Here is a 576716-nt window from a genome sequence, read left to right on the forward strand (position 1 = left end):
GATGTTGTAGTTGTTGCTAAATCTGGTTCTGAATAATAGTGATATCTGGAACTCTCAGCAGTAACACTAGTATAGTGAAGGTGAATAAAGTGAGGTACAGCTTGCTATTATCAGTAGCAGAGGCTGAACCTTAATTATGCTATGCGCTTGGCTTCATCTTCTCAGGTGGCGAGGCTTACTTTTGGTCTGCTGAGCTTCTTTGGTAAGGTTCTGTGTTCATACAATTGTACCAACTATTGACTTATCAAAGTTACGTTGTCCCCACTGATGCTGGCTGTGGTGAAGAAGGAAACACAATGACAAGTGCTCTGAATCTGTGTTAGATGTAGTGGGGTATACTTTAATTTGTTTCCTTTTCCTTCATTGCGTATTTGTAGTACTGAGATTCTTCTCATTGTAACTGGAAACTTTGATTACAAGAGTGGTCTTCCATGCTTGTGTTTTCTGGAGAAATACTGTGTCGGTGTTCTGTAGAAGGTTTGAATTAAAAATGTGTCCTTAATTGCCCCTTCTATAGGAGGAGAGAGAAGCATGATGTTCTTTAAAGAAGAAGTGCCAGATAAGCTGTTTATTTGTTTATAGTAGTGAATTTCTATATTTTTAACAAAATGACTAGTCAAAGGTGGTTTCTGTGTTTCTTTGGTGTCAAAATAAGTAGCTGCATCCCAGCTGACACTACTGTGTTACAGCAGCTGCACCAGTAACTCTAAGGGCAACTTGGCTGGAGTTGTGCTGATTCTCATGGGCAGTTACAGAACCCAATATGTTACAAATTTATTGGATAATACTTGTGGAACGTGATCAGGTACTTGGCTGTCTTCTCCGAATCCATGAAGATCAGTGTGCCAGAAGACTGGGGTAAAAAGGTCTTTGCAGAATGCGAGAGGACCATAATCTAAGTAACTGTCTTGTACTGTAATAAATACATGGTTCTATAAGTTACAGTGCTCAAAATTGGTATTTTCCCCCCACACCAGCAGGCTTGGAGGCCTAAGGTGGCATGCTTTTACTGCCTCTGGTATTTAGGGGCCCTTTTCATTCTCCCAATTTTCATTGATACGCAGCAGAACAAAGCCTTAATAAATGTAATGCTACCGTGTGCACCTTGGCTGTTAAGTCCAGATTGACTAAAATTTTAGTTTTTTGATCAGGGATTTATTTCAGTGGATTTCTGTATTGCCAATCCTATTACTTGATAGAAATCCAGCCATGCTGGTCAAGACCTTATCTCTGAGGAAATAATGCAGCCTTCTGGCAGTCAGAAGGCAGCGATTATGCAATTCTATAACAGCAGTTAAGATACCTTCTGGGGAGCAGAAGCCTTTGACCAGTGTCGTACACTTTAACTTTCTTCTGTTCAAGTTACTTTCCCACTCAAGAGCTTGCTTGAGTGTTACTTCTGTCCATCAGTGAAGCTTTCCCGAAATAGTTCGGGACAAGTCTAGAGCGCTTTTTGGGAGCTTGCTGAATCTTGGCATTTGAGTACTTTGGGCTCCTGAATAGATGCTTCAGGTTGAAGGCTTCTTAAAGCTCATAGTGCGACTGTGTTGAGAACTTGCGTTTCTTCACCCTGGGTTTAGCTTTCCAGTGAACTGCTTTACTTCTAACCAATTTTCTCTTAGAAATTCTTTGAAAGGATAGAGTACTGCAGTAAGCAAAAGAAGTTATTTCATTAGCCCCAAATGTAGGCTTTTAGTGTCTTCCAAATTACTTAGTAGTTTAGCATATGTGATAATCCATAAAACTTTCTGGGTGTTCAGTGTGTTCACTTCACGGGGGGAGATAAATATGTTCTGGTTTTGTGTCACCGGAACACCTTTTGTGAGATACTAGTATCACATGGCATCTGCTACGGGTCTTCACCCATGTGAAACTTCAAATTCAACAATTGTGTTTTGGTGTTGAGTTGGCAGGGGTCCTCAGATCACATTTATTAAAAGGGCTAACACTAATCTGTAGAAGATGGTCTCCTTATAGGTATGGGTAATATGAAAGTAGTATCTCTTCTCTTGATTGCTGATGAGCTCTTGTTCTCCTGGTACAGAATGTCCCTCCAAAAAGAAATGTGGAGGAATGGTCAGCTACGAGGTTATAAGTTCTCACTTGAATTCTTCCCGTTTGGCTAGTGCTCGCTAGCTTAAGTGGCTTTAACGTCGATGAAACTTAAGTGACTTCAGCCACTTTCGAACTTGGATTATATTTTTTCTAGACTCTTGGAATAGATAAGCCCAATACATTTTTCTAGCTCTCCATATCCTGTGAGGTGCAGTGCAATGACTCAAACCCTGCTTTCCTCCATTAAACTGCAACCAGCATGATCCAACACGAGGATGTAGGCAGAAGTTCTTCATGTGTTAAAACAGCTTCTTGCATGTATGTTATTTGGAGTGGGATATGATTTGATGTTTCTCAAACTGTTAATAGTTTGATGATTAAAACAGACTTGTTACCTTATGACTCTTCCCTTGTTGGCACTGGAAGGGAGTTGAGAAAAAGCTGAATTAACTGAATTCAGCATTCAATTAACTGAAATGCTGTGGAAATGTATTCTTTCCTAGGCTTAACTTTGGTTAAGGTGTTCCCTTGTAAGGAAGAACTGACTCTTCGCCTGTGTTGTACTAGATTCTGCTGCTTTAAAAAGCAGGGCAAGTGAGAATGTTGAACTTTGAGATGCTACCAAGGCATTAACAGGTGGTGGCTGTGGTAGTCTAGCTGGACAAACAAATGGTTGACACCACCTGGTGTTTCTCTGCGTCAGTTGTTCCCCTCCAATTCCTGTCAATTTTGAGCCTTGCTTCTGCTGAACTTACAGCCTCTTAATTACAAACGGCATTTGTTAGTCTCTAACCCTAAAATGCTGCAACACCACAGTTGATTGCAAAGGGGCATGGCTTGTAACTATTGTAAAACTGAGCAAAAGCCATGTGCCCCTGAAAAGACCCGTGTAATGGAGGACTACTGTAAGAAGCTAAAACACTTCTGGTTTGCCTCTGCTCTGATGGGAACTAATGATCCACAGCAGGTTTGCAGCTTGTGTTGTAAAAACAATAATTATCCCTGGAAACAGCTCACGCGTTTGCAGTAGTTTAAAAAAAAACCAAACACCTGAAGTTTTATACTCTCTTGCTTTGGGAATTGTGGTACTTAAATATGCATAATACTTAAAACACTTCATTTGCTGGAATATACACATTTGTACCAGCTTGCAAAGACTCCAGAGTTCTGATTGAACAAAACTTTTTCTGCTTTTCAAAACCAAAAATTGTTTCTAATGAGAAATACTAGTGACAATTTCATGTTTGTGTTCCGTATTAGAAACAGTAGTAGGGCTGAATTTTTCCCCATTTAACAGCAAACAGCTGTTGTATTGCTAAAATTTATTAGACCTCTTGTCACACATTAACTTTCTATAATGTTAAAATCATATTATGGACTTGCTTTCAACTTCTGTGGAAGACTGTGAACAAAATTGGAAGATAGCATTAAATCAAGACTTAAGTCTCGCTGCCTAGGAACACTTGAATTCTGTTAATGAGTTGGTCTACTCATGCACTCTTGTTTACTCTATTTATCATGTATAAACTACCAACAGTGTCTTCCAGGACTAATTTGGATATATTTTCAAAGTTTTAAAAAATGCATCTTGTAGCCAAATGGGGTTTTGAGCTACTGTAAGGGAAGGGAGCGTATGTCTGAGCCACAACCATGTAAAATAATTTTTAAAGTCAAATGTGAATTTGGCCCATGTACATTGCCCCTGGCAGGACTGTATTTGCCATCATACGCATTCGTAAGAAAAAGTGTCTTGTACAGAGTGAGAGACAAAACACTGAAGGAGTAAAGTTCCCAGATGCTATTGGTTTTAAATGAAGATTTCAGTTAGTTTGAATCTTTACTACCCTCTGATGTGCTTCAGGGTCTTCTCTGCAGGAAAACTGCAGGGGTGTCAAGGTTGGTCAATCAGTTGGAATTTAGGTGTGGAGGTCTTTCCAAGAAAGACGTACTACAGCTATACAGTACAACTGCAGTAGCCAGTTTATGTTAAAGTGCTATTCCAAGAGCAACACAGGACCCAGGTTTGAACAGCTAAGGAGGTGGGTGAGACAAATAAGGAGAGTAGAAGGGAAATGCTGGTGGTGTTCAGATAAATCTCAAGAACACATCTAGCATGTCTTCAGTATCCACTGTATGTATTAAGGACCTTCACTTAAGAGCTGGACCAAGTCCTTTATCTGACGTCCCTTTTTACTAAGCAGTAAGCACCTTAGTCTGTTCTCCTACCTGTTATCCCCAATGTCTTCATTTACTTTGGAGCTGGAGTGCAGATTCTTAAATCTGTTCTTCCAATCTTTGACAGGAATAGGCAACAACTTTTCATGAGAAAAGAATTGGTATCATTAGTGTTGGAAGGGGAAGAAGAGAGCAGCTGTTTCCCAGATTGGGAGCCTTTCCTAATTATGCCAACTCCTTTTCTGAATATTGAACATAGGGGGGTTTTTTCCTCATCTTGAAAAGTGGATGGAAGTCAAGTGACTGTTAGAGGTGAGGCACATGCAGCCTTGCACAAGATCTTACTTGAAGATGGTGCGGGATTAGCAGTTGCAGTAGCCGCACTGCTGCTGACCTAAAGTGTAAGGAAGACAATCAGTGCTAACTAGCACAAAACAGACTTATCTAAGCAGAGTTGTATCAAACAGCATTCTCAACTTCTTATATGTATGAATATACACCAGTAAGCAGGAGCACAAAGCGTAACAATTTAGTTTAGACTTAGGAAAAAAGTGTTAGAATACTTCACTATCAAGGTTGCTGCCTTACTGAGATTTGCTTGTCTGTCAACATGTGAAATTGGTTATAAGCATCACTAACACTTGTGTAGTGAAGTAAATTTTTTTTTTCAGGAAGTATCCAGGATGGGCAGAAAACCAGATGCTTTACCACCTATTAAAACCTCTAATGAAGCCTGTATAAAAATACTAACTCGCTAGGGCTAAAAGACTAGCATATTAAATAAATGCATTGTATCACTTCATGTTGCAGACTAACTCCTAATGTATTATGGTCTTAACCCAGTGCTTGTACACTGTTTGACCACTACTGATGTGTAAACGGCTGTTTGTAGCAGTGTCTAATCCCAGATTCAGGTTGAGGTGATGAATCATAAGCCTGATCATCAAATTGTATACAAGTTCATTGTTTCTTGTAAAATTATTGTGTGGGCATTTTTAGACTGGTCAACAGAAGTGCTTGACATAGGATTGCTGAATGAAACTTAGGCTCTTAGTAACAACCCTCAAATACAATGTGATAAAAGCGTTATCAGTTCCTAAATAAATATGCCTAGGCACACTTTTGCATTGTAAATATTTAAGCTGTGACACTTAATTTTTACTGTGGCTTTTAATTACAAATAGTTGTGTTGTGTCTCGAGAGCTAGAATTTATTTTAGAACAGGAACCTGAGTGTGTTTCATTGAGCAAGTTTTTGTAATCTGCACTCAAAATGTGTCTACCATAAACATGTAAGTATAAAAAGGCCTTGGGGACTGCATTAACTCCTTGGAATATACAGCTTGTGAAATCCTCTTATTAGGAAATCCGTGGCATAAGAGTGGACAGTTACTGTGGCCTGATACGCTGATTTAGTCTTCCGGCTCTTGCTTTGTGGTGACTTGTTTTGTTAGCCTGCAGCCTTAATGGTGGGGTAGTAAGTGGTAGCAGACTTCAGCTGCAAATCTACAGCAGCATGGGCATTAAAGAAACTTGGTGTTAATCTGACTTGGTGGTTCTGTGCTGGTAGGGTATTGCTATCTCAAACTATTGCTGGCATACTAAGGACAGTGAAGTATGTCTTGAAACTATCCTTTATGCAATTGCAGCTTGCTACTTAAACCAGGCTGAGTGAAAGAGGAACGAAAAGCACATGAGAGTTCTCTTTCCAAGGTCACTGAAATTAGTCATGTGCAATAGTATTTGCTTTGGATTCTTATCGTACTTGTGAACTCCAGTTTGAAACCAGTACTGACTACCTGATTCTTTTTTCTTCCTGCCTAGTGTCAGATTTGTTTTGTAGCACTCTTTATAGGAGTTGGCTGACAATGCAACCTTTTTTAAAGGTATTTTCAAGAGGAATAATTCAAGATTGATGGATGAGATCTTAAAACAGCAGCAAGAACTCTTAGGACTAGATTGCTCCAAGTACACCGTGGAATTTGCAAATCAAGACAAAGCTGATCAAGGTAAGATGAATTGCGAGGGGGGATTGGTGTGACTCTAACTGTATATAAATCATAACTCTGCTTATACTTAAACGCATTCCTGTGTACAGTGACATTTTCCTTCATTAAGCACTGATTATCAGAACACATGCAACCTTCCTGGGCTAGTTGTAAGCTTTCATTGTGCTTATTTGTTCTTAACTAGTAGTGAAGTGTTGCTTTCTCCTTCCCATAGTGATCATTACTGGGTAGTCTGATCTTCCCTTTGGCCCGACTGTTGTGCCATGACTCCTTTGATGCATCAGTGTAGCTCAACTCCCCACTGTTTCGGTGAGATTAATTCTTTTGCTGAGAGTTGAAAAGCACTGGAGTTACTGTAAGGGAACTGATGTCAAGTTAACAATGTGTGCACTTCCATCTTCCCAAACTTATACCTCAAAGTTGGGAGGAAGAAGGGAAAGAGCAAAACTGTTGGTTGTCATGGCAATGTATAAATATGTTTATATATAAATATATTAAAAAAATTAAAAAAAATCTGTGATAGCAGCTTTTGCACGTAGTAGAAGTGGAAAACAGGAATATGTTTCGAGGTTAATGTTCCTTATTCAGTACTATCTGCTGTGAGTATTCATTTAGGTATGCTGACTAACACAAATGCTAGAAGTCTATTCAAAGTGTAGTGAATCACAAGCACGTACTTACTAAAGCAAGCCTTTACCTTAGAGGGATAGGCTGATACTTACAGCTCTCCTACAACTCATACTATTTAAATAGGTCTCATAATAAAAAACCACTTACATTTTAAGACAGTCATATTACATAGTTCAAAGACTTAAGAAAAAACTACACAAGCTGTAGTACATTTAGCTGCATTTAAGATGCTGTTGGCTGAGTTTTGCTTCCCCTACAAGAGCTAATAGAATGGCGAGATCCTTTGTGCCAGTTTTCCAGTATAAAGTCCAATGTTGTAGCATAAACTTGCCTTGTAAGCAACTTAGGCTAAGGTATTTACATGGACACAACCTATGTTATTTCTCTTTATTCCTGTGAAGGTTGAAATAACCAGCAGAAAACAGGGTAGACAGGTTATTAATGTCTTAAGTGCAGTTAAGTATGCTAGAGTTTATCTAAATCGGGATATTTATGTCCAGACCAAATGAACTACTGGAAAACTGTTCAGACTTGCCAACTGAAAGGATACATTTAAGTCTCAGGAACCTTTTGTGCTGGAAACTGTGAAAAGCAGAGGTGTTTTCTGTTCTCTTTAGAATTTTTCATTCTTACTCAGAAGGCTCCACAGTCAGACCAGGCACTTCATACTTGGATGTCAGCTTGTTCAGTTCAATCTAGTTTATAATAATAAACTGCAGTTTTTCACTTCTGAGAAGCAAAAAGAGATGTCTTACACTTATGAATACTGTTAGAGAAATAGTCTTTAACATAGGACATATGACAAATCAAACAATATCAAGGAACAATTCTTTTCATTGTGGTAGCTTTGGATAGACTAACAGGTTTTTTTAGGTGTTCTTATGAGTCTTCTGACTGTATTCTGTGGTCCTTTGCAGTCAGGTTCTGCAGTCTTAAGAAATGCTATTTTAAAGTATTTAGTTATAACTATCATAAGTTCTGTATCAGTCTAATGTGTCCACACACTAGTATTTAACCCAGTTACTTCAAGCTGGGTTTAGTACACTATCTGTGGCCTTCAGCTTCCTCGGTAAGTTTACCTCTTAGGTACCTTATCAGAACTGATGATGACACAAGCCACGTAGTGCGAGAAGACTCTTACCTCACAATAGTGTAGACAATAAGATTGTTGTGAAATGTCCCCTTAAGTCACAGACATAATTACAGATTAAATGGGTGAATTCTGGTACTATTACCTGGTTCCTAGCTTCTCTGTAGCAATCTTAGATTAATATTGTAACTCTTGCATCAATTTTGAAGTGCTGCTGAAAGATCCTGTGATCATATTCAGGGAGGGCCCCAGCTTAATCATTGTGTCACATGAATGTCCACAGTAGCTGTTAAAACACTTTCCTCTTTTAGGGTAGGAATTAGATCTTTTTTCTTTTCCCTGAACTGCAAGTCTTTCTGCATTGCTTACCACCCCCCAAGTTACTATCTAGGCACCGTCCTCTCACTGCTTTGCCTGACAGTGTAAGAACCAATGCAAATTCGCTGGAAGACTCTACGTTTCAAGACTGACATTAATTAAACCACTTTTCACAAGACTCCTCAAAATAGTTGCCTTAAACTTGCTTTTCAGTAATACAGCAAATCCAGAAGATTCTTACCCACTTCTGTAAGAGATGGATGAGGTATATCTATGACTAGCTGTATAATATATGAAGTAATCTGCAAGTTACTTTCAATCATATCCTGTGAGTATCTAAAGCACATTCAAAACAACTATATTTCTGTTGCTTTTAAACTGTGTTTTGTACTTTCAGTTTTAAATTGCCAATCTACATTGAAGGTGCTGTCCCCGGAAGATGGAAAAGCAGACATAGTAAAAGCTGCTCAGAACTTTTGTCAGTTGGTAGCACAGCAGCAAAGAACATACACAGACCTGGATGTGAATGTGTTAGACAACTTATTAAGTAGTAAGTATGACATGGTCTGTGGGGAGGAGGGGAGAGGGTACTCGATTCATAATGGATTTGGTTTCTAGTATATTTATTGCTTAGTACGTATGCATCTTGATGCTTAGTCTATCAGTGTAAGTTACAATTACTGCTTGCAGGCTTCTGCTAAAAATTTCTTACTGTTTTACTCCCTTTTGAGCTTTTTCTTTAAGCAGAGAAAGGAATTAAGCTGAATTGGAGACTCAGTTTTTCAGAGTTTACAGCCTCTGTGGGATGTTCTGCGATGAGCTTTCTGAAAAAGATACCACTGAAACTAGACGATTATAACTTAGGTTAACATCTTGCAAGTTAGTATGCTGCAAACCTGGGTATGGGCAGAGTCTTTTCCAGATGTAGTTACAGCAATTAAAGCTGTTACTGCTGCCTAACTACCACCCTGAGTGCAAATGATATAGCACTTGCTGATCTTTTGCTGCTGTATAATCGTCCCAGCTTATTTGTCTTCGTTACTAATTCATGCAGATTACTGACCCTGCACTGAGGTGCATGGCTACATGCAGTAGCTATGAAAAGGGCAGGGCTGCCCTAATCTCACATCTGGGAGAAGTAGTTTAGAACAAACCTCCACTTCCCCAGTGGGGCTATGGAGCTGTAGTACTTGCTCAGCTTTCCTAGGTGATCCATGCATGTTAGTTGCAGCTGTAATTAACTTGGCAGGGTTCAGGTTTCAGATTGCACACTTGAACTTGGATGTCTGCAGGCACATTATTGTAGTGTGACTCCCATTAATTGGGAGTCACTTCAGAGAGTGATTTTTTTTTTCAAATGGGTGGTCAGCTGAATTGCTGTGGCAGTTTAGACACTTTAATCTTAATTTCAAACGGAATTCTATCCCTATTGTCAGCATGCTGCATGATACTTCTCACTGTAACGGAATTATTAAATGTGTTTAATTAGGCACCTGAAGAGGTAACTTAGATATCTATCCTGTTATACCCCAAAGGCAACTTAAGGAAATTAATAATTGCTTGTCTAAAACAGTCACTCACTTTGTGAAGAACTGGTGACTATTGATACCCTTGTATGTATTTTGGCCAGTGATGTTTAACTGGAGCTTCTCAAACACTTGTTCATGATCTTCTATCCGTGCATTTCAGTGTCTGGATGTGCTGAAAGTATTAGGTCCAGTCTGCATAGTCTTAAAAATGCAGCAGATTTATTGTTCAAGTAATGCATGCTAGCTGAGAACAGAAAAAGAAATCTCCTAGACTTTTAATCTGTCAAAACTGTAAACTTTGAAAACAGGCTGCTTAATCTATGTAGCTAATAACTAAGGATAGTATCTAGAACTAGTCCTGCTTATTAATTTGCCTGGTTTTAACGTTTAGGACAGTTGGAGGTGAAGAACTACTCTTTCATGACTTATTTAGCAGCAGCTTATGAAACCACTCATTTTAGTTGTAGGCAAATTTAGTTTCTGTGCATCCTTAATGGCAAGGTATTAAACGTAAACATCTGTGAGTTACTGATCTAAATTGAGAGAGTTCTGAAAAGCAGTACTTGAGTAGCTATGTCTTTAGGGTTTGTGTTCGTGGTGACTTCTGTAAGTTTCTGGGTTTTCACATTTTTAAATACCCGATAATGTAGTTTTTTAACTTTCTGTTCATATTTAGGATGCAGTTATTGAAGTCTAGTCCTAAAATGGTATGGTTCTAGCTTGTCATGTGGCTTTTCTGGTTCTTAATCCAGTCATGCTCTAATCCTTACATCTTGAGTTTTCTTTAGTGTAACTATTTCTTCTGAGCAATGCCTCAGCTAACCAGCTTGTTTTCAGAAAAGTAGGTGCCACTGTATTGTAATATTGTCCCTACTTGTCATCTGCCTTCCTAGTAAAGAACATGACTATCAATTAAGGCTGTTCAAGTTGCCCTATAAAAATCTATGTGGAGAAGAGAAAGGGTAGTGCTGTGAGCTCTACAAATGTCTTCATGTTCCCCTCACAGAACTCCTGACCTAGAAGGGGTATTGCCAGATTCCTGTCCCTTCAGTGTCGAAGCCTTTTGGCCTCTTTTTTTTTTTTTGAGTCTGCTCCCAAATCCTTTTACGTTGTGTGTGCTATACTTGAAGAGTGCTGTAACTCTAGCAGCTCTGAGGGAGCTTCCACATGTAAAGCATCGGTAGTGTTGATATGTTTAGGTAGAGAAATGGATGAAGAGTGGAAAGCACAGTACTGTGTTGTGAATAGGCTGTTCTGACAGTAATACTACAGTGTACGTTTTCATTTTCCTTCAGATAGGAACCAGAAGGAAATATTAGCATTAACTGGGCTCTCTGAAGGTCTTTTCCTGTTTGAAAAGCCATTGCAGTGTTGAAGATCCTGCTGCTGAACTGGCCAGCTGAGGAGTACTCAGCTACTGAATCAGCTGATGAGTAAAGCTGTCCACTTCCTCCAGAGTCCCCACTTCTAAGTATTCACTGCTTCCCTGCAAAGTTCTCTCACACTAACGTGCTAGCTTCTGAACACATAAGCGGCTTTTGCTTTATAACTTTTTTCTTAACTTTGAGATAAGATTTGGGCTGTGGCACACGGCACTCGTATCTAAATACCTCATCCTTCTTTAGAAATGCACATGCTTGGGAAAATAGCTGCTTTACCTCTGGTAAAAGGATTATTATTGTGATGATTCAGTGGGGAGGGAGGATGTGAACTTTCTGAAATCTCCAGCTTTGGTTTCAAAACCTGGGCGGAGTGAAATCTGATAGGACCTTAGTTTCCTGTTCTGTTATTCCCAAAGTTAAGCTCATCTACAACTAAACTTAAACTTGTAAAAGGCTCTTGACTGGTTTGGTTTTTTTTTTTAAACAAGTGAGAAAAGAACTGAGAAATAACATCTGAAGTTCAGAGCAAATAAGCAGTATTAAACTTTTTTTATCTGATAAAGGTAGGCATTATGCAATGTAAGCACTTTTGCAGTTGACTTGTAGACTTAGTGGATAATGGAACGGGGTAACAAGAAATAGCATGCAATAATCATGACTAATTGCACTTTATAACAAAGTAGGGTTATGACTGCTGGAATGCTTTTCCGATGAGCTAGGTAGGTGCATGAAGAACAGCTTACCTTCTTGGGTACTATACTGGCTTTCACATGTTGCCGTAATCAGCTTGCTAGAATTAGCAGGCAAAGCTGGACTAAGACTGTTCGTTCTAAGCTTATTGCCTGTCTGTCAATTTTAGCCTGGAGTAGCTCAGGCATGGCAGAAGTGTATGGAAGGGAGACAGTGTCGTTTGGCCACTGATTGTTTTCAACATCAGGAGATTGGTAGGATGCTCTCATTGGTAAGCAAGACAGCAAGCTACTAAAGCTTTAATTAGCTTCTCTTTTCCTGGGGAGACTTCCTTGTGCATCAAACTGTAGTAGCTGGTCTCAGCTTTTCAGGGGATGAAGTTTAGTAGCTTTTTTCAAACAGCTGTTTGCCCAGTCTCTGGAACAGGGCATACAGAGACAACGAGGTCATCTGAGTTGGGATTAGATTAGTGGAATGAATGATGGGGGTTTTAAGGTATGGGTAGTAAGAGTGTCAGCATTTAGTGAAGTCCTTCAGTGTTCTCTAGCCCTGCCCTGGGATGGGCCCTGCTGTCCACTTAGTAACAGGAAAACAAAAATAAATATTGCCCTGTTCTTCCTCACTCATTAACCAGAAAGATGTCACCTGCAACAGTTTGTCTGAAATGTCATAGTAAAAGTTGTTTTTAAAATTGTCTGTCTAGCTCCATACGGAGAAAGAGACAGCTCATCTGGTAGGGTATTTTTTTTTGCAACTTGTTTTCTTGATGGTCTGTGATACCAATTTGTTCTTCAGTGGAACCTCCTTAAGTGGTTTTTTTGACTTAGTAGTCCTTTTACTCTACTTGACTGCAACTCCACGTAGTTGAGTTAGGACTGTAGCAGGTATGGGTCAGGGTACAGCATGTTCTATGCTACTAAAATCAAGTTTGCCAAGACAAAACTAGAACAAGTCAGTTTAAACAGCAGTGTTAAGGTTTGCTGTTATTCAAAACAATGTAACTGTTCCTATCACTTCCTTACGAAGTCTTTGAAAACTACCTGACACAAAAATAAGTCCAACTGGGCCTGCAGTGGCTGCCTAAGCTTTTGCTCATTTGGTCCTGTTCAGGTGGTGCAAGACCAGCCTGTCCTCTTGGACTCTTAATTGTTAACTTGTCCTCAGGAGCTTCACTTTATTTAAAAAAAAAAGTGCATTCAATGAAAAAGCAGATGCCTTAGGGTTTAGAATTAAAACAAATCTGGTGAATTTGACAAAACCTAATTTAACTTGTTCTTACAGGTACAAATGGATTTCCTGATCCTGATTTAGTCTTGAAGTTTGGTCCTGTGGACAGCACATTAGGATTCCTTCCATGGCACATCAGACTGACAGAGATCATGTGAGTTGCCTATAAATACTGTAAAACAGGTTGGAATAATATCTCACTCAACAAGTCTTTATGTGACTGACTTCATGGAAATAGCCATAAGAGGAGACCTGTCTAAACCAAGGTGTCTGGAAATTGATTTGAGGGTATTTAAAAATTGTTAAAGGAAACGTGTCAAACATTCATTGTTGTTCCTTCAGCCACAACTAGGCAACAGCAGGCTTTACTCTTCAGGCTTAAGGAACAACTTCTGTCATCAGCTAGTCTCAGTGGTCCAATCCCAGTTCTGTTGGTGTTCCTTATGTGGATTTTGAGTGGCTTACAGGTTTCTATCAGGGAAACTAAGGATATAAGGGAAATAGGATAATGGACGATGATCATGCCTCTGGATTACTTTCCAATTTTGGCAATAACTGAACTGACTATAGTTGCTGTATTTCTTAAATCTGAGAGCATTTATAGGGCACTTAAATGTCTGGGCAGACCTGTGCTTCCTTCTCCAACTTTCTCGCTGATTTGAAGTGCCGTACGTACTCTGATGGGTAGGCTTTGATTTAGAGGGTGGCAAGATATTAACAGCTAGTTTAGATACTAGAGTCAAGAGACAGTAACGGTGTTGAGAACAACTTCACAAGGTTACTCAGACAATAGCTTGCTTTAAGTAGTGATATTCCTGGCTGGCCATACGAATCGTGTGGTGTTTATAAAAGCTTATTTTAACTCTTCTAACTTGCTTTCTCAGTTCTTTGCCTTCCCACCTGAACATCAGCTATGAAGACTTTTTCTCTGCCCTCCATCACTATGCAGCCTGCGAGCAACGCTGGGGAAAGTGACTTCTGGCTGAGCATGTGGAGTCAGGCTTTCTGTGGGAAGGAATTGATGTCTGTTTACAAGCACCTGTGACCCATAAGTCTGGTTCATAGTCCTTTCTTAATTTATCAACAAATTCAATAAAGTGTCTTACCTTTCTAGAGAGTCTGTGTGAATGCGTGAGAATCTATGGGGAGGGGGAAATTCACAGATTTCCTTTATGAAAAAGACAGTTATTGCAAGCAAAGCTGTTCAGAGCTGAACTACACTCACTTTCATGTCCAAGTGACCGAAAGAAGATGGAAGAATTAAGTCTTGTGAAATCTACAGGACAACATAAATGGGAGTTCATGCCCTGAAGGTCCTTAAATCCAAGGAAGAACTCTGATGTCAGCTTGTTTCTTTTTAATTCTTCATGGTCAGGCATTTTGGAGCTAATCACCTGGTTTATCTTCAGACATATTTACTATACAATATGTGAATTTCAGCGGGGTCGGTATTGGTTCTGTTAACTATGAGAATGGACTGCTACTCAGCTGTGATGACTAAGCCAGCAGTAGGTATCAAGTTCTAGAAATACTGAGAAAATTCCATAAAAAGGAATGGAAGCTTCTATGGTAAGTGTATTAGGCAGTCTGTGTAGCACTATCCATCCTCTCTTTTTTAAGAGGTAAAATCAAAATACTCCTACAGCCCCGAGTGAAACTTCTCTTAGCATCAGGTCAGTTTTCCATAGGGAATAAGAATAAACAGTACTATGTATTGTTTGTATACCTATTTTCCCCATAAAATTCTCACCTAAGGTGACAAGCTGGCTATGGCTCTGGCATCACTTGCTGACAAATCTGAAAATGGACTAGGTCCACTTCCGTGGCTAATGTGACTTGCTTGTTGTGCTCGTGTACCCAGCAGGGGAGTCTGCTTAAGCCTTTCGGTAGGTTTGTTCTGAACTGCGCATTAGAAGTTTGAATGGGAGTCTGCAGCAGACAAGAAAGAAGATGAAGTGGAGCTGCACTACAGTATCTCAAAACTGAGATCACTAAGTAGATACATTAGCTAAATGGTCTTTATCGTGGAATGTCCTATTCGAGTTACATTCCTATTGTTGGAAGTAATTTGAAATTGAAAGTCTTTATAGCAGCATTTGGACAAAGCAGTATCTTTAGAGCTGTATTACTGGAGACAAACAATATTGCAGCCTTCTGCCCTGCAGGCTGTAGAACTGTTGGACACTTCATTCTGGAAGTGTTTCTTCCCCTTCCCCCTTCAAAATGAGTCTGGCTTTATCTCCTTCAGGATAGGCATGTCACTAGAAGGGGAAACTTTTGCTTTTAAAAGGGAATTGCCAGATTTGAAATGAAGGTTTGCTTCTTTGTGAAACAGTGCATTTTAACTGTTGTACCTTGATGTAATGTTATAAAGCAGATTGCATAAACTCTTAGCTGCAGTTTTTTGTCATACTAAGATCAGACTGCAGTTACACGAGAGTGCTGTGGTCTACTTTATCTCGTAAAAGAGAAAGGGATGTTTAATCAATTAACTAATGGCTTTGATCAAATAACATTCCACATGAGCTGGAACGCTCAGAGTACAGTTGGCTGCCTCTTGCAGACTGGTCTCTGATGTTTGCCAGTTACTGTATCGCAGAGAAGATGAACAGTCGTGCAATGTTTCCTGGGTGCTGTCATTGCCGTAGGAAAGTTTTCTCCCTGAATGTGAAGTTTACCTTTTTTTGTGAGGAGCGGATAGCCTGTGGGAGGGTATCTTGAGTACTGAAATTTATCTGTAATATGAATTTTGTTTCATTAAAATGTAAGGTTGTGTTTAAGTTACCATATGTAAGTGTTACTGTGTCACTGAAGCCGTTCTGGTGCTGGCAGTAAAGATATAAAATGGGAAAAGCTTAGTTTAGTCCTCAAAAGTAATCTATTTTTTATATTTGTATCAAACTGCCAAAGAATACTTCTAATAGCTGAGCTCCCCTCAGTCCTCAAACTTCTGCATATCTCAACTAAAAAGACTTGTTTTATACTGGATACAGATCTCGAGGTCTAGGATTTGTCTATGGAGGGATGCTTAATGAAACTAAAATGATTAGTTCAGCTGCATTTGATTCAACTTAATCAAATCTCTTCTGATGGCTAGTTTAATTGTGAATTAAGTGTTCCTCCTGGAATTAATGTAATTGAACTAATCCACATATCACTTAGTTGGGATTATTTTACTGTCCCTGTGTGGGCAATCTTCAGTGAGCTGTGCCAAATGCACTGTGCATATCCACAACTTGATCTCTGAATGTATGTCATTGCAGTTAGCGCCTTTCCCCGACTTGTTCTCTGTGAAGGTCTGTGGTATAGCTGTAGTCTCTGGGTACCTGTACATAATGTGTAAAACAAGTTTTTATGATTAGGGAATCAATTTATTGAACTTTATTATTGAAAGTTAAATCTGAATCTGTAAAACAAGAAATAAATAAAAGACTATAATCTTTCTACAGGCTATGGTGATACATGAATACTTCTGCAGGTTTGACTGGGGAGATGTAGCCTTATTCGTATTGCTACACCGCTCTGGGAAAGTAGAGAACTTCAAACGGCATGCTCTTTTGCGCTCCTCTTAAATTGCTTCCTGTATTGGGAGAACTGGGCAAATTTTTGTATCTACCACTTCCAACTTCTTAGAAGCTCTTACGAAAGCTTTTACAGTAAAGCATTTACCATAAAAATACCTCTTCGATAGTCCTGGGAACTTGCTAAACTTGTTCCTGGCTACTAAAAAGCTTGCTTCCTCTCCCTGCTGCTGAGTCAGTCCTGAACCATGAGACCATGAGCTGAGCTGGGCTGGGCCTCCTGCCAACTCTGTGGTTTGGAACAGGGCGAAGTGAGGGTGTGGTGCAGGAGAAACCTCCGCATCTGAGCGATGTCTGGGTGCTGAGCATGACCTATTTTGACTGGGGAAGCTAGTGTTCAGGCAAGTTCTGAAAAAGCGGTGGGGGTCGAGGTGGGTAACAGGCTGACCATGAGCCAGCAGTCTCCCAGGAAGAGTGTTGCTAGTAGGTCAAGGGAGGTGACCTTTTCTACTCGGATCTGGAGTGCTGGGTCCAGTTCTGGGCTTCCTTGGTACAAGAGAGACAGGGACTTACTGGAGCTAGTCCAGCAAAAGGCCGTGATGATGATTAAGGAATGGAGCATCTGTTGTACAAGGAGAGGCTGAGAGCGGGGACTGCTCAGCCTGGAGAAGAGAAGGCTCAGGAGGGATCTTACCAATCCGTGTAAATGTACGATGGAGGGGGAGTAAAACCAGCCAGACTTCTCAGTGGTGCTTAGTGGCAGATTGAGAGGCGATGGGCACAAATTGAAATACAGGAGAATCCATTTAAATGTCAGAAAAACCTTTTCTGGTGAGAGTGGTCAAACAGTGGAGCAGGTTGCCCAGAAAGGTTGTGGAGTCTCCTTCAAAACCTGACTGGACGCATGGGGGGTGGGGTGGGTGTTGGACTAGATCACCTCCGGAGGTGCCTTCCAACCTCAGCTCTGCTGTGAAATGGAAAACTTGAGGTAGACGAGTTATTTTACAGAGAAGGGGGGTTACGGCAAATAGTCTGCTGTGGCCGGAGTTCAGCATATGGCACTTCCGTGCTCACTTTAACTGGAGGGAATATACTTTACTTTAATCTGGAGGGAAGCGATAGGCGGTGGAGCACTACTGCGACTGGTTGGCACGCTCCACTCACAACAGTGAAAGAGCATGCTGGGCACAGACAGTGGCGAGTTTTCAGTAAGCTTGCAAATTAACACTTGGGTCTCAAAAATCCCAACTGTTGACAGAAAAACTGTATTCTTTGCTCAGTTATTTTGTGATAGAGATTTTTCTGCGTTGTCTGTTACCACATCCTGCAGGTTTTTTTTCCTTCCTTCCCCAGTGCTGCTGGCACTCTGTTTCCTTAGACGTGCAAGCTCCTGGTAAGAAAACTGTCACGTTATTGAAAGTAACTCTTTGGCATACCCTAGATGATACCAAAACTTTGTTACCGTGCAGTTCGGTGGACAGTGAGTGTAAAGGAACTTGTACGGCTTTTCACCAAATTGGCTTACACCTAGCTTCGCGCTTGTCAGCATTAAACTGGCTCTTGAAAAGCTGTTTGGGTGTGTCTGGTGCATTTTGAGTTACTACTTGCGCAGATGCAACCTGCCTGTGAAGGTTAATAGCAGTTTCCAAACTGGAGCTGGCTCTAGAGCAGCGTTAGTATGGTGCTGCTGCTACCTCAGCCGGTTTTTAATAGAGTCAGCGAAGGTGGCTTGGTGCAGTTAATTTGTAACTTCAATACCAAAGAATATTAGAGCTGCCTGTATGGTGGAAAATTCACCTTCACTTGCCCCAGTGTAAGTGAGAGCCCCCACTCACAGTAACTACTACTCTTTTAACAAATTATTCAAGTTTCTGCATCTTTCCTCTTCTTTTTCCCCTTCCAGTGGCGCACGGTAGTTGATGTCTAGTAAAGGAACTAGATGAGATTCTCAAATAGTCGCTTTGCAGCAGGGAATTTGGGGACGGGGCCAATAACACAGCTGTTACGGGAAATAGGCCTACAAAGCAGTTCTTGAAATTATAGTGATTTTTAGGACGTCTTGTTATGAACGTGCATTGAGCAGCTGTACAGCATAGCATGCTGCATTGAGTGAAGACTGGTAAGCAAGTAGAATGGAAAGGCCATTCTTTTTAGAGGAAAGTATATTCTTGCACACTTGCATCTGTAAGTGCTTTCTAAAGTCCTTCACAAAAATTGCAAGAAAAAATAACCTGCTGGTTGGATTTCCTGTGTGTTTCGTGAATTCAGCTTGTGTGTGAAATCATAACTGCCCTGAATAGCCCCAAGTGTTGTACAAAATAAGGACGTTTTTAAGCATAGATTAGACATTTTTTGTCTTTACAGTTGAATTAATGGTGCACTATTAACCATGTTTATTCATTGGCACTGAAAGGTAGGTACACCTATAAAAACCGAAGGCTAAGTGCAGATAGTTTTAGCCCCTGTCTGCTGATCCCGATGTACTAGCTGCCTTGCATGTAGGCTTTGCCCCGCGCTGCCAGCCGGGACTGTGCCGCCCAGCCAGCACCTTTGGCAGGAGGAGCACTGGGGACACGAGGACAGGCGCTCTGCTTCGGCGTGCTGGCTTCCACGCTGCTGTCCTCCCTGGGGTCGCAGCCCCCCCAGTGCTCTGCTCACTGGGCACTTTCTTGGAAAGAGGTTCTCGCTGCTGCTTCCGAGCACTTAATGCAACAGCAGCAGCTTTGGCTCAGGAGCGAGGAAGGAAATGGAGAGTAAGGCTGAACTGTAGCCCATCCTATGCAAAACTTTCCAACTAGTCTTGCTGTGAAGGTTACCATTTGTCCAATTTTCACCACACCGTGAATGACTGTAAACAACTTCCAGCTGTCTTCTAGGAGCTGTTACTTTGATAAGCTTGAAATGCTAAAGCAAATGAATCAAAGGCTACGCTTTAAACCCTTACACAACTTTTTTTCCTCAGATCTGCCGAATTAAAAGGGAGAGAGACTTGCAAGCCCTTCCTCTGCTGTATGTTTGTCTGTGTTAAATGATGCAAGACCTCCCTGAATTCTGTTGAATCACTGCTGAGAGCCGTAGGATTATTCCTTAATTGCATCCAAAACAACTTTTTTAGATGATTAATAATATTATATATTATACAGAAGCATGCCTCAACCTTAACTTTGAAGCGCTTCACAAATTAATGTTTAATGAAACCGTTCGCTTTGAGGTTTTTGCTGTACTTTCTAACTGGCTGAATACAAACACAAGCCAGGCCTCTTTCATCTCCCTGACAAGCCTTGCTGCTTTAATACAGCGTATTTTCTTCGACCGTGTGCAGCCAGTCAGTTTTCAGTACTGTTGTTTTCTACACATATCTCCCTGGCCTGCAAGAATACTGCCTCCCCCCCCAAAAAAAAACCAAACACAGCAGAAGACCCTAATGGATTGATCATATAGAAAACATATTTTTAGGGGAATGTTTAGTTGAACTAAACATGACTAGTACAACAGTTTTGTAACATAGTTCACATTGTAAACATTAGAAGCCCAGTAGCTGATAAACTGAAACAAAACATTTGTCTCACTCCTCGGCTGCAGGTGTTTGTTGTAATTTTAATGGAAAATTTCTCTCCGAGTCAGCTATCAAAGTTAAAAGCTTCCCATTAGACTTTGTATTCTATAATTCTGCAAAAGTTGCCACTTTGTTGGCAGGATGTCTATTTTCTTGCGAGCATAAAGGTGTCTGCAAATACCATTTCAAAGGGGCCCTCTCTCTAAATCTGGCAGTGCAAGGATGTTTTTGTTAAACTGATGTCATGAGTCGTTCTGCAACTTACAGTATTTAAAATTGAAATCCAAATAAAATCTCCTCTTCCTATGACAACGGAGCAGTCACACTGTTGGAATCAGGATCCCAGGAGGACATATTGGCATTATAGAAATAACAATATCTTACACAGAATTAAGTACTGTGCTGGCCCCAATTCTTGGTAGTGTGGTGGCGTTGAAAGAAAGCAGAGTAAGATGGTGATGACAATTACAGAATTGCAGGAAAATGTTATTCAGGAGGAGGAGGATGGCTGGAGATGACCTAGTCCAACCTGAGGTTCAGGTTTTCTCTGTCCTTTTCCAGCGTTCCGTCCCTGCAAAGTCTCGCTTGCAGAGCTGGGCTGCTGTAATTCAGCACCCTGAACCGGCAGCTTTCCGGTGTGAAAGAAAACTCAGGAAGGTTTCAGAGACGAGGCCGAGTGTTTTGCCGTGGACACTGTCAGATCAAGACTGTCAGAGACTTCTGGGGTTGGAAAGGAAGCGTCGAGGTCTGGGGAGCTGCCCTAGCAGAAACCCCTCTTGTTTGGACAGAAGCGACTCCTGGTCCCCTGTATCTTTCAGAGCTGAAGCTTTGATTTTCACAGACTCAACTTGCAAATTTTATGAGTAGCTGTCGTGGTTTAACCCCAGCCGGCAACTGAGCACCACACGGCTGCTCAGTCACTCCCTGCTGGTGGGATGGGGGAGAGAATCGGAAGGGTAAAAGTGAGAAAACTCGTGGGTTGAGATAAAGACAGTTTAATAGGTAAAGCAAAAGCTGCGCACGCAAGCAAAGCAAAACAAGGAATTCATTCACCACTTCCCATCAGCAGGCAGGTGTTCAGCCATCTCCAGGAAAGCAGGGCTCCATCACGCCTAACGGTTACTTGGGAAGACAAACGCCATCGCTCTGAGCACCCCTCCCTTCCTTCTTCTTCCCCCAGCTTTATATGCTGAGCATGACGTCATATGGTGTGGAATATCCCTTTGGACAGTTGGGGTCAGCTGTCCCGGCTGTGCCCCCTCCCACCTTCTGGTGCACCCCCAGCCTACTCGCTGGTGGGGTGGTGTGAGAAGCAGAAAAGGCCTTGACTCTGCGTAAGCACTGCTCAGCAGTAACCAAAACATCCCTGTGTTATCAACACTGTTTCCAGCACAAATCCGAAACACAGCCCCATACAAGCTACTATGAAGAACATTAACTCTGTCCCAGCCAAAACCAGCACAGTAGCTTATATATTTTAAAGTAGTTTTAACTGATCAAAGTATCTGTAATTTCCTTCACATATCAACCGACAACCCATGCAGCCTGTCTCAGGAGCTCGCTGGTGAACGCTATGTGTGCTGCATGTCAGCTGCAGGGTGGGCTCAGCTCATTGCCCAACCCATTGCTTCGGCACCAGGGACGGTGGCACAGGACTGGCAGGACTTTGCCCCATGCTGTCGAGCAATGCCAAGACCATTTCCTACCCCTTGGCTTCATTACTGAAACCCTGTTCAGTCTGCATGAGCCTCTCTGTGTAAGTATATTCTGGAGGCATGAAACAGCATGTCTGATGATGATCACTGCCTTGCAATTCTCTCCGTGTAGCTGCTTCTGACCATGTTTTATTTAGCTGGCTGGCTACGGCCATCTCTGCCCTGAAAGCCTGCAGCCTCCTCCAGCTCAAAGCAATTCCAGACACTCCTCTGAAGGTTGTGTTGACTTAGTTCTCTGACTGCTTGTGCCCAGGAAGGAGCTGGGCATAGCCTGGCTGGTCCACCTCAGGGGGAAGGCTGAGGTGAGGGTGGTGCCTGCCAGCGCAGCATCAAGGAGCCCTTCATGGCTACACCATGTCTCCCAGCCACAGCTCCCCTCCCCACAACCGCCTGTCGCCTTGTCCTCACCGCTGCAAAACCCCACTTCTCCTGTATGGGCAGGAAGCCTCCACCTGGCCCTGCACGTCCCTCCTGCTCCCACATGACTCAAACCCACTTGACAAGAGAACGTGCTGAGGACCAGCTTCTCTCCTTGGAGGCCCCCTCATCCTGCAGTGTCCCCCCGTGCAGGTGGAGGCACGGGGGGACGCTTCTTTCCACGCGGCAGGCTCCCAGCAGCAGCCTGTGGTACCGCAGCTGCAGCCCTCGCTAGTAAGGCTTTCAAGTTCTCGATCTCCAAATCAAGAAGTCTATCCTCATTAAGGAGCATCTTTTTTTTTTCCCCGAAATAAATTAAAAGTTGGCTTACTTTGAAAGTGAGTGTGTGGTTTTTTTCATAGTGAATCTTTAAAATAGGTGGAATGTGTGGGAGGTGACAGCAATGCTGGAAGATGAAGTTTTAGGGAGGGTTCTTTTCAATGGAAAGAAGAAATAAATTTCTGTTTATGCGTCATCTCTAGTATGAATTTAAAAGCGCATAGGAATGGGAGTAAAAAGATAAAACTTCTTATACTGACACCAGCTCAGCTGTATTGCATACATTGTGTATGTGCAAAACGATCTGATTAATGCCACAACGGTTGAGCAATATAATAATATAATCAGTTTAGTACTGCTGAGATTTATTGCTTCCTGCTCTCTCTCATTTTACTGGTGGTGGCATTTAAATCCTAGTACACTGACATTGTGTTTACCCAGTTTATCCTACATTTTTATTGTGACCAGGTCAAATTAATCCATCTTTCCTACAGCAGAAGCAAGCCCTGTCATTGTTACTGCAGGTGACACTGTTTACAGGGTCTTTTGCCTTCACAAGGCGTGTACAGAGATGGGAACAACCGTTGCAACTGTTGTTTGCGTTGCGTGCAAGCTTGTGCAGCTTGCGGAGAAGGTTGTGGAGACCTGCAGGTACCAGAGACAGCAGCTTTCTGCACGAGAGTTTGGCATGTACATTCAGAGACCTTGACCACACTTCTGCTGGCATTGTGCTAGCGACCACAAACCTGAAATAAGCTTGCTTTTAATTTCTGCTCTTTTTAGTGTCTGTGAAAGTGCTGGTTTTCTAGGGGACCAGGGAAGTGGAAGTCACTTCGCACACCAAGCTCCTCACAGTTGTTAGGTTGTCCTATGTATGGACTTAGAAGTAAATTAATTGTCTAGGTAATCAGTGAAACAGCTGCTAAAGCCTTGCTAAAAGTAATTGTAAATATCTGAGTCAGTGGACAGCAAAGTTGCAACCCCAGCCGTAATCCAAAAGCATTACTTTTAGCTCTTAAGGCGCTCTGCCCCACTTCCCAGCACTTGCTATTTGCCCTGCTGTGCTGTAAACACAGAGAGGGCAGGGGTAACCTACCAGGGCAGAGTTATATATGAGGATATCTTCACAAGAAAGGAACTATCAGCTCTGAAAAATAAGTGCAAGCTTTTAGGAAGCTCCTTGTACGTGATGTTCACAGCCCTCGGCAAGCCACAAATGCATTACAGTAACAGCTCTGTTAAACTACTGAAAGCTAACTATCAGGAAAAAGAGGGCATCCAAGTCTGAGGATCACTTACTTACATTTTTTTCATAAAGTTAACTGTTTCTCATAGTGTATTAAGGAGGCAAAAGAGAAATGGGGGGCCCATGGGAGACCTGCCGTGGCTTCAGGACAGAGCTGTATGCTGTATCTCAGATGCCAGCATTCAGAGGTGATGCTAAGCACAGCATGGACAGATACAACACCACAGCTGAGGGCAGGGCAGGGCCGCTCAGCCCCACCACACTCATCACCCCGCTGCCTTCCTCAGCCCTCTTTGCAGCCCAGACCCGGGAGCAGTGGGAGCGCCAAGCCCTGTACCTGCCACCCCTCCTCACTGGCTCCTCTCTACAGCTCATCCGCAGTGTCAGCAGAGCACATCCGCAGAGCTGTGCTCTCTGGCTGCCCTCTGGCAATGTGTGGCAGGTCAGGTTTTGGCCCCCCCAGCTGAAAAAGCCTCTGCTAACAGAGGGCATGAAGCAGGCTGAGCACAGATTCCCCCACAACTGCGCTTTTAGCAAACATGCGAGGCAAATAGCCAGCTCTGATGATGTGCGATGCTCCAAAACGTGCAGAGCTCCCAAAAACCAGAAAGGCTGTTTTTCTGTATTGATTTATCACAGAACCTTTCTTTACATTATACCAAGAGCTGATTTTATTATAGCATCTTAAAAAGCCCTGGAAATGTAGTACAACTCCACGTTTTGGCTATACCAGGAGATCTTTTTTTCCCTGCAGTATGCAGCTAAAACCGTTCTTAGAAAGGGGCAAATGCTATTTAGGCAAAGCTCACCCACTTCAAGCACTGTGCCAAAATCTGTCTGAGCCATCACAACCCCTACTGCTCACTGTGGTGGTGTTTGTGGTGTGAGGGCCAGGTTTATCCATCTTTTCCATTTTTTAGGAGCTTGCCAATGTAGCTGTGCCCATTCTAATCACAATTTCAGCTCACCTTGGTGTTGGTTCCTATTGCTTTCAACAACAGCCTCCTGCATCTTTAGGCACCTAAAGATGTTGCACATCTGATCCCAAACCTTGGTACAATGAATAGAAATGGGTCTGCTTGTAACAAAACTTGTCTTCTTGTTTGCATTTTTCACCATCTTAAGAACAGAATCTCCTTCGGTATCAGTACCTGTAAGTGTATTAGATATATTTTTGCAGGAGAAATATAAGAAAGAGTTGTCATGCTTTTGCAGCTGGAGTCCCATTTCCTCACACTGCATCCACAGTACTAACAGGGTGGCGGAAACTGCTTGATGGCCTCGGGCTGCCACCTTCCGACCCGGCATCCCTCAAAGCACAACGTGTGCCTGGGGGAGCAACCAGCCTGTTGTTCCCAGGAGTACCAGAGCCACTGCCTGTGCTCCGTGGGCACGGTTTCTGCGTGGAGCAGAAGTGCAACCCTGGCTGCAAGCCTGAGGCTTAATGCGTCCTGCAGGCACAGGCACAGTAAATCTCTGTGATGTTTCATGGAAGCATCACACCCATTTCTATCGCCTAGGGACAGTGCCTGGTTTGAATTACTGCGCGGTAGCTCTAGGGAGGAGGTCACTGGTCCAGAAAAAACAGACCGATGGTGGAGGTGCCCAAATTCTGCTTGGACAAAGTATCCAGAAGAAAAAAGAGGGCATATTTGGGAAACCTGCATGGGTAGCCCCAGAGTTACTGTATCCCAAAAGTTGAGCTCTTCCTTTGACCTGAGGAAAACGTCTCCTCTTCAAGCCCTTTTTTGGTCAGCATTTTGCTGACCAATGTGGAAGAATCAATTCCACCTTCAATTACTGTTTTGCAAACAACTAACAACTAGAAAATATAGGTCACCAGCTCTTTTACAGTAAGACATCCACCACCAGATAGCATCAGCTTTGACATTAAGTCAGTGAATGAGAGACATAACCGACTCTTACTCATTTTTATTACAGTAGTAATAAAGTTGGCTCGGGTAACTCAAATCTCCACGGCCAGAACATACCATCTGACAACAAGCCCACGAGCGACCTATCATAACATTATTCTGACCTTAAATCGTTCACAATCTTACGCTTCAGGGCATCATATCAGCTTATCTTGATCATTACACCTCTTGAATTGGGAATCTATTAAATGTTGTCTGATCTCTCTAATCTGTAGTACGCCGTTTATTTTTATGCAGGAAATGAAGACTGCAGCATGATTGTATCATCCTGCACCTTCAATTTCCTCTGTATACAAATACTGAATAAATACTGCTGCTTTGATCTGTTTAGAACAATACTTTCCACAAATACATGTTTATTTTCAGTGGCCTAGCCTAGTTCTCCAGGTGAAAAAAAGGCTGCAGTTTTATTGTCACAGAATTGCAATATTCCTAAACAGTGTGGTAAATTGTTGTGTAGGGGGTTTTGGGTCCTTTTTTTTAGAAAATTGCTTTGAATATTTGCTTTGATATGTTAAAGTACATCATATGTCAAGCAAAACCCCAGCTTTCTAAGAAAGCACATTTGTGAAGAAAGAAGTGCTAAGGTTGAAGGAGTTAATACGAACATAGGGGGCATCAGCACCCCTCTAAAAAGAGGAAATTCTAGGAAGGCTGTTGAAAACTAATTGAGCTGTAGTATGCTGAGAAAAAAGGAGCATTCAAAATTAAAATCTCCGGTATAAATCCGTACCATTTTTTAATGCACAAGATTCTGCCGATTCCATGTTCAGCCAGAAAAAGCATAAACCAGAAGATACAAATATTTAGATGGGAGACTTCTGTTATCTGACCTTAAGGAAGAAGCAAACGGCTGCAAAGCATCCACTGCTGCTCCGGAGGGAGCAGGATCTCTGCAGAGGTGGCTCCGAAGGTTACGGTATTGTCAGGCTGAAAGCAGCAAAGTGGAAAGCAAGAAAAGGGAAGAATAATATCATATTGATTCCAGATCATGTTTGGTTGGTTGGTTGGTTTTTATATATATCTTTTTAGCAGCAGACCGGTGCTGAAAGTCCACCTGGAGCTGTCCTGTGGGAACAAGACATTACATGTGTGAGCTTAATTAATCATCTCTAGGCTTTTGCAGTCAAACTCCCCTGTTCTAGGGGAGAGTGTCCAGTCCCCAGACTATTAAAAAGCAAGTCTGGCTTCCTCTTCCTTTTGTCTTTAAAGCCTCTTTTGTTGTTTGCAGGCTGATAGAAGAAAGTGGCTTGCAAAGGGATGGAGCAGGTTTTTTAACATCAGAAACAAGGACAACAGGAGGACATCTTATGCTGCAGAATCTGCAAGCACGCAAAAAATGAAAGGTAGTGATATTAAAAAGAAAAAAAGAAGGAGCAGGTTCAAAGCAAATTGATCAGTAACTTTTTTTTTAACAACAAACAATTGTGAGTGGGGATGGATATAGCAAGGTGTTAAGTTTGGAGAAAAGTCAGAAAGTTAAATAACAAAAGAATGAAAGTTTTCTGGCCACACAGAATCTGCAGGTCTAGTACATCCCCCCCCATAAATAAATAAAGTGGGAGAAAACCCTAAAAGGCAAGTTTTTTCCATGACTAGTGCATAATGCTATTTTTTATGTTCAGCACAATGCCGATCTGGCATCCAAAAAACCCTCACTTGCAAAATTGAACTGCCAAGACCTACTCATGCTCTCAGGGACCCAGCCTGAAATAAATACGATTTTTTAAAAAGTGCTGAGCATCTTCTTCCAGAAACTCAGGCCTTTTGGGACAGTCAACATTACTGACCGCTTTTCAAAATTTTGTGTAAACCCTTGGCTGTCCTTAGCACAGTACCTTTACACTGCCCAGACTGACAGCAAACCTGATACCACAAGCATCAGGGTGCTTTGGACAACTTTCCTTCTCCAAGGAGCTGCCAGCTTTGGATACTGCTACTACAGCTCCTGCAGTTTAGTACTCGGCCAAGTGCACCTGAGCAGGGAATCTGCAGATTCTCCGTTTTGGTCAACGAAGGGTCGCAATAGTAAAATACAAGGAAAAATAAAAGATTCCATAAATGTAGCAGATTTCAAAGCTGTGGAGAATACACTGGGTCTACAAGGAAGCTTGGGAAATGCCTTTAGCTTCTGAACAAATATACGAGTTATTCTTCCTAGGATGTATTTTCTAGTGCATTTGCACCCGGTTGGCGGTGATTTTGCTACACCAATCTGCCTTTCCGATGCTCAGAAACATCCTGCAGGTGACTGTTCAGAAGCTATTCCCACAGCAGCAGGCTGGTTTGTCTCCGTACCCTCTCAGAAATACCCAAACCAGCCCAGGCAGCACAGGCTGTGCATTACAAACCTGTCACTAGAGCAGGTATGGCAGAGAGAGAGCTGACAATGCCAAATGTCTATAGGATTTTGAAGAAGGAAAATCACAGAAGAAAAATCACAGAAAAAACCGTTGAGATCTGTTAAATGCAAAGAAAACACCTTTAACTCAGGGGCTGAGCTCGGAGACTGGGAGAGACCGCATACTGTCACCTGGGTCTTATGCTCTTCCCTAGTCATCTGCTGCAGGCCACTGCCAGAGGCGACATACTGGACTATCTCGGGTCTGACCCAGGAGGGCCATTTTCAGGTTCTTATTATAGCAAACCTAGAAATCTCCTTAAGCCTATTAAACCTTTGTCTTGAAAGACCTGGCATATGGTGCTGACATACTCTGCCCCTCAACAGCCAGAAGAGCATCTCAAGCTGTAGCTTACGGAGTTGGGAACATCCTGAAGGCTTTTTGAGTATTTTATTCAATGAGGACAATCCTATCCTCAGTGACTAAACATTTGGCTAATGCCTTGTTTTCAAAGGTGCTTGTTGAGAGCACATTATGTTTCCAACATGGGATGAGAGCTCATTAGCCATTTGTTATTTTGACCATAGAGACCGAAGTTAACATTTGCACAAGAGAGCGATGTCAGCTGGATAACAGCTGGATCGTTTGGGATGGAGCAGATACAGACTGGCTCCTTCAACAACCGCTTCCCAGGTCCACACATGCCTTCTTGAGTTTTGATAAGATGTGGAAGTTTTCATATAAAAAGTAATATTGGGTTTGGCTGTTATCTGGGCTCCGCTGGGAAAAAAAAAAATCGATTTTTAGCTCTATTTGAAATTATGTTAAGAAATTTATCAGCGTCCCTTTCCACTTGAACCTCTTGAATTGAGGCAACAGAGGAAGGAAACTTAAAAAAATACAGGAAGCTTTGAGCATTATTTAGGAAAGAGCAGCAGCCAAAATTAATATCCATGTACCTGAGACACTTGATTATATTGTATTTCTTATGCTGTATAATTTTGCCTCTAAGCTCCCTTCCTCACCTTTCCTTCCATCTGCATTAAGCAAAAATTTAGTATAAATGTTTCTAGGAAGTACAGCTCTGACAGATGTTCAAGTGATAAATATTTGCAGTCAGGGTAATTTGCAAAACCAGTGTCATTTTGTTGATATAGGATCTTTCTGTATTTCGTATTTTTGTGCAAACACGTAACTCTGGGAAATAAATTTGTCTTAATCAAAGCAAAAAGTAATTAAAAGGATTGTAGCCGAAACTGCTGGTGTTGCTTCTGAATGTCACAGAAATGGGATTTCAAGCAAGGCATGCTGCTTTTCAAATGCAATTATATACAAAATTGATTGAAAATTTCTATGTTTGAAATGATATATATAATGGCAAGCATGCACGCTACTTTAATTTACCACAAAAACTAGCAAAGCAGAAAGGAGAAGAATTATATAGCTAAAGCAGACAAAGACAAACATTGAAAGAGACGAGAAGGCAAAAGACTGCCTTTTAGAAACAGTGCTCTAAAGCCAGGAAGACTTAACAACAACTTGCACATGGAGGAATTGCTGAAACACACCCACGTATTAGGAGATGGGATCACCGCTGCAGTGCAATTCCCAGGGCACCTTCCAGGCCAGCCAAGCTGCAAATGATGCAAAAAGGAGGTTGCTTTTACTTTGCCATTTTTTCACTTTTTTCTTAAACTTATTCTTGAAAAAAATGGGGGGGTGGGGGGGGGAGAGAGAGCAATATATGTTTATAGTCTTCCTTATAAGAAATAATTCACCCCTGCCTAGACGGGGTTTTTTCATTGCTTTTAACCCTCCAGACCTGGTTCTAGGTTAAGTAGGAGTGGTTTACACCAGCTAAGATTTGGGCAGAGAAATTTTACCTAAGCTGCTGGCTGAAACCTCCTGTGGACCCTGTTCATCACCATTGGGAACACTTCTGTGCACCAGAACTGAAAAGGCAAGGAGCCTTTCTTTCCAACTTTTTAAGTTTTAAAAATCTCTCTTCCTTTGGGTCTATTTGCTTCTGAAAAAGCAATGACTGGTGGATTCAGGCTGTGGGGAAAACAAAACGTGTTCTTCACCTTTTCCTTGCCAAAGTGCTTGCGTTTAAGTGTGCCAGGCCACACAGGCAGAAAACCTCCGTGTCCCAAGGGAAGCAATCCTGCCTCTGCTGTGGGAGGGCTTCCCAGGTAATGGAAATGAATTAAAGCCACCTCAAAGGTCTAGAAAAATTTGTATTCCTGGCTGCTTTACCACAGCAAACAGCACATTTCCCGCCTGACACATCTGAAATGCTATGTGAAGCGTGGGGAGGAGAGAAGCATGCGGTGACAGTGCCTGAACCCTCAGCAGGCACCGCATTTTTAGCGGGAGAGAGGAAAATGTTGTGGAAAGGACAATGCTGGCAGCGCTCTTATCTACGGCTTTCCTCTTGGCCTCTGCTCAGGGAGAGCGGGCAGGGCCCGAATTACTTTGCAGACTATGGCTGGCGGGGGAAAGACAACAAGGAGTGGTGAGAGCTCCAGTTTTCATTATAGGACCCCATGTTACTGCAGGAGAAAGGTGACCCCTTGGAGGAGCTGTGAGCAGGCCCACCCCAGCCCTCCCTCTGCCTGAGGCTGTCCCACGGCAGGTAGGGAACAAGGGGAGCCACGGCTCCCTCAGGGCAGGCCGCAGAGGACAATCCCCCTCTTCCCAGGTTTGCCAGCCCCTGGCCCCATTGCTCCCCCCGGGGCCTGGCTGCTTCTGGGGCTGTCCCACCTCACCCCAGGGCTGCAGTGCTTTTCTTCCTCTCCCTTTCACCCGCCGCCGGCCGCCCTCCTCAGCGTTACTCCCAGACACCTCTCATCTGTCGGCATTCCCCAAGCTCTTGAGCAACAGTGTGCCTTTGAGAAGGAAAAAGAAACCTTCTATTTTACTTGGGTGCCCGCTATTATTTTAATGAAGGAGTCTAATCTTGCTATGCAGCCGCATGTAGGGCCGAGGACTGCACCTTCTGGTGGGTATCTTACGGAAAGGGGAAGAATACTCACATCCCTTCCTTTAAGCAATATTTTGTCCAGGCCTTCACTTACCCCATAGTCCTGAGAGTGCTGGGAAAATAAGAACATTTTATTAATAACATCTACAGCACGGCTGTGCTTACAGGTCATATCCTATGCCGGGGCTACACACATATACTTAGCCAACACTGAGAGTCTGAAAGACAAAACAGAGCAAAACAGGACACGAGACCCATTATTCTAGAAAGGACACACCACTTCTTCTCCAGCGCCGAGCCGTGCACCCCTGCCCGGGCATGCCCTGCTCGCAGCTTGTCCTGTGGGAAGGGGAGCATTAGAGGAATGCCTTGGGGGACCAAGACAAGTTTGCATGAATCTTGATCAGCTTGGCTGCTCCTAATTTGGGGGAAAGTTGTCAAAAATAGAAAGGAAGGAAAATCTACTCCTTGTATCTTGTTAACCGAAAAGAGAGAATGTGTTTGGTGACTCAGTTCTCGGATGAACTCAATTTTTTCTGTCTTGTGAGGACCTAGAGCTTTCAATAGCTTCCTGGCAATAACCTCAAAGTATGATGGTATTTGTAAAGACCGCTTCCCTTATTTGCTTTTCCTTCCCATCTTTGAAAGGAAAATCTTGTGGTGTTTGTTTGCAATGCAGAGATTATTTGTCCACACAGGTTAAATCTTTGAATGCAGCCAGCACTTGTTCAGTACACGATTTTTGCACACGTGCAATCGATGAACTCTTTTCATAATAGCCTCCCTTCATTTTAGCCTTCTTGATCACACTAAATCAGAATAACATCCCTGATATAAATACAGTGGGCACCTATTCTAAATTAAAAGCATTCTAACCAGGGGTTCTCATTCACACCCTGATTTCTCCTGCAACTCAGCCTGCTAAAAATTGGAAGTGTTCAAGTCACGGCAATGCAAGAGGGTTTTCCAGTCCCAGATCAAGTGCCGGCACTGTTTCGGCAGAGCTTTAGTCCCCCCAGGTTGGTGAGTGGAAGTGGAGTTATTTTCAAGATAATATTGTAATGGTGTCATTGAGAGTGAAAGCACTGAAATAATCTGAGGATGATGGTAAGCCTAAATTTTATTCTTGTTGACATTCAGGCAGTGAAAGCACTGCTTTGTTTTTTTTTTTTTTACCTTTTTTTTTTCAGAATTAGACAAAGAAAACAAATTTTTTCAAGTTGACAGCGCAATTGTTATCCTAGCTACTACAACTTCTATACTCCTTTCCTCTGAATGAAGAGTGCTTTCTGAAATTCAGTAACAAATTAATAGTGGTCTGTGGAGAAGACAGAGACAGACTTCTCAGAGATGTATGGTGACAGGACCAGAGGTAACAGTCACAAGCTACAGCAGGGGAATTTCCACCCACACATGGGGAAAACATGGAAACAGATGTCTCAGTGAGAGGGCCATGTGCTGGAACTGGGGCCCAAGCAGGATGTGGCCTCTCCAACCCTGGAGATTTGCAACACTTCACTGGACAAGGTCCCAGGCAGCCTTGGGACCCCAATGTACCTTTGAAGTTGGCTTCATCCACTTAGGGATGCCCATATTATATCCAACTTTCCCCTTTTACTAAGATATTAAACTTTTCTGGGCAGTAATAATCTCTTTCTGATGTGCCTGTTCCAGGTTTTGGTGCTTCTGGATACTACTATAGTCATGAAAATGCATTTCTCCAAGCATGTCCCAAGGGAAGGCTTGAGTGTATTGCTGTCTCCACCACAAGAAGTTTTCTGCAAATCTCCTGGTTCTTCTTGCTCCCCGTCAGGCCCAGCGCTGCCCACACTGCTGCTGCTGTGCTCCCATGCGGTACTTCAGCTGTGGCCCTGTGGAGTGCACATGGGGCAAGGGACCCCTGAATACACAGTGCCATGAAGCAAGAATGCTCAAATGCCTGAGAATCCCTGGGGGCTGACTCTGTACCTCGGTGTGTGCTGGCCCTCGCATATGTGAGGAGGGCAGTCCTGCTTCAATGTCCCTCTGTGGGATACAATCACCAAAACCATTTTTAGGAACCAACTGGCACCTAAGAACCTTCAAGATTCCCTGGAGATCATTTTCCCCCTCCTTCCCTTTGGCTTAGGGTTGCTGGTGCTGTGGTTCCTGAGAGAGCAGGCTGTGGCAACCAGGGCTTCTCATGGTGGAGCCTGGCAAAGCAAGTGCCAGCGTTTCAGCCTGCATTGCTCAGCTGGGTGGTATTTCAGGGCAGGGGTGGAGGGAGGCTGCATTCACTCTGGCCTGCGAGAAGTGGTCCAGCAAGAAACAAAATGAGGCTTTTACAATTGATGGTGCGGTTTTGAAATCAGCACAAGAAGTCGGGTTGCTGAGTAAGGGAGATCAAGGTAAGAGAATAATCTGAAGTGTTGTTTCAGCCTCTCCTGTAATAAAGAGAAACAGCCTGTCAGTGCTGGCCAGGCATACTTAAATCACCTACACATCAATGAAGCCAAAGCACAGAAAACATCCAACAGGCTGAAAAACGCAGTTAAAGATATTTATGTGTGCTCGCATTTGGCTTGGGGAAACCTGCTCGTGCTGATGTTCAAACTCAGAGCAATGGGTCTGCAAGGCCGCTTCCACCCACCCGTGATGCCACTGTCGGTATCAAAATAATCACAAGGGCTCTTTGCCCAAGTGATCTGTTGGGCGGTACCTGCCTTGGAGCTCTACTTGTATTTTCCAAATGCCTTGCAAGAAGCTTTGGTTCTCCTTCGAGAACGTGGGAAAAGGGGGTGCAAGGCGGGGGGGTTGCCTTGGGTGGCAGCCCGGGCACATCTGCTCTGCGGTGCTCTGCCACGTTCCGCTGGCCACTGCCCCAAACCCGCCCAGCTTTCCCGGGAACCAGCTCGGAAAACCAAGTTTGTCCCAGATTTTCCAGAAGATGGAGCTCAAGAGTCTCCCATGTGAAACGGTAAAAGGATTGTCTGTGCCTGGGGAATACGGGAGCATAGACGTTGCTCCTGGGGAGCTACCTGAATCATAATTTTGTAGCAAAAGGCTTAAAATATCTTGTAGGAAGAAAAGGAAGCACTGCCCCTCCCCCCCCCCCCCCCCCCCCCGTGTCTAGGAATGATGCAGAAACAGTGAATTTTACTCTTAAGTATATGGAGTGATGACTCAGGTATAAGTGAAAAAGAGTAGAATTTGTTTGAGAGAGAAACAGAGTAAGGTGCAAAACAAGAAGATACCAACTGCTGAAGTAGGAACTAGAACATTCAATGACATTTCCTGAAGTATTTTTGTGCCCGAGACCCCCCCCCTTATTTTTCTCACTGGCCAGAAAACTGCCTTCCCTGGGAAAAACACAGGGAAACAAGGAGGAGATTCTTATTTTCTTGGGACTGAGCCCACCACCAAAAGTCTATTTCCAGAATGGCTTAAAACATCTTCCAATTGCTGCAAGAGGAATGACAGAGGAGGCAGATTGAACCAACTCTTAAGGAGAGAACCGTGCATACACGAGAGGTCAGTGGGAATTTGCAGAGCTTAACAACTAAAGCCATCTGCACTCTGAAAAAAATCAAACCCATACCATACATTGTGTGGGAAATCCATGCAGTAACACCAAAATCCCTGGGGGTCCTATTAGTCAAACCACGAGATAGCCATGAGAAAACAGTTGAAATGAAAATTATTACCAGCTTGCTTTCTTTAGCAGTCCACCATAGAGTTTTCTAGGATAGTTTTTGAAAGAAAAATATGAGGTAATTCTCTGTTAAGCTCTTTTGGCATTGATAACAACTTCCTCTGAATCCAGTCAGATTTTTGTATCATGTCTCAGCTGCCCAGTTCCATACTTAAACATACATATCCCAACCTAACTGAGATGATGATCATATAAAGCAGTAAATATTTATTTTTAAGATACTGTTATGGCATCCGTATATTATGTATATTGACAAAGAGAAATTTCTGTAGCTTAACTTTTAACTAGATCAGAGTAACTCTGAGCTAATAAAAGTTGGAGTGAATTCTGCTGCTAGACAATATCTGAAGGCCAGATACTAAGAAATTTGAAATCTCCCAGCATTCATTTCGCAGCTGTGACAAATAAAATATATATATATATAATCTATCTCTATATATATATCTCTAAAAACCCATAATGCTGAATTGGCTGCTGTTACTGCCTGGGGTTAGGAAATTCCCAGACTTACTTCAATCCTGTTTCTTTCCCACTGCTAGACTGGGAGAACACAGAAGTCTCTGACAAGTCTGCCCTCAAGGATTTCTTTCCTCCTTTGTGTTTTCCCATCATAAAAGACCAGTGCACCTGCCTGTTTTGCTCTTTGGAGCCTTTTCAGACAATACTTTGGGGTACATAAGGAGATAGGCTGATGGCAAGGACATCTGAAGGGTCTACTGCTGTGAACTGGTGTGCTGGGGGGGGGTCCGCTTACCAGCTCTTGCTGGAAAACCTTTGGATGGTGGTCTGGGTTCATGACATTTGAGGGCTTCTTTCTCACTTTTACTAGGACATTTCAAAGGTAGATGCCTAGAATTAAAGTCCAAGGTGAGCCAAGCCACGCATGTATTTAAGGAATTAGGTGAAGAAGAGGCCGCTTTAATGAATGGAGCAAGAGAGATGCTTCTGATCACTTAGTGGTGTTTGTGTAGAAAACACTCAAAATCACCATTTATGCTGGAGACCTTTTTTTTTTCCTCCTTCCCTCTCTCACTTTAGGCATGTGAATAACTCTTTGTTATATGCTTTTGAATATATACAAAATCTAAACATATACATATATATGCCCGCACTTCAAGGACTCACCAGCCCCTCCATTCAGAAGCTGAATGAAATGAAAACAGGCCTCATAATAATTCTGACAACCGAAACCTGAAGCCCCTCTCTCTGAAGGCCCTTTTTTGCGAAGAAGTGTTGCATGTATTACACTAAGTCAAGTCCAAACCTTGCTAGGAGGGAAAAACCCCAATATGCACAAAAAACTGGGCATGTGTTGTTTGTTTGGAACCTGCTGCCTCAAGAGACCTTAGTTAGATTTTTAGCTTTTTATTCCAAGCACTGTCAAACAAAACAATTAAACAAAAAAATCCAGGAATTAAGTTTTCTGTATCAAACCAAGCGGCTGTCTACAAGTATGAAGGGGTAACCAAGACCGTGATTCAGGCGTGCCACAATCCTACTGTGTGATGGGCCTCTCTTTTCAGGAATATTACCTCTATAAAATTTTTTGCTGGAAATTCCTGCTAGGTCAGCTTTGCAAGAATACCTTCAGGCTCTTAATATATATATATTTATACAGAAGTAGCAAATGGGGTGAACGAAACAGACGTCAGCTATTTCATTGCAAAGAGTAGTGCAGCCACTGCTGCTACAGAACAATAACATGTCAGACTAGGACAGTGAATAGCCCTCTGGAAGCGCTCATTGCTCAAGGCTGCATACGAAGAAAGCCCAAACTATTGGCTGAGACAACCTAGTGTTAGACATCCACTGCTGGTGAGCAGAGACCCTTCTTTACTGGTCAGAAATGTTCTTTTCAATGTTTCTAGAATGATTTTATGATGCACATTTATTATTGGACCTTTTATAGGCATCTATTTGATGCAAAGTCAAATAAAGACAAAGCAGTTTACTTACTTTTGTAACAAATGGGTCTTAGTTGACTTTGCCATTAGCCTTTTTATTCCAAAACTAGTGTTCAGATGCAAGACTTTCACCAAACTTGTTAAATTGGCTGTTGGAGGCCAATTACTGTGAGTTTATGCAGAGATCAGTCTGCAGAAGCAGACTATTCCTGACATACTGAATAAGCAGTGCACTTTCAGGAACACTGGGTAAAGATAAACAAGGCTGAAAGCAAGAAGAAGTCTGAGCAGGTTTTTCCCTGCTGAAAAACAGCTGCTAAAGAGAGTGTGGAAAGGAAAAAAAGTACCACGAAAGCATAATAAAATGGGATTTGGTGAATTCCTCTTTTGCAACTTAATGATAAAGTGGATAAGACATATAAATCAATTATCACAGAAAAATTAAAGCATCAGACTAAAATGAATCAGACACTGACAATTTGGAAAACCAATTAAATGAAGGAACCTTTGCCTTTGTCTGACTGGCAAAGGATTTGTGTCAAATATTTATTAAAGCACAGGCTCAGCATCCTGCACTAGTTCCATGGAACTGAGCCTCCCCTCACACCCTACACCTGCAGAGAGAAATATATCGCTGAGGAGCCTTGTAGACAAAGGTAAAACCAAATTCTGCCAGAGACTTGACCGTCTTCACCAAGTGCTAATGGAGAGGTATGGGTTGCACATACTTTTCCCTGTAATCCACAGGTTTTGGTTGTAGTCCAGCCACCAAAGTGTTAATTATTTGCCTGAAAAACTGTCTAATTAGACATATTGGGGCAACTGTGTTTAACTGGGTAAAGATAAAACATCATTCATTGCTCTGTGGTAGCTTGTACCTGCAGGAGCTTGCAGTTAACCATGCCTTTCACGTAGCTAACGATAGTAACTTCTGTTCTTTGAACACCTTTTTTTCATTTCTTTTTTTTTTCCTTCTTTTTTTTCAGTAAAACTCACATGGTTTGGTTAATGGCACCCAGATCAATATTCTGCGATACAGACAGAAAGATACATAGATTCCTAACACAAAATACGACAAGCCTTGGGATGGACACGTGTAGCAACCCTCCCTGCACGGTGGACACGACAAGCTCTTCATTCACGTGTTGTGCTCAGGGACAGGGGGGTCAGAAGAACAATGTCTTGGACTAGCTGCCTCTGAAACTACTTCAAATTTCCTGCTAGTGTGTTCAGCATGATAGATAGCTTCTCTCCTTTGCAAAATGATGACCTATTTTTCTACTGTCACTGCAGAATACATTATCATAAACCACAGTTTTCACATTTATTGCTCTGGACTGTAGAATCATTATTTATAAGAATTTAAAGGTTGTCTACATGTTTTATTTTCAGCATTAAACATGGCTGAAGTTTAGAATGAGCTATTTTCCATTCTTACCTTATTTTGTAGGCCAGAAAAGCTGTGTGTGGGTGTCAAAATACGAGAGGTTTCACAGTATTCAAAATTATAGCATTTTCCAAACTATATCCAATGTTAGGCTTTGAAATAAGGGGAAATACGACTTCACATGTATTTACTTGGGAAGTGGTCTTGGGAAGTGATCAAGAGATCAAGAGATCAAGTGATCAAGTGATCAAGAGATCTTCAGTGACTTGATTCCCAAGTCACTTGGGAAGTGATCGTGCCCCTGTACTCGGCCCTGGTGAGGCCGCACCTCGAATACTGTGTTCAGTTTTGGGCCCCTCACTACAAGAAGGACGTTGAGGTGCTGGAGTGTGTCCAGAGAAGGGCAACGAGGCTGGTGAGGGGTCTGGAGAACAAGTCTTGTGAGGAGCGGCTGAGGGAACTGGGGTTGTTTAGCCTGCAGAAAAGGAGGCTGAGGGGAGACCTTATCGTTCTTATCGCTCTCTACAACTACCTGAAAGGAGGTTGTAGCGAGGTGGGGGTCGGTCTCTTCTCCCAAGTAACTAGCGATAGGACGAGAGGAAATGGCCTCAAGTTGCGCCAGGGGAGGTTTAGATTGGACGTGAGGAAAAATGTCTTTACTGAAAGAGTGGCGAAACATTGGAAGAGGCTGCCCAGGGAAGTGGTTGAGTCCCCATCCCTGGAGGTATTTAAAAGACGAGTAGATGAGGCACTTGGGGACATGGTTTAGTGGGCATGGTGGTGTTGGGTTGACGGTTGGACTCGATGATCTTAGAGGTCTTTTCCAACCTCAATGATTCTATGATTCTATGATTCTATGATTCTACTTTTTTTCCTAAAAAATATAAAATAAAATAGTATCTGCTTGCAGGACGGAATAACTTCAGGCTAGGTCTTTAGGTTGGAAAAGGCCTGAATGCTACAGCAAAACAATAATTCTGTACTTTACAGAAAGTGTTTTGAAAACACGCTTTGAAAGAAGCATGGCATTTAAACTATGCATCTTCATATTCTTGAAGTATCCGAACAACCTTACCTCTGTCCCTTTTGCAAGGCCAAGCTCTTTTTTTCTCCTTCAGATATGTTTGCCTGTCATTTGGATTCATGTTCTTCCCTTGCAGGGAAAAGAACTCTCCCACTGAATGACCTCCAGACTGAGAAAACTTGGCTTGGAATTTGTCTTTATTTGCTGACAACTAATACTAAAAGAAAGCCTGAAGGATGAGTCTTGTTCTTTTCTTGGGAGGAAGTTGGGAAGGAAGTATCTAACTCATCCTGGGTAGAATTGCAAAAATACAGGCTGTACAAGTACAGATCTTAACACTGCTAAAGGAATAAGATCTCTCCATCGGGGGTGCAAAAGGGGATTTGTGGTCTAGGCAGGGTCAGTAGCCTTCCTTGTCTCTTGCTAAGCTTATCTGACATGTCCCATTAAGTAAAGGCAAGACTCTGAAGACAAACTTTTCTCAGCTAATCCCTAACTGCTAAGCTTGAGACCCTGACGCTTGACTGGAGAAGTGCTGAGAAGTTGTGGCTGCCAACATAACGGAGATGAGCCGTGCTCTGGACACAGGAGAGCGGTACATATTGCCGAGAGCTCTGAGAAGTCACCTTTTAGACCTCTCAGACTGAGCACCCCGATTAATGTCTCTGTGCATCAGTCTCCCAACAGTAAAACCTGACTATCCAGCCCTTTTTCCTTGCACCTCAAAAGTGCTCTGGAAAGATAACTTGCAAAATCATTGAGATCAACCGCAGTGAATAAACTTATGGTGAAGCTAGTAATTCAGGCCTAATATGAATAAAGATTGGTGTTTACTAAATAAAGCTGAGAGTTTCAACTATTGTTCGTGTGAATACTGCCCATCTTGTGTCCCAGGTCCTACATAAGGCAAGGGGATCCATGGGATAGAAGGTGCCCTGAATGGTCACCTCAGATGCTGCTGTGGAGGGCTAGGTGAGGTTCATGGGTAACCTTCACCCCGGCCACTCTTCCCTTCTGTGTGCTTCCCCTCACACCCTTAGTGCTCTTCTGAGGTCATTCCTGTGCATCTCGCTCTCAGAGCCATCACTGCTGTGCTTGGCTTCGCTTGTCCCCAGCGGCGCTCTTAGAAAAAGAAATTCATCTCTTCTAGTTCGGTGAGTGCATTTTGAAGCAATGAGTCAAAGCTGGCCAGGAGGCCTCCTCTGCAGCCAGAGGAGGTTTTGCACAGGTGGGATGTGGCATGTTTTGGAAATGCCTGAATATTCATACACATGGTGGCTAGAGAATGCGCCTACTCGCTACAAGTAGGTAGGTAAGACAATGTCTCTTTCTGCCTTCAAGGTAAGTGAGGCTTGCTTGTAGAGGGAACAGGAATAAGCAGGGGTTTTCCCCTAGATGCTATTCCTGTGAGTGAATGAGTGAAGGAAAGGTTTCAGGATCAATCCTCTGGAGACAAAATGAGGACACGTTCAAACCAGCTGCTTCATGGTCTCTGACAGGTACTTTTGTCCTTGGTATCTGATCAGCTCAATATTATGACCAGGTGAGAAAGGCATCGTGTCACCGATAGGCTTGGGCTATCGTTCACTTTACTTTCACTGAGCATTCCTATGGCTCTGTTTTCTGTACGTTTCACCAGAAATCCAGGGCTACAGAAAAGTCCCAGACTTACTCTGGCTTTGTGAACCATGTCACTCTTAACTGTCTACATTTTTACACAGAGGCCACAAAGGTTTTTCATATGACATTTAACAGATTTCTTCTCTGAGTATTTGTAAAGTTTAAAAAAGTGTTCCCAAATATGGTTGAATAAACCAAATGGTCCTTCAAATGGATCCTGTGCGTTGCAGCATGATAATTGTACCTTCATTGTTCAGAAACTCCTGTTCATAGTCGTGTCCTGCTGTGGAAAATACCACTTCTAATTGTTCTTGTGTGTGCCATACTTTGACAGCATGTTTTTCTGATCACAGACTTCTCTAGCTAAAGTTAACAGTCAAAGAGTAGTAAAATATCTGGAGCTCCCAGACATGCTGTATTTATAAAACTTTAGAAATATTTCAGATTTGTCTCCATCGTACAAATGCTTGAGTAAATGCAATATATCTATGCTAAGAAGAGTTCGTATACTCCAAAACACAATCTGACATTTACTCTCATTTATTTTGAAATGCAAATGCATCTAGTTTATTCAGGATTCTTTTGCAGCTTACTGTCTTATTAGTGATCATGCTGATAACTTGAATTTCTAAAATGTTGTTGCTAAGCAATGCAACTTCAGGCATGTAATGAGGCTTTCCAGTGGCTACTTGAAGATGAAGAAAATTATCTCAGCTTCACAGGTTGTTTGATCATCAACCACATTATAATGGTTGGGTGATAAATAAGCTTTCAGCTTGCCCTCGTTCTCCTGCAGATAACTTATTTTGTATGGTAACTGAAGATCATACAGTATCAGGAAGAAACTTGTATATTTTGGAATGCAAAGGCAGAATCAAAGAACTTGTGTAGCTCCTTTGTGTAACTTTCTGTAAAAAGAAGATTCCTTCTTACAGCTCATTACTTCAGGAAAGAGTGCAGGAGAATTGGGACCCAAGGATGTCCCAGCGGGACCCCTTCCCACACAAGGTGTTGCTGCCCCTTCACCCCTTGCAGTGCATGCAGATCTCCTGTTGGTGGGACCTGGCTGAGGAGACCCTCCAGCTGTGACAGGAGCGGGCAGCTGTGCTGGGCTGCATGATGGGGCAAGTCTTTCCACACAGGCTTTGTTCTTGGGTAAACGAAAACTGTGCACCGCATTGGGACAGGTTAAATTCCTCTGACCTGCCCCAGCCTGGCACTCCCCAGTGCGCAACGGCAGCTGACGCCTGGCAGAGCTTTTGTTACAGGCTGTCCATAGTGCAGCAGTACCAACTGGTGTCTGGTTAGTTTTTAATCATCTTTTGATTATTTTTCTTCATCACTGCAAAGTCCAGTCACTTAAGCCTACTGTCGTGAATTTGAGCTCCCCCTTTTTCTATGGGACCAGTCTGGAGCTCCATCTTTTCTTTTCTTTCCCACCCCGCCCTGCCACAGATATGGTAATACCTGCAGCTGAAGTAGATGGGAGCAACGGCCTGAACAGTTAGCCTACTGCTGAGTGTGCTGCTCAAGGGAAAGTAGGTCCAGCTGCCTCAGTCAGGCACACACTACCCTGTCCTTGATCTCCCAATGCCTCAATCCTCCACCCACCAAAGGAGGCAGTATCTACAAGCCAGTGAAAATAAACCAGTGTCTGAAGCAGTCAGAAGTAATAATGATGAAGGCTATAGAAAAGGCCAGGGGAAAATAGACACATCTTTATTCAGAGCTGGTATGAAAAGTCTGCAGTAGACAAGCCCTGGGGCTACAAACTGGAGAGAAAAGGAAATAAAATAAAATATTGACCATCTGCTCAACGAGTGCCTTACCTTCTCCCCATGCTCTGCACAGTGCAGGGGACCGAGGGAGAAAGGCTGTGTAAGACTGTGCCTTAACACAGTCATGCAAGTGGACTGAATTAAAGTTGTCCAAACAACTGTCACGCTGCCTCTTCCTTTTAGTGCCTGGTTTTTGCAGCTTAGTATTTTTGAAGTAGGTGGGGGTTTTGTGTATGTCCGTGGTATTGGTGTACAGGGCCTTCTTTGAGGATCAGGACTTTTTATGCCCCTCAGCCTGCTAGAATAAAGATGGCTCCTACTACTGAGAGCTACTTTTGCAAAATTACAGAGCAAAGTCTTGCATTGAAAAATGAAAGTCTAATGTAAGATGATGCAGTCCTTGTGCTGAAGGACTTGTATATATATACGTTTTTTCCTGAGCAGGTCAACGTTCACAGTGAAGCAGCAGTTTCAGAGGAGTCATCCACCCAGCCAAGATACATTTTTCTGTGGGTGAAGGAGTGAAATTTTTCTGTCCTCACCGAGACAAAGTTTTGCCTGTTTAGCAATGAACACCTTAGGGATTTAGTCCTGGGAAAGAGAGAACATTTTAAAGCTTGTGGTTTTGAGCATCTTTGATTTCATTTCTGGCCAAAAAGCCACTAGATCCATACTTACAGTGTGTAGACACGAACCGAATCTAAACATCAGATTAATTTCCTTATCCATGGGCAAGCAAGCCTTAAAACACATGCGGCCTAACATTTATGTAATACTCAGTGTGCTGTTCTCATAACTGCTAAATGTTTGTGCTCCAGGAGAGATTTCTGTCCATTTTGCTCCTGCATGTTCTCCAGACTCCCCTGTCAGTCAATAGGTGCATCATTTGCTACATCTTGTTATAGCCGCAGCCAGCTATGTGTTGAATGATACAAGGAATGGGAAAGTGTGTGGGGAAAGGTGGGGTGGTAGGGTTATTTTTTTTACTTTTAAGGAAGGAGGAGAAATTGGAAATTTTAAAAAAATTGTTTAATTCAGAGCTGCTGTAAATTTTATACATTTGGTTCCTCAGTATGTGTCTGGCTGGGGCTCTGAAGCTCAACGTCCATATCGCGTCCATCCCAGCAGCAGCCTCTGAGTATCCAAACCAGAGCTTTAAACTCTGGATAAAAACCAGCACCTGCTTGCTTGCTGCAGCAGCACAGGGTATTCTCACTCACATAAACCTGACATGGAAGCACGTATCCCTACTTTCCTGTGCTGAGAAGGCCAGCTGAGGGCACAGGCTCTGAGTGTCTCCAGAGAAAGTCACCCCTAGGTAGGCAACACACCTCATATTTCAGCCCCACAGCGTCAGCGCTGGACAAGGAGCTCAGCGACTTTGATCCTTATAATGATTTTTGTCTTATTGCTGCCATTTGCCGGTGTGGGAGCAATCAGTTGTTATTGGTTTGTGCAGTTCCTTTCCTCAATGGCACACATGGTTTGTGGCTCGCTGGGAACAGGATTTATTTTCTGTATCTGTGATAAAATGTTTTCAGTTAAGTCATTAATCTTTTAGACTGACATTTAACCCTATACTGGCCCAGGATTTAAGCAGCTGGAATCCTCTGCATGAAAAGGTTGGCTAATTAGAATCCTCCATTTCCAGTCAATTAGGAGAAATATCTTTTCTAACACAGAAATGGCCCTGTAAAAAAAAAAGATACAACAACTAACTTTCAATGAGAATAAACTGATAATGTAATCAAAGATTCTCTCTAGTGTGGCAGTTAAAATTAAGCACTGTGAACAGCGCATAATGTTTCTATCTCTTAACAAGTTCATAAATACCTTAACCCTTAGCAGCCTGGCTAATTCCAGGATGTTAAGCTTGTTTGACATGGTCTAGTTACACACACAGACACACACACGCATACACACACAAATCCAGGAAAAAACAATGCATTTTTAAAACAAAACTTTTCCTTTCTATACTGTTTTACATTTTCTGTTTGATTTTTACTCCCTCTACCAGCACCTCTGTGTGCTGCTCTGCTCAGGCAGCCTTGGCGTGGGGCGCTCTGAAAGGTGGCAGTAAAGGAGATGGGGCAGGGAAGGCAACGGGTGGTAGGACACCATTGATCCTCCAGGCTGGAGGCTACCCCAGGGACAACTACAGGGTTAATAGGAACTGGAATATGCGGGGAAATGTAGGAGAGGACCCTGAGGAAAGAAAAGTATCCATAGCAGCCGGAGCACTGAGCTTAGCAATCTGTGTCCTGATACTCCTGGGCCACACAGATGCTTCCTCTGCGCCATATGGGAGGGAGCGACTTAAGTGGTTCAGGCAGGACTTGCTGAGGGCTCCTCATTCATGAGGAAGCTGATCAAAGGAGTCAGGCAAACAGCTTCTAAACTTGGGGTGAACAAGAGGATTTGTATTGCCTGTGCCATCTTCAAGGTCACCGATTTCATTACGAGGTCAAGCTCATGACAGTGATCACTCCTCACTGTGTGGATGACAAAGGCTGGGTGGAAGAAAGTTTAGCTTCTGGTCCCCTTGTGAATGGACAGAAATGCTTTTTAGCCATTGTAATTCAAGAATCCACAGTCAAGAAGGAGACGGTGCCTCCAGAAATAAAATTAACAGCTAGCGTGCTTCACAAGAGGGCTTGAGGACTGATTAATACACTGCGACTGTTTGACAGCAGAGAAGTGCTACATACCAACTTACCCAAGGAATTGCCAATGTTGCATGAGATTAGAGCATGAGTCCACGAACCTGAGGTATGCAATCTTGCTTGAAGTGTTACATGCTAGACCTTGTAACAGAGTGAATGCAGATGAAGATGTATGTAGGACCGGTGATCCAGGTGAGGAGGGTATAGCCCCCAACATTTAAACACAGCAAACCTTCAGCTAAGGAATGGTAATGTGTGCGTATTTCCTTTTGCATAAGTAATTGATAGCTCATTAACAGCCCATTAGAGTGAAAGCTCCTGGGATGAAAAGCATGCTTTCTGTTTTTATTTGAAAGCCTAAAACAAATAGAAGAAAAAAAAACAGTATTAGAGTCTGCCATAGTTGACTGCTCTGTAGCAGGATCTTTTTCCGGCTTCTAACTACTACAATCAGCTGACCTCAGGGAGATAGAGGAGTTTCCATCCTGACCGTAGGAGCTCCAGCTCTACTAGGCCCGTAACTTTTTTGCAGTAGGCTTTTTTACTGTTTTGCAGCATACTGTCCTTCTTGCACCCCCATGGTCCAAGGATCTGCTCTTCACAATGGCATAAAATGGTCAAATAGTTTTCTTCTGGCTGAAACCTAAGAGCCGGTAGAAGGCAAATTCTTTATTCTCAGCCAGTGCGATTCAATGTTTTCCAATACAGACATGAAAGGGAACCGCCAGCCCTGTGCTCCCTGTTGTGCAGGGTTTGGAGAGGGTTAGGGACTAAGGAAACAGCAGCCTGAACAGGGAGCACCTAGAGATAATACTGTCAGCAGGAGGATGCTCAAGGCTGACAGAGAGAAAATGCTGACTGCAAGGCTGTATCCAAAATCCTGCATCACTCTGGCAGGTGCCTCTATCCACAGGTCAGCGCTGTGCAGTGTATGGATGCTTTACCAACATTTATCCAAAGGGCTGAGCAAAGCCCTGCCTTTCAATAGCATGGCTACTCCCCTCTTGCCAAGGGTCTGGCATAGTCACCAAGGAAATGGAAGATTTGGGTCCAAGTTACGCCATGCCTTTACATGCACTAACCATTTTATCCAGTAACTACAACATAAGCTCTGAAACAACACAGGGTGAAGGAACCAAACTCAGCTTCCCCGTCTCCACCCTGCCAGTGTCCAGCTGATGGGCTGTCATATCCATGCTGTTCTCCTTTCGCCCCAGCTCCAGGCACCTTGTCCGTGAGTGCAGAAAATGTGAGTGCCTTCACAAATACAGCTCTCAAAAGATATTGGGATAAATAGGATACATTTTCCAAAAAGGATTAATTCTATTCAGCTATACATCTGACCAGCCGAGGTATCTCATTTGAAAAACATTTGATAAATAAACTAGAAAATAATGCTGATCTCAGGTCAAAACCACTTACTTTGCTCCTATGTTTATTTTGCAGCCGATGAGGGAATTAGGGGAAGACTGATGGAAGAAGAAACAAAAATGTGAACCTTGAAATATGTCAGACAGAAGCTTTGTTTTTAACATGTCTTGCAAAAAAAAAGATCACCATGTCTTCCATTTTTCTATCATGTAAATCTTTTTCAAGACTTAGCATAAATAAAATTTGCATAAACATATTTTTATTTGGCACTGAATACGTAAGACAAACAAGACATTTAACAATTGTGGTAAAATTATTCATTTCCTCTGACAATTTCTAAAATCAAAGGCATTTATTTTGGAGTACTACATACTAACTAGGAAAGTAATTTAAAAAAAGCCTTTCACAAAGGTTACCAAATTAAATATAACCTTCAATGCTGTTTCTGAAACGTGTATTTTCTTATCAGAGGCTCCCTGTGTTCAGTTTGTTCTGTTGTGTTCCTTGTACATCATATGAATGACAAAGAAATAGTCGATGATTGGAAAACACATTTATGCAGGAGAAGTAGGTGCACCAACACTTTCTTCCAGGTGTTTAAATGCTCTTTATCATCGTATTTGGCAGACAAAAGCAACTTCTCATTCATAACCCAGGAAACTTAACAAAAGGCAAGCAGATATCATTGCTACTTGATCCTGTAAAATACTCAAATGGAAACAGCGAGTTGCAAGCAAAGTCAAGGAAAAAATCTTCATCTTACAAAGAAAGAGAATGTTACTTTTGGCAACTGGACTGAAACCAGTAAATCATGTATTTTGCAAGGAAATGTGACAGGACAGAATGGAAAAGGTCAGTGTGGACCACAGATTGCCTGGGATCATTAAATCAGTAGCATTGTCTGCGGAAGCCTTAGTTGAGTCATGCATGACAGGCATATCGGGGCCTGAAGCAAGGCCATAGAGACAAGCCAACAGTGGGCAGCCTCTGGCTCTTGAGCCTGACCACGACTACACGCGCATGAGGAGGTCAAGCTGCACCATCCTGCAGCTGTGTTACAAGACCAAGAGCAAGAAGTGCTCTTCCTCCCCACAGACAGATATTTCTTCTGAAACTGTGAAAGATAAATACAGAATTATTAATGATAAAGCCTTCAGACTGCAGGAAGGTGTGAGGGCATCTACCCTGGAAGGCTAAACAGCCCTGGAGACTTCTAGTGAAACAGATGTGGCTGCTTTGCAGCTGTGTACTAGTACCCAAGAGACAAGCAACACAGATTTTGCATCTCACCCCCTTCCAGCCTAAGAGCTTCTTTTCTGATGCTCTCCTGTTATGCTAAGCACTCCTCTCAGTTATAAGTTTCAGTACAGATTTCATATTAAGCCTCATCTAAGGTCATCACCAGCAAAAGCATCTGCTGAGTGCCCGGAATTAGGAAGAAATTTCCCTTTCATCATAAGTGATTCCATATCCATCCATTATTCAACCATCTCAGATCAGTTTTGACCCCAGAGAGAAACCAAACCAGGCAGACCACCGCTCTGATCAAGCATGGCAATTTTGATGGTCCTGCTAGCGATTTTAATACTCTACAAATCACACAGACTTGTTTTTTAAAGGTATGTAGGCACCTAACTTGCACTGCCATAAATTTAAAGGTCTCTGAATAAATTCGTATGCAAGAAACTCATATTAGGGAAAGGATGCTTGTCTTTCTCACTTAAAATGAAATAAAAGATCTAAAGTCTGCTAATGAGCAGTGATATTCTTGAGTGCCAATTTAAATGGAAAAAATTGGTTTCATTATGCAGATTTTGATGCTGGCCATGTCATGACACTGCTTCCTCCAGAGGATTAATTTAAGTCCAGTAAAGCAGAAAAGAATCCCCTTGAAAGTGATGAGGTGAACAAGAAGCTAAATTGATTTATGCAAAGTAAGAAAGTCCTGAAAGTGTTGTAGATTATGCAAATGATTATGGAAAAAAACAGGACCAAAGTATTTCAAAATTTGGAGGGAAAAAAATCAAATTACATTATACAAGAAATAGTTACTCTTCAATTAAAAGGCTTATTATTTGATTTTGTAAATGGAATAAGTTAATAATAACCTCAAAAGAAATTAAGAATGCAATGCATATTAAAATGGGTCCCAGTCTTGCCTGGGACTAGACCTTTACCAACTCCTGTGACAGAAATATTGAATAAGAACACCCATGTGCGGTTATTTTTAAATAGCATCGCTGCCAGCTGGCAGACCGAAATGCACTGCTTTAGAGAGTACAGAAGGAGGAATCTGATTAGTATCTAGTACAAGGTGCAAGTTCAGGCTCATTAGCCAGTGGTGATTAAAGCATTAACGCCCTTCAAGGAGTGCATTTACTCTGAACACATTTGCTCATTAGGAGGATGAAGGTCTCTTTCCTCACAGTGCATCTGAGCTGTGGAAGAGTCTAAGGAAACTCTTTGCTTTATCAGGAGCTACGTCTCCTCATGCTGAAAACTGAAGGGAGGTCCCAGGGCACTATCACCGGGGGTGGGACCGACTTCTCCCAGCAGTAACTCCGACGGGGCAGCTGCCCCTACCCAAGGCGCCAGCTAGGTTTCCACCGTGGTAGATAGGGAGAAACTGGCACTTCCAGGGTGGGAGTTATTTGAGACAAACTCAGTAGAAATGCCCACTTTAGAAAGAGAAGACTCATTGCCATGGGCCGAGGAAGGGTTTAGATGACCAGTTTGCAGAGAATCGCCCACAGTACATTTGGGCAGATGAGATGCAGCGCTTTGCCTGGCACAGAGCCATTGCTGCTTTGGTACGACCATTGGTGCAGCAGGAATTATTTTCCCGTGGATCACGTCAACATTTAAAGCCAATATGAATGGCTTAATGGCAGCCTCCTATTCCATCCAGCCACGGAGGTAGAAGGAATGATAGAAGTAATCTGAAAGTGGAGTCATCAAACCCTATTAGAGGCAGTCATAAGTTTCTTGAGAAAATGGCCTGATCTCTTGCAACAGAAATGCTACCGGTGACTGCACACATTTGAAAGAAACTTTTGCCCAGAGATGCCACCTTTGAAGTAGGATCAAGCTGAACAGCAAAACAGGCAATGAATTGCTCATGAGACATGCTCTTGCCCCTGTCCTCCCCCTCCTTCCAATATGGGGATCTGCTTCCAGACCCAGCTTTGGCTAACTGCTCTTTTCCTCCTCGTCTTCCAGAAAAGAATTCAAAAGTTATCAGCAGAAGTGTGGCTATAGAAAAGGCTCTTTCTTAAATCTCAGTCGCACCAAATTTAGCCAGAACGATTGCGTGTGTTTGTTTTCTGTCACATGGTGGAGTAGGTACACACGTGGAAGAGATACAAAACAAGGGAATTGTTCCACGTTCTTTCAAAGCTACTTAAAATCTCTTCCCCCTCTACAGCCCATCATTGTTCAGGGAAATGTGACATACTGACACCCCCTGATAGCAGCATGAAAACTTGTGCACGGCTTTGTTAGCCTGCATACAAGTATTTCTACAAAAACTACAACTTGTGAAGAGGGTCAAGATATAGATACATTTCCTTAGTGAAAGTTTAGAGAAAAACAGAGAAGATTGCAGTCCATGCTCCAAGAAGAAAGTACTCTTTTTTTCGTAACCCTCTCTTTCACAGGCTTTCAATGTCTTTGATTATAAAACCTTCTCTTCAGACATGATGAACTGCCAGCCATTGTGTTAATGTTGGGAAGGACTCTGTCTTCATTGGGTATGTCAGTGTTTCTCATTGTGAGTTCCATTATACATGGCAGAAAAATACATGGGGCAAAGAAAGATGCATATATATGCAACATAAAATCCCTCTAGTGTACCACACCGAAAAAGGGGAATTCTGATAACCAAGAAAACGATCCTATTTCCACTTGTACCTTTCATCCTTCTCATCTTCTATTAACTATGCATGGAATATATTAAGGCATTTTATTATTTTGGGGAATATTAGTTCAATATAAAGTTACATATTAATTCATCATCACCAGCTGTATATCTACAGAGATGGTCATTTCATGGGAATTGTCACAACAAGCGGTTACTCGAATAAGAGATTTCTAATGAAAGGGAATTATACTGATTATTAATGAGTTCCAAACGAATTCAAGTCCCATGGTAATGATAAGCTTAAAATAACACACAGGCCAAAAATACTAGCTATGGAAAATGGCTGATCTGATCAGAGTTGTATTGAAATGTAGCTTCAAAAAAGTAATAAGCCAGAACTGAGCCAATTCGACTTGAGAAAGTAATTATTTTGATTATATCATATTCACCCCTCAAAACCATTCAAAAAAGGACCTCGTGCTTCACAAATCCATTGATTTTTCTACCTTCTCAAGAGGCAAATGCAAAAAAAAAAAAAAAAAAGACAAGACAAGAAAAAAGAGGGTTACATATTCTGAGGTGGAGAAAAAAGAGCAAAAGAGGAGTAACAGACACCCCAGGGACACTGATCATTCCAAAACCATGTTAAAAGAAAAGAAAGAAAACGCAGTACAGAGGAGGCTGGACATCCCCCTAAGCACTCCAGTGAAGCCTGAAGATAAATGCAATGTATTGTCAGCGCAAAGCCTTGTTATAAGGAAACTGGTGCCTTTGTTTACCATCTGGTGTCGTAAGCACTCAGAGAAAGCAAAGGCAATAAAACCAAAACTATTAAAAGAGTTTTGTATCAAAACACATAGTGTTTTGAACAGAGGAAATACTAGTTTTCTATCCTGGGAGGCAACTTCTGGCATTGGAAGATTTGCATCACTGGCAGCCCCAGGCACTACTGTTACTGTGAATCCTACGGTATGGAAATGAGTCGACAAAACTACAGAAACAATTTTGGCCAAAGTAAAGCTGAAGTTCCTGGTACCCGGAATTTCTTCCTCAGTGTAAAATGAATTTCTGCTGCCTCTGTTTCTGTGCTGCCATGTGAAAGGCATGCTGCCTTCACTGCCGAGCCATCCCCTTCGTGGGATGCACCCTCGCACTTCAAGTGCCAGGAACCCTTCGTCTCCCCCGCAAACAGCTGCCAAACGAGCTTTAATGACTTGCAGGTGACGTTAGATAGAAGGAAGGAAAAGAAAGTTTGCTGGAGTGTAAACAGGGCAAAAACATTCTCCGTAACATCTTTTCACCTGTGGCCATGCTCCATTAGGCCTCGCTGAGGTGGGCGAGGAGCGAGATGCATCCCTGCCCATGGGTCTCGTCCCTCACAGATGCCTGCCTCTATGTATGTACTTCTTGCAGTGGCAGTGCTGCTTAAAGCAGCTCGTGTCCCTCTCTAAGACTCCCTTCTTGTCCCTTGCCCTGCCCCAGCTCAGCCCTTGCAGGTGGGCCAACAGCGGAATGGGGGCTGGAGCTGCTTCCTGGCTGAGATTTATTTCTTTTAATGGGGATTAAAAAGTGGATCCCAGTATAGGGACAAATGAAGTCTCTGGAGTTTGTTACTTCCTATTTCTTTGTGTGGTACTTGCAGAGGGAGTGGGTTGTGTTGTTTTTCTGATTGTGGATGCTCTTGTCCCCTTTATGAGAAAAGGAAGCTTGAAGAAACAACAGCCTAAACCAATGGTGGTGAATTTGGTAAGGGAAGAGTCGTCCGCTGGCTTAATTAGGCTCCATGTACCACCCGGACTTCAACCAAGTAAAGCACACTGAGGACAGGACAGATTACTGTGGGGTTTAACATCATGGATAAATTAACTCTTGAGCAGATCCCTTGAAAATTCACTTCCTCGTCTTCTTTCTTTCCACTCCTGAGTTACTCGTCCAGCAGGCAGCCACGTGAGGCAGGCACACCTTTGGACACACAGCCGCTGGGCAGATTATAGCAAAAACTGGCATCCAGTAAGTTAGGTTGTCAAAGACGGCATTAATCTCTGTCAGTGACATAAGTATTCCCAGGTAAGAGTGTTGTGTCAGTAAATTTAATCTGTAATTAACAGACTGCACATCCTTTGCTTCTGATGGCATTCACAATTTGGATTCTAATGGCTTATGAAATATAGGTATGTCCCTTCCTTTTGTAGGAAAGGATATTTCCAGTTTGTCATTCCTGCTCAGTCTCTTTGAAGTTGTGCGATTTCAAAGTCAAGCAGATGAGCGTCCTGTAAGAAAGCCCCATCTTCCCTTGGTTTCTTAATACATGCTAATGTTTTCTTTCATTTAATTGTGGTAGTTCATCCCCTCAGTATTCCATGAAATGCCAAGGAGGAATACTTGTGACTGCTGAATAGCACTGCAAATCCAGCTGTCCCGTGGGGGATCATACAGTTTTAACTGTTAGGAATGTGGGAAATGTCGAGAATCTGAGCTTTCTGAAGCACACACGATATATGCCAGGACACCAATAATGATGGGTGAATACAATAAACCCTCCAGAGAGTACTGTTGTACTAAAACCATTTTCATTTGCAACCAGCAGCATCACCTTTTCTCACCCCCTAGCAGACAAACAAGACATCAGGGTTTCATTTCCTTGTCGTGCTGACCTGCTTCTCTGGGATTTTGTGTTGTGCTTAAAAGGTTGGCATGGCTCATGCTACTGCAGGAACAGTGTGAGCTTCCTCTTCTTCACAGGGGCACCGGGCTGAGGCTGGGACCTGATCTTGGCTGTGTGCAGGCGTGTAATGGACTGGTTTTCTGGGACTGCCTTTCACTACGCTTGCCTACTCCGTAATGCATCCATCTCCTTTTGCACTTCCTGGCACTACTGAAATAATTTGCTTATATGGAAAGTAAGGCGGGAGACACAAGCCTGCAAGCTTCTTGGTCTTTACCGGTCCTTTTATATGGGCAGTTTTGTGCGGCTGCCACTGACATTTTTGCAATATCAAAACTAGGGGAGCAATTTGAGTGCCTGAGCAGAGGGAACTCATGCCGTTTCAGGTGCGCAAGACATCTGCGTGTGGCTGAAAGCCATGGCACAAAACTTGCCAAACACACACACCTTGGAGCAGCAGCTGGAGACTGGTGTGACACTCTACAGCACCCCAGACAGCCCTACACGGCTATGGTTAAGTTAGCAGAATTGCACCCTCGGAGTAAAACTTGGAAAAGAAAAGATTTTGTAAACATAAAGCTGAAGTTCTAATATTTTACTCATAATTGCTCTCTATGTTTTCCCACATTTCACCTCGTAATTTGGATTTGTTCCTCTGGGTATTCCCTGACTTAATACCAGTAGGGAAAACTGTGGGCAATCAAAGACAAATTGAATATCTGCTTGTGCTTGATAAATTCTTTTTGAAGAAAAAAATTAACTCACATAAGGAGAATCCAGAATTAGCCTGAGAATCTGATACTCCAGATGTCTGTTTCTCAGTTATCATTAGAGTTAGTAGATATTTTGCAGTTACTTGTTCTTATATATATGTGTTTATATATAATTTTTATTTTTAATATGCTTTTTTTTAAAACTTACTTCTATTAATAACTTTTAAAAAGTTAACTTCTTTGTGTCCCTTGTCAATCTTTCATTGCTGAATATGAAATACTAGTAGTGATTTATTTTCTGATGTCAGCATTTTATTTTTTCTTTGGGGAAAAAAGCTTTTTCATAGCTATTTCAGGAGCTTAAATTAACCAGGAGAAGGACCACTAATTTCGAGAAATAAAAGAAAGAGTCAGAAGGAAATGAAAATGATGAAAGGAAGAGAGTAAGTAAGAAATAGAAAGGACGATGTAGGAAAGGAGAGAAAGTTAGGGTGCAGTTTAGGCAATATTTATAAAAATCTGTGTTCTGTCACAGTTTTGCTTCTACCAAATGTTATTTTGACAAATAATAAAATGTAAGAAGGTATGGAGGTCTGGTTTCAGCTCTCCTGTTCATAAGGTGTGCAACTATTTTTTAAAGAAAAGATAGAAATGCCAGCATTTCTATACTTGGGAAAAATGAGAATTAACAAGGTGACTTGTTACACAATCAGTCATCATTACGACTATCTTGTTTGTATTCTGCAACCTGTTTCTGAGCTTTGTGTCCATTTTGTGATCAGCTCACTCAGAGATACAAACAATTTACCTCATGTGCAGGTACCTCCAACCTTCACAGGCTTGTCCCTGTCCCCCCAGCATCCATGAAGTGATGCCTTGTGCAGGAGCTACATTATGTCTCATGACGTACCTGCTCCACAGGTGGGCATTGCTGTTATTTTTAAGTGTCCTTGGGAAAGATGGGGAGAGTTCAGAGGAGGGGGGGTGAACGGGCACAGAAAACATGAACATCTCAGTGAGCCTGGCTGACCTGGGCTCGTTTGTCAGCTGGGCTGCGCTAGCCAGAGGGTGACCACAAGCCAAGGGGAGCAGTTTCTCACCATGGCTGGGCACTTGCAAGCTCACGGCTGGAGGACTAGCTTTGTCCCCCAGTGAGAGAGAGAGATCGACAAACTGGAGAGGATTCTCTGGGATGGTCAGGGTGACGGAGCATGTGCCAAATGAGGAAAGGCTTGAGAGGACTGGATTCATTAGCCTTTTATTTGCTGTAAGAACCAGGCATTATCACAAGACAGATAATTAGTAAGCTATATAACTAAAATTACAGATAGTTAAATGGGTGTTTTAAAGACTTTTAGATGGCTCTATAACAGGAACACCTCGGAGTGTGTGCTCCATCCCTTCCCTCTTGCTCTTGTGCAAAGCCACCACAACACACATGACCCAGGCTGCAGGAGATGTTTTCTGATCACTTAGCACAGAGCCAGTAATAGTGCTCACTGCTTGCACACATAAATACTACAAGATGAAGGTGGTTCGTTACCATCATTTTTCCACACTTGCATTGTCAGGGCTGGTTTCTCCTGCTTCTCAGTGAGGGACAGCTGATCCCAAAGGAAGATGAGCTGGGACCCAGGGGTGACCCCAGTGCAGGCCATGCCCTCACCGGTGGGTGCTGTCCCGCAGGGTCTGACCACGGCGGGCACAGTCAGGGGCTGTAACAGGGTCCATCAACAGCCCGAGATGGAAAGCGATGAACCAGGGCCAGGGACCATCCAGGGACTCCCACCAGGAGCTAAAGAAGAGGGGGCCAGAGACAGGACCAGAGACAAGGCTGTACAACCGAGGGGTCCCAGCGTAAAAACCAGAACTGCTGTGGCATTGCTGGGGCAGGGACCGACGGCCCCAGGCTGGGTTGAAATAGGGCTCCTGGGCCCAGGTAGCCCCAGCAGAGGCTGGGCAGGAGCAGTAAGGCCTGTGGCTGCCCTCAGGGCCATGACATCTATGTAGCTGACTCGTTGCAAAGCAGGAGAAAGTACGAAAGCTGCTCAGTAGCTGCTCAGAGTGCTGCATGGCTTGAGGCACAACTGGCAGGAAAAAAAAAGAAAAGTAGGTCTTTTCTCTCTCTCAAAGTTTTCTGGTGGATGAAATATGCAGGAACCTATTTTTGGAGGCAATCAGATAATGAGAGTGGGGAACTCACGTACTCCATTGTGCTCACTGCATGGGAAACAAGAATAATAAAAAGCACCCTTAGCTCACCAGCCAGCTAACCAAGAGCATCCATACGTGCTCACCATTTTGTTGATATTTTGCTTTAAAAAAATGGAATATCAAATGGGTTTTCTAGACACATTCCTAATGGCTGGGATTTGTTTTTGTGAAATTAAAAAAAAAAATTCATGCTGTTTCCAAAAATGTAATGCCCTTATGTTCTGGTTCACTACGCGTGGCTGAGGTGCTGGGCAGGTTCAGAGACGTCTGCTATGGGCCAGAGCAAAGGAAAACACACACTCTCTAATTGCACCCTACTACAAAAGTCCCCTGCAGCCATTCAGCAGCTAGAGAGCCACACCACAGCCTGTGCACCCTCGTAGCTAGCAGCTGGCATCAAATGCTGTGAGTCAGGCCACAGCCTGGCCTCGGACACAGAAGTTGTCTCCCGTGGGGAGATGCCGTGAAGCCCTTTGCAGGGCAATGCACGGCTCCTCTTCATGGTGCAGCCCGTGCTCCCACCACCCCTGGGTCACAGCCCTGCGTTACTCTGCCATGGAAAGGCAGCAGTCCTACCTGAGCTGGGCTCTACAAGACAGTCTTCCCCTGGCAGTCGGCCTGTTTCCAGTGGTTCAGTAAAGTTACTCCAAACCACGGTTGCTTTTAACCTGAAGCACACCTGCACCCAGAAAAGGAAGGAGACAAGGCACTGAAAATGGATTGCTGGGTTTCCCTGAACCTCATCCTTCCCCTTCAGATTTTAGGTAGGCTGCACTTAGCTCCATCTTCATGCCAGTGGATGCACAGAAGCAGTGGATGCTCTTGGCGGCTACCAAAACCTCACCTCGAGCAGCTGCTGCCCTCTCCTCCCTCCCTCCCTCAGCCCCTTCCAGCAGCGCAGTGTACGCCTGGGTCTGAGACCTGCCTCTGGAAAAATAAACCTGCCGGCTTGACCAGTAGGTACGTAGGTACTTCTCAATGAATTATGAATCTCCTGCCCTTCCCTGGGACAGGGGCCATGTCCCAGCTGTGTCCACAGCCCTGGGCATGGTTTGGGGGCTGGCGCGGGCCGCCTGGTACTGGGGCTTAGAACAGCCTCGCTGAAGTGACAGGAAGGGGTGGCATGGCCAAGCCTGGTCTCCTCCTGCCTTTCTGCTCTGCTGCGTGCCAGCCAGGAATTAGCCCTTTGTTAATTAAGATAAACAGAAACCCAGCAATGACAGGTTGGTTGTTGTAGGCTCTAGGCAAGAATCCCCGTTTTCAGGATCACGTGGAAGCCTATGGTAACAAAGTGGGGCAAACTGGGAAAACGCCTGCACGACCCTTTGATTAATGCTATATAGCTCCTCCTGCCCCCTGCCCGCATTTCCTATTGCTGCTCGCCTGAATTCATAGAGTTAATTGAAAGCAAGCAGTAAAGGGCTTGTTACAGATCTGAGCAAGGAAAAGTAAAATAATGACCCGGTTAAGCCAGGCTCAGGTACGCAGCTTCAAAGGAGTGAGGATAACAATGTCTGGCTTTACCCAGCCAGGCTGGGAGACTCCTCCAGTAGCTGAGCCTGCTTTCAAAGGAACCCCTAACACCTCCGAGATTCCAGGAAAGGGCAGGGGATTATGTGAGCCGGGAAAAGCTGACAGGCTAAAGATATGTTAAAAAAAATATAAATTAATCAGGGGAACCAGGCTGCATGAGTGATGGACAGCTTCCAGTTCTCCATATTGGGGAAAAATGCCAGGTCTGTCTAAGCTCCATCAAGGAAAGTTAAGTATGAGTACAAAAATAATGTGTAAGGCACCTCTCTTAAATCCATTCTACTAAGAGCTGTGCAGGTTTTTGGCAAAATAAATCATATTTTTATTTCAGTTAAACTGCTGTGGTAGGCTGCCAGAAGGAAACCTTTGTGAGTTCCAGTGCTGGCAGCCCCGCATCCCAAATTCTGGGGTGAGAATTGCAGAATTTCATCCAGGAGGCATCTTCTGGCATCTTGGGGACAGAGGAAGGGAAAGGAGCTCCTTAGAGAGGCCCAGAGCAGGGACAGTAGCACAGCTAACCCAAAAGCACTGTTGCAAAGGATTTAAGGCGTCCTGGAGTGACATTGTACATGTTCTGTCTAGGTCCTTCCTGGACAGTGCAAGAACAGTCCTTATAATCCTACATTGCTGACCAAGTGATCATTTTTTCCTTATAAACCAGCCTGTAATTCCTCATAAATCCATCTTGCTCTTGCAGAGATTGCATTGACTTTTCGTTCTTCACTCCCTGTGGCAGCCTATGGTTAGAGAAAACGCTATGGTGAGCTGGTCATGCTTCAATAGCTCTCTCACAAATGGGCTCGTCAATAATTAAATTAATGTATTTTCAAACAATGAAGAAAATATTTTCAGCAGAGCTGTGAGCTAGCAGTGCTCTGCTTTCAGCATATTTTGAGACCACAAAGGCCACTGCAGGATCTGACCCTAGCGCAGAAAAAAAGAAACAAAAGCAACTGAATTTCCACAGTCTTCACTAATTTAATTTAGCCTGAATAATTTATGTAGTGCCTCTCTGTAGTATATTTTATCTGGAGACGCAAAAGCTCTTTAGAAAGTTGGGCAGTGTAATTATCTTTTTACAGGTGAGGAAGCAGAGATAATCTCTGTACTCGAACATCAGGCAGCAGGCAGTGTTTTCCCAAAGCAGGCACAAAGCCCCTTTCTGGCGGGTGTAGTTCTGCAAGAAGACAAATCTGGCCCCATGCATTATGAAACTAACTCCAGAAATTTGGCTTATAACCTGGAATGTGACACCAGTAGGAGCTACACTTCTACAAATGAGGTCACTTAATCAACCTTAATAGTCAAGTATTTAATTTAGTGCCGCTCTGTGCTGACCGAATGAGTAGAAATCTGAAAACCACAAGTGGCGGGGCATCACAGCAGGCTCTCCCTGTGCCTTTGGAGTCTGATGGCACCCAACCCTTTGGCAGTCCTTTCCTCAGCCGTGGTTTTGTGACATGAAATCTCCAACAGCAGCACTATCAGCAGTGCTAAGGGGCTGCTGCCCCACTCGCCGCTGCTTGCCCAGCTCCCCTTGTGCCCCAGACCTGCAGGCAAACCCAGTGCGGACCCAGCCCGGCTTAAAAATTACCTGTTAAAAACACCCCTGGAGAAGCTGTGTCAACTCCTTCATCATGTTCACAGTGTTGTAGGAACAACCATGCCCATGCACCTCAGGCAGCGATGTGTTTGAGCAGAGCAGTAGGAAGAGACAGGGCGGTGGGGAAGAGGAGGGGAGGCCATCAATGCCTCGGGCTGGTACTGCCACATGAGACCTTGTCTCATAAAGCCACAAAATCAGGGTCCAACTTTTAACAGCCCCTCCCTCCTTTGAAAACAAAATTTTCAACAAAATTGAGCTTACCGGTGCAGGATACACAGATTTGGGGTTGAATTTACCAGTCCAAACTTTTGGAGCCCAGCTGGACTGAACATAATCCAGCTGTATTTTCTTAGCTATTGTCAAGAGCCCTAATATTTGTGCCTGTGCCATAGCTACCCAGACTGGTACAAGAGATGGTGCTCTCTAAATTCAAACTCATTCTTTCTTACGGCCAGATGGGTGTGAAGGAATGGATTCAAGTCTCAGTAACCTCCTTGCTATAAAAAGCTGATGCCCACCCCTGTAGTTTGCTGTTAGTCTGCCAGCTCTAAAACCCTAACTTTTTGATGGACTGCTACAGCTGGGCAGCAAATTACTCTAAAAGAGCTCCAAATATGTTTGAAGATTATTTCTCGGTAATAGGAAACACTCAGTGGGAACCTTCCCTTTTTTACCAATCAAGGTGAAAGCTTGGTAAAACTTTAAATGCATACCACATAAGACTCAAGCTGGCAGCAGTTACATGTGACTTTGCTATGATAGACAAAACCATTTTATCCTAAACTGCACATTGCCAAGAAGGGTAAGAGGAGCAAATAGGACACAACAAAAATGCTTGCTAGAAGAGGATGGAGAAAAGCATCACACTACTACTGCAATAGTAGTGGCCAGTAATTCGGGAGTCTCCATGTACTAATGAAATATACTTATTTGTGGAATACAAGATAGCGGGCAATCTTGAGGAAGTACTGTGACGGTAGTTTGTTTTAAAAGAAATGTCAGTCATCAAGGCACTTAAAATCCCACATGGTTTTGGAGTGGGGAAGGGAGGGAAGACAAACAACAGAAAGCCACATCCACATAACATATTCCATCCTGGTCATACAAATGGTATGTCCTCTGAAAGTGGACTGTGCACTAGAGAAAAATAAGACAGTCTTTGGGGAGTTGGGGAGTAATAGAGCAAATATGTTTGCATTGTTATGTGGTCTGTGCATAAAATCTCCGACCTTTCTACAGGGAAAAATTCTAAGTTAGTAACACCACCTCAATGTCTGATGTGAGGCATATGGACTGCCAACAATAATGACATGTCAACAAGTCATCTTCACTGTAATGGAGGGGCTTGAAAATGATGTTTCCTTGGAGGTCATCTCTGGAATGGAAAGAGAGAATGATGAAGAGTTCTCACATAAAGTTGCTCTTTGACTTATAACTGATGAGCTTTGCAGAACTGGGTTTGGTAAAAATTGCATTGGTCCCAGCCATAAGCAAAATGTTCTTGGGGAGGGTAGGGCTTCATAGTCTACCATTTTCTTCTATGAGCATTTCAGCCAGGGGTCCCTGGTGGACATTTTGGTGTGTCCCAAACTATCCCATGATACAGAAATTTTTAAGTGACAGGAAGTATTGCAGATAGTCAGCAAAGTCTAGTCTCGCCTAGAAAGTTTAGAAGATTCTAACTACGACTTAGGAAGTTACCACTAATCAGCTGAGCTGAGCTAACTGTCCCGGTGCCCAAATTGATATAACTTTTTAAGTAAAATTCATGCTGAATTATTGCACCTTCCCCAGGGGCAAGACTTACCCTAAAAACAAGCTGTTTAAAGGGGACAGCGATTTCAACTAACAAGTTTTACACTGTAAAAATGGCCAGCTAAGAATAAGCAATGATCAGCTATGCTGTCTCAGATGACAGACAAGGCTCTTTGCTTTTCTCAGAGGTGACCATCTGCCAGAGACAAGGGTTATGGAGGTATTGATAATGCACAGGGTTAACAATTCAGAGTAATCATGCTTATCACACACCACTGCACTGTAAGGGAGATTTCTTCATTCTGATTAGTTTTCTTCTTTTAAGAGCACATCCAGCTATCTTCATATGGCTCCTTCTCCATGACGCTACCAGTCACTCATTATCTTGAACTTGAAAGTCACCAGCCACCCCTTTTTTATTATTTCAATCCAGTCAATGGATTAAATTTGGCACACTTTTCTCTCTACCAGAAAAGTAAGTCAGTTTAATTAAATTTATTTAAACTTATGCAAATTACTATGATAGATGTACTGAAGCTGGTTTAACCCGTGTTAGTATTGATTTATCTTGCATCAGTTCTGCTCCTGCCATGAATGCCAATCATGATTATTTTTTAACCAGTGTGCTCTTCTAACACTAGCAAAGTCACAAGGCAAGGGAAGAAAATCAAAGCTTAGGTTTTCTTCCTTTGCTGGAGCAAAATGGAGCTTGTCGATACCATGTTGTGTGCTGCAAAGAGCACATGAAATGATGGAACAAGGGAGAGAAGAAGGGACGGAGGTAGTAGAAACGGGCAAAACACGCACAGTCGGGCAGGGTTTGGGGAGTAGGAAAATTTGAGAGCAGCGGTGATAGTTGTAATCCTGTATTTTCCATCTCATAAGCACTACCCATTTAGCTGTCATTTCTTACCATTAATTTTTACTGTATACAGACAATTCCCTGTGCTGGAGGAACCTTTTCATCTGCTGCGGAAGCATCCCAAAACACCACAAGAGACTCCTGAAGAGCTCCCTGGGTCAGAAACATCAGTGGTGATGACCTTCAGGCACATGGTAGGGCTTGTAAAAAAACCCATATGGTTGGGCTTCCAGAGAATGCTCAGGGGGTCTCTGGGTTTCATGCTGAAAGCCTACGAAATTGTCACACTGACATTTTCTGAGTATGTTTTGTTGCTGTAATGTAGCTCTTAAACCCTCCAGACCTTTCAGAAAGATACTGCACCTGCTTACACTGAAGTGTGACATAACTTCACAGCTGGTAAGGGGCCTGCCAAGATTTCTACCTTGTTCTGTGCACAGATTATTGCTGCATTACCATCAAACACAGCTCCAGAGCTTGTGTCCAGCTACTCGGTGTAAACACTTCCTCTGAGTACTGCAGCCTTGAAGTAATCTACAAAGCAAGAAGACAGTGTCTTGCTCTGTCTGAAATCCAGAACCTCGGGAAGGAGAGGCACATAGCTTTTATTTTACTTGCACAGTATTTTTAGTTTAAGAAAAATGACTGGGGTATATAATCTCTTGTGCTCATCCCCTCATACAGGGATGAATGTCACCCACAGGGACTCCTAGTCCAGCAGTTGGTCCAGCAGGTGGAAATACCGTAATCAATTATCATAGAATCATAGAATCATAGAATCATTAAGGTTGGAAAAGACCTCTAAGATCATCGAGTCCAACCGTCAACCCAACACCACCATGCCCACTAAACCATGTCCCTAAGCGCGTCATCTACATGTCTTTTAAATACCTCCAGGGATGGTGGCTCAGCCACTTCCCTGGGCAGCCTCTTCCAATGTTTAACCACTCTTTCAGTAAAGACATTTTTCCTCACGTCCAATCTAAACCTCCCCTGGCGCAACTTGAGGCCATTTCCTCTCGTCCTATCGCTAGTTACTTGGGAGAAGAGACTGACACCCACCTCGCTACAACCTCCTTTCAGGTAGTTGTAGAGAGAGATGAGGTCTCCCCTCAGCCTCCTTTTCTCCAGGCTAAACAACCCCAGTTCCCTCAGCCGCTCCTCAGAAGACTTGTTCTCCAGACCCCTCACCAGCCTCATTGCCCTTCTCTGGACACGCTCCAGCACCTCAACGTCCTTCTTGTAGTGAGGGGCCCAAAACTGAACACAGTATTTGAGGTGCGGCCTCACCAGGGCCGAGTACAGGGGCACCATCACTTCCCTACGCCTGCTGGCCACACTATTTCTGATACAGACCAGGATGCCATTGGCCTTCTTGGCCGCCTGGGCACACTGCCGGCTCATGTTCAGCCGGCTGTCGACCAGCACCCCCAGGTCCTTTTCCGCTGGGCAGCTTTCCAGCCACTCTTCCCCAAGCCTGTAGCGCTGCATGGGGTTGTTGTGGCCGAAGTGCAGGACCCGGCACTTGGCCTTGTTGAATCTCATACAGTTGGCCTCGGCCCATGGATCCAGCCTGTCCAGGTCCCTCTGCAGAGCCTTCCTACCCTCGAGCAGATCAACACTCCCGCCCAACTTGGTGTCGTCTGCAAACTTACTGAGGGTGCACTCAATCCCCTCATCCAGATCATCAATAAAGATATTAAACAAGACCGGCCCCAGTACTGAGCCCTGGGGAACACCGCTCGTGACCGGCCGCCAACTGGATGTAACTCCATTCACCACAACTCTCTGGGCCCGGCCGTCCAGCCAGTTTTTGACCCAGCGCAGAGTACACCTGTCTAAGCCGTGAGCCGCCAGCTTCTCTAGGAGAATGCTGTGGGAGACGGTGTCAAAGGCCTTGCTGAAGTCCAGGTAGACCACATCCACAGCCTTTCCCTCCTCCACTAGGCGGGTCACCTGGTCATAGAAGGAGATCAGGTTGGTCAAGCAGGACCTGCCTCTCATGAACCCGTGCTGGCTGGGCCTGATCCCCTGGTTGTCCCGCTCATGCCTTGTGAGCGTCCTCAAGATGAACTGCTCCATAATCTTCCCCGGCACCGAGGTCAGACTGACAGGCCTGTAGTTCCCCGGATCCTTTTTCTGGCACTTCTTGGAGATGGGCATCACATTGGCAAGCCTCCAGTCGTCCGGGACCTCCCCCGTTAACCAGGACCACTGATAAATGATGGAGAGTGGCTTGGCGAGCACCTCCACCAGCTCCCTCAGCACTCTTGGGTGGATCCCATCCGGCCCCATAGACTTGTGAGCGTCCAATTATGATAGCATTCCTCGAATTGCTTTAATTCAGTACCGCTTTTGTACACTGTTTGCCATGAACTCAGTGTGAAGGCACAAGTTGCTGTCTTGTCATGAGCCATGGCTTGGATATTCAGCTTTTTGAGACCCAGAAGATCCTCATCTGGAGTAAATAACTATCCCATGCGCAGCTATTGCATTGACCATTTACAGTATTTTGGAGAACAGAAGAATCGGCACTCTTTTTGCCTGCAAAGCACTAAACAGCTGACACTCACTGAATGGCAGGTGCCATACTGCAGGGGACTCACGATTTGTTTGCTCCTAGTCCACAGTACTGAGTCTGCTTCTTGCATCAACCCCTCTGCTCTTCCTTGTAATTTCAAAAGCTCCTGAACAATTCCAGAGGGTCTTAAGCACAGGGTGGGCCTTGTTTTTGTATCACAGATCTCCACTCTTTACCAAAAGTCTTTGATGTAAAATTTGAAACGTCTTTGTGCATTTCATAGACTTTGAAAGGACAGTTGCGCTGCAGTAACATTAGCTTTGCTGCCCATTTTCCTTTCTGACAAATTCTTTGGATAGGTTGAGGTGGAGAGAGTTGAATCTGAATCTGCAAATGCAGTCTGTGCTTGTCCAAGGAAAGGGAGAATGCAGCAAGCAGAAGGACCAGCAGTTTCATACGACAGTAGGCAGTAGTTTACAGGATTAGCTGTCAGGCAATACATCTTAATGGTACGAGTCAGCCTTCAAGTCCAGCTGTGAAATGTTTTGCATGTCTAGCACCCTTCTGGTACTTTGTGTCCAGAACTCCTGTGTGGGTTACTGAGTCAGACAAGGCTGAAAAGCAGTCCCAGCCATCTCAACTGGATTTAAACTCTGTTACCCAGGCTCTGCTTCCTTGAGAAGGATTTCACAGTATGTGCAGGGGCACATTATGGTGGGATTTACTTGCTTTTACTTCAACACAGGCATTATATCTCTCTGCTAAGTAGTTCTTATCGCTGAGGATAGCTCTTGCTTCAGCTGGCATGGCAGTTAAATACTCTCCAGAATATGATAGGCATGTTCATTAATCCCAGTGTAGTAAGGAGCAAATCCTGGTTGCATGTACATCAGGACAAGCACATTCTTCATCCTGTTCTTCCGCTCTTCGTCCTAAGTGCAGAGCAGGGCAGGGCTCCAGCTCTTCAGTTAGACATAAATGTGCACAGAAATAAGAAGAAAATGTGTTTGCAAGAGCAGTTTATGCACCTGCAGCAAAAGTCATCTGGCTGGAACCCGGTAAAATTTCTGCCCGAGTCCTGCATCTGTTGGTTAACCTGGGAGCTAGTTGAACATGCTCTGAGAACAAGTGAAAAGGAACAAGTCAAAAGGAGCTAGCATCCCAGTCAGCAAAAAGAGCTGAATTTGGTCTAATGCTTTTGCCCACAGACCCTGGTTTCCACATCTCTTTTTGAAATTCAGTGTTCATTCAGAGAATCCTTTATTAACCATTAGCATATTCTTAGACTGTAAAACTTACTGTAGAGGGTACTGTGGGACATGACTTCTCTGATCATCAAATCTAATCTCTGGAATCAAGCAGGATTAAGCACTGAAATAATTCCACTTTCTATGTATCCATCTTTGTCCTGAACACCGCTAATGATGGTGACATAATGACCTCATTAGGTGATACCGTCCTAAGCATGAGCCATCCTGTTAATCATGTCTGCTGCTGCTATTTCAGTAATTCAGAATTAAATAATAAATAACAATTGAATAAAGCCTTGAACCTGATGATAACTCATTAATCACCCAAAAAGTAGACTTACTTGTAAAGTGTGACTAGCAGGTGTGATTTTCTTGTCCCCCAAAACAATGTATTTTGTCTTTATTTTTAATTCCTTCAGAACACTAGCCTTTGGACTTGACTCAACAACAATCCCTCCTCTCACTCACTTGCAGAATTACAGTTGTGTCTTGCCAATGAGGCCTGCAAAACAGAGTGACACATGAAAAAAGATAACATGGAAAGGCACTTTACACTGACAAGGAGAACTTGTTAGTACCTGGATATCAGTCTTTATTTTTACAGGATTAAAACATTTTGCAAAAATGTACCAGACATAAAGAATCACCGGAAAACAATAATAAATATCCCCAAACAGTGTTGCTCCTGAAGGAAGTATTCTGACTTTTCTCTGGTTTTATTAGCTGTTACCTCTGTTGATGGATGCCCTAAATTACCAGTCGGTCACAAACATTTTGCATCTTGACTGAGGCAATAATCCCAAGAGGTGCTCATCCCTCCAGTCCAGCAAGGAAAATGGCAAGAGAGCTGAACCTCTACTATTTCTACCAACAAATTCCGTAATTAAGAATTTGCGTTGCTCAAGCACTTTGTTGTTGCTTTATTTACATTCATTTTATTTTCACTATTGTATAATGCCATGTGGGAATAAGTCACTTTATAGATCCTCATTCTTTTGTGTTTTTCTGTAACTTTGTCCTAACAAAGTGAAAAATAGTGAAAAGGTTACTCTTCCCAGCTCTTTCCCCTTCTGGAGTTTTCTGAGCCCACAGTTACACATGCACATAGTGTTGAAACATAACTCAGCACAACTAAAATCATAATTCATGACTGTAGGATAACGCCTTAGAAGGGAGCTCAGGAATTCTCTGGTCCAACCTCCTACTCATGGCAGGGTTAGCCATGACGTGAGACCAGGTGCCTCCGGGCTTTTTCCAGCTGGGTCTTGAAAACCTCCAAGGATCCATCCTGGGCAGTCTGTGCCAATGCATGATGGAATTAATAAAGCACCTGGCATTTCTTGTCGTAGCCTGTACCCTAAAGATGCTGTGATTTGGTGTCTTTAGAGCATCATCATACTAGAAAAAGAGCATGTTTGTTCCTGTATATCCCAGACTCTAGGGCAGCCTCAAGGTCTAACCAAGATCCTGACAGTTCCAGGCGGTCTCAGGAAGTTAGAAATGATAGAAAGCCATTTTTGCTTCCAACAGCCTACTCTGCCTTCAATATAGCTAATCCAAATACTGTACCTAAAAAAGCAGAAGGAAAGGCAGTGCAAAGGTCAGTCCTCTTCCTCCCCCTATAGAATTAATGAAAATGTTGCTGTGTTGTCACAGATGTATGGATCAGCCTGAGAAGGCATCTCTGTGCAGCAGGAGCCAAGGCAGGTGGGACTAGATGTACACAAGGCCAGAGAGTGAAGACATGAGAAATTTGAATTGAGCATGAAGGGCAGGCAGTGTCAGCAAAGACGCAGATGTGGTCACAGCAGTACCATTTCAAATGGCCATACCGCGCAGATAAAACGAAGAGGGAAAAGCTAAACCTGCCAGCACCATCATGACTACTGCTTGAAAGCGTGACCTTTCTGCTCCTGCCTCCTGCAGCCTGTCCACGGCTGGATGCCTCTCCCCACAGCCCTGGGAGAGGAGGGAGGACCACGCTGTTCTCGCCCTTGGTCGGGGCTGGGGTTGCACTCCCTGGGGTCTTGCTCGCATCTCCAGCAGGTTTGATTTAGGTTTCAGCCCTGCCATTTTGTTTCCTCTGGGAGCTATAACACCAGTAATTAGAAATCCAGAGGCCTCTGAAAGCAAAGTGTTATTAACTAGGACAAAAGTCTGTCCATGAAATGTATTATAATAACACTAAGGCATACAATATGTATGGTTGTTTTCCTCTAGGGCTCAGCACATTTTCTGTTTGGGAAGCCCCTTTAATTCCTCCACAGTCCATCTAATGGCTTTCCTCCCTGACAAAATGCACTCTTGTTCTTCTCCTGAGGTGAATTTCGTTAGATGTCAAAATCCTTTTTCCAAATTTAATTTTTGTCCAGCAAAACTGCTGTGTCACTTTGCCCTGGAGTCTGGCAGTATGTCTCTGTCCTCTCACCTCGAGTGTTTGCTCGGATGCCGCTTACTCGGAGAGTGCATGGCCAGGAGGACCTCAAGATCACCTTATATGACCTCTTACACATCACAGGCCTCTACGTTTCACTGAGTTATCTCTGTACGGAAACTGTATGATGAAACTGGAGCAGTGAAACAGCTCTTAGTCCAAGGGCAACTTCACTCTTGTAAACCCAGTCCTCTCCTTGTCAGACTGTTGCTTATCTGGCTTGCAAATGGACTAATAAACCACCTCTGCTGTGAAGTGTGTATCCCTTCCCATTTTAGGGAGTCAGTCTCTAGTTATCCTTGGGCTAGCACTCCTAATTCACAATAAGGGGCCTAGCCACGTGGATAGCTCTGCATGCAGGAGGGACATGGGCACGGTTCATTCCTAAGGCAGGCAAACAGATGCTCCTAGACAAATAGAATGGCTACGTCTACTGTGTCAGGCCCCAAAATGTTTCCCAAGTCGTGGGTCAAAGCGTGCCTCCGACCTGCTCCCTGAGTCCCCCAGGCAGAGAAGAGCTCTCTTTTGCAGCCTGGACTTTCCAAGGCGTCAGCCAGAGGAGGAGTGCCCCTTTCACACGGCAGGCGAAGGGTTTCCCAAGTGCAGGCATGAGAGCTAGGGATGATGCATGAGTGAAAAGTCTGCAAGATTGAGTTTTTTTGTAAAAAGTACAGATAGGTGAAGAAATAAAGCAATGTTACATTGTCATATTCCTCCTGAAAAGGACTTCTCAAGACTTGTTTCTTCAATCTCAAAAGGAATTAGTTTGATTTTTCACATCTGTGTGTCATGTTTTCTGATTGCTGAACAGTAACAGGTTGAAAAGGGTTATTGTTGTTTCATAGAAAACTGGGATTATTTAAAAAAAATGTTATTTCTGGACAAGTAGAGACACCAAAATCAGGGCATATTGTAGGCTGACATTCAATTATGTAGTAAGGAAGGAGAGGAAGCACGCAATAAAACAAATAAAAGTAATTGTAATGTGGTTTATTGAAAAGAACAAGTAGATTGAATATGCTGTTGGGCTGTGCAAAAATAGCATCGCACAGCTATTATAAGTTAATTTCTCTTTTGCTAGCAGATTAGGGACTTCTTCCTGCTTGCTTTTTCGGTACTGAATATCAACGAGGGAAATAACAGTCTGCCTCCCTGCAGCTTTCTAAGCTGATGAGCTGTTGCTGCTTTCTTTTGAGATTCAGCTTTCTTTCCAATCTGAGGTTTTGAGTCTGTGAGTGGCCTATGCTACAAGCAAAGCAGGAAAGTTAATACACTTCTTAATTAACCTCTGCAGGATTCATTTATTTTTATGCAAATTAGGGAAAGGACAAGTAGGTAAATGTCTGCAACTGTCTAAAAGCTACCGGTGACTGCATGACTACTACAAACGCTGCTGCAGCAGTGAAGCAAGTGAAATCTTGAAGAAGGAGCAATCATATGTGAGACAGGAACTCTCCCCATCCTCCTCCAGAGAAACTGAGCTATCTCAGATGTTCTGTTTCTGAACTGCTTGTGAACCTTGTACTGTTGTAAGCTAAGGCATTCACAGATTATTTATTGTACTTTTTATTGTGCCTTTGTTGCTCACCCAAGGTGATGGAAACAAATAAATTCTATTTAATTTTACCCTTTCTGTATTGTATAATCTACCTTTTTTATATGGACTCAGCTGCTTGGTCTCAGGCTCCAATGGTATTGTAATGTAATTCTCCCTGTCTCTGTGTGTCTGTGTGTAAATATTCCCCTACAAGAGCGAAAATTATGTCAGCCAGTTGGTATATTCCCCCCTGCAACTAATGAGAAACATAAAATATTGTTACGGTGGATGTGAAAAATAGGCATTGTTACCCACAACCTTCCTCACACCTTGGGTGATACAGGTGGGGTGTCTCGCCTTGCTCGTGCCGCAAGGGAGCGAGGAGCCAGCGGGAGGAGCAGCTCTGTCTGCATGCCTCCATGCTCTCCTCCTCTTGTTTTGTTAGATGCAGAGTTGCTGTCTAGGAACCGTACGTGGGCTGTGTGCTGAGATTCCCCACAGCTATGTTGCCTTTCCACAGCTGTTCATCCACTAGCGTGTATGAATAAACATGCTATGCTCAGATTCAGAACTGCTGACTTCTCATCTCCTAAGAAGTTGACTTGTGAGGTCCTGATTATCTGTAACAACCCAGCGGACAGCAACGATGGTGCCGAAATGGGACACCGGTGCATGGAGGCTGAGGATTAACATGAAGGTTGTGCTGCTGTGCTCTTTTTCTCACAGTCAGCCTCACATGTTGGAAACTTGTCACTTCTCTGAGTCTTTCTCTGGTGTTGGAAGGTGGCTGGAGTAGTTGGGCTCTCGTAACAAAAACTTGCTTGAGAAGAGGCTTGGAAGGATTTTGAGTAAAGGGCTTTTGTGCAAACCAACACCTTGCCTCTGTGGCTGTTGCTTGTCCCCAAAAAGCACCACAGCAAAGGCTGTCGCCACTGCCCTGTGCAGCACTGCGTGTAAAGATACCTGGGCTACTTTTAAATAAGCTCGGCAGAAGCACTACAGCTCCAGGACAGCGCTCAACTTAAACTCACCAGACGCATGAATACCTCCTCTCTGGAATACCATGCAGGAACAAGCGGGATGAATCTTGGCTCTGAGCTAACGTTGACCTATGTGGTGTTGCAGTAGAGTGTGCTAACAAAAGGTCTTCTCATTCCCTCCAGCTGCAACTATTTCATTCCAGGTATAAAATCAAATAATGTAATATTTGGTTTATTAGTAATAATCAAGTAATGTTTATATCAAATAAAAAGGTTTAATATAAATAAAATGTTATATCAAATATTAAAATTTAAATGTTAATAAATCAAAGTATAATTTTGATATAAATCAAACAGCAAATATAGAATAGTCATTCTGACAGATGAAGAAGAGATCATGACTCATCCTCTTGGTAGCCCTGATGATTGCTTGAGAAGTGACAGACCAGGTCCAGTCTTGGCCAGAGCTGCTTCAGTACCTCAGTTTTCCCACCCCTGAAAAAACGTGATGGAGCAGGCTGATTGCCTGACTGAATCCCCACGACAAGCCAAACAGCCTTGGGAGTACAACACTCACAGCTGTTCCACATCTTAGGCGAGAGCTGCAACCACTGGAATTTGGGTTTCTTTTCTTGGAGCTGTTCATCGGCTGGGGACCAAGGGATGCCGACAGTACTGCAGAAGAGCAATTTCAGCAGTTCCAGGAGACTCAGCTGGAATAGGAAAGACTGAGTTTTAACTCTCTAAAATTTGACTAAGCTGAGGTGAGATCCCAAGTCCCCACATCCAGCATTCAATCGACTTGGAGATGGATGTGCATGTCATTATAAAAATTTCTCATTTGTTGACACTACTCCCCTGCTTACAAGTTGTACCGGTGCTGTGTTGTCCCCCTAGTTCCTGGTTAGCCTCTGGTCCTGCTGCAAGTTCTGCCAGGTCTTGAGTGGGGTCAGAGCACAGCTACCGGGTCAGACCCCCCAGGAGAGGACGTCCCCACTTAGCTTCAGGATTGGGCTTCAGGCCATTAGGATTCAGGCTTGAGCCAGGCCCCCGGGCAGCGCGTTAGCAAGTTGGTGTGGCTGCTGTTGCAACAGCTTTGTGCATGTTTATCAACAGAAACTCAAAAGTAAAAAGGACTCGGCCCCCTGTGAACTCAGGTGACCATGGAGAGGTGTTTTTGTTTTATTTATGGAGGGCATGGGTGACCAAAAAGGCTGAGTCAGCTCAGCTCACGTGACAATTTTGGAAAACCTAGACTTAAAAACGGACTTCACGCTAGAAGGCAAAACACTTCTTCAGTGTAAACCACAAAGAGGAGTCATTGGACTAACCTCCAGCACGTTCACCTGTTAATCAGGGGGATGAAATACTTAACAAAAAATACATTTTCACAGTTATACAAATTCTATTTTTATCTTTCAGCAAAATTAATCCAGTTGGGTGTTACACTAATGAAGATGCCAGATGTGCCATAGTTGAACATCAGCACACTGAGAAACAGCTACAAGGGAGGTGAACATGCTTAGCGCTGTGTTTGAAACGAGGCCAAGAGTGCTCAGACTGCAAGGGATATTTAGCCACATGAATAGCATCTTGAGTAATTATTAAACCGCTAAAAAATGCAGTTCTCAATCAGTCACTACTGATTGTATGATGCAGTCAATCTGCTGATATTACTAAACAGAATACATCCGGTATAATTGTTCCTCCCAGTAATTTTGTCTAATCATGGAAAAAACCCAGCATGAGTAAACTGTAACATTAAACGCACAAAGCCATGGGATGGCGTAATGCTACACGTGCGGTATGACAGGGAGACAAACTGAAAAGTAATCAGAAACAATTTTATTGGACACAGCAAATTTTTGGCATTGATAGACCTGCATGTGCAAGAAGTCCATTCATCAGGATGGCAGCAGGGCTGTCTGCACGGACCTACAGTTTCCCTCCGCATCGGTAAAAAGGGGGCTGCCAAATAAGGGGGCTGTCCTGAGGACAGGGGCTTCCCATAGCCCCCTGTTTATCGGCAGATCCCAAATCGGACTTCAGGTATGCATTCATTTGGTTTAATCAGTAGGACTAAGGTTACACAAACACTGTTGTTCTGATCCGCTCGGCTGTCGGATTAGTCTGAAATGGCCACTGAGCACCCAGAAGCAAACACATCTCTCATCTAAACCCTCTCATTCCAGCACAGAGAGTATTTCCAGAATATTTGCAGTTGCCATCCAGCCGGCAGTTTGGAGAAACAGGGCGTTTAAGGAAGGGCGTGGACACGTTATCAGATAGGTGCTAGAGGTACATGGGATAGAGATGAGTGCGAGGGTTGGGGGTGCTACGGCGGGACCCACACGGTGACGGCACACAGCGGCGACGGCTGCACCGGCCGGCCAGCCCTGCAGCTAACGTCGTACCGCCCCGGCTGCAGGCACTGAGGCTTTGGAGGCTCTGTCCCTTCCACTTCCAAGAGCTGCCAGGGAGAATGAACCTCATCTTCTCTCCACTTATGGAAACATGTGGTTGCCATGGGGGGAATAGGAGAGAGGAGAATCTCTTAGTAGCATAATCCGATTCAAGCGAGGTTCGGCTCACGCTGAAAACAGCTGGCTTTCTGCCCAGAACGGAGAATGAACTTTAGAGGATTTTGAGTGAGTGAGCCCCGTCTTCAAAAGCATTCCTCTGGTAGAGCAACATGCTCCACTGGATCTCATTTGAAGACCTGTTCGACTGAGGCTGCTGAGGTACTCAGAGTAAACCGACATATTAAAAATTAATATTGGCAAAAGGAATAGTTTCTATAAACAGACATTACCGACCTGAAATCTAGTCATTAAAAAAAAAAAAAAAAGCAAAAGTAATTTCGAGTATTAACATCTATCTGATTTCCCTGGGGAACACCCCACAGCTTTATAACCATATTTCCCTGGTTTTTACAAATGTTCCTCTCACCTTCACGCCTTTGTGTAAGGTTCACACAAACAGGAATATAGGGAAAGAATCTTTGACAAAAATAAGTCGGGGGGACAACAGAATGGAAAAGGTGAAATTTCAAATTTATTTCACTTGCAGGACTTTGCAAAATTATCAGATAATACGTTTCAGAGAGGCATGATTGATTTAAAAGGTATGTATATGTTTTACCTCCTCTGAGCCTAATTCAATTTTAAAAATGAAATATCTTACTCTTTAGAATAAGAAATATTAAAACCGTGTTCATTCCATTTCTTTTTGGAGAGACTCCCTGTATTTGAAAGAGACTAACACAATAGTCTGTAACAAGCCTCGCCCAGGCATGAACTTGAAGTGCACCGTCCCTATGAGAAATGTATGGAGCTCTGAACTTTACGGTGGCTGCCATCCCTCCCGCGGTCCCTTACGTGCCTCTCTGGCAGCGTGCGAGCAAGGGTGTTGCTCAGAAGCATTTTTTATTTACACTTTTTCCAATTCACTGAAGACGAGGCAGGCCGTGCCACGTTTCGGAGGACAAATGTATGGCAGTTCCTAGGTGTTAACACCGGTGGAGGAGATGCCGTGTTGCCTAGCTGTAGGCAAGAGGCAATTGACTAGCAAAAGCACCACCCCAAAAAGGCAACTACGCACCCCAAGAGAAAATCGATATTTAATGGGGTGAAGTCTGGGGGTAAGCAAGGGGTGGCCCGGCTCCCCCCTCGCCCCCTCGCCTACCCAGCGCGGAGTTCAGCGGGCGGGGGCGGCACGGCAGCACCGGCCTGCGGGGAGGGACCCCCCCCCCCCCCCAGCTCCTCCGGGGGCGCCCGCGAATCCCGCCCGACTCCGAACGCCCCGCGGGGCGCCCGCGGCGGGGCGGGGGGGAGCGGGGGCGCTGCCGCCGCCGCCGGCGCCCCCTGGCGGCCGCCGCCGGCCCCTCCGCCGCGCTCGCCCGGCGGCATCGCGGCGCGCAGGGGCGGTCGCCGCCCCACAGGGCTCCGAGGGGGCTCCGCCGCCGCCGCCGCGCCGTGACGGGCCGGGCCGCGGCGGCACCCGTGCGCTGGGGGTGCGCGGGGCGGCGGCGAGCGGGGAACAAAGGGGATCGAGGCGGCGCAGCGGCGGCGGCTCCGCCGGGGGGAGGCACCGGCTGGGCGCGGGGGGTGTGGGGAGGAGGAGGAGGGTCGCCAAACTGCTGCCACTTCGTCGACCGTGAGCGGCACTCGCTGGCGGCGGCGGCGGCAGCCCGCCCCTCGCTGCATGGCAGCCCAGTGAGGGAGGAGCGGGCGAGGGTCTGGCGCTGCCCGGAAGCCGAGGGAGCCAGCGCCGGCGGCAGCAGCGCCCGCCGCCCTCCCGCCGGGATGCGCCCCGCTCTCCGCTGAGGCGCAGCCCCGCCGCGATGCTCTCCCCCGAGCGCCACCGCCACCACCGCCACCCCCCGCCGCCGCAGCCGCCGCCGCCGCCGCACCACCCGCCGCAGCCCAGCCATGTCGTGGCCACCATCGAGAACCTGCCGGCGGAGGGCGGCAGTGGCGGCGGCAGGAGCGGCATCTCCGCGCCCTCCTCCAGCGTGCGCCAGAGGATCAGGAAAGTGCTGAACAGGTGAGGCCGGGGGATGGACCGGAGCTCCGGCGGCACGGCGCGGCTCCTCGCCCCGTGGCGAGGTCCCGGGGGCGGCCGTCGGGGGAGCCCCGGCCCGGCCCCCTCGGCGGGGTGGAGCGGGGGGGCGCGAAGGCTCCGGCTGGGCGGCGGCGGCTCGGCTGGGCTGGCAGCGCCTTTCCCCGCGGAAGCCGCGGGCAGGGGGCGGCGGCGCGGAGCCTCCCCCGGCCCATTGTTGCCTCCGAGGCGGCGGCGTGAGGCGCCGCCCCGGTCCGCTCCTTCCCCGCCGGTGCCGGTCGCACCTGCCCTGCCCGCAGGCACACCCCCACAGCGGGACCCCCGCGCCTCCCGCCTGCTTCGGTTTTCCTGGCCCGTCGCGGACACGCGGGGGGCGGCGGGGAGGAGGGAGCCGACGTCCCCGCTGCCGCAGCCCGGCCGGTGGCGGAGGCGCCGCCGGGGAAGTTGGAGCGCGGGCGCCGGGCGAGAGGGGCGGCGGGGAAGGGGCGGCCCCCCGTCCCGGCGGGGGCCCGCATCAGGCGGGGCCTGATGCTCCGGGGTGCCGGGTGGCCCCGTGTGGGGTTTTTGCCCGGTTTCCGACCAGCTCGCGTGGTCAGAGGGAAGCATGCTCTGGCTCCGGGAGCGGGATGCCGCCGAGGCGCTGGCTGGTCGCTTCGCCTGTGCGCGCGGCTCAGAATTGTCAATGCAAGGATAGGAAACCTGCAGGGTACTCGGGGTAAATTATTTCACCGAACGCACAAGAAAACACTGGCACCATCTTACTTAAATCCTTTGCGCTCTCCTCTTTGCCGGTTGTTTCTTCGGCACTGCATTTGATTAGGGCTGAGGTTTTTACTACAAAACGGCGCCTATCCATAGGCTAACTGGTTGCACTTCTCCAGAAGGAGCCTCTGAGCTCCTGTCTGAAAAGCCAGCTGAAGCCATCACTTCTGCCTAATGACTTTTACGTGCTAAATAGAGCAGTTGCAGCCTTATGAGCGGCAACGGGGTGGTGCGTACCAGTGTCGGCCCCATTGTCCCCGCTTTAGTTTCGCATACGTGTAATATGGATGAGCTACTAAGAAAAACATCAGCTCTTCTACCTGGATATACTAGTTTTGAAGCTGAAGCTCGTCGACTCTGTCAAGCTTTTAAACATTAGGAAATTATCATTGTTACTATCTTTGTTACAGATACCTGGAGGTATTTGATTGCTCACAGATCATTGCTATTACATGCAGTTAATTAACTGTTACCATTCTAGGGGGATACTCAAAAGCATCAGTAAGGGAGGAAATATTTATCCTTTGTTATTTGAGCATGAGAAGGATTGAAAAGAAGTTGAAACAAGTAAGAGCTGCTTCGGCTCAAACTCAGTTACACATTTTCTTGTACATGCCCATTTGCAACTCTCAGTATAGTAAAATTCACTCAATTCCTCAACCCGTCAGTCTGTGTCATCTTAGGTGTCCTGTGCTTGCAAAATCCTGCACTTCTGCTTGGTCATCCTGAGATGTGTGCCAGTCCTGAAGTAAGACACTAGAGAGAAGAAGTTTTCTCGGGGGCAGCAAGAGATGTATGAAGATGTGGTGGGGGAATCGCATATAGAAGCAATAGGTACTCCTGTTCAAGGGTGGTAATAGTGACCTCTGCGGAGCCATCAAACTGACCACAGTCTTCACGGCTAGGGGGTGTTGGATTAATTCATACAGTTCAAGCAGTTACCATGCTTATGCATATATATGACTCTCGGCCATATATGAAGAGTCAAATTAATATTTATTGTTTTATAGATATGATTGAAATGAGAATATCTAGGTTTTTTTTGAAGGGGGAAAAGGATAGAAATTGGCTCTGGTGACCAAAGTTCAAATCTCTGTTCTGATTCACAAACTTCAATCTAGAAACGGGACCTCCCATTGCCCAGAGGAACACCCTAACGAACAGCAGCCTAGTCACTTTTTCGCAAACATATTCTTTTCCCCTCTTCAAACATGAAGCAAGAGTCAAATTTTTCCAAATTTCTGTGATTTTTGGAGAGGGAGGAGACTTGTTACTGTGACGTTTTAAGGCAGCCTTTTCTTTGTGTAAGAGAATCCTTAGCCCATCCCAAAGTCTGTATCAAGGGAAATTTTGCCTGAGTTAGATTTCCTTCAACTTTACATGGGAACTAAGGACTCAGCCCTTGTAACGTCATGACTTTCATGCAGTATTTCTGTTAATAGAGTGAAATGAATCCTGACACAGTGAAATGAATCCCGACACAATGTTTATGTTTTCATCTTCTATGGAAACAATAGCATGCAAATGTGTACGGGAAAGGAAGAAATATGTATGCCAAATCCCTAAAGAAGTAGGAGCCCAGAACAAACGAGGCATTGGTTTCTTCAGTTAATGTTTTTCTACTGGAAAAGGGCAGCACTTTCTCCGTGCTGTCTATACTTTGTGTGCACCATTTGCTTGAGACCCATTTGTGAAAGGTTCCTGATTGACTCTCTGAGTTGAGCTCATGTGCTTCTGTTTTCTGCTAGACAAAATGGGGGCTCCTCAGGCAGACAAACAAAATAAAAAGGTTGACAACAGCCAGGGATGCCAGAAACCTGCTTGTAGCTGGTAGAATCATAGAATAGTTTGGGTTGGAAGGGACCTCTAAAGGTCATCTAGTCCAACCCCCCTGCCGTGGGCAGGGACATCTTCAACTAGATCAGGTTGCTCAGAGCCCCGTCCAACCCCACCTTGAATATTTCCAGGGGTGGGGCATCCACCACCTCTCTGGGCAACCTGTGCCAGTGTTTCACCACGCTCAGCGTAAAAAATTTCTTCCTTATATCTAGTCTCAATCTACCTTCTTTTAGTTTAAAGCCATTACTCCTTGTCCTGTCACAACAGGCCCTGCTAAAAGGTCTGTCCCCAGGGAGGGGACAGACTCTGGTATGGTTGGGGAGGAAACAAGACAGCAGGAGAATAGGGACAGACACTGGCAGAAAATGAGCATCATTTCTCTCTCACTTTATATGCAGTAGTTTGGTCACCCTGGCACTTGGTGATTCCTGAATGGCCTTTGAAGTCTTCTCTTAAGATTTCCTTACAAGCCATGGAAACTTATTTTAACTTCACCTTCCAACCTCGCTTCCCTGTTCACTCAATAGTTCCTGAGGTAATAGAGAAACACTGGAACAACGCCCCCAGGGTGCTGGAAAGAGAACATACTGAAAGCAGAGCTGGTTGACTGTAAAAATCTATTTCAGTGACCACAGCAAACACTGCACTCTGTGAAAAAGTTGGCCACAACAGAAAACCAAAGTAAAACACAAAACCGAAAGGTCAGAATCATGGAGGAGTGGAGATGCTCAGTGAAATTGTGGGATTTACTGGAATAGTTTGGATATAAATTCTGAGCTGCCAGTAATGGTGAACAGGACCTGCTGCAACAGGAACAAGCTTCCTGTTATTCTTGAAGTCCGGAGAGGATGACTTTGAATTGCCGTTGCATTAAGGGGAAATGTCGTGGTGATTACGTACTGCAAATACGTTCCTGGACCTGTGACTCACACCCGTGGTCCATGAATCCCAGCTGCAGGGCCCTGCCTGGTACCTTCCTTGTGGCATTTGCTCAGCAGGTGTCCCTGGCTGACCCTGCCCTGCTATATTGCAGGGGAGAGAAAGAGCAATGTTGGCTGCTTGATTGCTTGCTTACTTGCTTCCCCACAGCCTCTGCGAAGCCAAAATTGGACTCCACCAACTCTGTCTGCTTGCAGAGGACCACTTAATAAGCAGTGACTCACCTGCTCCCTATTGCCTCCCACCTATAGAGGGAAGCAAGGAAAAAAGGAGAAAATCATGTGGTTTGGAGCTCTGTGGTTCTCCATGCCTCCACCCCAGCACCTGCATATTTCAGAGATACCTGTTGGTGGGTCTGAACTTGCTCTGTCTGGCTGCATCCCAGCACAGAGTGGTGGCTTGTCTCCCTTCCTTGCACTCCCTGGGTGACCTGAAGGATCAAGAGCAGAGAATCACCTGCAAAACAGTATTTTACAGTAAGGTTGTTCTCATGTTGGGAAGGCTGGTTATCACCTCCTTAGAGGAACTGGGCAGAGAATAAACATTGCTAAAACTCAGGGGGAGCAGGTTGGGAGATGATCTCTTTGGGGGATTCTTGCAAATTATTAATCTAAATGAGAGCCAACAAATGAGGTACTTGCTTATACATGGACATAATCTCTGTAGTCCTAGGCACCAGGACAAGGAGGGAAAATGAAGTTTCTGCAAGGAAAACGAGTTAATATCTTTAGATACTATGACAACGTTATTTTACCTAAGTAAATGAGATTATTCCAGGAAACAAAAAATACTAGAGCTGCGTCAGTGAACTCAGGTCTCCAAAGTAACATCTAAGGCCCTGCTATTGTATTGCTTTCCTTGATGAGGACTTGTTTAGAAAGCTGGATGGCACAAACATTTTTCTGGGTTTACCCACTTCTCTCTTTTAGTGCTTTCTTAAGGAATACTTGCTGTAAAGTCTAGCCGTGCCTTATCTTGCTGTTTCAAGGATGTCTTCATGTGCTTTTTCTTGCTCTCTGTTGCTAAATGGCACTTTGTATTTTTCAGAAGTTTCCTAAAAATCATATCAGAACATTAGGGATATTCAACTTGATATCAGAAAATGGAGTAAGAGTAATTTCAGGCACTCGGCCCCATGCCATCTTTTAAATAGCTTTGTAGTTATGTTCTCTGCACTAGTGAATCGTGAAAGCTTTCTCCAGAGCAGTGTGAGTCTCTTTCTACTTCTTTGCACGCTTACTCACTTTATCAGATAAATTCTAGCCTTGTGCATAAAGCCAGTGTATGGTCTAATTACCACTACTTTTCTTAGGAAAAGGAAGAAAAATAATGTTGCTAATAAGTATAATTCATTAAGCTAGGCAGTGATTAATTGAACAAAATTATATGAAGAAAAGCAATTTGGATTCTTCTTGTCAGAAAGCCCGGCTGTTTGGGTAGAGTCTGAGTAAAACTTTTGCCTTTTTAGTATGTTACAGGCCCAATTCATCCCTGATAATGGAGTTGAGGAAGAATTTGGCCCACTAGCTGACTAACTTTGAACTTGAACCGTGTGTCAAGGCTACTGACTCTTCAGAGATGAGAGCTGTTTAAATGACACTGCAAGTATCAAAAGCTATAACCCAATGATTTTTTTTTCTAATAACACGTATCCACATAGTAAATCAGAAAGAGGGAGTTTATGTACTAAAAAGAACCTGAAACTGAATAATAATGAAATTGAGGCAATGTATTTCATTGCCCCAAAGCAATGACGTCTTTCAGTTGACTGATCGGAGAGGCAAACAAAGCAAATAATTTATGGCATTTTTCCTTAATGAAAAGCAAGTCAAGGATCAAACACATCATTTTTGGAATCCAAAAAAAGAGTGAGTATTCATAACCTTCAGTTGCTTTGCTTTCTTCTTCAGAACAAAAGGATTGGCTTCCTTTGGGATTTTTATTCTTAAAAAGTACAAATAGCTTCTCAAAGTCCACCCAGAATAACAGTGACTGTAGAAGAATGAGTCTGAGCCCAATTCAGATAGCTGTAGCTCTCCTAGGTAAAAATATTTATACCATTCTGAAGTAAGTCAAAGAAAATGAGTTCAGAGCGTAGATAAAGCAACTAGGTTGGCTTTCTTGTACCTGTTAGTAGTATTCTTTTTGGTCAGGGAAGTGGGAAGGTCGTATCTGCCCATAGGAAAGCATCCTGGCAGAGGATATAGAAATCAACTGATGAAAAATTGTCCACTGTTTCCTTTTCTCATTAGTTTACTTGTAATCACCATTTTGAAAGCAAGTGACCTCTGCGAATTAGCTACGTTCCCAATAATTTGGGTGCATAAGGGAAATACCTGTAAAACGGGAGAAAAAGACGCTCTTCCCCTCCAAACAACTTATTTCAGTGAATGCACACTTAATGGCATGCCATAGTACACTTAAAATGCTTTGATGTAGGAGTGAAGATGAGCTAAAGTACATAAAGCTTCTGTGTTGCTGCTGTAGCAGGTACTGGAAGTCTGTCCAAGTGTGGTTTCAAAGTGCCTGAGCGTGGTTTCCTAACAGGTTTCGGCGTCAGTGTCGGAAAGCTTTGTCCCCCTTGCCTCGCTTTTGCTCTTGAGAATTTGCACCTTAGGAGATACAAGCCTTGCCGGTCCTATTCTGAAATAGGAATTGTTTGGAGTGATTTGATACGGTAAGTGCACTGTAATCTAAACGTGACAGTCCACATACTGATTGGGAAAAGACTTTCCCTAGGAGGGGCAATTTGGCAAGGCGAAATACGTGGGTGTCTTCTGTCTACCTATGACATTCAGAAGGCCAGTACTTACTGGGTGCCTGTCTGTAAGTGGGAATTTTTGACACTGGCTCTGCCGTGGGCTTTGGGAAGGGGTTACTGCCTCTTGAACTAGGGGGGTTTCAAAGGAGCAGCACTGTAAATGGCTCCATAGAGAAAGCTGGAGGAATGGACAGAGTGGCTCTTATGGGATGGACAGAGCAGCTTTAATGTGCTAATGAGGGGAAGGCCAGATGCCAGCAGCGATCAGAAGGGCTCTTTGTGGCTCTGTCTCTCTGGAGATGGCTGGAGCCTCTGTCCTTATCGGGGTTGTTTCTGCAGGCAGAGGGAAACACTGGGGCTATTAGTGAGGTGTTCCCTTCCTTTAAGTCAGCAGATAGCCTTACAGATCAGCACTTGAATACTGATTAGGGCTAGTTACCAGGAAAGCTTAGGGAAAATAACTTGCTGAAGACTTAAAAAAAGACTTAAAAAAACTTAAAAAAACTACAAAAAATCTCCCCCCAAACCCAACAACAACAGAAAACTCATGCTCAAAGGCTTGTGAGCTGAGTTCAAACTCAGCTGAAATCACCTGTTGCAAGAACAGCTGTATGGGGACTCATAAATTGCTATGACTGTAAAGTGTGTAAGTATTGGTGGTTGTGAAATTCGTGTTGTGAACCACCTAATTTACCTGTCTCTGCTTATTTATGTCTGTCATTTGTCTCCCTGGGATTTTTACTGAAAACATGCCAGTTTTGAAGCTTGTCTTTCAGCTTTCTCTGACTTGGTTTCTCTTGTGATTGAAGAAAGCATTTCTTCAATACGTACTCTCTGTCATTTTTCTCAGAGACACCGAATCATAGAGGTAGTGGGTTTGACTCCCATGCATCACATTCTCCTTGGTACGGCTGGAACTAAAGAGCAGGAGACCAAGGAGGGAGTGTCCCCACAGACCAGCCATGCTCAGTGAGAGCACCTGTGTGGCAATACTGTGCCGTACTTCTGCAGGGAGTGCGCCTGCTTTTTGGGATGTGCCACGGTACATATTGCTAGCTAAATTATTTGCTAGACAGGGTGGGTGACCCTTGATCTCATCAGAAAGGTCTGTCTGCAAATGACACCATGTAGATGCCACTGTAAAAACTAGAGACGCTTATTAAGCCAGCCTTCTGTTTGTAGCCAATACAGTCATTTCGGCCCTTAATTTCACTTTCCCCTTGGTGTGGTGGTCAGTTGCTTCCTTACATTGCCTTTTCCCGTAGTGATGCGGCAGGCCATGCTCCACCTTCACATAGGTCTGACCTGTGGCGGTGTGTAGGAACTTAGGAGCCAGAGAGCGAATCTTCTCTTTTGCTATAACTTTTTTCCCTGTCAGAAAATGTAGATGAGTCAAAACCTTGGCAAGAAGGATTGGATTTTCTCAAGACTGCGTGTTCAGCAAGGTTTCTTATGTCCAGACTAGATTTTTTTGGATGGAGGGTGAGTACGACTTCATAATAATCTGGTGATGGGAATACTTATATAGGGGACCAGGTTTAACTCTGCTTTGCTGCATCCCTGAGGGCTGCTGTGAACACACGGACTGTGAGGTTCTCTTGGGATGAAGAACCTCAAAAGGTCATGGTTTTGTCCTAATGCAAAATGGGAGAAGTTTTGAAAACTAAAAGTTTGGAACTAGAAGATGCTTTTTTGCCCAGCTCATCTCCCAAGGCATTTCAGTCTTCAAGGTGTTCATTTATGAAAGCACACTATGCTTGAAACAGATTGCTGCATCTCTAATACAGATAAATGAGGTAATTTGTGTCCAGTAGCAAGACCATAATTATTACCTCCCAAGCCCTAGTGTTAATTGCAACCTGTAAGCCAGTATTAGCTGATGACGGAATGAAAACAAAATTTGATGGATTTATAGTGATGACCATTAGTTTACTTAGCCCTCTCTGGTGTTCATTTGTCAAAGAAACTGTCGTGCATGTGTCCAGAAGCTTGCTTCACTGTCTTTTATTGGGCTGCATTGATTTAAAAATGGTGCTGTCTTCTGTGCCACATTCATTCTCATTACTTTTCTCATCTGGCAAGTGTTTTGATGTGAGCTGACTTTTTCTGGTTTCCATTTGGTAGAAATGGAAAATGAGTTAAGAGAGGACTAAATGTTTCCCCTGTTTGGTGAAATGGAGAGGAAGCCATCGGCAGCATGGGATGGATACACCAGAGTCTGCTCCTGCTCTGATACCTCTTAATCAACCTCACTGAAGAGGAAGAAAGCTCCACCGCTCCCCTTCTGGACCTCTCCAGCCTAATAACTAAAATCCTGATCCTTAATGTAGCCTTGGGGCTGCTAGCTCAGACCCTTTCAGCCGAAGGGGGAGTTTGAGGGAGATGGGCTGAATGAGAGTGGTGGCTACAAGGTAGAAGCGGGGGGACTTCTCTCTGCCTTTTTTTGAAGAGAGGAGGTAGATGTCTAACTCTTCAAGACTGTGAATCGCAGACAGGGGAGGCCTGAAGTGAGTCACTGGCCCCCTTAGGTAGGGGCCTAATGCTCCAAGGGGGGGCAAAAAAGGCAAAAGCTGTACTCTATCCTATGTTTTCTGTTTTTTTTACCAAGATTTGGATCTTTGCTTACTCAGGTGCCTCTGTGGCTATCCCAGGGTGCAATGTTCTTCTGCGTGGATCTTTGCTTTTTGTCTCCCTATGATGATGAGACAAACGCTGGAAAATACGTAATAAAATTAAATTAAATTAATTACCTTGTGATTATTCTAAGCCCAGATATTTTATGGAGTTTAAATAGCTCTGTGTTTTCAGTGGCTTCTGCAGCCTGATTTGGGCCATTTACCTTCTGAAATCTCTTCTTACTAGAAGCTGAGCGCCGTAATGAAACTGAGCAAGTGCTTCTTTCCTGTTACTCCTTTCCTTTTCTCTCTCTGCTGCTGCTACAGACATGAAATGCTTTTGATTATGGTTTTTTAACTCCCTGCTGCCAGTATATTGAGGTCTGCAGGGACCGTCCTGGATAGATTGAAAGTGAAGAAGGACAGCAAATAGCAAGTAGATTGGGAAGAGTTGAGCAGGGAGCTGGAAAATATTTTAATGGGTATGGGATTTGATACTTGGAGGAAATAAAACTTTAATATTGTAGATATAATTTTCATCAGGCTGGGTATCAGGAGTAAGTACCGTCAGGCAGAAGAAGTTTCCAAGCTTCATCTAACATGGTGGGGAAAAAGCCAGCACCCAAATACATGTAATGGTCAGACTGAAGTGCCTCCTTTTCCTGTGTGACCTACCTGATATGCACAGGTAACTTCCAGTCAGATTTTGGATACCTGATCCCCGCTGTTGGGTGCCCGGTGGGCTGAGGGGGATGCTTTGTAGAAAAAACAACTGTTTTTCTGGAATTTAGAGATCACCATTTGCAGAAGTGTGGTCCAGTTCCTCCCAGAGTGGACAACACCTGTGTGTAGCCCCGGAGACCTTGCTCTGTTACCTCCTCTTCAGGTTCCACCAAAGCTGCTTTGCTCACTCACCAGCATTTTCTTGACAGTGTACTTCAGTGTTTTTTCAGGTCCAGTTTGCAGCAGGGGGAATCATGCCTTTGAAGAGATTCAGTAGAGTCTAGGACATTTGGAGGACTTAATCTAGAAGCACAGGAGCAAGGTGGTATGATGGCTGTAGTACGTGTATGAAGGCACCGCTTACTGGCATTGAAAAGGAAAATTCCAGGTTTTCTCTCATTTAAACAAAAAGGTGACATCTTACCAGAACAACTGTTCAGTAGCAGAATGCTCTCAAGGAGTGAGGCAGAGTGGTCAGGGTGAGAGGCAGTGCCACCCGGTGTTTGGAGGCTTGCCCGAAGTGTAGGAGTTTGTTGCATCTATATTAACCACGAAAATCTCTGGGATTCAGAATTTCTCCTGCTCTAAAGAGGTTACCCGAGTTTAAGACACCAAATAATTCCCTAATAATTCACTTGAAAAAGGGGCTGTATGTCTGTGTAAGCATGCGAGATCTTTTAAGATGAACTACAAAAGTTACTCGAATTTAACATCCTGTTATAAATAAATAAATTCTAGCACATTCTAACTTGTAGAAGGATTTCTGTTAAATTTGATGTCTGAAATTATTCATACATATTGATTTGGTAGGTATTACTGTGTTAATGGAACTTATTATTACTCAGCTAGATTAATTTATTAGATTTATTCCTACACTTTTACAACCTATAGATGTATTGAGACATGAGCCTGCAGAATCAATACCAATTTCTTCTCTCATTTATGAATGGTCTTACTAACATCCAAAATACTGTTACACTTGAGAGTATTTAGCAGCAATTTATTTTGAAGCATACACTCTGACAATTTTAAATTTGTCTTTCTTCTTTGTCCTTTAATGATTTTTTTTTTCCATGTATGTGGGCTCTGTTTTAGCAAAATACCATGCATCAAGCATCAAACGAGTCATGACCATACTCTAGTCATTAAGATTAGTTGGCAACTTAGGTGTTTGCAAGATTAGGGCTCTGAGACCAGACCTAATCTTTGAGACGCGTTTTGGCTGCCGTTCTGCATGGCAGGCCCAAAGCAGGAGACGGAACAAAGGTACAAATGTAACTTACAACTAAGTTGCCTGCCAAATGTAGTATATTTGCATGTTTTTCTCTGAGCAGCGGCCATGCGTGCGTTTATCTTTCAGAAGCAGCGGTGTTTGTCTGAGGAGCAGTAGCAAAGACCAGCTGAAATGAGTAACTGAGGTGGGGCTTGTTCGCTTGCTTCCAGAGCACGAGCATCAGACGGGACCTGCTGAAGGCTCGTGGTGGGAAGTGAGGGGGGCGGCGGCCAGAGCAAGTACGGGGGGAGGAAAACTCTTTGATCACCTCTGCCCACGCTGCCAGTTCAAGACTGGTAGACAGCACTGATGGTAGGGAGATATCAGTCTTCAGGCAGTCCTAACAGAGGCATTTCTGTTCCCATCGCAGCACCAGTGGTGCTTGGAGATGCCATCTTTCCTTCCTTTGGATGGACCAGAAATATTCTGTAATTCTTGGAAAGAGAACTACAGAGACCGGATGAACTCAGCCCGGACTTTAAATCCAATCCAAAGCAGCTCACCAAAAGTTTCTGTGGAGAAATCTCCAGCAGCTGCAGGTGCACAGAGATAATGTTTCATCCAGTGGTCTGTAAGGTGAAGCTCCTTAAAACTAACTCTTCTCCAGCCAGCCTTTCTTTGTTGTTTTCTAGTAAAAGTTGCTGTATTCACTCAGTATACTGCTCATCTCACCACTTTTTGGTCTGGACTTAGTGTTGCTACTGTAGCTGCCACCTGTGCACCACTACAGTTGCTGGGTATTAAAAGCTCAAGCCTGATAAACAAACAACAGCGTGCACAAAAAGACTAGTCAGCTGATAAAGGGAAACTGAGGGGAAAAAACCCACCCCCAAAAACATCATATGTAAGTATGATGCAGAAGTGGGCATCAGAGTTAGAAAGATGGGGAGATGCCCTGTGAATACTGCCTGCCTGATTCAGTCGTGGGGTTTGGGACCAAAGCCAGAGCATGATGATTTGTGTCACATTGACTGTGCTTGACTAAGTTACAGGAGAGCTGGTGGACAAAAAGCAGCTCGACCAACCCATTGCAATGAAGGGCAGGGAGGGGTGGGCTTTTGCCTGTTTTGTTTTCAGGAGAAGCTTATATTGCAGCAGGAGATGAAGGGAACTCATCCGCTGCTGCTGCAGTGAGAGGCTCAGGGAGAAGTTACTTACAGTAGCACCTGCTTTACAGTCCAGGATTGGACACCAATAGTTGTTTCAGCCTTGGGCAAATCTCTCAACCTCCCTGGGTCTGGTTCAGCACCTGTAAAATGGGGATAATTAAACTTAACTACCTGGAAGAGTTGTTGATTAGTTAATGCTTGTAAAATGCTATACAGTGCTATAAAATACAGTGTAGTACTCAGAAGCATCTGGTCTGCAGTTACTGTAGTGCTTCTCTGAAACTTCATGGCCAAACGTTTGCCAGGAAACAAAATTACTAATGTGTGCAGTACGTGTGGGCTTTGCGAGACGAGGGGGTGGCATCTTTTCAAAGGCCTCTAACTTTACCTACTGTCAGAATACAAGGGGAGGTTTCCCGAGAGCACCTGCAGCGGTCTGGCACTGAAACTGGCGTCAGATGAGGCTGGAACTGCAGAGGGGGGCTCTGGCAGATGGCAGAAGAGCTCCTTGCTCCACTCCCAGCTGCTCGTTCTTACTCTTGTCCCTGTCCCCAGCCTCTTCCCCCTTTGTTGTGCTGGTGGAGCTGTTTGCGCGGTGGCATGGAGAGCCACGTTGGTGGCTTGATCTAGATGGGGAAGAAAATGGAAAAAAGTTTCTGTTGTTGTTGGTTTGTTTTTCTGGGTGGATCATCTCTCCAGTGTAGTTTATCATGTGGCTACGAACACATGGACTAGCATGGTGAAGAGGCTGGTACAGGGATGAGAACAAGTGTCTGGAGAGAAAGTGAGGCTGAGGTTGCTGAAGCTCTTCTGACACCGAAGATGATGCCGTAAACCGTGTTACCCAAACACAGAAGACGTTGCCATCACAGGGGTTTGAAGGTGTGACAGGAGTTAGTGAGCTAACCTTCTTTCCTGCCTCCTAAGACATGTTACACTGATTTCATTGGAGGCATGTGTATGAGCATAAGAGAGATCATTTGGTGAAGAGCTGATCCTGGCTGAAGCTCACCACGCTGTGTGTGAAACTCTGCTAACAAGGGGGAAGGAGCTAAAGATGTGCTAGAGATGAGCCTGTAATAATTTCTGAGATTTGCATCTTGACACTATTATTAGGGACACTTACGATGTGAATATATGGCACTATGTGAACAATGCACATGCACACACATGTATTGATTTGGTTTAATAGGAGACTGTAGGAAAAAAAAAAGGTAGTGGTGGGGGGAGGAAACCATTTCCTAATTAGCCACTCCTGAACTAATACCTAGAAGTTGTTAGGAGAGGGTAGTGGGTTACCAGATGCGAAGATTCACCCTCTCAGCCATTTCACAGAACTGGATAAGGTAAACATGAGCTAAGGCTGAGGAATGAGTTTGTTCTTAAGTCACAGTTTCACGAACTGCCAAAAGGAGGTCTCACTTCTGTCTCTTCCCTGCTCCTGGCCAAATCGCTCCTTCTGCTTTTGCTAAGCCAGATCTGGTTCCTGTCACATCTCACAGTCAGCTCACTAAAATAGCAGAGAATTAACCTGGCTGAAAACGGTTGTTGTTGTTGTTGCTGGGTCTTTAGCTAACTTTTGATTAGACTAGTGCCTGGACCGGTGAAAGGAGGGAACCTGTGAGCAGGAGAACAGGGAGGAGCCGGGGGCAGAGAAGATGGGGAAAATAGAGACTGGAGGTAAAAGAAACTGGAAAGAAGGAAAGGAAAGTATCTCTTTCTGTGGTCACAAGCTTTTTATTTGGCTCATCTGTATTATAATACCGTGCCTGAGCTAACTGCTTGTTGCCAGGGTCTTTAGCTTCCTGCTGCCCACGCTGTCCTGCCTTCTCCCTTGTTACAAGCCCTAGTGCTGATGTTCTTGGGAAGAGTAGTGATGACCCCAGGTGAGACCTGGTGGGTATCAGCAGTTGGTAAACAGTCAGCTGTAGCCAATTCCTCACTCAAATAGAGGGGAAGTGATATGATTGTACCCAGAGAGGACAAAGATGAAGGTCTGACATCTGGTAGCATGAGTCTGGATGGAGCTGGGGGAAAAATATGTCCTGTTAGGCCTGTAAGTACTTGCTGTATGCTGTGCTGTTGGAGGTGTGATGCAGCCCTAAATGGACAATGGTCCTCCTTGTTATACCTTTTATTTATTTATTTTTAGGCAGGGCTGAGTTCAGCGAGGATGGGCATTTGTGCAAAACCTTAATATAAGCATGCTATGTGTTTCCCTGTTGCTAGAAGATGGAATGGGAGCCTTATCTGTGATACTGTTTTTTCACACTAACTGAAATAGAGGTCCATGTTCAGCAGATCTAAAATCATTATATCTAGTTTGTGGCAGTGCCACTGTGGACTTTATGACTCACTTCTGCCTCTCTGGCAAGGTGTGCAGTAACTTCTCTGCTGCTGCTGATTAGAAAAATAGCAATTGATCAGCGGCTGCTGAACTGGTTTGTCCCACTTTCTGTGATGGCAATGCACTGTATTACAGCCTTCCCGTATATGGTGCCCTGTGAATAGCTCTTTTTATTTGGCTGATGTGACCTTGGAGGCCTATTGCCATTCCCTGGCCTCTCTTTTTCTCTTCTGTTACTCCCTAGAGCCAGCAGCCATGCAATTTCTTTCCCAAAAGTCATGCCTTTGAGGGAGCGCTCTGATGAGCAATCCCATGGTTTCAGTTACTGAAAGAATTTCTTAAGAGCAAAGCATCCACCAATTTGATCACCTTGGGAGTAGTCCCACCAGAGGTCTTTCTGGGTAGGCAGATTGCACTGACATAGAAAAACAGTTTTCTGGGAGTGTTTCTTTGTTAGTCCTGCTTCCTGAACTGATCCTGTATCCTCCTAGCATGCCGTTATACAGTCAGTTGCCGGTACTGTGGTGGAAAGGTGCTGCACAGTCCATCTATATTGCTTCACACCACCTTCTCCTCTCCTGCAGCAGGTAAAGCTGTTGGAGCATCAAAAGCACAGGCAGACAGAGGTAAGGAGGAAAACAGGTGTTGTAGAAGACAATAAGCATAAAACAGCATAGTTGTATACTGTTCCTGAAGACAAATAAGGGATTAACAAATCCAGGCAGAGAACATCTCCCATTGTTCAGTTCTTCATTGTGATCCTATTGAAAAAAGGTAGAAGTGATAACAGAAAATCCAGATCAGGGCCTAAAGCCTCTTTGGGTTGTGATTTTTCTCTTAAAAAACCCCCAACGTTAGAACATTGCAGTTTATCCAACTTTTAGCAAATACGAGGTTGTGCTTGAGTTTCTTGGTCAGTTATTTTTATGAGTGGTGGTGGATGACCACTTTCTGATCCCTGAAGTGGAATTTTGGTAGGTTTCACTTTTGTGGTTCAGGTCAGAGATCTGTGTTTCTGCCCATATGAAGAACTGAATGTGCCATTGCTTACAGATCTGGGTGTTAACGTCAGTATTTTTTTGGTGACGGTATTGACAGCAAGTTTGGCCGTGGGACAGCTGTGGTGTCTTCCTTTTTTTTGTTTATGCCTAATGCAGGATTTTTTCTGGTTCTTGGTTCCCCTGTATCCCCCAGATTACTGTCCAACACAAACTCGGATTGTTTGCTGGGGCTGGTCTTGTTCTGGGGAAACTGAAACCATTAGTATTGCTGCACTCCTGCTCTCAGTTAAAACTTTTAACAGCTTGTGAATAAATACAATCCTACAGTGCTACATATACAGCAGTTCATGGTTTGATACCAAACTGAGTGAGGAGGAAGCCAGGGAGGGAGCTTCCAGGTAAATTCTGCCAGTGTTTGAATCCCAGTTGTTGGGAATGGAGAGATGGAATGCAGCAAAAATCTCCATCTCATTTTGTCTCTCTGTGTCTAAGTATGCTTCTGTGGCATAGAAATAAATTATCAGGGAAGGAGAAAGGACCTGTTTCTTTGCCTCTTGGGTGTTGCTAATGATTATAGCTCTGCTGTGATTTCAGGTAGGCAGAGATTGCCATGTGGCTTGTGATGAACTAGCTTGCACACGTGGATATAGCATAACACATTGGCTGTTCTTATAAACGCAGCGATGGTGATGTATTGAAAGAGGGAGGGAAATCTCTTTTTTAGGAAAGAACCATGAAATGAGTGAAGAAAATACAACAGCAGCAAAGGAAAAAGTGGTACATCAGTTCTTAAGATGAATTCCTACCTGGATCCCAAAATACATTGTACCCCCAGTTTTGTTTTCCCTACACATCCAACGTTTCCCCTTTCCTCCTTCTCCCGCTACATGCAGGCGCCCTCCAAAGCCACAGCAGCACCATAGTTGCAAGATTTCCTGTAAAGAAAAGCAGAGTATGGGCAGAGTCCCCTATCCCCAATGAAGAGGGTCTATTATAAAGGATTAATTGCGCCCAAACAATGCGGCCCCTCGAGGAGCCCGTTACCCTTTTGAGATGCGTGTGTGGGTAAGAGGGCACACTGCAGTCCCTGTATCCCAGCCCAAGTGCATGTGGTGTGATGCCCTGGTTGCCATAGCAATTAATCACTGCTTTTAAGGACTGGTGTCGACTACAAATCCCTGTAAGTTGCCCAGAACACTAGTTAAAGCTGCTCCTTAGGCACCTTTCTATTTGATCTTACCCCAAAAGATGGGATGGAGGGGTTTGGGTTTTTTTTCCTTCCTACTCGTGAAAAAAACTAGAATAACTTGGTATATGCTGTTGGACTGGCTTTCACCTTCCTGGGCTTGCTGAGACACAGGGAACTTTTATGAAGAAAAACTGCGAAATAGACAATGTGGCGGCTTCCAGCTCTGTGCATGTAATCTTCATGCAACCAGCAGATCGCGCGTGCCCGGGAAATGTAACAAGCATAGTCTTTGAAAGGTGTGCGTGGATTTTTTTTTTAGTTATTGGAAGGTTTACACCAGGCAATGTGTATGTGATTGGCTTTTCTTTGTACTGTAAAAAGAACAACTGGGAATTACTGTGATGTTTGTATCAATTTGCGTAACCATGATGGAAACGAAAGCCAGCTACAGCAAGACTGTACTCTATATCTGTCTGTTTGCATAAGTAATGGGAGAGAAATAGGAGATGTTTACTATGTCATTGTTCCAGAAACCTGAGCAGTGGTGAACACAAATTCTTCTTAGAAGTCTTCCTGCAGGTTAAAGCCCTGTTCATTTGAAAGGCAGTCTTAATTTCCTCAGTACATTATTAAAATGGTTGGAAAATCTGTCCAGAAGTTTGAGAAGTTCTTTTTTCCTTGGAGGCATTAAAGTCTCTGTTACCTTTAATATATCTTCTCAGGAAAAAAAAAACCACACCAAAAACAAACCCCATGAAGGGAAACAAATTTAAAGGGATAAGTTATCAAATGCACAATATTCTTTCTTAGCCTTAAACAAAGTGATAGGTACGATTCAATACAGTCTCTTTTTTTTAATGAAACAGTGCTTGTCTTGAATATGTCGGTGTGATTATACAGGTTCTGTTGTGCAGTGCATCATATTCAGCAGTCATCCTGTATTCTTGCAGAAGTCCTGAAAACTTCCTTTCATCCTTCTCCATCTGTTGCAGTGCCAGTACTCCCCTCTGTGGAAACGGTGGCCCAGGTTCCCAGGGCTTTTCTTAGGTGAAACTCCCCCAGGTCCCAGTGGAACTGCCTACAGAGACGCTGGTGGAGGCCAGGAGGAGATATCCTAACGCGGTAGCAGAAAGCTGAGATGGCTCTCTTCAATTATTATATTTTGAAGCACAGCAGAATGACATATAACAGCTTCTTGCATTGCCAGCAGAGGCAAAGAAGAAACTCGCTCTTGTTTGAGAGCAGCAGATACCATCGTGTCCTCTCCAGCCTGGTAACTCCCAGCAGCTTTCACAGCAGCGCAGCCAGCAGGACTGTCGCTGTAAGCTCTCTCTGGTGGAAAGCTGCACAGGCATGGAGGGCTGACTCAGAAGATGGGAAGCCGCAAAGGCCAAGCGGTGTGCCCTCGCGCACATGGTGCATGGGCTCCTTCAAACTGGTGTCTCTGGGGAGGAAGACCTCGCTTGCATCTCTTACACAAGCAAGCTACTTTGTGAGGGGCTTGCCTGTTGAATGTGATGGAGCTGACAGATCCCTGTCCTATTTTTAGAAAGGTGTAAGGGAGAGAGAGAGAGAGAGGAGAAAATCAACTGGTAAGATAAAGCAATGCTCTGGTGTGGTGTCAGTGAGCTGGCAGCTGCTTGCTCTTACAGTTTCCCACCTGCCGAAGCTGAGCTGTGCCAGGGATGGGGGTGAACAGCAGGGCTGGGGGGGTGGGAAGAGAGATCTGTCTCATGAGAAAGTGGCCCATCCCTGAGTTTTCCCCGCTAAAAGCCCTGGGTCTCTGCCACCTGCGGGCCACCAGACAGTTGACAGGAGCCACCACAGTGCACTGCAGGAGCTGCTGCCAGCCGTGACCCTGCACCACTCCCATGGGACGGCTTTTGCACCGAGCCCTGCAGCGTTGTGCCTGTTCCACCTGCCCTGGGGCCAGCGCTGAGAAACTATTTTTAATTTAGTTTTTGTCTTTTTAGTGCTCTGTTTTTGTGAAGCACTAGTAGTTGTCCCTTTTCCTTTGTTCCCCGTGTGGCTGCCGTTCCCTTCACCCCACCACCTGCAGCTTCCCCTTCTTTCTTCTCCCCAGCTTGGCTGCCTCCTCTTCTTGCTCTTCCCAGAGAGAAGATATTCTTAGGCAAGGGTCAAATGCTCAGGGCTCTTGAGGAAAGTGGTTCGGGGTTTTAAGACTGAAATAGCATAGCTGCTTTTTGGTGCCTGCTGGGAGGAATTGCTAGTCTGTATCCTCTCCCCTGACATCTTCAGGCTCTTATGGAGGTATTCGGCTCTGCTTAAATATGTGCACACTTGAAGGGGCTTTGAGGAGCAGAAGTAAGCTGGGTCTATTTTCCCATGACTTTAACTGTTTAGCATGTCTCACAAAAGCAACGTGTCTGATTAAAAATAAATGCAAACTTACATGAGATTTGATTTCTGTGATTGAGATTGTTCAGTGTGACAATACCTATTGGATTGGAAATGATGTCTTCGTGGCAGCAGGTTCTCTGTCACCACGTGCAGGGTTTTGAGTTGCTGTTCTGGTATCTTGCTCTCAGGGCTATGGATCTTCCAGACACAGAGAAAAATTACGTGAGGCACAGTGTCCTTTCTAGTGGAAGAGCAGTTTTAACTGATTTCATGTATATCCCTGTTATGTTATTTTTAGCTGCCAAGATTAATGCCGTGGTGGGATAATTACAATGTAGTGGTATGAACATGGAACAAAGCCTCTTTAGTTTTAGCCCGTGTTCTGACATGCAGTCCCTGCCTCTTGAGCAAAGCATTTCCCTGGTTTGCTGCTGGTTTTCCCCCTTGGATGCAAACACTGGCCCTACATCAGGAGACTTGCACTGTTTAATGAAAAAACAGGAAAGATATTTATAAATGCTTCTAATTTTTATTGTAAATACAGGCTGGCAAGGGAGAGGAGCAGCCACAGTGAAGGAGAGTAAGAGGCTATAAAGGCCATGGCACAGACATGGAGGAGTCTCTTCCATCTCTTGCTGCAGCTCAAGAAAACATAAAAGGGCAATGTAATTGGGATGAGTTGAATTATGTATAATATTGGCACTGAATTCTCTATTAGTTTCATTTTGGTAACGCTTGCTTTCTTGCCAACAGAATAGTCTCTGTAAATAAGCTGCCTCCTCATTTACTTGCATGGCCTGATTATATACAATTATCCCTTGACTGTTATGGCTTTTTAAATTAATATTGAGCTCAGCCCAGTAGGTATTCTAGGATTGCATCTGAAATACTTCACTGCTTTAACTGACCACATAAACGCACATGCTTCAATCCAAAAAATGGGAAAAGCCATTCTGCTGACAGCTTCATTGCCTTTCTTCAGTTTTCTTACCACTGGAATTGCTTGTCACAATAAGAATGGCCTCCAACATAGTTTTAAATAGACTGTACCTTTTTAATAGAGGTAAAATTGAGAGTTAGTATATTACGAACATAGTACTTCTAGAGCTTTTACATCTTAAAGTTGACCTGGAAACAGTAATAACAAACCTGTGCAAAAGGTTTTTGTCCAGCATCAGATCCAAACGTGTCTGCAAGTATATTTCTTTGCCTACTTTGCAGCTTGCATCCCTTGACATGTGGCCGCATCCTCCTTAACTTGAGGGAACTTCTGTTCCATATCTCAGTTCTGTGTCTCCGAGGCACTGGTATCTTTACTGCTTAGGCACTGGAACACAAATTTCTCTCCTGACAGAGGCAGAAAAGCCCTCTACAAATGCAGTGGTCTGGCCATGATATGATAGCCTAATATATGCATCCATAAGCTCAGACAAGCAAAAAAGATTGAGATTCAGATTTCAGGGTACAGAAATCTACAGCAAACGGTGTTACTTGGACGAAGAGACAACTGTTGACAAACTAACATTAACTGCAGTTAATGAGCCTGAAATTTCAGTCTTAAGTATTTGAAAAAGATTGTCTTCAGCATATAGAAAATAAAGATCAGTGTGGAGTGTGTGTTAGAAAAAACAGGTATTTTTCTTGTAAAGCTTGTAGAGTTTGGCCCTACAGAAGTAGGAAAAATTGGCAATCGCATCTTGTGTGGTGCCTGAAGGAGGTAAAGAAATCAGAAAGAATATAATTCTCAAGTGTTTTGGTAGCTGTGTAGGGCAGCGTGGCATACTCATGAAAACCTACCAACTTCAACACAAAACCTGCCTGTTCATCCTGGACTATAGTAATAAGCTTAACACGAGATTTATTAACTTCCTAAAAAAAAAAAAAAATATTACTTCTCCATGTGTTGAGTTGAATTTTGCTGGCTGATTTAGGATAAAAATTGGCCCCAAAATGAATTGGAGGAGATCTGTACCCTCCAGTATGTCAAAGATTGATTTAGCCCCAAAAAGCTCCCTAGTCTTTCATTAGATTTCTTCCGTGTTGTCTTTGCTAGAAGTTTTTGATATCATCTTTTTCTGTTAAGTCCTAGCTCTGTGTTGTCTTGCAATGTGCTCTTAGAAAAGAACCACACACAGAACCACAGTATGGTTTGGGCTGGAAGGGACCTTTAAAGATCATCTAGTCCAACCCCCCTGCCATGGGCAGGGACATCTTCAACTAGATCAGGTTCCTTAAAACGCTGACCAATCTGACCTTGAATACTTCCAATGATGGGGCATCCACAACTTCTCTGGGCAAGCCAGCCTAGTGTCTCACCACCCTCATCGTAAAGAATTTCTTCCTTATGTCCAATCTAAATCTGCCCTCTTTCAGTTTAAAACCGTTGACCCTTGTCCTGTCACCACAGGCCTTGGTAAAAAGTCTCTCTCCATCTTTCTTATAAGCCCTCTTTAAGTATTGAAAGGCTGCAATAAGGTCTCCCCGGCGCCTTTTCTTCTCCAGGCTGAACAAGGTTATATTCATTTTGGGGTAGGAAGGCTGAAGGATATGAAAGAACATGTACTAGCTAACCTGTATGTGCTACTCATTTTTATTTTTAGGGGACAAAATCTGAAAGTCTTGCTTATGTTCTGTGCTGTAGCAGAAGGCAACTGGGACATCTCAAAAAGATATAATTAGGACTAATGGGATAGCTACAAAAGCTGGGTAATAGGAAATAGGACTCGATGGAGATATCTACTTGAATGTGGACTAATCTTTCATGTAAAAAGAGATACCATCCAAAGTAAACCACAGAAAGCCCTTCCAAACCTGTGTGGAGGAAATTGTTTTCCTGGGAGGAAGAGGGAGGCGCAGACGATCTAAAATATCCGTGATTTTTTTTTTGAGCTCTTTGTCAAAGCTGCAATTTCAGACTTGTTAAAGAAAGGGATGAAGTATTTACATTCAGACCTGAGGCTCGTTATATCACTATGGTGTGCCACTTTCCAACTGTTTCCCTTGGTGCAGAGGTACAATTTGTCACGGGCATCCTCCCTGTGCTCGGGCAGGTACGAGACCCTGAGCAGCGGGCTCTGGTTGTCCCCCCACAGAGCCTCCTATGCCCTTCCCCTCCGAGCAGCGACGGGGATGAGAGCAGCATCCCAGACCACGGCTGGTCTCCCCCTGCGGGGGTTTCCCATGATGGGGAGGAGAGCAGCACTGTCCTTGGCGGCTGCCGCTGGGTGGGAGAGCGTACATGAGACCAGGCACAGCTATAGCTCCTGCTTCTTTGATGTGCTGCTGGGCTGCTTTGTGCGGTGCAGTCTTCTGGTCCCCTCCTTTGTGGCACCTAAACTGTGATTAAAGCCTCAATGAGTGTCCCTCCGCTAGGCAACGGGGGAACAGCGCCTGGAATCCGCTCAGTTCATTGATAAAACCCAAGCCTGAAAGAATGATGATGCCTTTGTGCGAGTGCATCCAGGCCTCCGCAACAGGCTGGCCGCCACCAAATTCTGCCGCCCGAGCCCTCTGTTGCTTAATCCGAGCTGCTGGGAAGCTGCTTCTTGGGACCCGCTCTGTGGTTTTAAATCTCTTGTGTTAAAATAACATATTGCCACAAAATGTTGCATGAACTCGGGGCCCAGATGACTCTTCCATAGAACTGTGAGCATTTGGAAGTAGAAACGTAGCTGAGACCTGCTGCATGGGGAGGTGAAACAGCACTTTGTAGGCTGCTTTGAAAGATAAAAAACCAAACAAAATAAGTGGTGGGCTTCCCCCCCCTACCTCCCCCCGCCCCCAACCATGAATGTGAAACAATGGCTATCTCCTGGTAGCCAAACAATAAATAAACTGAGTGTGAGGTACATATTTCTCTGCCTACTGGCCTGAGAGCAAATATCATGTCTAGAATAAATGGGTGAAATACCATTGAGTTAGCGGAGTAGCACCAGCTTGAGGTAGCGCTTTCCCTGCTCTAATTATTATTTCTTATGGAAGCCCCAGTCGCGCTCCAAGGCTGTGAATGAGTGGAATTTTTCTTCTAAAGCAGATAATGCAACTGCTCGGCTATGAATGGGGGATTGCATGTCTTTCAAATTAGCACACAAACCCTGAGCACATAATGATTTTCTGAGATTTACAAGTGGAACTGTTAAAATAGTTTGTGATTTTAAATGAATTTTAAATTTTGCTCCTTTGAGAATTCTCTGGCTGCTTCTTTTTCATGGGCTAAGTGGAAAAATAATGCAGAGCTTGCACCTTCTTTTTTTCTTCCCTTTCTTCTTGTTTTTTTTTTTCTCTGCTGTAGAGCCTGAAAGCATGGTGCTTTGTTTGACCTTCAGCCTCCTGATGCTGATGGATAGAGGCTTGAGAAGTTTTCCTTGTAGCCATTTTTTTTGTTGTTGTAGATACAGAGCTGCTGCTTAGAGTAGACATCTTCCTGTTGGAAGAGAGGAGGAAAACTTCAGTTCCCCAAAGGTTAGCCAAACTAAAAAAGGTGGAGAAGGAAAAAGAGGAGGGGAAACTTATGCTCACTTTTTGGCTATCTCAAGATGCCAACCATGATGCAGCCATCAGCTGGCCGTCCTTTCTTCTTGGTGCAAAAGTTATTCACCTAAGCAGGCTCTGCTACCTGAAGCCTGAGTTATTTCTGCAAGCTGGAAGGTGCTAAAAAGTGAATAATTTTCACTGATAAATTGCTAGTGTGATTTTTTTAAAAACTTATTTATTCTTTTAAGCTCTGAGTTTGGGTACATGTTTAATAAATATATGTGCGTTTCTAAAATTTAAGAACCTAAATCTGGCCTGTGGGGAAGTTACAGATCCCGCTTTTGCACTCTTCTGTATTCTCTGTGTGAGAGCTTACGCAGCACTACGCCTTTTGCAAAATGGGGTTTAGACTCCTAAATGATTTATGCTACTTCTGCAATTTTTGCTCCTAGACTTCAGCGGTCATCAAGTGTTGCCAGGTTTCGTGGACATAGGGTTAAATTTGATAGTGAACCCATGTATAAAGAATGGTTTGTTAATCATAATGTAGATTGGGGTTTGTTTTGCCTGATGTTGGCCGTCTCTAGACTGGGCCTTTGGTAATGTACGTTCCCTTTGTGCTCAGTGGAGGAAGATGGGCCCTCGCAGAGTATGTCTTGTCTTGTCTTAAAATGGGTCCTTGTCCTCTGAATGTGCCTTTCCCTTTTCTTCATGGAAGAGTGAGAAGAAGTGGCCTGATAGGTAGTTTTTGATGGCTTAAGTTAGGTGGGATGGATTCCACTCCTAAATTAATATGTTGCGCTCTTTGTCTTTTTGAGGGAATCAAAAATCCTTGATAAACACTACCTGATCGAGACTCAGTCTACCTTCTCCCCAACACATACACAAGGTAAATCTATGTTATGCAAGAGAGCACTAAAGTTAAATGAAAGCACATACACCTATCTGGGAACGCTTGAGTGGTGCTTAGAACAAGGTTTCTGATGTCATGTTGTAATGGCTAGAATATGGTCTCTTCTGTGCTATTTGAATTGGGGAAAAACACCTCGTTTGCTTTAGCAGGAGTATGAAAGGGTGGAATGATGCTGGCAAGAGCATAGGAAACGAGAGAGAAGATGGGTGTTTTTAGAAAACCTTTTAATTGATTTTAATGTGTTGCTTTTAATGGCAGCATTTAAAAGCCTTTTAGTAAATAATCTCCTCAGTATAGACATTTATTTGGAGAAGAGACATCTCCATGAGAGATTTTTAAATGACAGTGCTTCATGCTGTAGGTAAATCAACTAAATGGTGTTTTAAATACCCATCAGTTTCCTTCTCCCAGCCCCTGTACTTCTGCTATATTTCATGCTACCATGCTGTTTGATAATACTGGGTGTTGTATAGCTAATACAATCTTACCACTCTGAACAATTGCAAAAATAATCCCATGTTTTGCCTCGTCCTTGGAGACAGTGTTGGAAAGATCCTCATCTGGATAACACCAGGGAAGTTCTGCAGCATTCACACTGATGAGTGAATAGCTGTGGAAAGCTGTCAAACCTAATCCTTGTTGCTAATACGCAATGTGTTCCTTCAGCTTTAATTTCTATCAATTTGGGGTAATTTTAGGTGAGTGTCTGTGTTATGGAGAAGCAGCAGTGAGTACTAGACTTATGTCATTTAATAATTCTTGTAACTTTAACGAAGGCTTCATATCAGCAGAACCCCTTAGAGCTTTCAGTGAGACCTTAACACTGAGTAGGTGTGGAGGCTGAGGGACACCATCTGCTTGCTTTATGAAAACTTGCTCTAATTTGGCCGAGTGTTACACTTCTAAAAAACCACAAATCACATACAGATGTCCTATAATACAGCTTGTGTTTGGCAACACACCAGACTTCAGGTGTTCCTCTGATAGGACACAGATATCTCTCCTACTTCAATAATGTAACTCTGCCATGGAGCCACCCAACAGAGCACGAGGAAAGTGTCGTCTTCCTCCTGCTTTTGCTTTCCACTGTTTAAATAATTGTTGACGTTGGGAAGAGGTAGTACTGAGCATGGATAGCCCACCATAACACCATATCTCAAATTGTCTTTGTTGTCAATATGATATTAATGCATCATCACCTTTGATACCATCACGTTGATATCAATATGTTGTTTGATAGATGCCTGGCATCTAACCATTGAGATGCCGTCGTCTTCCTAGGAAATGTTTCACGTTCTCAAACCCCACTTAGTTCAGGCAGATCATGGGTCACTTTTAAGGATCAAGCCTTTAAAATAATGTGTTTTGTGAGCGTCATCTAGAACCCTCAGAAATGTGCCTCCTACCAAGAGTTTCAGAGCTATGTAAATATGCTCCTGTCTTCAGGAACAAGACCTGAGTTTGGGAAATCTAACTTGGAACTGTGGTACCATAAATGTCAGCATCAGAGTCGGAAAAGGAAAATACATTTGGATTTCCCATGGACAAATAAAAGGTGGGTTTTTGTAACAAGAAGATAAAATTTTCCATAGTGTGACAGTACCATCCTCTGGCCTGCTAATGTGAAGTCTAGTATCTTGCAAATAAGCAGCAAAGTTGCATAAAGAAGATGGCTTGCTGTACAAAATGGCTAAATAAAATCAATTCAGCTTCTAGAACAATAAAGGCACATATCTTTACCTCAGTGACTTTGCAGTAATTACCCTCAGCTACTGCCTGCTAAATCTTGGTTAAATCTTAATTGACATACTCAACTATAAAACCATAAATTTGGGAAAGGAAGGACCTCCCTTGTCTTTAGCTGCAATAACATAGCTAATTCTAATAAGGGTTTGTTATCTCACCAAATACATTTAGCAGAAGACTTTCTAATAGTTTGATGTCCCTACAAGAAAAAAGAATATGCACAATCTCTGAAGAATATAAAACATGCAATCGATAAGTCAAGTTGATCAAATTAATTTTGTCAGTCGGTAGAGGGAAGGTGGCGTCTCCTGCTCTCTGACACTGTAGAGGCTGCAAATGTTGATAGCTAAAAGAAAAAACCTTGAGTCTGTCTGCAAAACCTGAGATGTGTTTCAGGGCTGGCAATAATTCTCTCTTTAGATCTAGAGAAATCTTGAGTTCTGTGGACTCTCTTTATGTCCCAGTGCAAGTTTTCCAGTTTTACAAATGGGATTTTCTTTAATCTTTGACTTAGAGGCAAAAAACCCCCAAAACTCCACCAACAAAAAATCCCACAAAACCAACTGCTAAAGAACCCAAACATTAAATTTAGTGAACAAGTTTAAAGCCTCATTTAAAATTTTGCACAGTGGTCCTGTAAAATATAGTTGTTGTTATACCCACCAGAATATTTAAAGCAGCAGCTTCTATCTTTATCAATATTGAATATATTTAGCCTCCAAAGAGGCTTGCTGATACCAGCAGCTTTGGAACATTCCCTTGCTTTCGCTGCTCCTCTAATGTGGGATCCTTGTTGCGTGTTTTGGGGAAAGAGGCATGACAGATCAGACCATTTCTACGTTGTCTAAGTATCCTAAGTAGAAAGTTGCAGTTTTGAAGAAGGAGGACTGTAACTCGGCCCACTTGTTGGCTCTTGTCCACTGAATACAGTCATATGATGTAAAGTTTACTGAAAAGAAAGTTGTCATATATTAGGAAGACTTTTCTCTGAAGGGAATAACTAGTGAACTATAGACACCTGGATGTACTCAGTAAATGACTAAACATATCTCTGTGTACCTGCATACAAGTTTTGGGTACTGTAAAGATCACAAAGCAAGCCTAAATAATCCAGTGTATCATTTTGAGGATCAGCATTCCCCTGAGGAGGTTTTACAAGATGAAACTGGCTGCTGCTTCCATCTGCGCTTCACGTGCACATGTTCTGAAGTGCCTTCTCAGGCTCATCTGTCCAAGTGGCAACCAGGTGCGGCTTTGAACTTCCCCCCCTGCTCTTCATGTCTTTTATTTTTGGCACTTGAGAATCAACAGGTGGGTCAAAGTTAGGGAGTCATCTGCTGCCAGGCTTCAGTGCTGGTGTATGAGGTCCAATTCCTGCAAACAAAATACCATCTCCAGTGCTGGTCAGGAGAGCCGTTGGTGCCCGGTACCTATAGTGGGAGCCAGAGTTTGGTGCTGTGATGTGAGCAGGTGTGCACTGGTACAGATAGAGCAAACCAGTGGGCGAGTGCCTGCGAAACTGTTGTGGGCAGTATCCCTAGCGAAAAGCAGTAAAATAACTGAGTGGCCAGAGCCTCTGATGTTAGACACAGATGGGCTATGTGTTATATTGGATTAGTAATCTGATTTATACTTGCAATTTAAAGTAACTTTACTACAGCTGCTTTTCTTCTTTTTTTTTTTTTTTTTTTTTTGAATCTTGAAGGGCTACATAGGAGAACAGAGATTCTTTTTACTGAAGTTGGCATCACCCTTTTTTTTACTGCTTTCTACGTGATTTTCCACAACAACCATAGTGGTAGTTTCCAGCTGACTTTCACGTGAACTGGACAGAAGCAGGAAGAAATTCTGTCTCTGGCATTTATAGCTGATTTCTTGGCATGGGAAAATGAGAGAGCGTGCAGACCACGAACACAGGCAGTATTTCTTGAGATGAGTTTGAACAGCAGCAGCATCTGATGAAGTGGAAAAATGAGCTTTTCTGTTCCAAAGGTTTCATATTTTCTAGGGCAAAGCAGGAAGCGTTCCCTTCCAGAAGGAAAGGAAATCGGAGAGAGGCTGATGAAGTGATCTGCATGCTGACAGAGGAATAAAAGGCAAATAATACTTCTAAGAAATGTTATACACACAAAAGTATATCTTTGTGGAATTTTTAGTGGTAGAAATGATTTGCTGTGGTTTTGATGCTATTAAAATGCAATAGATGACCACGTCAAAACCAGTTGTAATCTGAAAGGACAATTGTGTCTTCCCCTCGTTGTTTCTTCCTATGTTTAATTTTGTGTTTTGTACCAGAGAAGATAGACTTTGAGCTTTTTAAGCCAGGACCATGTGTGCAGGAAGCTTTCGCCATATTGCAGTGGCTATCAGTAATAAATACAGTATTGCTAGAAACCTTATGAACTGGATGTTTCTTTGCCTACCCAGTGTCCTCCCACTACTCCTTTGTCCTGTGAGTTCTCCAAAGCCTTGCTTTGCTGGCGCCAAAATAATGCTGAATGCTGTTACTTAGCATTAAAGTTACTGGGCACTGAGGTTGCTTGGTCTGTAGCTAATGCAGGTGTTCAGGCTGCCACAAATCCTGAGGCATTGGGATAATCAGTCTGCACCAGTGGGGAATGGTGATTTATTCTAGTTGATACCTTTTCCGAATAGTTGGCCTTTTCATAAAAAAATCTGTTTGCCTAGATATACAGCAGCGTTGGCTCCCTGGGTTAGTAGCTAATTATAAAATGCCCTGCAGTTCTCTTTCAAAGCAAGATGAATTTAAAAGGGCTTTTATATGTCTTATTTTTTGTGCATGGTAAGAGTTTAAAGCTCTCTCAGCTTCAGGAGCGCCTGAAGAGACTCGCGGGGGCGGCACATGTGGCCAGTGCTGTGGGGCAGGCAGCCGGGAAGGGGCGCAGGTCCCATCGCCCGGATAGGAGCCCGGGGCAGGGTCTGAGTCGGTATCTTGTTTTTCTTGTGCTTTTCAGATTTTGTTCATTGTGATCATAACACCACAGGGATCAGCAGCAGCCTTTTCCTTAGCTTCAGCGGGGTTTGGATCAGGTGCAGTGTGATTTGCTCTTCCAATGGTGACTGCAGCGTAGGAAGAAGCGATTCAGCACCCAGGGTCCAACCAGGACAGGGTGCAAGTGCTGGATGCCCTTTTGTCAGGGTGCTAATAAATAAGACTGGATCGGTCACTTAGGTTCTTAATTTGTCAGAGAGAAACCCGCCTGCTGAGAGAGAAGCTTGTCCAGCGGTCGGTGAGGAGAACCTTCCCTGGGGGGTCCTCCCTGCTCAGCAGTAGGGTGGAGGCAATGTGGGGCACCATGTTCCCTCTGATTTTCTTTCAAATGTTGTACCTTTTGGCTGTCTTGTGAACTCCCGGTCTTGATCTGCTTCCCGCGTGCTCTTTTCCTACCTTTGTGCCTGGCTTTCTACCTCTCCCTACCTCTCCCTAGGTTCTCTGGTCCTTTCTAGCATGCTTCTTGACCACCTCACGTCTTCGTGCTTGCTTTCACACTTCACTCCTTTTAATTAATGAATTTCTCATAATCTTGTTATTCTCACTCCTACACATCTCTCTTTGCTTTACCAAAACCAAGCTGTTTTAAGAAGAATAATAATTTCTAAACAAAAAACAGTCAACAATCAGTCTTTCTTTTGCATCTTTCATGATGCAGATTTCCCATAACTGCAGTGCATTTAAAATGCACGCAGAGGTATTCTAAACTACGTGTTCTGCATTTGAAGCATGTAGCTTATATCACTGCAGGTGAGAAAAATTATTTATTTTTTCATTTATCTGGATGATAAATATAATCCCTGTCCATCTGGGAGCATTCAGAGGCCACCAGTAGCAGCTAGAGCTGTCTCCCAGCCTCTGTTCCTCTGTCGTATTAAGGAAGACTGATTATACTTTTAATCATTGATATGAAGTGGGGTTACTCCAGATTTTATTGTTTGTAACTTATGGATTTGATGGAGAGGTTTCTGGAGGAGGGTGTCTCCATATACATGTAGAACTTCACTGAAGTTCTCTTTTGAGATTGCTCACACGCATATACAAAACTTACACCATTTTCTCTGTAACCATAGGGAGGAAAATGAAAACACGTTAATAATGCTGAATGCAGCTTAAGGGCAACAGGATGCATCGCAAAGTAATTACTGAAGCTGGATTTTGGCCAGGACTCCAAGCCAATAGACTACTGAAGCCCAAAATTATATGGTTTCTTTAACGATCATAAGTAATCGGGAAATTTTGTATTTGCATTTTATCTTAGAGGCGAGTGTTAGAAATAGGTGTAGCCAGCTGTCACACAATCCAGCTTAGAAGAACGCTTGCATTTCCAGCCGTCAAGGCATCCGTGCAGCTGGAGGTTTTTCCTATACGTTTAAAAAACCCCCAAAACCTGTTAATAGCATCTGAGAAGACTTCAGTTTCTTTAATCTCAGAACTGTCTTAAACTGTGCTTTAGGGAGTATCTGGTAAAAATAACTGGGTTTTCTTCCCCTAAATATACAGTAAAGGGTTGCACAAACCGCAACGCAAAGCTGATTTACATTGATACAAATTGCTTGTGAACCTCTTGCGTTATTTTAACCCAGAGGTGAAAATGGTATATTAATTATGTGTTCCCATAGTGTTTCCTTTGGTTTGACCTTTTCTTTTACTACCAAAATGTTTCATCGATGCATATTTCAAATGCCTGTCAACTTTCTGTCAAAGGCTGTGGTGAGAAGGAGAAGCAATAGATTTTGCAGGAGTACATATTTATACATCTTACATCTTGCAGTTATGGGAATTTACTGTATATCCTATATTTTACTTTTTCTTCTTGTATTTTATAGTCTTATTTGGATGAAAAAAGCTGGAGAAATGCTGTGTAAATATACATGGAGAGAGAGACATAAAAGTCAGTATTCAATGGAGATCCGATTTCAGCTCCTTTTCTCTGCAGTGGAGTCATCTTTTTACAGACTGACGTTTGCGTTGCCTTGGCTTTAAAAACAGTAAGAACAGTCCCACATTAGATCAAGCCTCAAGTTTTCAAATAAACTTTTTCAAGTCATCGTTATATTTCTGTCTGTTTTTCTTTTCTGTATATAGTAGAGGTACAGTTTATTCTTCAGAAAGCAGCTAGTTCTCAAACAGTCTGAAGACTTGACTTGTCTTTGCTTTTCTTTCATACGGTCTTCCTGACTCGCAGTCTCAGAATGCTGATGTGTTTTCATTTTATTTTCATCTGTAAGGTAAAATTCTTCCATAACATAATTTGCAGTTACATATTAACTTTTCTGTGACATAAATTTGCCTTGTTATGCAGTTGTCTTTTTGCAAATTTTAGGCCTGGCTATGACTAAACTAAGTTGATAGAGCAAAAGCCTTGATTTGGTGGGGAATGGGATATTTCCCAGGTTCTTTATGTAACCTGAGAAATGGCATTATTAACTACCTCAAGAATAAGTACTACAACAACATATATGTATTTTGATTTTGTCTGTATTTCATTTTACTGCTTGTTTTCAATATGCCTTAGTACCTATGGCTAATTCTGTAACTACTAAAAAGAAAAACAACAAAGGGATGAATTTGCTGTTCTATAGCAAAGCAAAATCCTACGTGTCTGGGTCTGAGGAGTATGTAGCAACCCCGTCATAATAAGGGACTAGCTATTTACTTCTAGAAATGCAGATGAATCTTTCATGTTGCCACCACATTTGCATAAGAATCCCAGACCTTAAAGCTGTCCTTGAGGTCCCCACCACACTCTTCCAGTGAATGCCTGTACTGTTTGATCTCAGCTCCGCTCCTTCATCTCGAGCTGTGTTTGCTGTAACTAGCACAGAGTATGACAAGGAAAAAATGAGAAGATAAAGGTTATTTTTAGCAGGCAGAGCTTCCACCGAGCTGAGCCTGTGTGACAGGGAGAGGCCGCAGGTATGCCGGAGTGACTCTGGAGGTGTGGTGTTGGTGGGGGCTGACACCTCTGCCTGTGATGGGGACCTGGCACTGTCCCTCTTTGTGCTGTCTTCTGATGGTCGTTGCTGCCCTGGGGTAAGCGTGCCTTCCCCAGGGTGGCGTATTTGGTAGGGTGCACAGTGGATATTTCTGGTCAATTTTATTTTCTAAGCTTAAGCCAAAACTTATGATTTCTGAAAATATGACCAGAGAAAGGGGATGTTGTTTGCCTTAAATTCTAGTGATTTCCCCCCCACCACCACCACTTTTTTTTGTTTTTGTTTAAAACCAGTGTTACCTCCAGAGTTTGAATATAAACCCTGAACTCCAAGGGAAGAGGTGCAGTGTGTGCCGTCTGTCAAACTCTCACACTTAGGAATTTGGTGTAATTACATGGCACTGAGAAATTGCAGTTAACATTCTCGGCAGAGTCTTTTTGGTTTATGTTTATACTGGATGTGCTCCAGTTGTGGGCTGACCTGGAGTCACCCAGTGGTTACAGCTCTGGCTTACGTGGGCTGTCTTGGGGCTAGATTTAAGCATCTGAATGGAGGACAGAGGACCTGCCTGTCTTCTGCAAGCTCCATTAGGACTCACTGTGGACTTAGTCTGTGTAGGGGGAGAGGTTTCCCAGTTCAGATGTAGGGAGGACATGATCTAGAAGACCAGAAGAAACTGTTTTTTTGGGGGGATGGTGGCAAGACTGAAACAGGCTATGGCTGCTCAGGGGTGATAAGTTTTTTGGGAAGTTTGTGTGAAAATGAGAAATCAAAGATATGGGGGGGAGTGGGAAAGAACAGAGATCCAACAGCAGGTAGGGGGAGATGGACTGGACACAGGGCAAAGGTAAGAGTGTAGCAGGAGTTACGCTTTCCGGGTGTGGACAGAAGGATACCTTGCCACGGCAGTACTGTCATCCAGGTCTGGAAGAGGACACTGTTTTCCTGAGTCTCACCGCTGCTGAGCTTCCAAGTAACTTGAAATCTCATGGTGGAGAGGGCTTTCTCTTTCCAGTGCTGGTCCACCACAAGAATGACAACCTGTGACTAATTTCAGTTACTTCATTAGCCCAAATGGCAGATCAGTAAGTTCCCACTGTGCCAGCGAACCTTAGCAGCATAGCTGGATGCCCAGTGAGGACACTTCTGGGTTTGCAATTTGTTATGGGAAATCTAAATGATTAAATGCAAACACTCACATGGGGAGGGTACTGTTAGGGTTGCATGCGAAGCATATCTCGGTTGCCAGAATGAGTGACCTGTAAACATTGATTTTGCTTCCCCTTTCTACTACAGTAGAGCTTCTGATCATACAATCATGTGCTGCAAATTCCCTGCCCTGTCAGTAAGCAGAAGGACTTGCTCAGGACTGTGTCAGGGTACTGTACTACAGCTTTGTTGCTGCTGCCGCCTCTCCGACCCGGTCCCAATATCAGAAGCTGGAAAACATGCAGCAAACAAGGGAATTGCAGGATGGCAGAGGAGTGTTTTGGCAGTTTGGGGTGTCAGAGGCTGCCTTGAAGGATGAGTCGTACAGGATTCAAAGTGACAAGCATTCAAGTGCTTACGGATTTAGCGTTTTGGCTAGTAATGCTAAATACAGAGTCAGGGTGGACATCTGTTAGGCTATTAAAACTTGCTGCTTACAGGCTAAGCTGTTTCTTAAGAATCTGACCAGAGTGAACAGGGTGGGGGTGGGGAGGAAAAAATGCCTTCAAGCCATGGAAAGTTAGCTTAGGCAATCAATAATGAAGCATCTTTGAAGTTTCTGAAACCATGGAGGTTAATTTCCTAACGGAAGGGAATTTCTGTGCCATTCGTGACATTATCCGGTATTGAAAGATAACGAGAAAACTTTTTATCCTTTGATCAAATTTTAATAATACTGTGAGTAGGCATGTAAGCCTGTCAGGTCTTCAAAACCTCTCTGGGCAACCTTTTCCAGTGTTTGACCACTCTTGCAGTAAAAAAGTTGTCTTGTCTTCAGTTGTTTCATGTGTTTCAGTAGGTGCCCACTGCCTCTTGTCCAGCCAGTGGGCACCAGTGAGAATACACTCAGGACAACCAGGGGATCAGGCCCAGCCAGCACGGGTTCATGAGAAGCAGGTCCTGCTTCCTGATCTCCTTCTGTGACCAGGTGACCCGCCTAGTGGATGAGGGAAAGGCTGTGGATGTGGTCTACCTGGACTTCAGCAAGGCCTTTGACACCGTCTCCCACAGCATCCTCCTCGAGAAGCTGGTGGCTCACAGCTTAGACAGGTGTACTCTGCACTGGGTAAAGAACTGGCTGGGCAGCCAAGCCCAGAGAGTTGTGGTGAATGGAGTTACATCCAGTTGGTGGCCGGTCACGAGCGGTGTTCCCCAGGGCTCAGTACTGGGGCCGGTCTTGTTCAATATCTTTATCAATGATCTGGATGAGGGGATCGAGTGCTCCCTCAGTAAGTTTGCAGACGACACCAAGTTGGGCGGGAGTGTTGATCTGCTCGAGGGTAGGAAGGCTCTGCAGAGGGACCTGGACAGGCTGGATCGATGGGCCCAGGCCAACTGTATGAAGTTCAACAAGGCCAAGTGCCGGGTCCTGCACTTCGGCCACAACAACCCCATGCAGCGCTACAGGCTTGGGGAAGAGTGGCTGGAAAGCTGCCTGTCGGAAAAGGACCTGGGGGTGCTGGTGGACAGCCAGCTGAACATGAGCCGGCAGTGTGCCCAGGCGGCCAAGAAGGCCAATGGCATCCTGGCCTGTATCAGAAATAGTGTGGCCAGCAGGAGTAGGGAAGTGATGGTGCCCCTGTACTCGGCCCTGGTGAGGCCGCACCTCGAATACTGTGTTCAGTTTTGGGCCCCTCACTACAAGAAGGACGTTGAGGTGCTGGAGCGTGTCCAGAGAAGGGCAATGAGGCTGGTGAGGGGTCTGGAGAACAAGTCTTCTGAGGAGCGGCTGAGGGAACTGGGGTTGCTTAGCCTGGAGAAGAGGAGGCTTGAGGGGAGACCTCATCGCTCTCTACAACTACCTGAAAGGAGGTTGTAGTGAGGTGGGTGTCGGTCTCTTCTCCCAAGTGACAAGCGATAGGACGAGAGGAAATGGCCTCAAGTTGTGCCAGGGGAGGTTTAGATTGGACGTGAGGAAAAATGTCTTTACTGAAAGAATGGTTAAACATTGGAACAGGCTGCCCAGGGAAGTGGTTGAGTCCCCATCCCTGGAGGTATTTAAAAGACGAGTAGATGAGGTGCTTAGGGACATGGTTTAGTGGGCATGGTGGTGTTGGGTCGATGGTTGGACTCGATGATCTTAGAGGTCTTTTCCAACCTCAATGATTCTATGATAGCAAGAGTTGGTACCACCAGCTGGGCTGAAGCTGCTTGCTGGTGGGGTTGTGCTACACACACTGCAGGTTTCAGCACACTGGATTAAATAGATGTTGTTGTTTTCCCTTTTAGCGGTGATTAAAATTCAGGCTTGTCACTTTTAACCCCCCTCCATCTTGTGCACTGCCAGGGCATGCTTACACCATTTTGGAAGATTTCCATATCGTCAAACAGGTTGCAAGATTTCAAGGGCAGGTACAGAATTTTTGGACTCTATGAAGAAGCGCCTGTCTGATACTCCTTTCATCTTTTTTATTTAAAAGTTGCTTAATTCCTTTGGAAAAAAGTATAGTAATGCTAACTTTTAGAATGGTTATTTGAAACGAGTCCTGTCTCTCACAGTGTTGGGTTTTTTTCTGTTGAAATGATGGCTTTTTGAGTTGCTTTTTAACTCAGAGTTTAAGATTGATGGTAGATGAAGGTAAAACACTTTTGTACTGACACTGAGTAACACACCCTGTGTAAGCGGTCCCTTGTTTTTTTGGGGGGATATCACTAGTTTTAAGCCAACTTACTACCCCGTTTATTTAAAAAAAAAAAAAAAATATTTGCAAGTGAAGTGATGTATCGTGCAGCATATCAGGATCGTGACATGGAGGCTGGTGGGCTCCAGCCTGTGAGGTGCTGGCACTTTGGTCTCCCCTCAGCACAGCAGTTTATTTTGTGCTAGGCTGGCTGTGCTTATTAGTAAATAGCACATACTGCCATGCTTTGCTAGAGAGAGGCCAGCACGCTCAGCACCCTGCTGTATCAAGCCCAAAGGAGGTGTTGCTATTAGAGGGGGAAAAAACTACATTGTACTCTAAAAATACTACCTTTTTGCAGGTCATACTTTCTCTCTCTGTTCCCTTTCAGGTCTCTCTAGTACCTGATATTATTCAGTGGTGGTAGATAGAGAGGTTTGCTGGACAAGTGCAATGCTTTTATAGAAAGGGGCATTCTGTGATTTCAGATTGCTCAAAGCTTTTTCCCTTCGCTGCGCTTATTTGGAGGGGGAGGGAATCTAAATGTACGAGGGCAGAAATAATTTCCCTTTTCTTTAACAATTGCACCCATGATGTCAGCTGCCACCAGTAATGTAGAGTGATAAATTGACATTGAACTTGAACAGAATTCATGGCGTGCTGGAGACAATAAGAACCTCTGAGGAAATAATTATTTTGCTGCCAGGAGCTCATGCATCTCAAATTGGTTGGTGTGGGGACTTTAGAGTAGCCTGCCTGCCTATTGACTGGAGTTGAGAGCTGGCGCTGCCAGCCTTGTGTTAGTGCATGAACTTAGGCATTGTGGTTTGCTCACAGTATGTCAGAAAAAAGAAAAGAGTGACAAAGGTCTGATGTTGACCACTTTTGCTTGCTTGCAGGGAGAGACAGTGAGTATTGAAAACCAAGTTCAGTAATACGCTTTTTCCTGTGAATATAGAGCTTTGGTACTCTCCCAGTGGCACTTACTGCAGACACTTGGGTGTAGCATGGTTTCTAGTGAGTGGGAGGTCGCTCACATATTGCAGCAGCTAGAATTTAATTTACTGTTCGTGTGCTCGATTGGTTTGGGGGGGGCAGAGTTCCTCTGATCAGGTGACCATTGTTACTGCTTGGGGTCACAGTAATTAATTTTCCCATGAAAGTAATTCGTTTGCATTGTACACAACACTTCTGCTATTATTTTTTGTTTGTTTGTTTTGGGGATGGCAGTTACAGCTTAAAAGCCTGATCAGGCTGTTCTCCTTCCGCCCTCATGGAAGTCAGTTTGAAGGTTGAGGGTGCTCCATGACTACCTATAATTAAGCTCTTGCTTTTCATTAGAATAAAACATAAATGACAATCTGGCACTCAGTTCCTATTGACTTTCACTGAGAGTCAGGCACCTTGATGCCTTTTCTGCCTTTGGAAATTTCACTCTGTATTCAAAGGTCATGTTTTTGCAGAGAAACAATCTTTCAGCGTGTATTTCTCTTCTCCTAAAAATATTAGTACCTGCGAAGGAAAAGAAGAAAAGATAACCTCCCAAAGTTTGTAGCTTTCTTATGTTTCAAAGAGATTTCTCAGCTGAGTTTTGATATCTCAAGTCAGGATATGTTTGTTTGTGTGGGTCATAAATTTTTGGAAGGTGGTAAATTAGTTTATTTAATCCCTATCTAAATAACAAAAACAACCGTATGTGAGTTTGCATTTTCATAGAATAATAGAATGGTTTGGGTTCGAAGGGACCTTTAAAGGTCATCTAGTCCAACCCGCCTGCAATGAGCAGGGATATCTTCACCTTATTCTGAGCTGCTCTTGTACTTTGCATCACAGAGCACGGATCCTTGGATTCATCTTTCTCTCTCTATAGCTGTGCCTCTCAGCCCCTGATTTGGGCTTGGCTTCATCTAACAAACGTCCAAAATGTGGGACATGCAAAATAAAATTTTCATACATGAAAATCAACATATTGTTGCATCATGCCTTCAGTAATAGTAACTTTTAATAACAGTAGTTTTACAGTTCTGTATTTTTAATGTGTGTAATTTTCAACAATGAAATTGTCAGATAACAAGTGTAGTGTGAAACAGAAGCTTGGACAATAAAGTTGATGTCGTCTACTGAAATGAAGTTGAAAGCTATGTCTGAACCAGCAAAGGAAGGATTGTCTCCTCTGATGATACCTATTACTTCAACGTTTGTAGTTTTTCAGTGATGCGTCTCTGGCTATATATGGTTTATTTGGTCTCATCAGTTATGCTGTTACATTGTTTAGGACTAATTTTTATTGGTCTTATTTAATCATGTAGCAGCATAAAATGAAGTGTAATCAGTATGTTCTGTGGTGATGCTCTTGTGACAATTAGGGGTAGTCTCTGGTGTGTTAATGACAAAGAGGAGCCTCCCAGTAAGGCTTGCACCAGGAGGGTGCAGTATATTTTATCTCTGATCACTCTGAGGAGTTCCTTGCTTTGTTCGGTGTTTTCAGAGGAGAGTCCTGTGTTCAGTATCCTTCTTGCCTTCCTGGATGGCACTGAGGTCTTTAAATACAGAGGAGGTGTTTCAAAGTTTGTTACCTATACCACAGTAAGTGGTATAGGTAAATTAAGTAGTAAAATTAAAAACAAAACAAAAAAATTAACAGTACCTTGCGTGCAGTGAATTGGTTTGGCTAGCTGCTAGTGAGGCAATGCAAGCTGGCTCGTCCTGACTGATGTAACGAATCTGATGTTGAGACTTTGAGGCATGAATGAAAAGGTTATAAAGTCTGAAATCCCTTCACCCAGTAGAAGTGGCCCTTAGTGCTCCTTTTAGAATAGTTTTGGCCAGTCACTGGGGAAGAAGGTTTTGATGCCACTTGTGCTGCAGGGCAGCACTTCTTCTGTGGCTAGAAAGTTTCAGTACCCTGTTTGTTCTAGCTAGTCTTCCAGTTGAAGCTACGGTTCACTTAAAAATCTTAATTGCTGAAAAACTAAATGTTGAGTGCAAAAAAAAAAATCTTTCCTGGGGAGCTCCAGTCATTGTTGTAGCAAAGGGGTTTGTCTTCAATCAGAAATTTACTGAAATAGTTATTCCAGAGTAAATATTCTGATAAAATTATTCCAGGAAAAAAACCCCTTTGTAGAGTCTTTCTTTACTCTGTAATGAAAGCACAGTTAGAGTTTTGGATATTAATTAATTAATAACAGGGGGATTGATTTCAGTATTCCAAAATAATTATTGCAGTTCAGATATTCTATTAAAATGCCAAGCACTAAAGCTTTCTACTGCTGTTACAAATAAAGCAATCTCTTAGTATTGCTTGAAAGTCTGTGCAGTATGTAGTGGCTTTTTTTTTTTCCTTCCTGTACAAAGCTCCGTGCAAACACCCTGGTGTGAATTCAGAATAGGAGAGTTTTAGTCACAACAGGATAACAAGCAGAGAGAAAATAAGGGCTTGAGTATTATGTATGTAACTTGTGTTGTTTAAGTAAGCAGTAGTTATAACCACTTTGCTTTTCCTTTTAGCAGTGTCCCATGTAATGCCAAAGCCATAAAATGGGCCATAAAATGGAAAGGTGAAAAGGCTCCTTGTCCCATATAATTACTAGACCTTAGCTCCTGTTCACTTATTCCCAATGTAGGAATGCTTCGTCTCTGGTTCCCTGCACATATTCTTTAATGAATCGCTGGCATTTATACTGAAAACAAAAAAGGAGAATGCTACCCTTTAAATCTTTTCTTCTATTTTCATTTAACTAGTGCTATTTACAGAAGTAAAAAAAATCCCAATCTGTTAGGTTTTTCCTTCTCTGCCCTGTAATAAATGTCTGGGATGCAAGGCACTAACCGCACCGATGCTGATAGGAAATTGTTTGTTAGTTGACTGTCTCAGGTTCTCTGTTCTTTAGACTGCCTGAGATTAAATTTCTCTGGAGTCTCACCGGTGACAGCCATATAAAGAGTTTTTGCATACTCCATTGTACCGACCCGTAATTGTGTGCCGTGGCTGCTGGGTGTCTGAGGGAGTGCAGGATTCTTCACACTTCTGTAGGGGAGAGAGGGCGTGTGCTAATATTCAGTTCCTTTTTCTGTATCAATAAATAACTATCAGTGACAGAGATAATCAAATAAATAAATGAAAATGTGTCCATAGCTAGTCCACGAGATACGGATATGAGATGGAAACCCTGACTGGTTTTGTGTTGTGATTGAATTCCAGTTGGTCAGAAATAGTTTTTTACAACAAGAATCCAAGTGCTGTGGTCATTACGCAGGTCACCCAGTTATCCGAGAGATGCCTCTTCTTGGCTTCTCCAAATCTCCTTAAGCAGTCCCTCCTTACCCGCAGCAACCTGACCTCACCCCTTTCCTGACAGGAGTCAGCCTGATCTTTCCCTGCATTTGCCCTCGTTTTACTAGGGGCAGTTTTTGATCAGCTACTTGCAGAAAGAGTTTGTTGAAATCAGCTTCTGCTTTGGGAGACTGCTCATGAGCAGCAATTCTCAGTCTCTGCTTCGGGATTTAATTTCTTTAGGCCTTTGTATGTAACTTAGGTTACATACAAACATGTATGCTTACATACATCTTGAAAACGCAGCACGCATTGACGGCGCCGCTAGGTGAAACTACCCCTTTTACTTGCACCATGTAGTGCCATATCTGAGTGTACGCGGTGTCAGGCAGCATTCAGCATAATAGACTTGGGTTCAGGCCCTGATATGACCTGACAACAAACAGAAGCAGCACAACAACACAGATTTTTACTTCGCTTTGAGTTTATAGTGTTTGTTTTGCAAAGATTTGTTCCTTTATGATGCAGAAAAGCCATCTCTACCATAATGCCATTTGAGGGTTTTTTTCATAGAGGAATGCATCTGAAATTTAACACTAAGGTTGTTCCTACTTCTCAGCTAGGGATTTTGAAGTCCCCTTCATTCTTTTAATCTCTTCTGGGAAGAAGTTTCAATTTGAGTTACCAGTAGAGATTGCTAACCATCTGGGAAAGAGACAGATAGCTGGAGACAAACCAAGTGTTATGGAGCTGAAGTTTTGATGTCAACCCTTGATGTCACAGCCTTCAGTGTCAAGACCTTCATAAAATCCAGGAAAAATACCAACAGAAGGTAAGAGTAAGAAAAAATAAGGTGGCTGCTAAACTAACATGCGTGGGAATGGGCAGGATTAGCGGTAGACTGGAACTAGTTCAGGATGTTGAATGATGAAGACTTAATCATTATAACAAAACAAAAAGTCAGTGTATTGTTTTGATCTTAGAAGGTAAATCACCTAGCCAGCTGTGCATCACAAACAGGTAATGTGGACCATTTTTACTCCTGGAGCTGCGGGCCTCCAATTTATATTATGATTGACAAGCATTAATCATAATACTTTCTTGCACAGGCTTTGTTATCCCTGAGCTGATTCCTGCCGATAAAATTTTGCCCCAATTACTGCTTTAAGGAATGAGAGTGTAACATTTAGGCTTCATTAGGGGAAGAGTGTTATAATAGCTGAAGTTTTCTGTGGTTTTTGGACAAGATGGAGTGACCTGAAGGCTTCTTGGGTAGTTGACTGTGATTTACAAAATGGAAAAAGCAAATGGCTCGTGCTGCCAATTCAGAAGGTGCTACAAGTGGGTTTTGGTAGCAGGAGCCTGATGCTGTGTTTTCATGTAACTTATGTGGGTAACAATAGCATAAACTCAAGATTAGTTTTTAGATATATTGGGATAGGGAGTTTTTATTCTTATCTTCCCTTAAGTATAATGCAACTCAAATGTAAAGCAACATTAAGCTATCAGAGAGCATAGATGAATATTATCCCTGCGTCACTCTTCAGGAGATAATGACAGTTTTACCTATATTTAAGAGGGAGCAGACCAGCAGGTGGTATATCCATATCCGCTGCTTCATTGCCATGTCAGCGGTTAACAGCTGCTCTCAGTGGCTCAGACAGCATATCATCTGTAGAATATTAAGTAAGTGTTGTAGTTAATGCTGACAATCAGGGCTACAGTAGACAGACGTCTATGTTATTAAGTTGTCCACTGATTAAAACCACTTATAACAATATACATTAATGTAAGGGAGTAGGGTACCTAATTCCTGTTGAGATGTATGTAAATGATCGTCTGAATCTCTCATGCTGTTCTGAATGCCCTGTGATGTGCATTTCGGCTGACATGCAAGGAATGCATTTTTTGCATTTTGTATAGGAGGGTAGTCAATGGGCATGTAGGCTGTGCGCGACATGCAGGCAATTTATGTCTCCAACTTCACAACAACCGATATCCCCTCTCAGGCCAGTATGTATCTTGAGCACAGCATAGTTTTCTAAATTTATGTCATCATTTTGTTAAGCAAAGTTTGTCTCTAGTGATATCAGAGTAACAATATTCACTAGTGAGTTTTCCTGGTCTGAGGATTTATTTACTTGGAGTTAAAATAATTTTCTGTGTTTTCATTCCATTTCCACAGCTTCAGCCTCTTCACTGCCTTTTCAGTCAAGCCTGAGATTGTGTTTTTACTTACCTTTCTCTTGTATAGACATATTTTTAGTAGAGACCTGTTAATTGAATTTGGGTATCACACTAGCACATGCACACGTATACGCTCATGCACAGAGTTTCTGTTAACATACATTCCTGCAGACAGCGACGTTTATTTAATTAGTCATAACAACCTGCAAAAATCTGGTTAGATTATGTTACGGCTTTGTGCTATTTAAAAACGAGTGTGTCTTCACAATCTTCTGTATTTCGGGTCATTGTAGTCTAGTTAAAAATTCATCTGAGAATATACACCTATGTAAAACACCAATTTTAAAGAAACAGGATGATTGCGTATGTTGTAATTCACGTCTGTTTAGATATTCAGAGGTTTTAAAATTTTTAATGCTATTTATGAACATATTATCTGCATTCCTTTATTAATATAGAGCATTACTAGACCTTAAATGCTTCAAATATATACTCAAGTCTCAAGTTGCTAAGAGGAGCCTATTAGCTGCTTGCTAACTCAGAACTGGAGTCATGTGGCAACGTCATGCTATTAGTTGGCATCCCGACTTCAAGTAAAGGCGTGCTGTTCTGCTGTACAGTATCCTCACGTTTTCCCCAACTTTTCTCTTGTGGTCTTTCTCCTCCACCCCTTCCGTTTCCTGCACAGTCTGCTTGTTCATGGGACTGTGGTGTCCCAGCAGGAACGTTGTGGTACAAACGCAATATGGTACGGACTACCTATCTCTTCCTTTCAGTGGAATGGCAATATTGAAGGCAAAAGCTTCATCCTACTGATTATTCTTCAGTTTTTCTTCCTTTTATGTGGGGTAGACTTGCAGGTCTTTAAATACCTCAATACTGTTAAAGTTGTGAAAAGTGAAAGTGTCTGGGCTGGCAAGAACCTCAGCTGAGGCGTGAGTGTACTGGAACGTAAAAATCTCAAAAAGGCACTGACCGCACATAAAGAGCTAAGTCTTGAGGTCTGGCTCCTGCTCACTTTTCCTTCACCCCATCCTTGCATAGGAAATGTCTCCATTGTTGCAGTGTTGGGTTTTTTTTTTTTAATAAGAGCATGGGCTGATTAAAAACTCGGCAACGTCCTCGGGAGTTGAGAAATCTTGACCCAGAAGTTTTCTCTTTCTCCTGCCCTGTTTCACGTAGCCCGTAAAGGCAAACTGTTTTTTGTTTTTTTCTCGGTTTTTTTTGTTGTTGAAATTACTACTTTGAGTTTAAAAGGGTTTTTAGCAGTGCAGAATGTTGTAGACTGGCACTTGTCAGGGCAGGCCCAAAACGGGAGACAAAATCCTAGGGTCTGAGGGCTGCAGCAGGCAATAGCTCGAACAGGCTGAGCTCTGCCTGCTACCCAGTTTCATTAGCTCCCTTGATAACACAAGGGCAGCTGAAGACATAACATCACCTCCTGTGAATGGATACCTGTGTAACCCCCACAGCACTAACTTAAAAGTTCATCAGCTTGTTGAGGAGAGATGGACAAAGGTCTGAAATGTATCGTAATTGAACGAACACTTTTAAGTGCCAACCTAGTTAAATTACAGAAATTTGCTCTAATTAATGCAGCTGTAATTAATACAGCTGCACTAGTGCTGTAATTAGTATCTTTTTCAGCTATGACTTGTGCTATGGAAACAAAATACTGTGTAGTAGAATTTTGTTTACATTGGATGCTTTGATTTAGCAGTTGTTTGAGGGGTTTTTTAGCTGATGATAGGAAGCCTTAATAGGAAGGCATCCAAAGCCCTTTAAGCATCTTCGTAATTTTAAACAATGTTACTGGATCTATTGCCTTCAATAGAACCATAGTTTCAGTGCTTTCCTAGGTTGAGCATAGGTTAGCTGGAGTATTTGGGTAGATAGGCAGTGTACCTGTTGCATGCAATTGGGAGGTGATCACTACAGTGAACATCTACTGCAAATCTTTTAGAATGCCAGGGTGGCCAGAAAGTAGGTAGGGCTAACTCGCCAGGTACAGCGTACATAGATTTGGGGATAAACTTGCTGGTTCTTTGCCCTGTGTTATAGTTGAAGGATATCCACTTAACACCTGTCCTTATCCTGTTCTGCAGTATCACCACGCCTGCTTTTTGGTACTCTATAGAGTCCTACAGTGAATCACATGCCAAAATAAGCAAACAAATAGAAGAATTGCAAACCAAAATGCCCTACTGCAAACCCTGAGAGTTTCAGGTTTGAACATCTGTAATGGAGTATTTTTCTGTTTATGTTCTTTGTCTTTTGCTGAGGTACCTAAGCATCAGATGTAGGATGCACACAACGTGTTAACGGTGTTCTGGTTGTGATAACATGGCATTATACTCTTACTAATGTTAAATCTTTTTTTTTTTTATTTTTTTATTTTGTATATGCTGTTGACTGGAGTTTTCAGTTTTGCCAGGTTCAGTCTGATTGTTAGCAGAAAAAGCATTTCCTGCTCACTCTCTCATTTAGAAACGGTGTATTTCAACAGGATTAGTATCATAGACTGATCAAGGAAAGTTTAAAGTAGTAGCCCTGCCTGGGGGGGGGTGCTCCCACTCTTCCTGGCCCCAGGGGAGACCCCGGGCGCCCGCTGTGCCCTGACAGTAGGAAGAAAGTGCTGCTGCTTTCCCTGATGTATGTCCCTCCTAACGAAAAACTTGGTGATTAACCAGCCTTTTAGGCCTTAAAGCATTTTCTTCATCAGCTACCTTGCCCTAGCACCACCTTTGCAGCGTTTGAGGTATTTTTGGCCCCGAATAATGTTTTTCTATGTAGACCATGTCTGTTGTTGAATAAATTAGAAAACTTATGGTTGGGGTGGTGGTCTGATTCCTTGCTGGTACATGGGGATGCTTATGAATTACTCTTTTGTCTAACTTATATGGATGTCAGTAGTATCTGAAAGAGAATTTTTGTACTCTGCTGCCGTAAGATTTGAAAATAAGGAACTCGACAAAAGTATTGAGATACAATTTATAATTAGATTTTTTTTTTCTGTAGTTGCCAGTGTAAGTATTCACATGAGTCACTTCTTTTAATCCAAGGCATAAATGGAATTACAGAATTGCCATGGATGCTCAGCTTCCTTGCTTGCTATAATGAAATAGTTTGTGCTCTTTTTTTTCTTCGTCTTGGAGAGGATCTATCAGAGTACAGTTTAAAGTGATTTTCTGGATGTTGTAGTAAAAATTGCCGAAGCAGATTAAAGGATATTATAGAGACAGCAGTGTAATGAAAAATTCATTTTCTTATTTTCTGATGAATTGTTACTCTGCACAGGAGTCATCTAGCATCTCCAGGTATATTCTTGCTCATTTTGCATGTATCTTTTAGATTCGCCTAAGGTTCTAACTCAAAAACACCAGATTTTTTTTTTTCTCCTCCTCCTCCCCAGATGGCATTAGTCCATGCTTCATTTGTGGTCAAATAAGACAATAATGATGTGACTTGTTCTTCTGTAAAAACTTGTAGAAGTGCACTGAACATCTGCACATAATGAATCTATTCATGCAAAGAAACCTAAGTGACTTATATATCACACTAGATTTGCAAGAATTTCTCCTTTTCTACAGGCAGTTTCAGAAGTTTGCTGCCACTGAGGGCAAAACCCCACATTCTGCTCATCTAACGAGCAAGGTACAGGATAGATACTTAGAAAATACCCATCCTGATTTTTAGATTAACAGGTAAATGTTTGCACAGTGAAATGAAAGAAGGGCAAATGTTCTTTGCTATTATTACTTGCTGAATTCCTGTGACGGCCACAAAGCACTAAGCACTGCCAGTGCATCCTGGAGGACACAGCAGGTATGACTCAGGTTGAGGTGAAGACACCTACATTGAGCGTTACAGTGTGTATTTGGTGCCTAAGCTGCCAGTTAGTATGGTCAGTAAGGCCTAGAGAGCAGTGGTTCAGCTATTTATCAGTATGGGCTCAATTCAGTTGCCTAAACATAGATGTATAGTGGTATTTGAGAGACACTAGAGAATCTGGGACATCTTCATGGGCAGGTAGGTGGCGTACAGCCTTGCAGGAGACCTGTGTCATGCCCTTTTGGACAGGCAGCTGGGAGCTAGGATGGGTATTTTAGTGAATATGACACTAGACAGCGATGTCCACTGACTTGTCTATGTCCTATGTTTATGACAAGTGGATTGTACCCTAGATGTTGACTTAAACATCTGTTGAATCACTCCCTAGGCTCAACTAATTGTATTGAGTAGATCTGCATCGATTATAGTGGTAGTGTTAACAACTGGTACCTCATGCGTGGACACCTATGCATAGACACCTAAATGGAAGCGTCTTACTCCCTGTACAACTTCTGGTTCTACAGAGCAACATACAGAGTGGGAAGGGTCGAAATGGATACATTTACTTTGTCACATGTGTAATATCTTAATTTATACATGGTAGAAGAGGGTCTTAATAACGGATTTGACGTTGAGAAGAGAGAGTAGTGGTCACTGAAATTAGCGGAAGAGGGACTTGATGGAGAGAAGTTGATCTTCCAGAGAGAAATAGGACAATGTTTGGATACAGCCTCAATGTGGTGGACCCAAGAGAGTGAGAACATGGAGAAGGTTTCTTGCATACTGACTGAGGGATGTTAAAAGTGACTCTGTTAACATGGTGACTTCTGAATAGGAATAGATTAAAATAGAAGGACAAGAAAACAAATCCTGCTCACTCTGTCCTTGCAGGGCAAATCTCTTTCATTTTGGTGACTTCCTGGTTTGAATAGCTTCCACAGAGTTCCTCGCTGCTCTAGGGAAAACTTCTGTCTTGACATGACCTCTGATGCTCACCCGGCTTCCTCCTTCCTTCCTGTGTGTCTCTTTCTTTTGCCTGTCCTGTGATCTGGAAGGTTTCCCCCAGGTTAGCATGGCCTGTTGCTTTTGGGGAAGGAACAGCTTCCCTCTCCCACCAGTGACTTCCACCCCCTGCAGCGTGCTGCAGCTGGGAGCAGGCAGACAGAGACCCTCCCTTTCTGCAAGCCACTCGCACAGAACACAACAGCCTTATAATGTACTCCCACGGGAAACCAAATAAATAAAACGGATACCATTCATCCCAGGCTTAACAGGGGTAAAGAAGGAAATGGAGGAAGCAACGGAGAAGTCATGGTGCTTTATAGAGAAGTGTAGCAAGAATCATTAGATAAGACCCTGGCACTTAAGTAGAAGGAAAAAGCAGGATGTGTTGAATGTGAACTGTTGAGAGTCATAAACATGCCAAGGGGGGTGGGGACTAAGTCGAAGCCTCAAATTTGAAAGAATTGCTGGAGACCTCGGTGAGAGCAAAAGCAGTGGAAGGGACAGCCGTGAAATTGCTGGGAACAGCAGATGAAATGGGAGGAGTGAAATGTAACTTTTCACTGTTAAATTTACCTTAAAAAATAATGGGAAGGAGGAATATGAGAAGCAGCTAAGAAGGTAGATTAGGATCAAAGGTGGGGTTTTGGAGAAGGCAGGAGATCGCAGCAGACTGGCACTTTAAATGCAGCTCTTGGATATATTGAATCAGTGTGCTAATTCCTTCACTTAGTTGGCAGCAAAGTTACTGGATTTAGGATTGTATTTCTTCATCACTTATTAACAAAAGCCCATTCCCACCGAGTACCGATAGCTGTTATTGAAGTCAGTGTCTCAGGGGACTAGGCCCAGAAAGGAGGAGGGAAAGGCGTCTTTCTGCTCTGACAGAGCTGCCCTCGAGGCAGGAATGAATAGTACGACCCTCGGCGCTGTAATAAGAGCTAAAGAAAGGTGGAAATTATTTTCTTCTTGCTGCGGTGTTTGTTTTATCCTTAGTTGCACTAGGCTGTTAAATCTGGAATGGAAGGGGAGAATTTCTCTCTTCTAAAGGGTTTTGTAATTGTAGGATTTTGAACACATAGGTAATTTAATTTATGTTTGTGTGCTGCACTGAAAGTGGCTGTAACCTTTTTCAAACTCCATGGATAGACTTTGAGCAAATCAACAATAAGTGTTGCTATTATGAGAGCAAGGTTTTGGTCAAAGGGAGCAGTGAGTCACCTTTTGGCTATGGTGGTCCCGTTAGCTGCTCTGCACTGCTGTAGTACAGTGCGCAGATGTGGAGTGGAGTGCAATGAGACAGGAATGAAATCAAGATAACTTTCAGTATGGCATGCTGAGGAACATTTGGCATGCAAATGTGCCAAGAAGCTAAGCTGGCTATGGCCTAGGATTTCAGAACAGAGCAGTGATTTCGGATGCATCAGTTTTTACGATTCATTAAAGTCTGTCCCTGTTCCTGTATCTCAAGATGGACACCCAGAGCCACCAGTCACTTGGGAACATTTAGGCATATCCCTTGATTCTGAGTCCAACCAACCAACAAAGGTTGTCTGCAGCCTGGTAATTCACAACAGAAATAGGAAAACTGGGTCAGAAAAATGCTTAAGCGATTACGGTTTCATGAGATTGAGGCATTGGTATTGTCAAATGATTTATGGTTTCAGGTTCTTTGTTTTCCTTGTCTGTGGCAGATGGTTTCTAGAAAGAACAATTAATTGCAAGTTCAGGCAGCATGGGAATAAGTATCAATAACTATGGAAAATGTACTCTCTTAAGCCAGGGTAATGTGAAATCAGCCAAAACTTCTCTGTTTCAGCCACCCTCGGAAGGTTTTATTTCATTGCCTTTGTGAGCTGAGAAACATTTGTTATATTAGAAAAGTCTGATGGGAAGGGTAACACACAGCTTAAGACTAGCAGAAGTGTTGGGGAGTTGTCAGCATGGAGGTAGACACCTACGTCTGAGCTCATGTCTGGGCTCTTCCATATAGTCAGTGCAGAGAAGACACCTGTGGGATCGATGCATTTCATGCAAAATGGGCAAGAAAAGAAAAAAAACATGATTTAATGAATTGGTCCTTAAAAGTACCTCTTTATCACCACTGAATTTAAAAGGTGTCTTAAACTAGCTCATGTGTAGTTGCCTCTCCCTTCTCTGACATTTAGCAAGAAAACATTCCAAAATCTGGGAGCCAAAAAGAGCAGTCAAGAACAAAGTCTGCTGCTGATTTTTTGGCTACTTAAAAAAATGAGGGGGAGGCTTGAACTGCTCAGCTCCTTTGACTTACTCTGTATTAAAAAGCATATGCACCTGTATGCTCTGTACCTTGATTGCAGGAAAAGAACATAAAAATGTGGGATGATACACAAATCTTAACAGACTTATTACAAATCAGAAATCTTGAAGCTTTCCGGAGTCTTTGCTGAAAACTGTTGGCTTCAGCGTGAGCAGTGTGGAACATCTGGAACATTATTTAACTTTTGTTACAATAGCACTTAGAGGGTCCAGAAAAATCTGGGCTTCATAGCACGAACATGGACAAAACAGACCTGTCAAAGAATTTACAGTATACCTACATTTCTCAGAAAGAATAATAGAAATTTCAGACAATAGTGTGCCACAGAAAACTGCAGGAGAGATTAGGGATATTGCCAGTTAACTAGAGCACTGCAATAAAAAGGAATTTGATGAAAAAGTCTGATTTTTGGGAATGGATCGCTCCTTTTACTGTAAAGACAGACAAAAAGAAAACAAAATAAAGGGTCCTGCTCAGCCTAGCCTGAAGGATGCTTCCTGGCACCAAGTTTGAGTGGGCATAGATAAGCTATAACGCTAACAATTGAGAGATTTCTCAGTATCTTTAAAAGCAGTAGTGTAATTTATCGAACAAGTCACTGATGAGCCTTGACTCATATTTATAAGCCCTGGTTTTGGATCTAGCTTAAGAGAACAACTTTTATTTGTTGTGTTTCAAGTATTTAATAAAATATAGTTTGAGAATAACACAAGAGTAATCATCCTCAGTTGAAGTCTTGTAATTACTCATGTATAATGGATTTAAGGGCACTTACAATCTTTGTGCAATTTCTATGTTATTTAGGGGTCAAAGGTAGGGAAAAGTATGACAGAAGTCACATGTAACTTGGGAATTATTTTCAGGAGACTAGGCAGTATATAATGATGGCAGTGTTGAATGTCCCTATACTTGGTATAATTGCTCAAGGCGGTTATCAATAAATCCACACACATGAAGTCTCTTTTGTCACGTGATATGTAATTCAATATTGATACAGATGTATATTTACTTATGTTAGCTCACTATCCTGGAGTTAAATATACTATACTCTTCACAAACAGTAAAGCTCAAAGAAAGAAATTCTGTTGCATATTTATGAAGTTCAGTGGATTAAACCCAAAATTTAACGCTCCTGATTCTCATATATTATGAGGTCTCTTTTATACACATCCCCCCTCCACCCCACCCCCCCCCCAGCAATGAAAGAAGATCTTAAATGTAAACAGAGGTGAAGGCAAATAAATAAGTACATGGTTAAGTTAACTGTTTTAACATTGGCTGCTTCATCCACCAGCGACAAACTCAAATTGGAGAATGTGTATCAAAAGATACAACTTGTTTTTGGAAGAGCTTATAGGATCATAGAAATATTATATTGAAAGGGACCTCTTGGCAGCCTCTGGTCCAGTCTCCTGCTCAAAGTCAGACTAACTTCAAAGCTGTAGCAGGTTGCTCATGGCCTTGTGCAGTTCAGATCAAAAAATCTGCAAGAGTGGAGAATCTACTGCCTCTTTGGACAACCTGTTCCAGGGCTTAGGATCTACAGATCTCTGCTGATTAACACGGAAGTTGTATATTCTTCATTTTTCTTTGAAACTAATCCATTACCATCAAGAGAGAAAGTTGCGAAGGGCAACTTGTTTCCAAACCTTCTTTCTTCTTAGCCAGTAAATGACCCAAGGAGCATTTAGGTCAGCAATGCAGAATAACCTGTGATGCGTGTATTAATCCACAGGCTATGAATTATTGCAGGCCACTTTGCAAAGAGGTTGTGGCTGCTTTTTGAGCAAGAATTCTTTCATTGGGATGCAGAAAATATCCTCAGTGGATGCCGGCTGGTTGTTGGAACGTGCAACTGAAGGGAACAGTCTCCGAACTGTTAATACCTTTTTAAAATTGTTTTACTTGACAAAGGTCTTTGTAGAGGTTTATTGGTTTAGTTCCTTGGCAAGAAAAGCCTAAGTGAGGACAGCTCGTTTATGTTTTCACAAACTGCTTTTTCTTGGGAAAGTACTAAATCAACAGAACCACATCATCTTGGGCAATACACTAGTTTTAGCACCACTTTCCCCGGGAAAGACTTTTGAAGTGCCAGATAAGATTAGCTGGTCAAAACAGAGGAGATCAGTGAGGAACCAGGACGTTCCTCAGCAGCAGTGGGTACAGCTGTGCAAGACAAGTGGGATGAATAATCCTCTGGAGGTGTCTGTCTGACCCATGAACTAGAGCAAGCTCAGATGCCGATCTTAACTTCTGCAGGGCTGAAGTCAGAGGTGAAATTCTTCTCTTTGTCATACTTTAAAGGAATAGAAAGTAACTGTTTTAATCTTTTGTGGATGTAAATTACTTTGGAAATCTATGTACCAGTTATAGGGGAAAGGAAAGAAACTGTGATATAATGAGCTTGTTAAAAATCCTGTGTTGTGTAGAGTTGCCCTCCCTAGGGAGGGTACGACTGGGCTTGGTTGTACTTTTGTGCCTTTCACCTGGCAAACGATCATTAAGGAGCTTTATGAGCAGTTCTGGTCTCTGTTACGTACCGAGGTAGAACCACTTCTGTTGTTTTGAGCAAATCTTTCATGCAGCAGAGAGTCTTGCCTGTTGTTCTTCTGTGTTAAGTTTAGCCCAGTCAGTCAGTGGTTAGAAGCACAGAAGCCTCTTTTCCCTCAAGTTAAACTTGCAAACTTTCTAGTAATCTGTGAGTTTTTACGTATGTATGTTCTCAAAAGAGACGGAGGCCTTTCACATAGATGACTGAGCTGGATTCCCACCTAGTACTGTTTAAATGCAATCTACAGCGATGAGAGATTGAATATGATTTCTTAAGGATGAAGAATTGTAACACATAACTGTGCTCTCATGAATAAAGCAACTTGGATGGTTGTTTCGTGTAAAACAAAGGTCTTGGAGCCTGAATGAGCTCAAGTGCTATTTTAAATTCATTCATGGGCTTCTGTGATCTTGCTGACCTTTTAGTCCTGCCACCCCTGATGCCAAATGGGGTGAAAGAGCAGATTCTCAATGAAAATGAGATTTTTGTCTATGATTTGAGCTTTCCTTAGTGAAACAGACACAGTGCTGAAGACACACACTGTCTTATGAAAAGGCAATGTTTTGTATTAGTATGGACTTCTTTTATCGCTCTCTACAGTCATGGTAGAGCTGGGCATGTGGACGATATATATGTTTTCAGATCTTCACCCTTCCGTCTCCTCCAAACCTAAGATGCTGTTAGAATAGCTTCAAAGTCAAGAGGATTCAGAGCTAAAGCACAGGATCAATATGAAAGTATTTGTGGATGTGTACACAAACATTTATTTTGTTGTTCAGTACAGACTTAGAGCAACTAAATCCCAGAGTTACATCTCTTACCTAACCCAGCCTGTTCTCTTGCAAGCGTCCATCTTTCTCCAAACTTTTGCGGTGCAGTTATGTCCTTTTAGAAACCATTTGTTCATTAGTGCAGCAGTAATCATGGAAATAGGTCACAGCCTCTTTGGAGTTAAGCTGTTACGTCCCCACAGAGAATGGCACTTAAATATCAATAGCGTAACCGGGAAAACTCGGCAGTTATTTCCCTGTTTTCTGCAATTCAATGAGGAGTTGTTCGATACAGACCCTGTTGCACTCCAGATGAATGGCGGTGATTGTGAGAAAATGATCTCCTATTAATGCAAGATGTCACACTGAGAACAAAGACTAGTTCTTACCATGATGGGATGAGCTCACTCTAATCCCTAATTTGGGAGACTTTGATGCTTGTGCAGGTGCCAATTTTTCCATATATGCCATACCAGAAAAAACTTTTAAAAAATGTTGAACAGGGCAGTGTTAAACTGATTCCTGGCTTCTGAATCTCAAGGTCATATTGTGTGAGATGTCATATAATTACCCTTTTGCATGCTATTTCCCAGGGAACCACCTCCCCTATCAACAATTTGAGCTTTCAGGGTGCTAAGAAAATCATTCCTATTGAATTTACCATCACAAGTAAAGTGCAGACCTGTTTTTGAAATCCTCAAACTGTTTCAGTTTATGCTTGCATAAATGTCTAAAATATGTCAGTTTAATTCAAACTAGCATTGCCTCCAGGTTTTCTGCACCGCAGAACTTTACATCCCCATCCTGAGAGTTTGGTGTGTGGTCAGTGAAATCCTGGGAGGACTCGTTGTGCCTTCCTGATATATCGTTCCTCTGCTTGCAGTGCCCACTCATCTATCGGAATGGGAAGGACCAGAAAATAATGACTGCTCTGTTCGATGAGCTATTATGAATGCTATGATGACTGGAGATTTTGTATCATTGATTTGGTTAATTTACAGTATAATTTATTTAAAAAAAAGAAAAAGACACTGTCGTCATAGCTTGGAGATTTAGAAGCGGTGAGCTATCCGGTGGGATTTCAAAACCTGATAAGCCAGTAAGCATACTCTTTTTCTCTCTGGTTCAGTAGTATCTCATGTTGCCTTTCCTGTTCTGCTAAGATCCCCATTCTCTTGGTCCATTATCTCTTTGGCACGTAACTGTCTTTTGTCAAGGTCCTTAAGAAGGCATTTGGAAAGTCAGGTGGCAAGGTCTAATAAGAAAAGACATGTACTGCTTAGTGGTCTAACAACCCGTTACCCCAAACCTTTTCCCTCATGATCCGATGTAGATGGCAAACAGAGGAAGGTCTGGTGGGTGCTGCCCCTGGTGTACTGCACAAGATTGTCCTCCCTTTGTACCATGCAGAATCCTTTCTGTGGGGAAAGCAGGGGGAGTGCAGAGATGCTTCTTGTGCTCTCTACCCCACCAGAATAAAATGTGAACATTGCATAAGCAATAGGATCAAAGGTCGTTAAAAACCTAAAAGAAATAGCATAAAATTAGAAGGTTATTGGGAAGACGTTTTTTGGAGGGTGTGTACAAAGTCTCAAGAGAATAGAAAATTAACTCCCTGAAGAACAAAGAAATAAAATATTCAAAATAGCGCTGGAATTGCCAGACTCACATTCTTCAGGGAATAGAAGTTTTTATTCTGTATGCTGCTTTGTAAGGACTAAACACCCCAAAACTTCTGATTTCAGTCATGAGTTTCTTTTTAGTGTATGTACGCTGTGATGTAAATTAGAAGCAGATCAATTAAAGAGAACTAAGCTGACATGCCAGAAAAATGTAACCATTAAGATAAAAAACAAAGTAGCATTCCTTATACCAAGTAGAGGTCTGTAAAATTCCACTCTAGATTGGAAAAAAATCAAAGGCAGAGTCATTGGAGGTGCAGAAGCACTGTATTGGAAAGATGGGGCACATTTTGCATATGACAACATAGATGCAGAAGCAGAGAAATCACAGCAAAGACATAAAAGAAATCTAGTATTTTCCTCAGTTTTAAAGGCAACTTTGAGTTATGATTTGCGTTTGCATTAGCAAAGGTGCGTGGTTAATGAAATGCTATAATGAGTCTGGCTACATCAGTAATTTCTGGAATATGCTTTTGCTTACCCTGGAGACTATTCTTTATTTTTCCTACCTTTCATTAACTGTGGATGCAGAATCTTTGTGGGTTATCGTCAGGCTTTATCTCAGGAACTTTTCTGATGATTTTATAATTATCACCTTTAATTAATACTGTTGGAAAGATTGTCGATATCTGTGGCTATCACCACAATAACCAGGAAACCATGAAATTGTGCAGTATTGCTGTTCTTTGTATCTCTTCCAGAGATGCATGCCTCTTCTTCTTGAAGAAGGTGACACGGAAGGAATTTGACACCTGCCGTGGTACCAGCCCATATTTGTGGTGCCTGGCAATGTAGCAATACCTCTTCAACAGCCTTGTAAAATATGGGCAAAAATTGCGGCACTCTTTTAGAGCATTCCCCCCTTCCCTTCCCAGCGTGCTACAAAGCTTCAGGTCATAAACATAGCTTGCTGGCTGCCAGATCCCTTAGCAGCAGTGGGGCCTGGTGTGTTATTAACCAATGAAATCCCTCTGATTTCATACGATGCTTGTGATCTCTTCTGCAGCGTTCCTCCTTCGGTTACTACCGATTCTCAAACTCGGAGCATGTCGAAAGCGTAACTGCAAGTATAGAGGGCTCTTCTAAATAATAGCGACGTAACCAATGCTGTGAACGTGTACTAATTACATTTCTATCATTCATCAGCAGTAGGCTTTTGTGTTAGCCCTAATGTGAAAGTGGTGTTATTTTAGCCCAGTGGTGTTATTTTAGTGCTCTTCTGTAGAAGGTACTCATTGACTGAAGTACTTGAAATCAACCCTTTTTATGTTGTTTTGCTGAAGCTGTTGTAGTCTAGGAAGAAATGGGACACATGTGAGCCACAGCAAGGAACAAGTGGCTATTTGCACTACGAAATTGAAGGCCAAGCACAATTTAAATGCAGAAGTAGGTAAGTTACTGTCCTGGATTCAGAACTGATGGATGAAGTGGCATAAGTTGCATGTAACTAAGTGGATGTAAGTGGATCTGACTGAGTCTGAAGGAGCAGAAATGACATCCTGACAAAGAGGTCCTAATTACAGTAGTGTAAGTGATACTAGGACAGTTTTAAGCACCAATCATGGAGAAAATTAGCTTAGACAACAACATGCAGAAGTTATGTAGAGCTGCTGGGAGAGAGCTACGTAACGCACATATTTATTTTAGTTGCTTTAATTGCTGAAACCCTCCTTCCTGTTTTTCTTTGGGGTGCTGCATCCTTGGTCTGATGCTGCATATGTGGTGTATAGAAGATGCCAAGTTCTGTGCATTCCCTGTGCCTCATCAACCTTGTCTGATGGCTAACTTTTCTCTGCACGCGTGCAGGACACGTGCTTAATGAACGGGGAGGGCGGCTGCCCTGCTTTCAGGTGTTCCCTGGGCAGCAGCAGAGCACAATGTGTCGCTTCTCTCGTGCATTTTCCTTTGGTGAAAGCAACAGAGTTAAGGCACGGTAGAGCAGAGAGGCAAAAATACTGCATTAGATATGAAAAAGGTGGTTATGCGTACCATGTATTTTATAGTGAGAGATTATTCCAATAGTATTGTTTCTGAGCACTTCTATAAAACGCCAAATTCTAGGAAGTTCTGCCCGTGTGAAATGGGAGATGTGTGAGATACCTCAGTTGCTAATATCTTATTGGCTGTCAACTTGACCTGCTGAGCCTTGCTGCTTCTGTGTTATGCACTAATGTTGCAGAACATCTCAGCACGTTCTGTAATTTATGATAAAAACCAAGGCAATGTATAAGATAGTAGATAGCATCTAGGATTTTCTAAATGCAGGAAAGTATTTTTGCGCACACAATCTTAAGTACTAAAGAGCCAGTGATGGAAAAGTTAACTTAGACTGTGGTATTGCTCAATGAGAACCCAAAGAGCATAAAACTGCCAAGACTATGCTGTCAATACTTTTATATTGATTGTGTGATCTTAATAGAAGTTTTCAAGGCTTTGTACACACAAAGGCCCTTTGAGGCGCTGGTTTTCTACCTCCTGCGATTTTTGTCTTGCTTTTCTCTACTTTTGTAATGCAATAATAATAGCATATGGGGATCAGTAAAGTAGTTCTTTGTTTAAATATGCCACGTCAGACACCAACATTGTTGTTTCTGCCCCAGTGCCCTTTCAGTTCTAGTTTGTGCAGGACTACTGGAAACTCATGTGTACATTAGTTCTTAATACAACTAATTTTCTCCACTTCATTGCTTGACTAAGTTCTGCTGCCTCATGACACCAGCACTTGATTAAAATTAGATATGTTCATACTGGGGCAAGGAAACACTGAAGAGGTGATTCTGTCCCAGAGGAACACGTGCTTATCCATGGATCACTGGTGCATTTCAGTGCATTTGGCAAGTTTTGTTTTGGGTGGGTTTGGGGGATGGAGAATGTGCTTCAACTGCTCTGCAGTTCTGACAGCAAAGACACCAATAACCTTAGCAACTAAGGATGCTGAAATACCACTTAATCCATACTCACAAGTCAGTAGGGTTTTGCCTAAGCAATAAATTATCAAACCTCTCAATATTCAGCATGTGAGTGAAGAAACTATGAAACAAATACGGTGCTGCAGTTCAGGTGAAGTATTCATGCAGCAGTTAACTGTGTGGCTTCACAGTTAACCAATTAACAATTGGTCAGGAATTTTCCAGCAAGAGTTTCTTTTATCAGAAAATGCGGATTCACAGAAACCAAAACTGTTGGAGAAGATTTTGAAGTCTCCCATTTGAAAACAAAACAAGTAATTGTCCAAATATCTTCCTTTGACGTTTTCTTAACAAAACTGTTAAATACTTAACAGAAAAATCTTTTATTAGGTTAAAAGCTGTAAATGTAGCAATTGGGTGTTACGGGGTGGTTTGGGGCAAGTAACTGCCTGAGAGAAAATCCGTATTTACTTTCTTGGTGCATGGTGTTCAGCTGGATGAGCCGGTGGGTCTGGGTTGTTTCACGGCTGCGTGAGTGGCAGGTCCAGGGCGAGGGAGGGAGGAGGACGAGAGGGAAGGAGTGGAGTTGCCCCTTTCGGCTGCAGCCACTGCTTGGGCTGGATGGAGTAGGAGGTGAAATCGTACCTTGAGTTAAGGTTTTGCTCTGAATCACCTCCCTCTCTCCATTTATTAAAGGCAACCTTGGAAAATTAGGTTTAGGAGGCTAAAGTCAGCATTTCTGAATATCCTCCCATGTTTGTTCCAAAGATTGTAGTCGCTGTGAATCGATTATTGTGAATGATCGGTCTGTGGGTTTTCAGCCAGTTGTAGTAAACCAAACCCTGTTTGTTTGACGTGACGTGTATCTATGTGGGGCTGATGCAGACAGCTAGTTTTTGATACAAAATATGTAATTCTGAAGTAAATACAAATATGTTAAAAGGCTGGAGAAAAGACACGTTTTTTTAAGGCTGAGGGAACGAGGGACTTTTTCTTTATTTTCTTTTCCTTCTTTTTCCCATATTACTGCCTTATTTAGTTATTCCTTAGTTCCCCATTTTTTGTTTTGTTTTTAGGCTGCTTTCCTGCACAGCATTTGGATATGTTTTCAGGTCATCTATAGAGCTCCACTCCTTTGGCATTTCCTATATTATTGTAATATATAGTATTACATATATAAAGTTACCATTACAGTTCCCGTCATCTGATCTTGAAAGACATTTTGAGCACATCAGGTGAGGCTGGAGAGCAAGACGTTTCATCTTTGTAACTGTTGTACACTAGTCCTGCCTTATGAAGCCAATCCATCTGCTGACTCCTGCTAGCGTGTTGGTATACTTTCTCATTTTATTCCATTTAGTTTTTCTCTTTTTAGTATCTAATAGGAATGCAGCTCAGCCAAGCAGAGCATATTTAACCTTGCAATGCTTTGCTGTATTAGTTTGGCAAGCTCAGTGGGAATATAAGCAGTCCAATATTCACATGAAAGATTTGCCTCCCGCAGGAAAAATCCGTAAAAACTTAGCCAAATGTTCTCAGAAGCTAGGGAAATAAAGCTGGGATCTTAGAGTGGCTAACTGGATCTTGTGCTATCTCTGTGGCTTTCCAACAACTGAAAAAACCATCAGAAGCGTTTTTGTATGTTCTGGGTTTCCCTGTTGTTCCCCCTCAGATCCCTTTCTTGGCGTGAGTTTTTCTTAAGAAACAGGATCCAGATGCTTTAGGAAAGAGAAATAGTACTGCCTAAGTCTGACTCTGTCTTTTCCATTTATTGCATGTTGAAGGCCTGTCAAGAAAGGATTTATCACTTTAAAAGGTTATGCAAATACAGATGAAGGAATCATTTCACTTTTGTAGATAGTAAGTGTTAAAATAATTTGTGGAGATCATAAGGCAAAAGATTCTCGAGAATGATTTAGCATTGTCGTGACAGATTAAAAAAAAAAAAAAAGAAAAAGGCTGGAGATATTAACAGAAATGGAAATCTTCAAAACCTGTTAGGTGAACCTTTCCAGTTGTGCTATCTGTATCCTGCATGCCCTTCGCTCTCACTTCCAAGATGAGTTAGTGGTGGAGGGGAGAGCTGGAAATGGTCCCTCACACTCTGCCCCCTGTCCAGGCAGGTGCTCCTCACTCTTGGGCTGGTTTGGCTGGTGCCCATGCTGCTGCCTGCACACTGCTGGATGCCTGGAGGCTGCTGCTTATGTTTTTAGGAGAGCCAGACAAGGTCACAGTAGTGCCCCCCCTCCCCTTGAAGTTTTGGGGGGTGGGAAAGTTTAGTTCACTTTGCTGGCCCAACCCCCGATTGGTATGATTGCTCTGTGTGCAGTTACTTTGGCTTCATACTAGGGTAACCCTCAGGCTTGCAGCTGCGTGAGGCCTGCCCTCGCCATCCAAGGGGGTCTGTTCCTCATGCCCAGTGTGTGTTCAGTGCCTGTGTTTACACTTGTGTTTGCATGGAAAGCTCAAAAATTGAGGCATTTTAGATCCCCGCTGAAGCAAATTCTGTTCTGTTTAACCCTTACATGAGCCATAACATTACTGTTTAACTTTGTGCAATCAGGACTTAGTTTAAACAAGTCTCTGAATCTTTAAGGCTGTCTACAGCAGTAGCTCAAGCGAGATGCTGTAGCAAAGGGCACCTAGGACTCTGTAGCATCCCTCATCCAAATGTGCCATTATATAGGATATATAGGCTCTACAACTACCTGAACTGTAGGCACTACAACTACCTGAAAGGAGGTTGTAGCGAGGTGGGCGTCAGTCTCTTCTCCCAAGTAACAAGCGATAGGACGAGAGGAAATGGCCTCAAGTTGCGCCAGGGGAGGTTTAGATTGGACGTGAGGAAAAATGTCTTTACTGAAAGAGTGGTTAAACATTGGAAGAGGCTGCCCAGGGAAGTGGTGGAGTCCCCATCCCTGGAGGTATTTAAAAGAGGTGTAGATGAGGTGCTTAGGGACATGGTTTAGTGGGCATGGTGGTGTTGGGTTGCCGGTTGGACTCGATGATCTTAGAGGTCTTTTCCAACCTTAATGATTCTATGATTCTATTTGCACTTGCAGCAGGAATTGCAGCTTAAAAAGAGAAATTTAGGGAAAGGCAACTAATAAGAAGGCAGAGGCTGGCAAGGCGCTGTTTTGGGCATGTCTTATTTAAAGAAGGTAGTTTTGTACTTACGCTATGTCTAAGGCTGCCCTTAAGGTTGAACCAGATTTGGTAGGCTTTCACGTAAGCAACAACGCTGATCTGGAGCGTGGTGGTTCGTACTTGCAGTCCTTTGAGCAGCAAAGCAGCACTGGTTGTCGTTTCCCCTTTTCCAACAGGGTCGGGTAGTGGAAAGGGGTGCTGCATAACATGCTGAAGCATCCCTGATAAATACCCCAGGGGAAGAAGGAAGTCCAGTAGGCACTATTTAAATATGGGCCTTTGGCGTTCAGCTGGGCATGCTTAAATAGCAGCACTTGTTCTCCTTTGCCTGAAGTGATACATCAGTTTGGTGTGCGTGATTGCTGTGGCAGTTAGGTTCATTGCAGGTTTTTAATCTTATGGTGCAGATCTACAACATTTTTCTCAAACTTTGTTTTTCTCATATGGAGTTTGCTTTTTGGGTTTTTTTTGTTTGTAATTTTTCTGCCACTAAAATCACCTCATTTTATTGAGGTGTGCTAAGATACAGGATTTGGAGTTTTGTCATTTTTAACAAAGATTTATTTTGTTTTATTCTGTTTCCTGTAGAAAGATGCCTGTTTTGTCACTAAATCAAGGGCTGAAATGAAAATGAAAACTGGCGACTCCCACAACGCATAAATCAAAATTACAGTTTCCTTGATGATTGCTTAGCCTTCCGATTAATAGAACATTTAAAGTGAGCATTGATGCCCATGAATAATAGAGTAAAACATGCTAGAATTAGGCAAATTCTACCATCTGTAGAATTTTAATGAGTTTTGAAGCAACTTGTGGGTGTATGAAATTTCTGTCTAATCACTTTCTTTAAATGAGAAGTGACGGGTGGGTATTGTGTCACAGAGCAATGTGTCTCTGCTCCTAACTGTCCTTCAGTAGGCAGCAATCCTACATTAGGCAAAACTAACCATCCAGGATACAGCCTTATTTCCCTGCAGCTATTAGAAGGGCTTGTTGGCTTTCCTCATCCGAGTAGGGTGTGATGAGGAATGGCAGCTGCAGCAACTCAGAGTTGACTACCATGGATTCAGCTGTTAAGGTAATAAGGTGATGATCCAGAAAGTTCAGATGGGAGAAGCTTCTGGGTGGTTTTCAGCCTGAGGGAACCCAGATCTATTTTACTGGAGTGTAGCCTGACCACTGATAGTCCCTTACTAGAGCAGGGCCACCCAGCAGCCCGCAGGAGAGGCTGCTTCTGTAACTTAATGGTTAGGGATGTTTGTTTGGGATAGAGCAGCCAAGATCCGGCTTCTGTTCTTGGTTCTGTCATTTAGAAGGTATCTCTGGCTTTAACTTACACCTATTACATGATCATGCTATGCATGCTGATGATAAAACATTTTTATAAAGCTTAGCACTTTATAAACTACAAGTTAAACTTGATTCTCTAAATAGTTGTATCTACTAGGATGCAATGAAAATGAAATATTTTCATTAGGATCTTCCCGGTCCACCTAAAGGCTGAAGTGTCCTGTTTGTTTATGACGAAATTGAAGAAAAGAGGAATTATTGAAACTGCCTTCTAAGTATAACTTTAAAATTTTGGAGGTAATTCAGGAACCTGGATGTAACTAAACATCAGTGAAATTCAGAAGGTCACTTCATAGCTGAACTCAAGGTTCAGCTTGAGTGGAGATCCTTGTGTCTTTTTGCTTCCAAAACAAAATAAAGACATAGTGGCAAATCAGTCTTTTAAGACATCCTCTTTCTATTTCATTTTTAGTGAATCTGAGGTAAGAAAATGATATTCCCCCCCCCCGCTCCCTTCTGTCAGGTTTGGAAGTATTTTTTCCACGTGTGAGCTTTGCAGTTCACACAGCCAGGTTTCTCCTGCACACCAGCTAGTGTGCAAGGGTGGGAAAGTGACCCCGTACCTTGGAAGAAGTAACTGTGTTGTCCCTGGGTAGACTCACCCGTGCTCCCTAAATGCAGTGCCACCTAGCTCAGCCCTTCTCCCTTTCCCATTGCATCCCCCAAGTTCCAAAGCTGTCATTTGGTGTCTCACTTGGGCTGATGGAGTTTGGTAAACACAGCTACCCACGGTTTTTCCTCAGATTGATTTTTGGTATGCATTTGTAGATGTTGCTCGTGAAGTGGTGAAAATGAGAAATCTGGGAAGTGAGAGCCAGCATATGGAGCCAGCAAATGAGAATGGGAATGATAAGCCAAATGTTGCTTTGGGGAGGCATGATGTTAAGGATTTGGCTTTTCAGGTTTACAACCTAGACTGTTTGAAGCTAATTTATACTCTTCAACCCAGTGATGTCTGTCTTCTATCCATTTATTGGAAAGATGATCATGGTTTATGTAGATGTTTTCGTACAGTTACTGTGTTGGCAAACAGGAGATAGCGTATCTGTCCCCCAAAAATCCCTTGGCTCCCAGTCACTGTCCACATTTTTCTAAGGTACATTAAATGATTTCTCTATTTTCTGTATATTAGAGTATCTCACTTATGTGCAAAATTCCTGGAATCCATCATAAGGCTCTTAATACTCTTAATGATACAGATATTGTAAAGTGATGGGCAAAGGAAAAAGAAGATAACTTTCTCTCTGTTTTGTTCTAATGTTCAGGCCTTCTTTATACATTTTCTTTACCATTCCTCAAGTTTTCTCAATCTAAGTATCAGTAATGTTAAGGCTGTTCTCTATTAGTTTTTATGGAAGGTTGCTTGATTTCTCCTACTTTCACTGAAGGAACAAGTAGTCTCCTTTCTTGATAAAGATGTTCTTCCTCCAGCTATTCCCAGTACAGAAAGCTGACAACATACTTTCATAGGCAAAATCAGAGTGCATCAGCAATTATATTTGGGGGCAGAAAAACAAAGTGAAAGAATTAAAGCAACAGTTGATCAGATTGTGTTTTTGCCAGAAAGAAACAAACAAACAAAAGGATAGGTCTAAACTAAAAGAAAAAATATCCCACTTTGCTTTCAAGCATTTTACTGTGCTACTGGTAAAATTTTTCAAATTAATGCCACTGAAATGTATGTTACAATACCATTTCTGAATAGTCTTTCAAAGTTGCTAAAAGCTTACAGTGTCAAATACTTTTCAAATACTGAAAAGAGAACACAAGATTATGCAGATTTTGAAAATAAAATAAACCTTGTTTCCAGTAATGGAACTTAAAGCAACACACAGGTTTTCAGAAGCTTTATTACCAAGCTTCTGGTGAAGGGTAGGTTTACGAGTAGTTACCTGCCCTTATGTGTAGAGGATAATTGGGTCTCACACAACGCTTAGATCTGTTACTGGGTGCCTCTTTGAGTTTCCTTAACTTTGATAATATCTTAGCAAGCTTTCAATGAGTCACAACATATGCATCTGCAAATTGTAATTTAGAAGCAGGTATCAATTTAAATCACAGGAGGTTGATTCCAGCCACCACCCCTGCCGATAGCACTGAACGCCCATGAAAGCAGTGCTTCGCAGGGCTGGCTGTTCATTAGGAAGTGTTGTGGAGCGGCTGGCTGCAAGCCTGTCAGTCCGAAACACTTCAGGTGAAATGAAAGAAAAGTCCTGTTTTAAACTCCGTGACTTGAGTCTATCCTCTGTTTGTGGGGACGGGTTATCTGCCGGAGGCCATAGTAAACTTTCCATGTTAAAAGAGAAGAGATTCAGTCACAGGTGAGGGTGGTTGCACTTTTTATAGCTATCCACAAGTTATATTGAAGTTTAGAGTTGGCTTTCATTAACCTCTGCTTGATGCTGGACGGTTTCTAGCTAGTGAAAATATTAATTATAGTCCCAGAAAAATCTAATTTTCTGTAGTAAATTACCTGGAGCCGCTGCGGGTAAAGTTGATCCATTTGGCACAAACTCCTCTAAGAAGGTTTGCTCATGGGTATTGTGGCCAAGACTGATTTCCCCTGAAGGAGACTCTCCTTCTTAGAAAAAATAAACAATTCAAATCTACTGGAAAAGAGCCCAGATTGTTTATTCTTAGGCTTCAAATGATGGCCTCTCATAAAAATCTGTAGACACTCAATCTGCATATTCAACTAAGATTCACAATACAAGTGAGCAAATGCTTTGTTGCAAACCCTCAAGGAATGACAAGAGGGTTCTTGGTTTTGTTCTTCAGCTAGCAGCAATGGCTTTCCTAGAAGTCTGACTCCTTTATATGGGACTCTTTTCCGCCAAGGGTTTGCTGCCCTTGCGACAGTGGTGAGGCTCCTTCTTCCTGCCCGTGTCAAATACTGAGCACTTTTCATGAACTTTTATGCCTTTTTGGTCTTACTATGACACTCCTCATTTCATTCTCAGAGTATGGGCTGCTCTTCTAGGATCTAATTATTGGACAGGATCTCTATGGACAGGATCTAATAGATATCTGAGGAGGACTCGCTCTTTTTACACTCTGTAACGGGCAGCATTGCCAATTGTAAGGTTTTCTGCGAAGTCTTCAACTTCTATGATGTTTCTCTCATTCTTTGAATTTTGGTGGTTGTTCCTTCTCCCCCCTCCAAAACGGGAGCCGTATTACTTCCAGAATTGCTTCTGGGTATCAGGAAATCAAACATCTCATTATAAAGCTTATAACTATATACCTGGGTATATAACTGTACCAGAAAGAATGCCAAGCCGTGCTATGTAACAAACTTTTCCTATCTTTACTTTTAGTACCTGGTGTTTCAGGGATCTTGAATCAAAAGCTGGAAAGGCTCCCATCGTCTGCAGTCAACTTTGAACCAAGCCTGGTATGGCGCAGTTACTGCTGTTAGCAGATCAGTATTTTGCAAAAAGTAGTAACAGTGGCATCCGTAGAAGTTGTGAAACTGAGCGCAGCCGTCCATAAACCGGCGCAGCCTACCTGCCATAGACATAATGGGCTGGGAATGGTTTGTGCCTGTTCCATCTGCTTCTTCAATAGCTCAGGCTTTGAAATAAAATGACACATCTTTAGTAGGCTGGGCACCAGATGACAATAAAAATTGAATCCACTATCTGAAATAAGCTTGGTTTTGTCTTTTCATTAGCCACTTATATGCAGTAAATAGACTTGCTTTCTTTTTTCTCGTGCAATCCCAGAAAAATAGTTTGTATACTGTATTTTCAATAGAAATAATTTGCATTTCATGCTGTCCTAACACTACCGTATTCTCCTTTACTTTATCCTTATTGTTCTTTTAAAATTGATGCATCTGCTTCATGTAGCCCTCATTTAATGCCTGACATACTCTTTGATTGCAAACTATTGCTGTGGCATGTTTGCAAAGGATTAGTTTTTAACTGGATTCTTAAATCAATTTCATAAGTATATTGTGAATAAAAAGCAAATCATAGATCATAAACAAATTGGTCCCCACATGACTCTCTTAAGGATTTTGATGAAAACATTGCTACTTTGTCATTCACTGGAAAAAAAATCTTAACAAAAATAATTAACGCCGGTGTCAGCTCTTGATTTTCCTTAAAACTGAGGTTACCTTCCCTTGGTCTTGATCTCCTATATGCTTACCTTATATGAGAATAGTGCCAGTGCAAGAAGACATACATTTAAATTTAGATGCATAAATCTTCACATGATCCAGGCTGAAGCCCCCCTATTCTGCTGGTGGCTGAGCATCCACTCTACAGGCTCAGGAATGCCCAGTGTTGGTCAATGGTCAGAAATTGGGCTGTTCCACAAAAAACAGCTGCTGGAGCTGGACCTGCTCAGCCTCAAAGCAGTAGTGATATTAAACTGTTAATGTAACACTGAGGCGAAAAGGCAGATCACCAAACATCAGAAAGTAAAAGTTCCAGCGAGAGTATTAACATTGTCTCACTGTATGTACTGCATATTTTACAGTATTTGTTAAATGGTGTAAAATGTAGTACGATATTAAGCTGTATGATTAATAAGAAAAGATGAAAAATACTAAATATACATAATAAGGCTGAATTAATATTGCTAGTAGAACAGTTATTTAAAAGTTTACTGGCACTTCTGACTTTTAATGAGATTATATTAACACTTCCTTTTCTACTTAACTCAATAAATCTAAGTCAATACTGTATTTGATGAGTAGAATATTGGAAAAAGAAATAACATACAACCTCACTCCTTTTTAATTAACTTACATGTTTATCCCTGGTATAGGTTCTTAAACTACCATATGATGATCCAAGCATTTGAAGGATGCGAAATGCTTACCGTGACTTAGCTCTTTACATCATCCTGAATAGTTAGGGCAGCAATCAGATAGTTTCAAGTGGTTTGACTGTTTGAACTACCATGTGGAGTTGCTGGTCTTTGATGCAGTGATTTCTCTTTTTCCATGGAGGGTCCAGAGGATGGATCCATGACCCTGTGTTGTAGAGTGGTGCTGGCAATGGCGTGTAGAGGCCACACAAGACTCGGGGTGCGGTGATGGGGGAATATGTCTGGACGCTTCCTATTTCTCATTCAGTCACACAAGCCTGTAGCAAGATTAACAGGTTTGGCTTTGAGGAGAAAGCCTCAGCATGCCAAGCTTCAGAAGTCAGAAGATTTACGGTTTGAAAATATGGTTATAGTTTGTTTAGCAAATACTAAAAGCTTGAAAAAAACCCCCACCTCTTAAGTGTACAGTTTCTCTCCAAATTTTCAAATAAAGAATGCAACTCTGAGCAGAAATGGAAATGGAAATTTTAAATCTGAAACACATTTCTTTTTGAAATTACCAATACATGAGTAGGAACACCGAATGGAAATTGCTTTGTAAATGTCATGCCTACTGAAAGTAATAGTGAAAGTCTGACTTGCATTTTATTCCAATCGTTCTGATGAACTTGAAAGAGACAAAGATTAGCGATAAACCCGCTGGAACAGAAAACGTGCATTCTCACAGTACATCAGAAGAAATAATTTTGAATTTGCAATTTTGTCTGGGTGGACAGAGATGGTGGGACTGTTACCTGTTAAGTTATAGGACACTTGCATTCCTCAAACTTTAAATTGGTAAACACTCAAATTGCTTTACATAAAAATGTGTATAAATGCAGTTTCTGTCACAAGCCTGACAAAATCAGCCAAGCTGCTGGAATGTGCAGGAAAGCCGTGATGGAAATAGAGATTATCTGCTAAAACTGATGGATCATGATGGAGGAACTCCAATGACAACTTAGAAGTGTGCTCTTGACTATTTGCATATAAATTATTCTTTTTGTCTATGATATAGGGAAAGTGGTGTAGTGATTTAAAAAAAAAAGTAGAAATCAAGGTTCTGGTGCTGCTAAGACTTTCTCACTTATTTTTATATAGTGTGTATATTTCTGTTACTATTGTAAAGGAGTAAAAAAAAAAAAAAAGTCCAATGAAAATCTTTCCTATATCAAGAAAATGTCAAGTTTCCATGGTGAAGCACTCAGGATCAGTCAACATCCACTGTTAAGGTTTTGTAGGGTTGGTATCCAACCTATTATCCAGATAATTTATCATCTTCATAACAGTGTTTCCTGTAGATTGAGCTAGAAATAGGTAAGCGTGTAAAAGACTTGAATAGTGTCTTTGCAACGTATTCTTTCTATTGGTGAACCTGATGCAGAATTATTTTTCAGGTTAAGAACAGTACAGTGCTAAAGCAAATAATGCTGCTCGTCCTTGTCTTGAGATTTGTCATTCTCACTCTAAGCAGTAGAGCAGTTCCAGTTTTGGCCTCCTCTAGGCAACAAATTTCTCCCTCTGCCTTCTCATTCTCAGGGCCCATACATTACTAAGTAATTTTTTCATATATTGCATTCTAAGGCGGTACCAATTTTTCTTTGCGTAAAAGCATATACTCTGCTGGTGGCAGATACTGCATGGCCTTATTAACTCCCGACTTCCACTGGCAAGGCACTTAAGGTAACTTTTTTGAGAAGCTACATCTTCTTGAAGGCCACAAGTACAACTGAACTGAATTTCTTTTGTCCTGATCACTGTATTGAGACTCCTTACCTATTTATCAAATCTTTTTGACTGATTACTTTCAGAGAAGCATCCATAAAATGCCAAGTGTGATGGAAGCTGGCAAAGACAACTGGTGCTGTGTTGGAGCCCGTGCTGAGCTGTTCAGCGTGAGGTGTCACAGAAGTGGATTAATGCAGCTCGTTTGTTGCGAGGGGGTTCAGCTAAACAGGTGTGTGATGGATAGATGGCTCCTCAGGAGTTAAATTACTGATACATACAGAGCCTTGCTACTGTTCTCTCCACCCATGTTGTCAACTGCAGGAAAAAATATTTCAGTGTAGTGCTTTGATGGAAAACCTACACAGGGATCGCTGTTCAGATTGCTACCCAGGAAGGTAGCTAAAAGTCAAGACAAATCTTCATGAAAGTAATACTTGGGCATTGAAGCAAGAATTTTCATGTGATGTGAGGATACTTGAAGACATGTTCTCTATAAGGTTTAAAATATTCATTTGTTTGTTTGCCTGCCTTCCTTCTCGGGTCATCTTCTTCCCTCTCTCTCTCACTCCCCAGTCTACCTTGAATTTAAAATTGGTGAAGCTGTGATTTATATTTCCATGAAAATCATGGATGATACATTCATGTCGCTACTGGAGTCTGCCAGCAGACTTCAGCTGACTGCAGAACTGTATTAGATCCCAGGATCTCAATACATCTGGCTCCTTTGACTAAATGAGAATTCAGGTGCTTTTAAAATTAAATTTCAGAGACCGTAAGCAAAGTTTATTAGTAAACTAATTTTCTCAGGACTAGGAGAAATTCTGACTGTCTGCACAGCTCTTCTACCACAGCTGGTTGTCCACATCTTGCAAGACTCAAACCAATAACACCTTACTGACCCAAAAGTTCAAACTTGCTCGGGAGTGGTAGGAAAGAAGATGGAAGGTGGCGTTAGTGAGCCTCGTGGGTTGCAGTCCCTGCCCTGGGCATAGGATGATGGGCTTTCATTATATTCCATTAAAAGGATGCACAAGAGAGTCAACACTGGTTAGTTTGCTGATAAACTAGACCTATTTGCCTACCAATTTTTCACTTCTGGCATATGTTTCCCATTTTTCTGTGCTATAAATTTCTGTCCGCTATGCAAGACAATGCCTTCTGGTGCTTTATGATGCTTTAGACTAGTTTTTTCTGAGTTCCTGGAGCTCTCATGTTAAAATCTCAAGGTGACTGATCAGCAAGTGACCAGGTAGCCCAACTGAAAGCCTGACAATTGATTCTGATATTTTTGAAGGTATGAATAAGAAGCTTTCAAATGCTTCTAAAATTTCTAAATGTTCTCAACATTCTTGAGTGTGTTGTTTTGTATCTGAGTTAGCGTCCTGTCTGACATTAACAAATTCACCACAGCGTCACCCTGTTGACCCAGACTTTGCATGCCTTTATTGAGCTACAGAAGTGGCTCATGCTTCTGTATAGGTCAAAAGCAGATTTCTGGGTCCCTCTTGCGAAGAGCAATGATACTGGATAAGTTGAGTGCTTTCAATTCATTATGTCCTTGAAAGCTCCTGTATTCAGTGGCACAAAAATACCGAAATTGCAGTTTCACAGAGATGTTTATTCTACACTTGGTTTCTCTAGGCTGCAGTAGACTAATTCTGTCTATCTTGTAGAGAGTGGGGCTGTAAAAGATTGACCAAAGTTCTTGAATGATACATTTTTCTTTTTTCCTTTTTATTTTCTGTATTCAGTGCTTTCATTTTAGAGTCTCTGGAGGCTGTTGCTCTCTGTCTTAGCTCTGTGAAGCTCAGTTCTACAGCCAGCCTGTACACTGCAGAAATGTGGGAGAAGCTGTGTGGTGGAGGTCTCTGGAAGCAGAGCCAGAAGCCTCCTCACGCACCGCGTCTGCAGAAGAGCCAGACTCTGTGTGTTGTTTTCTGCCTTGTCTTTCCCTTTTCTATTTCTGCTAGAAGGTGCTATTAAGCAACTGCTTTGCTAAAGATTTGAATTACTGGCGATGAAGAGTTGCACTTAAGTAGGTGTGATAAAGTTTGTTGATCTCTACAATAAACCGTTTTCCTTATAGCTTCTCTGATGTAGGTGACTGCTTTTAAACTGGGTATTCTTTACTAAATTTACCCTTTACTATTTGCACTGCCGCATGTGCAGGACAGGGTCTGCGCTACTTGTTCCTGACGGGGATGCAGTAATTACAGACAGCAGAGGATGAAAAGGGCTCTGTATCGGCTAACCTGGCTGCCCTAAAAACTGTGCACCAGCAGCATTTTATTGGTGGGATTAAATGTCAGGTACCCGGCTTTAGAACTGACTCCTGCTGTGTTTTGATGAATACTTGTACTTTCCCAGCACACAATAAAAAAGTGCCTGGAGTACACCAGTGCTTTAAAAACTAATACTTGAAACAGTCTGCAGTATTATGAGACTTTTGTCATCTTTCCCATATAGTCCACCTCACCTGAAACCATTCATGCCTTAAAGCAGATTCTTAACATATGTAAGAAATTAGCTTGAGCTCTACAAAAATGAGTCATGTGTTCTCTGCACAGAATGAGAACATTTGCAGTAAAAACAAGTTATGAGAATAAATAGCTTCACCTGTCTCTTGAACGCAGTGACTTTGTAGTAATTTTCATATAAACAGTGGCAAAGAAAGTTTTCAAAGTGCAGTCTTCTGAGATGTGAGTATAAGCCACACAGGACAAATCCAATCTCCCTCTCTCCCTCCTTCCCCACCCCCTGCCTGCCAAGCGCCTTCTTGGAAAAAAATGTGCATCAGTGACTGATCTTGCTCTGCTCTGTGACTTGCTTTACTGTGGATGTGTGGTGAGGTTTTATGTCTCTTACAGCCAGACGCTGGGGGAAGGAGGGTTTTCCAAGGTAGGTGGGCACCTAAACAGGCTTATAGGCATAACCTGTAACCCTGTTACTGACACAGACACTTTAAACTTGATGTGTAAATTGTAGGCTCAAATCAGCACAGCTGAGCATTTTGTCACCAGGTTCTTCTCAGGTATGTATAGGTGCTGTTGCACCGGTTTATGCTGGCAGCTTACTAATGGTCCAGAGTGGTGGGTGAAAAATGTTTCTATGAGAGAGACCACGCTTTTCAAAATGAGACTTCTCAATTGTCTTAAGAGGTTGGTGAGGAAGATATTTGGTACATTTTTCTAATGGTATAAATGCATATCACTTCATTGCTTGAATTAAATAAAGCTGTGGCCGAATACATACTCTTACGCACACGAGTATTCAGGTTTGGGTTTTTTTGTTTGGTAGGTTTTAAAGGAGTTTGAATGCATTCGTTTAAAATGCTATGAAGCAGCTAATTATTTTACAGACTATTACCTAATGAATTAGTATGCCTATTTTTTCCTGTGATTGCATCATTAATGACTGCATACTATTAGCAAATTATGGAGTCCATTTAACAAATGCATTTACATATGTCATGGTTTAACCCCAGCCAGCAACTAGGCACCACACAGCCGCTCACTCACTCCCCCCTGATGAGATGGGGGAGAGAATCAAAAGAGTAAAAGTGAGAAAACTCGTGGGTTGAGATGAAGACAGTTTAACAGGTAAAGCAAAAGCCCCACACCCAAGCCAAGCAAAACAAGAAATTCATTCACTCCTTCCCATCGGCAGGCAGGTGTTCAGCCATCTCCAGGAAAGCAGGGCTCCATCACGCGTAACGGTTACTTGGGAAGACAAAACACTAACTCCGAGCGTCCCCCCCTTCCTTCTTCTTCCCCCAGCTTTATATGCCAAGCATGACGTCATATGGTGTGGAATATCCCTTTGGACAGTTGGGGTCAGCTGTCCCGGCTGTGTCCCTTCCCAACTTCTTGTGCAGCCCCAGCCTGCTCACTGGTGGGGTGGGGTGAGAAGCAGAAAAGGCCTTGACTCTGTGTAAGCACTGCTCAGCAGTAACCAAAACATCCCTGTGTTATCAACACTGTTTCCAGCATAAATCCAAAGCATAGCCCCATGCTAGCTACTATGAAGAACATTAACTCTACCCTAGCCAAGACCAGCATAACATATTAGACATCTGACCATGTAGATTTGCATTTGTTCATCATTTGATTTTACTGAGCTGTTGCGTATCTAGATGTACACATCGCATTGCTAAAATCAGTCAGGCATTACACGCATTTAATGAAGAAGAGTGTTAACAACGCTGCTATGACACCTCTCTCAGAAGGTCAGCATCATCCTCTGGAATCTTGGAAAAGAACAAATGAAGGAAGAATAAATTTGACCATCTTTAAAGCTATGAATATAAAACAAATGAGAAGTTAACTGTATTAATTCATTCAGTCGTCTTTGCGTAGCGTGTATAGCTTCCATCTATGAATGTGCCCTGAAAGAATAATGTTTGTCTGTTGGTTTAGATTCTTTGGGATTTTTGGAATAAAAGAAGGATTGACTTGATAACTTCAAGAACAGCTGCTCAATTTATGCTGTTATCGCTTTCAGAAATATTTTTGCTGTGCTCTTCCAATAATCTTTGGATGATTGTCTAGTATGCCAGTCTCTAATGGCTGCAGAAATACTGTGTGACAGGTTTGTCAGGTGATAGATACCTTCCAGCTGCTCTGTGTAGTAGGGCAGATTGTGGGTTCATGTAATTCAGTACCGCTCCACTGAAACTATTGCTATCATAGGAGCTTTTGGGGTTTTTTTACATATCATGGTTCGTGACAATTCTAATTGATATTAACTAATGGGTTCAATTTTAAGATCTTATTTTAAGTGGGTTTTAACTATTAGGCTGTAGCTTCTGACCAGGTGGGCTGAAGTGTTCCCATTTGACCGCCTCTGCTTATGGGAACCTAATTCTGGGGGTAACAGGGAGTTCTCGGGAGAGGAATACCTTCTTGTTTTACTTCTACAAAAGCCATTCAGCTATATCTTAGACTAGATTTAGAAAAATAAATTACTTTACAGTTATTAAAAATTCTTGTAATTCTAGGGTCTGGACTAGAGACCTGAAACTTGGCAAGGATATCACACACATGAAATTTTTTTAAAGTAATACTGCATGAATAATTTCCTTTTTTGTCAGTTAGCTTACCCAACTGGAAAAAAAAAAAAATCTCAGGTCAGCTACAGAATAATATTTTATTTTCTCACCAAACTGGAAAAGAAAATGGCTTTGGATAAGTGTTTAGTTTAACCTGACATGCTTTACCTGTCATTTTTTTAATGTTGAAAAGAATAGTAAGATTTTTTTTTTTTTTTACAGATGCCTTTAATTTTCTTGACAAGCCCTTACAAACTTAGCAAGTATTCGTTGCTCAGGCACGTTCACCGTGTTGCCTTTTGCAAGTAGTGCTGAGCAGACGCCATGGCGTGGTGTCTGGCGGGCTCACTTGTGAGTACCTGGCGGGCTCTTCTTTCTGTAGATCTCCAACTCAGCAACACGCACGGCTTATTTTTAGAAGCTTCTAAGAATGACAAGCAGTATAGGACTTTTCCTTCTACTTTTTTATAAGATGCCTAATGTTTCCATGGTCCAGGTGGCAGCACCACTGTCCAAAGACTCCTGCATCGTTATGTGTGGCTCGTACTCCTGGCTCCGTTTTAAAGGAAAGTGCACTATGAAACGCGATAGCCACAGCTTCTTTAACTCTCCAGACCGCGCAGAGTGGCATCACGAAGCGGTACCCCGGCTAACACCTGCGGGCTTGCGTACAGCGCAGTGCAGGCAGCTGCAGGCAGGTGCTGGGCAACGCAGGGGCTTCAGCAGCACTGCCCACCCAAGGCAGAGTCGTGCTCCGCTGCCAAGGCTCCAGCCTCTCTTTTGGGTGCTCTGTCGGGTCCAGCCTCGGTTTCTCTGTGCTGTGTTTCTGCACTGTAGTGATAGCTGTTGATGTACAGCAGCCTCGCCTCTGCACCGGATTTGGCAAAATATACCTCGGGAGTATTCCTGCTGACTAGTAGAATTGTGTCATTTCTGGTTAAAACAACATGTATTGGAGCACTGGCAAAGAGCACACTGGTGTTTGTATTCTTTATAGGCACTGAAGGTGATCCAGGGTATTACAAACAGGATGCCCTGTCTCAGCACCCAGCAAAATGATTAAACTGAAAAAGAAAAAAAAATACTGCTATCGAGCAGCTGGAAAATCATGATAAGATGAGGTCAAAATAGCATGACTTCTGCAAAGGCAGCCTGTGCTTCACTAGTTAATCTTCTTGAATTCTTTTAATGTAGCGATAGAGGAGCAAATAAAGGGAAACGGTTGGTACAGTTTATGAAAATAAGGGAAGGTCAATGAAGCATAGAGCTATTATAGTAGAGAGCAGAACAAAAAGGAGCGAAGGCAATTATACCAGCAGTGATAAGACTGTAATGTCTTTGATGCAGAACAGCAACTACCTTGCCCGAAATCTGGTTTAGACTTTCAGGTTCTTCCTTATCCATAGTAATTATTAATAGTGGTCATAGTATAAAAAAAACCTCTGAAAACTGTAAGAGGAAGGCTATTTAAAGAAAAATTCTGAACAATTTTGAGTAAAAGTATGCAGATGTTGGAAGTGAAATTTGCTTTAGTATTTTTAAAAAGTTGCATGGAAATGTTTTCCATACTATGACTAGCTTTGATAGAATGTACCCATGAAAGAATAAAGATACAGAACACGTGAAGGATGCCTGTATTTGAGATAAATTTTGAATCTGTGAATTTGTCCAAGAGTGGGGTTTTAGATGCTCTTGGTCTGGTCGTTATAAGGAATTTGTGTCATTAACTGTTGCCCTTTTTCTTTTAACCCTAAAAGATGAGGTAGCAGAGACTTACCATAGCCACTGAAAAATGACATTTTCACTTTAAAAGCCTTTGAAAAGTTACAGGGCTGCTGTTTGTTGTTTGGTTTCTCTTCACCTGATTAATTCACTGAATGGGGTCTCAGCTGCCCTAGGCTTTTGCTGATGAGAAGTGCGAGACCAAAGGAGGCCACTCTGCTGCCAGTGTCAGCACTGGCGGTATTCAGCGAGGCACTCCCATGGTGTCTGCTTCTCAGATGAAGAGGTGCTCAGCCCAGGTGGTCTGTAAGATGTAAACTCAATGCAATGACAAACTTTTACGCTTTGCCCGGTTTTCTCTTTGTGATAGCCCAAATCTGATTTGGAGTCGGGCATACCTTCCAGAAGGATGCCCAGCTTTGGCTTGAAGACAGCACAGATGGAAAATGTACTGCCTTCCTCAGCTGTTTGCCCCAGCAGCTAGGTTTTGCACCTTCTTTCCAGTATCAATTTATCTGGCTTTTCTCCGCACTTTCTCAACTTAATTAAAGAATAGTTTGCCAGGCAATAGTCACTCTTTATAAAGGTAGTTATAGACTGTAATCAGTTTTTTTAAACTAAGCCAGTTACACTTTCACAATGAGGTATTTTCTAAGACCTGTAGCCTTTTTCTGGCTTTTTTATACACCCTTTTCCATCTTTTCTGTATCTTTGGAGAAGATAAGTAGCAGAAGGGTGCACAGCGTTCCAGCACTGGTCACAGCAGTGCCTCTCACAGAAACAAAATCACCTTTTCCCGCCCCCACTTAGCCCTGGTTCTGGCTTCTGGCTTCTTATCTGCTGTTTGTTTGTTGTTGGGTTTCTTTTTATTTAGCACTTGAGTAACTTGGATACCTACTATTTCTGCATTTATACCTGCCAGCCATTTTTTTCATCCCAGAGAATCCATTAATTAAAAGATTACGATTACATGGTTGTAATTCTGGATTAGATTTGGAAAGGAAAGGATTATTACTCTATGTAAGTATATATGTGCAAGAGTGCTGGATTACAAATTATCTTATTAAATAGAATATACCTTTACAAAGGTTACTAATTTAGCTTTTTACATGCCGAATGTTATTTTAACATAGCAAAAATACTTAGGCTATTGCCACAGCTCTAAAGCTGGCCTTTAAACACCGTGAGATTTATATATGCCATGAGGTCTTATGCAGGTCCTCTGCATGAAGGAAGTTAAGGTTTGATGGATATATCTTATCCTTTCTACAGCTCAGCTAAATTACAAATTACAAAGCTAAACTGAAATCCAAAGTCATATTTCGGTTTGCGAAATGGGAGGGAAGCTTGTCCAATGCAACTTTGCCTCTATGCGGTGCGTACTAAATGACCTGTTACCCATCTAAGGGAAGATATGTTGATCATACTGTTATTGTTGGGAATTTAAAGCTTTTGTACACCCACAGAGAAAGATCTCTGAATACTCTGGGATTCCCCTTCCCCTCATCCTTGCTGCTAACTTGGGTTGTCAAATGCTTTGCAACCAACTTACTGGTTTGATGTACATCCTAGTACTGAGCCAATTTTGCCCCCCAGTAACTTCAGCTGCAGCACCATGATGCAAATAACGTCGCAGCGTTGCTGCTGTGCAAAGGCAGCCTAGTGTCCTGTTTGATCCCTTCAGGATGAAACGGATACCCCCCAGCTCCCTGGGAGTGATGGGTGGAGTTGATTCACTTCATCTGCAGCCAAGACTCTTTCCCCCCTTTCTCACTTGCTAGAGCTGGCAGCTGTTGAAATGAAGTTTTGGCTTTTACTCAGAAATGGTGTGGTACAAATGTGAGGTACAGGTGTGTTATGCTCTGTTTTCCCTTTTGGTTTGCCTGACTGCTACTACTTGAGAATTTGTTTGCGCTCATTAGAGTCATAACATGATGATGGAGGAGTACTCCCTGGTGAACAAAGGATTTCACTCTAAAGAACATCTTAAAATATGACAAATTCACTTTGACATCTCGTCGTCTGGGGTTGTTATTCCTTCAGAAGCACGATCTTGCTGTACAAGTATAGACATCTTAATATTGCTACTAACAGTGAAGTGTTAAAATTTTAATTTTACAAATTTGAAAATGAACTTACTCAAATGCTCTCGGTTAAAACCTCATTTCTGATATAAAACCACTGTGTTCTGGCTGAGGACTCTATCTGATCACAATAGTATTTGGTTCATTATTCTCTAATCTGCAGCTTGTAAACTGGTTGTCTTCCTGTGACAGTGATGTACGGTCCATGGCGTGTAACTGAAGTTAACATTTATATTGAGCTTAGTGATTTAAGTACAGTTAATCTCTTTATTAATGCTTATTAGTAGTCTGCATGATCATGTTTTTATTTCTAGTTGACAGAGAAAGAACATTTCGTTAATTACTCCATGAAAGCAAGAATGCCTCTTTTTAGCCTAATTACAACTACTTGCAACAATGACTATTGTTTTGCGTTATAATTCATAACAACAAGAAATGATGGAGAAAAAAGCTACACACAGCATTTTAAACAATTAGCATATATCTCAATATTACCTTAATGCAGGGAACTCTTCTGCAACTTCATGGGATAATACCACTAAAAAACAAGCCAAGTCGCCTTACTCTGCTCTGGACAATATCCCTGTATGCGAACGAAAAAGCACGAGATCTTTAAGTCTTTACTCAGTCCTCAACTGATCGCAAGGACCTTGGGATTTCTCCTTGGCCTTTTCGGTGCAGACTCGATGTTCAAAGACACAACTGTTCCTGTTTGAAGCAGGCTTTTTTCCCCCCCCTATGGTAAGAAGTAGTGCGGAGCGTTTTGGCAAAGCTGCTGACTCAATTAAGAAATGCTGTCAGTCTTGCCTTTCTTTTTGAAGAGACAAATTGGTACTTATAAAACTGGGAGCAAAACCAATATAACATGTTACTGAATGTTAAATTTTTGTCTGAAGATTTATTAAGCATTCAGAAGCGTTTTGCTTTGGTTCTGAATATTAAAGGGATAATTTTATTTCCGGAGTTGTCTGCATTTGAGCTACAAATCACCAAGTGTTTTAATTCAGGCCAGGTAATTGTGTCGCTTTGATTGATTGCATATTTAAGGCGAAAGAGCAGTTTTTAATCCAGGCTGAACGTTTTAGTCAGTTTGCTGTTGATTAAAAGTGCCTCATGGTGACATATTGTCAGAAAGAGTTTTTTTTCACAATCTTCTTGGCTAGTAAGATATCACAAAGTAATAACACTCCAATGTTTCGCCTGCTTCTCTCCACAGGAAATGTATCGTGAAAACTGCATGTCCTCCTAAAATGTCCCAAAGGGAAAGCTAGAGATGTGTGTATATATGTTCCCTTTAGGAGGGAGTATGTTTGCATATAGTTTGAAGAGAAGGGTCCCTGCCAGCCCATCACTCGCAGGCTACAGCACAGCCCCGCTGCCATGCAGCGATTGGTGAGAGTCCCAGGCCGTGCCAGCGGCGGGTGTTGCTACTGCCGAATTCACCAAGTTTTGCTTTTGGCACAAGTTTTCTCCTTCTTGAAGCAATTAATTCTCCTTTTGTCTCTCGCGTTAATCTGGATGCATGCGCTCTCTTTCCTGGCTGACGTGTAACGTACGATTGTAATTAGACGCTGGCTTTGGCTGGGGAAGTTGTGTCATTAGGAGGAAGGAGCGGGAGGTTTCTACCTTGCTTTCTTAAGCTGATGGAGTCAGAGCATCACAAATCCTGCTGTTAGCACGGAAAGGCCCGAGTGCTAATCTTGTCGTTTGCAAAACTTGAAGCCTTGGTGTTTCACATCACGGGCAGTTGTTTAACAAGACATGAGGCCATAGTGGGTATACGAGATTATAGTGAAGGTGAGAGTTAATTGCAGTGGATACAGGACAGACCGAATGAATGAGTAACTGCAAGCCCAGCTGAAGCCAGGCTCTGCGGTGGGTAGGAGAAGCTGAGAGAACTGAACAAACAACCACTGTGTGAAAAATGCCCCATTTGGGAAAAGGGACCAGTGTGAACAAATGCTGATGTTAAAAATAAATGGCTAGAGCAGGCATTCTTAGGGAGACGCCGATGACCTCGGCAAAGACAGAGGCACTGAACCTCCCCCACGTGAATAATATGTTGTGCCATTGTAACTGGTGCAGCCAATGTGCCAGGCTGCAACGGGAAGGAGTTTTCTTTAGCAAGCTGTTGCCAGGGATGGAAACTGAGTGATAAGTTTCAGTGGCCAGTCACTTAGTGTTTTCAAAATTACGCTTTTTGACCAATGATCTGTGCAGGACTCCTATTTCTGACTTCAACAGAGTCATCATCCAGAAGTATTTTCATACCAGTATAAATACAGAGTGGTGGTGGTGTTTCAACTGCGCTGTTGTAGTTCAAATGACAGGCCCATTAGCATAGAAGAGATCAAAGCAGCTGAAGGGCACAGCTGGCCAGTGATACAGAGGTTAGCCTTCAGGCTTTGAACATGGTGTTGATCAGCAGAAAGACAGCAGTGTTATGTGGGAGAAAGGTGCAAGAAGAATAGGGCCCAAGACCTCATGAGTTACAGTCTAGAGTCTGATAGCCTTTCTATCGATAGCTAGGGAGAAACGATTTCACGTCTCTGCCTTGGCTTCTCCAGACGCAGAGTGGAGATGTGAAAAATATTTTGTGTGATGAGGCAGAGCGTGAGAAGTCTTCCTGCCGAGAGAAGTTTCTGTGCCGGTGTTTGTCCTTGGAGGGGACCTTTTGAAATTTTGAGACAGCGACAGCAAATGTTTGACTGGATACTTCTCTGGGATGTGGAGATAAGTGGTAGACTTTTAATAAATATATTAAATATTAGTTTGGTCATAAACACCCTCCTCTAGTGCTGTGAGCCTTACCTACTAACCAAGAGTTGAGAGTGTTCAGAGGAGATTAAATAGTGGTTCTTGTCATTCAAGAAGTTGGATATTTCATGTCTTCCCGTTGCTGGAGTTCATTTTATTTCATACATATGGATTTAGCAATAATGCAGTAATTGCATTTTCTGGTGATTAACATTGCCCCAGTGTAAAATACAAGAGCCACAGCCTCCAAGAGCACTGTCTTCCAAAGTCATCCTATCACATGGCCTATTGGTAGAGGCAAATGAACTTAAGTAATCTAATTAGCTACGATTAGCATTTAAAGCTGTCTACCCAGAAACCAATAAAGAGGTTCACAATTCATCCTGTATCATTTCACATAAGGCTTTAACAATATTAGGTGAAGGCAGTCTAGTTCAGGGAGGTAGTAATTCAATCTGTCCTTCTCCTCTGAATTCCTGGTTTAAACCAGTAATGAGCGAAGATGGTTGCTGTTAGGCAGCTGTTAAATGTCTGGTGGCGAGTGAGTAGGTGACAGCAGCCCAGTTGCTCCAGGACAGCTGTATAAATGACAAAAAGCATTGTCACGGCTGGCGCTGAGCTGCCACCTGGGTTGGCAGGAGCAGCGTTTGCCCTGGCCGGCACAGTGCCTCTGGCTGGCGTCGAACGGTGCCGGGAGAAGGTGTGGGAAAGGCTGCTTTCCTCCCGCTCCCCTTGTCTGGGCTGCAGTTAAACACAAGTCTGGTTCTCAGAATTGCAAATTTGGCTTCTTCAGAACCACTTAATTCACTTAAGAAAGCAAACACCCCCCATCCCACCCCCCCGTCGCAACTTTAAAGGACGTGCCAGTTGGGCACGCAGCAGAAGTCATTTACAGTTGGAATAAAGCAGGACCTGGGGTGGCAATGCCAGGCCCAGCTCCTTTTGAAACCCCAGGAAAGGCTGCCGCAGCGTGGGTGCCTGTCTGTACTCTTTTGTGCATTAACATACGTGCCAACTGGGCGAGTGAGGGCAAAGGCAGAGTCTGGCTTAATGTAACACAAAGCAAATGTCAGTTAAATAGGTTTTCTTTATCTTAATAAGTGATGCAATGTTGGCTACGGTACAACTGTGCTGGATTGTGGTGCAGCAGTTTCCAGCTCTGCTCTCTGCCATCCGTCCTCGCCGGGTGCTGAGGCATCGCTGCCTGCCTGCCTGGCTGTCCCCCTCTCCACAGGGGCAGATCGGTGGTGCCACCTGCACACCCTGTCAAAAGAACCCCGGGCTCACTTGGCGAATTTGCCTCCTGAAAGCCTCTTTTCACAATTTTCAACCAGGCCTATTACCTAACCTAAATGGCACCTTGATTTTCAGGTTTAAGTGCACCAGCGACCAGAAAAAAACAAGGTCAAACCATACTTTAATGCTGTTGGGATTTGTTACCCAAAGAAAATACCATGAGCAGAGTTGCCATTCAAGGTGTTAATGAACTTTCTTAAAGCATTAGTGGAAAATCCTGTATTCTTTTTAACACAATTTTTAACCCTCTCCGCCCTTCAAAAAGCAGGGAAATAAAGCAAGCTGCTTCTGCTTCTTACTTTTTGCCCCGAGAGAGAGAGGTTTCCAGCCCTCTGGGCCAGCTCTGGCTTTTGTTCACCTCCCGCCCGGTACGGGGGGACTAGGGGCCGTGCGTGTGTAGCACAGACGGAGACTTAGCATATGGGTCACGCCAGCAAGAATTAAGAGGGGGAGTGAAGCGTGAAGACATGTTGCCCTTGACACCTCGGTGAGAGCTGCTGTTCGGGGTTGTTTCTCTCTCTGCCCTGATGGATTGGCAGCAGTGCATGGTACAAAGCCTTTCTCTAATTTCCCTTGCCTAGAGGAGAAGGGTTTTCCCCCTTTAACAGCCCCAGTGCCTTTTTGTAATCCCATATGCCTGCCCAAAAACACCTTTTCGGGAGCTTGGTGCATTCTTTTTATAAGGTCTGTAAGTATTTTTAATAGCTGATGTGGAAAATGTGCCATTTATCTTTGTAATAATGCTTTCCTTTTTAATCGTGTTCCTTCTTTGCTATTTTTCTGCCAGCCCTTGGCAATGTTTCATTTTAGCTCAAAGTGAAAGAACAGCCTCTTAAAATAGACTGTAATCCTCAGCTATCGTTTGATCAGTTTTAATTTAATTTCACTGCAATGAACATATAATGGGAGGCTGAACTCCAGAACATGCAATTCAAGGAAAGTCACTGTCAACATTACCAAATCTGCAACCAACTTTTCAAAACAGCAATGGGGGTCTAAGCTCAGCAGTTCTTTACAGCGTTGTCTGCAGCTCTACAATTACCTGCTCAAGTGCGAGGCATATTTTTCAAAATTTTTCAAAAGTGATCTCTAAATTTTTAGTAGATGCCTTTTGGGATGCTTATATGAAATGCCTTGGGTCTGCCACTCTGATGGGCTGATTGCCTTTCATTTTCATTTAACAGCGGCGCTCTTCGTCCTCGAGCCTGTTTATCAGCCAGCTTTGAAGACTTCATCAAAAAGTTAGCAATTGTCTGGTGTGCTTTGGGTGCAGGTATAACTCAGAGATCTCTGAGAATCAAGACTCCTTTGCTTCTTTCTTCTCTTTTTTAGCTCTGTGTAGGAGAGAAAGAAATGCCTTATTCTCCCCCAGACTGCAGACATTCTACCTTGCCTAGGTCCTCTGATTTTCAATAGCATAGTATTGTCGTGACTGCTCTGTCTCTAATCTGCTTGTCCTCCATCCAGCTTCAGCCTGTCTGTTACTCTGTCAGGATTCAAACACAATTTCTCACTCCTCCCAGGAATTATTTCTGGAACTTTTAAAATACTCCGTCCGTAACGCTGTATTCCTGTGCAGCTGCAGCGAGCTGCCTGCGTCGGGAGGATGACTTGGAGGAGGAAAGAGAGGCTACAACCTCCCCAACAAAGCTGATACAATGCCGCCTTTGTATCTGGCCCCTATTCATGCATGACTGCGGCATAAGAAAAGAGCAGCTCTGCACTAGTCCTGCTCTTGGGACTGGTCCAAGACCTGCCTGGAGGTGAGAGGCGGGTTCCCCGGGGAAGGATTCTTCACCAGTAACCCGTACTCTGCCTCCATTTTACAAGCGGTTGAAAGCTTTTGCCCAAAGATGCAGAAGTTAATGTTTGGAGCTGATTATGCTTATTAGTTAGGCCTGATAGTAGCCCCTGAGTAAAGATGAATGGTGGCAGGGCACATGCTATTTCCATCTTTCTTTGTTTTCTTTGTTTGCTTTTTGTATAGCTTCAGTCAGAGAAGCAAAGATTAGGTCAGATCCTCAAGAAAACTATTTGTTCTTGTGAACCCACCAGTGGTCAGTATGTCAGCCTGGGAAAGCATCCCCGTTCTCGCTGGCCTGAAAGCTCTATGATGCTTGGAAATTCTGGAGTCGCTTCTGCTGCCTCCAATCTGCATAACAGTGGGATGTAGCTTGATGGTCACTGGGTGGACCTAGAAACACCCCTCCATCTTTTTCAGCTGGCCGCAGCAGCAGGCCAGGTTCAAGGACTGCTTGTGCTGTTTACTTGCTTCTTAGTATACCTGAGTTTCTGTACTAGGCAGCCAGTTGCCTTGATTCCACAAATAGAAATTAATCAGCTCTCTGTGCAAAAGGCAGATACAAGAATAGCATCGATCCATTTGAGTGGTATCTCTTGGTTCTCATGATTTTCTTTTGGGTTATATATATGTGTGTGTATATATATACACACACACACACGTATGCAGGTCTTGCAGGATGCTGTGCTTCTGAGCAAGATCATTGTTTCTGAGACGTAACTTAAGAGGTTGGGGTGAAAAAGAATGGAAATCGGCTTTCTAAAAGAGAGGCCGGAAATGATACGTGCTGTTGGTGAGATAGCAGTGATCAAAAACTAGTGTGAAAAAGGGTAGATTGCAGAAAAATGGTTGCAGATGTTCACGATCTCCTGGAAGGAGTGCTGGTGCTGCACAAGTTGTTGCAGTGTGTGGATCCAGTCGACATTTCTCTCAGGAGTGGGGCGCCTGCAGGTCTCTCAACAGCAGAAGTTCCTAGTTCAGATGGGCTGATAGATGTGTCTTAGAGTCCTGTCTGTAAAACTGCAGTAATTCAGGAGGTGCAAGCCAAAGTGGGGTACGCGTCCAACCAACCTGTAGTAACACTTTAATTTTCATTAATTTGTAGAAGGACCTGGGAGTAAAATTTACTGTGGGATGAGATTACTTTCATGAATTATGCTTGACTCCAGCCAAAGACTACATGTGTCAAAAAGATGCTTATCAGCCTGTAAGAAATGTCGTAACACTGGAGGAATATAGGATCATACAGTTAAAGATTATGGCCCCAACTGCACTCCCTTGTCTAGGAAGGCTGCATAAGTATTCACTTAACATTAAGCTTGCACTTACATTCTTTTCACTTCAGAGGGATTTAAGCACATGCTGGAATAATTTCCTGAACTAATACTCTCCAAATGCATGAAAGAGCAGAATCAAAATTTTAAAACAAGCAGTTCTTCACTGCATGTTCACTAGTGCTGGTTGGTTCTTGATAAATATTTTTAACATAAGATCATTAATACTATTTGAAAGGTTAATTTATTATCTGTACATGCAGTATGCATAGTCTATAAACCTGCCCCATACTTGCAAAATCAGAAAGAAATTATCTCTCATTTACTTATCTGATCAGTTTGTGAACTGTCAACCAGCAGCGGTTAAAACATCTCTGATTGCTCCATTGGCCAAGCATCGGTGAAGGATGTTTGCCTCTTAAAATTCAAGGGACACATAGAATTTATATTTATTTGCAACCAGTATGGAGTTGGACTAGCTCGTATGGGGGAAGGCTGATGTTGTCAGCGACCAGTTTTTTCCGTTTCAAAGGGGAGTGTAAGTAGGTGCCTGGAATCCACCTCTGCTCCAGACTGGCTGGAGGCTCCATCATCTATGCGTCAATTGGACCATCTATGCGTCATCCACACCAAATCTCCTGCATCCCGTTCCTGACAAAGCTGTTGTGCATCTGCCGGCTCATCCATGCCTTCCCGGCTGCATGGCTCATCCATCCTTCCCACTTGCTGTTTGTCCTCTGCTTGGGTGACTTACTCTAGGTGGATGTCACTTCCTTGCTTGTGTGCTGGCTGCTGGGGTGACACCCACCACCGAGAGTCAGTGGGAGGGCCTGTCCTGAGATCATGTGTGGGCTGGGGGTCGCTGCTGGGGCGTATGGGCTCGTTCTGGGGGAAGAGCATTTGAGGGTTGCACAAAACTGGGATGTTTGGGGAGAGTACCAAGGGTGGAGAAAGGGAGGGGCTGGGGGAGGAACAAGCATGGAAAACTAGAGGAAAAGGATATAAAAGGGGCTGGTCACATGTAAACAAGTGGCAGGTTAGTGCTCATGTCTGGCCAGGCTGTAAATGCTGTTTGTCTTTGGGTCGGTACTGTATTGCTAATCCGAGCTGATGTGCTTGACTGCACACATATATGTCTATATAATGTACAAATATGTGCACCTGTGTCCTATTGGGAGTACATGCTCAGCCTGGCTTCTGCCTCGGTGTGGGGACACAGATCTTTGGCAGTCTCCTCTCTATTGGGGATTCGGTGAGCCTTAACACCACTGGGACCCCCGCTGCTGCCCTCGAAGAGGCCAGGAGTTGTGGTCGTGTTATGGGAGCGGTGTTGGCTGTCTAGTTACACCGAGATCAGATGGACCTACCTGAGATTTGTGAATTTCTGCCTCGCAGAGGTTCCCTCTGCTTCGGGGAAAACCTCAGGTTTTACTTGTACAGAAATCAGAGGCAATTAATGTTTTTCAATTATCAGAAACAAATTAGTACTTCTCTGTTTTTTCTTCAACCTGGTTCCTGTCATTGCTTAACTTGGCCTGGTAAATGAAAGTAACCTGGGAAAGCATTGCTTCTTAAATGTGCCTTTTGTATCTTATTTGTTTCACAGAGGCATTTAAGAAGCCCTTCCCCATCCTATTGTTTATTGCATTTGGATGCTCAATTCTTACAGGCTGCACAAGTTGCTCACATCAGCTGTTAAGCTGTGCCGCTTAACCTTGTGCTTCATCACCAGGAAAAAGATAATTATATCAGACATCTCCAGATGTTCTTACTTAAGAAAAATGACATATCTATATTTTCTTTACAACTCATGACTGAGACTGCTGTGGCCTTTCCAGACACTGGAGTAGCTTGAAGCAAGCTTCTCTGTCATACATTCTGCCAACTTTCCTTTCTGCAGAGCCAAAAAGTTTCATTAGCATTAACAGTGTAAGGAGTAGTCACAGGACCACCATGTGTGCTTTCAGGCTCCACAGCTCCTACGGTAGGTGTGACTGCATGTTGGTAGAAGGTCCTGCCACTGCCATCATTATCATCTATGGTGCCAACAGGGAAGAACTTGATTATGAATTCCTGGATTTTGTCAACCTGTCAAAGAATGTGCAGGTGTTATCCTGAAAACGCCGGAGACTATCACAACATAGTCTTCATCAAGCCGCGGCCCCAAACCGCATAGCCTAAATCTTCTGGTATGTATTGTAAGATTAAAAAAAAACTGCAGCAAGTGTTAAACACCTTAGTCTGCTTGTTTCTTCCTACCATCCATCTCTGAGGTTCTCTCCATGGGTCTCATAAAGGTCACACACAATACAGCAAGCAGTTATTTTGTCTTAAGAGGTGGATATTTATCATCAGCCTTGGCATCCCATTACTCCATCTATCAGTGTGGTAAAAGCACATTCCACCAGCATTCTTCAGCTGCTGGGGCTGTAACTCACCATCTTCTTGTCTAAGAAATGCAAGAAAGCAGAGGCAAGAAAACATGACTGTCAATACCACCATGGAAATTTTCCATGGAAGAAAATAGTCCAGACATCGTAAAAAGCTTGGCTTTATGGTTGTTTTCAGACTATCCCATACTAATATTAGTGAGCCTTCCACATTGATCACGAGAGCCTTGCAGTTTGTCAAAATAACCCTTTCTGTGCTGAACTCCAGGATATGTGTGTGTGTGGATGAGGAGAGAAGAGTAGGTATATGGGTCTACCTGTGCAACCCCATCAGTAACCCTCTCTATGTCACCCGCTTTCTGACCTACAAGGACAGCCACTACAGGGTAGTGATGCACATGTCTGTGCACCAAAAACCCTACAGCGTGGCAGTTGAATACTGCACCAGGGGATGTCTGACCAGATGCTTAGTGCTTATTTCCAAAGGCTGCAATGCTGGGGGGTTGGATAGGTGGAAGGCAGGAGGAGCAGTATCACAGAACTGATAATGGGCCGGCGCATTGGTCACAGGGGTCACACGGATTTTGCTGTAAATCACTTATTGTGCAGCAGATCTGCAACATTTTAAGCTGTAGATGTTTCCTTGTATTTGTTTACTGGCTCAGCAAAGAAAGTCAAGAATTAATTTTTAACTACTGACTTATTTCATTCCTGATCGTAACAAAAGTTATACCGATAATCCTAAACATCTGCAAACAGATGGTTTTTACAAAAGCAAATAGACCATAGGATTCTCCTCCTTGTTTGAGTTTCTATATTATCTTTTCAAAAAATACCTATTTAGGAAATTTAAAATATTCACATGGCAGTTGCTTGTAATTATTAGAAGCAAAACCATCCATTACAAACGGAAGCTTGACTTTGTTGTTTATTGTGTTAATGGACAATTTTTACCTGAGTTCCTGAAATTAGCAGAATAATAGCATGTTACAGGCATGCTTTTTTTTACCTATACGTCAGTTTTATTCAGAGATTCTGTTAAATTGAATGTAATAGTATGTACTTATCAACGCAGGTATGTCTGTCAAACAGACCCATTCACTAGGTTTTCCTGGTCATGATGAAAAGCTGTTTATTTCAGATATCCCACCAGAGGTTATTCAAAGGTATCTCAATGTGGCAGATTTGCAAATATTGACAAAATCTTTATGATATATTATGGAAGGCAAATTCTTCGAAGCTGTGCTAAATGTGAAAAATGATAAAACTCTAGGACCAGAAAATTTTTCATCTGAATTTTGCCACTTGTTTAAGGAGGTATTAGTAGGTTCCTTGGAAGGGATGTTAATGTTGTTTAGTTACAGAAGGAACTTTCGTGGGCTGTAGCAGAAGCTACTAGTGATGTTTTCCCTGCAGTTAGAAACAGCTTTACCTTTGCACTTCTTACGGATCTGTATTATGGCAGAATTGTGATATAAAGGTTTTTATAAGCAATTAGTGAGATGATTGCAGACTGCTCTCACTTTATACACTGAGATACACCTAGATTCACTTACAGGGCTTTGCTACTGTCTGGAGCAAAGAAAGCTTTAGACAGAAGAACAGATTTGCAGGAACACATGAGAAAACAATTTCCTGCGTCTATTCTTTTTTATGGAACTCCAAGGCTTTGCTAACATTTGTATCTAAAGAAAGCCTGGATTGTCAGGAAGCGAGAAGTTTGGGTATGAGTTATGTCAATCTGATGGGCTAGCAAGAAAATATTCCAGACTCTGAAAAGTTGTTTCTCTAAGACATTATTGGCTAAAATGGGCAATACATTTATAAGCTATATACAAATGTAAATCTGAAGCCCTGAAGAGCTGCATGATTTGATTGTCAGATGACTACATGTCCTGGTTTTGGCTGGGTTAGAGTTAATTTTCTTCCTCATAGCTGGCACAGTGCTGTGTTTTGGATTTGGTATGAGAATAATGTTGATAACACACCGATGTTTTAGTTGTTGCTCGCTAGTGCTCACACTAGTCAAGAACCTTTCAGCTTCTCATGCCCTGCCAGCGAGAAGCTGGGAGGGGGCACAGCCAGGACAGCTGACCCAAACTGCCCAAAGGGATATTCCATACCATGTGACGTCATGCTCAGTATATAAACTGGGGGGAGCTGGCCGGGGGAGGGGTGACCGCTGCTTGGGAACTGGCTGGGCATCGGTCAGTGGGTGGTGAGCAGTTGCATTGTGCATCACTTGTTTTGTATATTCTTTTATCATTATTATTATTATTATTATTATTATTATTATTATTATTATTATTCTTTTCCCTTCCTTTTCTGTCCTATTAAACTGTCTTTATCTTAACCCACAAATTTTACTCCCCCCCCCCCCCCGATTCTCTCCCCCATTCCACTGGGGGGGGGGCGGGGGGTGGAGTGAGCGAACGGCTGTGTGGTGTTTAGCTGCCTGCCGGGTTAAACCACAACAGTCCTTTGCCCTGAAGCAGAAAGGGAAGGTGAAGGAGCCGGGGAAAGTGTCCCCCCTGTCTCCCTCATAGATTGGTTCCCCAAGGAAAAAAGGTAAAAGGTGTAATTATTAATAGTTTCCGAAAGGTGGCTCCTGAGGTATGGAGATGACGGCAATGCCGAGTACAAATACAGAAGTGCAACTACAAAAATTAGTCTCACGACCAATAATTTTATCATATCATAAACCAGTAGTGTTACACAGAGCAGCAAAACGATATCCTTGATCCAGCTCCCAGAGGTGACAGACAGCACAACAGGGAACATATACAGCAAGTAAGGGGTTACAAAAGACAACTTTGAGAGCAAGCAGGACAACTTTGAGAGTAAATTAATCAACATTGTGACCAGCGACTATTAAACCAATATGATGAATGCTTATAACAAATTTGCTTTAATACATTCTGGTCAGATCTGTCGTTATCTCAACCCTTCGTGCCCCACATTGGGCACCAGAAGGACTGTTGTGGTTTAACCCGGCAGGCAGCTGAACACCACACAGCCGTTTGTTCACTCCCTGCCCCCCACAGTGGGATGGGGGAGAGAATCGGGGGTGTGTGTGTGTGTGTGTGTGTTGTAAAATTTGTGGGTTGAGATAAAGACAGTTTAATAGGACAGAAAAGGAAGGGAAAATAATAATAATAATGATAAAAGAATATACAAAACAAGTGATGCACAGTGCAACTGCTCACCACCCACCGACCGATGCCCAGCCAGTTCCCAAGCAGCGGTCACCCCTCCCCTGGCTGACTCCCCCCAGTTTATGTACTGAGCATGATGTCACATGGTATGGAGTAGCCCTTTGGGCAGTTTGGGTCAGCTGTCCTGGCTGTGCCCCCTCCCAGCTTCTCGCTGGCAGGGCATGAGAAGCTGAAAGGTTCTTGACTAGTGTGAGCACTAGCGAACAACAACTAAAACATCAGCGTGTTAACATTATTCTCATGCTAAATCCAAAACACAGCACTGTACCAGCTACAAGGAAGAAAATTAACTCTATCCCAGCCAAAATCAGGACAGTATAGTAAATTAAATACGAGGGGAAATGTACAATCTCTTGTCGGGAAGAGTAATTGGGCTTGAAATGGATGTTTTACAAATAGTTTGTATGTTTCAAACATATCCTCTGATCATTCCAGATAAAAGCATATCAGTAATAGCATAAGGCTAGAATTCAGAGGAAATTAAAAAAACCCCAAACATCTGGGAATGTAGATGTTTAGATTATACCTATTAAGCAGGTTGGTCTAATCATTCCGAGTATTATGTTTTTCTGTCACTCCACCAGCTCAAAGAAAGAGTAAGTCAACCCAAACACTGAATTAAATAAAGCTGCATTTTGGTGAGCTTTAGTGTAAAGCTAGAGATTTGTTTATTTCTACTTGCCAGTCGTTGCAAATAATCCTCATTTAATCAAATTGCACATCAGGGTCTTGAGATTCCATTATATTCAAAGCTGAGTAAATATCTGTTCTCTGAAAATCCTTTTCTGCTTGGTTTGTGATACATCTCATCGGCTACTTTCTACGGATAGGGATATGTATGTGTTTCTGTAGAGAGAGAAAGCACTTAAACAGCAATCTTAAACTAGCTACTGAAGTTTTAAATTACTACATTTCGATAATATAAGGATAAGATGGATCCCACCCACTTAAAGAAATCGGAGTTAACTTTAGCTGGCCATTCTTCTGTCCAGTTATTGTGTTCAAGAAGTCAGTAATGCTTCTCAACTTGAAAAATTTACTTTATACATTAGCTATAGTTGAAGAGGTAGACTTTTGATTGATTAAAAAAGAAAAGAAAAAATAGGTATGAACCCTTTTAGATTACTTTCTTGACAACATAGTGTCTGTTCATGTTAGGATAGAGAAAGAGTTTCTTGCAGTTCGACTCTGTAATGTGAGTTCATTACTGTAATATACGTGATGCCTCTCTCCAATCAAGTAAATAAACATACGTGTAGACTGAATTGAGTATAAATGCTAATGAAATTCTAGTGAAAGGGGAGGTGGCGTATATTCCTGCTTTGACATTATTAAATTGCAGAGACTGTTGGGATGGGGGTTCATAATCAGTTACTATAAATTGCATATAATCAAATAATACGAATTACAAAATACTTCTGTGGTTGTTTATGTACATGATGTATTCTGTTGTATTGGTTTTCCTAAAAATACTTCCTCTATCTTGCACTATTCAGGTGCCCAATATTATTTTTTTATCGTAGTATTTAAGATCCTCAAAATTATCTTTGGGTAGGTGTGGGACCTATTATAGTTAAATGCCAGCACTCTTTAAATGAAAAAGTTATTTAGAGGAAGTTGTGTAGGCCTAGGCCCAAGAGCTGGAACTTCGGAAGTTGTTACTTGGGTTTTTTACAAAAAAAACACACTGTAAAAAGCCAAAGGGCAACTCAACTCAATGCTGAGCTTCTCCAGAAAGTGAAAACCTCTCTGTCAACCATAAATTGTACAATCTTAAAATGTATACTACAAACATTTCTAGTTTACCTTAGGGATCAGATTAAGCCAGAGTACAAATATTTGTAGCCTGTTACAAATGTTTGGGGAGAATTCTGACTTGCTTTTTCAAAGATGCTGAATAGCTTCAGTTAATTGGCAGTCAATTAACTTGAGATTTTAAAAAAATCCCCAAAGAGTGAATAGGAATATCTCTACAGCAAAAAGACTTTAGTATGAGGACATACACAAATAAAATCCCCAAAAGATATTATTTGCAAAAAAGGAAAATTTTGGAGAAACTTCCCCAGGATCACAGGTCATGTTTGGTAGCTAGTATGTGCTCTAGTGTTGCATCAGCATTTCCTTTGGTTTTACAAAAAGACATAAGAAAGGGACCTTTAGAGAGAAACAAGAAGAAAATTGTCTTGGAATAGTTCTCTTTTTAGTGTTTTGGGAGAAGCATTCAAACTTGTGCCGACTCCCCTAACCCTGTCTGTGCATGGAGGAAGGGAGGGATTTGCTCAGTCCCTGTACCCCCAGTCTCAGATTCATGTTTGGGTCACATTTTGAATTTCTGCAATGCTAGGGACAAACCGAAAACAGTTCAGTCAATAAGAAGTGTGTATGTGTGTAAGATGTGCATAAGTGGTTCCTAAGGCATATGTTTTGTAAGGTACAGTGGTGGGATTAACTATAACGCACTTGTGCAAGAATGGCTTTGAGTGGAGCCGGTTGCAGCTTCCAGATGAGCCTCAAGTATTTACATCGCATGGGAAAGACAGATGTTGGGTGAAACCAAGGCTCATGGGCAGGAAAGCAAGTTGAAAAGGGTTCATTTGCATCCAAAAGAGTTTCCAAGTGGTTTTGTTTTTGTCAAGTTAGACAATGTTTCCCTGGCATTTTGTCTGACAGAGGATGACGGTGTACGCTCATATTGATGAGTTGAATAGGAGCAAGAGAAAAGTCAGAGACCCAGGTACGTTTGGAATGTCTCTCAGACTGAGCACTCACTCCAAAAAGTAGGATGTAACTGATAAATAGAGGCCATGGGAAGGGGTCGGCTCTCCGAATTTACATTTGGAAAGATGGAGTATGTGCTGAGATTAGTCCCCTAGAGAGACGAGCCCTGAGAAGGAAATTTGCACAGCCACCGCATCGCATCTGAGTTTCAGGTTGATCTCCATTATGACTTTTGCGGGTTTTCCTTTTTTGTAGCTGTTCCCCATTTTGTAGTCAAATACCCAACCTGTCACTTGGCTGTAATTGAGCTGCTCTGTCTTAGACATCATCTCATGATAACTCCTCTCTAGGTAGGAGGCACTTGGGTAGCGGTGAAGCTATTTACAGAGGTATGCTAGGTACCCTTAAAGCACCTCGCCCGGAGTGTGACAAAATTTAAAGGTTTTTCTCTTGCTTGAATATACTGTTGAGCTTTTTATATGCTTTACAAATGTAAGGCCAAAGCCCGTGTTCCCACTGCAAAGCCGTAGCTGTGCAGCCAGCGTGGACCTGCCTGTGGAGCTGCAGAGGAGAGGTGCTGGGAGCGACGGCCCGTGCCAGCCCCATGCGTGTGGGGGGATGCGGGTGCAGAGGAGGAGGTGGCCCCTCCTGGGGAGTAAGCCAGTTGACCTTGAGTGGAAATACGTCAGAGCCTGGCAGCCTTTACCCCTGAGAGGAGATTTGGCTTTCTTTGGCCTTCAGAAACAGGAAGCCGAAGGATTAATTTTCCTCCAGGTTGCTTCTCTGCAGCTCATTTTTCCTCGGCTCTGAGGTATAGGAGATGAGCTGCATCCAGAAACAGTGTAAGCCCAGCTCCTCCCTTACCCATCTTTCTAATAACTAGGGGAGAGAAGTTACTGTAGAAAATAGTTCTGTTTGGAAGTACTTTTTTTCAAGCTAATAATTCAGTTATTTCCCATATAGTTAATTGCTTTGAGAGATTTTGTCTAACCACGTAAGGGGTTCTGGTTTAAAAAAAAGGTTGCAATTTATTCCTTTGCATTGTGATTAGAAAATTAAGTTCATGACAGTAATATATAGTACGGATATGATTAAATTGGTTTTTGTTGCCGTATATGAGTTCAGCTACACCACTACAAAAGTGTTTTAGACACTAAAGGATACAAAAAAGGGAATAGCCTGTATTGGTGTAACCGCATCCACAGAAGAGAAATTTTATAAGTTGAGCCCAGCACAAAGAATATATATAGACCACATTCCACTTGACCCTGAAATTTGAAGACATGTTCTCATGTTATAAGAAATTAAGCTAGAGAAAAAGGTCTAAATGTCATTGGGTGAAAGGACTTTAACAAATGAAACCATACATAAAATTTGTTGCTGTGTTATTTCATGGTTGGGACATTGCTTTTTTTTCCTGCCTTGCTGTCAGCTGGCCTGATACACTTTTGCTCTGATTAATAGTGGTACCCTTTCTGATCAGACAGTCATTGCTGGTGGAGACTTGCTAGGATGCGTGGCAAAGAAAATTTGCAGTTGCTGTCTGAACTTTTAGGAGCAGAGACTGTATGGCGTAAGATGGAGAAAAAGTCATCTCACCAGGGCTGCTGATGACAGATTTGGCAGAACGTATTTTTCGGTCTGTCAGGTGACATGGCTGTGCCGGCTTCCTATTGCACTGCTCTGAGGACTGGATGAGAAGTATCTACAAGGAGTGATTGCAAATGTAGGAAATATTTTGAATTGTTTCCAATATCCCAAACATATTTGGAAATCTTGACTAAAAGTTGGGGTTTTGGGGGGGGTTGTGTGTCCCCAAATTCAGAGCTGTTCCAGTCTTTGTTTCACACTGTCAGTAGACTCCCTTGAGGATCTCTGGTTACTTCCCACTGAAGATAAGAGTCTTACCGTGGGTAGAGTGACATGACTGCGGGCCTGCTCTGCCTCAGCAGAGAAGAGCTCTTGTCTCTGTTTTCTGTTCATTGTTGCCTTTGTCAGTTTACTTGATTCAAGGTCCAGAGCTAAGCTGTTTCCAGCATCCATGGGCACAAATCTGTGAGAAGTCCAGCAAGCTTGACTTTCTTATTCCACTTTACCAAAGTCCTTACACCCTCAGCACCTAAGTAGCATGGTAAGTAGTGTGGTAGCATTGGTCACTGGAGGGTTTGTTCTTTCTCTCATACCCTCTCTCAGAGGGAGAACTGTGTTGTGGTCCTAAACCATTCCCAAAAGCCTGACCCTTAGGTCAGAGCTCAGACCGGGCTAATGTTGTGTAGGTCTGCTTTACAGAGGAAATTCTCGTCCTTATTCCTTATCTATCCTTAACTATCATTTTACAGTTGCTGTTTGTCCCGCGGACCCCGTAAAGTTTACAGGCAGTCTCGCATGGCTTGCCAGCTTTCCAAGTGCCCTGATGGGACTTAAAAGGCTTTGATTTTATTGTAGGAATGTGTGCTTATGGCGAGCAGCAGAGGGACGTTTGGGGAGTGGGTTGTAACTTGACATCTAAACCGGTAACTAAGCTGCCAGATAATTATTGCTTGTTTTCTGCAATGATTTATATTTCCCATGGCTCTGTCACAGAGCAAGGGCTGACTTATGGTTTAGTCAAGAAGAATTAAAGGGGATCTGGGCTGCATGCTCCACGCTGTGAAGAAAAATCCTACACAAAGCAAATGATCCGTTAGAGACAAGAATAGCTCAAGGGACCGTTTACTTTACAGCCTGGCTGAAGCATCCTGACTTGGCCACAAAGACCTTTTTATTTTATTGTTATAACTTAATAAAAAATGAACAGTGGCTAATTTCTCCAGTGCCTCAGGGATTCTCTTAATTTCTGATGTAAAAAATGTTAATTTCTAAAAGTGAAAAATATGAAGCAAGACTACGGCCCATCAGTTGAACGGGGCTGTACACTCGGTATAACATCACTGCCTGTTTTCCTCCTCAGGTTTCTAACTGTACCTTTCAGGCATGATAGACATCTTTTTTCTTCACTCTTCTCCAGCCTCTGGGGAGCTTCAGGCCCTCCTCTAAAGCCCAGTACAGTCAAGTCAGTGGAAAGAGTCTAATTTAAATTGGAGGGAAAAGATTTTTTTGCTTCTTAAGCCAACTTTCTCAGAACATGGTGATGGTGTGTGTCACTTGTGCCAATTTAAGGGCACTGGCATTAACTCTAGCACTTTGATCAAAAATCAGCACGTTTTATGCAATAAAAACTTTCTGTTTTGTTATTAATGACACAAATATATAAACCCTTCTGTGAATGGGTAACTATTAATGGGTACAGCTCTGCCCATTTGAAAAAGAATGAGCAATATGGGTAAAGGCTTTCTGTATTCCTGCAAGGCTGGATCCCAGACAATGTTAGGTTGGGCCAAACCGTTGAAATAAATTATTGTGATTAAGTCAGTGATGGGAAAATTGTAAATATCAATGTGGGGAAATGTGATGCATTAAATCGAGTCTTATAAAAGCAAATATTTAACAAAAAGAGTGGGAGGTGTCACTGTTCAAAAGCATCTTTAAGTCATCATACGCAGAATGCAAATTTGGAGGAAATATTTGTCATGTTGTCATGAAAAACATTTGGGCTGTTTACAAATGTAAGTGGGGAATCATAGGCTTTGTATGTGGTAAACTAGGTGGTAAATCTTTGCAAATTCCTGTGTAGGAATAGCTTTTTCCTGCATTTTTTCCTTCTACTAAGCCTTTGTAAATATGTGCGCAAGCCAAGAAACTATTTCCCATAGTCTCTCTGTCCAGTTTTTTGCCTTTATGTCATCGCTGACGGATTATCCTCCATTTACTGCCCTGAGCCAATATTTTAGCTTATCAGAAGCAGGTAAAGTATCGGGTTAGTTTTCCACATCCTTCTAAGTTTCCTTTGTGAATACTTATATTTTAACAAGTATAAATTTAGGTTTAATGGCATTAACTAAATACTGTCTATTAACTAAATAATATTAATATATTAATTATATATTTTAATATATAAATATAAATATATAAATATATAAATAAAATATAAAAACTAAAAATATAAAATATAAATATATTTATATATTTATATATAAATATAAATATAAAATAATATAATATTAACTAAAATACTGTCAGTGAAGAAGTGGCATCCCAGCTTAGTGCTGTGCCATGGTCATGGCCTGCTGTGCTGAATTGCTGCATTTGATTTAGAAGAGGAAGGGATCATTCTCAAACCAAAATTAGTTCAGCTTCAGATTTTTGGTGAGCTTTGGCAGCTGTAGTTATTTGAAACCAGGTGGTTTCACTAGCTCTGCTTCACAACACTGGCCTCATAGACAAACGTCAGTATTACACAGTATCAGAAATTACATGGAAAACTGAGCTTGTGACTTAGGTGGCAGTTCCCTGTTCTGATTTTTCTGGGCATGCAGCCAGTTTGAGAAACTCCCCTTGCCTGGCTTTCCCCTTTCCCTGAGGAGTGCCTGCTCCTACGCAACCCTGGCTGCAGGTGTCTGCCCCTTACCTATGGTGATTGCATCATTTCTTATCCATGTCCTCGACAAACCCAAACCCTGTTTAATGTGCACCGTGGCTGAACCAAAGCAGGTACCATGGAGGCAAGGCAGTGGAGGAGGAGATACGGATAGTGAAGTGTTTGTGCCAGAAACTATTATCCCAGTTAACGAAAGGAAACTTTTTTGATTGATCTGTCAGTCCTCTAGGCTTTGAGGTCATTTGGGGAGATGGAGGTTGGGCAGTTCTAGGAGAAAACAGATAGTGGCTTAAAGCAACCTGTGCAGGACCAGGGACACTGACTGCAGCAGGGGAAATGTGCAGAACAAAGGCATATGACAGCGTCGCTCTCCGGCTGGCAGGGAGCAAAAAAACCTTGGTGGAAAAAGGAGTGTTCAGAAGATATATTTAATATTTTAGGGAGACTATTTTAAGATAAGGAGTGTGAGTGGTGAAGAAAAAGGACGTAATGTGAGGAAAGCAAAAGGCAAGTAAGATGTCTACGGAGAAAATCTATTTTTATGAATAACGTAGGCAAGATGTGGGAATTAGAAAGGCGATAAGGTCATGGAAATCACGTTTGGAAAGAAAAAGGGCTAAATGTGAGCAGATGCTATGTGAGCAGTGGGGAGGAAAAAGGGTAGATTTTAGACATACCGGAATGAGGAGTAAAAATGAGACACAGGTAGGGATGCATGGAGTAACTGGAACTGAAGTGGCTAAGGAGGTTGGAACCTGCTTTCATGGTAAAGGATACGGAGGTAAAAATGGGTATCTGCATCCCTCCAGAGCAGAAGCACCCTAATGTGACTCTGTGGGGAAGCTTGTGCACATGCTCTCCAAGCTGTGCCTCCTCTTGGGAGGTGCAAGGCTTGTTTCCTCAGGCTGTCAGACCAGGTCTTCTTACAGTGTATGGAAGGAAATGGAAGGGAGGAGAAAGAAGAGAAGAGAACAATGTCCTCCCTTTATGAAACAAATACTCACTGTTGGATTATGTATTATAGAACATAAGCAACGTGGATATCTAAAATACCTTCAAATTCATCAGATGAAACACAGAAGAAATGTAAAACATTTGCCATGTGTATTTCAGAAGAATTGAAAACACCGTTTTCATGCTCAGATCCTTCTGGCTTTTCCGTATTGTGCTGAGAACAGATTGCTTTGCCCTTCAGTAGGAAGGAGTACCGCAGCGAAGCCGGCCATGGTTCACCACAGCACACTGCTCTCGACTGCTTGTGCAGTTGCACCAGGGTAAGCATGCTGGGTTTTTGATGCCAGGTATGTAGACATTGAAGCCCAACACCAGTTCGAAAGCTTCCACTTTGTAGTTAGTTGAAATTACAGAGCCTGAAAATGTTCCCTTTGACACAGAAAAGTAACTGAAGTCTTATTTAATCCTTTTCTTTCAAACACCACCAGAAGAGTTTTTGCTACGCTGGCTGAAATACAATCAGTCAGATTAGAACTGGCACAGCATTCAGAATATATTTACTCTCTAAGGATATTTATCATTAGCGCCGATAGCAATTTGGATTCTCCGTCTGATCATACAATGGGCTACTGAACATTAGTTTCAGCAATATAGTAATAATAGAGAAATAACTGCTTAAACCCCCATTAAGTGGAAATGTAATGCTCCCTTCATGAAAAATTTAGTCATTAATTTTATGTTGGTATCTTTTTAACATTATTAAACTGTACGCTAGAGACAGTGGGCCCATAAACCACATTTTTCCTATAGGAGCTGTATGACTTAGATGGCTGCAGCCCAGGATGCATTAGAAAGAGTAATGAAAATGTTGAGAAGACTAATGCCATAATTAGGTGTGCGAATAGCACCAACGGAAAAACACCGACTAATAGAGTACGTATGTTTGTATGTGTGTATGTATGTACATTTATAATATATATCAATTTGTATATTTGGTTGGTTGCATGAAGCCTCTGAAGTCTAATTATCAGATTTTCTAATGTAATATTATAATCTAGGTATGTACTTGAACATAGTGGTGAACTGGGGCCTATATACAGACATGCATTTCTTCATTACACAATAGCTTACTTAAAAGAAAAGAAGAAAATAGTTGCATTGCATATCACAGGGCAGAAGTGAAGATAACTTTGTTCTACAATGTGTATTATTTTTGAAGGAAGTTAATTGATTTTTTTTGTCTGACTACTGAATGCACTCCTATATACACATTGATAGATCATTGAAAAAGGCGGCTGTAGTTCAGACTTGACCCATGCAAGTAAAAGAGGCAGTGATACATGTCTGCATTGACCTGAGTTCAGAAGAGCACTGACAGATGACATCTGGGGATTTTAAAGCACTTGGCTGGATTTCACTGATGTCGTCAGGTGTCAGGACTTTTATTTGGTAGGGTTGTTTTTTAGGTTGTCAGTCTTTCCTTTCTTTTAAATGAATTGGTTATGCAAAAACCCTCTTCAGGGTCAGCAGCCTCGAAGTCTCGTTCTTCAGGTATGTTCACTTAAATAGCAACAGAAAAAAAAGCAAGAAACAGCTATAAGGATATTAAGAAAGAGAAGACCATGGTACAACCAGTCCTTAGAGAAGTAAGTCTAGACTCTAAATGGATCAATCAGTGAATAAAATTACAGTGAGTGCTAGAATTGTCAAAGCTGTTGTTGCTAGTATTTTGAAAGCCTTGTTGAAACTGTGGGCATTGCAGGTTGTAGCTTGGAGAATTGGTCTCCCTCTCAAAAATGTTTCTGTAAAGAAGAAATACATTGCCCTGTGACCTGGCCACCACAGACATCTCACCTGAGAAGACCGTGCTTCTCTTCTGAGTCTCCCTCATGCTGGGGCTGATATTTATGTTGCAGAATCTAAACGCAAATATTAGAAAGTGATTCTAAACCTGCATTTCCCCTATGCATCGTGCAAGGTTTCCTTCGGCCGTAACCTCCGTGCCCTTACTGAATGTACGGACTACCAAATGTGAGGAAGCCAGCGTACAGTAAGCCAGATACCCACTGGAGGGAGCTATCAAAGTCCATGCTGATATTTCTGGTGATTGATTGATAATGGCTTTTCTGGACCGAACTGAGCTGTTAGAAGCTGAGCCAGGTTTCAAATACCACGGCAGTGCTTTCAGCATATGCTGGTGCTTGCTCTGTGATTGAAATGGTGATTGCGAAGAAGGTGGGAGGCTGTTCAGTTTTGCTTGGGCTCCTAATCATTTCCATGCTTAAAATGCGTTACAGCCTGTAACTGAAGGTTTATACAAAATCCACCACTCGGTCTGCAGTGGGCCCCATTTTCTTCAAATGGAGCTGATCTGCTGTTGCCAGCACTTGTGGATAAGATACATTAACGAAAAGCACTGCCATGCAGTAGAACACAGAGTAAAACCTCTGTAAGAGCTGGTTACATTACAAAATGCACTTTGAATCGTGTCTCGGATATTCAGAGCAGCACTGATACACTGCCACTGGAAATTTTGGATTAAATCATTTTTGAGCTCTGGGCGTGTAAGATGAGAGTGTTTTTTGTTTGGTAGTGTTTGTTTTCAAGCAGGCTGTCACAAAATTTCTTAAACCTTTGCTCGTGTGCATTTGTCTGGGGACACTCTTATGATCAGGAAACTTCAGGTTTGTATACGCTGGCATTGTGCTGCTCTTGGAATTGTGCCCACACATGGTATGGATACCTCAACATTTGGTGTAGAACCAAGAGTAAATTTTGGGTTAGTCCAGATTTTGTAAAGAAAACTTCTTTTCTTTAAAAAAAAGGGGACAGAGAAAGGTGAACAGCATGTATTAGTGGGACATCTGCCAGTGACAGACAGTACCAAGTCTCTTACATCTCTCTCCAACCTCTACCAGGATTTGTCTGAATTATCAGCAGATGTTCGTTGTGTATTTTTGGAGCATCCTAAATCAGATGAGTTAGGATGCTGCTGCTTGCCTTATCTCTTGAGTCAATGTAATAAAATTACTTATTTTAGACACTTGCTCTGACAGCATGTGACGCCCATCCACAAGAAGGGCCGGAAGGAGGATCTGGGGAACTACAGGCCTGTCAGCCTGACCTCGGTGCCAGGGAAGATTATGGAGCGGTTCATCTTGAGGGCGCTCACAAGGCATGAGCGGGACAACCAGGGGATCCGGCCTAGCCAGCACGGGTTCATGAAAGGCAGGTCCTGCTTGACCAACCTGATCTCCTTCTATGACCAGGTGACCCGCCTAGTGGATGAGGGAAAGGCTGTGGATGTGGTCTACCTGGACTTCAGCAAGGCCTTTGACACCGTCTCCCACAGCATTCTCCTAGAGAAGCTGGCGGCTCATGGCTTAGACAGGTGGACTCTGCGCTGGGTCAAAAACTGGCTGGACGGCCGGGCCCAGAGAGTTGTGGTGAATGGAGTTACATCCAGTTGGCGGCCGGTCACGAGCGGTGTTCCCCAGGGCTCAGTACTGGGGCCGGTCTTGTTTAATATCTTTATTGATGATCTGGATGAGGGGATTGAGTGCACCCTCAGTAAGTTTGCAGATGACACCAAGCTGGGCGGGAGTGTTGATCTGCTTGAGGGTAGGAAGGCTCTGCAGAGGGACCTGGACAGGCTGGATCGATGGGCCCAGGCCAACTGTATGAAGTTCAACAAGGACAAGTGCCGGGTCCTGCACTTCGGCCACAACAACCCCATGCAGCGCTACAGGCTTGGGGAAGAGTGGCTGGAAAGCTGCCCGGCAGAGAAGGACCTGGGGGTGCTGGTTGACAGCCGGCTGAACATGAGCCGGCAGTGTGCCCAGGCGGCCAAGAAGGCCAATGGTATCCTGGCCTGTATCAGACATAGTGTGGCCAGGAGGAGTAGGGAAGTGATGGTGCCCCTGTACTTGGCCCTGGTGAGGCCGCACCTCGAATACTGTGTTCAGTTTTGGGCCCCTCACTACAAGAAGGACGTTGAGGTGCTGGAGCGTGTCCAGAGAAGGGCAACGAGGCTGGTGAGGGGTCTGGAGAACAAGTCTTCTGAGGAGCGGCTGAGGGAACTGGGGTTGTTTAGCCTGGAGAAAAGGAGGCCGAGAGGAGACCTCATCGCTCTCTACAACTACCTGAAAGGAGGTTGTAGCGAGGTGGGTGTTGGTCTTTTCTCCGAAGTAACAAGTGATAGGACGAGAGGAAATGGCCTCAAGTTGCGCCAGGGGAGGTTTAGATTGGATGTAAGGAAAAATTTCTTTACTGAAAGAGTGGTGAAACATTGGAACAGGCTGCCCAGGGAAGTGGTGGAGTCCCCATCCCTGGAGGTATTTAAAAGAGGTGTAGATGAGACGCTTAGGGACATGGTTTAGTGGGCATGGTGGTGTTGGGTTGCCGGTTGGACTCAATGATCTTAGAGGTCTTTTCCAACCTCAATGATTCTATGATTCTATGATTCTATGACAGATAGCTTTTCAATTTGTCCAACAGCATGAAAATAAACAGTTTAATGCTAGACAGGAAAGCAGTCACTCAATACTCGTACATGTAAGTAGAACGTGTTCTGCAGTTTACAACTTTCCATATTTTGATAGAGGTATTTATGGTAGTCCTATTGTAGGGAGGTGAGTTACCCTCCCTACGTATCACTACTTTCATTTTTACCCCAGTATAGTCAGCCATTTCTTCCCTCCATTTGTGTAGCTTTTTTTCACAAGGTTGAAGAAATTGTAACCCCCCAAAAATTAACAGAGGGCAAAAGGACCAATGTAGTATCTGAAGTCACGTTTCACTCATTCTTTGTAATTGAGTCAGTCTCTAATTGATCATGCCCTTTATTTGGCGTGTCGAGGAAGCAAAGGGAATTGCTGAGCTCTCACAGAGCAAAGTAAGAGAGAAAATACCATTATATTGTCAAACTGATGCCTTTTTTCAAACTACTGGTGTAATACATACATTCTTCTTTTTTTTAGTAAACACCTTAAGACTGTCTTATGGAAGAAAATCCTCCTAGCTGTGAATCCTTAAGTTTTTGGTCCCTCTTTTTTGGAGATTAGTTTGCAGACTTATGGACTCGGACAGGCTTAGTTGATGTTCTGTTGAGACCCGACGATGTTGCATGTTGCACTCCGGAGCTGGCAGGTAAATTTGCTCCCTGTGTGCAGCTCCCAGAAACTCATCCAGATGAGCACCATCGTGATTACATTTCTGTCTGCCCTCCACCCTCCTTTTTTCTTTTCAAGCAACTGCCTCGCAAATGGCAATGAAGGTCACTTAAGCTTTTTATAGTTACTGTGAAGAACCTGAGACCTGATGATGATGAACAGTCAGCCCTGCTGCAAAAAAAGAAAAAGGGAAAAACCTTGTGGTCTATGGTCTGCTAATGCTTGACATTTTATTTATAGGTTTGTTAATGTTTATTGGGTAGCTTGGGTTTTTTTTTTTTTTTTAAGCCTTAGCTCCTGGAATACTAGGATTCAAAGGAGATCTTAGCTTTCATTTTAAAAAATGAAAGTGTTTACATCCTTATTTTCAAGAAAACTTGGAAAACTTACTATGAACCTGGCAGATTTTTATTTTTATTTTTAAAATGCAAATATGATACTCTGAGGTCTGGACTTATCCTTTTTTGTGTGTTTGGAATTAAAGATTTTACAAGAGGGCTCAAAGCAATGACCCACTAAACTCGTCACCCTGGGTTTGGGTGGTATAACTCATAATTTGGATGCTTGGTGTTAGCAATACTGTAGAATAAGAAAAGCTGTATTGTTCTAGTAGCTACTCTGTCCTCTCACTCTGTTTTATTTAAGAATATTTGCCTGCAGGCATTCCCAGTTTCCTTTGCCTTCTTTCTTCTACAGATTTAAAAAGTAACACGTGCATTCCCACAGGCTGCTTTGTATTTTTCCACAATCCCCTCTTCAGCGGCAAGGGCTGTTTATAGCCTGAATGTCCAATGGGTGTGCACACATGGTTTACCTACCGAGCAAGAGATAGCTTTCATGGAGTGACACTTACGTGTGTAGATTTACTTACATGGGAGCGTTTACACAAATCTCATTTACAGAATTATTCAGCTGGCAGCAAGCAATAGCTGACAAACTTGCAACAGAAATACTTGACACCAGCTACGCAAAATAATAATAATAAATAATAAAAAATAATAATCCATAAAATAAATAACACTCAGGTAAAACCTTTAAGAATAATAATCAGAAAAAAATTACCAATTACACAGTAATTATTCCAGAGTGCAAATGTAAACCCTGTTGTGACAACGTGGAGGCTTTGGATATATACCACTACTGGGTTTTTGGGGAGGTGGGGAAGTTGTTGCACAGCCCCAGGCCGATGTGGGCTGGAAGTGACGATCCAGCGCTGCCTCCAGCTACGCCTGCCCCGGCTCTCCTCGCCGCTGGGCTGGCCGAGCGTGTGCCCGGATACAGCCAGCTTCTTGGCTCCAGCAGACGACTGCTGGCTCCAGCGGGCTCAGGAGGGAAGGGAAAGCTCAGGGGGTCCCCACGGGTGGAAGCTATACGCAGGCTCTGGGGGGAGGGCGAGATCGATTACACCAGATCAAAGAAGCGCTATGGGTGACACGAGGAAGGGCCGCCGTACCGGGTCCGATTAGCAGCGAGGCTCGTTCGCCTGCCTGCAGCACAGCCCTGTGTCGTGCGGCTGTCCAGGTCCGGACCAATGTGGGCAGCTGCGTGATGCTGTGCCCTCAGCCTCGGCAACCTCTGGGACCGTCCTTCTTTCCACTATGGAGACCTACCCAGTGGCTGCCCAAGCAAGGGTAAACTTTAAAATTCACACAAGAAAAAAAATCAAGGCTTTTCAACTGGCAAGCAGAAATCAAAAAAACAGAACTGAAAATTACCATGGCCACAAAAGTACCTTTTAAAAACTCACTGTTTGGGAAAGAAAGGGCTGACACAAGTATTTATCATAGCTGAATCTTTTGTAACATAGCTTTAACTCTGACAGACCTTGTGGTTAATTGATTTAGACCTCAAGGAAGACCTCAATTTAGACTCTGCGGTTGGTTCCTATTTCATACAGCTTAGCCTAAGTACGAAACCTGCTTCTGTCAGAGACTCCTTAATTTTATTTGCTTGGCTCCTGAAAGCCAGTAAAATCTGCTGCAGAAACAGAATTCGTGAATGAGCTCACTTGGCAGAGCGAACATAAAAAACCCGTGCAGGTGTGCAAATGCTCGTGGCTGATGCTGGGATGCTGCCGTATTTCTTGGCACTGAGTTAACACACAGACGTGTTTTCTGGCCTGTCCCCAAACCAAGAGCTTAGACTGTGCTGGGAGGTGGAAAGTAGAAGGCAGGGCTTAGTGTTTTTAAAGCTGCCCCCTTCAGCCAGGGCTCACACACTCTTGCCGCAGCAGATGTGGGGAAATGGTACCAGCCCATGAAGTACCGGTGGCACCCTGTCACTCACAGCTGTAGACAGCTGTTTCCAGCTATACTACAGATTATAAATCAGATGTCGCATAACCTTCAGCTAGTGGTGAACATGCTCCACCACTGACTCTGTCAAGCATGGGACAAGGAATGCACAAGGCTTAGCACGTCTTTCCAGAGTAGGTTCACGCAGAAGAGTCCAGTGGGGCAGGCCGGAGGGGAGGGTGTGCTCTGGAAGGCGTCTGGGATTGCTAGATGACATCTGTGAGAAGCTGCCGTGTCTGGGTCAGACAGAGTGTCCTGTCAGGAAGTCTGCGATGAGGAGGAGGAACTCATGTTCCTCCATGATCTGTATATCCGTTCCCAGAATCAAAGGAAAGTAAGGCTGGAAGAGATTGTGTACTGCAGAGGTTCCCAATGCCTCATCTGCCTTGTGGAGCCACTAGCAGCAGTAGTAACTCCTCCTTATGCCAGGCCGTACAGCTGCTTTGAAATGGGGGGAGTGTCACAATCTGGGGACACCACCTTCTGCTGCCTTTAACTTGCTCTTAAAAACTTTGAGTGATGAAGATTCTGCAGCCTTCCTAAGAAATCTCTCCTGCTACTTCTCCTTCCTCATGACCAGAAAGTTTTGCTGTTGAAGGAACGTGGAGATGTGCCCAGAGGGAAGAGGGTGCCTGGCTGTGAGACCTGTGGAGGTGGTTCCTGAGGAGGTGCCTAGGAGCTTGAGCAGGCAATAGGAGGTTGAGAAACTGAGGCTGGCCGTGGGAACCTCTATGCAGTGTTGAATTTATTTGCGATTAGCTGGTCTCATTGCTGTTGTTGCCACTACCGTGACTGTTATTCCCCATCCTCTCCACTCTGCCTCCAGGTTGATCATCTGTCTGTATCTGGCTTCAACAGTGGTAGGGGGAGAAAGCCAGCAAGTCTGCTAGATGGGACTTTAGTCTGGTGGCGAATGCAGGTGACTGCTGCTGAAGTCCATGTTCTGTCAGCCTTGCCGTAGCCAACCCACAGCAAAATCATGCCGTAGTCTCTCTACCCCAGTTTCCCATCTGTAAAACAATGATAGTCCTGTCCTAACCGATGGAAGCTTTGCTAGGCTAAGCATGTTGAACATCCAAGCCAGTGGTAATGAGGGACCTCCAATAGGTAGAGCATGGCTGCCTGAGAAAAGGCAATGGCTGTTTGGCTGCTAAAAACAGTCTGCGCAGTGGCATCTAGTGCACAGCGGGAAGAATTACAGATGTCCAGCGACCCTCCAGCTGAGCTGGGTGTCACTGAGGAAGGACCGCAAGCTGCCTTTCGGGGAAGCTCTGAGGCTGGGAGCCGGTTTCTTCCTCTCCTTCTCTACTCTCCCGAGTGGAGCAGGGGAACACAAGTTTTAGGGCAGCTCAGAGCACCACAAGCTGCTGCTGTGCTTTTGCCCGTGAGCACTCAGTCATCCAAATGCAGGGTTCTGGCATGGGGGAAAAAAAAAGGATAATCTAGTTGAGGCATTTATAGAGGAGAGGGGTATCGTCAGTGTTCCTGGTGGTGGGAGCTGCTGATGGGCCGGAGGAGTCGTAGGTGTTCTGACTGACAGGGAGTAAGTGTTCGGGCACCCAGAATGTCAGTCACAGCACAGCAGCATGTGCTTATCTCTGTCCCTCCTTGAACTGAAATGCACTGGGTGCCAGACAGGCACGTCACAGGGTCTGGCCTGAGTCTGGACTCAAAATCCAGTGCAATGCCACACTCTACTCTTTTATTACATACGAGGAACAAAATCAGCATGTAAAATGGCAAAGGAGAGGAACCGAGAAATCCTGGCTCGGCATTCTTGACCTAGGGAAGACCAAAAAGGATGGTGATGCAAATAAGAAATTTGAGGAATCACTATTAGGTACAAATGAAAGTCTGTTTCCATTTGATGTTTTGGTTCTTGCATGATGAAGTAATCCTGATAGGTATCACGGCGTGTTTATTTGTGTAGGGACCTTGTATGCTCATTTTCAGCAGCAAAAATGTGTGAAATATACATGTATACATGCGCACACACATATATATACGTGTGTATGCTACACTGCAGTATTTTCATAGCAAACAAAGTACAGGTCATACCTTATTAATATCAAGAACTTACGGGGTTTTTTTTGTTGTTGGAAGGCTTTTCATATATAAAAATATTTATCGGTATGTTCTAGCTAAGCACAGAAATTTGAAGGAAAAAGGTTTACCATAGAATAAATATGTTTATATCAACAGAAAACTTAATTCTACTCTTACTGAAGTCAATGATAGTCCTTCCATTGTAGTGGTCTGAGCAGGATTGACCCTAGAAAGCTTCAGTTTCCAAATGATCTCTCATTAATGACAATGGGTCAAGCAAATCCTCTTATGGAAATACTGGAAACTCTTGGATTTTGCCCTAAAGAAGTGGGAGTCAAAGGTCCCTCCTAGCAGCATGGATAATCAACCACATCCTTATTCCTTTTCCTTTCCTGTGTATTAGCACACATGCACAGCTTGTAGGTGTTGGATGAAGCCTTCAAATCCCATTGATTCTGGCTCTGGAGACCTGAGATCCTTAAGCATGCAAATCAGAGCCGCCTAACACTGAAGAGGAAGGGAATAAGTTTGTCAAAAATTCAGTTTCAGTTGTCACGAAACAGTTCATTAATTCTGTTGGAATAATCCACTAGACAGTTTTATTTTAGAAATGTCCTGGTTTCGGCAGGGATAGAGTTAATTTCCTTTCTAGTAGCTGGTACAGTGTTTTGGATCTAGGGTGAGAACAAAGTTGATAACGCACCGGTGTTTTAGTTGTTGCTAGGTAATGCTTACACTAGCCAAGGACTTTTCAGCTTCCCATGCTCTACTGACTGAGAAGGCTGGAGGTGCACAAGAAGCTGGGAGGGGGCACAGCCAGGACAGCTGACCCAAACTGCCCAAAGGGACATTCCATACCATGTGACGTCATGCTCAGTACATAAACTGGGAGAAGCTGGCCGGGGGGGCCGCTACTCGGGGACTGGCTGGGCATCGGTCGGCGGGGTGGTGAGCAATTGTACTGTGCATCACTTGTTTTGTGTATTATTATTATTATCATATTATTATTATCATTTTATTTCAATTATTAAACTGTTTTTATCTCAACCCACGAGTTTTTCTAACTTGTGCTCTTCCAATTCTCTCCCCCATCCCACCGGGTGGGGGGGAGTGAGCGAGCGGCTGTGTGGTGCTTAGTTGCCGACTGAGATTAAACCATGACAAGAAATTAAATGCACTGAAGTTTAGGTTGAGTAAACTGCCAGAGATGGTATCTCCCTTCTCTCCTTTTTTGGTGGGCAGGAAATAGCTGGTGAAGTATTCAGACTTCATTCTTTGCTCTCCATGATGAGACTTGACCAAATGTCTCTTAGCTTTCAAAACACCGCTTTATCTACCAAGCTACTAAACATCTCTGGCCCTTTCACACTGTTCCTACAAACCCATTTTTTGACCACCCTGATGTACATGGCCTTCCTTCCTTTCTGACAGGAGTAAAAGAATGGAGCCTAAACTGAACATTGCTTTAAACCAGTTATTTCCTTGGGCTGCAATATCTAGTTAAGAATCTATTGTCTCAACACAGAGAATGCTCTAAAGAAGATTACCCACATCTGTTTCTCTTGTCTGTACACATCTCATTCATCCGATCTGGATGATCCATGGGAGAATTTCTTCTAGACGAAAGGGGGACACGGTGCTTTGGGGAAGTGTCTCTTCATCCGGGCTGGGTAAGATGTACTCGAAGGCATGCTTTGCTTCTGGAAGCAGAGGAGATCAGACCCCATTGATTCTGTTTCTTTGTCTTTGTATTAAATGGTTATTAAAAGAAAAAAGGATTTTATGGTAAACAATGGATTTATTTTGAGGTCTTTATAATCCCTTTGGTTATCATCAGATTGGGTTTTGCAATAGCTACGTTGTAAGTATTTATTTATGAAATGGAAAGATATTTGATGATATTAGCTGCACGGTTGAAATGAGTATCTGGTAGAAACAAATTTTAAAAGACACTATGGTTGTGAATTGAAGCTTGTTTTTTTAAAGCACTGCTTGAGATCACAGGTAAAATCCTTTAATTTCTCAGGCAGAAAAATAGCCACAGCTCTGCAAGAAGAACTCACAGTTATCAATAGCTCTTGGACAAATTGTTTTCAGAGCCTGCACAACTCCACTTCATAGTTACCGCTGCTATTTGGGGCCTGTACTTTGAGCATCTGCAGCTGCCTGTACATTGCTTTTGACTGCAGTTAGCTAGGATGTGAAAATTAAGTGGTGCTGGATGCTAAATTCTTTATGTGCAAGACTTTTCCTGCTGCCTCTGGGTGTAAGCACCAGTTACTTCACACATTCTGCACCTCCTTTCCAGTTCTTGTGTCTACCACAGGCACGTTCTCTTTTACAAAGTAAGATTAAGTAAGTTTTCATCATTAAAAAAATAATGCACTGTTCTTAATTAAATAAGAACCCATTCATCATTTCAAGAAGGAAGCAGTCCAACTGTGGTCATCTTTTATTCCGTCCATCTCAGCCATTAGCGAATATGAGAAGGGCAGATGTAAGATAGGGCTCCAGCGTGCACTGCACCAGCAGGGTAAAGCCCAGACAGAGCAGAAGTGGAAGGCGCTCGCTGAGCTGTGGAAACGGTCCCTAACAGGAGAGGCCACGTGGCAGGGGAGTCTGAGAGGGGTGGGAAAAGACCTCCTCTTGGGTAGTAAAAATGCAAATACCTTACATTGTCTTCCCAAATGTGCATTGCCTAATGACTTCTAGGTTTGCTGTGTAATACCTTCTTACTTGGCTATTTTAATCTCTTCCTAGTCCTCTTCCCTTTTGTAAAGGCATTGTGGATATTAGGGTAGATGAAATGGCTGTTTGAGTAGCCCCTGAAAAAAGAAAAAGTGTGAGATGGAAGTGCTCAGAAAGAACATTTCACTGACTCCTGTGAAATTGATCTTCTGTGTCTGGAAAATTAGGATTTGAACTGTAAGGAGATTGCAGATTACACTGCTGTCCGTTTATACAATGCAATGAGAGTCCAAATCAAAGCCTACTAAAATCTGGACAGATGCTTGATTACAGTTATGAGAGAACTTCATATGGAGAACAAAATTCTCTGTTAGCATAATCTGATGCTTCTCCACTGTTGTTGGATGAGTAATGCTATTTATGCTCTGCATAATTTGGTCCATAACTGATATGATTGTCTCCTGACTTTTGTTTATGAAAACTTGGAGGAAGTCTTTCAGCATCAATGAAGTTACAGCCATGTGAAAACAATATAAACGGGTGGAGAGCCAGTGGTTTTGAACAGGCTGTATTGACACTGATGGGGGCAGAGGCAGAGGTCAAGAGCTGACAAAGTAGCACTGGGCAGCGAGCTCCTCTGTTCCTAAGGAGTGCTCCAACTGAGATGTGCAGCCGAGGTGGTTCCTGGTCGCCATCAGAGCAACATAAAGGCACCAGAAACAAAGTAGGGTCTCATCACAGATTTGCTGCAGGTGTCCTGTGGATTGGATTGAATTAAGAACAAGAGGCATCACCAGCATGAACTTAGCTGACCCATGAAACGTTGCTGTGAGAGCAAACAGCACAGCAGCTTGACTTGTTTGGGTAGGATGGTAGGGCAGGGCAGAAGCACAGTTCATGCAGTTCTTCTGTTCATTATGCCAGCAATGCGTATTGCTCGCCGTACAGTCTCGAAAGCAAGGTTCAGCTGGTGTATCACAGTGAGGAAACCGCAGAGTCCTAACATGCGGTGGCACAAGAGGAGTTCTGCTAGGGATGTGCTAGTGCCCATCGTAACCACCCGATAGCTGTGCTGTCGCCTATGGTTTCTTTGTCTCTGTTGTTGTTTACTTGACTGGTGGCACCTGCCAAGGGCAATACACCTACAAATATCATGGCTTTTAGTGTGCCCGTTGACAGTCTGCTGTGATTCTCAGGACCAATGTGTCCAGTCAGTTAGGACTAATACTCTTTCAGAAGCCCAGGCTGTTACCTTTATCTTTACTTTTTTGTCCTCTTGCTAGACATTGTATCCTTGCTGTTTTCTGTCAGGCAGTGACTACTGGATTTTCTACACTGTACATGATATCCTCTCTTCTCTTGGGTACTGGTATAGTGCAATCAATTAACTTAGGGTCCATAGCTCAGTGGCTTATAGGCAGGGCTGTTGTCCATCAGTGGGGCTGTGCTACTGCTGCAAGCAGAACTGTCTGTATCCTTGCTAAAATAGTGAGAGGGCACCACAACACCTATGTAAGGCTTTTCCTACTCTTCTTTTGCCCCAATTTTCCCTTTCTTTTTCTCTCCTGTTAACTCTGTTGAGGATGTTGGACGACTGGAAACAATCGGGGCTTTTCTTCCTTCTTTCTTCTTCTTTCTTTTCCCTTACTAGGTCTTCTTTATGTGCTGGGAGAAGCCCAAATTACCAAATAAAAAATATCATGCATTGCCTGTATTTTGGCATGTATATACTGTCAACTTACATGTAATATGGAAGGATGGCAAGTGGTTTTTCAGGATTCAACTGAAACAAACCTTAGTTTGCCTACAGCTGCTCAAGGTTTCCTTCAGTCTGTAGCTATGCAATTAGACTGTTTTTAGTCCACATGCTGCAAATGACCAGTTTGGTGGTCCACATTCAAGTATATTTGGCCAACTCCTATTGTATTTGAAAAAATGACTTTTGCTTTCTAAATTCTAATGAACATCTAATGTTTTTCCCATACTATGAAAATTATGCTTCTCATAATGTTAAGTGGTATTTGTTGTTTGTGTACTTCATTTCATTAGAAGTCCGGGCCCTCCCCCATGCCTGCCTACATGCCAGCTCACCAAAGCAGGCATTTCTGCAGTGTTGACTACTGTAGCTTGCTTTGGCTGTGAGAACCTGGAAAGGAACGTCTCTTGGGTGGGTTTTTTTTTCCTTTTCTTCTGGCTAGTCTGAATGCCTGAGTACAATCTGGCTCATCATCAGGATGTTTTATCTTGGTGTTGACAAGTGCCATCTTCTGTGCTATTGCAAGATTTTTCTTTGGGGGATGCGGTGAGAAAATCCAACTGTCTCGGTGAGTAGATGAGGCTGTCGAGTTGTAGGTGCCAGAGCTGCTGTAGATGCAGTAGGAGACCTCCAGGTGGGGGAAGAAAGTGGGTCCCTTTTCATTGCACACCTGTATAACACAACCGTGGAAATAAATACAGCGGGCTTTTTTTTAGAGCTCTTTCTGAATAGTGGCAATGTGTATTGGCCATGAATCTCAGGACCTCGGAGAGTCTGGGCTTTAGAAATTTAACAATAGGTGTGTTTAAAAGGCAATAAAACCCAATGTAATGCTAAACTGGAAGTAGGGAGGAATTTCTGAAAAATAGCTGCTTTCAGGAGAAACTGAAGCAGTGGAGAGGAGCCAAGGTTTTGTACGAGAACAAACGTGATAAAATTTTGGTTTGAGAAGACTTAGTGGCTGTGCTTTCCTGTTATTGCTGTTTTTTCAGTTAGTCAGAAAATAAATGGCCAGTGACAAGTGCCTGCTCTCCGTGGTTACTTGTGCAGTGGCGTGTTTTAGGGTTGCTCGATGATTGTGCTCTGAAAATGAGAGCAGCTTATGGACTGAGACCGATATCTGCTCTCCCACAAATAAAAGAGGTCAGGACATGCACCCCAGGCCCCTCCTGCCCACCCACCTCTTCCCTTTCTTAAGCAAAACCACTCTGGGCTCGCTGTCACCGTGAGTTGGCCAAAGCGAAGTTTTCTCACCCGATTCCCTTTTCCTAAAATTGTGTTATTGTCCGGAGACCCACCACAGGCAGGGGTGCTCCTGTTCCTCTGCACACAAGCCTGCCTGCCCTCTGCCTGCCTGCCTGCGGGGACCCCCAGTGCCCCAGGGCTGCAGCCAGAACCCCTCCCTCCCAGAGCAGCACTGCCACGTAGCAGTAGCCCAGAGAAATACATGCCTGGCAGTACACAGGTGCGTGTGGAGCTCCTGTTCAGCATCAACATGCCTCCCGCCATCTTTAGTTTGCCTTTGCCCAAAGTTGATCCAAGCCCAGCTACCCTTCTCTACACAGCTGAAAATAATTCAGGGATGAATGAACTGGTCCGTTGGCTGTGAGCTGGGACACTGTGCCCACAGCATCCGTAGCATTGTCTAGTGCTGAAACTGTGGGAAGACTGGGGTGAAACTCTAAGGAAAGATTAACCGAAGCACTGTGTCCTGTGAAGCTGTTTACTTCCCATCATTAACGCTTTAGCTGAAATACGTGGTCGGAGTTTAAAACTTGATTATTGAGAGTTGTGGGTGCCTTCAGTCTCATCTGCCCAATTTGAGACTTTCTAGTGGGCTTCTCGGAGAAGGTGCAAGCAGAGGCTTTCTGCAGCAATTTCTGGAAGGTAAGCTGGGCACAACTGAAAAGCAGGCCACCCATCGCCTCTTCCGGAAGTGTTGACCCAGTCATCTCGACCCATTGAGAAGGTATACGATGCAAACCTTCCAGTCTTCCTCATTTTTTCAATATCTGGTAGATTCCTGTTCTTAATAATAGGACAGGAAATTCAAACAATATCTCTGGACAATTGCAGCACTTCTTGGATGGTTAAAATTTAATATCTTATCCTGCCATTTGTGGTGTGATACGGATACCCACGGGTATACTTCTGCCATATCGTATTGCTTAATTATATCAGTTATAAATCAGCCAAAAGAAGCAGCAGAATGGATGTAGAATTAATTCTTGATTTAGATAGACAAAGGGCTAGAGAAAAGAATAAGGTTGGTGCTCAACTTCTTCTAAAGCAAGCTGGCCACTCACAGACAAAATAAAGGGCAGAGACTTCAAAATGACAATTAAAAAGTGAGTTAAATGAGGCTACTATGCACAGCTGTCAGAATGCTAGATTTCTAAAGTTAAATCTTACTTCTTGCCTGTCAAGTATATTTCAAACTGCAGATTTTTTTGCATAGCTAAGTATAGTGGTCTGGATGTACAAATAGGATTTATTGTGTAGTATACCAACTGTACAAGACAAAATTTAAGATCTCTTGCTACTCAGTTCTTCTGGTATGTTATTCTTCCATATCATTGCTTAAGTCTTCATTTCCAGGTTTCATTAACAGGAGAAAGGAGAAAACACATTGTTTTAGAGGCTGGATAATAAAAAGGCAGTTCCATTTCCTGGAATATGTGTCAGGCTGAGATATGTACTTAGAAAGAAGGAGAAAAAAAGATTTATTTTTGCTAAGAACAGTGCAGTACATGCAATGTCACCTGCGGAGAGGAAGGGCTATAATGATCACATTAAAATGAATCTCAAATATGGCTTAGTAATCCCACAACCCCACATATGACTGAAATTTTAATGTACCCAAAGGAATACTCTAACCTCCTATCACTCTGTAAGCTCTCTTTCTCGTAGTTTTCTCTATGGGTGCCTTTAATTGCAGCATCATGCCACAGCCTCAACATGACATAGTAGATGCCCATGTCCAGGAAAGAAGGTGCAGCAAAGCTGATGAGGGATTATACTTCAGTCTGTCACATCATAGATGCATGCTCTAACCTTTAACTTTTCAAATTGCGGGTGGGCAACTAGTAAATTAGGGATTACCTAAATGCAGAACTGAGGTTGCCTAGAGACCTTTGAAGACGAACAAGGAGGTGGGTGGCCAACTTCACGTGAGCTGGGTGGGAAGTGGACTAGGACTTGAGTAGTTTGAATAAGAGCTTTCAGTTTTGACTCATCCTGCTTATTAGACGTACAAATATCATTCCTTAGACCTGATCTGGAGGTCCTACAGCATCCTTACTGCATACGCTATCACCTTGAACTTTCTGACCCAAAGGATTTCTCCCAAGAACCTCAGCTGCCCTGACTGCCCTGTTGAGGGAATTACTCCTGCTTTGTTAGTGCCCAGGGCAGAGCTAATGAGCAATGTCTGCCCCACTGTGACAGCAGAGCCTCCGCGGCTTAATGCAGAGTTTAAACGCTTGCTAATAGGACAGGTCACCAGGGAAGTTGTGCTCCCTTCTTACAGAAGAAAAAATCTCTGATTTTGTTCAAGCCTTTCCATTTTAAACAGGAATGGATGACACCAGAGACCCAAAGACTGTCCTTCTTAACAAATAGGGAATTTGACATGGACTTTATTTCTTTCAAATAAAATGGCAACTGCAGGAAACGTATACTTGCTGAGGTCCAGAGCCACCTGCGAGTCTTTCAGAGCACACACACGTTTGCAGTGCGTGAAAGAAGTATCTTTACGGTCATCCTTTCTGTGCTCATGGGACAAATGATGCCTCTCAAGGCCAATTACCATGTCAACAAAAGTAAGCAAGTATAATTTTCAAGTTGGTTGAAGTTGAGATAATGTACCTAATGGAGTGGATCACTTACACATGAAGGCTAACAACCTGGCCTATAGTGTTACGGTTTATAAATCGTGAAAAAAAAAGCCAGCTCTTTAGGAGCTGTGCTAGCCACCAACATGAGTGCACCCTTGCTGTCCATTGAAATCCATCCCTGAACTGCCCTCAGGGTGCCCTAGAGAAAAGCAACATTTTTTCAGTGTGCAAGCTACACATAACATGTATCACAATCATTTTCTCCAGAGTATGACATTAATAGGGTTTTTTTTTCTACAAATACTTTGAATTTTTAAAGTGAAATTTTCAAACCATAGTTTGGTCTATTGACATATTTCAGCTAAAAGTTATTTTTTATTCTATATGTAGTTGGTTTTTTTTTTTCTTTTCTGGTCCCAAGATTCGTGATGGTCTTTTTAATAATGAGATTTGGACTGCAAAGTATGGGAAAATAAATTGGATTTATATACAGTGTACAGATATACGTATATAAACACACACACGCACATATATATAATATTTGATATCAAGCAGAGAGACACGACCAAACAAATCCGGAGATTGTAAAAGATTGGGAAACCCCCCCCCAACAACATTAGCAGAGAGTTTACATTAGCATAAGGGAGAGAACTTGATAAATAATGGTCAAAAAAGCAGAACTGAATTTTACTGATAGCACATACAAATATTTGTTCATGTCTCCAGGGCTCTGAGTACAGAACTTCAAAGCAGCCAAGCTGACAGTAACTGATAGTGGGAAAGGCAGGTAAGCTGAGGGGTAAAAAGGTAGAAACGAGTAGGGAACTAGTGGTGTTTTAGCTGACAAAAGCCCGGGGATGTTTATGTGATCTTCTCAAAATAGTGTCCCTGTGCAACACGTGGGGGATGGTTGTAGGAAGATGGGAGCATTGACAGCCAAGTTTATTAATAAACTCTTTTGTGATCACTCATCAAGTACATGTGGGTTTTGGAAACTATTTCAAAGCATGCAGTCTGATACTGGTAAATTATCAAAGGAGAGTCGCTGTATGCAGTAAGACTCAAAAGCAAATCTTCATCCTGCAGACTTCATTCCTCTTCCGGGGCAGAGCATATGACAGGAGAAGCCTTTCGGGCACTGTGTGCATCTTTCTCTAGGGATGGTTTAACATATTTCTTTGATCCTAAACTGCTGAACAAATAGAACTGTGTGTAGGAGAACCAACCTCCCAGATAAAGGCAATGAACCATGAAGAGAAATCCTGTTCCTTCAAATTTATTGAGGATCAAATGTAGGTATCTTTCTTTATGTCAAATAATGCCTTTCCATTCTCTCCAAGCAGTCATGATAGAATAAATGTTTCCAAATGGAAGTCACAGTGCCAAGCACGGCAACGCTGTCAGTAACCTGGTTGAATCTGGCTCTCATACACTGAAATATAACATGGTTTGGAAATAAGATTCCACAGATTTTTGCATTTCCCTCCTTTTTGCATTTCACATTATTCACTGTTTTCCACATTTCTTTTCCATTTTTAAGTGTATGCATACAAATGTACAATGAATTGCTGTATAGTGTTTTGCTGTATGTGTATTTTAAGAACTTAAAAAATAGATATGCTACTGTACCCTGCTGCATTTTCTGAGCTGTCTCTAACACTTCTGGGAATTGATCTTGCACTTCTGTAAAAGAGATTTACTGTTCCCACCAGGACCTCTGAGGAAAAGAGCGATCCCATTTTAAAGCAGGTTCTTCACACAGTGAATAAAGCCCTAAGGAATTGCCAATAAAAGGATCTCCTACTTCCCCTTTGCAGTGCCAGGCAGTGATACTTCATTTAGTGTCACATCCAAGGCAAAATTATGCTGCAAGTGTATTATAATAAAATAATTGAGTTTGTCAAATTTGTTTCGTAAGTGCAATTTTCCCCTGGTTTCCTCATTTGTTTTTCTCTCCTGTACATAGAAATTGAAGTACAACAATATTAGAACATAAACTGTTATTGATTGGTGGGTATCAAGAAATCTCAAATGCAGCAAAGATTAAAGTAGCCTGACAGCTTTGCTCCTGCTCTCTGGTTATGTATGCTATACGTACTGGCATTAAAGATTCAATAAAGGGAGAAAAAGATTCATTTACGCATAAGTAGGGGTGCCTAGGTGCCACCTTCTGGGGAGTTACACCAACTCCTTCTCTGTCACTGAAGAAGACACACGGGCTGAGGCGGGCAGGAGCATCCCTCCTGTCCTGCATTGCAGCCTCGCCAGCTGAATTCCCCTACAGTTTCCGTTATGCGTAGCCGGACATTTTCTCTCCTATCCAGTTTTGTAGTGCTCCCCAGTGCTGTTCAATAGCTGCGAGGTTTCACATTACAGACGGTTAATGTGAATGGATTTTAATAAGGTGAAGTGATTAACCTACGTATGTTTCCATCTGCTGTTGCTGAAAGTATTTTGTGTTCCAGTGGATTAAAAAATGTTATACTTGCAAACTGGGAAGTTACATGGGCCTTAGTAATAGCGTGATCTGGCGGTAAAAAAAGGAGAAGAGGTGTGCATGCTGGTCGAATGCCGTAGGGGATGGGGAGACCTGGAGCTTCCCCGGGCACGTAGGGATGTCGGTGAAACAGGGATTTCGGAAGAGCCAGAATGGCAGACCAGGCTGTGAGTCCCAGAGGCACATCCACCCGCTGGGAGCTGGGCCACAGCTCAGCCAGGCTTTTGGTACGGTGAACCAAATAAGTTCAGACTTATTATACACATTTATTATATACTGACTCAGAAAAGACCCAAAAGAAAGACTGGAAAATTTTAAAGGGAGAGATTTGGTGAACTCGATCTGTTCAGTTTACTTTCTGCCTAGACTCAACAACTGCGGAAATTCATAGTCTAAATGTAGGAGATGTTACTAAAATTCTGTGGGAGCTTGCAATAGCATTCAAAGGGAAAAAAAAAGGAAGAAGATTTTTTCTTAATTCGCTATTGTACCTGATATATGCTGGAAGGGAGAAGCCATAGAAAGAAAAGATGATAACCTATCTGTAAGTAGAGACCTAGACAGCAGGAAATAAATGGTGGGGAAATCTTTGGTCTAGCAAGGGTGGACAAGATCCAAGAGCAGGTGAATCAAGGTAAATGCAAACTAGATCTTGGACACATCTTTTGAACAGTGAAAACAATCAGATACTGATAAAGTTTATGGCGGTTGTAGATTACCATCACTGGAAATTTAAAAGTCAAGACTGGATTTTTTTTCCTTCAAAATTAAAACCTTTATGTTTGTAATACTGTATTTTTACACGGTATTATCCGCTTGGTACAGATACATCTATTCAGCTCTTGCTGAAACCTTTGCATTTCTTTTTAGGAATCTTGTATACTTCAAAAATGAGTCACTTTTTCTAATTACTTGTAATTAATACTTTTGGTAAATGAATGGCATGTCTGATTATTTTTTGTTTCTTTGCTTGCTTCTTTTTCCAGAAATGTTTAGGGGAGATGTAATGCATTCATTAGCAAGAAGTTAACATTCATTTAATGTAATTACCATCCTTTTTCCTAAGAGGAAAGATTCCCCTTTCAGACCAGAAAGCCGTGCTTTGATGAGCGTATCACAACATGGGAAAACTGACTTTGGTGAGGCAAAAGAAGGGTGCTGAGGATTGCCTGAGGAGGGGGATGTCAGAGATTAGCATCAACCATGAAGAAAATGGAAAATGGGGGGGGGGAGGAACACTATATGCAAATACCTCCTTCTCTTAAACATTAAAATGTCAAAGGCGTATTCATCCAGTAAAATCATTACCTTTCACCAAGAGCAAAAGGAAAATTCATAGTTTTGCTCATTGAAATATTGCTGCGTTCCACACAAAGAGCTATTGTTGCTCCCCGAAAGGAGAGGGTTTTATGGCTGCGTAGGATTCACATTGTGCAGGGAGCCTTGCGGTTTCATTTGCTAATTCTCACAAGTCGCCAACTGGCAATTTCCTCAAAAGTCTGTTCACTTTTTCTAAGGTGGACTAGAGCATCCATTTGAAAAGCTGAACAAAGTCAGAAAGCCTAGGCACCATTCAAATCATACTTAAAAAGGCCAGCTGGGTTATAGACTTTGTACATGCAGGTGGGTTTCACTCACTGCTGCTGCTAATTCATCCAGGACATGGTTAATCAATTGTCTTTTCCACTATGTCTGGTAAGTCACTTCATGTTCGCTTTTAGAGATAGACCCAATGTCAAAGAGGATAAGGAAAGGCAGGAACGCGTTGCTTGTCTTTAGAAAACGTGGGTCATGGCCCCTTTCACAGTGATGCTCATGAAGTGGAGGATGAAGTTCCTGAATTGAAAAAGGGGTTGGAGCAGATAACCCAACAGGACAGGGATATGCCCATTCAGGCTTCATCCTCCCCTACTGCTGGAGATTTTTACTGAAAGTGATGAGGCACGGATGATTGAGTCGAGTCCCCGTTTCATCACATCCATTTTAATACCCTTTCATATTGTTTGTTGCCTTCATTTTCAATGCCCTTTCCTAGGATAAATAAAGATTTAATGTTTGTTAAAGTTGCCCTGCAAGTGTATCTCTTTTTGTTATCTTTGTCCAGCTCGGGGCTGCCCAAAGAAGCATGCTTATTACAAATGGAGGACAAAATACAGCAGGAAGTAATGGCTGAGGAAGGTCTGTCAACCTAGGCCGCAGTGACAAGTTCTTTGTATGTATATGTAGCCTTTCAAAAAGCTGAGAGTGCTGAGAGGCGAAATTTGCTTCCTGGGACTGCTGAAATCAAGAATAGAAATAATTCTAATTGGATTCTAAATGATAGCATTGTAAGACTTGCATGGGCGCCCTTTGGTTCATTTCCTTGCTACTTTTTTCACCATTTACTGCTAGCCTTGTGTACCCTTGTAGCAGGCACAGTTCTTAAAAAAAAAAAGTGGGAATAAAGAAGCTTTTTTCTTTTCTCTTTCCATCAGCTAAACTTCCCATAGAAGCTGAACAACATCCTCTTTATCAAGATTATGGGTTTCCACATCTTGGCATACTATTTCTTTCCTTTAGTGCATGCCAGCAAGCTGAACTAAGAGCGATGAAAGTAGAGAATAAGGCATGTATAGGGGCATACTTACTCACTTACATCACAAGTATTTATTTGCATGGGTAAGGCAAGTGGGCTATAAGTTGCGTTTTGAACTATGAACAGCGCATACCTGTGTTTCAAAAGATTACACATCTGTAACATTCTGCCTTGCACTTGAAGAAATTGATATTATTCCTAGAAATCTGAACGAAAGAAAACAGCTGTCAATCTTTTGAGCCATTTTAGAACAAGCATGGAGCCCAGCCCTGCATCTTACCCGTAGTGCAGCCTTGAGTTGGATTGACCAGGGAGTGTAGTGCTTAGACCTAGCTGTCATGGAAATATGGACTGATAGGGCTTTGCATTATTCATGATAAATACATACTGCTGGATCATGAGAAGGCTTTTATGGAAAAAGCCACTGAGAAACCAAGCACTTTCTGCTAACGGCCTGAGTGGTTTTTAATTCCCATTGACTTATATAGGAGGGTATGGCAAGCAGCGTCCTGTGACATCAGGCACTGTATTTGGTTCTAGTACACTGAATCACTCAAGCTTCAACACGAAAAGCAGCAGTAGGACAAGTTGTGGCTTGGCACGTTTGGACTGGACATTAGGGAACACTTCTTCGCCAGGAGGGTGCTGTAGTACAGGAACAGGTTATCCAGAGAAGTTATGGGTTATCCATCCGCGGGGGTTTTTGAGTCTAGGATAAGCAGAGACAAGGCTGATCTGATCTGCCAGTGGTGATAGTCCTGTTGTGAGCAGGAGGTTGGACTAGATGGCCTCCAGAGATCCCTTTGAATCAACATTTCTACGATTCTGTGGCTTTCTCAGTAAAAAGATATAAACTATGCTCTCGTTTTCACTACACACTCTTTCTCAAAGATCAAAGTATAAGCCATTACTTTTACAGGAAAAATAAAACCAGAATCAACACACATTTTTGTTTGATAAAATGCCAGCCTTTTTAATAGTGAAGATAAGGTTTATTCCCTTGGATCACTGAAGAACAATATAACTGTTATTTCAGTGAAGCAATAGGGAGAATGATTTTAATTTGAATCCAGCTGTTGTTACAATGCAATTCAAAAAGCAATGTGGGCCATAATAAGAGCTAAAAACCTGTGGTTCAATAGTCAGTATTGATTTCTCTCTTAGTGATTTCAGGGAAACCAAGATTTCGTTCTATAGCATGAAGAGCCTCACAAGGACTTTCCAGCAATTAATTTCCTTTTAAGTCCTTCTCTGATGGCTCAAACAGTATTTTAAAATTAATTATGCTTGTTCTTTGTGCAAAGATGATTTTTTTCATTTGTAATAGATTTAAAGAAGTATAGACTTCTTGCATGTTTAAGTGCAAAACCTCTGGTTTGCCAGAAGAAAATGAGTCTTTTATTACCAGGACAGATCAATTAGACTCATGTAACTCTAATAAGCTTACTCACAGTTATAACATTCTTTACTTGCTGTGAGGAATTATTAAAAAAGTGTTATTCTTCCCTGTCTTGAAAAGCTTCAAAGTCTGAGCTATAGAAGCACAGTCCTGACTGATCAGCATAGCAAAGTATTCATCCCTATGCAAATTGTGTTTTGGAAAACAATATTCAGTCTATATAGTGAAAGATCAGGACAGATGGATAACAGTGAAACTAAATTTGATTTGAACTACAGTGACGTTTACTAGGCGTTGAAAGTTTCCTGATACTTAATGGAGCTGAGAAATGCCACTGATCTCGGCATTACTTGCGTTTGAATGGATTTCTCTGATTGAGTGCAAACATTCTCTAGATATTTCTCTGGTCTTCTTTGGGTATCTCTTTTTAGTTTTTCTGAAAAGTGTTTCATAGCATTTCTTAAAAGAACATCCAAAATATTCTACCTTCCAGTCAATTGTGCTTTTATGACTACATTAAAAAATCAACAAAAAGACTTAAAATGTATAACCAATGAAAGAAAATGAAAGCAAATAGGAATTTATGTGCAGCAAAAGCTGAGGACTGTAGAAAGCATGTGAGGGGAGGAGAGGCAGAAAGTAGGAGGAGAAGTGATTTTGCTTTGCTCGGGGGTTGGTGGTGGTGGAGTACTGCAGGGAAAGGGGGAGCTGTTTGTTCATTTTGTTTCGAGAGAGAAAACAGAAAAGTAGAAGGATTCTGAGAAGAATCCAGGTGGTGTATTGTATGGCAATGACAAATACTTTCTGTTCCAGCAGTAATTAAGGAAGATATAAAACCGAAGCTGGATACTCGTAAATGAGCAAGCTAATGCAATCTGCATCCAGAGGAGCGCCCTGTGCTGCTAATGCTGGTTTGCAGTGGGGAGGCTCCAGAGAAGAGGAAATAAGCTAGTGTCATACTGGTTCATTAAAGGCTCAAACAGGTGATCCAAATATTCATTGTCCTGTCACCTTGCCATTGATCTGAAATTGCAGCAGGTCTAGGATCTGATTAATCAAATATTAAGGAAAGGTTAAAATAATTAGTTCTAATCAATGTGGGTTTATGGTGAAAACCTTTTGTCAAAATAGCTTTGTGCCTTTTTTGACGCGGTTGCTAGTTTAGGGACCGTCTTGAAGTTGTGTATTTCCACTCTTCTCAGTCTTTTCAACTTGGTATTACACAACTTTTTGATTAAGAAAGTAGAATGATCTAAAATCAACATTGTACACACATTAAATGGTTTTAAAACTGGCTTAGTGGCAGTTTCTAAACCTAAATGTGTTTCTTGAACAAACAGGATGATGAATTGCATGCTATTTTACATTATTATCAGTGGATGTGGAAGAAATGAGAAAATCATTCCACATAAAATTTGCAGATGACACAAAGTTAAAGGGGATGATAATACTTAACAGAACAAGTTGCTGTACAGTGGTCTGCCCTGATTGCTGTGGACAAAATGCAAGAAAACAGTAGGAGTTTGTATGAGGCCAAGTAAAAAGACTATATATGCGAATAAATACTGTGGGCCATGCTGATAGGATCGTTGGCTCTATTCTAGGAAGCAGTAACAGAAAGACTTGAGACATTTCGTGTGTAATTAGCAGGGTATGACCTCCTACCGTGAGTGTGTGGTGCAAAAGGGATAATGAGATTTTTTGATATGTGAGCAAGGGAATATTGAGGGGGAAGACTACATTAGCACACTTCTTGAGTATGGAGTGACTGCTTTTGGGACACTGTGTCCCATTCTATTGTTCAAGATTGAAGAATAGTGATAAACTAGAGAAGTTTAAGAGAAGAGCCACAAGAGCGCTAAAAGGAAGAATGCTTTATAGTGAAAGGCTGAAGAAACTCAGCCTGTTTAATTAAACAAAAATAGACTAGAGGGTGACTTGGTAGAGTTTTGTATATGTTAAGGAATAACTGGTAATAGAGCATCAGGAAGCAGTGGTAGAGTGAAAGTTGATGCTAGAAAAATTCCTCCTAGAAATAATAGACACAGATTTTTAATAGTAAGGTAATTAATCTCTGGAGCAACTTGTCAAGTGTCTCCATTGCTGGACATTTTTAGGACAATATTGGATGCCTTTATAAAATATGTACTCTGATTCAAACAGGAATTAATTCTGAGAGGTCTCATGGCCTGTGTTATGCTGGAGGTTAAACTAAATGGTCATGTGGATCCCTGCTGACGTTTTAGCTTATTGTATCTATGTTCTTTTGTTGGAACTTACACACAGCTCAAACTAGTCAAATGCAAAAAAAAAAAAAAAAAAAAAAAAAGTTAGAATAAGTACCTGCAGTAATTGTATTCATTTTAGATTTCTTTTCATACATGTTAGCTGTAACTGTAACAGACAGCTTCACAGGAAAAACATTTGTTTGCAAAAAAACATTCTGTGGTAGCTTCCCGACCAGAGGCAGCTTTAGCCAGGATGCCAGGTTGCGCCGAGCACAACTGGTTACGCGGTCAGCCAACCGCTGGTCCCTCATAAAGCTGTTCTGAGAAACTGATTTTCCTTCAATGTATTTTGAGCTATATTTCCAATTTTTCAGCTAAACTTGAAGTTTATAGGTGGATTTTTTTCTTTTTCCTGTTTTAACTTCTTTTCGTATAATAGATAGCTGACAAAAACCATAAAATGACCTGGTGGTAGAAAGTTGAAACTACAAAAATTCACATTAGAAATAAGGTTCAAATAAGCATTTCTTCAAACAACTTAATTAGGAATTTGATGGGTTCCCATGCCCTGAAGTCAAACAAAACTGGATGTCTTTCTGAAAGAGGCTTTTGTGCAAGGAGTGCTGATTTTGATCCTGGAGTTGCTCTGTAGGTGTTTTGGTGTGTGTTATACCCAGGGTTAGATTGCATGAATGGATTGTTTCCATTTTAATTTTAATATCATGGCATGAAAAGTATCAAGCTGTGTATTTTTCTAAATACCCTGTACTGCTTGGGTTAGCTGTTGACGTGAAGCTGCCCGAATGCTAGAATTGGGATCAAAAGAATTACGTTGGAAAAAATGAAGGAATTCAAACAGGCAAATACGAGACTTCTTAAGGAAGTGACAGACAGGAGTTATGAAAAAATAATTTAAGAATAATTTGGAGGTTGCATTCTGTCTTGTCTGCATCTATGCTGTGATGATTTACTGTTTTCAAAAGTGATCTTAGGATTAAATATTACATTGAACGTTGAAAGTTCTGAGGTAGTAAGTGCGGGAGGAGAGTTTGAGAGGACTCACTAGCAGGTAGTCAGTGAAAACCTACTGAGATATGAAAATATGGAAATGTTACTTCTTGGTACTAGATGTGGAGTTAGCTGGTGTAAGAAGTTTCTTCTCTGGGAGTTTCTTCTCAAATTGTGAACTTTGGGTATGAAATTACGCCTGGTGTTTGTTTGCTTGATAATGAAACAAAAAAGCACTTACCCTGGCAATCTGCGTTGCCATTTCTCCAGGGAATTCTCAATGACAAGAAACATACTTTGCTGCTGAGGCTTTCAAGCCTGACTCAGATTTCACTTTAAAGAATCTGGTTTTCTCTGTGTCCTTTTTCAATTGATCGAAGTAAGAAATAAAGACATAGCACTAGGTTCACCTCTAGTGAGACTGGATGTGAATTTTGTCAATGTAAATTTCTCCTGCGAGTTACATTCTGACCTCAGTACCTGTATATTTTTAAGGAAAAAAAAAACACTATAAAACCCCATGTGTATAGATCACAGTTGTAACTGTTGTGTTGTATTTTATCATAGAATAGAATCATAGAACAGTTTGGGTCAGAAGGGACCTTTAAAGGTCATCTAGTCCAACCCCTCTGCAATAAGCAGGGACATCTTCAACTAGATCAGGTTGCTGAGAGCCCTGTCCAACCCCACCTTGAATGTTTCCAGGGATGGGGCATCCACCACCTCTCTGGGCAACCTGTGCCAGTGTTTCACCACCCTCAGCGTAAAAAATTTCTTCCTTATATCTAGTCTAAATCTACCCTCTTTTAGTTTAAAACCATTACCCCTTGTCCTATCGCAACACTGTTGTTTGCAGAACAAATTCACCAAGGTAGAGGTTTACTTTTAATATACACATTCGGAATTGCATTCAATTCCTGTCCTGAAACACCAGAAGGAAGATGGAAGAGATGAAAAGAGTGGACAAAATAGGAGGCTTGAGCTGAACAGGCGTCATTTTTAAATGCCTGATGGGTTTCATCCAGTTTCTTCAGAACTGTTTCTTCAGTCAGGAGCAGGGGGGAATGGGATTGTGAGACTCAGCCTAAGCTGTGTCAGTGAAACCTTAGAAGAAGGAAAGCACAAAGCTTCAGGAAACTGAAAATCAATATAACCAGGCAATGAAAGCATTTTTATTACAAAGAACCGAAAGCTGTCACACAACAAAGGGTTCACTGAAAATGGAAACAGGAAAGTTTAAGGCTTTAGCTTTTCCAAGAAAATTGTGAAAAATAAACCACAGTTACAAAGAGACAATATAATACGCTTTTTTTTGAGGGATGGGAAGGTCTTGCCCACAAGGAGTTAGGAGGGGTGGAACCACCGACACTGGTGGGCACCTCCCACTGGGTTTTCTTGTGGAAACTCTATTTTTGTGTTGCCTCTCAGTTCCTGTTCTGCTTCCTACATAAAGGAAGGCTTTCTGATAGGTGCTGGTTTAATATATGAGAGCCCTTCCTCTGAGATTTTATGACCTGAAGAGACACAACAGTCATTACTGGAGAGTAAATTGAGGCAGGGAGAGCTGAAGATATCCATGGTAGGTCTGTGGTAGAACTGGGAATAGACCTTGGTGAAAAAATCCCACAGTTAAAGACCTCTGCCTGCTTTTCCTGATCCCCACTGCAAGGGTAAGACTTTTGGACCAAGGACCATAATTTCCATCCCACAAGCCAGGCTGGACTACTGGAGTGCTGCTTCTGTCTGGCCTTGCAAAAATAATCAGACACAATAGAAAGCCTAACAGATGCTTGTCAGAGGGTCAGAAGATGCAGGGTTGCTTTTTTTTTTAACTGCTTGACACTGCTATGACACAAGCTCAGCAGGCAACGTGGCCTCAGCATGATTGCTGCTACACCTTCCAAGTTCCCGGTGTTGGGCACAGGCAGAAGGAGGGCAGAAGTGTCTCAAGGTGAGACTTCTTTGCTCCTGTGGTTGTGTGAGGCTTGCTAGTGTTCCCCCACATCCATCTGCAACAAGATCTCCTCCACCCCTGTGGTGGGTTGACCTTGGCTGGCTGCCAGGTGCCCACCAAGCTGCGCTCTCCCCCTTATCAGCAGGACAGGGGGAGAAGATAAGATGAAAAATTCACGGGTCAAGATAAAGGTTAGTTTATCCCAGCCAGACCCAATATGACCCCCAAGGACTTTGTAGACAGGTTGTTCTCGTCTTAGCAATTTCATCCCGTTCTCACAACAGTGCCAATTCCCAGCCATTCTCACTTCCAGACACCCCTTCTGAAATACAGCAGTGCACCCTCCCAACTGAGTAGTCCAGGAGTGCCCTAAACGTTCATTAGACTAACCCAAAGATTAAGCAAGCAATTTAGCAAAGATTAAACAAGTGATTACTTTGATGTTTCTCATTGATTCGATCTCTCCCTGTGCTCAGTCAGCAGCCCCTCAGCACTCCAAGCTGTCCCATCTTCATGGTCGGCATGAATTGTTTTGAGCAGGTTGTGCAGACAAATTTGTAGGTTTATTATTGTGTAAATCTCATGATCTTCATTTCTCAGAATGTCATATGTATAGAGCTGTAAAAACGTTGACTTTTGTGCAAGGTTTGTGTCGAAATGAATATTACTGTTGTTATTATTTCTTCCTTCTCAAAGTCTTGTTTGAGGAGATGAAGTTTAGACTCCCATAAGTAGTTTGTTCCACAGTGTAAATCGGATTTTTAATTCTGATCTCTGACTATGAAAAAGCATTGTCCATTCTGCCACAAATGCTCTTTCTTGAACTGAAATACTCTTCTTGAAGGAGTGGTTTCTGAAGCCACAGCTCTTGAACTGTTTTAAACTAGAAGAGGATAAATTGATGATATAATGAGTCTTCCTAATCTCTAATTTCCATAGTTTGATGAATTTCAGTATAGCATGGTTCATTAATATATAAGAAAATGATTTGCAGGCAAATTAAGTGGTTGACACAGGTACTAAATAATAAAAGCATATAAATTAAATTCAAGCACACAATTAATTACAAGATTAATCTCTCTCATCTGGTCCCATGATATCTCTCAAGTATGCCTGCATATACATAATCATATTAGTTGAGCATGAAAATATTTATATGTACACCTTAATATGATACTGATGATATTCTGTACCTCACATAGTTGTACAGTACACACAGGTGAAGTGTGATACTTCCCAACAGCGTGAACTGAAAACTAGCAAAAAATAGTATCTGGTTCTCAGGTTGCTCTCATGTTTGAAGGGCCATATACTACCTACCTTTGCATAGTAAGATGCATGCAGTAAGGAAGCTGTAACAGCAATGTGGCATGATTTGAAGGCCATTGATACCAAAACTTTCTCATTGACCGCCACTGTTTTGTTCAGATAATTTCCCCTGTGAAGCCCTCTGATGTCTGTCTAGGCACTTGGCATAGTGATCAGACTTAGGGAGCAATAGGAAAATAGTCACAATGAAAAAAAATCATCCTCATTAATTTCATGTAAAGCTGAACATTTGAAGGGCCACTGTCATGCCAAATTTGGTTTTTGTGGGTAAAGATATTTTTGCAGCTGCAAACAGTCTTCTATGATGTCCTTTCCATCTGTCTTTCCAAGAAAATAAATATTCTTTAAAGAGAACAGAATCTGAAAAAGCAGAATGACATCCCGTCGGGTAAATCATGTTTGTTTTATTTCACAAGTCTCAACAACTTTTCAGTCTTGTTCTGGATTTCCCAGCTCCTGCTTGGGCAGGCCACCAGGATGTTTTGACCCGCAGCCAAATTTCTGTGTGGGGAACTGAGGGGTGAGTGCAGTGGCCTTAGGAAAGTGCGCTCCCAAGTCACAGTGAGCCCTGTCTTGGCCTCGGGTCACCCTCTCGGCCCCTGTCCCACCTCGGCAGTGGGAGCTCCCAGAGGACTTGCACCTGCTTAACTCAGGTGCAAGATATAAACATGGATCTGTGTGTTCAAACTGGGCTTTATAAACAAAAGCATTTGACTTATACAGAGTAATTTAATTAAAATTGAGATAAATTTTAGTTTAATCCAAAAGTAAACTAAGGAAGGAAATTAAAAGCTAATTTATTTTTTTACATCTATGAAGCATTTAGGTGCTTTACAGCCCCATATGGTCCTTGTCAGATAATCCCTTCCACACATAAATTAACCAGTGCATGTTGCTCAAAAGCAATGTGTAAGGTACCTACAATCATGTTGCAGTATAGCCTGCATGAATATAATCCCTTAACCCAGCGCATGTGCTGTATATGATGGGTATGTCATTTGATTCACTCATGCGGCTTATGAGAGAATTTCTGCCTTTTCTCCGTTCCTCTTATTTCTTACTAGGAAAAAAAAAAGGTCAATGGAAAATGAAATGCATATTGTTACAGTGAAATCCTATTTAATGGCTAACTTCAATTCCAAAAGGCAAGGAAACGGAGAGCTAAGGCTGAGATTTCATCCTTCAGTTATAACTACAGCCTTAGACACCTTTCAGAGGGGTGATTTCTGGAGACCAAATGCTATTGAATAACACAGAAATTCTTCCTCTTCTTTTTAATGCTAACGGTGGGTTTATGCATGTGTTTTTGTAACAATAGCTTTGTAAAGCTTTAGACCAGAGTGTCTCAAATGTCATGCATGCACAGAAAATGATTTAATCCCTGATTTTTCCTCACACTTTTCATTTCAACTGTCAGTCTGACCCCCTGCTCTCTTTGCTCCAAGCACAGATCTAAACTGTGCTGGGAGGGGAAATAAAATAAACTTGCCAGTTGAAGGTTGTGACCACGCTTGTATATGGCTGGGAGGCAAAAGATTCTCTGCTGAAGAAAAGCAGCTGGTCTGTGATGAAGCCTCCCTGCGCCCCGGTGGACTTTTTATTCCATTTTTGAGAAGCCATCATTTTGGAGAGATACCTGAGCTGGAATGGCATCCTCCGTAGCTGTCTGCACAGGAGACGAGCTTCTTCAGAGGGTAGTTTCAGCTTGTGCAGGCTGCTCTCTGATCCGTGCGCGTGAGGGTGAACCAATACAAGTGCCGCTGGTGAAGCCCTACATGCAGAGCAATCCGGGAGATAATACAGGAGTGCCATTTTCCAGTGCCGGAGATGGGGAGGTTGGCACACCTGAAGGATAAGGGCAAGAACAGAGCTATGCCTCCTCTGTACCCGCCACCATCAGGAGAGTAGTGTGGTGCTGATTAACTTCCCAGCATAAACTGGGAAAGCCTCATGAGGCTGATCTCATTTACTGCAGCTGGACGTCAATTCTGATCCATGTTCTCCTGGTTCAGGAGTGCATTTTGGCCTGCCATTGCCCTGTGTATGGGAAGGAGGTGGCGTACCAGCTACACACACTGAGGAGACCCTCAGCGGCCTGGTCACAGCCCGCTCGTTGCCTTTGTGTGACTCCACAGTTCAGTGCTGGGAAGGCAAAATTATACCCAAATCTCACTAAGAAAATCTATTGTACATGACTGAGTTTTCTTTTCTTGCATATCCGAAATATAGATGCTAACATTGTGAAGAAGTTGCAGTAAAGCAACCTGGGAGGCAGGGAGCATAGGCAGATCAATGCTCTGTCAAAATGTCAGACTCAGTTTATCTCCTGCAAGAGGATCTTATAGCTCCCCCTTCTTCACAGGTTTCATTTTACTTTAAGTGAGTCATCATTCTCATCCTTTAGGTCATTGGTGGCTTTGGTCATACATTTGGCACCGCAGCAGGATCCTGTGGGCCAGGAATTTCACTGTCCTGACCCTCTAAAAATCTGCAGCTGACCCCTTTCCCAGATCATTTCCAATTTTTTTTTTTTTTTATTTCAAACACCTTGCAATTTTAAACTCTATTAAAAACAGCAAAAATGAGATCAACGCCCTTATGTTTTTTCAGCTGAGCCTGTTCCATCATTGTGTGTCAGGTCTGTAATAAATTTACAGTGTTGACAGAGGCAGTCATGCTGTTTCACTGAATTTAAAGGAAGAGAGGAAGGGAGAGATTTATCTTGGAGCCTGAGGGTAGAGCAGTAAGCCAGGACCATCGCACTCATACCTAAAAATGAAGAACTTCATGTTGCAGATAGCTGGACTTTCCATCTAGCAGGAGGTGAATTCTCTCCAGTTGTAATTTCCACTCAAAATATCTTTTTTCTTTTTGAATTATATGGAATAGAACTTTAAACGCAGATGCAGAAGTTTGGGCTACACTTCTGTGTAGTTTTGGCTGGGTAACGGCCATCACTGCTGTGTAGTGAGCAAACAGCAAAAGCAACAGCAAGGAGAGGGAGAAGTACCTGCCCTCCACATCCCTTTGAGGAGGTTGGTGTTGCAGTGGCCCCTTTCCCTGAGCGCTTCCTTTCCTGCAGACCTGTGGTGTCACTGAAGTAGAAAGGCAGAGAGGACCTGTGAAAGCAACTATGGGTTATCGCTGCGTCAGTTCTGGGCACCCAACTTTCAAGTTGGGCACTTTCAATGCCTCAGAGGGACCTTGTTTTTAGAAAGGACCAGTAGCAGACAGAAGAAAACTCAACACCTTTCAAGTCCTGTAAGCAGGGCGCTCAAAATCGGTCCCATCCCTAAAGTATTGACTTTGCCCAGATCCGCAGAGGGATGTGAAGATGGTGATGTTGAGCTTTGTTACCGTAATTTTTACATGATAGCTCTTGCAGCAGCATTTGTAAGCCTGAGTTAAGCACCGTAATTCCCTATTAAGGGAAACCAGCTGGGCCAGGAAGGGTGTAGCCTACTGAAATCCCTCATTGCTGCAGCCCTGGGGTAGTTACCTACCTAAACCAGGAATTCACTCTCCAGCTGTGCCTCCGCAGTTCCTTTGGAGCTGGAGCACTAACTTCTCTTCCAGAAGGTGGTACCCAGCTCTGTGAAACAGCCGAACCCTTAAATTGTCTGCCTGCGTGGCTTCAGCGGTCTCATTCTGAGGACTCAAACTTCTATATTCTACCTCCTGTGGTATATTAACGGCCACATTAGAGGTGGATCTGATGGGGTTGTTTTCTGTTCCTCCTTAATGAAGTTGTGCCACCATGAAACTAAGTATGCAGGCTTCACAGGCAAGAATAGGGTAGAGAAAGACACTCGCCCAAAAGGAAAAAATCCTGGCCTCCGTGCATTAAAGAACTGTTGGGAAAAAAAATGCATAAAATTTTAATGTCCTTGTGTTTGTCATAATATCCATGAGCAAGCAACTTTGAGCATTACTCCTGCTTGAGGGGCTGCAGAAGGAGGCAGCAGCAATACTAAGATACATGTGGGAAACGGTGAAAGAAGGTCAGGGCCTTGAAGAGTCGAAGTCAGAATAAGCCACAGGCAGATGAGCATCTCTCCTTTGAAGTAGCTGGAGATGTGGGAAAATGTGCAGTGGCTTAGTGCCATCCTTGGTGAAATGCTAATGTGGGTATCCTTTGTCTTTCTGTACCAGGGGTGCAATTAAGGGGCCAATATGCAGCGGCCAATTTAAGGACATTTTTCTTAAGGTTTCTTTTAGGTGTTTCAAGCATGTAGATGATAGTTGGAACTTACTGTAAAGAAGATTCAAATTTATGGGAATTGCACATGCCTACTTGGGGAGAAAACGTGGCCCACTGAAGCAGGGATTTTTCAATTTTTCTGTGTTTCAACGTTATTGAAAACATCATTGATAAGTTCCAGAAAAGTTGCAAAAAAAAAAGTAATAGTTGTGTTCTGAAGCATTATATATAATTAGTTTTAGCCAAGCAAAAGATTTTGCAAAAGCCAGGCAGATCAATTTGATTTTTAAATTAAACTTTTACATTAGATATTAAATGCTGTCTGGAATGAACAGTCATGGTTATTTAATATCTGCATTTTGCAGATGTGCTGATTAAAAAAAAACCACAAATGAAAAAATTCTACATCTTGTAATAACTGAACTAGTAGTTTTAGTTCTCCAAAAGCCAGCCATGATCTTCACAAATGCTCCTTCACACTTTCAATATTCATACCTGTCGCTTCTTTAACCTCTAATTTTATTAGAGAAAAAAATAAACTATCATTGCTTTAGGTGCCTAATTGTGGATGCACAGCCAGTACTCAGAACTGCATACACTTAGAGTTACGCATTTTACAGGGACAGAAATTCAGGAACAACTTTTGCAATTTTCAGGAGCATCAGAAAAAACCTGAAATCATCCATCATACCATCATACATGCCATTTTCCAGGAACTCTACCTAATTTTCCAAGCACATACTTCTTGTTTCTGACAACACTGAATTAAGTTACAGTAGGATCTATCACTTGAGGAATCTTGAGTCATTTAAACTTGTTTTCCATCAGAGCATTCAATCAAGATTGGCTTATCAGTGGCAGGGTTATAACAGGAGCTGTAATGCTTTTCACCTCCTTCTTTATCAACTGTCTCTCAGTAGCTGTAAGACTTAGTCCATAAACCCCCATCAGTTTAAATTGTATTAGCACTGTACAGTAACGGCAGGAGAGCAATAAGAAGTGATGTTGTACTTCTTAGGGCACTAGTGAGCTATTTTTCTTGATGCTGGGAATCATCCAGGCCTATTACTGTAGGCTCGCAGCTCCTCTGAGAAAACTGGGAGCTAATGATGATCTTAACTGAACTGAAACTTTTAAAACTGTTTCTCATATTATGTAAAGATATTCATCACTGTATTTATAATGTCCTGAGCCTCAGGCCATAAAAACCACTGCAAGTGAGATGAACTAATGAAATTTGACAAGAGAACTTCGTTTTCTCCAAGAGACGGGGAGCCATCAGTCCTTCTGCGTCCCGGTTTCCTCCAACAGCTGAAAGCTCAAACTGGTGCATTTGGAACAGAGTAAGAACAAATACCCATCTCATAAAAAGACATCTATTTGTGTGCTTTATTCTTGAATTATAAAAATAACAGTGATCAGCAGCCCAAAGACTGCCTAGGTTTCATAGGCTAAAATGTAATATTTTCAGCAGCTGTCATATTTCATATGGAGTTCTAGCCTGAGGAATTGCAGCTCACTCTTTATCCATACTTGAGTCCCTTATTCTATTTCTAAGACCGGAAATCTCACTTTTTGAATTAATTTCTGGAAAATTATGGAAGAAGAGTTACTTGTTTAACAGTACTGTATTCCTCAATTGTAACTAGTTTTGTAAGCTCTTGTGTGGAAAGTTAATTCTGTCATTTATTATTCCAATCTAGATCAAATCTTTAGATCTGGAAGTCTTAATTTCTCTAGTCACACTTGGGTAAAGAGTGACAATTTATAAAAGTTTATGGACTGCAGCTAGCTTCAGTCAGTTTATTTGGCCAAAATAACCTGAAATACAATTCTTTTATCACATGGTCATCTATAATTATATTTTTGATTCCATCAGAAAGATTGGAATATTTTCAGTCTGTCCAGTGCTCCCTAGACTGGGAAGTTGCCAAGAATTGTATATGGAGAGACCTTCATTCTTAAAGAGAAAAAGCCTGTGGTGCTCCGAGTCCTGTGATTCGTAGCTGAAAAAGCACTAGGAAATTGTTGGTTGGAAGGCAGCTGGCTGTTTCAAAACTTAGGCATCTTTTTAGGATAAACTTGCTTTTTTTCCTTTCTTGGCTCACTGGTAGGATGAAGCTGACTATTGACAAGTTGCACCAACACAGCCCCCTGCCTCCAATTTGCCTGTAATGATTTACCACTGGACTCCATCAAGATAATAGCATGGAAATTTTGTCACACTTTCCTTTGCTATTTTTTAATGTATTTCTTATTAAAAAACTAAAAAAAAGTGCCACCTTTGAACTTAGAGTCAGTGCAGCAGATTGTCTCAGCAGTATATTGCTAACTATTAAATGTAGGGGTAAGTTTTATATGTGTAAGAATAGTCTTTAAAAAATTCCAGTTCCTTTGTTATTAAGGAATTGTAAAACACACATATTTATGAGCATGTGTGTGTGTGTGTGAACTTGGGGTAAAAGCTTATAATAAATGAAACCCATTTTCAAGAATTGCTGTAATCGGCAATATACAAGAGTTGGGAAATTCATTAGGTAAGATCTCATCTTAAGAAACTGCTCCAAAGACTCCCAAGACTTGCTGCATATGATTCTGCTTTGTTTTTATCCGAAGCCAGCAATCTGTGCTGGTCCCTCAAGCTGTCACTTAAAAGCAGAAGAGCCTGAGTCCGCCACAGCTTTGAGGTGGATGTACCTAGACCTTGAATTTTAGTGAGCTCCCCCAAAACACTCTTAAATTCAAGCCTGGTTGTATTTGAATAAAAATTAGAACCTTAATGCTTTAAATAGAAAAACCTCAGAGCAACTAGGAAAGCCAAAAGAAGAATAAGAAATGTGCGCAGCTCTCCCCTTGCCCAGTGGGTCCTTCCAGTCAACGCGGTGACTGCTGGGGCTTCTCCAGCTCTTGGGAAGCACCAGCCGCGTGGCCAGGTCTGGCTGTCCCGTCCCTGCTCCTCAGGACCATCCGTGGACGCTGTGTGAGGTGCAGCCCTCGGCTTCGCACGGTGACTCTCCTCTACCTGCCCAGGCCTTGCCGTCCCCACAGCCTTCTCCCTGGGGCCGCTGAAGGAAAAAACAACCGCACTTCCCTCTTTTGGGGCCCATCCAAGTCAGTGACTTGTTACAGACACGTCATGGGTAACTGAGAACACGCAGAAACAGCCAATACCGTGCAATACGGAGCTTCGGTCTGCTGAGGAAATTCCTGTAAGGTTTGGTCCAGAGCTGCAGTGCGAACAGGGAGGCGGTGGTGAGCTGGGGAGGTGGCAAGAGAGGGTGACGAGACCAAGAAGGCGCAGAGCTCCCCTCCTCTCCTCAGCTTAAGGCATAAAGACTTTTAACCGCAATGAGAAGGAATTAATTTTGTACTTCTGGCCCACCTGGAAAGGCTCAAAGCCTTGGTTAAAAAAATAAAAAAAAAATCTTTTTTAGCTTGGTTGGGATATGGAACAGAAAACAGATGACGAACTCTTGAGTAGTGTTTTACTCCTCTGCTGGCTTTTCTTCAAAAAATAGGCCTAGGGTGTCAAGGCCTGGAGCTTTTCAGACCAGCCTGCAGATTTGAGATGTGTGGAGTCCACAGTGCTGTCCTCTCGTAAAGAGACTGAAGTGTTTGCGTTTGGAAAATAAAGAGCTAATCCTCTCCAGATACTGCAGAGAATCTTCATTTCTTCTGAGCGTCAGTGGGAGCTTGAGGTACTCTGCAACTCACCGTATAGAAAATTCACCCTTTGTGCTGAGATCCAGTACAAAGCCATCATTTAAATGCAACTGAAGATTTCAAAATAATGACTTAGTAGGAATTAAGTGATGGATAGGCTTGGTGTTGCATGGTTTTCACTCTCTGATTTGTAGGTTAATATTAGAGTTATTCATATTCTAATGCAGTATATGAGTTTAGCTGGGATTCAGGCTTTGGTATTTCACTGTTCAATGATGGCTTGATGCTTATATTCTGAAAATATTTTAGGTTATTTGTTTTCCCTTACCAGAAATATTAAAAAAGTCTTTTGTATAGACCTTCAAGACCATTATATTTTCTTGAGACATCATCTAGTGTGATCATGGAGAATGTACACCATGGGAGTAGCTGACTAATAGAATAAATGTGGTACATGTGCCAGTGGTGTTATTATCAGTATATATGTGGGGGAACTTTGTTGCTCTTTAGTGCTGTGAACATTTTATTATAGAATATTATGACTACTTCTGTAAATTGCTCTAAAGCAGCGTGCAGCAGCTTTGATACATTAATTGAAGATACTTGCTGCAATCCTTACCTTATTGAGAGAGGCAGAGAGGAGGGAAGGGTTGCATGTACCAACTAGTAGAATTTCTCCCCTGTGTAACAAACATGTCAGAACAACGGGAAAATAAGAACAGATAAGTTTCCTTGCAAAATTAGTGTAGAATCGTGTTCTCTAGATGCAATTGATTTCAGAGCAATGCAGGACTAATAGGAGGCTTCATATGCTTAAGACCTATTAGAAAATCTGCAGCTTTAGCTTTCAATGAGAGCTCAATTTATTGTCCGGGAAAAAAGTTTTACCAAATCTTGTTAATTTAGTCTTTCACAAGCTGCCTATGTGTGCGTTAAGTGCAAACAGCAAAATATGCAAGTAATGTCCATGTCCTCATTAAGCAGCCATTCAAATGTGGGGTGGTGTGGGAATTTAGGAACTTGGACGCAGTGGAAGCAGCTACATCCCAGGGTGGGGTGTGTGCGGTGTGTGTTTGGTATTTGAGGTTTTGACATGTGTGCCGTTCCTGCTTCTCCTATAGTAATGTGGGTCAACTTTTCTGTAGGTGGGATAGGTGTTTAAGATAAGGTTCCACATCCACCTTTAAGCATTTAAATAAATTTGACTGGATTCTTATAGGGACATAACTTCAGCTCACTTTGAATCACAGTAAAGTTTTTAAGACCTTGTTTTATTTTTCCTTGTGCTTTTATAGAAACACACTAAAATGCACTCAAGTGAAGAAGCTTGGCAAAATCATAGTGCTGTGACAGACATCATCAACTTTGCTATAGCATAGCAGTAATCAGTCTGTAAATGAAGTGTATCTCTTTTTTCTTTTTTTAAATATATGCTTGGAACATTTGGAGCGATTACTCTGTATAGCAGTCATTACCGTCACAGAGAAAGTGTGGTTCTGCCTGCAGGCCCGCTCTAACAGAGCTGTGGAGCAGCCTTTACAGATGTGTTCCTCTAATGAAATCTCAGTTCAGGAAACAGACTGCTAATCTCTCGTCTGCTGGAGCCTGTGGCATGCTGAAGGATTAACACACCTCATGCTAGAGATTAAAAGTAGCGGTAGCCTCTGTTCTTTGCCCTCTGAGGTACTCTTTAGCTGCTTCAGTGAGGACCTATCAGTGGAAAGAGACCAAATAAAGTACAAAAGAGAGGAGGGAAAGCAATTAAGTTAAAAGAAAACTGACACGGAGGTGCTTTAAAACAGGATTTAGTGTCAGAATAAAACAGTCCTGAATGTTTAAATCACTTGGCCACCCTTTGCATGTCACTGATTCTCCAGCATACAGCAGCTGTGATTGTGTGGCCCCTTCTGAATGTTGCACTGCATTGATTTTGTGTTGTGAACGGTGTTTTAATGTTCTGAGGAGGACGTGGAAATGAACTAACAGTCAAAGCTAAATGTTTTAACTTTATGAAAAATAATTACAGGAGACCCTGAGGATAGCTGTTTAGTACTTTATATCATGCCAGTGTGTATGTGCTAGGAACCAAGCACTAGCTTCAGAGTTCTTTGATATGAGAATGTCTGCCTTCAGAAGTTTATGGCATTATAATGGCTGATAAAGAAGGAGAAACTCAAGTGACAGAAATTTCCATATGCCTGGAGGAGCAAGTAAAAATGATGCGCAGCAGCTACCAGCCCAGGCATTTAAACAGAAATTAATGGCTCCCGATGCGAAGATGAGGCTTTGTCTTCTGGCTCCACTTCTAAAGAGGCGATAAAGAAATATTGTTTAATTTCTGTTAGGATATCATGAAAAACCCGTGATAGATGCCTAGCAGTGTGACACCTGGAGGTTTAGGAGTAATTCTGACCTACTTCTTACTTCAAAATACCCATCTGACTCAATAGGAAGCGTTGGACAGATTAACTAGCAAGCGTGGCTACAGTGAAATGAATTTGATCGGTTCCAGTGCAGGATTTTAATTCAAGCAAAAAAATTCAAAGAGCAGGCCTTAAATTGGTGCTTTACAGGAGAAAAATGTCTTCTATTTGCTCTGTATTAGTGAATGACTATCGATAGGATGAGAGGAAATGGCCTCAAGTTGCGCCAGGGGAGGTTTAGACTGGATATTAGGAAAAATTTCTTCACCAAAAGGGTTGTCAAGCACTGGAGCAGGCTGCCCAGGGAGGTTGTTGAGTCACCATCCCTGGAGGTATTTAAAAGACGTGTAGATGTGGTGCTTAGGGTCATGGTTTAGTGGTGGACTTGTCAGTGTTAGGTTAATGGTTGGACTCAATGATCTTAAGGGCCTTTTCCAACCTAAATGAGTCTATGATTCTATGCGTTCATGAGATCAAAGTTTAGAGGCAAGCTGAAGATCTTCCCCTGTTTTAACTTGGCTTGAGAAGATGCTATTGATCTTAGTGAGGGAGAATGAGATTTTTGAAGAATTGCTTTATTTTGATTTAAGTAGAATACAAGTAGAGAAATAGAATAGCACTCAACTAAAGAGAAATAGGACCCTGAAAGGCAGAAAACCTCACTTTTATAAAGCTTTTTGTAGTGAGTCTTTTTTTGGTGTTCTGTTTGAAGGCCCTCAAACCATACAGCTTTTCTTCAAGATATGAATGAATGTTGCTTCCTCAGTGAATGAACGTACTACTGAAGCCAGCATGATAGACCAAAGGCTTACAGAAGAAATCATCCTTTGTGCCAGTCTTTGAGTGGTGGAGGGTATGAAAACCAACAGCAAAAGTGTTGCAGACAGGAGCCATGCTCATATTTCAACAGTATTACGATATTTAGGACAGATACTAATGAGTGCCGGAGATGACAGCAGTGAGTTAGTTGCTTTTTGCTGTGTGTAAAGGAAGTAGTAGGTTTTCCACAGCCATTGAAAGCTGCTTTTCAATGTTTCCTTGCTGCTGCTTCTTAAAAAAGAACGAGTATGTTATTATTCTTATCCAGGTATTAAAGGCTCAGGAGCCAAGACTCTTGGATTATTAGATCATTGTTGGCAGGAAAAAGGAAATACAGATAATGCTCTCAGGCATTTTCTGTACAATTCAGGCATCTTACATTGGTGGTTAGGGTTATCCAAACATTGTATTATTCTTTGTTGCTGCTGACATTGTCACTGGTTAAAACAAATAATTTAAGATTTGTTTCTACTTTTCTGCTTGGAGGGAGATGAGTTGCTCTCTTCCATTCACCCAAGGCAAAAATCATCATTTTATTGATCTTGTGCTTTGGTTTCTCTTATTTATTCATTTCACTTGTTTTCCATGGTAGTGGTTAGTGTCAGCCTACACTGATGAGAGAAGGGGAGCACACCAAATCTTTTGTGCCACTACGTGTCATTCCTGTTTGTAGTGGACATATCTTTAGGTACGGCAGGAGAGTTAATGTGGGTATGAACAGTCTTAGGAAAAACTATACTGTATAAAATGGATCATCTTTGCTGGAAGTCTGAGCACTTCATGGACGTTTGAATTAGTTCTGCTTAAACATCTAATTTATGCTACTCTTTGCACTGACGAGATAAGAATAAAAGAAGAGATGTATCTTTCTATGTCATATATCATCTGTGAAATGTTTAACTAAGTTCTGACTGGAGGAGGAACAGAACAGCTTGATTTCAGAACGAGTTTTCTTACATAATTAAAAATACCAAATGTGTGCAAAAATCAGAGACAAACAGTATGTATTCAATATCATTTATGCAGTCAGTGTTTTGAAAGCCAGTGGCGTTGACAGTACCACTTGTACTGGTCTTCCACAAAGTAGTTTTCTGCATTTTTTACATTCTGTTATTATCCAAAAGACAATTTGTACTTAACAGCTATTTCAAGCTACAGAGATTATACTCTGATCCACATCCAACCTTTATCTACAGACTTGGAGGTGTTCAGGTTCATAGTCTTGATTCTTGTCCATGTCTGTTTTTGCTGAACTCCTAATTACCCTTTGTCTTCATTGATGACTTCAGTAATACAATAGTGAATGGAATTTGACATATTTTGTAATTGACAGAAGACATAGAAAGCTATTCTAAATGACTTCTTAGGAAGAAGACCATAAAATTTGAATTATCTTGAATTACCTTCTTGTTTGTATGTTTATGAAATGTAAAATATAGAAGCCAAGGACAGGCTATAGATATATATATATAAGGCTGTAGACAGCTGCTTGAACTCTTTAGGAAAACTGCCACTTGTAGATGCGGTTGAATGACTTGCCAAAGAATCAACTGCGAAAAAAATGTCTGTTTTATAAATTGCAAAATGGCAATGACAGAATCAAAACGTACTCCGGAGAGGGCTATAATTATCATATACACCCTTGAAAAATTACCTGGTGTTTTTTCATTTTTTGTTGGTTGGATTTTTAATACTGAGGCCAGTACTGCCTGGTTAGGCCTGGTGACACACCTGAACACAGAGAGCTGAGATAAAAAAGTTATGCCTTTTGTAAGACCTCATCAAACTTCCCACCAGTCTGAAAAAATGTAACGAGTAGTGATGTCCAACAGCTAACTGCCATATGGAGCAAGGAATATATTATTGGGAAAATCCTTTCATGAGTGAGGATATATTTAGCTTTCTGTAAATCTAAGTAGGATCCAAGATGCTTCTTTCCAGAACAGATGCAGTCCCACAATGGATGTAATACAACATTCGCTCATGGGCATAGCTGAGATACAGAGAACAGCTAATAACCACCTGCATCCCGTGTAAAGCAGGCAACACATCTAGAGATACAGATTTGCAAACATTTAATTTACTAATGAAATAAAACTGCAAACACTGCAGTAGGCAAGAGGACAGCCCTGTGTGAAACTTCATTGCAGGAGAAGGACGTAGGAAACACTATCTGACTAAATGAAGAACTGTCAACAAGTTTACAAGATTAATATGTGGATTTAAGTTGCAGTCACTATTCAAGTTTCCTATCCCACATCGACAGCATAGCAGGTAACGGCAGGAACTGAAGATCCATAGTTCTGGCAGCATTCGCATCATAGTCTCAGATGTCATCTCCATGGAGCATGTTTGTTTCCCATGGTTATGTTTCACAGTAGAGTGAGTAATGTGAAAGTGGAGGCAGCAGTTGTGAAGTCTTACTTGCTACTTATCCAGCAGTTTCCCATCAAAACATGGGGTTTAGCACAATAAAGTTTGTTCTTTTACTATCTGTGTCAGGCTGTTTGTTCAGCAAGGTATGTTAGCTGAATATAACTACCCAGCCTCCTGTGCTTTCAGTGTGTCTGTTTGGTTGAATCACACCATGACTGACACCGAGACACATTAGTGGGAGGATTGTTTATGAGAAAAAGGGAAACAAATTTGACACTTAAGTTTACCAGGGAAGTTGTTGCGGGAGCACAGATGCTCATCGCTGCCAAATACGCACAGCCGAGGTCAGGGAAATCTGTCAGAGAAAGCAAAGCAGCCTTGAAGCAATTTTTTTTAACCGTCTGGCAGAGGAGAACACACATGAAATATTGTTACAGCTGAGCAGAGTGCTGCCCTCCTTCCTCTACTTCCTTAGGATTGCCTAATCCCCTTTCCTCCTACCAGGCTCTAATGAGACATTGCAGACGGTGCTCCTCTCCCGCCTTCCCCTCTCCTTCATGGGTTCCCCCAGGAACCTACAGCTCCTCTCTTCTGTGGGATGGTGACAGTGACAGCAGCAGCCGGCTGGGTTTGGACTAAACGTCCCCTTCCGATGTCCTTTCGCTCTCCCTTGCAGTCGTCGTGCCTGCTCCTCTTCCAGGCCCACACTTTAGCGTTTCGTGCTTCTGCATGGGGAAGTGTAGCTGTGGAGGAGGCCTGGTCAGCACAAAAGTACTGACACGTGGGGAACCTGGGAAACCTCTTAAAGGTAATTTAAAAATACACATATTCCTGTGCTATGGGTATAGGAGATCCTGACAAAAATTGGAAAAGGAGGATTGTTTGGGCTGAGTTGGGCTGTGCGGTTAGAGCCCGGAAAAGAGACAAAGATAGGTAGAAGGGAAAAGGATATCACTGAGAAGACTGAAGAAAAGGTATAAAAATAACCTACACTGTAAAAGGGTGGGCTTTCAGATATAGCAGTTTCTTGAGTAACGAGGAGAAAGCTATAGAAAGACAGAACATGCACAAAAGGAGCAACTGTCGGAGGCCTGTGGGGAGACAGACTGGGGAATGCTGTAACAGGGGAATGCAGAGGAGACTGCAGGTCAAAGTCAAGAAAAACAGATTAAAGCAAGAAGCCAAACCAGAAAATACATTTTTAAGAACCAGAAGGGGACAGGAAGAGAAAAAGTGGAATCTCCCACTCCCGCCAAATAGAAGGGGAAGTATGCAGTGACAAAGATGAAAGAAAAGATACATATATTTGCACGGTAGATGGAAAGAATAGTTTATACGATGAAATGAAATGAAGGGAAGGAAGTTATACAGTAAATTCACATTGATGGTGAAACACTATAAAATCCTTTCTCTGATTTTTCTCTGTGGCTACTAAGTCCTGGAAGAGCTGTGATTCCCGCTCTGAATGATACTCCTGGGTCTTTCTGTTAGGGAAGATGCTCGAAGGAAGCAGTGCTGTATTTTGGTTCAGTTAAACTATCATTTATCCTTTGTGAAATGTGAAATGCGAAATTAAATGGTAGAGATGTACCATCTGCTGTTGTTTAATATGTGAGTAAAAGCTAGTGTGTTTGGGCAATGTTTAAGTCCGTGATAAGAGCAGAAATAATGGCAATGTTATGTTGGCTACACCCAGCAGATCCCTCATTGACTGAAGCATCGCGTTTCTTCCCGTGTCTTAGCACTGTCGAACATGATTCCTGGAGGAGAATGAGCATTTCCTCCTTGGCAAGGGGGCTGAGTGTTTTATGTCTGTGTTTTTCTCATTCCTTTTAGGGATCTCTTGCTGTCTGTGGCGCTTGGCCAGGTACTCTCCCTCCTTATCTGTGGCATTGGTCTCACGAGCAAGTATTTGTCAGAAGATTTCCACGCCAACACACCTGTTTTTCAGAGCTTCCTCAATTATATCCTTCTATTCTTGGTCTACACAACAACACTGGCTGTCAGACAAGGTAAGTGCCTCTCTGAAACTGTTTTGTAGAAAACAGCGAGGATAAAGGCTTTTGCAGAACAACAAGCAATGTGATTTAGACACATATCCCATGAACATTTGTTACGTATTTACATTACCTAGTAACACATATTGGATGAACTGAAAAAAACCCAACAAATCTTCATTAGCAAAGAATAAATCAGTAGATATCGGGGATAGTGGTACCAAAAGCAAAGCAAAAAGAAACATCAGTACTTTTCACTTACTAACTGTTTTCATGGGAATGCCTCTCTTACACCTGCCTCGCTGGCAGCACAACCACACACTCAGGGTTCGGTTTGGATTTGACTGCATGTCTTACTCGGAAATATTAGTATGCTTTACATCTTACATAGGCTAAGGAGAGCTCAGGTGCAAGCAAAGAAGAGCTTGCTAGTTCTAGTTGCTGATCAAGGCAATTAAATAGATCACCTATTGTTAGAAAAAAATAGCAGCCAATTTTTAACCATTGGGAAGTAGGAGATAAAGGGAGGGAATTCGAGGTGCTGTTTCTTTGGGGTGCTGTGTGGGCGGAGCAGCTCTACAGTCCTGCCACTGCTTTGTGACAGGGCCTGTGTAACCAGTCTGACCTCCAAAGTGAGAAATCCATTCTAGTATGCTTTGGTACTGTGTATCAAATGATCCTCTGTTTGACGGTCTGTATATAATATAGGGGGGGTTGTGCCTTTCGTGCCCATCCCTCCCTTCTTTGAGATTTCATGTCTAGATGAGGTGTGGGAGGTGAATGCGTTTAAGCACATTTCTCAACCACTCTTTTTTTTGTAATGGTTTTATTTACTTACCTTCACAGAACATGTGGATTAGAAGCAAAATAAAAGAGCGAAAATATCATGTGCTTTCCTGACTCGGCTCTCCTGACATAAGGAGGGAAGGGCTCTATGGAGGAAAGGAACTACAAAATGTATTAGGCCGTGGTACATTTATCAGCATACTGAGAGGTTCACGTTTTCTTACAGGAACAAATATTTTGGGGTCATTCTTTGATGTCACATCTTTTAATGATTTGGGAACAACACTGAAGCTTAAGTTCTTCACTCATAGTACAGTCTTGTGATACAATACTATAAAGTGTTCCAAAACAGCAAGACTTCATTTCCATGCAAAAAATGAACAGTCAAAAATATACTGCTGTGCTCCAGCACAAAGCACTTAAATGTATTACAACTTAAGTTTTATAAACCTTGGTCTCCATTGGTGTTTTTCAGCAGCGATGAAGGCCAATCTGCAGAGGAAGTGTCAGCTCTTATATAAGGAGAGATTTCTTAGGCAGTGTTTTGCTGTCTTGGTATTTCAGTTTGTGTAGGGGGAAACATCACCACATGCTTTGCTCTGCAAAAGGTTTAAAACATGTATTAGTAGCAACTTTCTGGAGAACTGTGTTTAAAAATAATTCTTCTGAGTGTAGGATTGCCTAGATGTTCACAAGTTCTATCCCAGAAATGTCCTTCTTGGGACTGATTTAGATACTGTGGAAGCCAAGTCCCTATGACTTTTAAATAGATTTCACTTTTTTGAAAATGCTAGCTTGTGAGGGGATATATGGGCCAGCATACTGCTGTGCATTACAAGGGTTTATTTAGAATAATGTTTGACACCTGGTATATATCGACATTTCAAAAATGCTACCAAGCACTCTGTTTTACACGTATAAAAATATGTATTAAAACTGTATCTTTATAAATAATTTTCTGACTCTGTTTAAAAATGTAGTGGTGGACTAAAGAGAGTTTGTCGGGCCTATCTGTTGTGCCAATATGATAGATTTGGGAAGCGAATGGGGAAAGCGTCAAGGATATGTGAAAAATATTTTCTGGACAAGTGAGGAGGGTTGGGGAAAGTGTTTGAACAGGCCCGCTGCTGAATACGGACCATACGAACAACCAGAGCACAACGTAAAGGGTACCAATGGAATAGTCTGGAAAAGGAGCTGTCAAAAAAAGAAAGATGGTTTGGTCCAAAAAAATCCAGAACAAAATTGGCTACAGAAGCAATGAAAGCAATGATCCAGGCACTCAGCATAACATTCCTGCTGGATGGTATAGCACTATGCAGCCAACTCATTTACTCAGCATTTGATATTGCCAAGTGATTGAGCCTGACGCTGTCTTTTTGCTTGCGTATTTATTCAGATTTATTATCTGTGTTTGTTCCACTAAGGCAGTTTTTCTAGCAGCTCTAATCGTTTGGCTTAGTTAACAGATGGAAATCACATAATAATGATATTAATTTTATATGGGATGATTCTGTTCTGAGTGCTGGGAACATCAGAAGGCTTTTTTTTCAAGTGCGGTTCTTCTACTCTGTATGCAAGATTTAAGATTCTTTAAATTATCCTCTTCCTCCTTCAGAAATCAAAACATCATAAGTTGGCTGGTAGTCAAAAATAACTGCATCCCTTTGTCTTTTTCTTTGCTTGCTTTCTAAATCTTTGGGGTTTTTGCAGAAATGTACTGGCTACGGAGGCATCACTTGAGGTGGCCAAAAAAACTCTTAATTCACTGTAGGACTGAAAACTATAATTTCCTGGGACATAAGGAACTCCTCTTTCTTTAGAGGCTTCTTCTAAATTTTGATTTACTGTGGATCCCCTTTGACTTAGCCTTCTCTCGCTGTTCATCTTCTCACCCCATATAAACTTCCTGAGTGATACTGAAAAGGTAGAATTTGCACTGGTCTTTGGGAATCATCATTAGCAGATGAGTAAAGCTCCTGATTCCTGATTCCTGAGCTCTTCTGACTAAAGCCTTCTGCAGTGAATGCCCAGCTTCCAGCAGCTAAAGTTAGTCCATGGGCACCAGCAGCTTCCACTGCATTTTTATATTGTGGATCAAGATGGTTTTTTCCAAAATAATTTTATCACAGCCCTTTAATGGGTGCAAAGATTAGGACTACCACCTTGCAATGAATCCACATGTCATCAGGCAGTGTAGGAGATGCACAAGTCCTGCAGATGCGAGAATCTCTGAGTACTTTTAAGCTTCATTCCCATGATAAAGAAAAAAAAAAAAAAAAGAAGAAAAAAAGAAGGAGAAGCTTGTCCTGTAGCTCTAGATGGAGAACCAGTTTGAAGGCAGTAAAAGTGAACTCCACAGTTCCAAGCAGTGAAGTCCGTACAGGTAAGACTGTTCATCATTATTGCAGTTTTGTTCTCATGACCAGAAATAAGCAGTGACAGAACTGTTAAAGGAGATCTGTTCTTGTGAAATTTTCATATGAGCCTTAAAGCGTGGATATTACTCAGGTAGAGGTCATGAAAAGGGAAGGACTTTGACCAAACTGGGATTTTTCTGATGCAAAATCCGACCACCTTTTCTATCAGTTGAACTCTAACGTTTCTGTTAAATGATGAATCTGGTATCTAGAAAACTCTTTCTTTTATTCTGGATATTTTAATGCCAATTTTAATTTTTTTTGTTATATGTAAATTTAAGTTGAACGTATTATTTCCCCGAAGACGTGAGTGCAGAGGTTCTTCACAGTTAGGAATGCACACACTCAGGCATGCATAGATGCCAATAGCCACTTACCCACAAATACATGTCCCCTAGAGCTTCCAGTCCAATGCTCATTAATGCACCAGTGTTGAGGTCTGAATATAATTCTTGCAGTTTTCTTTGTATGAGAGCAATGCTATAAAATTAATGTCACTAATGCAGCATTATAAGGCAATGAATGTCATTATGCTTTATCTGGCTGATATGCCAAAAATTTAATAGGTAACAAGGACCTCTTCAGTTCTTTCTCTTGAGGTAACTTCCTCTCATGCCTGTTGTTTTCACAGCCAAAACCTCTATTTGTCCATGGTAACACCTCTGAGTTGAGAAGAAGGTTTTAACACATATTATCTCAGCTCAGTCCCCTCATCAGCAGAGGATTCTGCTTAACAAAATCTTGTCAGGACACTTCCAGATACTCCTTTGGGTTGTGTGTTATTATTAATTGAGGAAAAGAAAAGCCTTGGCTATCAGGAAGAAAAGCCTCCTATCAGTGAAACTGAGCTATGGGACATAGAGCTGGTGGAGATTAGTTTTAACACCTTAAAAAGCAGTAAGTGGGAAATTGTCCATAGTGGACCAGAAGGTGTTAATTACTAACAGTCAACATGGGTGCAAGCATCAGCAGCTTGCCACCAAAAATAAATTACTTCTAAAAGCCACCTCACATATGCTACAAATGAAAACAACACATCTACTAGACATCATTAAAAAAAGAAAAAATATGAAACTGCTATTTTTTTGTTATTCTGGAAAACAAGAAATGAGGGAGCAGTAGAGATGTCTTTTGAACAGAAGGGAACCATAAAGCCTTAAGGGCCAGATTCTGTGGGAGTAGGGCTCCACATTGCAAGCTGTCCTTTAATTTTAGTGCAACAAGTTACTGAGTATTTTCAGCCCACCATTACTGAGGGCTGGCAATAATTTTCTAGTTCAGAAAAGGTTTTATGTATCTGTGTATGTCTGGATGAATTCTGCTTCTAGGCTAAGTGATGAGGTTATAGCATATGTCAATGGAAATATGGTTTTCCCTAGAGTAACTGTAATGTCTTAGATTTGACATATAATCAGATGTGATCTGTGCCCCTGAGTCAGCTAGAAAGTCCTGTGAGACTATTAAGGATTGCAGTCCTGTTACTGGAATATCATTTTTTATGCGTTTCTATCTAGGATTGGTTTATGACATTAGTATCTCAGTCATATATAAATTTCTGATTTATCTGCTATTCAAATATGTATCTCCATTTAGATACGTGAAACCCCCCTCCACCCTAACATCCTTCCTACTTCCCCAAAATTGACTGAAATAGGCTGCTTGAAGGAAAGTAGAGCACTATATAGGAGTTGCTCTGTTTTACTGCAGTGCTTGTCAGCTATTTATTGAATGATAGAAAGGGTAAATGTCTCTTTTTTTACTCAATTTCATTCCACTAGCAATGTTATATTAACACAAAGCTAGTATTATGCACTTAAGTAGACGTACCAGTATTTCTTTGATATTAACACCTTTTTTTGTTGACTGCCCATAAGAACATGCCTGGGAAACAAAGAGAGTACATGATTTAAACTGATCAAACTATATTAGATATAATGTACTTTGGGCACTAGGTGTTGTACCATTGACATGAAATGTCTTCTGGAAAGGCATCGATCCCGTCAGCATTTTCAGTGAGAAGCCTTCAGAAATATGGGACTGTCTGTTCATTGAGGATGACAGGGAGTGATTTTGATTAGAAAAGATGCATTTCATCATCGTTTGGTTTCCTAAGTATGCTCATGCCTCTGCTGTAGAGCAAAGAGCTCGGTTATCCCTCCAGTGTCAAACAAAACCTGCACAAGCTGCAGCCAGGCAGCCTTACGGTCTTCTCTGCCTGCGACAGAAGTGGTCCTCGGTCCCTCAAGGCGACAACCCAGCCCACACGCTGGCCTGTAAATGCATGGCAGACATCACAAGGCACGGCGGCATTCCCCTTGAAGCACGGGGGAAGGCACGTCAAGCTGGCCCAGCTCCTCCTGGCCCTCCTGCTGCAAGGGGCCAGGCTAACCCCAGGTTGTAAAAATGAAACACAGCAGTGAGCGTGGCTTGGGACCAGTGAAAAATAATGACCTTCAGGTCTTTGGTATTCTCGTAGCAGCACTGCAGAGTCTCCCTGCTGTGTTGCGCTTTGCAGTCTGCAGTGCGCTTTCTCCTAATTACTCTGGGCTTCTAATTAGGGATACCAAACTGTGTGGGATATGTGTATTATGAAAATGGTCAGCCAAACAGTCCTTTTGTCTGGGCTTTGAAGAGCCCTTTTCATATTCAGAGGGAATTCTGTACTTCAGGAGGAATGAAATTAGAATGCTGGCTATTTACAGGCACTTCAAATTGCAGGGATCTTTTTTGTAACGTGCAATTTTCTGTGTTGGATAGCATGCTCACAGGAGGAAGAATTATGATGTATTACGTGTTTGTGATTTGCCTATCACATCATGGACACCACAGCAAACTAGCTAGAAAAAAAAAGTATGACTAAAGCCAGATTCCTGTTCAGTCCCATTTACATAATCATTGTGTTTGTGTTTGAATTTTCCCTCTATTTTCAAATGAGTTTTAAAAATTTCCTGCTGTAAAATGCTGAATGCTGCTGCTCTCTCTACTGCATGAACCTTTATTATTTTACTGCGTAGGTGGTTACAATTCAGCGAGGTGTTAAACTTTTCCTGTACGTATAGTTCAGAGGACCTTGGGATCCTATTATTTACGATAGTTTCCCAAAACCACAGAATTTCCCTTGCCAGTCCAATGAAGTCTTCTCACATTCTTAGCCATAATACAGAAGCAGATGCAGTTTCAACAGAGTATGATTTATTCCACACAGCTGGTAGGAAGACAGGGTAAAAAACGATAGACCACGTTGCTGATATGAAGGCAGGGTTAAAACCAATAGACTTGACCTTTCTGACTTTTGCTTTGTTTTGTTTTGCTATTCCTAGTGGAGAGGTTGGGTGGGGTTTTTTTTGTCCTTGGGGTTTTTCATTGTCAGCTGTCCTTGTTACACTAGCCAGCAGACAGATGCTTTCTGCTTTGGCCCTGCTGCTCCTTTCCACCCACACAAGGGAGCGGGCATCTCGGGGCTTAGTCAGTTTTCATTTTCATCAGGTGTGTTTTGCTTTGCCAGCTGTTTAGCAAGGTACAAATAAACACTTACAGAGAGGAATCTTGGCCCCAAACATAGTGAAAATGTGTTGGCAGGTAAAGGCACAAAAGAAACCTTAGCCCTTTCTTTCTACTGTTTTTATCTCTCAGTTCTGTGCTCCTGATTGTTAAATTAGGCACCTGCTGTCCGAACCCACAGCGTGCGTCCTGTGTTACAAAATATGTGTCCTTCTGTTAATCCTGGCCGAAGCAGCACAGTCTCTGACTCTTGCCTCATATCATTGGAATAAATCATGTGCATCCCACAGCACATACAAATTGAAAATTGGAAAGTACTGTTCCTTTAGGGTGCAGGTGGCAGCAGTTAAGCATGAACACTGTGTGTCATGGTTTAATGATGCAAACATTAATACACTCCTGATGACCCCAAAGCAATAAAGGCCAGGCCTAATCAAGTATCCATGCTGTAGCATTCTCTGTAGTAGTATCCCATGATCTCTGATGCAGCTCATTCAATCCAGAGATGCCTCTTGTTTCTCTAGGTTGCTTTCAAAATAGCTTTGCTGCTCAAAGAAGTATCCTTTGTGCCGTCAGAGACAAAAGAAGCTGAAAGAGGGCGTCGAGCAAAAGGACGGGAGCACCTCATTTTTCCTGTGCCTGCTGATGCAGACAAGAGGACAAAAAAAAAGGAGAGATCTCTTACCATCCTCTTGACCTAAATAAGGAAATGGGAAGTCTTGTCCAGAGAGAAGCGTATTTGGACTAAGATTGCATGTGAACTAAGGATACCTCTCCTTGTAACAAAGTCCCTGGAGGATTCAAGTCAGGCATAACGCACAGATGCTCAGGTCACTCTCACTTCAGGAAGTTCAGACCTGGTCATGTTTCTGGCTGCCGGGTTTATGCCCTCGACCAGTTTCTTCTAGAAACAGCATTCAGATTTGTACCATGGTTTAAAGACTGGTGCATATTTTATGAGAGCAAACCTTACAGGCACTAAGTGCAGTGAGCATAAAGGGGATGCCAAGCTTTAGGCTAGCCGAAGTCCTGGGTGATGGACTGTGTTTGCATCAAGATGCTGCATCATCGCTGTGAGGCAATGTCTGTACTGAATATACTACTTAAGAATAAGGCAGTTTTATCCTGGAGGTAAATGTACATACAGTTTAGGAACATTTAGCCAGATGTGGCTTTTCCATGCCAGTAAGTCCATAAATAGAAACCACAGATGCAATAAAATGGGAGGCGATGCAGTTATTCAGCTGCAACATCGCAGGTAGCTAGTGGAATGTAGCAGAATCAAAAAATGATCACAGTGTGGCGTTTTATACTGTGATGCTTTTCTTGGTGATTCCAGCACCTAAATCTGAGACTTGGGGCAAATCTGCAACATATTTGCAAGCATTTATGTTTGGATCAGGATTTAGATTTTGTTGCTGAGCCTGGGAAGCTCCCTCCTTCCACACTTTTCAAGGAGCCATGCCAGCCTTTCAAACACGGTGCTAATCTGAACACAAGTCTGCGAGTACCTGTTTGAGAAGATAAACCTTGTCACTAGAGGCATGAGTGGGCAGACTCAAGGAACTCTGAGGAAGTACAGTTTGAACACTCATGCATCTTGCTGCTTGATTTGCATCCCCATCTCAGCAGCTGCAGTTACCTGTATTTGTATTTGTACCACAGATTCAGATAGGGGCACAGATGTTATGGGTAAAAGAATCAAGGCTTTTGAGCGTGCAGAAAGCCAGGCGTTGCACGGTACAATCCTGGTAGTGCTCGGATACCATGGCAGTGAGCACATACCAAGCTTTGCAATTTGGCCCACTGTATCAGATCATTGCGCAGGGGTGAATGTGGTTCTCAGTAATTTTATTTGAGAGTAAAGCAGCTCCCTATCTAGCCAAGATTGCCTTACAGTATGTCAAATAATAAATTATCTCTTAAGGGTGTGAGCTGAATCACAAACAGAGCATAACGGTTGATTTTCTGTAGAATTAAGGGATAACTGTCCTTTGTAGTGTTAGTATATGGGTCTGACTCTTAATACATAAACATCTCAAGTGCTGTTTACAAAACCAACCATCCCTTCCTACCACAATGAGGAAAGTTAATGGTTCTGATAAAATAGTGTACCCTTGATCCTACAGCTGTAAGCAGAATGTGAGGGTTGTCTCTGCCTCTTCACGCAGTATCAGTATTTGCCTGTGATTTATTGAATATTTAAACATTCATCAATTCAAGCAGCTAGCCAGGGTAGCAGGATCCACATTCAGCACACGTAGCTCCAGCGTTCATACGGGAGATTTGAAGAGTGGTTACAAGATGATAACTGTATTGCCTGAAGGAGATAAGTCCCACTCTGCCAGAATGGTGCTTTGTATGTAATTAGTGTAAAAATTCACAGGAATAGAGTTTATCCTTGCGATTGTCTTTCTCATTAAAAAAGAATCATAATGAAAGAACAAAGTGGTCCCTGCAGTGAATTGGATTGCCTTCCTAAGTTTTCATTAAATCAAAGACTCAGCAGCGTCCCATTTTGCAGAGCCCAGTTGTAAACTGTACACAAGACTTGCAGCGAATTCCCTATGAAGATCACATCCTTTCTGAAGGTTTGGAAGCGCAGTGTATTTCTCTTACATGGGAAATACCCCACCTCTCCATTTTCGTTTTCTGATTTCATTAGCTTCTGTTAGCAAGATGGTACTGGGACAGAGGGAAGAGCAAAGAGCGTATGTGATGCTTCAGGTAATTCACAGCCACAACTATAAAACTTAATCTAAGTAAACTGCCTTTTCTAAGATAAGGACTATGAGACAACATGAATCAAGGGAAGAAAAAGCTATGCTAGTGGGAAAAATCTCTATTTTCAACTTATTATTCTGGCTTACACTTAATACCAAGCCATAACAGAAGCAATAATTTCCTCTTCCTTCATCTCCATTATTAGCAGGGTAATCCATATAATTATTGTTACAACTAAATACATCTTTCAGGCAAAAATATATAAATATCCTATAAGTTTTTCCATGTAAGCATGTTTTTTCCTTTATATTTGGCTGAGCTGTTAGCCATTGGCATATGGTTACTTCAAACTCCTGTTGCATTTCTAGATGATAGTGCTATAATAATAATTGCAGCTTCATCTGAAAAATTGTTTACAAATTTAGCACTCAGTATGCAAGCTGCAGTTGTGCTGTATGCTCTCCCTTCTGCTCATAAGCTGCCGAGCACAGGCAGGAGCACCGAGTCACTTCTGGAAGGTGCTCAGAATTCAGGGACCTGGGGACTCACCTCTTGGCTTAGGTCTCCCTTTGGCTGCATCTTTGCTTCACAAACCCTGAGGATGCTCTAGACCCAGGTCGCTACCAAATAGAGCAGCTCAGGCTCATTAGCAACCAGCTCTGTTAGAACCATTCCCTACATTAACTTTCCTGATTTAGCATTAAAGTGAAAAGGAGAAGGATAATATATGCCGTCTAGCAGCCTCCTCCATTTCTTGCACACATTTCCGTGATGGGAGGAGGAATCTTTGAGGGAAGGTGGGAGCTTTGCTGACAGAAGTAGTGAACGCTCTGAATACACAGGGGAAGGAGAGACCATGTGCATGTCTCAGAGGAGCGCTTATCCTTTAGTTTTCAGTGACAGTCAATTCACAGGGATATTTTTGTAACTGTTACAGAAATATAGCAGCTGAGGTTTCAAAGGAAAATTATGCATCTGTACCTTTTCTGAGTTAAATATTCATGAACTTGCTTCTGTGCAGCTACTAGAATATTTACGCAATATCATTTTTCCATGCTTCTCTGAATATCTGTCTGCGATCTGATACCTGGTTTGTTTTGTTTAATTCTAAAGGAGGTTTTAATACCCCAGGGTAGAGATGGACTGTCACTGCTTTAATAAAATGGATCTGCACTGATTTGCACCATTGGTGATATAAGCGAAGGAGTTGCATGTTCATGACCATGAATTACGATATATGCTGTTTGTTTTCATTGCTATTTGAAATCTTTTGTTTGAATGTGTTCTTGAGTGTCCTATTAAGATTTCAGCTGCTTGGTGTACAAGAGGAACAACTAGTTAGTGCCCTTATTTCTTATGTTTGGCATGTAAGAGGTTTAGCTCCATTTTAAAGGACCTGTAGTGGTTTGCCCTTATGGAGTGATCCTAAGAGTTTTTCCATGCACACACATAATTACATACATGCACACATATATATACATATACACAGAAACCCCTATGTATTATCAGTAGAATTTATTTTTAGTATTATTTTATATTGCTTTTCATCTCAAGATCCCAGTGAACTTCAGGTGTTCCTGAGCTGGGCTTCATGCTTATTCGAAGCAGGTGAATGGTGTAACCAGGAACATCTCATGTCCACTCACAGCTTTTATAACAGTTCAAAGAGATGAAATGCCATAAAGGGGACAGAAGCTTGCCAATAGCCATGCTTTCCATGTGAACCACGTTGCCAGTGAGCTCTTCCCAAGCATTCCCCGAGATGAATTTGTGAATGCATGGACACTGATGAAGGATCCTATGGAGTCTTTTGCCACAGCATGCTGAAACTGTGGGTTAAATTTTATGTTAAGACAAAAGATGTCTTGTGTTAAGACTTTTTCGTTAAGACTGTATTCCAAAGCTGAAGAGAGCAGCAAAAGCATTTGAAAGACTCCAGTGAATTTCTGATGCCCTCATCACTGAGCCAAACCTGATGTTGTAGAAATGCTTGTTGGGAACTGGTCCCTGCTAAAGCTGGAGATCAGAGGTCTGAATGGACTTGGCCATTGAGCCAGGCAGCCAGCAGTCACTGGGTTGAAATCATTGGGTTGAGTGCTTTCTAAGAAAACCATCTACCCGAGGGGGCGGCAGGCTGGCAGGAGTGGAAGCAACAGAAGCAGCTTCACAATCAGAATTCTGAGTGAGAAACGTCTTCTTAAGTGGAGGCTGGAAATGGTGCTGCCCCAGTGCACTCCTGAACGCTGGTACGTGAGGAACCACAGCATGTCAGGTGGGCAAGGTGGAGAAATCATGTCAAGGGACAAGTACATTGTACCAACAAGTGTATGGCCTGGTATTTTAGTTCCTGTTTACATGATATTGTGGTTGGTATATATCACTGTCATGTCCCAAGTGACATTTCCTCTTCCCACTGGTGTTTTCCTCTTCCTATGGCAGACTCTGCCTCTCTCTGTGGGAAAGTGCCCTACTGAGGATGTATAGGGAAAGTAATAATCACTGGAAGTTACTTTTTTCTCTAAAGGATATGTCACACTGCAGAAAAGAAATGTATTGTTGTTTCAAGGTGAGAGAATTCAAGTCAGATCTCAGAACAACCTGCCTTTAAGAAGACAAATGACTGTGGTATTTACGATAGTATTTTTTCCAATAGTATAATGACTGCTGAATAGGATCCTTTTTCAAAATAGATACCACACTCACCAAGAGCTTTTCATAATGCAGCCCATTGACATAAGCGTGAGATACAAGGCAACACAGACGTTTGGACATGTATGCACAACTACTTCTTGCTGTATATGTTTGCGTTTCCATTAACAGAAATACATGATTGCAAGGAAGAGCTCCCAGAGCGTCTGTGAAAGAATTGCACCGTTACTATGCCTTGACGATAGAAACATTTCTAGCAGGGCTGACTCATTTCATACATAGGTTGTATTTCAGTGTCTCTGTTTATAAGGATTGTATCCATGCCTAAAGCTGTGTAAAGACATGTCATCTTTACAGCTGATTAATTTTTCTTTAAAATCATCTAGATGTAAAAATAATCTTGGTTTAAAAGCAAGGTGCTTGTTTAATTTGTCAAGCAGTAAAGACAGTGATAGCCCTCTCCATGGAAAAAGGAGGGAGGTCTAAAATGTAGAGGTGCTGTGTCAATGAACTTGTACAGAAAAGCTTTTCTAAGCAAATGTACACAACAAGCATTTAAATAGATGTTTATAAGTATGTGCACCTGAAATTCCAAGTTAAACAGTCTAATAAACACAAGCCAACTGACACAAGAAAGAAAATCACATCTTTCAAATTTAAACAGGATGTATCTTCCTAAAAGTTGCACAATTGCCTTCAATTTCTGTTATATACCCACCTGATAGTACAGCAGCAACTCATTCCTAATTGGAAGCTGCTTAATGCAAATTGTCAGGTTCTATCAACTTTCCTTCTCAATTTTCACAAAAGACTCGGTTTTTCAGTCCTTGTTAATGTATTTCATATTTTGTCAGTAATGTGACGAAATGTCATCGCCTTATTTCTTAATATTTTGAACAGTGGAATAAAAATGGAAATTCATTGTCAGCTGTCTCTGTCATGTTCAAATGCAGAGGCATTTCTTCTCATGCATTTGATGAGGCTTGTGTTTATTTCCATAATTTCCACTAATCCTGCATTGGTGAGGGAACAGTCTATCTTCTTTTAATGACAATATTGAGAGATAACCTGCTTGAGTATATTTCTTCCAAAAAAAATTATCTATCGTAGTATTAGTATTTCCCACTGTGCTTTTATTTTATACTTTCTTGAACTCTGTTTAATGTGTTTTATGGATTTAATCTGTTGTGTACTGTATTTAATGGACATGACAGATCATTGGTTATAGAAGTAAGCAACACTGAAAAAAAAAGCAGTTTTTTCATGAAAACCTGGGTATCGAGAGAGAGATTATTGGCAGGTCTAAAAAGCTGTAGAATTAAGAAGTAGCAGGTAACACGATCAATAGCACTGATGTTTGTCATTGCCTTTTGCAGTCTCACAGACAAAGCTTCATATTTGTTAGGTTGGAACTAATTAGTTGTAGAAGCCAGAATTTGTATCTTCAGTGAAGAGTTTTGAGCAAATTATTGACAGTGATTTTCAACTGAAAATCATATCCCATATGAACAATTTAGCTGCAAAGTGACGTTCAGGAATAAACAATTCCCTTTCAAGGAATTTAGTAAACTAATTTCTTCATTACAAATTATTTTTATTACCTATTAATATTACTAACTTCAAAGCAAGGACAATAAGTGTTTTAACAGATAAAATGATAAGAAGTATGTCAGAGCTTTAAATGATTGGGAGAAAGGTTTTTTTTTCCACTTTCTTCCAAAATTATATTATCTGATGATAATTATATGATCATAAAAAGTAAAAAGATTTCCTAAGTTAAACTTGCAGAAAACATTGTGCCACCCAATTAAACCACCGCATCAGCCATCACCAGTGGAGGTTTTAACACCTCCTTCAGTTTTAAGAACTAGTATTAGAAAAATATCTTCTAGAGATAATATATAGATACAAGAAATCATCTTGCAAGGGATTGGATTAGGTGATTTATATTTCTGTAATTCTTTGGCCAAGCACAAACAGTATTCATGCCTCTGTCACATCCTCTCAAAGAAAGGTACCATCTAGTAGGTAAGGAAAATGTGAACATAAGAAACTCAGTTTGGTGAGGCTTCAGGCAGATACGGTCAGAGAAATTGTTCTTAGGAAAGTTGTCAGACAACATCAGCAAGGTGGGAAGGCTCAGGAAGCGCAAGTATTTGCACTGGGAACTGCCCTTGTACCACAGGCGCATCCGTAACGAGAGGATTATTTTAGTTCTGTTGGGCCGTTCGCTATGCCCTAAGCACCAGGCTGATAGGTGTGTGGCAGGCATCTGTGGCTGAGTTGTACACTCACAAAACAGGCATCCCACAGATTGTGGTCAGCATTTTCTTCCAAGTAAAGAAAACACAGGAGTGTTTCCACCAGTACTGTCCAAGTCCCTCCCCGAGACCTGCCTAGGTCATTCTTCCCCTCTAGTAGTCAAGTGCTCCCAGCATGGGAAAGTGATACTCAATTAGCTGTATGTCACTGTGAAGAGGATTTCAAATATCACTGCTGGAACTCTGTTTTTGCCGGTTTGGTTGACAAAAGGACTCTGTGAGGGAACTGCTGCAGAAAGGGACTGCGGATGGGAGCACTTATGTGGAATAGTTCCTCAAGGACATTTGCTGGAGAACTAATCTCGGTTTCCCCAACTTGGAATGGCACCAGAGTCACAAAGTGACATTGCTCAGTGATCATCTCTTGTAAATGCTGTGAACTGCCACTCTTTCCAGGGGTGAAATGGCCTAGGGGAACAGAAAGGATTTTGGTTCCAGCACGTGGAAGTAGAAATCTGATTCCATGGTGTGTCTGTGATTTACCTCTGTCAGACCCAACAACCAGGCACAGGCTGTGATACTTCGTGCTCTGGAGGTCTGAATTTGCTGATGGCACAGTCCCCAGACGGTTACATGATGGCTGGCTGTTTGGACAGTCAGGTTTGATCTTTATATTATCACAAAGCAGACCATCCCTATACAAACTGCAGATTTGTGGGGTTTTTTTGGCAATAGCTCAGTTTAAGGACAAAAGTTGATGGTACCCCTTTCTAACTCCTTGACTCCCTCAGGGAACAATTGTACAGAGAAAAATTGTCTTTTGACCTTGTCCAGTTCCAGTTCGAAAGACAAAATTAAATTAAAGCTGAAATAGAGATGGCCATGAGTTTGAACATGGAATTTAAGTTTAGGATTTGGATGGACCAGGCAAAAAGTGAAGTGCAGCAGAAAGTGATTTATTATTTTAAGTTCAGAACATAAATACAATATGATCATCATGTAGCCTCTGGGCAATTTTGGAGATCGCATACAAAGAAATCTGTGAAGGGTTTGCCGGAACAGTCAGACAGACATGTAAATCAAGAAAACAAAGCTGTAATGAGCAGTGGGAGCTGAGACCAAAACACTGATGTAGGCTTGCAGAAAGCTGAGCGAGTCAGCATGCCTGGAGAACAGCAGTTCTCATTCTCTGCTTAATTTGAGAGCCTTGTGTTGCATCTGTGATCAGAGGAATTCCCTGCCGATTACATTTTTCCCCGTCATACCAAAATTATTTTTATGCTGCTTGTCCCTATTATCAGTGTCATCCAAAGCTTTGTTTCTCTTCTCATTTCTGATGTTCTGATTTCCTTTTTTACTGAGTCCTTTCGGTAGTGTTAGGCTCCACTCCCTGCTTCCCTGCCTTATCCTATAAGCATTTTTGTAACTTACTCCAAATATTGCCTATAGATGGAAAATGCTTCTCAACTGATCACATCTTTGAAACTATCCTCAAATGATGGATTTGATTCTGAGTCAGACGTTAGCTTCTTTTCCACCTACTCCATTTTAATATGTCAGGACCAATTTTTATTCTAATACAGTTTCATATGGATGCAACTTGTTTACTGTTTTCAGGAGGAGAAATGAAATTAACATCAGAGCAGTAATAGCAGGTTGTACAAGGCATGCTGTTATCAAAAGAAATGATACAATTAGACCAAATTGTGAGGTCATTTCTCAGGGCCTTTGTCTGAAAGAATCATAGTATAGAGGAGAGGTATGTAGTATAGAGCAAGAGAAAAAGGAAAGGAACCTGCATTTTAGAACAAGATGTTTTCTGTGTTACAGAGCTGCATTTTCACTATATCAATAATGGATTACATCCATATCTAAAATACAGACGGAAGCTGAATGAAATTTCACAAGGATTTATGTTTAAGCTGTAATGAGAATTTTTCATATAGATGAATTTTGAGAAAACATGGACTATTTTGAAGTCAGGCATTTTATTAATGCAGAAGATTCTGATCAGCTTTTGAGCTATGTGCTCTAGTAACACAGACAACTTTGCATCTCTATCTTTTTGAATTATAGTAAATACAAATAGTAAGTTATAGAGATTTGATGATTAAACATTTCATCACAAACATTGATGCAGTTAGTCTGAGCAGGATAACCTTTTCATAGCTGCTGCCATGGAAATAAAACCAATGAAGTTGTGTTTGAAAGGTATGCCCCTTGTGGTTAGAATTCAGTCAAGCACAGAGTCTTAGGGATTTTACAGTTTCAGTGCTGTACAGCACAGGTTCCTGGAAGGCAGTAAATCACATCAAAAGCACACAGATTATCTATCTGTCCATCCGTCCATTAGTGTGGTAGTTGAGTGCCTTTAAAAGCTATTTTATTTTAGACCCCATATGTTCAAATATGTTACACAATACATTTAAAGTGTCAAAATTCTATTTCTAGCTTTGATTCAGTGTGTAACAGTGAACAAGTTGTTTAAAGTATAATCTTATTCTTGTTTCTCTGCTGTGGACAGGAAAGAAAATCAGCAGAGGCAGTGAAGCAAACTGCCAAAGATGGTGCTTTGTCCAGAATAGTGCTGCCAACTTTTATAAACACTTCTGTAATTTAAAGAGATTCATGATAATAAATATGTGTCTGTTTTTTTCTTAAAACACTCATTTAGTTTTGTCAACTGAGAATACCTCCTCTGAGTTTTATAAGAAGTATGTTTCTTACATGGTGGCAAAGAAAAGTGTTCAAACATGGAATTTCAATTTCTTATTGTTATAATCTCAAGTTTAGTATGTTCAGCACAATGTGATTCTCTAAGCTCTCTCTCAAATTTTGAATGAGATATCTCACTCAAAGAAATTTTTGAATGTATGTGGTTTGCTGTACTGAGAACGGTACATGCCTGAATCATAGGTTCAGTATTTTGCCACTCTGAAGAAAAGACTACATTTGCCTGCGCTCTTCTTGGCCAAAGCAAGAGAAAATAGTGACAAACCAGAGAAAAGACTGAACGGTGCTGCTAATATTATGCCCAATGCATAGCAGTTTGCCCACTGACCCAAGCTTTTAGAAGTATAACGGACTGTACAGCCTTCACTGAGTGCAGAGGAGTCCCATGCCACCAAAAGCACGCAGCCTGCTTATGTATTGTTATGAAGGCTATCAGCTCCCTCCGCTTGTAAAAGGAAGAAAGCCTACTGGCATCAAGTACAGAATATGAAGGAGGACAAGATGCCATTTGCCACTTTTGATGGTTATCTTGTAGAACAAACTCTTAGGAACATACTGAAGCAGTCATGTTTTCCTACATGACTAATATGGGTCGCCCGGCACTCCAGCTGGAATCCAGTATCAGAAGCCCCTACAGGTCCTGCAGCCTTAGTCCTGCAAAGGGTAATGTGGATGCAGCTATGCACTGGATGACATGCACTTCCAATACAATTTAAAAGATCCCTTTCAGTCTTCGGTGGCCCGGTGCCCCAGCAATGGCCCCAGTTGTTCATTTCTATAACCAGCTGTAATGACTTTACCATCTCACCCTCCCACTCAGCAACAGTATGTGGCAATGTGTTCCTTCCAGTAACAGATGAATCCTCATTTCCTGATTCTGGATGATCACCATCAATATTTTTCTGTCTGGCCTTGGCAGACTGCCTTTCGTCTTCTGGCTCCAGTAAATGAGCAGCCCCTCCTTCCCTGCTGTTCCCTGTTGCCTTGTTAAATTCATCACATTAGAAAGCTCAATTGTCGCGGTAACGTGGAAGCAAAGCCACCTGATCAAGGGGCACTCCCATGTTTCCATTTCACACTTTCCGCTTGGTTCAAATGCCCCACTGGCAACTGTAGCTAGCTTGTTAGAAGGTTGCTTCCCCTACTGATGAAATAGCAACTATCCACTCTTTGCAGGTCTGTTTTGATATGGAGGGTAGAACAGTGTTGAACGAATTCAGATCCTTCTTTCTTACACCATATAGAAATTTTCAGATTCAGTTTCATGATATTTTGCCTTCACCTGCCTACTTTTACTCAAAGAGCTGAAATAATCTCTAGGAGGATTTCTTGATTTGCTAAAACCAAATATCATTCTGAGATTTCTGAATTTATCTGTAATATGACCTAGAACCTGTGAAGTATTCTACAAAGCAATATCATTAAAGCTGGTGTGTATCCTGCCTAAATGGATCTTCTGCCATTTCTGAGTCCAGATAAAAGTAGGGTCATGTCTCTTTATTAATAAGAACAAATTCGCAAAGTAGAAGATCAGAGAGTTTTTAATTTTCCAGTTGAATATCTCAGATTGCTCTTGATGTCTGACAAGGTTGGGCACAGCTGAAGGAACACTGCTGGAATTTTAAATGACCGTAGAAATGAGAAAAAAAACTTTCGATCTTTTCCATCTCTAAACAGGAATCCAGAGTGATAATCCTCTTCTACTGTAGCTGCAGGATTAGACATGACTTAAGTTGGCCCTACAGCCAGGTGGGAATGTTCCTGTATCCTGTTGTCTTCACTAATTGTTTGAATTAGAGTGAAATAGAGTACATGGAGATTGGCTTTGTAACGCCTTCCTTTAGACAAAGCCAGTGTCATGGCATGGTAGTAATAATATTGAAATTTATACCACCCATAAACCTTTTATAGCAGTGTAATTAGTTGGGCTATTAATACTACCCAAGCTTAGCCTTATTTTATTGCTGTGAACACAGCTTGTAATCACATAAATGATAATAAGTAATAATGCTTAAGGGCACTGTATAAACCCAAGCATTTTAGACTCTCTAGTGAGTGCTCTTTGTGAACAAAAGTAGGGGATCCTACAGCTTTTCCTCTCCTGTGGGTACTTATTTCCATCCTCTCCTTAGAGGGTTCTCTAATGGAAAACAAGGTCGTAAAACTCCCGTTCTTCTCTCACTTTCTCTAATCTGACTCTGCTGACTTCTGTGCTAATACCAGTGTAAATTGGGCAATAAATAGCAAGAAAGAACTGGATTCAAAGAGTTTGGGGACTATTTCTGCAAATCAAAGGTGTGCTGCTTCTTACAGTGTTACGGTGTTCTCAATAGCAGATTATTCAAATCAGCTTCTTATTGCCTTGTGTTTCGTGCTGGTTTATAGAATTAATGTTAGTCTATGAACAGGACAATATTTTGGAGAAGACAAGATGCAACTTGTTTGTGATTTACAGTACCTTGGTGAGTAGAAAGGAGAAATGTTAGTTTAGGGAAGTTAGTTAAGGAAAGCATAGTCCACTTGGCTCTGCAATGTGTTTCTAGGTTGCTTCTGTGCCCTGTGGAGAGGAGTCTGGATGGCTACTCCCATTGTGCATCACTCCGCGTCTCTAGCATCCTTCCCAGTTGGCCTACACCACCATCTAATGATGTTTCCTGATGTTTCTGGATCTCTAGTGCAAGTCAGCTGGTCCAACATCAATCCTGTTGTTTAACTCTGGTGAGAACAGGGTGTTCACAAAAACAAAATGGGATATTTCCTTGTAGGGCTAATAGCCAAAAGAAGATTCACTGTGCTAGTGAGCAGGTATTTGAAAGGAATGAAATAGGCCAGAAGCTAACTGCAAGCAAATTGGTCAATACTCATTGTCCAAACAGAATAAAATTAAATTTAATTAAATGGCCTGGAATGACTGTGTATCAGTCTTGGGCATTCTTCCCACATTAATAATCTAAATACTTTAGGGGGAAACAGAAGTCACTACTGATGACTCAATTTGAAAGGAAATTAAAGACATGTTTTAAACGAAGTGGAAGGTGAGAGGCAGAAGATGACCCAGTCTGTTACACCAACCCTGATAGCAGCCCCCGCTGCAGTTCAGGCGATAGCAGCCCCCCTTTTGTACGAGCCCCATAAGGGCAGGGCCGAGCCGCAGTTTCAGAGGCTGCTTTCTGCACTGCTACCCCAGGGGACAAGAGCTGCCTCGTCCCAAGAGGGGGCGAGGGAAGGAGGCTTCCCTGGGGGCTGGCTGGCTGCTGGCTGTATCTACAGGCTGGTCCATTCTGAGGTCACTTTTAGTTGAGGGGTGGAAATAAAACAGCCAAAGTAAGCTCCCGTGGAGCCTCCCTAAGTGCCCTGGGTCTTTTCTGCTCTTCTCCAGAGTTCAGGGTGAGATGGCCTTAAGCATGAAACTCATGTTTAGGCAGTAAATTTAATTTACCCACATTGAGGAGACTGTCTCAAAATCTGGGCAATTTCTAATATTTTTCTTCATTTAATCCTTCTGGGCTAAAGCCATATTTGGCACTAACAGCCCAGTTCTTCTAACTAGTTCACTGGAAATTTCAACAATGAGAACGTTCTTAAAACTTTTATTCAAGGAAAGTTAGGAAGCAGGGACTATCTGAAGAAACAAGCAGTTGACTTTCATCTTTGGCCATTTATTTAGCAGTTTCCAACGTAGTCCCCTCGGGACTGCTTCTAAATCTCCCAGAAAATTCAAAATTGAAAATTCAGTTTCTGTTATATTTAAGAGCACAATCTTTACAGTATTTTGCTGTAAATAAGTTGTGATAAATATTAATCATATCAAAGAACATAGTCACTGTCTTTTAGATTTCTGACTTCCGAGGTTATTGCTTAGTTGCATAAATGCTTTCATAACATTCCTTGTGCCTGATATCTTCTATTCTTGAGGGCCATTTAGAACCCCCCAATCTGTTGTTTAATTTTGTTTGGGTATGTGAAACTACTGGTACATGTTTCTTAAGAGCATCATCTCTTCAGTCATGATTTGCTACTTGCATCAAAAAAATTAGAAAGCCAAATTCAAAACATAAATATATTTGTCCACGATGCTACTAGTCTTCTGAACACATCATAATCAGTATTATCACAGCAGAATTTGTACGGAAAAGTTGAACTTTTGACTTCAGTGCGTTTGCTGGATGCTTGCAGTTAGCACCATTTCTTGCTCTACCGTGATGCCTACTGTTCATGCTCTTTCAGTGCTTGTGTATTTAATGAGATTTTGTTTGACAGCTTGTCTAAAGATCAAATTTTGGCCTTCATCTCTATTACCTAGAGTTTCCTAGCTCTTATAGGGTATTGGTTCTGTGCTGGATGGAGGATGAAGTCCCCTGCTGTTTTCAAGCTTAATATAGTCCTGCTTTTTGGCTTTTACATGGGACCGTTTAATTTTAAAGCAATTTTTAGCGTTTCTCGAGAAACAAGCCTATTCTTAAATCACTCTGCTGCTTGGAAAATATGACAGAAATTTTCTCATTTCAAAGCATGCTCCAAAAGCTTAAATATTTTTAAATTGTTTATTTTTCTGCACAATTTCTGGTTCATTACAACTTAAGCATCTATAAATTGGTCTCATGCTAAGATATCGTATAACTCCTCAGGGCCTCCCAAAATAGCCAATACCCTAATTGTTTTTAGGCACTTCTGGGGGTTTCCTTGTGCACTCCAATACAAAAGTCAACAAATTGTGGTTGAGAGAGCGCCAGTCAGTTCTGTCCATGAGCTTGTTATGTGGTGCAGTTACTCAAAGCTGAGAGAGAAAAAGGAGTGGAGGAGAGGAGATTAAATGAAGAGCAAAATAGAGCAGCCCATTTAAGTTTTCCAAGACAAAATGCTTATTAAAACCAGCTATGTTTCTCAGACAGGTATTCTATGAAAGCAAGTGCTGTAATTGAACCAGATGCAATATAGTTACAAACAGGAAGGGACAGACTCCAAAAGACAGTTACTGTCGACTTACAGTTCATCCATATTTGCATTGCAAAGAATATTCTGAAACTTTCCTTTAGGATTATTAGCGGTTTGCAGTTTGGCAGCTTCTTTTTGGAGTTTGGTTGTAGAATAGCTGCTTAATATACTATGAATTTTTATGGGCAAAGAGAAAAAAGCGTTTTCTGTTCATCTGTGTAGTGGGTCATTGGACATACTTAGCTCAACTAGGCATAAGGTTCTGTGGATGGGTTTCCATTCACAGCTGTCCCATCAGTTAAGGCTCACTGAGACAAAAGCAATAAAAATTGTTGTCCCCATTTACAATTTAGATCATAGGCATCTAAGAAATGTTGCCCATCAACAGATAAATACTAAAATTTAAAAAAAGTAAGTGCATTTGTTTTTGTAATAGATGTCAAAAGTGCTTGTTTGACCAAGAAACGGGAACTACCCTATTCAAAAAAAATTATTATGTCGTAATCTAACAGACAGGGAATGCAAGTATGTCTGAAATACAAAGAAGCCTATTCAAATAATGCTGTGAGACACTTGGACTTCTGTGTTAGTGCAGTGCAAATTTAGATAATGTAATTATGTGAGAAAATCATGCACAATATAGTTCTTCACATCCTGAGTTACAAAGCATGTTAACACCACACAGGCAAAATAGTGTTCAATAAGGGGGCTTTAAGGCAGTACAGGTTTGAATCCATAAACTTTCACATTAAAAGAGTTTCCCAGAACTTTGTAGCTACATCTGCTGCTTCCCAGCATAGGAGGACAGGAAGAAGATGCCTTCCTTGCAGGATAAGCTGTCCCACGTCAAATTCAGTATTGCTCTGTCTTTCCTGTTGCTTACGCTTTTCTTCCCACATGAAGTCTGGGATCAGCTAAGGTTATTCTTATCAGGAAGAAGCTTCATCTTCTATTTGATATATGTGTGAGTGGCATCCTGCAGCGTGGAAGCAGGAAAGACAGTCCCAAGGCTGTGACCAGGCCTGGTTTCACATATCCTTTACCAAAATGCAGCCTTCACCTTCTAGTGGCAGGTCCATTAATCACCTGTTCAGCAGAGAAAACTGTCCCTTTTAGGTCAGAAGAAAAAAAAAAGGCCTTAAATTTGTTTGGTTTTTAACATTCTCATTAAAAGCTATGTCGATCATTTATTGATACGAGTTTTCTGTAGCTGCTCTGTCCACAGAGATTACTCAGAGTTTGGCTTAGTCATGGTTATCGTAGAAGTGATCACAGTTATCCTATAAGGATTGTTTTTTCATCGGGCAACAAATAGTCTTGACCATTGATTTAAAAATCACCTTCAGCCAATCCTTTTTTTTTTTCAGTTAAAACTAATTACAAGAACAATTTGCACATACTGATTTTTGGAGGCTGAGTTACTTCTGTTCACCTGTTTAATTTACTTCTGTGTGCTTGAATACAATCGGCTCTGACTAGAAACGATTCAAATGAAAAATTGCACTTGAAGATATAAGCAGGTGTTGCCTTAAATAGCAGCTCCTTCATCTCCTTCTGGTGAAAACCAGAATTGCTTTTGCAGCTGTATAGGAAAAGAAGTATTTTATAGACCTGGATGGTTTGTATTGTTTGTTAGATTACATTTCAAATTTTATTTATATACATACAATTTGTTTTTCACTTCTTTATATTTCATTGAGTTCTTTAATTAAAATAGGAATTGAAGAACCAACTCTGGACTTTAGCTTTGTCTTAGTTCAAAGATATTTAGGTTTGAATAGAGTTTATTTCCCCTAAAAAAGTTCTTACTATACAGAGTTTATTGATATGATAGCAATCATTCCCAATGTTCCCAAAGGTCGTGATTTCTAGGAAGGCAATGCTTATACCTTGAAGTTTGTAAGAGAAACAGAAATAATTCATTTATGCAATAACTTATTTATATCGTTGGGAAACAGGATTTATATTTCTGTTGTGTTTATGGTACTAGATTTGTCAGCCTTAACTTCTCAAATACCATGCCACTGACCTTAAAAAAAAAAAATCAAACAAACAAAAAAAATCCTGAATTCTAAGAATAATAAATTTTGGATGCCTTTTTGCTGATGGCAGGTTTTAACTTTTAGAATACATGTAAGCCGTATTTTCAAGTTTTGCTGTATGAAGTGAGCGCTTGGGTTCAGGTTTTAATGGAGGTTCCAATAGAAGCAAAATGAATCGATGCCAGAAACTGTATGTTGAGGGAGATATCAAATAGTGTAAGTAGAATGAAGGGATGGTTTTGTGCATGCAGTGTTTTACAAAGAAAATATTGGTCGGCAGCAGTGAAATGTTTTAGGAATTTGTCATTTTTCTCAAATGTTTCACACTGTAATTCTTTAAAAGTCAAAAAATACCCTTTCAACATTTTTCAGAATGAAAACCTTGTTTCTTAAATGTGAAAGGCTTTAATTTTTAAAGATAGTTTAATTGTATTTTAAAATGCTTGACCAAATTAATAATCAAAACATTTTAAATAATGTTTTCTTCAATCCCAAATACCCTTAAAATTTTTTCCTGAAATTTGAAATTTTTTGTCTTCAATACAAAATATTTTTTGCACTTGTCTAAGGTTGCTCGTGCATTTAAAAAAATAAAATCTGTTCATTACCTTATTTAAATAATGAGATACATCAAAATAGTGAAAATTAGACACACTTCAGAGTGCAGCATCAAAGCAAAATAATTGTTTTCTAAACTTTTTGCATTGTAATATATCATTTTTACATAAATATAAATTGGAAGCAGGTTCTTTCAAGTCACATGCTATGCAGCCATGCATGATATGACATGGCATGCCCTTGGGTTACATACTTAACAATGGACTAAAGCATGAATTATTTAATTTCTTATCACTTCTCAAGGATCATTTACAGAACTCAGCACTAACACACTTTTTTTCTTTGTTTGCCACAAAGCAGAGGAAATGCTACGTGACTGCTGTGCCGCACATTTCTAAGGCAGTGTAACGGTTACAGCAGAATACGTACTGAATTCTCTATTAAAGTTTTAAATTACTTTTAGCATTGGTAACGAACACTCCTGTCTGTGAAGATTTTGTCTGTTACGTTTAATTTATTTTTATTAGGGGTTTGGTTTTTTCTTTTTCCCAAGCTCCCAAGTCTTTCAGAACTGATGGCTAAGACTTCAGGCATGTAATCTGGACCTTGCAATGCTGACTCTGAGAGGACAAGTGTCTCTTGGGGTCACAGTTGCAGAACCAGATCCTGACTTCTTTCTGGAGAACGAAGCTGTGCCAGCGATTCCTCTTTCTCTGAACTGTTAGAAGAACAAGCGAAGTTGGGGTTTTTTTTGGATTGGGTTTTTTCCCGTATCTAACTAATTGTGGGATAGTAGCAGGTTTGCTAAAAGCTTACTAAAAATCTCAGTGCTAATCAATTCCTCACCTCCATTTCCTGACACAAGCCCTTACAAATACTCTTTTTTTTTTTTTTCCTCTTTTCCTCCCTTTTTCCATCTGCCTGCCTCATTTGCTTTCTCTTACTGGGCAGCCAACTGTTTTCATTTCTTTAGGATGTGGGTCTCTTATTAGCAGTAATATTGACCAGAGATGATTTCTGATCTTTCATCCCTGCTGTGGGCTGTGATATTCTTGTGTTTGATTCTGTTAAACTACCTGCTCATTACAAAAGCTCCAAGGTTTTGATTCAACAGTAAGGACAAACAAGCTATAATGGAAACCTAGATTATTTTTTTTAAGCTTCTGCAGAGGAAAGTTTTGTTATTATTCTGGCTGCTTACAGGAGGATCTGTGTTTAGGACTTCAGGACACGTATGAATTAACTAGTGTAAATTAACACCTCCCTAATTCAGCTACAGTGGTTTGTATTGGCTGAGAATTGGGTGTTTGGTGGTGTTTACAGGAGACCTGTTGCAAGCAATCAGCATCACAGGCCCAAGAGGAGTGAAGTTGTTGCAGCTCTGTTTGTCAGTGGCATTGGTGATTACAGTTGTCTGGAAGCATTATTCCAGCTAGAACAGCCAAGGAGTTGCTGGCCAATAGACAGTGTGACCTTACTAGTAGGAATACAAGAGCAAATGAAATTAATATAAGAAATGTTGGAATTTCTCTGATAAAAGGGGGAGGAGGGCAATATAAAGATAATTAAGAATGATTTGAACTCTGCAAGGAAGGCAGAGCATGAATCATGAATGTACAGTGACATTCCCAAATACTTCACCGACTTACTGATTTCTTAGTTTTGTCTGTGATTAATTGAAATCTTATTTCTGTGTAACAAGGTCCTTGAAGCAAATCCTTTGTAAACGCACTCATCAGACAATGGCACTGTCCATTTTCTTTGTCTTCCTCCCAGCAATCACTAGCAGAAGAGCAAATAAGCCTCAGCAGACCTATCTCCATATTCTGCAGTACTGTTTCTTCTGGTATTTTAATCACTTTCATGTTTGTTTTGAAAATTCTGGTCTTAAAGTCTAAATAATGTGCCAGTCAATTTCTGTTAAAACTAAACAGTGAGCCTTTAACTTTTCATGGATAAAGAAAATGCTTTAAAATAAGATCATAAGTGCTAAAAAGCAGAAAGCAACTGAAGAGCATTGTGCTCAACAATTATAAGCAAAAGTTAATTATGTTTATTCTTATCATTGTAAGGAGCCCCCATTGTGATTTTAAAAGAATGGATATGGTGAATCCCCCTTTTTCATGTGTATAACCTACAGAAGTTCAGCAGTGTTGGATCTACATGGCTCCAGGGGGAATAAAGCCTGTTCTTTAATCTGTGTTTATATCTAGTGTACTTCAGTCATGCAAACTCTGACTGCTAAGCACTAGAGAGATAAATTCTAAAAAATCATTTGGTAACATTAATTTCTCTTCCCTTAAATTGCCTCTACTCCGTACTCAGCATACTGACATATCTCCCAACTGTTGTAAGAAAATAAAAGCAGGTGCACATTATTTGAACATCAATGTCTCATCAGTTTTAACTATATGCTTTCTAAATTACTAGTGAGACTAAATACGAGGTCTGCATGCCAGACAGAAGTTGACCATCTGTGGGCTAACAGTTGCAAACTAGTGCATTCTTTCATAAGCAAAATGCTGGCCAAGCTATTGCTTCAGTCAGCCATGGCAGCAGAGCAAAAAAAAAGACGATCCTTAGCATTTATGCATATTCAGAGGAGGTCACCATGTTCACTCTGTGTCAGCTGCACATGTGCTCTGGATGAGGCACAGAGAGGGGGAACACCAAGCAGGGGAAGTGAATGATATTACTGAGAGGGATACTTTTATTCTCTGCCAGAGTCAGTTGAAAGTGCTGTCAATAACAAGCACCATAGGAGAGTAATGACTGCAGAAGACCTCTCTCCCACAGCGAGATGCTGCAAAGTCTGAATGCCAATCAGACCCCTCCTCTTCTGGCTGTGCAGCAAAAAAATTCCCTTTGTTTCCTGCGTGTGTGGCTGATTGAAGCTATTGTTGTTTAGCCTGGCTCCCTTCTCTTTGTGGCTCACTCGGGGAAAAGCAAGAGTTGAATTGGGGCTTTCTCTCCTCCCAGAACAGCTAAGAAGGAAATCGGTCCCGTTCCCAATTAAAGACGGCAGTCCCACAGGAGACCGACTGGGCTATCGCTTTTCATAGCTTTCCAGGTTGGGAATAACAAGGAGGTGGCAGAGGAAAAAAACTGCACAATATTTTCTGGATCTCACCGCTTATGTTTAATGCAGGATATTTATAAGGTTTCTCTAATTTCAGAAACTGACCAGATTTTGGGTACCAGAACTGATGATATGCTGTCATTATAGGCTGGGGAACAGATTAAATGCTCACACAGACTATAGAGCTGCTCTGCTAGGGGAAGTTTGGTCTGGGTAGCAGTTAGCCAGCAGACACCATTAAAAGACATCAGTCTGTTGAACAATTTAATACAGGTTAAGGAAACATAGCGCTGAACAGAACAACAAAACCTGTGGAGAAATTACATTAGTCCTTAGCTGCAAAACCAGTCTCTGGTTCTGTTGTTTGTCTTGATAGAGAGCAGCAAAAAAGCCGATCTCTGTGTCAGGCTTGCTCCTGGACTTCAATTACAGTGACTTATGGCGTCACTATTGTCAAGTGAGCAGATAGAAGGTCGTAATTTTCCATAGAGAAAAGAGGATTTTATTAGGTTGGAATAACCCTTTAGGTCTTAAAGGGCTGGCTGAAAGTCTGGACCAGCATTTGTAAATGTATCTAAATAGTTACAGATATGGGTAGGACCAAGACAAACTGAAAAAAATAAATACAGTAAATGGTAGAAATAAGACTGGTGCTGAGTTCCTCTTCACTGGTACCTCCATTGTAATCCCATTGAATTCAAGAAAATCCCTTTTAGCTGGTGCTTTCCCAATACAGTGCTCTGGGGCCACACAGACGGGCAGCAAGTCCAGGCCGCAATGCTGGGATTAGCCAAACGGGCAGTCAAACAAGTACAGATGGAGAGACTGCAGGGAGGTCTACTCACAAAACCAGAGCTGAATCAGGCTGGCTGCTAGCTGACATCCCAACGTGAAGGTGTCTCAGCTGGTGCTCGCTGCACTCCTCCTCTCTAGCTCTCTAGCCAATACCTCTCAAAAGAAAACAGATGTCTTCTCCTTTGCTTTGCTGCTTTTGCGTCCCAGAAGTGGCGAGAGTCTTGCCTCAGCCCTGAGTGGCAGCAGGGGTGGAGAGCAATGCAGGTGGCCCTGTTTGAAAGCTGAGGTGCACCCAGGGCAGCAGCAGGTTAAGGTGCTGTTTGCTGAAGGGCAATGTATCCTCATGGCACAGCCTTCGCACTGGGAGTCACCCTCCTATGAAGACAGTGTTACAAGTGTTTTCCCAGTTAGTGGTCCCCATCATGTGTTGGAAAAACAGACCCATAGCTTCATATCAATATAGGCATACCACAGCCCTTCTCATTCCTGCTGTCTTTCCCCAGGGTGAGAGATCAGTCCTACATCTCCCACGTGTCCTTTATAGAGGCCCCCCCAAAGAAGGGAAGTTCATTCTCCCTTGGAGAGGGACTAGGAACAGTCTGACCCTGTCTGCTGTGGAGTCATTTAATCACTGAGATTTTCCAGTTAAGGCTGAAGTTCAGATCCTGCACTCAGGCTTTTTTTTTCAACTACTTGTATTGGTGGCCAAAATTTTCTTTCATTGACTTGCAAGTATTCATGCTCTTATTTCTGAGTGCTTTAGCACCCCACATCAATAGCTATTTCTGAAAGCTTTGTTCTTACCCATCCTGGCCTGCAGATAAGATGTAATAATGTGTACAAAGCTTTTACCATATGTGTTTGTGAGAGTCTTGACTGAAAGAAGTAACATAAATTCTGTGTGATGCCTATGGCAAACATGTTAGAAAATAGCCATTGAAATGATCATCTTAGAAGAGATGTAATAAAAACTAATCTTTCTTTTGTGATTTAGATCCCTTACATATGGATTTATGAAGTCCCAGTGGATGCCAAACTGGCAATTATTGTGTTACAGACATCAGCTTGCTTGTTTCTGTTCAGCATCAAGTCTCTATTTTAATGGACACGGCTGCCCATAGTGAAGAAAGTAACAGTAACCCATCAACAGTGTCCCTTTTCTCATGTTTTCTTTCCCTACAGCTTCTTAATAATTTATGGCTAAGGATGCACCATGAGATCACAAAATCCAGGAATGCATAGGCTCCTTTCCCAGAGAACTGTAGTTATCACCATCAACAGGCATTACTGTAGTGTTACTGCTATCCATCGCTATCCAAGCTTGACTCTGCTTGGACAGTTTCCCCATCATGGGGTAGGTTGGTGTGAGCGTATGACTTCTGCAGAAAGCTAATCTCCCTACTGCCTCATGATCTGTGTCAATCACTAGCCTCTTAAAGAATTTATTAAACTATTACTCAAGTAAAGTACAGTGTAACAAATTAGCATAAACCACCAGGAAGAAATAAGCCAGCCTTAGAAGGGGAATGAAGATCAAATAGAAAAATACAGTATAGCAATATGTTCAGAGAAACAAAACAAATTAAATGGAACACAAATCACTTATATCTGCTGTTGAGTTTAACGGAAGGTTGATTTTTTGTGTAGCAATAAGAGACCTTGCTCCCTACACAGTAACTTGTCAGCCTGGTTGCTCCATACACAGCACCTTCTATTTTGTGTTTCAAAGTTGTAATAGTGCTAAAATCTGGCTTAATGTTTGACTTCAGTATAGGTGAGAGACTTCAATCAGTTGTGAAACTCAACAGCCTCATATTCAGTATTAGCAATCTCCTGTTATTACTTAAATCTATTACTATTTACCTGTTACATGGTAAGCTATTTAGAGGTGCATAAGAAAATCCACATCTGCCCTCCAAGCAAACTGGACTCTAAGTCTGAGCGTCGATGCTGTGGTACTGGACACCATGCTGCAATCAGTGCTGGCCACTGCCTCACCTGGTGGCCTTCTGCTGAGCCAGTGTCACTTCACCTGGCTTACCATCCATCTGGGAAAAGAAATTTGAATTACTGGCACCTGAAAGACTGACATGCAGGGGCTTTTCACTGAGTGAAAAGGGAGCGGTCCCAGAGTCTGAGTGTGGTCCTGCTTTTTATTTTTCTATTATCACAGAACTGTACTTGGGAAGACAAAAATGGAACACGGTACAGGAATCTGTCAAGAGCATAAAGAACGTGATTTCTCTATGACTGCTTAGACTTAAAATTTCCCTGTCCTTCAGTTACTATATTCTGGGATCCCATTTCATCAGTTCATCTCAATTCAGGAAGCCATTTAAGCATGCGCTTAACTTTAGTCAGGAGTTTAGGCTTCAGTAGTGTTCTGGAGTGCTTAAAGTACTGTTGGCAGAAATAGGATGCATGTGCTGAGCTGGCATTTCTGTATGCTTTAATCCCACTTGTCATCTATGTTCTTTCATACATACCTGTCCCCAGGTCAGAATATCACTCAAGCACAAGTTTATCTACAACCTCAGTTGAGGCCTGCACTCTTTCCTGTTAATTATTCCTGAGGTTTCTCCTTTCCTTATTTTTTGTCACGCTTGTTTTTTAACATGAAATTGTTACCTTATTCTTTCCTTTCTTAACCCTTTTCAAACCCCTTTCTGTTCATGTGGAGGAAATGTTTACATGTGCTTTCACTAATTTTGACCCACTATTATTTCAAGTTGACTTCTCTAACAAGAGACAAACCATCTGATGGAGCTCAGGAGCATTAACTGTTCTCTTCATGCAGGTGTTCAGGGTGGGTGCACCAGTCCCTTTCAAGGTATTGAATTACCTGTTGGTTCTCAACCATTTGGTTCATTTAACTCTTAATCAGAATGACTGTATTCTGACAAAGGCTGGGTAACACAGTCAGAATTATAGGGTCTATACTTGTGACTGTTGAGTTTCATTATCTAATGGCCCGATCCTGCTTCAAGGTGCTCTGACTCAACTACTACAAGTAGTTTTACTGGATTGTGTACCTAGAGTATCTATTTGAAAGCCTGTATTTGTCAAACATAAGCAAAGAAGCCAGGAAGGATGAAGTGAGCGAAGCTGGGTGTGCTGTGCTGGGTGAGAGTGTAGCGTGGGCTGTAGCCCCTTCCCCTCCTCCCTCGGCTTCCCTGGCCCCCTTCCCCGCAGCAGTGCCAAAAGCAGGTGCTGGAAGAGGCTGGAAGTGGCACAGTAACGCTGCCAGGAGCCTCTCTGAGATTTGTAAATGTGACACCTAGTGACTCTCCCTTGCCCGTAACACTTCTTTCCCTGCGATAGAAATAAGCTTGGTCCTGCACGGTTTGTTTTTGACAAACCCATGTCACTGTTATCCATCTTTGTATTGCATTCCCTCACACCCTATGAATCCTCAAAGAGAACTGATAACAATTTGGTGGCTGTCTCAACAGCTCTTTTCAGCAGCTGAGGACAGGGCTCTTCAGAGTCAGCTGGTTTTAAGACACAAAATTTATCATCTAAAGCACTCCAATCTATCCTTTCACTCTTCTAGCCCAAGCTGTTACTCCTTTGCAACTAGCAAGAGCTGGTGAGACCCTAGAGTTTCAGTGCAAGCTGTCTGACCTTTCCGTGCCGTGTCTCTTCATCTGTAACATTACAGTGGCCTCTAGAGGTGCCAGCCTCCGGCAGGCTATATATAACGTGAGAGGCGGCCAGGGAGCCTGCCTAGAGAGACAAGCTTGCAAAAGCTGGACAGTTGGAAATATTATTATCTCAATTTTACAGATGGGAATTTGAGAGGAACTGAAATTGAGTGATTTGCATAAGATTACACCGTCTGTCTCTGGCAAAGCCAGAAGAAACCTCTGGTTTTTATATCTTAGATTAATATTTAGTAACGTACCTAACAATATTGATTTAATATAACCAGTAGTCCTAGCTACCATTTACAGTGCTGGTGATTTTCCAGGATAAGCATTACTTCTCCTGCAGACTGACACTCCCTTCAGCTAGCTGTTCTGCCTAGGCTGCTGAAAACCTGGTAGCTATCAGCTGCTCTTGTCTTTACTCACCTAAGCTGTCGGTGGGCTTCTGGCACTGATGAGGGTACGGTATTGCATTACCGATCTGCTGGGCACTCTAGTTCCTTCAGCCTTTCAGCTTTGATTAACAGGAGTAATTAATTGTACACTGATGAGGCTTGTGGTGACTAAGCCCGCTGCAGTTAGGGGAGCAGCATGTAGATGCTAGGGAGCCAACTGTGAAGAAAGAAAGAGAACAGGAGAAAGAAGCCATGTGGACTTTTGTTCCTTTGAAGTGACCTTTCAGTGCAGGTTCTTTACTTTTTCATTTCCTTTATTTTGTTCTTTTCCTTATTTGTTCTGAAAAGAGTCGGGCATTCCTTGCAAAGCAATTCATATGTAAAAAGTTTCACATTGGGATTCATCTGATAAGGTCTGCAGAGGGGACTTTTTTGCGCTGACAGGTTGGCAGCCAGACAACCTCTCCATTTTCTAAATGAAAGGAGAGTAGCAGCAGGACATCTCCTACCCTTTGCCTTGCGGCGCTGGAAGAGAACCAAAATCTGGCAAACAGCAGTTTGGGGGAGCCAGCTATTTAGAAGCTGCAGAAATGCACGGACACTGGGAATGTAACATACGGTTTGCCTTCTGTGAGAACCAACACAGATAAGTGACATTTGGGTTGGAGATTTTCTGGGATGGGGGATGGGAAGTTTGACCTAGCAGATGCAATTCGCTTGCCTTTTTTTTATTAGCATGACAGTTCCAAATGTGAAATAATCTAAATGTATTTTTAATTCTTAGTTGTAAAAGAAAAAACAAGCATAAAGACTAGATAATTTTCTCCCCCATTCAGTTTTATATTCTACCATGTAACCAATGTGGGATCACTTTCCCGTTTCCTTCAAACATACCTGCGTGGAAAGAGGATGAAGGTGCCTTGAAAGCCTACCCCCCCCACATCTCTGTGGTACGAGTGTCAGGTTAAGAACACTAAGATGAGGGACCCTCGGTCCTATGTTAGGGGTATGATCACTCCCTCCATATTTATCCACGTACAACAACATGCATGTGCTATGCATTTTAATCCAGGACACATATGCAACCATATCAGGGCAACAGAAAAAGGTAATCTCTTAATTTCCACCTTTGCCCTGAGTCAGTCTGCCAGGCACCAGTAAAATTACTTTGTAAGCTACTACCTAGGTGCAGCACAGCATACATCAGAGCATCTTGGGGAAATAGAAGTAAGATTTTTGTGAATGCAGTAACAAATAAATGGTAAATTATCACAACTTGCTGTTAATCCGTATTCGCACAGTCCTGCACATAGCATACTGAAAAAGAGCATGCACCTTTACTGTCCTGGGCAACATCCCCTGTGTTGAATGCTTCAGCGTATGGAAGCCTCTGAAGAAAGGGCCGCTTCTGCCTGGATGAGTTCTAAGTGTGTTTTTTAGCTGCCATTAATCTTGGTATTCCTCTTAATGATGTTAAGGGCATTGGGAAGTTACTTGGTTAAGAAATCCTTAGCTGCATTGCAAAATGTGCTTTAAGTGGAAAAAGGTGTAGTATAGAGATGATGTGTCATGGTTGCTTGTATATGTACCTAATTAAACTTTATCTTCCAGCCATTCATGGGTAAAATAGTGCTGATACTTAAAAATATGTGGCTTCTTTTTAGCCGCGTACTTGACTGATCATACACTTGTCTTCATGGCCAACCACTGTGTTGCATCCCAGTCTCACGCCACTGCCTGCTTTCCTGCCTAGCACACACGCCTAGCAGCTCTGCTCCGCTCCTTCCCAATGCAGCTGTTTGCGAGCGCTCATGTTCTTGAAAGATGGGGAGCAGACATTAGTGACATTGCCGTGATGTTAAAAATCAGGTAAATTAGTACAGTGCCCTGCAGAAGGCCAGAAGCCACTTCTTGGTCGCACAAATGGCACTGCAGACTAATAGCAGTAAAAATAATTAATACCCCTGTCCAGGCTCAGTGTTTCTGTATATATTTATTCAGTACAAGCTAGCACTTTAGTTTTGCAGATTTAGCTAGATAAATGGCCTGTTGCCTTTCAGTCAATCTTTATTAAATATACTGGTGTGCATTTTATAGAAAGGTTTCAGAATAATTACAGTAATGTTAAAATAAGTTTGTTTTCCATAAAACACAAAGGGAAGCTGTTAACTGTCTTCTGCGTAGTTACTAGGTTATTTATCTTGAGAGGAGAAGTGAATGTCAGCCATATGCATAAAACAACGTTGTCCGCCTGAACAACTGCCTTTAGTACCCACGAACACTGGAGATGCCCATAGCATGAGCCCACTGCCTAATGCAGGCAGCTGGTAAACAACAAGCAGATCATAAAGGTTTCTAAGGGTTCAAATGAACATTTTTCAGAGGGGACCCATGTGTCATGGCGAGTTCATGCTGCTAAATTGGACCATACATGGGTGTGAATCCCAGTGGGAAAACACAACCTAGGATCTTTTCCAGTCCAACTGCCAGTTGTCTGTCTTTGTTAGGTGATAATAGACCGAACACTAGAAATATGATTGATGTCTGTGATCCAGTAAATGGTGCCTATGTACAATAGCTTTCACACCACCTCTGAAGGAAACAGAAGGTCCTTTCATTATTGGAGAGGGAGTTTTTGGTCAAGGCAACTAGAGTAGGAAGTCTAATAACTTAAAGATCAATGTTTCCATAACTATTTTACATTCAAAAATCAGTACTGCTGCAAGCTACAAGAAAAAAGGCAATTGGTGGCAAAAAAAGAGAATATCTTTAAAGAATAAGACCTATAGTAAATTGACAAGATCAAAAAGTGAAGTATTGCTGGATAAACCCTTGTTATCCAGTGTCAAGCCCAATAGCGTGTAAATGAATGTAAGAGAGATGATGAACTGCTCAAACTTCAGCTAATGGTCTTAGGGGTGATAAGCGTTGATGAGAATTTGAAGTACGAAAGGTTTTTTACAGCAATATCACTGCGGTTTTTGAAAGATATTATTAAGGGACACTAACACACCACAATCTTTTCCTTCCTTAAATATGACTCTTGTGGTTAGAGCTGACTGCGTCCCTCTAAAGAGCAGCTAAGCTATATTGGCAGCTCATATATAAATGACAACAGTTAATTCAAACTGCACCTTGATGCTCAGGCTGATGGTCAAGGAGGTGCATTAAAGGTAAAACTGTAACGCAGGCACAGCAATATTTGGGAAGGCACTTGCTCCCTTTCTCAATCTCTGCCTTATGTTGGAGTGCTAGACATGGAGGTGGATGAGAAACAAGAGATCAGGGGATGCGAGTGTGAGCGCTCATGAGCTGCCTCACTTGTCTAAGAAGGAGGAATTAAACATGCATATGGAAAAGGGCATTTTTTGAGGTTTCATTAATAAACTCAGGGAAGGGGTGGGTGGGGGAGTCAACAGGAGAGATGACTCGTTGGGCAGGGAGCCAGGCAGCTCCAGCAGACGGGCAGTGGTGGGACCTGTGGGGGGAAAGCAGGAGACTTGCAGAGCAGACCCTTGTCAGAGTACACACTAGGCTAACAACCTGGTATCAGAAGCTCCACCTATTGCAGGAAACAGCAGAAAAGCTCTTCAAACCATGGGTGAGTGAAAGGCTTCGGGTTGATGGCCTTTTCAGGCAGCCACTACTGGAAGGCCAGGAGGGACAGATTTCCACAGGGACAGCTGTTGGACGCACAGCACAGGGACGCCAAACCACAGCAAAGGGAAAATTGGGATATGTTTTTTCAAATATTTATAAGACAGATGACCTGAGAAATTCACCTGGCAGGAGGTTTCATTACATGCATTTTCCCAATCAGGGTTTCTCAGATCCATATAACAAGCAATTTTTACTTTTTAGACCGTAAGCCTGGGAATTGGGGCTCCCCCCTGCTCATTTTCCTCATCTCCAGATAGGCTTCAAGAAAAACACAATTGCAAAACAGGAACAGTTAGACAGGAAAGCTTGCATTCACCTAAAATGGTGACATTATAGTGTGGTTCAGCTGAAGCTATCAAAATGTAGTGGTATTAATATGCTGCGGCATTTAAAATGTAGTTCTTCAAGTCTCTCTGTATAATTAACACTCCAGTCACCTTTCAGATCACAGGCACTATCCTTCATCTCCTTTCACTCCCATCTAAATTAAGTTTGTGTGTGAAACACCGGGTTTCCAGGTTTTCATGCTACAGCATGAAACAGCAATTAAGGGAAAAGGAAAACCCTCTATCTTTTACTGAAGTAGAAATGTAAAGAATAAAAATACTGAAGGCATGCTGGGTTAGCGTCTGGGTACTCCCGTGGTTATGCAGGAGCTTTCTCCCCCCTTGATGCTCCCAGCTCCAGTCCCAGCTGCAACTCCGAAGTCTTGCAGTTTCTTTTTCAGCTTATATTTTCTCTTCTACAGACAAGGGAGAGGCAGGCTTGCGATGGAAGGGATATTGTCCAGTCCTGTATCTTGCTCTTTAAGCACCTACTGGTATTTTGCAGTGGGGTGGGTGTAAACACATATATCTGTAAAGTAGCTCTTAAAATGACATACCAAAATCCTAATTTTTATGTTGAGTTTATTGCTTGGGCTGAGAGTATCTTTCTCTGGCTTTCAAGAGCAGCAGCATTGGTGAGGCAGATAGGAGTGACAGAGTTAGCCAGAGCCTTTGGGGTGCTGCGGGTGCTAAGGATATTGTGAGCAGCCGAGTCATTTGACTCCTGCTGGCTGAAAAACTTTATTTTTTTAATTGATTTTTGGAAAGGGCCCTGGATTGTTGTCAAGTGTCAGAGAAGAGAGGATCAGCTGCATGGCAGTGAGGGGAGGAAAGAGGGATACAGGAGGGAGCAGCAGCTGGAAGAGCCCCGGAGGAGTAAAAGGTATGGAGTACGGTCTGTTGCTGCATTCCTCTGCTTCTTCTGGCCTGCACCGACACGTGTTATGGGAATGAGTGTTGTTGCAGGAGGACAGAAATGGACCAAATGTGAAGATGTTCTCAGCATTATATGTGTGAAGACCTCCTTCACCAGAAGTATGCTTGTGCTAACCCATACGTGCATGCACGCGTGCGCGCACACACGCACTCACTCCTCCCTGTCTCCCAACTGCAGCTACTCAGACGAGCACCGGCCAAGAGAAGAGACGGCTCTGTTATAGCTAGTCTTGAGAGGAAAAGACAAAAGCATAACCTGAACAATTCAAATCCAATAGCCGAGAGTTAGAATTACAGAAGTACTGAAATTGGAGCAGATTGTGCTTGTTTTCTTTGGCTGAGTAACTGTGCCCATATTGCTGTTTGTGTGTGTACATGTATAGTGTGTAGAGGATCAAATGAGTAATCACATTGCGTAGGGCGTAATCCGTAGTTACTGTTAATACCAACTAGTGCTCAGCATAATTCCTGCTATCTTCTGTTGGAGAACAAAGCAATCCAATCTGAAATTATTTTAGAGGGGACTAGAAGGAAAATAAATATTTGCACGAAACTGTGCACGTACGGTGTGCACCAGGCCAGGAGATATTCATTGCGTTTAGTCCCTTGAACGAGAAGCTCAGTGGCTGCTTTCCCCTTTCAGAAGCGAGGGGAGATTCTGCTTTTCTCGCAGAAGCTGGATGCAGCTGGCTCTGCTCTTTTCTGTTGGGGACAGGTAAATCTGCCGGGTTGTGAGTGTGACCATAAAGCCATGTGCCAGCTCCTGACACAGAAGGTAAAAAGTCTGGCTCGAGGCTGGTGCCACCTGCCAAACAGAGTCAAATGGCAGCGTGGTGGAAGGTGCCAGCCTGAACTGGTTCAGGCTGACCACAAGGGCAGGCATGTGAATATAGGATACATTCGTATTTGTATCTGGCAAAGTAGGTCAGAAAAGGAAAGGTAAAGCTGCAGTGGGCATGCAGGGAAAAAAGTACAAAGGGGGAGAGTAGTATGTGAGGTGAACAGGAAAAAGAGAGAGAGAGCATCATTATTTTGGGGGATATTTTGCATTTGAATGCTGGAATTTTCCAGAATGTAAATCAAACCAACACTTGGAAACATCTGCATGTGTGTTTCCAGCTCACAAAATACTCTGATTGCAAGAGCTGTTAAAGGCCTGTTGGTATCAAACCCTCTTTCAAAGGAGGGTCCTGTCCAACATTTAGTCTTAATTCTTTACCCAACAGTATACTTGCAATAGCTGAAGATATCTATGTCATCACAGAGTTAGATGATAAAAAATAATGTTGTGAATGATACCCTTCCTGTCTGGGTGAAGCCATCCACCTTAGCCCTTTCCTCTGACAGAGGACTGCATGCTGTAAGGCAGAAGGTTTGGAGCAAGAACTGAGAACGTAAAGCCACATCTCAGAATACATTCTGTACATCGTGACTAATGATTAGTTGCAATATTACTTTATTTCATTTTAGTTTATTTTGATACCTCTTAAGGGAAGCTTATCTTCTTTTCAATGTCAAAGTGCCTCTATTCTATGATTTTAAAAATAAGTGATCATGCATTAAAAATAAGTATTTCAACTATTATATTGATACGTTATATATCACTAGTGTCAGACCATGGGTCCAGCAGTCCACATTGCTGATCCTGACCTGCTATGAACTGATTAAAAAGTATATAAATAATAAAAACATGAAAAATTCATTAACTAAAAATCAAAATGAAATCTCAAACTTGTGAAACAAATATATGAGAATTCTAATGCAAACATTTTTACATTTTCTCTTCACTGAAGATACTATTCAATTTTCATAAAAAATGTCCATTTTGTCTAAGGAAATTTTATTGCTTTTTGACTGGAAATTGATGCAGAAATCTGAATCCCAGGAAGAATTTTTCAGCCTTTTCTATTTGCAAATTATGTAAACTGATAAGCAATTATAAATGTAATCATTTGTTTTGAAGCAGGAATGTTTTAGAGGAGATGTGTAAGACAGATCACAGCAGACCTGAATAGTTATTATGGATCTTACACATTTAAGAAACTCAGAGTTTGGCAGTAGATGAGCCTATGTAGGTCAATATCTTGACTAAACTAGTGTACAAGAGAATATCTGCATATGGTATTGTTTGTGTCGTGTAAGTTCCAGGGCATAAATCCGAGTGGGTATGGTTGTCATGTACATGTTTATGTACAGCTTGCTCACCTGTTAGGGTATGCTTTCCTGGACCAACATATTGGACAATTTTGTTTGTTTGTTTGTTTGTTTAAAGCTGTTTTTCCAGGATGATGTCTGTAATGGGTGCGTTGGATACAAATGTAAAGGTGAGATACGTAATCATGTAATACCATGGCCCTAATGTAGGTAACTATACTGACCCATTGTATCCAAAGGAACACCATCTCCTAAAGGAGGAGTTGTGTATTTTTATGCCCAAATATTGTGTCTTCCTCTTCAGCAACATTAAACAGAGCAAGGTGTAAGGAGAGACTGAAAAAAAGAAAGAGAGGTTGTCAGCAGAGCTCTGTAGTCTTTTGCTATCGCAACATCAGACAGCACTGATAGTTTCCATTTTTTGAACTAAAAATGTCTTGTTACTTATTCCTATCTAGAAAACAAAGCTAAATCTATTTGCCTAAAACCAAAGCAAATTATTATTAAACCCATAATCATCCCATTGGAGTTGTCTTCTAGCTCACTTAGGAGTAGCAAAGATCTTTTATGCAAATGCTGAATATTGCCAGGCTGAAATTACTGAAGATATGTGCATGTTACTGCATACGCAGGGAAGATGGTAAAGAGCATAATGATGAATTGATCCAGTCCGTAAGACCGTGGAAAGGCTGTCTGTGGTTTTCCATGAAAATCTTGAGAGCGAAAGAGAGAAATGGAGAGCAGGAAAAAAAATTAAAAGAAGGGCTTTTTGAACTCCTACTAGTGCACTTGTGGCTATAGACGGCTACAGTACTTGCTTGGGGATTGATAGAGTTCTCATGATCAGCCTATAAATCCCGGTGGCTCACAGATCTCTATAGGGTGTTTCTACTTTTTCATGAGCCTAATGTCACCGCTAGCAAAGTAGATAAGCACCCCTTCCTATTTAGGTACTCCATGTATGGTTTTAACAGGTTGTCGTAGAGGCTTATGAAATCAAATTAGGCAGGTCATAGATTCAAAAATAAACTTTATTTAAACATTCACACAGGTGAATGCATGTGTCCAAGCAGCATAGTTATGTCCAAGTGCTACCTTGATTCTCTTCCTCTTCCTTTGCCGTCCGTCTGGCATGCTGAATTGTATGCCATCAAATATTAATTGCCTCTTGGGAGTTTCTCACTAGAAGAGCTCAGCCTGGTGCTTGCAACTAGAAACCCACAACTGTGTGAACATCCCAAAGGATCTAATTCACCTGGGCTGCCCTGCAGAAATTTGACCTGAAACCTATGCTTATGTCACATAGCTTGTCTTACTGTCGGTGGTAAAGTTGGCTGAAAGGGCTGAGCCTTCACAGCAGGAATACATTTCACAATTTGTAGATCTGCTGTAGAGGATGTAAGCTGAAACAGCCAGTGCTGCTTCCACATCACAGAGAGCCCCGACTCTCTGCTGTTGTGCACTTCATAGAGACATTACCACACAGGACAAAGCAGGTGTAACTCCTCCTCACCCAGGCTGCACTCACTGGGCACAAGGTCACAGAAAATCAAGGTCATAATTTTAAAAAATTATGAATGTGTATTTAAGTATCAAAGAATGGGAACAGTTATGGGGTGTTTAGTGATGCCTTCATTCTTGTTTGATGGTCTTACAGAACCCTTGGCTTTCCTTTGTGTAGTTTAGGGATCAACAGCAGCTACTACCTCCTTTTCCCATCAAGTTTACATGCAGGTTCATCATCTGTGAATTGTCTTCCATAAAAAAAGTCCATCCAGTTTTTCTTTACAACAAGAAGCTTTTCTTGATGCTAGATGCCACCCAGTGTTTTATGGGAATTATTATATTAACTGCATTTCCTGAAAGCTTATTATTCTACTTCTCTCACAGTCTGGGGCTGTTTTACTGTTGCTGGCAAACAAGATTTCATACTTATCCATCATGGCCTTTATGATGAAGTTTGAGTCTTCCACACTGAAACTGAGGTAACATCTCTTCTCTGAGAGGGCCAGACAGCCTGCTCAGGCTTTCTGACTGCCTGATCTTGTGTGATATACCTTCATTCTGCCTGTGCTGATGAGTTTTCTGAGAGAGATGGAATTGGTAAAGTGACCTCTACTTTTGGGATGGTTTCCTCTTCTTGAAGCATTGGGCTGATGCATTGCTCAGCATTGGATGCATCAGTACAACACTCTCATACATAAAATTTCGAAAATGTGCTCTCTCTGTGCTTCTTAGCCCTCAGTGCTCTGTCACTTGTATCAACAGCTTGTGCTGGGAAGGTGCATTGACTCCCTTCTTTCATGTGCTGAACAGTTGTTGCATGACTGAACTGTCCGTGGGCTTCAACTGTGGAACGGGGGGAAGGGAAAAAACCGATGACTCTTTCACAACTGGATTGATGAAATTGTCAAAGAGTATCAGTAGTGTCTGAGTCAGATATGCATGCTTGTAAGCATAGGAAGATGTGCTCCTGAACAAAATGATAGATGGCAAGGTGGTAAAGGTTTTGTTGGAGTAACTAACCAGCTGGATGTGTAAGGGGGCATCCTGTAGTTGTAATACTTGGGTGTAATTCACGCATTAATGGTTGGATACCTCATCAGTTGATGGAATTTCTGCTTGGATGTTAATTGCACGTGATGCAAGTTCCTCTTAGTCTAACCCTGCAGTTTCATATTATAGAACTTCATGTTGCAGTTATCAGCCAGAATAACTTCCTAACACATTAGTATTTCCTCTCCTAAAAAAGGACTCAAGAATATTTTTAATTAGGTGTTATTTCTCAATGTTGCGGAAAAGCTACTGTGTTGATTACTGTTAAAGCACAGGCAACATGGTAAGATAAATGCCAGTGAGGTTCAGCAAAATTCAGCAATTTGCTTATAAATCAGGATTCATGTAAGGGAAACACTTTTCTGTAATAAGGTTGCTCACTGCAAGTATCACTGCTTTTTTATTGCTGGAGATTTTTTGAGGTTTGTGGCAATCAGCTGGGATCAAGAGAGGAGCAGTCACTCCTCACAGCTGCTGTGTCAAGTTTGTGTAGCTCTCAGCGTGTTTTCAGATGCACGTTCTCTTGAATTCTTGGTGGCAAGGACTGGAAGACATTTAACTTTCAGTGCGCCTTGCTGAACATGATATGATGCAGTACCACACGTTATGGGAGAGTTTACAGAAAGTGACTGAGAGTTTCAGAGGTGACAAGCACCGAATGCTGATTATTTCAGGAAGGATCTTAATACACCATTGCGATCTACTTGCATTTACCCTGAAGCCAAAATGGGGGTATTGGCCACTTCTTCCAGCAGCTGCCTCCCCCATTGACCTCTTTGTGCCCTCCCAGGACTCCCAGCTCTCCTGGGACTAGACCCCAATGGGCCCAAAACCACTGTTCTGGGAAGCACCTGCTTATGTGCGGGCTCCAGATTCTGCCCCTAGCACCAGCTCTTCCTAAAACAACACTTGGCTTTTCCAAGATGCACAGTTCAGTTTCATGCTGGATGAATTACTGGGGTTTCTCTGTTACGGTAGTATAGCAAGTAGCAAGTATAATACTACTCTTTCATTGATTAAGCAGCAGCACAGTGGCATTAGCTCTCCTGCATACCTGAGGATCTAAACTACAACACTTTATTACATATATTTAATGAGATCCTGGATTTCTCTATCATACTTCTATGGGCTATCACCTTCTACCATGGAAAGATAATACATGTTATATTCAGTTAATTACTTTTTCGATGCCGTAAGCATGTGCACAATCTCCAATCATCATCAGCACTAGATGCTTAATTCAGGTTATAATAACACTGACTGAATATCTCTCAGCTTGTACATACCACTGCAGGTAATTTTTGCCAGACTTTTGGTGGACTGCAGACCTCCAGCTTGCTAGCATAGCATCTAACTACTTATCGGTTTCACTCTCAGTCTCCTCATTATTTCAGTTGCACAGCTACAATAATTAGACTCTGTATTTTTCAGACTTCATAGACTAGCTTAAGACTACACTAGGCAGGGACACAAAATTTCCTTTGTCTGTAGGTCTTGTTTATCACTTTGTGTGCCAGTCATTATTTTGCTCATAAACAAGACCAGGTGAGCTTCAGTCCCTGCTACAAAGTTGCTTTGACCAATTTACTGAAGCTAAGCTGATACACACTGAGCATTTAATTAACGTTTAATGTTCTGTCTAGAGCAAAGCAATGTCTGAACTGTATTGCATCAGCTTGCACAGCTCTCCACCTTTCTGGGCATGACTGCTCTTACGTGCTCGTTCTGACAACTGTGCGTGTGTGAAAGCTGGCTAAAAATAGATGAAAATGTATGTCTATACAAAATGGACTATACACATGCTAGAGGTGCTTCATAAACCTGTAAGTTGTTACAGAGTTTGAATCGTGGAAAATTTGTATTTTTCTTATCAGAAATGCTACAGACCTGACTCAATTGCAAAGTTTTTCTAGACCAGTTCTGCCAGCTCAGGAGGAAAGAAGTGCATGTCTGGTGACTACCCAGGATGGAGGGCTGCTCTCCATCATTCCTGTTGTCTCCCAGATTGCTTGCTCCTTTATGTAGATTTATGGATGTATAATGCTGATTTGTTTATCTGGTTATTCAATACTAATATTGCTAAATTTCCAAAGGTTCCATCAAGACCCCATTGTTTTAGGTACATGACAGATACAACAAATTATCACCTGCTCCAAAGAACTCATCATCTAAAAAAATATCTGGCCTGATTTCTAATCTTAATGGTCATTCTGGGTAACTGATTCAGGATTATGTGATAATGAATAGCCAGTTTCTTCAGCAGAATTGCCTGTAAGTGTCTAGTTGACACGGTAGCTATGTGATGCCTTATGCCAATTAATTAGCATGATTCAGTGATGGCTTATGCTTTTAGTATCATACATCAGTAGTCATGCTGCAAAGGATATAAACAGGGTTTTTTTTAAGTACTTTTGATCATTATAGACACAACATTTCTGGTGTGTATGACTCCTGAAAGTATCATAGAATAGAATAGAGTATAATAGAGTAGAGTAGAATAGAATAGAATAGAATAGAATAGAATAGAATAGAATAGAATAGAATAGAATATTTCAGTTGGAAGGGACGTGCAACGATCATCTAGTCTAACTGCCTGAGCATTTCAGGGCTGACCAAAAGTTAAAGCATGTTGTTAAGGGCATTGTCCAAATGCCTCTTAAACACTGGCAGGCTTGAAGCATCAACCACCTCTCTAGGAAGCCTGTTCCAGTGTTTGACCACCCTCCCAGTAAAGAAATGATTCCTAATGTCCAGTCTAAACCTCCCCCAGCGCAGCTTTGAACCATTCCCATGCGTCCTATCACTGGATACCGGGGAGAAGAGATCAGCACCTCCCTCTCTGCTTCCCCTCCTCAGGAAGCTGTAGAGAGCGATGGGGTCACCCCTCAGCCTCCTTTTCTCCAAACTAGACAAGCCTGAAGTACTTAGCTGCCTCTCATAGGTGGCATGCCTCAGCCCTTTCACTAGCTTTGTTGCCCTCCTCTGGACGCATTCAAGGACCTTCATGTCCTTCTTAAATTGTGGGCCCAGAACTGCAGCACGAATGCTGAATACAGCGGGATAATCACCTCTTTTGACCGGCTGGTTGTACTGTGTTTGATGCACCCCAGGACACAGTTTGCCCTCTTGGCTGCCTGGGCACGCTGCTGACTCATATTGAGCCTGCTGTCAACCAGCACCCCCAGATCCCCTTCTTCAGGGCTGTTCTCCAGCCACTCCTCTCCCTATCCTATTTGCCTCCCTCCTATTTGCCTATCATCAAATAGGCAAATTATTGAATGCACCGGCTCTGGGTGTTATTTGAAGCCGTTATGTTTCACATATTTCTATGTGCTCATGCCTGCATTTTCTCTATTCTTCACTGGGTTTACTCGTGCCTTTTGGAATTCCTGCCATGCATAAAACAAGGTGCTCATGCTGTGGCCAACAATGAAGGAGCCACAATGGGTTGGTGTGTTTTGCATGCTTCTCTTCAGCCTCTGCTGCTGGTCACCTTGGAGACAAGAAGTGTCCTGGACCAGCCCCACAATTGCTTTAACCAGCTGGCAGCTCCTGCATTTTCTGCTTCATGTGTAATTAGTGATGTTTCTTGAATAATCTGTGTTTGTTCTGATGTGAGGCTTTTACTATAACCCATGATGGCGACATATTCCCAAAGCTTCTATATTCCTCCAGGGATAATATTTAATATTTAATATTTGATTTGGAAGTTTAGCAAACATTATTCCAGTTCACCAACAGTGGTGTGAGGAAAGTCCCAGAAGGGGAATAACTCTGCTAGCTTTTCCCACGGCTGCTACCGCAAATAGATGCTCCAAGAGGACCGAGTGCGTGTTTGCAGCCTTTTAACACGGAATACTACTGAAATACCTCTAGAGATCATTGAGCATCTGTAAAGCCATATTTGTCTTGAGCCATCCAGCCCTAATGTATTCTGAACTCTTCAGCTCTCCCTTTGGCCCAGGGCAATAGTGTGAAATAGTGCTGGGTATTAGGATTTTATGTATTTTCGGTTAACACTATAGACTCCAGATGAAGTTTTAATTCTGCCAGCCATGCTTCTTTAACATCAGCTTCCCACCTTATTCTACTTTAAAATGCCCCAATGCTATTGCTAACCTAAGAAGAATTGTCATAGTATTGGAATGCATACGTTGCCATAGTGCACAAAAGACAACGCTCCCTTTTTTAGTTATTCACCAGTAGCCTTTTTCCTTTTAATAGTACTGTCCTCTTAGTAGTCATCAGCAGATGGATTTCCTTCTTAATAGATATCTTTAGGCTTAATGTAAAAAGCAGGTTCTCTTTCATGCTTAATGCATGTTGTATGCAGTCCTTGTTCGTATTTCACGCCAGCATCTGCTACTAGGTAGTAGTTTGGTGAGTCCCAGAACCAGGATTGCCTGATCTCTTAGGGATTTATGTCTCAGGGTTGAATGAGCTGGTACCTAAGATGCAGAGTCCAGACTCTGGTGTCTAGTACGTAGTGAGTTTACCTCTGAGCCTATACTTAGTGGCGGCGATGTTAGGTTTTCTCTCTTCTGCTCAGTTACCTATTCTCCTATAGGTATTCCATATAGAGGAACTTCACCATTCCTCACTGTAGGAACGAATATCTTTGCACTCTGTCTGTGTCAGATTAGATTCAAATTGGATCAGTGTGTTCAAACGTTATTGACGGGGAACAGAGAAAGATACACACTCCTTGACTTCCTTATTCTCTTCTTACTGTCTTCTAAAGACAAGGCTAGAAATTCAACTTCAGTTGGATCTGCTTCATCTATGGGTAGTTAATAATAATGACAATTTTCATTGTGTCTTTTTTTTTACTGTATCAGGCAAATGTCATGCTTTGGGGAATAAATTTTATAGGAACCACAAATAATAAGTAGATAATTCATTATTCATATCTGTCTGCTCGGGGAAAAAATGTCACAGAGTGGGTAGGTGGCTCGGACCAACTTTTTGTAATGAGTTGATGAAGGCGGGGGGGGGGGGGGGGAAGCAAGCTCATGCACCCTAACTGATTCCTCTGCCTTAAACAATGAACATTATTTCTTTTAAGATTATTTGACTTTAAGTAAGTCTTGTGAATATGATTAACATGCCCAAGATTATCCAAGAGAATAAATTATTCATGCAAATTACACATTTATAAATGATACACAGAGATACATACAGATTTCTTTAATTTCACTAACACTCTGGTAAATTTGAAAATGAGATTTTTTTCCTTCTGAAAAAGCACTGCACTTTCTTTGCAGTGCTGTAAGTAGCTTCACACTAGATAAACTAGGATAAACAATGAAAAAAGGGCCTGACTGCAGAGCTTACAGAGTAAAGTAATAGAATTGTTTTGAAGTAGTTCCGTGCAAGGGTGAGCCAGATTTAGCCCTGAAAGCTGGCAGACTACAGTGTTAGCTCAGAGGTAACTTAAATCTGAGGGTACTGTAGATCAGAAATCAATTTTGAAAATTTCATGCATGAAGACATAAAGACATAATCAAATCTCGGGTTTGAGGCAAGGCTCCAGCTTCTCAGTGTGCTCGTGTCCCTCTGCATTACAGAGGTGCAAATGCTTCTCTCAGGATGCAGTCTGCCATTTCAGGAAAGGCGCTTACCTAAGTTTAGGCTGGGAGATAAAACAGCTTAAATGAAAAATTTGTGTGCTAGAAACATCGCAGTGTTTTTTATCTTGACATTTTAAAGGGCTGGGAGTTGAGAGGTCTGTTTTTTGAAACAGTGCACCATTCAGAGCTTTCTTCAGGTCTTACATGGTCCTTGACATGGGCTGTTTCTTGCAGTTACACATGGTGGTAACTTACAGCATTGTGTCTGCCACCAAGGGAAAAACTGTATGTAATCTAGTGGGCGGGCAGGTAGAGAGAAACTGAGGCATCTGCAAAATCACCAACTACTTTATTATTGCAGTTTTAGTTGTAATTTACTCTTAAAAGTAAATTGTATGACCAGTCATCTCATGAAATAAGAAGACTTCTGAAGATTATCAGATCTAACCACAGAGCTTAAGCTGGATCAAAATCAAGGCACCAGAAATTAATCCTTTCATGTTTTATGAAAATGTGTGTTCAAATTCCTAGATCTGTCTTCAGCTATTACGATTTACATCCAGGGCTGAACCCAAAATCTCAAAAGAAAATAGCAAGTCTAAATATTTCAGATGAGCTTGTAATTTAGTAACTGGAAAGCTACATTATGTCATGTTAATAGGCTAAGCATATTATAGAAAAGAGGATCAAAATTACAGAAGTAGCACAGAAAGGGCACAAACCTTATCTTCAGTTTGTGTTACTCCTATGATAATCTGGAATCAAAGGTTATATAAAGTACCTTTTTCTAAAGTGCCAGCCAAATAGATGTTAGTATGATAGGTAGACATTCAAACACCATGGAGTAGAAACAGGCAACAAAAATAAATAGAACCCCTTCAAAACTGAAAAATCCTGTTGATTGTGACTGGTAAATAAGATTTACTTCCTAAGAAGGTGAAAACACATAGAATCATAGAATCATTAAGGTTGGAAAAGACCTCTAAGATCATTGAGTCCAACCGTCAACCCAACACCACCATGCCCACTAAACCATGTCCCTAAGCGCCTCATCTACACGTCTTTTAAATACCTCCAGGGATGGGGACTCCACCACTTCCCTGGGCAGCCTCTTCCAATGTTTAACCACTCTTTCAGTAAAGACATTTTTCCTCACATCCAATCTAAACCTCCCCTGGCGCAACTTGAGGCCATTTCCTCTCGTCCTATCGCTTGTTACTTCGGAGAAAAGACCAACACCCACCTCGCTACAACCTCCTTTCAGGTAGTTGTAGAGAGCGATGAGGTCTCCCCTCAGCCTCCTTTTCTCCAGGCTAATTGCCATGACGTAGCTCACCCCCGGTGAGGCATGTACGCAAGCTCATGTCCTGTGACTGCGTTCCACCTCAGCAGCACCACCCATTGCAGGTTTGCTTCAACACACATGGCAGGAAGACCTGCAACCTCATTGTACACTGCATATTTGCAGCAAGGGCGGTTGTGTCCGCTGCTGGGTTTGTTCAGTGACTGCTGTCGCCTTGTGACGAATAGGACGCATGCACGATTCAGCCTGTGTCAGAGAAGGGGGTAGTTGTCCACTGCCTGGGTCCCCTATTACTTGCTACTCACCTCCCATATGACTAACATTAGTTTGGTCACAGACTGCTCAGGACATAGTCTGAAAATTGATCTGAAAACCCCAAATCTTTGTTTCCAGGCAGTTCTTTGCCCTGGCTCACTGTGCAGCCCCGCAAGCACCAGTGCTGGCGCAGGGCAAGCGGTAGGAACTTGTGGCCGGCAGCTGGAGGGCACAGGAGCTGCTTGCAGCAGTGACTCAGGGCTGTTACACCAGCAGCATGTCTGTGGGTTACGCGGTTTTCCCACTACAGGAGAGGAAGCAGAAGGGAGCTCTGGATAAGATCAGGTTGGATAAGATCAGATGTTCTGAGGAGGCAAACGGAGCTGAGGTTATCTAGTCTCCCAAAAGGCTTACTGAAAACATGGTATAGGACAAAATGCAGCCGATAAGGAGTCATGCATAAGGTGAACAGAGTATATTCAGGTGTTTTGTGAAGGCAGGCTGGAGGAGTATTCCAGTAAGAAAGCATTTTCTCTATTGCATAAATAATTAAGCAGTGGTGGTTTTTTGCCTTTAGGCAACAGTATTACCATAAAGTAGTCATCAGTAATACAAATATATATGAGGAAAGAAGAAACCATTCTGGGTCAAGGATTTAAAGTCACACAGAAGAGGGACAGTTCTTTTGAGCTTTGTGGAGAGCTGAAAGCCTTCTACAACAGGTTTTAAGTCCCCTGAACCAGCAGCTTGGCCAAGCAGGAGACAAGCAAGGTGTTATTGTTCAGGCATGGGAGCCTCTTGGCATAGTGATACATAGAAGGTCTGTGTTACCCCTACATGGTATTACCCCATTTGAATGCCTCCTTCCCCTGGTCCTGCAGCAGGGCTGGATGACTACAAAGTCTGTAGAGAGGCAACGTTGTTACTAGTGAAGTTCTGTATCTGCAAGACTCACTATAATGGGTGAAAATGGAAAAGAAACAATTATCCCGTAATTGTGCTTTGTAACTGAGATTCTTTTTCAAAGAAAGTGATGATAAGTAAATTCTGGTCTAACCTTCATCCTCTGTGACACTTTTGCCTCTTTATCATGTAGCATTTGACTCTGATGCTCCTGTTAGAGGCAGGGGAGGACCAGCGTGCCCAGCAGCCCTCCCTCTCCATGCTGCCTTCCCCCTTGCAAGTCTCCTGCACACATTTAGATCTCTTCTGCTGAGCTCTGTAAAGCAGAAGGAGAGCACAGCTCCTTTGATGATCTTGATCTAAATAGCAAGTTATCATCTGAATTAAAAGGGAGAGACTGCAGCGGATGAAAGAGAAGCAATATGCTTATTTTCTGGTCTAGTAGAAAACAGTGCTGTTACTCTACCTGTGTCCCAAGCCCATACGCAAATAATTGGGAATTTGCTGTCTTAATGGCTGTTGTTTTTTTTTTATTGTACCTCTGTGGCTGTGTGGGTGAATGTGAAAAGGTTTTTGCACATGTATATATGTATTTTTGGTAGACACTGCACAGCTAAAGCCTCTTTTAATTTTCTCTCTAATTTATTTTTAATTTTGTAACCCCTCAGGGGTAAATCCTTATTATATAATGTAAAATCATCTCTTCTACAAGGCAGCTTATTTGTTGATTTTTAATTTGAGCCAGCAGAGGCAAAGATGTAGCTTTTTTCCAAACACTGAGAGCTCCTCTGTATATATAGCTGTCAAGTGTGTGTCTCCCTGCAAAATTAGTGAAAAATGTAAAACCTAAACCTATCCTTCTAGAAAGGTCAAAGAGGAGGTTTGTATTTCTCTGTGTTAACAGTATGTTAGACTTCTGAATCTAAAAACATTCTTAATATGCAATTTGCTTTTAAATCTACATTACATTTGGATTAGACTGAATACGAAGGCTTACATTTTCAAAAGCTCGAGTGCTGACAGAAGTTAGGGGTTTGGTTTTTGAAAGGGGATCTCCATCAAAAGGTGGCACTGTCTGAAGGTGGCATTACACTGTGCACTCACATAAATGCATGTTCACCAACATCAATACATGCTGTTGGCTTGCTGGAAATGTTGTCTTTAAGCTAACCTGCACACTTTACGATTTAGTATTTGTTTATATGACTGGCTGGAAGACAGTCACAGTCCTATTGAGAAAATAACAAAAACACACGTTCTGACATAATCTCTCTTCCCTTTACATTCAGTGGGAGAGATGTTTATTTTCAAAACACTGGTTATCTCATCCTAAACAATTCATCTGGAATATGTTAGGTGAAAAATGCTTTAAAAATGCCTTACCAGCTAGTTTAGGTGTAGGCATCTACATTTGGTCCTTCTGGCCTACAATGCTTACAACTCAAAAGACCTGAAAAATTAGTTTGCTTTGTCATCAAGGAAATAAAAAAAACCTAGGTTGTCTCTTTTTGTTTTGTTTTTAATTAAGTGTGATATTTTTTCCTCCACTTTGTTTTTATGCAAAGGTGATGTTTATTATTATTCAGGATGTAGACTTTTGAATGAAGCTCTTGATTCCCTCTGCTTCTCATTTTAGTCTTCCCAAGTTAAGTCAAGGCTTCCCACTTACCTCCCTAACTCCCATTTCACTTCTTGTTGTCTCCGAATTCCCTGACGATGCCATCTGTGATTGCTGTCCAGAGGTCCAGTCGTGCTGGCAGTCCATGCCTTCTCCAGGCTGTCTTCCACTGTTGCCCTTACCGGGTCACTCTTGCAAAAGTGTAGCATTTGAATATGGTGGCTTTATTTCAGCCCCATCTCAAAACCAGGACTCCACCTGCCTCTTCCTTGATTTGTCCATAGCATTGGACTGACACTCACTGCAGATGATCATCTTCTTTCTCCTGCCCTTCTCCGCAGAAAATCTCCCACTTCAGGAGCGATCCTTTCCCTTCTATGAATTGTGATGACAATGCCAAAAAAATAGAAAACAGTAAACAAACAACAGTCCCCAGATTAACAATGTTAAACATGCATTGCTTTTTGCTCAGATATACCCTCAGATGGAGGCTGTCAGTTTTGCTAATGCTTGTAGATCTGCACAACTGATACGTTAAAGGTAAATGATAATAATAATGTGGGCAGAGGGATGCAGGTCAGACCTTTCTTACCACATTTACACACTAACAGGAGATGCAGCAAGTGAGTGGAAGTGAAGACTACGTATGTTCCACAGAGAAAGGTGCAGCTCCCACACAAGATTTTTTTCCAGGAACAAATTCTCTGTTTTATTTTTGTCACACTGAACGCCTTTACATCTCTCTGCTTTCCACTGGGCAAGACAAAGACACTTGCTGTGAAGCTAAACCAATGTTCATCAGAGCTGCACAGTGCCTGCATAAATTCATTTCGGCCTTGCTCTTTGCGCTGCAGAGCCTTCTCAGCTGAACCTGATGTTTTGCGGTTTGGAATATCTGAGAGCTGTGTATCAAAGATAAAATACCACTCGCCAAATATTTTTCTTATTTCTGTCGTTAGCCCAGAAGGGATTGAGAAAGCAAAAGAGAGAACTCTGTGTGTCAGTTAAAATTGCAGATTTAATTTCCATCTCTGGAAACTCTGACTTTACCTGTTAGCCAGAAGTCGTGACCATACATTCCTTTTTAAAGCTAACTTATTTGGCCACATCTGAACAATACAGTGATCTGCGGTTGGAAATTGAAGCTGGAGACAGCAAGCACTGGCAAACCAAAGGTGTCAAAAGATTCCTTGAGATTTGTCCGTAGTCCTTGCTCAGGCAGCCTAATGCCAGTGCCAGTTCTTGAACCTGCTTCTTCTTTCTGCTTTGTAGGTACCACCAAGGTCTTACTGTCACAAAAACAGATTTAGGTGGGTGTTGGAACAGAGACTGCAGTGACTCTGAGAGGTTTATACTGTCTAATAGTTTGATGTCTTTGATTTTTAAACTTTCTCTTTACAATTAACAAGAAGAATCTCTCTGAAGTGTTAACCATGCCTTTCCATTGCATTGATGTTTTTCAGCTGGTGTTCTAAAGGTATTATCTGGGCAGCACAAGAGTTAGAGATACAGTTTCAGTACCTGGAAAGGATCTATCTGCATGTTTTACACTGATTTTAGTACGAATTAGGACATCTAATCTCAAATGCTTTTTTGCAAATACCTCCCTAAATGTATTAAAAAATAAAATCTACAATATTCCTTTTTCTTTATGCTGAAATCATCATAACAAATACATAAATGTAGTCATAATTTCTGCCTGCAGTGCATTGTTCCTGTACCCCGGTACAAACAAAGGGTGGGAATTTCTTTTTACTGAGTTCTTCTGTGAGTTGGTGGTAACAGGAAAGTGTGGTATGGTTCAATGAACTGACTCATTCTTATTTAGGGTCTTAAATAATTAGCCTACTCACCACCTTTTTTCTGCTATTTCTCTGCTGCTTACTGAGAGAAAGAGAAAAAGAGAAGGGAGGGAAGGAAGGAAGGAAAGGAAGGAAAGCTTTTTAGCATTTACAGTTTTGCACTCAGTGTCATTATCACTGTAACAAATAATTAGGTTGTTGCCTAATAATATCCCACTGGAAGTGTGTATGTGTGACCATCTGTTAATGAAAAATTTCAAATTATTCAGATGCTTGGTTCAGGTAAATACCCATTCAGGTCACTCAGCGGGGCCAAGATTTAACATCTAAATCTTGAATCAACTTCTGAAGTAATTATCCGTTTTTCTGTGATTGCGTCTTATAAGATCTGAGATAGTCCTGTGCTATAGAGAGCCTGCTGCTTCTGATGGTATAGCAGCACATATATCACTGGGTCTGTTTGAACCAGAGAGCTAACACACTTGTGATGATGGAAAATGATGAGGGACAATTGGGAAGCCTGAGCAAGTTTTGGTGGCAATTGACAATAATGTTCCTTTTCTTCTGTATTTTCCATCACTCATTTCGATGATCACAGGCACTTAGAAAGGCTGCAGCAACACGAGCAAACCTCAGAATAGTGGGAGGTTTTTTTAAACTTTCAAGACAGTTCAAATTCCATTTATGGTACTTCGGCAGTACAGGTCAACCCTACTTAGATCCCTGTTTAGCCTACAGACTCTTAAAGACCTCCAGTCGCACTGTGTTCAGTCGCAGTCGGTATGTCCATCCCCTTTCACAGTGGGGTACCATCATGTCTGGAGCTTGCTGTCATGCAAATAAGTAACAGGTTTGTCCACCCTCACTAATGAGCTGGTTTCTTTTGAAGGGAGAACAGTAATAATCCCTAGCCTAGCATGAGGAATGCTTTGACCTTTTGAAAGTTGTGGGTTTGATCTGCAGGCCGTATTGTACTGTCAATCTTCATGTAGTGGAAATTAAGTACTGGGTGATTGGCAGGGCTCCTGTAGAAGGCAGAGAACCTGCCTACTTCAGAAATCGATCCTGGGAGCAGGGCAACCTGTCACGCAAAATCTGCTTGTCTCAGTGCAGCTTTTCTCTAAACAAGTCTGATACTTTGAACCTCTAGGATCGTAATAACTATCCTTGGAACAAGACCTGTAATCTGCCCAAAGGTGGTGCTGTTATTCTCATGCTCTAATATTCCATCATATTTGCAAATACTCTTATCTCCCACATCTGGCAAAACCCTCTTGCATAATGTGTGATACAACATTTATCAGTATGTATGGAAAGTATAAATGTATGTAATAAACTGCTCTATTTAGCATTTTATATGTGTATGTGTATATATATATGTGTATATATAAAAGTAAAACTAAGAACACATTTACAGTCTGCCCAAGCTGCACTTGTTTTTCCTGGCATTGCTTACATCTTAAGTGAAGTGGCAATCTGACCCTCACATACTACTTCGCCAAGCTGGCTGTTTTAATATCTGCGAGACAAATAGGTTGTGTTAGTTTTCACCTCCTTGCGGTACCTCTTTATAGATGGTGCTTTTCAACTGCATATTGTAAATGCGAGAGATCTTCTAGATAATTTCTCTTGACAGGCAAGTATTTTGTGCATGTAAACCTAACTCTTTTGCATAATTCTTCTTGTTTATTACCACAGGAGAAGAAAACTTGCTGGCAATTTTGAAAAGGAGATGGTGGAAGTACATGATCCTGGGGATAATAGATATAGAAGCCAATTACCTGGTAGTCAAAGCTTATCAATACACCACTCTTACTAGTGTACAGGTAAGGACTCAAAGGATTTTCCCTTTTGAGGTAAGATAATAGGCCCAATGAGGTCAATGGTGCAGTGTCCATTGGCTTCAGTGCACTAATGGCTAGTTGCTGCCTGTGTCTTCTGTGTACTTTTTAATGCTATCTCATGAGACGTGTTTTTTTCATGTTGGACTATTTTTATTACTCAGTATTTTCCAAACTGTACAAAAACATACTGTGCTAAACCATTCATAATCACATTTTTGGCGTTATCTACTTCATTGGTCCTTTAAGGAAATATTTTCAGATGGGCTGAAATGTTTTTCTCACTTTATATTGTACTTGGAAAAAATACAAGCACTTCTTTTAGGATTCCATAATTAGATCTGAGTGCAAAAGTTGTCATTAAGTACAGTGAATGTAGTTATGATGAAGAAGTCTTACTTCAATGCAAGCAGTTAGATGTGTTATGTTATATAACAGCTTAACCGCAGCTATCAAAAAGTGTACTCTCCCTTAAAAAATTATACGTGCGGTGAACAAAAGCTAGGGTAGCAATTCCTCCAAAGATCTAACCTGTGTATTTTAAATACAACACAAAAGAATCAGGCTTCTTCCCATTTAAGTGAACGGGAAGTGAATAATAGAAACATTTTTAAGAGACTGGAATTTGTCTATCTTGGGAAATCATTGCATACTTCATTGCTACTTGTTCTAAAACATACCTACTCCCTTTTTACATTATCTCTAAATAACTGGGCAACACTAGGTAGTGTTCAGTGTATTTTACACCTTATTTGCCTGAAGTTTGCATTAGAGCCAGTAAAATAGAGGAGCACCAGTTAATGTTCTGCAGAATCAAAGCTGATTAGGAATATATCTCTTCCATAGTTGAAAAGGGATATTGGAAAATACTGAGCTTGTTTAGCTGAATAAGAAGCAAAAATAGAAGAAAACTATGAATTCAAGGAATCCGAATGTGAGGTTTATACTAAATATTCATAAATGCCTCTGCCATCAGAATCTTGGTTTGAGAATTCTTTGAAACGTGCCCAGACAACGTAATACTGCTTTTAACACTTTTCCAAATCAGATTACTCAGTATAGGGTAAAGCATAAACCCACATAAACCTCATACTGTCTGATTTTATAGCTACTAAGAGCCTCAAAGAGAAAAGCAAAAGCTGAATTGCATCTTTTGCATGTTCACTCATAGCAAGTAGGAATAGCGGACTGAGCAAGATGATCCAGGTCATTAAATACTGTCTCCCACAGCCACCAACAAGCATGTATCAGAGGTTCGTCTGGACGGACCCATGAAGCACCGATCGCAGAAGATGCAAACCCTCCTGCTCTTCTGCAATGATCATGGCCTTTAGTGTAAGAGATCAAAAACTGCAGTGCGAGGAGGAAGCAGGCAGGAGAGTTCAAGGGCATTGCCTGTGTCTCAGCAGGGAATTTGTTAGCTGAAATGAGCCACACTCTCCTTTTAGACTGAGAGAGAGGAAGGGTAGAACAGGAGAACTGTCACAGGACGCAGACCGCATTGTGTCCTTTTTAGACCTCTTCCACATAAAGATTACAACAGAGTTCAGGTCTCTTTCCCATGTAGCTTGAAGGAGGGAAGAGGTAGAAGCTCAAATGTCGTCGAGTTTTTTTCCAGGAGTGGAATGAATGCAGTGTCTCTTTTGCCCATAGCTGTCCTGGATTGCTCGGATACACGTGGAGTGACTGGGAATACCCGTTGCATTTTAAATTCACTTCATGCCTTAATTTGAATGAGCTTCTAAGTATAGAGAAGCCCAAAGGTATGGTGAGAATGGGACAAGTATGAAGTAGTGCATTAAGATGTTGAATCAAATGGCACATTTTATGAAATGTAGCCAAACACCACCCTATTTCATTTAAAGATGAAACAGAAGAAGCTCAGGGCATTATTCAGCCTGAAACAGCATTGGCCAAAGTCTGTAATGGTATGAGATGAAGACTGAAGAAATGGAAAGTAAAAGATGAAAAAAAGCAAGCTTTTCCTAGAATCTGATTTCTGAAGAAGCAAATAGGACCACTCTCTCGAGAGCATCTTCCAAAAGGCTTGATCCTGCAAGAGCACTACCTGTGAGGCCATAAACACTTGCTAGCACATAGCAAGAAGTGTTCAAATCCTTTCAGATTTCAGACCTGAGAAACCATTACTACCTAACACAAATCAGCATGGCTTCGACTGAAGGCTGTGGGAGCTATGCCAATGTATACATTGACTGAGAATCGAGCCCCTCAAGTCAATTCCGGGGGATTTTATTGTCAACAGGCTTTTCACCAAGGCTTTTTTGATGGGGAGAATATAAGAGTTTTTGAAATTGTCACTTCAGTAAATGAGAAATCTTGCAGTATTTTTATAGTGGTGGTACATGGACCATTTCAGTAGGAAATCAGTTTTACAGCATATACTTTTTTTCCACACAGTATCTCTGCTCCGTCATGCAAAACTAACATGTGAGTGTACTGCGCTTGTGGTGCTTTTAGGCAGAAAACATTAAGCTGCTCCCAGCAAAAAGCCAAAGTTTAACTGTAAAAATGTACCTTCATTGCAATTGATTTGCAGTTCTGCTTTCACCAAACAACTCCAAGCACTCAACAGCTTTGTTTGCCAAGTAGCTTTAAACTCTTAGGACCACCAAAGTTTCTAGTTTAAACTCCATCTTTTTTTGTAATTGACATGATCTCATCGTGCTTCCAGGAAAAGACTGAAATTGGTGCCCTACTTTTCCCCATTGTTTCACACCCAAGTCTTTCCTATACTTTCCTTTAAAATTCCCTTTTGGTTTTGGTCTGGGAAAACAGAATTTTCTAATAAACCTTCCTATACATCTTTCACCGGATGCCTTCAGAACCACAGTGAACGAGGACACACGGCATAAATCAGAGATTAATATGGTACCTAACGTTTACTTTTGGATGTGCTTCTGATTATTTCAAATCCTCATGTACTCTATAATTACTGTCTGAGAATGTGGCACTCACTCCATCATAAGATAAAAACAAAGTACTGTGAAGCCTAGAAACACATAATTTTCCCTTTTTTTTAAAAAAAAGCAAACTAAAAGACCTCCCTTGTAAACTAGGTGACATAAAAAAATTAGATTGAAAACCAATGCACCGTTTATGTTTCAGACATCAAGGTGTAGGTCAATTGCTAAGGATAAAATCCAAGGTACCCTTTAGGTACCTGCAGTGCAATTCAGGGGCAACTAGATTTAATAGAACAATCCAAGAAACCCACACCTAACTGTCTACATATCTAAAATGTCATAGACATCTAACATCCCCTGGTCTATGTGTACTAACCTGCTGCTCAGAGCACGGTCTTGGGACATGAAAATGTGTGTTTGAACCTCTCAGTTTGCTCCTTCTTTGGTAGCTTTAAATTCTGGTTCTTTGCATGCCAAGAGTGCTTCTGTATTGATGGAGCCAGATGCCTAAATACCTACCTCCATTTTAAAATTCAAAAGCTACGTATTCCTACATCAAAGTACCCCGAGGAACTCAATTTGTTAGATATGATCTTAGCATGCCTCAAGTGCTTACAGAAAGCCTGGAGTGCTTTCCAAATCACAAGGGTAGAGCCACCTTTTACATAAAGTCATAGCTGTTAAAACAGTAGCCCACAGAAAGGGCTTAAGTTAACTCCATTTTAGCGGGGGGGATTGAAACTCAAGCTTCCCACAGCCATGAAAATGCTCAAGCTAGTAAGTGAAGACTGTTCTCTAGAGCGTACATTTAAAAATTGAGTATACACCAGGTAAAAGGCACAGTAGTTTGTCGATAGATCAATTTGATATCCAAAAACACGTGTTCCAAGAAGTGCCAGAGGTGCCAGAGATCAGTCACGCTTAATGCTCTCAGGCACATGTGTCCTGATTCCCAGATGGCCAAAAACTTGCAAAATGATCTTTAGTTTCTCTTTGATGCATTAATCTAATGTGCACTAGATTTTGCAGCCTTCTTGCATGTCAGCTGCAGCAGGTGCAGAAAGTGCATTAAACACTCCCGTGTACACTAGCACCTGATCCCATGGACTTTTTTTAAAAACTGTACACTTAACTTTCAGGACTGCCTGTGGTAATGCTTTCCATAGTTATCCTAATGGTTTTTAAAACAACCCTGGTGTAGACCTGTGGAAGGTTTAATAATTATTCAAGAAGGGTGTTTTAACTACTGTTAGAGACACTTTTTACTCAGCAGATAAAATTAGTTCCCCCAGAGGGAATGAAAAGATTCTGAAGTTCTTGCAGTTATTTAGATCTAGATATTTAATTTGTTTGAATTTTTACTTCAAGTTCCCTGTACTGCATTTACAGCGTACCACACACGTACATCCTACCAAGTCCATAATGTCTTCCACTAAGCCTGTTATGATACTAACATTTGTAACCTTTGCTGCCAGGTAAGTGCTTTCTCATCATGCCAAGCTTCGTTATGAGGCAGACTGTCCTCTCCCTTCTCCCCTGTCGCCCCCACGTTAATTAGCTCTCCTTTCTGCGAATACACTGTTTTATCCACTTGCATATTACACTGTTGTGTTGCACTCTCTAGAGGTAATGTTACCCTTTTTCTGTGTTATGACATCACATAGAAATCTGGACTATTTCTGCAATGCCTTGCATAGTGGTACTGTAGAATATGCATACAATGGCACAAGAAATAAGGGTCTTTCAAAGAGAGTGCTATGTTTCCAAATAGTGATTTATCTGGTAATTTATTCCTTGGGCAATCAAGCCTTTGATTGGCATGATGAAAACAAAGGTAGTAAAAGCTGGGATTTATAGACACCAGGAGACAGACAATAAAACTATGATGCTGATGTTCTCAGCTACTCTTAGATCACTGTGAGGCTCAGCAGTACATCATACTTCCAATTACCTCTGGCAGTTTTCATACCTCAACAACTGCCACCAGAAAAGGAAAGGAGTCAGCAGTAAATGCTTATTATAGCAGTGCTGGATGGCAATAGACTTTGCTTTGTTCTTGGTCCCTATGGACTCAATGTGTGTTGAGGCAGAAGGTTTGAGATAATTTTGAAGCAAACCTGGGAGGTGAGGAGCAGGGGATTTGCAATACTGAAGTTGTTGAGCCACCTTGTCCAGTGCCTGCTAACATGAAATATCTCAAAAGCAGAGATAAATTCCACTCCTTCCCTTCCTCCCCCCATCCTACGCATGTAAGATTGACCATACTTTCATGGTATGACATATTGACATGTTTGGCTTCAGGGCAGTGAGGGAATACTGCAATGTTAATAAGGTTTGCAGATCAGTGTGTGCAGAAGTGTTGCATACCATACATTTATACTGTGAGAGTCTGTTGGGTGTACCTTGCATCTGATTTATTATCACACTTCAAGTTGCTGCTCTGTCTTTTAACTGTTACATACCTATGGTTCGCAAACCAGCCCCTTCAGTATCCTCAGTCTCTGTGCATGGTTTTGGAGTCAACTGAGCTCTCAGTATCCAGAGCTCCTGCCTCTAATGGCAAAATTCACCCTAAGCCAAACTTTTTACTAAAATAAATATGCAAAATCACATTAAAGTCAGTGGAGCTGTGCCCATTACAACAGCAGAGATTCTGGCATTCCGTGCCCGTTTTGCATATTCTTGCAGGTGAAGTGCAAAAGCAGAGGTTTTTCTGCAGGAGACATCCATGATTATTCTTAGGCCAGGATCTAATCCCCTCCATAGCTTACAGCAGCTGGTGACATGGAGAAGTTTCTAATAAGTAACCTTGAGAAAATGGTCTTCAAAGCCCATATCCAGTCATCTTTCTTACTTAGAGAGAAGCGAAACAGAAAATAGTTTTTTTCTACAGAAACACGTGACTGCTGGCAGAGCTGTCTGCTGTCTTAGAATGATCTTTTTCTGACAGTGGTATGTAAAATCAGAGGAGGAATGCAATTAAAGGAAAGGCCATTTCAGTGGTCAGTTTGTTGGTAACTCTTCCTGGCATTTGAGCAGACCTTGCATAAGCACAGCTGGAGTGCATGTAATGAGAGGAGAGGATGAAGAGGTGTGTCCTAAGTTTTTTTTTTTAAAAAAGAGTCAAGATGCGATTACTCGCGTTGGTAGTAAAGCGTGTCCATGTGTAGAGAGTTGAGAGCAGATTAACTGTGGGTTGGATGTAACCACCACCTTTCATTTAACATGACTGCAAGAACTCGCTGAGTTCCTTTTATGTACACGGAAAGCTGGAGCTGTAATAATCCTCATCTTGGGTGTTGGTGCATGCAAGTCAGATGTAGGTGTAGTGAAAGTTTTGAGGGAGTTTCTGCATCCGCAGGGAAAAAGACAAAATCCTGAGGACAGATTAAAGGAACTGATGGGAACAGTTATAGAAATATCAGTCATGTGGCCCCAACAAAAAAATCAGAGCTCTTGTGGGCAAAATACTGATTTAAAGAGGCTTCAGACTGGGAGCAGTCTTCTGGCTTTTGTTTCTTCCATGTCATGGAAATTAAACATCTTTACATTTTTTTTTAAGCAAATTACGTCACTAACTGATTCTTTCACCAATTTCCCTACCCGGAGTACCCTACATTTTGGCTGGATGAAAAAATAAATACTTTTTAAATTACTTCCGTGATGATATAAAAACCATGCAAGAAAGTGATTAAGTTGTGATGAGATAGCAAATAGAAACACGAAAGGTAAAAGCAATGCTCCTTTTTTATTTGAAATGCTTGAAATAACCCTGTCAGAAATGCTGCCAGCATCCACACCTTCCCTGCAGAAGGTTTCAGTCGCAGGGTAGCGTAATTGCCATGCAGTTCCCCTGGCAGCCAGCAGCCACCTCTGTGAGGTTTCACATCCTGGCTGCTTTTGTGCATGTGTATCGTACAGTTGAATCAAGTGTGTGTGGTATTGTGAAGGTAGCGTGGAAACTGGAATAGAAAGAGCCCTCGAATGGGCAGCAAACCCTTTCTTCCTTTGAAAAAACAAAGCAAATGTCAGAAGGCGTCTCTTACATAGCACTTGCTGTTGTATTAAACTTATCAGGTTGCATGCTGAAATTCAGTAGCCCTCACATGTACTTGACCATACAATGTTGGACGGATACGACGCTGGTTTTACTGATCCCTCTGCTCTGGAGAGTAGGCTGAGTAGAGGGTGCAGCTGATTCTCCACATGATTTGCTGGAGGGCAGCACTAATGAGAAACCACTAATGTGAAAAAAGGGGCTTATAACTGGGGGGAAAAAATCCAATGAATGTTTAAAAAGGAAGATTCAGCTCAGCTGTTCCCATAGGGACTGCTGACCAGCTTCTTTCTTTTTGATATTGCTGCAGATCCGCAGTTCACCCTCTGTATTACAGACCTTTCGTCTAAAGCTTGCCAGCTCTCCTTTCCAATGACTAACAGTACATTCTTGCTATATATGTGCAAACACATGCTGAATTTGTGAGATCAGAGACTGGATATTTACTGTTAGCAAGAGAGTATTTGTCTATGATTCACAAGTATAATAAAGTCAACGTAATTTAACAAACAATCAGAAAAATATATTTCAACATTGTGTATCATCAACAGACTTAGATGCAGTGTGATATCTTTTAGAATCAAATAATAATCTGCAATCTCTATAACAACACATTTTTATAACACAAAGGAGTTGCTGTAGGACAGTATATCAATAGGTTATATATTTTTGTATCCTGCCTTCTAAAACATCCCAACTCAGAGCTGTGACTGAAGAGAACCACAGACAAACATGGCAGCGTCAAAGAACATGGTCTGCACCATGCACTCATATCAGTTTTGTTATCTTCCCATGGCAAAATAGGAAATATGTTTTCTTTTAGTTTAGAGAGATCTGATAACTTCTGTGATTAGAACAGGAACTTTGATTAAAATCAGGTCACTCATTAATTTAATGTAATGACAGGGTATAGGCACTACCTTTTGAATAAGCAATTAAAAAGAAGGAAAATATCAAAGATGATTCTTAGGGAAATACTGGTAAACAACTGACCTTTATGTGCTATAAATGAAATTCAAGCTAAGCATAATTTATCTTTGTTATTGCAAAAATTTTATAGTCTGGAACATGACAATTAGGTATAATGTTTTTTTTTCTTAATAGCTGAAATAACTAATAACAAACAAAAAAAAGGGGGGGAGGGGGAGAAAAATAAACAAGAAAGCCCTATTGCAGATCAGGTAATCCACAATCTCACATCTTTTGTCTGTAGAATATATGTGCACTTTTTCTTCTACTAGACAGGTTTATCTGAGGAAAAAAGAAAGGCAGAGCGAATTTAGTCCTGGAGAAATTAAATGTAAAGCAATACCTGAAAAACAGTTAAGCAATATACACTAGCTTATCTTATTGCTGATATTGTAGCAACCTAATTTATTTCTATCTACCCCGTTGTTTAATTATAGGTATAAACTAGGCACAATTCAAGAACTATATAATGTCAATGAACATTACCTACATTTTATATCTATTGATGCTGCAGTATTCCGAATAGCGATTTGTGGATTAGACCTTGGGCTACCAGCCCCAAAGGGGCATTTTCCAGCTGCTGTCAGCGTTGTTTGTTTGTGACAGGTTCTGTTCATGCATCCCTTCATGTTAGTGCTTAAAAGACACATCTTCACATACTTGAAAGCATAGGCATGTTTAAATATTTATGGAATGAGAGGAATTTTTTAAAGCTTCCTCTAAAAGACTGTTAGTGGGAATTTGCATGTTGAAGTATACATGCTGCAGGTACAAACAATTTTTAAAACTGGCTATTGAAAACACACTAGCACCCTAATATATATCATACTCACAAGAAAATGTTCTTTATGTGTGCTTAGCCTGGAGTAAGTAAAGCAGCCTTCGTCAGAGCTGCTGTCCCACAATGAACATGCAGGGTCATGTCCTGTGTGTAAAGGTGGGCAAGGGCTCTATTCCAGATGTTGGGGGTTAAAAATATCCACTGAGTCACTCTGTGTCTCTTGAGAGACAGTAGTTAGTGGCTGAAAGCTGACATCTTCATATTCTTAAATCTATTCTTAAACACTGTTTGCATAAGTGACCGGAGCTCCTGATTTTGCAAAATCAAATAGTTGGATCGGTGATGGTTGAGGTTCGCTTACTCACCTTTGCACAGAAAAGAACTGGAAAGATGCTTGCAGACGCTTACTGTCTTACTTAATAAGTGGTCTCTTAAAACACCTCTGTGCTTAACCGTTGCATAAGGCTTTCTGCTCTGTCTCGGGCACAGTCGTCTCTGAGGTGGTATGTGTATGTATGGGGAAGAGGGTGTTCAAATCTTAAGTGATCGCCTGAGGAAGACGATGGCAGACTGTGCAGTATCTCTGATTGGTGCTATTTTACTCACATCCAGCTCTGAGTTAGGTGTAAGGCTGCCCCTTCTCCTCTCCTCCAGTGCAAAGTTAATCAAGTTGGTATAACCTACTGGTGATTCCCATAGCACAGCGTGGAAGGGAAGCCGAGTGCACTGAGCCAGGTAAAGGTAGCTCTCACTGGTGATGGATTTCAGTTGCTTTCTCCAAGGTAAGACTGGTGCCTGCCCATGTGAGCTTCTCCTCTACCTTGTTTTGACGCAAACTATCAGTAAGTTAGAATCACAGAACCATAGAACAGCCCAGCTTGGAAGTGACCTCAGAAGATCATTTGGTCCAACCTCTCATGGGAAAGTGAGCCTAGATGAGATTATCTAGCACCCTGTCCAGCTGCATCTTGAAAACCTCTGGTGATGGGCACTCTACCACATCCCTGAGGAGGTTGTTCCAGTGATTGATTGTTCTGACTATAAAAAATGTCTTTATTATATTGAGATTAAACCTTTCCTGGTGCAACTTGTACCTGTTGCCTCTTGTCTTCTCCATGTGGCTCATTGTGAAGAGGGCGCCTCTATCTTCTTTGTAGCCCTACTGTAAGTACTGGAAAACTGTGATGAGGTCAGAAAACTGTGTGAGTTAAGCTCACCTGTTCAATGCTGCACTGGGAGGGAATGGGATAGAGGCATTCACACCTTCGGGGATAGCTATGAGCAATGTAAGTAGTAACTGCCTCCCTGCTGTTTGGTGCCACCTTCCCTCTGTCTCCAGCAGAGATGGTGGATGCACTGTATGCTAGCACAGCTAATGAAGAACACACATCCAGCATCTACAGGCATGATGACATGGGCTGTGGATTGAGAGTGGAGGTGTTGAGCTGTGTCCACATCCCATGGGTTACACTAAAGAGTGAGCTTCCCTCAGGTGTGCCACCCATTACTGGTACTTGCTAGGGCTGCGTTGACAAAGTGCAGAAATCCACAGCATATGAGAAATGTGCAGTGGATGTTATCCATGCAGCAGTGACCATCTGTGCTGGCTAGGTGGGCCCCGTCACTCCTCCCAGTGACAGGAGAAGGCCGTGTGCCACGTTGCCCACACCACGTGCCAGGATTTAATGCGTACACCTGGTAGTCGTGCCACCACCCCTCCCTCCCCCAGGAGCTGGCTGCTCCCGGCAGCGCGACTTCTGAAGTTGTTCTTGTGTATGTGGTGTCCTGTATATGTGTGTTTTTACAAAGAGGGGTTACTGAGCGCTAGCTCCGTTATACACTGTACACGTTACAGGCTCTTCAGAGGCAGAGCAGATGCCCTATGCAAGTGAAGGAGCTTGTTACAGTTTGTCCAGCTGTTGTCCCTTTTTGTGTTTGGTCTGTGAAGGACGGTGTTTTGAGGACTGCTGGAGGAAGTCTTCACTGTAAAGAGGCCTGGCCATGCCTTTTAGATGATTAGCTCTCATTTTAAGTGCAGAACCCGCTTTTAGCACGGACTTTTCCCATTTGTAATTTCCCTCATCTGTTCTGCAGTTTTTCGGGACTGCTTGAGCCTCCTGAGAGCAGCATGGTCCCCCTGCTGAACCATTCCTCTTCGGAAGGCTTTTGCCACTCAGTGTCTGGGGAATCTTTGGAATGGATGGGTTTCCACTGCATACTCTTGTTTTTCAAACAAAGTTTCAGGGAAATTATCCTTAGTCCAAAAATTGGCTTTTATATTTTTGCTGATCCCCCAAATTTAATATTTATTACATAGGTATCTCACATGTAAAGAATAGTTTTCTAAGCACTGAAATTCTTGAAATCATCCCAAAATCTTTTTCTCTTCAGATAACGCATGGAGAGACAAAGAAGTTAAAAGGAATGTGATCATTATTTGATAATACTTAGTGTGCTTAGTGGTAAATCACACTGAGAGAGCAAGTAGCAGGTAATAGGCCCAAAGGGAAGAAAAAACAAATTGCATCATCTAAAATCAAGGTAACAACATCTGGAGTAGTTTTCCAGAACTACGGACACAGCCTCCTCCTTTGGTTGTTCCAGACATTTTCATTAGAAAGAAGATGCAACCATATAGCTCTAGTTCCTGCTGTATCAATTGGCATTGAACAGTAGTGTACCCTGCACAATTTGTTAAATCCCATTGTTAGTCCACAGAATCGCGACTCTTAATTGTCTGTATCCTTTTAGGAAGTGGGATTAAAGTCAGGTTTCTTTGGAACTTTCTTACCCAAGATTTTTGTTTCCTGGTGACATACTGATAGCTTCTAAAATATATTTCAATTTGAAAATTGTCCTCTCACAAACATTTGGTGCATTTCTTTTTTTATCACGGGTTCTCTGGGTTTATTGCTGGGTGTCTCTGAAAAAAACAATTAAAGATTGTGTTTCATAACACTTCCTTGAGAAAGCTCTTACCCAGGGTCTATTGGCAAGAAGATTGAGTTTCTTGCACTGCAGGCAAGGTGGTTTTTCATTTTTTTTTCCTTCAGAGGCATATGGGACTGTATTTTCAAGGAGTTAACAGTCCCCACAGGGGGCAGATTTTTCATAAGTATTCTGCTTGCAGAAACCCCTTGATTTATATGGCCAGATTTAATAAATCTGGTCAACTTGTGCGTTATGAACATTCCTGCTAATTGGACCTGAAATGACTGAATTAAAGCACATGTCTAGACTGTAGGAAGAGTGCCCTCAGTCTTTGTCCGTTAATCACCAGAGGTGAGGACCAGATGGAGTGGTGTGGCTTTCTTTTGGCCCAGGTTTCCTTCCCATGGATATGAAATATGCATCTGAATCCAAGAGCAAGGCAGTACTGTTGGGTGTTACCCTGTTCAGCCCTTCTGAACTCATAGAATAGTCATGAACAGAATACAGTCTTATCCTCTGTCTGATGGATGACATAACCACTTGAATACACTTTCTGTCTGGTAGAAAGTGCTATTACAGTGCTCCCCCCTGCTGGAATCTATCCTAGTATTTTATGGCAAAGTGTTAGCAGGTTGATTTGTTGATTTTTCCTCTCTTTCTTGACAGCTCCTAGACTGTTTTGTCATCCCAGTGGTGATACTGCTCTCCTGGTTCTTCTTACTGGTACGATACAAGGCAGTACATTTCATTGGGATTGTGGTCTGCATTCTGGGCATGGGATGCATGGCAGGAGCAGATGTCCTCGTTGGGAGACAGCAAGGAGCAGGTGAGTAAGGATGGATGTGTTGTATGACCAATTGCTGCTCAGAGAAGCCATTGACCAGAACATGCCAGGTTGGGACAAAAAAAAAAGAGAAAATTGGCAAGAAACCCTGTGCCTTCATGGATCCAAAGCACTGCACCATTGAAAGTTGCTTCTTTGTCAGAAGGAACAGAGAGCAAAAATGGGTCAACACTTAGAAGTCGGCACGGCTGTAAACAGACTTGTGTGTGCAACCCAGATCATCCTCTGTGCAGGCCAGGGGGAGAAGCTAAATACTTGTCGTTTCCTTCTGTTTTGGCTTAGTTGTTTGACTGCAAACCTCAGTTGCTTCCTTGCCAAATTGGCTGCATCTTTGAATCATAAGCACCTCTCACATCCATTATGTACTCTTACTTCTCCTCAACCTTGCTCCTTTTTTGTATGGAGGTGGGGTCGCTGGGTAGATGCTAAAAGACACCGAACCTACGTATTAACTGTACCAACTGGGTTATGCACACAGTTTCAGAGTAAAGGTTTGGGATTTGCCTGCCTCACTGTTGAAAAGAACCTTCTTGTGTGTAAAATGTTCTTTTTTATATGCGGCATCATATGAATAATGTGTGTGTAGCTATTAATGCAGACTAGGCAGAGTTAGATTTCATTGATCAACTTCCTCTGTCACATTGATTTCTCTAGTGCCAACCCAAATGATGTGGGAAGGCTGGAAATTCTTTTCAAAGATTGTCAATTAGGCACAGTTTTCATTCTTAATTAAAAGCACTGAATTGTGAGCTGAGCATAATACACTGGGATTTAAAATTCTTGACTCAGCTTTCTGAATACAAATGCAAGTGCTGTAAGAACTACATTTGCCAGGATGCTACTAAATAAAACAAGGGAGTTTGTGACAGTACTCACCATATCTCCCTGCCCCCTTTTATACCTGTCCTTTATCCTAAAAGGATACTTTTAGTTCATTGGTCGCCTCCAGAAATAGCCCTGCCCCAGCGAAAAAGGAAAGAATATACTCTGTACTATGAAATCAGCCAGCCAAAGCTGCATGAGGAATGACTGATTTCAGAGGGATTGGGATTTCAACCCTGGCTTCCGGAGGAAACATCCTGTGTCCCAGTAATCTAGAGAGTAATATGCTAGGGCAGGCGCGTTGTGGATCAGCAGGAGCGTGTGGAGCAATGGACCTCAGCGGACAAGGAACACGTTGAAGAACACTGACACTTTGCCATCCAACTGCAATAATTAGATGTTATTTGCCATATTCATTACTAAAGCACGGGTATAGCTGTTAGGTAAAATTGTCCAGAAAAATCTGTTAACATGCATTATTGCCTTTTAATTCGGACCTACACATGAAAAACTGTGTCCATGCTTATTGCTACACAGAGAGACTGCAGCGGGTTTTTTTAAGTGGCAAAATGATATTATTAATGATGGTGTCTTTAACAGAATAAAATAGATCCGCTGGTTTCATTTATCTGAAGGGGTAAAACTATACATTAAAAATCTACAAATAAAAAGAAATATTGGCAGCAAAATGAAAAAATTCTTGAAACTCTTTGTTCAGGGGTTCCACACCATTTATAGGATATTTCCTAGGACTGGGCAAACAAAAGAAAGGAATACACCAAAAGCAATGATGCTGTATTAGTCCTTTGTAAACTTCTGTGTTTATCCTATATTTTAGGGGACAAGATCTGTTGACACCTGTGTGCCCCTGTTGACCATACTGTTTATGTATTAGAAGTGCCATAAGGCTCTGGTAGGCACCTACTGCATCCAGCAATCTAGCCTGCCAACTCTTACAGTAAGGGAAAATGAATTTAAAATGCATCACTGAGAGATTAACAGGTGTTTTCCAAACCATCTGCAGGAATTAGGTATAATGTGCAGGCATGCTCTCAACTTTCAATAAATATATGGTAGTTTACCTCTTTTTATTATATCCTGAAATGTTTTGCACATTTCTCAATGGGAAAAGCAATTACTACCAAGTACTTTGTGCTCTATCACCTTACCTGCCAAGTGTACCTTAAAATAACATTTTTCTGAACTAATACCCCTGAGGTACCTTGGTACTTGTGCTCCTGTAATACACAGGGGTCTAAGACACAGAGGTCTAAGTGTTTCATCCAGATTTTTCAAAGCACTTCACAGCTTTAGCTTATCACAGTCTCTGAAAGCCAGTCACTTCAGTCCTGTTAATAAGTATATGAGAGTATGTTTAGTCTAAGATGGGACACATTGAGACTGATTTTTAGATATTATGATCATCAGTAATTACAGCCAAAAGCAAACAGAAACACCATTTAATGCTGGGTGTTGAGGTGAAAATGTGGCAAAGTGGCCTAGTGAGAATGTGAAAAGCAATCGTGTCAGAACATAATTCATATTTAAATGATTCCTCTTACACTATAGTGCTATAACTAGTCCCCAGAACATTAACTCCTCTCTGGACTGTATGACTTCTGCTTCCAGAGAACATTAAATATGCTAACAGTGATTAATGCAAAGCGTGTTTTGCCAAGCTATGCCTTATGTTTCTTCAGAAGAATGACCTACGCCATTAAATTGGTCAAGTACAACTGTGTTAACCTAAAAGTCTTTAGAATGTCTCTAGTCAGTTGATACATATTTCCTTAGCAATAAACCAGTAGATGCCTGTGGATTTTACATCCATGAAAATAGGTCTATTAGGATATGTCAGTCTTGGGGGAAAGTTCCAAAGTCAGCCTCTTGAGGAAGCAAAGAAGAAAAGACATTTGACAAGCAGGATGCTAGAAATTATTAGGAAAGAAACCAAAAATATAGTATAAAACATTTTTATGCCAGTATATAAAGTTTTGATGCACTAGCCTCTTGAGTACCCTGTATTACTCTCGTCACTGCATCTCAAAAAGAAATGACCAGAAAATAAGCTTGTAGAAGCAATGGAGAAAGGTGAGAAAGCTGTTCGAGGGCATAAAATGGCTTGAGGATGAAGAGACTGTAGGCAGACTGGGCCTTTTCATCTCCCAGAAAAGGCAAGAAAGAGACAGAATATGGTAAAGGTACGTGAAGTCTTCAGTGGTATGGACAGGGTCAATACAGAGTGATTCTTAAATATTTCTCACAATGAGAAAATTATGGGATGCCCAATATAATTTTGAGGTATCGGCCTTAAAAGCTAAAAACACAAAGTAATTTTTGATAGTGCATGCTTAAACCGGCTAAGTTTCTGCCACAGGGTGTTGTAGAGGCCAAAACTATATGGACTTTACACAAGTTAATGAAGAATCCCTCAGGATCTATTAAGTTTGATGGTCTAGTATAACTTCCATCTCAGAAAATCCCTAATCTGCTGAGAACTGGCTGATAAAAATCCCCCTGTGCTTACCTATTTCTTCATGCTTTCCTCAGCCACCCTGTGCTGCCCAGTGCCAGAGGAGGGTCCTGGGCTAGGCAGACCCGTGCTCTCACCAGATCTTGGCTTCCTCTTCCGGGAAAGCCCTGAAGATTGAAGCTCACCCTCTCCGAGCTTGAGTGCGCTTTGGGGAGAGTCATCGCAGTGTGGTGCTTGGGGCCGTCCCATCTCTATCAAAACGCTCGGCCTCTGAGCCATCCTTGTTTCGCAGATGCAAAAGGATGACATTTTTGTCTCAGCAGTTCAGCACAGCCAAGCTCTAAGGTCAAAAGCTTTTTCGCAGTACTTCCCCGAAGTGTCAGTGAGTAGCTGTAATAAATACCAAATGAGTGAGCTCAGTGAGGGATGATTGCAGCCACTGTGGAACATCAAATGCATCAGGGATATGAAGAGGTCTTGTAAAGTGCTGATGCTTATTTTAAATTAAAGGCATCTTCCATGGCTGATTGCAAAAGAAGGCTAAAAGGAAAATAAGTAACAAATCTTAAAAAGATAAACGGTCAAATATAAACATGCTGTCAGTCAGGGTACATGCAAAACAGAAATTCAGTGAGAGACTGGATGGGTACATGAAAGAGAAATCTAGTAATGTTTGCTAAATACACAGAAGCCACATCTCTGAGCTGAAAAATGTTGGAGACTAAGAGAGTGTTACTGGGAGTATTTTAAACATTTGCCCTGTTCCTATTTGTCCCTAAACAACCTATACTTTTCTGGTACTTATAGCCAACATTGGAGACAGGATACTGGTTAAAAGAACCCTTGGTCTGTCCTCTTATGACCGTTCTTATTTTCGTAAATGTCTTCCCACTGGAAATTTCAGAACTGTAGTTTGGAATGAAAACTGAAGGCTTAAAAGAACTCCATAAAGAAAAATGTTGACAAGATTATTTTGAATCAATCAGAATGTTTGGCTTCCATTTTTATTTACTGCAGTGTATATTTTACAAATCAATAATAATAAAACTTAAAAAGGCAGGAACTCAAAAAGTAAATCAAGAGGTATTTTAAAAGAAAACAAGGTTTCTTTCAAAAAAAATTACAGTCTAGTACTTCAGCATTTCTACTGAACCTTTTCAAAGGAAATTCCATTATATCCAGTCTTTCAGAATACGGTTCTGCAGCAATGTCTGACAGCTTTGTGAAGCTGTAGAAATCATTTAACAAACCATATGTGCAGAGGGAATCGCGTGCATCAGTTTGCAAAGCCAGGGCCTCAGTTTTCAAGCTGGAACTTGATCTTGATCAAATTTCCCTGCAGCCTTCCCTGCCCCCCAATAATAAAAGCCTCCAAGACTTAAAAAGATTTCAAACAGTCTTTGATAATACAATGTTTTAGTAATTATATATACCTGGAGGTACTGAAAATACATCTTGGTGTTCATTGCTTGCATTAGGTACTGCTATGCTAATTGAACCTCTTTTGAAAATCTGTTGTTATCATCACCCTGTCTACACCCCATCCTTCCTCCTCTCTTTCCCGTCAAACAGCTTCATGTGAGAATGAGGTCAATATTGGGGTTGTAATGATTTCTTCACTCATTTCACAGGTACACAGAATTTTTCAGTTGGTTTCACATCTAAATACTGGACATGTTTTAGACTGGTTAGATTTCAAGATGAGATGCAAGCTGCTCTATATAGCTGAGTCCCATTCTGCAAAAAAAGTAATAATAATACAATAAAAAGGATTAGTCACTGAAGAGTGCCACTTGGTTTCTATATTTTTTTACAATTTTTTCAGATTCTTTCAAATTCTATTAACCACAGCAAGGATAATGCTCTCCCTTCACCTCTGCTAGATTTTGCTGGGGTCTTGAATGAAAACTGTTAAAATGACAGAACATTTGCATTCAGCTTATTAACCCAGATATGGGCTACTTAGTGACTGAGGATTGAAATCTATAGGGAAGAACTGGCAATGGTTCTAGACAAAAGATGGTTGTTTTGAGACATTCTGATTTTTCCCCTGTTTATTCCTAGGTGAAAATAAACTGATAGGGGATCTCTTAGTACTGGGCGGAGCAACGCTATACGGCATCTCGAACGTTTGTGAGGAGTATATCGTCCGAAATCTGAGTCGAGTGGAATTCCTGGGCATGATTGGACTCTTTGGTTCCTTCTTCAGTGGAATTCAGCTGTAAGTGAGCAGGTTTGAGCCCCAAGGTCATTCAAATAAGTGCAGCTGTGGCCTCCACTGAGGTAGCCTCTCTTCAAAGGTAGCCATTTCCTGTGGAGAGCAGGTGTCCTCCAGTTCTGGAATTTACATTGGTTTTCATATTTCAGATCGGTGGATTTGAATAATAACACAAATTTGTACCTAAGTACTCTAATTCAAGGGGCCTACAGGAAAGATGGGAACTCTTTATCAGGGAGCGTAGTGATAGGATGAGGGGTAATGGTTTTAAACTGAAAGGGGGTAGATTTAGATTAGATATTAGGAAGAATTTCTTTACTGTGAGAGTGGTGAGACACTGGAACAGGTTGCTCAGAGAAGTTGTGGATGCCTCCTCCCTGGAAGTGTTCAGGGCCAGGTTGGATGGCGCTTTGAGCAACCTGACCTAGTGGAATGTATCCCTGCCCACGGCAGGGGGAGTGGAACTAGATGATCTTTAAGGACCCTTCCAACCCAAACCATTCTATGATTCTATGATTCTGTGATTGGTGTCCTTGAATAGTCATGTGGGGAGGGAGGAGTAGAAGACACATCTTACCACATTGTTGCTTGAAGACAAGTGGATACTTCATATGTTGATCTGATCTGTGAATAACAAAATCTACAACTATCTCTGGTTCTGTTTCATACTTTTAAAAAGACACTTAGATTTCTAAACAGGTAGAAAACACGTCCAGTCAGAAGGTATTTTACTGATTGGCTTGTTCTGTGTAACTACATTATGATATGGCGAAAATAATGAAAAAGCCTTTAAGAAACTGGCATTTTCACTTCAAAATATTTAGTACTCAGGAGATTGTCACATGGATTTCAGGAACTACTGAGTTCTGTCTATATCCACATGATATACCTAATGAGCACCTCACCTGCAAGGCTAAGAGTTGGAAGGTAGCTTCCAGTGTTGTAATACTGTGACTGATGAAAATGTAGTAAAAGTCACCATACCAGATTGCCACATTTTATGCAGATCCATCACTGGTGCTTGTCACACAGAATAACTTTTGATTACTAGTCAAAACCAGGTAACTTCCCTGCACATCTGACTTAGCTTCTAAGAACAGAGACTGATCAAAACAATGACCCATCAACTCCCACTTAATTAGTTCTATTTCTTTAGCCAAAAATCCTGTTATATTTATGTGGGATCTGGACACATGACTTAAAATGATTTCTATTAACCAGCTGCCACACAAGCAGTTCCTTTCTTAAAAATACAGAATTCAAGAGCACGTAAACATGCCTAGTATCTTTGGCTAAAGCATTTTTGTTACCTACAGTGTTCATGGTAGGTAGGTACTAACTGATTCTGAGGGCATCAAAGCAGTGCCCTTGTCTTGCTCTGTGTGCGTAAACTGTCATGTACGTGTCTCACATTCCTGAATTTAATTATAGTGCCATTACCCCTCTTGACCCAAGCAGTTAGTCACAATTCAGGGTCTGTGAGTTATTTTGCTGGGGAGAAGAAGCTAGTGCTGGAACAAGGCATCTTTGTACACAGAGAACACAACTGGAAGGAAGCAGTAGAAACCATTTCTATGCTGAAAGCCCTAAGGTTTTTATAGTCAACCTTTGGCCGAAAAGTTCTTGCCAGCAGGTTTTTCTCCACCGGCCTTCACAGCTTTTTGCTGCTAGTGCTTTTGTGGCACTTTGTGGAGCCCCGACCACACTTAGCTCATATATGTACTTTTTTAACAAGGTGGCAAAAGCTTGCATATCGGGAGAGACCAATAATGTTTCTGCTACTTGGTTCCATGAAGCAATTCAGCATTTTCTTACCTTTACCTGTAATGCAGAGCAGTCATCACATAGTTAAGAGTTCACAGAGGATTAATCTAACTAAATATACCAATTGCTTCAAAAAGAAGGCAGCTCTCCGTGTTACAATTGCAGACTCTTTCTTTGAAACACTACTGGCCACTTTGGTGCAATATAGGACCTTTAGGTCCTATAAACTGAAGTAATCTGGGGAAGGAATGTCTCAAAAATAGGGCCATTTCCCAGCATGCTGGACACAGTGCTGGTCAAAGTTTGGCTGGCATCCACAAAGTGATCGAGGATGGGGAACTTGTGTGCTAATACCACTTGAGGTGTAAGTCTCATGTTCATAGGATTTACAGGGAGCAGTACAATTCTGAAGAAGGGAAAATAACGAAAAGTGCGTAGGACTATGCTGAATGTAAGAAAGGCAAAACAGTGCCCACAAGTGAATGTCCCCTTTATTGACATGCACTGATCTCAAAATAATATAGTAGCAAAAAGCTGTGGTATTTGCCTTTTATTCCATGTGTAAGTACAAATATCTACATAAGTGTGGGTGACTCACGTCGTTCATGCTTCAGCTCTAGTACAGGGCTGTGTCTCCAAGTGGACTTTCAAGAAGTAGGCTGTTGTTTTCTAGAACAGTTTAGCAAGAGTGCTTAATGTAAAATAAACCTCGATAACGCCTGTTGGACAGCAAATGAAGGGCTAAGGTGTCAGGGCAAACAGTGAAGTAAAGGAAGGAGTTGGCTAACTAGCCGGGCATGGTGGAAAGAGAAGTTTAGTGGGTTGAATGTGATTAAAGCAGGGAGGAGCTGTATATCAAAACAAGAGAAAACATTAGTTGACAAGAGTTGGGGATATAGCAACTACCCAGCAAACGGAGATAACGCTGTCTGATGGAATCACATAATCATAGAATAACCTACTTTGTAATGGACCCCTGAAGGTCATCTGGTTCAAGCCCCTACTCAAAGCAACTCAAAGCTAACATCAAAGTTATGTCAGGTTGCTCAGGAACTTGTACAGTTAACTTCTTACCATCTCCAGGAATTGAAATGCCAGTCTTGCTGGGCAACCTGTTCCAGTGTTTGACCAATATTTTTTTTCCTTGTATCTAATCAGAGTTTCCCTCGTTGCAACTTGTGTCCATTGTCATTCATCCTTTTGTTGTGCACCTCCAAGAAAAGTCTGACTCTATCTTTTCTGTAACTTACCCATTAGGTAGTTAAGACAGCAAATTTATTGTCCCGTCCTCCTTCACCCTGGGTTAGCCTTTTCTTCTTTACACTAAAAAAACCCTGCTGTTTCAGCATCTCCTCTTACATCATGTGCTCCAGCCGCCTGACTGTTGTGACAGAGCTCCACTGTACTCCCCCCGGTTTGTCAATGTCTGTCTTATTCTGGGCAGCCCAAAATTGGATACAGAACTCCAGCTGCTGTCTCACAAATCACATCCTTCAACTTGCTGGCCAAACTCTTTCTAACACAGCCCAGGATGCGCCTTCTCTGCTCCAAGGACACATTGCTGACTCATGTTCAGGTTGATGTCCACTAGGACTCCAAGGGTTATTTCTAAAAAGCAGCTTTCTATCCTGTCAGCTTCCAGCCTGTACTATTGCATAGGGTTATTCCACCGAAGGTGCAGGAGTTCATATTTGCTTTTCTTGAACTTCACAAGGTTTCTCTTGGCCCTTTTCTTCAGACTACATTGTGGGTAGTCCACCCATCCAGTCCATACCTCCTGAGTCTCTAAGGATCTTTCGAGAAATCATTTTGGAAGCTTTGCTAAAGTCAAGGTAGGTTACACCTCATCCGCTCATCCATTCCCTCTCCTTTATTTACTGAGCCAATCATCTCATCATAGAAAGCAGTCAGTTTGGTCAGGTATGGTTTGCTCTTGAGAAGTCTGTGCTGTTTCCAGTCATCTCTTCTTCATTTCCTGCAAATGGCTTCTGGGAAGATTTGCTCCATAATCTTCCCAAAGGTTAGCATAAGGCTGGCCAGGTTATAGTGTTTTCTCTTTTTGAAACTGATGTTGCATTTGTCTCTTTTCAGTCATCAGGGACCTCCTCCAGTCACCGCAACCGTTCGAAGATCGTTGTGGTTCCAATTCTTCAGTGAATCTGGCACTACTAAATGGCAACTTCTGGCAAAGTTGCTCTTACCCCTCTTTGTTTCACAGATCGTAATGAATCACAGACCATAGCATATTGTTTTCTACTTCTTTTGTATCGGATAGGCAATAGCATGAAAGCAATGTTCCTACATTTAAGTTATATCAAAATTTGTTTGCCAGAACAAGAGACATTGCAGGTTTTTTTCATTATATTATTCAGGAATTGCTGATAAAAGAAACATACGCCTTATGCATGCAAAGACACTTATAATTTAGTTATTTTGCAGACAAAATAATCTTATTATTCTGTACACAGTATTAGATTTGCCACACATCAGCAGCAAGAAAATGAGAATATCCAGGGTGCAACTCTCTAGACCAGATTAATTTGGAAGGCACTGAGTTCCTGCAGTTTTACTATTAGATTTGGTCTTCCATATACCACCTTTTGTACTAGGTACTTCGTTTTTCGATCTGTATAATTCCATGTTTTATACTTGTTTAAAATATTGTCCAGACTAGCATGCAGAGTTCTGCACAGCAGGAGTTATCTGCAAATCACAGATCAGAGAAAGCGGTTAGCTCAGTGAAGACCTAGCTTGTGAGATACCTAATCTCCAAGGGTCTCTTTGCCTGGATTGGGAAGAGCTGACTTGTTGCCACCTTAGAATTTTCTGGATCTGCGATTTTGATGTTAATGTACAATGCAAGACTTACAAGATGTTGAAAGTGGACTTTTGAGCATGGCCCATCCTTTGCTTTGTTTCCTGACTTTCATTGCTGTGACTATTTGATCTCTCTCAGTGTTTAACAAATCACAGTACTCTCCTCAAAGCCAGCCTGTGAAATCTATTTATTTGACACTGCAGAGCCGCTCTGAAGGGTGAATAACTCAGACAGATACATTATTAATCATTAAAGTTCAAAAGCTTTCAGAATATTAAGTCAGAAGAGTACAAGAGGATTGAACACATACGGGGATGGGCACTTTGGGCAGGTATATAGAGAGCTGGAAATAAACCAGTACAAATTGTATGCTAACACGTCTCATTACTGCCCTGAAGATCTTTCAAATACACGGGCACAGGGATAATGCCAGAGTGGATTAGCAACGTCTGATTGCATTTGGTTCCTGCAGAGATTTTTTGTTATAAGGTTATTTATGTTGTTTTGTCCAGCATTTGAATTGAATGAGTGGAAGTAATTTAACTTCTGTTCTCTTCCATCAAATTTTGCCTTCTCTTCTCTTACAGTGCAATCATGGAACACAAAGAGCTGTTGAAAGTTCCCTGGGATTGGCAAATAGGTAAGAAAACACTTTACCTCATTGAAGATAGTTGCTGAAGGAGGCGTGGAGACAACCAGTGTTTGGGGAGGCAGGCAGAAAGTTTCACAGGGGCCAATGTTTGTGACTTTTCCGCCAGTTACTGCCAAAGGTTGAACCACATGCCTCATAACCTTTCTTAAATGATCTGTCCTCCCATTGCCGTATTATGCCTTCCTTGCACCACTAGGTTAAGCATATGAATGCCATAAGATAATTATTCAGACAACCGTGAAGTAAAACAATAATGGGGTTCCAGTTCTAAGATTCAATGCAACACTGGGACAAATAAATGAGGTAGTCATTAAGAGCCAAACCTTTTCAATGAATGCCAAAGGAAGAAAATGGAACCTAACAAAAAACTGTAAAAGTACTTGCGGTGCATATTAGCCCCATAGACTCATTTCCAAGGGGAGCATTTCTGTATGCAAATGGTTAATTGCTTTCCAAGTAGTCTTGGTGGAATGTAGCGGATGTGTCTTTTAGACAAGTTTAGGTAGCATCGTGCACAATGAAGCTCTTACAGTGTTTTGCTATGCAGTGGATTGCATGTTCCCATTTCAGTTTGGAAGCTGAGTTTATGATCTAGGACTCCCTTCTAATTAGCCCAACAAATTATTTGCTTTAAAAGCAAATCAACATTTAGAGGAGTCCCTGTAATCACTCTTTTACTATTTATGACAATAGAAAAATAAAAGAATACTAATAGTATAGAGCTGATATACTTAGGGGATTCAAGCTTTGGCAATCCATTGACAATAGCTTGTACCTAGTTTCAGAATGAACATCAAAGTGACAGCTCAGAAGTGTGCAAAGGCAACTGATTATGTGGGGAGTCCCTGAGGACAGGGGATACAAGTTACAGAATACACTGTTGTTTTTCTTAATTTAGCTCACAATTTCCTCTCATGGTCATAAACCTTAAAAACAATGCACCTTTCACAAAACACTGCACCTAGAAGTCTTGGAGTTTTGATGGTTGAGCTGTAAAACTAAATGACAAATCAATTTAAAGTGTCTATGGAGAAACACACTCAACTGTGTACTATAAGTGTATTAGCCTTCTTTAATCTGAGATAATTAGCATAATTGCATCAGTGTTTGTTTATACTTCACAATAAGGAGCTCAGGGACATAATTAATCTGGTACTGATGGAACTAGCAATGGTCATAGTGAATTAATCTACTATCCATGTAAATGTCATATTTACTTCCATGGGAGTTCCGTTGTAACTCAGTATCAGTGAAATGTGCTATTAAAATATAGTCTTACTTGGTCTGTGATGCCATTAAAATGTCACTGAAAGTTAGTTACTAATTCTGAAGAGTCCTTACACTTCATAAGGAGGAGATCATCTTAGCAAAAGCATCGAAGATATGTACTTGTTTTGTTAGAGCAATAATTGGAAATGTGGAGCAGTTGAACATGGATTAAATGGTGACAATTATGTGTAGTTTTGTGTTCTTCCCTGGCTTCCACTGCACTTGGTGTGCTTTCCATTGCATTGGCAGTGATACAAGGTTGTCAAGTAGTGATTGACAAATCTATGTCAGGGTCTTCACAGCCTTGTCCTGAATAGTTATCCACTGCGACAGACTCAAACCTGCAGTCCAGCAGAGTTAAATCATCAGCCTTCTGAATGGTAGTGATAAAGTCACAGCAGGCAACCTAATAAATAACTCAAGGTGGCCTGTTGCCATCTGCCATAATTGTGCTATTAAGAATGGATGAGCTACCTTTCAACTGATGTAAAATGCAAATGATTTTGGAATATAAAGATCTAAAGCCAATCTGTTATGTCTGTCATGTTTAAAACAGGCTGTTGCCCTCCTGGTTTTAATTTTGGAAATTCCCCTGATAAATAGCATCATCTTCATACTTAGTATAAATCAGTGTAGCTCTGTTTGAATCCTTGAAGCTTTAAGTATTAATACTTGCTGACAACCTGACTGAAAGGAGAATGATTATACTGTTCTGACTGAGTGGTTTCATATGAGACCATGACACATTTTGTAGAGTGATACGTGAAATAATAACAAATGAATTAACATCAGTTTTATTTAAAAGAAAAGCTAGTTTGAATCTCCAAGGAAGTGTTCTGTGCTACAGGGGGGTTGAATATTTCTGAATGGTCTTTATTCCAAGAAAACAGCATGAAAAATCAAAACTGATTCCATTTCATCCCAATGAAACGATAGCTTTTGGAGTAAAAACACGAAGGATAAAACATGCAACATTCAACTGGCATGCTCAGGAGCTAAAACAGAAGTTCCCAAGGCATGTTAGTCTTGGTGGTACTTGGGCTACTTTAGAGCAGTCCCTGGGGACAGATCCTGCCCATCTGTGTGAAGATGTCCAGTCTTAAGACAAGTGGGGAGATACTGAGGGGTTGGGGCTTGTTCAGCTTGCAGAAGAGAAGGCTTCGAGGAGTTACCTACAAGGAGGTTATCAAAAGGACAGAGCCAAGGTCTTCACAGCGGTGCGTGGCAGGAGGATGAGGGACAACAGGCGGAAGCTGAAATGAGAGATTCAGACTGGATAAAAGGAGAATCTTCTTCACACCGAGGACAGGCAGGCAGTGGAGCAGGTTGCCTAGAGAGGTTGTGCGGTCTCCATCCTCAGAGGTTTCAAGACCAGGCTGGACAAAGTCCTGAGCAACTTGGTCTGATCTCATAGCTGAGCCTGGTTTGAGCAGGGTTTGAACTAGAGACTTCTGAGCTCTCTTCCAGCCTGAATCACCCCACGATCCTATGATCCTAAGTGCCCAGTTCAGACACTTATGAGGCTTTCACACCCAAACAGGCAAAACTGGTGACCTTACCCATCAGGGTGAGCACTGACAGACAAGATGGGATTCCTTCCACCAACTTTAGATATCTGGGATGTGGACATCTGATTTAGGTAGACTCCCTTTATCATCAGCAAGAATAAACAGGCATGACAGAAATAATACTATGCTAAAGCTGGTGTGTAAAAGATGTTGGACAATCTGCACCCTAAAATCTCCCGATCTCTTCATTGACCACCAACCCTCAGTATGTGTCAAGAGTTGGGTGTAAAGAATCCCACCCACAGCTGCCTTCATGCAGATTAAGCCTTCGGTTCAGGATAATGCCAACACATCTGAAAGCAGTTACGAATTATGAGCTTCTCAAGGTTTAACACAGACCAGCTGATCAGCAGATCATTACAAAAGCACCTCCTAATTTACCCAGTTGCTTCCTTCCAGTGCCTGCCACAGGCAGTGGGTGCTGGTGGCTCAGTGCCTGGTTAGACACAGGTCCCAGCACCTGGGACTGCAGCACTAGTGGTGATTCTCAAGGCTGCAGGGGTACCCAAGGAAGCTGAGGCTCCAAGCCTTTGATTTAAAACATATTTTTAGTCTGAAAACTGGCCCTCTAAGAAGCAATATCTGAAAATCATATGATGTTATTTCCTGTTTGCTTATTGTCACCACTTAATGCCATCCAGCTGGAGGGTATTACATGTATTTTTAAGATGTAAATGAAATGCCACTTCACATTCACCTCTGACAGGACAGCTACAGTTTAAGCAATTTTTTACTGGAACTGAAATGCCCTTTGGAAAAGCAGCCTGTGAAGTGCATGTAGTTGGCTGCCAAAGAGTATAAACACCAAGGCAGTACCATAAAATTATACTGTTAGTTGAGAGCGTAACCCAGCAAAGCACCTGAATATGTGTGTTAAATCTAGACTGACTAGCAGGGGTGCGGTGGATCAGCTGGTGGTTTGCAGACTGTACTTTGAGAATGCTGACTTCGGGTCCAGAATGGCTTTTGCGCCTGACCTGTTCTTGATTTAAGCCTGGAAGAAAAGCTGACTTAAAGCTCATGTATGCAAACAATTTCTCATTGATGAAAACTACGCTCCATTTAATGCAATCATTTACCTACTACAGAAGAGTTGCAGAGTTTGCATAAAACAACTCTTTCAAGCGCTGCCTAAGACTGATTCCGTTGTTACCCATATACAATGCATACCTTAAAAATTTTCTACCTGTTATTAAAAGCAGTTCTTACCATGATTATCCACATTCTGAATATAAATTCAAATTCGTTATCATGCCATAACAATTGATACACAGACACTGACATTTTGTGACTGCTGTATTTGTTTCAGATGAGTGTACACTTAGTTCAGATGCTTCTAAGGGACTCAAACTATCACAGCTGATTTGTCCTTTAGATAGCTTTTCGAAAGAGTTTTTAACTAAGTGGATTCACAAGCAGATACAAATCATATGGGCTTCCCCTCCCCCCCCTTCTAATTCCTTTCAGGACTTTGGCAATCAGATTTTCTGCAACTTTTAGTCAGTAACAACATACTCTGAAGAGCTGGCGTGAGTCTAAATTTAGGCTTGTGCACATAGCAGCTGGGAATTCTGCAGCATATGACAGCCTAAGAAATATCATTTGCATGAGTGCAGATGAGTGAAGTGTTTGCTGGTTTTTTAACTTCGTATTGATTAATTTGCCTTGGGATTTATCAAGTAATAACTGAAGCAATGAATTCTTTCCCAGTAAGTTATTTAAGTTTTTAAATGAAATTAGATTTTTACTGTAATGTATTTCTATTATATTAGTGTCTAACAATCTAATTTGTGTGAGGCACTCTGTAAACATGTAGCAAGAAATAGTCTCAGCTCCAGAAAGCTTTCTTAAGGAAGGCAGACAAGAAGTGGTAGAGGAACAGAAGCACAAAACTGTGAAGTGATTTATCAGGTTTGGTGGCAAAATAGGACTAGGACCTCTGTCATTTGAGTGCTGTCCTCATGCATTCAGCCATTGGCTCATTAACTCCTCTGCAAATACTTTTGCATTCATTTTTTGGGTCCGTTCCCAGAAAATATTGTGTGCTCCATCCAACTCAGCTGAACTCAGTTGGTGTTGGGGACATTCAGCTCCTTAAGAGACTAGAGTTGATATGTCCAAATGCATCATTTCATCCAAATTTATGTCGGACATGAGGTATTCACTAGTAGTATAAGACACCAGTTTAAAACAGCACTGATAGTATGGGGACCACAGTGAGCAGACCTTGTGTCCACTGCTGTAGGTATGGTTTTCACTGGTTTTCATATATATTTAGAATGATGCTCTTGTCTATATACATATGTGTGTGCATCTTAATAACTTGAATCCATGTTTTTCTGAAAAGCATTCTTCATCCTTTTCTAAAAACACAGCCTTCTTCCTCCCAGCACAAGTCATTTCTGCAGGCTATGGAAGGTCACTTTGCTTCTTGTTTCTCTTCTGCAGGCTTGTTGTATGTTGGCTTTAGTGCCTGTATGTTTGGCCTCTATAGCTTTATGCCAGTGGTCATAAAGAAAACCAGTGCTACTGCCGTCAACCTCTCCCTACTCACAGCTGACCTGTACAGCCTCTTCTGTGGATTATTCCTCTTTCACTACAAGGTATGTGGAAATGAGAGATGTATTTGGGTAATAGCTGTAAGCCTGAAGAAATGCCAGTGCAGAACAATGAAACAAAAGAAGCCTCCAAACTTTGCTACATCTACAGAGTAAAAGTGCAGATTTTTTTATACTTCAGGCTTCCCACACCAAAACCAGTTTCATTTTATGATTTCCAGTTGTTAAAGACAGCTCATTTGGTCGTCTTGTTACAAGTTTTAAGATTTGAGTACCTGTTCATCAGCAACTGTATCACTAATTTCATTTTATTTATCAGAGGTAACTTTCAACTGCTGTGACCAGACCCAGGGTGGCAGCGTGACGGGAAGGACTCTTCCAAAAATCCCATAGAAATTTGTTGCCCAGTAACAAGGTTGTTTCATTCATGCTAATTCTGAATTTGTTACTCGTAATTGTCCATGAATTACACCTTTCTTGTCAGCCAAACCAATGGCTTGCCTGTTAGTGTAAACGTCAAAATGTGCAGCAGATTTGTGTTGAAATTAAACTTTTATCTCTCAGGTCCTCTAATATTTACAACATTGTGTTGTACAGGCACACATTTGGTCTCCAATTGCAAGGAATGGCACTTGATTATTCACAAGTATCCCTCCCAGTGTCCATCATATGAAAGTAGCATCAGGGTGCTCTAGGCGATTGCTTTGTACCATCATTTATTCATAAGAGGGAGGTTACCTGATAACTAAAATGGTGGCCCAGAGAAGTGTTAGGCAAATGAAAGCCTTAAAATACTGAGTAGCTAGCCAACCCTAAACAGATTTTGTGATACTAATGGTACCTGAATGAATCTGAACAAGACAGTGAAAGTTCAAAGCTTCAGAGTCCAACATAAAATTGGTTTTCGCTATTGCCTTTTATGTTGTTTTTATGGCTTTAAGAATTTTGCAGACAGAAGAAAAGCAAGTATAAAACAAAAATTTTACTGAGAACACAGTGTAACGGTTGTCTGCTGCTTTGCAGGTCTGTCTTATGGTGATTTGGTTCCTAGTTCTTTCTGCCCCACACTTCAAATCCAAAGTGTTTGACATTAGGTATTAGCTGAAAATTGTTATCCCCTGTTAATAATATTATTTGGTACCCATAGCAAAATGTATTTAGTGATGTTAGTCCACTGTTTCTAAGAAGAATGCCTATGTTACACAAGAAAAGACAGACAAATTCAATTCTTAAAACAGTGGTGGTGGTGTTTTAGCAAAATCAAACTGTTAGAGGTAGAGACTCAAAAGGCAGCAGGGGTTGGATGGCTTTGTGTTCAGCATTGCTCAAACCTGACAAGAAAGGCAATTTTGCAAATGCAAACCTTAAACTTCAGGCACTTGAAAGGCAGAACGTGCATAAAAGGTTTCAGTTTTTCCCTGTGTCTAATTGTTACATTGGTACATTGGCAGAGCTAGGAAGGCAGAATTTTCAACCTCATCGACCCTCTGTCTTTCTACTGTATGTGCATGTCAGCTCTCGACCACAGTGCCACCTTGGCCTCCCTTTAAGACCCATACTGAAAAAGTGCTCAGGAAGAGAAGGCTCAGAACTGGAAGGTTTTCTGGTTGAAAGCAAGGTGTCATCATCTGTCCTGATAAACTGGTTGAGTTCCACCTCTGAAGTAGCTGGTGGTCCCCTCTGCACCTTACTCATCTGATTAGAAAACTGTTTGAAAATCTCATTTGCCTGCGGTTAACTGTATCGTGCAATCTTCTTCAGAAACTCTTATCAAACTCTTACTTCAGCCTATGTAGGTTTTTTACCTCCACTGCTCTCCTTGGGATACTGTTTCAGAACATCACTGCTCCAGCAGTTAGAAATCTTCTCATTTCCAGCATAAATTTACTTGTGCCTGGTTTTGATCCACTTGTTCTGCCGAGAGTATCCCTTAGCGTGAAGAGTGCCGCTGTCTCCTTGGCATTTTACTCCATTGGTACATCAACAGAGAGCAATCATATCCTCTCTCAGCCCCTAGTTCACTAGTCAGAGCAAGCCACACTCTTACCTGTTCCCCCGAGCAGCTCTCTGTCCTTCTTTGCACCTCATCCGATTGGATTTCATCCTTCCTGAGATAGTCCCTTCAACTCGAGAAGCAGGAAAGATCCCTCCAGCACCTGGTGCAATGCTCTGTCTCTCCATTTTTTCAGGAAACGTTACACCCTAAATAGTAAGACTGTATTTACTTTTTTCGTCACCGCTTTTCCTTGGTGGTTTGCACTCATCCTGCAATCCATGTAACTCATGTGTGTCTTTTCTTTGTTCTTCCCAGCTGAAGTGCTGATAAGGAGAAAACCTTTGTCAGGACCTCGTGGAAGGGCCTTTACCTGAAATGTAGTATCAACTTCCCGAGCTGTCAGTGTCTCCTTTCATGCCCTTCAAACTTACATTGCAGAGGAAATTTGAAAAGAGAGGCTATATTCAGGGAACAACTAGATTTAAAAGGCCACTTAATTATCTGGTTACTTCTTCTGTTACCATGTTTTTATCCGTAGTCAGATCACCTCCGCCTTTTCTTTCTGGTTTACTATCAGGTGTCATTTTATATGAGGAAGTAGAACTGTGAAATGTGCAACTTGCACTCAATAATGAAGTCTAATATGTTAACATTAAATGATCTAAATTAATTCCCCTCCTAAGACTGCGTACTCTGTGCTTGTTTTCTAGCTTATAAAAAGCTGTTCCGTTCCCAGCCCAGCTGTACGTCTCCTTCAGATACACATCTGCTTCTGCTTATTGCTGTGCTGGCCAATGGGCGAAGCCCCACTTCACTGGGAAGCAAATGGTTTTATGCTGAGCGGTTTAGTGCCCCTTGCAGAATATAATTTTATGAGGCTTTCAAGAAACAGTTATGATTTTTTCCCTGTGCTCCTACTTTTATCACCAGACAGGTTTATTGCACCTATAGCAGTAAATCTATGAAAATCCATGGAAAATGGAAGAAATGAGTTTAACTGGGCTTTAGAGCCTCTGAAACCAAACTGAGGGGAAGATTGCGTTTGAAGTGTTTTGATTCATTAGTGTTTCATTTTTTTATAATACAGACCTGCAACATCATGACATGCGGGACAGTGAGTTTATAAACAGCTGCATTTATATTCTTACCCCCTATGCAGATATCTTTATAGCACATTGAACAGTTCCCAGGCCCGTGGAAGCTAGAAATACAGTGTGTTAACTTGACACAACTCTGGTGATACACTCGTAATTCAAGATGTTAATTGTTCAAGGTGTTGTATTAAAATGTAATGATTTATGACTTTCAATTTGAGATAGATGACTGGATTGTAGTGCATCATTCTTAAAATTATCTGCATCCCCCAAATAAAAGCTCTCTTTTCAGTTCTTCAGTAATCAATAATTGATTCCAAATATTCCAGTGGATGGGGAAAGGTGTCTGGCCTCTTTGGTGGCTGAATATTGTCCACTGCCGTAGTATTTAAGTATACAACTCCATATCTTCAATCCTTTTTTTAAATTCTCACCATATTTATATATTTTATGCAATTTTGATGTTCAAAACTTTCCTAACTATCTGTTCTCATTTCACCTTCTTCTTAAGCACAATTAAATTATCTGCTTTGAAAAACAAAGGCCATCAGAGTCCTAAAACTTAACAAGTTGGTAACAGGTTTACATGATGGTAAACAGCTTGGGAACCAAACAGGAAGATGCGATACAAATGTGAGATATGCTGTGTAGAGGGATGTCTAGGCACAGTGTGGAGGAAATTCAATGTTCTGAGTAACAGGACTGTCCTTGCCCTGTCAGAGACTGCGATAGCCGTTCTTTGTCATGGATACACTGACACCAGTGGTGCTGGGAAATTCAGGGCTAGCTCTCCGGGTGTACAGGGTTGGAGCTTTTGTGTAACTTAAGTTATTTTTTAACTTAGGACGTGTTCTTTTTCACATTTTAGTCTCAGCCTTAGCTTTATTTTTATGTGGATTTTTAAAGTTCGTACTTTTCATTTGCAAGCCGTTTGTTGTGCTTTAGTCATTCTAAACAAATTGGGTTCTCACTAAATAATCTAAGTAGTTTATTTTATGTTTTCCACCAACTAGAGCATGCATACTGATTGTGTTCTGCACCAGCAGGTCGAGTCACACTATATTATATCATTACCTAGCAGGCCAAGCACAATTATATTCTGCCTCAGCAAATTCATTCATTATTTTATCCAAGATGCAGCTCTAAAAATTCAGAATTTCTGGATATAGTAACAATTTCCAAATGAAGAAAATGCATGTATTTCATAATAAATCAAGGAAGTCATATATCTTGATTTAGAATCGTGGAGAGTACCTGTGACAAAGGACTTGGCTACGCAGATAAACATGATACACAAAACCTTTCAGCACTAGAAATCTGAAATTATGCTAGCTGAAACCTTGCTTGCTGATGCTTACTGATGCTTCTAAAAATAACTTTTCAATGCTAATTCCCTCCAATGGAAGGGAGCAGATGACAGCCTTCCCGTTACATCAAGAAACAAGCCATAAAAGAGAGTGGTTTTTAACATAATGGAGAAGAGGGTGTGCAAGTTGGGAGCAATAGGTTCCAATTTCATTTTTGCCAGCACAGATCCTAAGCAATGCCCACGAATTGGGGATTTACATAGACTTCACTGAGATGAAAATTTGGCTCTTACTGGAAACAAAGAAGAATTAGGAGCCTCCATTAAAAGAATGTCCTTTATCATCCTCATCCAAATCACTGAAGCCAGTATGAGCTTTTCTGCTGGCTTCAGTTCATTCTCGTAAATTAGGAAAGTCTGCCACTCAAGGAATAATGTTTAAAAAAATTCAGTTTCATGACTGTGGAGATAAAGACCATGCCTCATTGTGACTCCATATGCTTCACACAGTCCTTTTTTTTGTTAGTGAAGGATGGATATGATGTCTGTGGTTTGGGAGCAGGAGGTAGAATTGGTTCAGTTTGGGGGAGGATTGTTTGTTTATTTGATTTTTACTTGGCAGCCATCCATAAACACCTGAGAGACTTTTCCCAATCATCTGACCAAGCTGAGAAAATACTTCAAATTATGTTCTCACTTTTTTTATAAACTTAGCTGCAAGTATAAGCTGAAGTCAGTAAGATCCTTCTCTTTGCTTGCAGTTGTTAAGGGACTGACACCTATGTATTTTAAACTTTGACAGTGGTGATGTCAGTTGTGCATCACTATTTCTAGTAGAGCAGGCAGTGCAGGCTAAACAACTATTTTTTACATTATTACTTCTTCAGTCATACACTTCAGGATATTTTCCTGATGAAATTGGATATACAAGCTGCTTGACCCATAAACTCTCTGTTTGAACGACGTTTAATCTCACAGGGCTTTTGTCCTGGTGAAGACTTCTAAGCCTTTGATAATAATGAGGATAAATTATATCACTAGTGAATTCTTTATGCCATTGGTAATGTGCAGAAACCTACGTGCATGTTTCCCTTTCTTTTCCAGAGTACTAAATTTCTTACAGTGGGTTCCCTCTCAACAACTCTGTTCCCATGAAGCTGTACTGTCTGCATGCCCTTCATCTAAGTGGCATTTTTAAAGCTTCTTTTTCACATTTCTTTAAATTTATTTATTTAGTTGGTTAGTTATTTGAATTTCCTCCTCCAAATTATAATCAATTAGAAAACAGTTAGGTGTCTATATTTGAAGAGCTACCTTGAGGTCAAAAGGAGTTAGGTGTGTCTTTGGTCACACTTGAATGTATATTCCTGTGACAGAAAGGGCCACATCCGCTCACCCTTTGTCTGAGGGTGCCAGATGCCGTACAATAAAAAAGCCATGAAGTAAAATGACAAAAAAGAGTAGAAGCTAGAAAATGAAATTACTCCTACCAAGATGTTGCACAGTCTGACAGTAGATTTTTAACAACACAGCACAGATATGGCAGCTTTCTGAAAATAATGCATTGTTAAAAGGATATCTTTTCCTTTCACAGTGTTACCTTGCAATAGATTCATTAGTTGCAAAACATGAACAGGGAAACACGGATATTCACTGTTTTGAAGCCATCAAAAAAGAGTGTAAAAGAAGTGGCATTCATATTACAGAAGTTGCAATTAAAGCTTCAATTTCAATAATATTTTTTCAGACACTAGCTCATCATAGATGTCAAGTTTTGTAAGTTGTTTTCAGGGCTTTTAGCTTGGGATTATTTTTTTTTTTTGGTCTCGTGTTAAAAGACTGCTCACAGCAGAACTGGTTAGGAGTTTTCTAGCAAAATACGTTTTTGCTGGAAATGCCTAATTATCAAAACAGAAATGCTAAGTGAAAACATCCTGTTTTCAGTATGGTCCCAAGGAAACACAGGCTGGCATTTCTCTCAGACCCTGACTGTTGTTTTGCCCGCTCATCTAAGAGGTTGCAGCGGCACATGGTTTCCAATGTTTTTAGCCAGGTATTATAGGACTGGAAGATCTCAGGCACAAGAAAACACAAGTTGCGCAGCTCATGGATTCTGGAAGCCAGAGCACAAATCTCAGTTCTGCATTAGGCAGCCCAGAACCCCAAGAAGGAGCTTTTAAGGCTTCCAGGCGTCTGCCACGGAGATAATCCTGGCAGCTGCAGCCAGCAGTTGCCAGAGTTTCCAGCAAGCATACTTTGTTTTAGAAACAACAGCTTTAGGTGTTTCATAAGAGAAGCAAATGCAGGATTTCTGTTCTTGAAAGAGCTTCAGTTTCTACTTCTCATCTCAGTTTAGGAATTTTCTTATTTTCTTTAATTACAGAACAACAGTTTGGTTTCCTAGCCAGGACCTAGTTCATAATTACAGCAAGAGAACAGCCAGGAGTTGATCTACCTACCTATGCATGGGTTTACATTCTCTTAACTATGTAATTTAGATTTCTTAATATTCTTAGTGAATGCTTGGTTAACACGGTTTACTGACAACAGCACTGTTCTGTGCCTTGCTACTCCACACCTGGTTGTCAACTCATAGTATGGTTTTTGGTTTTTTGTATCAATGATTAGATGGTCATAATATTTCTTTTCTTTCTCCATTTCTCCCCCCTTTTTATTGTGTATAACTTTTGAATCAAATCTTTTTATGTCTCAGTATCACATCTTCCTGCATAGCTTAAGTGTTAAAACGTTAAAAGATTTGTTTGCAATTTCAAAAGAGCTTTTCAGTTTGACACATTTATACTCAAATACCTGCATAAGGTAGGTATGGAAGTAAGTTTTCATTTGTATAAAAGGTGTTTGAGGCCAGTTGAAACTCATGTAATCACTAAATAGAACCAATTTCAAACTGAAGTAAGAAGTAGTTTATACTGACAATCCAACCAGGCAGGGGAAAAAAAAGCACCACTATGTGACTGAGTTCTGCCTTTGGTCATAGTGGATAGCAAATTGCCTAATGGATGTTGACTACTCAAAAGAATACATGAAATGAAAAAAGAATGTAAATGTTAACTGTAGTAAACAAATGTGTAAAATCAGCCTGTTCACAGTCAGTCCCCAGAGAAGGAAAAGAGACAGTGTGTCTGCCTGCGCAATCTACTTAAATTGATGGTCAGACTTGCAACGAACCACTTAAGTGCTCTGACCTACAAGGCACTGGGAAAGTGGTTTACTTACTTTATCGTGAGAAGTTGTTATTTTTCAAACAAAATCATGAACAAAGGTTTTGAGTCCTAGCATAGAACCTATTAGTTTCCTCTAATTTTTTATACAAAATGAAGAGGAACCACAGGATTGTAAGTCCAACATTGACATTTCCCTATACAGACAATGTTATGCTGAGGGTTGGTAGTGCTTTCAGTTGTTATAAAATACTCTTTCTTAAGTGTCTTGAACAAAGAATTGTCTTTGGAGAATGAGTTGAACATGGATAAATAAACAGGAATTTGACCACTTGAAGAAGATAGTTCACATCACTGTCATGGGACCTGAATTTTCAACACGTTGAGAATGCTGAGTCCATCATCCCCAAGTCTTCATTGCTTTCTTAGCAGGGGTAGGTAAGGGGGAGCAGTGTTTAGGGAACTAGTGAGAAATGGTTAGGGAATTGGGGGGTGTGTAATTCAGGATGCTGTTTCATTTTGTATGTAATTTGAAGTCACTGCTGTCTACAGTCAGAAGAGGCGATCCCACTAGTCTCTTCTGTCCTCACCTTTGCTCCCAGGCTCAACAACGCTCCAGACACATGAGCACTATAGCAGCCAAAGGGAGGCAACAACATTATACTGGTGGAACATGCAACAGTATCCTTACATTTAGCATAAGTACTCCATCCATCAATCATTTTCATTTGGAGTTAATAATTGGATATTATTAACTTAAAGAAATGGAAAAAGCCAAGTATTGTAACAACGGGCTTTGAGCACTTGGAGAAAAATAGCAGTCATCTCAAATTACCTTGTTTGAATTTGTTTTGTGTTTCAATATAAGGAAAAAGTTGTTCAGAGATCTCTTAAATATACCACAGAGTATATTATGAAGTTTAATTCTTACACTCTGAAGGAAATAAATAGCGTTTTGGAAAAAGTAGTGAAGAGTCATGTAGAAGGTAAAGGTGAAGTGCTTACAATTCCTACCCAATATGAAAGTGCAGACATATTAGCAGAAATCTTCCTGTTATTGGAAATAATTAACTCTTGAATGATAAATCTTCAACAGAACCATATGGGTTTTAAAGGTGCTGGTGAGCATGGGCTGAAAAATAAAATTTCAGGGAGTGGAGCAATACAAATACATAACAACAGAGAACAAGAAAATGGTTTGAATGAACTGCAGAAAGCAAAAAATATTGTAACAAATACTGCCTTTTACTTTATTAGAAGAAAAAGCACAGACAGAAAAACATAACAAAGACATCCTATTAAAGGAGCCGAATCTTACCAACAACATACCTTTTCTAAATGATAGCTCAATGAATATGAAAACAAAGTCCAAGAGGCTTAGGTTCCTAATTATTTGTGGGAAAAAAAATTATTAAATGAGAACCTCAGCATTTCCCAAGTCAAGCATACTTTTGAATACAAGGGAGTACACTGAATGTGTCGAGTTACATACCTCAGCAATAATTTGCAACCCAGAGGATTGCCAAAAAAAAGTCAGGAATTAGCAAAGCAGCAGCTGCATTCAAAAGCTTAAATAAGGTTCAGTTACTGAAAATCTACAAAGATTTTCAAATTATGATTCTTCAAATTGAATGCTATTTCCACCTTAGCATATGGAAACAAAGGCTAGAAGTTCCCCAGAGATGCAGACAGAATCATCTTTGAAAGCAAATGGTAAGGATTAAATGCAATAGCTGCATTATAAATTTGGAGATTTCATATGAAATTAAGTCCTTGTTTCCAGAAGTGACCAGAAAAGAAGGTAGAATATTTAGGAAGCGTGTTAAGAATTATGCCTGGCTGTCCACATGGTCCATGAGCCGTTGGGAAGAAACATATGTAAAATTGGAAATGAATTAATGTTATCTGTTTTGATTGACTAACTGGATTGAAGTGCTTACTCCAGTTGTGCCTCCTACCAGCGAAATCAATGAATGCTACAGACATACAGGGTTAAAGCATCCAAATTACCTTCTATTTTCTACCAAGATGAAGGAATGGCTCAACAGGCAGACATAACATCAGTCAGAAGACATCACTTCTACATGCTTTCAATGTAAGCAGTAGGGTATTTTATTAACCGCTAGAAAGTCTTCAAAAAGCATCTTCTTTTTGTCTAAACTCCCCCTTCCCACTAAACTGGAAGCTTTCAAACCCATGATAGGGGATAGATGCTGGTCATCAGCACTGCTGCTAAGCAACTTAATTAACTGGAGTAAACTTCTGGAGTTATTCCCACCACCTGCATGAGTTAAGTTTAGCAAGCAGGAGTATCTGCTCTTTCAGGTCTTTAAAAGGCTCATAATCGGTCTGAAAGAGATTTGAAATAGCTTTGACTTAAAGTAATATAGATTTTGTATCTTAAGTACAAGAGGAGAACTTGTAGGGGAGAGCTCCAGATGCAAGTGGACAAACCATCCTTTCAAAAAAATTGTTAGAAATAAACAGAGCAAAACAAGGAAAAGAGAATAATCACAAAAGAAAACTGATACCATACAGGTGAAAAAGAAAAGGAGTAAAGTCTAATTGCTCTAAAAGATAAACCAAGCTTGGCAATGAAGAAGAAAGTGAAACAAACAGCAAAAAGTTCTTCTTGTATATGAAGAGAAGAAATAGTTTCGCTATGCAAAGACAGCAGAGACCAAAATTAAGCAACCTTTAGTTTGGCACCAAAACAAAATCAGGACCTTCTGTCACATTCAGTAAGGATGAGAGTTAAGTATTAAGACAATGCACAATAATTAATAGAAATGGAAATTGCTACATCAGAAGTAGAAACAGAACACAATAATCTGAATACTTTCAAGCTTGGGAGTGTAGACAGTTGGAAGAATTGTATATGAAGTAGGCAATAAACTCAAATCAGAAGTAGACACCAGAGAGGAATAATTAGGGACATGGAAAATGGGATAAAATGCAACCTGGTTCACAAAAGGTACATCATGCCAATCTAAATCTGATGTCTGTCTGATAATTTAACAGATTTTTGTAGACAAAAGACAAATGGTAGATCTAATCTACAGTGTAGAAAATTATCAATTAAACTAAGGAACAGGATTAGCACCATAAAGATTGGAAGCTAGGTAAGAAACTGGGTAATGAGGATAAAGGACAAGGCAATGTGCTGAGAGAAAAACAGCTTGCTAGAAGGACTTCACTGATGGAGGTCCCAAAAAGTTGGTCTGAAGACCAGTCTTGTGTAGTGACTGTAGTAATAGCTTTGGCACCCTCAGTAGGAAGAAGGATTAAAATATCAGGCAACAAGAACCGGATGGCACTGAGAAATGCTATGAAGCACAAAGTGTGAGGTATTGTCTGTGGCAACAGATGGGAGGAATTTGAGCACGGTTGTGACAAAGCTGTTCCCAAATGGGTCAGTCGGTATTTCTAGTATTGATGAAGAAGTGCTAATGCCATGGGACAGGACAACTTACCATCTCAGGACAGCACTTTGCTAGCTGTAGCTATGGAGATTTTTGGTCAGCCCAAGAGGGCCACCAAAGCTTTTTCTCTTATCTGCTCCAAAGCCTTGACAGAGTAAGCGTGCTCCACTAACAACGTACTGAATGTGCAAATCCTAAAAAATATTTGCTGTATGTAGCATAGCTTTGACTATGATACCTCAGCATATATAAATGAATTTATAAATTCACAGGGAGGAAAGGAGAATTATTTGAGCTAAAGACCAATGCTGACATAAGAACATACAGGTGGAAACTGAGAAAGCATAAATTTGGAATAGAAATTAGGGGGATTTTTTGGCGATCGTAGCAGGGAAGTTCCAGAACAGACTTCAAATAGTTTAGGGGGAGTGGACAAAAACCCTAATAATGCTTGCAGGAGGACAGGGCGTATTTGCCAGATGGAATATGTGGTCTGGCTGTACGCAGTAATGGGGGATTGGATTCAATGGCTTAGGATGTGCTCTCTGTTCTGATTCCCTCATGCGCCTGTCTTGTGAATTGACTCAGTTGAGAGCTCTTGGAGCTCCTGGAGTTTGGCCTCATGTTGCCTGCAGCAAATGCGCCAGACCACAGAGAACCCCAATGTGAAGCAGCCGTATCACACACTCCCTCCAGACAGCTTACATAGTCCCTCGTGGTAAGGGTAACTGCAGCTGCATATTCCTTGTTTCTCAGGGTAGGAGCGCTCCCCGTTTGTATGGCTGAGAGAAAAGAACGCCATTCTGGGAGAGCATTACTGCGGGAATATATTGTTAGATTCAGCAGAAAAATATAAACAGAGGATCCAAGATGAATCGATTATTGTCACCTTGGTTTTGAACACAATGGACACAATTAGCCTCATATACAGTAATACAGAATCAAGTACAGCAGACAGCTGTTACTATATTAAATACCTACACACAAAACCAGAAAGACACATGGCAACTGACAGCTGATAGAGCAAACCAGCAAAGAATATTGGAAGGTAGAAGTGGGGAGGGGGAATTGTTTTTATTTTTATAAGCATTTCTGTTGTGCTCCTCCTTTTAGTATTAAGAACATTTAAAAGGATAACTGCTTTACCACTGTCTTGCCAAGTGATCGATATAAAATAACCAGAAGTGAAGCCCCCTTATCCCACAGTAAGGATGCTCACAGGAAATTAGAGCAGTGTAATATAAGTGTTTTAACTTCACATAAAAATCTCTTTCCTATGTAGATAAGATTAAAACAGATTGCAGGGCTCATTCTACCTTGCACTTTTTAATTAGACAGACTGCTAGTACCACAGGGGTACTGAACACAGGCTCATTTTCTCTCCACATCTGATGGCAGAGGCAACAAAGGGAAACAGAAGAGAAAGCAGCATTCCCATCTCTCCCGGCACCCAGGAAAGGAAGATAAGCCATTTCACACAAACATTTTGCCCTAACAGGCACGTATTTAGAAAGGACAGCCTATTATGAAATTTTTCTGATTATACCATTTGAGAAGCATGAAATCATGCAGCTTTGTGCAAAACCAGTATTTGCCTTACAGCTGCCTACATCAACCTCAGAGATTTTTCTCCAAATGCTATCAGTTTTCTCCATAAGTTTGTTTTATTCCACCAATGAATTCCAGGAAAAATATAAAGTTTCCCAAATTTTAACAGAATTTGTCGTGACAGTTTTCTGTTAACTCCCTCCTCCTTTTTCTCCCGTATAGATAACCTCAGCATCTAAGAGCTTAGCATTTTCCCACTCACCATGGTCTTACCAGTTAAACTGTGCCCACCAGCAAACACCATGCAAGGACTGAAAAAGAGGGTGCTGCTATATGACAGAAGGCATGGACCGCTATGCACTATGTTTTACCTACAGTAAAACATGCAAGCACTAGAACAGGATCTTTGAGAATCAACTGGAAAATACAGAAAATGTGTCATATGATTACTTCACATCACAATTTCTATGCAACATTTGCGATTCAGTATAAGCAGGAGTTGATTAGCCATAGTAACGGGCAGCATTTCATCTGAGTTAGAGCACATTGAGGATGCAAGCAGGCAGCAGGAATTGAAGAGTACGGCCTTTCCCTCATGTGTGAAATGACAGAGTCAAAACTTCCTTTGGCTTCTTTGTTTTGACCAAATGGCAACGAGGCTGATGTCAGGTTTTCACTGTCGTTGAAGCAAGCCAGATGCTTCTTGCTTTGGGTTCTGGCTGGCATGAGCAACAATGATGTGTTGAGACGTGCCCTGCAGCTCAAGCCTCCTTCATCCAGTGAAAAACTTGTTATGTGACTGCCAATGGACAGGAAAGAAAAGAAAAAACATGTGGAAGAACTAGCTATAAATTTCACTTTGCACCCCAGCTGAGTTCAGAGGGCAAGATAGAACCTTAAGTCATCACTTAAGACTATATCCTCACAGTTTGCCTTGGAAATAGCTGGAGGTCATTAAAATGTGAAGATAATGCAATCCTGCTGCTAGTGGACAGACTCCCTGCCCAGAAGTTATCATTGTTACTGAAGCTGTCCAGAACCCCTTGGTACCCTTCTCAGCAAGAGGACCAACACTTCTGCTCAGGCATTCAAGCTTCTGCAGTTGGAGAGCTGAGAAGACATGCTAAACCATATCTCAGTGGTTTGGGTCCCTTTAGGGATCTCTAGATTAAAGATCTGAGAGATCTGGCAGGACATATAAAGCTTCAAGTGGGTGAGTTTTATCTGTCCGAACGCAGTCTGGAAAACTCACAGCAGCCCTTCTGGTGTTTGGTGCCATTTGGGTTTTACAAAATACTGTTTCACTGTTGGTGGCAGCCCCAATTTCTGTCAATGACACAGATGTATCATCACCTGCCTAGAGCTTAGTTCTGCAGTCTGTTTGGAAACATATCTACATATTCCTAGGAAATATTCTGCCCATAACTCTCAACTGGGATCAGTGATCAGCCAAAGGTCAGGTCTTTATCCCTCATCCCTGAAGGCAGACAGCAATAACTGAGATTGAACCAGCAGATCGTTCTCCCAATAAGGAGCAGGGCAGACCCTGATCCCAAAGGGAGCATCCCTTCCTCCCCAGTAGGAGGAAGCGGAGACATCTCCCTCACAGACTGGGACAAAAATAGTCAGCAACAGTCTGAGTGAGCCACAGTCCCAACCTAAGACAAATTTGGCCAGATCCTCGTGGGTCTGAGCCAAGGGGGAGCACTATGAGCTATGACTAGGATACGGGCTTCCATTCCTGTTAATAAAGTAACATGTCTGTAATATCCAGCTACGCAAGTGAAAGCACAGTGCAAATTCATAGCTCTCAGAGCCCTCACCCTTCCTGGTACCACTGCTGGCTGGAGAGTGTGTGCATCCCACAGCACAAATGCTGCGCTTGGTCACGGTGAACTTCATTTGCTATATTGGAGGCAAAAATAGAAAACTGTGTGAAAAGAAGCTCAGCCTCTGGATCAATTCATCAAACTGAGTGGAAATGTCTGTTTGCTATATAAAAGATAATGAGAGAAATTTGGTTTTAACTCCCTTAGCTCAGCCTGCTCAGGTACTCATGTGTGAAATTACCCAGGGGGAAAAGGCGTAAGTCGGTGCAGGAGCCTGTCTTGACCTTAGCTTTGATTGGCTGTGCAGCGTATGCGACGAACTGAATTAGTTCGGAAAACAGAGAGGTTCATCAGACTGCACAGACCCACTGATTGGAATAAGACGTTGGTGGGAACTGCCTGTCTGGAGAGCACGGAGGGTGTCAACAGAAATACGGGACTAAATGAATTCCACCTGATACGTACATTTTTGTCCCTCTTCATCAGTGCGATTCTGAGGAGATCAATTCTCTCTAAGGTTTAAAATTTGAATTAATAGACCTGATTTCTTTATTCATTGCTGTCAAAATGTGGAGAATTTCTAGAGGAGGTAGGGGAAAAGGTAGGTATTCCATTTCATACTTCATCACTGAATATATGAAACACGACATTTCTAAATTTTCAGTTAGTCATATAACAAAAAATTCCTTTTAAAGACTTAAAAAGCACAGTTAGGTTGCCAGAGGCTAGGAGCTGGGCTTCATATTACCTACCAAGAGATTCAGTCTACTGCTGCCGTTGTGAAATACAAATGGAGTTGGAGCGCCGCAGCTCCAGTAGTCTGCTCCTGCAGACTATTTCCAGTTCAATGGACCGAGTAAAAGAGAATTTGCATTTTCATAACCATTGTAATAATGGTCATGATCATTATCATGCTAGCTGAGTGAAAAACCAAAATTAGCAAATCATTGAGTTTCTTTGTCTGCGTGGGCTTTTCTGCAGACTCACATCTGTCTGGTTTTGTCACTTTGGATACTGTTTTGCCCTAGTGTCCGTGGTAACGTGGATGTGGACACCTGTGACAGTCAGAACTACTTGTCTGCAAATTCCCTCTGCAGCAGTCAGTCAGTGCCGTGTTTCCTCGCCGTGATACAGCGATTTTTCTATGCCCTTTCTTCCTGCTTTCCCTTCTAAACTCATGATCTGTGTACTGAAGAACGACTCACTCTCTCCAGACCCAGGCATGAATTTACTGCCTTCTGAACAGTTTTTCTTTCTTTTTTTTCTTCTACGGGTCATTGTCTTATCACTATTCAAGACAATGAGATCAGATGCACTGTTTGCTCCCCACCAAGAAGTTTATTTTGCACCTGTCTTTTCAACTGGATTATTTTAAAGGACAAGACTCTCAAATGGAAATAGTAGTAGTAGTGTTTTAGCCATGATGGTTTAAGGATATATGAAAGACAATTTTTACATGGAGAGATAATAAGAAGTAGGGGGTAAGAAATAGTGGGGAGTAAATTTTGAAAGGCTTAATTGTTCATTCTGGATTTTTAAAAATCATAAGTTATCAGATGCCTTTATGTTGTTGTTCTTTATTTTAGAAATCTTGTGATGCTTGACTTACTTACTCCCAAAATGCCTAATTTTAATTCACTTGAAACAAAAATACTGTGTATGAACTAAAATTCAAATGGGTTTTGTAAACCTCATCCACAATTGTATGTAGCACTGCAAAAAATCCACTGCAGATATGTTTGGGTTCTGTTCTTTTTTAATGTAAAAAAATTTGTACGTGGATAACAGAAAGTCAGACTGATTTCACCATATATTTTCTGTGGTCAGCTAGACCTTATTGCTGCAGTGGTTTTCTGGCAGGGTTCTGCAGTAGCACATATTGGAGCGAGGAGTGAGACCCCTGCTCCTGCAGCTAGGCCATCAGACGCCATTAGCTCTTCTGCTAAGCCTTGCTAGGCGAATGCATTCAAGTACCGGGTCCCTAAGGAACATCTCTTGGATAAATACCAGAAACATCCACTCACCCAGAATCAATGCACGTTTTGATAGACTGAGCAGAACTTGTTATACATGTTATCTCGTTACATTTGTCTAGGTTTTGCTTTGTATGTTTATCTTCAAATTGACAGCCACCTAAAATGGGCTTTTTATACGCTGAAAATTAACGGTAGTTTAGTGTAAGCTATTTTCACCACAGGTACTAAATAAAGTCTAGAGAAGACATGTTTTTTATGTTTTCCCAATCTTTTAATGTTTGTAAATATCATTGTGTGTTCCATATTGAATACTCTTTAACCAAGTGTTACTGTCTCTTTTAAATGGGTAAGAAACTGAGGGTCATCTAAAATAATTTTGATTCACGAAAGAAATTCATAGGCTGAAAATCAATCCCAGGACTCGAGAGTATTAGATCATTGATTTAATCACAAAGTAAGTCATCTGGTCTCTCAAAAAACTACATGATAAGCAAGCTTACATACATATGTACCTATAAGTGTAGATACAAAATCTATAGTAAAATTATTTAATGATATAGAAAAATGAGGGGGGTTTTTTGTCGCTTACTCTAGGGTGTGTGACACCCATTGGCTAATCTGAGCTAAACAATTTCTGACCGTGTTACTCTTTGAACAGCTTACAGTTATCCTGTTTAGCATGGAGGGAAGTGGGATTTGGAGAGACGTACAAATCTGGATATTTTTAAAATACTTTTTTCTTAGAGGAAATATGTTTCTGTAGAAAGTGAGAGGTAAGTCAGAAAAATGAAGCGCAGTATCATTCTCAAGTAGCTTTTTAGCCAAAGAGGGGAATTACACACTTCCTGAGAGCCTGCAGTTTGGTACTGCAGTTGTGTAGAGGGTAGCAATGAAAAATGATCTTCTACTTCATTTCTTAGGAATAGCTCTTTCTGCTGGTTTTGAATGTGTCTCTTTCACTGTCTATTAAATGTGAATCTCAGCAGATGAGGTTTACAGGTCAAGATAAAAAAAACCTCCAAAACCTACACATAGACATAGCAGTAGAGTATGCCTGGAAATCCTGTCTTCAATAAAATACAAAGATTTCAGTAAGAGTCTGAGGAACACAGTACAGTGAACAACAAATTTGGTATTTGATGAATTAAGTCTGTATCTTCCCATCACACTGCTGGATTCACTGCCATTTTAATAGGAGGAAAATACCCATTGATTTCAAGAGACTTTGGGTCAATCTGTCAGAGTATTGACAAAACCCAGAGATTTCTCATATACCTACAGTATATATTCCTATATTCATCTTACTAACAATCCTTCTACTTCAGTGCTGCAGAGAGCTGCTGCAGAAAACAGTTTAGCCTGAACCTTGACTTGTTTCCAACGAAGGTAAAGATGGAATTGTTATAGGGCTGTCAGGATCCAGGTCTCTTTGCACTAGCTGTGCATAGATACTAAAGACAAATGATTCACGGGCCTTTGTTTAGATTTCCCCCAGCTTCGTCCAAACCCTTTCTCCCAGGCTGGAGAGCTGCCACTGGCAGGGGACACTGCCATGGAGAGAATATTATCCGGCGAAAGAGCCCACTGGCAGGAAGCTGCTGAGGGAGGAATGAGAGGCATGGCCAGGAGGGTGATATGGTAGAGCTGGAGCCATGAACTAAAGCAAAAGTGAATTGGTTTTGGCTGGGCAGCTCCTAGAGCAAGAAAAAGGGCACATTTAACTGCTGGAAGCCCCACAGATTCCTCACAGCAGGACACAAGGCAATCACAAATCTGGCTGGCACTCTGGTTATACAGTGGAGCAAGCCAGCTGGCTGTCCAGGATGAGAAATTCAGGCATAAGGTGGGAAGGAGGGACAGTGGGAAACTAGGGAGCTAGTTCCCAGTTTGGGAAACTAGATGCATTTGGCTCCTGAGTTTTGCTTCAGCTTAGTCAAGTCCACTGCTGCCAAACGGTACCCAAGTTCACATGCAAAGAGGAAGTGCAGGGAAAGTGCCAAGAGCAAAATTGAACTGGAAATGGGGGGGGAAATCAATTGGAAAATGCTTTGAAATGATTGACTTGGGTTTGATTGCCACATGGGGGAGATCTAAGCCTAAACAGTCGTTTCAGAGCTGTGTCACATGGGGGAATCCTTCAGCAGATGCAGGGTGAGGCTCGACACTGTCTTTGTGACTGGTGGGACAGCTGGATGATTACATCAAATCGTACCGCCAGATGACACGTGAAGACCTGGTGACATTCCTGGAAAAAAACAATTAACAGCTCATGAAAAGCAGAACTCTTCTACCCTGTAATCCTTCTGACACACTTTAACTTTCCCCATTATGGTGCTTTCCCTCTAAAACGTGCATGCTAGCTGTGGGAAACAAAAACATACAGCCCCATGGGTTATATGCCCAAAGCTTTCAAAGATACTGTGGATTCCTTAAAAAAGCCAAATGCTTCCTCAGGCGGGAAGTTGGACACAGGTTCTGTAGGTCTTTTAAATGACAACAGATTAACATCAAAAGTTAGCTTAAGTAAAATTTGCTTTCACCGTAATGATTATTTCTTTAAATATAAAAAGCAGAATTGCTAAAAAGCTGCTTCTTAGATAATACAGTCCAGTCTATCCATTTTGTACCGTGCTAAAATCATCCAAAGGAAACAAATCGGGCATCCATCAAAGCACCGTAGTCAGGATTAAAAAACAGTCTTGCAGACACTTTTATGTAAAATAGTGAAGTACCTCATGAAGCAGCTAATAACAGGTTGCAGCTAGTTGTTGTTGTTTAAGTACAGATCCCTGACAGTTGCAGAACACAAGCGCTTTTTAAAGTCACACTGAATACTGATGTGTATATCCCCAGTTCTGTATCCCCACCACCGATCCCGGCTATACAGTTTGTCCTTCGTGGCTTCTCACGCAGAGCATGCAAGAAGAATAACTTGAAGAAGTCTAGGATCAGGAGACAAGTCATATGGGCTTAAAGCCATTTTTGTGTCCCCCATACTAGAAACACAGTATCTAAAGCTAATATCCAATGGTCTGTACTTTTAAATCCCTGCCTTTACCTTTACCTGCAAGGACTAACATATTGCCAAAAGGGTTATTTGTGTTGTATTTTTAGTCCAGGCACACTGAGTCTGGATATTTCAGAAAACTCAGGCTGACCTCTGATCTAGTGGAGCTGTGTGCCAAAGTATGTGCACTCGAGCTTTCAGTTAACTGCCCTCCATATGTACTTTCAAACCTCTTGAGGTCAACCTAGAGCGTGTTTCACAGCTGAAGTTCGTCATCTCTGAAATCACATTGAATCTTCTGCTTTCTGTTTACAAGCAAGAGAAGCTGCAGGTGGGCTTTTAAGTGCCTTTATTAAATATTTTAAGTATATATGTTTTAAATGTTTATTTAAATTATATAAATGTTTATTTAATTATCTTTCTATATTACCAATGGCACGTTATACTTCACAGACATGTGGTTTAGCTGTAATTAACATCAGATTTGTCCACTGCCTGTCAGACAACTGTAGATGATGGTACCCCACACTGGAGCCAGATAAACTTGCACTCAGAGAAGTAGTTGGCTTGTCTAAAAGCACAACAAAATCAGCTTTGGATCTGTGACCAGAACCCAGCTTTCCCAAGTCGCACCTGACCCATACTTAAGATGTCTGGGGCATGGGAAGGCACCGGTTAGCTGTTGGTTATGGAAGACAGGGGAGTTAGTGCAAGCAAACCAACTTTCAAAGAGACACTCCCATAAAAAATGGACATCCCAGTGATAGGGGGTTTGTTCTGCGCCTCTCATGCCAAAAGAAGGATCTGTGCCTACCCCTGTCTGTGGGTCTTCATGAGCTGAGGATAACCGGTGCTGTGTCTAATGACTCTACTCTTATTTCTGCTTAGTTTTCAGGACTTTACTTGTTGTCATTCTTCACTATCCTTGTTGGGCTGGTGCTCTATTCCTCCACGTCCACCTACGTAGCCCAGGATCCTCGGGTGTACAAGCAGTTTCGAAACCCTTCAGGACCTGTTGTAGACCTGCCAGCCACTGGCCAGCTGGAGCCTTCGGTAACATACACCAGCCTGGGGCAGGAGACGGAAGAGGAGCCTCACGTTAGAGTTGCTTAAACCCAGGGCTGTCGATCACCTACTGATGATTCAGTGGAGCTCGTATATCCATTATCTCTGTATTGTACATAGAGAAAGGTATTTACCAGGTGCAGTTACACCGGTGAGCTGCAAGGTAGCAAATAAGGAAAGCTCATAAAAATAGAAATTAATTGTTCCAGGGTGTTCATTGCAAGGAGACGCCAGTCCCTCGTTTACGGTATGAGCAGCATGTTTGCAATACAAACTGCTGTATATGAATCAGTTAATGTCAAACTACCTGTGAAAGATATTCAATATATAAGCTGAAATTACAAAAAGAAATTCCTAGAAGGGTGGTTTTGCACCCACTGAGCGATACTCTGCCTAAGCCACACCAATTGTGGAAAAGCCGCCTTTTTACAGCAAATACACTTGTGCAGTCACTGTTAATTTCTCCCTAAGATTTGTTTGTTTGCACAAAATAGATGGGTTACTCGTGGTAGCAACACCCTGACACATTTTTGCTAGCACCTTGGATTTGGTGAGGGAAAGAACGAATTCATCTGTGCTATCTGTCTAGTTGCCCTTTCTGGGTAATCTGTTCCATGAATCCAGAGGAGGGACAACTTACAATATCCATCTCTATTCTAGGAATAGGTATAAGGCGAGCATTTTAGCCTTTCTATATTTGCAGAAGTGAAGTACTCAAGCATTGACCTCTCTATGATCCATGGCAGATTTCCTAGCAGCTGAAGTTCTGCATCAGGTAACAGGGAGTTAGTTTCTCTGTAGTCATGACTTAACACAGATTTCTTACTTTTTAAATTTTAATCTGTAAAAAGAAAAATGCATTTTCTAGTTTCCTATGTATTGTACCTCTCCATGGTAAGATGACATATCATGTGGATCAGGGCACTTATTTAAGAGACTCAGTGCATCGAGGGCGCCTTCTGCTGTTCCAGTTTGCTTTGTCTCCTGTGGTTCATTATTCTAACAACAGCTATTTAGAAATGTGTCAGTTTTTCACCCAAACCCACAAACTGTAAAAATCAGGAAAATTAAGCAAGGAATTCATGAGCAGAAAAACTGGACCATTTGCTGGTGTTGCTGCAGTAGCACAAAGGCATTCATACCGGCAGGGTGCAGCCAATTATTTTTCATTAACTACAAAACTAGCAGAAGAATTCAGCAGTTTTCTTACATTCCTGGGGACATGTGAAAATAAGTTAATGTGCCCCACAACTGTACTTCTGCTCCAGGAGCCTTATCAGAATGGGGGAAATCTTAGTCACCACCATGAAAAAATCCATCTCTGCCTGTATGTTTGCTCTTCTGAGAGCCCAATAAAAGGAAATCATTATTTCAACATCCACCATCTAGTTTTAATTTAAAATTAAGGAAGGGGAGATGGTCTTACATCTAACAGATAGGAGAGGGATCCAGGAGAGCTTGGTTTTATTCACAGATCTGCCGTATCTCTGCGTGATCTTGGGCATGACTTACCTTCTGTGTGGCTCAGTTTCCCAATCTGTATATATGGGAATAATGATATTTTACCTACCTCACAGGGGTGCTATGGGACCAAGTTATTTTAAAATGCTTCAGGATCTTCAGAAGAAAGGAGATTAAGAAGTACACAATAGTGCTGTAAAAGTGTGTATACATTCGTTGTATTTGAAAATGGAGTTTACGGCAGGGTTGATGAATATTTTGCTTGCGGGTATAGAAGATGAATTCGATTTGAATGTTATTCTGCTGAAGAAGTCTGTCTCAAGCAAAAATGTAGGGCTTCATGTTTGAAAAATGCAACTATTTAAAAAAGAAAAAAAAAAAAATCTATCTGTACTCTGGAGATTAGAAAGGCCACACAGTTCAACCAAGCAGGATGAATTTCTGCTGAGGTAACATTCATCTTTTATAGCCCTGTTCTGCTTTAATGTAGAAGGGACTTCCCTGAAGCAGACTGGGAGAAGTAGGTATGCATAATATACATCAAGTGGCAAATGCCAAAACACTGTTGAACAGCAGAAGTATGTTGTACCTTATTCTTGCTGTGGAGGAGGGGGAGAGGCGATTTCTGTCCCACCGTGTTCAGGCTGTCTGCCACGATCCTGCTGCAGCTGAGGGAAGGGTCCGCAGTATCGCCAAACCATGCCCAAAACCGGCCCAAAAGCTTTGGTTAAGATGGCTTGGTTTTAAAATCATAACAAATGTATGATTTTTTTCCCCTGCCTTCTGTTTATTTAATCTTTTTAGCACTCATGTTTCCAAGCTTTTTCTCTTAAACCACTGAAGATTAAAAAAAAAAAAAAGATTCCCACAGAGAAACAGAGTCCATATTCTGGGGATATTAAGGAAATTCTAAATACTACGGGATTCAAAGAAAAAAATTAAAAACCACACAAGAAAGATTACCTGATACGTCAGGGTAAGGTCTGTGGGATGGAAGTCCAGGTGGGAAGCGCATGGTCGGGTGAAGCCCTCATGCACAGGGGCCAGCCAGCATCCTCGGGTCGAGCCCTGGGAGGGCTTTGACTTGAGGTGGGTTTCATACATTCCCCAGGAGCAGGGGCTCTGATTACACCACGGCTCCCTCAGGTACCCAGAGGCACACTGGCGGGCACCTGTTATCTCAGTCTTTTTTGCTACCTTTTGTACCAATTAAATACCTTTCTCGGAACATTAGTCCCCGTGTTGGTCTTGAGACCTTTGAGGATTGCGTGTGTGCGTGTTTGTTTCATGTTTACAATTCCATCCTTTTGCATAATTGTTTTGGTTAATTTCTTTATTAGTATTTATTTTTAAGCCAAATGTTTGTAGTCTTTCCGCCTCCCCCTCTTCATTTTTCTGACACTAACTTGTAGACGTTTGTTAGAGTCTTCTCAGAAACAGCTGGGCAGGAGGCATCTCCTGGCCAGGTCACTGGGCTGGGAGTTTTTACATACAAGGGTTTGCGATCCACGGGTGGCTGAGAGGTGCCATCTGAAGCAATTTTTATAGGCTGTCTTAAAAGGCTCTGTTGTACGGAAATGTTATGAATGTTTCAGTGTGCCCTCTGCGCCCGGCCACCCTCCCCTGTGTTACTCGCACAGGAGGAGTCTGATGTGCAAAGCGGGGCTGCTTCACTGTCTGTGTCTCCCGTTAAACAAGGTGGATACTTGGATGAGCACCAGTGCGCTAGCGCTGGATGGACCTCAAAGGAAAACAGTAGTATAGCTTTACAAGTAACTGTGTTGACTGAAAAACTGAGGCCTAGTAAAGGAAAACATTACTTCTACCTGCTTGTTTTCTGCAGTTCGAGACCTCAGTACGCACCAGCAAAGGTTCAGCTATCTAACCGGCAGCTACTCTCCGTGTTGCGTAGGACATCTCTAGCTCTGTATAGCTCCTTGCCTGAACAAACTGAAACTCTGTTATACTGCTGGCCCTGAGCAGCCCTTAGCAAGACTGATGTAATTTTCTGCTACTGGATGAAAACCTTCACTGGGAGACAGACCTTGTCTTTGCTCCAGCTATAAACTTTCAAAACACACAACGATAGACCAAGCAATTGAAAATTTTGCACCACTGTGTCATAAGAAGAAGTTTCAATGTATAGTGTAGAGATTGCTAACTTGTGCTATTAACATTTTGACAAGCGTGTAGTATCGTTTTCTTTCCTTTTTTTTTAAACCATTTAGTATTCCTGCGCTAGCTACAAATATAAATTTTACCCCATGGGTAGGATTTTATTGTTAAATGCCATAATAAAGCACACTAATCTTGACACCACAGATGGAAATACGAACCAAAACCAAAACCAAGCAAACAAAATCCCAACCCCAAGTCCTGCATCGAAAAGCTGAACAAACCTTTCTCCATTTTGATATTTGCATGCTCCTATATGGACTGGCTGTGGCAATGTAATGCCTGTATAATGTTTTCAAATAAAAAAAATAAATGCTTTATGAAAGCGGGGTTATTAGTTTCCTTGCCTGTTTCCTTTCTGCTTTCTTAGCCTAAAACAATTTTTCTGAAGTGTAAATCTTGACTGCGGGGCATAATTTTTCACTGTGCTGAGGACTTCTTTCCCTTGTAAGGTGGTTAACCTACAACTCCTTCCAAGGTGTCTAAGCATAGGTGCCATTAGGCACCCTCAGGTACCTTGCCTGGCCCCGAGGTGCTGCTCCAGAAGAATAAGGGGTCTGCTGCGCACCCTCTGTCTTAACCTGCCATTCCCCTATGGCTCGCTCAGGTATCCTGATATTCCTTGCCCCTCATTTGGACACAGAAGCACCAAAGCACTCCCCCCACTGCCTTCCTGAACTGGCTAATCACTCTAGAGTTAATCTGGAGTATGTATGATGTGGAAGGGCTTGTCTGGCAGAGGTTATTGAGTGTCTGCAGCTGCCTTGCACAGCCCTCCCTCCCGGCTGCTCTGCCCTGCGGGGGCACCTGCAGTGGCCCCGCTGCAGCACTACCCCCTGGAGAGTCCTGAAACAGGAAGAGAAAGGATGGAGACAAAAATTAGCCATCAGAGGGAAAAGGAGTGTCAGGAGGAGCAGAATTGGGGAAAGAGAAAGAAAGGAAGGGGGGGGGGGGGGGGGGGGGGGAGAGAGAGAGAGAGGAGAAAGAAAGAAAGAAAGAAAGAGAGAGAAAAGAAAGAAAGAGAAAAAGAAAGAAAGAAAAAGAAAGAAAGAAAGAGAGAAAGAAAGAAAGAAAGAGAAAGAAAGAAAGAAAAAGAAAGAAAAGAAAGAAAGAAAGAAAGAAAGAGAAAGAAAGAAAGAAAAAAAGAAAGAAAGAAAGAAAGAAAGAAAGAAAGAAAGAAAGAAAGAAAGAAAGAAAAAGAAAGAAAGAAAGAAAAGAAAGAAAAGAAAGAAAGAAAGAAAGAAAGAAAGAAAGAAAGAAAGAAAGAAAGAAAGAAAGAAAGAAAGAAAGAAAGAAAGAAAGAAAGAAAGAAAGAAAGAAAGAAAGAAAGAAAGAAAGAAAGAAAGAAAGAAAGAAAGAGAAAGAAAGAGAGAAAGAAAGACAGACGAGACTTCGGCTTGTTTAAAGTCGACATGGGAAGATAGGAAAAGAAGATCCTAGATGTGTGAGAGCAAGGGATTTTGTGAACATGTATTCACTTCTAAGAGTGTTTGCCAGCGTATGCATCTGTCCATCTCTCTTTGCCTGATGTCTCCGCAGGAAACTTTGCATCAGTATTTCTCACATATTTCACTGCTGAGAATAAAGAAAGGAGTGGAGACTGGTGAGCTCATTTCCAGCCTCTCCCCGCACCGTACCTGCATGGAACCCCAGACATTACAAAGCCAGCAGTGCTGCACCAATGTCCTGGTTTATGTCTGATTTTCCAGTGTGATTGTTTCCTGAGTTATCAAGAACTCCAGAAGCTGACTTAGTGTGTACATGGCTTTATCATGCTAACAGTTGATTTGTATTTTCCTCCAAAGCAGCTCAAGAGTCTCTCTGGCATTACAAAAATCTCCTTTTATTGCCTGGCTAGAATTCAGCCTGGGTGCTTGAGACATATGAATAGTAATTGCTTGGAATTACTCTAAAAAATAGATCATAAACAGGCATTAATGGATCTTTCTGTGCTTAAAAACGTTTCAATGCTGAAAGACACTCGATCAGCTTAAACCTACCAGTCTCCCTTTTTTTTTTTTTGTTTATTAAGAACTAGTTCTCCAAAATATTACAAATCCAAAGCTGAATGCTTAACAGCAATATGCTGTGGCATACAAATAAGGAAGCAATACTTTTTACAGTTATAAAAGTTGTTTTGTTAAGTCTGCTCCACAATTTAAGACAAAAAATATGCCAAACCTTTGCGAAAGGGAACACCTCTGCTTGTGCAGCCATAGACCTGTTCCCACAGCAATTGCAAAGTGGGTAGCAAACGCCAACAAGCAGCAGTGATGATGTCATTGGAGTAAGAGCGTTGGCCATGTCATCCTCCTCCAATTTGAAGTGCAGGGTCATGCGCTGCGGTACTTATTAATAAAAATTCCTGCTACCTGGAGGATGCTCATGCCATAGGGCTGGGATCACTAATCAATGATTAGTCACAGACTGGCTGTGAGCCACCAACATGAGACAAAAACCCACACATTGACCACAAAAAGTCAGTTGTGAGCCTCAGACATCGTAACTTGCGTTGTAATTGGTATTCCGGGCTCAGTAAAAGGCCCACAATGTTTCTTCAGGCCCCATCGCTGGCTGGGTGGCACGGAGCAGCCTCCACAGCCTTGGAAAACACCACGGGTGGCCTGTGGTCCCATGAGGTCACTGATGGGTGCAGGGAGGAACCATGGTGCTGCCTCTCACCAGCATCTCCCTCGGCAAGGAGGAGCCCCTGCTACCACTGCTACTGTAAAGCAACCAGGTGGAGGAAAACAACTCAGCTGAAAGTAAATCCTGAGGCTCAATATGAAAAGCCAGCCCTCTCTGCAGTCCTTTCTGTTGTAAAAGCATACATTTGCTATTGTTTGGGGGCATTTTTTCCTTATCGTAGAAGTTCCATTTTTAATTGAAAACAAGGCACTGAATTCCTCTGATATTCATGTGGTCAGAATTTGCCCCTTTATGGATAGTCTAATGTTGGAGAATCTCTTTAAGAATACAAATATTGTCAATCCTATGTAGTGAACAAATATTTGTAAATTGAGACTAGGTGAAGCTGATTTTATTGGGTTCATAAATTTTATTCTACTTAGATTCTGATTGATTTATAACCTTGAGTTGAGCTATAGTTGAATTTTTGTGACTCCTTATTATGTACAATGCCCTCAAGCAATTGGCTAGTGCTAACCTGATCTTAATAATGCATTATTAATTCTTTACTGCCAAATACATTATTTATACTAACTATTGCATTTTATTCCCCACGTCTTAATAGCAGTAGACTTATCCAATTTTAACATAACTGCAAAGTTGTCAGTGTGAAATCTTCCCCTCCTTCCCATGTGAAATATGTACATACTTGTCAAGAGCAAAGTATTGGATTTACCATGGATAAATAAAGGACTGGTTTTATTCAAGACGTTACCAAAGCGGAGATAGATGATGAACATGTGCTGAGTTTACATGATCATTGAACACTGAAACGCTAAGCGATTCGACTACAACGTTAGAGATGCTTTGCCTATAGAATAGTGACTCTGGTAGTTGGTAGGCTTGGATTTTTACAGGTGCAGAACGCCTGCGAGCTCACGGATCAACGTTATGTGAGGTCATGCATATTTAACTTCACACTGCCTATAGTAGCCCGTGTCACAGAAGCCTGGCTTTTTGCCAGATCCATAGCGAACTAGCAATCAGCGGTTTCATGTTCTTAAAATGACTCCTTGCCTAAATGAACTTCCTAAGTGAGAAGGGGAAGGGAATGAACTAATCACGACAATAATCTGAACAGTCTCATTACGTGACTCCCTGTGAGCCGTGGCTTGAATTATCTAATGTAGTTCTTGGCATTAAACAGATTTGCAGATGCTAACTAGGTCACACATGTATGCAACCATTGGAGTGGATTTCATAAGTTTTTTTGTCCCCATACTTCCTCTGTGAGCCTACACTTTAATTAAAGAGAAAAGAGAGTACCCACAAAACAGGATGACAACTTTATTAATTTAAAACTGTTGCAGTTCAGATCTTCCACGCTTCAGCCTCCATTCAGCAGGATTCATTTAATAACCAAGTTGATGAGAAACATTAGCATTGCAGGACCTGCTTTAACATTGCATCCTCGGAGCACACCACCTCCTGTGGCAGGGCGTACTGCTACAGTGCAAGTGGGCCACACTGGCCAGCAAAGCGCTTGAAAACCCCAAAATTTTAGTCTTTATTTTAGTCTTGAGCTTTAATACAACTTACAACAAAAGGAAACAGGATTTTAAAGTAAAACAGGTATGTATTGAAAGAAAAGAAGAGGATAGCACCTAGCCCCCTCGTACCTGTGCTCTGTTACCCAGTTTGTCTGACAATCTTTTTTCCCAAGTCACCATCCACCAATTTCCACATGGCCAAGACAACTGCTGAGTTCATCTTCCCTGCCCTTTTGCTCCAAGTTAGTCACACTACCTTCTGAATCCCTTACCTAAGTGAATTCATTCACATCCTCAAGACCCTTAACTGTCCTGCCCCTCCCTCCCACCCTGACTCCGTAGTGTAGGTCCTCTGCCTGCTCGCTGACCTCCCAGACAAACATCTTGCTGCTTTGTTCCTTGTGTAGTCCAGCCAAACGGGCTCCTGGCCTCGACATGGGGGCAACTGGTCGCAGAATAGTTGAACAGGAGCTTCTTTCAGTATCTGTATGAAAGTCAGATTCCAGCCCTGCTCCATTGCAACTGGAGGTGATACTAAAAAAATCTAAAATGCCCCCCCACACCCCCACACACAATTCTACTATGATATTCAGCCAATGGTATACCAATATGGTATGCAACCGGTCATAAGAGATTTGAAAAAACAATGTGCTTTTGCCTGCCATTTGACTTACAGTGAAGGTGAAAACTTGCTTGCTAAAGCTGTCTCTGACTTTGAAATTAAGAGGGGTGGCTGGTGTAGGATGAGCTACAGGTATCCTTGAAGTCATTGGCTCTAACAAGTCAGTAACAAAAGAAGTCGTGTTATTTCAGGCTGTGAAGTGACATTTGGACTGAGCGAGTGACGGTAACCCACGTCATCCCTTCCTGATGGAAAAGACAAACATAAAAAGCAAAATGCCTCTCCAGCTTGAAATTACTTGAATTATTTACAGAGATGGCATTGACAATCCATTCACATACACAGAGACTGGCTTCCTCTTCCCAAGTCTTCTCTCCTGCAGCTCGTGTTTTCCTCTCCAGCCTCTCTGCAGCTGGTCGCACCAAGGAAAGGCTTAATTCCATTAAAAAAAATAAGAAAAGAATAAGAAAAGGGCAGGGTTTATCCAAGGTATAACTGTGATAGCTCACAGCTTCTCTTTCTCCTTGTACAAATGACTCCTTTGAGCTACATTTGGTGCAAACATGAACTGTAGCTGAGCTGGCATTTGTCATCACAGGCTGGGAGCAGGACTGTGAATACTCAGCCCCCAAACCTACATCTTCACTTCTACCGCAGACCTCAATTTATGAGAGAGGATGGAGAGCCAGACCCAGCTGAGCTTTTTATTTCCTCTGGGCGTGGGAGGGAAGGATGTGTGCTCAAGACAGCATAAGAAAGCTTGTGCTGCTACAGCTACTCGAGCTCAAATTTTGTGGCTAGATATAGGGCCGTGCTCAGCAGAGCCAGCAGTCTGGCACCTTCCACAGGTTTACTTTAATTGGAATTATTGTTGTAAGCTGCTGAGCTAAAGAAAGTAATTGCAGCAGCTGCACTAGCGATGGCTTGTCTCCACTACTGTGGAAGGGGAAACATCACTGCCAGCTACAGCACAGGTATTTTATTATGACAAGGGAATACTGATGGACTTTGCTCTTGTGTGCATCGTGAAATATCAGGGAGAGGCTACATGTTCATTAAAAAAATACCGTAGCACTCCCATTTTAACTTGTGCATTTTCCTTGTGAGTTTGCCATGCTTTTTGCCCACACATGGCACCAAGGGACCTTTTCCACATCAGCGTTTGAGACTTAGAGCAAAATGCAGATACAAAAAGGCCAAAAAAAAAGGCTTTGGCAGCCCAAGAGACTTTCAGTCACATGAAATTCAGTCCTGCACCTCACTCACATAGTAAGCAGTCCAGGCAAGAAGGTGTCTGCAAGGCCAGGTCCAGGCAGCCCCCTGTGATGGTGAGGGAGAAGGCTCACAGTTGTGAAAGGTAAAGATGTGGCAGTGGGGAAGAGAAGACAGTGGTCATTATGGGCAGAGAGAGAGAGGGTCTCTTGGGATGGAAGAGGGTTGGAGAAGGAACGTGAATTGTGAAGGAAAGAAAGGCTGGGGGCAGAGGGGCCGTGGCCTGGGGGGATATTTAGGAGGCTGGAGAGGGCTGGGAGCGGGGTTCATCGCTCCGCCTGCTACCCAAAAGCAAAATCCGAGGCTCTAGCTCTCCCCTTGATCAGCAGTGGGTGCGGGGGAAATGTGCTCTGCCCTCACCCCTGCCGGAGGAGCATCTGCCCTTTGCTGCAGGCAGCCATCTGTGACTTCTCTTGATTTTATAAAGCAACAGGTCTCCTCCACATCACAACGTCATTTCTGTTGACTTCTACTAACACTAGAAAGTAGGGACTTCTACTCTTAGCTCTTCCTACTGACTTTTAATGGTGCTCTGGCGTTGCCTGCCCGCCCACATGGCAGCGCTTTGCCTGGGGGCTCCCGTTTCCATACCTCTCATACCTCCCTCTGAAATCATGGTGGAAATAGAAAGGAGCTGCGTTTGTAGATCGCTCCTCCTTAGAAGCTGTATCTTGTGGTGCTTGTATTGGATGTGTGCGTACCTAAAACAAAACACTGCCAAAGCCAACAAACAACCCTTCCCAGATATTCAAGATAGAAGAAAAATTCCTCAAACAAGAACGATAGTCTGAAAAGGGACTTTATTCTTGTTGTCAGGCAAGGTATTCTTGTTGCCTTGCTTTTGGGTTGGTTTTTTTTCCTGCCAATGGCCCCACCCCAAACTGACTTTTAAAAACGTATATCAATGTACAATGGAACATTGTTGCTGTGTTGGATGTTTGTATTCTGGGGCAATGTCATCTCTGTGAACACGAGAGATAGTCTGAGCAGAAGGAAAATAACCCACCCTAGTTTGTTTTTTCTGTATTTCGCAGTGTTGATACTGGCTGTCTTCTGACTGTTCTTTGCACAAGCTGAATGGCAATTGGTAAGTGTATTATTTGAGGCGCTGCAAGAGGAGCGCCTGGAGTTTGCCACTGACACTTAAATCTAATGAGAAGTGCCAGGCACTTTCTGTTGGTTATTTCAAAATATTTTGTTTGGAAGAATTTTAAAACTTATAAAATAACTCAGCCTTGTTACATCAACATTTCTGGACAAAAGCAACTCCCAGATCTTATGTTCAACATTTCCTCTCCTGCTTGCCTCATACTTGGCTTGCAACAGAGCTAGGAAATAAAGCTGTCACTTCTTTCACTGCTTGTTCTGCAGGAAGGAGAAAAGATGAGGGGAGAGAAATAAAGGGAGAAAAACTGTTGGGGCTCTGTGGGCCTCTCGTGTGACGGTTTCGCCTCTGTAACTGTGGGTTCATAAAGCAGTAAAGCCACAATTGCTCTGGGCTTTTCCTCTCCCTAGGCCTAGTGATGTGCTGGAGTCTTTAATAGCAGAGCCTAAGAGGTCCATTTTTATACACAGATTTGATAAAGAGAATAAAGAAAAGAACGAAGCAGCACATATGAGAAGACACTGAACAGAAGCTTGTAACCACTAACCAAGAACTGTTCCAATCTGTCATTGTCACTAATGCATTTTGAAAAAATAACACAGCTAAAATGCTTGGGCATTCTGATTTCCATGAAATGAAAGGTGTGGTGCCCAGAAAATGAACCAGACGGTCACACCATCCATTGAAGTGTGCAGAAGGAGTAATCCCCAAATGGAAGACATCTACGCAGAACTGTCCCCAGATTGCAATAGCACCTGCTGGGGATGAAAGAACGTCTTCCAGGGGAGCTGCTAGACTTCTGAGGCAATGGTATTTATCCACAGCCCCACAGAACAAATTTTTCTGTAGAGGCCTTTCACTTACAGTTGGTGACCTGAATGCAATCAGTTACCTGGCCTTTGCATACGCAAAGGGGGTTTTCACTTTAGCAATTTGACATACAACTATTTGTATTTATATTACCTAGATAAAAGCAAAAATATTTTTCAGCCTGCTGAGGATGTAGCAGGTGATGCTCATTTGCCTACTGTAGATATTTGTGCTATCCAGTAACGCTTCAAAAGAAAGAATATTTTCTTTGTTTCTTACAAAGTCTAAGACTTTGACTTGTCACATGAAGAAACATGGCACTTATAACTAGATCTGAATGCTTCTATTACGCTTGCAGAGCTATATATAAGAGCTTGTATACAGCAAAGCTATATATACAGCGTTGCTCCATGTATCTTGTGGGTGACATTTGTACCATGCCATTTGGCCTTCATACTTTCTTCTTATTGAGGCAAGTGATCAGTGCTAATTCTGAGTGATGGCAGAGCCAAGTCTCATTTCTGGGTCTTGCCACTGTGATGATTTAATAATTTAACCTGCCATGATTTAATATCCAATTTTCTCCGTATATTTACATCTCTGCTTGGAATATACTTGGGATATAAAAGTCCTACACTTTTAAAAGCCCTTAAAGGACACAATTGAAAATGATAAAGGGAGTAAGTATTTGAAATACATTTGTCCTTTTCCCAATTTTATATGGCATAGCTCTTAAAATTTAAACATGCTGTTGTATTTAAAACTAATGCCATAAGCGCTGAATTGCTCTTACTGAGGTTTCCACATTTATACCTGTTTGTCCAAGGAATGTGTGGTGTTCTGTGTATTGTATTTAAAAATAGGAGCAACCTAATAGATTTTGCATTTAAGCAGAAAAGAGAACTGCTGCAAATATGCACAGACAGATTATTGTTGAAATGTATTCCTCTCTTGAGCTGTCAACTGATGTTTCTCTTTAAATGGGCTTTCTCGTTTTGGATGCCACCCTCCCATCTCCGTCCCCTGACGATGACTTCAGGCATCCGTACACATGGAACAACTTCTACAGAAAGCTGTTTGATAACAGACAGCTGCAAATTTTGACCTTTTCTGGAGGTGCGTTGTGCAAACGCTGGCTGGGCAGTAGCTAATCCCCTTGCCTTCTGCCCAGGTGCCAGATGCTGCTGAAGCTTCAGGATGGCTCCTGCCCAGCCCTTGAGAAGATCTTTGTGAACACATCTCTGATCCTGCGCTTTCTCTCCCCATTTAACTGGCAATCACCTTGACATCATCCAGCAAGTCTCTTTGGCAATTGCACGCTCCCCTGAGATCTAGAAATTTGTCCTTCTTCTGGTTTGTCTCTTCTCAACTTTACAACTTATCCTCTGAATGCTCTTAACTGTGCTCCCTCCAGCTCTCCTCTAAGTCTTGGAGAATTTAATTCCTTGGTTGCTTTCTCTCTTCCTTCTGCATCTTATCCATGGGTAAACTTGTTCATATACCATCTGCCAGGTGAATGCTAATGGCTCCCAAATCTTCCTCTCAAGTTCAGATCAGCCTTCTCTGTCCAGACTAAACTGTCTGCTGGTCTCTCTTACATCATTTTGTGGGTGACAGCGTGGCTTAAGCCTTGCTTAGTCTCTTCCCACTGGAGCTGCTCATCTCTCTTCTTAATTACTGTGAACTCTGCAGTCCTGAAGCCGTTGCTCCTTTCAATGGGTGTGCAGTTTTGTCCTGAAGAAATGCTGCTGCTCATCTTGGTTAATTAAAGTAGTTTCTCCTTAAAGCTTGTTCTTTGGGCACAGCACTTAAGAGATCAATTCCACTTCTTTTTTTGCTTCTGCTGCAGATAAGAAGGGGGAAATGCAATTAGCACAAGTGTCTCCAGCAGCAGAGGCTCCTCACTGTTTATCACTGAAGTGTTGTGTATTCAGCTGGCATCAGGCAAGTGGATGTTGTTTTGGGGGTTCTTTTTAAAGGTTTCCTTAGTAGACTTCTTCCATTTCAAATAGAACAATCCTCTAGTACCTGAAATCTTATAGTAAATTAATGTAAGAGAAGTTTGTGTAAGACCTCATGGAAAGGGAAGGAGATATACCTTAAACAACTGCCACCAGTGACACTCGCTGTCTCATGGATTGCACTTATTCACACCCAGGTACTCACAAGCCATCCAAGATCAGTAGTGAACAACACCAAGAACTAGGTTTTCAGCTTCCAAGTGCTCAACACATCTCTCAGGAGAGAAAACTCATTTCTGGACAGACTTGATGTGCCTCTGAGGACTCAAAAGTTACCGTGGGATGAGCTTTCGCCTCTGAGCCTTGCTTATCCTGTCTTCTATTAATCTTAGGCACAGTTGCTGCCCATTGCCCTTATTTCCTTGTTTTGGTTATCTTTCTGGCTGCAAGTTGACTGCTGGTTGGGTGACGGGGTGGGAATGGCACATGTGTTGTAGCCTTGTTGCCATCATCTTGTTCACATCTAAATGAGAAGACCTACATCCTGACGGCAACACGTTCCTCTGTGTTTATGAGTCTGATTGCTGTCCCCCCATGTACTCAGTTATCTAGTGCTATATGCTATTGTTTTAACCCTTTATTTTCTTCTGGTGCCCTCACACACAGGCAGACACATTCAGACAAAACTTGGTATTTCTGCTACAAATATTTCTGTTCCTACAGTCTGAATGGCAAAGTAGAGCTAAAATTTGCAATTATGACGGTTTATTTTGGTCATTTGGCCTTTTGCTGGTATGTGAATATTTAATACCACAGGACACAAACCAGACGTACAGGCTTTCAGTTCTGTTTTGGTTTTTGCCTGACTGGCTTATACTTCCCCTGTTGCAAGGCCCTATAAAAAAATTTAAAGATGGGAACACGAACATGAAACATGTCACCACAGCCAAGAAACTTTAAATGCTGGAAGTTATTTCTTGAGCATAAATAATTTTAGCATCTGTTTCATAATTTTCCAATGCAACTAGCTTTTTTTCCTGAAGTACAAAAGCAGAGAGACACTTGTGTTTTTATGCAAATAGCTGATTTGGAAAATGAAGTGATTAGTATCCCTTGGCAGCAGGTCAGCGGCGATTGCGTGTATGAAGTAGTGACCGAGTCCCCAGGAGTCTGCCTGGGGAAGAGGACCATAGTCTTAGTGCCGAGGAGAGGGTGGATTCCCTGGGAGCAGCCTTTTTGGCTCTTTCAAAGCTGATATTGTTTCAAATAGGTGAAGTAATTGCCATCAAAAAGAGGTAAATATACCATGGGCATTCATGTGTGGAGAAAGAGGGAGATGTTCATTATCTGGTGTCCTGTCCTGTGTAGCATTACTTCCCCATGCCCTCCAATGAAAGCAGTCTGGTTCTGACCTTATTTTCCATAATAATCAAATAATTTGAACACTGCTTTTGGTAGAAAAGATGTATACTGGGTCTTTCTCCAACCCAACTTTCTTAAGCTGTCCTTTCACAAGTTGACAATAGTCTTTTCCTCAACCCCAATACTTTTATTATTGTTCTGCAGATATGAAGAACAGTGATTAAAAGACCATTTAAAGCCCTAATTCCTGTATGTCTTAGTTCTAAACCTTCCAAGAGCTATAGGAATTTTGTTTATATGAGTTTTAAGGCCTGATTTTTTTTCTCCTTATCTTGTACTAAAATGCAAACCTGACGTACCAGCTATTAACACAAGCCTGAAAATTCAGTGAAACATTAAAAACATAAGCACTTAAGATCTCTTTCATCACAAGTCCTTTCCACATTTGCTTCACCCCATCAGTTTAGAGCATTCTCTGCTCCCATCTACTAGGCTGGTTTTTGGCTTACAAATGAAAAAATATCTTACAATTATCTTCGCCATTTTTGGAGTCCTTGTATGTAAGAATTGGACTCTAATCCCAAGAGCAATAAAACATCTTTATTTTAGACTCCAATACTTTAAACCAAAAGTCATTAATCCAGGTAATCTCTCCGTGTTTACCTCTCTCCCCAGAACTCACTATTTCTGCTTGGTCTATCTGCTTGGGGCAAAAAAAAAAAAAAAAAAAGAGACTTTGCCATGATGTGTTCTGCTGCTATAGTTCAGTTATTGTTTGTCTATTTTCTACAACAGCATTTGAGATTATAAATTTCTTGCAGTTACTCCATCCAAAACACTTCTGCTGCTCCTGCTACAAAAAGGAATTGGCAGTAGCTTTCAGTTCCCTCACTTTAATATCTATTCATTTTCTTACCTCACATTGGGAAAACGTGTGGTTTGAGGTCACTGTTGTGGGTTAATGAAAGCATTCTGTAAACTTCTGTCCGTCAGCTGTTCAGCCTGAAATATTTTCAAATTACCTGTGGATGAAAGGCAGGCGAGTGAGGGTTAAATCTGAGTTTGTCTGTGTTTACTTCTAATTGATTTACCACACAGCGGCTGTGATGGGACCATTCTTCACTATGGAATCAAGTAGTGGCTCTTCATCTGTTTTCTTTTTGTTGTTGTTGGATATTTTTGTTTTGATGTCAAAATTATATGGCTTGAAAACACTATTCATTCAAAACAGTTAACACAGCATTACAATGGGGGATTACAAATTCCAAGAAGATGTGCTTAATCGTAAGAGAGAAATGCTTGTGTGCTGAATCTGGTTTCCTTTCTCTGTAGAGATTACACTGCTACGTAGGTTTTCAGTTTTTCTCATGTTTAGGTTATTAGAACATTGTGGCCTGCAGTGAAAACTCAGACTGCAATTGAATTTCAGGATTTAACTTTTCATTTGCAATTATTCAAACAGAGGATTTATTCCTTTAGAAGTTCATGAATGATTGCCTTAGTGCCCTATAGATATGACTGGTTTTAATAGACATGCAATAGAAAACTGAAATACTTAGGTGCAGAATCTTTTAGTGAAATAAGTAGCTAGAGCCTTTCTGACAACTGACATTTAGATATGAGTCAACAAAAATGATTTTTCTAACTGATTTTAAATGTTAAATATGTAAGAAAATCTCACACATACACAGCAGCTCTTGAAAATATGGGCTCTTGCATTTATATGCGATGCAAGGTCTAGTATCTGACTTTTATCTTGGTGCTCATGGGATAAGGCAAGAAGTATATTCTTTATACAAGAGGGTGTGTATATATATCTCCCCTCTTTCTCTTCAGTCATGCAAGGATATGCAGTAGCCCACTACCTGGACGCATGCTCAACATGTACACTTTAAACACCACGTAACTGTTTATGAAGGGGCAGAGACAACAACAAGAGGAGAGAGGTGAGACTGAAAATGCATGCTATGAAAAAAGAGACAGAAGGGAAGAAGCGGCTGAAGGTGGAAGGAGGCTACATCTGACCTAGGATTCAGAAGTGGTTTGGTTGCAGGTATGCCCTACCCACACATCAACTCCACACTGATGTAAGGTCTGGGATGCACCAGTCCTCTCTGGTGTGGTTTCCACATACTGTACTCTAACAGGTCCCCAGTCACGAGGAATGGGGTCCCCAAAACACAGCACAATGAGCCCTTGCAAGCAAGAGAAAGAGCTGAACATAACATACACGGCAGAAGTTGTAGCTACATGCATACCACTGTTAGCAAGAGGGCTCTGATGTGTGCTCTGGGAACAGTGGCAGTAGCTAGGACATCACATCTGTTACCTGAACTGTTCAAAGTAATTCTTGCTAAATGGTTGTGCTCTTTTCCTTTTAATTAATGATGCTTGTGGCTTGCCGAAAAGCTCAATGACTGATGCATGGGGTGAATGAGGTGTTACTGGAGCTGTCTGCTTGAATTTATTAAATAAAGATTAATTTATCCTATGTGTATAGAGTACATTGCAGGGTTATGTAAGGCTTTGGTCCTGAGTTAGAGTTTTTGACAGTCTCCTTAGATAACAATTTGTCATAGCCATTAGTGTCACTTTTCTACAGTGCATATTCAGGACAATTGATCAACTGTCTTTTGCTGATGCTCTCACAGGACCTCTTAAGTTGAGGGTCAAACTGATACCTGCAATCTTATATTACATGCATAATGAAGCATATAAAACCACTGAAAACCTTTTGTACATTCCTCATGTTTGTCTTTTATCTTCTTTTCCAGTACAGACCCTTCAGTTTTGAGCTTTATTTAATTTCACTCCACAATAGCAACTACATCTTTCAGAGAGTAAAAATCTGCCGTTCAATTTCAGATTGTGAGAAAAACTGGGGAGAGGAAAAAAAAGTTCTCTCTGAGAATTCACCTTGATAAAAAAATCATAATAAAAAAAAAATTCTGAAAGATTTTTAGCTTCCTCAGATGTGTGCCGCGTTGTGTGATTAAGCAGAGTTCAGCCAGGGCTAGTTTATGTACAGCTGCACCAAGACCAGGCTCTGATCTCTGACTTCCAAAGAATTGGCTGTGGCAAATTTGAGTAATTGCAGGAAGGGTAAGAAGTCTTGAGGGACTGTCAGGAATGTCTGAAATGTGGAAAGATTGATTTGGGGAAAAAAAAAGTATACAAGTAGGTAAAATAACACTATCTGTCCATAGCTGTGAGCTTTCTTGAGTATCTGAAAGGCTTGACTCTCAAAGGGGGGGAGATATTCTGAAATCAATGGCATTAAACTAATTAACAAAAAATTTAGCCTGCAGGTAAATTTGTAATTACTACCTATCAAATTAAAATGGTTTCCTAAAACATGATGAAGAAGCAACATTAGTCAGGGTTTTTAAAGCATTGTAAGAAAAACCATCAGGGATAAAAATTGAAAGAAAAGAAGGGATAAGAAAATCTCTTTGATTAGACCACACTGTCAATAAGCTACCAGGTGCTTGTTGTCGCTGATTTCCAAGAGCGGTGTTGGGCAGTAATAACATATTTGTTAGTCAGGAATCAGTTCTTCCTATACTAACTAATGAAGTATAAAATAATCAGAGGCTTTGGAAAACTTCCCTATTCTGCTAACAAAAGCACCCTTTAAAATTTACAGTTAAATTGATATGAGGTGTTTAGATTGGCTTCGTTGGAAGCAGTATTTCTTGGGGCCCAACTGAACCAGTCTCAAGAGCCTCAGACGGTTTCCACGATGGAGATGGGTGCTCTCTGTTTAACTACATCTCCAGGGCCGACTGGCTGAAAATTTCATAGTTACTCATTTTCTGTTTTAGATTTGAGTTTGGGTTATTGCATTCACATCAAATGGAAATTATAGCTGTTAATCACATTATGTTCAGTGTTGTTTATCCCAAGATTACGGCTGTCAAAATACATATTACAATATTAGATTTTGAAGAAGCTGTCTCTAACAGTTGTGGTATATATTAGTAAATGATAAACAGCTCAGATTTTCACTGCCTTGTTGGGGAAGCCTCTTCTGGCACAATTACAAAACCTCATTAGAAGTCAGCAGTGAGCTGTGATTTTCATATTATGTGCATGATGTTCACCATATTTGATATCCTAATACAGTATCTGCCTTCCCGTATTAGTAATGCCACATCACTCTTGTCTGAGTTTTACTAAGTTGGAAAATTCTTGCAGTTTATTGGGATTAATTATTGCCAAAAAGAAAAAAGTAATACCACTTAGACCCTAGTGGGCATCTTTTCAACATGTAGAGCTGCTTCTGGAGCTACGCACCTGAGTCCCTTCATTCTGGACTCTTTGGACGATGTCTCTTTAGAAATAAGCCGACGGCTGGCCCAATGGGACTAAAAACCTAAGTATCCTACTCATACTGGCAAGACATCTTTTGGGGTAAAGTACTTCTCAGTGCAAGTAAACAAAATTGATCTTTAGTACATAAAGTTAAAGTACTTCCTTTGCCTTCTCGACTGTACAGCCAGTGTTCAAATGAGAGTGTGCAATTTATGATCTTAATATGTACCTCAGTTTCTTGGAAACAGCTTTGAGATGAAAGAGCTCACTGTCTGTTTACACTCTGTAATTGTTACCAATATGGTGTCATTCTATCACAGGCTTTTCAAAGGCTGCAGAAGGAAGATTTGGGAGGGGGAAGGCCAAAAAAAAAAGCAAAGCAAAAAGCTGTAGATGACCCCATTTGAGTCAGCATAGCTTATCTTCCTATAAGCTCTGCCACTGTCAAGAAAGTGCAACTTCTCTACCTCCCTTTCAACAGTTGTAGACTCAGTCTTTCACCTAATATGTATTATTTTGGAGGAATTCCATAAAATCCACCTCACCAAAATGTCAAAGGAACCAATGGATGGTGAGCAGCGAGTCAACATGTTCCAAAGCAACTCACCTGCTACATAACGCAGCAAAAAGCAGCATTGATTGCGCTCAGCTTTCCGTATTGTGTGGATGTCAGAAAAGATAATGAGCAAATCGGCCGGGGGGAAGTTACTGTCACTCATCCTAGAGATGGGAGTCATTTGCTTGTTTGCTTCTTAATCTATCAATGGATAGGGGTTTTGTGTGACAGTGCTATTCACCTTTAGGGGACCTGGCTTGGATGTTCAGAAAGGTGTTACTGGGAATTTAGAAATCAAAGAAGTCCTTTAAATTTAGGGAATGGGGTCATCAAGCAACTTTTTCGTGGGGTTTTCTATTTTCAAAAACTTCTAATATATTTCCAGTATTTAGTAATTACCAGAGAATTTTTAAGTAAGGAAGAGAAGTAGTATCAACTACATTATTTTTTGCAAATACTGCTGGGGAGAAAAGTATTCCCCTTATTTCCTGAACCATTGTGAGGCATCAGCAGAAAGCTACTGTAACATGTAAAATCTATTGAGGCTGCGCAGCACTCAAAATTCAAACTGATGTTGTGCTCTCTTCGATAATAAAGCTGTGATTGTATGCATTGTCAGCACTGGCATTTGGGATTCCTAAAGCTGTTCCCATACTGTTTATTTAATCTTCAATAATCATATACTGGGCATCTGTAGACAATTTACCCTTGATAGATAATGGTCAGCAATGGTTGCATAGACTGTCTGCTGTGAGCGGGGAGGGTAGATGATTTCAGGTTCAGATAGGGTAAAAGATGAAAAGTTGTAACCGGAGTAGTGAGTAAAGCAGAGGTTTCAACACTGAGAAATGTTCATCCCTGTCCTGGGGAGCTGGTGCAAAGTGTTTTCTGTCTCCATTTAGAAATACAACTTCAAAAGGCTGACAAACACATGCTGGGCTCCTTTCCTCGAGGAGGTTAAGAGTCCCTCTAGATGCCGCGATCTCTTGCCAGCACTCACCCTGCCCTGTAGCTGGACCTGAAGAGAAAAGCACTACTTAAAACTAGAAAATTCCGATAACCCAATGGTAACCGTAGTGGTGTCATATAGTATTGGCCTGAGGGACTTCCCCTTGCAGGACACAGGTAGGAGTGCCACAGTCAAAACTCGGAGACTTGTCTTTATGGCACACTTCCTCTTCCAGCCAAGGCAAACATTGGTTTAGTGCTCTTAGGCTCTAATCTGCCTTTTCAGAAACAAGTCATTGTGTCCTTTTCTTCTCTCAGTGATTCATTTGCAAACAGAACAAGCCTTGGCACTGGTCAGGTCGCAGGGTACAGGACTTTTCTAGCGGAGGAGCTATTCTGCACGAACTGTAGTCCCTATCACGGGTTTTTGATGGGAAGGGGTGGCTTCTGGAGCTTTTTTGGTTTACCATAGGGGCCTTTGTAATTATCAGCTGTGTGAGCTTATATAAACTGTGCCGTTGTACCACTTGGACTAAATACAAATGCAAACCACCTGCTGCTCTGCAGCCTGAAGTGTGAAGATCGCTCTGGCTTTTGTCGTCCAGTGTTCAAAGCGAGAGAGGGTGTCACTGTGACTTCTGAAGGACTCGTAGCCAGACATGGTGACAGTGGCACCCTCTGAGTCATTCCTCTGTTTGAAAGAAGCTGTGTTGCGGCTTATTTTGGAAAGATGTGGAGTTGTTTGTCCTCGGAAAGTGTGATTCAGGCCTGTCAGATAGAAAAGTTCTTCTCCATGTGTCAACTTATCTAACATTGAGTCTCCTCTGTTTATCATCTCTATTTTCTTATGGCATAATTTTTAGAGTCTGTAGTCCATCAGCTGAATATCTGCTGACAAGCAACATGGGTTCAGATCTTTATTTTTTTTGCCTGGGGTTGAGTAAGTTGAGTAAGGGATCTTTAATTACTGGCTACTGTTTGAAATAAAGGCTCTCACTATTGCTTGTTGATAAAAGCCAGATGCAGTTTCATCTGGAGCTGTTCTGTATTACCAGCTCTCATGCGAGAGAATCTCTACTCAGCTGAAGAGTCCTAAAGAGCTTTCTTTTCTCTATGGTCACAGGTGGGCTGATGCCTACATCTTAGGGTTAGCTACACAGTGGGCAACAGAGCTGTAATATAAAGATCACAGGTCTGGAGACGATGACATGCACAGGCAGCTTATCTCTCAAACTGTGCATGTCAAAGCAGTTGTTATTTGGTGAGAAAAGTAATGTTTTGCTTTTATCTATATAGTCTCCCAAGAAAGCTGTCTGATAACAGAGCTAAATTCAGAAGAGTTCATGGCTGTGCTGTTCTTAACATTCCCTTTTTACAGATCACCATTAGAAAATAAGGAAGAAAGAAAGAAAAAAAAAATAAACAGAAGAGATTTCACAGGCAAACACTCTTCCCAGAGCCTCTGAATTAATCAGTAAAAGGATGATTTTGTTCCAAGCATTGATAAGTTGTCATTATAATTCTAAAAGCATTTCAGCAGCCTTTCGCCAGTTATATCTCTGAGAGTCTTGTGACTTGTTCATTGGAAAAACTGTACCACGTGTGTGGCTGTTCTGCTTTTACAAGATAACGAGGCATCAAAAGATGCCAGGCATCGTGCCAGATAACGAAGCCATTAGAGCAAGACGACCACAGCACTTCTGCCTAAACGCCTCTGCTTGTTCCAAAATCATCAAATGTTCACAGCGGTGAGCAGATCTGCCTCCTGTGAGGGATACCTCTGCCAAAAGTGTGAGCTTGAACTGTGCTGGGATGTGTGACCCTGGAGTTAGAGGGAGCCATTAACTAACTCTTGCGGTGAAAGAAGGACACTAAAGAATTTCAGGTCAGGCTCAAGTGGTCTAATATGAGAAAAGAAATGGGTATTCACATTATTAATGACATTGACTACAAACAGAAGGTTATACGAGGGTGTTCTCTACTACTTCAGTGGTAGGTTAGAACTTGCTTATTCACATTTTGCTAGTTTTTAGAATAAATGCAGATACCTCAGCCTGCTGCCAGCAGAGCCTTAACTGCTGCCTTCTGTAGTCAGCTCTCTTTATTCTGAAAATGTTTTTTTCTTCCTTATTCTCTTCCCCTCCAATTTCAAGGAAATATTTGGTGAGTGAATTTATATGCCATAATTCAGTATTGAAAAGAATTAATTGCATCTATTAACTCAGAGGATAATATCGTTCATCTGTATTTTTTCTTTTTTTTGGGACTCTACAAAGAGTATTCCAAGTCCAGCTTATTTCGGGACACTTTAAAGACCAGGTAAACCTAAACCTTTGTGACATGGGAGAAGGAGAACTGGGGATGCAAATACCAGCTTGCTTGCATGGGTGACAGGAGAATGAGAAATAAAGCCTGTAGCCAACCCCCTTGGGACAACAATGGTGAAAACCCTCAAAGCAATCCCTCACTGAGACAACAAAGCTCTCAGGAAAGAAATGGGGCTCCCTTTCCAGAGCAAGAAACTGTAACAGATCTTAAAGATCTCCTTGTCTTTACTTTCTTCCTGCTTTGCATTACTTGGCTTCAGTCCTGCTCTGTGTTACACAGCTGCACAGAAGTACTGTACATCTATAAAGAACGAATTTACGAAGTCAGTGGTTTCATCTTACTTATCTCTGTAAAATGTGTGTACAGCTGTCCCCGTACACAGTGATATATTCACAGAGTACAAGAATAAAATTACACTTGAGAGAAAAAATTGATTTCAAGTTCAGTAGCTGGTGCTGGCACCTGGCCTCCTGCCTGAGAGGGTTTGTTGCTGTGCTTGCAGAGCGTTAGTGTAGGTGATATTACTGACACAGAGTTGGGCTACTCTGATTATCTCAGTGTGAAAATTTTAAATTGGTATAACCGAGAAACATAATGCAGTAGATGATGGTTTTTGCATTTATTTTAAAGCTTTAATTTGGGGTTTATGAGCTCTTCACAGAGTTGACCGGTTTTTTAAGATCAATTTTCTGGGTCTGCTGCTTTAAATTCTGCTTTAAATTCCACTTCTGAGTGAAATGAATTGCATGGTCCCTGCTTAGCCCAAGCAGACCAAACCTGTTGGACCACTTAATGAGTGGGTAGATGTTGCCTTGAGGGCAGATGATAGGATCCAGCATCCCGCTGCAGGCATCATCACTTCTATTTAAAGAGAGAACGCGCCGTGGCCACAGCCGTTCCTTAACCTTCACAAGACGTGGTTTATAAGGCATGTAAGCCTTCAGGTGGCTTTTCGGGTGGCAGGGAGGAAGAACAGCCTCGCTCAGAGCTGCTGGCCACCTTTGGGGAGTGCGGAGCGAGGGGCCCCTTCTGCACCCCGGGAAGCCTCTCAGTCCTGGGCACTCCTCCTCCAAGCCTCAGCGCTGGGCAGGTTCGTCTTCTTCCTGACTCAAGGGTGCGCTGTCCCCCCCCATCCTGGTGGCATGAGGGGCTACAAAGACCTTGTCCCTTCACCCCAGCATTCCCTGAAAGAATAAAAAAAAAAAGGTTCCATGCCACAGTTGCTCATTCGCAGAGCACGCGTTTGCCTGTCTCTCATAGCCTGTGAAGATTACGCAGGCAGACGATACAGATCAAAGAAATCAGAATTACGACTTGTGATGGTGGCTCACCAACAACTCTGACATCAACGGTAGCGGTATGCAAGCTAAAAGAGAATACTATAAAACTTTTCAGCTTCTGCCTCCCTAGAAAGTAACGTTCACTATACTCAAAAGCCTGCTGGTTGCCCTCCTTTAAGAGCCAATGTGCTCCAGAGGGGACTGCAAGGATGTCAAGAAAGCCAACAATCCAAACGATTGCAGTAGGTCCATTGTTTTAACATGTGTATTCCAGCTTTGAAATGTGAGGTAGCTGAAGACTCAAGTTGATTGTCATATTTCTTGCATATGCTAATGCTGGTTTATATGTTACGATTTCCATTTGCAAAAATGCTGGTTTTGGGCCAGCCATGGGGTGGCCTCTTGGGGTGACTGCACTCTCCCTGTGGTGCTTCGGAAGCAGGTAGCCAGCTCACATTCCTGGGCAGTGCATCTCACGAGGGTTGACCACGCTGGTTCTGAGGGGTTCAGCTGGAATAGTAACAAGATCACAATAACTTGCTAGCTTTCAGCTCTATTGAAAATTCAAGGCAAAAAAAACCCCAAATGTCCCAACAAATGGAGATCAGACTGGTGCTAAGGAGGGACTAGCAAGAAAGTAGGTAAACATTGAAGACTCGGTGTTCTTTTAAAGGATAATAGTGCATCTGACCAGCCTCTTTATAATAAAGAGATCATCCTAAAATTTGAGTTTGTGTGTGTGTATGTGTTTCAGAATACAGCTACATTAAAAATAAGTATAGAAGAACATAAACATTACACAAACCTTAAATAATAGCCAGAGCCAGAGCAGCAGAGTAAGAGACCACTACTGTCTGTTCACAGTGACTTCCCCCTGAAATACCGAGGGGAAAAAAAAACCAACCCAAGCTTGTTTTCATGCAACTGCATTGTGTATGAAAAAGGATGAAATGGCAACTGTGTGTTTTGGAGTTGAGCAAATCTTACAATAGTTTTATCTTATTTAATTTGTCTTTCCTTGGAAGCAGAGGATATATACCACTGATAAAGCAATGAACTTTGGGTGAGGTGGAGGTATGGCGCAGCAATAGCTGTAGCTGTTCCCAGGGCATGTAAGGATCCAATTCAGTTTAATTTGAGGTGTGGGAGGACCAAGAAGTTGACTGTTCACAGGAGTTTGTGGCTAACCTCTTGCGTTGGGAGATGCAGATGCAGGGCTCAGAGGATAACTACACAATCAGAGGCAGGATGAGGGAGCAGCTCTGCGAATAGCTGATGCTAGGGAGAAGGGAGCTTAACTGCACTGCTCATGTATGTAAAGGAAGAAATGATTTTTAATCATGAAATTCCCATGAAAATCATGTTCTTATATTGCGGAGCAGCATCTCATAACATCGTGTGTGCATAGGGAAGCTAACGTACAAAGGAAGGATACATATTCGCTGTCGCAGCTTGACAGTTTTTATAATATTACTTAAGTGCCAGTACTTGCTGTGCTTTCTAAATGTTGATCCAATTTATAAGAGCTTTAAAGAAAGTGTGTGGGTGGCTGATCAGCATGAATTTTTTTTTGTTTTATGTGAAACGATGCTGTCACCAAATAAAAAGGAATGATCCTGCATATTTCTACTTTGTTGGGTTTTTTTTTTTTTAAAAAGACAGACATGTAAGTTGAGATGGCTAAGCATACAGGCTGTCTAGTACGTTCCTACTTACTGTGATTTATTTAAAACCATCCTACATTCATGCTAACAGAAAATTATTAAAATCTAAGTTTCTTCATTGACATGCTTGTAAAATAAACTAAGGATTCAGACTACTTTTTAGTAGACAGGAGTCCGTACCACAAAACGTTGTAAATACCAGGATGCTCCAAGTGCCCCGGAGTGGCTGAAGACACAGGCTTTCATGCAGTCATGTGCTTAACTATATATTTCAGGTTAAACCTATGAGTTATCCAGCCTCTTAATTAGCAAGTCATTAAGCATCTGAATGGTCACAGAAACCAGGTTAACCTTCTTTTCTATTTTCCCTAATAGTAGCCTCTAATTAGTTATGGTGCTGTTCAGAATTCTTTTTCCTCTCTGAACTTCAGGAGAAGACACCTACCTGCCCTGAGGAGCTCCTGATTTAAGGAGGAGCTCCAACAAAAGGTTGGAGTTGGAAGTACTGCTGCCGGGGTGGCAATTGCCAGAGCCACATCTCATCACAGACGTGGCCAATGTTCTTCTTCATCAGAGACATACAGATTCTTCTCATATTGCCCTTAAGTCTGTTATTTCTAATCACTAATATAGTGTCTTAGCTAAGGAAGCAAATTGCACAGCCAGGACCAGGAGGGGAAGCTCACCCAGCCTCGTACCCATTGTATTTTGTGTAGGAACCATCTCTGCATCCTCCAAGAGCTCCAGCTGAACAACTTAGATAAAGGAGGTATGTTTGAAAAATGAACATTGAGAAACCAGACTGAGAGAGAAAAATACCACAGCCTTTACAGTGTCTGCCAGGCTGTTTTACTTGATGCCAAATTAATTTAAAAGACCTTGCGACTTAGTGTCAGCTTGAATCTCTGTCCCTAGCATCAGTGCCAAATTTGGCAGTGGATCACCATCACCACAATAGTCTAGCTTCTGAACTAACACTTCTGTTTCATTGCCTGCAGTGAAACATTCAGAGAAGAGACTGAGAGGTCAGCCTTAATGTAACCCCAGTCCTTCTCTGAATGAAATTGAAGGTACACTTGTATAATTACATTTTCCATCCTATTTTTAAGTAATCAGTACTGCGGGTACACCAGCTACGGAAACTCCGTGACTGTAGCTCCTTAGAATATAAGAAATCCATACCAGCAAGTACTGCACGATGGAATTTGATAAAAGAGCAACATGTGATGTCATATTCTCTATCAATATAGACAACGGCACAGAATAGAAGATAAAAGTAGATGCAAAGAACTAGTAATTTTCTCATAACTATGTCCTCTTTTTAATTGCAATGTATATGACAACCTGTGAATTCTGCTAAGCACTGGTTGAAAATACAGAAGACTAAATGATCAGCATGTGAAGTAAAATGTGACTTTTCAATTGCATGTAGTTGACAGTAGCTCAAGTTACTCACTGTTGTATTTGGAAGCATTTTTTCCCCAAAAAATGTGTGTTGGGATGGTAAATGCTCTTCTTGGGATCTACCGGCAAACCCAACAGTGATGTCTACACAGAATGGCATCTGGATCTGCTCGCAAAATAACAAAAGAGAAAAAAGTGAATTTAAGCATTTCCTGACTTGTTTTCATTTCTTTGTAAGTATGGACTTGAAAACTCTGCTCATGGACACTGAAAGCTTATTGATTTTGAAAATTGCAAAGATCTCATCAGTTACCCAGTTGATAACCATGCTGGTTCTGGTTGGTCCCAACATCTTACTTCCTAACTGTACTGGTTGTCCAGGTCTGTGTGAAACCAGGAAGGTTTTGCACAAACAGCAGCAAATTAATGAGAGTTGTGAGTGTTTATTATCAAGCATCCTCTTTTAGGCTATGACAAAGGGAGCAAGAAATGGTTTTGTGGAATGGAGGAGGGTTTCTGTCATTCTGTCTAAATGCCTGTGCATTTCCAGTGATTTATTGCCTGATGGATCTGCAAACAGAGCTTCCCAAAGCCTGAAATTCTAATTTTGTTCTACCCGTTAAGGCTGGATGCCTGTTTACATTGCCTGATCTCCCAAATTATGTCTAATCAGGCATTAGATTTTGATGTAAAGTCTACCCTTATATAAAGCTATATGGTCTTCTTAATGTGTGACAAAGAGAAGAATCTTTGCCAGTAACTTGACCTGATCTCCAGTCCCAGCTTACACTAAAACAGCAACCTGCCCCACTCCTTCCACCTCTGTTTATTCTCACTCAGAAAAATAGAAAGCAAACCCCTGTTATGGGTAGAGGCAAACCAGAAGAGCTTTCCGAAAAGGGCTTTCTGAACCAGGCAAGTCCTCACCATAAGCACCAGAAAATTACATTTATAACACTGTTGACTTCTGCAGAGATTGCTTTTAACTTCCTGACCCTCTGTTGAGTTTCTTCCCTGTGGGGGAGCTTGGGAGTATTTGGTGTCTAAGATGTGGATTTCATCTGTTAGTCACGACTTGGGATCCAATGTGCTAGTAAAGTAGAATAGCATTTTTATTAGTACTTTAAGCATGTGTGTGCAGCTAAACCTTTTTTTCTGTTGCTGTTTTTTAACATCCAGACATTGCTAAGGAAACTGCTTCTTTTTATCTGAAACAAAACGGTGCTTTGATTGTTCAGACACAAGCAACAAGGCTAGGTTCTATGCACTGATTTTTTTAAGGACTCTGTCTGCAATTCGAACTTCTTCAGCCAAGAAGCATGCTATTCATTTTTTTGAAACCCAAATAAATTCCACTTTTAAAAGAGTTCTCATTTCACCTCATCACTGGCTAAATTGTTTTTTATGAATTTTTAGAAATTGAAAAAGAGAAACTTTTTTGTTTAGTAGGTGCTAGATGTCCAGACTTTAAAATAATACTAATTTTTACAGAAGACTTGCTTATTGCATTGGGTAGATTAAAAATCTAATTATGGAAATGGACTGTTCTTAATAGTGTGTGTATGTGTGTGTATATATGTATTTATAATATAGAAGCATATAACAAAATCTGCCTAGACTACAGCTAGCTTCAGGACACTGGAACTTCATGCTGAAATTCTTTCAAATTTCAAGGTAACAGAATTTTTTTTTCTTTTAGTGTAGACCTGGCCCCATTCCATTATTTTGATTGGTGCAGAATCAGAAAGGACACACTTTCCATCAGCCTAAGGTTCCTAGAGATTAGGCTAAACCTGTCTAATTGACATTATAAGAACATGATTACTCATATTATGCAACTACTACGCACAATCTCCTAGGAGCACTTCTTACAAAACTTTTTCCAAAAACAGTGCAAAAACCACTGGAGCAAATGTTATTTTTAACTTCATGCTCAAAACAGTGTAAATCGTTTGGGCAGTCATGTGTACAAACAAGATCTGAATAAAGGGCTATTGAATTAAAAGCTCTGTGATTGATACTGTTATTGCTCCTAGAACACCTTCACCAGGGAGGTCTGTGAAAAGCAATACTCAGAAGGTGATACACCCTAACAGGTTGTCAGTCCTAAAGCATCTGTGTATTTTACCATTGCCAAGTAGATTTGTTTTGGTTTCTTCTTAGAGAAGGATAAATGTGGTGGAATGGGGCTTACCTCCTGGTGCCAGAGAGGGTCAAGAGAGCCCTTAAACCCAAAGCTCAAGACTCGGGACAATTCCTGCTGGCTGGTGTCCTGGTCTGTGTGCTTTATGTTGAACTTGTTCCCGCAGTAGCATCTCTTCCGAGCCACAGTGTGTTAGTCAACATGAGCCACGTTGGCTCATACCTGCGCTCAGCTGCCACAAAGTGAAATGATATTTACCTGTCAGATATCAGCTGCTGATTGCTGATCTGCTTGAGGTTGCAAGAGTGGCAATGTTTCTGCCATGCTAGACCAAACTCGCAGAAGCACTGAGAGACTTTGCTCCAGGCACTAATTTGACCTTACCTAACCACCTAGTTTTTGTTGTGGCTTGGCTTCAGCTGTCACACAACAGGTACCGCTAGAGTAGCTCTGAACTTGTGTGCACTAATGTTTCTAGTTGCTGCACTTGATGCATTTTGCTTTCCTTCAGGTTATGAATCCTTTTGTTCTTTCTTTGCTCTATTTTTGTTTGCAGTCAGACAAAGATGATCTTCAGTGCTTTAAAATTCACACGGCAAGTGCAAAAGGAAAAGATTTGGTGAACATGATCTTCTAAAGCATGAAGCTGATCTCTATAATGCAGCAATTAGGTATCGATTCAGTACGTGTGTGGATATACTCCCTAACAGTAGAGAGACACAAGCTGAGATAGAAGCAGATTGTTAACATGCAAGTCCCCGACGGAAGTAAGGTATCGATACGGAGGAAGCAGAGAAGACAAATAACAAAGGGACTCAGTGAGGATGGAAAAACAGAGCAATCAGGTTTCTGGTTGCTGTGCCTGTGCTTTGTTAATTTAAGGGAAGAATTCTGACAAGAATGCAGTCTGTCTCCACTCAAAACAACGTCATGGTATTTTGTCTGCGTGACTTGCTGTTTGTACATCATTTCATCTATATACCGACCTTCTTGCTGTGATGATATGAGGGTTTAATCTTCTTCCTGAAAAAGAGTAATTTTTATTTTGAAGTGTTCGTTCAGCATCCTTCTTGATTTTTCTGTGGTTCTTACACAAGTCTGAAGTCCTTCCATTTATGTTCCTTGTTCTAGGAACTCTGAGCACTACTTGTGTTTTGGTGACATCTTCTGGATAAGGTTGCCACTGGAAGGAATAATTACTACTCCTCATCTTCTAGCCACCTTTGTGTTTATTTCTGATCCATTTTGGAAAAAAAGTGCACATGTACCTGGTTCCAGTGATTAGCATCCTACCTGAAATTTAGTAATGCGTTTGAGACTCCAAAGTGAAAGATGAAAATGGATCTGATTAAAAATGCAAACAGAAACTGCTTACGTGGTGTTTCATATACAGATGCAATGAGACCTTTTGTCTTGCACTTGGATAAAAGATTTCTTTAATTGTACTTAACACATTTCTCTATTTTTCCTCTTAGGACAGGTCTGTACTGTGTTTCCTGTTGGCTAGGGTAATCAGAGGAAAAGAAAGGCTTTTCTTGGCCAGAGCAAAGACACCCATAACCAAGTTTCCTGCCTTCAGCAGCAGATGCCTAGAGGAGACGATAAGGTCAAGGTAAGCCAGGAACAATAATTCCCAGAACACATTTTTAGCCACAGGCAGAAATGCCATGGGGGAACTTTGAGCCAGAGGTTGTGACTCGTATATAACAGGTTGTGATGGATTTTTCTTCGATCGAATTTTCCAGGTGCTCTTTTGAGCCCAAAGAAGCTTTTTAGCATCCATAATGTCATTCAACAAGGATTTTATCTTCTCCTCTCCATGCTGTGTGGGGATCAACCTCTTTGTTTTGTTTTTGAACTTGACACTTGCTAGTGTCACTTGGTGCTCCATTTACTTGTATTGGAAAGGATGGGAAATATCCCTACTTGTTTCTTCTACAACACTTGCAATTTCATAGACAATGCAGTTTTCTGGTTTGTTTGGGGTTTTTCGTTAGACTGAAGAGTCTTAGTGACTTTAGTTATTCCTCACCTGAAAGCTGCTCCATACATCTGACTGTCCTTCTAAGAAACTTATCCATTTTTCCTTTGCCATCTTTGAGACAGGGGAACTTCCTACAGCACTCAGGGTACAGATGTACCCAGGGTTCCAGCTGTTTGGGTTTGTATCTTGTTCCAAATGACTCCTCCTTCTCCTTCTCCTTCTCCTTCTCCTTCTCCTTCTCCTTCTCCTTCTCCTTCTCCTTCTCCTTCTCCTTCTCCTTCTCCTTCTCCTTCTCCTTCTCCTTTCTTCTTCTTTTCTTTTCTTCTTTTTTTTTTTGTCACTACTACTGAGCTGACATTTTAGTGGGAAACTGCAATTCATCTTCTGTTTTATAATACAATTGTTCAGTATCACAAAGTCCTCTATAGTTCTTCTCTTGCCTGCCCCCCTGCCCCCACCCCCTTTTAATATCTTGATTAAATTAGTACTGGAAGAAAACTTTTTTAACTTTTTTTTCCCCCAGATCATATGTGGATATGTTGCATAGCATCAGCTTGAGCACAGATTTGTGTGAGGTCTCTCTCTACTCTGTAAATGATCTGTTCAGTTCTGCCCTCTGTTTCTGATCCTCTAACAAGCTGTGAGGCCATTTCTATTCACCTCGGGGCACCAGAGTCTCTTAAGAAGCTCTGGAGACTTTGAGAAAGCCTCTTTGAAAACCAGGAAGCTGGCACGAGAACGTGGACAAGGAGGTCTGGGCTGTTGCTGCCTTGAAAGAGTGACAATAGATGAGCATAGCTTCCCTTGACAAAATCCAGGCTGAGTCTTCTCCAAAATGTTGCAGTGACCCATGTGCTCAGCGGGGTTCTTCTTTACAGCACGGAACATTTTTCCTGTCAGCTGGAAATCCCTGGTCTGCGGTGGCCCGACCTCCCTGGCACCTCTTAGGAATATTGTCATCACGTTTCCACCTTCCCCTTCCCTCTGACGCCAGGTGAGAGGGTGCACACCACTGGCAGCCGTTCAGCTATTTTATCTCAGAGTTTCCTGAGAACTCCAGAGCAAATGCTATTAGGTCCTGGCCATTCACTACCGCTCGTTCTGTCCATTTACTGCTTGCTCACCTCCCCTTCGCTTTGTTCATTAGTCCATAGCCCTTCTGCCAAAGTTTGCACCTGGAGAGAGATCCTCTGTGTCTTCTACTAAAAAAAAGGAAGGTGGACAAGAGGGAGCAGGTCTAACACTGGAACTTCTTCAAGCTACTTAATGGTAATTGCAGACATGAAGAGATTGACTTAGGTGTTTGACCACGGTTGATTTTCTCTAGGAAGTTCTATCATATCTGGATCATCTGTATGTCCTTTAGATGCTAACCTTAATGAGTTCAAAAAAGTTTTGGGGGTGGTTTTTAATATGCTTTACAAGTTGTTTCTTTGCACATTTTTGGCCTGTGTACTGCCAGAGTTTGCAATCCTTATTAGAAGGACACCATGCTTTTTTTGTTTGTTTGTAAGGATATTTTCTTGCTTTTAGTAATATCTTTTACCTTGGCACATAGCCATGCTGATTTCCTTTTGATATTCCTGATTTTCTTCTATTATTTTGTGATTTTTTATTTGCTCTGTGCTTCAAAAGAGGCAAATCTAAATTGTCTCAATGCCCCTCTAAAGATTTAATTCTTGCAGTTACCCCTTCTGCCTTATTTTCTTAACAAGATTTCCTCTTTGGGTGAGTGTCTGTATTCTAATCTTTTAAATTAAGCAAAATAAGATAGAATTGTATTGCCTTTTGTCTGTGGCTTTGATTTTAACTCTTCCACCGATCTCCTTGCCACCTTGGAAAGTTGCATATGTCTCCAGATATAAATTTATCTCTGCTTTCATGTACTTTTGTAACTCTCTCTGGGAGAGTGCAGTAATACCACCTCAGTGTATCAGACAGCGGTGGTGGACTCTTTCAAGAGGAACTAAGCACTGACCTCAAACTTCTCTCCTATCATGGTTCATGGGAAAGCTCTCATTTTTATGAGGGGCAACACTGGACCAACTTTGAAGCACTTTTTGAAAACCTCTAGTCCAAATATTGATCCCATCATTTGTCAGTCCCTAAATAGGTTTTGAAAACTTATTCGCCCAAGCATTGTTGAAGCGGTGTCTCCCCTTCTACTGCCATCCCTCTAGCATTCCCACCTGCCCTTTGTGTGTTCTTTCCCAGACACCCCATTTTGCAATGGGGACCTTCTGGGGCAGTTGTGCCTCCAAAACATTTCATTACCAGCAACCCAGCACTTGGAGAGGAAGCACCCAAGTTGCTGTTGATCAGCATTCAGCAAGGTTAAAATAGCATTCAGGAAATAAAAACATCTCTGTTGTCACTCACAAGCAAGTTGTGAGTAAGCTTAGATCTGAATCCACAGTATATTAAGCTGCTCTGCAATGCACGCTTCAGCTTCATGGACAAGGCAAGGTGGGTCACTGTTAAGCACGTGCCTATTTTGCACTGCAGGTGAGACTGGGTGCTTGTAATGAAATACAGAGCATACTGCAAATCCACGATGCCATCACCTGGGACAAATGTGTTCACACAAAAGTGCCTCTAATCTTCGGTGGGAGGGAAAAAACCCTCTGCTGACGCAAGAAAGGCAATTAATTTTGATTTTGGAAAAGGAGTTGCTGAAACCAAGCTTACAATACTGCCTGCCAGAAAAGGTGGCAGTTAGGGTGGGCAATGGTTTAACAGGGCTGTGAAGGCAGGAGTTTTATCAAATTTTTAAAGTTTTATCTTTGTTTCCATTTGTTATTGAAGTAGAACATGTTTGCAGGCAAAGTTGGGGGTACGGAGTGACAGCCATGAGGCCTTAGTAATTTCCTTACCCCAATAATGACTCATTTACAATGCAAAGAAGGTTGTTCCAGTCCAGATCATGCTGAACAACTGTCTAAATAAAGTCAACACTGTATTTCCTTCCCACCTGTGCCACCAATGAACACCACTGAGGTGGCGAGAGCCACCTGGCTGAGACTGGACAAAGGTTGACATGAGGGCAGAAGACGTTCAAACCACAAGAACCTCTGCACATTTTATACCACCTGGAGCATTGCTGAACAGCTGTCTGCCAACATCTGGAGCCGTGTCATGAATTTGTCAGCCGGCGCAGCACTGAAGAGAGAAATTACTGCGCTCCTTCGAACAGCGGTTGTTACAGGTATCATGCAGCTGCTACAGCTCGTTGGACACAAGGTCCAACCGTCTTACCCCTGCTGTAATGAAATTTGGCAACTTCTGCCACTCTCAGGGAGACAAAGTACGATACCTAGAAGGTTGCTCTGTTAAAAGTCCTGTAACTTGATAAGCTTCTGGTCAAAGAATTTAATGATTTTCTTTCAGGAAGATGGATGGCTGTTCTCCAGGTGGCCTAGCACCACTTTCTTCCATTGGCCATACACGCCTGCCAGAGCTCTCACTTTTCTGAAGCCTGATAGTGACATTTCAAGTTTAATCATCATTTAAAATCCCAGTAGGAACCAATTTCAAATCTAATTTAAATCGAGCAAAATAAATAGGCTTACACTACAGGTGAATTTGCCCTGATCTATCTCAGGCCTTTCGGATGTCAATGAACTCCCAGAAGTTTTGAAGTGGAACTTGAAGAATGCACCATCCTTCTGCTGTGAGATGCGAGCATCTCATTAGTCAGAGACTGACAGCTGTCCTGTTTCTCTTCAAACATGGGTGGTGTCAGCTGGGAAGTCTACAGCAGCATTTCCATTGGTCTTGTTCCGTATTTCTTTAGCACTGTAACAGTTCCTCCCACAAGCTCTCTGTGGCTGCGGCAGGTTGTTTCCTGGAGGTCGGGATTGCTGTTGCCTCTTTGCTCCCTCTCTGTCTTCATAAAATGTGACTGTAGAGCATTAGGTCAAGTAGATGACCCCCTTGTAGGACACAAATTTGTAGTGCTTTCTAGTGCTTTAATGTCTTACTGAAAATCGATAGCCTATTATTGATAACAGAGTTCCTAGCATTTTTCAGTTGAGGACTTCTGCATAACTTAACAGTTGTCTTTCCTTCTTCTTCTTCTTCTTCTTCTTCTTCTTCTGATTCCATCCTCAGTTTCAAAGTCCTTTTCATGGGCACCAGGCAATGTTCTAAATCTCAGCAAGAGTTGTGCCGCTTCAACTACGCCTCTAATGCTGTGTGACAGCAAATTATCTCCCAAGAGCATTTTAGGTGCTGACCTTAAAACAAGAAAAAGGCTATTAGATATAACCATATACATAATACAGAACGATCCAACATCCAAATGGGCTATGGCATTTGTACAGGAACTGAAGCATCTTTATATTTTTTGTCACAAGTTAGTGTGGGGTTTTTTTAATTAAATTTAATTATTGTGCATGTATAATTACCACTATATGACTGTACGTATACATGTATTTACATTACATATTTATACATAATATATTACATATGCCAGACTTTTTTATTCTTATTTGCAGTGAACTCCTTGAAATGGTGATATTTAGTGATTCAGACACTTCAATTTTTTGGTGTTACGAGTTAAAAAACCAAAATAATTTGCTGTTTCTGGTTCTATTTAGACTGGAAAGTTCGTTTTAAATTACTCCATCCCACCAAGTCTCTGGTGTCCCGAACACTGTTTCAGCTCTGGTGTGTTTTTTCTGAGGCTCTTGCAAACGTTTGACGTCTTGAAGGTGTCGCTACAATTGTGCCGCATGTAAAAGTCCATTAAATGAGCAATTCATGTTATTCTGAAAGATGCGCAATTTATATTGAGTACATTGCTGTTAGTAGCAATTAATTTCTCATGTTTTGATGTGGCAATTTTATCATTCATAAGCTTAAGTGCTGGTAGATTTTGAGGTCTCCAGAGCCTGTGTAATTTGTGTCAAACAAATAGTTCTGTAAGAATGGCATCGTTGCGTGATTGAAAGAGGAACTCATTAGTTTAGCCAAGATGTTTTGCTGAGGTTTACATTTCAATTACACTGAGGCAAGTAGATTTAAAATTAATGGATTTTAGACGGTTTTTTTGACCATGGGTGTGGGGCCTAGAGGGACTGGACTTAAACCTGTCAAGATACGCTTACCAGTTCAAAGCTCGTCTCTCTACTGATTTAGAAATACGGATGCTGCCCAGGTAATGTGTAAAATCTATGGAGAAATTTAAGAGTTCCTGGAAGCCGTGAGGAGTGATGGAGAGCCTCATGTTAGGGGCATAATTCTCTCCACTGGCCATAGATGAAGTGAGTGCCATGAACTGACTTAATCTGGAGCAGTGATTTCTCAGATGCCTTCTGCTGTCCTAGGCACAGAAGTAGATCCAACCAGTTGCCTGATGGCAACTGATGGTCAGTTGCCTGATGCCCAACTCACAATGGGCACCTCTATTAAACTGTCTTCAGAGTAGCTCCGTAGCAAGGAGGCAAGGACTTGGCTTTATGCATTTTGCTCTGTTTCCTCCTCCCTCATAACAACCTACTAGCACTTGCCTGGGACTTGGAAAACTTGCGTTCTGGCTTCTTTGGAGTCAAAATGGGTTTGACGCCAGCATTATTCTGGTTCCCTGGGTGAGTTTGCAAACCAGTGATTAGATGAGCTCAGGGGGAGCTGTGAGTGTGGTCCAGGGGATAGGTTTGCCAGGTCCATAAGGGGAGCTGGCATCAGGGCAGCTGCCTCTCTGCACTCAGCTGCTGGACGTGGCAGCCACAAACCCCCTTCCTGCCTCCAGGACTATTCAAGCAGTGGCTGAAAACAGAAATGTCAATCATGGGTGTGAAGAACAAATAGATTATATTTTGTCAGTAACTTATGGGATGAAGGCTTAGGTGCTTAGCGTGAAGTTGTTTTTACTCCCATTTGATATTACTTTTTTTCCTTTTAGCATCTTCTGGCCTGGCAAGAAAAAAAGTATTATTGTGAAATAATATATAAATTTCAATGCTATCATAATAACTTCTACTATTATGTAGGAATTGCTCTTTGTAGTGACAGCCGTCCTTAGTGTGTGAAATATTTTATGAATACTTTGAATGAAATGGGTTGAGTGTCTGTCAGGATATAGACACCTCCACTGATCTGAATTTAAATGATATGTCAGGGGAAAGAAAAAGATTAAAGCTTCATGCATATTTTAAAAAAGAAATTTGGGTCATCCTGCACAAATGTTTAATTTCTTTCTTTTTTTTTCTGAGAGAGCAGAGCACTGTGCTCGCCCCTGCGGGAGGAATGCCTTTCAGCCCTTCACCATTCTTCATTATCCCGCACCTCATCAGAGGGGTCAAAAATTCAGTGAGGGAGAAGCGGTGTTCACTATACGTGTATGTGCTATGCATACTCCTGACAAGCTGCTTCTCTTACCTTCTCCCCACTCCCTCCTGAAAAAAAAAAGGCAGTGTGTTCCCGGAGCCGGGTACAGTGCCTCCTGGAGAGCAGCGGTGGTGTGGTCAGGAGTGACAGGGACATGGGCTCTGCCCTTCAGCCCAGGGATGGACAGGACAGCCGGGGCAGGGCAGCGGGGACCGGGGCGTCATGAGGAGGAGCTGCGCAAGCTCTAGGTTGGATGCCCAGTTCCTGCCCTCCCAGGCACAAGCAGTGACCCCTTTCATTTGCTTCCCTGCACATCCCGCTTTAGAAGAGTGGGATTATAAATAGCCAACAGCAGTTTAATGTTGAGTTTTTCAGTACTGCTAAATAATAGGGGTCCCTGAACATCCCTGCAAAAAAGGTTGTGGCCTGGGGCGTGGGATGGACAGTGGTTGGTGCCAAACATCTCTAGAAGCTACTGCACTTCCTTATGGAGAACTGAGATGTGATCATTCCCCGCTATACAATAACCTAAGGTTTGGCAAAACGTGTAAACCTCTCGTGTCTCCAGCCAACAGAAATTCCCAGCAGGAATGGGGCACTTTTCCTTAAGTGCTGATTTGGTGTCATCGTGAAGAAGCTTTATTTGTGTATATCTCCCCTCTCCGCCGGCCGGTGCCAGACACCAGCAGAAGCCTGGGAGCGGCACAGGGCAGATCAGCCTGGCCAGCTGCACCCGTGTTTGCTGTCAGGATAAACAAGTTTGCAGCTGTTGTTATGGAGATAAATTAGGACTAAAGGCTTGTTTTAAACGCTTTTTTCCTGTCTTTGCAAGAGAAACAGAACAGCTAATGGAGGAAGTGAATTCCTTACCACATTAATAATGTAGCCAACATGCCCATTGCTAGAGTAAATGTTGTTGGTGATTAAATAGTGACTGGTGATAAATCACTAATAAAGATAAATGTTCATCCAAGACAAATGGGGATCCAAGTCCTCTTTTTCTTACTGTAGAGTCCAGGCATCTGAATAGTTTTGCTGAGTACTCAGGGAAAATTGCAGAGCAGAAATGAAGCTTGAAGGCTACAGAAAGAATCTTTTTTATTACTATTATTATTCCCAAAGCTGTCTCTACAGCCATGTCTGCACTGCCAACTGAAAAGAGACCAGAAATCTATCTCTGTCCCCGAGGGCCGTGCTGCAAGCGCGCCCGCACTGCTCAGGGGTCGCCCCTGCTAATGGTATGAAGTAGAACGTGGGAATAAAGCCGGCAGCTGAGCCAAAAGGCTGAGCCTTGTCCTTCTTTTACATAGCAGGACACTTACTGCTACCGGTCATTAGAATAATTGCTGAGAGCCATGGCACATAATTGGAGACAAGGAGCATAGTGCATGAATAGTGAATTTTCTTTAAGGAAAGCAAGGACACCTAAAGAACGTCTCCGTGGGTTAAGGAGAGCAGCCCCAGGCTGCAATGGGCTTGGAGCTGATGGGGAGGGCCTGGAGGCTCCTCATAATCCCCCAGGCCTCCAAAGAGCTTTCCACCACAGGAAGGAGCATGCTGGGGAATACACTGGTCCAAGTTTATCATGCCGTATCCGGGCCAGTTTGGCAAGCATCCTGAGCGTTTCCACTTTCCTGTGTGGGGCCTTGCTCAGATGAGGATGGGAAACGCAGTGAGAGGGTGAGAGCTTGGACAGACAGCACAGATCTGCAACGAGAGCAAGAGGGAGGTGGAAAACTGTGGGCAAAGGAAGATATTTGTTGCATTGCTGCTGCTTTCAAACATGCCCCAGCGTGAAAGTCCCTTTTAAGAAGACTTCTTGCCATTCACTTTGGTGCTCTTTGCAGCTATCTTTTATAGGAAGTACCACAACGAGTAGAGAAAGGTCATCTTAGAAAGGGACCTTCACGCTGGGGCAAGTTTGAAAGAGCCAGCGTGACGGCTGATGGTTGCAGTGAGAGTTCCTGTGTCCCAGCTGCACGAGCTGTGGTCTGTCCCTTCAGTGATGGTGCCCCATGTTCACTGTGCTCCTGCTCTGAAGTTCATCCTTCATTACACTTTACTGAGCAGTGGAATAGGGTCCTACTCCAAAGGCTCGTGGCCGCCTCCAGCCAGCCCAATGTTCTAAGTTTTTTTGTGCTCAGTCAGAGGAAGGCTGGGTGTTCACAAAGAAAGACGCTGCTTCTGGGAATCCCCGCATTCACACATTCAGCCTTAGTCTGGGGTTTTCAAAACATCAGACTCATAACATCCATGGTTTGGGCTTTTAAATTTCAAGACTTTTCTTGGAGTTGGTGGGGTTTTTTCCCTTTGCTTTATCTCCCTTCCTCTCCCACAGCGTGCTTGTTTACAGGTGATGATTCCCTGAATGACAGGGGGCATCTCAGGAAGGTCCCTTGTGCTTTGAAGCTCTCCCTGAGCCATAGCGAGGCACGCAGGCATGAGCAATCCTGGCATGTACTGAATGGGTTATCTCTGTGCTAGTGATGCTTTTGATGAAACCTCTCTAGCCTTTTCCTTTTCTCCCTTTGGAGAAAGAATAGGATCTGCTTGTTAGAAAGAATAGGATCTGCTTGTTAGAAAGACTTTGATGGCATATACTGCCTGCACTTCAAATGAGGGAGCTGTATTGCCAGCATTTTCTTGGCACGAGTGGATAGTCTTTATCCTCAGGTGAATTCACTTTATTTCCTCTTGAAGTCAATTTGGTATTTTATTAGCTGTGCTGTTGGACGGTTTTCTCCCATCTAATTTCTGTTTGTTTTGCTTTAAAGAAACTGTTTGCAATACTGATCCAAAGGGTGGTACCAATGGTTTCCCGTTTCATTATCCCATCATAATGATCTTGGTAGTTACAGACGCTTACATACTAACAAATTAACATGAGTCTTAAAGACTTCATAGTCATTTCTCCAGTTTTTCTTTTGCAATAACTTGCTATTTCACTTGCAGAGTAAGTTTTCTTCTTCCTGGTCAGTATTCACATGCCCATACCATTTTAACAAGCAATGGTACAAGCACAGTCTGTGGTGAGGACAGACTCCTCGCTGGGCAGCCCAGTGATGAGTGCCATCACTGAATGCTGAACCAAAGGTGTTCAAAAATAAAAATCTCCATTCTGAAGATGCAGTCCATCACTAGATTAACCAATAAGCCTTTCTGTAGTTGTGCTCCTCAAGGCTGCCCCTCTGTAAAGGAGAATCCATTACTTGAATGGAGCCTGTGTTGCTTTCAGCCAGAGACACTTGGATGTTTCTAAAATGGACTGTGACAGTGTCACCTTTTGCCTCTGCATACTGTAGTTGGAAAGGGCTGCGCTGTTGAATCTGCCTTGGAAGAAGGCCAGACACATTACTTATTAGGTAGCAAAATGTCAAATGCGTGGAAGAGCAACTGATGGGACAAGAAGGTGCATGAGAGCAGGATGCACAGGGATTTAAGTCAGGATTAGCTTTGACCCTTGCTTTCAGTTTGTCTGTGCCAGGTATGAGCAACAAGAGCTCGCCCAGCTCCCTTCCACTCTTCGGCTCAAGCCAAACCGAGTCAAGTATCCCTTCGGCTCTCCCCTTATCTCCCGCAGTGCAGTAGCGGCAATACAGTGAATATGCTGATGTGCATGAGTGCCTGGTGTGCAGGCATGGTGTATAACCAAGGAGGATCCACGGGAAGTGAGACACTGGACGTGCACTCAGGCTTTGCTCTGCCCCCTTGTATTGTGTCGTAGTTTAACCTCAGCCAGTAAGTGAGCACCACACAGATGCTTGTTATCAACATTATTCTCATCCTAAATCCAAAACACAGCACTATACCAGCTACTAGGAAGAAAATTAACTCTATCCCAGCCGAAACTAGGATATATTGCAAGGGTGATGAGTGGGAGGAGGGTTTTTAATACTTAGGAAAAGCATTACTAAGTGGTAACGAAAGTCTTTGAGTCATGGCTGAAGAATATTTTTACTGTGGCTGTCAGCCTAAGATGAACAGTGCCGCCTGCCCGTACCCTGGGACAACCCCCTGTTGAGCATGCTGCTTCTGCACAGCGAGGGCTCACCAGCGCGTGGGAGCGTTTGCTGCTTCAGGTGCATCAGCAGCCATTTGCATGGGGAGTGTAGGAAATGTAGCTTATAGCAGGGGGCGAATTCTTCATCTGCCGCAGCTAAAGACTGGTCCCTAAAATGGAGTAAGATACACAGGTAGAAGGACCTCCTGATAAGTCTTCTGCTCCCAAGGGAGTGGGGTTAAGATCCCACATAGTGGGGCTAAGATCCCACGCTGCTGGCACTCAGGCGTGAAGCAAGGGGACAAAGTCAACTGCTTTTTTTTTTAAATCTGAAGGAAACTAAGAGCACTGTAAATACACCACTTGTGATCGTCACGATCCTGAGATCTATCCATTTAAACTAATCCTGTACATTTTGTCCTGCACGTTTTGTCCTCATCGGTGCTACAAATCTCTGTTTGCTTGGCCAGGACTCTTGCTTGTGAAACTACTTTATTTCTGTAATCCTGATGTTCCTCCTGGTTGGAAATGAGAGAGCATAATCTGTCCACTGTTTGTCAAAGGATCAAACAGCTGTGCCTGAGCTGTTGAAGTTTTTCATTATATTTTCTAGCTCATTTTCCATTTAACATTGCACATACACAGCCTGAAGCACTGACAGACCGCTGAAGATATGAGCGGGGGGACTTTCAGTTGCAAGAATTAAATCTCACAGTAACACTGGCGTGCAACAGCAGCCACTGTCGTGGTGGTGCTCAGCACCCGTGTCCATGCCTTAGTGATGAGTGGCACCAGGAGGTGCCGGGAGGCCTACCCACACTGCAGGATGGGGAGGAAAAGCACCAGGGTCCAGCTGGGAAGCGGCGCTGGGAGCTGCTGCTCTGTAAATTTGGGGGCAGATGGATGGAAAGGGAGAGCAGCGAAGGCGGCGTCAGCTGCCTTGCGGCAGGCAGGAGGTAAACCTCCGCTCCATGCAGCCCAGCGATGTTGAATGATGCTCTCTTGTGGCACTTGCTTCCCAAGGGACTGCTTCCCAAAAAAGCCAGATGCCTGAGCGATGCGCTAGCTTTTTCCGCTCTCTCAGTCATTCCTCTGCAAGCACATGAGGCACCAATGCTCTGCTGCAATGCATGAGGTGACAATCTCCAAACCACGGCTGAGCGGACCCTAACACGGGGAATCCAGCCAACCCCAGGAATTCAATGTTTAACAAGTTGATCTGGTACTTGATGAAAGAAAACTTATGTTCTGTGCTAGGTCTACAGAAGAAGGAGAGAAAAATAGTTCAGGTTTTCCTGCAGTAGTACCTGTGGATCCAGGAAAATCATGCTGTATGTAAATGAAATTATAACTTTTTGGCTGCCTTTGGCCCTTTGGGTACTAGTTAGGAAACTTTTTAAAGGTTGCCCGCCCTCCCCTCCACCCCCATTGTATGAGGAACGGATTTAGCTTTGTACAGTTCAACTAATCCCAATTCTGGGAGTAGGACACTTTTCCTGTGTTACTGATGGTGATGGGGTGAGAGGGGATTCAGGCCAGGAGACGTAGTATCCCAGTTTTGCAGGTAGATTGAAAACTACTATTCTAGCATCTAATTTCACATACACAGTCTTAGGTGTGAATGCTGATTAGCGGAGATGCTGTTTAGGTCTTGTGGAAATTTTCATCCAGAGGTGCCAAGATGCTTTCCAAAGGAGCCTGTGTAATCTCCACCTGACATACACATACACCGAGGCACTGGGACGGAGAGACTTGCCCAAAGCTGTCCAGCACACCCCAAACAGAACAGGCAGCATCGCATTTGGGCATTTTGTGCCTATTTTCCAGGACACGGTGCCTCTGAAATATGCTTCAGGCACGCCACAGATGCAAGGTTGACCTCTTCTTGGTTCGTTTGTGTCAAGAAGAAACAAATTCTTCACTCTGTACACTGAAACAATTCAAAGCATTCAAAAGTCAGATTTAGAATGTGTAAGTGCAGGGCTAATTAATTTCTTTTTATTAGAAGGTCAGTTTACATAATAGGTCTTTTTGTTTCAACTAAACAGAAACCATGTTGTGTCTTTGTACTAATGTGCATATAAATAATAGTACTATGGCGCTGTGATATTTGTAGCAATTCTTTCTGGACATCTGTGTGAAGCCCTAAACCTAAGATACAGAAAATGTCACTACTACTACGTCAGACTACCTCTCTGTGAAACCTCTTTTTATCCCCATTTCAATCAGTTGAGATTGAATTGCTGCACAAACAGTTTGTCTCCAGATGTACAAGGCAGAGTTAAGCTTTGACTGCTTGCCACGCTCCTCTGGTGCAACCCATCTATTACTGCGTGAAGACCTCTCCCCATCACTTTTCTCCTGCCGTGGAGACCATATGGACCTCGCCAGCTCCTCTGTGCTCCCCTGGCTCTGTGTTTCGGCGTCCATCCAGACCTCCCGTTCCTTGTCACACAGTGTGAGGGACTTCTCTCAGACTACCGTAGATGACCATGGAGAAAGGTTAGGCCAAGCACTAACAAAATGCAAATAATGCAAGTCCTGTAGGGAACCCAGCTGCAAAGTGGGCTCTGTGTGCTTGTGTGCCTCTCTGTGTGTGTGTGATTTCTAACCATCACGTCATGTTTCAAAAGGACCTGTGTAACAAGGTCATGACAAGCAGTCAAATGTGGTCTCGAGTCTGAAATCTTGGAGGATAAATTTCAGGAAAACACAGGCTTTGTTATCTGCTGTGTCTGATCCATTACAAATTTGGCCTCCTCGCTTACAGGTTAATAAGCCACAATTGAGTCATAACGGTGAGAATTACAGATGTAAAGGACTCTTCCTCTTTGAGTGGCAGAACGCCCCGATGATGAGCTCTGTAACGCAGCTCTTTGATAAAGAGCCCACAAGTGCTCAGTGGTGAGATGGCGTGGCAGCGAACACTTGATTTACTGCTTCCTTAATCACTCTGCCACAGGCTGGGGGAGAGAAGCAACAATTTCCCTTATTCCTGTATATTCAGCCTAGCAGGCTGGGCTGCGTGCTGTGAGCACCCCGCAGTGCCAACTCTCAGTGTGAACGGGGTTGAATCGGTGCTTTTCTCGTTAAGTTGCCTTGTATATGCTAAGCACAACTCCTGCCTCTTAAAAGAAGGAAAAAAAGTTCCTTGGAGAAATGTAGTTGCTGTGAATCGTTTCAGGAGGGCCCCACAACACAGTGCATCTCCTGCAAAGTTACAGAAAGGCTTCGCTCCGGCGTTGAGCAGCTCACTTTTTGGCACAGAAGAGCAAACACGCAGCTGGCAAAATGGGGAGGGAAAGGTGTATGTTGTAAGTAGAGAGGTCACACTTCCAGCCTCCACAGCCCTTTGAATTCAGTGGATTTTTTACTTGACACATGCTTAAGTTCTGAATAACCGTGAACTTTCAGAGTGTTTTACTTCACTTTTTGGGATCAAGTTGTTTGAAAGATGGAAAAAATCATGTTAGTTTTATCACCTGCAAAATGCATTGCAGTTTTAACTTATTTAAATGAGTGAGCTAAATTATTGGAGCAATGTCTGCCACCATCAGAGCTTGGGGAAAGGCTCTTACTTGTGAGCAAATGGAAGGTGTACACAAACAAGTTAACGGCAGCACTAAATGCAGTTGTAGCTAGCAGAGATAACTTCATCTTCCAGGTTTGGGAGCTGTTCACTGTAATATGGAGCAATGAAGACTTACCCCCATGGAGGAGACTCAGGCTACGCATTTAAACAAGCTGGACGTGCACAAATCCTTGGGCCCTATGGGATGCACCCACAAGTGCTGAGGGAGCTGCCTGATGTCATTGCGAGGCCACCCTCGATAATCTTTGGACAGTCGTGGCAGAGAGTCCCGAGCACTGGAAGAAAGCATATGTCATTGGCATCTTCAAGAAGGGCGAGAAGGAGGGATGCGGGCAACTACAGGCTGGTCACTCTCACCTTGATCCCTGGGAAGGTGACGGAGCGAGTTATGCTGCGAACTGTTTCTGAACATATTAAAGACAAGAAAATTATTAGGAGTAGTTAGCATGGATTTATAAAGGGGAAATCATGCGTGACCAACCTGATAGACCTCTACAACAAAATTATTTGCTCAGTGGACAAGGGGAGAGCAATGGGTAACACCTTGACTTTAGGAAGGCCTAAAGTCAGCACTGTCTCCTATAACATCCTCATGAACAAACTGATGAATTATGGGTCCTATTGCCATTGTCGGTTAACTTGTCTGTAAGCCTGTAACAGTGTAGTTCTTTGCTTATTTAGAAAATAGACCTGAATTTCTTTCCTGAACTAGATGTTCTTACTTTACATGATCAAGGTCTTCGACTTATCCTTTCCCTTTGTAAAGTCACCACTTGCAATATATGTTACAACCAGTTGAGTTTGTTTCATTTGTGGAAATAGTAGAGGGGTTTGTTATCAATTCTAAGTTGTACAAACAAATCTACTGGAGCTTTAGAAAACTGTACATAAAATTGCAACACTCAAACGAGCTGTTAATTCCCAACCCCAGGCAGCTTTGACTCTTCCATTACCCAGCCAGTGGTGTCAGTCATAAAGGTATGTCCACACTGAGTGTTGCAATGCCTAAGTGCCTTGCTTTGGGCATGGGAATTTGCAAAGCCAGCTTGGATGCCCACCAGCAGGGTTTGTGCCTCCTGTTATGTGGAGCAAAAAGACGCCTAAGCTGATCCACAGGAAACACTAAGATGGCTGGGTGCCTCCTGCCTCTGTCCCGCACCAACCTGCTCCCGGAGAGGCTGCTGGGTAGCAGCAGGATTTCCAGCAGAAGTACCGTCCTGCGCTCCTATGGTCAAACATCCCTTTAGACACAGCCAGCTGGCTCGCTCCAATTCCTCCAAAACTTCTGAAGGTGGTGGGCAGGATACCTCCTCTGAAATTCATTATTCTTTGGTAGCTGCGTGGTGGCCTCTGAACTCCAGCAAGATGCTTTGCCCCCGTTTTACCATAGACTATAATCTCATAATTAAGGTGCCCTCCTGGGAAGTAGCTGTTACGGCTTTGCACCCTCTCAGTCCCTGGAGAAATAAACCCAGGTTCCCCAGTGGCAAGGGAAGGGCTTATTTCCCGGGCAGGAGGCTAGCACTGCTCCCCGGGGTCCCCCTCGCTCGCCCCAAACCAGCACAGCACAGTGACCCTCACGCAGTGGGGCCAGGAGCAGCCCGCTCGTGGGATGAGCGGGGGCTTTAGTGCCTTCCTCCTGCAGCCTGAAAGGTAGAGAGAAACCACCTTACTGTTGAATATTTACCCTTCAGCATCAGAGCTGCTTAAGACAAAGTCCCTACCAGCTTCAAACATCGTGAATGAGAAAATGAAATCTGATGGGGTAAATAACCTTCTCAAATGCATTCGTGCTATAGCCCAAACGCCAGTCCGTGGGTCCGTAAATGGCAGCAAGGGTACAAGGCTGCTTTTGGCAGGACAGCGATTGCTTCCTTCTTTTGAATCCGTAGCAGGAGCTGCTTTCCTGCCCTGCTGATGGACACACCAAGCCGTGTGCACTTTCCAGGGGGAAATAACAGTAGCATCCCTTTTTTTTTTTTGACAATTAAGAAAAGCCCTCACTTAAAATTGCTGATTTCTTTTTGGCAGAGAAAGCATTTCTGCTTCGGACTCCAGAGTTGCTGGAAAGAGTTTAATTCCCAAATGAGGTATTTAAGGCCAAAGTCTCCTTTTGTTTATGCAGGCTGGGATCAACGATGAGCCTTGAGAAGGTCAAGACAAAGTTTAGCCAATGACTTAGGGTTAATTTCTTTAAAAAAAGGATCAGTTGTGTATTTATTCTTACATTCTCAAGATATTTTGGAGTCAGGCTGTATGTACTTAGTTTAAAGCTGCCTGGGATCCCCACACTGTTAGCTGCTCTCTCAGCCTTTTGGGGTAGTTTGTGTGCTGACCTTCATAGCCACTGCCGCAGCAGTGGGGAAGATTTGGGACTTTCTGAAAATGCCAGCACTTTGAGAAAACAATTTTCTTTTTAAATTGGTGAAAATTTATGTGCTTTCAGCTCCTTTCACCTCCAAAACACAAATGGATATCTCTGAGATACCAAGGTCTGAGCAGACCATCGCTTTTGCTTAAATGACTTGCAACACACCCCATGCTGGGCCATTCCTGACACCAGGAAGATTGTTAACCTGCCCTGCCTGACTGATTTCGCCCGCACATACAATTTGGGCTGGCTCCGTGCACGCAGCCACCTGGGCAGCGGCAGACCCGGGTTCTGAAGCTGCCCCTGGCCAGGAGCAGGATATACTCACCCACTGGTCTTCATGGTGGTAATTAATTTTTATGAACAAGGGTGAGGGAAAGGGTGTTAGAAACAGCTTGATTATAATCGGCTTTTAATGAAAATGTTCAAACCATAATTTAAACTAAAAATATCCTATTACTTATCTTCACTATTTCACGGGCATTAAGGCAGCAGGCGATAATGTAACTAATGATCTGATTGTCACCGGCTTGTATAATGAAGCATGTCTGGGGGCTGATCAGATTATGCCATCAATCAAACCCCTTCACAGCGCTCCCTCCTTCAGCAGAGCTCTCTGCAGGGGAATGAGCCTGCACCAGCTCCCGCTCAGCTGTAACCTTTATTTTCTTTCCCCAAAGCGATGAGCTCCCATGAAGGGGGCGAAAACGAGGCTGTAAACGGCTGAAGTTTGATGACCTTCTGGTCATTGTTACAATACTTCAGGGATGATTTTTCTGGGAGGTGGTTGTTTCGTGGCTTTAACCTACCAGTAAATCATATTTATCATAACAGAGTTACTGACCAAAGAAAGGTCCAGAAACTGGGTCCTGCCACCCTGGCTCTGACGTAAAAAGGACAACGAGAAGTTGTCTGGATTAATGGGAGGGCAAGGACCAGCAACGTGCCATGGAGTAGCTGAGCTTGCAGAGGAGAAAGCTCCGTTGAAAATCCTGTGGGAGATTTCAAGTGGCTGAACTGAACGAAGACTCAGGGGGTTGTGCTCAAGGCATGATTGCCACCAGGACGCCTGAGTGGGGTTTTCAAGGGCTAGAGTGGGGTCTAAGTGTCAGACTTGAGAGCCTGTCTCGCAGCTAGGATTTATTTGCAATGGGACAGAGCATCTTCACCAGCCCATCCTGCCCCGCTTCATGGCTGCCCCACAGCTCCGGACTTGCCCCAGGTGCCAGCATTGCTTTCAGGCCACCTTAAAACAGCAGACTCAAATGAACCAACACAAGACCAGCTTCTTGAACAGCTCAAGTGTCTGTGCGTTGGGGGAAGACGGATCATCTGAAAAAGCTTGTGTCATCACCCGCTCCGATCAGAGCTCCCTCCCTCCCTGCTGCTGGATTCCCCCAGAGTTAACTGACAATAAATTAGGCAGTGTCTGATTTAACTATTACAAGATCAAAAATAGCAGAAGGTTAGAAAATGCATCAGTCCATTAAGTCCTGTCATCCAAATTGCCTTTAGAAAGGCATGCTGCCTGGCTCCTGCGAACGGCCACGTCTCAGCAGACAGCTAGGCGTTTCCTCCCTGTCCTCCCCCAGCCCCAAGCCCAGATGTAATGCACCTGATCCCTGTGGTTAGAAATACAAAACCAAACTTTAAAAAAAAAGTCTGAAAGTGATTGCAGAGTCCTGTGAAATAATCAATGAAATTGGATAAATTAATGAAATTGGTAAATTAATGAAAGTGGATATGATTACAGAGAGTGTAATGAGTCCTTGCTCCAATTACTGCATTAGCATCAAGATCTCAGCCATACTGATTTCTGTAATACACCTGCTCCACAACACGGGCATCATAAGTACCAGCCATGAAAAAAAGAACGGCAATTAATCTGTCATCAGAGAATCAATAGCAAAAAAATAATTGTTTTAACCCATTCAAATGTAGTGATTAAAGTGTGTTTTTTTTTCCCCCAGTAGTAAATCATTACAATTGGTAAGTATAAGGAACCGTTGTCTCATCAGAGAAAGCGGTCGCTCACAGATGCAGACATTTTGAACTACTTTTCTCTGCTGGCTCAGTACGACAGTCCTGGGAACAGGTAAAAGGCTAATTTGGCTTCACACCCTGCCTCCTCCTCCGTGTGCTAACGTAGGAGGGATAAGGTTTATGTTTCTGTGACTGAAGCAACAGGCTGCAGTGCCTGTGCCACAGCTAGCTGAAATCCTTAATAAGCTGGATCTCACTGGTGCCGGAAAGGGCAAGTCGGCTTCTTGAGAAACCAGGAGAATCCTGCCTCTGGCTCAGCCCACACTGGAGCACCGTGACCAGCTTTGTGCTGTGGGGCCAGGGGCCGGCTCCTGACCCCCCCCGAGGCAGAGCTCAGCCCTGGGAGCTGGGGCGGCGGGGAACGGGCCCGGCACTGGGCCAGGGTATGGCTGGGCCCTCTCCCCGACGCAGGCTGACAGCAGCGGGGCTGTGAAATACCCTCCAGTTTGGCACCTGGGGCCACCACAAAGCTCAATACAACACGTTTGGTCTGGGAGGGGTTTTTGGCATCTCCCTGGCAGTCCGGGACTGCTTGTATTCTCAGTTTTTAATGCAGGGGAGACGAGCTTTTTTGATACTAAATTCTATTCAGTTCCCCCTCGAGGGGGAGCTTTCAGCCAGAACACTCTTACTACCACCTTTAGCGTTACAGTTCACTCTCTCAGCAACAGATAGCATTCTTCTCAACCAGAACTTGACAATGGTTTCTTTTTTCCTTCCTCTAGGCAAATGCTTTCACAGGTACACAGACCAGTAAATCAGTTTTCTGGTCTATTAATACCCACGGGTTTCATTGTTCAGGGGAGCTGCCAAACCGCTCATGAAAGAGCCCCGAAGCATTAGCTGAACCTATCAGGTTCCCCACAAACTCAGCAGGCTTCAACTCATGACCCGAAGCGTGGCTTTACCTCCATGAAATGCAGACCTGCAACACCGAGAAAAGGAGAAAAGCAGCCGCTGCCTCCAAAGGGGAATAACTCACGTGAAGTAGGAAGAGAAATATGCACATACTAAAACGTAATTAAATACTGTCGTTCATAGTATACTTTCCCTTGCCACTTGGAAACATTCCAAGTATACTGAACCATCCATTTACGAAACAAATGACCTAGTGTCGTTAGCACATCCTGCAGAATTGCTTAATTTATATAATGTAGGCGATCTACTGCAGATTTAGCTGTTGCAAGTTGACCTCATTCAAGATGCTGCAGTGTTATGTGCAGCATTAATTGTTTAAGGTTTCATTTTTAGCCAGATATGGAGTTGTATTTTGTTTGTGGCATAAAGGCAACAGAACATTTTCTACCACTACTATTGTTAGCAGTGCTTTAATCATGATACTTTGAAACCTAAACCTGACTTCGAGCAGGTCACAAAAGGTCACCCTCAGAAATCTTACGGAAAGTTGGCACCTGTGCAGCCCTTTGCATACATTTATACATGGCACAGAACATTTTTAATTGAGTTAGAAGCCCATCGTTTGATGTTCAGTCACAAGGCTGGAGAAAAGCAAGTGATCTCTAGCATATATAACGCATTAGCTAATTAAAGTGAATTTCCCAGTGTCTTTGAAAAGAAGAGGTAGCGTCAAATTTTGTGCTCTGCACAATGCAGTATACTGGGGGAAGAGGGGAACAGCGCTCTGCACACAAAGCTCATTCAGCACTTGGTGCTCCAAACAGGCTCTAAGATTTCTCATAGGGAGCTGTCAGAAAAGAAACCATTTTTGGGTGACCCCACTTCCCTCAGCACTTGTGAAGACTCCTGTTACACTGACTAAAATCCTTAACCTTTGACTTTTCCTCAGACTGCACTAACTTGACATGGAAGGGAAGTCAACGTTGCTTGGTTGTGTTGGACTATACTGACCTGTGTTACTTCACGCAGCAGGGATTTCTGACTGCCTTAACTACTGCTCAGTCTGACCAGCCATCCATTTTTGCTTTCTAATTGAAAAATAGTAATTAAAAACACGTCCTTTCTGAGCCCCAGTTTTTTCCTTGGTACCAGACACACTGCTGGTTTTGCCTCATCATCCAGCTTTATTTTTTGCCCTGTGTGACTGGCTTTGGGGCCACCACATGTTCCAAAGCTGATGAATCTTTCAGCATCTTCAAAACTATCGTAACACTTCTGCCTACTGTTTTGTGCCAACTTAGTCTTTTTAAAAGTCCTACCTGTGATCTCTCCCATCAGCATCTGAGATGGACAACAGCAGCACCTGCCTAAAAAAGCAGCAGGGACTTTACAAGAAACTCTGCTCTAAAATCCTTTCATTACACTGATATAATATTTTTGCTACCAAGGCCTTGTTTTTTAAAAAAAAAAAAAGTTAATGCCAGGAAGAGAGCTCAGTCAGCTGTTACTCAAGCAGAACTACAGACCACTGAAGCGAAGTTGGGGTGGATGCTGAGACGACCTTTCACGATTCCTTTCTTGTCTCCTGCCCTTGGTCCAGCTTTGGTCACTTCCGTCACATGCCAGATATTGGACAAATGAGAAGCATGAAGAAATCACTTTTATAACAAAATTTATTTTTGCTCTGTGGATACAAATCCCAAACATCAACAAACAAATTCCAGTGGAAAAATACCAGTCATTAACGATGAAAACTTTTATTATTATTTAATAAATAGAACTTTGGCATTCAAAATTCTAGCTGTAAACCCTACTTTAAAAATATTACAAAAAGAGGCAAGAACAACAAGCCTAAAGCTGAGCCAGCCAGTGGCTCCTTTACTTTTTACAATGAACACATTGTGATTAAGTCATGACAACTCTATTTACATATGAGGTATTCTGAGTGGTTCAAAAATTGAACCCAATTTACAAAACTACCAGTCTTCAGGGACTGATCCAGTACATATGTCAGCTGTGCTTTTAAAAGATAGCTCCAGATACTCCTCCCCACCGAACTAATGATATACTGCCATTAATATACACAAAATAAACACATTATGATTTGAGTTTCCTGCTCACGCTTCATATTCAAAAAAGCCGCATACTACAACCAGCCTAACATTCAAAGTGTACACCTAGTACCTAGTTTAAGTACTTCTGTTTCTAGACATTATGCGAGAGTTCTTACTACAAAAGCTTATGAACAGAATATCGGCAGGTAAGAGGAAAGCGAGGTGCAGTCATCAGCATCCTAACAACTTAGCTAAAGTTCAAGGGGAATATACACTTACTTCAGGCAAAAAAGGCACAAAGGTATGCAGCTGTGGAATTAATATTGCTAATGAGCTACCAGAATATATCATCCCTTTAGATAATAACCATTGATTTGTTTGCAGTCTAAGAATGCAGATTAGTTCAGAAGATCTTTTCCCCACTCGTGACAGAACTTGTCACATCAATGAGAAGAGCCTAATTGTACCTCCAACTCCACCTGCGTAACATCATTGATAAGGACAAGGAAAACTGGAGCAAACTATGCCCATGCAGCGAGACCGCAGCGTGCCGCCGCCGCCCGTGCTAGGGCAGCAGGTCGTGCAGGAAGGCATTTGCTTGCTTTCTTTCCTTGTGCTCTTACCCTGCAAGAAAAATGTCCAAAAAAAAGTCTGCAACAAAAGGCGGGCACAGCGAGGGCAAAGGAAGGAAGGAAACCTTCTGAAGTGAAAAGGACAAAATTTCAGCTCTTGTAATGACTTCGCGGCCACCGGCAGTTTTGAGTGCTGGAGCCCGAGTGGGTGGTTACAGCAATCTCCACAATTTCAGACAACTATCGCACTACAAAGCTGCACAGTGGAGGCTAACAACCTAAATCACTTTTACACAACTGAGCTGCATTACTTCTATATAGTAAATACATAGCATCATCTACAGCTTGTCCGAAGACAGTTACTTTCCAAGTCTTTTTCAAAATACATTCTTGAATACAGTAGTTACTGTAAATATCTTCTAAAGGATTGTATAAATTCAACCTGAAACTATACAAAAAATTACTGTACAAATTTGCTGACAGCCAGAACGGTACAGTATCCATTCATTAGCGGTTGTTTTCAGCCCTTGAGATTGTCTAATAGCTACAGCAAAAAGTTGTCATGACTAAATCTAAGCAATTCCAATGTTAACATTTGTTAATCAAATCTGTATTAAATATGCTGAATGAGACCACACACACTACATTTTAACCAATTAAACAATCATGCATATCTTAGACAAAGCTTATTCCATTTAGAGGCATCTGTAAACTGATGCATATATAGTAATTGCTACTACTACAACAGGCCAAATTTTTAGAAATCAAAGTAAAATACTGTATCACTGTAGATAGTCAATTGGTAGTCTGCATCTTTGGCTCATACATCCATCATTTACCTCCCTACTTTAATTTGACTGAGGCAGATAAACTCAGGGTTTTTTAAAATCAAGTGCTTTAAAATTAACATAAATATTACAGGTTCTGTAACAAAAATATTACAATGCAAGATTACAGCACTGCAATCAAAGTATTACAAATAAAATGGGACCTCCTTCCTGAGGGATTTTCAATATTTGGAAGAGCATAAAAGCTCCTGAAGTGCTCTGCAAATATAAATTACTGATCTCAACTCTGCAGTACAGTATCACCATTGAAGAGGAGGGACAGTGGAGGCACACCAGTCAAGTGACGAGCTTAATAGTTCAAAGTGACTCAAAAAAACCTCCTGCTCCTCTCTAATTGCTCTATTAAACACTTTGTTATTTCCACCAAATTTAGAAAAATGTGTTGCTTGGTAATTTTTTTATAGGTACAACGTTGCCATCTAAGGAAATAATAACGTGCAACTTAGGTGTTTCCTCTCTCCCTAATACTTCTGGTTTATTATCTGAAATGCTACTGAATTCTGATACAAGACAGATGCCGTAAACTGGAGACTATTACTTCACTGCAGGGCCAAAACCAACGAACTACACCAAAGGAATGAGCTGAGGCCCTAGTCACAAAAGCCACTACTGCTAGAGGCACAGGAAACTGTGCAAGCCCATTTGTGCAAAGATCCTTGTGTTCAGTTTTGCACTAGTATAAACACCTTCAAACCTACAGAAAAAGCACAGAATTTTAAAATAAAATGGCCTTGTTTTTTACCTTGAAGTAGAGACACTAGGCAATTTCACTGGAGATTTCATCTAGACACTGTTTTAGTGCTCACAGGAGCCGAACCAGTCAGATTAATCTATCTGAAAACACCATGTAGCAATAATATAAATAGCAACACTATTTTTTACAAATTAGTCCATGTGTAGGTTCAGGATAGAGAAAGCCATCAAATAAATAAGTCCATATAGCTAAAAAAAAAAATTAAATCACTAAATTATAAAAACAACATTAACGGTAACTGTTTAACAATGAACAGAAAGGAAAACCAACTTAAAACTGGTAACCAGTTTACATTGCTATACCTTTTTTTTTTCTGTTAACATAAATATAATCAGAAAACTGAAGATACTAACACTTTTGCCATAAAAATGTTGCCCTAGAATTTACTTGGTTCTAACTGCTGAGTTTTCTAAGATATTTCTGCTGTTATCCACACTACGAGTCAGTTGACTCACTTGCACCTTAGTAATTTGAAACTTTTTTTTAATACCACATATGTAACTGATGCTCATATATTTTCTTAACAGTGTGATTTGAGAGTGGTTTTGCTCTTTCCAAGTTTTTGTTTCCTTCAGTTAAATACTATTTTACACCATGCATAACTGTGCAGCTAACTTGCAGTAATGTTCCAGGAAATTAGAAGCGTTAATATGTCAACTGTCCCACGGGAGTGAAACAGTACTGCCAAGTGACACTGACTGAATAAACTATGGAACATGATCTTATTTTTTTAATGTAATTGCTTCCTACATAAATGGAGAAATCAAGAATTCCCAAACAATGTGGAAAATTTTGCAGTCCTCAGATAACCGAGTACTTAATACTGCTTAAGTGGAAACATTCTGTTCTGAGCCCTGATTTTGCCAAGTGCCAAACACCCGTTTTGTCGCTGTGGTAAAAAATGGTTGAGGTGGTTCACAACCTCATCAGAGGCCTTCAGGGATGGAATATAGACCAGCCACATTTTAAAATGGAGATGACCTAAGGGAAAAATAAGTATGGTACAAACACTAAAATACAGTCCTTTTTTTTTTTTTTTTTTCTTTTTTCTTTTTTTCCTGACAGCCACATACTATGCTGCAGTTTCACGCCTTCCAGCTTCTCTGGGTTTGTCAGACTTCACATTATTGAAACTTCTTACAGCAACGTGAGCGTGCTTAAAACAATTTGATAGCGCTATATTTTATGGACTTCATCTGCATAAAGGAATTAAAACTTGGTTTTCTTCCGCTATTGGGCAAACAAGCTAGACATCCATTACTAAAAACAACATCTTTCCTATATCCTAAATTTTTTAGGCAACTTGAAAAGCAACTACTTTTTGCAGTGCTCCAAGATCGTTCCAATTGCAATTCCTAGAGTGAAGTGCAGTTGCAGAAGCCTCTAGCTTCACCACGTACAGCTATAGGTCCTTCGACCCTCTGCTCTAATTTCAGAGCACAGATAATGCCATACAAACCCTTGATGAAGGAAAGGACAGAGTAGTAGCAGCACGGCTGTTTTGATGCTCTGATTCCAGAAACTAGGTGAAGTAATAAAATGAGCCCTAATGAAGGAAACAGAGTATCCAACTGAATCATTCTTCACAGCTTGTTCCTACATTCAGTAGTTTGGAGAAAAAGACTTCCTGTAGTTTGTACCACTCTGTTCAAATGATGACTCTCCCCTCCCCACCAGACTCCCGAGATTAAATATTCACAATCCTCGGAGAGATGCACGTGCGGTGCTATTTGCAGTCTTCCAATATGGCTCCTTAATAGAAATGCAAAGACCTGTGACACAGCAGCATTTAATAAGTCATTCGCTACTAGATGAAATGTTGTCATTGAGTAATGCAATTGTCCCCCATGTCCTGAGCATAACGGTCCGACATTATAGTCCTTAATTCATCAATATCCTTTCGTAACTGACAAACGTCCAAGAGCTTCTTCGAAAGGGTTTCTGTGCTGTGGTAGTTTTCATTCTCTTCAGCTGAACAGCTCAGCGCTACAAAAAACAACAGCCAAGGTTAAAGCTCTAGCAGCTGTGCTCTGGGAATACTTCAGCTAGTCAAGTCCCCCTTGAAATAAGGGCTAGGTCACTTTAACTACATCAAGACAAATCACGCTTGGAGCTGGCTGGCATTGGCTCTATTGGACAAAGGGGAAGCTTCTAGCAGCTTCTCAGAAGCCACCCCCTGCAGCCCCCTGCTACCAAAACCTTGCCACACAAAGCCAATAAAATGTGGTACCGTGTGAACTTATCAATTCAGAGCCCATCCATGCTTCTCTGAAAGACACGCTGTGCTGTTTGCACCAAGATCTTGCTAAAGTCTGATGGATCTCAACAGCAGTGAAAAAACTGGGTAGAACAGCCATTTCCTACAGATTTTGGAGGTTTCTGTAGCCACTCAGAAAAGAGGGATAGGAGAGCTTGGGAAATAAGGCCATGAAAGATGATGAAATAGTACTACAGATATACTGCATTATTCATCCCGCTGGCTGATGATGATCTCATGGACTTTGAGACGGGCATATGCTGCACTCCCCAGTACTTCAGGGGGTTACAGTGCAGATGAGTCTATGTGGCTTGTAGTAGCTCTTGCTGCACAGGATACTATATTGTTACCTTTCTACCTTGCTGATGGTCCAGTTCAGCAACCAATCTATCTGATGAATTCTAATTAACACTCAGAAAACAACAGAATGTAATACATTCAGGTAAAAAAAAAATGTAAGTGTTTGTTAAGCTTGTTAAAAGGAAAGACCTAACACGAACTCACTACGCTGAAGCTTTGTCTGACTGGCTTTAGGGCATGCTTCTCATTTCCTGGTTAAATTTAACAGCTTAGTAAGTGCTGAAGACTAGATGGGCCATTAACAGCACTGGAGATGGAGTTGCCTGGCACTAGGCTTATCTAATACACGCAGACACCCCCACCTCTAAACCATACATACACATGTTCAAACAGTAGATGTATATTCCTACCACTTCACCCCAAGGGCTTTAAAACAAAAACACGTGATGTAGCCATACCAGGCCTGCTTATGCCTCTCCTCCCTCACAATGAGTTTATAGGGCAGAACACGTTTGACAGAAAAGCATCCATTAACCCTCAGGGTGACTGCAGTGTGTCTCAGGAGGGATGGACACCTGGCTACACACCTTTCTTTTTAAAGGGGTGAACGTATCAATGATTGGGTCCATATGAAGAGCCAGCTACCTTCTCTCCTGACTTGGCAAGGACCTGTTGTAGTCATATGCATTTAGCAACCCAGGTGCATTAAAAGCCCAGCTTTTCCAGCAAGCTCCAGGAGTACCTTTCACACACAACTGCTCCAATTGCATAGCAAGGGGGACACTGGCCTGTCCAGCTGGCAAGTTTGAGCACCACTGAGCTAAACTGTTACTGCTCCGTGTCAAAACACTGTTAAGCATTGGAATGACAACATCACTTACATCTGATTCCCAGCAGTAAGGAAAGGTTAGGCTCCTTGCCCTGAGCTCTCTGGGTAAGAATACTGCACAGTGCTTTCAAGTCAAACAAGCAATGGGACATTTCCTTGAACAACTGGTCTGCTATAGGCATCTTCTCAGATACTGGCTGCCTGGACTGTTCCACCTGCCGCATCTGCTCCTTCAGGGAGGCATTCTCTTCCATCAGTCTTTGGTCCTTTGTGAAAAGCAAATAGGAAAAAAGGGGAAAGTTAGTCTGCAGCATGCACTGTAGCAGAAAGTTTCCTGTTTCAAACCACAAACAAAATAATTAAAAATAATTTCCATACATGTAATCAGTATTTCTGTACCCCTCTAAAGAATGGCAGATAGACAACTTTTACGCGTCTGTCTATTTCACATTACCACTGCTCAGCAGCCTTCACCCTTGAAGTTCTCACTTCCTGAGGTAGGGGTAGTACCTATTATATGTCTGCATGGCAGCCAGCACAGTCAAGTATGTAATTAAGCTCATAAAGCCCTACCATGAGATCTTATAATCATTCTATAGGTTCCTCCCAGCTGGTGTGGTCAGGGGTTGGGTTTTTGGAGTTTTTACTTACTTCAGAGAGAGTTTTATTTAACTGCTCTATATTCCTTTCTTTTTCTTCAAGCTCATTTGTCATCTTCTGAACTATCAGCTTTTCTTGCAAAAGCTTCTCTTGCATAGACTAAATTGAATGAAAACACAGGTAATGATTTAAAATTTTTGTACTTTATATTAGCACTGACAAAAAATGCATCCTCAGTAAATTTCTATGTTTCAGTTATTTGTTGCTTTTGTATTAATCCTTCATTTTTTATTTTCTACCACGTTTCCCTGGTAATATTCAACTGGACCCCAACAGCTCTCTGTATACTAACACAGCTACTCCAAATATCAGTGAAACCCTTTAAATAAGCAGCATCTGTTTAGAAGAAAAAGACTGTATGTATGCAAAACATTACTCCAATATGGAATGCATGAAGGCTAAAATAACCATACAATATTGTTTTTTCTAACCAAATAATTTCACTCGAAATAAGCAGCAGATTAATGACAGCTAAGTTTCATTTGTGCAATTCCAAGTTGTAACTGAAGATTTTTTTTGGCCTCTGTTTTCCATAAGGACTATGGCAGGGCTTCCTACAACCTTTCACAACAGAGAATTCACCTCACCTTCTATACAGCTGAGAAGAAAGCCTTTGACAGTTGATACAGAGCAGCAAAATCTTTAAAACCATTCACATACATGATAAATCAGAAGTCTGTACAACTCTACTGCACTGAAAAAACAACTGCAGGCAAAAAAGTAACTTATTTGTAGTTTATAGTGTCGTTTTTAACAGATACAATAATTACTATTTTCAGTAATGAAAAAAGCAGTAAGTTTCTAGGATGCTGTTGTACTTAAGTATTGGAGCTTTCCATGACTGACTTCCAGATCAGTCACAAGCAGCAACAAACCACCAACCACTGCAACATGGAATCAGCTGCTGTCAATTCCCCAGTTTTCACCTACAGAGTTGAAACTAAGAAATCATGAGATATTTCCAAAGTGGATTTTTTGGGGTGAATTCAGCATGACCACAGGTGTCTCTGTTGTTAAAAGCACTCACATTTATTCTACTAGTTGGCTTTTAGATCTGTAGATATGTCTTTCAAGGTCATCTGGCAAAACTCAGAAAGAGGAATATGCAAACCATCTTATCTGAATACTAATAGCAATGAATAGTGATTATATAAACTCCTAATGCTTTAAAACAGAGAGATCTTTTCAGCTTTCACAAAGAAAAAAAAAAAATCTTCTTTTGTCGTTAACGGTATTACTCACAAATCCAATGCTGTGCTAGCTCAGTGCATATAAAGTGTCCTCCCCATCCCTAGCTCAGCACATTAATATGTAAAACCTGTTGCCCAATTTCAATTATAAGATGCAAATCTGATCCCATCAAGCTCAAAATACAGCTGGAGCACTGGTGACAATGGTGCATGCCTTGACACAGTTTTGACTGCAACATTTCACAGAGTGGAACCAGAGACCATGATGGGGGGAGGAGAAGTTGCATTTTACAGGCTGATGGCTCTCAATTTATGGAATTACACTGTCCCAGAAGAATGTTTCTTCTTGCATCTCTGTAGGAACAATCCTAACGATTCTTCTTCCAAAGCAGAGAACTCTCTCACAGGGAATTCTATATGATAGCTTAAATAAAATACTATAGGAAGATCAATGTCACTCTTCAGTAAAAGATGTGCTTAAATTGCTGCACTATGACTCTGCAACTTTATTCAAGGACAGGAAGAAAACCCCAAGCTCCCCACTTGACAGAACCACAGCAAATTGTGTCAAGCTATGTTGGTTTTGGGGTCTTAGGAAAACAATTTAGCTTTGGAAAAGAAGCCAAATTTACTCTTGTGTGAGTTGCTCCTAAGATGTATGAAGAATGGAACTTTCAGGTTACCAGTACTGGGGATTGTAGCACATAGGAGACTATGTCTATATACAAGCCTGCCCTTTACCATGTATGTGGCCTATCGAGTGGACGAGAAGCCATTTAATTGACTTGCCAAGCTGTAAAAATTATTAGTGCTGATGAGAAGGCAAGGCAGGGCTGACACTGAGTGGAGTTTTTAATGGCCTGGCCACTCACAGGAGTGACAAAATTTCCCAACGCATTCAGCTCAACACTGCACAAGCACCGAGAAAAGCCAGTACTTTGTCATACCCTTTGCAAAACTGGAAAACAATGGTGCTAAAATTTACACACTTAATATGGACTAAAAAAAAAAAAAAAAAAAAATCACACTTTATTTTCATGTAAGTAATAAGAATCAGCAAGCAGAACCCAGAAATGACTACTTGTTTTTAAAACTGTTTTCACACACTTGACCTGCTTCTCCGTTCACCCACACCGTGCCCCCCAAAAGGAAGTGCTGAAGTAACATGCATCCTAAAGATAAGCTGTGCGAGAAAGCACAACTTCACACTCCAGTGGGAGGAAGGGGAGGAAGAAAGAGGGCCCTGCCCCACGTCAAAGGAAACACCCTGGGCTGGGAGAGGGCAGGAAATAGCTCTGCTTCAGGCATTTCCTTTGTCGTGCTTGCAGATGAGCAGAACATGGCAACACTGCACTGGTGTTGAACCATCATCTTTATTTTTTTTAAAAACATTGTCTACTGAGAAAAATGGCCATATTGGGTCAGACCGAAGGTCCCTCTAGCTCTGTCTGTCTGCAGCCAAACAGAAGGTGCCTAGGGAGGGGAACAGGGCAATGCAGTAATAGCAGGTGCCCAAAACACCCTCCCAGCTTCCAAGTATCTTCAAATTTTAATGGTCTGATGCACTTCTCTTCCATGGGCAAGTTCAGGGACGCCCAAAGCCCCAGTTACAATACATGCAATAGTACTACCACTTACACGTTTCATGTTTGTGTCAATGCCAGACACTGAAGGTTTGACTGTGCAGCCTTCCTGGGGGTGGGTAGGTGGTGGGGAAGACAGGTTCAGAAATATTATCTTCCCCAGTCTATTTTCAGAACTACATCTGCCACTAAGTTTACATGACTGTGCAAACTACTCCAAAAACAACTTCTAGAATATTCCAAATAACGTGCACATGTTCAGCTCATGAGTTGTGCTGTTTAATGGGAACTACTAGAAGTGGAAATCAGTGTTTATTTCTAAAAGATACACCTAACATCTATCATTCTCTGCTACCCTAATCTTAAAGCTCAGAAAAAGCACATGTGCTTACCAGCTTGGCTGAGCCCACAGTGCTATGACTTCCCAGTTGCTCATAGTGCTACGAGTCCTCTGTCCTTCACCCTTAGTTTTTCCATATGCTTTCCAAAGTTACAATTTGGTGGTGTTACTCCCAGCCTGGCACAGTTTGGGTTTATTGTGACTGACAGGATTGACAGAGGTACTTTGGGTAACACAGGCATCGTACAATCTGACTGACTTCTACTGTCTTTTTTTGTACCAAAAGATTTTAATTTTGTGATATCTAAATTAATCATGTAAATACGGATTTTTTTTAAACGCCACTCTCATCTATGATTTTTCTCTTTCTGAAGATGTGCTATATATGCAGCATGACACCTTGTCAAGATCAACCAGAATTTTAACACCTCACACTCAGGAAAACAAATCAACCAAGCAAAACCATACAAGGAAGATCATTCCACCACAATTATGAGCAAATAGAAACTAGTACTGCTTCGTACACTGCTGTCTGAAACAGTATTTGTTTGTTTTCAGCTTGCAAGTTAAAAACAATGAACTGAAATACATTCTCAAGCATAAGTTTACAATGTGGCAGAAGACACGGAATAAAATGAGATCTCTGAGCTGAAGATAAATTGTATCTCTGTGCTGATAAGGGATTTCGGTTTCTCGTTAACTAATTTTCAATGCTTCCCAGGAAACAAATGTGGAAGGCCAGGGAGATCAAGGTTACAAAGCAGCTGCTGTAGTCTACAGGTAATTTGAGGGCTAACACCATTTTCGAATCTTATTTCCTGTCCTTATATAAAATACCTCAAAAGAGGAAAAGTAAGAGAAAGTCCTGGAGAAGAGAACACTACTCTGTTCACAGACTGTCACAACTACTCAGCATTTCCCAGTCTCAGCTCCCTAAAGTCATTTCAGACTAAGTTCACAAAACAGTCATCTGTATAAATGTGCACAAAGATCACTAGTCTCAAGATAAAGGTGATGGAGAGAAAAAGATCAGAAAGTTTAGGAAATATGAAAAGACTGACGTTGGTGATAATACATTTAGGCAAGTTGTGCATATTTCTTGTAAGCACAACATATACACGTAGTATATATGTAAATATTCTTAACTAAACTATGAAGAGGGATAGAGAACCTCAGAAAGGTTATGGAGTTCAATTTGAACTTTTATTTTAAATTATGAAATATCCAAAACTACATTTGCCTGTGTCACAATTTTGCATATAACAGGCTGCTCTATGAAAACATCTCAATTTGATATATTTTGCCTTCTTCAAACCTAGAGAATCTTAAATGATTGATTCTGCTTTTCAGTTAACAGACATATGTTATATTGCAACTTAAATTCCCCTACTGCTTCTCTACAGATGTATTTAATACACTGTAATTTAATCAAGCAAAAATATGGTTGTTGACAGGAATCAGACCTGCTATTTACCTGCATGGTAGAGAAAGGAAGCAATTTAATGGTGGAAGACAACTTACTTTGAACAGCTACAAATAAGCAAACTTGGCTTCAGTGTGCAGAGTGGAAATAAGAAAGCACATTCTCTTAGCAAGTGTTATGCAAGCAGTTTTGTCTCTCTTCATTATTTGGACTCTAGCTCCATAGAGTGCTCCCTTCCACTTTGGAAGGAGCAGGCATTGAGCTGATTGTTTACTACCATTTTGTTGTTCTTTCAAACCTAATGTACACAGAGTCAAAGCAGAAGCACCTTCTTCATTCTCAAGGGACAACCCTATAGCTTCAGTCTCTCTGGAGGGCAAGGAAGCAAAAAAATTTGGAGACAAATGCCAATCTAGAAGAAGAATGCAGAAACTAGAATTTATTGAATTTGGCTTCAGTATTTGCTGAAAACAGATGTTTGTTTTTTTAAACGCGCAGCTTTTCCTAGAGCAAGTCATACCTTCTTCCCCGTAACGTGTATAACGTTTCCCTTTCTCCACAACAAATACTGGTCACTAAGTACCTTTCAAGTATCAGGAGTCTGATGTGTTAATCCGATCCACAGAGCTGCAACTGACTCCTAGCTGACAACCTTTGCTGTCTTGAAAAGTCCTTGGCTCCAAGCTAGGTGCCCAAGATCCGCCAAGAGAGTTAAGATATCTAAGTGAGTGACGTGTCAGAAACCAGTTGAACAGGGACCTGCTTAAACGATGTGAAATGTGAAGTGGTATGGTTTAGAAAGGCACCTATCTCTACTAAGGATCTCAGTAGTGAAGCTCCTAATCAGTATCACTTTTTGTACTTTGGATGATCATCTGAACCCCGAAGTTGGATGGGAGGCTTCACTGTTACTTACAGAGGCAGTCCTCACACTTGAAACAGGCAGTTCTGATATGACATCCACTAGACTAGCAGAATAAGGATGCTACATAGCAACAGTTTTTCACTTCATGATGAGTATCGGCAAAGTGCTAAACCATACAAACATCAATAACAAATACACTATGAGCCTGCAAGAGAACATGGGCCAACTACAGGCCATAAGATTAAGTTCTTGGCATTTCTACCTTTGCCTCCTATTTGGGAAAATAAAATGACGAAATTAAGCTTTAGTAATGTTATCTTTATGAACTAAAAATGGACAGAGTAAACAACAGCATATACACTCTTCCTTACCTGCATGTCTAAAATCAGTCCAGCTATCTGATTTTGTTGATTGTCTATGACCTAGAATATAAAATTGAGTAATTTAAAAGGCTTGAATCTCTTCAGATCCTTTTTTAAAAATCAGCTTACACGTGTGTAGCCATAGATTTTAAATGGAATCTTTCAAAATGTAAATGACAAGACAAAGTTTAACTCTGATAGAACAGGAAATTCATGTAAAATAAATATACTGAACAGAAAGAGACTGGTAATGAAAAGAAATCTGAATTAGCAACAAGTGTGTAATTCTTTAGCGAGATATTTATTTCTAAAGTAATAAAATAAAGACCTGCAGGACTCAAGGTTAAAGATGCCACCAACAGATCATTTGCAGACTAACCTTACTGGCTTTCTCATTCTTTTCTTTGAGACATTCATTCTCGCTCTGAAGCTGTTTTGTGTCCAACATGGGAAGGCGAATACCATCTTCCAGGCATTTTTCTACTTTCTGTTGTAAACTGCCATTCAACATGAAAGAAAAATTAAGTGCACTGACAGAAACCAGAAGGGCTGTGTGTTCTAGTGAAAAATTAGAAAGTTGCACCATCTTCCAACCAGAACTGTAAAACCATACCTAACAGAATCCAGCCTTATGGATGAGCAAACCAACAGTGGATGAATGATGCAAAAATCCTAAACTACTGAAGTTACCGTGGTACTGACAAAAACAGATTAATGTAGGAATGGTTTTATGGGCCAGATCCTGCGCTGCATCTCCCAAAAGGCACAGCTCCAGCAGTACAGCATAGGGAGAGAGGGCAGAGAGGAGCAAAGAAAAGCTTTGTGGTGTTCACAGCTGCTCTGTGCTACTGCAGGAGGCAAAGTCAGCACCAGCATAGATCAGAGGAGTCTTCAAACCCCTCAAAGTTACAGGAGCTTTAAAGTCAGACTTTCTCACTGGGACATGTACAATTCAAAGCAGAGTCCAGAATCAGAGGTTGCTCCAAGTACTGGTGGCCTATCCTTCATGCCCTCTGTGACTTGTAAGGGGGAGCATAAAGCCACTCCTGCCAGCTGCTCCCACATGAGGGTATGACCTTCAGACCCTCTGTAGCTCAACACAAGCTCCTAGGTGTAGCTAGAGCCTTTGCCTGCTCACCTTCTCTCAGAAAGGAAATACATTTTATTAGTGTTAATCTTGCTGTCTAATTTAGAAACCAGAGGCCACCTCAACTATTTGTAGACTTTCAGAAAAGACAAAATGATCCCCCTCTAGATTATGTGGGCATGAAGAAAAAAGGCCTTTCATTGGTAAGATGGAAAAAATGCGTCAGCAATTTGGCTGGCAAGGTGTCCCAACCAGCTTGCTTTCAGCATGGAAACACTTTCAGACTCCTGTGGCATGCACCTTTACCCAATGGAGGGACAGTGAACTGTAGTAACATCCACATAAATTATTAAAAGTTATTCCCCCCTGCTTAGTTCCTCCCCCTTTTTTTAAAAGTAAGTGTTTAAGTAGCTCCCCTCATCTAAAATGTACCATAGTAACAATGTCTCCATGTCTCATCTGGAATCCTCATGGATATCTGTCCCATTTGTTTTTTGATAGTTACGCAACTTCATCGAAAGCTGATTAGCTACAGCTAAATCTCCCTGTAAACAACCCCACCCTCAGTGCAAAGGTAAGAAACAGCTACAATTTATTTAAATCTTTGACCCTTCCCTGATATACCCATCAACCAGTATCTAGAGTGCTTTTCCATGGCTCGTGAGAGGATTAGTTATCAAATAGGAGTACTGACAGCTTCTATACAATGCCCCTTTGCTGCAGGTTTATTCTATCCTCTATCTGGCAGCAGGCTATGATGCCATTGCAGCGGTGTCCCACATCTTTAAAGAAAGATAGTGAAGCATGTCCTAGGCAGACTCTTCTCTGTGCTATTACTTGCAACTTGACACACAAAAATCGTGTTGGATTTTCTACTGCATTACACTGTCATTCTGCACAGTAATATATTTATGCTATGAAAAATCATTAGCATTGTAATAGATTAAGAGTGCAAATAATATTAGGTCTTGACATCAGATGGGAAAGTATACCCATTTCAGGGCACAGCCCAAGCAGCTGTTCATACCTCTGTACTGTTGTGACCAGCTCTTTTTCTTTTTTCTTCTGACACACCAGTTGCAATTCTCTCTCTCTGCACTGCGATCGGGCCTCTCCGAGCTTCTTTTCTAACTCAGTCATAGTTTCTTGAAGTTGCTTGTTCTTCTCTTCTAGAATTTGCAGCTAACACAGGTTACATTAGTCAGATACGATGTCACATTAGCAGAAGGCCTTGCGGCAGGCCACAGCCTTGCAGTTACCTTCTATGTCATCTTAGGCTCATTTCTCATATCTGAGTATGAGAATCCCTAATAGCTACAGAGCTTTCTAAAACATTGAAATACTTCTCTTCCTAAACAGATGGGGGAAAAAAAAAGTATGCTGAAACAGTAAAAGATTTGACAACAGATAGTAGGGAGCTTACTTGTATTTTTAAAATGTAAAACAAACTCCCTTTACCTTACCTGTTTAGTCTGCCCTTCTATATCATCCAGCGTTGGTAGGTCAGCCAGATATTTTTCTAAGGTTTCAATTCGTCTTTGTTTTTCTTTGTTTTGCTCAGACTCTTTCTGGCATTTCTTTTTCAGGCTATTAATATATCGGTCTCTAGTTTTAAGCTAGAAGAAAGTAAGGGTACATGTTTTATGATTACAGTGAAAAATAAACCTGCTTTGAAAGCAGAGGCTGGTCACTCCAAGAATTGTACTCTCAGCTGCATGAGAGGGTTGGTTACTGCAGAAAACAAAACCAAAGAATGATTAATCCCAGCAGCTCCAAGTCATAGACCCACAGGTGACCTCAAACCACAGTTGCTTCATCTCTGCCCAGAACACTCCATATGCCTTGCAAACTGAAAACACAAACAGTTCAACAGTTAGAATATTCTTAATTTTTTCACCAACGGAGATGTTCATATGCAACAAATGATCAGGAAATATTTTAGTCCATCCTCTTCCTCTGGCCTAGGAAAACAACTTAAAACACAGGGACCAAGGACTTAACCCAACAAGAACGGGAGCCAAAAAACTGACTTTGATGCAGTCTGACAATTACATGAGAGGACATCAGAACAGAATAGTGGCTTTCTTAAACACCTTTTATACAGGCATCTTAATTGTCCATCAGCCAGCAAAGGTTTTTTATATTGTGTTATCTTTGCTTGCATTCCTGGTACTTACTTTGCTTTATTACCTAGGTCAAAAAAGTGGGAAGGCAGGGAGGAAAAAAGTACTTTCCAGTCATAGTCCGATTTAATGAAAAACAGTATCTCTATTGCTTGAACTAAGGTGTAGTAATTCACAGATAACAAACACTTGTCGCTAGAGTAAATGCTAAACGTACTTTTATTTTGGCACTACAGACATCCATCGCACTGAGAAATAAATGTGTGACACTGTCAATGATAGAGCTCAGTAAGAGAGCCTACTGAAAAGTTTAAGTCAATAATATCTGGAAAGTTTTTCCAGAGATAGTCTTCTTACTTGGGCCACAAAACTGAGGACTGCCAAAAGGCCAGAAATCTTTATATCTTTTACTTTATCAAGACCTCAAGACTGAACAAAGCTTTCAGTATACTTTAAAATCTTTCTGATTAGACAAAGCCTAAGTAAACCCCATATTCAAGGCAAAGTTGCAACTCAGCCATGATCTTTTGCTACAATACGTGCTTCAGAACCGTATACTCCCCCACCCCAAGCCTTAAGGCAGTGATATAAATACGCACATGTAAGCCAATGTTGCACAGTAAGAATTGCCAGGAAGTCTGACCAATCCCTTCCCTGTTTCTCACATACCACTACAGATGACCAGTCAGAATACTCCAGTACTTGCGCGACAAAGATTACGTGGTTTCCAAATCTTCTTGTCCTGCATAGATACCATAGGGAATTTCCTCTCCTGCAACCTCTCTCCTTCTAATAGCTACCGTGTTTGCCTTGGGATTCCTCCTGTCCTCTCTAAATCCCCAGCATCACCCCGAAAACTCTTTCCACTTTCTGTCACCTGAGATGAAAAACAATTCCCCCCCCCCGTCACTCTTACTGACTCTGCTGAGGGGAAAACAAGCTTTGGATTTTGTTTTGTTTTTTTTTTTTTTAATTTCCTCCTTCATACATACACTGCTGACGACTTTGTTGAGGCAGGAAAAAATAGGAAAACTCTCGCCTGTTGGCAACTAAATATTAAAAGCAAGGCCACAGAAATCATAGGGGAGAACACTACTACAAGCTATCAGCAGTACCTTACAGGAGTCCTTCACAATTACCCATAGCAGAGGGAGAAGGAGCAGCCAGCAGGGTACAGGGGTCTGAACTGAAGCATTTCCAGCCCAGCAGTCCAATTTCCAGATGAAATGCCTCAGAACTAAAGTGAGGGCTGCAAAATCTGCAGATACCAAGAGGCACATTCACGCCTGGCATAAGGAAAAGGAAGAACTTAGGCATTCGTGACATGGACACTAGCGGAGAGTACTGCAGTACTTAGCAGGCTCCCTCAGCTAGGAAGCTGTGAGGAGCTACCGTGACTACTGGCCAGCCATGACAGGGGAGCTTTTTCAGGCTTCTGAAAGTTCAGTGCCAATTAAAGAGCTCAGTCACCTCAGTCCTACAGTGACTACACATGGAGCCTAGGGGAAAAAACCCTTCTCTTCAGGCACCAGAATTATTCACAAGGTGGTACAAACACTCCCTTGCTTGGCACGTCTGCATGGGGCAAAAACAGGTATGATGCCAGCAGTGAACAAAGAGCACCTCTGACCTCTGCTGGCCCTGCAGTTTCTCAAAAGGAAAGCATCAGGTACATCCACCCTAACATCAGAAGGGACACAGCGCTTCAGACCAAGAGGCCTTCTAGCCCAATATCTCATCTCCAACAGTAGCCATAAGCAGATGTCTATGGTAGGGAAAGAACAAGGAAAGCACATTTTTCCAGCCCCCAGCTGCATTCACCTTGGGGGCTCTCCTGAGGCAGTTATTATTCCTGTGCATTTAGAACAAGGCAGCACTTCCATCAACTCACCCATTTTTCCCTTGAGCCCACCTATCCACAACAGCTTTCAGAGAGACAATCTACAGGTTTGCTATAGAGAACTGGCATGAGGAATCGGCTCCCTTTGCTGATCATGCACTTGGCTCCTAGAGCTTCGCTAGATGTTCCCTCACTCCTGCAACGGGAGCTGCAGTGAGGAGCTGACTGCCCTCTCTCCCTTCCAGGCTGCTTGTGGCTCTGCAGACTCCATCATGCTCCCCTTCAGTCACTTCTTTTCCAACGTGAAGATTTAATCATACCTCCTGTTATCTTCTGACGGATATCTGCTTTGTTGCCCTTCTCTGAACCTTTTCCAGTTCCAATACATCCTGGTTTTGTGATGAGGGAGACTTTCCTAGACTTCTCACCACTGACAAAAGAGGGTCAAGGAAATGGGTTTGCTCCTTATGTTTTCTTTCCTCCCACCTACACCGAATGGTCACAGCTTGTCCCTTATTGTCAAAAACACACCATCCGTACACTGTATTTAAATGTTGTATGTTAAAAACTCCAATGTAGGAAAAGACAGTATTATTTGCAAAAGTGGGACAGACAGATAAGTAGAAATGTATGCCAGCAACCTTAACCTAAACTTCCATGTGTTCTTTTAGCATACGCTTACAAGCAAAGCTCATCTGAATGTTAACAGCGTTTTCCCCACCCTGTGGCCAAATTTGGCTTTGGGCTGAAAAAAACTTACCCTCTCCAAAGAGGCAGGCATTTGCTCAGAAATAACCCTAGCACAGCTATTGGCAACAATCCCTTCGACCAGTACAGAAATTGTATTTTTGTCCTGTAACATCAGCCACTGATCTGAGACACCAAGTCTTCAGGCTCTGGGGTGATCTCCCTGTGAGCACAGCAGAGGAACTCCAGAGACAGCTGTCCCCAGGCTCAGCACCCAGCCTACCGCTTGGGTTCCCAGCCTGCCACATCCCTGCGGGAACACAGCACAGCTCCTTCCTCCCTCTGCAGTCTTCCCTCAAACAGAAGGGCACTAATTTTATTACAGAAACACAGGCTCTCCCTCCCTGCCCTTTCTCTCCTTGAGAGCCTTTTGTTCAGTGCATAGAATGGATGGGTGTTAAGGGGTGAATCAGGACTGTGCAGTGAATCAGGCCCCTAGCTACAGACCATCCCACTAACACAAGCACTGCTGCACAGATCCTCACCACTGCCACCACCTACAGCAGCAGTTCCTACACAGCGAGGAACACAAGCAGGAAAAGCTGAAACAGGAAGAAGCAGCAGCATCCAATTTCTGCCCTTCCTGAATGTTACCCTTAGTGAAAAGCTTACTGCAGGGTTAATAGGAAATGGTAAGGCAGAATTTGAGATAAATTATGCTTTCTTCTTTGTCTTCCCACCTGCCACTTCACTGTATCATACTGCTCCTACCCCTTGAACCTGCATTAATATAAATCTAAGCCCAGTAGTAAGGCCCAGTGATCAAAGAAGAGAAGGTAACAGTGACAATGTATCCCTAACACTAATTAGGAAGCACCTGGTCAATGGCACATTCCTGCTTGCAATAAAGGAAGGCTGACAGGACATTCAAAACTACCCCTGGGTATTGCTTCAGCCTCCAGAGAAACCCCGCGTCTAGACAGTTCCAAGAACACAGCCATCTAAGCCCCTTCCTTGTCTCAGACTAAAGTCTACTCTGCACATCCTAGTAAAGCTACAAGAGAATCACTCCTGCTGAGTAGGCACATACAGGCTGGTAAGTGCATCTCAAACCATGAGGGCCCACATTTACAAGCCATGCTAAAAATAGGGATTTCATTTTCACAGTCTTTCTATGTTTTTAAATGATACTTTATTTACTGTAATAAACACTTCAAGCTACATGAATTCTTAGAGCTGAGCAGCTTTTCTTCAAAGCAAGTTTAACTGGTACCTGGTTAAAACCATTGTCATGATTGCCATTTCATCTAGTATTGCTTTTTAGGATTTCAGATTTATCCATTGCCAACAGCTACAATCACTATCAATTTTTCTATCGCAGATAGTTTACCTACCTTTCAAAAATAGCTCAGCAACCCACATACTAAGTTGCTTTCTAGCAAACACAACATATGCTGTTGTAACAGTGTCAGAAAGAAATTTGGAACATGAAAGACTTACTTTCTCCTCCATCTTCTTTTTCTCCTCACTAGATTTGTTTGAGATTTGTTTTACAAATTCACTGAGTTGTAATTCCTTATTCTCAGCTGCTGCAATCTTTCGCTCAAGCTCCTCAAGGTGGGATGTTGATCTTTCTGAAACGTGAGGTTGCAGTGGTGTGCTCTCATACTGTGGTTGCTTACAAAAAGAAATAAAATAGTAATACAAATGAATGCACATATACCACCGTATACTTGAGCGGCACAGCCGAAAACAGTCCTGCATTTTTTTTCCACTGTCAGGAAGGGTGGAGTTTGATTTTTCAAACATTAAAATACATGGTAACAGCATGTATTTCAGGAATCTGGAGCAAAAAAAATAAAGAAGCTGGACACCTTTACATTCACAACACATGCAAATGAACATTGTGGGGCCACTTTCCTCCTCAGATTTATGGAAGAGGTGTGACTTATTCCAAAAGAACCCCCTGAAAATCCAAACAAATAGTGTTTTCAAAACAGATCACTGCCACTGCATTATCATACCACCCCCTAGGAAGAAGAACACTCTATAAAATGGCTATGAATGTATTAAAGTAAGAGATGTTCCAGTCTCAAGATCCTTCTAAAGCAGAACATTAGTACTAGTCAAACCTTAGAGCTATCACACCTGAGGTGCAGAATGGTGCAGGGACAAGCCTGAGACTACAGCCACAATCAGAAGGCAGGCCTCCTACCTTCTGTCCTGTGTACCAAACCCTTCCTCCCTTTCCATTTCATGCAGTTCAATATTACTCTTCTACCTCCACTGCCCACAGACAGACAAGCACAAAATGGAAATCAGCTGCATGTGGGATGAAAAAGGAGATGCATCCCATTAGGCTTTCAGTTTCAAGATTCTTTTAATACCATAAATTGGTATTTTTAAAGAAATTATACAGGCAGTATTTTTAACTAGTAACATTCCTACAGCAAAGCATTAAAAGAGATTAAAACCTCCATTAAAGGAGACTTGCATTTGTAAGTTAATCTTACAGAAGGCACACAAATCAAACAGAAATCCTAATACATTATAAACTTTAACTCTTTAAATTATGAAATATGAATGCATCTGCTGCTTTATTTGAAGTGTACTATGGTATACTAAGATATGTACACTAAAATTTCAGTTTCTGCAGTAATTCCCCCCCCCCCCCCCCCAATCTTAATCTAGACAGAATTTTAAAGTATTTTATAAAAGAACTTCCGGAAGCACCAAAAGCCACATTCCTAGATGTCTGAAGAACTTTCTGAATACCTAGCTTCACACTGAGGCTCCACCTGAATTTCTCTCCTGTCTCACACAAACAAGATTCTCACCTGATGCACAGCTATGTTATTCCAAGGACATGATTAATGTCATGCTGAAGTACGCTAGCTGAGATCCTGGTGCAGTGCTTGTGACAGAAAAAGATAAGGTAATAAAAGGGGACAGAAAAGCTATTTCTCTGCACATCTGCCTTTAACATTCTCTTTCTACGTTGCCTTTTAGATATGCCAAGGTCTGGAGACGGAATTTCTGTGCTAAAACAGGGTAGCAGCCACAGTCCTCAAACTGATCTGCATTTCGTGGTTAGCCTATGCTACCTCATCCTTACACTTTCTGATATTTGTGCTAGTTAGATAAAAATTAGGACAGGTATGCCCAAAATACCACCACACATTCCCTTTCAGACTAAGTGTTCCCTAGGAGTACTAATCTGTATTCCTTTCAGGTGTCTTGTGCAAAGGTATTCCACCCGTCTGTTTGCCTTCTCACATCTCTTCCATCTATTCTATCGATATAATTTAACCACTCCTTTGGGTAGTACACCTCCTTCTCCTCTTCAGAAAACCTTCCATCAGTTGTTTTCAGATACTCTCTTATCAAACTACTTTATCTCCTAGTATCTCCCTGTATAACTGTGCTACATGCATGCTGTTAAACCCTTATTCTTAGTGTCACAATCCCTCATTCTTACCCCATTCTTACCAGATTTCAAAACAAGTATGTACAAAATGTTAATGTAACTTAGATTTCTGCAAACCTAAGGTAAACTACAACACTTAGAGGATATTCTCCTCTATACAATTTGGAACTATACAATTACACAACCATCAATAATCACAAAAGCTCTCCATTTTGGCCTGCAGTAAATTGTGAACATGCTTTCAGGTGTCAGTTACTGGGCAACTGAAAGCTTTGCTGAAAGAAAAATATCCATCCTACCTGCAAATTAGTCATGTAAGGTTCTTCGCAGTTCACAAGATGGCTCAGTCTCGCGTGTTGAGCTCGTAATTCATTCTCCCTTATCTTCTGATGTAAATTGTTAATTTGCTGCTTTTGCCTGTAATACACAGATTTTATTTGAAAAGAAAAAAGGAATGGAACAGAGACTAAAAAAACATAGATCTTAAAGACTTATACTGAAGAATACTGTAACAATGCTATTCGACTATCCTGGATCTACATTAGCTGTGGGCTTTTTCCCACCACAGCCAGACTGCAACTACTCTAGCTTACCACTAGAACTGGAATCTCATCAGGATATGAGCTATTAAACTACAGTTGCCATGTAACTTTCACTTAAGCATACCCCAAAGGGTCTGTTGCTCAACTGGAAATAATAAGCAAATTTTGTAGAAATACAATTTGAAAACTCTATCAATTTTGTGGGGGTTGAGGGAGGCTTCTGTTGTCAGTTGCTCCTAGGGCCAGAAGTATAAGCAAGAAAAAGTATACAGAAAGCAGAATGAAAATAAACAAAACTTGCACCTTCATTTTACTTTGACTTCTGCTCGGCCCCTCTCTCTTTGCCAGAGCTGACTTTTGACACAGGTTAAAGAGACTTCTAAATCAAGGGGAGCAGAAAGAACTTAAGAAGAAAAAGTCATTATATGAGATAGTCAGCATGGCTTTCCTGCAAGGTCTTTCTTTTTGCTTTGCTTAAGACTTTCTCAGTCAACTGCTTTACATAAGATGTTCCCTACCCCTAGGGTAAAATACCGCACTGCATACTAAACCAGAATTAACCTCTTACACCAATCGCTTGGCCAGTGTACAGCAGAAACAGTATCACTATTATATCACTATTTAATTATATCTCAAATTATATCACTGTTTAAATCATGACTGCATTTGAACTAGCATGACTGCAGGGCAAATACAAGCCAGGTCTCAGCCCCAGCCCACATTACAGCCCTGTGAGGTGTGCTGTACTCTCTATGGAGTGATGGGCACCTCAATAACTGACTCCGGAATGGAGTTGTCAGCACCCATCAGAAACACACATAGTAACCTTCTCAATAAACTTAAAACCAATTTTGTGCACTCCTTTAATTTCCCTTTTCCTTCTTTTTTATACTAGGACATATTTGCATGCAAGCATGAAATTGTTTCTCAAAGCTTCACCTCTAAGCATGCAGTATGATTGACTTTTCTGGAAACGATGATGCTGAACCGAGATGACTAAACCCAATCTTAAGAGGAGATAAATGGCAAATACAGGTTAACTTCAAGGGAGAATACCTGCCTGTGCACACACTGGAAAAGCACATCCTCTAAGAGTACAGAAGAAGATCAAAGTTGCTTTGCTTTTTTTAAATTTGGGGAGGGTTGTGTTTAGGAAGAGCATCTCGGAAACGTTATCATGAGTATGTATTATACAATCTATAAACTAATGCAAAAGATGTATTATTTGGAAAGATGCCAACTGCAAAATTTAAGAGGAAAAATAAGACGCGAAAACCCAATTAAAGGGAATATTTTATACATTCTCCTAGCTAGTCATCAGCCAACTGTATCCCAATTATTTGGTTTACAAGAGGAATTTAATATTTCAAGAATAGTGAATATATTAGAAGTTAAACTTTTAAGCTATACACGTTGCAGAAGACATGATGCATGCCTACAGAACATCTTTTTTATGTTTCCCTATTTTTATATCTATAAAGAATAGCAATGAATGGAAAAACACTATAAACAAGTTGCAATTTGATCGTACCTTAGAACAATTCATTCAATGCAATTCATAAAACCAGAGCAACTGAATGTATTTATGTGACTCCATAGCAAGTCTTAAAATACTCTGTATCACCACAGGTGATTTTGACGCTTCCCTCTTCCATTCCACTATCTAGATGGAACAAGCTTGTACAAATATAAAAGGAGTATGTAACACTGAAAGACTTTGTATAGTTCTGGTTGGCACCTGTATGATGACACTACAAACAAAAAGCTTCACACTTATTTTGGAAGAAGCAGATTTGAAGATTAGGTAAAAGAATATGCTCTGAACTTGTAACAGACCTTATATGAACACAAGAGCTTGTATAATAATATGAAAAACTATAAAGCCTTGATGACTTCTGTCCATGCTTGGTCACAAATACCAAAATCGTCTAGTGTAAGTTGTCTTAACCTATGAACAGAAGTAATTTTTCATTTTTTATCACCTTATTACTTACTAGACAGATCTATTAAAATATCTTTGCCCCATGTGTTTTAAAATTATTTATCCATTTGTCACTTATCCCTTGTAGGCACTATGTGATTTTCTGTTTGTGGCTGATTCTATCTTAGCAGTGCCTTCCTTCACAGGCAGGATTTCAATAGCCTGAACTAAACACTACAGCCTGGAGTAAATGTTTTAAAATATTTTTGAACTTCCAATGTAGTTTGAACTACATTACCATATTTCCTTTCATAATCCTTTCCCTACCCTACCAAATCCCTGCAGGAAAAAAAGTGAGACAAATTAATCCATGATGAAACAGAGCTGCACTAGCACAGAGTGTAACTAGCTTGCTTCTTTTCACTCTGCAAAGCATGAAACTCTCCACCATTATAAAGCCTTGCCAACAAAACACACCGTACAAATGTTTTAAGGCTATGTAGATCCCACACAACTTCTTTGCATAACTGCCTCTCTGAAAATATCATTAACCTCACGGCACCCAGAAACAAAAATTCTGAAAACAACCCAGCAGTCACAAGCAGAATAGAAGATAAGCACCATAGAAACATATTTACTATTTACATACAATCCTATAAGTCTTTGGAGACTTCATACCAGATGCATTTTATCACTGATGTTCTCATATGCTAAGACAGTTTTAATCCTCTGTTAGCCCACAGCTGTTACTATTAATCTGCTGCATAACCACAGGCTGTGAGCTTTATTTAAAGGGAGTGTAGAAAAGTTCAAACACTCTCACAAACACAGCTCCCATATTGCAGCAGGAACACTGTCCCCAAAAGCCTCCCTATTACCAATCAATCATCCCAGTGCTTTAAGAAAAAAAACAACAAACAAACCAACCAAAAAAACCCCCAAAACAACAACAACAACAAAAAAAAAACGAACTCCCAACCTTCAGCATTTAGGTGCTTTCAAAATTCTGTGGGTAGGCCCAAACCAGATACACATAATCCTGAAACTGAGGGATTTTACCTTCTAGACAGCAACATGACTCTCGCCTTGTATCAGCTATAATGTTTATAACCTCGTGCGTATCCTCCGTGTTTGCAGAGGGCCAGACTAGAGCAGACTGAAATTCTGTAATTGTTGTGACCAATGTTGGCAAACTCTCCTCCACTCTTCCCTTTCTCTGACCAGCTGCTAACACCCTCAAGTCTCCCTAAGGGTTTAAGATGTGTTAAAAAAGGATTAAATTCACTTTTTTTAATGTTCTTGCCATAGATGCTGGAGTTACACAGCTGCACTGCATCACTCTGACCTTCTCCTTTTCCTGTAACTTTCAACACAGGAATTTCCAGTCACTCAGTCTTACACAGGACTGAAGTCACCAGACGTCGAGCTCTTCAACCTTTTGTGATTCCAGAAGCCATCTGTGTACGAGTGGGCACAGGCTGTGGCCTGAGCTCAAGGCATGGGGGGAACCTGACAGGAGCCCACCCTCGAGACTCGCGTTTACAGAAACCAGACCACAGCTCCCACAACCAGGTTCAATGAAAACACTGTACCTAGGTACCATGGAAACTACTCTCCACAAATTCCCTGTTTTTCTTCCATGACTGAGTGTTACAATTCTGTGTTGATGGCAAAGTAAGAGTTATTGGCATATTATGTGAATGTCACAGGAATTCTCACATGCTTTCATTCAGCTCCTTTGTCCAAAGAGAAAATACTCTATTTCACTTCAAGTGTCTGTCTTGACACGTCCCTTCCCCTTACACTCAGACCTTTTAAGGAGAAGAGAAAAGGAGGCAATACCATGCTCTAAAGTCATCAATCAACCAACGGGACTCAGAGGTGAGAAAAATTTGTTTTAAAAAAAGAAAAAAGTCAAAGGCAGGAATGAAAAACATCCTTTTGGGAGGGACATTTTAAAAAGTGTTCCTTATTTAAATTGATGTTTCAGAAGAAAATGTCATTAGAAGACGTACAAACTTTAACTCTTCTATCCAATCGATTAATACAAACATGGCACTAGTAACATTGTTTTCACAAACACTTCTAGCACAAATCTTTCCAGCTATCCCTCAAGGTGTAATACTGTCTCCAAGAATGGGGGGGGGGGGGGTGGGGGAGTGGTGCAGAAGCAAACAGACAGAAAGAGAACTGAAACTCCTTTTGAACTAGAAGATTGTCTGGTACAGAGAAGACCACTGCAAGTTACCCGCAGAAGAGTTCTGCACTGAAGACAATGTCTTGTATTTTTCTTCGGGTACAATGATTTTAAGGCTTTTTTTCTCAGAAGCAACCTGCTTGTTATATTTTCATTATTATCATTATTATTTTTCTTCTAAAAATTTCACTGATACCCTGGACTATGCCTTTTCACCCCATTTTTTGAACCTCCAGCCGTAATTTATAAATATCCTGAGATCAAATCCTCCCTGTGCTGCTCCCAGTTACATTCTTTTCAAGGGAACTCAGCTGAAGTGCCAGGTTATCCAACGTACATGACTCAGGTGGTGGCTACAGTCCCCTATAACCAGCTCTTTTGTCCCAATTCCCACGTTAGTTATTTACATGTTAGCTAGATTACTGACGGAAAACCCTACTATTTTCACAAAGTAATGACTTTGGCTTACTTCCAGGTCTTGTAAAATGCACAGATCTTTTGTTCCCTTTTCTTCTATTTCCTTGAGCATTCTTTATTTTTGTAAAGAAAATTTCAAGGCTTCAGTTGTGTTTCATTACTGCAGATCAATGATACTTTGTAAGGAAGGAAAAGTTAAAAACTTGTCATGGCAGACCACACCATTCTCTCACCCTTCACAGAATTACCAACTATTACCCCTACATGAACCGCTGGCACTAGAGACTAGGCTACCTGACTAAGATGCTGATTCTCTGTAATTATTTTTATGGCATTTGAGTAGTTCTCCTTATCTGACTTCCTGCCTGCCACAGATACTTCCATTCCCACACAGTAACCTCTGTGTTGAGCCCAACAATTTAAATCAAACCGAAGCACATCAATCATCAAGAAGCTAAAAGCCCACACTGAAAGGATTGAAACCAATGAAGTGACATACACCAGCATGGTTCTGACAGGTCTCTGCCAATCTCCTTTGCTGTAGAAGAAAACAAAAGCCCTTGATCCTGAATGCCACTATGTTTGGGGAGAAAGTAAATTCTGAGCATTAAGTGTACGAGAGGGGTGGTTCACTAAATCCAGCTCAAACTTATCTTTCTGATTCTAAGGGGATGGGGGACAAAAGTAAATCCCAGAATACTTTCAACCAATTATGCACCTAAGGAAAAAACACTCTTTTTAAGCCCTTGCAAATAGCAAAACAGCCCACCAGCTATCCTTCTCTCTTTTCTCTAACATCAAGTAACTGTTTCTAGCTTGTCTAAAGCCAGGTCTGTAAATAAGCAGTTCACTTTCAGTTGGTATATGCAGATGACAGAAGAAAATGCACTAATGCTGTGCTGCCCCGTCTGTTTGGGGAGAGGCTGTCGGTGTCCCTCCTGTGCCCTGGACATCAGCTCTTAGCACCTGACTGGATCATGGCCCCCTGCCCACCCCCTCATGCTCCCTGGGAACCCCTGGCCCTCATGGAGCTGGAAGGGAGAGAGCAGAGTGAGAAGTTACTGGGGGTTGAACGAGCTGAGGGTTGAGAAACATGGACAGTCTTGTGGTAATATGAACAAGGCTGGCCCTGAGTGAAACTGTGGGGCTGGTCCCTGGAGCTGGGATGACGCTGAAGGCGAGGGACTGACTAGGGAGAGCTGGTGAGGAGGACAGGCAAGAGTCCAGGCAGCACTGCTGCAGCTCTCCTTCCTCTCCACGGCACACTGTGGGTACCACCCAGCCAAGCTGCCACAGCTGGAACAGAGACCTCCACTGTGGCCCACGCCGGCGTTGCTGTGCAATCAAGAGAGTTAGTGCCCTTCTGCACATCAGTGAAGGGAGAAAGGCAGGCCAAATACCAGCCCCAGTGATAAGAGCATCACCTCACCAGGACATTTGTATTTAAAGGTCAGACTCAGAAACCACTTAAAGGCGGGCTAGGGAATGACAAAAAAAGGCTTCACGTGTGTGTTTCAATTATGGGTCTGCTAAATTTGCAATCTCTCTGCCCACGGACAGTAAGGGGCTGCTTCTGGTGGTGCATATTCCTTGTGCCACTATTCTCTGCATACAAACATGGGGAAGACAACATGCTATGCCCCATGAAATGGCAGCCAAGCTCCCCCCACCCTGGATGACTGTGACTTTAGTTACAAAGCTGGCTAGAATCCAGAGGAAAACTACTGGTGCCGCTCAATGCTAACTGGATCGATTTAAATGAGCAAAAAGAAAGTTACAGCCGTAAGAGTGAAGTATCAATTGGGGGGGCAGATCTCGATTTTGATTCATTTGTAGTTCTGTCCTTTAGCTCAAACAATCCCCTTTGAAAGCTCAAGTCAGCACAAAGGATGAGGGATAGCAGAGAACAGCACTCAGCTCAATATGCACAAGCCTGGACTGTCTTCAGAGACCAGCGTTAATAATAAACTGCTTAATATACAAATTGCTTCTCTGAATGTCTCAAAATCATGAATATGACATAACTGACATTCACATCATTTTCTCCTGTTCACACAGGACAAGCGAACTGTGGACATGTGCTTACACAGACACTCATATATGCATTTGTCTGGAAATAAACCACATTTTCTTCAACCTGGGACCAACTCATCTGTTCTCCATAAACCCATCTTACCCCTCACTTACTCTAACATGAAAGAGCCTTTAGACACCCATGTCTGCCAGAGAAGCACCTCCTACCCTCAACTTTTCAGAGACTTAAATTAGTGTAAATCTAAGTCCCACACTACAAGTCAAGATACAGGTCCAGTATCTTCAAACACTTCAGGGACTTCAGAACAAAGCTTACTCCACCACAGAAGGGACACCAGTAACTTCATAATAAATCAAATTACAATAATGCTTACCTTCAAAAGTCATGAGTTAATGAGAAAGAGTTGCTTTAGGTGAAAATGCCTGAGCAGATTTCCTCAGAATCGGGATGCAAAGTAAAATGTAATACGGATCCTTCTATATTACAAATATTTATAAATATATACAATATTTATTCCACACCACAGTTGGAGGTATGCTGCTTTGTTTTGTTGCTTAAAAAGTTGGATACTAATTTTTATATCCCTTTGTTTTAAAGGCATGATCTCTTGGGACCACAAGTCCAAATGTGCAAAGTACTGATAGGGAAAGACATCAGTAGTAAACAAAGTCCTAAAAACAATGCGAATACGTTTTCCATGATTTGGAAGATAATGCCAAGGAACTCCAACACCAAAGCTCATGAGAAAAGATGATCTCAAATTTCCTATGCAATAAAGTCTGGGTTTTTTGGTGAAATTAAGAGCCTGCAGTTTCAAAGTGAATACTACCTTTCTACCAGTCACAAGAGAACTTGGAAGAGAAGATGGGAACACTACCTCCGGGAGTCAAGAGGTGATCTCTGTTCTGGATGGATTGTTATTTTTAAAATTACTTTTCTGAATTACATATAAGTTTGAAATGCTAGCCTGACCCACGGGAGGTAAGCTAGTGCTGAAGCAAGGCAGGCAAGAGCACAGTCAACAACTGTACTCTACTTTCTCAAATGCTCTGGGCTACTTGGTCAAGGGGGTGTGAGGCACGAGTGGGACACAGACACGACTGTCTGCTTAGACAGAGGACTGCACCCTCACTCCCATGGTGGGAGGTTTTCAACTTCTGCAGTCTCTTGACAGGACGAATACAGAGCAAGCCTTGCACCTCCCCTGCTGTTCTCCGCTCTGACAAATACAAGAACTTCCTAAAAATATTTAAATCTACAGAATAGAAAATGGCTTGGAACCAGTTCCGCAGAAAAGGATCTGGGATTGCAGCTGACCAAAACTACGACAGTAGTGCAACAGCACTGCAAAAAGCAAACACTACACAAGCACGGCCTGTGAGAGAGACGAGCGCTCAGCCCGAGGGAGGCCTCGACTGGCCAGTTTGGACACTTCAGGGAAGAGGTACTAATCAGCTGGAGAAATCTCAAGGAATAACAAAAGCTACCAGAGGTCTAGAAAACATGACCTAGGAGGAAAGACTAAGTCATATTAGGAAAAGTTTTCTAATGTTTCAGCTAATTAATCACCAAACTGTCCAACCCAGAAAGGTTGCAGAACATCTGCTATTGCAGATAGCAATAGCATAGACATCTACCAGGAGTGACACCACTACAGCTTGTCCTCCCTAGGGCCCGACAGATAGGTTAGACAGGTCCTTTCTAGCCCTACATCCTCTCATTATTGCCAAGATTTAGGTTATTATGTGAAAACTAATGTTAACAAATTACATTTCATTGATATTACTAGTATTCATCTCTGAAAGGTGAACTTTTAAAACTGCTAAAATAATTACCCTGTAACAAAACCTTCCTGAAAGTTTACCAGCCCAAGATACAAAAGCCTCAACCACAAGTTACCTGGATGATCGGTGGTATCATAAAAAGATATATGCATCTTCTTCAAGCTATTATTGCAAGCAAAGAATATTTTACACAGCAGGGACACTCTGAGGAGGTTCCTCACAGCCCTACTCCCTGCACAGGACTCCCAGTTATACATGCATGCGCTCAGACCCTGGGTGGCGTAAAGCTTCAAAGCTTCCTCAAAAATGACATCAAATTATCACTCAAGTGGATATGCTAATGCTGCAGATCTTAACAGACCATGCCAAATTAAGAGAGTTACAGCTTTACACTAGCAGTAACACGAGCACTATCAGAGCACATACGGTTTGATGTCAACTACTGAAGTCAGGACAATTTGACACAAGGCAAAGAAAATCTAATTCTATTATCCGAATGAAAACTTCTAAGCATAATTCAGCTATGGATGGAAAGCTAGCAATTTAGCAACTGTTTTAAGAATGTAAATGTTATTATGCCCTGAGGAATGACAGCTATTCACTAAAATTACACTTCTGTATCTACCTTTCCTTAAAAAGCTGTTCGAATGCCCTTAAGCTGTCTGGAAGAGAACACTGCATGCACAGTGTTATTCTCAGCAGCTTATGTCATATGTTCAGATATTTGGCATTTATTCACACCACCACCCCCCGGCATGCAGTCCCTGCCAAACAAACAGTGCCAGGACCACACTAGAGACATTTACAGTGGCTGGCCAGTCTCAAGAGACATTCACAATTGTACCAAACACTGTAATTTCAGTGTTGTGAATGTACTGAACAGAGGAGCAACACAAAGAATTAAAACATGATGCCGTAATTTTCTAAACCAATACAAACACCATTGGCTCCCTCTGGTGCTAAATGTAATGTAGTGTTGCATACTAAACCACCAGAGAAGTAAGGCAATTATATAATCCAATTATTTTTTACAGTAGGTGACAGACATTCTAGTAATAAGTGTTAGAACAGCAGATTTCCTCTTACAGACATAATCCTTAAGTCCTTATTCACAGCCTGTACCAACAGTTTTTATGTGGAGAAAACATGACACACACCTTTAAGAAGTGCCATTGTGATCCCGTGCACACACACACATGCCAGGCTCCCTTCCTCATGCCACGTTTTTGCTTCCTAAAAGTACGGTCTCCATCCCATTTTTTAAAAGCAGACTTAAAAGCCAGTTTCAGGCTCTAATTCATTACATTGGCAGTGATTCCTAGAGTAGTTTTAAAAAGCAAACCAAAACCACTTTTAAACCCACCCATTTATACTACTCTATTCATTTATACTTAAAAATATGCATTTTTTATGCCGAACAGACTACACAAATCAAATCAATGTTAACTAATCTATTACTTAATCTGCTGCTCAACACAGTGTATAGAATAAAAATCAAGCCACTTGTTCTATTCACAGACGCAAGTGGACGTTTGGTTTTTTAAAAATTCTATTCACGGCTTTGAATTTCCAGTGACACAGCAAAGCATCCAAGTATGATGATTTACATTGTAAGCATTATTCCTCGAATCATTTTTAGCAACTATTTGAAACTTGCTTGCAGCTATTCCAAAGTGTTAGATGTCCGATGCAAAACAAGGAAGTTTAATAATCTAATCTGGAAGGGCTGGGGTTTTCTTGCCTTTTTATCATTGTGTGGAAAGAAGGGAAGCAGGAAGCAGGTTTCTCTTTCCTCCTCCTGCCCCTCCTCCCTTTTTTAACAAGATAAAGGTAGAACAGCTTAAGGATACTGCCCTGTATAGAGCCTCCATTTCCTACTTATCAACAGATTTAAGCATCACTATGCAGAACAAGGTGTGTGGTGCGAAGCGACGTTAATCTCCTCCACCTCCTGGATTAGCTGAGCCCCAGTGCAATTCCCAACAGAAGAGAGTTTAACTTAAAAAAACTGGGTAATGACCCTGTGGTTGAAAGGGAGGCTGGTGACAAGGGCAAGAGAAGGGTGTTCTCGGTGTGCTTCTTTTCATCTAGCTGTTCCTTGTACCTGTCAGCAACAAACAGCTGGGTCTGGAGCACCAAGTCAGCTGCTATCCCGCTCCTCCAGCTTCCAGACAGCAAGAGGTTAACTCGCCTCTCTCCCAAGCTTCTGTCCCCCCAAAATCAAACAAGTCTTGCTGGCATCCTCCAGTTACCAGTCGGTAAATTCAGCATGAGACATGACTTAAGGAGACCACACATTTTAAAACTCCGTGAGAACCACAGGCAGGAAGGGCTCTCTTAGCAGACACCTACTACCAAACCTCAGTGTCCCAGTTTCGACAGGAAAAGGAATTCCTGTTGAAAAGAATTCCTCCTCCACCTCCTGAAAGCATAAATTCTGTAATGTAACTACCACCATCTTGAATACTAATTAACCACACTTTAGCAAACTTTATATATTTATTCTAGGTCACTATTCCCAAATAAACTCAAATTCTGAAAAGAAGTTTAAAGTAAGCTCAGAAAGACCAGAGGCTGGAAGACTTAGGTTTACTCATAAACATCATCTTGACTCTCAGTGCAAGGCCTTGTGTCCCCACATGTTAAATATGGATAATATCAAATTTTTGCTTAGTGCCGCTTAGTGCCTTGAAGAAAGGTATTATTCACACTTAAGTCTTATTAATACCCCATCTAATAAGAAATATAACACTTGTGCTTTATAATGGAGTTCTATTTCTAGGATTTTGGACAGCAGCTATGTACCATTTTCTCCATGAGTGAAAACAAAAGTGTTTTTATTTGTCATAGAAAGCACTGCCTCTTCCTAAAAAGAAGGAAAAAAAAAATCTGTTGTAAAATCTTTCTAAATACGCAACATCACTTTGTACTAATTTTAAATAATACAAACCATCTATTTTAAATAATTATTTCATTTTAAAAATAACAACTTTTAAGGCAAATATTTTGCCCAATATTCAAAAAAGAGCCTTTTCTGTGATGTATTATTATACTGCATTATTATAATTTACAACACACGCCTAACACCAAGTGTCTACTTAAAGGAAATGACTAACATCACTAAGTGGTCTTTGTTTCACTTCAATAGCTTCCAGAGTGTATTTTGCCTTTTCAGCTGAATGAAAAGGAATCATCTCAACCGACTTCTGGTCAGAAATCCAGGAAGAACTGCATTCACTACTGTTAAGTCACACAAAAGTATGACATACAAAAAAAGAACCAGCACACTGCCATTGGATATCAAGAAATAGTTTTTCTTCCTCAACACGGACAGCATCAAGTAACATTAGCAGACAACTAGGTTACGAACTGTCACTTCAGAAACTTCACCCTTGACTGTAAATACATTTCCAGTGTGAGAAGAATAACATGAACTGCCTTTTTAGTTGCCATTGTATAACAAGCCTCCATGTAGACTGCAGAGGACGATATGCTCAGCAGAGGCACCAAAGACCACCCCTAGCCATCATGGGCAATGTACTTACAAATGCTGCTGACAGCTTGGGCCCTGAGAGGTGGGCTGCAGGTTATACAGCATTACTACTGATACAGCAAGCCTGAAAAAACCACTGTAATTTAGACAGCCTTTAAGCAGCTGATCAAAAGGCTCTGACAGAGGAGATCTATGCAACAGTTAAGGATGTGTCCATTTTAACTGCTTATCCCCTTGGGAGATCACCACCTCTGCAGGAGAGCTGACAGGGTGGGATGGTGTGCCCATGCCTCAGCCCCTGCAGTTCGTAACTTTGCATACCATCTTCAGCTGCAGAGGCAGGTAAACGCACACTAATATGCCACATCAAACTGGGGAAGCTGATGCCAACCTTCATCACTACAATGCCAGCAGAGGTACTGGCCAGATTGCTAGGGGACAGAAACACCTTAAACCACTGCAATTCCTTGCTCTGTTGCAATAGAGGAAGGAACAGATCTTGCACAAGCATAATTCTCCTGGTCCCAAAGTAAATTATGCCCAAGTTGTCTATCTCCACCCATTAAAAGAGAGGAACTGCTAGATGAAATATAAAAACATTCATAATGGATGCCTGACATTCCTGTGATCAACACACACCTGCTTTACACAGTTCTCCTCATGCTGTGAAGCAAACTATCAATAAGAGGGCACAACTATTTCAAGATCAGAACAACCACTCCTCTTTCAGCCATGAGCCAAGAGTTTATTATTAAAACACAGACTAAGCCAAATGATAAATTATGTCAAATATAAAAATGTCCTTCTTAAATGTCCTACATCCAAACTCTGCAGCTCCTGATGACATCTGCTAATTTAGTGTAAGCTTCATTAAGCTCAAGCCCTTTATTAAAAGCACATTTTCCTTGTTAAGCCTTCATTTTATCCAAACAAGAACTCCAGAAATTACTTCAGATATACCAGCAACTTAACAGCAGTGAGTTACTGCCAAGGCCCATTTCAGATTGATAGCAATTTTAATAAGAACCGATGTATTTACTGACATATAGATCCCGAATTTAATATTTTATTATCTGAATAATTTGTATGAGCATTTGAATAGGATTTTACCACTGAATGTTACTGCAAAGGCCAATTTATCAAAGCTTTATCAACTGGCTTCAAATATATTGCATTTCTGCACTTGTCATGGAAAAGAAAATTGGTGCAATGCAGTTTACCAATTTTCATCTTGCAAGTCAATTCCAAGACCTGTACAAGCAGAAAGATGTCTGATATAAACCCCCAGACTGGTAAGAAGCTAAAATGGGGAAGCTGACAGCAGAACCTGCTGTTGGTCTCACTCTCCCTTTTCCATTGCAGAGGCATTAAACCCGTAAGTCAATTTCCAAGTCTGTAAAAGACTTTCAGCCAGCAGCCAGTCTTCTCTCCTAGCAAAGATTATCTCCCACATATTTGTGCATAAATGTTTGCTGGACTGGAACCTAACAACTTTACTGAGTAAGCAGCTCTCCTGAAAGTCAGTTTCTACATCATAGCTTTTACATCATCTAATCTAATCAATGCAGCAGGACCAAGTTACTCACCGATCGATCACAATCTCTTTCTGTCTTAGCAGCCCCTCTTTAATTTTCATTAGAGATTCCCAGTTGCTGAAGTCCTGATAGCTGGTAGCTGGGTAACTTTGACGAGATGTTCCAGTAGGAACCTGCATAAAATAATTGTAGAATTAGCCTCCAAAACAATAAAGGTAAATAATATCCTAGATATTAGGGCATTTACAAAGCGGTTTGTTGTTTCAGAAACCTAACAGTTGTTTTTCAGTTTAATTCAGATTTGTTTTACATAAAACAATTGGATTTATAAACAAGTTTCTTAAAACAAACTTCAGTCCAGTGCCAGTGATTTAAATCATTTCCCTACTAAAGAATTCATAGCTGTGAAAGCAGTTTGAGATGAAAAGCTCATTTAAAATTTCATAGAATCATAGAATAGTTTGGGTTGGAAGGGACCTTTAAAGGTCATCTAGTCCAACCCCCCTGCTGTGGGCAGGGACATCTTCAACTAGATCAGGTTGCTCAGAGCCCCGTCCAACCTGACCTTGAAGGTTTCCAGGGATGGGGCATCCACCACCTCTCTGGGCAACCTGTGCCAGTGCTTCACCACCCTCAGCGTAAAAAATTTCTTCCTTATATCTAGTCTGAATCTACCCCCCTTTAGTTTAAAGCCACTCCCCCTTGTCCTGTCACAACAGGCCCTGCTAAAAAGTCTGCCGCCATCTTTTTTATGAGCCCCCTTTAAGTCCTGATAGGCTGCAAGGTCTCCCCGAAGCCTTCTCTTCTCTAGGCTGAACAACCCCAACTCTCTCAGCCTTTCTGCATAGGAGAGGTGTTCCATCCCCCTGATCATTTTTGTGGCCCTCCTCTGGACCCGCTCCAACAGGTCCGTGTCTTTCTTATGCTGAGGGCTCCAGAGCTGGACGCAGTACTCCAGGTGGGGTCTCACCAGAGCAGAGGAGAGGGGCAGAATCCCCTCCCTCGACCTGCTGGCCACGCTTCTTTTGATGCGGCCCAGGATACAATTGGCCTTTAAGTACATAATTAAGACAAACACCACAAAACGTTCATATCCTGCTGCAATTCTTGTAGCACTACAAATGAGATAGATAGATGGCTTTAGGCCTCCTAGTAACTGCAGGTAACTGTTACCATTCACTTGTTCAACTCCCACCTGTAACTTTAGCATATAGAGAAAGAGAAATTCCCCTAGATGTGTGCATTTAAAATACAGAATATGGGAATATAATTCTGGTTAAATTCTAACTGTTCCCAAAAATAAAAGTTTCACAAGTAACAGGTTTCAGGCTTTCCATTCATCTTCACAAAAGCCAGGCTGTGTGTCTCACAACAAACTGAGGACAACAGTTGAACTGAATATGAACCAACAACATCATAGTTTGGAAGAGAAGTAACCAACTAACTGGGATGTTTAATCAAGAAAATTTTTATACTCAGAATATAAAAAGCATTACAAATATTTGTATCAGGAATTCACATAAGGGAAGGTTTAAGTTCGAACCTCTGTGATTAGACTGAGGGATCCCAGCATTGGCTGCCATGAGGTATCTAATCTTCTACCAGTTTTTTTAATCACTGAAAAAAAGATTTCTCTTTTTATTATCTGGGATACATCCTGAACTATGTTGCTTTTTTATGTTTTTGGAAGAGAGCAGAAGGGAAAAAAAGTTAAAATATGGCTAGGTTGTTTGGTTTTGTTTTTTTTTTTTTAGTTTAAATAGATTTTAGGATATTTTTACTTGTATTGCTCTAAAATGTTTTAAATTTCATTTGAAATTACAATAAACTGTATTAAGACGAAGACATATCATCAACAAATAAAGTTAGGTAAACAACTGTCAAGCAGTCCATGCTTCTGGTCAAAGTTTTACTGTGAATTATAACACTGAATGGAGAGAATTCATTGCCTAAACCCCCATACCATGATGTGCTGAAGTCAGGAACCAACTCCTGACAGCTGTGGTCTCTTCTGTAAATTGAAAAAGTATTTTTTTCCATCCAGTCTAGTTCAGTTCAATCCCTAGCTTGCCCATTGATAAAATGGACAGAAACACATTTTCCCTCTTTTAATTTATAACTTAAAACTGGATGTAAGATGACAAGACTTACTAGTTCTAAAATCCTTCAAGATTGTCTCACACACACACCCACCCCCCAAGTCCAACTCATCTGCTTCAGGGAATATTTCCTTTGCTTAACAAACTAGATAGCTTCAATAGTAAAATTAGTTATGAATGATTTAGAAAAAAGAAGAAAATATCTACAATTCTACACATTAAACACTTCATGCCAATTTCTGGCCAAAGACACACTGAAAATGTTGACTGTGTTCCTTGCCAGACAATATCGAGTATTGTATCTTTATTGAAAAGGCCATATTGACTAGATAGACAGTGTTTTTTGAGGAAAAGTAAAGTGTGAAATATTAAAATCAAATTGTCTCTTAAAATGGTTCACTGATTTATGACCATGGTTAATATTTCTTATCCCATGCTCATTCATGATTACATCCCACAAGCAATAAAAAGCACAGAAAACATTTGAAAATACTCTCAATTGTTGCGCTTAAGAAAAGTGCCTCATACAACTGCTTATTGAAGGATATTCTAGGTTTCAAAGTTTTGTGGGAATAAAATTTGCCACATTTGCAATTTCTAGTAAATCAGTCCATTAAACCTATGCTTGTTCAAGAAAATTGTATTAAAGATGGCACTGCACTCTACTGGGAGGCAAGGAATGGCAAAGCTAAGTGCTCCTTGGATTAAGATTCGTTAACATTTGTGATCGATTTGACAGTTGTCTTGCTCCATTTTTCATCCACAGTGATCAATATTAGCATTAAAAAATCCTAAATTGGTGATATCACCTTGGCTTTTTTTGGTTTGGGCAGCAGTCTAATAAAACTTAGGAAAGATACCAAGTCATGATTCTTCCTGTAAGTAATACATGTGCAGAGTCTTTAAGGATCAATTAATCTAAAATTAATTTTGCCCAGGTTGCTCAATCCAGACCAGATAACTTCAAAGTCGTCTTTGGTGTTTACAGAATACCTTAGGATTGTCACATATTGTTCTGTATTACAGTTATCCCCATGACTGACTGAATTAACAGGCACCAGCACAAAACTGTTTCAGTGAAAGTCTCTCTTAGTCACACGTGCCATGTCATGCAGTATAAAGTGACATCAGGAACTATCACTGTACCTTGTGTCATGAAATTTTTTCCTTTGCTTCTCCCACTATAGCGCTAAATAATGCTTTTCTATACCCACCTCAATACCATTATGCTACAGTCAAAAAAGAGAAAGAAATAGTCCTTAATGCAGTTGTGATTAGATCCTTACTTTTCAGAGCCAGAAATTCTATCTCTACCCAAAAGAAACAACCCACAAGGGTTTGACATGATAAACAGGAAATATATGGCTTTATAAAGCCAAATCAACCCATTTATTGAGCAAGGTGAATTTTGTCTTTAAGACTGAACTATAAAAATGAAGATATTAAAGACAACTATTTAAATATGAACCCATCTTAACTGAAAATATTTTGGAAGCCACCAGTGGTTTCTCTAGCAAAATTCTTCAAAGCAAGCCCATTACTTCAATCTAGCACCTTTGCAAACTTAATAGTTTGCACTAAAATTAGAAAGAAACCCTTCAACTTTGGTACAATAAGTGACTATACAAGAAGTTAATTAAATATTAAGGCTACTGAAAAGCAAGGCAATGAGTTTTGCAAAGTTAAGAACAGAGTAATATTTTGTCAATTAGATACTAACAATAGTGTGGGTTTTTTTAAAAATCTAATATATAAGGCCTTCTTAGCTGACTGGACAGAATGACAAGACATTTCACTCATTTATGAGCACACGGTGTTGACTACTCCAAACAGCTTTCTAGCTGCTTTGAATGGTGAGGTAACACACAGGTGGTCCACTTATATTGGAGTATTTTGTCTCCTAAGGACATCAAACTAAATAGTGAGAGCGAGATACACTTTCAGGACTCATATACAGAAAGCCATCCACAACTCCAAGTCCTCAACTTGAATACTCCACAACCACAAAATAAAGTACCAGCTTGAAACACACAGCATTCTTTTCCATCTGCCCTAGAAAATACAACTATTTTTGTCGCCTGGCACCTCTTCCAAGAGTATCAGCTGTGGACTGAGATCTGTTCAGTTAAAACAGTATCCTTTGCACAGTGGCATCCAAAAGGTCCTCACTAGCTTGTTTTCTGACAAGGGCTTGGCCTTGACTTTCACGACCTGGCAAGCCTTCAAGTCACTGCTGAGGCACAGCTAGCTGCTGGGGGAGGGGGGATCTTTGCTGTACTAGCCTATATGCAAATATTTATTGCTGGAACACACATTGCTGACTAATTCCATCATGTTTCTTAACAGTGGGAAAGTAATTTTTCTCTGGACTAGAGGGTAACAACATTTGGATAACTTAGGCCAATAGCAGCTAGGTTTTTAATTGTGCTAATTAAAATTATCTTCTCCAAACATGCTCGTAGTTTCTGCCTGAAGCAGTTCACTGTCTCAGCACACAGGGTAGCCCAGCATTCCACGTAACATGCTGTATCGCAAAGTGAAGGTGGAGTCCAAAAATGTCAAAATGCCAAAAAAAGCAATGGATTTTGAAGGGTTTTTTTTCCTGTAAGTTGCGATTTAAAAAATTTAGCACTGTCTATACTACAACTGTAAAGTTTTCACAGCCCACTACTAACAGCTAACAGAGCGCCAAAAGTTATGCTAAGTGAATGATCCCTTTTGGCCAACTGCTTGCACTGCCCTACGCTATCAGAACACCCCCCCTGTAGGTATCATTCTTCTCTCGCTGCATTTTACAGGCATTCATTATTCAGCAGAAAGAATTCCTTGCATCTACAGCTAATCCAAGGCAAAGAATCGGCACAACCAATGTCAGCAGGAACACAAATGGTTCCTTTTGTTCGACTGACAGTGCAGGAAACAAATATGAGTGTCCCCACAGGTTGTGCCTCAGGGACACGGCACTTGCCCTACCACTTCACTGGGCGAGGAGAGAAAGAAGAGGTGGATGTGGCAGCAGCAAGCCCAAATGCACTATTATCACAGAGACATCTGTTGCTCTTTGCTCCTCTGTGATAGCAAAACTGGGTAAGGAAAGAAGGATTTACCCACCCCTTCCTCCCCACCCAGAATTCTTCCTAACATCAGGCCGAGTGTTTCAGTTCACAACAGTTCCCTTAATTCAGACAACCCCGGAGGATCATCCATCTTCTTGCCAGCAAAACACGACAGGGCTAGTGGCTCTCATGCAGGAAAAGCAAGAGAAGGCTACAACCATGGAACGAGGCCCTAATTTTAAATCACTTTAAAAGCAAGGCAAGGAATCATTTCTATAGAAAAATGCTGTGCCTCGCTGAAACGCACTAGAAAGAACAGCCACAAAGAAGCATTATAACAGATTTCCAGATGGGTAAAAACAAGGCTATAGACTGGTTCAAGAAATCCTGACTTGTGGTGCCTGTATTTCACCACCACCTACTTACTGCTCCACTCTGCTCCATCTTTGCCATTTAGGGAAGACAGTGTTTCTGCTCAGCAGGATATAATTACTACAATTCTTGGCAGCAACACCTAGGCTGCATCACATTTTGCTATACTTTCACAAATCTCCAGCAGTCATGGGGGAGAGAACATCTAATCATGCCCTTGCACCCTTATTCCAGCTGTGGAACACATGGTGTTCTTTGGGGAATTTTTAATGAGGAAGATGATGTAATTAAAATCAAAATTGAAACATCATCAAATTGTGAGGTACTGAGAAATACAGATGTATCAGAGAGGTTAGCATTGCCAACAGCAAGTGGTGAAGTCCAGCATGGGGGGGGGGGGGGGGAATCAATAAGGCTTGGAGAAAATTCTCAAACACATTCTTTATACAGACATGGAACCTGCAAGGTAATTAATATAAGAGGGTCCACAACTAACAGGGAGAATAAACTTGACAGAAGTTCACAGTTTAACCTACCTGAAAATCAGCTTAATGCATGGCTGGATTGCCTATATATATATGATATGTCAGGTCACAGAGAGAGGGGGTGAGGGAAGGAGTAAGACAGCGACTTTAAATAGCTCTGGCATAAACCCAGCTGGAAGAACATGTTTGGTTCTGGGCATCATATTACCAGAAAGTCACTGAAATAGTAGAACATGTTCAAAGAAGAGCAACTCTAATGATTAAAAAGCTTAGAAAGAGTGATTTATGAGTAAGAGCTAAATACCACGAAGGCTGAAGAGACATGACATCAGCCAGCAAATACTTTGTTTCCTAGGCTGAGAGTCCATACAAACCAAGGCTGATGGACTGAAAATTTGAGATACGACAATTTGGGATAAGAATATCGGGGGGGGGGGGGGGGGGGGGGGGGGGGAACCCAACCAAACAAAAACCCCCCAAACCCAAACAAACTAAAAAGAAGGAGAAAAGTAGCAAAAGCATCTCACAAACAATTGAAAGAAGATTCAGATTTCAAAATTTTAGGAACTACACTGAATAAAGTTTAGGAACTAAAAGGGCAAGTCAGTCCTTACTTGATGACACATCAGGACTTCTTCTCAGTGTTTGAGTTAAATTATGCTGGGACCAAGTACGTGTGACTAAGGACAGAACTGACTACACTATGCCGAGAGGAAAATCACAGTTAGGCTCCAACCTCACAGACCGAAAAACAAGATCAAAACTCATTTAAGAAAGGGCTCACCTTAAAAATACATAGCCACAGTTGAACTACATGGATGCTACACAAAGGATTTCTACAGAATAAGCAGCCAGCATGACAGACGCACTAATTTTTATCCCAGTTTGCAGTAGTCTAAATTAGCGTTGGTAATTTGAAGTTTCAAAATTGGCTAAACAATGCAACCAAAAAAAGGACAATTCCCCCACCACCACCACTTTCATGTGGGTTTTTTGCCATTATAGAATCAGAACCATTCAGTTTGGTGTTGCAATATCATACAGGGCTTTACAAAGCAAGCACATAAAGTCCTTTGCTAAAGCACTAACCCACTCCTTCTCCTCTTTGCAGCAAGTGTTTAAAATTGCGATAATGAGTTGTTCTGCTCTGTAAGGGGGGGCCAATGTGCCTCTCTTCAGTCAGATGGAACCACATTATTGCATCTGTTGTATGGCTTTTTAAAGCTTTTCCAATAAAAAATTAAAATGCTAATGCTGACTATTTACAGACAACACTACTATCATCGTATCTTTTAGAAAGTGGAAAGCTTTCAAAAAGGAAAAGAATAAACAGTAACAGCATTAAAATGCCTCCTAAAAGCAGCACTCCCTCTAGCCATTAAACCTTTTTCAAGAATGTTTGTCGAAGCCTCCTTCACAAATGAAATCCCCATTGCACACAAGGCATTACACACTTTATTAGAGACCTCACAGACTTGACCCACATAAGCCAGGGAGGAATTTGACTGTCCTACAAGTTACTGTTATTTATACATTTACTTCTTCCCCAGCATTGTTTATACTGCAGCTGAGGCTTCTGAACTTTATCAAGGTCAGGTTTGATAACCACAGCAAGAGAGGAAAACATGATCCCTTACCACAATAGCTTACAAATGAATTAAGAGCAAAGCATAGCAAGTACATGGTTGCTGGGATACTAAGAGAGATGGGAGAAAACAAATGCTAAGGTCAGGTATGCTATTCACTATGGAGGAAAAAAAAAAATTTAAAAAAAAGCAGAGTTTTGCTACTGATGGCATAGTTACAGGGTTTTGATAGCAACTGAACGGTCACTTAAACGTGGCATAAATTTACACTGCTATCAAAGGGAGGGGGGCCTGTTCTCCTGCCCCTTCTCACCACTTCAAACATTCATACCTTTCAGCTCCCTTCTGACAGCCCTAGTCCTACACTCTCCCTCCATCCCATACACATGAAGGTTATTTGTATCTAGGTCAGGCTCCTATCAGATTCATTTACAAGGCCATGTGAAATCTAGCGCTGGCACACACTGTTAAGTGGAAAAGCAGTGTATGATACAACACGTTTTGCAGTGGCACAGCTTTGTGCTGGATTAGTATGAACACACAACCACAAGTTGAGTTATCTCAACTCCAGACAGTGCCAAACCCTCCAGAAGTATCAGTTTGTGGACTGAATATTTGCTAAGCTTCTGGAAAAAATACTACTATGCAGTTGTTGTGACACTGTCAAGTTACTGGCCAAGACCTCGTGTTTAGATAGGCAATCAGTTCGAGAAAATGAACTTACACATGAAGGTGGCATAAGAGAATAAAAACAAATGCCTCCTGCACTTTCTTATCTTTCAAAATAGTCCTGTGCTGGTTATCTGAATTATGAGAGCACACACAGGACCAGCAGCACAGTCATAGCCTACAGTCAGAGACTGTATGTGTGACAGATCTGTATGTGCTCAGAACCTGCATCCAGCAGGGGTTACTGAATAAAACAGGAATATAACAGGGGATTAGTAAGGGAAGTAAACCAGAATGCTGGCCACCACTAAACCGGCAAGGTTTCGTTCCCTCTAGCATCCTTGATGGTATTGTGCAAAAGTCTCAAAACAACAAACTAAGAAGTGTCTGAAAAGACTTTGCAAGATCCCTACATGGGGGATACAGATACAACAAGATGCATGTTGTTACTGTACGAGGCAAGGACAGTCTCATTACAAGAGGCTGCAGCCACTCAGCAGTCCTCCGTGACTTTCTCATCTCTGCCACCTTAAGTTATTACACTCTTAAAGGGTGAAGCCATCACTCCCAGAGCTGCAGGCTAGATTATATACCCTCTTCTGCTTATCTTCCTATGAACAATTACACTCTCTTGCTTTTATGTGTCGTTATAAACATTCCTTTATACTCCACGCAACACCAATATTATTTTTGTCAGAAATCCTTTCCATTTATATTCTGGCAAATGTTATGAATCAAAACACTTCTAGGTGCCACTTAATATGACGTTAAAAGCAACAGTGCCTGGAATTTTCCACTGATAACAATTGGGTCTTTCCTAAGTATAGAAGCACTTGTTTTATTAAGTGTTCATTTTATCTTCCCATTACATTTAAATTCAAATGTTCTTTACTAACAAAAAAAAAAATCTGGAGATGAAAGGGAGCTTCCACAAGGAGAACAACTTTTTTTTTTTTTTTTTTTTTTTTTTTAAGCTTTTAGTGAAAGCCTCATTGTTAAATTGATTTTTTTTTGTTTCCTATTCTGGCCTGGAAAGCAGCATGACCAAAAAAATGACTACAGTTATTCAAAGCCCACAAAAAGACTGTTGTTTTAAGTGCTGTACAAACGCAGGACATGTTATTCACTACAAAATTTTATGAACTGTACAAGACAGAAATACATTCGGAAAAAAGGAATAGTTGGGAAGACAAGGTAAGGTGCAAATCAATCATGAATGAAAGCATCAGGCATCCTTAACCAAGTTCTGATCGTTTATAAAAAGCTTTATGTTAAATGTACATTGCTAGTATCTACAAATACCAGTTTAGTAAGGGCCACTGTTGATTGCTCGTTCATTACTTATTACTCCTGCTCATAGCCAAAAGAGACTGTGTGCAAAAGGTGACCTAGAAAGCAAGCAAAAAGGCATCTGTTTTGCCAGCCTGCATGAACTCTGCAAGGATGAGCAGAGCTGGCCATCAGCCTTGCACAGAAACTGACAGGAGCCCTTCTGTAACAAGAGGATAATGAAAAGAGAGTGCAACTTGGGTGAATATTAGAAGGGAAAAAAGAAAAATAATACTTCTTGCTGTGCAGTAATTGGAAAAGAAAAGTTAAAAGTACCTAATAAGCACAGAGCATCAGATTCTCTTAACAAAACATGCAAACGTATTGAAAGAGAGGTAAGTCACTCTGAATTCAATGTGAAGCAGAAGTATACATTTGGGGAAAACCAATGCTCTGCAAATTCTTCATCAAGGGTCCCGATTTTTCAAATGGAAGATCTTTAGATTCTGCAAAGGGTGTTGGCCCCTGAACCAGAAAACTGAGCCTCTCTTCTTCTGCATTCTGTTTTGTTTTAGCTTTTCATGACTTTAAAAGAAACATGAGCCATGACTGTAATATTCACCAGATTTAACTGGTTAAAAACGAAAAAAAAAAAAACCTCCCACAAAAATAAAGCAGAAATGTTCAAAATATTTATATGACAACAAACCCAAGTATTCATACAAACTCACAAAAGCACACTTTATTTAAAAATGACAATCCAGAACTGGTCTTTATGGGCACCTGCAGAAAGAATGAAGTCTAGCCAAATTACTTGAACCTGTGCATTTCAATTTTGCAGATATAACTTCTGTACATGTTATAACTGATAGCACATGGGGAAGGAATGATTAGGTAATACACTGTTTTCCACTCCCTTTTAGACTGATAAACCAAAATCGTAAGCAGAAACAAAGAACCCCCCCAACACCCCTCCCACCTTTGTTCTTCTCCAGCTCTCATTACCATGAACGCAGATTAAAAAAAAAGACAAGGAAAAAAGACAAGGATATTCTATAAACAGCAGCCAGTAGGGGATTTAGTAAAGACACCTTACTGGGGATTGGAAGACAAAAACAAGTTCTCTACAAAAACAGCCTCATGCAGAGTTAATAAGGTCTATGGATGTCAGAGCTCTGCACAACATGAGTACAGTACTCATTTACATTTGTTGGTGACTACCTTGAAAAACTTCAGCAGATGGAAAAATTAGATGCATACTAATGTTTTCTGCCCCGACTGCAGGAATTCTCCCTTGGAGGAACTCGCTGTGTTTCACCCGGCAAAACAAGCAGGACAGCACATGCACTTACTGTGAAAAGATTTCCATTGCTTTGGGCAGGGATTCTACCACCATCCCTGTACAGCATCACATACATCACATATCATCATGTAAACAACAATTATTCAGTCGCTTGCCCCAGAATTTTGGAATTTTTTTTTTTTTTTTTTTTTTTTTTTTTTTTAAAAACTCAAATGGAGACACCATATACCTGCGTGACTTTCTACATCTCAGAGGGAGTTATAGAGGCTTTGTGCCTCTGACAAATCAGGTCCTGGAATCTCAAGAAGTCAGACATTTGAAAATCCTGGCCTGAAACTTTTGCGTCACTGACAAACAGAAGAAATGCAGCCAGTTTAACACTGGACTGTCTATGAAACTGGGAACCACATAAGTATGGAAGGTAGTCACATAATTTGTGTGTGGAATAAGCGACATATTTAAACTGTTTGGCTTCAGTCCAGATTATGAACCTTTCCCACTTGAGTTTATGAGGGGTACTTGAAACGCACTTGTCTCTAACAAAAGTAGCAGTATGATGTAAGGGTGCATTTGAACATCCGTGTCAGTGTGTGAAAGTGTTTTCCTCCCTTAGGAGATAAACTGGGGGGGAGCCCTAGCACCTTCTTAATATAAGCAGAAAGAGTAGAAAAAATTTCACACTAAAAAAAATACATCACTTCCATCACCAGCAACTAGTACTTGTCACTTGTAGGTCTCAAAGTATCTTAAAAAGAAACTAGCCTTATAATTCTCATTCTGCAGGAAGGAAACTGAGACAAGAGCAAAGACAATTTGTCCAAGGCTCTTCAAAGAGCAACAAAACACAGCAGATTCTCTAGTGTGGAAACCATTTTGTAAGCTAAACACTGGTTTTAACAGATACAAATGAGACTATCCCTGCCTAAAGAAGTTTTTGATTGAATTAAAAAGAAAACCAAGGTCTTCTCCATCCAGAACATCCTTGGAGCCAAAATGGAAATGAAGCTGCATCTTCTGTTCGAGAAGATCTGAATCTATTTTTCATCATGCTGGCAAACGTCATACACACAGGCAGGTCTCCTGAAGCTCCACCTGGGGACTCCCTTTAGTGTCCAATACTGAGAGAATGAGAGGGAAAAATGATTCCCAGTGTAGTGATGAGTCACTTTGCTAGAAGTGGGGCATCTGCAGCAAACCCCAAATTCCTAGTATACTGTCTAATAGTGCATGAATAATACCAAACATTTGGAAAGAACTAAAAGCTGGTTCAATAACAGCTAGTTCAAAGCTGTATGTACATCTCTTTACCTAGTTTCTCTGATTGAAGCTCAAAATAGCTTTCTTATAGTCTTTGAAAAAAAAATCAAAAGAAACATGCGCAAATCTGGTAACGTGGGTAAGATTCAAAATCATCATTTTCCAAATTCCAGTCCACTGCAACTTCCATTAAGCTATACTCTATCCACTAGTCAAATTCAAAAGGCTTGCTAATTCTCAATTCCCCTTTTTGCACTGTCATTATTAAGGTATATTTTAGAGGAATGGAAATCTGCAAAATCCTCCATAGGTGGAAAGAAGCACCAGGAGGCTCAGGTGGTCTGTAGGGAACTTAGGAGATCCTCCATACTTTTGCCTTTGTAGTCCTACACGCTGAAAAAGTCATACTGAATATTCAAGCAGATGTGGTTTTCAGCTATATAACCCTATAAGCATATTCAAAGACCATTCTTCCACTGAAATGTTCCCTTTTTTCCTTTCCCTTCCCCTCATCAAGTATGCTCATACTCTGTTCACAGCAGTAGCTAATATATGAAACTAATAAAGTAAAATGGTATATCCGTAATCTGTATACTACTTAATCTACACAGGAGTTATTGCAGTCTGAAGAGTTTCAAATTTAATGTAAATGCTGCAGTTTATTTCAAGAAAAAAAAAAAAACAACTATAAATATACATTTAGTTTCCTCTTAAAAGTAGTACTAGAGTAATCCAATATAACATGAATTAGGCAACTCTATTTTAACACGGAAGAAGGAGGCTCATCTAGAAGGTGGCAAAGTTCATGTTTCAGAATGAACTGCCTTTGTTTTCATTTTCTAATTCACAGAGGTGTCAATACTGTTTTTATACCAAATACTCATATAACCAACTGATACAAAGGAGTGTATTTCAAAACCACAGGACCAATTCACTTTCAATAGAGGCCGCAAAAAGAGGAAAGCAAATAGTTTCTTCTGTAAGAAGAAAGTCATAAAAGGAGGAAGAAAAGCTCTCCTTCACATCATCTCAGTGGCCAAGCAGCTACAGCCAAAAGGACCTGTGAGACTATACATGACAAAGTTTCCACGCTCCAGTGACAACAGAACTTCCAAGAGGAAGCAGCTGTCTGTAACAAAATACATAGAAAACATTTGCAAGACCAGGAAATCTGTTCTTGCTACTCAGAGATGGTCTGAACCAGAGGAGTAGAGCAACGTTTTTATTTTGGCACATTCTACAGTAGAATAAAGAAAAATATGGAGTTTTGTACCTTAAATTCTCAAGTAATAGAGTTTGGGATCTTAATTTTCTGGGGTGCTAGGATCGAAACAATATTTTATTTTTAAAACAAAGGATTCCTTTCTTGCATATGTAATTGTGAAACAGCACTTCATTTCTGAAGAGGGAAAAGACATTCTGCTATTTAAATAAACTTCAGTGATTTCTGATGAAGTAAAAAAAAAAAAAAAAAATACCTTAGTGTTTTAGCTATGAATTGCATGTAACAAAGAAAGGAAGAGATAGATACCTGACATTCACTATGGGAATTGTGCAAGTCTTACTTATAGCCACTCCAAAAAAAAAAAAAAAAAAAAAAAAAAAAGGCAGGGCAATGGGCAGAAGAAACAAGTGAAGAAAAGAAAGATGTCATTCTGTAACACCAACCAAGAGAAAGGTAAGTGTTTCTGGTTCACATTTCCCAAAGTAGGACCAACTAAAAATTAGCCTAAAAACCCTTTAAATGTCTGATCTACGCCATCTCCATGTTGATCTGAATGAAGATCCCAGTGAGGCAAGATGTTGAGGCCACTGGTCTACAAGCTCCCCCTCCACACTACGTGAGGGTGGTCACTGCAATACTCTGCACAAGAGAATCCTTCAGCTTCTAAATGCTGCTAATGTGTTCATCATTTGGGCAATGTTTATGCATTTCTGTTAGGACAACCTTCAGCTGAAGATAGGCAGCAGCTAAATCTAAACCCCAATCGTTTCTCCTCCATTCTGCAGTTACTGTTTAAGTGGAGATAATCCAGCACCACCACTTGGCAACTGGAACATGGTCTTCCAACTTTATCTCTCCTTCATATGCCTTTGTCCCGCCGTTCATCCATCACTCATAACATGTCAAGTAACACAACTAATCTCTGTGCTTCCTAGAACAGTTTATCTCAAAGACACTCAACACAGTTTCTTAGGTATAAGGATCTCAGCACACCACCTAAAGCATATTGTTCAGCTTAACCAATTGAGGACACCAGTAAACACCAAAATAAAGCTCTCCCAGGCATTTCATAGAAATAAAAAACCTTCCACTGTAATGAAGATCACCAAACTTCCTATTCTATATCATGTTGCTATTTTGAAGACACTTTGCACCATTGCAATTAACTGCTACTATTCAATTATTTGACCTTCATTAATCTAGTAAGAGAAGTACACTTCACTGATATGAAAGCAACCAGGTATTTCAAAGAGCACGGCTTTTTGTGCTGTCAATATTTTGTTGCAAAATACAAAAGCTACATGGGTCAAGTCTGTGCTAACTATGTTGCCTCCAAGTGAAATAAGTGCTGCCTATGGGAAGAGGAAGGCCACGGTGGATTTTCAGAACAAGAGCCAGGCAAAATTTCTTGTTCCCCTACTTCTCTCCTAACATTGAGTCAAAGCACCAAAGACCGTAAACAGGCATTATACACTTCTGAGCCCTGTGGTCTATTTTAATGGTTAAAAGTTCATGCCAGTAACAGCAACTGAAATGAAAACATTCAAGCTGACCTTTCTGAAAATGTCTTCGGTTAGTAACAAATCAGATGACTAGTCCTGCCAGAGCCTCCAACATTCCCAAAACGAGAAATATTTCAGCCCAAGTTGTATAGTTTTCTATTAATTTATTTTGTACAGTTTTTTTAATCACTTTGCAATGGTACGCTTCACAAGTTGCAGCTTCAAAAAGTAAGTTCACCTTGTTTCTAATGAAGAACAGAATGTGCAGATCAAACTAATCTAATGACTGTCCAATGTTTAGGAAAAGTAAACACTTCTTGTCCTAGAGGAGAATAACACGACGCAAAGCCTAGATCTCTCAGCAGAGCTGTTTCCTATAATGCTAACAGAGACTGTAAGTCTCACTGTAGAAGCAGGAAAACCTGCAGCCTCAGAAAGGCAACTTCGTCCACATACATCCAAAAGCCATTGAGATTCCAGACGTGAGAGAGAATCACTGAAGTCAGATAAGCATTAAAGGAGGCATCAGGTAAAACATACAAACATATGGGTCATAAATTATCAAATTCAAGCAAGAAGGCATAAAAAAACGTTACTATCTCCAAATTGGTTAGGCTATCTCCTTACCTGGTGTCAATCTGGAATGCTGTTCACACCAGCTGAAAACACTGCTTTTCCTGTATTTTTACAAGGAAGAAGAAAACTCCCATCTCCCTTTAGGTTGCATTAGACATGCAGTACAAATGTAACTGAAGTATACATTAGCTGGGTCCTTTCCCTTAGCAGAAATCAGCAGAAAGTGTCTCATAAGCCACGTTTGCTGATACTTGGATGGCTACAAGCAACCACACATGCTGCAGGAAGCATCTCAGAATCAGGCCAAAAAAATACTGGTTACAAAAAGGAAAGATCTCATTCCAGTGTTCAGCTTCAATACCAAAATCTGCTATTCTGTTCCTCCTACACACACAAACCAGTGCACATCTGTGGCAGCATCCGCTTCTCTCTTCTCTTCATTTTTAGTTACTTTTAAACCAAACACATGCCAACACAAGAACCTTAGCAGCGTGATATTGTAAAGGTACACTTGCAGTATGAGAGAAAACTGGAGCAGCACCATGAAATAATGCACTAACCTGACTACTCAGACTTACTGCTGAATTTCTTTACTTGTGTATTATAAATAATTGGGCTTGGGTTATGGTTCATTTCTATGCAGTCATGGATTATCAACGGACCAGATACTGACATCTCAAACTCTTTACACAGGTTATACAGGTGGCCAGTGTTTACAGCTGGAATTTTAAAGCTAGAACACGAAAGGCAAAAATAGTCCAGGAAATTATTGCCAGTATGAACAGAAGCCTTATTATTATTATTTAAATAAAGGAGCTGGTATGCTGAAGTATAACACGTCTCTTTTTGGACATTATCCCAAACATCAACCGGATCTCTAAATAAATTTATGAGAAGAAACATGCTCTGGTGGCAGATTTCTAATCCCACTGGAGAAAACCCAGATCATCTCCATTTAAGGTCAAGCAAGCAACAGCTGCACATTTTTGTTCCCCAGAACAAAATAAAGCAGACCAGAACCTCCAACACAGATTCCTTTTTTAAAGCTTTTCCTTTCTGATATCCACATGTCTGGACCCTTTCACCCAGGGGTGGATCAAACAGTACAATGATGTGCTCATATATACTGTCTGTACCTGCCAGACTGACATGTCCTGTGAGCAGCACTTTGGCATCTCCCTCGGAACCCCACCAAAATCCCCATCAGTTACACGAGGGAGTGATACTAAACTGAACTAGAAAAATGTTCTCAAGAGAGGGTACCCAAACAAGCTTGTTGTCAGAGAAACAACATCAATACAAGATCTACAACAACCATGTGGTCTGAATTTGTGCATGTTATTGTTATTTAATGAATGTATTTTCAATCTTAAAATTTCTTATCTATGTTAGACATTTACAGAAGGCATGCATTATATTTCCGATGAGATACTAATATTTTTATTAATGCCTTACCTTGAACATTTAAGTATCATTCTTTAAAAAGACGACTAAGCTATGACTGTGTCAGCAGCTCACAAACAAAATCAGCATTCTTTTAAGACACCTCATTTCTAAAAAGCTCCAAAATGATGATTAGGTCCAATTCACTAACAAAAAAAGCTAAGAATTTGGGATAGAGTAACTAAATAACATGATCATTTTACAGTGACTCGGTAAAAGGGAGGAACTGGCACCACAGCTACTGCAGTGCTGGGTGTTGGACTTGAATAACAAAGTACAGCGGTGAATTTCATTAGTAGAAGTTTCATATTACGTCTTACAAAAAGCAAACAATGCAATGATAACTACTTTTGCTGGATGACAGAACGCAATAAAAACATGAAACTCCCCTCATAAAAAGGCTGAACAGTTTGCTTGACTGCGATAGATTTATAATGTTAGTAATGACATTATAAGTAAATTATGAAATCCTTTGTACTGGTAAAGAACTATCACTCCTCACTGTGGAGATATTCAATTAACTTTCAACCAAAATATGTAACCCTAAATTTCCTGGGTTTGATATTAAAAGGATAACACAAAGCAGGCAGATTTATTATATTAAAACTGAGTTTCTAACTTCAACTATGTTATAACCAATTTTGCAGAAGAGCTAAACCTTATTTACAAAAATAAAAATGGAGCTCAATTTGAAACAAGGTGGTACATCACCTCCAAGCTCTTCGTATCTCTGGTTTGCAGCATGTATCACAGCAGGGCTTACAGGGAATGAAAAAAACTAAACAAAAAGCCCCATCATGTCTGGTTTCCTGCTCAAAGCCAAGAATTAATCTATGCTAAACAATTATTGTCAAAACTGGATGTGTAAGTGTTCGGAGTTAGGCTGAGCTGTATTTTTGCGTGCAATTTCCAAATCAGGAAAAGGCATGTGCTGTCAGTTGCATCCACATATGAAGTCTGATGCTGGATGCTCACACACTCAACAGTTCAACCCTTTCACATCTAGTAAATCCTCCACTTCCCATATGCACAAAACCTACTCCATATATGCACTGTGGTCTCATTTGTCATTTCCCAACACAGGATAATATACATTAGATAACCTGCAAAGTAGCATCCAGCTGCTACTCCTATCCAAACAAACAGAACATTCTCAAAAATCACTTGGACAGTTTCCAGCCACAAAAAGAGGGAGGGGGAGAAAAAAAGGGGGGGGGTGGGGGGGGTGGGGGGTGTTTTAAAGGAAAGGTAAATACTTCAAATTACATAGGAATGATAAATTTCAGAGATGAACTTATATATGCCGGATTTTATGTAGAGAAAAAAAAATCCTCTAGCCCACAAATTAACTTGAAAGTTTGGAAGAGTCTTGAAATACAGGGAAATTACTTCACTTCAAGCATTGTCAGAAGAAAGATGATGTGTGAAAACACACATCATACAGTGTAAACTGAATACCAACTGTGTAACAGAATTATCAAAACTACATATACTGAAAGTGTAGTTTAAGAAACCTCTTGTACAAAAGAAAATCATTCCAAGTCAAAAGCCCATATGAAATGTGATCACCCACACTAGAGATTTAGGGTTTTTATAATGAAGAAACACTGCTGTAGCAAAAATAACTCATCCAAAAGAGCTCCCTGAACAAACTCCCATTTAAGTTCTTGTTTAAGAAAAGGCAGGGTGTAAGCAAGCAGCTCCCTTTGCTACCCCACTGAAGTGTGCCGCTTCCCAGATTCTTTCATCCTGTGGCTGCACGGGTGGTGTCCCTGGCACATGGTTCCCTTCACAAGGAAAGTTGTTGCCCATGTTTAATATATTACTGCTGCGAACAAGTTTAGAGGAGCAACTGCCTGTGTCAGAAGGCAGAAATGGGACCAATCACAACTTGTGAGCTGCTGAATGACACCGGGAGCCCTGCCTCTGAAACTTTTGTTATTTTTTCCCCTCAACCTACTTCAATTGTTCCCACAACTTGGTCACAGACTCGGACAAGTTGCCAGAGATCTACAGACACTTCCCACAGCCCGGAGCAGGCTCCTCTGTGCTTTACTAACAGTCACATCAGAGGTAAGGAACCTCTCTTCTTTTATGCTTTTAATTCTTACAGCAAGGCACTGTAGCTGTAGTTTTCTACAAAAACTCCTCTACTCAAATTAACAGCTGGCTATAATTGTTTATCAAAAATATGGAAATGTAGGCATTACAGCTCTGAGTCAAACATATAATGCTGTGGGGGACATATTTTAGGGACAATAAAGGCAACTGAGATTTTTCTATGTGCTGATGGGACACTAGCTGTCCTTGGGTAGATGATTTATACAGGTAGTATTACACCAGAAGGTGAGAAGCTTTCATCATTTTCCTCAGATCTTTGTCTCTCCTTTTTAATTTAATATGTTTTGTTTGTTTTTTGGGGTTTTTTTTAATACAAAATCCACAAAAAGAGTAATTCACTTGAAGTTTTGTAGAGACACTTTTGTTTCCCCAAAGCTGCCTATCCACAGCCCAGCAAAGGTAAAGCTCTTTCACCATTTAACACAGAAAAGCATTTTTCTGATTTAACACACTGAGAAAGCAAACCTTTTTTTTGCTGTATGATGAAAAAGTACCCTTAATTAAAAAATTTAAGCAGTTTATAGCAGTACTAGAACTGAAATTGTATCATGTGACTCAAACTGCAGTTAAAGCTACAGAATTCATACAGCATTTTTGCTGTGAATTCCTTTAAAGGTTTATTTTCTCCTGCTGGCCACTGTAACTGCCAAATTCGTCCTAGAATGCTTCTAACAACAGATGAATAATTTAGTTAGGATTTGTAATATCATGAACCGAATTTCAAATGCATAAAGTAATCCATTTATTTCCAACTAAGGGAAGCACATACACACTGTAAAACAAAATACAACCCCAGCTTTAAAGTCACTGCAAACAAAAAAAAGAGTGCATCTCAGACAGAAACGTGTCACATAAAGGACATTTTAATATTTAGATATACAAATATTTTTAAAAGGAATATGATTAATGAATATGTAGGTCTCTAATGAATTTCTCCTCCTTATAATCATGTTCCCCCCCCTTCCATCAATTTACACCTTACTACTTATGTATACTTAAGGTTCTGGTTTTAGAAAAGACAGACTTAATACAGACCTTAATTTTGTGAGATGTGTTTTCTCTGTTACCGAACAGACACACATAATTCCTTTTCCTATTACTGACCGGTAAAAATATATGCAAAAATATATGCAGGTGCTTGGTTTTGTGCTCAGCAGCCTTGTGCCAGTTTTGAATAGACAAGTATTGGAAGTGTCCGGACGTCCTGTTACTCACAAGGCAAACAATCTGTTATGAAGTTCTCTAGAAGCTGTTTCCAGTAGGCAGAAGTAGCACTTCAGACCTCCCAGTGCCTTCAAACCAATGCCTACGATGAGCAAGAAGATTCTCAGAGACAGACAGACTTTTTTCAAGGCTGAAGTTATATAAAATGTATTTTTCTAGTGAAGAGAGGAGCTTGGATTTATTCTACCACGCAGAGAATCTTTCTCTCCTAACACATACACTGCATACACACACCTTTAAAAAGACAGAGTTTATGCATACACATACAGATTGAACATACACATAGAAACTTAACTGCTGTAGGCAGCTCTTTACTAGAATGCATCCATAGCTACAGCAGGTTAGACGCCTGTTCATCTGAATTCCATCCTGTCACAGAGTTAGGTAATTTAAAGTAGGTGACAGTGTGGCTCAGCTGTTGAGTTAAATCTAAAAATTTCACACTGGTAACATCCCACGTCACAGACATCCAAACCTGAGTAACAACAGCCAACAGTCGTGACAGAAGCATGTACTACATAGCAGGTGACAAGTGTTACAATTCAGATGTGAAACACTGCATTTAATTTACAGCAAATAACAGTTCTATGGTTTTTTGCCACTCATCTGTCAAGACAAGATGTATTTAGAGAGATTCAGATTTATGTATATACCACATTTCTATTTTTAAAAGTTGCATTTATTTCTCATTCTCTGAAGACGTTAGGAATATAGTGTCTTCATTGTACAATACTCATTAAAATCAGTTTGTAATCAGATAGCATAAAGGTGATTTTCACTGATTTTTTCAGACCATCAGCAAACAAAAAATTGTATGGGATACACCTACACAGCTATAGGAACAGCTTTTTATTTGCTTTAAGAGTAATTTGATTTAGGAATAGAAACGTATGCCAACTGGAGAAACAAAAAATCCCACAGGAAAGTAACATTATGTTCCCTAAACTACAAGACACTTCAGAACTGGAAGATTGCTTTTGCTTTCTAGAGACTGATACATGGCTTAAGAGGACTTTCCTGGCATCAAGTTACTTCTCAGAAGTTGAATTTATCTACTATATTCTTCTTTCAATCAATGCCATGTCATTGTCCCCTGAGCTGCTAAAAAGGTTAAAAACACAACTTGCAACATTCCCTTCCACTTCTACCTTTTATACATGCTAGATGTATTTCAATTTTTACTTCAGTTCAAATTGCACTTACCCCATTTCCTATTAATAAGTAGTGTCATACAAACAACCAGAACCTAAAACCCAACTTGAAACTACAAGGTGTTAGTTACTCAGTGTGTGCAGTGGAGGAAGGAGTTCATTTCCTAAAAGAAAATGACTACGTAAAAGGCAAATCATACCAACAGATGGGAAAAAGTATGTGGTTATTATATGTTGTATTTTGATTAGGGGAACAGATGAGTATGGAGGCTGAAGCACTTGCCCAAGGTCCCACTGCATAGTCCTGCAGCAGTTGCAGGGAATTTAACCCAGAGTTAAAAACTAGCCCAAAGCATTAGCTCCCAGGCTACTCTAACGGACCAGCACACAGATAAAAGTCCCAAGTATCCACAAGATATGTGGATAACTTCCAAAAACCAAAATGCCAAGCCTGGTGTGTTCAACTATTCACCAGTGTAATTTCTTGGTATCTACACCTTTCACATTCTCATGGACTTGAAATACAGGTAAAGGCTCTTACTGGCAATCTTGCTTCTAGAACACTGAAAACATTACAGCTAGTCAAAAGGAAGACTGTAAGAGGAATGAACTAATAAGAGGGGGAGAAAAAAAAAGAATCTAATTGAAGTGTGAGCCTTCCCCATCCTCTCCCAAACACATGAAAAATATTGACACTTCAGTATAAAACAGACTTTAAAACAAAAGGTAAAAAGAAGGATAAAATGAGTTTGCTTTTCTTGTTACCAGCACTTCCCAAACTCTATGAGCTGAATAGCTGCTTCTTCCCCCCACCCCAAGGAAATGTTTTCTGCATGTGCCTGAAAAAAATGACATTATATGCCACAAGTCAGTCTCTACCTCTCTTCAATGACTTAATGTACTCCAGTTGCAGTTTTCTCTTTCCCCTTGTGCAATTCCTTGCTCTTTCTACATTCTCAGTCTCTTCCTCTGCTCATTTTCTTCTTCTACTTTCCTCCCTCAATCTGTCCTCTCCTGCACTATTGTCTGCATTCTTGCCTTCACCCATCCCAGTCTTTGTTTTCGACCTCTAGCCATTTCTTTCCCCTTTTATGCTTTTTTCTTTAAAAAAGAAACAAATTAAAAAAATCAACTTTCCTTTTTCTGCGGTCAAGCTGTTGAATTGGCTAATATCCTTAATACTCTTCTTCACTGACACAACTGCCTACTGCAACTCTTAGCCTAAAATCAGAATAAGCAACAGAATTCTGCACCCCTAGCATAGGTAAATACAAAATCCAGCTGCTGGGGTAAATCCTAGCAAGTCACCTCCATACTATGTATTTTTTTTGTAAAAAGAACAAAAATTACAAATTATGACATACCTCTATAAATCACTTCTGTACTTGAAAACCTGTAAGCAACTTCTGTTTTATTGTTGGAAACTTTTACTTACCGAACTAAATTGACAGTAGTGAGACCCTGTAGAGGTCTCTAGAGTTAATTCAGACTGCTTCCTTCTTCACTCCCTTCTCACCCCTCATCTTCCTCACACAAAAAAAAAGGAGATTTTTTCAGACTTGGAGGTCTCAAGTCTGAAGTCACTTGCACTCAAGTCACTTGCAGTGACTCCACAGTGCCGATGAGGAGGTATTTTACAGCAGGGTTCAAAACAAAGCAATGCAACTTGGAATAAGATATATACATTAACACAGGGCAGCCAGCGAAGATGACAAGCATGCTTACGCATCAACTGCGGCTACTGTGCACAGGCAGAGCTTTAAAACTGCAATGTCTTCTCCTCTGGGGGCCACACAATCCACAGACAATGGTAACAAAGGGCTCCAGGTTCAGTTCAACTCACAGCATTTAGTCCTGCATGCAGGGTTCTTTGTTTTGGCACTACACGCACAGATCTTTAAACTTACCTCCTCTGAACACGCAGAGGATGCCTCTTCCCGCCTAGGAGTATCATACTGCTCGCACAAACAGCTACAGGAATTTCTTAGGCCAGGTAATTTTTAGTAACAGTTCTAAACACGTACTAGACCAAGAATCACATAACCTGATGGTACTTTTTGCATCACTATGTTTATGGTTATTAAGACATTTATTTTCAATAGAGGAAACTGAATTACTGGGTTTTGGGGACATCTCATTGTAAAAATCTATGCAAGAGACTGTTACGCAATATTACTTTTTAACAATGCCTTGTCAGGGCTTCACTTGGTCTTATGGGACAGCGACAAATCAAATATGTCAAACCTCGTCTATTCCACTGATATCACTGCTGCATTTAGTAAACGTATGACAGGAAACAGGCTGTGTCTAAAATTGCTGTGGCATTTCCAAAGGAGCCAAGTTTATCCCATGTGACTTCAGTGGAGTCAATGCAGTTGCACCAGGAACGCGCGTGGCCCACAGTTTTCAGTTTGGTCACATACCTCCTCCCATTGTGAAGGACACCCAGGAACAAAGATAAAAATAACCTAATACAAATGAGGGAAACAGTCACATGTTAGTGAAGAAGGAAGCAGTAACTGTGATCAGTGACTCATTCTAGGGCATCAGGTGTAGGGGATACCCTACACAGTAACATACAGGGTCAGCCACATGACCTCTTCATGCAGAATCGTGGTGTGCATAAGACGAGCCTTTCACGTCCACTAACAACACTGGATTAAACACACAATTGCATAGCAATGCAGCCAACAGTTCCTCCTGTGCAATACTCGGTCTTGTCACATATGAGTTACACTGTTTCTCTTGAAAAAAGGTCAAATATAGTTTGCCCTTTTGCTCCACTTTCCTTTCAAGAAGTAGTGCGTGCATGCATAATACTTCTTAATATTGACCTAAAACACAGACAGGGGACCAAACAGCAGAGAACAGCTCCTATTTCTGGCAATGATCAGCCTTCATCTCAGTGTAATTATTTTTTAGGCTGTCCATTTTGACCTTGATAGCCACCCATATGCAGCTGTGTTACTGAATCTGTTTCTCTTTATGCACACTTTAGGTGGGTGACAGCACCATGGAGGATTAACAAGCAAGGTATGTGTTTATTAGTTGAAGCCATGCACTTGTAAAGACAAACTTGTTGAAATACAGACACAGAATTTGCTTCCTTTGCTTATAAGAAAACTTCTCCCACAGACAGGCTTAGTAGGTAAAACAACATGTAGGCGTTTTAAAAATTTCCAATTCCATATGAGCTTTTAAATCAAGAAAACCAAGTTACTCTGTTTTGACCTTTCCTCATTCCTTCTCTACACCATTTTCCAGCCATAAAAGGTACACATTTTAACTTACACTACCTTCCTTTTTTTAAGATCCTTTCTTATCACCTGTCTGGTAACGTAATGTTCAAACAGCTAACATCAGTATGACAGCTCCACTGAGCCTTCTGACCTATTGCCTGCTCCCTTAGCAACATCCTTCACTCATTCCAAAGGGAAGAATAATTTTTTTCCCTCCCCAAGAGATCTCACCATCTCTCCTCACCTGTGGTGGCCTTGCATCTGTGATGCCCAACCAGCTAATACTGCCTTTTACGGAAGCACTTCAAAGCCCCAGGTCCTTACCCCCTGAGTCATGCAAGAGAAACATGTAGCAACACAGCAGTGCAGGTGCTAGCATGTGCACAGTAAATCTAATGCTATACACAGAAATGGACCTCTTGTGCATATACGCAGGTAGAAACTCATGCTGTTCTAGTCCTGAGGGCCCCAAGAAATACAGCAGCCTGGAAAAAGCTGGATATGTTGCTGCAGCAGGTAACTCAGCCCAAAGACCACAGGCTGCACACCCCCGCATTAAAAATTGACATAACAAGTTGTGATGAAGTCATCCGCAGGAAATACTGTTCTCTGTGCAGTGTCCATCACACAAGCTAGTTACACAAACTTTTCCGTACTAGTGTAAATCCGTTAGCGGTTCATCTACCGTGCCTTGTCTACAAGAGGATAAACAGCCCAATGCACCCCAGCCCATACTGGGCTGGGAGAATGAATGTGTCTTCAGCAAAGTCACTTGAGAATTCCTGTGCATGTCTTGCTTTTACTGCACTTAGGGCAGACAGTGACCAGCAAAGAGCTAAGCAAAATATACTTGGCAGGTACTTTAACTGCTTAAATAGACAAAAACAGGTACAGCATAAAGTCAAACAAAGCTGAAAAATTATAGTCACTATGAAAGTTAAGTTCCTGGTGTGTGTTTTGTTCGCAATAAAGTTAAGATCAACTATAGCTCAAAACATAACAAAATCTGAAGTTCAATTTTAGGAGGAGATGTCATCACATGGAATCCTCTAAAGATATTAAAATATCCATGTGTAATCTGGTTTCTTTTAAGTCTCTTTTTAAATACCAACGCTGCCACTGGCACTGAAAGCACACGTATTGTGCTCATACAGCACCATTTGACTCTACAGCCCCACATGGAGGGACTAAAAAAAAGAAAAGAGTCTGAAACACACTTCTGTTTCATTTTAAGGTTTTTCCATTTTAGCCATGTGTAAAGACAAATTCGTGGACAACAAAGATTCATTCAGGATCATCATGTAATTTGGGCAGCCGATATCTAAGCAATGGTTTTCCTTTATGTGGCATATGAGTAGACAAGAATTTCACTTATTCCCTCCCCCCCCACCAAAAAAAAGGAAGAGATGACAAGGAGAGGTCTTCCGTCAAAGATATGGTCATGATACAAATTCATAAAACATTTAGGGGCAAGTGCAGCTTTAGGAGCAAAGTTTGAGAGATGTGTATTTCATCATCATCTTGAAAACCAATTTTTTGCATTGTGATAGCACCTATAGAATCCACCTTGCCATAAGCTAAGCAAGCATATATCAAAGCCAGCCTCTTGCCATGGATGGTTTGTAGAGGAGCATTTTTACACTGCAACTACTTACTGGGAGTTTTAAGACAACTGACACCCTGTGCTTCCATCTGCCACTAAAAAGGCGGAAAATATACTTGAAATAAAACACTTACTTAAGAGACAAAGTTATATACATGCTTTATTTTGTTCTTCATAGCAATCTTCTGCCTTTGCACCTAAATTTTGTGTGGTCCTACATATATATAAAAAAATTAGTCCTTACTCTGTTTTGTCTGTTTAGAAATATACTACTAAAATTCCCTATAGCAGTGATGCATTAGCTTTTAATTACGCACCATAAAGAATTTTTACTTGGAATGGAAATCCTTCAACAAGATTTCTTTTCCTCCCTTCCAAAATAAGGTACCGGTAAGTCAGATTATCTGCCTGGGTCAGTAACAGCCAGCAGTAATATCCAGATCTCCTGGCTGAAAGGTCTGTGACTCTAGCCATATCATCAGGCTTTCATGTGTGCTTGAACAAATAAGGCATGGGGGGGTGGGAGGTAAATCAGCCATGGCCTTTTCACAGACTGTGAAGGATGGAGAGATGATCTAAAGCAATGATGTGAGTAAATCCCACATATCCATAATTTCCATTTTACAATTCCTCACCACTCCTAAGAGGCAAGTGCTCAGTAGCCTTCAGGAGGAGATGCACAATACAGCACAAACCTAAACTTGAAAACCAAAATTTTAAAAATCCTGTTTTAAAGTAAAAACACTGTAAAGGCAATCTATTTACTTCAGGCTTTTTAGAACTTTAAAACAATCTCCATTTGCACTCAACAAAGCACTTTACTTCTGCATTTCTAACTCTTCACTTTCCTGCTTTCCCAGCTCCACAAAGGCTGTCTAAAACAAAAAGAGAAGATAATAGGCACTTTGCACTGTTCCTGACAACTTCTCTTCTTTCCTGCACTCCTAAAACCTCTGATTTGTGCCCTCTGCTTTCTTGTTGCCATGGAGAAGGTCCAATACATAACCCGCTCTGCTCTGAGGAGAGCCTCAACTATTGAGGTCAACCCACAAGCACGCCAAAGGCTCCAAGAGCTCTTTGTGAATTTCTGCCTAATTTTAATTTGCCTCTTGCTGATCTGTATCATTGTGATGCTCCTCTGAAGTTCCAGCACTTCTCTGCACTGTCCTCTAGGAAAGTCACCCCAGAGGGAAGAGAGACCTACACCTGCAACTCCTAATGCAAGGATCCTCTTGTGAGAGGGGCTAGCACTTGGACTAGAGCTGTATGCCAACTATCGCACTATTCTCTTACTGCCTGCTACATGTATTAAAAACACACTTCTGTGCAGAACACTGTTTAGAGCCTGTTGTAACAAAGCTGTGCATGACCTAATTTGTCTGTCTCAGTCAAGAGATGTCTTTTCTGAATGGGGTAAAGTACTGCCTCTTCACAGAGTTGGTAAGTTACTCAATGTTTTAGCTAGATCACACAAACAGCAACTTCACTTTTTGGGTGCCTGAGTGTTTTTAAATTTCTCTGAAAATCCTTAAGCCCTTGGAGGGGTTCTGAATTTGGCCCATGTTCACCCAAAGAAGAGCTACAGGCACACAGCCCTCAACACATCCTAAGAAAATTTCTGCTCTGCTTACTTCAAGGTGCTGCACCTCTGCATTATCAACTGAAGGCATTCAAATTGTTTCCGTGTTTTTAAGGGAAAATGAGAATAAACAAAAAATGTCTTCTAACCCAGAAATAAAAACTATTTCACAGGCTTTTCTCCCTATTTAAGGGATCTTATATATATACAAAAATATATATATAAAAAAAGTACGTGTATGTATGTATGTGTGTGTATACACGCACACGAAACTTGGATCTGAAAAAAAAAAAGGCAAATTCATTTACAGTATTTTTCACTAGATATATCCTTACAGAACTAAGTGACATCTGGAAAGTTTTTTCACTACGTTTTGCAGAAAAATTGACACTACCACACTGGTATCAAAGATTTAATTTTCTATAGTCATTTAACTGACATGTCAATTGACACAACTCAAAAATAATTCTCCAAGTTCTTAACATTTGGCTTCAGACAACTTTATTATGGCCTGCTGTAATTTATGCAATAATCTCCTTAGTTTAAAACTACAGAAAACTTGGTATATGCCAATGTCACACAAGGTGGCTTATATCTGATGCGATACAGAAAAAAGTTTAGGTCACTTATTGCTGTGATTGAAATGTATCATACAAATGCAAGTAACGACACCACCCTCAACTGCAAATGCTTGTTAGAGAACAAGCAAGTACTTTCCTGAAATAAATGATACATACCATTATGCACAGGAGGGAAAGCATTGAAGAAATCTCTTTTCAACATGTAAAGCACAGTCTATACACATAAAAGATGAAGTTTCTACTCCAGAAGTTGTCAGTAACAAGACTGAGCAGTGGACTTCAAACTCTCCCACGTGTTGCTTGTATTGAACTAAGTTTCTAGAAACTTTATACAGTTTTCAAATTTAAAAGAGAGCTCAAGAATCAATAGAGGCCAAACAGACATCTATTTTTTAAATAGGCATCTTTCTATACCACCCTATGTAAGCAATCCTATTGATGAATACAGAAAATCAAAACAATTTTATCTTAATCTTGTATTCTGCCTTTAATACTCTATGAGTAGAGGTTGATAATGAACAGCTGAGCAGGAAGGGAAGAAATCTTTGAAAAAACTATGTACTCGATGGAATGCAAGCAAATCCAGTGGTGATGCACTTCCTATCTGGCAAATACATATGCTGAGACCAGACCTCTGAAATAAGGTTAATCACTAAAGGAAATTATTTAGCTACTGTAATAAGGATTAGGGCAAGCACTGATGAGATAGGCAACACCCCCCCCCCAAGTAATATGAATATTACTGATTCGAACTGTTAATGTAAATCTCAATTTCCATTTCATGCATTCTGACCACTCTCACAAATGAATAAGATTTTAGTAAGCACACTTTCCCTATTAATTATTATTCTTAAGAAAAGCTACAAACACAATGCAATAGAAAAATCTAAAAAGTTACTTTCTTCTCTTTTTAAATCTGTATTTTTGTGATGGATAGGGTTTCCAGTTTTAGTTTGCTTTGGAGGTGTTTCAAGAAACTTCAATTGGAAATAGACAACAGTTTTGCAGTATAGAAAACCCCCTGAAGAAAAAAGGTGGTAAAATATCAACACGTACATTCTGAGGACACGTTGGGATTACAGATTTCACAAGTCAGTAATATATAGAAGTCAAAGTAAAGCATTGCTAAAAAAGTAAAAAGCCCCCCCCAACACTTTCCTCTTATGTACCTGAAAAGCCATTATTTATTTAAAAACAATAAATAAACAAGAACAAAACCAAGGTATAAATAACCTGGAAGCCCTACTGTTATTTTACAGCAATGCAGATAAATTGCATGTACTGTATGGTTCATTTGTGTCTTAGGGTTCTGCTGATCAGAAAAACTGCTACCATCCTCTATATGACTAAATATCAAATGAACCCAGAGATTAAAAAAATAAAACCTTTTGTACCTAGTACATTCTTCTTTGTATACTTATATGGGCTTTAAAACTAACATCTACTGTATTTTTATTTATTAAAATGACTGCTTGAAAATATTTTAATGCGTAAAATAAGATACTTAAATACAATTCCGTTTAGAAAGAAACATCCATTCTATCATCTATTTATTAAAGTTATGTGAAAAAGAGCTAGTCATCACACAGCTTTCTGATTCTTTATACCTCTGCTTATTCGGTTTTGGTTTTCAACAGTAGCCTTGCCTATTTTCTGATGTCCAGATCACTTACACATACATAATTTACACTCACCAACTAGTGCACATAAGCAATCCTAATGAATTTTATGGAAGTGTAATCAGAAAGTCACTACTTTTATGCGCCATAATAAAAAATCCAAACACAGCACGTAGCTTGGATTAAGTTCTAATTTCTTTGTTCCACTCCACTCAAGGCTATGTCTTTTTGCTAATTTCATCTTACATACTGATAGACAGCTAAACAGGCAACAATCTGGTATTACTCTTCCCCCCCCAAAAAAAGTGACAAACTTCCGTGGCAATTTTACACTGGGAAAGAGCTGAATCAGGAACAAGAATATGGTGGTTTTAAAGATGTGTCTCCTCAGCCAGCTCTTCAGCAAATACTGATAAATCTACCCATTTTTTTTTTCTCTAAGTGAAGACATTACCCATTTCAGAATTAGAAATTTTGTTCTGATCAAGACTAGCCAGTAAGGCACTTCAGAGGGCAGCAGGTACTTGCATTTCTTTATTAACTTTTCTGCATCAATTTAGCAACAACTACCCTTCCTAGCAGAACTGAACCACTCACTGGAAAGACAAGTACAAAATAGGCTTAAAATTTTTCACAAAACATGCACAAAATGTTTGCTCCCGCAGCGTAAAGAACTTTTATGTAAGTTTTGCTACAAATACACACAGAACAATAATCATGTCAGACATACACACTCATGCCGAGGTGTACTTTACCTATAACCTCTCTGCCAAAATTAGAGCAGAGTAATGAATACATTAATTTAGAGAGTACTCTTGTTCGTATCTGGAAGCATACTAATATACTATAAATTACAGACCAGATACCTGTATTTGTATGGGTATTAATAAATAATGTCTGTCAGAATACAATTAGAAAGTATTTGTGAAGCCCTACAACATCCGTAGATATCTTTTAACAACAAATGTAGTCCTTTTAGCTTTGACCTAGACGTTAAAAACTGGAGAATAAATAAATAAATAAATCTGTTTTGGTTATGGAAGGAGAGGAGTGAACACCTCTTGTTCATTGCAAGGATTAAAACCAGAACAACATATTTATAAGGATTCCCTTAAAAACTGATGTTCATCTCAGTAAGAACCCTGGTAATTTAAATTATTTAAAACAGGCCCAAGATTTATTGTAATATCTGACAGTTAGTTTAGTCAAACTGATTGCTTTATAAGCCCGGTTTTGTGGTTTTGGTTTGTTTTTTGTTTGTTTTTTTTTTTTTTAAGATAAAAGAATGCCAAAAGTTCCATTCTTGCATAAAATACAAAACTATAAAACACTGCCCTCTTGTGATCCTCCCTAAAAACTTAGCTGGTTATTAAAAGGAAGTTTTGGCAACATTTCACTGTTAGGACTGAGTGGTCCCGTTTGTTTCTTTCCTTTTTTTATATATATATTTTTCTACATATAAAACACAATTGCTATGTTATTAATACTATCTTCAAATAAGCTATTGCGTATGTGCTATTAAAAGCACCAAGGATGCATCCTCTGCCAGCCCAACCTAGATTCTTTATAAGGCATTTGCAAAGCTGCAATGAATCCTATACAGCAGACTGCTGGCAAAACGCTACCTACCACACCGCACGATGCCAAACCCTAGAAGGGCAGGAAACACCCCTTTTAACAGAGGTACATTTTGCCCAGATGAGAAAGTTTTCTTCTTTTTTTGCACCTACAGAGATCTTTTAAAAGTAAATTTTCAACAATCTATTGCTGAAACAGAGTAAGTCTTGAGAACAGCCATTTTTTTGAAAATCAAATGGGCCTGAAAAGTACCATACACATTAAAAAAAGTAAATAAAGAGCCAAAGTATATAAAATTCAAGTCCTTTCTCCATTAATCAGTTCTTCATAAGTTCTTCAATAGTGAAGTGAAAGCTATTGTTAACTCTAATATTTTTTTTATTTTTAAGGTATTTGGAAAAAAAGGCTTCTAGGAGCATCCAGGTTCCTTTCTTGGGGAAAAAAAAAATCTAGTTATTGTAAACAAACTTTTTTTTCTTAAGTGGCAGAAACTAAAAACAGGTAAACAGCTGAGGACACAATGAAATTCATGTGAATCTACATTGCTTACTACTGAAGGAGCAACCTGAAGCTACAATCAAGAGTCTGCTGCAAGCATAAAAGGGCAGACTGATGGACATTATGGATCTTGCTAATAACAGAGGTCTCAACCTGCTACTCAATTTTCTGCTTATTGTCTTGGTTCTGGTGCTTGCATTTATCCTTGTGAAGCTGATGTGAACCTCTGTGAGGCTCCGCTTCCTTCTCAGATCTTTTGAGGGTTTTGCAGTGATAATGTAGACACTTCAAACTATCTGAATATAAATATGCAAAGACTGCAGAGACTGAAATATCTGACAGTTAGAGAAAGTGTTTGTATACCTATTTTATCAGAAAGCAATCCTAAAAGCTGTGCACAATTATCTACCTGCCACTGAGTAAAAAAAAGCATCTAGGGCCTTGCTGAGTACATGAAGAAATCCAAGTATGCATCAGCAGTTACTGTAGTTTTCTCACTGCTACAGCTGATTTCTATTTAAAGAAGTCAGATCTACAAAAGATCTACAGCCTTCAAGGAACATCATTTCTGCAAAGGGGACAGCAGGAATCAAATTTTTAAAATGGGATTTCCATAGAATGTGTACTTCATGGGAAATGACACAGATACAGCAGGAAGGCAGGATGGAACACCTACACTGGGTTGACAGCACGCATCAAATTACCTGTGGAGAGCAAAAGCAGGGATGCTGTAGATGGAAACAAGGATATCCATGGAAAGCAGCTTGCAGCAGCCAAGATGCAGATAAGTTTAAATATGAAAGCATAATTGTTACACCTTTTTTGACACCTATGGTTCTCAGCAACACCTTAAAAGCCAGAAGCCGTTAGTGTTGTCCAGCAGTATCAAAAGAAGAAGCTGACAAAACAACTGAGAAACAAACAACGATTAATAAGGGTTATCATAACTGTGCCTACGAAGCCCTTAACAGTGCCACGTACACGAGCAGTAGGTGCATCTGTACAAATGCAAGTGTGCTACATCCTTAACAAGCCGGATTTACCACTTATGCACAGGTCAAGCGTGCAGCATGGGAGCTCTCAAGCCGTATTTGACGTAACACTTGTTACTTGCCAGTGCAATCACCCAGTCCATAGCTTGTCCTTCCATTAAGCATGCAACATAAGCTTCTTACAGGTCCTTCTATGGCCCTTTACAGGATGATGTACTTTCCCCACAGGTCCCTGGGAAGGACAGCGACCAAGAAGAGCTTGCTTCTGCTGCAGTTATTTGCCCAGAAGGTAGCTCTATGCACCCGAAATATGTTGGGAAAGAAGGTGGCCAGACTGGGGCCAATCAGCTTACTCTCAGCATCTCTCTTTCCCCAAGTACAACGTGGGAACAGAGGGCACCAACACATATGCATTTTACAGTAAACTTAATGCCATACATAGGTATATTAACAGTCTTTTGCACACACGCAAAAGAGGCAGATGTTGCTCACGGGGTGGGGAAGCCCCAGCTTCCAGCTTGCTATTGCCAACAACACATCCCTGATTCAGCACGTATACTGTTGATCCAGCACTTCTCACAAGTCCTGAATATATTACAGAGCTGTTCTACTCACGTTCATGCTCAGGATTTCCAGATGATTACCATTGTTGTGGGGTGGTTCAGTTATCTGGAAGAGACCCATCTAAATTGGAACTACAAAAAGACTTTTCACAGGATAAAGCCAGTATGTCTAAGGAAACAGAAAGTTTATGTGAGTTCTACTGTTAACAGACATCCGCGTTCCACTCTATGCTACCTAATCCAAAGCTTAGGCAACACTAGCTGGGGCAGCACAGATAGTCAAAATGAAAGCTTTTCTCTCATCTGCTCTGAAATATGTGCAATAAACATTTAAAATAGCTTCTGCAAACTACACATCTATAGCTTTTTAATGTTGATATAGTAATACCAATTCCTGTCTGTTTGCATTTAAAGCAGAAAACTTTGCACAGCTACATCACCGTAAGCACTTTATCACTTATTTTGATAATCTTGAAATATTCCGCTTTAAAAAAAAAAAAAAACAACAAACCTGTAAATTTATACACAAGGGATATTACATTGTAACAGTTACATAGTTATGTATTATTTAGGAGGATTTCTGCTGGTGCTTGACATAGATGGCACGAAGCATACCACAAACACAGAAACTGATATGAAGCCCACTCTAGTCTGAAGAAGAATAAAAATGGTTTTCCCAACAAAACGGGAATTCACTGATACACTGCTCGGGCTTGTACAAAGCTTATTGTCTGTACACTCTTCTGTATATTCAAAAGTCTTCCTATCTTAGGGAAACCACTGTGACAGTTTAATAACTAAAATTAGACAAATGAGTTAGCCCTGATGAAAAATAAAAATCACATATTCCTTTTCAATAAAAGGAGAAAGATGAGTCTACTGCCACCAACAGTCACGTACTTCCAGATCCAAAGTTACATACAAAGGAAGTCTATAAGAAACTCTGCCATTAGCACGTATAAACAACCCCAAGAAACAAGCCTAGCAGCCTCCTCTCAGCCAGCAATGAAAATTAGACTCTTCAACAAATGTTGAAATAAGCTGCTGAAACCGAAACATGCATTCTCCTGAGACGACATATAAAATTGGCAAGTTATCAGTTAACCAATGCCAAGTCTCTTTTTACAAACGAGCATGGTCCAAGTTTGGTTTCCCATCATCTGCCAGCGCTTGCTCCAGACTGAGCCCACATATGCACTATAACGAACACAACCCCCATTGTTGGACTACCAACTTCACAGAAAAAGCAACAGACCATAAAAGCTTAATTGCGGCTCACAGTGAAGGAGTTCACTCTATTAACTAAAGGTGATAATTCTTCATGTTAAAAAGTTTTATCTTGCTGAAAAGTATGGTTTCATCAAAATGCGTCAAGGAAAAAATGTTGATATTAATCAGTTTCAGTTTCTGATCTGCCAGCATCATAAGAATTTGTTTCGAGTTGACATTTAAGAATAAAGTTTTCTGTGGCAACAGTATTATTTGAAGAATGCTGTAACTTTTTCTTTGAACTGAAGTTTTACAACTTTTGTTTACCAATGTTTAGGTATGCATGCAAGTTAACTTTCTTCCTTCTCTGTTTTGAAATGAAGATTGTTGTAGTATCTCTAAATTTCTCAAGGCATTAAAATTTAATTTCCAGTAACTTTTATATACATGGTACGAACAAGGCAGTGTTTTCCTTATTAAAGAAAAAAAAAATAGTAAACCAGATACATTAAAGGAAAAAGATGCACTTAAGCAATTTCCATCTATTATTTCTGCTATGTTCTGACACAAGTTAGGACACCATGAAGAAATCATACAGATGTCCCATACACTGGAAAAAACAGAGATTCATCACGTGGTGCCCACAACATTGTACAGAGCTAACAAGTAGATATGCAACCTTCTGAAACCTTCCTTCTTATTGTATTATCTCCCACAATTTTAAAGGCACGCTTTCATTTTAAACCTCATTTCTGGCCTAGCATACAGTATGTACCTAGGTACATTCAGATAACAGGACAGATAATAGGATCAGGCTTTAAGAAATGCCTTTACATTAAAACATGCAGCCTTTTTATCCAGATTTGTATGGCCTCCCAGTTTAGTAAGTGGGAACCGCTGTTGCGTATTATAAGCATTTTTTCCCCTTAACATAGGCCTAATCACACCCTTCCTTACTTTGGAGGTTTAAAAAAAAAAAAAGTATTACAATGGTCATGTCTGCTGAAAGATCAGCTGTACACTGAAAATAATTAAGTGTATGGTGAAATATAAATTCTGTATGGAAATTATTTTCATTGAAGTACTGTTAAAAATCTGTTCCTTGGAAATGCGTAGGAGAATGTTTATCTTCAAAAAGTATACATTAACTAGTACACATTAGCTAGAGAAAAGAATTTTCATATACAACTCTGATGTTACACAATAACCATAGACCAGATCCTCCTTGGAGATTTATTTCCGAAACATACAAACATCACACCCACAGCTGAACGATGCACCTTCTCTGAAGAAGCATTCTGTTGATCCACAGCATCTTTTCTGCAGTTGCAAAACCTGACCATGTCCTGAAAGACAATCTCAACGTAGCTGTAGTCTTCTACCCAACATTCTGAGCCTCCCTTACAATGCACAGTAAATAATTTTAAAAATCATGGTTTACAATTGGAATGGAAAATCCACGTTGTAGACCTTTTAATTTGGGGAGCAAAATGTAACAAAAAAACAACAGGTAGATGCTGAGTTCAGTTAAATTCAGACTATTAAGGAAGCAGAGAATCTTAATTTTGAGAGCAATTAACCTTGGAACAGCTTTTAAGGGCTGTAATACATTATCCCTTACAGTAAACTTTAATTAAAAACTTGTCTGATTTTATAAAAATAAACTCTAATTCAGAGTTTTGTGAGGTAAACTGTCTATACTAGTCTGTAAAAGGCATAAAAATTTATTTGTAGACTGTATTAAGTCCAATAGCTGTTCCTGAACCATCAGTCCTCAAAACCAACTCAGAAAATTGTTGCAGTCTATTCTTGCTTCGTTAGTGATAGCTGCCCTCTATAGTCTCTCCCTCTACCAGCCTACCTTAAAGATACACAAAGCTGCTCCAGATTCTCAGTTAAAAGCAAAGTTCATTTTGTTTTCTGTTCATGGCAATGGTGGTTTTAAAGTAAAAGGATGATAAACTGTAATTTTTTCAGTCCTGTAAAAAGAACACTGCATTTCCATCAGCATACATGCTTATTAAAAGCAAAATAGCAAAAATAATCCCCACTAAGAGGAAAAGAAAAATTAAAAAGTTTCTATAAAGGTGGGGTTCTGCTTTTATAAATCACCAGCTTTCTCTAGCAAAATCTTATGCTTTCTGCTCTCTCTCTTTCCTAGGTATATATTCTGCTTCGGATTGTAGTTTTCTTAGTTTCTCAGAAATAATAGCATCTCAGTTCCCAGGTACACATATGATGATCTTTGAAAAAAATCATAGCACAATTATAGAATCATAGAATATCTCAAGTTGGAAGGGACCCATAAGGATCACCGAGTCCAACTCCCTGCTCCTCGCAGGACTACCTAACACTAAGCCATATGACTAAGAGCATCGTCCAGATGCTGTGCTGTGACCACTTCCCTGGGGAGCCTTTTCCAGTGACCGAACAGCCTCTCAGTGAAGAACCTTTTCCTCATGTCCAATCTGAACTTCTCTGACACAGCTTCATTCCATTTCCACGTGTCCTATCGCTGGTCACCAGAGAGAGGCGATCATCACCTCCGCCTCTGCTGCCCCCCATGAGGAAGTTGTAGACTGCAGTGAGGTCACCCCTCAGCCTTCTCTTCTCCAAGCTGAACAAACCAAGTGACCTCAGTCGCTCTTCATAAATCTTGCCCTCAAGATCTCTCACTATCTTGGTCACCCTCCTCTGGATACACTCTAATATAGTTTGATGTCCTTCTTATACGGAGATGCCCAAATCTGCAGTGTAGAGTGGGACAATCACCTCCCTTGACGGGCTAGCTATGCTGTGCTTGATGCACTCCAGAACACGGTTAGCCCTTTTGGCTGCCAGGGCACACTGTTGACTCATAGTCAACTTGCCATCAACCCAAACGCCCAGATGTCTTTCCGCGGGGCTGCTCTCCCACCTCTCGTCCCCCAGTTTGTATGTATAACCAGGATTAACCTGTCCTTACACTGAGGTTTCTTTAAAAAAAAAAAACCAAAACAAAAACAAAAACACACAAAAACACATGTCAAGACAGGAAGAACCGCTCTCCTTTCTTCATCTCTTCTGGCATCCCTCCTCCTTACAGCTGTAACATCTGGGCAGAAAGACAGGGCAGGCAGGAAGGGCCAGCAGAGGATGCCTATAAGAGTCCAAAGGCTCGTTGCTCTTGCACACACTTTAACTTTATTTCTCTGGTTCCTATTTCACAACCACATCTTCTCACTTAAGGAAGTGTAACACATCACATTTCAAGGCCCATCAATGCAACTCCAAATCATACCAATGAAAGTGCTTGCTAAGGCCACCAGGAACCTCCTCCGCACCCCTTGTGCCCTTAATTACTGTCAGACTCCCTGTGGCTCCCCCTCACAATCAAGTGGGAAGTCAGGGTAAGCAGAGCAAAGGTCGCAGCTCCAAAGACTTCCCCTATTTTCCAGGACTGACCAGACAGCTGATATGATCATTGCTTCCTAAGCCATGGGCTAGCTGGATCCTGTAACATATATATCAATACTGATAGAGATATAAAAATAACAGGAGCAAGAAAAAGAAACAGAACAAAAAAACCAAAGTTTTAGGCAAAACTTCATCCTACAATCTTACAGTCTCAGAAACCTGAAAAGGTGCAGCACCATTTTATGAATTCAGCCAAAAAGATAAATAATGCTTGTGCTCCCCCTGTTGGGTCTGTCCTCAAAACACAACTCGGCATCAATGCCTGCATGAACAGAAGCTTTTGAATAACCATAATAATACATATAGGGCTTCACCTGTTTCAAACATGAAACTTTGCCTTCATACAAAAAGGAGACACTGCATTTAATCACAATCAGAGTGAGAAAGCACTTGTCAGACATGAAAAACAAAACCTGGGAGTTGTTTTGACCTAAACAAAAATAAGAGTTTCTGAAACACCCATCCTAAACAAAGTATTGTGAAAGGTACATAAAAAATGATGAAGAGACATACAGCTAAATGAAGGAAAGAAGTAAATAAAGCTTACTCTGAATATATATTTAAATCCAAAAGGAGAACCACCAGGCACAGTAATCTGCATGCAAACCTCACAGACAGCACTGCTGACAGCTGCAGCCAGCTACATGTCTCACAGGTGCTTGGAAAGAACTTGAATGAATGGATAGACTTAGCTCTTCCACGCTACCCTGCTCTCACTCCCCGAGCCCCTCGCATGCTCCTCGACGCCACCAGTAGCTGCCAGCTGCCAAGAGCCCGGCTGGCAGTGCCCCCGACCCAGCCCCAGTAGTGAGCCAGTTTCCGTCACTTTGGCTCTGAGAGGACCCCTCAGCCTCCACTCTACCTGGGTAATCTCTCGACATTGAAATCTTCAAAAAGCTTAGCAGAAAGATGAGGGTTTCTCTAGTAATAAGGGTAACGTAAAAGGGTGGCTACCTGGAACAACATCAGGTTTTTAGAGAGACCCTTAAGGATTAATAATAGTTTGGCCATATTAATTGGATTCAAGTTTTTTAAGGTTAAAAAAAATTTTAAAAAATCCAGATCACTATTAAGAGCAAAATTGGATCTTGAGAACCTCTGAACTTGTCAGTCTTTCCTTTAATACACAATGGAAGAAACAAAATTTGAGCACAACCCTGCAAATTACTTAATGTATCTTCAGGCTGGAGAAAACAGGTATTTGCACATACAGCTAGATTATCTCTGCTCAGATAATATACTAGTCTAACCTTAAACTGCCTTTCAGGAAAATCTACATATTGTAATCTGCTTGGGATTTTTTGGCAAGTCAAGTTTACCTACATAGGTAAACCTGAACATTTAGATTTTAAATACTGCCTTCCTTCAGAAGCTATCTTTTCCCATTAGGGTAAGAGCTGGAAACAAAGATTGTGAATTGTCATGTTAGAAAGGGTTATCTGTCTCAAAACCACGTTTAATGTTTTCTATATGAAAATACTTCAAGTACGACACATAAAAATGACATATTATTTATTTAAATAAATCAGATTAGTTGACTACTATTAGTTGATTTTAATTAGTTAAAAATAAGCAGTAATATAAAATTGGATTCAGTTTTTAAGTCCTAGTCATAGTGATACTGAGTATTCACCCTTGCAGTATGCAGGAGTCATTCCTCTTTCAGTGAACGCATAAATGCAGCCTCTTTGTAAATCCATTCAGACCAAAATACATTCACACTCCCTCACTACACTGTGACCAAAGACTCTCTTAAGAGCTACTGAAAATGTTATTTGATGAACCTCTTACTGTGTCCAGCTTCAAAAAAAGAGATGCTAGTCTCATGTAGACAGGCACACTGAATCAGAGTAAGCAGATGTCAGAAGAAAACTGTTGGCACTCAGGTAATATTGAGAAACAAGAAGCAGCATCCCCAAAGTTTAAAAACACCATCACCTGGTTAAGAGGACTTGTTCCCTTTCTTATTTTATTAAAAACTGATGTTATTCCTCAGCTATAACACGTAATGCCACATGATGGCAGCAAACACCAAGCGTTAGCCTTACCTGCACAGGCTGTTCACCTCCTGTTCTAAAATCTTCAAGCTGCTGCACATGCCATGCAGCTACGCCGTAGGGCTCCTCAGCAGTCCTGCAGTCCAGGGGATTTGCACGTAACTGTTCTTTAAGCCACATTTGAGTCCTCACTGCTGGCTGTATGGGAGCTCCACTCACAGCCTGTTGTCCCAGAGTTGCATATCTGTCTCCAAAAGCTTCACAACTGGCTGCCATAGGTTTGCTTTCAGGTAAGGCACTGTAGGTCAAGTCTAAGGCATGTCTCCTACTTGAGGAATCCGAAACAAAGTCGTCTTTGCTGCACGTTTCAAATTTGTATTTGCAGTCCAGTAGAGAAGAAATTTTTTTCCCCATTTCTTTGTCCTCAATTTTTAGCAACTCCATGCTATCATGCAAACAACTTGGCCCATTTGTCCTTAATTGTGGTGAGACAGCTTTGTCTGTACTAGCCCTGGACTCCACTGAATGACTACTACTGTCTTGGCTGAAGGTATTTGGTGAGCTGAGTTTAGACAAGGAGGACCATTTTCTTACAGGTCTTGCATCTTTCATGTCAAGAGAACTGTCCAGAGCACCCTGATTTCTGCCTCCTCCTGACCGTACAAAGCTTGTGCTCCATTTTGAGCCATCAGACTTGAAAGCTTCCCTGTGTTTGGAAAGTGAAGAGCTGGCATTAGACGGCATCACATGGGCAGTGGGAATAGAAACCAGTGATCGGCTGGGCTTAAACGAGGATGTACCACTTGAAGTTGAATGATCTGGGAAGAGAGATTTATCATGTAAATAAGTACAATACAGAACTCATTAACATCAGTGCCCAGAGGACAAAACATCAAATTCAAGGTGAAATGCAAAAGTAGAAGGAAACAGGTTTCTTGACAAAATAGAGTCTTCTGAACCATTCAAGATTATGAGAATGGAAACCTATTAAAGTGGGAGATTTTCAAATTTATTTTGCTCAGGTGCCATCCTTACAAAGAGAGAACTGTACCGAGCAGTGGCAACAGCAGCTCCAGACACAATTCTCAGGCTGTGGGCAGAAGGCAGCGTTCATTTCTCAGCTTCAAGGTAGCAGGCTGGATTTCTCCCCCACCCCACATAATTTTAAGTAGCTTCTGTATCACAAATGGTAGAGGTATCACAATTCAGGAGCCCCAGGACTGGTTCCTCTTCCCTCACCCCTCTTCTCATTTTTTAAAGGCAAAACTAAATGCACTTTGTAAAATGGCAGTGCTGGAGATGAGCCAGTTTAATGATGGCCTCTTGGACAGAATATTCATCCCTTTTGGATCTCACTGATTTCAAACTACGCTTCCCCAGGTGATTTGCTAAAAAACAAGGGTCTGAGAAATTTTATGTTCCATTTAGGTTTTGTGTTATTTACAGACCCAAATACAATACCACACAGAAACTGTGTGTAGCATAATTTATGAAATCTATCCCAAGCTGAAATATCAAGAACAGAGAAATTAGTGAGGTGATATTCAAGAGTGGATGGAAGCGCAAAGATGAGAGAGGTAAACGAGAAGTTACTGGGGACTGGCTGAGACCTCTCACATGCACAGCAACATGTGCTTAGCATCACAGGCTGTAGACAACCAGAAATAAACACCTAATCCTCTCATTAGAGGATCAGCTACCACCAAGTCACATGGCTGCACCTTAGCAAGCTCATATTGCTCATTAGGCTCATGGCAGATAAACAGAATGAAATTGCTCTAATTAAAAGATTCTTTCAGGGTCCTTTTTGCCAACAGCAAGACAGATACACTCTTATTTCTCTCATCCTAACCTAGAGAGAACTTGCTTCTTTGGGATTTGTCAGCTGGTAAAAGAGTTCATAAGGGGACAATTAAAAAGAAAAGAAAGAAAAAAAAAAAATCAGTTGCTCTAGAAGTACAACTGACATACCCAGTTTGATGGCTACACTAGGTTAATATGATTTGGTGAAGGCCAGAACACATTATTAATTGGGCACACTTTCAAAGGATATATTTGACTCAATATACCATGCCACAGATAGGAAAAAAAGAGAGCTTCCAATGGTGCAACAACTTTTAAAAATGTCAGCACTTCTTCTTTTTCTACATATCCAAATGAAGATACCCTTACCCCCAACTTGCATACTCCTCCTTATTTGGGACCAGACTTCCTTACTCCTTGCACTTGCAGCACAACACAAAATAAATATAGCCCTACAGCCACACTCCTCATGAGAAAAACGCATTATAGCCCACAAAATATTAAATAGTTCCTTGATTGATACCCTTTTATTACATACTTCTCTTCTGGCTCCTAAAGACACCAGGGCTCCTAAGAAGGTGGAAATTCTTGCTGAAGCCTTCCTGCCTCCTAATGGGTCGCTGCCCCACCATGTTCCCTTCCCGTTTCAAGGCATAAGCTCACACATTGTCTCTTGCCTCTACCCAGCCGCCTACTTTCACAGTAGCTACAGAACACAGCTATCTTTAAGACTTGACAAAACTGTCAGAGCTGGTTGCAATGGACCAACAGTTTAAGAGTTATTCATAGGATGCTGATGACGGCCATAAAATACACACAGGATGCTCACATTGGAGAAAGTGGAGTGGAGAGAAGAATACTAGCGGCTTACTACCTGATGGATCATGTTGCTAATAAATGTGAGGTACCATTTTTACATGCAAGATGAAAGACCTTCCCTCCTCCCTGCACTTCCTCCTTAAAAACTCTATACTACAGAGAGAAACATTCTCCTTGGCTTTTTTTCCTCTGTCTTGATATTGCTCAAGACGTGAGACATGTTAAAGAGGAAGACAGGAGGCCACACAACCCATTTCAAGTGGAAGGAATCACAGTATTCTGACCAAACACATTTGTGCCCACAGCTATTGCAGCAGTGGAGACAGTGATATGCAACACTACAAGTTCCCAAAATTGTGATATGCCCACCAGATGTAACCAATCTGCCTGTGCCGGGTGCAGTCTCAGCTTCTCTCAGCTCTGCCTTCCTGTCTTCTCTCATAGCACAGTAGATGCTTGCATAGATAGCCAGTACAAACCAGGTACATCTTGCTACTCTGCATAGCAGGGGCTGCCAGCTTCCAGCCCTGCTCTGCAATAGAAATAAAGGTACTCGGTCATCTCTGGCTGAGGACATCAAAGCAGTAACAAGAAGGTGAAAGAGGTATATGACATGATGGAGCTGGAGTCTCAAACATATATATTATGAGATGGAAAGCACAGGGTTAGAGTCCTGCTTTCTGGGAGCATTCAGCAGAAGAGCAGGGAGAGACTCCTGCTTTCCTCAGGAGAATAGGGAGGAAGACACACAGCAGAAAGAAATGCACCTCTTCCTGTACAGGTACTCCTTAGCCAGAGGCTGCTGCCTTTGTAACACTCAAGAAAACTAACTTTTGTATGTACCTTACCCAGGAGCTGAATCTGACACAGCACAAAGTCAGTCCTGTGAAGGAAGCAGCCACAGGCTTTTTTATATCCAAAGAAAATAGAGTATATCAGGATTCAAAAACAACTGACTGTGGATACCTATGTTTTAGGCTATGCAGATTTCTATGAGTAGAAATGTCACAACTGCAAGAGAAAGGTAAGAAAAGAAACCCTATCTGTATGCATATATCTGTAAAAGTTAAATACATTTCCATATCAAAAAAATTATAGTAGTATTTAATATAGCATTTTCAGTCTGAAATACTGACTTAATGTCACCTACACATGGTCTTCAAACTAGAATTAAAACCAATAATAATTAGAAGTATATGATCTCCTTCACCTGTTTTTATTAGGGTACAGAGTTATTCATATGTGCTAGATTTTTATTTTTCCTTGTTCTACTCTAAATTTAAGCCCCGAGTTAGATCTAAACTCCTTTTACTCACTTCTGATTCTAAACTCTTCAAGCAGATTTAAACTTGGAATGCCATATATATCCAACTACAGCTGATGGATGCCTCTGATAATTTGTCTCAAAGTGAAATGCAGCAATTTTGGCTTCAAGTTGTCCTAATTAGTCTTCCCATTAATGCTTACTGAAACATATGAGAAAATTCACACTTCTTCTTGGAGCATATTGCTTCAGTCTGCCTTGACTGCAGGCTCAGCTGGAAAGAGAGCCAGCCTGCATTCTGAAACATCTCCTCACAACACAAAAAGCATGAAATTCGGAAATTTCCTTGAAAATAAGAGAGAATCCAGAAAGCACCATGGAACTTAAAAGACATTACTACTTCTGTAGTCGCAGACATTAAGCTCCATCTGGCCAAATCCTGCCAAGGACTACTTTATCCAAGCAGCAGATTTTTCCCTTCCATACAGTCAGGGGTAAGTAAATGCCTGGCTCAGAACTAAAAGTGCTCTCTTCTCAGCATTACTCACGTTTTCACTTCATTGAGCTAGTATTTATTTGAAGATTACAAACACTCTTAAACATGGCTTGTGTGTCTCCAGAGTCTTTCAATGCTTAAGACCGCTCTCATTAATGAAAACAAAGAGACAGGAGAAAAAAAAAAATATAGCTAGTTGCTACTGGTTTTCCTTTGAACAGCATCAAGATCGTATTAGGATAATTGAAAAGCAAAATTTGACACAACTTTCTTTTTCTGCCTACCACAAAGCTCCTTACAGGACTTATCTAATAGGCATAACATTTTAATACCTGATCCAATACTTCCCAAACCACATAAATAAGAGAATGGGAAAAAAAATGTATTTTAAAAACACGCTACAAAATTTCTACCACATAATAGAAACAGATGGAATAGAAAATGAAGAGCATTTCATATGGCTTTCTTACTATCTTGTTGTACACTTCTGAACTATTTCATTACTGCATATCTGGCACAGAAAATAATATAACAGAAGCAATTTTGGTCTTACTAAAAACCTAATCACAGAAATTTTGTTTAAATGGGAGACAGCACAGCAGACTTTCTTCTGAAGAAGAGGGAGAAGAAAGAAACCCTCCAACTACATAAAGTTAATGAATGCCTCCTACTCATTTACATTTTGCTGTGCTATGTTTTTTTAAATCACTAGTGCCAACTATATTCATCATAACTAGAAGAAAATCTCTGAAGCCATTTCTCAGGCCAGATACACAACACAATCATTCAGCTACTTAAAATCCTTATCTGTTGTCCAACAGTCAGTCATAATGTTCAAGAGACAGAGAAGGTTCACTGTAACCCTGAACAACTTTAGCTGCAAAGTGAAACTAGTGCTTTAAGAACACCCATCTACAAGATATACTTCTATATGACAACTCCTATGTGACAATTTCTTCACTGCTCCCAGTAAGATATTATCAAACAACAGCAATCAGCTAATACAGTTACCCAATGCTTGTCAAAACCAAAATGCATATGATGCATATGTTTACAGGATGGATGCGTATCTAACACCACTGAAAACAGAGAACCTTCCTTGTGTGAAGGACTTTGAAATTTGATATTTTACCCAGGCTATAATTAGAAAGCCCTGACCATGGGAGTACACCAGTATTAAAAACAGCTGATCTTCTCTTCCTGCCCTCCCCTCCCACCCCCCAAAACACTGACATAGATTACCCCAATCCAGGAAAATAAACTGAATTATTCTCATTAACTGAGCAGAAGATAAAGGGGGAAGTCAAACCTCTATTATACAAACTGAAGGTCTTGAATCTGGCTGCAGTTTAGTGTACAAAGGTTCTTACATTCGTTACAGGATGTCAGTTCTTCTGAATGCTTCTCTGAACTGTTCTGTAACTCTCAATTGCATGGACCCCAGCAACAAGCCACAAGCAATTCCAGTGTCCAACATATGATTTACTGAAAGGGCCACGAGTCTTCATTCTACCATGCAAGCATGTGGCTGCCTCCCAGAAACCTTCTCCAAAACAGCTGCTTTCAACAACAGAAGTGTCTAACTCTCCTGGGAGTTGGTCAAAAAACAAAGACCACGGGATGATGTGCCGTGACAGCAGTATTTATGCTACACGTGTGATCCCCCCCTACCTACCTACCTACCAATTGGACTAGCCTTAATGCAGCATAGATAATCAGACAAACCAACTGAGAAGTTTCAAAATAGACAGGCAGGAGGCCAGCCCTAGCAAAAAGCCCTGAAGAGACTGACTCATCAACCTCTGGAAGCAAAGGCATGCCTTTTCAGGGTGCAGTAGCACTCACAGGAATTGTCTGGGTTTGGTTAGTTTGTTTTGGTTGGGTTTTTTGGGGGTTTTGGTGTTGGTTTTTTTTTTTTTTTTACTGTCAAGAAATCTTCACCATTCTCCTTACAAGCCCTGCTCATATTATTTCAAGTTTACTATGTCAAAATATGAGGTGAATGAATGGAGGAAATCTCTGCAAATAAGTCTCTTCCAAAGAATAAATAAATACAAGCATGCATCATAGAAAGCTGTATCAGAAACGGAAGCGCTGCAGACACAGGAGAGAACTGTTCAGACATTTAACAAGTTCTGTATGAGAAAGATGTCCCAAAATCCTCATACAATTCCTAAATATTTTTTGTGCTGTGTTTGTACAGCAAGAAACTAAAACAAAAGAATAACAAACAAAAAACTTACTAGAGGCAAAATATAATTTAATACTAATTAATACGAATTTAAGATAAGACAATGTTAAATACTGGCAATAAGTATTTTAGTAAACTGAGTTGCCTGTGTCACATCTATGCCTTCAAAGCAAAAACAGTCATGTGGTGTTCAGAAGCAAGTTCAATTACTGTTAGCTGGAAAAAAGAAGCAAGTTCACTGGCTTCCAGCATCACCGGTTACCGTACTGGCAGTGTTGATCAGAACTGTTTTACATAAAAAGTGGATAGCAAACTCTGAGTCAGTTCTACTTCATTTCAAACTAATTCCTGTACACTTTTCTGTAATCTACTGTGTTGCATACCAAAAGAATGCAAGTTGTAACTACAAACTCACTAGTTTTAGAAGTTGAAGTCATTTAAAATCTACACAATTTACAAAGAGTACGAACAGTACAACCCTGAATAATACAAATGCAAACTTAAGAGGCTGCAGCTGAGACAGAATTTTCAAAAACTGAAGCAATTTCATTGCTTTTATTACTTCCCTTCAAACAGCGTCATCTCGGAGTAAGACACGTGATGAAATACTGGTAAAGCTACTACCCCTGAGCAATGTTATTGTAGAGAGATGGAAGAAGGAATAAATGGTAGGTCAGCTTCACAGGCCTCCTACAACCTACAGAAATAAAAAAATACTACAAGAGAGGTTTAAAGGATTTTTAGTAAACAGAGCAGAAAGCAGTGTTGGCAAGAATGAAAGCTGTACACAGAAGTACCAGGGTAGCATACACACTTATCCAAGGAAGGAAATGCAGAGGTAACACTGAGTTCAAGCAAATGGTAAACAGCTTCTCAGACATCCTTACAAAAGGAATACCACATACATATGAAAATACTTTAACAGAAGCTTGCTTAACATATCCCATCTAACTTATTATGAACTGGCCATTTGGTATCATCTTCATTATCCTCCTCTACAGTTAAATGACTTTTTTTACATTTGTGACACCTCACGCATTTCCAAAACCCTTCCAGCAAACTCACCTCCTCCCCTGTTTCCCAGAGAGGTGATAAGGTAGCAACAATCCTACTTAGTGTAAGAAGTGAGGATAACACTCTCAACTTTCAAAAAAGGGGGAGTGGGAAACAAGTATGTTCTCAAGTTTGGTTAATGAAGCTTAACACAGAAACTGATTGCCATTGAACAAGAGAAAATTATACTTTGTCATTGAGCAAAAGAAAATTATTTACTCCATAATGAAAGATTGACTCATATTTCCCTATTTTCATACTATTTAAGTCCTGTTTTCAGCCTACCACATAAAAGGTTGCCTTGCTTCACTCAGATTTACCTATTTCCCCAGAACACAGTGTTGACAAGGAACATACCCTATAAAAGTTACTACTTCAACTGTATTCAGTTATAGTAGTTAGGGTAGTGAAATACTCTTTCAGAAGTCTGCTCGTTGACCAACTCTCATTAGGACATAGCAGACATTCTCCAGCTTTGATTTTTGCGCTGTCCCATACTTGAGAGGTCATCGCTGTACACCAACATCAAGTTTCCACCACACCTTCTGAGATAGTAGACTTGGCAAAAACCTCATTAGTGAAGTTGTTAGATTCCAACAACAAGGACAAGCAATTAAATGATACAGTGGACCACATGGAAGGATAGCATCTTCATATGATCTCACCTTAGCACTACAAATTAATCTCTGCATTCCAGTGGCCATTTCAAGAGCCAAAATTCCTAATTCCATCACTTAAGTTAGATGACAAGTGGCAATCTGAGTATCTTCCCACAGAATTGCACATGGGTGATCGACCCAGAATCAGTGCCAAAATGAAGCACACAATGGAGATTAGATATTTCCTTTTTTGAAGATCATACATTATCAGTTTAAAAACCACTACATAGGAAAGAGACAAGCTCAGTAGGAAGTGTTAGTTTTCTCCTATGTTCCATTCCAGTCAGGTTTGAGGTTAAAGTTCCCAATATTAACCGAAGTTAAAAGATATTTGGTAGAACAACCTGTCATCCAAACCACCCATCATTAAAAATTAATACACATTCCCCTGAAATATATAGCTGATTTTTTTTGTGCAAGAAGGTATCAGGTAAAATGACCCACATTCTGCTTAAAAAAAAAAAGTTCCTTTAAACTAGCCATTTGGCAATATCAATTATGACAAGTCTCAAATAGTAAAAACTTTACAGTGTATTTCAACAAATAAAGCGTAACAAAAACTTCTAACAACATTTTGTGCTTTGCAACAGTTGACTTCAGGGAGACCGTACCAAACCAGTGCAACAGTTTTTGATAGGGGAAAACAAATACAAACTCCACAAACAAAACAAAGGCAAACACATATGAATGCTATAGTAAAACTCTTGGGATTTGCTGTGATAAAACTGAGGTTTTACAGGCACTAGGTATATATATGCAGAGAGAAAAAAGAAGAGAAGAAAAACCCCAAGCCCCGAACATATCACATACACACCAAGTACAGCCATCCTGCTTAAGGGATCTTAAGATAACTGGTATTTTAAGATTTAATACAAAATAGTACTGCCTACTAATATTTCTGTGAAGCGACAATTTGCCTAGCAATATCTAGGCTAATAATACTCAGATGGGGAATCCACAACTCCAGAAAAGAAACATCTTCAAACGAATTTAATAACTTTTAATAATTTAATAGCTACTCTTGAGCCAGATCTGGGTCAAATTAGCTCGCTCACATGAAGCCCATATTCAGAAGATGATTTAACAGGAGACTGTAAAATAGAGTAGCACTGTATAGAGGTAGGATGGTGCCACTCCAAAATGAAGTCAGGTATCAGTCCTGTGCAACAAGGACAGCTTTAACGAAGTAGCACACAGTTCAAAAAGCAGCAGGTGAAATATGTTTTACAGGAAAAGATTATTCGGCAAGGAGAAAAAATTACAGCAGAGTCAACTACTGCAAGATTCTATGCTGTTTTCCTTACTGTACTCGAATTATTCCAGATGCCAATGTTAGAGAAATGTGAAAGTACGGATTCATTAAAAGCACATGAGACAAAATACAATACTATGAGGTATTTAACTGAAGCAGAAAAGATTTCACAGACTGTATCTGATCAGAGTCTAAAGTAAACAGAAGGTAAGCCCAAGAGCAAATTTTTACTCTGTAGTAGTCACTGGAAACAAGTTATTTATAACTACTATTGGTCCAAGCTTGCAATGGCCATCCAAAATGAAAACTGCGTTTCTGAATCAGATTTGTCTGCTAAACTAATCTACAAAGACAGAGGCTAACCTAACTTACATAAAATCTCTTTAGATGAGAAAACTGAGCACATTAAGATAGAAGTATGTCTTCAAAGAATGGACTAGTTTTACCAGAATACAATAAACCTTTTGATTTATGCATTTTGCCTCCTTACCCCAAGGATATCACACACCCACAGCCAAATATAATTATGATTTCTAGAAACACAACATAATAAAGAATGATATGAACAATCATTTTCAAAGTTAAACTATCACAGCAGTAACTGACACACAGAGATACCCCATCCTCAATGCTTTCTCTTTGTGTACCTCTCTGCCTACCAGCTCTTCAGCATTCAGCTTTGGTGCTATTATTACTGCCATACATATACAGTATGGGATAGAGAACTGTGCTACAGGATGTTCATAAGCTGCTGTATTAGTACATGGGAGTAACATGCAACTGGCCACCACAAAATAGCAAAAAAATACTATGTATAAAATGTGGATGCTCTATGTAAAAGAGCAGAAACTGAACAAAAAATTTGTACCCCCTGGTATCTATCTTTTCCAGCAATCTGGAGCTATTTTTAAGAAATAGTTATATAACTAAGTAGAACGATTTTTAGATTAACAGGTTCTATTTCTCCCCCCGGAGATAAGAGGATAAAGCAATATTCCACAACAGCAGTCACGTAATCAGGCAACTTCATTTTGCTGAAATAGAAGTATGAGTGAAAACTTACACCGCCACAGGGTTTCGGGTTATTTTTTTTTTTTCCTCCTTTGTGGTTGGTTGTTTCTTTTTTTTTTTTTTTTTTTTTTAAGAAGTCTCGATCTTAACTTGCATTTGCCTTTTTATGAAGGCCATCTACAGCTTCCAATTCCACTTTCCAACAACAAGCACTTAACAGTGAAGACATGCAGAAATCAAATATCCCCCTAGGACCTTCATTAAGAGTAACGGCTAAAGGAAAAAAAATACTACAGATGTCACAGTATAACTGTCTTCCTTCCTTTCTGAATCTGCAAGATACCCATGCCACAAATACCATCTTCTTCAACAGCCACCAAATACTCCTTCTTGCTGGCATTACTTCTTCATCCCCAGCTAGGGATGACTCCAAAAAAATTGGAGTAACTTGGCCCATCAGAACAGCAACCCACCCCTGCCCTCCAGAGGGGAAAATCCTCAGTATTTTTGTTCTCTGTAAGAGACGATCCAGTAGCAGGAACATGCCTACCCCTCCACTTTCCTATACCAAGACAGACAGAAGTTGTACCTTCTCAGGCTCCAAAGAAACTTATTTGTATTATCCCAGCTCTCTAATTTACTCCAGGTGCCATCATCAAGAGCATTCCCAGATTAGCTACGCTGATGCCTTTCAGGAGCGAAACCACCTCACCTAAAACATTAAGGGAAAAGGAGGTGCATGTGAGGAGAAACTCCCTCTAACTCAAGGGACCCGAGCAAAACCTGAGGGTTCCCAGAGAGCACTAGCATTGCATGCAGTTAAAACTTTGTTGTTGACCAAGGTGTATATCAATCCCTTACATTTTATTCATAAGCACAGGCAGAAACAGAGCCTACAATTTAATGTCAAGTAACTTTAGAAGGTTAAATCCCACTTTCAACTTCCAAGGAGACTGGAGTTCCTGGCTACGTTTTTGAGATCATTATCCATTAATGAAAGTTTAATCCCTGCTCCTACTAAAATGGTCTTTAGCTTAAAATAACATATTTAGATTCATCTGGTACCCGTTCTGCTCAGCACTAAGCAGTGGATCTCTCATCTTGGTTCACAGCCCACCAAGAATAGCTCTTTCTAACAGGAACAGCAGCTTTCAGCTTTATGCCAGGCTACGCAAGTGTGGGAGAGGACATACCTTCATCTTCATTTTCTCTCCCAACGTTATACTCCAACACTGTTTCCTCTAGTGATTTCCCTCAGTTGAGCCTTACACACAGTAGTCATCCTCTTAGTTTACCTCTGCATTCTCAATTTGGGAGCCCCAGCCCAAACTCATAATCATAGAAATTAGGTTGGAAAAGACCCTTAAGATCACCGAGTCCAACTGTTAACCTAGCACTGCCAAGTCCACCACTAAACCATGTCCCTAATTGCCACGCCTACACATCTTAAGTACTTCCAGGGATGGTGACTCAACCACTTCCCTGGGCAGCCTGTTCCAGTGCTTGACAACCCTTTAATAGGTGACCCTTCCAAGTATCACACTGGCTTCTGTACAATAAGAGTGCATGTGTATGAGCTTTTACCCAGATGGAAAGAGAAATCCTTTCACAGGCAGAAGCAGGTGCTGTAAGCAGCCACAGCAGTGAGGCTGCCACGGGTCCAGGGAGGCAGGAGGATACTGCTTGACAGCTTTCACACTGCTTCATAGCAGGACTATCTCTGTCTCTCTCCTTCCTCCTTCCTTCTACTGCACACAAAGGTCAGGCCAGGTCACCAAACACAGCCAGCTTGCCACAGCACTGCCACTGCTACATACCACTTGGAAGCGGTTAATGTACCACAAGCAATTTACTTAATACACTTTGGGAACACCTGTATCAAGCAGTAATTCCTTCCAAGGGCCAGAAATCATCCCCAGGAATCCCAAAAATTCAAGTGCTGCCTCAAGAATAATTTAGCTCACTGGGGAAATCTCTCCCCTTCAGATGCTGATCCCCAAATGGTAACAGAATAATATGTTAACAGTAGCTTATATTCAACTGGAACAGGTCTGCTGAGGACCTAGCAGTCTTGGTCTAGGTAATTGCTTACCAAGACTTGGGAAAAAGCAAGATATTTAAAACAAACATTAAAAAAATGTAAAATAAATACACAAAAGGGGAAAATACAATATTGCAGAAGTAGATCTAGCTCTCTATTTTCTAACTTTTACATTCTTAGCTTTGTTACTCTACCCTTCATTGACTATACAAGACTCTCTCCTTCCATTAAAGTTTCTTGGACACTTTAGGTCTTTGATAACAAATCAAAAGCCTACTCCACATGTAGGTCACCATCTGGAACCCAGCTCAGGTCACAGAGGATTAACCTTAAATTGGATTTGAGCATAGCTCTATATACTACAGAAGAAGTCACTTTTTATACTTCAAAAATTAAGCATCATTATCCTTATTTCCCAAATGACGAACAGGAGGCAAAGTGTTACAACAACTAGCCTGATGTCACTCAGTAAACCTTACCTGCTTCCTCCTACTGCTCTCTACACTGAGCAATACTGGCTACCCTGGTATAATGTATATATTTTAAACTTTGCAAATTCAAGCAGAACAAAAAGAAGGAATAAACTGGGGGGAAAGGAGGGTAAGACCCACCTGGAATTCTCAGCATTTTCTTATAGCAACCAAAAACTCGATACTTGCCAAAGGAATTTGACATTCCTATTACTAACAGAAACATTTCTGAAAGCAACAGCGGCAAGAAGATATGGAAAAGTTACTGAATTCCATCCTACAGAACTGATTACAATATAATAAACAGATGTGGAAAAACCTCAATTTTCCTGCACTTTTTTCCCTGCATCATCTGGCTTTCACTATTTTGACTACAGCTTCTAATATTTTCTTTTTTCAGACACACCTGTGAAGCCATGATACTAAAACTGATAATAACCGAATATTGTTCCTTTTCTAATATATAATTTCTCTACAGCATAAGACAAAGCAGCGTGATTCACATTTCTGTTACGCCCATAAACAACCCTCCCTCCAAGACCTCCACCTTCCCCACATACACTCTGAGGACTTAATTTTGCTTTTTTTGGAGGACAGTTGATAGTTTGAGCAAATGTGAATAATACACTGGTAAAATTAGCAGTGTTAATTCAGAGGCTATATTTAGAACTAAATCTCACTCTTAGGAGGGTTTCTGTACTGTAAAAAACAAGCCTCCCCTCCAGAAGGGAACTATACTTCCTTATATGTCCATCATCAAAGAAGCCACAAAAGATAATTTAAAGGCTGGAGGAAATAAATAAATAAATTTAAAAAAAAAAAACAAACAACAAAACAAGCCACCTCACGCATGTTACCACCTGAATAATATTACTCTGAAGTTTTCCAGGAATATATATGCAGACCTTAATGCTTACCAGCGTTTCTTCACCTGCTAGTAGTCTGTCTGTAAAGTAACAATAGTTATATTCATCTGAACCTGTATGTCACTTTTTTAGAAATAGTCTGAAATTTGAAGGCCATTTGTGTCCTTTGAAAAGGCTGGCTGAAAAAATCTCATTTTAACTGTAACCCATGCTTAAACAGATACCAAATTAGGCGAGAAACGCATAACACCCAGTACAGTCTTTTATCCCAGCTTTTCCCAATGAAAATACTTAGCTTTGCAAATAATTTCTAATAAAAACATTAACAGCAGTTTATTACTTCTCCATTCATTTCTAAAAAAGTTACTGTTCCCCCCCCCACTGCCTATGCCAGAGAAAACAGAGTTTAGTGCCCTGACATTACCACAATTTAGAAAATTTTATGAATTAGCACACTAATTAAATGAAAGTGCAAATCCAGCTAAATCATAAAAGCAAGAAAATGTAAATCATTAGTTATGATAAATACTTTTAAAGAATGTTTCTCATCCTGAAAGACCAGAAGTTCCTTTGCCAACTTACATAGGTAACATTCAGTCCACCAAATCCATCCTCCCTGGTATGAAACACCAACACTTGCTACAAATGATATAAACAGTCTCAGATTAAAAGACTTGATCCACTGTAGAGAACAGAACTGTAACCAAACTCCAACTTGTGTATTTGTGATAATTTCTGTAGTCATTCAAGATAAAACATGCTAAAGCATTCAAAACAAAAAGACGACAACACACACACAAAATCCTTCCTTGGTAAAGTTTTGGGGTTTGATCACTCTAATTCTAAAAGTCAGTTTGGCATCTCAATTCCCAACAGCGCAGTCTACCTAGCACCTAAATGGGATGCTGGTTCAATGCCAACACGCCTCCCTGAGTACCCACTGAATCTCCAGCATTACTGAGCACAGCCTTCATGTTTAAACAAAGCATACCATATGACATAAGAATTGCAGAGTTATTTTAAGTGCTGCTACCTATAATGCTACCCAGCCTTCTGAGCACTAACTCCTAGACAATATTAGAACAGAAGAGGGGTTCACTGTTTACAAACTACTAACAAGCTTGAACACAATCAGAATTACATTTTTCTTCAAAGAGTTTAGTGATCACTTCTCTCTGCACCCCGTGAAAATTAGAAGACAGAGTTTGTATGTCTATGTTGTTTTCTGATGTGCAGTTATGAGTACAGAGTCAGAGGTGGGAGAACAGAGAATGTTTCAATTGCTGCCTTTGATAATGGAAAGAATTTAGTGTTTATAACTTTATTTCCAGTTGTTGGCTCATATATTTGGATATTTATAGTACTCATCACTATGGTATCCAAGCACATTAGCGGTACTTTGACCCATGCAAAACAACACAAAACTGTTTCTTCTCCGCTCTCCAACCTATTAAGAAACACCTCAGTTGTGGTATTACTAGCACAGCATGTTCCAGAAATTAAAAATAGAACTCTTAAAAAGCTAGACTCAATTTCAGATCTTACTTTTTGATCAAAACAAGCAGGGAACAAGGTATATCATAAAAGCTGGTGCAAGAGAAAACAGCTTACCAGGACCTGCTCTCTGGCTCTGAAATAAAGTCAGCTCCATAACCACTAGCTCAGAGAGTCTGAATTGTCTACTTACAACACGCATTTAAATAAAAAAATTTAAATTTGTCTAATGATGTTAATAACTGAAGTCATCTTTCACCCCAGAGAAACATCTTTCACCCCACAGAAACATAAGAGAGCCATTTTGAGCAATGCAGTATCTAATGTGTTCTCCAGTGTTACCTAATAGTACCAGTAAATCCCTAACATAGCAAATTGTAATGGCATTCAGCCCACATCCAAGCTACCAGGATGAAATCTAAAACTCTGCAAAGGGTAGCAATTTTAGAAGCTACATACATATCTTCACATCACCACTCAAGTGGCAGAAGGCTACTAATGCACTTCAGCTTTAGAAGAGGTTGACACAAATGATTTTTGATAAATCAAAACTAACATGCTTCACATTCCATAAAATATTTTTATAATCAACCACTGCTAAATTCCCTTTTGCATCTTGGACTAGCATTTGTAGGCAGATTAAGCACAATTACAATATTGAAATGATAGAGTAGTAGAAACAGAACTGTATCAATAACAATTATAAACAGTGAATGCAAGAACAGCTTCTTAACAGAAACCCCAAATATTTTTTTATCCTGTCTTTCTGTACTGCACTTTTAGATTTTAACTTATATTCTCACTTATTACAGCCCAAAATGATTAATAATGTTAGAAAAACAAGCATGGTAACTGTGTTGTACATATATATGCACATACAAACTCTCATATAATGCATATTAATGAAGCTATAAGCACATATAAAAGATAAATTAAGTGATTTAACCAGCCTCATAAATCAGTAAGTTTCAGAGGAAAAAAAAAAAAAAAAAAAATAATAATCCATGCTTCTCTAAGTCTGATATATGACTTCTGAAACACAGAACTCCACCACACATCACATTCTCCATCAAGTCCCACAGCTACCTCCCAACAGCTGGAATAATACCCACCCATGTAAGCAACAGTCTAATTAACGTTCTTCAACTTCTACAGTAAGTTAAGGGTATACTACTCCCATGGGAGTATAGTACTCCCAGAGTCATATAAACAGGAACTCTTGGCACTAAGTCACGTTTTATTAATTCTACTAGACTATGCTACCTGCCAGAACTAACTAAAGTAAATTATTCATATATATTCATAATATTCCTGCCCACTTTCAAATTCCCATTTCATTCCAAAACTTCAGAAGTACTTATTTAAGAGCTTCTGAATTTTTCACATTCCTCATCTCCTTCCGAAATATTCCATCCCAATTTTCATTAAGGATTAAATAAATATTAATTTCCATTAAAAAATTAAACTAAACTCATGGGCAAACACAAAACCTGCAATTTTTGCTATTCACTCATTATGTCTACATATATACCGCATCTTTGTATCCTGCAGGAGTTTGATTATACCACTTACCGATATTAGTCTTAACATGTAGAAAAAACACAAGGTAACTCTCCCAGACCTCATTTTACGAAGGAAAACAAGAAAAAAAAAAATCAGCAAGAAAAGTATTACCGCACCATCTCATAAAGATATTCTAAAAGCAGAAATCCCACCAGTATAAATCAAGGTCTGTTTCTTCTCTTATTTATATCACATATTATTCTTTTTAAGCCAAAAGATGATTCTCAAGACCCAAGTTTTACAAGAATTGAGCCATTAGTGACATCAGAATTTACGATAAAGACGATAAAACAGGAAGTCTGGCCAGAACCAACCTTTCACCACTTTCCTTTTTTTAAGGAACTTACACTGAAAGAATAGAAGAGTAACAATCTGGAGCATATGTGTATGTAAAGCTAATCCAGCTGAGCATCCTGTACTGAAGTCCTCTACCATAGTCTCCTCAGCATCAAGGAGTAAGATCGTTTGAATACCTGGTGGAGCTGAGAGAGGTTTCACGGAAAGGTCTGAATGTGGAAAGCATACCTATCCTGTGGACTACTTCAAGTCAGATTTGTTTTCCCCCTCTTCTCCCTCAACCCCAGTAGGAGAGAGAAGATGGGGCAGTAATGAGACCTGACCAGGAATACTGAAGCTGGTGACACTGATGGGAGTTGAAGGGAGAGAGAAAATAACGGAAGATCAAGTTCAGACCACGTGTCCCAGGGACAGCACGTTTCCAGTTCTGCAGAAGCCATGAAGCACTTCACTCTGGACTTTCTGGAAGCTGTATTAGACCACAGATATCCAAGCAACCTCCACAAAAAGTGCTACTGTTTTCTTCACAAGGGATTTTTTTCATCATCAGTATGTTTTCTCCCAGTCTAGACAGGGCAAAAGAGTTGTTCTTCCACAAGCAGTATCACCCAACAGAACAAAACTTTTCCAGTGCAATTTACAAACTTAAAGAAAAGCCGTGATTTCCAAGACCCCATGTCCATCATACCTGCAAATAGCCTGGCCTTCCATTCAGTTCAAACCCAGAATCATCCTTCGTGGATCTATGACATCAGATTCACGTAAGCATGAAAATAACCATGTTTTGGGGGCAGATCTTTATACTCTGAAGATAGCAACCTTTTTTTTTTTTTTAGTTCTCCTCCCAGATGGAAAATAGCTACACTCTATACCAACAGGACTTGCATACACATAAAAGTAGAAAGTCATACAGAGTTTAAACATCCTAATTCACAGCTTAGTACCTATTCAAGTTAATTTTAGATCATGAAACTTAGATGATCTAGCACAAACCACCAGTGTGCATTACACACACATTTGGCACAGTAATAAATAAAGGCTGATTTTAAAATTATTGCTTTTAAGAATCCCATTAAAACACAAAGTTAAATAAAAAGATCATTATACTATACTAGACAATCTTTTATCTGCACGCTCCCTTTACTAAATATCTGCACCATTAACTTGCCAGTTCTTAGTTTACTGCCAAAAGTAAAAAAAAAAAACCCAAACCCAAAAAACCAACAACCAACCACTCAGCACATCTCACTTGAATTCTTAATAGTCTGTAAAATGTTTTCAACTAGACTTCTTTCATCTATTAAAATTTCTCTAACATGTGAGGAGAACCACAACTGATGATTATGGGTGCCCCAGTGAATCCAATTCCCTTTCTATGCACTCTGAATGTATTTTTAATTCACTTTTCAAGCTGAGCTAATTAGAATTAAAACCTTGCCATCACTCTCAACAGCAAAGTACGAGTGCAAACAGACAGCTGACACAGTGAGAAAGAGTACTTCTAACCATATCACTTCTCAAAGGCAAAGCTTACTCCAAAAACGTCTCTCACCCAGTTAAAAAGTGTCTGTTTCTTTAGAATTTGTATATAAGATAGAACAATAAACTATAATCCTGTCCAGAATCTCTAGGTGCTCCTACAGTAAAACTTACAAATGGGAAAACTGAAAACCTCCTGCCACTTCATACAAAAAAATGCCACTGTTTAAAATCAGTCTAGAAAGACTGTTCTATTTTTGGAAATAGAAGATATTTTTAGCCTTTGACAGTGATAGGCTAACCCCTGACGGAGAAGGATGAGCCACTAAGAGTTTATCATAGTTCATACAATTTAAGAAACATGCACGGGATGTTCAGTCTTCCGATTCACAGACCAACATCAAGAATAAAATCAGCCTGTATACTTTAGAATAGCAGCCCAAACACAGGGAGGCATGCATTGTTCTTCGAAGCAAGATACATCAGAAATATATGTATATATTAAAACTCTGTTTTGTAATATCTAGACTTGCTAAAAACTACAGGAGGTAATGCTGAGCCAGTACACAGTTTTGGCCAGAAAAAAAAAAACCAAACATAACCCACAACCCACCCACCCCACCCCCAAAAAACAAATACATAAATGGCAGATAGTTAAATTTATTGGCCACACTTTTCCTGGTAGTAGCAGACAAAATAAGGGTCAACAACCAAAAACTGTGGCTTGGTAGGTTCAGGCTGGACATTAGGGAAAAATTCTTCACAAGGACATCCTATAGCACTGGAACAAGTTACCCAAAGAGGCTGTGGAACCTGTCAAGGTTTTCAAGAATCAGCCAGACAAAGTCATGGCTGACCTGGTTTGTGTTGGTGATGATCCTGCTCTGAGCACAGGGCTCGAAACGGTGACCTCCAGCAGTCTTTTCCAAACCACATTTCTATGATTCTACAGTATAAAAATATCCAGTGCAAATTCTTTCTCAAGGAGACTAAAATCCTTATTAATTTTGCATTTTAAAAAAGTCTGAATTAAACTATTTGCTTCCTATTTTCAGATGAACTATGCTGTGGCATTTAAATTATTAAGCTTCAGGTGAGTTGCAAGGAGCCAACCTACACCCAGGTAGAATTTGTCACAGGCATTTAGTGCCAGGTGTGCCATACATTTAAGAGGTGATCGTCATGTCACAGCTACTATATTATCTGGCAAGATGAAAACAAATTTTTTTCTACTTTCATCCCTTTTTCAGAGCCATACTGTCAAGGAGAGTATGTTGTGATCTCAAAATGGGAATGTGATTTCTTCCGGGACAGTAAGCTCATGGGAAAAGAAAAGGCCTTCTGCAGTCCATTGAATTTGTTAGCAGCATCCTTACAAACTTTCTGTTCAGTGCAACAAGAGTAAAAAAATAAAATAAATAACCATCCAGTCATCTTGAGGAACAAGAAATATATTGTAATGTAAGGAAAATTAACAAGGAAGGAGATGCTAATTTATGTTTATGTAATCCATAAATGTAACAAATTACTAACACCTGCCAAGCATATTTTATTGTTACCACTTTTTCTATTCCAAGGATTAAATGTCTGGAGGAACAGCAGCATAGAGAACAGTGCACAGAAGAGAATGCAATTCCTAAACCCCACAGGAATACCAGACATACACTAAACAAGAAGAAATTGACCTAAAATTAGAAAAGTTACTCCTGTATCTTTTACAAGAACCCTCGGGTTCCTACTAATCCGATAGAATCAGACCACTAACACAGTCTTTGGTCTCGTCCTCCACCACCGTAAAACAAAACAAAAAAAACCCAACACATATACACTCAAACCAAATCTACAATTCTCTTTACCAAGCCATGTACTAAAATATCATCTCTATGAAAAACATCATTCTGGTTTTCATTGTTATTAGAAGAAACTTAGAAAAAGCTGCACAGAGGACTGCTGTCTGAAAGTTTTTGCATTAGAGGGAGTAAAACACATTGCGTTTTTTCTTGCCAATCATCTTTCTCCCTCTAAGAACATACATAATTTTATTCTTACATATATACCTAAATTGCCTTTTGATTTTTTTTTCTGATCTTGCTAGTTAATAGACATTTTTAAAACAATACACACAGAGAAGTTACTTTTTAGATCTATGCAACTAACATTTCCTACCAGGGTTGCCTCAAAGCAGAAAAAGCTTGAATATTCACTAAAAAGCAATTCATTACGTAAGTTGTATTTGTTTTCATAAGCAGAATGAGGCATAAACTTCTCAACCAATTACACAGGATAACTACAATACAAGAACATAAAATTGCAGGGGAAGAAAATCATCTTTAATGGAAGCTTTTTCCCTCCAACAATTTCAAAGTAGTCAAGAGGCAAGAACATACTTTTAAGAAGTTTATTAGCAATAGAGGGTACTAAAATAAACCAGCAAACCTTCACCAAGACTCCATGTGGTCACTTCATGAGAGGATTTGCTATCACTGTGGGGGTGGGGAACATGGGAGGATTTCACAGTAAAGAGAAAAGCTGTGGGTCTTGCTTGGGGGTTGTATAAAAAAAAAAACCCCACACTACTAAAAACAGGGGGGGGGGGGGGACGGGGCACACCTAAGCCAAATCAAGACACAAGTTTCCTCTCACAGGGGCCAATATTCTGCCATCCACAGGATGAGGCTCAACTTCTGCCTTCTATGTAAATGTCATTCTGGACAAAAGCAAGTCCAGGATCTATATCCAGGCACAATGGATCTAACTTTAAGCTAAATTTTAAGTGAAATAACGAGCATCACAGGCAGAAAACTGAGGAGTTCAAAGAGCAGCAGGCAAGACTTATTACACAAATAAAATATGGAGGTTTTAATTATATTTTTAAAACCTACTCTTTCGAAGTTTAAACATTCTTTTTTCAGTATCACTGACAAGTCATCATGACACAAAGCAAAAAAGGTTTGTTTGGTTTTTTTAACTGAGACACATCCTAAGGTTTTCTTAGCAACTGGCTTAAAACTGCAGCATATTCAGATGTCCTATCTGATGCTTTTGCTCTTTTACTGTTAAGTAACAGAGGCAAAAAGAGTTTCTCTCAAATGAAACAGGAAGAAATGGACAAGGGTCCAGCTCCCACCCTGCAATCAAAAGACTATTTACTGCTACATTTCAATGACCGTCCTGCAGCCAGAAGGGAACACAGGGCCTCCAGTTTTTAGGCTTCTTTTTTTTTCCTGGCAGTACCAACACTATTGATATTGTCTAGATCTTAACAACAGAGCCACAAGAAAACAGATCTTCAGTAACAAGTTCATTTCAGCCCAGTTCCGAATTCAGTGCAGCTCTCAACCCAAATACCAACTGCTGATCCTCACAACAGGTAACCTGGTGCTACCTGGCACATCCAAATGAACACAGTAAATAGTTCATATGGTGTTGGCAAAAACTGGACAAGAAAGACTTGTCTCTGTGTTTTGTATAACCAAGACTATTCTTCACACTATGTACAGACTTATTCCAGGAGGCCTGCATGAATGAACAAGGAGCTCCTGGACAAACTCAAACACAAAAAGTAAGTCTAATGAGGGTGGAAGCAAGGACAGGTAGCCTGGGAGGAATACAGAGAAATTGTCCGAGCAGCCAGGGATCAGGTTAGGAAAGCGAAAGCCCTGATAGATTTAAATCTGGCCAGGGACGTCAAGGGCAACAAGAAAAGCTTCTATAGGTACGTCAGGGATAAAAGGAAGACTGGGAAAAATGTGGGCCCTCTCCAGAATGAAACGGGAGACCTGGTTACCTGGGACACGGAGAAAGCTGAGGTACTCAATGACCTTTTTGCCTCAGTCTTCACCAGCAAGTGCTCAAGCCACACCGCCAAAGCCGCAGAAGGCAAAGGCAGCGACTGGGAGAACAAAGAGCCGCCCACTGTGGGAGAACATCAGGTTCGAGACCATCTAAGGCACCTGAAGGTGCACAAGTCCATGGGACCCGATGAGATCCATCCGTGGGTCCTGAAGGAACTGGCAGATGAAGTTGCTAAGCCACTATCCATCGTATTTGAGAAGTCGTGTCAGTCCGGTGAAGTTCCCACTGACTGGAAAAGGGGAAACATAACCCCCATTTTTAAAAAGGGAAAAAAGGAAGACCCGGGGAACTACAGGCCAGTCAGTCTCGCCCCCGTGCCTGGGAAGATCATGGAACAGATCCTCCTGGAAGCTATGCTAAAGCACACGGAGGACAGGGAAGTGATCTGAGACAGCCAGCATGGCTTCACCAAGGGCAAGTCCTGCCTGACTAACCTAGTGGCCTTCTATGATGGAGTGACTACAGCAGTGGACACGGGAAGGGCTACCGATGTCATCTATCTGGACCTCTGCAAGGCCTTTAACATGGTCCCCCACAACACCCTTCTCTCTGAACTGGAGAGGTATGGATTTGATGGGTGGACAGTCCGGTGGGTGAGGAATTGGTTAGATGGTCGCATCCAGAGGGTAGTGGTCAACGGCTCAATGGCCAGATGGAGATTGGTGACGAGTGGCGTCCCGCAGGGGTCCGCATTGGGACCGGTACTGTTTGATATCTTCATCAACGACATAGACAGTGGGATTGAGTGCACCCTCAGCAAGTTTGCAGATGACACCAAGCTGAGTGGTGCGGTTGAAATGCCAGAGGGACAGGATGCCATCCAGAGGGACCTAGACAAGCTCAAGAAGTGGGCCCGTCTGAACCTCATGAGGTTTAACAAGGCCAAGTGCAAGGTCCTGCACCTGGGTCAGGGCAGCCCCCCAGTATCAAGACAGGCTGGGGGATGAAGGGATTGAGAGCAGCCCTGCCGAGAAGGACTTGGGGGTACTGGTGGGTGAAAAGCTGGACAGGAGCCAGCAATGTGCGCTTGCAGCCCAGAAGGCCAATCGTATCTTGGGCTGCATCCAAAGAAGCGTGGCCAGCAGGTCGAGGGAGGGGATTCTGCCCCTCTACTCTGCTCTGGTGAGACCCCACCTGGAGTACTGCGTCCAGCTCTGGAGCCCTCAGCATAAGAAAGACACAGACCTCTTGGAGCAGGTCCAGAGGAGGGCCACAAAAATGATCAGGGGGATGGAACACCTCTCCTATGAAGAAAGGCTGAGAGAGTTGGGGTTGTTCAGCCTAGAGAAGAGAAGGCTTCGGGGAGACCTCATTGCAGCCTATCAGGACTTAAAGGGGGCTTATAGAAAAGATGGCGGCAAACTTTTTAGCAAGGCCTGTTGCGACAGGACAAGGGGGAGTGGCTTTAAACTAAAAGGGGGGTAGATTCAGACTAGATATAAGGAAGAAATTTTTTACGCTGAGGGTGGTGAAGCACTGGCCCAGGTTGCCCAGAGAGGTGGTGGATGCCCCATCCCTGGAAACACTCAAGGTCAGGTTGGACGGGGCTCTGAGCAACCTGATCTAGTTGAAGATGTCCCTGCCCACGGCAGGGGGGTTGGACTAGATGACCTTTAGAGGTCCCTTCCAACCCAAACTATTCTATGATCAGTACACTGAAATCACAGCTAAAATAAAGAATGTGACACTAAACACACTAACTGGACTTTACACACACAAAAAAGTTTTATCTGTGCATACATTAAGGTAGAAACAGGTCTGTTGAATAGAGACTAAGAGCGAAGCATAAGCCCTCCAGAAATAGGTAGTGTTGTAAAACTGTTAAAAACCAGGGATTTACAAACCTTTCCACAGGGAATACAATCAGTCTTCTCTGTCAAGTCCCAAGCTAGAACTCCAGGCAGCAGCAACAGGTCTTTTCTTGCTCAGCAGCAGGCTATAAGCAACTCACCACCTACATTCCAAATCACTACAGTCTATCACTAAGTGCACTACTTTGTCTGTAGCAGAAAGGATTAAAAAGGAGTCCTGCGATTTTTTTCAGATAAGGCTGCAAATGCTACTTGAATATGTACATTAAATACTGAGTAGCTACAGAATGTTTCCAGTGTTCATACAAAGGTAGTTTAAGACTCAAAATGTTCCTCTCTTGCTGTTCTGAAACTGATCTCACTCCTGTTTGCTTCACGAGATCCTGAGTTACAGAGCTGATGAACGCAGGCCAAAGAGTTTTCTTTGACATAACGGTAGCAAGGAAAAGTGTGGAGTCCTTCATGAAATCTCTCAGCAAAGATGTATAGTGCTTGGCATGCCCAGGTCTCATGATACTAACCTAAATATAGAAAAGATCATTGTATGATGCTCCTTGTTTTCCCATCAGAATGCCAGATATCCACCACATTCCAAAAATACAGATTACAGGACATATTAAAAACAACTCCCCGAGATTTCACCAGAGCATGATGCAAATGATATGGAATAACGGGCAGAGATTGTACTGGGTTTGGCTGGGACAGAGTTAATTTTCTTCAGAGCAGCCCCTACGGTGCTGTGTTTTACACTGGTGACCAAAACAGTGTTGGTAACATACCAGTGTCTTAGCTATTGCTGAAGAGTACTTACACAACATCAAGGCCTCTGCCACCCCAGCGAGGGGGTGCACAGGAGGTTGGGAGAGGACACAGCTGGGACAGCTGACCTAAAATACGAAAGAGATTCCATACTATATAATGACATGCTCAGCAATAAAACGGGGGGGCAGGTTTTTTTCCAAAGTATTTGTTGCTTGGAGACTGGCTGGGCATCGGTCTGCTGATGGTGCTTTTGCATCACTTGATTTTTGTTTGTTTTTTTCTTTCACTTATTAAACTCTCTTTATCTCAACCCACAAGTTTAGGTTTTTTTTCTCCTTATTTTTGCTCTTCTGATCTTCTCCCCCATCCCACTGGGGGAGAGTGAGTGAGAAACTGTGTGGGGGCTGCAGGGCACAGCCTCCCACACCATCTCAAATACATTCATTCTGATACAACTCAAACAGTGACATAGCTTCCAAAATACGTATGATAGAAATAACTTTTTGCACAGTATCAAAGTGAATGCTGCCAAATCCCCTAAGTAAACACAATTTATTTTCACTGAGTTATTTCTGATCAGAACAAACAGAAGTCATCTTTCTAAAAAACTAAGTACTGATGTTAGCTGAAGGCAAAATTCACCGAGTTCATTGGGCAGAACACTCCCACTAGCTGGAGAAAAATCCTGCTAGTATTTTTTTTTATGTGAGGCAAACTGAGCATGTGCATACCGTGAGCTTGTTTCTATGGAGAAACTATCACAAAAGAAGGCAAAGTATGAAGTTAAAGCAGCATCTATTTCTCTCTGCAGAATATTCACATGTGAAACTAGTGCATGCCTTTAGTTTAGTTCAAGCCAATTTCAAATTCAGAGTACACAGGTTCACACAGGGAGTATGCTACTGTCATTCAAAGCAACTTCCCCATGTCTTATTCTAGTGGAAACTTATTAGCATCATTTTTTCCTATCCATTAAATCCTGGAGATAGGTTACTTGAATTCTGAAATAACCCATGTTTAAATTTTGTTCAAATCCTTCCAAAAAAAACCCTCAGAAAATACACAGCCAAGCTCTGAGCATTAATATTTACATTCCCCTCAGACATACAGACACTTCATTCTAGCAGGGGATGACAGTACCTCTTTTACAAGGAGCAGTGTCTAGTACAGGCTTAAGTGTTAAGTGCATATTTCTGATTGTCAGGATAGGTAATATCCAAGTAACACAATAAGGCTGACTCAAAGAGGGCAGGACACTGCTTCACAATGTGAGACTTGGCAAGCAGGGAGGAAGGACACCAAGGAAGAATGCTTCAAACATCATTATTTTCTAACCTCCAAATAATCGAGCTACTTCACCAACCTTATGCCGCTACTTGCCAGGATCCAAAGGCATAAAGATTAACCTCAACTCAAGTAAGTTCAGGGACTTCTCTGAAAATCCATCATCTTCCAAAATTACTGAGCACAGTAGACAATGAGCACAAAGTACATTGCCAGCTCTCAAGATCTAGGATCCTTGTGCTATTGCACCTTCCTGACATCAAAATTGATAGCGCAAACTAGTATTTGACCTGTACACATTCTCAATCCCATTATCTTTAGCAGCACACTAAAGAACCCCCCCCAAGATACTCATAATTAGATTTTGTCTCCTGAAAACCAATTCTGCCTTTCACTATATTCAATAGCTATATTTATTAACTTTTTTCCCTTCAGTTAAAAGGGCAGGGGGGGAAGAGTGTTAGAATACCATGCTTGGGACCTGCTGGAAGAAGAGTGCTTGAGAGCAAAATCAAGTAACTTTGGAGCTGGCTGTACCATGTTGCCTGGCATACCAAAAAATGCTACAATTGAACTAATTAGATTTTTTTAATCAGTTAGAAAGGTAACATATTCCATTCAAAATGAAAGACAAGAGACTTCCCTGGACCTCATAACATTAAAACAAGTTCCTATTCTATCAGTTAAGCATTCCAGAGAAGTCATATCTATACAAAATGCAGTGACAATATATCAAGCATGCTGCATCTAGCTCACAATAGTCCCTGAACCACTACTTGTTAAACTCCTCTCCCAAATGCAACCTCTATATATAGCTATGGAACAATGTTTTAAAATATGAACAGACCACGCCTATTCACATTTCTGTATGAAAAGAGACACAATTACCCATCCATCTTAAATCAACATTTGGGGGGGGGACGGGGGGGATGGGTGGGTGGTGGTGGTGTTAAAAAAAAAAAAGTTTTTTTTAAGAAGTTAAACTAGCAGAACATCAACTCCCCAATACAAAAAAGCAGTAACTCTGATCCTCTGCATCCAATCTCTCTCTCCCAGGAAAGCAACATTCTATGAATTTTCATGCCTATTAAATTGCAACCAGAAATGGTAAATCAAGAATCCTATTTAATAATAGGGGATAAAGATCTGCTTTATAAGGAACTTTCCACTGCACAGCAAGCTTATCTTGGGGGGAAATGTTTTGGCCTGCAAGAGCCATGGGCCCTGTATCTTGTCACATCAATATCTAGTTCTTATCCCTCCTGTCTAAAAGGCAAAACTCAGAATGTGCAGAGGGGAAAGAGCTCTGCTAAGGTTTACAGCCCATTTAATTTCTGATAAGACCTGGTTCTCTAATTAAGTAACCCAAATAAAAGCAGTCTCAAAAATGCTTAAAATATAGACTTCATGTTTCTTATGTAAATGGTACTGAAAGAATGGCTATACAGAGACTGATGGATGACTGGCGTAAGTGTCACAATGGTTATTTAAAGCTGTAAGTATAAATGCTATTATTGCTGATGGAAAATAGGAAACATCGGGCTTTATGAACACGTTGCACATTTCCATACAGTATCTCACACCTTTTTCCCAACAGACATTCTAAATTGTAGAAGCAGCACTTTAATCTAAAACACGCATTTTACATCAACAGAGAATCAGAGAAGTCATAATTTAGAAGTTAACCATCACATTTCCTACATGAAAAGAATTCTAAATATTTGTTTTACAACTCTTTCTTGCTTCCATTTGAAAGACTTCTGAGTTGCACCAAGATAAGACACAAGATCCTGTAACTGAAAGTTTTCAGAACTTTATAACTGCACTTTTTCATTACAAGAGAGGCTTTTTTTCTGCCACCCACCTCCCCTTAACCTTGTTTTCTCTTTTAGCTTCCGTTCCAAAATAGTATCAACAATCTTTTGGTCGAAGTCTGAAGTTTAAGAGGCAACCTATACATAAAGACCTACATATAGCACAGCTGTTAGCTGTTTGATGTTGGGAGCTGTCTTTTGTCCCTATAAGCATAAGCCACAAATGTTACATCTGCCAATTTCAGAGTTGCCAGTGAGAAGGAAAACAAGAACAAGAAGGTTCAGAGAGTCTTCACTGACAGTTGATCAGCTGTTGGCCACCAACTAAAAGCTTTGCTTCCACATGATTCATTCTGAACACAACCTCCTACCCTATCAGAAATGCAGGAACTTTTCAAAAGTTTCATAGGGCACTACATTCCACTTCTGCTATATTTCTTAACAGACAATATGAGATTTTTCTGAAGACTAGCTGCAATCAATGCCCAAGAGTAAACTATTCAGACTTCTACAGGGTAAGTTGAAAACAGTAATAACAGAGCTGACTAACAAGTAGAGGTAAGTTTAAAAAGAAAAGAACCTGGAAAAGACTGTACCAAAATCTTTTCCTCCTGCTCCATACAGAATACAGTAATTATTTTTATCTCGCTCAAAAGCTGATCTGAATCCAGAACCACTTACTGACAGGAAACAAACAAACCAACCAACCCAACCGCATTAACTGTAGTTTACACAGATAAAAACGCCTTTTTACATGACTCTTTAAATTAAGAGCACTCTGAATTAGAAATTTAAGTTCTATTCTACCCAAACTATGATCATCACTTCTACAATTTCTAAATTTCTCTCCTCAGCTTCCCCCGGCGCACATCAACATTGCTCAACTTCAATAATGAAACTCAATTAGTTATTTCATTTCCTAATTTTCCTACCTTTGCACAACATAATATAGAGACAACCAAATGAATACATTTTAACATGAAAGATTTCTCTTCCTCTTGCCTTTGTCAAAACCCATCTCCTCTCCAAACCACATAGGTTTGAGCCAAACACAAGAGCCACTTGGCACTATTCTTAAAAACCTGCACTTTCAAAGACAGCGAATGCTCCTGAAATGAAGTATAAGTAAGAAGATGAATTTAAAGGAATATTTAAGATGCAAGAAAAACCAGTAAAAACAGTTTTTAAATGCATCTGAGCTCCACTCCCTGCACCAGTGTATGTACTAGTAACTACACATCTGCACAAATGAATTCACCTGCAACTTCCAGAATTAAAGCAGATGTTAATTCTGAAATTAAGTTTTTGATTTTTAGTAGGCATAATAGAAAGGAAATAGCAAAGCCACATTTCATTCTCTGCACATTGTTAAAAATTGTAATGATCTGCTGACTTATGAAAAAAATACTCCTTTGAAAAATCCCCAAGGGCTTCTTCCCGAGCACCACATTGAGAGCAGATGGCCAGCATCAAGTCTGCAATTACATCTGGCCTGGCAGTCCCACAGATCACAATGATACTCTTTTCTTTTTGTGGATGCGGGGAGGGGGCAGCTTGAGAGATACAGACAACTAGGTATCGCAGGCAACAGCACTTTCCACTAAAAACGTACGTATACATTGAATTTCCAAACCCGTCATATGCTCCTTCCATTAACTTTCATTTTACATTTAGGTTTCCCTCCCTTTTTCTTTAACGTTTTATTTTCTGCTACTAAGAAAATAAAGAAGACTAAGAATACTAAGACTAAAATACTAAGACTAAAAATACTAAGAAAATTTTCTGCTAAGAGTTTTTCAAACAAGGTGGCAGGAAATCATTAACGTTAAGGGTATAGTAGAACTCACCATTGTCAAGCATTGCCAGAGACACAAACTTCATGAACTATCTGTTGTTGCAATTTTTCCCTCTTTATTTTACCTTGAGAAACCCCAAAAGCAGCTTGTAACAATGCTCTATTAAAAGCATGCAAATGGACAGAGTTATTAGTTAACTGGTAACAAACGCCTATCAAACTTGTGATTGTATCAGCGTGCCATTCCCCCCCCCCCCCCCCCCCCCCCAAGAACAGTTGTTCTGTTCTCCTCTTTAGCCAGGGGGACATCTGATGAGGAGGTGCTGTTTCATTTCCTCTCCTTCCTCCCACTCCTCAAATGGGGAAGCCCTCAAAGGGGGGGAGGGGAAGAGCATGTTTTTAATTCAAATGCTGCATCTTAAAATACTATTGTGCAACACTTGGGTGATTCTGATTGTAAATCTATATATACACACACACACACACTGAGAGAGCTTTATTCCCCCTACAGCTCTTAAAAGAAAAAAGAAAAGAAAAAGCAGTAAGGCTTCTGCATTAATAACCATTTACTATTTCAGTTTTACACCCAAGAATTTGAGTATTTGAGGAAAATCTGTATTTTGCCAAAGCCAATAAAGGTTTAGAAATGAAAGTAAGCAGAAAGAAAGCTATGAGGACACTCCTACGGAGTTCCTTTCCAACTGACAGATGCAACAGGAAGAGGGCAGAAAGGATTTCCTCATGTGCAAAGAGGCCTGACAGGCTTAAATCTGAGGCATTCGGACTTCTCCTCAGGAATGCTCAGCCCCGCCATAGAGACTTCTGTCTCTTACATTGATTCAGCATTCCTTACTTCATTTCTACTAATTCCTCCTGTTCTTCCTCATTTCAGCTACCCCTTTTGAAAAATTTACCAGGCATAGTGCCCTTATTACTGCCTAGTCTCTCTCATTCAGGCTTCACTCCAGTGACACATTCCATAGGGAGGATGCCAATGTTGTGGAGATGCTGCTACCTTAGAGGCTGAACCCCTCACTGATAAGATCAACTTTGAGTAATCATGATTTAGTCCAAACTAAGTTTTAACAACCTTTAGATACTGTTGATTTTCCTTAAAGATCTTTTGACTATGTGTTAAATGCCATGCAATAAAATGTAAACATATTTCCCACCAGAAGAAAGAAATGAGAAGACAACACGCCCCATTTTCCTCCCAGCCCCAATGAGTAAGCTTTCTTTGCTGACACACACAGTAAATACCAGAAAGCATTGTCCTTTCATCAACCACCTCAGAAGTTTTTCTGCTTTTACCACTTGTTTATCAAGTGTTGTAGTATGGGATATTACTTCTCTGTATAAATCTGGCACTTCTTGTAACTGCAATTATCAAAAGATCTAACACAAGTACTGGCTTTGTGGCAGAGATGCAAGTTAATACACACAACTCATGCAGAAGTAAATTAATTAAACCTCACCATTACTTGGTCCAGCCAAGAAAACAAAGAACTGCATGCGCTCAACAGCTTTGGAAAAGTACCGTTATTCTGGGAAACATACATTTAAAATGTTTTGGATCATTTCTCTCTCAGAAACATCCAAAACTTAACAGTGTCAACTCACCTTCCACACTATCAGAACAGGAGGTACCAATCCCAGTGTCCCCACTGTCGGAAGCTATACTGTGTCTTCTGACAGGATTGCTTTGACTGCTTGATGAAATGGTTGCGGACTGCCACAGGGATTCAGTGCCAGGTAACCATCCCACTGAGGAATAATCTGAGCCTATAAAGAAGGAAGCCAGAAGTCTGTCATTACAGATACAGTACAGAAGTCAACAACAAAACACTGGTCAAGATGAAAACTGAATCCCATGTTTCATAGTTCAGGTTAGAGCCAGACTCTGTGCCAATGTTTTGGAGTATTTTTTTTATTAAAATCCTTTTGCTAGGTGGAAGCGTCCCAAAAAAATCCAGTAAATACACTTTTACTATTTAAAAACATAACCCTTAAACTGTTCTTGCAGTAACTTTAACAAGATATTTATCATACAATACCTATCCTAGAACTGATTCTCAACTCACAGCACAATTTTGCATTGCAATCATTTAACTACAGTCAGAGAGATGAACGAATTTTAGGACAGAGACCAGTTGAAGATTTGGCCGGTGAAATACAGTCATTTCCAACTGTGCATAAACCACATGACCTAGGTGATAAAATAAAGCCAGCAATGAAATCATTAACACTGATATCTAAAGTAATTCATTATGTTTCACTGTTAGCAGTAGTTTTTAGTTATCAAAAGATAGACTACCAACTCAAGCAGGCACATAGTAGCTGCACACAAGCTGTCTTTGTAAGACATCTATCCATCTAGTGGTTTGTTTCATTTTGGTTATTTTTTTTTAAACTTAAATAATTGTTAAAATATTAACTTTTAAAGCACAATTCAGAGCAGCAAATAGTTCCTCTGTTCAAGGAATTTTTGAGAATGTGTGGCCTACTTTATAGTCAGTGTCAAGGGAAAATACACCACAGAGTACAAGCCCAGAGGACCATCACAATTTCCAATAGCCAATATCTAAATCTGAGCACTGTTCATAGGCAGAATACTGATCATCGTGTTTGTACTCCAAACCAGCAGAACCACATAAAGAACCTTGGAAAAAAGTACAGCAGTTAGCTTTGCATAACACTTTCAGCAGAAAATGACGACTCATGAAGAAGTATCACTTCACATACAATGTCTCTTATGCTACATGTGGTTATTTTTAGGTCATTTAAATATTTTCAGCAGTGTCCATCCAAAGTCGTAACAGCAATTTGTCTCTGCAATGACATCTGCAGGTCATTGCTATTTCCAGCTGTACCTGTTTCCCAGTAAATTAAATCATTTAGAAAAGGATGTAAAATGAATACGTATGTGTGTGTGTATAGATAACCCCCCCACATATATATGAATACGTACATACTCCCCATATAGCAGCCAAATCACTCTGGCTAGTAGGTCTAGTGATAACAGCTGCTCGCCGAGCCACTTGTAAATTGAGGAATACAGTACATGCTTCCTTACACTATTTAACTGTAACATGACATCTAAGACAGTCTACTTGCTGTAAGTAGGTTCTTGGAGGTCTTAGATATGCCTGTCCATCTCATTTGTCTCAACTTCATTCTCCTTTGAGGTTACTGCCTCTTCTTCCCTTTAACACATTTTCCTATCTTTTCTCACAGTCTTCAGAATCACTCAATTCTCCTTCCCCTTCATTCTACTTTAGCCATACCTTGTGCAATGTATTTCTTTCTCTTCCTTAAACTTTCTGCTTTCCCTCCCCAAAAGTCTCTTAATTATTCCATTAAGTAGCTTTCAAGTCCAAGAGTGAGGCAGTAGAACAGAAGACCAGAGGAGCCAGACATGAACACGACTGCCCATGGCTCACCAGTCACACCCTGTAAGGAGGTCCCAGCCAAGATCCTAAGCGAATACCACTCCAGGGGTCATTCCTCATACCACCCTCTCTGTGTCGTCATCTAACGTACTGAAATGTGATAGTTTCACATACAGCTAGTGGGAAACTGGGACGTTTCTTCCTCCCCTACCACCCAGCACGTTTTTCACTAAACACTCTGGCTGCTTTGGGAACAATAATTTTTCCATCCCTCCCTCTAAATAGGTCTATTTTCCACAAGAGTTCCACTTCATACTTCTCAAGCTGCATCTAGCTATTCCAGCAAGAGTAAAATCGACTTATGGGAGCCCAAGCTAATTAAGTCAGAGACAGTTCTGATTTAGGAGACATTTAAAATACATTTATAGAAGAGAAATTTAGTTTCATTTACCCTTTATTATGCTGTTCTCCACAATATAACTCTGGTGACATTTCAGCTTTTATGGCATTAAGCAAGTGTTAAAAGAAATGCAGCAGATAATGCTACCACTACTGCACATTAAATCAACACAGCATTAAGCGTCAAACTCTTTAGATCTCTTGGTTAGACAAATGTTCAGTATGTGAACTTATAACCATCCATACGCAGCCCTCGAAAAGGGAGAGATACTCTTCACTTTGGTGGAACATTGAGGAATAAAAGCTAAAAATACCACAGAACAATAGAGTAACTTAGAGAGGAAAGGACGTTCAGAGGTCGTCTACTCTAAACCCCAGCTCAAAGCAAGGCTAATTAGATCAGACTGCTCAGGGCCCTGTCCAGCTGAGCCCTGAACACCTCCAGGGACACAGATTCCACAACGTCTCTGGGCAGCCTGTCCCAGCATTTAACCACCCTCCATGCAAAGAAGATTCTCCTAACATCTCATCAGAGTCTCTCGTATTCCAAACATATTGTTGCAATATATCCCAAAAGATGCAATAATACAGTGCAACTAGGCTTGACAAAAAGGGTTAACATACTAGAGGGGACAGTCATCCCCATCGGGATCTCTACAGTTGAGAAAATAAACAGCATCACAAAACAACCTACTATAATCTATTCTCAATTTTACACCTACACACACACACCTTGGGGACATACCAAGCCCCAAGTGTGGTGCTTAAGCACAGGTCCAGGAGGATTTTCTGCCATAACACAGAATTAATGCAACACTTTCTGGAGTACTTTTGCATGCAGGGGCAGTTCAGCATTTCTAAGTTAACTCATGAAGCCTGATTCTTGAGCTGGTAGGCCTGAAGAGGTAAGTGCTGGTACACATCCATAGCTACACACAGATCAGCATGAGACCAGCAAGAGTTTACTAGCTTTGGCTCAGCACAGGCCTGCCAGATCCCATCTGGCTCTCCACGGAAATACTCAAGTCTCTGCACAGTGCTCTGGGCTACAGAAGGGTCTCTTCACTCAGAGAAGGTGAGTGATTAATAATCAGATAATATCTGATTATTAGAAGGTGACAACAGTTAAAAATTTCAGATTTTTGAAATATATTTTTGTAGTCTTAGATAACACCCAGGCAATGCATTTTCCTCATTATACCAATGCAGGACTGAAAAGAGCTAGTAAGAATAAAAGTGTAGTTACTGTACATATGCTACCTAGCTACCCTTTGCAGTATGAACTGTTGATCTTAAGATAATGGAGAGCTTACTCTCACTACCCCTCATAATGCACAGCTGGCTGTGCACAGCAGGAGTGCGCCCACTGTACCGTCACTAGGATCATGCCTTTCCCTTACAGCCATCCTGCACACAGAGGCACGGACGGAGGCTGGGATGGGGTGGAATGGTCTCGTTTTCTCACTCACTGGGCTTCTACTGTTCAGGAGGAACCTCTGCATTTAAAAGGGATATGTCCCAAGAAAGAGAATTGTTTTAGAATTTGAATAGGTAAACAGTATGTGCTTTTTAGCCTATTTTAGACATGCCAACAGAACATGGTTGCACATGATCACTTCACGAAACACTTTCTCTTTGCCTCCCACATAAGTCCTGACATTAAATGTGCTGCATTCTTTTAAAAAGATAGCTAATGGCATATTCCAGGAGTCTACACTTTCTAATGTTTCATGGCACATCCGCATCATTGTTTTACCTTGCTGACCTAATGGTGATTCTGCACAATAGAAGGCCATTACAAAAAATAAACTGTCTACATGAAAAAGAGCTTTTCAAAAGCTAATTGAACCCACTCCCATAAATGGCCAAATAAAAGCAACAAGATAGTAGAAACAGACTCAATAATTAAGTTTCAACGATAAGTCATGTGTACCCAATTCAAAGTGCCAGAGAGCAGACCCCCTCCCCACTGCTGAGGGAAGGTAATTACACAAGTTGCAATAAGGAAACATAACTGATAAAATAAGACCTTATAGACCTCATTAGTCCAAGTCATTATTTAAAAAGTAATTTATTAGTGTCATTATTTGAATCTGACCTTCCGAGCCAAGTCCTGAAGAATCACCAATCGCTATGCACCCTGCTCTATGCTCCCCAGCTCCTTTTCAACAACTCTCTGTAAATACATGATCTTTCATGCAGCAAACAGCCTATACTACAAGAACCAAGCGTAAGAGGGGGAGAAGATACACAGGAGTCCCCACACTGCTCAGCTAGCACACCTGCTTTACCCTGCTGCTCTAATCTCAAACCTGCCAATCAACAGCTAGTGTCCATCTGCCCAAAATACTGAGTGGGGCAAGAAAAGCAAGCAAAAATTTCTAATAGATATTTGTGCTGCTAAATTGTGTATTACCATTTGGCTACAATCATTCCTTACTGGGTCAGGAACATCTACCTTTCATAGGATTTAATAGAAGAGAAATAAAAGTAGCGTCATCCTACCTGGCTGTAATTTCCAACGACACACATGACAAATAAAATACATCCAAGATCCCAAACAAATCTCAGAAGGAGCCTTGTTTATACAAACAGTTGACTGAGTCCTTGAATTTGGCCAGTTAAATATACTGACATAGTGCTGTGTTTCCAGCCTAGGCATTTAAAACAGATCGGTTAACAACTAAGTATATAAAGTGCAGGAAGTAGATTATTTATGAAAAGAGAACAGTTGTTGAAATTTCACTCCACAAAAACATGTATCTTTTTCTGTGTATTACAGAATGCTCTCAGCTACTGCTGGCAGGAAGGCACCTAGTTAATTCTGGATCATTACCACTCCTAATTTCAATGGCATGCCCAGATCCCACATGATCTACATATACAAAATAATAACACCACCATCTTTATATTTGGTTCCTAAAATAACTCTGACATGCTTGAATGTAAAAAGTATTATTTTAAGTGACAGCTATGATACTGTTATTTTACCTAGACGCTAAATGGAAAGCAACAGCAAAAGACTTAACTGGGTTTCACAGCAGATACATCCTTACCTAAGGATACTGATTTTTCTATTCCACACCATGACTTTGACATAGATTGTGACCAGAAGTGAATCAGGTGTGACAGTCAGTGTAAATTTATACAGCCAAAGGATTCTGAAGGGGACATCTCACTACAGTACTATCAAAACTGACAACTATGCAAAGCTCATTCTAGTCATCACGGATGTGACCAGGCTGTGCAGTAAGATTTCACGCCACGATGGCACTGAAGCCTGCCTGAAGCTCTTTCAAGGAAAGAGTCAGCATTTCAGCCCAAGAACACTGCCAAAGTTATTCGGTTCACCCTCACAAATTTACCCAAAACCCTACTAATTATGCTAGATCATCATACAATAATATTTTGAAAGAAGTCAACCCACCTTCAACCCAGTTCCCCCACACCTACTCATACAGTCCCCTGACATTGCTGAACTTATCCCAGTTGCAACTTCTCCTCCCCCCCGCCCCATTCTCAACGAATCCTTCAAGGTTTCGCAGCCTCTTTTTTGCACTCTCTCCCTGTCCCATAGGGCTAAGTAACCACACATCTCTTCAGAAGGAAAAGTCTACAAACAAACCCAAAAATGGTCTCTCAGTAAACTGTTGTATTGTAGGAATAACCTTACTTCAGCTGGAAAACGTTTACATTTACTCATCATACCTGCAAGATCATTACTGCTGAAAGATTAAAGAAAACCTCACTTTGGTGTGTGTTTCATGCACAACAATTCCTTGCCAATAATATTCTATTTTTTTCAACTGCTGGAAAGACGACACAAATAGTGAAAAAAGGAAACAGAAGCAGGGGAATTTAAAATGGGAAAAAAAAAAAAAAGCCTTTCCAAAAAGTAGGCACAAGAGCAAATGTCATACTTCAACATATTTATGTAGTTTTTTTTAAAAAAGCTGACAGTTGACAGTGCAACAGCAGCCTCCTTCAATCAAGGTAAAGCAAAAGATAAGCTGGATCCATTCAATCTGATATCCTGACAAAATAAAAAGAACCAGGCACGTAAGCGTTCCTTGCAGACACAGGCAAAATGAAAACTTCTATGTACAAATAAATACGCTTGAAAATAATGTTAAAAAACTGGCATCCCAACCCTGACACGTAGACAAATATTTGCTAGGTGCACTTCATCTCTATGATCCTTCTGCAAAACAAATTGCAAGTTTTATTAATACAAATGTCCAAAACAAGTTCCAGGTCTACAATGCAACCTCTTCTCTTCTGAGACAAGCAGTACACTGGTAAGAGAGGGTTTCTAATGCTTTCAGGGAAGATGGCCAGATGACAGTTTCAGGACCCTTTTCACAAACACTCTGGAGGTGGTGGAAGCTCATGGCTCTACCAGCTGGCCATGAACTGATGTACCAGAAGGTCCGAGTCCCTCCTTTCACATGAATGCAGCTGAGAGTAGGTGGATGATACAGCTTAATCTAAGCGCAAAAAGGAACAGGGCAAAGTGGGATGAATTCACAGCCCTAACTACCGAATTTTTACATTTCAGTTTCTCAAAAGCACTTTACAATGTCAGATCGCTAAAGTATGATTCATCCTGAGGACTCATATCCTTTATTAGTGTGCTTTCTTGACAGAGCCTGCATGCTATTTAACTAAGTTCTCCTAGTTTTTCAGTTGGAAACTGATTAGAGTAATCCTGAGTATGAAGAAAGATAAAAATGTACAGATATAGAGGGAAGCAGAGAAAGAAAAACAGGAATGCAAGAGTTTAAGCAGAATAATATTGAGAGAGACCTTTTACCAGCATTTTCACTTGTACAGCCTGATAACATACTGCCTGGCATACAAAGGCCCATGCCTGTCCTCTGTACTATTCACGTGCAAAAGAAATCACTTACTAGAGAGAGAGAAAAACACCATAAAACAGTAGAGGAGAAAAATGAAAGTAGAAGAGAGAAACCCAAAGAAGAAAATCCTCAAAATACAATCCTCAAAGTAAACATACACCTGATTGACAGTATCTATTAGAAGAACCTGACTAGGGTCATATTTTAAGGAATATAAACTTGTGCTCCAGTTTCTTGAGAGCGCTAAATTTTAAGTAGATTGTGTCACCAAACCTCCAGCTTCTTTTGCCTCTGGAATTCCTTAATAAAAGTTAAACTGGGTTTCCCCCCTCTCCCCCAGAAGTGGCTAAATGTACAATCACTCATCATAGATAATTACAGCTATAAAACCTTTGTCTTCTATACAAAACAGTATTTCAGTGTGAACTTTCACAAGTAACAATTTTTTATGACTTTACAAATGTGTATGGCACTGTACAATAAGTTACAAGGTTTCTCGTGCAGGTTAGTATGCAATCTAGAAGAAAGAATGGGAACTAAGAAGAATAAATAAGTCAATTTGACAGATGAGCTTTAGAGAACCTTGCCATGGCTGTTAAAGACATAATCACGCAGCTCACTCTCTATCAACCCCACACACACCAGAGTCCACAGAAAGTAAGAGGTGCCCCGCTCTATCTTTCCATCAAAGAGTCCAGCTGGCTAGCTTACGCCGGCTGGCTAAAATGGGTTTGAGCTGAGAATGCTGTTTGACATTAGAGCTAATCGGATCTAGTGGTCAGCTGCTACGCAAAGGCTGGTCACCTTTCCCAGCCACATATTCGCTTTTGCTTCCCCAGCATAAGCCCTGCCACTCCAGACCCCGCAGAAAGTGGTTCAGGAACAGACTGTCCCCGCTGACAAAAAAAGGTTATCTGCTAATTTGATTTCCTAAGCTGGCTCAGCAAGGGGTCAGACCAGAAGCAGTGCCAAGGAGGGAGTGGGAATGCACAGGCACAATTCAGATGCCTAGCAGCAACTAGCTAGTAACTAGGCTTATCCCTACTGCCAAATTGCCCATGAAGGCAGATTCTAAACCGGAGCAAGATAGGCATAAATCTCTGCTGGCTTCACTGTGGAGGACAAAATCTGTTCAACTAGCAGAAAGCTGTGTTCAACACAGCATTCTGCTAGCTAAAAAAGTAGCAAAATGCTTAGACTGACACAGTATGCACTAATGGACTCAGCCTCCCTGATTTCTATTCTAGAAGGTATGTAAAACAAGAACTCAAATTCATAACACACTTTATAGTTTTTATACAGACAGCATTTAGCTGTAGTTATTTAATATCAACCCAATGATGAAATTCCTATGCTTGTCAGGAAAGAAAGAGGTTTGCTTTCATTTCATCACTGACAGGAGCAAGACCAGGAATTCAGTCCAATTGTTGATGGCACTCCTGTGAGTTTTCCACTTCCAGATAGAGCATTTGCATAAAACAGAACTTCAAAATACAAACTGCAGATGTTTCTTATTTCACGTTTGGCACACAGACTACATATATTACCTCATGCCTGCTATGCTGGCTTGCCTCTTTGTCTTTGGACTCAATGCACTATTCACCCCGTAGAAACACAAAATGGTATTCTTCGTTTCCATTCACTTCCATATAGAAACTGCAGAGGAGAAGGCTACCTTTTAAACCTGGCAAGTTTATCACTTAAAATATGAAGAGGGGAACGTCTAGGAAAATAAATACATTAAGTTATGCTTAAAGTTAATATAAACGTCGAACAGCAATCCCTCAGGACATGCAGTCAGTTCCTCGAGTCTGTTAAAAAGCTGTGCACTTGTAAATGACCAGCTGAATCCTTCTCCTATCAAAAAAGAGCTAACGATCACAGATTATCAGCTATGTTTCAGCCCTTCTTGCAGCTTAGCTTTATTGGTATTCAAAACCACGATCAGGTAAGTTTTTCTCCAAATTGTTTGTCATTCCAACATTTTTCTTACAGAATTACATTTGTCCTCCCTCTTTCTGTTTAAAGAGTTAATTCAATCTCCTCTATGCATGGGGAAAAGTGAAGTAATCACAGCTGCTAGAATGAGTCAAAAAAAAATACTAAACAGTTTTAAGCAGTTCCCACATTTACCAAAGTGGATCAAATAAAGGAGTCTAGCAGTCTTACTTTTTTGAAAAAAGAGCATAATTTCTCTCCTCCTTGTAATCAGATATCAGATCTAAAGATATCCTTGACACTAAAATAAATGGTGAAGCCAGAGACACAAAAAAAAAGTCACTGAAACATTTTGCTCAAGTATAACAATGCTAGAATTTCTTCCATCGTTTTTCAAAGAAGTCTAATGTGCATTATCCACATACAACAGGATCTACTTTAATATGGACGTACCGGAGACCAAGCCTCCAGACTATAGTTTTAGTGCATGCTAACAGTAGTACGCGCATCATGTAAGGGAGTTCCCACATTGTAAGGAAAATCTCCTAATGACTTAAGTGAAGCCAGAATTTCATCCTTTTAACCCAGGTGTAACAAACTTCCAATGCTCATGTCACAAAGCACAACTTTTCCCCAAGCTCAGCTTCCACTCACACCTATTCAATATAGGCAAGGACAATACTCTGGAATTCAAAAAGAAAGAGCAGTAGTTAAAAAAAAAAAATCCTTCACACTGTACACCATCAACCCTACCTAGGATACTTCCAGTCAAAATCAGTACTTCTTGTGTTTCCACCTTCACAACTACAATCACTTTTGATGTAAAACTTTACATTACAATAATTCTACCAGCCACAAAAGAGCCCCTGTTCAATCAGTTTGGTATTTCAGATTATGACGTGAACAAAAAGAGGTTAAGAATGCAACTGTTAGCTTTGTTTTCCATAAAGTCTCTAGCAAAAGTGATAAAGTTTTAAGTAATAGTATTTTCAATGCCTTTTAGTGCTCCTAGCTGGGTAACTATACTCCCACTTTGCTTTCTTACTATCCACAGAACCACCAGGCCTTTGATCAGTGCTAGTCACTGAACTTTTATACAAAGCATTAATTCCCAACTATAAGAACATCTCCAAAGGTTCAGAATTGCCAAAAGATATAAATAGCTTTGCTGTAGAGTAGGCATCCAGGGGAAAAGATACCGTCTTTTAAAGGAATGAAGACTTGAAAAAAAAGTCTTATTTATTCTGAAACATTTGAAAAAGTTGCAGCTTTCCACACCATCTGGAAACTATGCTACAAAAGCAGTAAAGCAGACGTTAAAAACATAAGGATACCTTATAAGGAATCTCAGATCTGACTCCAGGACGATTAAGAATGTTTCTTGTCTGAATACTACACCACCGGTCTCTTAACATATTAGGAAGTTGCAAGTAGAAAAGCAAATGATGCTTTTCAAACTTTCATTTGCTAAGTCTACTTCAGGTATTTTAATCAATAAAGAGGCAGCATGACTTTTTCTTGACACTACTTGCACTGCCCTTCCTCAGCAAGACTGAGACAGTCTCCTACTACCTCTCCAGTCATTATCCATTATTCTGGACCTGTTTCAACCTGTACGCGAGGCTGAAACAATTGGTGGAAGCTACACTGTCCAGTGGAATTAATGTCACTTTTTCCTGATCCTCTCTCTTAATCTTCCCTGGCCTTCATGGTAAGTCTGAGGATTAACTATATACTTCCTGATGTCATCGGCAGAGGCAAAGCAAGATTGCGTTAGGAGATTTTTCCGCTATCCATCAGCTGACTGAAGAGCCAGCCCATTTGACTCCAGGTATTCCGCACCCGCCTGACACCAGCATAGATGCTTCCTGCAGCAATGTCTCACACCGGGGTCAGGCGACAGTAAATCCCCCCTTCAGTATTTATTTAACTTTAGTATTCTCCTGGTCCAGCTCCCCAAATTAGCTTGCCATAAGGTTGAACAAGCGCTAGAGTGGGCACATGGGAAGCAGTAAGGATACATGAGCGGAGGTACCCAGAAGGGTGGGAGCAACTACCCACTAGATCATCTTAGCTGTAAAACGAAATCATGCCCTGCAATCCACCCACATACACCCCTTCAGGCAAAAGGGGGAGTTTACCTGACACATCCTCTGACATTTCAGGGACTACCATACCTTAAAAAAAAAAAAAAAAAAAATCTCAACACTTGCTCTTCTTTTATTTGTGTTAATGCCTCCTTTTACAGAAGGGCCATTTGATCCTCAAAAAACAGCAAAGATCCCTGGGGAATGAGAACAGAAAGATGCAGTGCCACTTACGGCATGGCTGGCTGCGGAGAAATAGGTCACTGGAGTGTAGCTGTGCAAGCAATAGGTTGTTCGAGCCCGGGCAACCAAGCCAGATGCTGCGGTGAACGGTGCCCGGGGAAAGCTAGCATCCTCAGAGGGGATTCCACAGGGGTCAGCAGTTTCAGGGCACATGAGGGATGGTGGGTCAGGACTAACACAAACCTAAGCACGCTTGTGAGCATATTTACACAAGTTATTCCCTGCTGCACGTTCTCCTCCTCTTCTCCAGCCACCCACCTCTGGGCCTCTGCAGCTGATCTGCAGTCTCCCATGTGCCACATTTAGAACCTCCTCAACCTGCCCTAGACAGCAAGAAACTCTCATAGGGGAGCCTAAGACAGAAACCAGAACCTTATTATACTTCAGTACACCTTCCCACACCTTCCCCCAGTGTTGGCAGGAATAAACTTCAGGGCTATATATAGTATTATTGTAGGTCTACCAAAAGAAATACTCAAAACATAATGGCTTCCTTCTTCAGAGGTTGTACTGGGTGCAGGTGCCCAGGTGCTGGTGGGGGGTGCTGCAGGGCAGCCTCTGTGAGGAGAGACCGGTGCTGCCCCGAGCTGGACACAGCCAGCTCCAACGGACCCACCCACAGGGCACGGGTGAGCCCCGCAGTCAAGATGGCAGCGCCTCGGAGAAAGCATGTGTAAGGAAGGGCAAAACACTGCCCATGAGCAATGAGGGAGGGGGAAAAAAAAAAGTGTGAGAAACAGCCCTGTGAGCCCAGAGGCGAGAGCAAGAGGGGAGGAGGAGGCGGAGCAGGAGCTCTGCGCATCTGAGCAGAGATTACCTGTCAGCCCCTAGAGAGACCAGGCTGGAGCAGGGGAACAGCACGAGGAAGAAGGAGTGTGGAGAGAAGCTGCCATGGACTGACTGCATGGTCAAGTCTCTTTTGCCCGTGACGGTAACTGGTAAGCAATCTCCCTGCCTTCATCTCAACTCACAAGCTTTTCCATCCTATTTTCCCTCCCGTCTCGCTGAGGAGGGAGAGCTAGCAAGCGGCTGGGTGGGCATCCGGCAGCCAGCCAAGGTTAACCCACCACAGAAGTCAGTAAGAAAGCCACTTTTTGAATCACATACCAAATACACTGAACATGTTTTAAAGCTAATCACAACCACAATGAGACTGTTTTATTGTCAGCATACAATTTTAAGACACATTTGGGCATCTGAGAGACTACTGACAACTACAATGAAGTCAGCACTTTTTCAGCCAAAAAACAACCAGCACAGGATTGACAATTAGTTTAACTCTTCAACTATTAAACCACAGGCAAATTATATGATAAAAACAAGCATCCAAAGAGTACAGAAGGCAGAGCGGTTGATATTGAACAAGTGTAGTACTATCCCTCTTTTCCTTAACTAACCTCTCTACAACAAACAGGCTTTGCTTCCAACAATGGCAGACGATCACCTCTGGCTACAACTTCAAGTCATGCAAGAGCTATTTGACTTAGGAGGCTTTCAGCTATTCTTATCACCATATGCTGAAACGCATGGGTTCTTTAACAGATATTAAATGCCTGGCTAAAATCTTAGGATAAATGATTTGCAACTCTAACAAGCAATATTTGGTGGGCATAAATCCTAGTCACACTTTGGAGAAACTACAGGTGCTCTTATCCTAACTAGCACTTCCTTCACCACCACCCCCTGCTGCAGACATGATGGCTCAGGCTGCTTTTTACTATATACTTATTCTGTACAACTGTTTAAAATTAATGCATTCTTCTCAAAATCATTAAACTAATTACTACTTCCTTTACTTAAAGTTTTAAAAGCACAGAATTACTGAAACCACAGGTCTATATTCAGTCAGTATGTGCTTAACATACAAGAGATTAGAACAATTGCTAACCCCTAAGACCAACAATATAATACACCCTTACATCTATCACTCTTTCCTTGCTAAGCAGTTAAGACATTCATGTTTTGTACGCATTAAAAGAGTGGATACTATGTCCATAAAAGTGAATTGCCTGGAGGGAGGAAAAATAAAAGGCATTGTTTTTGAAGTGAAGTAAGTAATGCCTGTTCCCCACCACTCAAACACAGAATGTCATTTCACATCATTGCGACCCGTGAAAGATAGCAAAGGCCGTTCTAGCAGCCAGTCTTGCAGCTGGAACATTAGATTTTTAAGCTCGGGTAATCAATCTTTACAATGCACCATATACATACATATATATAGACACTTATAACTGGCAAACAATTTGAAGTATACCCTTGGTAACACTAACTCACCATTTATTGCCTTGTCTAGCCTGCAAAGATAAACCTGCCTTCTCAAGGTGTCCCAAGAGCTGTCACATCCCTGGCTGCAGACCTCCAACAGCAGACCAAAAAAACCTGTTACAGAAACAAAACCATTGGATTCCTGTCCCCCCTCCACCCTAAAGGATGAAAAGGAGTGTCGCCGTCACCGTCTTCCCCACCCTGGCTGTGTTGTGAAGCTGCCTGTGAACTCCATGGGTACCCCAAGGAGGCAGCGCCCCGCAGGCCTTACAGTGTGTTGTGACCTTATTGCTGCTGACACTTTGATTGTGACATCATTAAATAATCTTTCAGACCCACGTGTGTCATGCTCGCTGCTGACAAGGATTAAGTGCGAGAACGTGGGCAACTTCTGGGATTTGCCTTACGAACAAATCACATTGCCAGAGCTCTAGGAGCAAAGGGATGCAGGCTACTATTTTTAGGGAGTGTCAATCACATCCTTTTGAGCACCTTACTTCTAGTTTTCACCACTTCTTGCTTTTGTCACCTAAACAGCTATTACCAGCCAAATTTCAGTAGTGGTCAACTATTGGTAATATTGGATAGTGGAGAGAAGCTTGACTAGAGGTGGTACAGTTTACTGAAAGTAATAAATACTTGTTATTTCATTTTAAAGCATGTTTGTTTCACTTTCCACAGGTATCTGTTGGACACACATAGCCTAACTGAATGACTGCATGCCCCAGAGGAATAACGCATCTAGATGAACACTTTCGTAGTCTTAAAAGAGTTATTAACCAACTGTGCATTTCAAAGGATGGTCTAGATGAATAAGCAGAGGGCTTGAAACGCTGTATGCCCTTCACTGCATTTATTTAAATTCCTGCAGCATAGTGGGTAACTGCTGTCTTTACAGAGGTATAAACTATGCTACAAAGTTTTCATAAACAGTTAAATGTGTACAAGAAGACTGAAAGACTGTAAGTCAATCATATACATTCCAAAAATAGCAATTTAATTTTTCAGGACAGGTACTGAGACTGTAAGAAGCTGAATATATTTTGCATGGGCAGCAAACTTTGTCATTAAATCCACTGGTTAAAAAAAAAAAAAAAAAAATCTCAGCAGCATGCAAACAAGATAGCACATTTTTTTCCAGAGAATGCACTCCTATTGAACAGAAAAGCAAAAACAATTTGGAAATGACAAGAGGGAACAGAACTGAAGGCAACAAATTAAATACTCTCCAAGAAGTGTCCTTGCCTGTTACATTTTAAGAAAATCAGAATGAATTTGCATCTATTACTGAAAATCTGATAATTCCCCTGTGTAAATAGTTACAGAATTCTTCAGTATGCCTACTGTATGGGAGTGCCTTCAGTACGCCTAGCTTTGTAAGGGAGTTTTAAGATTTTCAACAAAAACAGGACTTCTAAACACCCATATCTATAGATAACTAAAATACAACTAGCAAAATAGAATGCTTTTCAGTAATAAACACGGCTTAACAAGAATTAGTAAATCATTAACGGTTATGCTCCCACACCAATATTTAGAAGACAATCAGAATCCATAGCAAGTAGTTGCCGTTAAAGAATTAAACATATCTTGGCAAGAGGAAAAAATTCCTTCAGCTTGAAAAATAAATGCTTAAACTTCTGCTTCCTAGTAGGATGCTACTGTTCTGCGAGAAAATACTTTTCCCATGGACAGCTTCCTTTTCAAAAAAACAAACAAAAACAAAACAAAAACCCACACAACACCAAACATCTAACCTGGCAGTAATACCATAGCGCGGGATCTCAGTAGCCATCATCCCTTCATTAAAATACCTGCATGGAGCTAATTAACTTCCTCTTCTTTAGAGGGATTATGAACCTCGTGAAACAGCTTCTCGACTCTTTCAAAGTAAGGCTGATGAAGGAAGAGACTACTATGTTGGAAATTATAATGCACAGATCATATCTCAAAGTTAAACCTTTATCTACTTGCTCTCTAATTAACCACCACCTTCTGTCAGTCTATCTTATCTCAAATTAGAGATTTTTCTACAGGTTTTGCCACCTTACACTTCTACTGCTTATAGATAAACGTACATTTTGAACTTCATATTAACCCTGAGTATTTAAAGGAAAGAGGGGATGGGGGATGAAAGAAAAGCAATACACAAAATTAGTTCTCAAATCTTAAAGACAATTCTGACAAATAAGCAGAATTAAAATATTCATCCAATAATTGACTGATCTGAATTGCTGACAAATTCAACACAGTACTAAAAAACTTTATTTAACCCCAAACAAAAGGAAAGACACTGCAACGAATGGCACAACCCAAAGTTGTCTGAAACAAATGAAAAAATGAACACCAACAATCTTTATAACCGTCTGAAGTTAGTGCCAGTGCACGCTTGTGATATAATCTTCTAATATTCCCGCCCCAAACACAAATAATCAACAATAGAAACACCCTGAACTCCTGCAGTTTCCATCAAATTAACTGAAATCTCTGCACCTAGTGTTCAGAATACCCAGTGTCTTTGCAAGCTGTAGCACAAAGATAATATAACTCCATTATTTTGCAGGAAGCCTTAAAAAAAAAAAAAAAAAAAAAAAAACCACACACAAAAACAACACACAAACCAAAAACACAAACCAAAAACACAAACCACCACACAACACTTCAACAAGGCAAATGTGTTATACATAGAAATTAATAACTTAATAATAGTACAGAAAAAAGGAACAATGTCTTCTTTCACATTATAGGGACAGAACATTAGACTACTTGCAGAGATCCAGGCAGCTGCTGACAACGTCTTAGCAGCTCTTGTATTTGCAAGAAAAACCCTGTCAGTCCAAAGCAAAACAATCCTGCCATTTAAATATGTCAACTAACTGTATACACATTATGCAGTCATATTTTGCAATCCCAAAATTAAAACATGAATCCAAATTTGTGAAGGAAAAAAAAAAATTATTCCAACAGTTAAAAAATTATTCTAACACTTGTAACGGCAGAGCCAAACCCACAGACCTTCACAGTGATCGATTACTTCAGTGTCAAAATATCACAAAATATTTGCAGGAACTCTGCCAGAGTAAAGCAGGTGACATAGTCGGCAATATTTTCAAATCCCGAAAAGGGCGTCCAAAAGAGTCGGTACCTAGTCTTACCTGCCCAGAAGTAACGCTCGTACGGCTCTGCAATCAATTCACCTATTTTCCTCTGCCAGTTTTGACAGCCTTTACGATGGAAAGTTAGCCCATCGCTTACAGATAGGATGGCTCCCCAGTAACAACCTAACCCCAAGCGTAAAATTTCAACGTATCCCTGCCAACCTGTAGGAACTAGGCTCGAATTAATCCAGAGACAGAAAAGTGGTGCAAAAAAGAAAAAAAAACCCAGGACTCGACCGATTTGTTGCAGTGAAACGAAAAGCATAAAGGGAAGCACACTTCCAGCCTCTGCCGGGGGGGGGGGAAGCCCAAACCAAGGAAACGGATTATGTAGGTTAAGCTCAGCTTTTATCATCCGCTGCAACGTCCAGCTAAGTAAACGCCGAGCCCCCCGGACGGACGGCCCCACGGCGGCGGCGACGAGCCGGCCCCCGCGCCCTCTCCGGGAGGCCCCGCCGCCACGTCCCCCCTTCACGGAGCCGGGTGGGGGGGGCGGTAACGCTTCCCGCCCGCGGTGGGGAGGAAGCTGCTTCCTCAGACGTTTCTGTGGGGACCCGGGAGACAGCCGGGCCGGGGGAGGGGAAGCGGCGCCGCGCGGCCCGCCCCACCGCCGCTGCCCCACCGCGGCGGAGCCCTTGTGGCCCCCCCCCCAACCCCATCCCTTCCCGCCCCGCCGGGACGCGCAGGCGGCGGCGGGGCCGCGGGGCTCCTTACCCGCCTTGTAGCCGCGCAAGCCGAGCTGGGGGTGCAGCCCGCCCCACATGGTGCCGCGCCGGGCCGGGCCGGGGGGGGCCGCCGCTCTCCGGCAGCGGCGGCGCGGAGCTGCGCGCTCTCCGGCGGCCCCGGCGGGCTCCCGCGGCCCGGATGGCCGGCGGAGGCGGCCGCTCCCGCTGCCGAGGGAGGTTAGCGGGGGGCTGCCGCCGCGGCGGGGGCTGCTGCCTGCCCCAGGGGCGCCGCAGCCATGGTGCCGGGCCGCGACCGCAGAGGGCGGTGGGACCTCGCCGCCCCCTCGTAGGAGACAAAACTTGCTTTATTGCGCTGCTGCCGCCGCCTGCTTCTCCGGCGCTGGGAGCGGGGCGGAGACAGGGGCGGGAGCCCCGCAGATGCTGCTGCTGCTCGGGGACGAGCCGCTTACATAACCCGGCCCACGGGGAGGGGGCGCCGGGCGAGCGGCCCCGGGGGGCCGGGGCGGGGGGCGAGGCAGCGCCGGCCGCCGGGGCGAGTCTGCCCGGCCCGGTGCGGCGCGGCCCGGCCCGGCCCGCAGGCCGCGGCCCCGCCGCCCCCGCAGTGCCCGGCGAGGCGTCCCCCGCTCCCTGCTCAGGCCCCGCCGGGGCCGCAGAGGTGGTTTGGGCGCTCCCGTCGGCTTCGGGGTTGTTAACTTACCCCTCCGCCCACCCCCGAGGCTGCCCGGGCCGGGATGTGCCCCCGGCGGGATCCGCGCCCCGCGCTTCCTGCCCGCTTAACCTGGGATCAAGGAAGGGGCCAGTTAGCAATGGCGTGTAACTGTCAGGGAAAACACTTAATTGGAAGCACTTAATTGGGTGTAAAGATAATTGGTAAAGAAAAGTGACATGCCTTACTCCAGAATTACGGCATTTGAAATACCCAAGGTACGTGCAGACTTGGTAGAGTTTATAATAAAATCACAATTTTCCTGTACTTAATTGTTCAGTAAGAAAATGAAGTGGAAAGAAGGAATTGTAACGTTCATTTGAATGATCAGTTCCACCAAAAGATCCTTGGTATCATCATAAAGTTTAAGCCACAGGACTGGAAACAAAACACTCCTGTCAGCAATAATTCAAACCCAGCAAAAGGCTTCCCCCCCCCACCCCAGACTCAAGCTGCTTTGAGTCCGCTCCAAATACTCTGAGAGAGAACTCCGCAATAGCAGCCTTCGTGTTGCTGTTGTTTGCAGCTGCAGCCCAGTGGTCCCCATGGTAAACTACCTTCTGAACCAGCGTACCCAGACCCGATCAGCAATCTACACTGTCAAACAAAAACAACAAGAGAAGGAGAAAATACGTGGACAGCTTCTAACTTCAGTGTAACCATCCCACAATCACAAAATCCACCACCGCCAAGATAAGAAAAGCGAGGCTTTAGACAGCATTGCAGAGTACGATGGACATGACAGCTTAGGGAGGTGAGGTGAAACAGGAGCGGTTCTGTATTCATGTGGAAACATTCACAATCAATAAATAAAATCTGTGTTCAAACACTTCCTGCCGACCCGATGCATTTTTAATTAATAGCTGATGATCACAGAATAGCTTTTATCTCTTTGGAAAGTTATGTTATATTTCAGCACAAGTCATATTTTATTTATGCCTAGCTAGGTATTCATAATGTACTCGGTAAAAGAGAGGCCTCAGAAGTACTGGAATGAGCATGTAGAAATGTTGCATATTGTTGTTTCATCCTCTTTCTTATCCATATAAAGCCCTTATGTACTCACCGAAGACCTGACGCGATGTGCATTTCTCACCAGCTTGTTTTAACTACGGAGCATAACTGTCACTGGGTGTTCTGTAGGTAGTTGTAGAAACACAGGCTTTAAAAAGTTAGTAAATACTGAATAAAAAACCCAAATACTAAAATTCCAGGAGATCTCATCAAAACCTTCAGACTGCTGCTAGAGGTCCTCTGAATGATCAAAGGGTGGAAGCATTTTCAACCACAAATATACTGGCTTACAGTAGAAGACCAATGCGGGAAACTAAATTATCGTTGATAACACCTCAATGAAATTGTCCAGCCTTTCAACCCTGAAGCCAACTTCAATATTGAAGAATGTGAGTGAGAGCATGGGAGGTAAACATGAATATAAGAAAGAAGAAAAGCTAAAGTATCTTGCAAAACACTCAAGGCCAAGAAACATGTAAACAGCTTAGTTCAAGACCTCTTTAAAGGACTCGTCTGTGTGTAACATTTGTTGCATGCTATTTTCTTGAGTTTGCTGAACTTTGGATAAGCATGTGTGCTTAGCATATTCACAGTGAGCTGTGAGGGAGCTGAATATCAAGAACGGGAAGGCATCTAGCAGCAGGCGAGGAGTAAAATTACCTCATCACTGCTGAGCTCTGGAGTTTGTGATGCTGTCCTATAACACAGCTGCAAGAACCCAGAGGCATATCACGAGCCCAGAAAGCTGCATGCCTGGAAAAGGTGTGATAACAGTTCTTCCATCTCCTAATAAATGTCACTGCAGTGTTTTGAGGTACCTTGCTGTTGCCGTTCATGGAAGCTTTACAGTTTCCTATGTATCTCTCTCCTGTCTACTCGTGAACTATACCAGAGAGGAAAAAAGCAGATAAAAAGGCCAAGGCGAGGGTGGCAGAATGCAACCAGGTAGTCTGGCTGAATCACCTCTGATCACGCTGCTTGCGGGGGAGGTTGACTCAGCAGCGCCCTGTCTTCAAGGTGTCCCCGCTGGGGCATCTGTGCTTTGACAGTGCTACTGCTCAGAGCAGAAAGGAAAGAACACATGCTTAAATTTAAGCAGTCAGATAACAGAACCTGAGACACATTCATCCTTTTGACTGGATTTTAAGTTGTTTTTATAGAAAATTAATGCAATTAGGAAAGCTTTTTTGCTACAGATAACCTCTGTGTATCTGTCTGGAAACCGGGCCAAGCAGAAGCCGGCAGTTTTACTCTATAAATAAATTTAGCTTGTTAATGCTTTATTCACTTTCCAGCAGCGTTTTACATCTTCAGTCTGCTTATGTACACAGTTCTAGACCAGGAGCAGAGTTTGGCTTAGATTTTCAAAAACCTCTTGAAAAAGTGTGCTAACTGGCTTGGGCCTTCTGCAGAGATGAGTTTGTGCTATTTAATGCCGCTGAAGCAAGCCCCTGCTTTCATGTGGATCTCAACTCAGCAATGCAGCAGGCCCTGGGGACATCCCAAGCCCCTCTTCTAAACAAGTCTATGTTGTCCCACCTACGAGGCCCAACCGTACAGAGCTGGCGGGTAGTACTGGCTCCGGTCCATTCTATGTGCATTTGTCCCTCTGCACCTCATGGAGCCTACCTACACTAAGATGACTTGCATTAGCTTATCACCTCTTACATCTCTTGGGTTCATAAGAATTAGTAGCGTGGCAATCTGTGTTCCAGTACTGCCCCATTAAGAGGCGTATAAAGGTCTCGACACTCATAGAAAACGGCAACGTGGTGCAAGAGAAAGCTCATGTAACCTTACACGTGAATCAACGGTAAGTGGAAACAGCCTGCATCCCCGGATAATTATTATGAAATGTGATGCTCCAGACAATGAATGGACTTAAGTTCTTATTGTCTGAAAAGCCTTCTCCCCACCTCTTTCCTCATGATCTTCTGACACAAACTCTACCCTCTTGGCAGAATCAACGAAGAAAAATAACAATAGAAAGTAACAGCTTAAGCATTGGTACTAGGCAGATGCTGTCCCATTAATGTCAATTGCAGCACATCTTACCCAAGGGTTTGTGATCTGTTTCCAGGTTGAGAAATCGCATCTCTTTTTTTTTTCCCTGAATAAAAACATAATGCTCTAAATGGAATTAGGCTGAAGCATAACCTCTGAAAGCAGCATTTTTCTTTGAATAAAGCCAGAAATGCATTCAACATTTATTCTACACACTTGCTTTCACATTTAATGGAATTAAAAGATTATTAAAATAACCCAAATCCTAAATAGCTAAACATTGTTCTAAGAGAATGCAGACTATTTCCCCTATCTAATTAAGACATCAAGCATATGTGCATTCTATCAAAAAGCAGCAGTGGCATGTCTGCAAGCACATCTATATTGTAAATGACTTTGAAATTAAAATCACAAATTTTCAGTTACTGACTTGCTTCACCAACTACAGAAATCCTTTTCCTCCACCCACAACTTTTTCAGTTGAATACTGTGTCCTAGCAAAGTCTAAGCAGCCTTTAAGAAGCCTTAGAGCAATTCCTCCTGTCTTGCAAAAAATAACTATGTATATTACAAAGCGAGACATTAAACTGTATTGGGTGGCACTATAATTAAGAACAGATTAACTTACCTAATAAACTGCACCCCTGCTGGTAGGGCAGGTTGGCCTACAAAAGGCCGAAATGTTCCCCTAAAAGTACATTGCGTGCATTGCACAGCATTAACAATAAACTAGTATCTGCAAAGCAGCATGAAATAACATGGTGTATACGATGGGGGTTTTTTTGCCTTTTCTACAAGCAAATGAGAGTGCATGTATTTCACAAAGGAACACAAATTGATGCAGATTTGAATCTGCTTTGCCCTGCGCTTTCAGTAACAGCTTATACCATGAGAGAGAACAAAACCAAGCAGCTTGTTGTTACCATAGCTATGGTTTATTACCAGCCTCCTGAAATTTCAGATTCTTCTTAATGTTCCAGGTTTCAGAATCAGATTTTCACCTGAGAATCTCAGCCTGAAAATGTTTTCATTTATATCATTGCTAGAAAATCTTTGGGAGTCAGGGATTTTACGTGGTTCATCACTGGTGGGTGGGACAAACACTTTTTTTTTGGTCATATGATTTTAAAATAAGTCTAAGAGATGTAAATCAACTCTGTGTCATCAACTCTGATACCGCAGGAAGAAGAACATATGCAGGGGGTGGGATTCAGTGACATCTAACCAGTAACTTCTGAAGATAATCAGGAATTTCCCAGGTGTGTTTTTCTCAAAGGGAAAATTCTGAGTTCTGCTATTCTACCTTCCCTTTTCTCCATCCCCTCCTCTCCCAAAGGCAGTGGGAAAGAAGGGGAAATACAAATCACTTGGGCAGGGATGGAGAGAATATGTAAAAACCTACAGGACGCAGCCAGGCCGCCGCCTTCTCCCAGCCTTTCACAGTTGGCTCCTAACACATTTACGAACCAGACTGCCTGTACCGGAGCAGCAAGCCTCTTCCCCTAGCCCCGGTGGGACTCACTAACATATCTAACATCCTTTCAGGACATAACACTTCAACAAAAAATATTTTTTAAAAATTGTTTTTCCTATTCACGTTGCATCGCTTTTTTCTAATCTCTCCGGTTCTCTTGTTCTTGAGCCCGCTCGAGTCACCTTCACTTTCTATGAAAGCACTAGCTGATTTTAGGAGCACCCATCCTTTTTTTTTCCAGTAGGTCTAGGACAAAAAGAGATAGCAAGCTGTAAATACTCTTGAGAGAGAGGACTGGGACCTCTTGGTGATATTCTACAGCTATTGTGATGCTGAAACATCTGATGAAGGCCATATTTGAGACTTGTTGCAGTCTAGAGGCTTCTTTGTAATAATTAATAAAAAATGATAATTTGGCACATGACAGTATTCTTTGGTATTCTTCAGAGAGAAAGACCAGCAAAATGAAGAAAATGAAGGCATGAGATAACTGTGCTACCAGTCATCAGACCAGGCAGGCAAAATTCAGTTTCAAAATGGCTGTACCAAAACCCTTCAATTTGGGATTATCAAAATACTGAACTTTTTGTATTTATTTTTCTGTGCTGAAACTTATGCTAAAGCCTAAGAAAAGAAGCTTCAGCAGTGCTGCAGTTCAGGTTTTCGATCCGACTGCCACTGGCAATGCCTGAGTTTTTACAGTTGACCTTTTACTTCAAGGCAGTCTTGTTTGACTGTTATATACAGACAAATGAGTGTGGAAGGATAAAGCATTGGATGATATTGCTATACAGTAATTCGCAGATTTTTTAAGCTGCTTTATGTAGGTTGAACTCCACCTCAGATGTGAAGTAACTGCCGTATTAGAAGCACAAAACAACATTTAGCCTGTTCTGTTTAAAACCTGCCTGCTTTAAAGGTTAATCAAAAAGCATCCCCCTTGTATGCAGTCACTAAAACAAAGGATCAGACTGTGCAGTGAGGTTCCCTGCTCCACCTCCACCTCAGCACAGAAAGGAATAAATCTTGTTTTCCTTTTGCAACAAACATGCCCACTGCATTATTTAACTTTTGAGACATACAGAATTTAAAATTACAAGCCACTGTATCCAGGAAGGCCAAACACACTGCAGCACAACCAGCCAGCGATGCGACTTTGTATGAATACTTGGAAATGGAAATTTCTTCCAAGTGGCCATCGTTATCTGCTTATAGCCTGAAATATGTCATTTGTTTACTCCAAGTCAGAAATACAGCCTACGAACATTACCAGTCAGAAAGTTGTCTGGTCACTTGTGTTTGAGCCAAACCCAGTATTGCTGCAAAGGGATGAAATTTCAGTAAAGTCAATGGAGTTATGCCAGTGCTCAGTTTAGTCAGCTCAGCGCTGTCTTATGCCCATATGTAAAAGTCGGATGGAAAAATTTGTTTCATGCTTTAACTATAAATACAATTAACTTCATGAAGCTCCCCGACCCATTTTTTTCTCCATTGACTTTTATTCTACAAAAATCACTGACATGGCTTCTACAATAATTCACTACTATATACTATAATAATGTATCAGTATTATAATACTCCGTTTTCTCTCAGCAGTGAGAGGTCCATGCCTAAAATGACGGGGTATTCTGTGCTGGTAGAATAAAATCCAGTTTAAAAGGACACTTTTAGGCCCACCCAGCACACCCCCCGCAGATGTCTGAGAACCAGCCCGCTCCCTGTACAGTGAACAAGGGCCAGCAGCCGTCGGTCGTGGCACTGCTGAGAACTTCCCGGTGTGCAGGACAGGCAGCCTTAGAAAACACTCTGGTTTTGTTATGCCTGAGACTGCAAAGCACAATTTGCTTGTATCTTGTGCTTCATATCCTTCAGTCTTTTTAATAGTATTCTCACATTAAACTAATAAACACACTTTTTTAGACAAACCCAGTTCACCCAAGAAGGTAGAAAATGACTGAAATGCAAAAAGTGGACTGTACTAGTTTGTAGTGACCACAGTGCCCACCAGATGTGTTTCACGGGACCTCAGGGTTGGTATATGACACACGTACGAATCCACCACAGTATCCTCAGACTGTTTTGCTTTTAACTTAAAATTAGCACAGACGAGAGTGTCTATTAAAAGTAACTTTGCGACTCTGGCTTGGCTGTAAGATTGTTCTCTAGTACTCTACTTTTAACACATTGCTTGAGTGACCAAATTGATCTGGGAGGCATTTCAGTAAATGTGCAACCTGGTCTTTGATCACAGAGAAAACAACAAGAAATTGAGCTTCTAAGTGAGCATGTAACTTTAAATGTACATAAATAAAAGAAGGATAGAAGTTTAAGTATTGCTGCTTAATTGTTGGGGACTGTCCCACTAATTTAGGAATCCCATGGTTTAAGAACTGCACATCATGTAGTGCACCGGTGTACCATTCTAATACCTCAAATAAGAATATCTGGTTAAATCAGTTAAAATTAATTTGAAGAATCAGAATTCCAATTTTCTGGTTAATGCAGGACAGTACGGTACAAATATGCTCTATACTTTGACCGTTTAGTTCTCAGCGTTACTATCTTCTAAGCCAAGCATCAGAAGGTCAATCCAGAACACGGGAACGTCCCTCTAGCTTCTGAAGGAAGACTGATTGCCACCTATTCACAAGGTAAGTGGCTTGAACCGCGCAAACAAAATGCATTAATTTGAAGAGATAAATAGCATATCTAAAAGTTCGGATCTGGCTGCATCCTTAGAAAACAGCGTTATGTATATGCTCCCAATGTGAAAATTGTAAAGAACAAAAAATATACTGAAACAGGACGTGACAATCAGTGCGGGAAGCTAAAATGGATAGCAACAAATAGGCATTAAGAAAGTGCAAGAGGCAGTCATACACAAGACTCCCATCTGCAAGCTACTCCAGCGAATGCTCTGTGAAGTCAGTTCATGGAAGTCCTTGCTCGAAGACACCACTGAGCTTACATTACATGAGCCATTCACGATGCTGGCCCTGCTGGAACGCATCGCCAGCAGTCACCACGACAAGATCTTTACTTAGCACAGCTACCGCGGTTAAAAGATAGAACAGAAAAATGAGAAAGAAATGAAAAGGAAGCAGACAGCTGTAATAAAGTATCTTTAAATACATGCAAATATTACTTGTCTTTTGCTTCGATGTTTGAAGATAATTGCTGCAAGGATAAGCTCACAAAATTTGGGTTAAAAACACAGGAAAACCAGGTATTTTCCATTGTATTGAGGGCAGAACTCAAGCACTAATTTTAAAAATTGATAAATTGAATCACATATTCCAAAAACACATTTGCTGTATTTATATGTTACTGCTTTCAGATGTTACCGATATGCGAGAACACATAAGTTTAAAGCATAAAAATGTGACTTCTGAAAGTTGACTCTAACAGACCTCTAAAGTAATCTGAAAGATCTAAAACCCTGGAATTATGTAACAAACTCTAAAAGCAGAACATAATCAAACAATAATATCTACTCAGTGCTATATGTCCTTGAGCTTATGTATTTCAATTGAAGTAAACCAGTGTACCTTGCACAGAGATAAGAAAACTGAGCTGTGTAAAACAAAAACTACCAACCGTTTTTACTTGAGTCTATAATTAGCATTTGCTGTGTTGTGCTTTAATTGCTGAAACTCCCTCTACAGAAGCATTAAAAATCACTAGAAAAAAATGGGAGGTTTTTTCATCATGTCATCATGAGACACACTGAATGCTCAGAACAAAGCTTCACCTTGCAAGATTTCCACATCAGTTCTGAAGCATAAAAAAGTTCTAAAATTCAGATGAATTGTCAACATTTTGTTTCCCTCAGATAACCCTCTTGAAGCTCGCCATCACAAACAAAACATGACCTATTGCAAATTCAAATTTGGATGAAAAGAAAATGTCAGCAGTTTAGTTCCTTCTTTAAAAAAAGCAAGTAAGTTAGTAAATACAGTAACTTCCATTGGGCTGTAGTCAGTGTCAATTTGTGAGCAAGTCAATTTGTGAGCCCAATGTGAGTTTTAGAGGCTGTGAATTGTGTTTTCTTATCTAATGAAGTCCATGATTTTCCCTCACCGGGTTTTTTAGCATAATCTTTCATGTGATTTTCAAATATAATTTTACATGAAGTATATATAGGTACTCAAACTGGACCATATGGTAAGAGACTAGTTTGCTAGAGACTCATTCATTTAAAAAAAAAGCAAGCGGTCACTGAAATGGACTTTCTTGCAGAGCCCTGATCAACCATGTCTACAGCTGCAAGGATTTCCCACAGAAATCCTTTTTGCTATCCCAAGTAGTGACTGCAATATAGGGTTTTACTGCCCCTGGACCTCAGCCACTTCAAACATTTCCACAGCACACGGCGTGGGGTGCATACGGCAGGTCCTCCCTGCCTGATGGTATTTCCATACGGAGCAGGACAATATGGACTCACAAGCTCCCTGATGTGCTGTTGTCAGATTTGCCAAAAAAAAGGGCAGAGACAAGAGTTACGAGCTCGGTGCAGAAGAGGGCAAGGGCTCAGGGTCCCTGAGGCTCTGGTCTGTGGCGAAGCGCTGCTTGACGCACCTTCAGGGTCTCTGAATCCACTTGCAAAGGCTTGAAAAGTAATCCACTGACTGACTGGAGCTCAGCACCGACTCTAATGATTATATACAGGACGAATAAGCATATTAGGACTGTAGAACAAATTATCCAATTAGTTGTGCAACTTAGTCACACAGTTTACCGTCCCAGAAGACCACATTTTTGAAGGAACTTGGGGTCAGGTTTTCCCAAGCCCTTGTCCTCCCATATGGTGAGCTCTTTGCAAAATCCTCCTGAAAGAGAGTGGGACCATTTGGCAAAACCCAAAAAGTCAGATTTCTGAATGTGCTCTTCCCCCACCCACCCTCATCAGCTCTATTTTTAAGTACAAAGCTAGCTCCGTATAATTTCCTGAGATTTGACAGTCGGTCACACTGTTACAGATTTAACAGAAGAGTGACAGACTTGGCTGGGCTTATTTCTCAGCACAGAAAAGAGAGAGACCTGCCCCTGTAAACACGTCACGGTGTCGGAAAGTAGTATTTACCGGACGAGAAATGAGCATGATGCAAGTCTGCCCCCGTTCAGTACACACGACACAAATCCTTTCATCATATTTCAGCTTTGATGCAGGCACTGCCAACAGCTTTGGCCCTGTTCAACTACTGCAAATGAGTAGGCAACTCATTTAGTGGGTTGCTAGTATTTGCAGAAGTAACTGGCAAATGCATCATAAGAGCTATTCATGATAATACATGTGTGTGTGGAGGCTTTCAAAGAGCTGGTGTAAAATATCTGTCCCCCCAGGCTTTCATGGTATATAGCCCCTCCTCAAAATCTTTCAGCCTTATTCTGCCTTGCACTTTCAGACATCGCTTCCAAACTGGTGGGAGTGAGTACAGTTGTGGCCATTCCAAAGATGATGAAAACCGGACACACAACAACCCGCTGTGGAGTTGGGGAGGGAGTTCAGGGCTCTCCAGTTTTTAATGCTTCCCTGTTAGACAATGCTAAATGGACTTACTACCCATAGAATTGTTTATTCATAGCTTAGTAAGCTGAGTTCTTGTTAAAAATTGATTTTATTGTAACCGTGAAGTCATTATTACTACCAGTTTCAAGTCTATAATTTAAATTAAATACCTTTAAAAATATACAGGGAGAATCCAAACAGTCCAATTACTTCTATGCTGTGCATAGCTATTAGGAAAAGTGACAAAGAATGGATAAAATTTAAAATGAATGCACTTTTTAGAAAATTACTGTTTTCATAATACTTTTAAATACTATTTTATGAACACTAACACTACATAGCTGGCTAACAGAGAAAGAACAGTTGTACTAGAAAAGAGGGTTTTATTAAAGACAGCTTTAGTTTTTCAAACACCAGAGGTTTTTCTGGCAGGCAGAGTATCAGCTTGCCTGGTGAAAACTGTTTTCCCTTGGAGAGAAGAGACGGGTATAGGATGTACCCAAGAAAAGACAATTCTTCTTGGCTGACCTAAGCAGAAGTATTGACTTATGTCTCTGAAAGGAGTTCTTTATTACCGCGGGGTAAGTTGTTCAGTAGCTATACAGATGGGTTGTTTTTTGTTGTGGGTTGGGGTTCCGCCCCCCTTCCCCCCCAAAAAAAAAAAAAAAAAAGGAAAGGAAGTTGAAATTAGCAGTGAGCTTTTAACAGATTTTGGACCCTTAGCAGATGGTAATGAAGAAAGTAATGAGCAATATAGTAAAGAGGATGATTTTCCACATCTGCAGAATAGGAATGATGGGAATTAAGAAGACAATTCTGAAATAACATTAACTTCCAGACCACAATTAAAGCATAGTTAGCTTTTCAGAAATAAGAAACAGGCTTCTGGTAGGAGGCCCTGAATTTTCATTTGCCTCTCAAACAGCATAAAGTGCACTGTCAGTTCTCACCAAATAGCAACAGTCAAATGTAATTTTCTGGCTGCTAGAAAGAAACATGTATCTGTACTATGAAGCAATGCCTTTTCAGAAATGTGTCAGTGTCAGCTTCTAGAGTTTTCATGTTCTCCTCAAAAACTCTTCAGTTCAGAAACTCTTCAAGCTTTCTTTGACGTAAAAGTTTTAGGCAGACAAGTAAGTAGAATGATAAGTCTTTCTTTTCTTGCTTGCTTTCATGCAGTCTGGGCAGTCAATACTGAAATCCATCGTGGGGGCCCAATCCTGTTCCAAATTAAGCTGATGAATGATTTGCTAAACTCCCATAGGGTCAAAAGAACCATCAGCGAGATAGGCATTTAGATCATGAGCTCTCTTCATACAAAGTGTTTCAGACAGCAGTAAACAAAACATAAAGGTTATTTGTCCCCTCCATAAGAATGTAGTGACTTTAAGAAAGAGAATAAAGAACAGAATGAGAGAAAGAATGAGAAAGAGAAAGACAGAATGAGACAGAACAAGAGAAGGGGGAGAAAACAAGAAAGAAGGTGAAAAATGGGAGACAAAGAAGCAGCGAGACTTCGAGAGAAAGAAAGTGAAAGAAAAAAGGAAGAGAAGGAAAGAAGGAAAGAAAAAGAAAGAGAGAAAGAGAGGAAGGAAGGAAGGAAGGAAGGAAGGAAGGAAGGAAGGAAGGAAGGAAGGAAGGAAGGAAGGAAAAAGAGAAAGAAAGAAAGAAAGAAAGAAAGAAAGAAAGAAAGAAAGAAAGAAAGAAAGAAAGAAAGAAAGAAAGAAAGAAAGAAAGAAAGAAAAAGAAAGAAAGAAAGAAAGAAAGAAAGAAAGAAAGAAAGAAAGAAAGAAAGAAAGAAAGAAAGAAAGAAAGAAAGAAAGAAAGAAAGAAAGAAAGAAAGAAAGGAAGGAAGGAAGGAAGGAAGGAAGGAAGGAAGGAAGGAAGGAAGGAAGGAAGGAAGGAAGGAAGGAAGGAAGGAAGGAAAAAGAGAAAGAAAGAAAGAAAGAAAGAAAGAAAGAAAGAAAGAAAGAAAGAAAGAAAGAAAGAAAGAAAGAAAGAAAGAAAGAAAGAAAGAAAGAAAGAAAGAAAGAAAGAAAGAAAGAAAGAAAAAGAAAGAAAAAGAAAAGAAAAAGAAAGAAAGAAAGAAAGAAAAGAAAGAAAAAGAAAGAAAGAAAAAGAAAAGAAAGAAAGAAAGAAAGAAAGAGAAAGAAAGAAAGAAAAAGAAAAGAAAGAAAGAAAGAAAAAGAAAGAAAAGAGAAAGAAAGAAAGAAAGAAAGAAAGAAAGAAAGAAAGAAAGAAAGAAAGAAAGAAAGAAAGAAAGAAAGAAAGAAAGAAAGAAAGAAAGAAAGAAAGAAAGAAAGAAAGAAAGAAAAAGTGAAGGAAGGAAAGAAGGAAAGAAAGGGAAAGCGGAGGAAGGAAGGAAGGAAGCAAGCACGCTCTGATAACATGCAGTTTTGGAGAGGCAATTTCTTCATCTTGGAGCGGGGGTGAGGGAAGTTTGGAGACTAGCATTATACTGATTCCTCTTTGGAATAATTTATAAAATTGGATACGCAGATAATTCGCATAGATATCACTGTAAGCAAAATCGGCCTGGAGACCACACCAATCAGCAAACTGTAGAGCCTCCAGAAGGCTCAGCTGTTCCTGTCCTTCAGAACACATCCTGGCTCAATGCTTTGCTGTTTGCTTACAAGCTGAGGTCTTTTTTGTCACAGTAAACAGACAAAGAGAAATTCAAACCAAGCAGCCGACCCTGCTCACTGGTTATACATAGAGGTTTCTAAGAAAGAGAGAAAACAATCCCAGATAGTCTGAAATCAAAAGCACATTGCTTAAAGACAATTATTTCCCTCCCCCAACTTGCATTGTCCTTACTCTTCCTTGTATATGGATCATTGTTAAACGAGAGAAAGATACAATAGAAAGCCACGGAAAAAATGTAATGGACATATTCCCTTCTGGGCATTAATACAATCAATCAAACAGCTACTTCTTGTTCGTGATCTGTCCTTGATTCCATTAGGAAGCCACTTCCAGAGGTTTGCAATTCCACTTAGAGAGTCCCCCTCCGCAGTGAAACAGTGTTCAAGCACAATTACGTACTTACAAGTGGCAAGGTAGTACCACACGTTAACATTTTCCTTCTCAAGACCTAGATGCTACAAATGAAAATCATGCCTTGGCTCTCTGCAGGCTTCTGTCTGGCTTCATTAACTGATCACAGCAATAATCTCCGCTAAAATGATTCTCAGTAACAGGGTAGGAGGGAGCTGCTTTAGCAGAACTGGGTGAAGCTTTTCACTTAGCTACTACCCAAGCAAGATCCAAGAAGACCAGGGACTTTGGTTCAGCACCTTCCTAAGCTAGTTGGGATTTGAATTTTTGGAGACTGAAAGCAGATTCTGAATAAGGCCTGATACCTCCTAATGCCGCACCAACTGCATCGAGAAAAGTTCAGACACTGTTTGGGGGGGTTTAACTGCATCTAGAAAAGGTCAGACGTTGTTTTTGGGGGGTTGTTCAGGTCACTGCAGAGAAAGACAACCACTGTAAACCTGAGAGCAGAATCTACATTCAAATTCAAATCTTTCTCACAATCTCCCACAGTACTTTGGATTTAGAATCACTTTGTAACAAGCCAAAATTATCTTGAAGAGGAAGAATCATTAACGTTTGCCCCATTGTCTTAGCTTTTCTTTTTTTTTCCCCGTGACTGAATGTCAGTCCAGTCATAAAAGATGATTTTTTCCCTACCTCTTCTACTTGGTGGTGGCACTACACAGCTCAGTATGCCCACCTTTCTGGTGTATTCACCAATACAAGAGAACTCACATTTCTGTGCTCCAGCTGGAGGACTGTAGGGAACAAAGTTTTCCATGGTAATCCAGTCAAAATGACACGCCCCCATTTCTTAATGTAACGATGCATCACTGAAAGTACTGAACAGCAGTAAAACAAACACTTAATAGCATTTATGGTTTAAACACATTTAAAACAAAGATCCTAAAGTGTTTTACAAGAATAAACTATGCTTCACAACCATCTCGCTGGAATTTTACAGTGTCCATCACAAAGATTTTCCAGCTATGGTTTATTTTTAGTTCAAGTTTCAACTAGGTAAACTAAGGCATATAGGCTGAGAGTGTGTCCAATGAGCATAGTCAATTAGTTTAAATTCTGTTTTCTTTTTTCACAATTTAAGACATGATGTATGCCTAGATCTTCAGCGAAGGTATGACAGTTTATTCACATCGTCCTATAGATGAACAGAGTCCCACATGTTTATTCAGTGCAGGGCTGGCGTACTTCAGTAGACTAGCGCATATTAGCAAACTGAAAAGGAATGCAGCAACCCATCTCCTATAAACACCACTCAGCTATTTAAGCCTACACTGCACTAGAAATAGACCTATATCTCACAAACACCACCAAATGTCGGAGCATATCGTTTATTCATTGCACGCTATATTATTTTCAAATCAGATTTTATGTGTCTCTTACTATATAAAGCTGGAGAAATATTCTCATACACATGAAGCGATTCTGCACTGAGGAATTATACCACTTTTAAATCAATTTACAGACTATGCAGTGAAGGTCAAACTACAAGGCAGAAGATTCAGATTTTGATTTGGGTCTTGCTCCTGGTTCAGTGACTGACCTCAAACACGTTCCCTAGCATTTGCTTTTAACACTGCCTTGCACTGAGACTTCACTGGCTCTGCTTTCCTTTGTCCTATACCATCTTCTGTTGCCGTCCCCCACATCTCCTGCTTGCTTAAACACAACCTCTGGAATATTGTCTGCTCCAAGCTGGATAGGGACAAACAGCCCCAGTACCTCCCAACGTTCAGCCAACCCCTGTTCACTCAGGTGAAGACCACATCTAGTCAGGACTGTGGTCTGCAAACCTTCCTTCAAATGCTGCCTTCTTTTGGCCAAGTAAGGACCATAATCAGTTTTAGTGCCTAGACATGTAAGGATGGTTCAAGTAAAAAAAAAGTAACATTTGATGGAGGCAGACAATGAAGCCTTAGGCTACAATCCTGTCTAATCAATCTATTTTGAATTGCCAGTATGAGACATGCTTTGGACTTTACAGTTTTGCACACAGAGGACGTGCTCTGATCTTTTATGCCTCCTCCTCTAGTTAAGCTAGGTTTTCACACCGACAGCAGAGCTATTATGTGCATGACATTTACTGCTGGAAATAGATGCTGTGTCTTGGCAATGAATGGAAAATCTGAGCGCTAGCAATGAAAAGATATCTTCACAGTGTTCCTTGGTCTCTTGTTAGTCATTCAACATAGAGGAATTCAGCACAGAGGAAACACGCTGGGTGAATGTCAGTGTTCCCAGCTCTGGCTGAAGAAAGAAAAACCCTGCTAAAAAACAGAGTATGGGCACTGAGCGCAACAGGCTCCAGATTTTCAGTGCACACCAATGAAAACCTTTCTGACAGCTAAGTCCCAGCAACCCAGCCGGGGTTTATTTGGGAAACATAAGAGTTTTCTGTATAGGAGAGTAAGTTGGGATGCTTGTTTTTCAGGTTGTGTGGAAAAAATCCAATTGCTCTGAGGGATTTGTATTTAGATGCAGCTTTGAGCCTGCAGAAAGAAGACACAGTCAACAGGCTAGAAAGCAGAGTGTCATCCGGACCAGAAGTTCCCCAGCTTTTTATAACCTCACTTGAGAATGGTGTCCATGGTCTATGTCTGACTGGATCCCAAGGAGCCAACACAGGCTCTTTGGGCGGGCACAGCTCTAAGGCATTGCACTCACTTACTGTTTCACCAGATTTTATATCACTTACAGACTTCACCAGAAAATGCTTTTCTGTCTGCCTTGATCAGTGTCCTCTCTAGAGAAACAGCAAACCCTTTCCCAGCTGAAGCACCATGCAACCTTTTAAAAAGTAATTCACAGGCCACTTCGCTTCCCAAATGCTGTGTGTATGCCTGGCCACTGTGCACGCAGCCTGGCACTGCGAGGGGACTGGAGCCAACTCCAAACTCTGCCTGCCGCAGACTCCCTCATGATCTGACAAGTGCATAGGGGTCCACAGCTCTTTTCGTTGCAGTGGCTTTGTAGGTAACCATCTGAGGACATACAGAACATGAATAAGCCATAGAACACAAGTCATTTAAAACTGACCTGGATTACTCACAAAAGCATGTAATAGACTGGATGTCTAATCTAGAATTCGTACCTCTTTCAAGCCGGAGGCCAAATAAAGAGCTTGGCCAAGGCACAAGACAGTTGTTGTAATCTCCCTGCCCTTAGCTATGCAGTGAGGATGACACTCTTCTGACTGATGTGTTGTGTAATGATCTTTTGCATATCGTTCTTCATGCAATTAGATTGAAAGCTGCTGCCTAAAAGGCATGTTGAGCATTTATGCCCTGTATTTTCTCATTTTCTTCATGTTGAAAAATAGAGACTATAACCAGCCAGTTAAGGTGACACTCAAAGTTTTGCTCTTTTTGCAGTACCGTCCATTATAAATGTTACTTGCAGCATCTGTATTTAACTTTATCCTTGCTGGCAATGTAGATTAAAAAAGAATTCACATTTTAGCTGTTTGCAGATTCTAAAAAAAATATAATTATTTGGCTGTAGGAAAATGATCTGACAACATACCTAAAAACTCTTTCCTGCACGGTTTCAAGAAATCAGGGAAGAAGAGGGAGGGATTTAGTGAATTTTTTTGCAGCTGTTAAAGAAGACTGAACTTAAGCAGAGGCTATCAAGGATTTGACTTCCAGAAATTGTTACTGTATTTTTTTTAGGAAAGAGGAGAAGCTGCTCTCTTTCTTTTATGTCATTATTACAGTTTATCATTACATATGACCTTTTTGTCAGACAATTTTTTTCTCGTAAATCATGATGAGGTATGGCTTTGGCTCTTAGATGAAATATAATTGTTTAATACTTACATTTTTCATCACATTTTTACTAAATAGATTCTAGTAGTCACTGAACAGTGTGTTTACTACACAATGCAATTTTAAAACATGCACAAAAACGCTACTTCACACAAATGTTTCTGTGGGAGAGTTAAAGCTGCAGTAATTTGGCACCAGAGCAACAGAGTGTGAGGCACTTGGCAAGTTTTTACTTTGAACAAGCAAGAAAATGTGGTTATCCGGAAGAAGTAATTTAGGATAGATAAAATATTTACACATGCCCAAATCTAATCAAGGTGCTTGCTTCATGAAGCACGTTTACATTGGCGCTAGTACACTAAAAAACACAAAGGATGCACATGAACATAAAACCAGACAAATGCATTTACAAATCAGGTTCCAGATCACTGAACAAAAGACGTTGCCATTGGCACACGGTCACTGGCCTATAAAGAGAGATGTATATAATCTTAGTCTGATTTCCAGCAGACAGATGGCATTATTTTGCAAAGCCCATTGTATCACAAGATCTTACGTCAACATTGCCATGTCTGTAAGGTAACAACTACTTAATAGGTAACAGATTCCAGGCCTGACATTCTTTTACCCCTAGACCTCTCCAAAAGGACACACCAGAATATTAATGGGAAGCCGGCACCGCTACCTTTTTGGATGGTGCACTTCTATTCACTTAGCTATCCGTCAAGTGCAGCATGAATAGGCAACTGCAGTGCAGCTCCCCAGGACACTACAGAGAGGGAGAGAGATCCATCAGAGAAAATTACATCAGCTGATCTACAGAGCATAAACGATAGAGCCAGCAGGGCCCAGTTTCCCTTCCTTTATACCGTCATGATGCCATTTGATGGAAACCATCTGCTCTGGTCGTGTTCTTCACACTATACCCAGCCATGCCACCAGAACATGCAGGCAAGACCCAAGTGTCTGATGATCTTATGATTTATTCTGTTTTCAGTAAATTTCATATACTATGTAGATTGACATTCTTGCAATTAAAACAAAGAATCAATATCAACAAATCTCTCACTCATTTACATGAAATGTAAACTGATTTCTACAAGCTACCTCAGCATTGCCTGTACAGTATTAAGCCCAGTAAAATAAGATGTTTTAAAATGTATCTGCCCATTTCACAGTCTGAATACATCTCTAATGACACTTCATCTCCAGTTATTCAGAAACTTGTTGTCAAATACAAATTCTCTTGGCTTGCTTTACCAGAGGAATCACCGCATACATTCCAAATCAACAAATCACTAGGTAATGCGTAATGATGGGTTATCAAGTAACTGATGGAAAGCATTGCATGCGTAAGACCAGACTAAGCTTAGAGAAGAGAGGTATGAATGTCCCACCCCCATTCCTAGATTGGCACTATTTGTGCTCTTATTAGTGCCTAGCATCAGTGGGATAAGATTATTTTTTTCCTGGGAGGAATAAATCAAGATCAGTATAGATGTGGGCTTGTTCTCAGGTGATCCCTGGGTCTCCAAACAGAGAACCTGTTCCCTGAGCTGCCCAGTGTCCCAGGAAGCCTGGCTCCACAGGGGCTTGCCTGGCAAAGTCCCCAGCCCCAAAGCTTCCCCACAGCTGCTTCCCTGGGCTCACCTCTCGGGGGAGAGCTGCCCACTGTCCTGCCTGGGGACCCCCCGGAGCTGCGGTGGCCTGGCAGCACATCAGGCCAGCAGGCAGCGAGCCACATCATGTGTGAAGTCACCTCTGAGCCGGGCTGCCTCCCCACTTGCTGCTTTGCTGAACTTGCAAACAAAATGGACATCTTGCCGTGGAAAGCCTCGATTCCAGTGCATCAAGCGGTCTTCTGCTGGAGACTCCTGCCAGAAAGCACACAGGCACTGCTCCTGCTGCCTGGCAGAGAGCCACTGCAAAGCAGCAAGGTGTCCAGCCAAAAGAGGTACAAGCTTTACCCTCAGCACAGCAGGCTTTTTGACAGGAGCCATACTCCTCCTGGGCCAGGAAATGCCCGGGAACACTGTCCTTTCTTCCTGAGACAGCACAGCTGCACCTTGTCTTCTGAACCGGATGCGGTCTGGCTCAAAAAGTGATTATCATCGCACTAAATTTTCCCAGGAGGAAGGGCATTTTTTTATTTATAGCAAGATAGCAAAACGTACTGACAGAAGAGATTTTATACAAACACATTTTTTATTATTTTCCTAGAGCACTCACAAAATCTGTTGTATTTGGCAATGAATTTAACAGTTACTTGTGTTGTTCAACTCTTTACCCTTAAATAACATTCCTAAATTAATTAGCTGTATCATTTTATCTGTCTGCTCCATGATGCTTCTGCAGGAAAAACGACCACAGGTATGTGCACCTCCCATATTTGCACACTGTAAAAATCATCATTAGAAAAGAAACAGGAAAACCCACCCCTTTGAAGTTTGCACAGCCTAATGCATCCCCCAAAATAAGAGCACTGAACAAAACCTTCCTGTCAGTTTATCTTTTACTTCCAGGACCAGGTTCAGAGCACTTTTTGTACACGAATCAGTGAAAAGAGTCCCAGCTGCAGAAAGTGCACTGGCTCCAGCAGCAAAGAGTAGCTGCAATCTGCTCAATACTGGTAAGTCTCTACAGGTCCCATCTAGAAAAAGCCACGCAGGAATCCCAGGAGAGACGCATTGTTTTAGATGGGCTACGTCTACCTTCCACCAGTAGCTTTCTGGTTTTCTTTCCCCTTTTCTCTATTTTACATCATTCCTCTTAGTACTGAAACGACTTCAGGCTTAGGATCTAAATCCAGGGACTTCTGTGAAAGTTTTGACCCAGAGCTGCATACAAACCTTGTGAATCCAAATGGGATTTCTATTCTATTACTTCTGGGGTTTGAATTTTTTCTCTCTTCAAGTCTTACCTTTTACTGTATTCTTCATAAGCAATTATACAGAAATGCAGGATTTGTTTTATAGGTTCAAATCAAATTTCACTCTCAGCTGCTTCAGAAAATGGACCGACCACTCGGTGCTGAGTCTCCTCCTCCTGCTGCCTTTGCTTCCCCAGCATTGCTGTCAGCACATGTATATCCTGAAGCAAAGGGCCCTACCGATGCCTCTGTGTGATCTGAGGTGGTGAAAGTGCTCTTTGTTATCTAAGTGACTAAAAACAAACCCAGCAAACCCAGGGATCTAAACTAGCCCGAAAGAAACTTAACAAACTAGGCTTCTCTGGAGAACTGCTCCTTCTCCAAAGGATTTATGGCTTTGCCTACAGATCACAAAAATATATAATGGATCAAGAAGATAGATAAACACAACTATAAAGACAGCGAGGCTGTACTTTTAAATCCTATTCTAAAATGTCCTACATACAAAACTAGTCACTGTAATCCCTGCATAAAGTATTCACTAGTTTTATAGACTGTTGTAGAAACACTAGAAAACATTTTGTATATTAAACAATGTTAAACTTTTCACTTTTTGTCCTATAGCTATTATTTTATGGTTTTGCATACCGAGTCTTTTCTTTAAAATTATTCTGTGCAAGTTGCAGACAAACGTATAGTATTCACGCAGTGGAAATAAAGCACAGTTAAAATCATGGAGCATATTCTGCACACACTTACTCTACTGTAAATCCCAAGTAACTCTGCTGACCTCACTGAATTTAAACTGGATTTATAATGAAATACAGAAATTGTCCTGTACTTCCACTGATTAAGCTTCAAAGCCATTTACTTATGACCTTTTCTGAGCACAAAGACATTTTAGACAGTGTTACATAAGCATCTTGCTAGCTACAATACAAACAAATTTCACCCTCAGCTTCAGTTAAAAACCAATGATGGCAACAATTACAGCTTCTCCTTCTTCAATCTTCTTTAATATGGCTGGAACCAAAAAAGAGATTTCCTTTTTTTGAAAGCTCTACAATATTATCTTGGTTTCTGATCCTGTTCTCTAGCTCAAGGAATCACAAAAGGTACATCTAGAAGAAACTTACTGGGTGACATAGTTCATGCCCCTGCAAAATATCATGATTTCTCTTTATTTAATATTATTTTCTCCAGCATCCTCTCAAATGTCCCAAACAATACAGCTTCTAGCACTTCTCGGGAAACTAGGCTACATTCTTGCCATGATCTCCGGCAGAGCGAGTATGCTGACCTTGGGACTGTGAAATAACAGTCTAGTCCAGAGTAGTATCTGACACGCTAAAAAAAAATAGGAATGGAATTAAAAAAACCCCAAACCCTAAACCAAGACCAGGCCCTTGACATGTACCTGAGACAATACTACCAAACACCTCAGGAATTTTGTCACTTTGCACTATCCCAAATATTTTCCCTCTGGAAAGCACTCTCCATAGCCTCTGTCCTGGAACAATGCAACCCTCTCAGGGCTTCCCTTGGTGACGTTAGAGCCCAACAGAACATTCCTAACACAAAAGACGGCTCCTGAAACCTGGCTTATTTTCGACACCATGCCTGCACAGCTCATTCACAACCGGGAGCAGTTCTGACGTGGAGGTTTGCAGTATCAGTGTAATTGCACTGGTGTGCTGCGTTCAGACAGAAGTTGCATAGCAGAAGGTTTGCAACACGGACGTAAAGAGTGGAGACAAGAAAGATCATGAATTCATAGGCGTAAATACATGCTGTACATTCTGATTCTCTTGTTCTCTTTCTGGTCAGTTATCAGTAGTGATTTTCCAATCTGCATGGAACATATTTTGAACTTAGGAAGTCCTTCTGGGTACGTGGAAAAGGAATTACTACCTGCGTCACACTTCCATTCATTCTACTGATCAAGCTTGACTCACCAGAGTAACAGCAACAGAGCTCTTCCATCAAAAGGTCATTCCTTTTGATTAAATACAGCATTAATTGTATTTAATAAGTGTTAAAATCTAGGTATTTTTGCAGGACAGCTATACTTTTCCATCTTAAAAAAACCAATTATGTTTTATGGCACTGACTCACAATCTGCTGCACCTGTGTAGTTGTTTGCTGTATTAAACCGTATTTTATTATCACATTTTGAAAATTTAAAATTTGAAAATGTAAAATTCACATATTCGCATGCACATTTTGCACATACTTTGGCTGGATATAAATTATGATAGAGTGGGATATCTGACCCCATTTACTGTAGCATCTACAAAACCACCGCTTCCTAATAAGGCACTGCTTTGGTTTCCTCCCCATAAAATTTTGCAGGACTTTGTACAATCGTATTAAAGCTTTACCATTACGCATACTGCATTTACAGAGTCACAGAACATGAAACTGTGTCCTCACCACAAAGGTAGGCTGACACTCACAAGTCTGGGAGAAATTAAGCAAAGCCTGTTTAAAGCCTGTGAAGTTCAGTATTAGTTCACAAAAAGCCAGGAACTGACCTGAAAAACTCACGTCTCAGTATTTTTTTCTTCTGCTGAGTGAGACTAAGGCTGCTGTTAGTGAGCTAGCATATAGCTCTGGATCGAGGAAGGGAATGAGTGGGTAGGAACAGATCCATTTTTTACCCAGCAGTGGCCAGGCAGGCTCTGTAATGCACATTTCGGCCCCGTTCCCCCTATTAAGAATATGGTCTGAACACCCTCACGCCTGCGGGTGGGAGGACCCAGGGCGCATGGGGCATAGAGCAGGGTATTGGCGGGTGCCCAGGTTGAACCTCAGCATGGAGCTGGCAGGCTCACCATGGGTCCCACAGTTTAGATACCACCTCAATGTGCCTCTTCCATGCAGCGCAGCCGAGGCCCTTCCCCAAAGATTCCTCCCGCCCTCGCTACCCTTTTTCTGCCCTAAAGGGCTGTGACTAGCAGTACACAGGTGAGGAATGAGTCACCTTATAAACCTTCTCTTGCAAAGATTAGGCTTCCTGTTAATCTACAGCTAGTCAAAACTGCTTTTGTGCAATGTATTTCACGTTATCAGCTGGAATAAAACTGCAGTTGGGATACATTCCTTTATCATCTATTCTATTTAAAAACATAGGCAAATAAAAACGTGGAACTTACAAAGCCCTAAAAATAGTACCTATAAGTGCTTTTCATTTGAAAGCCACATAAACTATGTCTCCCTTCTGTGAAGTTACGTGCTAAAGCTCACAGCAAACTGAGAGGACCACTGAAAAGGACTAAGTCAAATAGAGATGCATTTTCAACGGTGATAAAAATTAGGATGGGAAGCCAATAAGACAAATCTCCTTATGCATCAGGAGGAGAGACCGTGGCAAATACACTGTTAGGGACAGTGGTAGCAGCAGGTCTTTTCTCCCCAGCAGTTGCCACTACAGACAAGGAGAGACAGAAGGAGAGAGTGATAGATTAGGTAAGGTAACACTTCTTGAGTACTACAGCATCTTTATTTTTCTAGAAAACTTTATGTTTTAACCAAAGAGAAGAGCATCATTCAGAGTGCAGACGGTTTGTAGTGGCACAGAAGGAAACCCACTTGCAGCTTCACCAGCAGCTACTGTGTAAAAAGCCTCATCTTCATTTACACTGGGCTCATTCAGAAGAAGGAAGGAGACTTTGTATAAATGAGGACTTCCCCCAAAGCACGCAGTTATACATTGCTCTAGAAATTACTTGGTTATTTGCTGTGAACGTGAACGTGTTGCCTTTGCCTTGACATACATTTTTCCATAAATGTCGGAATATTTATGTATCAGCAGGACCATTATCCTGTGGAAAGACCCATTTCCCTGATGTTACCTTGCAGTGATGCCAAACAGAGTGTCGTCCTGCCTATCAGGCTGTTAGAGAGCTAGCATTATTTACAAGTGATGTTCTTTTAAGACTAGCTGATTCTTAAATAAGAAAGGAGATTTTTATGATTGTAAGGTTATAGAGAAATAAATGGCCTTTTCAAAAAGAACTCAAAATGTGGCACTTGATTAATGATAGGGTGGTCAACTGTCACTTACCAACCTCTGATAATAATATTCAAGCCCTTTCAGTCTTTTTCCATGACAAAATAAAATCATGCTACTACAAGCCCATGTGCGTTACATACTGTGTGTTTTTACCTCTTCACTTCACAGCATTTGCTTTTACCAAGCTATTTAATTTGGTCTTGGCATTTATACACCACAGGAAACTATTAACCCGTGGAACATCCCTTTTCACAGCTATGTTCTCCTAATTAAACATGGAATTAATTATCTCTGCCTTAATAGCCTTGATTAATTACAACAAGTTAACCTTTATCTCCCTTCCATGTCCAATACAGGGAACTTTTTGGGTGCTTGTTTATCCCATTAAAACCGCTCCCCTCCAAGCAATGGCTCTCCCATAGCTTGGGGAAAGAGGGACTGGCTGTCTCCACAGCAGCATTCCTGGCTCTTGCAAATACCTCTGCAAGTCCTCCAAATACAGGAGCTTGGGCCGAACAGAGACTAGACTGAAGAAAGATGCCTCCCATCTCATCACCTGGCTTCGCAGTTACTTCCTCAAGTCCTGGCCAGGTGAGCCAAAAGCTCCCTGACGTACAAGAAGCAAGCAGGGCTTAGGAAACATAAACGGCAGATTCCTCCAGCCAAAACACAACATATTGCTTGAATACCACTGGAAGAACTGTGCCTCACCTGTGACAGGTTGGAAGGAAAAGAAATACCCACAACCATTCTCCTGCACGTGAGTTAAGAAATTAAAGACCGGAACTGGGCCTTTGTGTGTCTCCATTTAACAGCTTACAAATGAAGGGATTTATTTACCTCATCTGACAGCATGCTTACAATGACATGACCAATTTATTCCATTTCAATTAGTTGTTCTTGTTATTATTATTATTATGCTTCTATTACAAAATCACTTAGAGGCTCCAGCTGCAGCTGATGCCTGATCATATAGGAACTAAAAGCACAAGCGAATGAACCTCATCTATGCAGAGAAGTGATCCTGCTTTAAGTCATCGGGGTCTGCCTACAGTGAGTAAGTTAGTTTGCAGGAGAGTGTGAATTTACAGCCCACAAGCTAGTCTGCACCAGGCTTTTGCGTGGTCACTGTGAAAGCAGAGTAAGCTACTGTAATATTTATTGTATGCTAAGGACACCCATAAAAAATATAGTGCAAAGTAGCTAATGAACTATATTCACATCCTGGTGAGGATTAGTGTGCACTAATTTCTTCCATGCATCAATGTACAAGCTAAATTAGAAACCGTATGAATTGGTGCAACCCATGTTTCCTTTTGTGCTTCAGCAAAATTAAAACCAGAAGCACTAATAGGTTAAGGTAGGAACAGGAGAGGGGGGACCAGCAATCCATATGAGGATCAGCGCTCAGCTCTCCTCCAACCCAGCTTCCCAATCCTGATCTCCTTTGCACCGAAGCTCAGTGTCCTACCCCGTGGCTCTGGTCTCCAGCCCTGCTCCCTGCTTTGGTCACCCACTTTCCTACTTCTCCAGGGCTTACCGCAGCCCGGTGACGGCCCCGGCTGTGGACCAGGAGAGCAGCCTGTTTCCTGCGTGCCTCCTGACTTTCTCCTGAATGGCCCCATGATGACCACAGTTAGACAAATAAAGGAATTTCCAGTTTAGCGAACTTAATTATCTTTGATTTAAGTCTTGTCAAATGCTTTTTCCTCCTGGTGTAACTAATGGGAAATTCCAGGAAATCATCAGTTAAACCTGAGGAAAGTCTGAATGGATGTTTGGCCTGCTGCTCAAAGTTTTCAGAACACTATTTTGTCCCAGATTTTAATTCAGGATATGCAATTTTTCCCTATCTCCCCAAGCCACAGCCATGGGATCTCACCGGTTCCTGGCCCTGTGGGAGGAGGGTGAGATGGGTGCCCTGGGCTGAGATACAGACCCCCATGCGGGCGTTACGCATCACTTGGCCTCCAGCCTGGGACGTGTGCCCCTCCTGATGCCAGTGCCAGGCCATGGGGCCTGATGCGGTAAGCGTGGCCCTCATGACATCTGCTCTGCTTCCCAGGCTTAAAAGCAGGGAATAAAAGGAGAATAAAAGCCCTGCAAGTTTTGCAGAGGAGAATCTTTCTGTCACCCCGTGTCTGTATAACCTCAGCCTCTTGGCTGGGGCCCATGGAGTAGCGCCAGCAGGAATACCAACGCAGGGTTACTCATCCTCACCATCACTAGCAATACCGTTCACCAGAGATGTGTTTCTTTCATATGTGTAAAACAGATTTCCAAAACAAAGTATCTAAATACACATTACTATTCTTATTTGGATACTGTCCAGATGAACTAAACAAAAGCTTTTCAAATAATAAGATAATATAGTAAAATCATACTACCATGCTTTTAGAAATATCTATTCAAAACTGTAAGAAATAACTGCTAGAAATATTCACACACATACCAGCAGTTCTGTCATTTGGGCACATATTTTATGGGTTTTTTTGAGACTAACTCTTTGCTCATATTTTTTCTGCTTGGTTTCTCTCATGAGCCTGGCTGTTATTTCCCCGTGCTCTGCCCTCTCTGGTCAATCACATCCTCTTCTCAGCTTCCTCCTCGCTCTACTTGTATGTCCTCTTCCGGGGTCGTGCCTTCTCCTTTTGGCTCACCTTCTCACCGTCTGCCTTTCTTGGGCGCTTGCTCAGAGGAGAAGCTTCGCCTTGCTACGGGACCTCCGCGTCGGTGGTCCCCTCCCCTGCCCTCCCCTCTGCTCTCCTCCATGGTGCTGCCCCTCAGCTTTGCCCCCAGGAGCTTTGGGAAGCTGAATTAATAAGCATGGGTGGCATCATTTTGAAAAGTGCCAGGCAGTCTATGTAAAATGGAAAGATGCGCTTTTAAAGCACCGCAGCCACCTCAGGAGTAAAGTCACCTCTCGGCCTGGAAGCAAAGCTCTTTTAGGAGAGTTTTTGTGCCTAACTGCTTATAATGCTCTGTTTTGTAAATTAAAGTAAAACCAAATTCTAGTATGTGAAACCGTAACACCCTCCTCATCACACAAGCTTTGAATTATGTGCTGAAAGCTCCAATTGCAACCACTTGAGTGACAGGACGGGACTGGCCACAAAGTCAGCTGGCAGCAGTACGAGGACTATTTTGGTTGCTGGAAGCAGCTAAGTCATGTTAGCGGAGGGGCTGTCCAAGCTTCCTGGGTTTGCTGCTCAGCAGAGCGCACTCGGCAAGGCAGAGCTCTGCCCCGCGCCCGGGCTCCCACTGCAGATCCAGCCCGGAGGCTCCCGGGGCTCCTCTGCTGCGCTGTGATCCCTGGAGGGGCTCCCGCAGCTCCCACAGCCATCCTGCCCACTGCCGTGCATTTCCCTAGGAACCCACTGCAGCACCGAGGATAAAAAAAAGATGTTATGAGAGAAAAGTGTCTTCAAATAATGCAATTGCTCACACCCACACCCAAAAAAGGGAAATATTTATAAACAATTCCGCTTTTATTTATATAGTTTCCATGGTTCTACTCTGTCAGACTCCATCTGTGCTTTCCCGGAGACCATTCTCCTTACCCTGCACTTATGCTCAGCCTGTAATTTTTCAGAGATTAAGGGAGTGTAGCTTCATTCATAGACTGAACAAACTGCAAGCATGAAGAAATGTCACTCATCAAAGATGACACATTTAACTAATTTATTATCACATTATAACAGAGGGGTAGAAAATGCAGAAAAAATCAACGGTGACAGAAAAGACCCTACATCTACGCCATAACATCTTGAGGTGCTGCTGTCAAGTAATGTTTCCTGCTGGAACTTAGCTGTGGGTGATGAGGCTACTGTGTAGAAGAGGGTCAGAAGAGGTCAACCTATTTCCCTGGAAGTCCAGCGGAAGGACGGCGTTGTGTCCCACAAGAATCAGTCTGGTCCTGTGCACGGGAGGCTTTAGTTTCCTGCCCTTATTCTTGCACATGACATGCATTTGAGGTACAGAGTAGCATTTCTACCCACTCTTCAAACACCATTTCTACTGATTTGCACTGCTGTTATGGAGGAAACAGTGACTATGGTGCAGGGTGTTTCCTGCAGATTAATGGCTGGATGGGAGCTAATGGTGGTCCATAAGTAAGGTTGAGGATATTAACTCCAAACGGTCAATAAATCCTTAGGACATGCCCTGACATCTCTTGGTTATTGCTATTAAAAAAGGAAAAAAAATCCCATGCATTTTTTCTGTATGACATAGCCACCGCTGGTATGTGTAGAGTATATATTAGCAAATCTTTTGGCGCTCTCTCTGTACTGTAGTCATCATAATTTACTATTTTGAGGGAAAGATGTGCGTATGTGCTGGGAGGAGTCGGGGAAGGAAACCATTACTGCTTTGAAAGCCACAGTCAGAAGTTAAGGCTCAGTTCTTCATTTTCTAAAATGTCTTTACTTCCCTATAGCATCAGTTTCTTAACTCTTGCTTTTGTTTAAAACTTTAGGCTCTGGTCCTATGAGCCATTTACTTCACCCCTTCCCTTGGGTAACTCCTATTATTTTTATCTGAGAAGATTCACCAGAATATGACTGTATGGTGTTTGTGTGACATACGCACGTGTGCAGGGAGGAAATGAGAACAGAAAGGTGTCATCAGCATTTGAAAAGGATGGTACGATACTAATAACCAGCAAGCAGCTCTGAATGTATATGGTAACGGACAGAGTGGGCAAAACTACACCTTTGCTAGAAGAGGAGGTTATAAAGGAGAAGAGCTTAAAAGGAAGGTAGCTACATCTTCTTACTTCTGAGGACTTTTACCGAGATCTTTGCCGTACAACCTTTTCTCCCCCGTGCATTCCATTGCAGTGTATGCTCTTCCTGTCAATCTGCTTTATGGACATTTTATTGACATGCATTTAAGAACCTCTCAGAGAGGACTTTGGCTTATGTGAGGGCTAATAAGATTTCAACACCCTGTGTCCTTGTCCCTCACAAGACATCGCTGCACAAACTATTCCAAGGAATTCTTTCAGAGGGGATACCATGCTGTTGCCCATAAATCTAAGGGCAGCTGATGGAAAAATTAAAACTATGAAGACACTAAGCGATACAAATTAATTAAACAAGGCAGAGGAATATTTTAACAAATGCTATCCTGCCACACAACTCACCACTATTTTAAAGATAATGCTATGGTATTTCCATCAGAGTCAGCAGTAGATGCAGTGACCTTTGGATAAGATCCTCTGCCTCCTGGCAGACTGTTGAGAAGGAGATGGAGGCGTGACCAATGCCTGAAGTGACTCGGAGGATGATGAAGGCACTGTGTAGTCCAGCCCCAATTTAGGTACTGATGATGCACGTTGGAAAATACCTTCTCTTTAAAAGCTTTGGTAGCAACATTTTAGATTCAAGGCAAATGCTAGGTCTATATTATTAGAGCAACTTTAGTAACAGGGCCAGGGAGAGCTGTGAGATTTAACAGATCTGGTCCAGTCATTTATAGGTGGAACTAAACTGCAACACGTGCCACTCTTTCTGCCCTTTTTGCTAATCCTCTTCTCTGCTCTCTCAACACCATTCACAAATGCTAAGTTCACCAACAGAAAAGCTTGCTTTTTTGCATGGTGTTTCATGGATTTAGTCCATACATTCCCAGGGACTTGTAAACCACAGGTTGAAAATTATTAATCTCTCCCTCTGTAGAGACCTTGCATAAGCCAAGACCACCTCTGCTGTGCAATCCCTCATGGTTTCCTTAAACAATTGCTGTCCTATGTGATCAAGCTGCCTTTGCACAGAAGATGACGCACATCAGCCACACCACTGCCTTGTTAATATCCATATAATTCTTTTCCTCTCCATTGCAGAAGGCCACTCTTTTTGCCATGCCTTGTACACGCTGACCAGCAGTTCAAGTAATTCACCAGTCTGAGGAAGCTGTTGACTTTACTCTTCAAACCTATATTGTCTGTGTTTGCAAAACAAATCTTGTTGTGACCCCTTAACTCCATTAATGAGTTTCTCCAGGAAGGCTAGGAAAGCACTGGGAGATAACAGTTATCCTATCTACTGCCAGTTATCACTTTGAACCGGTTGCTTAGCCTGTGCAGTTTGTCAAGACCACTGATCTCACCACATCTGGGATGTTTTTGGGAGCCAACCTCGCCTATCTCCAGTGATTCCAGAGCAGTGTTTTGCGAACCACAAAGTGCTTTACTAAGACAGACCAAAGAGCTCACAGCTGTCAAGTCTTGTCAGTTCCAGACACTGAGCAGTGGCCTGTTCCTCAGACACACTCCTCTGTGCCGTGAATCTTTTGAGAAGGACTTAATTTCACTGATCAGCCATCTATGGTGACTTGTGCAGCTTAGCAGCTCACCTTTCTTAGGCACTCCGCAGAATTGACTTTCCTCATTCTTTATTTAAGAATCTTTTTTTTCTTTCTGCATATTATATAGCACATGTGACTTCCTGAACAGACCAGCTCCTCCTCTGCTGGATCATCTTGCTCAGAGCCGTCCACTCTTTGGACCTTTTTTCCCAGCGACTTCTGGCCAGTACTCCTAACCTTCTCCAGTACAATGCAATCCTCATCATCATCCTGCTTGTAAAGGTCTATATTTTGAATATTGTAATGTCTTTAGGGTGCCTTTTCCTGACATCATCAAATGTTCAGCATTGGTGATCTAGAGTCTGCCTGGTAGTACTTCCTTCTTAGTCCTTATTATTTTGAATACCTCTCCCAGCTTGAAAAATCTGAAGATAATTCTGCAATTTCAATGTTCCTGGCAAATCGGTTTATTTCTACCTTAGCTGTTTGCTTGTGTTTTCTGCAAAGTTTTTGAGGTTTTCCCATTCATAATGCCTATGCCCCCTCACAGTGTCCCACTGCCTCTGCCTTTTCACAGGCAGGGATATCTTCTAGCATGAAGGGTACCTTAGCAGCTTTCCTAGCATATTGAAGGCAGAACTTTTCAGGACTAATTTAATTCCTCTGCACTTTGTTCTGGACTGGTGCCAAAAGCTTGTGGCTCACCATCTTCTCACAGTCCAGTTTTGTCATAGGTCTTTCTGGCATCTTCTATTAATATCTTGATTTGCCTTCACTGCTCATGCTGCTGTGCAGCAACAAGAGATTTGCTGGAAACTTTGTCACCAAGATAAACAAGGGGCAAGTGAGTTTAGAGGGAAGAATCACCCTTGATACAGTCAATACCAGGTGGAATTTCTTAGGTCAATTTTCTATTTAGCTTGAACATTATAATGCACATGTAGATGCTGCAGTAAAAGCTTTTGAAGAGAAACAATCGTTCACTTACTAGTTTTTGGCTGCACATCTGCACTTACTCCTGCAAGCTATGAGCATCTGGATAGTCCAGTCAGCACTCAATACACAAACATGTCTCTCAAACTGCTCTCTAGACCCTTGCCCTTGTAACAGAAGTAACATTTGATCTCCTGAAGCATACAGATAATATGAATGGATTTCATATAGGCGAAGTACACAACAGACACAGACTAGCTAGCCTCTGAGCTCCTCTAGCACCTTCGGAAGGTCTTTAGAAACAGAATCTGTATGTGACAGAGTCATGGGGGTTTAGGAGAACACTCTGCTTATCAACTCCAAACTTCACTAACTCATAACAAAAACATAAATAAAAAAACCACAACTAAAACTTCAGAGAGATATTATAAAATAAATAAAGATTTTTGCTCTGTATAATATTGCTCTATATAAACTCTTTGCAGAAGCATCCAGTTCAGAATAGGCATGAGTTTCATGAAAGGTACAACAAAAAATCTAATCTTAACTTACATACCCTAGGATAAAAAAAAACATTTTATGAATTAGAGGAGTACTGGGCAGAGAGACAAGCACAGAATCATATGGCAAACCTGATGCATTATTTATTATTTAGTAGAGCTTCTGTAATACAATTCTGTACATTGATTTATTTATGAAGTGCAGTAAGAATGAAAATTAGTGTGTGAATAAAATAAGGTTCAGCTAATATGCTAGCTAAAATTGGAACTAACAAACATGAGCTGAAAAGATGCCATAATGCTCTTAGCCACAACTTGGGAAATATTAACTTAAATATGTCAAAGCAAATGAAGGAAGGCACATATAGTAACTGTGAAAGATGACATCCCGCTTCTGGTTTCTCAGGCCAGCACAGAGCTTGTGCGTTATAGGCAGCAGGAATGAGAGCTCCCCTTTGCATGAAACTCATCCTCCTCCTGATCATTCACGGCAAACCATTCACACCATTGCCAGGCTTGGCACTGACAGGGATTTGGGTTGGCACCACCAACACTAAGCTACAATAATCCTTTAAAATAAAAGTTGCCACCAGACAGCAGGAAGGGGACTCAGAATGCAAGATCCCGTTCTCCACACTTGTCTGGCCGTGAGAGCCTGCTGGCACTGTCAGTGGAGATGCCCGTGAGCGCCAAGTCTAATGGTAGTTTCTCTGACACAAAGCCTTTTGTGGACTCACAGGAGGCAACGGAGACAAGCTGAAGAGCGGCACTGAAAAATATCCTCTCTCTTCTTTAAATCAGAGTCAGAGCGTCAGTACAGTATCTGTGAGTCTCCCGGAGAGCAGCTCTCTGGCTTCCCGCTATCCGGCGCTGGATTTCCAACTCTACAGCTGAAGTACCTAAGATTGCCTCGCAGAGCTCACTGAAATGCAGTGTAATGCCCAAGGGCTGTACTTTTCTCTCTACTTTATCTCAGAAATGGAAATTAGTCCCTATTACTAAGGCTGCCGTCATAAGTCTCTGGATCTTGCAGTTCTTCACGTAAACTACAGGGATCTTTTTGGGCCTTCACATGTCACTTCATATCCAGTTAATGACGTTTTAAGTTAGTATAAGTGTATGGGGGAGTATTGTAGTTTGCTCAACCTTAAGCAGAATGAATCTTTAAAGTGACGATGCAAAGAAACCTGCAGTCTCACTGATGAGCATACAGCTAAATAATTTATTTTCTCTACTATTCATTTCACACACTAAACCATAATAGTTTTTGCTCTCATTTTTTGCATTTGCTACTTTTCAAGTCAGTAGCTTTCTTTCCTTTTCTAAATCCCACTTTTTCTAGAGATGACAAGGGAAGTTTTGCTTGAGTAAACTGGAACTTAAAAACTGATCAGAGATGTGTTAAAGACATGAAAACTTTTGGGGGGAGTGGAGAGAAGAGTGTCGCAGGTGGTTTATCAGTTTTAAAGAGTGGTGGTACGTGGCATCAATGGTTTCCAAACAGACACAGAGAAAAACTCAAGAGTGCAAGGAGCGTGCTGAGGCTCTCTGCTGTTCTGTGGCCTGAAAAGAACAGCCTCTATGGCTTGCTCTGCGTTGGCTTAGTTCCCGCATTACCAGCAAAACAACTGCCTAGCAACCCAGCTTTTCCCACAACATTTCCTCGCACACGTTGTGTGCCCAGAAAAAAGTGTAGCACCTAATATTCTCTCTGGATAATCCCCTTACTTGAGAGCTATATTCAGCCCTCTGTACACATTGGAGCTGTAACTAGCAAGGCAATCGCTGTCGTGACAGACAGCGCAGGCAAAGTCAAACCAGCCCTGTCTGTGCTGCAAGCTGTGCAGTAACGCTGTGCGCCCTGAACAGGTTATCTGTGCATCAGACAGACAGCAAACTTGCTGCTTCCCTCCACCATATTTCCCCTAACAAAGGCAGGAAGCTATGACTGTTAGCAAAAAGGTACAGATATCCTTCCTATTGAAAACCCTCTTTTGCGAACACAACCGTCGGGAGCGTCCGTCTGAAGGCATAAATAATTCAGTACTTTAAAGAAATGTGCTGGTTTGAACACATGAAATTGCTTTTTCAGTTACTGCCTTTAAGGAACATTTACAGTCACACAGTAGGTTTACTAATAGTTACATTTTCTTATCTGACATCCCAGCTGCAGCAGCATCTTGCAACTGAATATTAAAGCTACTTTCCTCACAGTTTCAGCACCAGTAAAGAAAGAATTGCCTTGAATCTTCTGCAGCTGTTTCTGAGCAACATACTGAGAGGACTGCGGAATACCCGAATTTGCCCATATGTTTTCTGGAAGCACAAGCCTTCTCGTCCCTCCAAAAGATAGCACCGTTTGAGAAGCACTGTAAATAAGCTCTAATTAAGACAGCACTCTTAATCAAACACGCAGAAATTAAGGCAGCAACTTACTTGCCGTCTTCATAACTTCCTCAGGAACATTGTCTTTTCAAATGAGTGTAACAGGAAATTGTGGTACTTAGGGGTAAGCTACGCGTCTGCAGCTCAAACCACCCACTGCAAAGTGCAAAGGCAGTCAGCACTGGATTGGTAAGCAACAACTGACAGCCGCCTCCCCTTCTTCTTGTACTTTGCATGTAGATCTTAAACAGACGCCATGTGGAGAGAATTGGCTTTAACGAAGGTCCACATGAAACATGTCTGCAAAAAGGCTTTATTACTCATGATAGCTCTATGCTCGGAATAGCAATACTTACCTCTGTGAAGTGCTCTGAGGCCTACAGATGAAAAGCATCCTAGGTGTGCTATCATTCATTACTGACTTTATCTGGACAGGTGTTTAATGTCTTTATTACAGGCAATACTGACTTTTTACTGCCTCCTGGTCATATCAGGATTAACTTGGACCTCTCTTGCCCTGTCTTTTGCTGCAGTGTGGTAGAGAGGGTACTGGGAAGAGACGCGCACACTCATGGGTCGAGTAGGTCCAAAGACAACTCCTCATGCCTTTGCATTCTTGGCTGAGGCAGAACTTTGTCTGTAGTGAATCAAGGCCCTGCTCCCGCCTCCTTCTTACAACAGGGTTTCAGAGTAGGGCAGACGGCTAGCTGAAACCATGCCAGCGTCCCACAGCCTTTAAGGCAGGAACTACAAACTCTTTTTTGTTTCTGAATTAGCACCTGACAGATGCAGAAAGCTGCCATTAATATCCAGCTCACAGAAGTATGTATGTAAGACTGTGAACTCATGGAAAAGCTCTGATAACATCAGATACTGCAGGCAGTTTGGCATGTTTTAATACCTGGATTGCCTCACCAAGGTTTATACTTTCAAATCTGCATTTTTGTCAAAGTCAGTTTAGCACCCACTGGATGGTTAGATAAGGTAGAGACTCGCAGCAGAGCAATGAAATATTCATGCAAGTGGATAAAATGCCATTAACTAAATTGCAGCTGCAAGAACAAATTCTGCTCTGACACCTGAAAAATCTTGCAGGGGTGGTGTGGCTGGAAAAGACAGCAGAATTACAGAAAAGAGAAGTTGTACAGGATTGCTGTAGGGCAGACCTAGCCTACAGAATCTGTGTTTCTGGGCAGGAGTCAAGAAGATTGCAGAATGCCTTTAGGATCTCAGTCTGAGTCTGCAGGGTTAGCTCCATGACATAGACTCCAGGAGGTCCTGCTTACGCAGCTACATGTCAGACTGAAAAATCACGGCGGATGCACATGTAAAAGGAAACATCTGTGCCAGCAACTAAAGCAAGTTAGCAATGCTCTCTTGCAAAATGCAGGTAAAAGGATGTAGAGACTCCCTGAAGGAAAAGTTTTACCTAGCTTCAGTGAAATGCATCTGGTTTCTTTGCTTTTTTCCCCATTAAACATACCCAGTCTTTCCTCACTGCATCTACAGATAGTCGGAGCAGCAGTGTCTGGAAAAACATAGTTTGAACTTGCGTAGAATACCTGCCTGCACCAAACACACCTGCTGTGTGGGTTATTTGATACCACAGGTAACTTTGCCACTTTTTGAGGAACCTGAGAACATAGACACAGTAGCATCCCCCCTCCCCATCCTATCGGCAGATGACTGCAACAGATGATTTGACAAGAATGGTGGATATTACTAGCTGACTGAAGTGAAAAGGCTGTCCCCTGACAAGTCAGATGTCTCTGCAATTGATCAAGAGCTAAAGGCCCTTTTGCCCTTGAGTTACATCTTCTATTTCCTCTCTGAGTTCCTCTTATTGCCTTAACCCTCTTACTGTTTCCTATTCAAGTGACGCTTCACTTTCTAGCTTCCTAACTTCTCTCTTACTCCTCTTACTAAAAAGATTTCTAATAAGTAATGATATAAATGAAAACAAAATTAAAGGCCTTTTTATGCCTTGATTGTTTCCCTTTCTCCCCCTCTTCTTCCCTTCAGTCTGGACTATATAATGCAACCCTTCGGGATTGCTCTCTCTCCCTTCTCCCTGCCTCCGACCTTTTTCAGGTATAGCCACCATTTCTCTTTCTTCAGTTTAACGTTGCTAACTGCTCTGTGGAAGTTCAGCCAGCTGTCCTGCCCTTTCTCTCTTAGCCCATCACTCTGGCCAAGGATCACCAATTATTCTGAGCCGTACTGCATGCATGTAACTGAACAGCAGTATGGGAGGGGGAAGAGGACCCAGCTGCTACATGCTAGGGACCAGCTTCACAAAAGAATGCGCATGTTGCAACACCTGGCTCTTAAGTGACTGACTTTCTATTTAACTTCAGAGCCCTCATTCTTGCATGAAACCCACAACAGCTGAAGGAGAGAGGCACCTGAACTAGCAAAGAATGCTTTCAGCCCGAGCTCTGTGAGGGGCTCAAATGCAGGTTCTGGTGGTTGTTTGTCTGACTAGCTGCCAGCAAGATCCCTTTGAGACACTGGGTGTTACGCACCTAGCTCTCCGCTGCAGGCAAGCACTTCCATCCTCTCTATACTCACAGATGAACTCTGTCCTGAAACTAGGTACCTGTGCCAGTGCTTCTTTACACACATTGTGGCAGTCGCTATCATCAGAAGACCTCCAATTCTTAATGAACCACTGCTCGGACCAGTATATGGAAGGTCCAAATTCAGTTTTTACCTCCTTACAGAACATTGCAAACCTATGTTTTCCTATCTAGATGCTCTAACTGTCAGATTATGGAACAAGATATTGCTGGCCTTAAATGCATATTAAAATTTTCATTTGACTGAGAGCAAGTCACACACCAAGAACTTCCCTGGAAGCAGTTCAGTTCACAGGGAAGAGATGCCAACACAGCCCCAGAGGAGCTACCAACTTTGGCCTCAGCATGAGATGGAGTTCTCTTGATTCCTCGTGTTGAAAGTATTGCTTTTTGCATTGAATATTTACACATTTACACTGTGTCTCTTCTTGGCCTTGAGGTTTAAGCATTCACCTAGGTTTGGGGAAACCCATTTATTGGTAGGATATTTAATGTTAAGTGTTCACAAGAGTGGAAGGAAGAACCTGAGCCTTCTTTCCCTCCCCCAATCTGGACAAGTGGTCTAGTCATGAAGTTATTGTCTTTCTCTCATTATTTCATAAAACTGTTCCATTTTGCAATAGAAAAGATTAAAGCTGCCTCATCCTATAGCATTATGTAGCTAATTTAAGTATCCATAATAGAGGTGAGTTCAAAAACTCATGAACAGAAGATGGACTTCAACTTACACAAGCATTTGAACTACTGTTTAATGGGGAAAATATCTTGTACATTGAACCAGATTAATTGAATACCAAATGCACCTAGTCTTACTAATGAGCTCAGTAGATATTTGCTTAAAATAAAGATCTCAGTGTAGCTTAGCTACATACACTAGGTAGCAACAGACTGTACACAAAACATACACTTAACTCCTGAGGGAACTTCACAGCTGGAAAGTTGGCACACACAAACTCCCATTTGCGTTGTGCAGAAGTGCTGCAGGGGTTTTGAAGATACGAATTTTTAACTCAGATGCCCAAGTCTTTGTTATTCTGATGCAATACTCTTGAGGCTAAATGAAACACTGAAGTATCTTTCCTTGCTAGGAGATATATCTCCTCATAGGATTAATGGGGTTTACCCACTGCCATTTTCTCTTGGAATCCAGGCAAATGTTCAGATAAATATTGTTGAGATAAATATTGATCTTGCTGTCACTGATTGCATTTGGGTAATGTTAGGCCATTACCTGCCAATGAGCGGATCCCTCCACTACATTTATGCAACTATTTTCACTTGGTGAGACACCTTGCTCTCCTCACCCAAAGAAAGATAACTCCAAATACAGCCATTTTCTCTTTGGAACAAATTTTAACAGTTCTCAGAATGATCAGATCTGCTAAACCAGATCTGTAATTTAGGTCTATAATTTACATCTGAAAACAAAGACTTACAGAGGTTCACTGGGTGGAGAGACAAATACCTGTGAGCTAAATAACTACTCTAAACAGTCTGTTTTGATAAACGCTGCCTGAAACAAAAACAAACCACAGTAATTCATATTAAAATCGTGGTTCTCCAGAGCTGATAGTACCATCTGTAGTAAAGAGAGTCTTATGCAAGTTTATTTTTTGAATGAATAGGGAATTGTTTTGGAGTTCAGCCTTTTTGTTATACAGAGCTCTTTCTTCACATTAGCTATTCTTACTAATGGACACATTCCTGAGCAACATTTTAAAAATAGAGTTATTGCTTCTTACTTTGTTTCTTTAATTCAAACTATGTGGCTTCACCGTGTGGGAAGAGACAAGCATAAGTTTAAAACCAAGCATGGCATCAAATCCTCCTCTTTTTTAAAAAGGGAAGCATTTTCATTTCAAAGTGCCCTTTTTAAGGAAGAACCTCTGGAGAATATCTGAATCACAGAAAGGTTTCAGGGCTGCTCCTCCTCCACTCCTCGTAAAGATTTGTTCCCCACAGTATATTTGCTAGTTCTTTGCAAACTATGTCTGAAATCAATACTGGACACTTCCTTTTCAAATTCAGAATTGATTTTAGCCAGTTAAAAGACAACAACCAATCAATTCCTTGTCATCTTTTCAGAAAATTTATTAACACAGCTGGAAATAATCACATTCAGCAGGAATCCCCACAGTTTTACAGAAAAAAAAATGAACACAAGAAAGACTATTCCTGACCCACCAGATTGATTCAGACCATTGTAAAGGAATGGTCAGCAATCTAAGGTGAGTTTTAGAAATGTGGCCATACTGACATTGTGCTGCAAAAATGTGTACAATACAAACAAAATAAATCCCATTTCTTTTATTTACCTCAGCAAGAACACAAAATATGGAATCCCTGTCACACTGCCGTATTTCCAGCATTTCCAGCTGTGGTCGTCTCACATGGCACTCCTCATTAGCACTCAGGGCAATTACTTAACCGCAGAATACATTTCTTTCATTTCACTTTGCCAGTTCCATATCTGTTTATCTTGACCTTATGCAGCCTATGCACAAGTTCAAAATCCATTGATTTAAAATGCGTCTTTACACAGAAAGTGGACAGGAAGGGTCACACTTCTGTGGTTTGCTCTTCAGACTTTCTGTTAAGCTCACTGTTGTCACTGACAACATAAATTTCTGTGTTTTTCTAAATTCCTTGAGACCTGTGGAGACGACATGGAGAGAAGGAACCATTGATCCTACTCTACATTGTGTATAATGAAAAAATTCTTAATTTGGTCCTATTCACTGGCAATTTACAGAAACCAGTGCAAGTCATGGCATTCCCCAGGTTTCTTTTGAGTATAACTTCACTTGAAGTTGTTGGTTATGGGCAATCTGTAAAAACTCATTGACAATTCAGGTACCAAATTGATTTTACAAGTTTGGCAGCCCAACCTTGTGTTTCTTCCTATATGTAAACCCAGAATACCTGATTCAGTAGAAGGAACTCCCTCTTAGTGGGAGGCAAACATAGAACCTAAAAATGTGGAGTAATGATTCAGAGAAGACATGCATTTTAAGCAGCACTCTTTTATTCATATAGGTGAATTTTTTTATGGATGGGTCTCCTTAAGGACTTATGAAATGGTATTGCATTGACACAGTAAATGTAACATCAGGCATTGACATCAAATTTGTTTCATCATGCATATCCACTTTAGTTAATGACAAAATGTTACCTGTAAGACATATCTAGGTGCTGGTATTCTTTTACAGTGCAGGACACCCCATGAAAATATACATAGAATCTATTATCATATATATATATAAAAACTTCTTTCTAGGAAATGCAGAATTTAATATGAAAAGCGAATTTAATGTGAAAAGCTTAGCCTCTGGTTAGATCATCTCTCAACCCACTTCTTTTGTCAGAACTTAGGTCACTGAAGAGCCATACTGAAAATGTTTACAGGCATAGAGAATCTAAACACCAAGACTTATTTCAAACCTTAAAAAATACATTTTGTATTTCCAAATCCAGGCATATTCTATATTTCTCTTTTCTATTTAAGGGTTACATGGCCTTTGCAGAATCAGGGCTTCAGATACCTTTTTGCCAGTTAACAGTGTCAGATGAAATTTCCTCCCCTAAATCATAAACTTACAAACTATTACGATGTTTCTCATGTTATCTCTTATCCCAGTTTCTCAGTCACATTCTTTTAATCACCATTTCCTGAGATTCTACTTAGCATTGGACAATACTGCTTCAGAACTACGGTATTTTGAGTACTAGCCAGTGATCACACCAAGGATTTAAAGCACAGATCACTGAAATTTTGGCATTAATAGCCTGCCTCGCTCATCCACTAATGCTCAGTGACAGTAATTTCTGATTTTTAAAGATACACTTTGCATTTCAAACTCATTAAAATATGCTTTCAATGAAGTGAAAGTTATTAATTAAAGTGACGAAAGGTTTTTGTAATTATAACCAACACAAAATGACTGCATAAATTGCTATACATATGCACGATCCTGCACTGACAATGATGAAGCAATTAACTTAAAAAGCAATCTTGCACAGACTGGAGCAGCTTCTCTCTGCCAACACCTCAGTATATGGTATGCCAGTGTTGTGCACTGCGTTATTTTTGCATAAGTAAGAAATTGACTTTTGAAAGAATGATTTACCTGGTATCAATGTAAATGAATACAGAAACACCTATCCAGGCCAACTCATTTTGGGCCTGCCAGTTGATGTTTCAAGGCAGAAGTAATTCAGAAAGAAAGAAACACAGGGTGCTGTGACATCCACTGGTAACTCCTATCGCTAACACTTTGCTGTAGGGTCCTTTTGCAACTGCTGGGAAAGGATTCAGGTTGGGAGTGCATGAACTTCCTATTGTCTCAGAGCCAATGTATTTTTTTTACTAACTGTAAGCTATTGATCGAGTGAATAAACAGACAATTACAATAACTGACTGTTTAAGTTGAAGTGTTATTCCCAACTTTTTATTTATGGAGAATTCACTGTGTGAAGTAAAATCAATTGCTAAGCAATGGGCCTTGAGAAGAAAATAGAAAATGCAGGATATGGAAACAGTACGAAATGTGCATATGCAACTGCTAGAGACAAGCACTCTGCCTGAGGGCAATAAAGTCCTCAAAGCTTAATTGTAGATACAAAGACAGACAGGAAAATTAACTACTTTCTGCATACCTGGTATTAAATGGACATTTACTTTTGTGTTTTGGTAGTCAGAGTTCATTGCAATGTTAAACCCTGTGGTCTGGCGCAAAGGGACTGGGGTGGAGATTGTAACGGAAATACCTTTAAATTGTTGTAACCCATGATTTGAGTTGCATGTTATAGGAATTACTATAGCAGGAACCACCTGAACCAATGGAGGACAAGCCTTACAAGAAGCAGTGCAAGTGCAGCAGTGACCCAACCTGAGCTGGTTTTGGTGCCCAGTAACTCCATGCAACACACCACCTCTCCGGTCCTGAGTGACCACCATAACAGATGGAGCCCAAAGTCATTGACTAAATGAACTCAGTGGACATTTTGTGGACATTTTAAAGACATGTTACAGGGGTGGTCCATAGACTAAGGCAATCATATCTGTGTATTGTATCAAAGGATGGGAAGGGGGGTGGTGGTTAATGAGGATGTATTGGATAGTGTGGGACCTGAGCACGACGTAAATGCTATGGAATAAGGGGTGGGGAATGTGCTGGTTTTGGCTGGGACAGAGTTAATGATGTTCTTCATAGTAGCTTGTATGGGGCTGTGTTTTGGATTTGTGCTGGAAACAGTGTTGATAACACAGGGATGTTTTGGTTACTGCTGAGCAGTGCTTACGCAGAGTCAAGGCCTTTTCTGCTTCTCACACCACCCCACCAGCGAGTAGGCTGGGGGTGCACAAGAAGCTGGGAGGGGACACAGCCGGGACAGCTGACCCCAACTGTCCAAAGGGATATTCCACACCATATGACGTCGTGCTCAGCATATAAAGCTGGGGGAAGAAGAAGAAAAGGGGGGACGCTCGGAGTTAGAGTGTTTTGTCTTCCCAAGTAACCGTTATGCGTGATGGAGCCCTGCTTTCCTGGAGATGGCTGAACACCTGCCTGCCGATGGGAAGGAGTGAATGAATTCCTTGTTTTGCTTTGCTTGGGTGTGGGGTTTTTGCTTTACCTGTTAAACTGTCTTTATCTCAACCCATGAGTTTTTTCACTTTTACTCTTCTGATTCTCTCCCCCATCCCATCGGGGGGAGTGAGTGAGCAGCTGTGTGGTGCTTAGTTGCCTGGCTGGGGTTAAATCACGACAAATATATTCACTTGGCATTTCCAAACAGACCCATTTCTATGTTATGTATTAGTCCAAGGAAGACAACCAGACTAAAATGCAAATAACTTCTAAAGAGAGTCACACATTGATGAACTCCTTTCACCATCTGGGTTAATAGCCAGATGATAAAAAGCCTGTATCTAACAGCTGTAAAAGCCATACTTACTGCTTAATGAATCAGCTGAGTCTGAGGACCTTCTCTGTAAACAATTTTACTAGCAGTATTATAAGTAAAATAGTGTCATTTGGGAATCCTTGTTCTACACTGAGAAAGATTTGGTCAGAAAAGATCTGTGAAACAACTTACCAGAGATAAATTAGAAGGGCAGCAATAAAAGCAACTGTGACAGGAATCACATCTGCTGGTCCCTTTCCTTCTCTGTTTCCTAGAGCACATGAATGGCAAGATTTCTTACCAAAGATATTTGCTTGTAGAGCAATTATTATCACTTCAGGAATGGGTGAATGAATGTTTACAACCCCCTCTTTAATAATCTCTTTATATTACTATAGTCTTTATTCCCTTTTAGACCTCTACAGAACAACTAATAAATTTTTGAAAAATGACAAAACCTGTTAATTACATATATTGTATTATAGACACAGTAATAGGTAGATAAATATTAATGCTTCCAAATGTTGTGAAAAAATAAGCTGCAATAGCATACTTCAGCACTGATACAACATTCAACAAGTATGCACATTATTACAATGACAAACAGTGCTGACTCTCTTAGAAAATATATCAGCTGCTTAAAATGTACCAACTCTCTGCTACAGAAAATAGTTAAATCTGTAAGACACAAAATGAAAACTATCATCTCCAGAGGCTCTGGTAGCAATTGCCCAGTTCTGCTCTCATGGTCTATGTTGTCACTCTAGTGCGAAAGGGCTCTGCAGTACACTGTTTGCTGTCCTGGGGATTTCAGGGTAGGAGGCTGCTGGGGCAGCCACAGAACTCCCCTCATGTACATATGAGAAACACATTAAGCCTGCTGGAATCAAAGGCATACTTTAAGTCAGAATTTAGCTTTTGCAGTAAATTGGAGTGATGCATGGGGTAGTGGAGTGACTTAACCTAAGCATTGTAAGCAGCAGCTTGGTTACAATCACACATAGCCTAAACAGAAAAACAAAGAGGAAGAGAGAAAGGAAGAAAGAGAAAAGAAGGAAGGAAGGAGACATGCATCAAGAAAACTGGTCATCATAACCTATGTCTTTGAAAGTAGGAAACACTGGAGTCAGCCAAGAAAGCAACCAAAAAGATAAACCAGAAGCCAAATGCTCTGCTTGTAAAAAGGGCAAAAATATCAATTTCAAGCTTGTGTGTCTGGGTCTTGCAGCTGCTGGGCTCTACCCAGGAGGAGCCCACAACCCCATTGCAGAGCATGGGGCGGCTGCAATGCAGCAGCACAGCTGGCAGGACTACGTGCTGTGCCAGACCCACCAACAATTTTGAAACAGCCTCCTTCATACTTACTCTTTGTCGTGATTTAACCCCAGCCAGGCAACTAAGCACCATACAGCCGCTCACTCACTCCCCCCTGATGGGATGGGGGAGAGAATCAGAAGAGTAAAAGTGAGAAAACTCATGGGTTGAGATAAAGAGAGTTTAATAGGTAAAGCAAAAGCCCCACACCCAAGCAAAGCAAAACAAGGAATTCATTCACTCCTTCCCATCGGCAGGCAGGTGTTCAGCCATCTCCAGGAAAGCAGGGCTCCATCACGCATAACGGTTACTTGGGAAGACAAAACACTATAACTCCGAGCGTCCCCCCTTTTCTTCTTCTTCCCCCAGCTTTATATGCTGAGCACGATGTCATATGGTGTGGAATATCCCTTTGGACAGTTGGGGTCAGCTGTCCCGGCTGTGTCCCCTCCCAGCTTCTTGTGCACCCCCAGCCTACTCGCTGGTGGGGTGGTGTGAGAAGCAGAAAAGGCCTTGACTCTGCGTAAGCACTGCTCAGCAGTAACCAAAACATCCCTGTGTTATCAACACTGTTTCCAGCACAAATCCAAAACACAGCCCCATACAAGCTACTATGAAGAACATCATTAACTCTGTCCCAGCCAAAACCAGCACATTCCCCACCCCTTATTCCATAGCATTTACGTCGTGCTCAGGTCCCACACTATCCAATACATCCTCATTAACCACCACCCCCCTTCCCATCCTTTGATACAATACACAGATATCATTCCCTTAGTCCTGTATGTTAGGGAGTGTTTCGATTGTATAGAGCTCAACGATTGTGATGATGATACAGTTGAGTGTTTATGGGTAAGGATGAGGGGGAAGGCCAACGAGGCAGATATCCTGCTGGGAGTCTGTTATAGACCACCCAACCAGGATGAAGGGGCGGATGAAGCGTTTTATAAGCGGCTGGCACAAGTCTCTCAATCGCTAGCCCTTGTTCTCGTGGGGGACTTCAACTTCCCGGACATCTGCTGGAAATACAACACGGCAGAGAGGAAGCAGTCTAGGAGGTTCCTGGAGCGTGTGGAAGACAACTTCCTGACACAGCTGGTAAGTGAGCCTACCAGGGGAGGTGCCTCGCTCGACCTGCTGTTTACTAACAGAGAAGGACTGGTGGGAGATGTGGTGGCCGGAGGCCATCTTGGGCTTAGCAACCATGAAATGATAGAATTCTCAATTCTTGGTGAAGTAAGGAGGGGGGGCAGCAAAACCGCAACCATGGACTTCTGGAGGGCGGACTTTGGCCTGTTCAGGACGCTGGTTGAGAGAGTCCCTTGGGAGACAGTCCTGAAAGGCAAAGGGGTCCAGGAAGGCTGGACGATCTTCAAGAAGGAAGTCGTAAAGGCGCAGGAGCAGGCTGTCCCTGTACGCCATAAGAAGAACGGGCAGGGAAGACGACCGGCCTGGCTGAACGGGGAGCTCTTGCTGGGACTCAGGAAAAAAAGGAGAGTTTACCGCTTGTGGAAGAAGGGGCAGGCAACTCAAGAAGAGTACAGGGATCTTGTTAGGTCGTGCAGAGAAGAAATGAGAAAGGCAAAAGCCCAGCTAGAACGCAATCTGGCCGCTGTCATTAAAGACAACAAAAAAAGCTTTTACAAATATATTAATGACAAGAGAAGAGCCAAGGAGAATCTCCATCCTTTATTGGATGCGGGGGGGAACATTGTCACCGAGGATGAGGAAAAGGCTGAGGTACTCAATGCCTTCTTTGCCTCAGTCTTTAACAGGCAGACCAGTTATCCTCAGGGTACTCGGCCCCCCGAGCTGGAAGACAGGGACGGCGAGCAGGATGAACCCCCCATAATCCAAGAGGAAGCAGTCAATGACCTGCTACGCCACCTGGATGCTCACAAGTCTATGGGCCCAGATGGGATCCACCCGAGAGTGCCGAGGGAGCTGGCGGAGGTGCTCGCCAAGCTGCTCTCCATCATTTATCAGTGGTCCTGGTTAACGGGGGAGGTCCCGGACGACTGGAGGCTTGCCAATGTGACGCCCATCTACAAGAAGGGCTGGAAGGAGGATCCAGGGAACTACAGGCCTGTCAGCCTGACCTCGGTGCCGGGGAAGATTATGGAGCGGTTCATCTTGAGGGCGCTCACAAGGCATGAGCGGGACAACCAGGGGATCAGGCCCAGCCAGCACGGGTTCACGAGAGGCAGGTCCTGCTTGACCAACCTGATCTCCTTCTATGACCAGGTGACCCGCCTAGTGGATGAGGGAAAGGCTGTGGATGTGGTCTACCTGGACTTCAGCAAGGCCTTTGACACCGTCTCCCACAGCATTCTCCTAGAGAAGCTGGCGGCTCACGGCTTAGACAGGTGTACTCTGCGCTGGGTAAAAAACTGGCTGGATGGCCGGGCCCAGAGAGTTGTGGTGAATGGAGTTACATCCAGTTGGCGGCTGGTCACGAGCGGCGTTCCCCAGGGCTCAGTTTTGGGGCCGGTCTTGTTTAATATCTTTATCAATGATCTGGCTGAGGGGATCGAGTGCACCCTCAGTGAGTTTGCAGATGACACCAAGTTGTGTGGGAGTGTTGATCTGCTCGAGGGTAGGAAGGCTCTGCAGAGGGACCTGGACAGGCTGGATCCATGGGCCAAGGCCAACTGTATGAGATTCAACAAGGCCAAGTGCCAGGTCCTGCACTTCAGCCACAACAACCCCATGCAGCGCTACAGGCTTGGGGAAGAGTGGCTGGAAAGCTGCCTGGTGGAAAAGGACCTGGGGGTGTTGGTCGACAGCCGGCTGAATATGAGCTGGCAGTGTGCCCAGGCAGCCAAGAAGGCCAATGGCATCCTGGCCTGTATCAGAAAGTGTGGCCAGCAGGAGTAGGGAAGTGATGGTGCCCCTGTACTCGGCACTGGTGAGGCCGCACCTCGAATACTGTGTTCAGTTTTGGGCCCCTCACTACAAGAAGGACGTTGAGGTGCTGGAGCGTGTCCAGAGAAGGGCAACGAGGCTGGTGAGGGGTCTGGAGAACAAGTCTTCTGAGGAGCGGCTGAGGGAGCTGGGGTTGTTTAGCCTGGAGAAAAGGAGGCTGAGGGGAGACCTCATCGCTCTCTACAACTACCTGAAAGGAGGTTGTAGTGAGGTGGGTGTCGGTCTCTTCTCCCAAGTAACAAGCGATAGGACGAGAGGGAATGGCCTCAAGTTGTGCCAGGGGAGGTTTAGATTGGACGTGAGGAAAAATGTCTTTACGGAAAGAGTGGTTAAACATTGGAAGAGGCTGCCCAGGGAAGTGGTTGAGTCCCCATCCCTGGAGGTATTTAAAAGACGAGTAGATGAGGCGCTTAGGGACACGGTTTAGTGGGCATGGTGGTGTTGGGTTGATGGTGGGACTTGATGATCTTAGAGGTCTTTTCCAACCTCAATGATTCTATGATTCTATGTTTCTATGGACCACCCCTGTAACATGTATTTAAAATATCCACAAAATGTCCACTGAGTTCATTTAGTCAATGACTTTGGGCTCCATCTGTGATGGTGGTCACTCAGGACCGGAGAGGTGGTGTGTTGCATGGAGTTACTGGGCACCAAAACCAGCTCAGGTTGGGTCACTGCTGCACTTGCACTGCTTCTTGTAAGGCTTGTCCTCCATTGGTTCAGGTGGTTCCTGCTATAGTAATTCCTATAACATGCAACTCAAATCATGGGTTACAACAATTTAAAGGTATTTCCGTTACAATCTCCACCCCAGTCCCTTTGCGCCAGACCACAGGGTTTAACATTGCAATGAACTCCTCCCCTTGCCTCTGCTCTGGCTTGGACTTATCCACAGACTGCAGTCCCTTAGGGGAGTACTTGCTCCAAGTGGAGCCTTATCTATGAGCCACAGTCTCTCCAGGGGTACACCTATCATGGCATAGACTTAACCACAGCCACAGTCATTTGAGGTGCACCTGTTCCAGCATGGCCTTCTCCATGGGCCACCATACCTTCAGAGATATACCTGCTCCAGCGAGGCCTTACCCACAGCAACAGTCCCTTCAGAAGTAAACCTGCTCCAACATGGCCTTACCCATGGCTGCAGTCCCTCCAGGGGTGTACCTGCTCTGTCATGGGCTTAGCCATGGCCACACGCTTTGAGGTGCTCCAGCATGACCTCATGCACAGCCACTGATGCTTCAAGGTGTACCTGCTGCAGCATGGACTTATCCACGGCCACAGACGCTTCGGGGTGTCCTGCTCCCAGTGGACTCATCCACAGGTCACAGTCCCTTCGACTCGAGTTCACACTGGAGTTCCAGCCTGTCCAGTACAGCAGCACAGAAACAGCAGCGATGCCCTGGCCATCTGCCAGCCCAGGCACATGGCCACTGCTGTTATCAAAATGTTCCCAGGCACGGCAGAGTAAGATGATAAGCAGTGCAGCAGTAGAGCAAGCAGCGAAAGCAAAAAGCAGCCACTAACGAGCGCTAGACTCTAATATACAGTAAAGCAAGCAAGCCCCATGGCAAGCACAGAAGCCTGCCAATTAATAGCTAAACAGCTATAACAGCTATAAATTCGATCTAGCACATTCCAATCAAACCTGTCATTATCTCTAACCCTTTGAGCTCCACATTGGGTGCCAAAAAGGACTGTCGTGGTTTAACCCCAGCCAGGCAACTAAGCACCACACAGCTGCTCACTCACTCCCCCCTGATGGGATGGGGGAGAGAATCGGAAGAGTAAAAGTGAAAAAACTCATGGGTTGAGATAAAGACAGTTTAACAGGTAAAGCAAAAGCCCCACACCCAAGCAAAGCAAAACAAGGAATTCATTCACTCCTTCCCATCGGCAGGCAGGTGTTCAGCCATCTCCAGGAAAGCAGGGCTCCATCACGCATAACAGTTACTTGGGAAGACAAAACACTCTAACTCCGAGAGTCCCCCCTTTTCTTCATCTTCCCCCAGCTTTATATGCCGAGCACGACGTCATATGGTGTGGAATATCCCTTTGGTCAGTTGGGGTCAGCTGTCCCGGCTGTGTCCCCTCCCAGCTTCTTGTGCACCCCCAGCCTGCTCGCTGGTGGGGTGGTGTGAGAAGCAGAAAAGGCCTTGACTCTGCGTAAGCACTGCTCAGCAGTAACCAAAACATCCCTGTGTTATCAACACTGTTTCCAGCACAAATCCAAAACACAGCCCCATACAAGCTACTATGAAGAACATCATTAACTCTGTCCCAGCCAAGACCAGCACACTCTTGCAGCTCAAGGTGTGTGTTTCATTTCCACTTAAATATTAAGTGAGGGATTTCACTGAAACTATTGCAACTACTTACAGGCATTAAGATAGCGGGATTTACCGTGAACAGTCTGGAAAGACCAAAACAACATTTGTTTTGTTTAATTTAAAAAGCTGTTAGTTTTCTCAGTTCCAAGAAAACTAAAGTGATGGCAAGAAACGTGATTGTGCAGATTGCCTGAACTGGTGTTAATTACTTTTTAATCACTGAAAATTAAATTAGGCTTGAAATATACATTATTTATTTCTTGTCTGGGTTGTCCAAAGACAGTGTAACAAGCTAACAGATATTGAACTATATTTACAAGAATATATAATAATATCAATTTTAGAGACTATAAGAGAGTTATGCTGGCTGATCAATATAGAATTTGTCCAATTTACAGCATGGTTTCTTTAATCAAAACAGTAAAATAGAAAACGGTGTAAAATATTATCTTTCATCCTAACTTATTTTGTTTATTGTTTTTCATCTTTAATTACCTTGGAGGGGCTGTTTACATGTTTCCAAGCATTGTGAAGATTCACTTTCCTGCCAGTTTTACAATCTCATGGACTATCTTCGGTCACGACCATCAGGAAAGAGACATCCTTAGGTCTCCGGGTACTGATGACGGGGGCTTAGGAAGTTTCAGGCAGCACAGCTTGTGTGGATCCATTCTGCTCCATGGTCATAGATCTTTCTGGAGTACATGGATGCCTAGTATTTAGAAAATTGATCCCATTTTACTTAACATAATAGCTCTCTTTTTAATGGCATTAAATTTATTGCATTTTGAGGGAGACCAACAGCAGCCTGCATCTGCTTCCACAAAAGTCAGTGTCAGTATTAATATCAGGTACAGGAAACAGGCTGGTCAGACCTAAGTAATTCCTAAACCTTTCATTATAGTACAGCTGAACAAAGCTCAGAAGAAATGAGACATTCAGAAGATTCAGTTTTCAATGCTTTATGTTCTTCCTCAGAGACTGAGAAAATGGAAAGAGAATAAAAGCGCTGTAACTGCCTCCAAGAACAGTGCCCTCTGACATTGCCTTTCATCCAGGCCAAACAAAAAGCCAACCGTACGCTGTCCTACAATGCACAAACATTCTGTACCACATGCTTTACTTGAAGTTCCCCTGTCCTTTCATAATTTGAGTTATAGTAAAAACATCAGTCATCCACTAAGGAGTTAAACCTCCAAAAGTTAGGAAGGTATTCTGATAAATTATGGATGTTTACTAGAGCTTTATTCACATTGGTAGGGCCATCTGAGTTGTTGAAATTAGTCTGCTCCTTTGAATTGGAAGTTTGGCTTTGCTCTGTCAGCGGCTTTACCATTATTTTTAATGGTGCTGGTTGCTAGTTAAACTGAAATAGTTTGACCCATTCTGTGTCAAAAATAACGCATTCTCCCTTAAAAGTCCTGCTGTGAGGTACATAACTGTTGTTTTCATTTTTTATGCAAGCCTGAAAACCTAGAAGTTCAAGAACTCTCTCCTTCCATCTTCTGGTGAAGAGGAGAAAGGAGTCCAGCCGACTTGCACAAGCAGTATACCTGTAACTCAGGATGGAGGGCTCAACTCTTTCCCTAACCCCTGGTGTCTGGCAGTACCAAGCCTGTAGTGAAAGTATCATCCACATAGACCTCCTCCTGGCCACTTTCTGCAGAGATTCCCTGGGGTCTTCCTCTTTTACACCCAGGGTAATTGAGCTGAACACAGAGAGAGGTGGCAAAAGATAGCGAAGACAGTAACAGCTTAGCTGCTGGGTCCTGGGAAAGGGGCAGCCCACGGCTCTGCTCCACTGACCAGCCAGTTATGCCTCTTGGCTGACCAGCTACCCAGGCAGATGTGCAACAGCTGCCCCAGAGCCCTGTGTGTGCTGAGGGGTCAGTCCATCAGGTGGGGATGCAAGCACTGAGATGCTAGAGGGGAGGAGGTGGCAAGAGGCACGTGGGCAAATGTTGCCCATTGGAAGAGTTAGGAGTGAGATGGGTGTTATTGCAGGAGAAGATGGCTACAGTCTAACATGGGGAAGCTGGAGTCTTCTGTGGTCTGCTCCCTGATATGAGCAAGGTGGCCCTGGGCTACATGGATGAAGAGCAGCTATGAAGATGGGACAGGAGAGAGGCTGTCTTGAGGGCACTTCAGGCTCCTGGAGCTTGACTGGCACTATGCCATGAGCAGGGCAGGGCTCAGCAGATGGGGGTGGGATGTGGTAAAGGCCTGAAGATAATTTGTACTAGTGGATGAGGAACCAAGCTAACAGTCTACTGAAACACTGTTTGGGGTTTCCCTTTTTCCTTAATAGAAATGTGTTTCTTAACTATGCTGGTACTTCTGAGGGTGTAAGCACCACCAGTTAGAGGTTCCCAGGATCACGTTGGGTAGTCCCAGAAAAAAACTTGATGATGATGGAGCTGAGGGCATTTGTTAATTTCAATTTACTATTTCAAACCCAGCCTTTCTGCCGCTGAAAACCCCTAGCAAAATAAAGCATCCCTATAATTGGCAAAAACATACTTTCAAGAAGCAACCATTTGCAACAAGCTACACAAAAAGCCAATGGAAATGCTGGGTCCCTCTACCTTTTTCAGAAAAGATTTTGTGTGTGAATTAAACCAAATTTCTACCCCACAGATATTTAAAAAAATATTTAGTTATGCCTACCCTTCCCTATTCAGTCTGTACAACTGATTCGTCCTTGCTCTCAAATGAGGACTGAATTATACATAAACCTAAATTCTTCAGCAAGCAAAAAGTTATATGTAAAAAAAATCAGTCAGAGAATCTGAAACCTGATCTCCTTGGTGAGTCTTGTATAAGCTGGCAGTCATCAAGAAAGATAGTGCTAGAGACCCTATTTCATACCTGAATCTGAGGTTAGAGCAACAGTAAATACTTGGTGGTCTTCCATGGCAAGTTTGGGATTTTTTTTTCCTATGAAGTGCTATTGTGATATGTCTACCAATTCCCTCCTGAACTCCTGGAGAATGCCTCCACAAATTTCCTTCTCTGTAGAGGAGGACTAGAGGGATTAAAAAGGAGTCATCCAGATTTCTCTAGATTACTTCCTATACCCCAGTATATCAGTAATGCCAGACAAGCCATGATTCCAAGTGCTTTGGCAACAGCTGGCAGATCTAGGTGGATACTCTGCAAAGACTTCTGTAGTGTCCAGACAATATGTGTAAGAGGAAAAAAAGAGGGAAGGGGAAAGAAAGCTTCCTCCCTCCCACCACCAACTGATGATCATATCACTGATGATCACCCTTAAGACCTGAAGAAAAATCCACAATAAACTGGGCATTTTGTGGAATGAGACTTGATCTACAATGGGGAAGAAATGTCCATCGTCCTCTGGAGTACCAAAATGCCAGAGGCACTGTGTGTGATGGACTAAAGCACTAATCTACTCTGACAAATCCCTCTGCAATCGCTGCAAAGCCCAGCAGAGGCTGGATGAATATCTTGGAATTTTTGAAATCTTCTGGTCATTATTGGTCTAACAAATAATAATTTAACAATTTATCTAATGGCTTTTAAAACGCAAAGGCTTCTGAATGCCTAAAGGGTACAAGTGAATTCTCAGAAAAGATGAATAGGTTACATTGCTATATAAGGGATACAATGTTGAAATAAGTCCAGCATTAAACCACATCTGAAAAAAGCAATAAATACCTACAAACAGACATGAAGTAGAAAAGTAACACTATTTTTTTCTTTTTAAAAAGCCTCTAACTGCTGACCTTGAGCTTCACTGAATACGAGTGAAAGACAAGAGAAGAAACTTCATTTAAACAAATACAAAAGTGATTTGCAGTCCATTTGTTGACAGCCCCGTAACACTGTCTGGCAAACAGCTACCAATCTGGGTAAGAAATCTGTTCGATTAGAGTGGAAAGATGGCTACAGATGGAAGTGGCTGTGCGGAGGAGCCTAGCCAGACAGTGACAGGGTTGCTTTCCTCAGGAGCTCCAAAGTCGGAAACAAAACGATGGGGCCAAAATTTTATTTTGCATCAAAGCATGTCAGGATTTTCAGCCATCTGCGCCCCACTATTCTCTTGAGAGACAGCAACCTTTGACATGCCAGCTTTTCCTAAAAGAAGAGGAGTGGCTAATTGGATTCCTAATCCATTAATACTAATCTTTTCACTGAAGTGACAGCAAGTGTGACCTGTCATCTTTGCTTCCCCTGCTGCTTTATGTGGCTGTGTAAAACTGGAGCATGGAGTTGGTTGCTGCTGCTCACACTTCACTGGACTGATCTCCAAAAGGCTTCGTGCAACCTGAACTAATGAGCTGAGAGATGCAGAAATCTCAAGACAAAATTCAGCCCTATAGGGACAGGGTTTACTTGTAGGTAAGTCCATCCCCTAGTACTTTGGAAGGAGTCATGCATATTTACATGGGAGCTGAATTTGGTGTACAGTTTTAAAGTACCTTTACAAGCACCACAGAAATGAAAAGTGGTTAATTTTTTTCCTGTGTAGGGATGAGCAGGTTTTATAAATGAGGCTGTATAAATAGACTTTGTTCCTCAGATAAAAAGATGCGAGTGATGCAAAGTGTATTGCAACTTTAATCCTTTAATGACTCAACCACATATTGGTAATTACATTATGAAGTTGCATTTTTTTCTCCTGTTCAGTTTAGTGGGACAGAGCAAGAAGGGTTACATTGGAAGCATCTATGAGCCCAGATAATTCAAGGCAAGTGCTGTAAGTAATCTGAACCCACAAAAATTACTCCCGTTCTGCTCTTTCATTCTCTCCTCCAACTCATCAGCCAAGCACAATCCAGTGTCAGCTATCATCCTAAACATAGAAAAAAAGTGTTAGAGAGGAGAAAAGATGCTATAACAGCACAAGATCTACAGGTAAAATGCAGGAAACTGAGCTGAGTGTTTTAATAACCCATATATTTTTGTTACAGAACTCCCAGATGGGTCTCACTGAAACATGCATGTTGTAGTAAAACTTTCCAGCATTTGGTTTGAATTTCTTAGGGTGTATGTATTTAAGAATGGATTTTTAAGAGGACATATCACTAACAACTGCCACATTTGGGGAGCTCGCAGTCCGAAAATTCCTCTGTGTAGATCATTACTGCACTGGCATGCCTGAAGCAAGTAAAAAAGTATGAACAAATGAAGGGAGAATATGAACAAAAGAGAAAGAAGGGAGAAGAGAGGACTCAAGCCACCACAGAAACCATATGCCAATGATGCAAATTAGTGCTGCTGTTCAGATCTGTTGGTGGGAGCTGTGGCAGAAGCAGTGGCTAATGGTCTTGGAGCACAGCTAGATGAGCCTGTATTTAACATGTCAGCAGCTGTCTGTGTTCTGTCTCCACTGAGGTTTCTGCTGTGGCTATGCCCTGAGTTGTAACAGGTGACAGCAGCTACGAGGAAAAATCTAACAAGGACAAGAATTGAGGTTATTCAATGAGGTTATGCAGTAAGATGAGGACAGCAGCAAGGCCAACTGGATGGAATCAGACTACAGAGAAAAGCTTGGTTTCCTGTCCTGGAGCAAAAACAGTAACTTCTACACCATCAGCCCCCACTCTCATCTTTTTGTAAGCAAACTAAAGTCCCTGCAGCAGTTTAAGAGATTCTCTGGTAGAAAGACAGAAAGTAGGTACCCTTATCACAAGCCAGGTGCTACCTGCACATCCATGAACAAATATTTTATGACTTGTAGAAATGACACATGCTCCAAGGCTGGACGCACTGAACTGGAAGAGCAGAAGGAGTGGCACTGGACACACTCAAGAATGCTGCAGCCCGGGCCCACCCCTGGACTGGATTCCCTGAGCATCTACATGAGGAAGTTGGGTCTCACTATCATGAGAGACTGAGACAGGACAAGCTCTCTGAGCCAGGCCCAGGCTTACGATAGGAATAAAGGATGGGACATACCAGTGTTGTGTCCTGCTGGTCTAGAAGTGGCTGTGACATTCTGTGACTTTGGCAAGCTACATCACGCTGGCTTTCCTTGTTAAAAATATATAGTAATGCTAAGAAGGGAAGACTTAGTTCATCTGGTATGGAGCTCCCACTTTTAGTGGGAACAGGAAGAGACCCCACAGTCATTATGCATGTGGACAGGAACCCCTCTCTGCCCCAACCTGTAAGCTAGTTTTGAAGGTTTAGTGGGTCATTTTTGTTATCTGGGGAAACTAGCACTGTGTTTGTACTCCCAGTTTGAGTTGCATGACCATGATAGAGCTGGTTTTAAACTACATACTTGTATGCTGTTAGCAGGACATCTGTGGAAGTACAGAAATCAATGTGTGCGGCAACATCTACCTGAGAAGCTCAGTGAATTGTCAAGCTGTTAGTTTTAAGATGTCTTTGGTATGCCTACATTAACTGTAATAACAATGTATTTTGTCACAGTCCTGCTTATTTCCCTTTTGACAGTATCCTGCTTATTTACACAGAACATAAAAAGTCCTGTTGTCCTTTACCCAGCAGGAATCAGAGTAATATTAGACATTTTCATCAGCCAGCACTGGACGGCATAGCCCAGCACATATTTAAAATTTGCTACTTCCCCGGGGTATTCAGTTACTAAAAAGAGCTTGATGCTTCTTATGTTTGTCTTTTATGCCCACCAGTCTCAGTTACAATTTAGCTATTTCCCCAGCTGAACAATGCTAATGACTTTGAAAGGCAGTTAAGTGGAAGATAAATTTCAATTAGTAGGTAAAAACCTTAAGGTAAGCTGTGGTAGGGCATATCTTTTTTTAGTCTGAGCTACTCATACAAATTACTATCTATTTCTGTTCAGTGTACAGTGAAGATGAAAGAACCCCCCACGCACACACTATTTCTAGGCACCCCCTACCAAAAAGCAATTATCTCCCACACCTTCCCAGGGCGTTAGTATAGAGCTGAGCTGAAGGAAAGAAACATGAAAATGCATCCTTCCATAATGCATTGCTGTCGTTCCTAACTGGGCTGGTAAGTTCTAGTATGGGCTTCCAGCTCTAAATGCATGAGAGGGTAGCAAAATGAGTGCAAGTTAGTATACATAATGGGTACAGTTTCATGTGATCATCGCTGAAAGAATTGTTAGAAGTGATGATTAGAGGTGTAACAAAAGTCAGTTTATTTCTCTTGTTGCATGCTACAAGAGAAAGGGGGTGGCATGTGAAACAGAAAACAAAGGCATTCAGAAGTGATAAAATAAATTGAGAGGCTAAGCAACTAAACAATATTTAGTTGCTAAAGCAGACAAGGATTGGGTTTGATATCTGTTTTTCTTGTAGATGTTGATTCCAATCCAGTAGCTAAAAACCTGACCTGAAATCTTGCTTCAACAACCTTTTCTTTATTTTATCATTAAACTTATCTTGTGTTATGAGAGAAAGACATACTGGAGTTAAAAGGGCAAACTGTTAGCTACGCAGTAGTAGCATTCCACAGCACGTGGCGTTTACAGATACCCTGAGATATAATTACAAGACCCACATGAGAAGCACTTTCTGAGAAGCTGGTGCAGGCCAGCGAGAGTGTTAATTAAATCCAGAATGAGGTTTTAGTACCAGAAATTCCATTTGACAGGCACAAAACTTTGCCACTCTCCCAGGGGAGCAAACTGCTGAAACACACTGTGGAGTTCCAGGCAGAGTCTAAATCATGACAGCATCATAACAATTTTAGGATAATATCTCGGTCTCCTCCTGCTTTAGAACACAGTCCAGCCTCTAATTCTGGGGATGGAGGGAACTTCCACAGATTATTTCATTACAGATCAGAGTGAGTTTTGTGTTTGTTGTTGGTTAATGTACTTTTTTTTTTTTCCAGTCTTGTTTTTCTCATGCTGGCCACAGAGTTGATCACTGAACACATGCGTGATGCTGACTCCTGTTTTCTGCTGTAAAACCAAAGCCAGAAGTTAGTGTATAGGTCAAGAGAAGGTGAGGCAGCCATAAGCATTTGCAAAGAGAATCCCAAAGTGGATGAAGGGACATACACAAAATTCCACCTGTGCTGGAGAGCAGCCTGGGCCATACTGCAGGAAGTAACTCCATGAAGGACTCCACGGAGAAAAACCTTCAGTGTACTGAAGAGGGCGAATTCACAGAGTTGTTTCTCTTCCTTTTTCTCCTCTCAGATAAATGAGTCGCAGGGAATGTAAGAGACAGACTGTATTTGCATGAAGGATTCTGTGTCCTGGCCCAAGATCAGAAAAGTAACAGGAGCTCTAAAAAAAGCATATTCTTAGAAACCACGTCATCTGAACAGATGCAGTGCTGTTAAAGTTCACTGGATAAACTAGGTTTTATTTTCTACAGCATCTCTTTAAATACAGTAACAAGAAGTCAGCAGGTTCATGGGTACATACCCACTAGAATGTTTTGCTGAACATGAATAACTCCACAGCGCTAGGTTCCAGCTATGTGGGCCAAAACAAACATAAACGAGTTTTTGGTTTCAATCCCACACATAACCTCTGGGAATTACGTTGAAACTTCCTGTTTTGCCCACTACCTACCATGCGTTTCACAGCCTACAAATGCGAGCTAGTGAAGAGCTTTCAGGGAATCATACTTGGAAGGAAACCAAGGAGCAAGAAAACAGCTTCAGAGTAATGCAAATGGCTTGAAAAACCTGCCTGTGAAATATGGGCAGGGAAAGGGGCTTGTGAAAAGGAAACCATTCATCCCAGATCCCTTTTCAAAGTGACAGTACCAAACCAGCAAGGTCCTCACGCTGAACTTCAACATAGAGCTGCACCCCAGCAGCCTACTGGTTCTTCACAGACATCTCCACCGTACTCTGTGTCTGCGGGCACTGAGAGGAACAGAAATGTTGTCCCTGCTCTGTGATTTTAAATGAATGTGGAAACAAGCATTTGTTTTACTGAACAGTAATACTTCTCCACATACAAATACTCACTTTGATTGGGCTTCGGCTGCTGTTACTTTGCTGCTTCTTTGCCTCTGCACGTTGTCTGTTACTTTCCTTGCCTCTGCATTGGCACAGGAGAAGGAGAGCCTGAAACACTGGGGTGGCCACTTGAGAATTACCATTATTGATTTTCTAAAGAGTAGGTTTCCACTTTATTAAAAACTATGAAAATGTTGAACAAAACCCTTGGTGAGCAGTGGGCTGCGATTTCACGTCAATCCAGAGTCAGTAGTGGGAGACAGCAGAGTCTTGAACAATTTAGTGCTTCTTCATGTACAAAAATCCAATTTGACTGGGCTTCAGAGGCTGCTACTTTGCTGTGTGACAGTTACGTCCTGATGTCTGTGAAATAAGTAAAACCTTGCTGACAGCCTGGTGACTACAACTATACAACCAGCGTAAAAGTTGGACCATGTTTTGCTCTATTTCTTTACTTTAAACAAGCGGAAACATAATTTTTAGCCATTTATTAGTAGCACTGAAAAATTTTACACACTCACAAGCACTTTAAGAAGGCTTTGGTCTGAAAAATAATAATTACCATCTTTCCCTGCAATATATAAACCTCATGAGTATCTTTAAATCTGCTCCACTTTTTTGGGCCCCAATTCAGCAAAAAACTAGGACATTCATTTATGACCTATTTTCTATTATTAGGAATAAATCAGTTTGCAGTAGTAACAGATAATAGAGCCCAATGCTGTGATAACAGGAAAGACAACATACTGACATTCCTTGCAGTAAAAACACGTGCACAGAAATCTTTTTTCCAGGTTCTGGGAAGCAGATGGTCATTATGCCATTACAAATAGATGCCAAAAAATATTAGGTAGAATTTTTTTCTGCACATCATGTTTCTTATCCATGCTCCAAAGCTTCTTTTAATCACAAGAGCAATTATATTTCTTGCAGAGATTCCAAATGCAAGGGATTTCTAGAAGGCGGTGATTAGCAAGGCCAATGCAGAGTCTGTATTAAAAAATGCTTTCAAAAGATATTGTTGCCAAAAGCAGGTCTATGGTTTTATAATGAATACTATCTAATTATTCATTCCTACCAATGCTACAAGAGTAGGGGGCTGGAAGTCCTGACTCCCACCTCCACCCCCTGTAATCATTCTCAGATTACTCTGCTTAGGCAAGAAATAAAAAGTGAGCAAATGCAGTTTCATTTCTAGTCCACTCGAACTTTCCAGCAGACTATTGCTGGTACGAGTCAGACCCACGCCTCCAAAGCAATGAGGTAAGCACCAAATGATGGCATTTAAGCCTAAACAAGTAAGTTGATGTGCTTGGTGTGCTCTCTAGTGTTAGAACTTCCCCACCCACGCAGCACGGCTGCATGTGCGTGCAATACAGTTACAGCATCTCTTTTCTAAGGCACGTGCATCTCTCACAAGAGCCCTCAATCAAAGATCTGATGGATCCTCTCAGCCAGCACATGATGTACTCTGACTGTTGCTGCTGGTGACCAAGGCTCTCCAAACCTCATCACTTTAATCACCTTCACATCCTGCTCCTCCCACTCCTGTAGCCATCCCTAACTCCTCATGCCACCGGTTCCGCATTACAGTTGTGTGCCCTTCCCTCTTTCTGGGTCTACACGTGTTCAGGGACAAGTTAGTGGATGGGAAATCCACAGAAGGTTATCAAATATGTAGAAAGGCTGGGGAACATTAGGGAGAAGTATCACATACATTTGATCTGCTGCCATGGTCTTCCATCAGCAGCTACTTCTTCCCTTTTGTCCAAGCTATCTATCTTTACTAAGTAAATAATTACACAATTAGCAGGATTTTACACCTGCCATTTACTCCCTCACGCATTTCAGCCACCAGCAGGCTTCAGTTCCAAGTATCTCCGTGTGCCCTGGAGCTCCTTGGAGCTGGCTCTCACCATGCCAGGGATGCTTGGCACTTCTTCTCTGACCTTCTGCTGCATTTCCTCATTGGTCTTAGGCATATTCAGCATCAGATGGAGCCTTCGCTCCAGGATTCACATTTGGTCCAGTCCATTGTTTGAGAACTCCAGAACCTTCCATCTGCTTCTCTCCAGAGGAGTACTTCCAGTTCATTTGCTTCCTGCCACAGCAGGACTCTCTCCTGGACTAAGCAGCATCCATTTCGGGGTCCTACCCTTTCCAGTCCTTCCGCAGCACCTTAGCCTCAGTCTCTGCATGCTGGAGCAAGCACTTGCACTGAGACCTCTTGCTATCACCTCAGGACCTCGTTGCTCTTGTTGAGTCTTGCAACATTTTCCCCTCTTGCTGTTTTCCAGTTTCCTGCAGCATCTACTCATTCTGTAATGGCCTTGTTCAGCTCAGTGATATGCAAAACCTGGGCTAGATACGCCTTTGGTCAGACGCTCTATCACTGCTTTAATGCGTATCTGTCCTGACCTTTCCACATCCCTTCATTCTCCCCCAAAACCTGCATACCTGCAAGCAGTTAAAACAAGAAAAGAAAGTGTACAGAAATTCTGGCCTTTGTTTTCTTTGGTCTCTCCCAGCACATCTGCTAAAAGCCGTCCTTCTCTTCGGCACTCCTATAACCCACTCTGGAAGTGATGCTTTTGTAGGGGATCCAGTTGGCTGCTCTTCCCCAGGAGGAAAGGATGTGTGCCAAGGAGCCCAGCTGAACAAGTCTGAAAACCTCCCTCTTAAACTTCTTTTATTGTTGATGAAGACTCCAACAAGGGCCATAGCCATGTGACTGGCAGCCCTGAATGCAGTGGCATTGCAGGAGGTGGAGCCCAGAACTCTGCAGGGAAACACAGCTCTGCCAAAGAGCATTACTCAGACATCTCTCTCCCAGGGAGTAAATCACCAGTCAACAGGGTCAGAGATTCATGCCCTGCTCGTATATTTTAAAAATCAATCGTCTTTTTCTCTCCTGAGGCATAAAATAAAATCTTACTCACAATGACACTGGTATAACAGTTTCTAAACCCTTTCCTATAAAGCCCTGATGGGAGAATAAAGCTGAATGTTGACCTAGCTATATTTCATAAACCAGAAATCCAATATTGTGAACCAGGGAGCCTCCAATGTGACTATCCTTGTCTCTGCAGCAGCTCAGTTCAGAAAGGCATTTTTCCTTCACTACTAGTGAAAAGACAAGCATCTAGTTAATGGTGGTTTACTAGTATAAACTATTTAACAGATTTCTCTGATTTTTGGTAAAGCTACAGGAAGAAACAAGAACAAACCGACTGATTTCTGGCAGGTCTGTCTGGAACAAAAGGTGGAGGCTGCGTTGTCATCTGCAGACTTGCTGTTCCTACCTGGAGAATCTCTTCACCAGCACTACCAAGGAATTTACAGTTCCAAGGAGGTTTAAAATAAAGAAAAATAACACAGAAAAAAAATAATTAAGTGACTTTTTTAAGATTATGTACAGGGTGAGTTCACGCTACAGGCATTGCTGTGACTGTATCTTCTGCAGACACATCTAACCTAGCATTAAAAGTTGCCAGCAGCCTTGCCAGCAGCCTACGGTCAGCATCATAGATGTGCAGAGCCCCACACTGATGCTATTCTGTAGTATCAGTGGCAGCACTAAGGATGAAACTGTAAGGCTACATCTGTACTAGTAAATAAAACAGACTAGACACTTTTCTGTAGCCTGAAGCAATGCAGCATGGCCTGGCACACATACACAAAGCTAAACTGTTCCCCTTTGCCTCCAGACATGATGGTCATATCTGAACTACCCATTAGGAAAGGTCTGTGGCATCCAATCCTTTTTGTTTCCTGCAATATTGCTAGCTGGCATGGACCAAATCTGTGCCATGGAGCACTGTAACAATTAAACAAGACGCATGACTGCAGACCAGTGCCCTGGTCCTGTTCTACTCTCCAGTACAGACATAGCTTACAGGTAGTGGCCTTCTGAAGCCTTTTAAAAGGCTCTCCGGGGCCACCCCAGTTTATCAGTTTCAGTTGCTTACCCCAATGGGTCCTCAGGCCTTGCCTGAGAAAAATAGCAGTGCTCTGCATCTCACCCATAAACAGGTAAAGGGCTTCTTTCGCTTGGAAACATTAAGCCATGAACATTTCTAATAGTGTCACACATAAGCCATGTCAAACAATCAAAGGACAAATCTAATTACCATGGCTGCCTAGTTTGTGAGAGGATTTGGAAATGAGAAGGAACTAGAAGAGGTGAATGGGATAATTTTGGGGAACAGTCCCCAGTGGATCCTAGGGTGAGGAGGCTGTGGCAACACAGACACTGGGGTGACTGGGAGGAACCTCAAGGTGAAGAGGTTGTTCCTGGGGATTTGGGGGACGGTGGGAACCATGCAGAGATGGTGAGGGGAGCCATGGGAATGGCAGGGGGCTGTCACCAGGGCGGGGAGGGCAGAAGAGACCAGGCATGTTTGTTACAGCAAAGACTCCTCATAATGATGAGCTCCAGCAGACATCCCCCTGTTCACCCATTCCTTATGGGGATATGGCAGGTGCCTCCCCAGCTGGTTTTGTTAAACCCAGCTGTGTTTAACGTAGGGCAGATTCCCTCTCTGTGATAGTAGGTGATGCTGCTTATTGGAAAAACGCACCAAAGTTGTTGTGCATATGGTTTTTATCATCGTTTGCAATAGCATAGTCCTGTAAGTTGTAAAAAGTTATATATAAACCAAATAAAAAACCTGAAATATTTCTGAATTTTCAGCTGTGTTTCTCCAGACCAGAAATAAGTATGGATAAAATACAGTTCTCTCATTCTCCTGGTTTTATTGCTAACATATGCATTGGGGACTGGATCCAAAACTCACTGAATTTAAAGGGAGCTTCAACACAAAGAAAATGGCCTCAGCGTCCTAACTATTAACATGCACAATTTGAAAACCTCAACATCTATGAAGCTTTGGACTTCCTTGACTTAGTGCTTAAAAATAGTGAGAACAGTAATAGAAAAACTATGTGCCTAATTGCATTTATTAAGGGTCAGCTCAGTTTTGAATCTACCTTTTGATTTCCATTGGAAAAAGCTGTACAATTCAATTAGGATTTGATGATACCAGCACCAATGCCACAGGCACAACCCATATCCCCTCAGGAAGGGCAATCACTTCTCCACTGAAAGGCCTGATGCACATTAGCGCAACGGTTTGTGTGTTGCTGAAAGCTTTTAAATTACATGTTTCCAGAGTAAGAGGGTATGCGGGGTGGGGGTGGGGGGAATAAAAAAAAAATCGTAATCAGAAAATACTCCACCTGAAGTATATGGAACACCAGCGTCAATCTGAATTAAATTTCCTGTTGCCCTGATATCCTACAGATAGTGATTCGTGCCGCAGGGGTCTCTGCCCGCTAGTGTAAGCCAGCACGTACCTCCACAGCCACTCAGGCCTTCCCATCCGTTCCCTGCAAGCTTGGCCTCCTCCTCTTCCCTGCCTTGCACTGGGTTTCCTCCACACCTCAAACTCCACAACCCAGGCAGCCCTTCAGCTGACAGCCAGTACACAGGCGCGCACCACCTCGCCTCACTGCTGGGAGATGGTGGCCACCTTTGTGAGAAGACTCGTGGCCATGCACTGCAGAACCCTGGGGTGGCCATTTTGTGGGTATCAGCTTCACAGGTGTTGGCCTAAGATGGCAGCCATTTTGACTCATGGGAACTGGGCATTTGCCGCACACCCTCCTGTCATCCTCAGGATCACCTCTAAGAAAGGGAACTGAACACAGGTAAGCGACATGATTTGTTTAAAATCATGGAGGCACTTTCCTTTGTGGAAGAAACTCGGCCCACATCTCCCAACATTTCCCTAGCTCCAGCCACTGCCTCGTTTACCGAGACCAGGCTGAGTTGGGGGCGGTGGCAGCACCTTGCCCGGGGCAGCGGAAGCCAGTGGGGACTGGGGGTGCTGGGGGCTGGAGAGCAGGCCGGGGCTGTGCACAGAGGCGCGATGGCATTTGGAGACACAAGGCTCCCATTCTGCGTGCGTGCGTGGGCCGAGCGTGAAGCCCACATTTGTCACACACTGAGATCAGGCCGTGGGAATGTAAAAGAAGAGGAGCCAGATCAAAAGCGGGGTTTCTTCTGTTTGTTTCTCTCTCAGATCTCATGCTCAGAGGGTGAGCATGTTGGAGTATGTATTTCAGATAGAGTGTGCTGGAGAATAGCAGTACTGGAGGTTACACAGCTGCAAATTAAGTAAGAATCAGGCACGAAGCTCTAAACTACTGAAAAAGGAACAAGAGAAGGATAAAATAGATGCTTAATGAAGTGAACATTTACCTTTTTAACAGTGATCTTTGACTGACATTAGACTCTGGATGGTGGAAGCAGGAGAGAGGGAAAAGTTACAGAAAAAAATGATCTTAAGAACACCTTGATTTTTAAGAAAGAGAATATTCCTTTGGGCAGGCATGACATAAGACAGAGTGAACTTGAGGAACCGGTCCCTGAAATTAGCCTTGCTGAAAAACACTTGAAGAGGAAATTCAGCTGTGGTTTGAGGGCGCAAGGACTTCCAGGAATGAATCTGATCTCCCAGCTCTGCTGGCACCATGTCAGAGGGAGAGGAACTGGGAGGTGAGCAGGCTTTGAGCTGAAGGTATCAGATGGAAGTTTTGCTTTTCCATCCTCTGTGAGACAGGCTGACTTGGGAAAGCACCATATTTATAAGCAATAGTTTGTGACACAACTTTAACACATTTAAAATGCACAAATAAATCTGAACCTAACTGTTTAGTAACTATTCTTTGCAGTGTGACAAATAATGTTTCAATATTTGCATGCCCAGGCATCAGTAAGCTTCTTGAAAAATAAGCCTAAAGCACTATTTTTGCACCTAAATTAGTGGCTTGCTTTTCAGATATCCAAGGTGCCCAGCCATCATCACTGACTCCAGAGGAAGCTCCTGGAAGCAGATCAGAAAGAGGAGGGGAAGAGGGGAACAAAACAGATTGTGGAGCCAGATCCTGCTTTCTGATTATTTGGGCCCAACATAGCCACAACACACCCAGGAGTTGGTGACGGGAAGCTCCGAATTGCACTGTAGAGCAATTTTGTAGAGCAGAGTACACAGAAATCAAGCAGCTGGCAGAAAACAAACGTTTACTGCTTTCTTGTCTGCAAAATGAATGATGACACACTCTCCTGCATCTGGGGGCTGCCGCAGCATGAGCAGAGATGGGAAGGAGTACATCATGACATTAATTCTTTGGCAGAACAAGGAGTTACATCAAGGGCAATGCCACACTGTTTCAGAAGGGCGTTCATCCCACACACAACTATCTGGACCCCTTGTGCACACAGAGCAGCTGCTAAAGGACTGCACAGCTATTCCTCTGAAGCTTGCTCCCATTATGTCTCTTTCTCTTCCAAGCCAGAGAAAAAGAAAAAGCCCCAGTAGACTGGATATTTTAGATATTTTAATGCATGACATGACATGACAAGGAGCTAAATGCCATATGTTTTCTGTCTTCATTGTAAGAATAAAAGTTGAGGGCAGCAGACATGGCTTGTTACAAGTTCCTGAGGCTTTTGAGCCTCAGGAAATTTAAAAAAAATAAAATGAAGCCAAAAGGGAGAGCTAAGCATGGTTTTGCTTTCCACAATTCACTTGCTCAGTGTTTCTGCCACTGGGCCAGTGAAGGCTGGGATCCCCTTCTCCACAGAGACAAAGGTTTAAGTACTGTGACCAAGAGATAGGCAGTGATTATTTTCTTCATGTTAACGCAAATAAAGCATACTTACTAGTTGTCATTTGTGAAGGCAATAGCATATGCACGTCACCCTTCACACCTCAAATTAGATGAATACCTGTTAGATTAGATCTGGTGAGGCCGCACCTCGAATACTGTGTTCAGTTTTGGGCCCCTCACTACAAGAAGGACGTCGAGGTGCTGGAGCTTGTCCAGAGAAGGGCAACGAGGCTGGTGAGGGGTCTGGAGCACAAGTCTTATGAGGAGCGGCTGAGGGAACTGGGGTTGTTTAGCCTGGGGAAAAGGAGGCTGAGGGGAGACCTCATCGCTCTCTACAACTACCTGAAAGGAGGTTGTAGTGAGGTGGGTGTCGGTCTCTTCTCCCAAGTAACAAGCGATAGGACGAGAGGAAATGGCCTCAAGTTGCGCCAGGGGAGGTTTAGATTGGACATGAGGAAAAATTTCTTTACTGAAAGAGTGGTGAAACATTGGAACAGGCTGCCCAGGGAAGTGGTGGAGTCCCCATCCCTGGAGGTATTTAAAAGACATGTAGATGAGGCACTTAGGGACATGGTTTAGTGGGCATGGTGGTGTTGGGTTGACGGTTGGACTCGATGATCTTAGAGGTCTTTTCCAACCTCAATGATTCTATGATTCTATGATTCTATGATTAGTAGTTAAATATTACCAGAAGCAACAAAGTGGCATCAGGATCTTCAGCCATTCTTTAATGAATTTGAACAATGAGGGAAGAGCAGGTGCTGATGGTAGAGGTGAGGGCTTAAAACTCGTATAATTTGCCATCTATCTGCTTCATCTGGGACTGGCTGACTTGACTTGACCAGAAGATGAAACACATTCCATTTATATATATATATGTTTTATATAATGAAAAAAGCTTTGCTCATGTGCTGAGCTGAAATAGTTCGCATGTGGAAATTTAGGAAATTGCACATAAATAATTCCTATATTATGATTTTTTTTCTAGAAAAGCTGAACAGAAGTATTTTAAATAAATGCTATGAAAAAATATGCCAACTGCTGCATTAAAATTTAAGTTGAAATTAACCTCAACATATAAAAATTGTTTTAGAATGTTATGACAGCCTCAAAAATACCCCCGTGCATAGACAAATACTGGTATCATTTTAGTGTTGAGGATTGTGAGAAAGACAGGAATTCCTAGTGGAAGGGAATGAAAATCATCAAAGGATTTATGTGTTAAAAACCAGGATTCTACCAGAGATCATCTATTTCAAAGAAATGCACCGTCACCCCCACAAAAAAATTCAGATTTTTGGAGCTCCCTCTGCTGGACGCAGTCACTTTCATTTTGCTTTCCCTCTGTGCATCCACCACAGAAACTTAAAAAAACCCACAACCTTTTTAGCAATAAACTGCACATGTCACACAAACATGTGATACCAAGGAAGAAGAGACTTTTTCTTCCTCTACATAAGAAGAACAAATGCATGTAAAGCAGTACTGCTTGCTCTACAACTGGAAAAAAAAATCACAAGTGGGGTTTAAAGATTGACTGTACTACCAGTGGGATTTCTTTTGCTATTTTTGAGGATGGGAATTCACACTTACAAAGCTTCCCTTCCCCCCCGCCCCCCGTTCTCTTTTTTCTCTCTACCAAATCAACGAGGAATCAATTAATTACTGTTTAAAAAAAAAAAAAGAAGGCATTCTCAATAACATTGCTGCAGGAACAGGCCTTAGAGGTAGTGCCAAATACTGTATTACTCATGACACACATGCAGCAGAGCTGACACAGTTATGATAAATTTGCACCTAAGAATGTATCTGTAAGCGTAATTAGGCAGTGCCCCAAATGTCTGGTTTACTTCTTGGTGCCCTGCAAGACCGACATTTTGGGATGAGAGCTTGGAGCATGTCAGAAGTGTGTCAGCTCAGGCAGGGTGCCATCTTAAACAGCCATCTTAGGATGGGACAAAGCATTCTGTAGAAGGAGATTTCTTTCTTTACTGACCGTAAAATGCATATAAATGCCTTCCTCAAAGGGGTCCTTTGTCAGTTTTTACCACCTCTGTTCCTCTATTCCTCCAGCCCTTTGTCTGCAGACAGGCAAGGCGGTGGGCTTCAGCTACTCGAGTGTATCAGCTGCTCTGCTCATAGTACAATCATTTAGCTCAGCGACTGCCTAACCAGGCTAGTGTGGAACATACTTGGCACAGCTTTATTGGCAAGCCTGGATACACACAACTTCACAGAGATATTTAAAAAAAGATATGTTCATCATCCCAGATCCAGCATTCACAAGTTGCATAGAGAGTAATTTATATACATAGATATGTATGCATTCTATTCATATATAATGGATATAAACTCATGGTAGAAGAGATAAGAAGTGAGAGCATTCTTGGTGATATGCATGTGTGTGCATGTGTGCGGGTGTATGTGTGCTTTCAGGAGGCTGAGATACGGCGGTGAAAAGAGCTATATAAAAATAAGAGATTGAGGTTGAGGTCAGCACTGAAGAAAGTGAAAAATGAGAAAGAATGGGGCCACTGAGAAGGAATAAAAGGTGGGATAGCAAAGGCGGCAGGAAGGCTCAACATCACAGACTGGGGAGAAGAAGGACACTATTGTAGGGACAAAGCAAGAGTGCCACCACATCTCACAATCCTTTTTCTGAGAACTCCCCCCCCCTCGCCCCCAGCATCAACCTACACAGAAAGGAACATGAGAAGTCACTTTTTTTCTTTTTCTAGACAGGCAGAAGAAGTGTCTTATGCTTTCTAGCTTCTTGTTACTTTTCATCTTTTATTCCCATAAGTACAAGCCCTCCCCTTTTAATGTTAGGTTTAAATAAATTGCTGAAAATCTTAAGCTCTATATGATAAATTTTGGTCATTCACATTATTCACTGCTATGTTGTAAATATTGTCCAAGATGTAATGCTACCAGCAGGGCTAACCCAATGCCAGCAGTGGTACTGCTGCTACAAATTAAGAGAGAGTGGCTTAAATCAATACAGTACTAAACAGACCACATTCCTCTTTAATAATTACATTAGACTGTTGAATTTAGAATGTTATTTTAGTGACATTGGTTCTTTGAATATGAGATCATGTCTGATAACTTCATTTAACTTTATTTAGTTTACTCTGTTCAAGAAGAGTAGCAATAGGGATGTAGTCTCCAGGACAGCTGTTAAGAGACTAGTATTTATTTCCTGGGTACAGTTACTTGACAGAGGATAGACTTACAGGAGGGTAATACCACTGTTTAAGCTTAGGGGTCAATGTGCATTAATTCTAGGAGTTTCATCCTTTTATCCTTCCTCCCTCTTTAAGTATCAAATGCAAATGAAATATACAACTATTAAAAAAACCACATTGAGAATTAATCACAGGAGGAGAGAGAGATCTAATAGGAGAACAGGATAGATAAAGTGAGTCAAAAGATAAGAGATTGTTCCTCTCTTTATTCAGTACTTATTTTCCCTGGAGCTTGATGGCATGCAGACCAACAATTGCTTCATGTCTTCAGGGTACTATTTTCACGGCTGCTGAGCTGGGTCCGTTCTCGGGATCCCCTTGGATACAGCTGGTGGCCGCAGCTGCCAGCAGCTGCCTGGGCAGACCATAGCTTGAGCACCACAGCACGGCCAGGAGCAAGCCCTGAGGAACAGAGGGCTGCTGTTCTCAAACAGGTGGTTTTTTTCCTAACCTCCTGTCCCCAAGTTGTATTTTCAACATACAAGCTTCGTTCAGTGAGTTTTGCTTGGAAAGTATATTTTTTGCTGTTGCTGCCACTTCATTTGTTGCTGACCATTTCCATTACATCTATCTTTGGTAGTTATTTTGCCCTGTTCAATCAAACCTGTGGGTGGGATAGCATAGGAAACTGATCTGGAGCTTTAATTGATGGCCCGGCCTTTAAACGAACCCAGGAGCCTGTGTGTGAGTCTGTATTCTCCTACTTTGCTGCTTTTTTTTTTTTTTTAAAGTTTTTTGGGGCATTCTTCAGAGGGGCTGTGGCATGGGAAGGATGCCTTTTTCTCAAGTTCTGCTGATGGTGTTAGCGGTGCAAACTCCTAACAGATCAACTGAGGCCCACACTGTTAATTTCTGAAATGCCACAGGAGGCAAATAGAGATTGTGCAGTTCAATGGTAGATGTTGTCCTTATCATGTCTCAGGGGTACGTTCCCGGTAGTCATATTAAACAACAACAGTTGATTTCTTTCTTGCCATCAGTTCCCTTTCTGTTTTGTAGACATATGGAAGAAAAGGGTACCTGCTTGCACACTAGGTATTGACTAACAGAAATAAGGATTATACAGAAAGAGTGTGATAATATGTGTGACAATAGGTGACAACAGCTCTTTTAGGAAGTTGCTATTGGATGGTGATATTTCAGCAGCTTCTGTTTGATTACAAGTCTTGAGAGACTACACAGTCTGGAACGTACTTTGGAAGAAAATATAACAGAGAGTCCACCTTGGGTAGGTTATTAGCTCACATGGAACAGAGATTATATCCGCTGTCCTCTTCATTTTGGCAGTGTTTACTTTCACACCAGTACTTTAAGAAACACCCAGTTCCAAGAAGCTGAAAGAATATAGAGAAAAACATCTATTTTTACTCCAACCATATTTTTACATCAACTCCCCAGTGCTTATTGTTTCAGTGAGCATAAACTGCACAATGCCATCAAAAAATAAGCCCATACACAGTTTTTAGTACCAGAAAATAAATCAATTTATTTAGTGCAGGAAAAGCATATCAATTGCTATTCTTACGGATTCTGTCAAGCTTTTAAAACTAAACTCAGCTGGTTTTGAGGTACTTCTCCTTTCCAGTCTCTTTCTCACAAGCTCTTCTCTGTTCTCTCCCCAGAAGATCACCAGCTTTGTCACCAGAATGTTCTGCAACCTGAGCCAACAGTGAAAGCATTAACTTTTCACATCTCAAGGTATTACAGGTGGCAGTGAAGGAAACAGGTTGCCATGACCTCCCCTTACAATATCATAAACCAGAAGGTTCCTAGTGGAGTCACTTGCCCCTCAGTGGGCTCATCAGACTTCAGCCATACTGGGGAGGAAAAGCGAGTCACTGTTAAGCGTCAAACTTATCTCCCCCAAAATGAAAAATTAATGGTGGATATGTCAGTGATTGTATAAGAATAATAATAATCTTAAGGACAAATATTATTAATCAAGATCTCACTTTATGAGGGAGTACTCTAATCCCTATGTTGCAAGAGGAGTGCATAACTTCTTTTGGAAGAAAGGTGAGCTGTTGCCCTGTGTACACACTGATAACCTAAAAACCTAAAAACACTTCAGGCTGTGAATCCCAGTTGCAAAGAGGATGTGTCTAGGCTCCAGGCCAGGTATGCTCTGCAGCACATCCTGCTCTCCTGATTTCACAGCTGAGTTCCTGCCAGAAGCTTGCAGTGCTGCCTTCTGGGGCGTGCACCCAGATTTTTCCCATTGAAGTAAGATATGGCCTAAGGAAAAGGGATGGTCCATGTTAAAGTCTAAACAGGACAAAGATGAGAAGCCTTTGGGGCATGTGCCTAGACCCAGGACCTAGAAAGTTCTCCCATGTGCCATAATTTAGATACAGCTGAAGGTACCTAACTAACGCCTGCAAATTCATGTTGCATGCCCTTCAAAAATGTTCCTTCACATGACTCTTTTGGTGATTTATCTAGGCAGTTGCTCCAAATTGCAGCCAGAACAAGCCATCTAAATGCTTGCAGAATATCCATTCTGAAAGCCATCCCTTTCTTCAGCATTTGCTTGGCCTTATAATTTAGATAATACAATAAATACTGTAATTCTGACTGCCATTTCATTTTCTGCATGCATTTCAGTATACTGGTTTTGACTAATTTAAAGCCCAGTGTGTCTGCTCCTGCTCTATCCTAGCAAACAGACATTCCAGATCCAGAAACAGACAGTTAAATTTAGTAAACATTTAATGCTCATCTCCTGTACAATTTAAACTGACACACTGACCTAATTAGCTTTTTGGCATCACAAACACTCTCAGCTTAGGGAGGGTGGCTGTTCTGTGGCAGTAATAGGAACCAGATATTTCTTGTATTGTTTGCCTGTTTTAGACATCTCAAATAGAACAGTTAAGAGGCTCTGACAGTGGTAGCTTGGATGAAGAAGCAAAATTAAATTGGACTGAGAGTCTATCAGCAGTATCAGTTTGGGAACCCTGGGTTCATGAAGCAAATGTTTTTACTTAGTTTAGGTTAACTGATACAAGTTTAGCATGTTAGGAGTAAAAGTAAAGATTCTATCTGGATTTTTCTTTTTAAGCAGATGTATGATGTTTAGATTAAAGCCCTGAAATTTCTTAATAAACTAGATAAGTTGTTTTCTAAAATTCATCTTTTAAAATAAGTTAGAGGCCTGAAGTGAACATATCCATCACTTATCAACTTCTAATAACAAAGCCTTTTGGAAACATAATTTTAACTTAAATACATGAGGCATGTGTTTAAAATAAAGCACTTCATTTTATTCACATTCTCAAAAGTAACCATGCTATCGTGAGTCCTGAACAGTGAGCAGAAACAGAGTTCCTTGACTCAGAATGGGAATTGTTCAGTGAATGGACAATGAACTGTTTAAAAACTGCAACTGGTGTGTCTTTACTTTGTATGAGGCACACTGCTGGCAAATACGCAGCACAAGGAGATACAAGACCTGTAGTTATATCTGCACTGGCTTACCTCCATAGACATCTGTGACACGTGCTTTCTGCCCTTATCGTAGTGCCAGGGGAAGGGAATCTCAGGAGTGACCCCAGTGGTGCACTGTTCTGCCCCAAGACAGGCTAATATTTGTTTAATTTGTCTTTAAGACCTTCAATGATGAACCTTCCACAGTCTCTCTGTGGTCACTGACTGCTGAACTCTGGGCTCAAAGCACCTGCACCAAGCTTTGTTTAGGTATCTGCTGGTGGGCAGGTCTGCAGTGCCCTCAGGCTTGCTCCTGGATGTGATGTCAAGCTGGCTGGAACCTGTGATAAAGTGTCAAATACATGCAGGCTCCCCAGGCCCCGCTCCTGCTTCGGGCCGCACCTGAGCACGTGCTCCTCGGAGCACCGTAACCAGCAGGCACAGCCGGTCCCCAGCAAAGCCTGAGACCCAGGCTCAACCAACAAGGTAGAGGTGCCCGTTGGGAGGAACTGCAAACAAAGCTGTGAAGGCCTACTGATTAAGAAACTGTTGACTTAAGTTAAAAGCAATCAAGGATTCTATACAGATAGATGCTAGAGTTTCAATTGAAACCTAGTATCAGTGCATGACAAAAGCCTTGATAATTCTGTCCCCAAATCCCATAGGTCCAAGGCCAGTCTTGGTGATGAGTTGACTGTCATCACTATGAAGTGTGTTAGATAAGGGAGAGAGGGAGCGAAGTGCCTGAATTCTGTGAAGTTTTAATCACCCACCAAAGAAGCATTTGAAAGGCAGGGAAGCATTAGGGTTAAATAACAGTCTCCTTAGCCAAAACATTTATGGGCCACTGGAAAAAGCTGGGGAATGGTAGATACTGCATCAGAAACCAGGAGTAAAGAAATGCAAATGTTGCCAGTTACAGAAAGCATATCTTAATTCCAAAGAAGCGGGTTGGTAAATGCATATGATACAAGGAAGAAGAATACCACTCCAAAGATCAGAGAAACAGAAGAGAGAGAAATCTCCAAAAGGTCTTTTTAGCAGATATTGGTAATTACTGGTGTTATAGTACTGGTCAAAGCTGTTTGTTTGTTTGTTTATAATTCAGAAAGATTTGTGTGTTGCCATCAGTAAAAGAGAATAGGAATAAAACATTTTTCCCTGTTTCACAAAGAGAGGAAAAGTCTCTCACAGTAATACTCAAGAAGAAAGAGTTTTCAAGGGCATTCAGCTCAAACCTGGTTTGCTACCAGTTAAGCTAATGTTAATCAGCTTAATGCTCATGCTAATGCATAAGCATGTTACTGAGGAAAGGATGAGAAGCACCAAAGCCATCCCTGCCTTGGACACTGCTGACAAGAAACTTTCAATTGTGCAGCTCTCAGTGATAATACATTGTGCTGAGAGAGTATTTAATTTCTCTCCAGTCCCTTTTGCTGAAAGAAATAATTAAAGGTAGAAGCAGACCATGACTACATTTAGCAAGGAGATTTGGAGAGCGCCTGACCAGCTCATTCCACAGCCATGCTGGTTTTCAGTCTGAGATTTTGACAGTGAAATGATTTCCAGTAACATTTCTTTTAGAGTGGTTAAACATTGGAAGAGGCTGCCCAGGGAAGTGGTTGAGTCCCCATCCCTGGAGGTATTTAAAAGACGAGTAGATGAGGCACTTAGGGACGTGGTTTAGTGGGCATGGTGGTGTTGGGTTGATGGTTGGACTCGATGATCTCAGAGGTCTTTTCCAACCTCAATGATTCTATGATTCTATGATTCTATGATTCTCCTTGGCCAGGGCAGTTTCTTACCCTCAGCTGAGGAAGGTGCAATGCCAGGTCCAGGTCTGTGTGAGTCCATGCCAGGGAGGACTGCTGAGGCATATCAAGTTTGCTGTCCCGATCATGAAGAAAGCACTCCATAGCTGACTCCGTGCTCCATGTCTCTTCAGTGTCCTGGCACCCATCATATGGGAAATAATTCTAAAAGTAAGAAAACTGTTGTGATCCAGGCCAGGGCACTCTGTTGAGATATCGTATGTCTTAGTTTGAAAAAGAGCATTTAATGTCAGAGCCTGGCTCTTCATCATGTCTTAGTGTTAAGTGCAATGGATCCAGGTAATAAGGGCAACAGTGCAGACAGGTAATATATTAAGAAAGAGTTTAGCATAGCATTTGGTAGGTGGAAGATCTTACAATTATACTACGATTATTTCTTCCAACAAACAGGGGTACTACAAAGACCTTTTAAATTATATTTTAAGCATGTCAGGAGAGTACTCCTACCTAAAGACACCATTTTGCTGTTGTGATTCCTGGGACCAGGGAAGAAGCAGTGCAGTCAGCCACCGTGTTCAGTGACCGACGAGTATTTTTCCCAACAGTCGGCTCTCAAGGACGTTTCTCGCTGCAAAAAAGAATTCAGATTTTGGAGCTCCCTCTGCTGGTTCGACATCAACTTTCACTCCCAACTGCTCTCCTTTCTCTCCGACTGCTCATTATCCCTTAAACAATTAATTTCATGTATTGTTGTATTATTAAAAAAGTTACTACATTGCTTATCAGAGCATGTGTCTGTGATATCTGATATTACATTGGAGAAAAATCTGACATTCCTCTAACAAGGAGAGAAAAGGTTTCTCCTTCTAAGACCAGGACTTGCAAATGCGAAGTGCGTGCACGCAAGTGTTTAATGGAAGCATATGCCCC

The 576716-nt window shown here is 41.7% G+C and overlaps 4 protein-coding genes across 4 annotated transcripts in view; 3 read left to right on the top strand and 1 right to left on the bottom strand.

Annotated features, from left to right (window-relative positions):
- The window catches only part of NUS1 (NUS1 dehydrodolichyl diphosphate synthase subunit), a 17477-nt gene extending 3256 nt beyond the window's left edge, over nucleotides 1-14221 (top strand). The window contains exons 2-5 of the mRNA XM_076333481.1: nucleotides 6116-6238; nucleotides 8674-8826; nucleotides 13159-13258; nucleotides 13989-14221. Coding sequence (XP_076189596.1) covers nucleotides 6116-6238; nucleotides 8674-8826; nucleotides 13159-13258; nucleotides 13989-14079 — 467 coding nt within the window. The 3' untranslated portion in view covers nucleotides 14080-14221. The remainder of the gene's footprint in view (nucleotides 1-6115; nucleotides 6239-8673; nucleotides 8827-13158; nucleotides 13259-13988) is intronic.
- Nucleotides 14222-74601: 60380 nt separating this feature from the next.
- On the top strand, nucleotides 74602-327890 carry SLC35F1 (solute carrier family 35 member F1). Its single transcript, XM_076333482.1, has 8 exons — nucleotides 74602-75009; nucleotides 219242-219417; nucleotides 274709-274836; nucleotides 287180-287339; nucleotides 292717-292873; nucleotides 298040-298092; nucleotides 303390-303544; nucleotides 323748-327890. The coding sequence occupies exons 1-8, from the start codon at nucleotides 74807-74809 to the stop codon at nucleotides 323970-323972; spliced, it is 1257 nt and encodes a 418-aa protein (XP_076189597.1). The 5' UTR covers nucleotides 74602-74806; the 3' UTR covers nucleotides 323973-327890.
- A 48447-nt stretch (nucleotides 327891-376337) lies between these two features.
- CEP85L (centrosomal protein 85L) lies at nucleotides 376338-501245 on the bottom strand. The gene is made up of 13 exons (XM_076333484.1): nucleotides 501191-501245; nucleotides 483759-483920; nucleotides 452111-452877; nucleotides 411859-411980; nucleotides 398183-398300; nucleotides 395957-396133; nucleotides 391270-391422; nucleotides 390834-390988; nucleotides 389099-389216; nucleotides 388729-388779; nucleotides 382948-383055; nucleotides 382349-382562; nucleotides 376338-380896 (listed from the first exon to the last, which is right to left on the bottom strand). Exons 1-13 carry the CDS (start codon nucleotides 501237-501239, stop codon nucleotides 380733-380735), a joined length of 2358 nt encoding a protein of 785 aa, XP_076189599.1. The 5' UTR covers nucleotides 501240-501245; the 3' UTR covers nucleotides 376338-380732.
- On the top strand, nucleotides 430492-441733 carry PLN (phospholamban). The gene is made up of 3 exons (XM_076333483.1): nucleotides 430492-430722; nucleotides 436144-436178; nucleotides 438848-441733. The coding sequence occupies exon 3, from the start codon at nucleotides 438971-438973 to the stop codon at nucleotides 439127-439129; it is 159 nt and encodes a 52-aa protein (XP_076189598.1). The 5' UTR covers nucleotides 430492-430722; nucleotides 436144-436178; nucleotides 438848-438970; the 3' UTR covers nucleotides 439130-441733.
- Nucleotides 501246-576716: the final 75471 nt, after the last annotated feature.

The sequence above is a fragment of the Aptenodytes patagonicus genome, chromosome 3 (genome assembly GCF_965638725.1).
Source record: "Aptenodytes patagonicus chromosome 3, bAptPat1.pri.cur, whole genome shotgun sequence".
Taxonomy (NCBI): Eukaryota; Metazoa; Chordata; class Aves; order Sphenisciformes; family Spheniscidae; genus Aptenodytes; species Aptenodytes patagonicus.

What these genes read in the sequence shown, in the direction of transcription:
- SLC35F1 (XM_076333482.1), top strand. Translation starts at nt 74,807, where the DNA reads ATGCTCTCCCCCGAGCGCCACCGCCACCACCGCCACCCCCCGCCGCCG. An exon ending in CCACTCTTACTAGTGTACAG is followed by an intron (nt 274,837 to 287,179) that starts GTAAGGACTCAA and finishes CTTTCTTGACAG; the next exon opens with CTCCTAGACTGTTTTGTCAT. An exon ending in TCCCTGGGATTGGCAAATAG is followed by an intron (nt 298,093 to 303,389) that starts GTAAGAAAACAC and finishes TCTCTTCTGCAG; the next exon opens with GCTTGTTGTATGTTGGCTTT.
- PLN (XM_076333483.1), top strand. Translation starts at nt 438,971, where the DNA reads ATGGAGAAGGTCCAATACATAACCCGCTCTGCTCTGAGGAGAGCCTCA.
- CEP85L (XM_076333484.1), bottom strand. Translation starts at nt 501,239, where the DNA reads ATGTGGGGCGGGCTGCACCCCCAGCTCGGCTTGCGCGGCTACAAGGCG. An exon ending in AAAGAGATTGTGATCGATCG is followed by an intron (nt 398,301 to 411,858) that starts GTGAGTAACTTG and finishes TGTGTATTACAG; the next exon opens with GCAAAAGCAGCAAATTAACA. An exon ending in CTTACTGCTGGGAATCAGAT is followed by an intron (nt 380,897 to 382,348) that starts GTAAGTGATGTT and finishes TGTTTTTTGTAG; the next exon opens with CGCTGAGCTGTTCAGCTGAA.